Below are 508,353 nucleotides of genomic sequence, written 5' to 3' on the forward strand. Positions count from 1 at the left end.
CTTTGGCGCAGAGATCACGTGCCGGGGACGCACGCACACGACCGACTTCATTGGCGGAGAATGCACTACATTATGCTTCCGCAAACACATCGCACAACCAATAGGAATTCTGTATACATCCGCCACCCGCGTATTTAGGGCGGGCTGGCGGCTCCGCAAGGAGCTTCTTCGCAGACCACCGACACTAGACTCCGCGCCACCCGGTCCTCATCATCCCACTCTGCCTGGACACCTTTCTGTTGGAAGTGCAGTAGCTCATCGGTGTTTGATTTTGACCGAACTGACCTATGGAACTGTCTTAAGCTGTTGTAATGAACTTCAGGTCTACGAAGGCACTTCATGTCAGACTTCAGGTTTTTCCAGTGTCATTCAGACTTCTCCATATTCGCTGAAAAAGCCAATACAGGGTGTCCGAAAAGACTTTCCCAGATAACACAAATTGATAACTCAGGCTAGAAGTAAGATACAAATATGAAACTTGTGTCGAATTGTTTACAACTATCAAAGTTTTTTTTTCTGTTTTAGGTTCGCAGTACGTAAGTAGTGGATAAGATGCAGTGCCCAAGAAGCCACGTTAACCAATCAGGAGAAGGCACAGTGTGTTCTGTGGTACCATGAGACACGATCACCAACCACAGTGCAGAGACACTTCCAGGCAACATTTGGAAGGAATCCACCTGATGTCAAGAGCATTGAAGCCTGGTATGAGAAGTTCAAGAACACAGGATCGGTTGCTGACCTTCCGAGGTCTGGTCGACCAAGAACCTCAGCAGACAGGGTGGAAGGTGTAAGGCAGTCTTTTATGCGAAGTCCGAAGAAATCGGTGCGCAGGTCCTCACGTGAATTACAGATGCCAAAAAGCTCTCTCCGTGAAATTTTACACAAACGTTTATTGTTTCGTGCATACTAAGTGCAAATCGTTCAGGCCTTGTTGCCCAATGACAGTACACGTCGATATGACTTTGCGGTCGAAATGCTATGATTTATTGAGGACGATGATGGTTATCTCAGACGAATTGCCTTTTCCGACGAAGCGACCTTTTTTGTCAGTGGAGTAGTGAATCGCCATAATGTGCGCATTTGGGGTTCACAACCCCCTGGCGAGGTCATGAAGTGCACCAGAGGCAGTCCAAAGGTGAATGTTTGGTGCGCGCTATTGCACGTTCGAATTATCGGGCCATTCTTCTTCGCTGAGGCTACCATCACATCTGCAGTGTAACTGGACATGTTGCAACTGTATGCTGTTCCTCAGCTGCTTCAGTATCAACCTGACGTCTTGTTTCAGCAAGACGGGTCACCGCCTCATTGGGGTTTGGACGTCCATGCTGATCTCGATATGACCTTTCCTGGGCGATGGATTGGTCGTGATGGGCCAACGGTTTGGCCTCCACGCCCTCCTGACATAACCCCATTAGACTTCTTTTAATGATGTTGGCTAATGTGTGGACGGAAATTGAATATCACCTAGATGTGCTACGTGTTACCAAGGGCGCTCATGTGGAAGTTTACTGATGGGTGAAAAAAACGTTCATAGTTTGTAAACAATTAGACACCCGTTTCATATTTGTATCTTACTTCTAGCCTGAGTTATCAATTTATGTAATCAGGGAAAGACTTTTCGGACACCCTGTATTTTGCTGAACAGACTCAATAGACGTCTTTACTAACAGATTGCCCACAGGACAGTGTAGTAATCCAAGAGTCAATTACTTGCAGTAATTTGGTTTGCAGTGATAAACCTTCACTTACCGACTTGTGCCTCAAACATTCGGAACTGAAACTTACGAATAAAACATAGTTTGTTTTGGATATTCATGAGTTCTTGTTCAAGTGTCGCCACTATGGTACACTAGTTTTCATATGTGCTTTAATGTTTAACCTATGAACATTGTGCTTCTTCTGCTTATTCTCTCCCACCGAATGCAGAAGTGTTAGGTTGCCAGCTGCCACAATTGAGCACAATATATGACATCAATTTTTACATCAGGTCTGATACGATATTATGCTATGTGACAGACTTAAGCCCCGTGGACTGAATCTCAGAATTTTGGTCCATCCAAACGTCAAAACGTTATTTGTTTACAATATGAAGCACTTTACTTCTTTACATGATCTGTAATTATTTACAATGAAAAATGAGATTTTCACTCTGCAGCGGAGTGTGCGCTGATATGAAACTTCCTGGCAGATTAAAATCGTGTGTCGGACTGAAACTCGAACTCGGGACTTTTGTCCTTCGCGGGCAAGTGCTCTACCATCTGAGCTACCGAAGCACAACTCACGTCTCGTCCTCACAGCTTCGGGATGCTGCTGTCCATCAGTGTCCTATCCGGTTGCATGCCATCATCTCATTTTCTGAAACATGTGTCATGCATCAGTGGGACACTGACTGGTCGCAGGTGACATGAAACAAACTGCGGTCGATCAAATCGACCACACAGGCATGGCGGACTTGATGTCAGCCTCACTGCTACTCACCAGACTGCACTTCGGACATAGCCCTTTACCGCATGGCTTCCTCCTCCAGAGGTAGAACCCGCCGCTCTGTGAAGTTTGTGGCATGCTACTTTCAGTTTAGCATATTTTGGCAACATGTGTCCTATATACTGATGTTAGGGCAGCCTTCGATGGAGATCTGCCCACCATACTCGCTGATACTGATTCCAGTGTTGCAAGAGTGACGAAATTTTGTGAACTGTCAGGCCTCATCCCTAAATTGGTGGGGAATGGAGGCAGATTTTAATGCATTATAGACTGCGCAGCATGTGAAGACAGTCTTCATCCCCACCCATGAGACTGGCATGCTGACTTTTCGTCAGGGTGCTGACGACCATGATGTCGAGCGCCCCTCACCTCAAATCATCATAGACATCAGTGTCCATGAGCTTCCTCTGGTGGAGAACCCATGACTGTGCAACACCACTGCCATCTCTTGCAGAGCTGCTGAGAACTTACTGGAATGCTATCTTCGATGTCCGCCGGCAGCTTTGACTACATCGACGCCTTTCAAGATTGTTAAGGTGGACACATCAATTCGTTCCATACCCACGTTCTGCTTCCACTGCCATGGAGAAGGTGGTTCAGTTGCAAAACCAAAACAAATAAACGTTAAATATGCTAATGCTGTCTCATTAGCACCCTAAGGCACCTCACAGGACTCACCACCACATTCCACACTTTGTCATCCTGCATCTGTAGCGATCATATTCCACTGATTGCTCCATACTGGTGACAGAATTGGCAGTCACTCCAGGACTTTGTTGATAATGGGACCATAACTGCATCATCAGTTGTCTCACTCGTCTGGACTTCCAGTCGAACTCGGTGGTGTGAAGTGAGTGAACATTTTTCTGTCGGCCAACTTTTGGTGTTCATTCGTTATGACCATGTCAAGTCAGAGATATTCATAGCATTTTGAAAGTGTCGTTTGTTAAATCACAGGAGCTTGCAGGCTTGTCGCAGTTTATTCTAAATTTCAAGGAAACGTATTTAATGCCAGTGATGTGTAAATTCTGTATTTTGTCAAGGCATGAGATGTGGTGCACTAAGGCAGTGCCAGTTAGACGTATCATTTGTAGACAATTTTTCATTTAGTATAAGACTATTTTGATTCCCATTTAGCAATAATATGGAGTAAAAACTAATTTTTTGTGTGTATGGTAAGTTCAGATTTTTCCCATTTTTCTTTTATAGTAATGACACTCGTGGAATACACAAAATGCCAGACACTCTTGCAGCCACTATGAGTGAGATCGTTGTCACTTTATCGGAACAGGTAACCAGGCTACTGGCAGTTAATTCTCAGCAGAAAATAAAATGAGAAATTATTTACACAAGTGGAAGTACTGCAATCCATGCAACAGCAAATGCAATCTGTATGATTGTGTTGGATATATCCCCTTCTTCTATAGATCCATTGGCAGCCAACAAGATAATGTCTTTTCTGGGAAAACAATGGTGGATTTAACTGTGTTATTAACAATGTTGTAGCTATCACCAAATTGAGTAATTGGTCAGACAACTCATATCTAAATATGGCTAATTTACAGTTAGTGGGTGAGGCTAAGACATACGTTACATATCACGAAATACTTAGTAAGGCAGCGATATTTGAGCAGTTGGTTGTTGGCCTGTGTCAGCGCTACTGGGAACAGAATATCACGAGATTCTTCAGAGAAATACTTAGTTGTTCGGCACACAAACACAATGAACCAGTGTAATCGTTCTTGGATAAAGTCTGAAAGAGTAATGCACAGATATATGAGCTGACATGCAGTTTAGAGGCTGACAGTCATCCTGCACGAAGCTGAAAACAGGGTGCTTGATCTCTCTTAATGGGGTATCCCCACTGATTTCATGCAGGATCAAGATGGAGAATTCATCTGATCTGCTGTCAGCTGTTAGAACTGCCACACATTTAGAGGAAATCGACATCGCTACGAACAGATATAGTGACCGTTTGATCTTCACCTCCAATCTTACAGATGTGGATGTAAAAGCCATGTGCAGAAGCAATGTCATCTGCCAGATTGCTATGAATGTGGTCAAGTTGGCCATAAGGCCAGGAGTTTTGAACTATGGAACAGGGAAATAGCATCAGCAGAAGGAGTCGTTAAATACAAAAAGGCATGCATCACCTGTCGCAAAGCATTGTCAAAAGGACGCAGTACTGTGAAGACATATCCAGAGACAAAATGCTGTTTCTCAGGCTTAGTACAGGACAAGAAACAGAGATGCACACATCAGTCATTAGTCTGTATTCTTACGGAGCAAGTGAGGCAAACTTGCAAAGGTGCGCTAGTCATGAAGGTGTTACCAACTGAACTGCGAACACAGGTGCGGAAGATTGGTTCACAGATAATGTACTGTTGGTTACATGGAAATCAGTTTGCGTTTCTGTAGGTACTGACTTACTAAAAGAAGCACTGTGTGCTGTAGGACCACTAGAGAATAATGAGGAATTAGATAAAATGCATTGTTTTGTGCACAGAAGCATCGCAAGCCGTAGTAATATAAACAGTAAGTTTGTCATTCCTGTTGGCATAGATAACTTTGGCTGTTTGACTTACTAAAAGAAGCACTGTGTGCTGTAGGACCACTAGAGAATAATGAGGAATTAGATAAAATGCATTGTTTTGTGCACAGAAGCATCGCAAGCCGTAGTAATATAAACAGTAAGTTTGTCATTCCTGTTGGCATAGATAACTTTGGCTGTTTGAGGTTAGTTGCCATAGAGTTTAATGACTGCCAGTTCAGATATTTTGGGTGAAGAAGGTACTAATAGGCCATGTGATGATCAGAGCCACAAGCAAACCGTTACTACATGTTGATCACTTACAAGATATTGATCAACAAGCGATAGAAGCTTTATTGCTATGATTCAAGGATTTATTTAATACAGATGCTCCATTAACAGCAACCCCAGCTACACAACACTGAGTTGAGTCCCATAGTGCTCAGAGCCATTTGAACCATTTGAACACAACACTGTACACCCATGGGTGATAACACTCTGGTCTATATGTAACCATACCATGTGCCAAGGCATTACTGGAGGAATTGATTGATCAGCAACTAGTGGAGGGAATAATAGAACATAGCCCATGCGTGCAGTAGTAGTTATAGTTCCGAAGAAATCACCTGATTGTACCAAAAAATATACATTCTGTTCCGATTACAGTTATCTAAAGGCAAGGACTGTCGCTGATGCCTATCCCATTCCTAACATTACTAAGCCGTTGAACAACTTAGCCAATGCAAGTATTTCTCAATGATGGATCCGATTGGTACATATCGTCAGCTAGAAGTGGTCCGAGAAGATAGACCAAAAACTGCCTTCACTATACAATGCGACCGTTATCAGTGTCAGAGAATGAGGTTCAAAGAACTCACCATCTATTTCACAGAGACTATTAGACCAAGAACTTCGAGGGCTAAAACTTGACGAGTGTATGGTATACTTGGATGACATCATAGTATTCTCGAAAAATTTGGAAGAACACATGAGACGTTTAGAAGCAGTATTCAACAGACTACAGACAGCATGTCTGACATTCAAAATGGGTAAATGCATTTTTGCGAAGACAGAAGTGAACTACTTCAGGCATCCAATTTGTGGGAAATGGGTAAAAACTAAGCCCTGATTAGTAGCAGCGGTCTGTGAAATCTCGAAACTACAAACACTGAAACAATTACAATCATTCCTAGGCCTCTACAACCACAATATTACAGATAATTCATCAGATATTTTGTAGCACTGGAAACCTTTCAATCATTTATTAAGAAAAGGGGGTAAAGTTTGGGCGATTGACAGTTATCACATTCCCTGCCTTTGAGAAAGAGTTCATCTTATCAGGTGATGCCAATAATGGCGTGCTAGGCTGTATTTTCAGCCGAAATATAGATGGCAGGAGACGTACAATGGCTTATGCTTCAAGGCAACTAAACAGTACAGAACAGAACTATCGCACTTTGAAAATGATTTTAGCAATTATTTTCAGTGTTTCCTACTTTTGCTGCTTTTTTTAAGATCAGAAATTTAAGGTAGTAACAGATCATGCATCGCTAAAATGGTTGTTAGGATTGAAAGATCCTTCTAGTACACTGACATGACAGGTACTCTGAGTGAAGCTGACTTTGAAGTTGTTCATAAATCCGATAGGAAGCATAAAAATGCAGATACTTTAAGCTCGAAAACTGGAGTGCTTCAAGCATTGGGCAAAAGCGTGGCTGAGTGACAGAAGACACAAACATCTGATGTAGACTACGAGACATTCTGGCGACAGCAGCAGTTCGTCACAAACGGTTGCTTACTCTGCAGATTGACAACGTGGGGACAACACGTGGTGGTTTCAGGTGCAGGACAATTTTAAGACAAGTACATGTCCACATGTTAGTGTACCATGGCAGTTTCAGAACAATGGATAAATGAGCTTCTGAGAAATTCTGGTGGAAAACGAGGAAACATAACGTGGAAGAGTATGTGAAAAACTCTCTACCTTGTATGCAGAGGGCTCACTTTAGAAATTGGAAAAACCATTACAAATATTTCTAGAGGCATCTCCGTCTTCTGAAATGATCGGGTTATATGCTTTAGGACGCATTAATAGAACAATCACAAGGAAAAAGTATGTAGTGACGGCGATAGACCATTTTTCGTGATTCATAACAATGATAGCAGTCCCTGACCAACAGGCTAAGGCAGTGGCACATGAGATGGCGAACAGTTCGATACTCAAGTTAGTTTGAGTGCTGGATACCCTAGTAAGTACCATAGCCCATACAAAGTTACTGAAATGGCTCCACCAGTAAATTTTAAATTACTGATGGAATTATCTATTGTTCACCTGAGTGGGGCCAAGCCATTCAGAGAAGCCATGGACGCATTGTTGCAAGTTCCATCAGCTATATCAGTGCTAAAGAAAACATCTAAAAAAGTTAGGAAGCGATTACATAATGATGATCAGGACACACACTGTGAACCTTGCACACTCAGATAATAGTATAAGTAACGAAGTTATTTATTCTTCTGTTATATATAATGGGTTTTGGAAGTTTTTTGTTGTTGAACAGGGTTATTTTTTATGTATACGCATTTTCGGATGAGAGAGGGAATTGATAAAGGTTCCTTTCTCTTAAGTGGATATAAATACGAACTCAGGGAGGTCTCAGAGCAGACAGAAGTTTACTTTCTCAAGTCACTGTAAGACTTGTGTGAATGACTGAGAGAAAAAATTACAATTCATCTACATCTACATCGGTATTCCGCAAGTCACCGTACGTTGCACGGCGCAGGGTACCCTGTACCACTACCAGTCATTTCCGTTTGTGTTCCACTTGCAAAAAGAGTGAGGGAAAAACGACTATCTATATGCCTCCATATGAGCCTTTTTGCTGCTTAAGCACAATGTATGTTGTCGGTAATAGAATCATTCGGCAGTCAGCTTCAAATGCCAGTTCTCTAAATTAAATTTCTTCAATAGCGCTCCTCGAAAAGAACGTAGCCTTCCCACCAGGGATTCCCGTTCTAGTTCTCGACGCATGTGCATAACACGTGTGGTTTGAACCTACCAGTAACGAAACTAGCAACCTGCCTCTGAAGTGCTTCGATGTCCTCCTTCAATCCGAAATGGTATGGATCCCAAACACTTGAGCAACATTCAAGAATAGGTCGCAGCAGTTACCTACATGCAGTGTCCTTTACAGATGAATCACACTTTCCTAAAATTCACCCAATAAACCGAAGTTGACCATTCACCTTCCCCACCACTGTGCTGACATGTTCATTCGGTTTCGTGTGCTTTGCAACACTATGCCCAGACATTTAAACGACGTGACAGTGTCAAGCAGTACACTACTAATGTTGTATTCAAACATTACACCTTTGTTTCTCCATATTCATCCGCATTAACTTGCGTTTTCTCACATTTAGGGCTATATGCAATTCACCACACTATCTACAAATTTTGTGTACGTCATCTTGTATTCTCTTACAGTCACTCAACCTCGATACTCTACTGTACACCACAGCGTCATCAGAAAACAACTGCAGACTGTTCCCCATCCCGTTTGCCAAATTATTAATGTATACTACTGGCCTTTAAAATTGCTACACCACGATGATGACGTGCTACAGACACGAAGTTTAACCGACAGGAAGGAGATGCTGTGATATGCAAATGATTAGCTTTTCAGAGCATTCACACAAGGTTGGCGCCGGTGACGACACCTACAATGTGCTGACATGAGGAAAGTTTCCAACCGATTTCTAATACACAAACAGCAGTTGACCGGCGTTGCCTTGTGAAACGTTGTTGTGATGCCTCGTGTAAGGAGGAGAAATGCGTACCATCACGTTTCCGACATTGATAAAGGTTGGATTGCAGCCTATCACGATTGCGGTTTATCGTATCGCGACATTGCTTCTCGCGTTGGTCCAGATCCAATGACTGTTAGCAGAATAAGGAATTGGAGGATTCAGGAGGGTAATACGGAACGCCATTCTGGATTCCACGGGCCTCGTATCACTAGCAGTCGAGATGACAGGCACCTTATCCGCAATACTGTAACGGATCGTGCACCCACGTCTCGATCCCTGAGTCAACAGATGGGGACGCTTGCAAGACAACAACCATCTGCACGAACAGTTCGACGACGTTTGCAGCAGCATGGACTATCAGCTCGGTGACCATGGCTGCGGTTATCCTTGACGCTGCATCACAGACAGGAGCGCCTGCGATGATGTACTCAACGGCGAACCTGGGTGCACGAATGGCAAAACGTCATTTTTTCGGATGAATCCAGGTTCTGTTTACAGCATCATGATGGTCGCATCCGTGTTTGGCGTCATTGCGGTGAACGCACATTGGAAGCGTGTATTCGTCATCGCCATACTGGCGTATCACCCGGCGTGATGGTATGGGGTGCCATTGGTTACACGTCTCGGTAACCTCTTGTTCACATTGACGTCACTTTGAACAGTGGACGTTAATTTCAGATGTGTTACGACCCGTGGCTCTACCCTTCATGCGATCCCTGCGAAACCCTACATTTCAGCAGGATAATGAACGACCGCATGTTGCAAGTCCTGTACGGGAATTTCTGGATACAGAAAATGTTAGACTGCTGCCCTGGCCAGCGTATTCTCTAGATTTCTCACCAATTGAAAAAGTCTGGCCAATGGTGGCCGAGCAACTGGCTCATCACAATACGCCAGTCACTACTCTTGATGACCTGTGGTATCGTGTTGAAGCTGCATGGGCAGCTGTACCTGTACACACCATCCAAGGTCTGTCTGACTCAATGCCCAGGCGTATCAAGGCCGTTATTACGGCGTGAAGATGTAATCACATGTTAGTTCTAGTATAATATATTTGTCCAATGAATACCCGTTTATCATCTGCATTTCTTCTTGGTGTAGCAATTTTAATAGCCAGTAGTGTATATAGAGAACAACAGCTGTCCTCTCACACCTCGCTGGAACACTCCAGATGATATCCTTGTCTCTGATGAACACTCGCCGTCTAGGACGACATACTGGGTTCTATTACTTAAGAAGTCTTAGAGCCACTCACATATCTATGAACTTATTCCATATGTTCGTACGTTCATTTATACCCTGCAACGGGGCACAGTGTCAAATCCTCTCTGAAAATCTAGAAATATCGAATTTGCCTGTTTCCGTTCATCCACAGTTCACAATATATCATGTGAGAAAAGGGTAAGCTGAGTTTTGTACGAGCAGTGCTTTCTAAAACGACGCTCTTTCGTGGACATAAGCTTCTCAGTCTGTAGAAAATTTATTATATTGGAACTGAAAATTTGTTCAAGGATTCTGCAGGAAATCAGAGTTGAAGATATTGGTCTGTGATTTTGTAGGACCGTTCTTTTACCTCTCGTATATGCTGGAGCCACCTGCGCCTTTTTCCAGTTGCTTGGGACTTTGTGCTGGGCGAGAGATTCGCGATAAATCCACACTACGTAAGGGACCAATGCCATAGAGTACTCTTTGTACAACGGAACTGAGATTCCATCCGGACCTTGTGACTTACTTGCTTTCAAACCTTTCAGTTGTTTCTCTACATCAGGGATGCTTATTACTATGTCGTCCATATTGGAGTCTGTTCAATGGTCAAATGACTGTATGTTTGTACGAATCTACTGTATGAGTGATTTCTTGAACGCAAAATTTAGAACTTCGGCTTTTGTTTCACTATCTTCAACTGACTGGTCAACAAGGGACTGAATGGAAGCCTTAGAGCCACTTAGTGATTTTATATAGGGCCAGAATTTTCTCGGGTTCTGTGCCAGTTCTTTTGCTACGGTATGACGGTGGTAGTTGTATCTTCGCGCACATGTCTTTTCACTGACACACGAATCTTTATTAACCTTTGCTTTTCATCCAGTAGGAGTGGTGCAGACTAACACAAGAGCATGTAAAATACATTTCTTCTTACGGAAAGGGAAGTGCTGGCCCCACAATCTCATTTCCAGAGAGCGTGAGTACATTGCTTTTATTCAGTTTTCTCACCAGAAATCGGAATCATGAACTGCTGCAAGAACAGAAAACCCAAAGGCATGACGAAAGTAAAATTACGGAACAATGGTGTATTAATAAAAAGTACAACTTGTGATGCAGCAGGAGCATAGTGTGCCTTCCAGCTACAACAGTGCAGTACGACCACAATTAAGTTATCACACCCTGCACTATATTGGCGTGAAAAACTGTTAGTGGTGTTACTAGCGCAAAACCTTACTTTCCGAAACACCACCTTGAGCCCCGACCTATTTCACTCATTGGAAGATCTTATCGCACCAAATGAAAGACTAATTTCCATCGAACGAATGTTTCAATGTATCAAGCAATACTGAGACTAACAATGTTATGACTCGAAGGCTGTAAGTATTACAACCACCACTGTTGTGATGGTCCCACTAACATTTTGTATACGCTACATTTGCTTTAAATGTAAATAAAACTGTCAATCTCCCTGAGTTATCCATACATCAAGACACTTGCGGATTGGCTTATTATAACTAAAGAACAGGAAGTATAAAATAATGGAAATGTAAATATTTATTAACATATAATATGTTTTAACATATAAGGAGTAAACACAAACAGTGAAGTATTAGCCAGATGAGTTTCAGTGAACCTTATATACAAAATAGTGTTATACAATTAAGAAGTAAAACAATAGCCTTGTGGTTCAGCTCTAATGAACAGCCACATAATACCTGTACTGTCTATAATTACCAATGCAAAAATATGTGTAACGAGATTATTTCAGAAGTAGTCTGAGAAAATAATCTGAATTATCTCAAGGAGAGGGGAGTGTTGTGAACAGTAACGTATCCTATGCAAATGTAAAGTTTTTGAAGTTCCTCGATGGCCGTCACAAGTCAAGGCTTGTTCATGCACAAAATCTGCATCGAAATGTCAAACAGATTGGAGAGCTGATACTTCAGCTAGCATGATTCACAACCAAGGCCATTGTGACACAATGCTATAGTGAGGTCTGCGAACTGCCAATGCTGTATTATGAGGTCAGTGTAAAGGGAGCATAACGTCATTCTGCCTACCATGCACAGTGGATTAACAACACACAAATCATATGCAAGAACGACTTTCAGCCCACTGAAGCTGCAGGAAGCATAGAGATGAAAGCCGAAAGGTCCGGCACGGTGATAAATGCTGACGGGCCTTAAAACTGGGCCACATTCAGTCACCCTCGTCAAGCAATAACGTCGCATTCACCATATATCGATTACCTTTGAGAGAGCAGCCAGCCTGGCCTGCTGGTGACGCCGGCTATGCTGGCACCATTGAGACTGCTGTGGTGGGTGCATCAGCACATTCCAATCTTGCGTGGTGCTCCTGCTGCTGTCACCACTGCTGCGGAGGAGATGATTCAAATGTAACACCAAAACCAATAAATGTGTAATCCACTACTGGTGTCTCAATTGCACCACTACGCATCTGACAGAACTTACCACCACACTCCCTGCTTCATCATTGTGTGTTTATACTGGGTCACATCCCACTGACTCCTACACTGTTTTTAGCGTAATCATGGCCTTAATTGGTAGTTATCGAAAGTTTCATTTCAGTTTTGTGTAGGAGACGTAGGCCTCTGCAACGGAGGAGAGGGGGAGAACAAAACGGGAAGTTGGCTCCCACCGGAATCAGGATACAGCCTTCTTATTTACTACTGAATTATCTTGAATTTCCAGCAGCTATTGTCTGCAACTCCAATAAACTGCTCATCTAACATTGTTGACAGTGATTAGAAATACTGCAGCTTTACCAATCGCTACATACCTTGCATTTTCTTAGTTTGTGAAGTGTCAGTCGATTCCTGGCCTCACACATCACATTTTTATTCCGTAAATTTCATTAATAAGAGTCACAATCATGTTTTTAGCACTTGATTTACGCGTTTTGCCAACTATGGTAATGATATCAGCAACTATAAAGGCCATGCCATATTGTCCTATTTATTAACCTCCTCTATTCTGATTGAGAACTTTTTGATGTGGTTTAAATAAAGTCGTTTGTGCGCCATACGTTCGGGAGCTAGTGGTATGCTACAGCAGCGACTGTGGGCCGAGTTGCCTGTAGGGATACTTTCTAAGGGACAGGGGCGGACTTCTAAGGATCCTGTTGACAGGAGGCGAGGCGGTGCCTCTGGTCAGTCAGGTGCTCAGATACCCAACACTGTTCTGCTGCATAGCTTTCCGGCACAATTTTTTCCATGATCCGTAGGTTGTCTGTGCACGCTTCATGCTTCTGGCTAAAAAGTAAGAATAATAAACTGCGTAGCTGGTCGCCTGTAGCAAGTAAATGACCGTTTTTGGAATTGGCCCTGGACGGTCAAAGCACATTTTGCAGAGGGTATTGTACTCAGCCCCGTTCGAGCTAAATGAAGCTGATTCGTTGGTTCGGCTGTGACTCTGGCTCTAATCTGTGTATGAATCTTCACAAAACAGTGTTGAAACAATGTCGTCAACTACTTACAGTGCTCCGTCGTTCAGCCCTTATAGGAATGCAAAAAGGAGCCAGTCTCTCACCCTGGAGCACGAATTCCGTCGCCGATTTCTAACTCATAAACATAGTAGCAGTGTACTAGTAATTTACCATTTGTCTGTGTAGAAAGAAAACCAATGAAGCCTTGCTGATTCTGCATTCAGTTTTACGCAACAGAGCTGCTTGCATGAGGGCCAGAGGTGGACCCAATGCATTATTAACTTGCTCAGTTTGTGAAATTCGTTCTCTTTAATAAATCATCAATTTCTTCTGTAACTGCAATTATTTTTTGGCTGTACATGTACATCACATCTACCAATTTCCGTTCCATTCGGATAATGCCTTCATGGTGCGTCGTTTTTTTTTTTTTTTTTTTTTTGTCTTAGTGTGTCTTTATAAGGCAGATTACTGTGCTTTCTAAACGTTACACGTATTTCAATGCATGTGCGAAGTACATGATTAATGTTACTAATGTGAGTATGCGTGCCACCTTTTCTATTTAATGAGCTGAAATTACACCCTCATACACCCTGAACATTGCTCACCAGTGTGGGATCCGTACCAGATAGGGTCAAAAGAAGAGATTAAGAAGATCCAACGGAGAGCAGCGCGCTTCGTTACAGGATCATTTAGTAATCGCGAAAGCGTTAAGGAGATGATAGACAAACTCCAGTTGAAGACTCTGCAGGAGAGACGCTCAGTAGCTCGGTACGGGCTTTTGTTGAAGTTTCGAGAACATACCTTCACCGAGGAGTCAAATGGCTCTGAGCACTATGGGACTTAACTTCGGAGGTCATCAGTCCCCTAGAACTTAGAACTATTTAAACCTAACTAACCTAAGGACATCACACACATCCATGCCCGAAGCAGGATTCGAACCTGCGACCGTAGCGGTCACGCGGTTCCAGACTGTAGCGCTTAGAACCGCTCGGTCACTCCGGCCGGCACCAAGGAGTCAAGCAGTATATAGCTCCCTCCTACTTCCATGAACAATACGAGACTGGAATAGAAAGGAGAACCGATAGAGGTACTTAAAGTACCCTCCACCACACACAGTCAGGTGGCTTGCAGAGTATGGATGTAGATGTAGATATAATCAGATCCATTGTATTCGGAAGGACATAGCCATGCTATATTGTGTTTAAAAATATAATTAATCCAAAACACATCACCCGAGAAATGGAAATACAGTTTTCTGAGCCAGAAGAAGGGGGAAAACTGTGAAATTTTACGTTCGGAATAATATGCTCTCCAGGACTGTGACCTTTTCAAAGTCTAAGAGTGCAACAGAGCGCCACATGTAGTCACTAAGATACGAATTCTGCACTGCAATTGCAGTGCTACAAAATGAAGTGACTGGAGACACGAGGATTACCTTGAAACTGATTGTGCCAGAAAATTCAAGTGTATTTTCAGGAGCCTTTTAATGTGTCATTTTTTTGTTATCCAGCAAAATTTTCTCTACCCTTCTGACTTTATTTTCCTAAACCCGATTTTTAGTAAATTTCAATTAATTGTCAGTTTCAGCCTAGCATTAGAAGATGGCTCAAATGGCTCTGAGCACTATGGGACTTAACATCTATGGTCATCAGTCCCACAGAACTTAGAACTACTTAAACCTAACTAATCTAAGGACAACACACAACACCCAGCCATCACGAGGCAGAGAAAATCCCTGACCCCGCCGGGAATCGAACCCGGGAACCCGGGCGCGGGAAGCGAGAACGCTACCGCACGACCACGAGATGCGGGGAGCATTAGAAGAGTATGAATCAATTATTTTTGTGAATTTTTGCTGATTTATTTCCAAGCTTGCTGGATACTCTGGATTTAATTATATGAGGACGTAATTTCGGCTTAATGAATCAAAAAGGTGGCATAGAATCTCATATTAATAACATTAAACATGTACTTTGCACACACTACTGAAATTTGCTTGACGATTAGGCAGCAAAGCAATCTGCCTTAAAAATGTGCTCTAAGACAAAGAAACCGACGCACCACGGAGGAATTATCCGAATGGAACGGAAACCGGATGTGATGAAAATGTACAGCCAAAAAAGACTAAAATTGATTAAGAATTTCATGATTTATTAAAGAGAACAAATTTCACAAACTGAGCAAGTCAGTACCGCGCTGGTCCACTTCTGGTGGAGCAAACAACTATTCGGCTTGGCATTGATTGACTGAGTTCTTGGATTCCTCCTGAAGGATATCGTGCCAGATTCTTTCCAGCTGTCGCATTGATCGTCAAAATGCTGAGTTGGTTGGGGGACCCTGCCCATGAAACTCCAAAAGTTCTCAATCGGAGAGAATCTTCGTGAAATGGAAGTTCTAGGGGACTGATGGGGACTGATGACCATAGATGTTAAGTCCCATAGTGCTCAGAGCCATTTGAACCATCAACCATCAACCATCTAACTCGGTTGTTGTACTACGGTGGCTCTTTTCCATCTCTTACGATCTTGCTTGGCACATACTCATCTAATGCATATTGTACGATGGTTTTGAACTTTGTCCACTGACCCTCGATACTATCTGTACTTGAGATAAAACTTTTGTGTTGAGCCATCAAGTACTCTGAAATCTGCTTTTTGTCACTTTTGCCAAACAGAAAAATCTTCCTACTTTTTTTTTTAATATTTCTATTTACGGCTTAAATTACCGATGCTGTAACCGCTTTATGATTGCTGATTCCCTTTTCTGCATTAACTGTTTCAAATAGTTCGGGTCTGTTTGTCACCAGAAGGTCTAATATGTTACCACCACGAGTCAGTTCCCTGTTTAACTGCTCAAGGTAATTTTCAGATAATGCACTTTAAAAAATTTCACTGGATTCTTGGTCCCTGCCACCTGTTATAGACGTTTGTGTCTCCCAGTCTGTATCTGGTAAATTAAAATCTCCACCCAAAACGATAACATGGTCAGGAAATCTACTCAAAATATTTTCCAAATTTTCCTTCAGGTGTTTTGCCGCAACAGCTGATGAGCCAGGGGGCCTATAGGGACACCCAGTTACCATGTTTGAACCTGCTATAACTGTGACCTTCACCCAAATTATTTCACATTTCGCATCTCCGTCAATTTCCTTCGATACTATTGCACTTTTTATCGCTATAAACACGCCTCCCCCTACACTGTCCAGCCAGTCTCTGCGGTATACATTCCAATCTGAGTTTAGAATTTTGTTACTGTTTACATCTGGTTTCAGCCAACTTTCCGTCCCTAGTACTATGTGGGCATTGTGTCCGTTTATTAATGAGAGCAGTTCTGGGATCTTTCTATAGACGCTCCGGCAGTTTACTATTACCACATTAATACTGTCAGTCCCTGTTGCGTTTTGCCTACTGCTACCTTGTCGCATCTCAGGAAGCGACTTGTGGGGTCTAGGGAGGGAATCTAACCTAAAAAATCCACATGTGCACTCCACACGTACTCTGCTACCCTTGAAGCCACTTCTTGCATATATTGCATGCCTGAAATATTCAGGGGGACCCTACATTTCTGCACCCAATAGCAGAGGTCGAGAAATTTGTACCCTAGATCTCCGCAGAATCGTCTCAGCGTCTGGTTTAAGCCTTCCACTCAGCTCCAAACCAGAGGACCGCGATCGTTTCTGGGAGCGACACTACAAATAGTTAGCTCAGATTCCACCCTGCGAGCAAGTCTTTCTGCCTATACATACTCCACCAACCACCTGTATGAACTGAGGATAACCTCTGAACCCAGATGGCAGGAGTCATTGGTGCCGACATGAGCAACAATTTGCAGTCGAATGCACCCAGTGCTCTCTATCGCTGCCAGCAGGGCCTCCTCCACATCTTGGATGAGACACCATGGCAAGGAACACTGGCCTTCTTCCCCGACCTTTCTGCTATTTCCCTAAGAGACTCCATCACCCGCCTAACATTGGAGCTCCCAATCACTAATAACCCCTCCCCCCCCCCCCCCCCCATGTGCCTGCTTGGACATTACTGAAGGAGCGGCCACATGTCCACTAACAGGCAGAGTGGGCAACGCCACATGGACAGCCTCCACATTGACCCTCTGCCTCATGCGAGGTGGCCGTAGTTGAACCCGCTACTTCTCTTGGGGAGAGGGTGACCCAACTGTGCCCAGTACCCATGAACATGTCTCAACAGCAGCGACCATGGGTGAAGCATGTAACACGTGGGTTGTACCATGTGATGCACCAGAGTCCCCACTGCCGCTACACTCCGAGGCAGCAGCCTGAAGACGGCTGACCATGGCCATCAGCACGTTCAGCTGTTCACGAACAGTGGCCAGCTCCTCCTGCGCCCGTACACAGCAGTCACACATCCTATCCATCCAAAGAAATCAACAGCTTAGTGTAGAGAGTTAAGTAATCAACTTTTAACTAGACTGCTAATTCACTAAAGGCGGCTGATAGCTGACTTAACTGTGGTTGCTAGACACTTCTTGTTGGAAACAATGAAAATAAGCACTAACTGTCTCTGGACTGTATTCAAAACAAACACAAAATCTATGGAACACTATTAATAGTTCTCGAAAATTAAAGTTTCCTAAAAGCAAAAACACACAGTAAAAGAAATGACAAGTAAGAAAAACATAGTTAACACTTAAAGTTAGCTGCACAGGAGATGTGAAGCAGATGGCAGTTACAATGACAATATGGCGGAAATAGCTACCTCTAGTGTATACAAAATGACGACAATGACGTCACTACATAGACATGCTGACAAACGCGAACAAAAATAAAAGTGAAACAGTACCGTCTCACTCCAAAAATAAAATAAAACTAACTGAGGTTTACGACACGGACAAGGTAAATATAAAGCAATAAAAACATCACTCCATCCAAAAACAAATAATACCCAAAAAAACTTACACCAACAAAGCAACACGAATTGGACAATTCGCTTGAACTACGTGTCTCATCCGCAGATGCCATTACCAAAAACCCAACATCTGCAACAATGAAAAGGGTAATTTCCTTTGACCCACCTACATAATCACACCAAATACATAAACCCAAAACCATGATATCAAGATGACAACGAAAACTCAAATGAACCCAATACCAGACATTAAAATTAGCACGTCCACATACACCACCAGAGGGCACCACCAAATATAACAAAATGACATCTACAAACACAACCAACTCAAAAACTTCATGCCATAGTGGCGTAACACACCACAACACTATTACTGCATGGGTTAAAACAAACAAGTGAAATCATATGCTTCCATCGATCTTCGAACTGCAAAGTGCATTTCTCTCCTCTCCTAACGAGAAAAGTTCTGTACACATCATTAGGCAACAAAACTACTAAAACATTGCTTTGGTGCTAATTTCAGCTGCTGACAGCTGAATAATCTTTAATGTTAATATTAATCACTTTACATGTTGCTATGTTAACAATTTACAGTCAAGAGTTTTGGGGAAGGAAGGGGCTGCTCAAATCAGTAACATGTGGAAATCAAATTTTAATTTTTATTTATTGTTTTGCTTCATTCAATATACATAGTTGCATGTCATACATTGGCAAATGTAATTAACTTCCCCAACCTTTGCCACATTTTGTGTGTCTCTTTATTCTGATCATAAAGTACACAGTAGCAATATGTCATATTAACTGTGACTTGTGCCTGTCTTCACATTCAATGGCAGAGACTAGTATCTGTGCTTTGTCAAATGTGCTGGCTTGTTCACCAAAGAAATAAGAAACATAATTAATAAGCTTTTCATAAAAATAGTTTGAGTATAAAGTAAATCTCACTAGAGCAGAACAAAAACATTTTTTTTAATGCTGCACTATTTTAAACACTGATACAGATGGGTGAAAGAAACCATCTCTGATAACATTCATGATAAAGGCAGTTGGATTTGCAACAGGAGTCATGCAGTAAGTGTGTTCATTTCAGCATTTTTGGGAACAGTAATAAGCTCTTTACACTCATCACCTCTTATCATTTGCCTAATCTTACTCACAACTTATTATATGTCTAAAAACAAAGATTCTGTAACTTACCAAACAAAAGCATTGGTACATTGATAGAAACAATAACGAACACAAACACACAAACAAATTTCAAGCTTTCACAACCCACAGTTGCTTCATCAGGAAAGAGGGAAGGAGAGGGAAACACGAAAGGATGTGGGTTTTAAGGGAGAGGGTAAGGAGTCATTCCAAATCCGGGAGTGGAAAGACTTGCCTTGGGGGGAAAAAGGGACAGGTATACACTCGCGCACACATACACACACCTATCCTTTCACACATAACAGACACAAGCAGACATATGTAAAGGCAAAGAATTTGGGTAGAGATGTCAGTTGAGGTGGAGGTACAAAGGCAAAGATGTTATTGAATGACAGGTGAGGTATGAGCGGCAGCAACTTGAAATTAGCGGAGGTTGAGGCCTGGTGGGTAATGGGAAGAGAGGATATATTGAAGGCAAGTTCTCATCTCTGGAGTTCTGATAGGTTGGTGTCAGTAGGAAGTATCCTGATAACCCGGACGGTGTAACACTGTGCCAAGATGTGCTGGCCATGCACCAAGGCATGTTTAGCCACAGGGTGATCCTCATTACCAACAAACACTGTCGGCCTGTGTCTGTTCATGCGAATGGACAGTTTGTTGCTGGTCATTCCCAAATAGAAAGCTTCACAGTGTAGGCAGGTCAGTTGGTAAATCATGTGGGTGCTGTCACACGTGGCTGTGCCTTTGATCGTGTACACCTTCCGGGTTACAGGACTGGTGTAGGTGGTGGTGGGAGGGTGCTTGGGACAGGTTTTACACCGGGGGAAATTACAAGGGTAGGAGCCAGAGGGTAGGGAAGGTGGTCTGGGAATTTCATAGGGATGAACCAAGAGGTTACAAAGGTTAGATGGACGGCGGAAAGACACTCTTGGTGGAGTGGGGAGGATTTTGTGAAGGATGGATCTCATTTCAGGGCAGGAGTTGAGGAAGTCGTATCCCTACTGGAGAGCCACATTCAGAGTCTGATCCAGTCCCGGAAAGTATCCTGTCACAAGTGGGGCACTTTTGGGATTCTTCTGTGGGAGGTTCTGGGTTTGGGGGGATGAGGAAGTGGCTCTGGTTATTTACTTCTGTGCCAGGTTGAGAGGGTAGTTGTGGGATGCAAAAGCTGTTTTCAGGTTGTTGGTGTAATGGTTCAGGGATTCAAGACTGGAGCAGAATCATTTGCCATGAAGACCTAGGCTGTAGGGAAGGGACCGTTTGATATGGAATGGGTGGCAGCTGTCATAATGGAGGTACTGTTGCTTGTTGATGGGTTTCATGTGGACGGATGTGTGAAGCTGGCCATTGGACAGATGGAGGTCAATGTCAAGGAAAGTGGCATGGGATTTGGAGTAGGACCAGGTGAATCTGATGGAACCAAGGGAGCTGAGGTTGGAGAGGAAATTCTGGAGTTCTTCACTGTGAGTCCAAACCATCAATAAATATGTACCAAACTTTGGGTTGGTAGGCTTGGGTAACCAAGAAGACTTCCTCTAAGTGACCCATAAATAGGTTGGTGTACCAGGGGGCCATCCTGGTACCCATGGCTGTTCCCTTTAATTGTTGGTATGTCTGGCCTTCGAAAGCAAAGAAGTTGTGAGTTAGGATGAAGCTGGCTAAGGTAATGAGGAAAGAGGTTTTAGGTAGGGCGGTAGGTGATCGGTGTGAAAGGAAGTACTCCATGGCAGTGAGGCCCTGGACGCGCAGGATATTTGTGTGTAAGGAAATGGCATCAATGGTTACAAGGATGGTTTCCGAGGGTAACAGACTGGGTAAGGATTCCAGGCATTTGAGAAAGTGTTTGGTGTCTTTGATGAAGGATGGGAGAGTGCATGTTCATTGTTGTTCTATCAACATACCAATGCTTTCGTTTGGTAAGTTTCACAACTTATTATGTTATTCACTGAGTATTGTTGAATGAAGTGCCTCAATGTAACTAGTATCTTCACTATCATCAGTGAACTTATTACTTTGCTTCTTATGGCACATGAATTCATGAACACCGAAAGAGCTCAATTTCTCAATGTCATCTCATAAGTCTTGTCACTTGCAGTAACATTGTTTTGGAGCAACATTGTTCTCAGAACAGACTGGAATTGTAACGTGATGGGATTATCGCTTCAACCAGACTTATATATGATGCAAGAAAGAAAAAAAAGTGTTCTAGAAGATCTTGTGAGAATTTGTATGTTAAAAAATACTTCAGGGGCTCAGTATTCCAAAACAGTAACTACTGGAGAGGCATCTAACATGGTTTATGCACATCAAAAATCCCAGTACAAATGTGTTTCATGGATGTACTAATGCACAGGAACCATCAATCCTTAATGTTTGAAGGAAGTTTTCTGCCTCACAAAGAAATTCAGTCTAATAATTTATATTTCCAGTTCTCAATGGCTGTTTAAAGCCCTTAGCATTAACATTCCTAGAACTGCACACATCAACTGGTTTATCAATTATTCTGATGAATTTTGCATTGGCAGAGGCGTCCTGAAAATCAGGGTGCTGGTAACACTCTAGAAATTCAATGACATTAGCAACACTGGAACTCATTGTCTGGGCTGCTAAAGAGACATTCATTTTCTTATTATAGAAAATCACATGTGAATCAGAGACTGAATTGGCAAATTTTAAGGATTAAAACTCTTGCAGATAACTTCAAAATAAAGTCCCACTTCACATCTCCAGCTTCACAGTTAATAATTTTCTTTTCAGCTAAAGCGTCGCGAACTAATTTCAGCATACGGTATGGATCAAGAATTCCATGAACATTACTGTCATTGGCAGGATGCTTGAAGTAAGGGACAAAATTTTCCAGGTTCAGTAGCACCCAAGACTCTTAAGTGTCTGTATGTTGACAGCAGCACCATCACATGTCACTGACCTCACATGAACAGCTTCAGAGAACAGTATCAGTATACAAGCTCTCATGATTTCAGTGATTACATCTGACAACAGTTTATTCACAGAGAAATATGCAGTTAGACATTTAAACTTTTCATTATGTGACACTATCTGAGAAACTAAAGCTTCAGTAGCCAGTTGTTCTGCATCTGCATTCATAATTTCACCCAAATCAACATAGCCTACATACACTACTTGGTTGTTGTTTCACACAGGCTGCTTCTTAACTGACATACTGCCAAAAATAAGTGCACACTCTTTAAGATTTTGTAGGCCACTGGCCTTATGTTTTAGACAGTTGAAAATCTCTTGTAGAGGGCCTGCTTCATGATTTACTGAAGACACCCAAACACGAAGAATACTGGTGTGGAGCAATAGAAACAAAGAGTGTGCAAATTTATATGCCCTAGTGGAATAGAAATACAAAGTAAGAGCAAACTGTTTGGTTAGTTTGCTGTATTGCCTGAATTGCTTCTTTGAACCACTGTTTTTCAATTGGGTAACAACAAAGTTCAAAAGCACTAAAATGTGTCTGAAGAACACTTTCCAACTTGTCATTTACACAGTTTCTTTTTTTCACCACTGTAATCAATCCTGCCAATGTTTCCACCTTTATTTCATGCCACTTCAGTTTCATCTGCAATCTTCTCACTTTTCTCCTAATGGCCACAATTGTGTTAGAGACTTCAATCTGAACACTTGCATCACACTTCCCATGATTGCGATCAGATTCACACAACATATTTGTCACTTGGATCCCATTTATTTCCTGGAATAAGAGTAAAAGAATTCATCAGCAACAATTACGAGTTACTAGAAATGCAGAAAGATAGATTAACAGCAATGTGTATCCTCGATGCTAGTTAAATACGTGGTTTTACATCAGAAATTGATGGTTTACTCCAAACAAGTTGTCTTCCCCGATTGCTTTTCACTTGCAAATGGCCTTGTCTTCTCCAATTGATTTTCACTTGCAAATGGCCTGGAGAACTGAATGAGCTTGGTATAGGGCCACTCTCGCGCAGCTGTCTATCGGCTACTGGTCAAAATATGTGGTTGTCTTTTGTAAAATGAGAGCTACAAATGATGCTATTTTTAGATGGAGTCCAATAGTCCCTTCATACTGCATGCACCCATTTCTTTAATCGTTCTGGATGTGAGTGAGGAAAACTGAAAAGATTTTAGGTATGTTTTTACAGTATCTGAATCTCTCGAACACAGCTTCCTTTACCATATATTAAAGCACATGTAACTTACAAGTGGAATTATATACCACCTCATGTTGTCCTTCAATTACTGCCCTCCATATGCAACAAAAAGAAACACCATCACTTTAAAGTCACGAGCAGAAGAACAAGAAATATTATTGCCCTGTTGCAATATGGCGACTCCACCAAAGAGCATCTTGGTTTTATGGGCAAAGACGCCTTTGAACAGTTTGATATTGAGCTCTCTGATCAAACAAAAATCAACAACTGAAAACTTCAAAGAAAGAGAAATTAAACAGTATCAGAGATACTGTTACTCATACATAATAAAATATGATATTGTAATTCATATGATCTTCAGCACTCTCCTGCAATGTTCACATTTTATTATTGCATCAAAGATTTAACTCAAATTCATCCCAACCAAAGTTTTCATCCTTGATAACTTCTTCATTGATAAACCCTTAGTAAAAATGTCTGATGCCTGATCTTCTGCTAAAACGTATTCTACATTGATCTTCATCTCACTTACCATCTGTTGCACATACTGATATATTTCAATACGTTTAGAGCATTCATAGAATGTACTTTGAATGTACATAAAATGTACTCTGATATAAATACACAATGTTAGAACTGAACTTGTTTCAATAATTTTAATTTCCTTCAATAACTGATCAAACAACACTAATGATTTACTTTCAGTAACAAATTAGGCTTCCACCGATGACTCTGCAACACATTTTTTAAGTTTGCCTTTCCACATTACTGGTCTATCACAGTACATCATTAAAACTCCAATTGCTGAACATCTGGTCAGTTTTTTTAAATGCTCAATCTGCATCACTATAAGCTTTTATAGCAGAACTCATCATTTTACTAAACAGAATTCATCATCAGTTGTGCCTTTCAAATAGTGAAGAATTTGTTTAAGCAATTTCAAGTGGACTTGAATTGGTGAATCTTGTGCTCTTGGAGTACCATTGACAGCTTAAGCTAAATCTGGATGTGTTCCCTATGTTAAATACATGAGACTACCTATAATCTCTCGGTAACTGACAATGTTAGTAGCTGCCAGAGAATCACAAGGTATCCATTGAAGAGCAATTGGTCATGATACGGGATTTGCATCAGTCATAACCTACCTTGCCAACACTCTTTGCATATCCAGTTCCATTAATCTTCACACAGTTTTCATATCTGTGGATTTAAAGGCCAAGAGAGCAAGTATTACATTACATCACACTAATACTTGTTCCATGAATCATGAATGTGTTGGAATTCAGTTTGGGTTGCGGCCCAAGGAAAACACACTTAATACTGTAAGATTTGATATATTGCATATCAGTAAGTACAAACATCCACATTACAGCAAGTCATACAACAAACTCAATAAGCAAGATGGTGCGGCTTGTTAGGTTAGTGTGTCAAAGAACTTGTGATAGTGGAGATTGTGTTCATACTTATCAACACCATGCTGCCTCCCCCCCCCCCCCCCCCCACACACACACACACAGTGTGGAGCACAGTTTGAGTGCAATGAAAGGGGGCATGTCCGGCGATGTACATGGTGAGGATGACGGCAGTGATGGATGTGATGGGGATGTCCATCTCCAGAGGCTGTTGTGGCAGGGACCACACTGGGAGGTGTGGTTCCAAGTTTCTGGTAGAACGTTGGTTTGCAGAACCACTAGAAGGGATACCAGTGAGGAGTTAGAGAGAGAACGAGAATCTAGAAACTGTGTTGATATTGACACAGGTGCAGGTTTGGGTGAGGGCTGCAGCAGTAGCTCTGAGGCGATGGTGGAAACTAAATGTTCAATGACTGTACGCAGGTGGGGCATGGTGTTGGTTGAATTTTTAGGGGTGCATGGCTTGGAAGCACAGCAGTTGTCTGTTCAAGAGGAGAATGGCAGCAAAAAAGTCACATGTTTGTTATGTTTACGCTGGCATGGATGGAAATTCGCGAGTGCCTAGAAATTGGTGGGCATGAACGATGCACGTAGAGACTGTCTATTGTCCAGAATGCATGGGACAGGCGAGCTTGGCAGTGGCAGCACAACAGGCATGTGTGGAGCTCTCGAGCGAGCCATGCAAGGAGGCATGAGAGGGAGAAATGTTTATCAACACACTGGGTGGGTGCACGTATTATGGTGTGGTGCATGGTTAGAGCCTGGATAGCTGGATTGTCATGAGGCACACGAGTGTCAGTTTGCGAAACAGGTGAGAGAGGAATTAAGTGGAACACACTTGATGGGGGCGGGGAAGGTGGGGGTAACACTGTACAGTTGAGACTGTAGTCACACGTGACAGATGTGATGTTGCTAACCTGTGTGTTGTTATCGATGAAGCTGTCAGATGTGGCGGATGAAGGCTTGGGTGTTGGCACTGCCGAGCGGTGTGAATTGATGTGGGCGGTGATCACAGCAAGCTTGTCCTTGGCACATGTAATGTGATACTCCAAAACAGCATTCTCATAGTGGAGGGCACATGTCTTGACACTTTCTGCCTGGACGCGATCCACAGTTGCACAAGTCCTGCTCGCAAGAGCCAGGTACTGATGCACTAAACATATAATTGTGTTTACACTCGGAGAAGGTGGCGGAGTATGTACACACAGAATGTGAGAGTTAGAGGTGTGGTGAAACAGAGAACCTCAAACAATATTTGGAGACAGGTGGTGGTATGATAAGAAGTCAATTTCCTGGTTTGGTTCTGCATTGTCCGCTACTTGGAAGATCCAGGAGAAGGAGAGGCTGTTAGACAGGCATAGTTGAAGATCGATGGAGCCACAGGTCTGGAGTGTAGATGAGTTCACGGCGCACAGGAGAGAGCATGTGTATGTGAGGGGGCATGGGACCATTGAGTTAGGTATGATTGAGATGTCAGTGCTGATGTCCACGAGGAAGTTGCGAATCAAAGAATAGTCTTTGATGCAAAGGTGGCCGTTTGATGAGACAGAAGCGTGAGTGGAATGTAGTGCGGGTTGCTGCTTATCGGACGATTGGCTTTTCAATGCCTGCATGGAGAGATGGCATTTTTTGGGTTGTCACTGAATACAGTGTGGTACTAACAGTGAGGGTATGTTGGGAGAGGAGGCTGCCAATCATCCTCGATGTGTTCAGTTTCATCTGCTGGAGCAAACAGCAGGGGCATAATATTCAGCTATTTAATGGGTAGAGAGTGCACGTGCACGTGCTGGATGCCAGGCAGTGCAGTAGTCTGAGGAGTGGAGCACACCCCGTCCCTGCCAGCAGCTATGCAAACTACTGCTGCAGGAGTGCCAACCTGTTCAGTGACTTCCTGATGATGGTGCTGGAGGGATTCCAGGGCGTGGGGGAGGAGATGAACCTGGAGATCTGTAAGCAGTTTTGATAACCACACCGTCCACAGGGTTTTGTATGGCATCATCTGTTCGCTGACCAGCAAGTGTAGCCGGCACCAAAGATGGGATGGAGTGCAGTCACCGAGATGCTGAGGCCAAAGTAAGATTTAACTTGGAATGGTGAACACCAAACTTCCTTCTATTGTTGTAGTTATTAGCTTTGCAGAATAACCTCTTGTGGGGAATGCAAGAGACACTTGGTGATAGACTGTTTTGCAGAATCATACTTTGAAGTTAGCGGCGAACATCAGAAGTAGGTCACAGATCAGGTCTGTGCGCCCATGCAGACAAGTCATTAGGCACAGGAATTCTGAATTGTCATTGGTGATGCATACAGTTTAATTTGAACAAGTACTCCACCAGTGCAAACCACGTTGCTTGGGTGTCCTTGGATAGCAGAGGGCAGGATTGGTAAGTGGCCTGGTGGTGGCGATGACAGCACAGCTAGTTCTACATCTGAGTCCCACATATCACTTGTATGATGTGGATGCTGGCGCTGTCGACGCAGGCACCACTGCGTAGTATGTCAGTGAGCAGTCTGTCAGAATGGATGAGAATGGCAGCGAAGCACTAGCAAATAATGCTGTAGAACTGTACAATGCAATGTTTACAGTGAAACTGCAGAAGGCATGACCAGCACCATGTGAAATGCGAGCAGGTGAATGGCTGCAGCCGAAACCTCCAGAAAGATGGTGGTAGAGAGCAGGGGAGGTGTAGTTTGGAAGATCTGATGTGCACAGAGTAGCACAGTTAAATGTCGCCATGGCAGTGGACATGACCAGATGGGGCATGTTGGTAGGTGCAGAAACCACACTCAGTCCCACTAATAGGCAGATTGTTCACATCAGGATTGGCCCCTAAAGTGCACTGAGGTGCCGAATGGTCACTGGGGCCAGAAACATACGTGGAAAAGATAGTGATATACCCTGGGTGTTGTCCACTTTGTAAAGCAATGAAGCAGTGAAGTACTCTCCCATCATGGGAGCATGATTGGTACATAACGTCTGTCCTAACATAGGTGAGGTTTCACACAGCATTTGTTGCAAGAGCCAATCAGGCATCCAGTGTCTGATACATATTTTGTGCACAAAATGCGGAATCCACCTTAGCAAGATGAAATGCAGAAAATTTGCTCACCTCATTATCATTTTCAAAATGCACGTGTCAATGCATACATGCTGGAGAGGCAAAGCCTGTGTCTACAGTCACATTTTGCACTTTTGAGTGGCAAAGATGTTGAGGTGACAAAACTGCAGGAAATGTGTTGTAGAATCCACGTGGTGGTGGTAGTGGTGAAGCAATGAAATGTCCCATTTTAGGTTCAGGAGCTTCAATATCCATCTGCTGCCTGGCACGATACATGGCCAAGTAGAATGAACGAAGGTGTAAACATAGCTGGTGCTTTAGCTGTGAAAATATTTGATTATGAGGAAATAGCGCGCAATTCTTAATTGAGGTCACCACTGTGGGAATTTGGTTTGGGTTTTAGCCCAAGGAAAACACACTTAATACTGTAAGACTCAATATATTTCATGTCTGTAAGTATAAACGTCCACATTACAGCAAGTCATACAGCGAACTCAATAAGCAAGATGGCATAGGCCATTAGGTTAAAGATTCAAAGATCCTGTGATGGTGGAGATATGTTGTTTGTACATGTCCATGCCACAAACACAACATTTTATAAAGATGTGGAACATGTCAGTGTAATGTAAGTTTTCTTTATGTGATACAATTTTTTTTACTATTCCATATCTAAAAATGTATCTATTGAGTAGAAGTAGTTGCCATCCAGAAAGTCTTTTAATTTGTTTTTAAATGCTAGTTGGCTATATGTCAGACTTTAATGCTATTTGGCAAATGACCAAAAATTTTTGTGGCAGCATAAGTCACCACTTTCTCTGGCAAAGTCAGATTTAACTTGGAATGGTGAAGACCAATCTTCCTTCTGTTGTTGTGGCTATGCACATTGCTATTATTTTTGAATTGAGATAGGCTATTAATAACAAATTTCATAACTGAATACATGTATTGCAAAGGTAATGTGAATATCGTGAGTTCCTTAGATAAATGTTCACTTTCCTTATCACAGTACCAAACACATCTTGTAATTTGTTTGTGCAACTATGAACCATTTCTTCAGATCCCATTATCAATTTTTCATTCACATGAAACAAAAGGATAAATTTTCATTAAAATACATACATAGATCAGCACTGCTCTCATGCAGATTGGGTTTCTTAAGATATTCTTTCAAACATTCATACCAAGATTTTACTGCTTGCTTCAGTCCGTACAAGCTTTAAAGCAATCTGCACACATGACCTTTACCATCGTCATAATCTTGTTTCTGTTGCATTTAAATTTCTTCCTCCAACATACCATCCAGGAATTCCATTTTAACATAAATTTTCTAATGTTTCGATTTCATTGGACAGCTACACAAAAAACAACTCTCACTGTCTCAAACCTAAGTATAGTACTAATTATTTCAGAAAAAGCAACTCCTGGTCTCTGACTAACCCCTTCTGCAACTAATTCTGCCTTGTAGCAGATGATGTCACTATCGTTATTCAGTTTTGTTACAAACACCCATTGATTAACAATAGTTTCCCTTCCAGCTGGTAAATCAACTAATTTCCAGGTGCAATGCTTTTGAGGTGACTACCTCTCTTCATCCATTGCACATTTCCAATTTTCTCCATCTGAAGACTTCACTGCTTCATTGTAATCTTTTGTAAATTACCTCAGCATCATTACCTTTGGTAGCTCAGGTTCAACTTGATAACGATTTCTCTATTTCTCGAAACTCGATGTCCATCTATACTTCCAGCTCCAAAAATTAGATTTTATTTTTTTAATTACTTTTATTTAAATGTCAAGTTCCGTAGGACCAAATAGAGGAGCAAATCTCCAAGGTCATGGAACGTGTCAGTACATGAACTTACAACATAAAAAGTAATAACAGATAAAAATAAATGTTCATGAACCTGAAAGAAAATCAGTCCATAAGTTTAAGCAAACGCTATCAGAAATACAATGAGAATCATCTTAATTTTTCAAGGAACTCCTCGACAGAATAGGAGGAGTGACCCATGAGGAAACTCTTCAGTTTCAATTTGAAAGCACATGGATTACTGCTAAGATTTTTGAATTCGAGTGGCAGCTTATTGAAAACGGATGCAGGAGTATACTGCACACCTTTTTGCACAAGAGTTAAGGAAGTTCGATCCAAATGGAGGTTTGATTTCTGCCGAGTATTAACCGAGTTGGAAATAAACTAATATTGGTAACAAGAAATGACATTAAGGAATATACATATTGAGAGGCCAATGTCAAAATACCCAGACTCATGAAAAGAGGTCAACAAGAGGTTCGTGAACTCACACCACTTATTGCCCCAACCGCCCATTTCTGAGCCAAAAATATCCTTCTAGAATGGGAAGAGTTACCCCAAAACATAACACTTACGACATAAGTGAATGAAAATAAGCAAAGTAGACTAATTTACATGTCGAAATATCACTCACTTTTGATACCATTCGAATAGTGAAAATGGCAGTATTAAGTCTTTGAACAAGATCCTGAACGTGGGCTTTCCATGACAGCTTACTATCTATCTGAACACCTAGGAATTTGAACTGTTCAGTTTTACTAATCATATGCCCATTCTGTGAGATTAAAAAGTCAGGTTTTGTTGAATTGTGTGTTAGGAACTGTAAAAACTGAGTCTTACTGTGAATTAACATTAGTTTATTTTCTACAAGCCATGAACGGAGGTCATGTACTGCTCTATTTGAAACTGAGTCAATGTTACACACAACATCCTTTACTACCAAGCTAGTGTCATCAGCAAACAGAAATATTTTAGAGCTACCCATAATAGTTGAGGGCATATCATTTATATAAATAAGGAACAGGAGCGACCCCAACACTGATCCTCTTGACAGTACCCCACTCAGATCCCACATCACAGTCGTTATCAACATTGTGAATAATGACCTTTTGCTGCCTGTTGCTAAAGTAAGAGGTGAACCAATTGTGTGCTACTCCCCTTATTCCGTAATGGTCCAACTTCTGGAGCAATATTGTGTGATCAACACAGTCAAATGCCTTTGTTAAATCAAAAAATAGTCCAAGCGTTCGAAACTTTTTGTTTAGCCCATTCAGTACCTCACAGAGAAAAGAGAATATAGCGTTTTCAGTTGTCAAACGACTTCTAAAGCTGAGCTGTACATTTGATAGCAAATCGTGTGATATAAAATGATCAATTAACCTTACATACACAGCCTTTTCGATAACTTTTGCAAACACTGATGGCATAGAAATAGATCTAAAATTATCTACATTATCCCTTTCTCCCTTTTTATAAAGTACTTTAATCGCTCAGGAAACTGACCATTCCTAAAGGAAAAATTACAAATATGGCTAAATACAGGGCTAACATGTGCAGCACAGTACTTTAATATTCTACTAGACACTTCATCATAACCATGAGAGTCCTTAGTCTTCAGTGATTTGATTTTTGTCTCAATCTCCCTCTTGTCTGTATCACAGAGGAGTATTTCAGACGTCAATCTCGGAAAGGCATTTGCTAAGAAATTTATATGATTTCCTATATATGTTATTTGTATCTTCATTCACTCCAGCATAATCATGATCTGATCTTGTAATATATTTTTATATGGTTTCTTTATCGTTCAGGTTAAATGGCGTCACATGTTTAAAACCACCCTTAACCGATATGTCAAGTAGCTTGGTTTCATCACACTTCAATGATTGTTGTAATGTTTCAATCTTGAATTTTACATCTCACCTGATTGTAACTGAATGCTTGTCTGGAAGTTATACGCAATAGCCACAGTCATCATATCCAACTAAATAATCTTCCAAAGATTTGGCTTCAAACGTCTTCCATTTCTGCACTGCAATCCAGACAAAACAATCCACCCCAAATACTTTCAGATGATCAAACTGACTGTTCTTCCAAAAAAATTCAATTGTTTTTTTTTCCTCAACACTTGTTGGCCCAGTTCTGTTAAGAGTAAAAGTTGCAGCAATTACAGCCTCATATCACAATAAGGAACACCATTTTGGCGTGGTGTAGAGAATTTTTCAACCCAGTTGACTCAGCACATATTTTTACATCATATTTATCAAACTCCTTGCCACCATCAGTTCACAGTTCTTTAAAATTCAGTTGAGTTTGTGTTTTCACCATCTCTGTGAGTATTAGTAACTTCTGTCTAACCTTATCATTTTGCTTTAAAAGAGACATCACTCTGAAACCAGAAAAATCATCCTTAACAACATGAAAATATTGATAGCCAGAAAATATTGATAGACAGCTAAATCCTTTTCTTTCATTAGACCACAGATACTGGCAAAGATTAATTCTCCAGAGCTAGTTGATTTATCAACTAGGTTACCAAAATCTAGCTGTTGTCATTTACCTAGTGTACAACCTTCACAAAATGTACCATTGACCCTTACATCAGTACCATGTCCTGTCAAGAATGTTTTAAATGCTGTTTATTCTGATGCCCAAATCTTCAATGCCACATTTGAAGAGTGCCAGTAGCTCCTTTTACAACAAAATACTTTTCTTGCTGAATCACTTTCACTGTCAAATTATAAAGTTCATTCTTGCTTACAATTAGAACTACAGCAACTGATATGTTGTCTCTGTAGCACCATCATATGTTACCTTCATTTTTGATACTTTGATCAATGCCTTTTTCTCTAGCCTTTCTAACAGAGATTAAATTACAAGCATCATATGGACAGCACCACACACCTTCATAATATCATCTGGTCCAACTTTTACCATCTAAAGCTTCAACAGCAGAATAACCACTTCCATATGGTTTGATGTGCATATTATTATTGGTGCTGTCCATTTTCTTTGGTGAATCAAGAAGATTGTACAAAATTAATCTATCTTGGTGGTTTGTTACAGGATGTGCACAGCTGTCAAAGTACCATTCATTCAAAATCCAACAATGGAAAATCCAGGATAGAATAGAACAATATTACGAAAAGGATATTTGCTACTCACCATATAGCGGAGATGCTGAGACGCAGATAGTCACAACAGAAAGACAGTCAGAAAGTGAACTTGCAGCCAATGAGGCATCCATCAGAAATAGATGAGATATGCACACACACTGACACAAACCATTTCCTCCTCTGACTCTCCACAACTCCTTTTCCTTTGTCACATGGTTCCCTGCTCATCACTATACATGCCACTTCCCTTTACACTAACATCCCTAATGCCCATGGGCTTACTACTTACTGCTTCCCCAACACCCGATGGCTTGTAAACCGACAACCTCCTCCCTAGTCACCATCACCAAATATAACCTCACCCACAATTACTTCTCCTTTGAAGGCATTACCTACAAACAAATCCAGACACTTGCATGGCACCATCCTACGCCAACCTATCCATGGGCCATCTAGAGGAATATGTCCTAAACACCCAGAATCCCAAACCCCTCACTTGATTCATATTCATTGAAGACATATTCATGATGTGGATCAAGGGTTAGAACAAACTATCCACATTCCTCCAGAACCTCAACACCTTCTCCCCTATCTGTTTCATCAGGTTCTCCTCAGCCCATAAAGCCACTTGCCTCAATATTGACCTGCACATCACAGATGGCTATATAAGTACCTCCATACATATTAAACCAACCACCCATTCCATGCCAAGTCCCTTCCATACAGGCTAGCCAACCAAGGTAATCACATCTGCAGTGATGAGTGGTCCCTTTCAAAATATAGTGAGGGCTCACTGATGCCTTCACAGACCTAATTACCCTCCCAAACTTGTATTAAAACAGATCTCCCATGCCATATCTCTCTACTCACCCACCAAATCCCATAGTCCCACCATCCAGACAGAGAGAAACATTCCCCTTGTGACTCAGTACCACTCATAGTTTTGACTACCTCTTGTTGTGCCCTGAAATGAGGAATGCAGTACCTCTACCACAATGATATTCCACCACTCACTGAATCTACACAATATCCTCATCCATCCTTACACAACTCCTGCTCCAAACCCCTTGCCTCACAACACATATCCCTGTACTAGACCTAGATGCAAGACCTGTTCCATACATCCCCACCACCACCTACTCCAATCCAGACACAAGCATCACCTATCTCCTCAAAGACAGGACTACCTGTGAAACAGTCATGTGATCTACAAGCTAAGCTGCAACCACTGTTCTGCATTCTATCTGGGTATGACAATCAACAAGCTGTCTGCCTGCATGAATAGCCACTGATAAACTGTGGCCAAGAAACAGCTGGACCACCCCACTACTGAGCACACCACCTAATACAACATTCTTCATTTCAATGACTGCCTCACAGCCTGTGCCATCTGGATCCTTCCCACTGACACAAGCTTTTGTGAATTGTGCAGGTGGGAACTCTCCCTGCAATATATCCTACATTCCCTCTATTCTGCCAATGCATCCACAGTCTTTTTACTTTTCTGCTATCTCCTCCTCCTTCCCCCCCCCCCCCCCCCCCCCCCCCGCCCATGCCATCTGTCTAACCTGCTGACTGAACCTAGAGGCCCTACACTCTCCACCTCGTCCTTATATGCTCCCTCAAGCAGCACTTTACTATCCCCACCCTGCTATCCCTCCCTCTCCCTGTCCCACCCTCCTCCTTACCCCCACCAATTTGTTGCTTGTCCCATCATTCACTGCTGCTCACAGTGTGGCCTCAGCAGCCAGAGACTGTGGTCATATGTATATGAGTTGTGTTTGCAGGAGCATGTATGTGTATGTTGTCTATTTCCAATGAAGGACTTGTTGGTTGAAAGCTCACTTTTTGACTGTGTGTGTGTGTGTGTGTGTGTGTGTGTGTGTGTGTGTGTGTGTGTGTGTGTACCTATCAGCGACTCAGAAAATTCACTATATGATGATAACAACTATCCTTTTCACAATATTGTACCATTCATCACACACTGATATAGCTACATTTGGAGGTAAATCAGATATCTTGGACAAAATATTTCTTGAACTTACTTCTGATGATATTTTCATAGCTGATAAAGTTGCAGAATCACCACAGTTACAGCAGTTCCTGGATAAATGACCTTTGCCTTTGCTTTTAACATCCACTAAATCTGTTCCACAATCTTTAGAAATGTCTCCACTTTTACCATAGGACAAACCTTTCTTCACATTTTGTTTGCTTGACTTTTTCACTACTTGTGCACTAACTATATTTTTGCCCTGTAGCTGAGATGATTTACTTGCTCTTGAAATCCTTGCAGTTTCTACATTGGTTTCATCTCTTTTTTGTATCTGCAACTCATAATTTAGACATCTTTTCTGCAATTTATGCTTGTTTTGTCTACTTGTGGAAGATCAGACTAAGTCACATCAATGTGATCACATTCTTTTGGAAATTTCTGAAGTAAACATGTGCAAAGATTAGCTCCATCTATTGGTTTATTTAGCATAGACATCTTTGTTTGAACTTCATCAAATTTTGCTAAATGACCTTGCATACTACCTGAACATTCCCATCTAATATTATGGAAGTTATGTCATAACAAATCAATATTTTCTGCAGAGTGACTATTATAGATGTCATGCAACTTTTCCCATACATCTTTTGCAATTTCACATGTAGCAACTCAAATAGGTTTGTATCTAGTGACAGAATAAGACTTTTTGGAAATTTCTTTTGTCTGAGTGGATAATTTTGCAACATAACCTTCAATGTTTGCTTCTGGCTTGATTAAAATACCAATTACCAAGTCATAAGCTGTATCACATTCCAAAATAACCTTCATGAGAATATGCCAGGTTGCTCAGTTCTCTTCACCGATTAATTTTTCAATTTTTTTTTCTTCAGTCTTGATTTTCTTCTTACCCACTCACATCAAGTGGGGTCTTTCTGTGCCTTCTATCATACTTACAAAGATGTCCTATGATTTCATAATCTTTCCACAATAATGTAGGATAACATCACAATCTGTCTGCTTGAATTCCTGCTTTCTTAGAAATCTTTTTCTAATTATACGTCTCAATTATTGAGCAAATCAATGTTTAGCAGGACCATGCACATCTGATACCATGTCAGGAATATAAAAGACAAACAAACATGCTGCTTAAACAAAGACTTGTTCATTGTTCTAAAATCAATTATGTGTTACTCTTAGCAACATGCACACAACAACTGAGAAGTTCAAAGAAAGAGAAATTACACAGCAACACAGATACTGTTACACATATATAATAAAATATGAAACTGTAATTTATATAATCTTCAACAGTGCTCAACAAATGGTTTATGGATAATGGAGAAAACAATGAACACTAGTGTTTTACAGATGTATCACCAAAGAATGAAGAATTCACAGTATCCTTGCTTGACAAGTGTTTCTTCTCTGCCTTTAGGTAACAAGTCATAATTAATTTATATTTGTTACTTCTCATACACAATTCTGCTGTCTGCAAAACACTGAACACTGCAATTGATTGATGAGTAAGTGAGGTCTCTGTAAACGACTTCACATGCAAATACTTGATGGTAGACATACAGAGATTTTCCTCAGATGGTAGAAAGCTCTTTTGGTACAATCTGCGAACCTTATGACATTTCATCACTTGCTTAACAGTGTGTACACATAAGTGATAGACAGACTGCTGCTCACCATCACATTTCATACCACTACCAGGCTCATAATTTTTTCAGAGGGCTATATCAGTTCTGCCAGATACTACTGTCATCAGTTTTGTCACTTCAGTTACAGGCAGCTGATAAGAACGGAGTGAGAGAAATGACTCTAGATGCTGATTGGAATTCTCATGGGTTTGGCACAAGTCTTTTTTTTTTTTTTTTTTTTTTTTTTTTGGAATGGACAATTGAAAATAGATTTTCTAATGCACTTTGTGCAAATCTCCCGGTCAGAACAAATTAAAACCCATTCTCATTCAGCAATGTGTCCTGCAGTCCTAAAATACCTGCATTTTCAAATGAACAACTGACTGGATTGGTTTCCAAATGCCCTTCTATCTGATCATCAGGTTTTGGCTAATGAAATTGTGTCATTCAAATGGCAAAGTGCCTTATAATATGTTTGTTAGCTGGAGCTATTAATGTAATGAGACAATACCAATTATGAACATGCTTGAAGAGCCATGCTGTGGTCAAAGGAGTCCTTTGAAGTTGCCTTGTGTGGACAGTAGTCTGGATGTTAATCAGTACAGCTATCATAACAGTTTCAAGCTCAAATCACTATATATCTGTTTCACATGACCAGTTTGTACCTTATTTCGTGTAATACCATTTTTACATTAATATTTTGGGAAAGGAAGATTGACTGCCCACTGACCAACAGATTCTTCAAAGTTTTTAATGGAAGTGGTGTACCAGATAGGAAAATTTCAAAGGAAAATTTGCAGGCAGTATATTAGCATTTCTGATGACAAAGAAATAAAAGTCATGTGATGAGGGCCTCCCTTCCAGTATTCCGGCTGCCTGGTGCAAGGCTTTTGAGTGGACACCACTTTGGCAGCTTGCGCATTGATATGATTGGGGATATGATGATGAAGACAACACAACACCCAGTCCCTGAGAGAAGAAAATCTCTGACTTAGTCAGGAATCGAATATGGGCCCCTTTGCACATCATTCGGCCGAGGTAACCACTCAACTATTGAGCTGGACATTTCTGATGATACAGCCAATGAATTGTACTACCATGGTGAAGTTATACTAACATTATCCCTCATAAGACCTGCATGCCTTTCTTCTAGTAACATGAAGTCTAGTTTGAGCTTTAGGGACCTCCTGAGTTCTCTCAGTATGCCAGGTCTAAACTTCACGTTGTGTAGTGTAAATCTGAGCGCTCTATCCAAAAGGATGTGACATTTGCTTTCTAACAAGATGTTGTACCTTGTTTTACCACAGCTGAGTGTTAACTTTAGAGCTTTCTGCAGCGTTTGAACTGACCACATGCTATCCTTGCAAGTTCCCTTTGCTAAACTGTGAATTGGTCTGCACCAAACACATGGAGTTGAAAGAAGGGTTAACTGTGGGGTGTGACGTCACTGCCACCAAGAATCGCGAGCAGAGGGGAGAGACGCCATTGTTGGGGGATACACAGCTAAGCAGTGCGGTCAGACGGGGTGGACCTGTGGTGAGGCTTGTTCCGCCCCTTGGACTTGGCAACACAGTTAGCTCGATCTGGCCACATATTGTACTACTGGTGCCAGCTGAGTAAAATCGTGCAGGCAGCGAACTCGAATTATGTGTTTCGAGTATGTTTCTGCTGGTGACAAACTGCTTCCTCAGCAAAAATCTTCTCTGCATTTCCTGAGAGAGGTTCAGTTGTTTCTTCAAAGCATTTATTTCATCATGCAGCAGTTATGCAAGGTTCTTAAAGGCTGAACTTCATCTTCTGTTGGGTCCAAGTTAACTATGAAATTCTGATACTGAGCTTATTTGAAGCTTCTGCAGTCTCTGAAAGAGATGAGTGAAACATTACAATCTGCAAAAATAAACTGAATTTAATCCTATAGTAAATCATTATATTATTGCATTGGCCACCTCTTTTTTTTTTTTTTTTTTTTTTTTTTTTTTTTTTTTTTTTTTTTTTTTTGACAAGTTACAAGTGAATAATTCTCATACCATCAGAAGCTGTAATAATAATAATTAATAATAGTACTACTATTACTACTACTACTAGTAGTAGTAGTAGTAGTAGTAGTAGTAGTAGTAATCACATAAAAAAGAAAAAACAGAAAGAAATCTATGATGATCTGTGTGGCTAACAGTAATTCTGTGTTGCTATTATGAAGAAAGGGCAGTTCCCATTGTTAATAGCCTTCATGAATACTGTTAAATCCCATCTGGGTGATGCATACTGCAGTAATGATTATGAATGAACTTAAGAACATTTTACTAACAGAACAATTTCACAACTGAGTATAGTTTTGATGACTGAAATACCATCCACAATCACTTGAATAGATCAGAAACAAAATGGTGTGATATCAGTTCTGAGGGAGGCATCATTCTGAGTGGCTGTAGATACAGTGTCCTGGAAGGCCATGCTGCATAGCATACTGGGATACAGTGCAGTGATGGTGCAGTGTAGAGTGGAGCATATGGACTGGTCTCAGCAAGTTACAATCAATGAGCTACAAGATGTAGCTGGTTCCTGGTGGAACAGAGTAATCAGTTGAATGGTGCTGCTGGAAGCTGTGCTTGGTCTTAAGCATCTAGCAGGCAGTAGTAGGGTGGTGACCATGTAACATGCAAACAGTACTAATTACCTCAATAGCAGTGTTGCCGGTTTCCTGATGTGTATGCTGCTTGGAAGCATAGCTGATGCTCTCTGGCGGTCCTTGTAAGGACGGTGTGTTTACATATTGTTTGTGTACAGTATGGCACCCCATAATATGTGATACTCATATACATCTACACCTATACTGTGCAAACCACTGTGAGGTGAATGGCAGAGTGTATGTCCCATTGTACCAGTTATTAGGGTTTCTTCCTATTCCATTCATGTATGGAGTGTGGAAAGAATTCATGTTTGCATGCCTCTGTGCATGCAGTAATTATTCTAATCTTATCCTAATGATCCCTATGTGAGCGATATGTGGAGGGTTGTAATATATCCCTAGACTAATCATTTTAAAGCTGATTCTTGAAACTTTGTTGATAGACTTTCTCAGGATAGTTTATGCCTGTCTTCAAGATTCTGCAGTTCAGTTCCTTCAGTACCTCTGTGGCACTCTCCCTTGGATTAAACAAACCTGTGGCCATTCGTGAAGCTCTTCTCTGAATACATTAAATATTCCCTGTTAGTTCTTCCTGGTACAGGTCCCACACATCTGAGCAATATTCTAGGATGGGTCACACAACTGATTTGTAAGTAATCTATTTTCTATACTGATGGCACTTCCCCTGTATTCTACCAATAAACTGAAGTCTACCACCTGCTTTACCTACCCATGACTGAACCTATGTGATCATTCCGTTTCATATCGCTATGAAGTGGTACACCCAAGTATTTATTTGTATGAGTTGGCCAATTCCAACAATGACTCATTGATATTATAGTCATAGGATCTACGTTTTCCCGTTTTGTGAAGTGCACAATTTTACATTTCTAACTATTTAGAGTAAGTTTCCAGTCTCTGCACCATGTTGAGATCTTATCAAGATCTGACTGAATATTTATGCAGCTTCTCTCAGATAGTACTTCATTACAGATAAACACATCAGCTGCAAAAGGCCTGACTTTACTAATAATATTGTCTGTAAGGTCATTAATATATAACATGAGCAGCAAGGGTCCCGACACAGTTCCCTGGGGCACACCTAAAGTTACTTCTATATCTTACTATGACTCTCCATCCAAGATAACAGACCACGTCTTCCCCACCAAAAAGTCCTCAGTATAGTCATAGATTTTGCTTGGTACACCATAGGGATCATACTTTTGACAATAGGCATAGGAATGACACTGAGTGAAATGATTTTTGGAAATCAAGAAACACTGCATCTTCCCGGTTGCCTAAAGGCAAAGCTTTCAATATGTCACGAGAGAAAGGTGCAATTAGCATTTCACATGAACAATGTTTTTGAAATCCATTCTGGTTGGCACTGAGGAGGTCATTCTATTCAAGACAATTCATTATATTTGAGCTCAGAATATGTTCTAAGATTCTACAACAAATCGATGTTAAGCATATTAGATGACAGTAGTTTTTTGGATCACTTCTATTATCCTTCTTGTAAGCAGGTGTGACCTGTCCTTTTTCTGAGAACTGGGCTTGGCTTTTTGTTCAAGGGTCTACTATAGATTATAGTTAAGAGAGGGGCTAACTCAGCAGCAAATTCAGTACATAATCTGACAGGAATTCAATTTTAACCATTTCAGCTGTTTGTCAACACCACTGGCACTTAGTTCATTCATCTTTTCGGTGGTATAAGGATTAAACTAGGTCAATTTTCCTGGGTTTTCGTTTCTAATGGAACATTTGAAAATCAAGTCAGACTTTTCAGCTTTTGCTTTGCTGCCCTCAGTTTCAGTAAATGTCTCATTTTCAAGGGACTGGGCACTAACTTTGGTGCCACTAATAGCTTTATGTATGACCAGAACTTCTTTGGATTTTGTGAAATGTTATTTGACAATATTCTGCTACTGCAATCATTGAAGGCATCACACATTGCTGTCTTGACAGCCAAACATGTTTCATTCAGCATCTCTCTATCTATAGCCCTACACTTTGTTTTACACCTATTATGCAGTAGTTTCTGTTTCTTTACAAGTTTCTTTACAGTGAATGTATACCATGGTGGTTCCCTCCCATTATGAACACCCCCCCCCCTGGTTCTCAGCAATGTGGACACCTGCCCTCCATGGCTGTAAGGGAGATTTCAGGAACTGTAGCGACTATAATCGAGTGTCAGGTGGAGTTTGCAGTTATGTCCTAAACTCAGTCTGTAGTGAAACTGTGCCCCTTCAAACCCCTCTGAAGCTGTAGCTGTCAGAATAAGGACAGCACAGGAAATAACTGTCTGCAATGTATATCTTCCTCCAGATGGTGCAGTACCCCTGAATGTATCAATTGCACTGATTGATCAACTCCCTAAACCTTTCCTACTTTTGGGAGATTTTAACGCCCATAACCCCTAGTGGGGTGGTACCATGCTTACTGGCTGAGGCAGACATGTCGAAACTTTACTGTCTCAGTTCGAACTCTGCCCCTTAAATACTGGGGCAGCTACACTTTTCAGTGTGGTTCATGGTAGTTACTCGGCCATTGATTTATCAATTTGCAGCCCAGGACTTCTCCCATCTATCCACTGGAGAGCACTTGATGACCTGTGTGGTGGTGACCACTTCCCCATCTTCCTGTCACTGCCCCACATCAGGCCCATGGACACCTGCCCAGATGGGCTTTAAACAAGGCAGAGTGGGAAACTTTCATTTTTGCTGTCACCATTGAATCTTCCCCACATGGTAACATCAATGTGATGATTGAGCAAGTGACTACAACAATCGTCTCTGTGGCAGAAAACACGATCCTTCACTCTTTAGGGTACACCCGGAGAAAGGCACTCCCTTGGTGGTCACTGGAAGCCGCTGAAGCAATTAAGGACTGTTTGCAATCTCTACAACGGCATATGTGGCACTCTTCCCTGGAGCACCTCAAAGCCTTCAAATGGCTTAGTACCCAAGTTCACCAACTTATCAAACAATGGAAGCAGGAGTGTTGGGAGAGAGATGTCTCGACCATTTGGTGCCATACATCACCTTCCCAAGTCTGGGCAAGGATCAAATGTATTTTCTGGTACCACACCCCAACAGGTGTTCCTGGTGTTAACATAAATGGCATGTTATCTACCAATGCAATCGTGATTGCCGAGCACTTTGCTCAGCACTGTGCTTGAGCCTCTGTGTCAGAGAATTTTTCCCCAGCCTTTCACACTCTCAAACGGCGGCTGGAAGGGAAAGTCCTCTCATTCGCTACACACCACAGTGAATCCTATAACGCTCCATTTATAGAGTTCGATCCCCTCAGTGACCTTGCACATTGCCCTGACACTGCTCCTGGGCCACATCAGATCCACAGTCAGATGATTACACATCTCTCATCTGACTACAAGCGACATCTCCTCGTCATCTTCAACCAGATCTGGTGCGATGGCATCTTTCCATCGCAATGGCAGGAGAGCACCATCGTTCTACTGCTCAAACCAGCTTTATATGGAGGCTATCGGCCCATTAGCCCCACCAACATTCTTTGTAAGCTGCTGGAACGTATGGTGTGTCAGTGGTTGGGTTGCGTCCTGGAGTCACGTGGCCTACTGGCTCCATGTCAGGGTGGCTTCTGACAGGGTTGCTCTACCACTGATAATCTTGGATCCCTCGAGTCTGCCATCTGAACAGCCTTTTCCAGATGCCAACACCTGGTTGCCGTCTTTTTTGATGTACAAAAAGTGCATGACATGACCTGGCAACATCATATCCTTGCCACATTATACGAGTGGGTTCTCCAAGGCCTGCTCCTGATTTTTATTGACAATTTCTTGTCGCTTCATACTTTCTGAGTCTTTTTAAACTTGAGCCAGAGTTCCTCTACATCCTCCTGACCTGAGCTGAAAGTTTCAAGCTCCTCACTGATTTTTCATTTAGTTTACTTAACATATATATCTTTCTGCTTGTTTTAGCTTTCCTTTGTACTTCGGTAATCATTGTTACCACAACTGCGCCATGGTCACTGATACCAGTTTTGCTGTGGACATCCTCAAAGTTGTCAGGTCTATTTGTTGCCATTAAATCCAATACAGGGTGCATCATAATTAATGGCATAAATGCATACAGTTGAAAGTACATGATACTAGAAGCAAAACAGTCTCAGTAAACATATGGTCAAAAATGCATACCTTATCTAGAACTACGAGCAATTTTTCATCTTCAATACTGTGAAGCAAATCTCTTCTATTGCAAGATCTTTGCTTTCTACATTTTGGGAAGTGATAATATGGACAAAAACAAGAAAAAAAGTTCGGTAAACATATGCTCTAAAATACATATCTTAAGAGCTATGAACACTTGTTCATATGTGGTACTTTGGAACACAACTCTCCTAATGAACAAGTACTCATAACTTTTAACATGTTTACTGAGACTTTTTTCCTTCTAGTATTGTGTACTTTCAACTGTATCCATTTATGCCATTAATTATGATACACCCTGTATACACTGAAGGGCCAAAGAAACCTGTACACTTGTCTGAGGTGGCATGGACTCAACTGTCTGAAGCAGTGCTGGAGGGAACTGAAACCATGAATCCTGCATGGCTGTCCATAAATCCATAATAGTACGAGAGAGTGGCGATCTCTTTTGAACAGCAGGTTGCAAGGCATCCCTGATATTCTCAATAATGTTCATGTCTGGGGAGTTTGGTAGCCAGCATAAGTGTTTAAACTCAGAAGAGTGTTCCTGGAGCCACTCTGCAGCAATTCTGGATGTGCGGGGTGTTGCATTGTACTGCTGGAATTGCCCATGTCCACCGGAATGCACAAAGGACATCAGTGGATCTAGGTGATAAGATAGAATGCTTACGCATGTGTCACTTGTCAGAGTTGTATCTAGACATATCAGAGGTCCCGTATTACTCCAACTGCACATGCCTCACACCATTACAGAGCCTTCACCAGCTTGAACAGTCCCTTTCAGACATAATCTTGTCTTCACACCTGTAATGTTCATCTGCTCAATATAATTGGAAATAAGACTTGTCGACCAAGTAACATGTAACATGTTTTCAGTCTTCAACAGTCCAGGGTTGGTGTCAATGGGCCCAGACAAGGTGTAAAGCTTTGTGTCATGCCGTCATCAAAGGTACGCAAGCCTTCAGCTCCAAAAGTCCATATTGATGATGTTTTGCTGAATGGTTCTCACATTGACTCTTGTTGATTGGCCAGCATTGAAATCTGCAGCAATTTGTAGAAGGGTTGCACTTCTGTCATATTGAATGATTCTATTCAGTCATCATCAATCCTGTTCTTACAGGATCTTTTCTTGGCCACAGCAACGTCAAAGATTTGATGTTTTATCAGATCCCTGATATTCACGGCACACTTGTGAAATGGTCGTATGGGAAAATCCCCACTTCATCGCTACCTCAGTGATGGTGTGTCCCATTGCTCATGCACTGACTATAATACCATGTTCAGACTCACTTGAATTATCACTATTCTACAAAAAAAAAAAACTTTTTCCTATTTCTGATAAAAAATATTGTGATCCTAGTTGTATTTTGAGTGCTGAATTGAAAACTGTTTTTGTTTTTTTTCTGTCAGGGATAGTTTATGAGTAATTGCAATTTTATTTCTCTTTTTAGTTTCTGATATGGTGCAGCAAACGTGAGGTGAAATTCGAGAAACTAATGCACATCTTTATGATGTTATAAGTTCATCACATTAATGGTGGGTGGGATGTAACATATAACACAGTAACCTTTGTGTATACACTTTGAAGCATTTATGTGACATGAGAAATTACAGAAAACTGACAAACAATGAGCCACTGCCTTGTAATGCACATCACTTTTTTCTCTTGTATTGTGAATCTTTCTTCTCTTGAATGATATTCCAGCAATAATCTGCTAACATAGAAGGTACCCACTTCCCTTCATAGCGCCTTTCTATGGTCGAAATGTCTTTATGGAATCTTTCCCCATGTTCATCCGATACGTCACTACAACTCTCTGTGAAGTAGTCCAGATGAGAGTCCATCATATATACCTTCAAAGACATATTGCACCCAAAATTCTGATATCCTTCACCATTGCTTTGTAGTTAGTAGCTCCTCTTCTTCCGAGGAAGTTTTCCGGCACCACCTTGAAACAGTCCCATGCGGATTTTTCTTCATCAGTTAAACATGCTTCAAAATTTGCAGCTTTCTGCAGCTCCCTGATTTGTGGGCCCACAAATACACCTTCCTTTATTTTTGCAGCTGAAAGACGGGGGAATTTGGTAGCTAGATATGCAAACCAACAGCCTGTTGGAACCATGGTTTTCACGAATTGTTTCATCAGACCAAGTTTGATGTGAAGCGGTGGAAGTAGTATATATTCAGGAGCTACCAGACTTTCACGTATATTCTTTTCGCCAACTTTCCGTCTCCACCTGGGCCATTTCTTTTTCACGTAGTGAGAATTTTGCTCATGACTATCCCACTCGCAAAGAAAACAGGCATACTTTGTATAGCCTTGTTGCATTCCCAGTACCATAGCAATTACCTAGAAATCTGCACATATTTTCCATTTCTGTTCATTGTATTTCAATGAATTTAGCATCCTTTGTAAGAATTCATAATTCTCTTTTGTCAAACTAGTGTAAGCTAGTGGAACAGAGGGTATTTTATTTCCGTTATGGAGCAAAACACCCTTCAGACTTGTTCTTGATGCATCTATGAAAAGTCTCCACTCCTGTGAAATATAAGTGAAGTTCAGCACTTTCACCAGGCCAGCAACGTCATTGCAAAATGCCAGTGCTTTGTCAGTTGAAAAATAAGAAATAAAGGCATGTCCTCTGTGCCTGAACACACTGATTTTAGTACTTTGGTGCCGTAGATTATACTCTTGTAATCTTGAACCAAGCAGCTGCACCTTTTGTTTACTTAGTCCTAGATCACGTACTAAATCATTTAAATCTGCCTGTGTTAACAAATGTGGCAATGACTCACTTGTGCAGTGATATAAAGAATCATCATCTGTGATTTCTTCAGTACTACTTATTTCACTGACACTTGGAATTTGACTTCGAGCTCTTGAAGGTACTGGAAGGTTGTCGGAATGCTGCACTGGCATTCTCGCTGAAGGCTGATCTGGGTAAACAATGTGCCTCTTTGACTTTTTGTTTGTAAAACCCTGAATTCTTGTTAGACAGAAATAACTATCAGTAACATGGTCCTTAGGCTCCCTCCACTCTATGGGAACAGCAAACAACACCACATTCTCTTCACCTTTCCACCACTGAACTAGTTTGCAATAACATGTAGCACAACAGAGACGTGGTGCCCATTCTTTATTTTGGTCTCCCACCTCTACTCCAAAGTAATATTTGTATGCTTCCTTTAAGACTGAAGAAATTTTCTTCCTATTTCTGGCAAAAGTGAACTTCCCACAGATGTAGCAGAAGCTGTCCGGCTTATATTGACATCCATGATGACGTGGCATTTCTGCAAATTTAAAAATACCACTTTTGAAATACACCTGTATTAAATTAATAGTAGGGAACTAGAGGAATGCTGATGTGTAAAAACAAGCAGTCATTTTACCTTCAGCACTGGGCTCAATCAGTTTACACACAGGAACTAAAAAATTCAACCATGCTCAGAAATATGACAGACAGTTACTTGTCAGCCAAAACACCCACTCGTTAAGACTGACACAAATTGCACCTAACGCCACTGTTGTAAACAGTCTAGAAGCACATACTTTAATATCAGAAATAGAGCCCTTGTCGAACAGTGTTACGATTGTCTGCCACTGTAGCAGTAGTAACCATTCTAACAACTGCACCACACACTTGTTGTCTTATATAGGCATTGCCGACTACAGTGCTGTATTCTTCCTGTTTACATATCTCTTTATTTGAATATGCATGCCTATACCAGTTTCTTTGGTGCTTCAGTGCATCCCCACCCCGAGTAAGGTTCCTAACTATCTGTTCCAGGTCATTTTCAGAGAAGGCATTTAGTAAAGTTTCATACGATGTCTTATCCAACCATCACTAACAAAACTGTAATTTTCTCAATTAATTGTTGGACGGTTAAAATCTCCACTGATGACTGCAGTATGATTAGAGAAGTTAAGTACAAGTGAACTGAGGTTTCCTCTAAAGTGTTTGGTTACACCAGGAGTTGAGTGTGGTAGGCAACAGAAGGATCCACTTACCACTTTATGCCCATCCCTGATACTGATCTTTGCCCTAACACCCTCACATGCAGCTTCAATTTCTACTTTGGCAGATTTGTGTTTCTTGTCTACTGCAACAAATACACCACCTCCATTTCCCATTTGCCTATCCTTTCATTATACACTTAAATTTTCCCAAAAAATCTCACTGCTATCAATTTCAGTCTCCAACCTTGTGGTATTAGTAAATAGACTCCAGTGTAGAGACACCTGTGGGCCAAGGGTAACTAACTCACAGAGTGAATATATTGTACTGGCAGCATACATAGTCACTAACACTCCTCCCCCTTGAGAAATTGGCCAAGCCAACTCAATGAAGACCCCAGATCTGACATCTGAATTTCCCCTGGGTGATGTAAGAGGTCCAACAAGATGGGGAATCCAGAACAGCTGCCACCTGATCCAGAGAACCCAAGGCCCAAGGATCTGAATGAGTTGCCGATGGCAGAAGTGGCTGTGGAGGTGCTGGAGGTCAGCTGTTGTCATCAATCAGAGTGTATAGGAATAGGGATGTTGTAGCACAGGAGTGCATGAAGAGTGTGGGAATGTAGAATGGGGTCCAGAAGGAAGAGACTGGAGGAGAGGTACACTTGTCACTGGGTATGGTGTGTACCAGGGCACTCGAAGGGGCTGGCCTAAGAGAGCCCAGGGAGCAGTGGTAAGGTGCACAGGAATATAGGATCACAGGAACAATGAGGACCAAAGGTTGGCCTGGGATGGTGGTAAAGATGTCAACACTGTGTACAGTGGAGCATGGGAACAACTGGGCAGAGGGATCAGCGGGTTGTGAATAGGCATCACCCGGGGGTGCGTAAGAGCCTGGCAGGAAGCTGATTTGACAGTAGCCAAGGCAATGTAAGTGTCATCATCGAGGCGTGTGCAAGAGCATGGAAAGAGTCTACACTGCAGAGAAGGATGTGTACCACCCAGAAGTGCTGTGCTGCTTAGGAGAGGAGGAAGTCGAGCGTGGCTGCATTGGCCAGAAACAGCAGTGTATGTTGGCAGGCAGCATTGGGATTGACTGTGGACAGACAGCATCAAGTTCAGCTGGAACTGTTGACTGCACAGTCAGCAACAGTGAAAGTGCAGCAGCACCCTTGGAAGGAAGGCATGCCGTGGCTACACCAAGGAAAAGGCATGAGAAAAGAGCAGTGTCAGGTTAGGCTGAAATAGAGCAGTAGCTGGACAGCAGTCGAGTCATGGTTCTGTGTGCAAAGAGACAGCTGCGGCTTCAGCATCATAGATGCTGTTGCAGGCACAGTGAAAGTGAATGTAAGTGGTGACATCAGTGCTAGAAGAATCTGCTTCAGGAACTTACATTAACTGCAACTGTAAATGAGAATCTGTTTAGTTCACTCAGTTATATATCACACTTTTTGTACTTTTCAAGCAAATTCCCACATATAGAAGCAATGATACATCAAGAATTTAATGTCTCAACTTTTGCAACAATTTTCATCACAAAGTTATTCAAGTTAAAAATTGAAACGTTCTTGAGATGTCCTCAAATGAAATATTTCTTATGGATGTTATTCAGTTAATTTTACTAAAAGTTTCATGACAAATCATGAGCATATGCAAAATGTGTGTACTGTGTATGAACAGCATCCTGATTGTCATGACATCATTGCTTTGCGTTTGCTTGAACACATATTGACAAAGCAAAACAGCCTAAGTATGATATTTGGTAGTTAATGCATAATAATTTATGTGCTAAGAAAATGTGATGCTTAGTTGTATTGACACTTAAAAGGTCTAGGGAATCACATAATTTCTGGTGCAACACACTGTAGTATAAGTTAGGCTCTGGTGGCTATATTGTCCATCATCATTGGTAGAAGGTTCACGGAATGTGAAAATACCATATGGACTTTCAAGTAAAACGTGGTAGTGAATAATAATTTAGAGTTCAAAAAATTGATCTGCAGGCTTGACTTGTGGAGAATACTGTACTTAAATGACACAACTCGATTATCAATTGGTCACTCTGTCTTCACACAATGTGTGCACAATTTCCTGATACATCTATGTGAGACACATAAGATCAGTACATAAAACTAATATGGTAATGAAAAATGGTTCTACAACAACTGCAGACTTCAATAATTATGAATAAAATAATTATTATTCAATAAATTGGATATGAATAGAGCTAACAACATGTTCTGGTACCTCTTAATGCATTGTTTGTTTTTAAAAACAGTGAATGGAATACAGACAGATCTGTACTGAGGCAGGTGCAACATGTGCAGCTACACAGGGCATCAAAATTTTTGGGCTAACAAAATACTAGCATCAAAAAAAATATTTTAACTGTAATATTAATGTTCATTGTATCAACATTTAGGCATTCAGTATTTTATTGGCAAATTGTTGACAAATAGCTGTACCTGTCATTACACTTGTATTTTACTACTTCTCCTTCTTGTAACTGGACATCCTCCTCTAGCATTACTTTTCCTCAGCAGTAGTTGTCAATACCAGTATTATTTTTCATATTGTGAATAGGTCAATATTATGTCAGTTGCTTTTCTGAAAACTTTCATATAATTTTATACACAGTTTGATATATTTCAAGCCAAAATTTATAAAAAGGAATTACTTTATAAAATATTTTAGTTTTGACATTATAATCAGTAAGTACTGGCTCTAAATGTGCAGTTAAAATTATTATTATTATTATTATTATTACTGGAAACATTAGAAATTCCAAATTATTTGCACACTTAAAATTTCTTTGATTAATTATGCAATCCCTTACTGTTTACTATGTTTATTTCTGGATTTATTTATGAAATAACAATCGAAGTTAATAATGTAATGAAAAGTAGTATGAATTTATTTGTGAAGAAAAATTGTAAAAACTTCAAAATATTGTTATTCCCGCAGAGTCATAAGCCTGCCTCTCATTTGATCGTATGTATTTTTGTATAATAGGTGTGAACAATCTAATTTTGGTTTTGTTAATGTGAAAAATCGAAATACTGTATGATATACTAAAATCAGCAGAAAATACATTTATGTAAAAAATTCTGCAACAACAATCCTCCAATTTACAAGGGTTGGAACTTCAGTAGTGGCAACTATTTATCCACAACCGATAAAAAAGTGTTACATGTTTACACCTATTACTGTCCTTCAAAGTAGTCACCAGCGATGTGTGGAACCCATTTTCAACAATGTGGAAGGCGTAGTATATTGTTAGAGGATCCTGTTCTGTTGATAGTGCGAATGGAGAGGTCTACTTCCTGTTGAATCTCTGGAACAGTTCTAAAGTGAATGCCACAATAGGGTTCCTTCATCTTCGGAATCAAATCAAAGTCACAAGGACCTAAGTCTGTGGAGTATGGTGGATGGTCCAGTACTTCCCAGTCCCGTTGACCGAACAGAACAGCCACAGCTTGTGCTGTATGCACCCATGCATTATTGTGTAAAATGATTGCTGGCTTCCACAGAAAGTGTTGTCGCTTCTTTCGCAAAGCTGGTCGCAGGTGATACTCCAAAAATGAACAGAAAAACCGTGCATTGACGGTCTGCCATGGAGGAACATAATGCATTAGGATAACACTATCACAGTCATACACAAGAATCACCCTAACTTACACCAAACTGGGCCTGACACACTTTCAACTTTCACATTGACCCATAATGACGCCATTCGTTGGATTGGCGTTTCAGTTTTGGCTCATGCGATGTGTCCCATGTCTAATCCAGTGTTATGATATGGTGTAGGAAAGCCTCTCCTTCATACTCATAGCACTCCAAGTGCATCTGAGCAGCATCATAACACATCCATTTCTGCATTTCCGTTAAGTCATGTGCAACCCATCATGATGCCATTTTTTGCATGCCCAGGATGTGAAGCAGAGTCATATGTGCTAATCCAGTTTTGTGGGTGAGATCACGAATTGCACAGCATCGATCACTGTCCACTAATGAGGCAACAGCATGCACTTCTTTTTCAGAGGCACTAGGATGACCTACCCGATGCGTGTCTGCCACAGTTGGCTGACCTTTGTTGAAGGCTTTTACCCAACGTGCCACTGTTCTGTACGGCAATGCCGATTCCCCACTTGCGTATTGAAGACCTTGATGACACTGTCATGCTGAACAACCTCTGACACATTCAATCTTGATCCAACTCCGTTGTTCCCGAAAACATTGCTCAGAGGTAAGGTAGGTATGTCAACAATGTGTGCTATCAGCGACAATCATAGATTCCATTACATAGTGTCTCCACAGCAGTGACGATACTATTTAAGTTCCAACTTATGTATGTGCGAGGAAGTATGTTGTCCGACTCTTCAAGTAAAGTTCTCATGAGAAATTTCAATAGCAAACCTCTCTGTGACATACAAAGCCTCTCCTGTAACATCAACCAATGGAATTACTATATGACAGATGGGAGCTTTTTGTTGAACAGATTCGTATGGTCAAATGGGTCTAACTTCCAACAAATATGACTCATATCTCCATTATGTATGAAAGAGTACAGACAGAGTGCGACAGTTACGTTCGATGGGTATTCGATAGGACAGAAGATTACGAAGTCCATAGTACTCGAGGAGGTCAAACAAAATGCAGTTTGTGGAGATACAATTTAGGAGCACTGTGACACCAACTATTAAAGAACAAACTTATCTATCAAATATGAAAAAACAAGAACTGACTAATCCCTGCCCTGATGACAAAATGTAATGAAAATGGAATCGCCTCCAAGTGGGCAGATAACAATGCAGACACAATGATAGTGCAAACAGCAGAGTCCCTGGCTTTGACTCACAACAGCATCGCAACTGCTGGGGAAGATGTTGATCCTCTAGTCACAATGATGGATCCCCAAACTGCTCTCCCTCCCAATAAGCTGAAGGATAAGCATTATGTGATGTCAGCCTACAAGTCATCAGTGAACACGAGTTTCTTACCTCCCACAGAAGCTACGGCTCAACTACACTCCTGCAGAGCTTTCCATCAGGGACAGCAGTGGATCATAAACTACTTGGTCCAGAACAGTAGGGGTGGAAGTTGAAAAAAATTGGGTTGGGTGCCAAAAGGCTTCGTTAGCTTGTATATTGTAAATGTAAGGCATACTTCCAAAGCAGGTATGAGTGTAGGTGAGCAGGACCGTTATGCACAAAACTGTGCCAACAATGTGAAGAGATTGAGGACAATATTGATACTGAAGACAAAGACAGCCTGGACGAGCCCCTTGCAGTACCACTGTCTGAAGTAGATGAAGTGACAGAAGGTATTAATTCACACAATATTTGGCACCATTCTGCATCTTTACTAACAATTTTTATTATAACATTAATCATTTAATTACATTTTTTTCAGTCAAAAAACAGCAAAACTCACTCTTCACACTGGACCTACCACAGCCCTTGACACTTTTCTGGGACCTTCCACTGCCAAAACTCTTAGCTGGACCTTCCAGAGCCTAAGAAACATTGCCTGGACCACCAACAGCCAAACGGAGATGAGTAAAATAACTGCACACATCACATCGGTTCAAGTCTTAATACATCGATAGTTCACTATACTACTTACATGTCTTTTGCATCCATTTTTGTTGCTAAATAACTTATTTCTTTTCCAGAAGGAAAACCTACTCAAAGTGATGAGCCAATCCTGGGTTCAACATTCATTCATTTTATGACACACGCACATTACTACAGACACATTTCATATTCATCTTTCCATTCACTGTATTGTACCTAACAATTTGTAAATACAATTTATTAATGTTTTCATTAAACAGGCTTCCCATCAGTTCATTCAAAACAAACTCTTTTAAGAGGAATACAACGAAAATTTAGACCCAGTGTGAGATAGGCAGGTGGAAGGGATCAATCCTTTGGCTGTAGGGTGTAGAATGCATTTTTTTCGTAATTTTCGCTTTGCCCTCTCTCACCCCCCCCCCCCCCCCCCCCCGCCCCACCCCACGCGTTATAAAAAGTTATATCACAATCGTCTCTTGTAGGAAATTTAATGTACTTCCATGTGGTGAACGGGTTTCTGTTGATAACATGTATATTTTTCGAGTTGTTGTGGGTGGGAGTGGAAGTTTTGGACGTTTTCGCAGAAGAGCCAAATATCACTTCTATCTATCATGCTCTAGCTGTGATACTGCTAGCAAGAGGTTAAAACCTGACTAGTGCATTTTGCAGGAAATTTTTTCTACAGTAATTTTGTATACACTAGTCATCTTCGAAAAATGCATAGTTTTCGAGGTATAGGAGAAAAATTAAAAAATGGGCTACAATTTTTAGGTTTTTTGCGTTTTTCCCTGTGAAGCCAAACTCCCATAAGACTGCAAACATAAAATTGTGACTCAGTAACCCCCCCCCCCCCCAAAAAAAAAAAATTGAGAAAAAGACTTTCACAATTTTGTTATGGGAAAACCAATATCTGACTTAGCTATTATGGACAGTGATGTCCTGGGATGCAAGATAAATTCTTCAAATTGGTCACATTCAAAAACAATGACTGACGAATACTATATTCTTTACCAATTAGATGAGAAATGCTTGAGAAGAGACCACTACTACGGAAGAAAATAAATCATTTTCGGATTACGGAAGTGTCCGATTCCAACCGTCTCCATTGACCCATGACGTCATCAGTATGTCGGGAATGACTATTCTAAGAGGCTCCAATATCGTGCATATAATCTCACTACATACACATGGCAACAAACAAGAAAATAAGTATAACTAAGACAATAACACCTCCCTTCAAAAATACAATGAAAGTAACGGGTCGATTGTGGGAAATTGGGGGTTTTAGGGAGGGAAGAAGCTAAATGTAATAGTAGAAAAAACACATCACGATCCCAAAACACACAAAATGGCGAACAAAAAAAATTACAAAAAAAAAATAATAATAATCTACGGGAATAGGTCAACCGCAGCTGACGGTACCAGAACACCAACGTCTACAGCAAAAACTACGAAAATTGGAATCAGATATTCCCTTTGACCACAGCTGACTATACCAAAACACCAACACCTACATATAAAACTATGAAAATTGGAATCAGTCATTTCTCTTGACCGACATAGGTCAACCATAACTATTGAAACGAAAAAACCAACACCCACAACTACGAAAAACAAAATCAAAACACCTCAAAAAATCAAGTCAGACATCCCTACGTAAATTAAAACACATTCAATACACAATAAATACACAAAGCTTTACAACTCGACAAAATAGACACAAAAAAACTATTATCAAGTTACATTCCATTCGGAAACTGGATGCACTCAGCGGCTGTTACGCGACTTATAGAGTGGAGCTATCAGTCGTCCTTTTTTTAGATTTTACTACGCAGATCCATATTTCGGCAAGTAGCTAGCCATTCTCAATGAAATGGCGCCCGAACAACAGGGACTTACATGCATTGAGAATCGAAAATAGTGCATTGAGAATGGCTATCTTCTAGCCGAAACCTGGATTTGCGCAATAAAAAATAAAAATATAAAAAAACATAATTACTTACCACCAAAAAATTTCGGCGCTGCAATGTAGGTCGGCCACGCCCCCCCCCCCCCCCCCCCCCCACACACACACACACACAAAGGGCGTCATCAAAATAACAAGGCATCTACCGGTGAACACAAGTTTGAGAACATGTGAGGCATTACCGGCTCTACAACATTTCTTAGAAGATAAACTTAAGAGCAGCTGACTGGAATGTGGATAGTGTTTTGAAAGAATGCTGTAAGGTAGATATCAACAGACGTAAAAAAAAGGTGACGTGAAATGTGGTCTAAAAGTTGCAGATGAGTTTTGTTATTTTGTATAAAATGCTGCATCTTTCTGAGAAATAGAAATTTGTTAACATCGAATATAAATTTAAATTAAATGTTCGGATGTTGGGAGAGTAACTTTGTGTGGAAGTGAAACGTGGACGATAAATAGTTCATGCAAGGAAAGAATATAACCTATGGTGCTACAAGAGAATGTAGCACCATGTTGAAGATAAGATCGGAAGATTGAATAACTAATGAGGAGGTACTGAATCACATTGGGGAGGACAGAAATTCATGTCACAATTTGACTAGAATAAGAGATGGTTTGATAGGACGCCTGCTGAAGCATCACTGAATCGCAGATTGCTAATGGAGGAAAATGGGGCGTTGATAAAAATTGTATAAGGAGACCAAGACTGACTACAATAAACTACATTACACGTATGTGAGTGGCAGAACTTAGGCAGAGATGAAGAGAGGAGAAGAAAATTAATGTTTAACGTCCCGTCGGCAACAATGTCATTAGAGGCGGAGCGCAAGCTCGGGTTAAGGAAGACGGAAGGAAATCGGCTGTGCCCTTTCAAAGGATCCATCCCGGGATTTGCCTGAAACGATTGAGGGAAATCACGGAAAAACTAAATCAGGATGGCTGGAGACGGGTTTGAACCGTCGTCCTCCTACTAACCACTGCGCCTAACCCCGCTCGTTGAGATGAAGAGACTTGTACAAGATAAAGAAGCGTGGAGAGCTGCATGAAACATGTCTCCTTCTAAATATAACAGCAACAACAGCGGCAGCGGCAGCAGCAAAAGATCGATTGGGTAATTATTATGTGTTCTGACCACTGTCGTACAGTTTGCTCCTACCGAGCAAGGTGGTGCAGCGGTCAAGACACTAGACCTCATATTCAGGAGCAGGAGGATTCAAACCCCCATCCGATCATTTACATGTCGGTTTTCTGTGATTTTCCTAAATCTGTTAAGGCGAATGGTGTGCTGATTTTGCTCGGTCTGTGACGACTTTGTTGCTATGGGACATTTTTGAGTTTTAATCGACTGTCCACTCTATTCTATGTATTGTATTACATTATTGTTCGGGATTAAGAATAAGTGGCAAAAGAAGAAATGTGAAAAACCACAGATCAAAATCTCTAAAATCTGTTCGTCGCATATTCCAGTAATCTTTTCCAAGCGCCATTAGAACGACATTCCTTTGAAAGAGATTTTGGATACGTCAGTCATGCGAAACAGTTGTTGATCTCTTCATGATTGCTACAGTTACACCTCATGAACGCAAGCAAATTGTACAGGTAGATTTCATAACTGTTCCACATATATATTGAAAAGATAAGTATGATCATATATATTGTCTTTCTAAAGAAAGGGCTGTAGGCGACTTGCCTACAACAAATAATTGCATAGCCGTCCGGTATAATGTGTTAACGAAAAAATATTTATTCGCAAAAACGCACAATGATTAGAAAACTAAAAAAAACAACAGAGAAGTAACAAAAACTAGGAGACTCTCTGGTCTTACGGCAAAGATAAAAAAAAAACACATGACCAGAAAAAAACTCTCGCGCGCTTTTGATATCACTTTGCACCAGACATGAAAAATATCAATGCCACCCCCCCCCCCCCCTTTAAAGTGCGGAGTCCCAGGGATATCTTGAATTTTATTCGACGTCCAGCTCTGGTGTGCGTCGGGTGCCTCGGGGGCGGTGACGTTGTTTGTGGTGGTGATTCACCTGTCTCGGACGATGTACTGAGCGGTGTTTCGGTATGCTCTGCGTCCATCATGTGTAGATGCACAAGCGTGGTGCCAGAGGTCGGAGAGGGTAAAACCCATGCTGGCTTGACACGTTCAATCGATACCTTTGTCGGAACACCATTGAACATTATGTCCACGGTATGCTTATTTCTACTAAGCACCTGAAATGGGCCCGTATATGGTGGTTGCAAAGGCGATTTGACTGAGTCTGTTCGCAACATTACGTGAGAGCAATCGCATAAGTCTTTGTGTACAAACACCTTACGCTCGTCCTCTTGCTGACTTCGTGTTTCACGCCCAGCCCGGTCTCTCTTGCACTTGAAATTAACTTGTGGTCGCTGTAGCGTGCTTAGCTGCGTTCGCAAATCCTCTATTGCAGTTTTTAAATCTCTAATTTCGTTTGAGCTTTTTGTTGTTTGTCGCGTTGCGACCGCGGCGCAGTTTACTGTTATATTGTCAGTTTGGTCTTGCTCATAATGGTAGTTATCGTAGGTGGCATCTGTTGACGTCATTGCAACTGTTGCAGTAGGCTCGTGTGTCTCGTAAATTCTGTCTGCAGCGAGCAGCAGTTTGTCAAATGATCTTTCGTCGTATATAGCTAGTGTAGTTCTTACTTGCGTTGGTAGCTGTTGTTGCCATACGTGGTGTAACAGTCTATCAGAGACTGTCGAACTATCTACCAGTATTCTGACAGGGTCCTATCTCCCCGTTTCTCTTGGTACAGTACTTGTTTGACTCTGATGTCGACGGACTTCACACACCGAGAAATTAATTCTTCTTTCAGTCTACAATATGCTCCTTCTGTAGGCAGGTTCACTATAATGTCAGATATCAAAGCCGAGGTCTGATGGTCCAAATTATTTATCACCAAGGTGAACTTCTCGTGATCACTGACTGTTCTTTGTTGTAAAAATATATTTTCCATTACCGCGAACCATGTGTGTGGCTGAGAAGGTATGAATGGGGGCGCTCGTATTTGCAACCATTCAGTTGGTGAAGTGTTGAAACCAAAGGGTAGTTCCATTGCTGTTACTTGCTGTGGTTGTGCTGCAGTAGTCACAGTTTCCGATAAAGTTGCCTTGGTGTGCGCCATGGTTGTTGAACCAACGTCATTCCTTTTTGTCCGATATATGCCTGAAGTTCACATCTTTCGAAATATGCAACTGTACAGTTTCTATCTCATCCTGAAGCCTATGAATTTCTTCCGTTATCGGACCATATCGTTTGCCGTCGTTGTTCATTGCTTTTGCAGTTAATGTTCGACGTAGCTAACGAAAGGTTTAAAGTTCCTTAATCGGAGGTCACCAATAATGTAGGCGACTTGCCTACAACAAATAATTGCATAGCCGTCCGGTATAATGTGTTAACGAAAAAATATTTATTCGCAAAAACTCACAATGATTAGAAAACTAAAAAAACAACAGAGAAGTAACGAACTAGGAGACTCTATAATCTTACGGCAAAGATAAAAAACAACACATGACCAAAAAAAAACTCTCGCGTACTTTTGATATCACTTTGCACCAGACATGAAAAATATCACTGCCACAGAGCGGATGGAACTTCGTTGAGGAACGTGGTACCGTCGAACTTCATGCACGGATGATGTGACCATTAATGATCGCAGTATACACAAGCACCTGGACGAAGATCGAAAAAACTTAATTTTTTCGACAGCTAACTGACTACTGTTGTTTTAAATCGCATATATACGCCGCAGAAAATCCTGGAGCGGTAGGTGTTAGAATTTATCACTGAAAGATATTTTTGTGCGCCAGTGTAAGCAATAGAAAATTTTATCACGTAAAGATTTAAACACAATAATAATATTGCGACACGGAAATGGCCAAGTGATACTTCTTGCTTTCATTTCTACAACCATTTTTTGAACAAATATAGCTAAAAATTAAGATAAGGTATGGTTAAGCTGTGCTCAACCTCAATGTTTTCTCTTCTGCTAGAAGTCCTTGCACCCAATAATTTCCAGGCGCCATATTTGTTTACGTAATATGACAGTGACACGAGGCCAACGAGTATGCCAACGAGAAATACTCGTTGGCCTCGACAGTGACAGTATACGTGTGATGTGTTACTACAGTGAACGGAACCTGTGACCACTGGAGGTACTCAGTTTTACTTATTTTATGTTTACCGTGATATCTATGTTTAATTTTTGCCAAAAGAAACACAAAGCCATGTTCTGAAATAGTGTTTTCTTTCTCCACTAGACAGTGTCACAAATGCCTCCAAAAACTCGTAACACAACACACATACAAATGTCATACTAACAAATGTAAATCCACCTGATGATGGAGATTTAAACGTTTGAAAAGCGTCGTGGAGATAAATAAACAATGACAGGTAACAGTAAACTTGTTTCATTTAATCTCAAATACTGGTTTTAACTTAGCTGTGTTTTATTAGGTATAGCCCTACAGCTTAACGTAGAATTAGAGTCAAGGTGAAACATAGATTTTCCTCATATACATGTGGTTAATACAAGTGCAATAAGCAATTAGTGAATTCTAAGGACCAACTGAGAAATGATACCTGAACCTTCAGATTTATAGTTTGACACCCGCACACACAATGATCCCACAATGTGAAGCATTATAATTCAAAATAATGAAAGATACTTTCTTACAATCAAATTATTTGTAAATATTTGAATTCAAGATCTAAATCTTAAGATAAATAGCCAAGGTTGAGCAGTTTGTTTTTTGTAGTGAGTTGTCAGCTTGTTTTTTTAATCCCTGCACTGGCATGGTAACGTTCATTAGAACGTGAGTACATTTCTCAACATCACAGTAAGAAGCATAGTTCCCTTTCAGGTGAGTAGACTTTATGCACACTTTTTTGCGATGAATATATTTCTACCCTTGAAAAGCAACTTTGTGATCTATTGCCGCGACAAAAAAAAAAAAAAAAAAAAAAAAAAAGTGTTAACGGAAGCGTCCGATTCCACCCGTCTGCTTTGACCCCATGACGTAGGGGTGTTGTGTGACGTCATTACGACGCAGAGTTTGAGTTGGTGTGCGTGTGTGTGTGTGTGTGTGTGTGTGTGTGTGTGTGTGTGTGTGTGTGTGTGTGTGTGTGTGTGTGTGCGCGCGCGCGCGATATTTGTTGGCGATATGTAATTGTTTTTTTTTTAATTATTTTATTTGTATTGTGCAAATCCAGGTTTCGGCTAGTAGCTAGCCATTCTCCATGCACTATTTTCTATTCTCTATTCTACATAGTATTCAAGGAACTGTGACTGACATTGCATTGAGAATGGCTAGCTACTTGCCGAAATCTGGATTTGTGTAATAAAATCTAAAAAAAGGACGACAGATTGCTGCACTCTGTCACATAAGTCGCTGAGTGCACCCACAATTTTTTTTGTGTCTAGTTTTGTCAAATTGTAATGCTTTTTGTGTTTATTGTGTATTGAATTTGTTTTAATTCACGTAGGGGTGTTTGACTTCTGATTTTTTGAGGTGTTGTGGTTTTGATTTTCGTAGTTGTTGGTTTTTTTTTTTGTATCAATAGTTATGGTTGACCTATATAGGTCACGGGAAATGACAGATTCCAATTTTCATTGTTTTATACGTAGGTATTGGTGTTTCGGTATCGTCATCTGTGGTCAAGGGGAATGTCTGATTCCAATTTTCGTAGTTTTTGCTGTAGATGTTGGTGTCCTCGTACCGATTCACATATATTTTTGTAATTTTTTTGTTCATTTTGTGTGTTTTGGGATGATAGTGTGGTTTTTTTTAACTCTTATTTGGCTTTCCCCCATCCCTAAAACCCTCAATTTCCTGTGGTTGTCCCATTCTTTGATTTTATTTTTGGAGAGAGGTGTTGTTGTCTTATTTATACGTATTTTCGTCTTAGTTGCCGTGTGTATGTAGTGACATCATAGGCGCCATATCGGAGACGCTTAGAATAGCCATTTACACCATATTTATGACGTCATGGGTCAAAGGAGATGGGTGGAATCGGACACTTCCGTAATCCCACTCTTGCCCCCTTCAAGCCATTCGTTCTTTGTTTAGTACTGGCTTTCCACCCGACCTCTTAATATACGTACGGGCGCTCTCTTTTATGCAAGGGTCTTCAGTTTTCCACGTTCTTTAAGTTAAATAGTTCTGTTATATTACTCGAATGACTTCGGAAGCGTTTCTATTCCAAGGATTACAGTATCCATCGAAGCCATTCGTGGTGAAAATAATTAATTTACAGCTTCAAACAGTGCACAGTAATACTGGTCTCGTCAAGTTCAAGGCAGTCAAACCATTGCAGGTGGTAGTTCTTTCTGTCCACGGGGATTCACAGCTGGGCGTTCTAGGTCGGGCCAGTTATCATCCAGGAAAAACCGTTGCGTCTCAGCACACCAGTGCAGAAGTCATCGAAAATTCTGTGGCCGATGGCGACATGAATGAGGCACTACCAGTGCTATATGACGCGCTGCGCATCCACAGAACACCGTCTTTTGGCTGATTCGGTGACAGCAAGATATCACAGCAAAACCTCCGAGGTGAGTGCAGAGTTTGGGAAAGAAATATTCAAATGATGATCTCACATACAGAAAATTTGTGTAAACTGGAGAAGCCTTCATATTTTATATTCCCTGCTTGCAAAGAATATTGGAGAGAATTTCTGCCTTCTGCATGACACAGTTCATTTGTTTTTATCTATACAGCGATTTTCGTTTATTATTGCGTCTCACATAGTCCAATCAGTTATTCGTATTGATGTCTTGTCCTGTTTCCAATAAAGTTGTGCCGCCCGCTGTTGTACTAGACATGTTAAAACGCTTAGTTTTTCACTGACAGTGTTTTAACACTTAAACACGAACTTTATTTCATTTTATCGCGAAAACATGGTCTGTGCCTTTGTGGTGGTGTTATAGCTGTATAATGCTATATGATGCTACAGTGACAAATGAGATGGTGTTGCAATGGAATAATCACTCATTTTTTGCATTTATCGTATCTAGATTAAGGAGATGCGTATCTTTGGTTGCTATATAAAATAACGGCCCTGTCTCTTACAGTTTGTTGCAAAACTTCAATACATTTATCTAAACGGACCAAATTTCCTTTATCTGCAGCAGTCCTGCATTTCGTATCTTGATGCAGCCGCCTTTCTTCTTACAGTTGTCCACGCGTTTTCACCCTTTAACTTACGATTCCATTCACACTACACAAATGGTTCTGAGCACTATGGGACTTAACATCTGAGGTCATCAGGGCCCTAGAACTTGGAACTACTTAAACCTAAAGGACATTACATACATTCATGCCCAAGGCATGATTCGAACCTGCGACCTTGGGCATGATTCGAACCTGCGACCGTAGCGGTTGCGCAGTTCCAGACTGAAGCTCTTGGAACCCCTCGGTCACACCGGCCGGCTTAGTCAAATACACAAATTATTAATTTCCATTCATCTAAAAGTAATTTTGCGGGCTTCTTTTGGAAATTATTTTTCACAGTTGCGCTGTAATTTTTTATTTTATTTATTTATTTATTTATTTTTTGATCGATCGCAACACACTTTTATTCTGTTACCAAAGTAGCGCTACGAAATACGTATTAACGTAGCCCCTGCAGTTTGTAAAAGAAGTGCATCTGAAAGCACAGTTTTCCACCCAAAAGAAGTGCCTAATTCACAGTATGTCACTAAAGGCCATATCCTTTTTTTCTTAAAGATACTAATCGAGGTAAACTATTGACGAAAACAATGGACATAGATTCAGCATGAGCCCGGTCCAATTCCTATATCATATGAGGTGAACACCAGGGTAGTTGATTTAACAAGCCACAACCGCTTCCGGCCCCATCCCCTCCAAAATAAACCTACTGCTTCTTCCCTAATGACTTCGTTCAGGATGGCACGTTAAACAGTAACTTGAGTGTCAGCATGCCTTTCGCCCAGAGAACTAATAAAATTTGTGAAACATGATGCCCGAACAGTTCATTTCTTGACCAGTACACACGTTGGAATGTCACTGCCCTAGTGATAGTGCTTGTAATCACACTTAACGGTCGTAGTGATTTTATTCCCGCTTCACGTAGCTTGACGACAGATTAACAGCGTTACTATAATAGCGACAAACGTGGTAAGTTTTGTGTCGCCAGCGGACAGAAAATGGGCTTGCTTTAGATTTCTAACGATCTATAGCGTTTCGAAGATTTGTCGCTAAAGTAGTTCTGAGCGAACATCTCTACAGTAGTCACCACTCAGATTACTTTACAAATGTTTCCGAGAAGTAACGGTAGGGAAGTGGAAAATTTGACTGAAGAGTGTCTCGCCTCCCCAGGAACAATTGTCTCGACGTACAATCACGGGCGTCACATGCACCAAATGCCACACACATTCTGTAGTCTGACTCTTCACAGTGGTCCATCGAGCTCTGTGGTATTCGAGGACGGCTTTCGCCAGTGGATATGGGAAACAAGTAGTATTATCAGAGTTTTCCGAGTTTTCGAAAAAAAAGAAAAGTTATATCCGCTATCAAACAGAACAGGACATTTATGTTTATCAAGGGGTCACATACTTCTCAAAAGAAAGAAAAAGAGAAAATAAAAGAACACAATATTCACAGGATATCACTTATTATATGTACTTCAAAGTTAACGAATTTCCAATAACAATCTGAATATTTTATTTATTGTGAAATGGCTCCTTGGATCAGGTACACCATCATCAGTGTTATGTTTTTCCAACATTCCACGTTCTATCGTGCCAGATTTTGCTGCATCAAACGTCTTCAAGAAAGAACAATACAGTTTGCCGGGCGAACGCGTTGACTGTGTTTAATTATGTATTCTTTCCAACTAGAATCTAGTTACACATCGCCAGTTGATTCCAGGCTAATTGATTAGTTACTCGCACAGTAAATAGTACAGTCTTAAGACGCCATTCTCTTCTTGAATGCGATGTATTTGTTATTCCCCTTCGCGTAAAGTTAACAGAATTTATAAACTCCATTACTTACCCACAAGTCTGTCCTGACTCTGGGTGAAAACTGCTCCTTATTCAAAGACAACGTGAATATAGTGGGCTCATTTTCATCGCATTTATGGTGTGAAAAAATCTTAATCGGTACACACAACGACGCGAAAACAAACTAAAATGCAGTTAGACGGGAAGTTGAAAGATACTGCATCTCACGAGGCATGAGAGAGACGTGCAGAACCATCATTCAAACCCCGTCACGTCTGTTCCGCGAACGACGGCGGCAGTTAAGTGCCTCGTATCGCTGCTTCGCCATCTTCCAGCGCTGGGAGCGGCGCGCGGTGGCGGCGTCTCCAGAAGGCGCCGGGGGCGGAGTGTCGCTGCCCAGGCCCGCAGTGCCGCGGGATCTGCAACACAGCAGGCACACTGCTGTCACACAGAATAAAGGAGGCGCAGGAACCAACGGCACGCACACTAAGCTTTCTTCCGGATTTCTGCAAGATCTTAGTTCCAACGGGGTCCATTGCCAAAACAAATTTTCTGAATGGCGATAATCTGCCACAGTGCGTGTCATTACTTGCTATAGAATATCCTTTTATGTAGTACTTTTTACTACGGCAAAGTTTTGAGCGTGCAGTCATTTTCAAGTGTAGGTATAGTTTAAACCGTCAAACGGACTTACTTGGATTAGGCGTTCGCGACAATGACGAGGCACAAACAGCGCCGCGGTACGCCTGATTTTTATAGCAAGTGGTATGTAAGTAGGCTAACCACAATGTCGCGGCAGTGCAGTGTTTCGTGCCGCGCTGCCGGCTCGATCGCTGCAGACCACGTTTTCCGCCGCGCTGCCACGCAGCTACACCGCTGCACCTTGCCCGTGTTCTTGACACCCGCACGGGGACTACATCTTTCTGAGGCGGCTTAGACGACATTGTGAGGTTGCAAAAATTGATACTTTGGATCGACAGAAGCGTCCGATCCCACACGTCGGCTTGTAAGGATGTTGTCGTGTGTGACGTCATGACGGCGCGGAGTTTGGTTTGTGAGTGGCGTGTTAGTAGATATCGTCGTGTTGTGGTTTGTTGTGCTCTCTGGTGATATGTTCACGGTTTTCGTTTGTGTGGTGTAATGAGCTCAGTTTGCTTTTGCTCATTATCAAGAATTGTTAGTGTCGGTTGTGTTTGTAGTGGAATTCGTTTCAGTGAGTTAACGATTTTGTGTGAAGGTTAATTTAGTGTTGTTCGCTGTACGTCGTCTGGCAATTTTAGTAAAATTAATCGGTTGTTGTTTTTGTCCAGGAATGGATATGACGGATAAAATTAACACTGCGCAGGTCAAGAGAAGTGTTCGATCCCAATGTGTGGGTGTGTATATTGGTATCAGAGATGTTTTTGAGCTCTATAGGCCAAGGGAAGTGTTTGATCCTAATTTATGAGTTCGGAAGCTGGTGTTGAGCTATATAGGTCAAGGGAAGTGTCCGATTCCAGATGATATTGTGTGTAGTGTTAATTGGGGAGTTTTGTGATGTTTCTTTTTTCGTCGTATTATGTGGTTTTCTATGGGGTTGGTGTCTAAATTTGTTTATATTTAGTTTGCCCCCACCCAAAAACACCCCATTTCTCGCGCTTGTCCTATTAGTGTCATTAGGCTTTTGTGGAAAATGTGTGTGTTTGTTTTTCGATGTATTTTCGTTCTCATACTGTGTACGTAACAACTTTATATGTGCCATAATGGAATCGTGGTTTATGGTCGTTTCCGCCATATTTGTGACGTCATGGGTCAAAGCAGACGGGCGGGATTGGGAGCTTCCGTATTTCCGATAATTTCACATCTGTCTCACATCGCTACTTGACTCTTGGTTATTAGACATACTCATTATTATGTCTGGCATTTAAAAAAAAAAAACATTCGTAGAGTTTGCAATGAAAAAGTATACACTGTTTACACTACTGCACTTTAGGTCATACATTACTGTATAAGACACGTAGCTAACATATCGAACATTCAATTAAAAATTCTTATATTGTGTAGTATGTTCATCTATATGAAAAGTATTCCATCTTATCGTCTGCAGTATGAAAGCCTTATTCACAAAACAACATATATTGACACTCGTAGCAACATATTAATAGCAACTTAGAGAACAAGTAAATCCAAAAGTATTTAATAATGTTCAATACATGTAACATCTAATCCGAGTCGGAAGAAACATTAGAAACCAGGTGTTCTTTTTTTGCTTTGGATTAACGATAACTTCAGTTCTCTTCACAAGTTTTTACGTTGAAATAAAATAATCACAGGTAATCCTGGAGCAAATATAAATCTTGATAAACCTGCAGAGGGAATAAAAGTTCTTACTACAATCATCTTTCTAAATTTAGGTCATACTTTTTTTTCTGGAGAAGTCCTTAGCACTGATTGCCAACCTTTTAAGTTGTCACTACTGCTTCTGGTCTAAGGTCGAAACATCTTCCACATAAATGGGTCGATTTTTCCTCCTTATTTTCATTTTCTATTGCTGTTAACTGGCAGTAGTTAATTCCCAATAGGATATTTTTTTCCTACAATGATGTCTGTCTCTGGAAACAGGTACAGCATTGAGATACTTGGGTCAGCATGCCTATACCCCTCTCTGTCTTATGTGTGTTGATTTCTGTATTCATCTTTATTCAGTGTCATGTTCTCAAGAGTCACTGCAGCAGTAGTTATTACTTGTCACGAATAGGCTTTAGAGCATAAAGAGAATTTTACAGTAGCTGCTTTGTTTTGCAAATTATTCCAATGAACACCCAAAATGAAGTTCGTGGTAGTTGTTTACTAGAGAATTAACTTTTCTTTTATGAGTTAATATTTGATAGATATAGAAAAAAGCTTGACTGGTGCGAGGACGACTTGCGCTTCGGATTGATTGATGGATTTTTGGGGGGGGGGGGGGGGGGGGGAGAGAGAGACAGAGAGAGAGAGAGAGAGAGAGAGAGAGAGAGAGAGAGAGAGAGAGATAGATAAGCAGATGGTTCACCCATCCCAGGGATCGAGAATGTCGATGACTTTTTCCTGTTTCTGACATTAATAGTGGCAAGATGGGTCAGGGGAATTCCATGACTTTCGAGAATGCTTTAATTTTGAATTTGTATAACAAATGAAAAAGAAATATTTTTTGGTGTGATATAGTTATACATTAAAAATTTTCTGATTTTTTTCTTTTTTTCTGTACTTCTACTGCGAAACCTCATTTCTTCCAAATTTCATGATCCTAGGTCAACGGGAAGTACACTACGCTATACGCTTTGATGAGTCAGTTTGCGAGCATCAAAATATGTGTTATACATGTCCGTCTCTTTTGATTGGAACAACTTAGACTCTTAATGTTTTTACACCGCCAAGAGACCACTGATGTGACAAGTAAATTTCAACTTGATTTTATTTAACTGTACATTAGAAAAAGGGCTCCTAACAGAGTGACAGACAGACAAGCAGCTGGATAACAACTGACTTTTTTCATGTGAGATAATTACAATTAACAATTAATTTGCATAGATTTAGCTTCAAATGTTTTTAATACAATGAAATATTTTCTTTAAAATATTCATTCACTATTTTACCTGCTCATGGGTCGAATTTTAAAAAACTGTGAAATCTTTAAACAGAGAAGCCAAATACAAATTTTCATAGATTTAGCTTTGAAAATGCTTTGAAGATGAAAAAATTTCATAAAACTTTTCATCAGCTATTTCGCTCCCTTAGGGAGGTGTTTCCAAAAACATTTAAACACGTATTTTCGTTTTTTCTGACCGAGTATTCAAATACTAATTTTCATAAGTGTAGCTTTAAAAATTCATCAGTAGCCTACAGTGTAATATGAACACCCTTTCCAAGTTTCAAGTTTCTATCCTCGGCATTTTTGGCTGGTCGATGACGAAGCGGTGAATCAATCTGGCCCTATTTCACGTCCTTCAGGGTAGAACTTTCAAAAAGAGTGAAAAACGTATTTGTTCACTTCTAACTGAAAAAAACCAAATACCAGTTTTGAAAGATTTAGCTTTAAAAATGCTTTCACAATTAAATACTTTCATACATTGTTTCATGCCCAGTTTCATCCTCCGCCCCTTAGGGCTTGAATTTCCAAAAAGAATGAAATGCATATTTCTTTTTGATTTCTAAAAAGCCAAATACAAAATTTCATAGATTTAGCTTCAGAAATGAAATATGTCCATAAAATTTGAATCCCTATTTCACTCTCCTATGGTTGAATTTCCTAAAATACTGAAACTGTGAAGTCAAATACAAATTAGTATTGATGTAGCTTTAAACATACCTTAGTTGTTCTTTAACGATGATTTATTTGCAAAAATCTCTTTCATCCCCTATTTCATACCTTCCAGGTTGAATTTCCAAAAATGCCGAAATATGTATCTTTTTCATTTGTGACAAGGAAAACAAATACCAATTTTCATTTTTCCAGTTTCAAAATTGCCTTAAGAACATATGTTTACAAACCCTTTCATTCCTTATTTCAACCCCTTAGGAATGGAATATCGACAAATTCCTTGTTAAACTACGCCTACAGTATATGATCAATACCCTCTGCAAATGTCAAGTTTCTCCCTCAGTGGTTTGCGCTGGACGATGATCGGTCAGTGAGTTAGTTAGTCGGGACATTGCCTTTTTATATATAAAAGAAGATAAGAGATAAGAGCAGCCTACGAACGAAAATGGCTCTTTAAGAAATTAAAATTTTGCTTGCACTTCCAGTCACCTTTTCGTCAGCAGTGTAATTCTTTTCCCCATCTCATCACCAATAAATTTAATGATGTTAACAGCAGCCTGCACAGGCATATGCCTAGTCACGTGACCCAATTTGTTCCGTGGTTTGTTCCGTGGTTTCATTTGTCCAGTAACACACTCTTAAAAAACATTGAGGTGGGTGGAGTTGGAAATAAACAACATGACACCAAGCATTTTCTGAAAAGCCAAACAGAACACAGGTAACTTCACCACAGCTAGTTCACGAAACATTTCATGTCAAGTTGTTTCTTTTAAAGCCGGGCCACACCACAGTATTTTGACAATGTATGACCAATGTATGTTTCGAGTACGGCCCATATACAAGCATTTGGCAGGTTATGCCACACACTCAAAAATGGCTAAACAGCAGGAAATGAGCAGTAGTGAAGAATACGAAAAAAAAGCAGCCAGTGCAGCAGATGACTGTCACTCAGAAAATTCAGTAAGTGACTCTCATAACTTAAGACACCTACACACATTTCATGATTGGCTCTAAGCTGCAAATTGCCAGCATCCACTTATATAATGAAACTCCCTCTCACAGACTGAAGGTGTTCTCACAACGATCAATCAGTCAATCCTTAGATTCCTCACAGCTTGACTGAAAGCTCATCTGTGAATATCTAATGTAAGGCGTGCACAGATAGCTCACTCAGTTGGTAGAGTGATTCCCAGGGTTGTGGAATAACTAAAACAACATGTGTTATGTAGTGTGTCACAAGGTTCCAGTGTTTGGTTCTATGGTTGTGTATCATATCTACTCATCCCTGTACTCAACATTCATATGAATAAGGGACAAGCTAGTTACCTCATAAGAAAAGCGTTACAGTTGATGAATAGGCAAGCGTCATCTCTTAAGGTGATCCATACTTGAAATTTTGCATGCGAGCTAGACGGCGGAACCTCCGCAAATCTACAATGAAACCTGCTAGTCACAGAATGCCAAGACAATTTCCCTGATGTTACAGATCTTGTGTTTTACAAAGTCATCTGTGACATATGTGCCTTCCACTTCTATCTGAATTAAAGCCAATATGTTTCAGCGCTGGTCTCGTGTGCTCATAATGAAGTGCATGCACATGTGTTTACCATTTACATGTTACTGCTTAAGGTTTGAACTGATCCAACATCAGTTATTTCTTAAGTTATTTTTGTAAGTGAAGTAGATACAGACAGAAAGATGTGCGGCAAAAAGAAGGTAGAAACGTTACACTAGTTTATTTTTCTATCGTCATCCATGTTTTAGATAATTTTTTTAAAAAAAGTTCATTCTAGTATGGTAACTTTATATGAAAAAGAAAAAAGAAGTTTGGATGCCAACACTATACTTACTATGCTCACAAGGCACTTCCTAATAATTAGGTCACTACAGCTCCAACAAATACAGGAAGGATCTGATTAGACCCGAATTGTAGTCACACGTATAAATGTATGACATTATTACATGAGCATAGCTTTGTTTTTTTCATCACCAGCAGGTTCACTAACATGCAGACAATGGAGCTCGAAGATTGGCAGTTACTTATTGGTCAATAATTCCGATAACAACTTGTTTAAAAAGCCGTTTCATGCATGATGGCGTGAAGATATTTCTTAACCTCCATCGCTGAAAAAAATATACATCCCTTATCGCATCTCCGTTGGAAGAAGTTAGTGTACTGAGGCTAGCAATCGGTTAAACTGCTGCTGTTTTCTTAAAAAATAAACCTCCTGGGTAAAGTGAGTTATCATTATTACTCCTTTGGCTACAAGTTTGAACATCTTTTAGCACCATGACGGATCCCTAGGACATTCTGACTGTAAGGTAGCATTTGATTAATAAATAGGTTCCTTCGTCATCTATGTTCTTCAGCAACTAAGGTCGCTGTATGATATTGCATTATCATCTTGTCTGCAGAAATAAATAAAAAGCGAAGTCTACAGGGCAAAAGTAAATAAAAATATAAATTAGTGACTCGAATTATGGGCTGTGCACCCTCCATAAATTGGCAATATGTTCATGTGAAATATTGAACTTGTAATTGTTTAAACTTCAGCACCCGTGAACAGTATCTATGCAAATGCTTAATGCCTCATCATCATTAATTATAAGCCCACTTTGTCAGAGTATGCACTGTCTGAGGACAAAATGGCCTGCCTAGCTTAATGCTCTAAAGTGTGATCATTATAACTTCTAATGATGTCATTTGCAGCTAGTGATGTTATGTATCGGATTTTGTTACTCTTTCTCACATAAGGTAAATAAATACCTATTGTGCAAGAAGGCCTTTACACCCATCTCAGACTAATCATTGTATTACAACACACTGTGAATGAGGTGTGAGAGAAGCCCACGAATTCGAGAAATGAGAAACAATAAAAAGTTCTACACGATCGCAAACTCAAGCTCTCATGCAAAAGACGTCATGTAGCAGCAAGGATGACTCCGTGAGTGCCTCATTAACTGAGCAAAAGAAGCCGCAGTAAAGAAAAGATGTGAGCCACGTCGTACTGTCCCCAGCTACTGGGGGCAAAGTTGGTATAATTAACCAGAGTGTAGCCACCAAGCCCTTTTGTGGCGAGACACCGACTGGAAAAGCCCCCATCTCCTTGATGTGCCATGGGTGTCTTCTGCATGCACAGTGGGATTTTTCTTTGGCTTAGAGTGCACTGTGGCAGTGGTGGTACTGAACGCGCTCGCTCCAATATTTTTGCAGTGCAGTGCAGTGTAGTGCATTGTCGTGTCCCCCTGGCTCCACATGCACATGTGCACGATGGATTGCCGGCAGCGGTGGTGCCAAGTGGGTTCTACCACTTCCCCCCTCCCCTGACCCTTTGGTACCTGCACTTATTTATTACCTGCTGTGCATGTCTTCTGGCACTGCCACTGCTGCAGATCCTAATGCTTCCTCCTGCCATGCTACAGGCCACCCCAAAGTTTCCTGGCTTCTGAGGTTTATCATCATAGAAGAAGGAGGGTAGGGGTTGGGACTATGATAGCAGAGTGGTCTGTGCCTGCCACTCCACGCCGCCATCAACAAATGCCACTACAGCCATCTCGTTATAACAGGTGCAGCCAGGTGGAATGGTGCCGTATCTGGGGGTGGCCACGCCACGTGTCAGCCAGACGGCAGATGGTGCAGGGCAATTGGGGCACCCGGGTCACCCGTCCACCAGCCACCCACAGCAAGACGAACACGGTCAATGTAGTTACCTGCCACCCGGCCAGCCTCGAGGCCCACCTGTCTGCCAGTTGCCAGCCACATAACAACATGATGCGCATGAGAGACCCAAGCCGAGACGTTGGCCCGCCGCAACAACATCCTTCATATAAGAATTGCATATACTCGGAGGCTCTCATTCTGGCACGAAACTGTTACTCTGGACAGTTCGATTATGCACAAGTCTTGTTGCAACAGAGGAAGGCTGATGCAGAAGCAGCACCTACTCACAATGTATTGTAGTTCTTTTTTTTTTATTATGAGTTGTCTGTAAGTAGGTACAGTTTTTATATTATGTGTAAAAACGCAAAACTGCTTTTCATCAAGGCCTGTACCTTTAACTGCTCTGCAACTTAATTTCCACCAAAATTGAGGCAGCTATAGGATCTAAAAACCAACTTATCAATTTCCATCTTGTAAATATCAGTTACCTGATTGGCTAACCACCTCTGAATGACCATTTTGACATCATTATCTTTGTTGTACTGCCAACCACGTAGAAATTTTGTTTAAGTGCATGAAAAAGTGGCAAGCAGTGGACATTAGATAAGGGCTATATGGAAGCTTCTACTTGGGCCATATGTTGTTAGTCGCCATGAAGCGTAGTATCTTCAACCTGGTGCGTTGGTGGGACAATTGCCTCAATGTTCACAGTGAATTTACCTGGTTGGCATACCGATTCAGGACTGTATGGCCTTTGAACGGAAACTTCTTGATCGTGCCTTATAGTTAAGGACAATCCGCAGGTAACCACCTCAAAGATAAAACAGACAGTATTGTGAAGTGCTGAAAAATGTTATTAGGGAGCCAAAGAGGATGTGGTACGCAAATAGATAGCAAATTCACAAGATAACAATCCATATGCTCACTAGTGAGGGAAGTGTCCGGTCAGCAGCACAAGGTCGACGATATAAAGTCAGTTCGTAGTAAAAATATTTCTGTTAGTGATTAGCCAGATTTATGTGCAATATTTAACAATCATTTTCTGAGTACTGCTGGTGAATTAAAAAAAATGCTTAGTTTCTACAGAGAATCATATAACTCTCTTGCAAAATGCCTTTCCGATATTGATGTCTCATACACTCCTTTGTGATACTGGCAAGGGGCAGATTGAGTCAATAATTAAATCACTGAAGAGTAAGGACTTTCATGGATATAATGGAGTGCCCAGAAGAATATTAAAATACTGCACTGCACACGTTAGCTCTATATATAGTCATATTTGTAACTTTTCCTTTAAGAATGGTCCGTTTCCTCAACAATTAAAGTACTCAGTAGTAAAGCTGCTTTACAAGGAGAGAGAAAGGGATAATGTAGACAATTTTACACCCATTTCTGTGTCGTCAATGTGTGCTAAAGTTATTGAAAATGTTGTGTATGTAAGGATAATTGTGTGTGTGTGTGTGTGTGTGTGTACTGCTGACAAAGGCCTTAATGGCTGAAAGCTATGATTGTGTGGATCTAATTATTGTGCCTATCGCGACTCAGCATCTCCGCTACATGGTGAGTAGCAACTTTCCTTCTCTCATATTATTACATTCCATCCTGGATTTTCCATGTTTGCTAAGCATAATTGATTATTTTATATCACATAATTTATCAGATGTACAGTTCGGCTTTTAGAAGTGGTATAACAACTGAAAATGCTATATTCTCTTTTTCTCTGTGAGGTACTGGATGGATTAAACAAAACGTTTTGAGCGGTAGGCATCTTCTTTGATTTAACCAAGGCATTTTATTGTGTTGATCACAAAATATTGCTCCAGAAGTTGAACCATTATGAAATATGAGGAGTACTTCACAATTAGTTCACCTCTTACTTTAACAACAAACAGCACAATGGCATTATTCACAGTGTTGAAAATGGTTGTGATGAGGTGTCTCAGTGGGGCACGGTCAAATGGGGTGGGATGGTGGGGTGGCGGAGGGGTGGGGGGAGGGGAGGGATACCTCAGGATCAGTGTTGGGGCCTCTCCTGTTCCTTATTTATATAAATGATATGCCCTCTAGTATTACAGGTAATTCTAAAATATTCTTGTTTTTGCTGATGCCACTAGCTTGGTAGTAAAGCATGTTGTGTGCAACATTGGCTCTGTTTCAAACAGTGCAATTCATGACATAAGTTAATGGCTTGTATAAAATAAATTAACGCTATATCACACTAGGACTCAGTTTTTACAGTTTACAGAATTCAACAAAGCTCGACGTTTTAATTTCACAGAATGAGCATATGATGAGTAACTGAACAGTTCAAATTTCTTAGTGTTCAGATAGATATTAAACTACCGTGGAAAGCCAACATTCAGGATCTTGTTCAAAGACTTAAGGCTGCCATTTTTACTATTCGAACGGTATCTGAAGTAAGTGATTGTTCGACACGAAAAGTAGTCTAGTTTGCTTATTTTCATTCACTTATGTCATATGGTATTATATTTTAGGGTAACTCTTCCCATTTGCAAAGGATATTTTTGGCTCATAAACGGGCAGTTTGGGCAATAAGTTGTGTAATTTCATGAACCTCCTGTTGATCACTCTTCACAAGTTTGGATATTCTGACACTGGCCTCTCAATATATTTTTTTGTTGTTTCTTGTTAACAATATCATCTTATTCCCAAGTATTAGCAGCTTTCATTCAGTTAATAATAGGCAGAAATCCAACCTGCATTTGGATCACATTTCTTTGACTTTTGTGCAGAAAGGTGTGATGTATACTGCTGCATCCATTTTAAATAAGCTACCACAAGAATTCAAAACTCTTACCATTAATCTATGCGCTTTCAAGTTGTAACTGAAGTGTTTCCTCGTGGGTCACCCCTTCTATTCTGTTGAGGAGTTCCTTGAAATATTAAACTGAATCCTATGTTATATTGTTGATTGCGTTTACCTAAACTTATGGCTTGTCTTTTATGGGTTCATAAACATTTAATTTTATCTGTTATTACTCTTACATTTTAATTTCATGTGCTGAAACGTTCCATGGTCTTAGAGATTTGCTTTTCAATTCGGTCCTACAGATCTAGATGTCAAGCTCAACAGATCTGCCAGTCACAACACCACACTTACGGTTCCATGAAAAAAAGAAAAAATTATTTTCTTAAATTTTCATGTCTTTCGATGAACACCATCATCAGCTAACTGATAGCCCAATGACTTTAAATAAGGCCTCTGGCTACTACATGGTAACAATCGCCTAGAAAACCAGAAAATAAGCAGTAGAATTCCAGGTCTGCAGATGGGAGTGCCAATTGTTGTAAGTTTCCATATTGGAAAAATAACTTCATTGATAACAAAGGGAAAAAAAACTACTGACTCCAAAAATGGTAAACACTTTTAAACACGAAGCCCAACGACTTGCCTACCTCACCCAGAAGAGGTGGTGGGGGTTCCTCAGTTTTGCGAGCTCCCATTTATACCCGAAAATCTTCAAACATTCCGACTAGCCTATAACTAAGGACAAAATCATAAAGTATTTGTTTTCTTGAACTTTACAACTTTCAGCACCAAGTCTTCGGATATGAAAGATGGTCACTGACACTGCAATTCATCAGGAGCATTAGAGTGACAATAATCAAGTACTCTAACCCACGTTCTTGCCATCCCATCAGTCATAGTGTTTCCTTCATAAATTAAATTAATCTTTTTGTTTTTTTTTTAGTTTTATTGTAAGCCCAATAACGGTTAACAATAAAAGTAATATTGTAGAACAAAAGCAAACTGGTACTTTTCATCTATTATAATGTTGTTCTACCAAGAACTGTTAATTAAATTAATCTGATGAATTTAAGAATGTTTTCATTTCTTTTGCAGACAGAAAACGAATCGATGCACGCATTTCACACCGGGAGCGACATTTTCAGTTATCCATGGCATTATAAATAACCACAAAGAACTATGATGATTGCTTCTGTTTGGTGTATATGCGTAGCCAATAGGTCCTGGCATTGAAAGTGCATCACCTACTGCAGCAATGCTATATTCATAAACGATACTTCCGTAAGAAAAAAGAGCCCTACCTAGTAACGTGCAAAGAGCTGCGTTCCAAAACCCACAAATGTGATGTCAGTTCATGACTCCTAGACTGTCGATCACATTTGAAGATTGTCTAAGAAGGGGAAAGACATGCTGTGTAAATGTGCTAATTTACAGATTGCAGTAATAGCTGTAATTTTTAGGGCCTAACAATAACAGTAATAGATGAACCTTTATTGCCCATGAACATATTATCTCCCTAGCATTATAATCCCATACTATTACATACAAGAGCATTTGTCATAATAGTTTGCACAGTATTTTGGAAGGGAAAATTTTCATCTCAAAGAATTTGGAGTCATAAACACTTGTTTCTCAAAACTCTGTGCTACGCTCCATCAACGTGTACACAGGAATACTCACAATTACCTCCAGGGTTTTGGAAGATGACTACACGATCATTAAAAGACATACATAAAAGAGACATATCAATAGACAATGTGTCATTACATGTGTGCAGTTCACTAAAGTCACTGCTGTTGCCTGGGAAGGTGTACAGACAGCTGCCCGCCTTGGAATTCTTTTCATTGGGTTGCCGTCGTCTGGGACGAGCTAATTTCTTGTGACGAGTTAAAGCCAATGTTTTGACACGCCTGTCACTTAGTGGTGCGCTCAGCAACTACACCACATCTTTTATTATGAATCGAAAGTAGGAGACATTCAGTGCTAGGTGTCCTTTCTTGTATGTCGTATGGTTTTTGCACAGTAGTCATTTGAAACCCTGGAAGTACTTATGAAAAACCCTGTATTGAGGGCAAATGATGTACATTTTGAAGTTCAAATTTTTCACATTGGTAAATGTGCATCCTTCGATTTGTAAGTCATGGAATTAGCAGTGATGTAAATTTTTTAGAACATGCTTTAAAAAAATCAAGGCGTAAATCACAAATGCCTGCTTGTTTAGATTCAACCATCCTCTGGTCCCATCTAGATAGTATATGGCTTGACAAATATGTTATTTGGTTTTGCTGTCATGTCAATGGCAACTGCTTCGGCATAATTACTCATAATATTAACTGAATAGTGGGTGTTGAAGATCCTCGACTAGATCTCTCTGTCCTAATCTAGATTTTCAGTGTAATGTTACTGGGAAGTATTTCGGTTCAACATGCAGGCTTAACAGAATGTTGCAGGGAATGTCGGCAGGGAATGTCATTATGCAGTTTATCAGTTAAAAGTACATTCATAAGTCTTGTGTGTCTTTTCCTATATTAACTGTCTTCACACACACACACACACACACACACACACACACACACACACACACATACAGGGTGTTTCAGAAATGACCAGTATATTTGAAACGGCAATACAAACTAAACGAGCAGCGATAGAAATACACCGTTTGTTGCAATATGCTTGGGACAACAGTACATTTTCAGGCAGACAAACTTTCGAAATTACAGTAGTTACAATTGTCAACAACAGATGGCGCTGCGGTCTGGGAAACTCTATAGTACGATATTTTCCACATATCCACCTTGCGTAGCAATAATATGGCGTTGTCTCTGAATGAAATTACCCGAAACCTTTGACAACGTGTCTGGCAGAATGGCTTCACATACAGATGAGATGTACTGCTTCAGCTGTTCAATTGTTTCTGGATTCTGGCGGTACACCTGGTCTTTCAAGTGTCCCCACAGAAAGAAGTCACAGGGGATCATGTCTGGCGAATAGCGAGGCCAATCCACGCTGCGTCCTGTATGTTTCGGATAGCCCAAAGCAATCACACGATCATCGAAATATTCATTCAGGAAATTAAAGACGTCGGCCATGCGATGTGGCCGGGCACCATCTTGCATAAACCACGAGGTGTTTCGCTGTGTCGTCTAAGGCAATTTGTACCGCCACAAATTCACGAAGAATGTCCAGATAGCGTGATGCAGTAATCGTTTCGGATCTGAAAAATGGGCCAATGATTCCTTTGGAAGAAATGGCGTCCCAGACCAGTACTTTCTGAGGATGCAGGGACGATGGGACTGCAACATGGGGCTTTTCGGTTCCCCATATGCGCCAGTTCTGTTTATTGACAAAGCCGTCCAGGTAAAAATAAGGTTTGTCAGTAAACCAAATGCTGCCCACATGCATATCGCCGTCATCAATCCTGTGCACTATATCGTTAGCGAATGTCTCTCGTGCAGCAGTGGTAGCGGCACTGAGGGGTTGGCGCGTTTGAATATTGTATGGATAGAGGTGTAAACTCTGGCGCATGAGACGATACGTGGACGTTGGCTTCATTTGGACCGCAGCTGTAACACGGCGAACGGAAACCCGAGGCCGCTATTGGATCACCTGCTGCACTAGCTGCGCGTTGCCCTCTGTGGTTGCTGTACATGGTCGCCCTACCTTTCCAGCACATTCATCCGTCACGTTCCCAGTCTGTTGAAATTTTTCAAACAGATCCTTTATTGTATCGCTTTTCGGTCCTTTGGTTACATTAAACCTCCGTTTAAAATTACGTCTTGTTGCAACAACACTGTGTTCTAGGTGGTGGAATTCCAACACCAGAAAAATCCTCTGTTCTAAGGAATAAACCATGTTGTCCACAGCACACTTGCACGTTGTGAAGAGCACACACTTACAGCAGAAAGACGGCGTACAGAATGGCGCACCCACAGACTGCGTTGTCTTCTATATCTTTCACATCACTTGCAGCGCCATCTGTTGTTGAAAATTGTAACTACTGTAATTTCGAAAGTTTGTTCGCCTGAAAATGTACTGTTGTCCCAAGCATATTGCAACAAACGGTGTATTTCTATCGCTGCTCGTTTAGTTTTTATTGCCATTTCAAATACACCGGTCATTTTTGAAACACCCTGTACATACGTATACACATAAACAAAATGAGTATCAGATCTGCATCTGTCAAAATGAATATGGAGAACTGTCTGGCAATGCTAAATGGTCATTACTCTCTTATTTACATTATACATAATGATCTAGCAGAGAGTTATACCTTTCAAATATTGATGAGCTTATATTTTAACTGTAGCTCTTAAGCTAGAACTGTAAACTGACTTCATGTTGCACTACACACATCTTTCATCTCCTTTTGATTCCTCCACATTTCTTATCTCTAATCCATTGCAAAGTTCTGTAACTCCCTTCTAGTGGCACTTCTTTCCCAGGTTTCTGCTCCATATCTAGAGCGTACCACAGGCTGCTACTGTCCACAAACCTAAGTTAAGAGGCGGAATAAGTAAGTGGCTGACAGTGTCACACAGCATTCATATGGACATAATCATGGTTTTAGCGAACTTCTCAGGTAAAATTTTACTCTGGCTTCCTTTTGTATTCCAGATGAGCGTGATGACATTTTTGTTATTAGTGCTGGGTGTCACCACCTTGAGTGAAGGAAGGAGTGTTGTGTTCGAGAACAGACGCATAGATACTGTGTGGGTGGGTGCCCTTGGCAGTGCTGGAGGGGGAACTCCCAAAGGAGGTGGTTGGGAGATGCGCCCTGGTTCTTTGGTAAGTTGCCAGTCTTATCACAAATGGTTGTAATTTTTCTGCGATATAACCTTGCCATAGGAAATACCACTGAATACACAGGGATAACTAAATAAGATTTTCTATTTTCCATTGAAAAAGAGAAATGTTGTTGTCATTACTTAAACATTACCACACAAAAAGTAGTAATAAATAAGTATTACATTCTCCAATAGCAAAAGATGCTCAAAATCCTTTATTTCACATAGTCTAATAACTTTATCATTATGTTTAATACATTTACTTATTTGAGAATAAGCTGCCAAGAATATCTTGATATTTGAAGAACGGATATTTGATATATGTGGTAGGGGATGCTGTCATAAAATGTGCAGTGTTGAAGAATTAACAAGAATTCCAGTCACATTAAGAAAGAAAGTTACAGTTTACATTCTCATTGAGGGGTGTGTCAACAGGTCACCATCGACATGGATGATCCATGGGCAGGCCGCTTCTGGGGTCGCACTGGCTGCTTATTCGATGGCTACGGACATGGCAGATGCCAGACGGGAGACTGTGGCAGGAGGCTGCAGTGTAACGGCACCGGCGGCCAGCCTCCTGCAACGTTTGCAGAAGTTCAACTGGGCGGGTGGGGCGGTCAGGACTTCTACAACATCAACCTTGGTGATGGCTTCAATATCCCCATCACGGTGAGTGCAGCACTTTTCCCACAGTCAATTTGTGTCTCCTTCCTGGGTGTTAGTCTCAAGGCAGAAAACTATGTTAGAGTTATGACAAACAGGCAACTGCAGACCGCTTGTCAATATTTATGACTCCAGCATAAAAATAATCTCCTCAAAGAAATATGTAATTATAAGAGGGGTGTTCATGAAGTTTTAACTATAATCTCAAAAAAACTCCAGATGTGTCCATGAAACTTGGTGATGCTGTTAGTCCTTCTCTACACATCTACCCATCAATGTGACACATTTTTCCCAAACCTTGATTGGGAAAGCCTCTCTTTTGGCTGTTCAGGGAGAGTTCCACCTCGCAAACAACTTCATCGTTATCCTGGAAGTGCCTGCCATAGGATGGTTTCTTCACCAGAGGAAAGAGGAAGAAATCATTGGGTGTCATGTCGAGGGATTACGGGGGTGAGGCAAACACCAATGTTTTGAGGAAGCACCATGAGTGAGTGTCCTGCACAGAATGAGCTCGGACATCATCATGGTGCATACCCGCACCCCTTGGGCAGCTTCCTACAACTCTTCATCCTCACAGCTTCCTGTACCCTTGTCAGGTAATATGGTCCTGTGATGGTTTGCCAGTTGCGACCGTAATCTTCAGCAACACACCAAGACCTTCAGCTTGCCCAATGATGGCTGGATTTTGGCCTTTTCGCTGGTGAACCCAAATGTTGCCACTACTTGCTTTGCTTTTTTGTCTCGGAGTCGTACTGATTCGAGGTTTAACCGATCATGGTAACTAGGTGGCTAAGGAATTCGTATGCATTGACCTGAAACTGTTGTAACATTTCTGCTGGGCTCGGTTTAGCACGTCAGAAGGTGCGGAACCTAGTGGGTTATGATCTTTGTCAGATTCAAAAATTTTGTCCGATATGATGAAAACTGACTCGTGACTGATTTTCACTTTATTCACTGTCACTTCGATTGTGGCTCACCGGCTTCGAAAACCTGTTTCTATTACTATTACCAGTGCTCCTGCGAAACATAGTCTGTCACTTCGTTCGCCACTGTTTGGAGCTCCTGATCACAATGGAAGTGTCTGGGCCACTAAACCATTGTGTCATATAATGATGGTGTAATTTTACGATAAGATTCCACCGTCTCAACATGGATTGTTGTTAGAAAACAAATCACTGAACAATACCCTACTTAATTTAAGGGGATGTGCCATACTAAACTGGCTGCTCTAGCTGCACACTATGGTACTGTGTGCAGGGATTTCATTGTGTACCAGGACTGCAGACTAGTGCCTGCAGACAAACAAAAAAGTTAATTACGCAACTTTTTGTTTTGAGATAATAAGCAAAACTTCACAACCACCCTTCTTATTTCTAACCTGCTTTGTGAATAGAGGTAATTAATGAAATAAAACTAGCATTTGAAGTAGTAAAGGGTACGGTGTCAGCAGAAATGATGTTTATTGCATATCTAGATTTCAGTCACTGTGTGACCATCTTCAGTGCAGTAAATGTATGTTAAAACATTAAAAACACTTGTATATGCACATAGTACCAACGGGACTATTCACATCAGAGGCTGGGCCGCTCTGACTTTGATACCACTCTGGAAACAAATTCGATAGATACACAAAGGTATACTAAAGTCATGAGGGCACCTCAAGGAGGCACAATCACTACAGGGCTCTATCCTAAGAAGTATGTTTAGTCAGTGGTGCAGATTCTGTTGACTGAGTCATTTAATAATGTTTCTGGATCCTACTAGGGCTGATAAATTCAGTTTCTCAACAGTGGTGTGTACCAATGTCTGTTAACCTGTAACAGAAAATCAACATTTCTGTTGCAATATACAGTGTTTCCATAAAGTCCCTTTACAACTTCAAAATTTTATTACAATGGCAGTTGTTGAAATATTTTAACAACATTTCTTTTATTGTAATCAGTGTTTATAAAAGTTTTTTGATAGTGTTTAATAGACATCTATATGGGTGCCTTTAGTTGCACGAAGCATTTCAAGATGGTACCCAATTTCTTGCCATATTTGCTGTAGTATAGCATCATCAATGGTAGCAATGGCATTATGAATCCTTTGCTTCTAGTCAGCAATGCCCCATATCTGTGTTTGATACATATCATCTTTTACATACCCCCATAAAAAAAGTATCCAAGGGAGTGATACCTGGCGAATGCGGTAGCCAAGGAATTGGCCCATCCCTCCCAATCCACCTGCCTGGAAACGTTTTATTGAGGAACCGACAAACATACAGTCCCCAATGTCATGGTGCACCATCTTGCTGCAAAGTGATAGTTGGTTATAGGTCAATCATTTGTGGTGCTACATATTCGGTCAGAAGTTTGAGGTAAACATCTGGAGTAGTTGTTGACTCATTGAAGAAAATGGACCAATTATTCTGTTGTGCATGATTCCACACCACACATTCACTTTTGGACTATTCCGGTGAAGCTCCTTAGTCGTATGGGGGTGTTCAGATCCCCAGATTCTCATATTATGTCTGTTTAATGTCCCAGAAATGTTGCCTCATCACTGAAACAAACTCGTTTATGAAATAATTCAACGGGGCAACTGGGAGTCCAGGAAAAACCCGTAATTTTTTTAGAATTCCAGGAATTTTTCATTGTTTTAGTTTTCAGTTAAATTTTTGTAATTTTTGTCTGGTAAGAACCGATACTCTAACAATGGATATTACTGTATCCTGCTACTGCAGAATAATACTGAAGCAATAAAACATGAACTATAGAAGAAAACGAAAATAAAAACTTCATTCGCAAAGGAAATGCGTCACATATAACAACAAAACACAGTGCTCATATAAGCATCTGTCAACAGCAAGATGTGTCAAAGGGTTTAGAAAGACTATGCAATGCTTCGTAACAACAAATTGCCTCTGATGAACGTGATGTCACAACTATTTATATTAGATTTGTTCAAGCAGTTGCGAGCAAGCTCATGTGCAGTTGAGTCGTGTATGAGTAGTACCTTCTCCTGCTTCTGCTTACAGAAGTGTGACATATGGCTGTACAGTTTAAGCAGTAGCAGCAAGCAGCCAGATGCTACCCAGACAAATTTTACTGGCGCGCCGAAGCTGCCAGATTCACACTGCAACAGCAGGCCCAGATGTAGGGGCTGCAGGAGGATGGGAGGGGAACCGGGGTATCTGCCCTGGGCGGCAATTTCATGAGGGGGGGGGGGATGGGTGGTAAATTTGTATACTTGAGGAGAAACCTTGTTCACAAAGCGCCTAGCATCAAGTGCATGTTGATCTAGCAGTCTGTCGATTTTTTAACATTTTTGAACACATTCCTTCTTGATTTCTGAATGAATAAACTTATGATTTCTGTATGGGTGCATAGAGTACGTGATGTGTCTGCCGGAGGAATCCCAATCGCTTCTAGAAATAAACTTATCTGCAGACAAAAGGGGTCGGGACTGTACGAGCTGAGTGGAATAAAGCTGAATGAGTGAATGGGTTTGTGAATGATCAGCTTTGTTATAATTACTCGTGAAATCTATAGATTCAGACTACCAGACTGGAAACAAACGACAAACAGGAATAAGCGATAAGAAAGATCACGAATTATTTTTCGGTGTCTCCAAGAAAATGAAATTTTGACAGAAAAGTTTTGGCCAGATTGCTACACTAGTAAGGGCCAGTTGTACAGACCCTGGGCAGCAGCCGCTGGAGTTGAATTCTGGGAGTAGCGTTGTAAACACGTTGTACGAACACGTAATAATGTCTAAGCGGAGAATAAACATGAGATAGCAGAACCGGTGATTATGGCTGAGTTGGTGAAGTTAAACAGAGAATCAGTCTTGACACTGGCAGGAATAGTAACAAAATTAGTGGTGACAAGATTGTTTGTTAGATCGAGGAAGGATAAGAAATGGGGAAATCACACAAATTATGGAAGAATGTGACAGTTTCAAATTTATACAAAAATTTGTTGCTACTATTTTTCGATCTAACGCTTGAGAAGCCAGAGAGTATGAGTGAAAGGTGAAACTATTTCCTAACATAAAACTTTTTGCTTTTAGTGGACCTAATAGGCATTTGATAATTGTACTTCATCAGTTATATTCTGTCATGCTATAAAAATGACCATTTGTGCCAAAACGGACTCGTTTATTTGGTGTTTTTACAATTGCTGCAATATTAGACAAGCCTATTTCATTTCATCTAGTAGATAGTGACAAAACATACATAATCAGATCTAAAACTCACACCAGTCTTGGATATCATTTATATTAACAGCTTTTTCGATATTAGACAGCGACATTTTGATTTTTCATGTAGCAAAATGTTTGACACTTTGATGAGGTAATAGATTCTTCCGCAGAAAGGAGAGCACACCATGTAAAGCTGTAGCAAGATTAGAGAGAAAAAATGCTAGGACCTAAGGACCGAAGTAATATCTACTATCTTGCTCGTCTCTTGTCTTTATGGTCTTATGTATCCTATTTTTAATTTTATGTTGCGCAAAACAGCAAGTTATTAGATAATATGCAATAAAGAGTGCAAACTTTCTGAAGAGTTCTTGTTCTCCCACTTGCAAATGATCCCATCCAGTATTAATTGCAATTTTTTTTTTAAAAAAAAAGGGGGCAGCATGTCAAAACGGCCAACTGGGAGCAGGAGAGCCCTCACAGGACATTTCAGTTTCCACTGTCATGAATCTAGTTTGACGGCACTCATAGCAAAATATACACGTTTGAATTCCACAGAGCGAAATAAAGTGATGCGATTGAAGATTGCTATGTGAAGAGGTGTGGCACTGCACTTTGTCACACTTAAGACCAAATAACATGTCTTAAGTTTTCTCAAACACGTATGCTAAATTTATCAGACTGTTCAGAAAGGTGTGTGCTACAAAATAAACATTTTTTGAAAAGTCAGTTTCTTAAATTTTTGGCATCCTATCTCAAATTTTTTTGGGGAGGGGAGGGGGTTTGAACATGTTGCAGATCCGGAGCAGACGCACAGAGCAGTCTGAATTATAGTGGGGAGGTGGGTAGTCTCCAAGTGACCCCTATTTACGTTTAGTGATTCCACTGTTTCCTCTTCGTTTACTGCTCTCACGTCAAATGAAAACATAACGGATTTCTGTGGCCGGGTGCTATCACGTGACTTAAAATACATGCAAATAATTGTGAAGGGCTAAAACATTCTTAGTTTCAGATTTTGTTTTATTTCCACCTTTCTGACAGTCAAGCATTAATCTCCTTGTAGAACAATGAATTTTTTTTTTCGGTTTGCTAAAGAAATTTGGCTTTTAGTAATCTTTTCCGCTGAGATGGTCAGTTTATTTGAAACGAAGTGTTTAATTCCATGCTTTTAGCTAGTTTCAACAGTTCATTGCAGTTTAAATGCACATTTTCATCTTGTAGCACATATGGCATTATGCCATAATATAGAACCAAACGTGAGATAATACAGTACTGGTACTCCAAGAAAATTTTTATCCAGAAAACTACACTGAAAAGCTTAATATCGGGTCGAGGCCTACTTCATAGGGAATCTGGACATGCGAATGTGCACTATAAGCCAAATTATGCACCTCAGTATGGTTCACGAAATTCCGATGTTCTTGGAGTATCCTCTGATGTTTTGTTTTTTTTAGGACATAATGTAAGATCTTTCAATGTACGAACATAAGGGCTTCCTACGTCATCGTAGCTGCACAAGCAGTTTAACGCCCTTTATCTGGCGCTTCCTGCCAACTGTTGAAACTAAGCTATTTCTAACAGGTTGCAGGAAAATATTGCAAATGTTGATGTGAAAAGCATTAAGCCTAGTTTACACCACGGCATTGGGTTGCACCACTTGTTGCATGGAATGAGTTGCACGCAAATGGTTTCATATATGATGTGGACTCAGCGACACCAGTATACAATTCAGTTTTGTCATTTTGTGGGTTCCTAAGTGAAAGTTTTGGCAGTTGCACGTCGCACGAGTTGTGATGGAGTTAAAGCTTGGTGTGTGGAATTGCTGCATAAGAAAAAATAAGAAATGTGTTTCGATTTGTGAGTGAATGAAGAAAAGACGTCAGCTCGCTTCCTCAGCAACCTTGATGAAACAATTTATAATGGAAGATCCAAGAAGATCTTTTAATTATCTTAGAATGTCACCAGAACTGTCCCTGTTTCTTCTAAATAGAGTTAATTATGTGATAAGTAAAAGATACTGTAATGCATGAAGCACTGCGTCAGAATTGAAATTATATATCACATTGCATGCATTACAATTGAGAACACTCGGCATCCTAGAGATTGCAATGTAACTTGGTGGTGATGTTTTTTCATTAACACCAATAATTATTAATATTAATTAATAATTGTCAACATTAACAGAAATAATTATTTGAAACAGGCATCATTAAGAAGAGAATGGTTTGCAAACTATTGTCTTCAACATAGATCGGCACAGTGTCAATATTTGAAAATTCAAACATATGTGAATGGGGAGCACTGCTGCAACGTTTTAAATAGATGAGTACTGCATATATAATGCAGATTCTTGATTTGTGTACCCTCCCCTCCTGTCAACAATATTCCTTAAAAAAGAGTCGGCCAGCTGGAACGATGGGATTTTAGTCTCCTAGACGAGAAAGAGCATTTCCACAGCCAGAATTGTACATGCTTGTATTTTTGTTAATTCAGTTGTATATGTGCTCCTAATTCAATACATTTTGCCTGCAGCTCAGAAATTGTCAAACCATCTATGTTCTGATCAGACATAAGGGTCTCAGGAGCAGCAATATGTTGCTTATTTTTGTAATCAGCATCACTGAAATCCCACAAACGCCTATGCAAAGCATAGGTATCCAAAAAGAAAACATTATTCTCCGTTTCCACTTCGTGTTTCAGTTTGTCCACACTTTAATAACACACGTAACCTCAAAACTCGTGCAACTAGTGTCGCCAAGGTTGGAACATGCCGGTAGTCTTCAGTTTCACCGAGTTGGGCAAACGTGCAGTGTGCGTGCACAATGGTTGGTAGCGCGGTTGCCTGCAACGTAGTGTCTTCCTGTAAACTAGGTTTTACTTCAAACTAAATTTCCTTTTACGCAAGAAGAACTATGTGCAAGAATGTAATATGAATTTCTTAAATCACAGAGCAGTCTGCATTTGACTCTTAATTGAAAAAATCAACACTTTGAGGATCAGACATTTATGTCGTTAATGAACATTTGACTGGCAAATTTGTTTGATGTATCTTAAAGTATAACACAAAAATCAACATTATATGTGAAAGCTTAGCTTCTCTTGCAGCTTATTAATCTATAGGTAGTGTAGAGCTGGCATGGTAACGACGACGATAAATAATCACTCCCACTTCCGTCAATTATTACGAATACTTTAACTCTTGCAGCGTATACACAATGCGTACAGCATAGAGCGTGTACTGCAGTGAACTGATCTGGCAAAGATACAGTTGTTCTCGCTGCAGTAGGGTAGTGAAGTTTTTGGGGTGTGAGCCAGTTGTTCTATGTCCTACAAATGTTGGAGACCAATATTTTCTTGTCACAACATTATGTGTATTAATTTAAGCCATTAAATTTTTCCATTTGTGAGTTTGCGCTACTTAAGAGTGATGGTGCTATTGGCTGAGTACATCACATATCCTATACTCCAAATATCCACTGTCATCATCTGGTGAGATGACGTGACATGAGCTGAGACAGGCTTAGAAAAGCAATCTCAATTTCAATGCTTTGGAAAGTAACGTGCAGTACTTGGTGGAAACCATTGCCATTCAAAAGACTGATACCTTTTACAATTCCGAGGGAAAGTACACAGTCACTTAACACGCTAAAAATATATTTTCACCTGAGAGAAAATGTATTTTTAACAGGAAATCCAGGAAAAATACGAGAATTTTTTTTTCTTGTCCGTGTATACGCCCTGTTCAACCTCCGAAAGGCGTTCCAGCATGTCGAGTGCAAACTCTATCCGTTTTGGCTTGTCATTTGGCTGAAGTGTCTGTAACAGTTGACTTTGTAAGTGTACAACTGTAAGGTCTTGTGGAGGGCCTTATGCACAGTTGAACATGGTAGTTGGAACTGTCTGGCAGCAGTGCGGATGGACTTAGTAGGTGAACGAGTGAAAACGTTTAAAATGCGATCGATGTTTTCCTCGTATGTTCTTGGTGTCTCTTTATCCAACACTGCCCCAGTCCCCATAAATCTTTTGTGCCTTGCACGGATTGAATGGTGCAATGGTGGATTTATTGCATACTTTGTTCTGAAGTTCCGTTGAGTCTGAACATCAGATTTTGTCTCAATAAACCAGGACACACATTGTGCCCTCTCTTCAGGAGATGCCATTTTATAGAGGTTCCGTTCCTTCCATCAACAGAGTATATGAAACACAAAATTTTGGTATATATAAAAACTTAAGTAAACAGTGATTACAATAAAAGAAATATTGTTAAAATATTTCAACAACTGCCGCTGTAATAAAATTTTGAAGTTGTGAAGAGACTTTCTGGACACCCTGTACATTAGTGACCACCCCACAACTGTCCTGTCAATGTTCCCTACACACTGTAAGAAAACACCTCTTCTGAAAATGAAAGCCTCAAGAATGAAATTTTCATTGCAATCCAAACATCTAAAATTTGTTGAGAGAAGAAACGTAGTTATTCATATTTTTAGTTAAAGAAGCCTGCTTTTCTGTAGTGATGTCTGTGGCAGAGCATCCTGACTGAGACACGCAGCCTCACCCTCCATTCTGCGTGTTGCAGATAGAGCCCATCGAGAAGCAAGGTGGCAGCGACCACTACCGCTGCAACCCTGCATCCTGCCCCACCAACATAAACGCGCTGTGCCCACCCAAGCTCCGCTCCGACGGTGGCTGCAAGAGCGCATGCCTCGCCTTCAACACAGACCAGTACTGCTGCCGCGGCCGCTTCAACTCGGCACAAGCCTGCAGGTCCTCCTCGTGGCCAAGGAACTACCCTGCCTTCTTCAAGGGCCTGTGTCCCGACGCCTACAGCTACCCCTTCGACGACCACCGGAGCACCTTCACTTGTGAAAAAACAGCCTACAGGATCATCTTTAGTTGAGCCACTGTTAGGATAGGAACATGTGATTCAATTTCCTTCAACAACCCAGGCTTTTAACAATCTGCTGCAACACATTTTTGTAATAAATGAATAAACAAATAAAGTAGATATAAGTTCATCCAAACTTTTTATTGCATGATGAACGAGCACTTTCTATATATGATACATTTTGTGACTCGATTATAGGAATGAACTCTTCATTAAAACTCAAATTTCATTTCATTCTAGATGAAACGTACATCTCCACTTAATTTGGTTCAATTAGGTGTGGAAATTGTATTACAGTCACGTTGAAATACGTCATAAACCACAGTGACAACAAAATCAGATGAAGTTGATATTTGGAGAAAAAATCTGATGATTCTCCAAAAGATATTACATGGAAACAGACCATGGAATACATGTTATTATTTCGGAACAGTGTCTCTACAGCAGTGTTGTCACCATTTAAGTTGCAACCTATGTATTTATTTCAATCCAGTTGTGAGGTCCTGATGTTAGGTTTTCAGCTTCAAGAATCAGATCCCTAGACAAGAAGAACTGGAGCTGGCTCAACATGACAATCTAAGTAAAGTTGAAAATTTATTGTAATCTTTGTTCTTCTCAAATCTCCATAAGAGACTTTGCTTATTAATTACTTGGATTGCGTATTTTCTAATGTGGACAGTAGATGCAAGAAGTAAGGAGGGGGAAAATAACAAGTGGGGGCTCATCCTGGGGTTAATTCACTAATGATGAAGACAAACGTGTGGTTCCTGAAGAGGGGCAGCAGCCTTTTCAATAGTTGCAGGGGCAACAGTCTGGATGATTGACTGAATTGGCCTTGTAACACTCACCAAAACTGCCTTACTGTGCTGGTACTGCAAATGGCTGAAAGCAAGGGGAAACTGCAGCCGTAATTTTTCCTGAGGGCATGCAGCTTCACTGTATGATTAAATGATGATGGCATCCTCTTGGGTAAAATATTCCGGAGGTAAAATAGTCCCCATTTCAGATCTCCGGGTGGGGACTACTCAAGAGGACGTCGTTATCAGGAGAAAGAAAACTGGCGTTCTATGGATCGGAGTGTGGAATGTCAGATCCCTTAATCGGGCAGGTAGGTTAGAAAATTTAAAAAGGGAAATGGATAGGTTAAAGTTAGATATATTGGGAATTAGTGCGGTTCGGTGGCAGGAGTAACAAAACTTTTGGTCAAAATATATTAAAAACAAAGATTCCAAGACTTACCATGCGGGAAAGCGCCGGCAGACAGGCACATGAACAAAACACACAAACACACACACAGAATTACGAGCTTTCGCAACTGGCAGTTGCTTCGTCAGGAAAGAGGGAAGGAGAGGGAAAAATGAAAGGATGTGGGTTTTAAGGGAGAGGGTAAGGAGTCATTCCGATCCCGGTAGCGGAAAGACTTCCCTTAGGGGAAAAAAAAGGACAGGTGTACATTCGCGCGCACACACACACACACACACACACACACACACACACACACACACACACACACACACACACATCCATCCGCACATACACAGACACAAGCAGACTGCAGTGTCTGTGTCTGTGTATGTGCGGATGGATATATGTGTGTGTGTGTGTGTGTGTGTGTGTGTGCGCGCGAGTGTACACCTGTCCTTTTTTTCCCCTAAGGAAGTCTTTCCGCTCCCGGGATTGGAATGACTCCTTACCCTCTCCCTTAAAACCCACATCCTTTCATTTTTCCCTCTCCTTCCCTCTTTCCTGACGAAGCAACTGCCAGTTGCGAAAGCTCGTAATTCTGTGTGTGTGTTTGTGTGTTTTGTTCATGTGCCTGTCTGCCGGCGCTTTCCCGCTTGGTAAGTCTTGGAATCTTTGTTTTTAATATATTTTTCCCATGTGGAAGTTTCTTTCTGTTTTATTTACATCGTCAAAACTTTTGGTCAGGTGAATATAGGATTATAAATACAAAATCAAATAGAGGTAATGCAGGAGTAGGTTTAATAATGAATAAAAAAATAGGAGTGCGGGTAAGCTACTACAAACAGCATAGTGAATGCATTATTGTGGTCAAGATAGACATGAAGCCCATGCCTACTACAGTGTACAAGTTTATATGCCAACTAGCTCTGCAGATGATGAAGAAATTGATGAAATGTATGATTAGATAAAATAAATTATTCGGGTAGTGAAGGGAGATTAAAATTTAATAGGCATGCGTGACTGGAATTCGACGGTAGGAAAAGGAAGAGAAGGAAACTTAGTAGGTGAATATGGATTGGGGCTAAGAAATGCAAGAGGAAGCCACCTGGTAGAATTTTTCACAGAGCATAACTTAATCATAGCTAACACTTGGTTCAAGAATCATGAAAGAAGGTTGTACACATGGAAGAACCCTGGAGATACTAGAAGGTTTCGGATAGATTATATAATGGTAAGACAGATTTAGGAACCAGGTTTTAAATTGTAAGAGATTTCCAGTGTCAGATGTGGACTCTGACCACAATCCATTGGTTATGAACTGTAGATTAAAAGTGAAGAAACTGAAAAAAAAAGTAGGAAATTAAGGAGATGAGATCTGGATAAACTGAAAGAACCAGAGGTTGTACAGAGCTTCAGGGAGAACATAAGGGAACAATTGACAGGAATGGGGGAAAGAAATACAGTAGAAGAAGAATGGGTAGCTTTGAGGAATGAAATAGTGAAGACAGCAGAGGATCCAGTATGTAAAAAGACGAGGGCTAGTAGAAATCCTTGGATAACAGAAGAGATCCTGAATTTAATTGATGAAAGGAGAAAATACAAAAATGCAGCAAGTGACACAGGCAAAAAGGAATACAAATGTCTCAAAAATGAGATCGACAGGAAGTGCAAAATGGCTAAGCAGGAATGGCTAGAGGATAAATGTAAGGATGTAGAGGCTTATCTCACTAGGGGTAAGATAGATACTGCCTACAGGAAAATTAAAGAGACCTTTGGAGAAAAGAGAACCACTTACATGAATATCAAGAGCTCAGATGGAAACCCAGTTCTAAGCAAAGAAGGGAAAGCAGAAAGGTGGAAGGAGTATGATTATATAGAGGGTCTATACAGAGGTGATGTTCTTGAGGACAATGTTATGGAAATGGAAGAGGAGGTAGATTAAGATGAAATGGGAGATATGATACTGCGTGAAGAGTTTGACAGAGCACTGAAAGACCTAAGTCAAAACAAAGCCCTGGGAGTAGACAACATTCCATTAGAACTACTGACAGCCCTCGGAGAGGCAGTACTGACAAAACACTACCATCTGGTGAGCAAGATGTATGAGACAGGCGAAATTCCCTCAGACTGCAAGAAGAATATAATAATTCCAATCCCAAAGAAAGCAGGTGTTGAAAGATGTGAAAATTACTGATCTATCAGTTTAATAAGTCACAGCTGCAAAATACTAATGCGAATTCTTCACAGATGAATGGAAAAACAGGCAGAAGCCCATCTCGGGGTGGATCAGTTTGGATTCCGTAGAAATGTTGGAACATGTGAGGCAATACTGACCGTACAACTTATCTTAGAAGAAAACTATTAAGGAAAGGCAAACCTACGTTTCTAGCATTTGTAGACCTAGAGAAAGCTTTTGACAACATTGACTGGAATACTCTCTTTCAAATTCTGAACGTGGCAGGGGTAAAATACAGGGAGCAAAAGGCTATTTACAATTTGTACAGAAACCAGATGGCAGTTATGAGAGTCGTGGGTCATCAAAGGGAAGCAGCGATTGGGAAGGGAGTGAGACAGTGTTGTAGCCTCTCTCCAATGCTATTCAATCTGTATATTGAGCAAGCAGTAAAGAAAACAAAATAAAAGTTCGGAGTAGGTATTAAAATCCATGGAGAAGAAATAAAAACTTTTAGGTTCGTCGATGACACTGTAATTCCGTCAGAGACAGCAAAGGACTTGGAAGAGCAGCTGAATGGAATGGACAGTGTATTGAAAGGAGGGTATAAGATAAACATCAACAAAAGCAAAATGAGGTTAAAGGAATGTAGTCGAATTAAATTGGGTAATGCTGAGGGAATTAGATTAGGAAATGAGACACTTAAAGTAGTAAAGGAGTTTTGCTATTTGGGGAGCAAAATAACTGATGATGGTCGAAGTAGAGAAGATATAAAATGTAGACTGGCAATGGCAAGGAAAGCGCTTCTGAAGAAGAGAAATTTGTTAACATCGAGTATAGATTTAAGTGTCAGGAAGTTGTTTCTGAAAGTATTTGTATGGAGTGTAGCCATGTGTGGAAGTGAAACGTGGACGGTAAATAGTTTAGACAAGAAGAGAATAGAAGCTTTTGAAATGCGGTGCTACAGAAGAATGCTGAAGATTAGATGGGTAGATCACACAACTAATGAGGAAGTATTGAACAGAATTGGGGAGAAGAGGAGTTTGTGGCACAACTTGACCAGAAGAAGGGATCGGTTGGTAGGACACATTCTGAGGCATCAAGAAATCACCAATTTAGTACTGGAGGGCAGCGTGGAAAGTAAAAATCATAGAGGGAGACCAAGAGGTGAATACACTAAGCAGATTCTGAAGGATGTAGGTAGCAGTAACTACTGAGATGTGAAGAAGCTTGCACAGGATAGAGTAGCATGGAGAGCTGCATCAAACCAGTCTCAGGACTGAAAACCACAACCACAACAACATGTACGAATAAGTTTTCAGTAACATGAAATAAAACAGAAGGCTGTCCAACAAAGGATCTTGATACCAACAGTGATGATGTGCTACCAATGATAAAGAGGGACCGGATCTAATGAAAGTGAGGAGGACTTTACAGCTACAACTAGAGACATCAAAAAGGAAATATAAGTACAAACTGTTTGTGAATTTAATTTGTTTGTGGATTCGTGTGCTTGTTAACATAATGAATTGGCACGAAAGCAAAAGTGAGGTAGAAATGGAAGCTGCAGGATCCAATCAGGACATGTTTGACTCAGGTGAAATTGTGGGCAGTAAAGAAATAGTCAAGGAAATGAAGACAGATAGCAATAGCAAATTTATTGCAGTTAATGAAAGGCAAAATGATTTGCAAACTTCCCTACAAGGACAATTAAATTACTTGAAAACTGAAAACAATAGTAAAATGGACAGATTGGTCAACTTAGTAATCAAGTTTGAGTTAAAATGGGTTGTTAGAGAGCTTAAAAAGTGTGAATGAAAAAGCTGATGTTTAAAAAATAAATTTATTATTTTGGAAAATAAGTTTGTAGCTGAGTCAGTGAAACAATCAAAGGATATTGATGACATCAGAGTTGAACAGAACACCATATTGGAAAAAAATCTCAACAAACATCACCAGATTGAGCCAAAATATTTTAAATGTAGAAAACAATATGCTAACTAATCTAACTGTTTCAGAGAGTAAAAAACAGCATTTCAGGAAACTTGTCTGAACCAAAATCTGTGTGCAAACAATGGTATTGTGTGGGCCAACACTCCTATCAAAAGTTTTCCATCAGGTAATTTACAACCAGTGGATTTTCTGCACCATTACAGAGATAGTTTTGTATCAGGCATGAATGAAAAATTAAATTTGTTAAAACGTTTCTTGAAGACGATGCTCTGTCATGGATATATTAAATTTAAGTCCATGGGAAACTTATCAAACTTCCCAGAAAAGTTTTTTTAAATCAATTTTGGTTGGTAGCTGAGCAGGTGAGAATCAGAAGTGAATTTTTGAATGGCCATAATTACAGGAACAGGGATGCCACTTTGAAAGAGTATTATAAGAACCATCTTAAAAAATTAGCACATCTTGACAAATCATTTGACAAAATGACCTAGATTCATACACTTAAAAGGAGATTAGCAGAATGATTGCAGTGGGATGTAGAACATGGACCAGCGATTGTTTTGAACAATTGTTATGATACGTTGGCAGGACGGATAGGACAGTAGAAAGAAGTATGTACCGTAATAACAGTAGTAATAAAGATCACAAAGGGAATAATCACAGCAAGAGGAATAATGGTAACATCCATCAGGATCAAAGTGACAATAGAGAGAAATTCTGAACAGCAGCAGGATAGGAATAATGGCAATTACCATGAGCATCTTAATAGAAGAAGCAATCACAGAAGTAACTACATGGTAAACGGCAGTCTGCTTCAATGGATGTCCACAGTTTTGGGGTGAGGAGACATAACAAGTATAGGATACCTAAGTTTCACTTGCAGCTAGATAATAATAACAGTGTAAATAATATGGCACATGTATCTGAAATTGAACAGAAGGAATATCAGTATCTCATTTATATTTTGAACCAAAATTTTGGGATACTATATCTAATTATGGCGATGTAGTAGCTAATCTCAAACCAGGATATGAGAGAAGTGGAAATTTTCATGTAGTATGTACTAATGATGTACTAGTGTTGTTGGAGTAAGTAAATCAGGTGATGACTGTATTGCATCTGAACTACCGGTAGGTGGTGTTTTTGATGTAGATGTGAATAAGAGCTGTGAAATAACTGAGGTTTGTAAGTCTAAGACTGGTGGCTTATTGCAAATGAATATAGGTGAGGTAAGTGACTTTGATGGAGATGAGACTTGTATTGTTAGTGATGTTGTTGATAAAGTAATTTTGGAGGAATATGATTGATGAGTATCAGGTATTTGTGGAGTTTAAGAATAATGAAGTTTCAGATTTATTTATAAATGATGTTGACAATGCTGTTTCATTATCTTGGTGAATGGGTCCACCCCAGTGGTAGAGGTGGCACCTTCATCTTAAAAGGCGTAACAAACTCAATGCAGCATACCATCTGTCCCTCAATCTGTACAACAATAAATGCATTTCAAAGAATGCTAAGGTCTGTCATTACAGAACTGCTGTCAGACCACAGATTCTGGATGCTGCAGAGACCCTCTTTATGAACAGAAAACGCATGATAGATGACCTGGAGAAAGCCAAAAGATGTATTTTCAGAAAAATTCATGGCCCGAGATTGCTCCCAGATGGAACCTATCAATTGAAATCTAATTCCGAACTGTATAAACAATCAGAATCAAGGCCACACCAGTATGCAATGTAGGAGGCTCAAGTTCTAAGGGCACCTACAATGAATGAACAACAATAGGCTTGCTAAGATCATCTTCTCATTGGTGAAAAGCTACAAGACTGGAAGCCTGTGGCTTAATGAAGTTCTAAAGGACTTGGATTCATCTGGGACCTCTGATCTTGAGGTAGGAGATTGTTCCAAATTTTGTGCTTTGGTCGAGTCTTATACCCTACCAGAGTCCATAAGCATCAGAAGCCCCTTTCACGGGAGAGGAAGGAGAAATTATCAGCAGGGCTCAAGAGATACAGGGAATGGAAGAGAGCATAGAAGAACAACTAGTAATAATCACTCCTTAGTGGGCTTGAACCAGTAATAATAATAATAATAATAATAATAATAAAGTTGACAATACAGGTAAGGTAATTGATGTATGTGAGGGTCATGGAACACCAGTCCAGTCAACAGTTTTTCATTAATGTCATGCAGAGTAATGATCCAAACAGTAAAAGTGAGGTATCTGAGAGTCTGGAGAATAAAGGTGAAAACTTTTTTAAGTTTTTTCCGACCTGATTGATGGTAACATAGGTTGAGGTGCATTCTGGAATAAATTAGCTATGGTTAGTCAGAATTTGAATCCCAGTTGGTGGAATGAAGTGAAAGAGGAGCTAAGCAGAAAGTGTAATTTTGAATGTAATATGTTTTGTGTTTCTTCTGTAACAAGTGATGTTAGTTGTGCCATAAAATGTATTCATTGTGTTCAATCTTTACCTAACAACATGAGTAATCAAAGTAATGCTATGATACCTGTAAAGTTGATAAAACCTTGTGAAGACAGTGTGGATGTAGCGTTTGATGAAATTAAAAGTGATCTTTTAAATTCTTGGTATGGATTGGACAGTGAAAGCTGAGGCTAGTTTTGGGTGGAGTGCAAAATAATTCTTTATTTTGAAACCTGAAAGTAATACTTATGTAAAAACTAATTTTGGTATTTTAAAATGTGGGAAAAGTTGTACCTATTTGCAAAGCATTGTGAACCAAGAAGAGTATCAGATGTTTGATGATGATATAAAGTTTGATGAGACTGAGAATCAGGATTTTTAAAGTGAGGGAAACTAAAACTCTTAATGACCAACAAAAGGAACAGCTTAAGAATTTGTGAATTTGTTATTGGCGTTTAGAAAAGTTTAGTGAAAGACAGGGAAAGTGAAAGGCTCCCAGTGCATGCTTTACCTTAGAGATAATCAACCTTTTTTTCAGGCCATATAGTATACCATTTTCATGAAAGAAAGATGTTGAGAAATAAAATCAGAATGGAAACTTGGGGGTGAGAATTGATATCTTAATAAGTTTTTTATCAGATAGAATGACCATCCTAAGAATATGGATGATCTGTTACTCAAATTTGATTATGTAAAATTCATGTGTAGTTTGGACTTGACCTCTGGATTTCATAAGATCACACTTGAAATTAAATCTAGAATGTATACTGCATTTTTGTATGGAGGTAAGTGTTTTCAATACTGTGTGTGCGGGCTCTTCCTCCCGTGGTGGCACATTGGAGTGTGAGTGTATAGTGTGAGAGGACTCACTGTCCTCCCCTTGTTTCCACTCACAATAACTGGATGGAACAAGTTTTCTGGTATAAGTGTTTATTACATTAAACTTTACAACTTGCACAGGCAGTGCGCCAACTGCGGCTCCTATCTTAGCTGGAAGACATACACGCCCATTCGCTATGGGGTCTCACGGCTACCTGCTAGGCCGTTACCACTGCTAATCTTTCCTGCGTGCACAAAGGACTTGGGAGATCCATTTCTGCACGTAGGTTGCAAATTCTCCTGACAGTGAGCAGACTACACTGAACAGTCTGACCTGTCCAGTTTGAAGCTCCCACTAGATGGCAGTGAGTAGCAGAGTCCAAACAAATACTGTATGGTGCCATTAGGGCTAAATTTATCTGTTCATGAATTCATAAGAGCTCTAGATTCTGTCTTGGGAAGTGAAGAGAGTTCAAAATTAATTGTGTATGTTGATTACATTTTGGTCACTGAATAGACTTGGGATCAACATTTGGAACTGTTAAGAAAAGTGTTTTCAAAATTGGAATCAGTGGGTTTGACTTCGAAAATAAGTAAGTGTAATTTTGGTGTAAAAGAAATTAAATTTTTAGAGCATTTTACATGGAGAAGGAAATTGCACCTGATAAACAGACAATGTTATTGGTAATTTTGCTACTCCTTGTAACAAAAAACACCTTAAATAATTTTTTGGGTTAGTTGGATTCTATAGAAAATTTTGTACCAGCCAAGCTTTAAATACTTCATGCCTGTGTGAACTTTTGAAGAAGAATACTATTTGGGATTGGAATCAGGAATGTCAGTATGCTTTTGATGAGATCGAAGGGCAGTTGTGTCAGTCATATATTGTTCAGACCGGGTTTGTCTCTTCCTTTTGTGTTATGACAGACATTAGTGATGTTGGTTTGGGTGTTCATTTATTTCAGGAAGTTGAAGTTGAAGGTGTTACTGAACACAGAGCTCTTGCATTTGCTAGTAGAGCATTGCAGTAGCATAAAAAGACATACACTGTAACTGAGAAAGAACTTCTGGCTGTACATTGCACATTGAAAAATTTTAAAAAATATTTATCAAGTCACAATGTCATCATCTATACTGATTGCAAAGTACTATGTTATCTCCAGGTGTGTAAGCTGTACCATAACAGAATTACTCATTGGGCCTTGTTTTTACATCAGTTCAATTACAAAATCAGATGCATTAAAGGCACAGACAATGTACCTGTTGATGCTTTGTCTAGGTTACCTGTAGAGACTGAATCATCTAATAACTGTGGAGGAGAGAAAAAGTTTAAAATCATGTTCTTGAGAAGTGCAAAAGAGGACAGAGAGATCTTGAAAATTTGCAGACATCTGCAGGTATAAAAATTATGATCAAAATTGGAAATTGGTTAGGAGCATATTGGGTAAGAGGGAAGGAGAAAAGACAGAACAATATTATAAGATACACAAGGGTGTTTTATTCAGGAGACATAAGACCGACTCAGATGATTGGAAACTATGTTGGCTGGAGTGATGTATTGATACTTTAATTACTTATACACATGAAAGTTTTGGTCATTGTAGATCAACCAAATGTACACAAAAGATTCAAGAACACATCTGTTGTAACATAGGAAGGAAGAGCCAAGAAGAAGATTGCCAGCTGTGACAGACGTCAAAGAGTGAAAGTAAGTAACCAAACAAGTAGAGGCCAAATGCAAAACATGCTGCCCAATAGTAACCTATCTCTGATGCCTGTGGATGTTTATGGATCTTTGTCTAAATCTTAGAATGGATTTTGTTATGTTTTTGTAGTGGTTGATGTATTTTCGAAGTTCGCAAAGCTGTTTTCTCTTCAGAAAGCTTCCAGTAAGCAGATCATTTCTAAGTTTGAAAACACACATTTTCTTCAGGTGGGTATTCCTAGAACAGTTTTATCTGACAAAGGTTCTCAGTTTACATCGCAGGCTTGGAAAGATTTTATTGATCATGCAAAAATAAGGCATATTCAAACATCTGTGTACCATCTGTTGAGTAATCTTGCTGAAATATACAGGGTGGTCCATTGATAGTGAACAGGCCAAATATCTCATGAAATAAGCATCAGACAAAAAAACTACAAAGAATGAAACTTGTCTAGCTTGAAGGGGGAAACCAGATGGCACTATAGCTGGCCCGCTACATGGCACTGCTATAGGTCAAACGGATATCAACTGCATTTTTTAAAATAGGAACCCCCCAAATTTTATTACATATTTGTGTAGTACGTAAAGAAATATGAATGTTTTAGTTGGACCACTTTTTTCGCTTTGTGATAGATGGCACTGTAATAGTCACAAACGTATAATTATGTGGTTTATTAAAAACAAAGATTCCAAGACTTACCAAGCGGGAAAGCGCCGGCAGACAGGCACAATGAACAAAACACACACACAGAATTACTAGCTTTCACAACCGATGGTTGCTTCTTCAGGAAAGAGGGAAGGAGAGGGAAAGACGGAAGTCTTTCCGCTCCCGGGATTGAAAAACCCACATCCTTTCGTCTTTCCCTCTCCTTCCCTCTTTCCTGAAGAAGCAACCATCGGTTGTGAAAGCTAGTAATTCTGTGTGTGTGTTTGTGTGTGTTTTGTTCATTGTGCCTGTCTGTCGTTGCTTTCCCGCTTGGTAAGTCTTGGAATCTTTGTTTTTAATATATTTTTCTCATGTGGAAGTTTCTTTCTATTTTATTTACATCATCATTAATTATGTGGTATCACGTAACATTCTGCCAGTGTGGACAGTATTTGCTTTCTGGTACATTACCCATGTTAAAATGGACTGTTTTCCACAATTGGTAAAGATAGATACCATGTTGATATATGGCTATTGTGATCAAAATGCCCACCGGGCATGTGCTATGTATGCTGCTCGGTATCCTGGACATCATCATCCAAATGTCCAGATCATTCGACAGATAGTTACGTTATTTAACAAAACAGGAAGTGTTCAGCCACATGTGAAACATCAACCATGACCTGCAACAAATGATGATACCCAAGTAGGTGTTTTAGCTGCTATCGCAGCTAATCCACACATCAGTAGCAGACAAATTGGATGAGAATTGGGAATCTCAAAAATGTCGGTGCTGAGAATGCCACATTGACATCGATTGCACCCATGCCATATTTGTATGCACCAGGAATTGCATGGCGACGACTTTGAACATTGTGTACAGTTCTGCCACTGGATACAAGAGAAATTACGGGATGATGACAGATTTTTTACACGCGTTGTATTTAGCGACAAAGCGTCATTCACAAACAGCAGTAATGTAAACCAGCATAATATGTACTACTGGGCAACGGAAAATCCACGATGACTGCAACAAGTGGAACATCAGCGACCTTAGCGAGTTAATGTATGGTGCGGCATTACGGGAGGAAGGATAATTGGCCCCCATTTTATAGATGGCAATCTAAATGGTGCAATATACGCTGATTTCCTATGTAATGTTGTACTGATGTTACTACAAGATATTTCACTGCGTGACAAAATGGCGATATACTTCCCACAAGATGGATGTCCGGCACATAGCTCACACGTGGTTGAAGCAGTATTCATATTTCATGACAGGTGGACTGGTCATTGAAGCACCATACCATGGCCCACATGTTCACCGGATCTTACGTCATTGTATTTCTTTCTGTGGGGAAAGTTGAAAGATATTTGCTATTGTGATCCACCGACAACGCCTGACAACATGCGTCAGTGCATTGCCAATGCATGTGCGAACATTACAGAAGGCGAACTACTCGCTGTTGAGAGGAAAGTCATTACATGCATTGCCAAATTCATTGAGGTTGACGGACATCATTTTGAGCATTTATTGCATTAATGTGGTATTTACAGGTAATCACACTGTAACAGCGTGCATTCTCAGAAATGAGAAGTTTGCAAAGGTACATGTATCACATTGGAACAAACAAAATAATATGTTCAAACGTACCTACATTCTGATTTTTAATTTAGAAAACCTACCTGTTCACCAACTGTTCGTCTGAAATTTTGAGCCATGTGTCTGTGACTATTACAGCACCATCTATCACAAAGCAAAAAAAAGTGCTCCAACTAAAACATTTGTGTTTCTTTACGTACTACAGGAATATGTGATAAAAAATGGGGGTTCCTATTTTCAAAAATGCAGTTCATATCTGTTTGACCGATGGCAGCACCATCTAGCGGGCCAACCATAGCGCCATCTGGTTTCCCCCCCTCAAGTTAGACGAGTTTCGTTCTTTGTAGTTTTTTCGTTTGACCCTTATTTCGTGAGATATTTGGCCCGGTCATAATCAATGGACCTCCCTGTACATGAGAGAAATTGAAATACTGTTTACAAGATATTGCAGTAAGAATCATACCAGTTGTATAGATTACATCAGTGATTTTGAGGTTATTATGAACAGCTTACAACAATTTTCAACAGGTTTTTCACCATTTGAAATCGTGTTTAATCACAGACCAGCTAACTTTATTTCTGAGAATTTTGAGTTTCCTCCATGTAAAACTCTGTCACTGCAAGAAAGAGGAATGTGTCAGGAGATGATGCAGTATGACAGGAGAAAGCAGATACATGATGGTAACAGCAGATTTTCTAAGTTTGATGTTGGAGATCTTGTGTTGGTGAAAGCCAAAGAGAAATCTATATCCTGTATGCAAAATTCTTTTATTTTTATAAATTTCACAAGGAACTAATTGTTTACAAAAGAAGGCACTGCTGTGGACAGTGTTATTCCATGTAAGTGTGTGTTTTTTCAAGTAGGGGGATCAACTTCCCAATACATTAGGTAACTTTAAATTTGTTTGACTTGGGTATAAAGCTGTTGAAGGTTGATGTTCTATGACTGATGATTTGTTATGTTCAACACAGGAATGTTAAAATTTAAAAAGTTCAGGAGTATGTTCTATGAACCATGTTTCAAATAATTATCACAATCTGATAACACTAGGCACTGTTAGCTTAGTAGTCACACATTTCAATGAATTTTCTTATCTCAATACTCAGTATGTATTTCTTTTTTCAACTGTAAATGAATCTTCTAGGTTTATATGTATGCAGGTTAGTCCCCACATCATAAGCATAGGTCCTAATATTTTTTCATTGTTTTCTCTTTTCATGAATCAACATATCCTTACATACTCTGGTTTGTGTGGCTGATTGGTTTTGTGCTATATTCCTACTTATGATTGAGTGTATTCTTATCTTCAGTACCCATTGTTGTGAGTTTTTCGAGTGTGCTCATTCGTTGTATACTTAAGCTCCGAATGTTTTCTTCTCTTTTGATGATTTTGAAGGCGTGACTTAATAGATGTAAACTTGAAGTTTGTAATTCTAGTACTTTATATTGCCTCTTCACTTATTTCTATAGTTTAGTGTTGTAGTGTTATAGTTTTGACTTTATATCATTTGTCTTGGAACAGAATATTCCACAGAAATGAAAAGCCGAATGCCATGTCCTCATATATGTATAGATTATGACTTGTATAATAAATATTTTTCTTACATTTTCTGTAATATCTTAAGATTTTGGTTTTTGGATCATTGCAAATATGCTCTGTAACAAATTAATGTAACATATGTTGCACTAAAATTGTACTTGCGTGTTAAGTTGCTGATTGGAAGCAGTGTTTCTCATGTAACAGCCTGTTACTAACAGTGTTACAGATTACTGTCTTTAAGTATTTTTGTTAATGATACTTATAAACTGGTGTAATCAATATTCTTGTAGTTTTATGTTACATATCAGATTCTTCTGTACATCTGAATTCTACTTTATGATGGTTAATATGCTTACACTTGTAGTACTTATTATGTTTGTAGGAACAATGTTTCACTTTTGTATTATGTTCATTTACATTAGGTTATTATGGTAACATTTTTCTATATTATTTTCTTATTCATTTTTATGTAACAATAACAGACACCTAAATCTCATTCATTGCAGTGCTGAAGTGAATCTGAAGTATATAAAAGACGATCATGATTGGACATGCCGTCAGTGCCTTACGAGTGCCACGAAAAACGAAACACTGTACACACTAAAATCAAAAGAAACAATAATAAGGGTTCTATCAGACGATTTAGTGACTATAACAACGAAATACCAAGAACTCCAGAAGAAATATCAAGAACTGGAAATAAAATACCAAGGATTGGAGCAAAATCATTGCCTAGCACAAGATGCCGTAAAAGATCTTTCTACGCAAAAAAAGTGGCGAGTGCCGATGCCGACTAAAGCATGTAAACAAACAGTAAGTACAGCTTCGGTGATACCGCTATCAAATAAATACTTGGCTATAGACGAAGACTGTAATAAAACCGCAAGCCTAGCACAAGATGTCGTAGAAGATCTTTCCACGCAAAAAACGTGGCGTGTGCCGACTAAAGCATGTAAACAAACAGTAAGTACAGCTTCGGTGATACCGCTATCAAATAAATACTTGGTTCTAGACGAAGACTGTAATAAAACAGCAAATAGGGATTAACCAGAATCAGTGACTAAACGTCCAATAAAGTGCACAGTCAGGAAAATTTTTACAACTAATAAAACAAAGAACTACAAAAAACGAGTTCTTGTGCTTGGAGATAGTCACGCCAAGAGAATCGCCGAGATAATGAATGAATACAGTTCATCATTTACGGCCGCAGGAATAACTAAGCCAAGCGCGCCTTTGACCGAGATAACGAAAAACAGTAATTCACTAAATGAGTTATCTAAGAATGACACGGTCATAATCATGGGTGGAAGCAACTATGTATACCGAAACGAGGGTAAATTTGCCACACAATGTCTAAAAACAACACTACTGAACCTCAAAGTGCCGAATATCGTAGTCACAAGCATGCCTCATAGAAACGACCTGCAGGACAACTCAATCGTAAATTTGGAGCTTACAAAAATAAATAGACAATTTCGTAAAATATGCAAGTATTATCAAAACGTAACATTCTTTGAGCTTCCCAATTCAAGAGAACTGTTCACGAAACATGGTCAACACTATAACAGTGCTGGGAAGTCGTGCATTAGCAAAATGCTGACAAAACTAATACAAAAAGACGACCACGCTGTAAGAAATACAATTGCAATACAGCCAGTTTCTATCAAGGAAATATGAAAACACCTTAACAGCTGCATAACTAGTAAGTCAGTCGCAGCCACAGCATCAGTGCAGCCAGGATCATCACTTGAACAAGAAGAGACAGCGCCAGAATCATCTTCAACAAAAACAGCGAGAAAATGTGAGGATCCAACGGAAGAAACAGTGGCCAGTCCATCAATCAGTAGGATAACCATAACACCCCATCACCAAAAGGATTTTTTAGACCAAGGCAAGAGAAACGTAAAGACTACAAGGTAAGCAGTGCTCAGTGCTTCTCAGTCTTCCACCAAAATATGCAATGCATAAGAAACAAAGTGCAACAATTAGAAGTGGAACTGCAGTCTATTGACAGCACACTCGTTTGCTTAACAGAACATTGGTGTAACGGTTCAGAATTATCAACTGTAGCACTACATTCATACATTCTAGCCTGTCATTACAGTAGAAACACTATGAAATGTGGTGGATCATGCATATACGTGAAAGAGGGGATTATGTATAAAATTAGGAATGATGTCATGGCATTAAGTGAAGATAAACACATAGAAATATCTGCTTTAGATATAAAAAACCTAGATGTATTCCAAAGACTAACAGTACTATGTATTTATCGTGCTCCCAGTGGTGACATGGACACATTCACTACAAAGTTAACCCAAGCATTAGATATGGTCTCCAGCCCCAAAGGCAAAATTATCATTTGTGGAGATCTAAACATTAACATGATGAACCCAGATATGTTGTACAATAATTTTCTGAACATTATGTATGCCTATGGTGTATCACCATTAATTAACACTGCCACTAGGATAACCAGACATTCAGCTTCAAGTATTGACCATATGCTAACAGACATAGAGAAAGATAGATGACCTTGGCATCGCAGACCATTCCAGTCAGTTATTAAAATTGGGCATAGAATTAGATAATAACACTAAAATACACAAGTACAGTAGGGTTTTCTCTAAGTCAAAAAGAGCTCTATTTGCTGCACTACTTAACAGTGAAACATGGGAGGAAGTTTATAGAGAACCTACTATAAATGGGAAGTTTTCAAAGTTTCTGTCAGTATTTAAATTCAGGTTTGAAGAAGTGTTCCCTAAAGTTCTAAGAATCACTAAATCATGCAACAACAACAGCTGGGTAACCAATGGGATAAGGAAATCTGCTGAAACGCTCAAGCACCTCAGCTCAACGAAAAACTACCGTAATGATTCAGCATTTCATAACTATTATCATAGATACAGAAAGATCTATAGAAAAGTATTGTTAGTGGCTAAAAGGTACCAAAATGACAAATTTATAGAAAAAGCTAGTAATAAAATCAAAGCAGCATGGAAAATCACCAAACAAGAAACTAATAGGAAAAAATTAAAGCCAGTAAACATACAGTTTCAGCACAATGATACCAAAATAAATGATCCCAAAAGACTAGCAAACTTTGCCAATCAAGCTACATAGCTACATAGCTACCAGACTGCAACAGAAGTTCAACAAAACAAAGCAATCACAAACTCTGAACAAAATAGCACACACAATGATGCTACGACCAACCACAGCAGAAGAAGTATCCAATGTTGTGAGTAACCTAAAATGTACAAATTCAGCAGGCATAGATGAAATACCTGTGTGCTTACTGAAGGACTGCATAGACAACATCAAAGATCCATTAGTGCACATCATCAATGAATCCTCCTCCATGGGTTGCTTCCCAGAAATACTAAAGCATGCAAAAATCCTACCTATATATAAGAAAGGTGACCCAGAAATCATAGAAAACTACAGACCAATCTCATTACTGTCATCCTTTTCAAAAGTCATAGAGACCATAATGAAAAACAGGCTCATGGGGTACTTAACAAAGTTCAATCTTCTGAGTAAAGAGCAATTTGGTTTCCGGGCTGGCAAAAGCACAAATTCAGCTGTAGCTCACTTCTCAAATGTTATGCTCGAAGCACTAGACAAAGGAGACCACATAACAGGGATCTTCCTTGATTTGACCAAAGCATTTGACACGGTAGACCACACAATTTTGCTAAACAAACTAAATGCACTAGGAGTAAGAGGAGTAACAAACATGTGGTTTCATTCATACCTGCAAAACAGGGTCCAACAGGTGGAGATCACTCAAACCAACTCCAATCACACCTTTCAAACCAAGAATACAACAACATAGGAGTCCCCCAAGGAAGTGTGCTGGGCCCAATCCTCTTTTTAATATACATAAACGATTTTCCACAAAGTGTCAAACATGGTGAATCAGTACTGTTTGCTGATGACAGTAACATCCTAATCAAAGCTGAGTCGCCAAGTGCACTCAATGAAAAACACTTAAGCATGTATGCCAATGGATAGAGACCAATAAATTAACCCTAAATGTAAAAAAAACCAACAGTATTAGCTTCCACTTAAACAGAAAACCGAACAGTAGCAAGCTAAAAGTTAATGACGAGCACATAGAATGTGTACCATCAACAAAATTTTTAGGCATGCATGTCGACTCTCAACTAAATTGGACCAAGCACACTGCGGTACTTGGAAAGCGAATAGCTTCGGCATGCTATGCACTTAGGATTATAAATTCAGTGTGTAGTAGCCGGTGTACTAGAACTGCATATTTTGCGTATGTCCACTCTATAATTAGTTATGGCATAACCTTCTGGGGATCAACAGAGCAGAACAGACAAACAATATTTAAGTTGCAAAAACGGGCCGTACGAATCATAACAAAAAGTAGCAGTAGATCCCATTGCACAGAGTTATTTAAATCTTTGGGTATATTGACAGTTCCATGTGAATACATTTTGCAGACAGTAATATACATAAAAACACACATTGACCAGTTCCCGATAAACAGTTCAATACATGCACATGACACCAGACACAGACAACACTTACACCTCTATAGGAAAAACAAATCAAAAACTCAAAATAGCATGTTATATAATGGAATTAAATTATACAATAAATTTCCACAAGGGATCAAAGACATAAGCAAAATAGATAACCTGAGGAAATCGCTAAAAAAATATCTCTCGGAAAAGTGCTTTTATACTGTCAATGATTACTTGAGATGATGTGAATGCATAGAAATATGTAAAAATTAGCAACTGTGTCATTAAGTGGTTTAAAAATGCATCTTGTTATAATATTCATGAACTCTGATTGTGACAATTATAAATTTGTGTACCTATTGTATATACTCATGTTGACAACATCCATACAATCCTGATTGTCTATGGATGGATAAATAAATAAAATAATAAAAAAAAAATAATAATAAAAGAAAGAGACTTAAAGATTACACTAGATTAGACCATTTTGTATGAAGCTAGATATGTTAGAGCAACTTCATGTGAATTTTGTCCATAATTTTGGAAATTGTCACCATATGTTAATTTTGGCATTTGAGTGCTCTGGTTTCACACGTATTTCGACTGTAGACAAATTGTAAGCGAGAAGAACATGTTTGTTGCAATCGGAAATTTGTCAGATGCTATGTAGTTCTTTCTGTACTTTGTGTGTGTGTGTGTGTGTGTGTGTGTGTGTGTGTGTGTGTGTGTGTGTGTGTGTGTGTGTGTGTGTGTGTGTGTGTGGTTTTTTTTTTTTTTCCTTGAAATTTTGAAATTTAACTTTGACAATCTGAATTCTACCTTTTGGCATCATTTGGCAAACCTCATTGTAGGCCACAAAATATTGTAAACACATTGTTTCCATATTATGTGAGGGGGATGTTGTAACTGGACATCATCCTCTAACATTACTTTTGCTCAACAGTAGTTGCCAATACCAATTAATTTTTTTCAATTTTGGACAGGTCAGTATTATCTCAGTTGATTTTCTGAAAACTTTTATATAATTTTATACACAGTATGTTATATTTCAAGCTAAAATTTATGAAAAGGAATTATTTTATAATATATTTTAGTTTTGATGTTATAACCGATAAGTACTGGTTCTGAATGTACAGTTAAAATTATTATTGGAATATTGTTATTTCCACAGAGTGTTAGAGTCATAAGCTTGCCTCTGATTTGATCAGATGTATTTTTGTATAATAGGTGTGAACAATCTAATTTTGACTTTGTTAATGTGAAAAATTGAAATATTGTATGATGTACTAAAAGGCGAGAAAATCAGTGGAAAATATATTTACATAAAAAAATTCTGCAACAATAATATTCCAATTTATTTAGTTCAAACTAATCATGAGAATGTGGTGTTAGGTTTTCAGCTTCAAGAATCAGATTCCTAGACATGAAGAATTGGAGCCATGTCAACACTACAAGCTAAGTAAACTTGAAAGTTTATTGTAATCTTCGCCTCTCCAATCTCCATGTGGGCAATAGATGAAAGAAGGAAGGAGGGGGGAGATAACAATCTGTATAATGTCTTCCATGTATGAGCAAATTAAGGATCTGTCAAACAGGGAGAGCGTAACCTGCATGGGCACTCACCACAATCTATGTTGTGCTCTAGGCTGGAGCATCATCCCGGTTAGACAAGAGGCGGGTGCCTGTTCTACATCGCCCTTGCCCATTGCATGAAGCTGGCAGGTTGTGATTTTCTACAAAGTATGTGGTGGGCAAGTGTTCCCAAGATAGCACAGAAACAGAAAGTCTGGCTGATTTGGTACTTGCAGATGTACTTTATGCGTGGTATACGACACTGTCGTTATAAAAATGTGGCAACAAGGATAAAACTGATGCAAGTGTATTGAAACAGGTATTTTCTCTGTTTACAAATAAATACACTGTTGCATGATAAAGTATCAGATAAATATCGTAATTTACAGTACAGTTCAGTTAAAATAATAATGTTCTTACACACACACTAGTAGTGCCATTTAAGAAAAATTTTAGCTACAAATATGCTGCTTTTGCAATAGCTTCTGCAGTATCAGTTGTAAATAGGCCTTAAAAGACTCATCACCCTTCAGTGAGTATATCGAAAGCATTTTCCACCCTACGACAGCTTCTGCATATTTGTTTACTGAAACTTCCTTTTGAAGGATCTTTCAAGGACATTGATTTGGGAAAATGGGTCACCAGATAGGTTTCTAATTTAAACCCTTCAGTACCTGTCAGCACATGAGGGACGGGAACCTTTGTGCCAAGAGTGGTTACCTCATATGAATTCATAGAAAAATGCAAAGTTTTCAAAACTTGCGCTGTTACTTTGTCTGCCATACCCGCAGAGTTGTAATCATGATCAATAACTGAAAGCGAGGAAGTTGAAAAATTAGTTTGAGCCACTGTTTTTAGGACATGTCATTCTATCATGCTTCCTATCTATGCCACCAGTGCAGTTAGGAAATTGCCACCATTCCATGAATCCCATTTCAATTTTCTTACAGATTTCCTGTGCTGGTTGATGTGAATACAATGATTGTAAAATGCTATGCAGTTCTTGACATATATATTTGACTAAGCTGCAGACAGCTGTCCTCATGTGGAACTAAGAAGTGATTGTGTGGTGCGGATCACCAGAGGTCAAATATCTGGAACAGTAAGTGCTATGTCATATAAAATAAAATAAAATAAAATAATTTGGATGTGGCTTGACTGGCAGATGAAGCTGTCAGAGGAAACCAGGAAAATATATCGTACTCGTACAGCAGATACTTAAAATTCATAAAGTGAGGCATACACTCAGCCAAGAAATATCAGAATTGGCAATGGGTAGATAAGTTGGGAGTTTCTTCCTGACACTGTCATCACATAATACAATGTTGAAGAGTCAGAGGAACTGTTTCCTGATTATGGGAATCAAGAGGAAGAAGCATAATTGAATTTGTAATGTCAGTTCATCAGGCAAAAACGCCAAAACTAAAATAAATAAACGAAGGTGTCTCTGCAATGACAAATTACCAACACATGAGAGACAGTAATTATTTTTGAGTTATGCGTACTCATTCAAGACATGCCCAGCTTGGACACAAAAAATGTGTGTGTGAATTCCTAAGGGAACAAACTGCTGAGGCAATTGGTCCCTAAACTTACAGACTACTTAAACTAACTTATACTAAGAACAACACACACACTCATACCCTAGGGAGGACTCGAACCTTCAGTGGGAGGGCCCACACAATCAGTGACATGGCACCTCAGACCACACGGCCACTCGGCTTGGTAACTTGGACACAAACTTATTTAAAAATGCAGCTGGCACAGAATTTGGAGGGACTGATCATGCAATGTTAAACGATGAAACACCACCACATCTATCCCCCACAGTCCTTGCATCACCCAGAACAATGTAGAGCTGATGTTATATAATAAAGTTACCATTACAGTTTTGGAGCCAGGGAACCATTCTGTGATTGCCTCTGAATTGTCTGCATGGGGGTGCAGGTGTGTCTCCATACCACACGGGAAGACACATGCCTCTACTTACGTGTGGAGCAAGCAGTCACACAGCACCTAGCTGCAAGGTGCCTTTCATGTTTATGTTGCTGTCACACACAGCACAATGTTTCACATGGTTGTCAACTAAAAATTAAGTGACACTGAAGTCACTGTCTACAACAGGCTCATCCAAATGTGCCCCTGGGGCACTAGCGCCCGCGATCGCCCGTGGCCAGCGCCCCGGTCAAAATCGTATGTTGTCGCAGTGGCCGAGCCGTGCCGCTCAGCTGGCTGAGTGGACTGCCCACCACGCCTAGCCATGCCCCTGTACGCGCGCTTCATAAGGATGACAGACCGCCGTGCCAGCAGCAGTCAAAAGCGGCACAAAGCTGTTAGTCAACAGACGCAAGGCTACAATGGATCGAGATGGATGGTCAACAGCAGCAGCACTATTTAAATCCTAGTGGGAAATTAATTTCCTTTGTACTGCTGTCGAAAATCATGCCAAATGTTTAGTATGTCATCGGAACCTCATGTATTTAAAAAAGTACTCGATTGAACAGCATTTTAATACCTGTCACAAATATCAGTTCGGAAATTTGTCGCAAGGGGAATGCCAGTCAAAGCTTGAAGAACTGAAAGAAAATTTCAAGCAGCGTTATAGTGAAGTAACTGTTTCCTATCGTATGACTCTTTATTACTCATAAAGATGATATATAAAACTATATTTTATAATCTGATATCTCACTTAGCAAGGTGCCAGTTATCGAATATCACATTGTCAGCAACAAGGAACATTTCTCTTCGGTTAATTTTTATATTTGGTCTGCATTAAATCATGTCGCACAGATATATAGAAAGTTTCATGAGTGTTATTTTTTGCCACTTTCTGAAAAAGCCATCACAAACGCTCTCTGGGACAGCAAAGTGTCATTAAGAGTCATTCTTTGTTTTTGTATATTTGTGCTTTTATGGATGGGAAAACATATGTTGTTGTTTGATCTATGTTTTCAATTAATTAAAAGGCAAATATTTCAATAGATAAAAATTTATTTTGCGACCACATTTTGCTGTCCTTGCTAGCATCTAAAGCCTCTTTTCAGAGGAACTGGGGGAAAACGCACCTGAAACCAATCTTTTTTAGTTAGTTTTTAATTCCAATTTAAATGAATGAAACAATTAATTGTTAAAATGACAAAAGTGTTTTAAGAAACATGATTGTACAAAATTAATTGTATGTTCTTTTTTTGCCATGGCAGGAGCATGAAACAGGTGGGCCAAGTTTGCGCGCAAGTTACAAATCCTAGCTGAGAAATGCGAAAGCAGGGAAACCCTATGTGGCTGGTAATCTCATCAAGGAATGCCTCGTCGACTCGGCGGCTTGTATTTGTCCTGCAGACCTGACGGAAAAATTTGAAAAAATAGCTCTTTTGCCTCAAACTGTTGTCGCCGAGTCGAAGATATGGCCTTAGATATGGAGCAGCAATTAATGGAGAGGGCGGCAAACTTCATTTCATCGTCTATCGCACTTGATGAGTCCACGGACATTGCAGACATATCTCAGCTCGTCATATTCATTTGAGGTGTCGACGACAATCTGCATGTCACAGAAGAATTTCTCGACCTTATACCATTAAGAAACACAACCAAGGGTTTGGATGTTTTTCTAATTGTGGAAAACATGTTGGAGTCAATGGGTTTAAAATGGGAACGCCTGACTAGTATAACAACGGATGGAGCCCCTGCGCTATGAGGGATACGCACTGGATTCCTGGGTTACATCAGGTCAAGAAAGGCTGAAGTCTGCTGTTCCTTATTCACGGCAGTCCATTGTCTGATACACCAGGAGGCACTTTGTGCGAAGATTATCAACATAAAAAATGTTATGGACACAGTTCTTCGAACAGTTAATTACATTAGATCGTATGCACTTACACATCGCCAATTTAAAGAATTTCTGGCTGATATCAAAGCGGAATACCCGGACATCCCCTACCACACCGAAGTAAGGTGGCTGACAGAGGAAAGGTGCTTCATGGGTTTTTCTCCTTTCTGGAAATGAAAGGATGTCCAGAAGAATTACTTTGTGATCCTAAGTGGGTGGTGAATTTGCCGCACTAGACAGTGTTAAAGAAGATGTGGATTTTTCAGATGAAGTTCAAATGATTTGCGAATTACAAGAACAGTTTGAAAACAGATATTTGGAGATAAGTGAGCTTCAACTGGCCTTAGATATATTTGTTCGCCCATTTTCCCTTCGGGTAGAGGATGTCTCACAAGTGCTTCAACTAGAGTTGATTGACCTGCAGTGCGATATCTGCCTGAAGGACCGCTTTCTTATGTGTACAACTTTGGAAGACTTTTACAGCTGTCTTCCATGAGAGAAATATCCTCTTTTGCACAAGCCTGTGGCCAAGGTTCTCTCAATGTTTGGTTACATGTATATTTGTGAGCGCTTTTTCTCTGTTTTAAAGCTTGCTAAAGCTAAGAACCGTTCATTACTTGGCGATAAAAATTTGACTAATTCTTTGAGGTTAGCAGTCTCATGGAATATTGTACCAAACCTAGACAAAATCATTTCCTCGAAAAATAAAAATGTGTAAAATGTTAATTGTCTTTTTTAACAATGTTAACTGTAAGAATGAAAGAGCTTTATAATCTTAATAATATTTTTAATAATTTTTCAAACTTTGTCAGTTAAAATTATTATGTACAAAACAGAAAACTAAGGATCCGATTTCTAAACTCTGGAAAGTGATACAAAAAGCTGTAGCACGAAGTATAACAAAAAATATTTACTTGTAACTGCTAACAGTAAGAATGAGACTCTATATCACCTTTCAACCTAACTTAGATTGCGGGTTGCACTACAGATCAGTCTCTCACCACAACAGATCGATCAATTTTAGCCAATCATCAGTTGTACTGCATTCATTTTAGCAACTCATTTTGATGCATCACTTGCAACAAATTGGAAATGAAAGTAATTATGGCTGCCTGGCTTCCAGTCATTTGAGCATAGAAGCTTGGGGTTGTGTTCTGTACTTGTTTTCCTTCATTCAATTTCACTGGGGTCATGTGAAGTAAGGTCTTTATAGTAGAGTTTTGCAGTTTTTGCTGCAGAAGCAGAATTTCATGGGAATTTGGTAATAATAGGGATATTCACAAGTACTGGGCTCCAACTGATGAAATTGAGTTATTTACAAAACAAAGAGATAAAGGGGTTGGCCAGTACTTACCTCAGCTCAGTACAGCCGATAGATACACAAAAAACAACCGAAAATTTACGTTCCTAGCTTTCAGAATAAATGTTCCTTCATCAGGGGGGAGAGAGGGGAAAGAAAGGGAAGAAGGGAAAGTGGATTTAGTTACTCACAACCCAGGTTATGAAGCAACAGGAAAAGGAAAACTGGGAGGGTAGCAAGGATGGAGGCATGGTTGTCAGAGGAAAGCCAAAGATATTCTGCTGTAAGTACTGTGCCAGCTTCAAACCAAAGAGGATGCATACAGAACTAAAGAGGTATATAGTATAAAGATGTAGGATGAAAAGATGCATGAATGGCTAAAGAGGAAAGGGAAAGAGGAGAATACTGAAGAGTAAATGGGAATGAGGTTGTTTAACGTAGGTTCAGTCCAGGGGGATGTCGGGATGAAAGGATGTGTTGAAGTGCAAGTTCCCATCTCCGCAGTTCAGAGGGACTGGTGTTGGGTGGGAGAAGTCAAATGACACATACGGTGTAGCAGGTTCCTAGGTCCCTAGAATTATGCTGGAGGGCATGCTCCGCTACTGGGTATTGGACATCTCCAGCGTATCTGATGTTCCTTCTGTTCAACTTCAGGTGCGGGTGCCACATTATTAATACTGTTATTATTGTCTAACTGTAAATTTAAATTGGGGATCCTGTATTTGTTGTGTTTCTTTGCCCCAAAACTGTGGACCTCCATTGAGGTGGACTGCCGTTTCCTGAATGGCCACCTCTGTGATTGTTTCTCCTGTTAAATTGCCCGTAGTTATCCCCATTATTTTTGTTCTGCTGATGTTCAAAATTTCTATCTCTTTTACCATTTTGACTGTGACAGAAATTACCACTTTCTCTGTTTCTCTAGTTATTGCCATTGTAATCTCTATCATTTTGATTATTATGGTACATGCTTCTCTCTGCTGTCCTATCCAGCCTGTCACCATATCATAAAAATTGTTCAAGGCAATCTTCAGGTCTGTGTACTAAATCCTACTGCAACCTCTCTGGTAATCTTCTTTTGAGTGCACCAGTCAATGTCATTTCATCTTATGGTTTATCAAGATGAATAATTTCTTAAGTTGATTCTTACAGAACTCTTTCAGGGTACCACACCTATTCCTATAATTTGGATAATTCAGGAATTCACTTTTAATTCACCCTTGTTCAGAATCTGACCAAAATTTATTTAAAAAACTTTTTTCAGAACTTTGGTATGTTTCCTACTGACTTAAATTTAGGATTACCCAAGACAGAGCTTCGCCTTCAAGACATCGTTTAACAATTATAATTTTTTGATATTCACTCAAGCCTGACACAAAACTATCTCTACAGTGGTGTAGAAAATCCACTGAATGTAAATTGTCTGATGGAAAACTCTTTATTAGAATGTTGGATCATGCAATACCATTATTTGAACAAAAGTTGTTGTGAATACAGTTTTCCCGAACTACTGAAATTTTTTGATCTAGAACATTAGTTAGCATACTGTCCTCAACATTTAAAATTTTCTGATCTAAAGTACTAAAGTTCTGTTCCATTTTTTCCTCTGCAGCCTTCTGTCAAACTCTGACATCATTAACATTCTTCTCTTGCCATGCACATTCATTTACTAGCTCATTTTCCAATGCAATAAATTTACTTTCTAAGACATCAACTTTTTCAATCACACTTTTTGATCCTCCTGACAACTCATTTAAGTTCAGAAACCTGATTACTAAGTTGGTCTATTTGGTATTGTACCCTGTCCATTTCACTACTGTTTTCAGACTGTTCTTTTTTCATTTCCTTTGATTTTACTAAAATTAACTTCAAAATATCGATTTTCACTGTTCCTTTTCTGAGTACACTTTCACTTGTTTCAAACATGCTCTGGCTAGGTCCTACAGCTTTCACTTCATCACTACTACCCTCATCTCTATTCATTTTCCTAGTACTCACAAGTGTCCACAAAAAAAAAAAAAAAAAAAAAAAAAAAAAAAAATTAATTTCACAGATAGTTTGTACTTACCTTTTCTGTGTCCTTTGTTGTAGTTGTCAAGTCCTGTTTCAATTCATCGGATCCATCACTGTTGATAACATATGAAATTATCATCACTGTTGATATGACTTTGTTGGGAAGCTCTAGGGTCTTCTTTCATTGAGTCATAAAAACTGCAAAACACAAATAATTGTCGTTTCTTCTTCTGCAACAGACAAAACTTCGTTATCAGTCAACAGATCATGCTGACACCCACACTTGTAATATTACCCTCCCACACATCACTATTAAAATTCTCTGTCTCTGCATAAGTTTTGAAAGCTTTGTGAGGCATAAGATATATAAGAAAAACTTTTTACTTATCTTCATTTTCTCTTGTTGTTGGCTCCAGTTCTTGCATCTATGGGTACATTCTTGTGGCTGAAATTTTGACTTACTGGGTTCCAGATGACTAAATAACTGGTGAAGTACTATCTGTTGCTATGATTTTCTTTTATTTTATCCCATTCTTCTATATCACACTGACTTTACAATTTTCACTCCAAAACACAAATTAAATTGGTGTTGACAAGACTAGAAAAATACGTACATTTCCATCAGAGGCATGCCCACTACTACTTATTCTGCGGTACTCGCAATATTCCAAAGAGTATACAAAGCAAGAGTTTACAAACTTTCTTGACAAAAGAAGGATCTTCACTAAAATATATCATTATTTTGTAAATGAGTCCAGAAATAAATTTTATAATTATTGTCAGATTGTGCAATCAATAATATGAATTTTAAGTTTGCCAGATATTTCGTAATTTCAAATATTTCTAAAAGAAGAGTAATTTTAACTGTACGTACATAGTACTACCAAATTAATTTCTTTCTATACATTTTAATCTGAAATATAATGCATTGTATACAAAATCAAATGAAATTCTTTCAGGGAAACAGCCGAAATAATGTTCACCTCTACGAGATTCGACATTAATCCTGGTATCAGCTACTTCTATAGAAAAAAGGTTATATTAGAAAAGAGTATTCCATTATGTGGTGAACCTTATGGTGAACTCTGTGTAGGGGTAGACAAAGTTTTTGAAGAAATGGAAGAGGCACATGGTAAAGAGAAGCCTACTATTTCCTCCTTGGCTCTGTCCAGATGCTCATCCAGAACTAACAGGAATTTACTTTCCAATTCTCTGTCACAAAGTTTCCTGAAGTCAAGGGACAAAGACTGAAAAAACATCCAGTTAACATCACCAGCTGATGACCCCCATTGTCTTCATTTGAGCAATTTTTTCAGTTTGGGCCTGTATCAGCAGCATATGGAAAAGACAATCATGAGGCAGCTTCACATAACGTGGACATTGCATAAAGTGGGGCATGTCATATCTCGACCTGACAATATGTCAAAATGTATCACCTATTTACTCCAGACTGGAAGGAGGTACAGCTCTCCATCCACCATTAAAACAATCTCAATGTGTTACTTGCCTTTCTTATGCAGCAATATATGCCTTAAAATGCCAGTGACTACATTTTTCACTTCAAACATTTCAAAAAATGCACAGCATTTTACTTTATTTCAAGGTATCGCAATAGCTTGGGCAATGACAAGGAAAACCAGCCCATTATCAAGCTGTGATATCAGACTCTAAAATGTGAAAACATCAGTTTATTTCACCAAATAGTTTCCTCAAAATCAAATGAGAAAAATTACATTGCACAGAACACATGTAAATGCCATAATAGTGGTTTTTACATTTTTATGTAAAACTTTTTTTTAGGCACTTTGGATGACTTAAAATTTCCCTTCCCATGTATTTGAGGTGCATTGAGTGGCCACCTGGCAACAGAACAGAGACACATATTGGTGTTGTAACGTTCACCTACTTTAACGTCTTCATTGATAGACCTCAGTGTCGACATACTGTGTTATTATACTGGCTGAAAAATAGGGAGGCGGAAGTTCAACACTGAATACTGTAAACGATGTTGCTGACAGGTGCACATCTGCGTTTCACTGTTCACAAGCCCCCCAATATTACATAGTTAATATGGCAAGTACACTATTGGTTAACTTTTAAAAACTGTCATTAATAGTTTTCAGGCAAACCTCAGTATACTGCTAGAAGAGTTTACTATTGAATATCTATGAGCGGTAAAAACCTAACCACACAGTTCTTGCAGAATAATATGGTATCTATTGAACAGAGACTGTCATTGTTTCAACACAGGACCTATCTGTGTTGCACTTATTTTACAGTTAAGTTGATGCATGATTGTTGACCTAACCAACACAGGTTTCTTGTCTGAAAATCTGTCATGGATTTACTGACTCGGGACCAAAAATTGGGCCTCTATATATCCTCACAATAACAGGTACTGAAACTATATATTGTTTGGATTTCGTTACAGAAATTACAATTAAAACATAACTAATTCAATTAACTGGATATATAGAAAAATTCCTTCTTTTTAACAGTTACTTCTACTACAAAGGTTGGGCTGAATTTTTTGTTTAAATGATGAAATTAACAGATATGGTTATACAAACAATAATTTTGACAAACCTGGTAATTATTTTGGAATTAATTAAGGTCTACCTTTGCTAATATATTTTTGAAAAGAGCCAAATAAATACTTTAAGAATCCTAGTGATTCTTTTTCCAAATATTTATAATTATTACAGAATTTATATTTGTTTATAAGTCAACAATAGCTTCTAAGTCATGGAACAATTACTGATTTTGCCCTATAATGAAAGATATTAACTAGAAATAGTCAAAATAACTTAGGAAATTGATGACATACACAAAACTAAACACAAAATTGGACCTGGTGGTATATTCAAGACTGAGGGCTAACCTTTCTTTTTTGTTGAAATGCAGATTGTACTCATGTACATTAATGGTAATTATGCAAAAATGAAAATAAAATAAATTTCAAGGAGGCAGATGGCAAAACAAGAGAGGAAGTAAAGAGATTCCAGCCTGCTTTGTCACAGGTCATCCCGTTTGAGACATTAATGATACTTCCAGGGTAGAGAATATCTCCTTTCATCTTGCTGTGCAGGTGCTGAATCATCTGTGTAAAGACTTGCCTCACACCATCCCATTACCCCTCCTTTCAGTTTAGAACAAAGAGGAATGAAATTTCTGGTATATTTGATTTTTTGAAATACGGTCTACAAGAGTCTTTACTTTTGGCTTCTAACATTTCTGACAACTAAGAGTGTGTGAAGTGTATGTGTAAACTCCCCACTTCTCTTACACGAGTTGACTTACTTGGGAGTGGATAGCTAGCTTCTGCAATCTCTACAAACTTCTTCTCCAAAGAATGATGCTAGTCACAGGAACCTTTAAGACTCTCTCTCTCTCTCTCTCTCTCTCTCTCTCTCTCTCTCTCTCTCTCTCTCTCTCTCTCTCTGTGTGAAATAATGAGGTGCTCAAAGAAAACTTTTCAACAACTATCAATATATTTGAACTTCCACAAAGAACAAAATTCACACTTCTCACATAAACAATTGATTTCTTGTAAGCCGCCTGTGTCATCTCACATTCGAAACAATTAAGATATATTTACAACATAGTTGGTTTAACAACCACAGAAATCATTAACATGTCTTACCTCTAGCAAGTCTGTGTTGAAAGTTACTAACAATCTTTTTCCAACCCAACTGTTTTTTTTCTCTCACTACAATAGTCAAAGTTATAAAACAGCACAGAATAACACTGAAGTCCCTTGAGGCAGCTGTGTTCTTTCATTACAACTTCCATGGCACGACCGACAAGTACTTGTCAGTGTCTATCGACCACCATGTCTACAGTCTCCTCATTATACAGTTTGAACCTGTACACACAGACAGGTGACATGCAGTAGATAGGTTCTCTCACACTTACATTTAAAATATTGTGTGTTTGAGATGGTAGAAGGCTGAGCAGTTCTAGAATTTAACACTACATATCCCCCTCCTCAGATCAAACACATGATATTTTATACATAATCATATACATTTACTACATAGGTTAATATATACCTTTTTCACATATGTTAACTCCAGGTGATCATGACACATGAGTCATCTATTTTCTGTTCTCACTTTTTGTACTACCTTTTTTTAAGTAGGCCTCATTCATTATCTGTTGTAGTTTGGAGGAACTCTGGGGAGCATGAGAGTGATCCTTTTGACACTTGTAAACTTACATAAAACATAATAATGCTCATTGTGCATAATAATCCCTATAAAATGTGTGACTTCTGTCACAATACTGTCCCCTTCTCCGAGGATCAGTACCTATACCTTGCATGTGAGTTGACCTTTGAGAACAGTTCCTCTTTCCATTCTGGTAGGTACGCCCCTTTATACAACATCCCTATTTCTCAGGCCACAGGTTGTCCTATTTCCATATAGGTACGCTTGCCATTTATACTTAGCAAATGCCAGGTATGCCTCCCTTATCCTTTCTGAGTAGGCCCCACGTTTCATTACCCTATTATACATTTCTATGTACACAATAATTACGTATTTCCTGATAAAGCTACAAATCTATTTTACGCTTCACATTCACTTTTATAATACATCATTTAATCCCTGGAGTCCTCCTCTACTTCTCAACTCATATACCCTTAATGTATACAATGTCTATCTACAATCCAAGTCTCACTATCCTACTATTCATCAATTTATCAGAGTATTTGCTACACTAACTTTTCTTCAATAAGCATCATGATTAACTCCAATCTTGCTTGCAAGCTCTTTCGTTACTCATGCCTCCTTCTTATGTATACTCGCTCAGTTTAAATCATCACAGTTTTTGTACATATATGTATGTGATAGTTTATACAGGCGATGTAGAACTGTCATAGTTTTTGTATACATAACCATATATGTACAAGTTTCCCTGTGTACACATATCTTTGCACTACATTACCTGGCAGTTCACATTGCGACAGGTTTCTAGTCTGTAATTTTAATGTTTGTGTATAAATGTAATCTGATTCTTTGGCCTTTTTATCTGAAGATAAGATGTATGTTATTGGAAACCATGGAAAACAAGAAGGACTTCTGCTATAGAAGTAGATTGATATGAAAAGAGGGAAAAAATAGATAGGTCCTCAAATGAGAAGTAAGAAAGGAAATAAATAGAAATGGTTACTAAGATCAAAGAAGAGAAAGAAGGTAGCCCCAAAGACAGGAAACCTTTCCCACCCATCTTCCCCAGGATCCCTACCTCTCAGGTACTTGAGTGAGATGCCGGAAGAGGTTTGGTGTTAAATCGTCTCCTACAGAACGGACATTCCCACCTTCACCCTTGATGTCCCCGAAGGAAATCTTAGAAGCCCTATGGAAACAGCAAATGGTGAAGAATCAGGCACACTTGCTTTTGAGGGTTGTTTTAAAGGTGTGGTGTGTGTTTTGTGTTAGTCATGATTTATGTGTTCTCGTAAATCATGCTGTTAACCACAATACTCACCCCCTTTCAAAACTCATATAAACCCTCCCGTCTAAATCACATCTCATAAAGGGTATAAAATATTCTGTAAAAAGTTGAAAATCTATATACTATTTTATCACAGTTGTTTATTTAGTCATCCAATATTATATGTTTTGCTAACTTAATATTTCTTTCAGTTCACTAAGAAAAGTATGTGTCAAGAAATATAAATTGGAACTGTGGCCCACTTATTACATTTAGTATGAGAATAGTATTCTCATGACTTCAGAAATGATTTTGAAAGTTATGTGCCAGGACACAGTTCTCCATATTTACCTAGAAATATATGACCAATGTAAGGATTACCCAGCATCTTTCAAGAAAACCAGTGTTGGAGTCATTGTAATGACACCTTATATCAATAATACGTACAAAATTTATGACTTTGATTTTACCAAGACCTCTACACACAGGTTTTCAAAGAAACTGGTGAAGAGATTATATACAAAAATCATTCCAAGCAAAAATATGACTTAATTATACATGGAAACTGCATTAGTCAAAACTGAGGTTGAAGCAAAAAGATGGCTTAATTATGCATGGAGACGATGCCAGTTGAAACTGAGGGAGATAAGAGCTGACCAGGCACACTTAATATATCTTGTTCCAAGGCTGCACCAAATGACGGAGATCAGAGACAACATGTGTGCAAATTTCCACCTCATGCTGCAGTCGAGCAAAGTCGGGACAAGTCTGGATTAGAGCCAGGTAGGTGCAAATGCACCGTGCAAATTCCTACCTCATGCATGCTCTTGCAGGGTACATAAGAGTAGTATCAGAAATGCATATGCAGAAGCTTCTTTAGTCTCCCAAGAGATTTTATAGGGAGTCAGAGATTGTTAGTAGCCTGACTGAATGGAACAAGGAAATCCCCCACCAGGAATCATTGGGGTGACGTAATCACAAATGTTATTTAGTATGGTTTTTTTTCATAGTATCTTTGAGTGTGGGATGGTCGAGTAGCTTAAGATTTTGAAGCAATTTGGTGCATAGAAACTATTATAGAAGTAACACCGAAAACAACTCGGGACCCGACGGTCGTCACTTCATCCTTTAACTCAGAACGTTAATGTCCCTGGGGGATATGTACAACATTACACTAGGGGGGACTGATGACCTTAGCTGTTTAGTCCCCCTTAAACATCCCAACAACCACCACCACCAACATTTTTCATCTTTACATTCTACTTTCCCTTTTGTGATCCAGTTGTAGGGTCCACTAAAAATAATGTCCTGGGATGGATTACCATTTGTACTCTGTATGATCCTTAATATTTTTGGAAAAATTTTTGTCTCTCTTTCTTCAGGGTAGATCTTTGAAGATGTTTTACTAGAACTAGGTCATCGACCTTATACTGAAATTCAACAGTCTTTTCATTATGTTTACTTATTCCTCTTTGTTGTGCTTTTTCAATTAAATTCTTAGAAACTATTTCTGATTCTGTTCATAATCAACAATAGGTTGTTCGGGCCAATTAAAATATTTAATCAGAGGTTCTCCTACAAAGGGTTTGCCTATTACTTATAATGATATCAACCCAGTCGATATATTCATTTAGAATAAGTTCATAGTCTTTAATTTTCGTTGCCCATAAAGTATGTTTTTCATGGCGATAGGTACAGCATAGTTTTCCAATTTCTTTTATTACTCATTCACACAGATTCAAGGATGGGCTATAGTTGGATATTAACACTTGATGAATACCTTCCCATGCTAGAAATTCTTTAAATTTGTTACTCACAAATTGTGGGTCATTATCCGTAAGAAACTGTTTTGGTTTACCAACTTCCAGACAGTGTTGTTGTAAACAGTGTATAACTGTTTGCGTATTGGCTCTTTTGATTGGATGTAGTTTAACATATTTTGACCACCACTCTATGATGACAAAAATGTATAATACTCCTCCCTTTTCTTTTGGAAGGTGGTCCTAAAAAATGTGCTGCTATAAGATCATGCAACAACTTAGGAATACTAATTGGATACATTTTGTACTTCATATGAGTATTATTCTCTTTCACTTTCTGGCGCATTTCACAAGTTCTTATCAAAGATGCTACTTTATGCGCTAGCTTCTTAAAATAATAAAACTTATTCGTATGGGCTGTACACTTTTTTATTCCAAAGTGTCCATATCTTGTATGAACATACCACACAAGTGTGCCTTCCGTTACCTATCGAATGCATAAGTGCCAACATTGCGATGTTATGCTGTCTCTCCAAAACAAATTATGATCTATTATTTTCCAGTTTCCTACTTAATTCGGAGGTAAAGAATTCCACATACACATAGAGAACATTTCTGTACAATAGGGATCAAGATGGATATTTTCTGTTATTCTTTGAGCCATCTATTGTACCCCGATGTTCGGATATTCTACTGACATAAAATTAATTGCAAAAATAATGCTGGGTCCTTCTGTATGTTTTAATTCTTCCATTCTTATTGGTAGCCTACATAAAGCATCTGGTACAATATTCTCTGAACCTTTTACATATTGTATTCAAATATCATATTTCTGTAGGAACAGCATCCATCACATTAACCTACTGTCCAACTATCAACTACTCATTAGAAAGGATAGAGGTTGATGATCAGTATAAACGTGGATTTCTGATCCCCATATTAGTGTTTGAAATTTCTGAATATTCCATACAATTGCCAATATATCTTTTTTAGTAGTTGTATAATTTAATTCATACTTATAAATACAATAGAAAGAAACTTCCACATGGGAAAAATATATTGAAAACAAAGATTCCAAGACTTACCAAGTGGGAAAACGCCAGTAGTTATTGTGCCTATCTATCGGCGCTTTCCCACTTGGTAAGTCTTGGAATCTTTGTTTTTAATATATTAATTCATACTTATTTAGACTACAGCTAGCAAAAGCTATGGTTCGGTGCTCTACATTATTTAGATCCCACCCTCTGTGGGACTGTTCTGCAGCAATACCATAATCAGATGCATCTATTGACAATTGTAATGTAACAGACTACTGAAGAGTGCAAAACCACCCTTATAGTCACATCTACCCTTGCAGGGTCAGTGCTCCAATTTCATTTCTATGATTTTTTTTATTTAATATTATTGTATGTAGTATTTAATTTTGCCCAAATATTTTTTATTATATTATTCTATAATGTGAACTTCATTTATTTCTGGAGAATATGTTGGCACCAGTGTGAGCCAAAGACATTCGTGTGTTAAAGGTAGAGAGTCGGACATTGTTAAGGTGACTGTTGGAGTGAGTGAGTTGGACTGTTGTGGGAAGAGCGTGGTTTTGTGGGGTGGACTGTTGATGGGAGTACGGAAGGAAGTCTGTCGTCTTATATAGAGAGTATTTATAAATAGTATGTGATATGAAGATGGAAATTATTGTGAAAAAGTTAAATTAATAAAAATGAGGAATCAATAGTAGAACAAAAAGCGAGTACCAGTTTTCATTAGCACACAAAGACCCGGACCTAATATTAACAATGTTAGATGGATTGAATGCACCATGGCGAGAATCAAGACAATGAGACCAAATTCAGCATCTAAAGGTAAGGTATTTTAATTAGTTTTAGTATTCTGTGATGTATCATTCTTTTGTCTAAATATTAAGCTTAACATCGTCTGTTGTAGATACAGACCACCCAAGCTGGCGGGGTGTCGTCAATTGATCATCATAATCTCAGGGTTTGAAATAGCATTTAAATGAATTTAAAGTTTGTTGCTCTAATTCCCTGCACCCCTACAATATGACCTAAAAACTTAAGCTCTTGCTGCATGAAATATGATTTAGATAGTTTGTAGGGAAGCAGCCTACTCACGCTGTATAAAATTCACAGCCGTCTTTCCATTGTGTGCCACCAGTCCGCTATAACTAGCTCTGACGTCATAAATGTTGCACAATACTTTAAAAATCAAGTAAATGACCTAAAACGTTTCTAGCATGTCAGGAGTAATACTAAATCACTATGTATTGAATATCAGTGCAAGAGCTTTAACCATTTTCGAGATTTGGACGTTTTTCTGTAACAATCATTGGCGGAACAGATAAGAGCTAGAAACTTAAAAATTTATATTTAGATTCCTTTTGCATAATAATTTAGTAAAAACAGTATTCTGGATCTCACAAATTAAAATTTTATCTGAAATTCGTGATTTTCTGGTTTTTGTCTTAAAAATTAAGGAAGCAAGATAGATTAAGTAGGCGAATAAATAAAGCTAGGATGTTTAAATTTAAGTAGGAGGGAGATACACTACAATCATAAAGATGTGAATAGTTTCAACTGAATAACTATAAAACTATAGCGATAGCGTATCTCCAAAGGGCAAGTTCAGAGCTCGTCTACTGCGTGTAGTGTAATTAAATTAATTCTCTCGCCCAAAATATTGGACTTAGCCACGTCAGAATTTTATTATGATTACTTACCTGTGTGATGACTGCACATTTAAATTGAGAGCTTCATTGGCCATAAGCAAAGGAAGCAATGATTTATTTAATAACTTAAAGTGGTGCATTACTAGCCAAGCAGCTAGTAGAGAGAGCCGATTTAATCAGGCGTTCCCTTAGCTGTCCACACCGCGGCTTTATATATAAGAATGCTGCACGGGAAAGGAAGGCCCCAGTTCTCTCCAGACGCTGGTCAGTGCACCACCTGTGCCGGGAGTCACGTTGCGTCAGTATCATTGCTATAAACAGCCTCGGATGCCATAATAAGTTACTTGGGATACGTAACCATGAAATTGTTTTCGAGTGAAGTTTTAATTCTGGGATGACTTTAATGATCTATCTTCAGTTTGTGTATGTCGTATTTTCATGTGCCGCCGCAGGACAGACATTCTACCATTATATAGCGTGGCGTTTGATGAACATTATCTTCAAATTATGGCGAGCTTTCACTTAAACATATAATTGGAACAGTTATAGTTGCATCAGCGCATTAGACTCTGAACTGCTCTGGTAGTTGGATTGTGTGGATCCTTTTTGGTCTGTGACTTTCAGAATATAGTGAACAATTTTGAAAGAATCATTTTTGATTATGAATCCCAGACAATCTCCTAATTCCTCAGAGCTATAAGCTGTAACTATAAGTGTATTTCTCAGATGAAGTGGGCACTAGGAATTCTAATTACAGGCTTCACGTTTTGTTAATCACTTTCTGGTTGCCAATATTGTAGTTAGAGAGCCAGTGTTGAGAACGGCAAACAACAGCGTTAAATAAATCAAAGGAACATTTCAATAACAATAAATTCCATATGCCACTCCACATATGGTGCATCGTTGGGAAAGACATTCCACATTCATTTATTTCTAACAATAAATTCCACCCACCACCCCAAAGCTTTATCATAATACCTTTCTCTTTAAATGTTTTCAAAGTCTTACTCAAGGTTCGACAATGTTCTTCCCAAATAGCTGATATTATTAGGATATCATCTACATATATTATCAAATCCTTTAGCAGACCTCTCCATAGTGCTTCATCTAGTGCACATATAAATATGGACTCTGAGATATTTAGTCCAAATGGTAATACATTAACAATTTACCATCAAACAAAAATGCTGTATATTTTTTGGATTTTGGGTGTAATTTCATTGGCCAATATCCCACAGTAAAATCCATGGCAATAAAGGACCTTGCCTTTTCAAATTTGCATAACAATTCATCGACGTTAATCGGTCTGTCTCTTTCTGTGTCTATATGTTTATTCAATGTACGAGCATCTAACACCAATTGTACTGCTCCTGTAGCTTTCTTTACCACTATCAAAGGATTATTCATTATAGTAGAACTCCACTGTATAATATTATTGTCAATCATTTTGTTGATTTCACCCTAACTGCTTCTTTCAAACTTACAGGTATCAGACACAGCTTAGAAAAAATGGAGTGTTGTCTTTGATTTTGAACTTACATATGTAGTTGCTAATATTACTTGGACAATCGTAAAACACTACTTCATATTCCATTAAAATTTTATATAAATCTCATCTTTCTTCTTCAGTTAATATTTGGGATTCATTGACTTTGTCTTGTATATCAGTTCGATGTGTTCCTGGAACTAGATTATCGATCTTTGGTGACAATTGTGCTGCAGCTGTTAATCGCAAACACTGACACTCAGTTGTTTGTTTTACAATGAAGTTATCTGTCACAAATGGTATCCAATATCTACTGCTCACTTTACCAAACCAGAGAAGATTTTTGTCAAAGTTCAAGATTACTTTAAACTCTAATAGCCAGTCTAAAGCAAACAATACATCTTTATTGATATTCTCTACTATTAACAGTGTTTGATGAAATAATACCTTTCCAATCCTACAGTTCACTTGAGTTTCATGCTTTACAATCTTACTTTTTGCTCCTGTTACTCCAACTATGTTAACTCTGGTCACTGGTAATAACGTCTGCGGCTCATGGTTTTGCAGTAGCGTTCTTGCTTCCCACGCACGGGGTCCCGGGTTTGATTCCCGGCAGGGTCAGGGATTTTTCTCTGCCTTGAGATGACTGGGTGTTGTGTGTCTTTCATCATCATTTCATCCTCATTCACTCACAAGTCACCGTAGTGGCGTTAAAAAACTTGTGGAGCGGCGGCTGAACCGCCCCGCAAGGGGTCTCCCGGCCACCAATGCCGTACACTAATTATTACTGGTAATAACGGTAAGTGATGTTTAGTTTGTAATGAACTAAAAATGTGTTGGAGATTAGTGATACCTCACTCCCTGAATCTATGAATATATTTATCTTGGAATCTTTCACAGAACCTCTTACTATAGGTTGTGGATCACTGGTAGTCAAGCTTGGTTCTTCCAGTAGCAACCATTCCTTTGTAGGTTTTTTGTGGGTAAAATTAACATACTTGTATGGACTCCTAGTGTATTTCCATGAGCTGGGCCCCAGCCTTTGATCCAGATCGCACTTTGTTTTCCTCATTATTAGCAATCACAGGTTGGTTACTGAATCGAGATACTATGTTATCACTTTGTATTCTATTATTACTCAGTATAAATTCCTGCAAAGTTACAGGACCTAAATTCGAAGGTGAGTGCTTTTTGTGATAATTGTTGTTACCATTTTTCCTGTCACACTAGTGTACTCTAGTTAGGTGAGCCTCTTTTTTTTCCACTGTTCCTTTTGTAGTCAGGATTTTCACTTTGGTGCAAGTTTTCATTGCAGTCCTTATTTAAGACAACAAGTACATCTACAAAGGGCAACAACTCTTCTACCATCTTTCCTCGCATATATGGGTAATCATCTTACTAAAATCCACACTAATCCCTCTTCCTCCATCGGCTTATCTAAGTACTTTGCACATGTTGGATGCCAACGAAAATACTTCCTCATTGTACCCCAAGTATTATTGTAATATTTTGGGTCCCACAAATCTGACATTAACTTCTTCTGGGCACTTGTAGACCAATACTTCTCCTTAAATTTATTTTAAAAATCTTCCCAAGAGGAAAAGTTCTCAATATTTACTGCGCCCCACTCAGAGGCTTCTCCTAAAAGGTAACCCACAGCAAATTCAATCTTTTTAGAGTCTTCCCAGTTTTTCAGCAAAGCTTGGTTAAAATTTTTAAAGAAATGTGTCGGGTGCACATCTTCATCAGGCTTGAATTTAGGGAATTGTGTTGATATCCCCAAATTCACTCCCCATTGCAAATCAGTGACTACTTCACTAGTTAACACAACATTAGGTGAAGTTGTCCATTTTTCCACTTTATCCTGGATAAGTTTGAATTCTTTCCACAAGTCATCTATATCCTTTCAGGTATCTGAAAATTTGGAAGAAACAATAGGCGACCTGTTCCTGGATGTCATTGTCTCAATTACTTTTTGATCTATGATCCCTTTAAATAGTTCCTCCAGATTACTTATATTTACTATATCAGAGTTTGCTATCTTCTCTTGGAAGCTTCTTTCTACATTATCTACATCTACATCTACATCTACATCTGTACTCCGCAAGCCACCTGACGGTGTGTGGCGGAGGGTACCCTGAGTACCTCTATCGGTTCTCCCTTCTATTCCAGTCTCGTATTGTACGTGGAAAGAAGGATTGTCGGTATGCTTCTGTGTGGGCTCTAATCTCTCTGATTTTATCCTCATGGTCTCTTCGCGAGATATACGTAGGAGGGAGCAATATACTGCTTGACTCTTCGGTGAAGGTATGTTCTCGAAACTTCAACAAAAGCCCGTTCCGAGCTACTGTGCGTCTCTCCTGCAGAGTCTTCCACTGGAGTTTATCTATCATCTCCGTAACGCTTTCGCAATTACTAAATGATCCTGTAACGAAGCGCGCTGCTCTCCGTTGGATCTTCTCTATCTCTTCTATCAACCCTACCTGGTGTGGATCCCACACTGCTGAGCAGTATTCAAGCATTGGGCGAACAAGCATACTGTAACCTACTTCCTTTGTTGTCGGATTGCATTTCCTTAGGATTCTTCCAATGAATCTCAGTCTGGCATCTGCTTTACCGACGATCAACTTTATATGATCATTCCATTTTAAATCACTCCTAATGCGTACTCCCAGATAATTTATGGAATTAACTGCTTCCAGTTGCTGACCTGCTATTTTGTAGCTAAATGATAAGGGACCTATCTTTCTATGTATTCGCATCACATTACACTTCGCTACATTGAGATTCAATTACCATTCCGTGCACCATGCGTCAATTCGCTGCAGATCCTCCTGCATTTCAGTACAATTTTCCATTGTTGCAACCTCTCGATACACCACAGCATCATCTGCAAAAAGCCTCAGTGAACTTCCGATGTCATCCACCAGGTCATTTATGTATATTGTGAATAGCAACGGTCCTATGACACTCCCCTGCGGCACACCTGAAATCACTCTTACTTCGGAAGACTTCTCTCCATTGAGAATGACGTGCTGCGTTCTGTTATCTAGGAATTCCTCAATCCAATCACACAATTGATCTGATAGTCCGTATGCTCTTACTTTGTTCATTAAACAACTGTGGGGAACTGTGTCAAACGCCTTGCGGAAGTCAAGAAACACGGCATCTACCTGTGAACCCGTGTCTAAGGCCCTCTGAGTCTCGTGGACGAATAGCGCGAGCTGGGTTTCACACGATCGTCTTTTTCAAAAACCATGCTGATTCCTACAGAGTAGATTATCCACTCACGTACTTACATCTGTAATTTGTGATTGAATTATTGGCATTAACGTATCTTGATTTTCAACACTCTCTTTTAAAGTATGCAATCCCTGCTTTACAGTATCAAACTTAAATTCTGCATAAATTATCAAATGATCCTAACTTTTCATTAATTTTGGATTCGACCCTATTACATTTTTTCCTCAATATCAAATTCTAATTTCTTTGTCAAACCCTGAAATTGATCATTCTGTTTCTAATTAAAGTCAGTGAACAGTTGATTTACATGAATGTCCAAGGAATTGGTGAATTCCTTCTTTAAGTCTAATTTATGATCCTCTACTTTATTATTTAAGTTGTTAAATTCAGTCTTTAAAGCCTCCATGCCTTCGCATAGATTACAAAGTTCTCTGCTTTGTGAGTTCACCTTGGCATTTAACAAACCTAGATTTGCCGCCTGATTATTTAGGACCTGCCTTTGAGCATTTAAAGTTGCACTCTGCACATCTAGTTTAGAATTTAAATGCAGACTTTGAGCATTTAAAGCTTCATTTAATTGATGATTTACTGTCTTAAGATTCTGAGCTTTGATTAAATTTACTAACTTAGACCAGTCTGGCCCTTCTTTACTAATTCTTATGGTTCTGGAGTTTCCCCAACCTGTTGTTTATTATCCATATTCTTATGAACTTTAGATGTAGTAAGATTTTAAAAACTTAACGTTAAAAATAATAACTACACTAATATAGTTCGTTTATGAGGTTATACCACTTTGTATTAAAACAATGAAGTTCTGTTTTACACTCACCTGGCATAGAATTTGGGCTGCGTCAATGAGCGGATGTGTAATCAGCAGCGCTGAACAGCAACTGGTGCCGGCAGCATTGGTCGTTGGTTTCCACGGCTGCGGCCCCTCACTGCGTGTGAGAGCTACCAACTACCCGCACCAGATCTTCCTAGTCAAGGTGATCTCGGTGTATTTCTTCTTAGAGAAACACAATGGAATTTTCTTCACTATTTAACAATTCAAATTTTTTCTCTTTTTAACACTCAGGCATGTGTCTGAGCAAACCATTTATCATGTCTGGTTTAGTTGCTATGGCAACATACAACATCCACTTTTCATGTTTTTTGGTCTTAAAATTCCTGTTTCTTGAGTCCGTTTTCTCTGGTGTTTTTGACGACTGAGTGTGTTAGGGTATGTGCAAACTCCCCACTTCTCTTACACAAGTTGACTTACTTGGGAATGCGCAGTCGATCTTCTTCTTCTCTGGATAGCTGGCTTCTGGAATCTCTGCAAACTTCTTCTCCAAAAAATGATGCTAGTCACAGGAACCTTTAAGACTCTTATCTCTAATTGTGAAATAATCAAGTACTCGAAGAATGCTTTCCAACAACTATCGGTATGTTTGAACTTCCATAAAGGACAAAATTCATGCTTCTCACATAAACAATTGACTTCTAGTAAGTCACCCGTGTCATCTCACATTAGAAACAATTAAGATACATTTACAACATAGTTGGTTTAACAACCACAGAAATCATGAACATGTTTTGCCTCTAGCAAGTCTGTGTTGAAAGTTACTAAAAATCTGTTTTCAACTCAACTGCTTTTTTCATCACTACAATATTCAAAGTTATGAGACAGCACAGAATAACACAGAAGTTATCTTCTGGTAAACCTTCCGGGATGTAAGGTCATGGTCCATGACCTTACATACCGGAAGGTTTACCAGAAGATATGTCATCCGGTCGTGAAAGCCTTCATACTATGAACACAGAAGTTCCTTGGGGCTGCAGTGTTCTTTCATTACAATTTCCTTGGCACGACCAACAAGTACTTGTCGGCATCATTTGACCACAGTGCCTACAGTCTTCTCACTACACACTTTGGACCTGCATACACAGACAGGTGATGCACAGTAGACATGCTCTCTCACACTTATATTTAAAATATCATGTGTTCGAGATGGTAGAAGGCCACGTGGTTCTAGAATTTACATGGAAATTCTTAAAATGCTACAGACTCCACAAATGCCTCTTTTTGTCATTTGAGTTGTTGGTTGATTGAGAAGAATTGCTCATAACAAAACTCTATATGCTAAGTTGTTGTTGAAAATACATCGTAGGAATTGAGTAATAGCTCATCACTAATGCAAGACCTAAGTTTACAGACGCATTCTAACTTTGTGCACAGTGTAACTGACCTCTGTCAATGTCCGATTTTATCTTACAGTGAAATGTAATGAAAGCCTTATTTGACTGGGTTGTAGTAATATTTTGTGAAGATCCCTTATAAATCCATTGTAACTGAAAAATGATTATCTAAGTTAAACAGTATCTTTGCATTGAGCACCGAATTGTTAGCAGAGACTGCATCTAGGGAATTCTTTTCAACTCTAGTTTTTATTTAATTCTATTTTTCGTAAAACAAACTGATTTTATGCTCAAGCTAAAGTTACTGAGCAGTTTTAGCTTGTGCGGTGCATTTGAAATAAGTCTTTACTGAAGATTAGTGTAGATAACATAACCTAACAAAAGCATCAAACTTCAAAGTATGAAAACTATGATCAGATCTGATAAACTGTAATTACAAGAAATTGCTATTAAAAATGAAAATAAGTTAATTTTTTATGCAAATACACACTAGCTTCCTTTAGTTCAGTCACAATGGCCACATTTAACTTTATTTCTGGAGGGTAACAAAGAGGTGGAAAAGTATGTAAAGAAAGTTAACTAACTCCTTCAAATTATTATTATTCCCATTAGAACAAGAAATTTACTTTCATTAGTACAAAAGTGTTTTCAGAAGCAATCTCAATCAGAACAAAGGCAGCAATGGACAATTCACTGTTGTACATGGTAGAATAAAAAGAAAAATGAAAAAAAAAAAGAACTATGAGTGCTGGGTCCTTACTGTGTTGTTACTCTTCGATGAATGTTGAACGGCACATAAGTGATATCACTATAAGACACATTCATAGACATAAAATTACTTTAAAAATGGAAACTCTCTCTTAAAACACTTAGTAGTTCTTAAAGAGGCACCACAACAGTTATTCCATATGAATTTTCCAAGTTAACTTTGAGTTAGCGGTGGTGCCCCAAAATTTTCTTGGCTCTCCTCTGGTTCATTCTAATAAGATGGACAAATTTCACAATGAAAGTCAAACTTTATTTTACGAAATTAAAATAACTTGTACACAGTTACAAGCATATGGCAAACATCTGTTAATTTATGTAACAATTCTGTACTGTCCCATATTAAAGCTGTAAACTACCAAGTGAGTTGGTGCAGTGGTTAGCACACTGGACTCGCATTTGGAAGGACGGTGGTTCAAACCCACATCCAGCCATCTTGATTTAGATTTTCTGTGATTTCCCTAAATCACTTCAGGCAAATGCTGGAATGGTTCCTATGATTTCCTTCCTTAACCCTCCCCTAAGGCAAGCTTGTGCTCCATTTGTAATGATGTTGTTGTCAATGGGTTATTAAACACTTATCTCCTCCTCCTATAAATTAACAGAAATAGTTGATTTTAAAATAATGAAGTTAACATCGATAAACCCATTGATCCATACATGTTGAAAGAGTGAGTGTCTTTACTTGTGATGGAGAAATTGTTTACACTTTGCAGTCGCCCTTTGGGTATGCAGTGCACTCCAGAGAATGAGGGGCCTGATGACAACAGTCCAGCCTCAGAACAAAAGAAACTGTAGTGGCAGACATCAACACACTTCAAAAGAGTTCATGCAATGGATGCCTGGATTGCTGTGATTAAATGTCTCTTTTTTTCAGTTTGATTCTCCGTGACTTTGTGTTCTGATAAAAACTTCACGTAGTTGCCAATCGAGGTTGGCTGATTGCCATGGGCTGGTGGCTTTGGTCTGTGGGTCCATGCAAAGGACATCCAAAATGTGTGATCCATGTAGATAAGAATGCTCGTGCCACTTTTTCTACCAATACATCTGCAAATGCCACCATTTCTGCCCTTCACATGTAGTGGTCTGTGGGCACACCCCCCCCCCCCCCCCCCCCCCCGCACCCCCCCCTCCCCCTCCACAGACTGTGTGAACTCTCCTATACTGATTTGTGAATGTACAACCAACCTTGCATCTCTTGCATGCCAAGTATAGTTTTGCTCAACTGTGACAATCCCTGTTAATGGTTGGCCACACAAAATGATCTATTGTAAGTTTCAATCTGACTTTTTCACTTAGGTGGGTTAGTCTGTGTACACTATTAAAGACAGTCTGTAATTCCTCTGAAATGAGAGGTTTAGTTTCTCTTCATGACACATTGCACCAAATGCTGACCTTTGCCATGCTAGCCATACTACCAAAAGCTGCAGACCAGTAGTGCTGTCCTACTGAAAACATCATAGTTGTTCATAGATGGCCTATGTGGTGGCCTAGGAAATCACTTCTACCCTAGACCAAAAGCTGGTCACAAATTTTTTTATCCTCTTTTATATGATGCAACTCTGTTGTGAATTGACTAATAATTTCCAAGTGCCAGAATTGTCTTGGGGAAGAGTTGTCTGTCAATTTAGCATATGAAAATGTTATCAGTTTGTGGGCAGTATAAATTACCAAAGAGTTGGCTTCTATATAGGGACAAAAATATTTCACAGTTCCACAAATTACAAGGAACTCCCTGTCAAACATGCTCCACTTCATCTGTGCTGCCATGAATTTGTGTGAAAAAAATCCAAAGGTTGCCGATTGTTATCATACACATCACCAGTAGTTTTTCAGTCTCTTCAAAAAGATTAACTGCTTTGTTTCAAATGCTTCAAGAGGAGTAAGACATACAAATAATTTTGTTACTTACCTTCATTTTCTCATTGTTGGCTGCAGTTCATTGCATCTAGGGGTAAACTCTTGAGGCTGTAATTTTGACTCTGTGGTTTCCAGTTGACATGATAATTGATGAAGTAATTTCTGTTTTATGACTTTTTTAATTTTATCCCATTCTTCTAAGTCACCCTGTCTTTGCAATCTCCACTTTGAAAAACAAATTCACATTTTTATTTCCAAAATTAAAAACATATCAGGTTTTATCAGAGGCATGCCCACTACTCTTAACTCATTCTGTGGTACTAACGATATTACAAAGAGTTTACAAAACAAAAGGATTTACAAACTTTCTTGGCAAAAGAAGAATCTTTGCCAAGTTATATCATTGTTTTGTAAATGAATCCAGAAATAAGTTCAATAATTAGCATTTGATTCTGCAATTAATGATATGAATTTCAAGTATGCCAGATATTTTGTGATTTCAAATGTTTGTAAAAGAAGAGTAAACTTCACTGCACATACAGAGTTAGTACATATTGATTATAACAAATTAATTTCTTTTATAGATTTTAGTCTGAAATATAATGCATCATATACAAGATCAAGTGAAATTCCTTTAGTTAAACAGCTGAGATAATGTTCACCTATATAAGATTTGAAAGTATTACTCTTATCGACTAGTTCCCTATAAAAAAAAGGTAATATTAGAGGAGGGTGTCCCATTACACAATGCTTATTTCATATATATGGAGTGCTGGCCCTAATGCTTGTTGGCTAGTGTTGACTACTATAGACAATAATAGACAAAAGAGCTGTTGCTTGTAAATCTGTCTTCAGCCAGTCGAACTCTTTCTATATTTCTGTGGTCCATTGCAGGGGTCATTGGCTACTCACATTCTTTCCCTCTAGTGCTGCTGGTGCTTGGACCTTGTGACATAACTGGTCATATATCAGCTTGTAGTTCCTCAGCGCAGTGATCATAGCAGAAAATGGACTGTAAATAAAGGTGGGTACACCACTATTTACATTCACTAATGTCGTAGACACATACACATTTGGGTTCACTGGTTTAACTTCCAAAAATGTCACTGTATTAGTTGTGGCCAATCTTAATTACATAATTAAATCTCATTAACCAGGTATTCACATACTGTATCTTCTAATTATAGGATAATAGTCACTGTGTATTATAACTTAACCTACCAACAAACAGTTTCACTCAAATGAACAATCAAGAAGCACTTTTATGCTAAATTTAATCAGTAATCATTGTTAATTGTTCTACTTCATTGTCTATCTTCTTATTCGCAACAACACACCACTGCACCATTACATTATTGCTTTTTTTCTGACACAGGTTCCACACTCAAAATCTCAGAACAGACAGACTTAAAATAGCTTGAGGCACTGAGCTTGTATAGCTTTGCAAAAATGGTTACTACAGCTTCACATGGGTAAATACATAAGATTAGAATTTTACATCTCAATCTAATTGAGTAGTGTAGAAAAAACTGGTTTTGGTCTGAACTTTATGTTACAATAAAAGTTTTGAATGAAGAAAGCCTTCTTGAGGATGAAACAGCTAAATAAACAATACCATACATAAAAGTGTTGATTCCCCAAAAACTAGTTAAGTGCTGATGCTCTTACCATGTTTTGGAAATCAGCTAAGGATTTCAATTGGTCATTTTCCTAACTTTATCAGTAATATAGTAATTACATCTGTTTACATGCCAGCAATATGACTGGAATAGGAAATAATTTTGTTAGCTAATTGTAATGAGCCTTAGCAAAATTAGTTACCTGAAATGATTCAAATTAATCAGGAAATTATTGTCACTAATGTAATTTAGTAAAACTCAGCCTATTCTTATTCTTGAAATTACTGGATGACAGCTTTATGTTGTGGCTCATCACTCACTAACACTACTGATAATTAAGGAAGCAAAAATAATATCATTTAAGGGAACAAATAAAAAAACAAAATGGGAATAGGTCCCAGCTTGCTTTACTACAATGTCATCCAGTCTTGGCAGGTGTTGCTAGTAGAAATTTACTACCCTTAAAATCTCTAAGCTGTTGATCAGTTAGCCATGGTATTTCTTCATCTTTGAGGAGGCATATTCTATCTGCTGACACTGCATGCCCCAGAAATGTCACTAACTGTTGTCAGAATGTGCACTTCACCTAACTTATCACTATGCCAAATTTGTTAATTCACTCCAAAACCGCCTTGAAGTGCTCTTCATGTTTCTACTTCAACTCTGAGAACACCAAGATGTCATCCAGGTTAGCAAACCAACACTGCAACCTTCTTAGCACCTCATCTGTAAACCACTGTCACATATTCATTGTGTTCTTGAGGCCAAATAGTTTCTAGATTCGCTCAAAAAACCCTAATGACAACTGTCTTCAGTATGTCTCCTTCTGCAACTGATGTCTGGTAGTACAACTTTTTGCAGTGAGTGACTCTGAATAATGGTGCCCGTTCCAGCGCAATGGCGAAAAACCTGATGTTGGATACTGATTAATGAGCTGGGTCTGTACAGGCATTAGCATCCAGTAATCACTACAAGGCCTCCACATACGTTTTTCTTTTTCCATGGCTGTGGGTTGTCAGGTCGACATAGGGCACCTGCTATAAGCAAAGCCTCAGATTCAGTCTTGGCCAATATAAAACAACCTGGGGCTAATCTTCATGGTCATTATGATACTGGCTGACCAGGCATAGTATGAATGTGGTACAGTGTGCTGTGCAACTTATTCTGAATAAGTGACATTGTGCTGGCTTTTTTCCCCTATGTGACCCCACTGTGCATGCAGCCCATGGTGAGACATGTGCTTCATCCAAGTGTACTTGTGATTATATGGTGAACATTCTTAATCTGCATTTTGTTAATATTTACTTCAATCTTCAGGTGGCACAAGTAACCAACACACAATATGGCCTCTGATAACTCTGAAAGCACAAAATTCCGCCTGAAACTGTGAAAAAATACCAAATATAACTCCAAATTACAAATACTGTAAGTATTTATTGGTAACTTATTTGCCACTGCTAGGTGTGTTGGCAGAGATAAGGTTGCAGTCTGACAGTCACTGAGTGGCAGTGCACTAACATTTGATCCTGAGTCAGTTACATAATAGCAGCCTGAACTCACATACTGGGCACACAATCTCTGTGATGGTGTGGGTAAGCTGGTCAAATTACTCACTGTACTTTGTCCCTCAATGTATTCAGCTCCACACTGTAGGCACTATTGTTGTGTATTGTGATCTGCTGTGCCTACTGCTAGTTGTTGCTGACATTTGGGTATGCACATGGTGCTATACATTTTGTTACTCTATCACCGAACTGCTGATGATACCAACATATCTGCTCTTGTTCAGTAACTTTGGTAATATCATTGTTTCTTGCCTTTCACCCACACGAGTTCCTCTTGCTCTCCAGTAAGTGTGACACTTGGCTCTGCAGTGCTTTAACTTGACCTGTAAACTCTTGCAGTGGTTTTGTCAAATCTATTTGCTGTCCTTCTTGTACTGATGTGTTCTTTTGTTGCCTGCAACCGCCCATTACCATTATTACACATGCCGCTCCTGTATTGTCTGGCACTGTCTAAACTTTGTCAGCCACTGTTATTCACACTTTGACCCCCGGTTGTCCACACGTCACCACTGCTGCCTTGACCATTCCAGGCAAGAGTGCCAAACACATATGCTTCAGCAAGATATCTGGTATGCGTATTTCGCTGGTGGTACCCCACAAGTGTCAACAATACTCAGAAGACATACTGTCTCCCATTTTTTCACTATTCAACAGCCATTGCACACGTTGTAGTGGTTTACACATTCTGCTGATTAATACCTTTTTAAACACATGTGTTGTGGGTCTGTTGGGGGCCTGAGTAAGATATCTGTGCCAACTGCAGCTGCTCTAGCATGTAATATGTTCACTGCCTTGGCAAGCGTCATGCATTCATCCACTACCTCATTTTATTCAAATGCTAACTCATGCATCACAAACTGTACTTCTGGTTTATCTAACAGAATCTGTGGTGTGCACACTTTCAGTTGTGGCATGCCTGTTGTTGCACATCTTCTACCACCTGTCATATGTTGGCTCACCACTGAAGTATTTTGCTCCTCTGTTGCCAATTGTAGTCTCTGTATGTCATAACCTAGGTCTGTTCACTGTTTTTCTGTGTGCTTCTGTGTGGTCTCTGCCCTGATGATGTTATTTTGCTCTGCTTATCTGTTTGTATATTTCTGTTTGTTTGTGTGTCCACCACTTTATAGTGAATCTGTTTGGTCTTATTCCACATACAGATGAAATAATAAGCTTCAGAAGACTATAATTACTTCTTTTTCTAATTGAAACTACGAGATTAAAGAATAAATGTCAAACTTATATAAGAACACCTCAAAGAATAATGGAACTCTCAGTTCAGAAGTTCCAAGGAATAAACTGCCGACATGCACTGTGTGCACTTTACTCATGTGATAGTAACTTCTACATATAACTTGATGTTTCCTTGGGTCAGACATATGGTGTTTATACACTTATTTAAGGTCACTAAATAATTATTACTGTATTTTCCAAAATATGAATCATAGGTTGGCAACAAGACTGAGAACATGTCTCGGGCTATATGAAATAACATATTGATTGAGAGTAGCCAATCAGAAATAATATGACATTTCTGACATCTGTGTTTGAGGAAATGCCAGACCTTACGAAGAAACAAAAGTATGTGGCACCTATACTGGAATAAGTGTGAACTTAAGTAGCTTGTTGCAGTTGCAGAGCTGCTGGTGAAGAAAGATGGAAATATTCAAAACAAAAGATTTACTGTTTCTCTTCAGCACAATATTTTGGATTTAAGCAGATCCTCATATCATTTATGAATTAATTATATTCCAAAGGGAATAGATTATACATTATTCAGAATTAATAAAATTAGGAAACACTTTTGATGCAATTTTAGTAGTGTCTTTATTATGTTATTATGTTAACAGATTTTACAGTGACAATTAGCAATAAAAATTAGTAGAAATGATAATTGTTTCAGAACTATTACATGTTTTTCATGCATTACATGTCATGTGTTATAAAATATGAGACAGCATATGAGTATTAAAAATACCAGTAATTGTAAACACTGCTAGATTAAGGTTAGTGAAAATATCATAACAAGTAGCAGCAAACAATCCTGAGAAAGCCTACCAAGTTTCTAAAAGCAACTTTAAATGATGAGCCTAGGAATGTACTACAACTCTCTGCATATTGCTTCATTAGGGATAGTAAGGAGGGGATTAAATTAATTACAGAGCACAGAGAGCTATATAAAAAGTCATTCTTCTGACAGTCAGTTCGTTAATGGAACTGTAAGAAACTCTACCGACTGGTACAATGGGAAGTACCCCACACAAAGCACTTCAGAGTGGTTTGTGAAGTATGGATGAAGATGTAGATTCATGACCCTATGGCTACCTCACTGACTGGTAAAATAGCATGAAATTGTTAACATAGGTGTCAGTGCGAAAAACCTTTTCGTGGTGGCAGACTGATCTGTAACATCTAGATAAGGTTGAAATGGGACAGTCTGGTTGATGAAGTCACAAATATGATAGCAGAAAACCTGTCCGTGGTGACAGACTGGACTGTACCTTAGTTTGTCTAGGCTAGGTCGAAATGTGAAATTTCAACATTTAGATGTTAAATAATAATTATGCCATTTGAACATGTTAGAATTGCTTGTGTTTAAATATTGAATTTTATAGTCAATCTGACATATCTAGACCTGTATCATAGTGTAAAATATCCTTTATTCCCTAAAAGAGAATTGAGTTAACAGATATAACAGTGATATCTTTTTCATTGCATGTATATCACAGTGAATTGGACTTCTGTTGCTTTCATTTTGTAATTTAAGTCTGTAAAAGTGTGCTGTGTCTTGCAGTGATGTGTTACTGATATATAGCGTAGTCTTTTGTATAATACAGTTTGTAATTATTTGGAGTTATTACCTCTAAATCTTCAATCTTTGCTTTTTTTGTTATGTGAGTTGCATTGTCTATGGCTTCTTTTGAGATGGGAAAAGTTTGGCACATTTCAAATACTGTTTAGTTCAAAGAAGTCACGAGGATTTCTGTTGCCTTCCAAAATGAGCCAGTGCATTGTTCTGATATTTCTGCATAGCATGAATGGTGATAAGTTCTATTCTAGATTGCTATATGGCGAGTGGATTCATTGTGAAAGGAAGTAAGTGTGAGATGTGCCAGGCAGCAATGAAGCTGGTACCAAAGAAGAATTGAAGTAGTGGATTCATATGGAAGTGTTCGATAAAAGGGAAGGATGGGATTGAGAAACAATGTTCAGTGAAAAAGGTCGCAAACTACGGATAAGTACCATTTTACAGTTGAGATACTTTTGGGTATATGAATATAATAGCAAATACATTTGTTACAAGCCACAACTTGGCAATCAATCTGTTTTTTATTGGAAAGAATACTGTAGGGAAGTTTGTATTGCTGCATGTTTCAAAAACAATGAAAAACGTGCTGGGAAATATGTGACTGTGAATGCTGATTAATTTTTATTTGTCAATAAACAGATAAATGAATGAATAAAAATAAAATAAAAGAATAAACTGAGAGAGCCTATAATGCACCAGGATGATGGATATTCAGTGGTACTGAGAGAGGCATTAACAAGTACTTTTTTGATAGAACTAAATTTGTAGATAATTAAGAAAATATACTACCTAGGACAATCATTATGTCTGATTGTTTCAGTTTCTATAGGTGCCTTTAAGATGAAGGGTTCATGCACCTATACTTTATTTCAAACATCTACAAACTAGAGCACATACAAAAAACATGGAAGGAACATGGTCTGCAATTAAACGATAGTTGCTACAAACAAGGGAGTGCAAAGAGTTGTTTGATTCTTATTTATCTGAATGTATATGGAGGAAGCAAAGAGGAACAAAACTTATTTATCAATACTATGAGAAGGAAAGTAGCTACTCACTATATACCAGAGATGCTGAATCACAGATAGGCATAACAAAAAGACTCCCACAATTAAAGCTTTTGGCCACTTGCCTTTGTCAACAATACTCTCTCTCTCTCTCTCTCTCTCTCTCTCTCTCTCTCTCTCTCTCTCTCTCTCATGCAAACACAACTCACTTACACGACTGCAGTTTCAGGCAACCGATACCACACTGTGAGCAGCAGCACCAGTGCATGATCAAACTTAATTGCGTATTTCATGAATTGTGCAGCTTGTCTCTGCAATGCCAACTCATAAATGATTACATTTGTGCATGTACCATTAATAAAATACACCAATAAGTACTTGGCCATCTATAGTTTACCCCATACATATTAAAAATATTCTTATTGGTGATGTTTCACTTGCATTTATGTCACAGTTGTACCTTTTAATAGCAGGCTTGTTTTTCGAATTGCATTTTTATTTGCTTCAGTAGATGTTTCCTTGAAAGTTATTTGTGATTTATGGTGAGGTTCTTGGATTATTTGTACCCGTACAGACAGAAACAGTCATACTGTGAAATTATTCCTTGGAATCTGTTGTTTTTGTGGACTCTACCACTGTTGCTTTGCTTAAATATGCTGCAACACAGAAAGTAGAGAGTATCTTCTTTTTCACATAGCAGAATACATGTCCCCTCTTTATCAGTTTTACGTTGCCTAATATAGGTTTGTAGTTTTGCTATTATATACTTCCTGCCAACCATTTGATAATCTCTAAAACATGTTTCAGTCCACTTTCTTCTAGGTTTGTTCCAACCTGCTAAAAGAAAAGAAAAAAATTCCTTGACGTTTATACACTCCTGGAAGTGGAAAAAAGAACACATTGCCACCGGTGTGTCAGACCCACCATACTTGGTCCGGACACTGAGAGAGGGCTGTACAAGCAATGATCACACAGCACAGTGGACACACCAGGAACTGCGGTGTTGGCCGTCGAATGGCGCTAGCTGCGCAGCATTTGTGCACCGCCGCAGTCAGTGTCAGCCAGTTTGCCATGGAATACGGAGCTCCATCGCAGTCTTTACCACTGGTAGCATGCCGAGACAGCGTGGACGTGAACCGTATGTGCACTTGACGGACTTTGAGAGAGGGCGTATAGTGGGCATGCGGGAGGCCGGGTGGACGTACCGCCAAATTGCTCAACACGTGGGGCGTGAGGTCTCCACAGTACATCGATGTTGTCGCCAGTGGTCGGCGGAAGGTGCACGTGCCCGTCGACCTGGGACCAAACCGCAGCGATGCACGGATGCACGCCAAGACCGTAGGATCCTACGCAGTGCCGTAGGGGACCGCACCTCCACTTCCCAGCAAATTAGGGACACTGTTGCTCCTGGGCTATTGGCGAGGACCATTCGCAACCGTCTCCATGAAGCTGGGCTACGGTCCCGCACACCGTTAGGCCGTCTTCCGCTCACGCCCCAACATCGTGCAGCCCGCCTCCAGTGGTGTCGCGACAGGCGTGAATGGAAGGACGAATGGAGACGTGTCGTCTTCAGCGATGAGAGTCGCTTCTGCCGTGGTGCCAATGATGGTCGTATGCGTGTTTGTCGCCGTGCAGGTGAGCGCCACAATCAGGACTGCATATGACCGAGGCACACAGAGCCAGCACCCGGCATCATGGTGTGGGGAGCGATCTTCTACACTTGCCGTACACCTCTGGTGATCGCCGAGGGGACACTGAATAGTGCACGGTACATCCAAACCGTCATTGAACCCATCGTTCTACCATTCCTAGACCAGCAAGGGAACTTGCTGTTCCAACAGGACAATGCACGTCCGCATGTATCCCGTGCCACCCAACGTGCTCCAGAAGGTGTAAGTCAACTACCCTGGCCAGCAAGATCTCCAGATCTGTCCCCCATTGAGCATGTTTGGGACTGGATGAAGCGTCGTCTCACGCAGTCTGCACGTCCAGCACGAACGCTGGTCCAACTGAGGCGCCAGGTGGAAATGGCATGGCAAGCCGTTCCACAGGACTACATCCAGCATCTCTACGATCGTCTCCATGGGAGAATAGCAGCCTGCATTGCTGCGAAAGGTGGATATACACTGTACTAGTGCCGAAATTGTGCATGCTCTGTTGCCTGTGTCTATGTGCCTGTGGTTCTGTCAGTGTGATCATGTGATGTATCTGACCCCAGGAATGAGTCAATAAAGTTTCCCCTTCCTGGGACAATGAATTCACGGTGTTCTTATTTCAATTTCCAGGAGTGTATTTATGTGCTGCTCAATGACTCTGCTGTCAATATCTTTATTCTTGGCTTGTATGTAACTTCTGTGTTTTTTCTTTCAGTAAATGTGGTTTTTTTCATATCCAGGGTGTAATTATAAAGTTAATAAAATGTTTTCTTGCCTTTAAAGTATTATTTTTCATCAGGTTAGGGGCCAAGTACACGTGTAAAGGCAACAATATTTGAAATAAGCCTATGTCTATAAAGAAACATGACTGCTAGCGGCAATTATAAGGTCATCACTGATAAGCTTGAAGGACCTGATGACTGGGCCAAATGGAAATGGCATATTTCTATGGTGCTGTGTTCATATGGACTAGAAGATATTATTAACGGTACACGTGAATGTGTAGAGTTGCCGCAAGATGTGAGAAGTGCACAAAAAGAAGCGTATGTGGAATGGCACAAGGACGACGCAAAGGCAGCAAGTCTTATAGCAAGTGCACTAAGTAAACCTGTTGCAGAACTCATCTTAACGTGCAAGAATGCTAAAGAAATCTGGAACAAATTACGCGCCCGATTTGAATGTAGCAGTACTCAGCGCTTGAATATGTTGATTGAAACATTTTTCCATGTTAAACGTGATGAAACAGAAGATATTAGTGCACATGTGGCCAAACTGCAAAAGTTATTTGTGGACCTGAACGATGAATTAGCAAAAAATGAAGAAAATTCGCTATCTGAAAGAATATTAATGGTCGAATTTTGTCTATACTGGGAAAAGATTACGACAATTTTAAGGATCTCTGGGATACGAAACCCACAGAAAAGCAAAGCTTGAATTTATTGATTGAAAAACTCTGTACTATTGAACTGCGTGAACAAGACATTAATGAAGTGCAGCTTTTGTCGTTTCTAAAACAAGAAAACGGCAAACAAGTAATCAGCAAGTAAAGATGATGAAGTCACAATTAAAACAGAAGTTTCCATTAAATAGATGCAAACAATTAGGTAACTGGGCAGCAGAGTGTCCACAGAAGACTCCTGACAGCAATAAAAGAAAAGAGAAGAAGCGAGAAAGTGAACACACTGCATTTACTTCATACGCTATGGGTGTGTGTACCAGTAATCAGTGACCCAAATAAATGGTATTGTGACAGTGGTACTACAAATCATATCAAGAATCAAGAATTTTATTCACCGTAGATCATTTTACAATGATATTGGCTTTGTTATACAAGATGTACTAGTACATACAGAATAATAAAATAAACTTCTGTCTATACATTATAGAATACATTTGAAGCATGGCAGTGTACCAAATTACAAAGGATAGCTTTTAAAAGTTAATGCAAAAAGCTATCTTATAATCTAATATAGTATGGTATTTTATTGTTTATAGTATAAACTTTGTAATGACACATTATTAACCACAGCACAAAATAATATGTTTAACTACAGACAACTTTTAAATGCTTATATTCTCCTCAGGCATCTGAAAGAATTCTTTAATGTCATAGAATGGATGATCTGACAGCCAGCTGTACCACTTAATTTTAAAAAAATTTGTATCCATAGACTGAACATGAACTGGCAGTTTATTGAACATTTTGAGTGAGTTAACTTTGTGGGAATTTCCTGTTCTTGCTAATCTGTGGTGCAGTGTGTCTAAATTACCGTTAGCCCTGGTGTTGTGTTCGTGTATTTCCCTTCTGGCAATAAATTCTGAAATATTATTTTTAATATAGAGTACAGACACACAGATGTATAAATTTATAATTGTAAGTATTCTGAGTCTGGAAAAAAGAGGACGACAGTGCTCCCTATGACCTCTTTTACATATTATACGTATGACTTTTTTTTGTAATTTCAATATGTTTTTGATGTGAGGGGAGTGCCTCCATATAATCAGACCATATGAAATATGTGACTGGAATAGCCCAAAGTATGTCACCCTGAGGTATTCCAAGTTCACTATCTCCCTTAGTTTCAAGAGAAGGTATGCCACCCGAGATATTTTTTCACATACATGATTGACATGTTCCTCCCAATATAGTTTTTAGTCAATGTAAATACCTAAGACTTTTACCGGCTTATTGCCTACTTCATTTGATGTTCCCATTAAAAGTTGTGTTTTGTCAGGGTTGCATAGGAGCTTATTGGCTGCAAACCAGTCTAGGGCCTTATCTAGTAAAGTAGTGTTGTATCGTTGGCATAACATACAACAGGGTGAGCTATATTTTTAGGTAAATCATTAATAGCGACAATGGAGAAGAAGGGTCCAAGGATAGACCCTCCCAACAAACAGTATTTTCTTTCATATAGTAAATTTGATGTTCCTCAAGTCATTTCAAGGGGAAAACAAGGTGTCAAAATGTGTGCGTACGGTCAAGGAACAGTTTACATCCAAATTCGACAAAACCATAAATGGTACAATGCTAGAATGGACAATGTTTTGTACGTCCCTGATGCAAGTGCTAATCTGTTCTCTGTGAGAGCCATTGCCTGCAGAGGCTACAGTACTAATTTTAGTTATAATAATGTCTGTGTTAAAAAACAAGTCAGTGGCAATATTGTTATGACAGGTTATGTGAGAAATGGACTTTATGTGTTGAACATGCATGTTGTTAGAAATGCAAAAATGAATCATGTGGGCGTGATGACTTCATCTGAAACATTGCAAGTGTACCATGAAAGGTTTGGTCATCAAAATAAACAACATGTGAAGAATATTTTAAAAGAAATGAACATTAATGTGGAAGATGCCAAGAGTGAATTTTGTGATGGCTGTGCAGTTGGAAAGATGCATAGGCTGCCATTCAAAACATGAGCAATACGTGCTACCAGTACTGAAGAATTAATCCACGCGGATGTCAATGGACCAATGAGCACAAAATCTTTTGGAGGTAAGCATTATTATGTATGTTTCAAAGATGATTTTAGTAAATTTTGTCGAATTTTCTTTTTAAGACACAAAAGTGAAGTGTGTACTGTGCTTAAGCAGTTTTTAAATGAAGCACGAATTAATGGACATGTTGTCAAACAATTTAGATGTGATGGTGGTAAAGAATTTAACAATAAGAATGTCAGTGAACTGCTTGCAGACAGGGGAATAGAGCTACTGATTCCTCCTCCTTACACTCCTGAACAAAATGGTGTGGCTGAATGAGAAAATAGGACCATTGTTGAAGCTGCCTGGTCAATGCTAAATCTGAGTAAATTACCTAAATGGTTGTGGGCAGAGGCATGTAACACAGCAGTCTACCTAATAAATCATACTGGAAAATCTTCAGTTGAAAAGAAAACCGCTTATGAACTGTGGTTTAATTGACCAGTAGGACGACTCGATCATCTCAGAGTTTTTGGCACAGGCTGCTAAGTTCACATTAACAAACAATTCCGTTCCAAGTTTGATAATAAGGCACTTTTTGGACGACTTGTTGGATATGTTAATGACAAAGATGGGTTTAGAGTTTGGATTTCATCTAAAAGAAAAGTGGTGTTGAGTCACGATGTGAAATTTAAGCCAGAATTGTTTGTGATTTACACAGTGATAATGTTGAATATAATGATCATGTTGAATTTGAAGTCCCTCAGGAAGAATTTAATGATACGAATTCATCTAAAGATGACCAACGTAAATCTCCTAGACTGTACACTTCTGGAGGAAGCCAAACTCAAGAAAAAATTGGCACTCTCGATTCCAGAGAAAGTCAAGAGCCGAGTGAATCTGATGAAAATAAAGAATTAACAGAATTTCTAAAAGCAGAAGCTGCTGAATCTTCTAATGAAGAGAAACAGAAGAATAAAAGACAATGAAGAAAACCAACCTGAATGGAAAGTGGTGAATTTTGTATGGCAACAGAAGTTGATGCACTTAAATACAAAGATCCAAACTGTTTTTCAGAAATATTGCAGTCAAACGAGAAGGAAGAATGCATGCAAGCTATTAGTGAAGAACTTCAATCACTAAAGAAAAACAATACCTGGGTGCTGGTTGACTCTCCGAAGAATGCCAAAGTATTGCAAAACCGCTGGGTTCTATGGCAAAAGGTCGCAGTCAATGGATGTACTCACTTTAAAGCCAGATTGGTTGCAAAAGGCTGTATTCAGAAAGCAGGAATTGATTATGACAACGCTTTTAGCCCTGTGGCACGTTATGACACCATACGAACTCTGTTGGCTGTAGCTGCCTCAAAAAAAATGCCGCTAGAACAATTCGATGTAAAAACAGCTTTTTTGAATGGAATACTTGAAGTTGAAGTATATATGGACCAACCAGAAGGTTTCGAAGATGGTACAGGTTGAGTGTGTTTCTTAAAAAAGAGTCTTTATGGGTTGAAGCAAGCACCACATTGCTGAAACAAACTTTTGTTGAGTTCATGAAGAAAGCTGGTTTTTCAAACAGTGATGCAGATCCATGCCTATTCTATCGTAGACGAAATGGAAATAGCCTTTATGTGGCAATCTACGTTGATGATGGCCTGATTGTCGGCAGTGAGAAGAAAGAAATTGCTGTTTTTATGGATGTTTTACAACATGAATTCGAAATAACAACTGGCAGTCTTGACAAATTTCTTGGCATAAAAATAAATCAATATGAAGATGGAGCAATAATGATAAGTCAAGAGAAATACACAGAAGAAATTCTGCAAAGATTTCGAATGCTATACAATCTCAACTCCTATTGGACGTGAGGACAATAATCAAATCGAAGAAGTTTCGTCATGTGTACCCTACCATGAAGCAATTGATTGTCTCATGTACCTTTCAACAGTAACTCATCCAGACATCACTTTTGCAGTCAATAAAGCTGCTCGAGCTATGGAGAAACCAACCACTGAAGACTGGAATAGACTAAAGCGCATTTTCCGGTAGTTGAAAGGGACCTTAAATTTTGGAATAAAAAAGAAGAGTTAAAGATTTATGCTGATGCAGATTCGCACTGGACAAGGTGCTCAACAACTGGAATTCTTGCAAAGTGCTCAGGTGGTGCAGTGACATGGACAAGTCAGCTGCAGAAAGTAGTGGCCACATCCACAACTGAGGCGGAGATAATTGCAGCTAGTGAAGGAGCGAAAGAGTTAGTTTGGTTACGTCGTCTGCTATCAGAATTAGTGGAAATGTCGGGGCAGCCTCCAGTTCTTTACACTGACAATGCTAGTGCATTGAAGTTGGCAAAAAATCCAGAATATCATCGACGTTCTAAACATATAGAGGTCTGACATTTCTATGTTCATGAAAGATATCTGAACAGTGAGATTTTCTTGGAGCACATTGATGGACACAGTCAGTTGGCAGATATTTTGACAAAACCCCTTGAACGAGTTCAATTTAATTTTCTATGTTCAGAAATTGGCATGCAAGAGACAAAGCAATAATTTCATGATTTTTTTCTTTTGGAGGAAGTGTTAAAAAAAAAGAAAAAAATCATTGACGTTTATGTGCTGCTCCATGACTCTGCTGTCAATACCTTTATTCTTGGTTTGTATGTAACTTCTGTGTTTTTTCTTTCAGTAAATGTGGTTTTTTTCATATCCAGGGTGTAATTATAAAGTTAATAAAATGTTTTCTTGCCTTTAAAATAATATTTTTCATCACAACCCACAGCATTTTTTTTTTTTCAATATTAGTCACATGAAATTTGGTGGTTCCTTTACTGTACTTAACTATGTCTCGAAAATTATGTTTTATTGTTAGTTTGTTGTGTGGAATCTGAGTACCATTTTGATTTCAACATTAATCCTCATGCTGATTTTCCCACCACCTCCATTGCTGCCATAACAGCTTTCTTTGTGGGTAGATACCAGACTCTTGTTCAGTGTAATGGCACTACTCGTAGCTTCTCTCTTTCTTGATAAACACAATGGTCTACTGTCACTGTGAGATGACTCCCAATGTTTAACATGAGTCTTGAAATCTGAATTGAATGGTTTTCTTCCTTTTTTGTCTTCCCACTAAAGGTGACATCATTATGACATTATGGAAACTGAGCTTTCACATTGGCTGAACTAATCTAAGTTTCAAAACTCTCTGTTGTCACCAACATTCACTCTGTATTTACAATAGTTTTGCTTGCAAATTAATATAAGTGCAGGATGAATGGAGAAATGTTGTTTTACATTATAGAAATATATGAATATATGAAATGTGAAAGAGTCCAACATGTAACTTGCTCCTGTTTGTTTTTGTGACACACTGAAACTGATGTGGGTAATTTTGTAAATATCTTTTTACATTTCAGTTTAAATAATATTGAAAATTTGGAGAATTTCACCTTTACATTGGCTTTTGAGTAAAATGAAATGAAAAATATATCACTGCTCTATCTGATAGCTCATTTCCCATTCAGGGGAGAAATGAAATTTTACGCTGGGATACAGGCCCACACACGTCATATGGGTATATAATTCAATATTTGAGGAAAAGCACTTGAAACACATTTCTCATGGAGTGATTATTATTTAACATCTAACAGGTGAAATTTCACCTTCCAATGTTGTTGTTGTTGCGGTCTTCAGTCCTGAGACTGGTTTGATGCAGCTCTCCATGCTACTCTATCCTGTGCAAGCTTCTTCATCTCCCAATATCTACTGCAACCTACATCCTTCTAAATCTGCTTAGTGTATTCATCTCTTGGTCTCCCTCTACGATTTTTACTCTCCACGCTGCCCTCCAATACTAAATTGGTGATCCCTTGATGTCTTAGAATATACCCTACCAACCGAACCCTTCTTCTAGTCAAGTTGTGCCACAAATTTTGCCTCTCTCCAGTTCTACGAGTATTCAATACCTCCTCATTAGTGATGAGATTTACCCATCTAATCTTCAGCATTCTCCTGTAGCACCACATTTCGAAAGTTTCTATCCTCTTCTTGTCTAAACTATTTATCATCCACGTTTCACCTCCATACATGGCTACACTCCATACAAATACTTTCATAAACGACATCCTGACACTTAAATCTATACTCAATGTTAACAAATTTCTCTTCTTCAGAAACGCTTTCCTTGCCATTGCCAGTCTACATTTTATATCCTCTCTACTTCGACCATCATCAGTTATTTTGCTCCCCAAATAGCAAAACTCCTTTACTACTTTAAGTGTCTCACTTCCTAATCTAATTCCCTCAACATCACCCAACTTAATTCGACTACATTCCATTATCCTCGTTATGCTTTTGTTGATGTTCATCTTATATCTTCCTTTCAAGACACTGTCCATTCCATTCAACTGCTTTTCCAAGTCCTTTGCTGTCTCTGACAGAATTACAATGTCATCGGCAAACCTCAGAGTTTTTATTTCTTCTCCGTGGATTTTAATACCTACTCCGAATTTTTCTTTTGTTTCCTTTACTGCTTGCTCAATATACAGATTGAATAACATCGGGGAGAGGCTACAACCCTGTCTTACTCCCTTCCCGACCACTGCTTCCCTTTCATGTCCCTCGACTCTTATAACTGCCATATGGTTTCTGTACAAATTGTAAATAGCCTTTCGCTCCCTGTATTTTACCCCTGCCACCTTTAGAATTTGAAAGAGAGTAATCCAGTCAACATTGTCAAAGGCTTTCTCTAAGTCTACAAATGCTAGAAATGTAGGTTTGCCTTTCCTTAATAGTTTTCTTCTAAGATAAGACGTAGGGTCAGTATTGCCTCACGTGTTCCAGTGTTTCTACGGAATCCAAACTGATCTTCCCCGATGTCGGCTTCTACTAGTTTTTCCATTCGTCTGTAAAGAATTCATGTTAGTATTTTGCAGCTGTGGCTTATTAAACTGATTGTTTGGTAATTTTCACATCTGTCAACACCTGCTTTCTTTGGGATTGGAATTATTATATTCTTCTTGAAGTCTGAGTGTATTTCACCTGTTTCATACATCTTGCTCATCAGATGGTAGAGCTTTGTCAGGACTGACTTTCCCAAGACCGTCAGTAGTTCCAATGGAATGTTGTCTACTCCGGGGGCCTTGTTTCGACTCAGGTCTTTCAGTGCTCTGTCAAACTCTTCATGCAATATCGTATCTCCCATTTCATCTTCATCTACATCCTCTTCCATTTCCATAATATTGTCCTCAAGTGCATCGCCCTTGTATAGACCCTCTATATACTCCTTCCACCTTTCTGCTTTCCCTTCTTTGCTTAGAACTGGGTTTCCATCTGAGCTCTTGATGTTCATACAAGTGGTTCTCTTATCTCCAAAGTTCTCTTTAATTTTCCTGTAGGCAGTATCTATCTTACCCCTAGTGAGATAAGCCTCTATGTCCTTACATTTGTCATCTAGCCATTCGTGCTTAGTCATTTTGCACTTCATGTCGATCTCATTTTTGAGACGTTTGTATTCCTTTTTGTCTGCTTCATTTACTGCATTTTTATATTTTCTCCTTTCATCAATTAAATTCAATATTTCTTCTGTTACCCAAGGATTTCTAGCAGCCCTCATCTTTTTACCTACTTGATCCTCTGCTGCCTTCACTACTTCATCCCTCAGTGCTACCCATTCTTCTTCTACTGTATCTCTTTCCCCCATTCCTGTCAATTGTTCCCTTATGCTTTCCCTGAAACTCTGTACAACCTCTGGTTCTTTTAGTTTATCCGGGTCCCATCACCTTAATTTCCTACGTTTTTTCAGTTTCTTCAGTTTTAATCTACAGGTCATAACCAATAGATTGTGGTCAGAGTCCACATCTACCCCTGTAAATGTCTAACAATTTAAAACCTAGTTCCTAAATCTCTGTTATACCATTATATAATCTGTCTGATACCTTTTAGTATCGCCAGGGTTCTTCCATGTATACAACCTTCTTTCATGATTCTTAAACCAAGTGTTAGCTATGGTCAAGTTGCACTCTGTGCAAAATTCTACCAGGCGGCATCCTCTTTCATTTCTTAGTCCCAATCCATATTCACCTACTATGTTTCCTTCTCTTCCTTTTCCTACACTCGAATTCCAGTCACCCATTACTATTAAATTTTCATCTCCTTTCACTATCTGAATATTTTCTTTTATTTCATCATACATTTCTTCAATTTCTTTGTCATCTGCAGAGCTAGTTGGCATATAAACTTGTACTACTGTAGTAGGTGTTGGCTTCGTATCTATCTTGGCCACAATAATGCGTTCACTATGCTGTTTGTAGTAGCTTACCCGGATTCCTATTTTCCTATTCATTATTAAACCTACTCCTGCATTACCCCTATTTGATTTTGTGTTTATAACCCTGTAGTCACCTGACCAAAAGTCTTGTTCCTCCTGCCACCGAACTTCACTAATTCCCACTATATCTAACTTTAACCTATCCATTTCCCTTTTTAAATTTTCTAACCTACCTGCCCGATTAAGGGATCTGACATTCCACGCTCCAATCCGTAGAAGGCCAGTTTTCTTTCTCCTGATAACGACATCCTCTTGAGTAGTCCCCGCCCAGAGATCCGAACTGGGGACTATTTTACCTCTGGAATATTTTACCCAAGAGGACGCCATCATCATTTCATCATACAGTAAAGCTGCATGCCCTCGGGAAAAATTACGGCCGTAGTTTCCCCTTGCTTTCAGCCGTTCGCAGTACCAGCACAGCAAGGCCGTTTTGGTTAATGTTACAAAGCCAGATCAGTCAATCATCCAGACTGTTGCCCTTGCAACTACTGAAAAGGCTGCTGCCCCTCTTCAGGAACCACACTTTTGTATGGCCTCTCAACAGATACCCCTCCGTTGTGGTTGCACCTGTGGTACAGCTATCTGTATCGCTGATGCACGCAAGCCTCCCCACCAACAGCAAGGTCCATGGTTCATGGGGGGTAGCCAAGACAAATTAATGTACAGAGCAGTCAACCACCACATTTGTTGGCTTAACCAACTCACAACCTGAATGTCATATTCCAAGTTAACTTAGATGCTACAGATCAGTCTGTCACCACAGACAGTCTTTCTTCTTCTTCTTCTTCTTCTTCTTCTTCTTCTTCTCTCTCTTTTCTTTTTCTACTCATACTTCAGTTAACAATTTTGTGCCATTTTACCAGTGTGTGATATAACCACAATGTTGTAAACTTACATCTACACCCATGCTTCACAGACCACTGGCAGTGTTTTGCAAAGAGTGCTTCCCACTGTACCAATTATTAGAGCTTCTTACAGCTCAATTCATGAAGTGACTGTCAGTAGAATGACTTTTCGATACCCCTGTGTGCTCTATAATTAATTTAATGTCCTCCTTGCTATTTGTAAGGAAGCAATGTGTAGAGAGTTGTAGTATGCTCCTAGGCTCATTGTTAAAACTGCTTGTTTGTAACCGTTCTCAGGATTGTTTACTTCTATTTGTCATGCCACTTTCAATAACCTTAATCTTATAGTGTTTACTGTTACTGGTATTATTTAAGATTAATATTCAGTACTGTCTCATGTTTTACATCATATGACATGTAATGTATGAAAAACATATGACTGTTCCAACACAATTATCATTTCTGCTAACACACAATTTTTATTACTAATTATCACTTTAAAATCTGTATAACATAATAATTATTTTGAAAGTGCTTTCAAATTTTATTAATTCTGAACAATATTAAATCTATTCTATTTGGAATATAATTAGTCCGTACATGAGAGGAAGATCTGTTTGAATCCAAAATATTGCACTGGAGGAAAACAGTATATTTCATTCGTTTTGTAAGTTTGAATCTCTTCACCAGCAAATCTGCAACTGTAAAAAACTATTGGAGTTCATGCTTATTATGGTAGAGTCATCACATATGTTTGTGACCAAATTATTGGGAAGCATTAGGGCTAGCATATACATGTGAATTTTGTCATCATGACTGTTTTGTCACTCTTGTTCAGTCTGTGGACATTCACTTAGATGCACGCATATTGCAATGTTATGACAGGGTAAGACTTCTGTCCACTGACCCAAGAACAAACCCATGACAACACTATTACTGCTTCACTAGGTTTTTATTGCTGGACGTGCTCAGTTGACAAACTTGTCACTCTACCTGGGCCCTCCAGTCCCCATTTGTTTTCTGACTAACAACAAAGTGGCAGGCAATTATGGCATCAACATCTTCACACAACAGGGCTGTGCTTGAAGATGATATTGCTAATGATATTGTTATAGAAGAAGTGGAAAAGAAATTTGAAAATTAACGGTCGTTTAGAAATCACTCGAATAGTAGTTTTAAGCTCTTGGGACAACTTGTGTTCAGTTGGGACAGGCAAACTCAAGATCATATTTATGTATGTTAATGCTGGTAAAATGCAAAGTAATTCATCAAAACTTTCAACACTCATTTGGAAATATTAAAAAAAAGGTTGCTTTTGGTATTGTTGAAGTTTATGAAACAGTGTGTGCAGTTTTCCACTTATTAGCCTAGCACTGGGAAGGAGGTGTATGTAGTAGTCTTGTATATGATATTTTCTTTTATGTCTCATAAGTTCACAAACAACAACCACCTCTTGAAAGTCAATATCGACAAGTGAGGCTTGATTTAAAAAAAGTCTGCTGACTGTCATCCCCTGAGAGTGCACTCCACTTTATGGTGTGATGTGGCAGTAATGGAAATATTTTTGTCATGATGACACAAAATCACCATGAATGCTAGCCCTTACATACCCTCCTGTGTGATCTTTAATCACTCGGAAGTGATGCCAAAATGACATAAATAAGTCCGTTACAATAATGGCACATTTGTTGACAACTACTGTGTTTCGTTGTCAAACTGAAGAAGCTGGGAGTGCATGGGAATGAAATTCATATTGGACTTCCGGTAACACACCCCTGGTTCACTGTCATACCACTTGAAGTGCTCCAAGTTCATCAGCACAAGAGAGCCAGTGTAGAGAGAGAGAGGCTCTCTAATCAACCTATCATCTCACTTTCTTATTGGCTGATTTTTAGTGTTCCATGTCTGTTTTCATTTCATACTTAACAGAAGTTGGTTTCATCACTGTGTGCTTCTGATTATGGCTTCTGATGTGTATTTCACCATTTGAATTGTGTTGTAAATATGTTAGTCTTATTGTGATTGCCACCTCCTCACATCCATAATATTGGGTGGGGTAGTGTTCCTAAATTTGTTTTTGTTTCAAATAAAACAGAAGCTGGTTTCATTGCATTTTGTTTTGCAGACTTATATGTATCTATTATTGTTCACAAATCAGTGTGGGAATTGCTCAATTTAAATGCATTGTAAATGTACTGCTCATATTCTATGTTATTTTTGTTTGCATCCACTTTCCATACACTCTTGTATTAAGTAGAAAACTCCATGTTAGCAGGTTTTTACAGTATTGTTATACTGCTATATTATACACTGAAAGGGGCTGAGGATGTAATTCTGCTTTCAATGTTGTTTCTCCTTGCCATTGAGTGCCATGCATTTCACAGTGTTTTGCAGAGTACAGATGCAGAGATAGACACAGCCATCAAATATGGCCCTATGCTCTGTTCTCTTGGTGACTAAAGCATTTTTTCCTTGCAAATACTAAAAATGCAGCAGTAACTATTCAGATGTTTTCACACATTAATAGGTACTACAAACAGTATCCTTTAGCAGATGTCAATGAAAATTTCAGTGGCTTCCATTAAAGGCATGAGTATGAAAAATGGATGGTATCAAAAATAACACAGAACACAAGTGATATACTTACAGTGCATTTAAATCAAGCAATTCATACACAAATTCATAATCAGTAACAAATAGACATGAGTGAGCAAACACCATGTGACATAACTGGTTTCTATTTCATATGAAGCAAGAGCTAATATGGAGTCATTTACCCCACCCAATATTACAGATGAGAGCAAAAATTAAGCATAATACAGGCAATATACTTGAATTTACATTGCAATTCAGAGAGGTAATATGTACAAAATGTTCATAATCAGGAACTTTGATTCGATAACAGCTACATGGTCAAAATTGCACATTGAGTTTTTTTAAAAAAAAAAAAAAAAAAAAAAAAAAAAAAAAAAAAAAAAAAAAAGAAGAAAGAAAAAGAAAAAAACCATACTACTGGACTACTACACCCACCCATAAAGTATAAATGAAAAATACAGAGTGTATCAAAAATAATCATCTGATTTGGCATTTCTATACATCTGAAACTAATAAATCAAATGGTGAGTAGCAACTTTCCTTCTCAAAATACTGAAACTAATAAACATATATGATTACTTTTGTTTTTTGATGAACAGGAAACTAAAAAAAAAATTATACCTATTCATACATGTTCAATATTCCCTCCTTGCCTCCTTGGCATGCACAGCATATGTCAATGAGGTATTTAAATTGTTACCACACTGCAGCACGCATGTCTTGAGTTACAGCTTCCACAGCTGCCGTCATGCAATATCTCAATCCATCCATTGTTGTTGGTAATAGAGGCACAAAACAGTCATTTATAATCCCCTGTAAGAAATAATCACATACAGTCCAGTCCGATGACCTTGGAGGCCAGTAATGTAAGACTGAATTATTTTGTTCAGTGCAACTAATCCATTGTTCAGTAATCCTTTGATTTAAAAAATCCCTTGCTCCCAGATGCCAGTCTGGCAGTGCCCCATCCTGTTGCTAAATAAAGTCATTTGAATCAGTCTCCTACTGGGGGGAAGAAAGTTCTCAAGCATATTGAGATATGTGCCTCCTAAAACTTTGTTCTCAGCAAAGAAAAATGGAGCATACACCGTTTCCTATGAAACTGCATAAAACACATTAAATTTTAAAGAGTCCCTCTCATGTTGTACAGCTTCATATGGTTGTTCTGTACCCCACATTATCAGATTATGATGGTCCACCTTTCCATTTAAATGGAATGTTGCCTCATCACTAAATACTAAACATGGATGAAAACAGTCATTCTCCATCATGCCAAGAATGAAATTACAGAGCTCCACACACTGTTGTTTGTCACCTTCACAAAGAGCTTGCAGTAACTGAATTTTGTATGGTTTCAAGTGTAAATGTCAAAGCAACACATGTCAGATGGACATTGTGGGCTTGTTGAGCTGCCAGCTGCATGGCGAACTGATTTCTACAGACTCCTTGTGAATCTATGGTGGATGCTTTCAGTGTCTGTGTCAGACACTTGGGGATGGCCCAGCAATTTGCCTTGACACAAACAATCTGTTTCTCGGAATTGTTCATGTCACCTGTCGAATGCTCTGTGTTGTAGGAGGATTCACACTATACCTAGTATGAAAGTCACTCTGAATAGTTATTACTGATCTGCACTGGGCAAAACATAGAACACAAAATGCTTTCTGTTGTCCTGTCACAATTTTTACTTTAATTGAAGTGTGTGCATTTTGCTGCTACCTAGTGGGAACCGTGTAAAACTCCAGAGTTTGCTCTTTCCAAAAGTACATTGTTCACTCACATATCTCAAATAATGCAGTAGTTATGATTTTTTGTATGATTCTTTTTGATACACCCTCTACTATCATCTAATACTAGTGTTTTGAAAAGCAATAGTAAACACTTCAGCCCCATATTTCTTCAATTCATAGTACACTGCCATGCCACTTGGAGTGCTGCTGTTGTTCCATTTCTTTGTTGTGACACAGGTCTTGTGACTTTTGGTGCTCTGTGAGGAAGTGTGTGTAAACACTGCTCCTGTGTGTAATGGAATAGTTTTGATCAAATCTGATTCATTGTTTGTGAGTGTAGTGGGGCTCTTTGTGTCTGGTGCACTTGTTGAATTTACACTGTAGTGAAGAAATGGAAGCATATTTACAGATTGCGTGTAAGTGAATAAGTCATATGGTGTCTCATCTTATTGGATTCTACCTGTTTCTTGACCCTGCTTTCATTGACCTGTTTATCCCTTCAAGAATCAGATACATAGCACAATGTGTACTTTACCTATACATCTAAATAAAAAATTCAGAATTATCTTAACACATTCCAGAAACTATTTTGCAGACCCATAGAAAGAGACTAGATACTGTCATTGCAAATGAAAAATAGCAATTTGTTGTCAAGTACACAGCTCTTCATAGAAAGATAGAATAAACTTTCAAAAGAGTATAATCATAACACCATAAATTTTTGCTTGCTATGAAGATTCGATTCCAATGCAGTTATAATTAAATTTAGGTTTACTAACAGCTGTTTATGTGTGTTAACATACACTAAAGTGACAAAAGGCATGGGATACCTCTTAATATGCCCAGTGTAGTGCAGCAGTTCAATGTGGCATGGACTCAATAAGTCAATGAACATCATCTGCAGAAAAGCTGAGCCATGCTACCTCTGTAGTTGTCCATAATTGTGAAAGTGTTGTCAGTGCAGGATGTTGAGATCAAAGTGACTTCTTGATTTTGTCCCATAAATGTTCGATGGGTATCATGTTGGGTGGTCTGTGTGGCCAAGTCATTTGCTTGAATTGTCCAGAATGTTCTTCAAACAAATCATGAACAATTGCGGCCCAGTGACAAGATATTCTTGTTTGTGAACATGAATTCCATGAATGGCTGCAAATGGTCTCCAAGTAGCTTAACATAACCATTTCCAGTCAATGATCAGTTCAGCTGACCTAGAGGATCCAGTCCATTCCATATAAATGCAGCCTACACCATTCTGAAGCCACCACCATCTTGCACAGTACCTGGTTCACAACATGGGTCATGGCTTTGTGGGGTCTGCACCATACTTGAATCCTCCATCAGCTCTTGCCAACTGAAATCAGGACTCATCTTAGTTTTACAGTCACCAAGGGTTCAACCAATATGGTCATGAATCCTGGGGATGTGCTGCAGGCAATGTCATACTGTTGGCAAAGACACTTGATTAAGGTCGTCTGCTGCCATAGCCCATTAATACCAATTTTGGTACACTGTCCTAACAGATATATTTATCACACATCCCACATTGATTTCTGCTGTTGTTACACACAGGACTGCATATCTGTCAGCACTGACAACTCTAAGCAAATGCCGCTGGTCTCTGCTGTTAAGTGAAGGCCATTGGCCACTGTGTTGTCAGTGGTGAGAGATAATGCCTGAAATTTGATGTTCTCAGCACAAGCTTTGCTCTGTGAATCTCAGAATATAGAATTCTCTGATAGTTTTGGAAATGGTCTGTCCCATGAATCTAGCTCCAACTACCTTTCCATATTCAAAGTCATGTACATGCCAGGATGTGGCTGAAGTGGAAGTGGGGTCTAAAAAATAACAAGTTTAATTTTTCAACTCCGGTTGGCAAACTGCCTCCCATTTATTGAAAAAAAAAAAAAAAAAACATTAACTGATGACCTAGCCAGGGTACATTAATGTGAGTTTAGCGGCCCTAAGGTGCAATCTGTTTGCCAAACAGATTGAGCCGGGGCTCGAAAAGTGCACAGCGCAACTGGCCAATGCGTCTGATCTCGTTGGGGACCTGTCAGTAAAAAAGAGTGATGCACACGCCTTGTTCGTGCAGCTGACCACCAGTCAGATACAACACTGTTTAACCAATTGCGTACTGAGTTATGCCAGTGAGGCGGCACACCATCTTGCTTCCAAATAAAGCATTGTTGTTCAGCTTCTTCCCATTGAGGCATGGGTCATAGCTAGGCACTTCAAGATAAGAAACATCAGTTACAGTTGACGCGCCAAAAAAGAAAGGCCCATAAACTTTCTGGAAGAAAGACTCGCATTCATTCAACACGTTTTTCAGTAACTCTTTGTCATTCCATACTCTTCCCATTGTACTCAGGTACACAAACAAAACTGTTTGAGTTGCTCTTTCATTTGGTGCCTTATTTACAACTTTAAGTTGAAGATAATAAATCCTACAATTCCTTAAAACCGGTACTTTCATTTTGAAACACCTTGTATTACTTTTAACAATCCTGCTCAAAATGTAATGCAGTTGTGCCCACATTTCTGCCAGTCTGAAAAGAGATGATGGAATCCATTTCTGAAAGGTCCTTCTGTGTCACCTCTGCAGCCTTCATTACTGTTTCTGATTATGAAAAATGCCTCTCACAAACGGGCTTGTTCAGGTTAGGGAATAGAAAAATGACCTGGAGCTAAATATGGATTACAGGGTAGGTGTAGGACGCACTTCATATTGATTTCTGCAATGTATTCAGTAATAACATTTGCGCTATGTAGCTGTGCATCATCTATATGCAGCATCCGGTCTGTTTCATGGATATGAGGCATTTCACAGCTGATATGGACTTCAAATATTTTCAGTTCATTCCTGCAGTTTTGTCCAGTTAATGATGTGAGTGTAGGTACAAGGTGATTAAACTTTCCATGAATAGCAAAAAATGAGATAACTGTAACTTTCTCAGCAGAACCAACCACTTTACCTTTTTTTGGGGTTGGTGATGAAGACGATTTCTGTACTGAGCTGTGTTGTTTGCTGTCGTAAGGGAAGTCTCTTGGATTGAACAGGAATTCAGTATTCCAATAGTATTCAGAAGCTTTATGTACCATTGTGGTAAGGATGGTGAAATGATTTGATTGTATTACCCTTAGTTTGCTCACTATCAGACTTCAAAAATGTACATGTTTCCTCCTGAGAATGCATTAAGTAACATGCAGAATTGCAATTGGTACATTTGATGAAAGCAAGATCTGGACACTTTTCCAAATCACATTAATGTGCTGCAAAATAAAATGTCACTTAAATCACATTCTTGAATCCAGCAACATGTGCAGAAGTATTATACCAAGCTGCTTACCATCAATATTGAGGCATAGATGGATACACTGGAGCAGATAGCTGGTTATGAGTAATAGAGTGCATTTTCATTTAAAAAATCCTATTTCCTAATTTAATGTCCAAGTCACTGCAGACAGTCATTATAGAGTCTGTTATCCTTCTCACATATATCATATATTTTATACTGCCAAAGGAAATTTATGTCCAAACACTGTATGCATTTTGTAGTTTTTGGCAGAATGATCATGCTTTCAGTATCTTTACCTGGAAATGAATCATTTACTACTGTTGTGTTCTTGTGAGCACTCCAATAATCATAAAGTAGTATATACTTCTGGTTATTTGCAACATTCTCACTAACAACATCCATGAAAAGAATTTTAAATGGTCTTTTGAATTTTCCCACTTGTGTTACCTTCCAAATGTATGTTTAATGGAAGACTTCCTTCAATAGCCTTTTAGCTTTAGAGCTGAAAGTTTTTTCTTGAAGACAGATATATGGTTTCTTTGTTAGATGCCTGCTCATTGAAAGTACAACATCTATTGCACAACTATGAATTCTGTTGTGTACAGATTGGAACCAAGACAACTGTTGATATTTCCTCTTTTTAAATAGTGTCGTGTTGGGTCATAATTGAATCCACTTGGATCAGTGTTCCAAATGGAGTGTCACTGTATGTGGAAACTTGTAGTTATCTGGTTTGCTTCTTCAAGAAATGGGCCCCAGACTGGTCAATATCTTGGTGTCCCTTGTAATCTACCACTCCTTCACATCATTTGCTGGTTGTCACTGTCTTTATGGTTAACTCTTTTAATAACCTTCAAGAGGAATAAGATTTACAACAAACTCTTTACTTATCTTCTTTTCTCATAGTTGGCTTCAGTTTTGCAAATCTAGGGGCTGATTCTTGAAGCTGAAATTTTTGATATTATACATTCTTCTGGTGCCGATGGACATAATAAATTTGAAGAGAGCCTGCACTGTAATATTTTGTTTTACTAAAAATTTTATTCTCTCACATTTTTCTATATCACACTGTCTTTAAAATTTCCATGCCAATGAAGCTGAATATTACATTGTTTTTCCCAAAAATAAAAACATCTCTGATCACAAATTTTCTTGACAAATGACTTTCTATTAATTTACATTATTATTTTATAAATCAATCTAAAAATAAACATAATAAACACGATCAGATTATGTAATTAATAATAGAAATTTTAAGTGTCCCAAATATTTCATAATGACACTTTATGCGGGATCTACCACCATTTTGCAGGACAATGCTCAAGCACGTACAGTGCAAGCTGTTACTGATTTGTTTGACTGAAGGGGCTGCTAAGTGCTGTACCACCTACTGCACTCCCCTGACTTAAGCCCTTGTGAGTTCAACTCAGTTTTTAAACTGAAGGAAACACTTCACAGCATTCACTTCAGAACTGCTACAAATTTGTCAGACAATAAACCACGCCACTGGAACTGTCAACACACAACTGGTACTGCTAAGAGTATCCTATGACTTCCACATTGCTGGCAACAGGTTACACACAATGCTGGTGACTACTTTCAAGGTCAGTAAAACTATGAAACATGTATCTATTTTCTATGAGCTGTAAATAAATAGTTTCCACTATTAAAGTTCCAATCCTCATATATGGACAGTGTTAAGTATGAATTAAGTGCATGTTAGTGCAGTATTATGTGACCGTAATTTAAGGAAGGGTCTCAGTAATGACCTACTTAAATAATCCAACACTGGGTTATGACATTTCTTCTCAACATCAGATTGTAAAGTTCCTTGGCTTGGTTGGCCATGAAGATGTGGTAATTGTCTTCCTTTAGCTGCATGGTGAAGGAATAACATACACCAACACAGTGTACATTGAAGAACACTTTCATGCAGTAACTGTTGCATATAGGGACAAAGCCTGAATATTTGGGAGAAGAATCACACTTGGACAAATATATCAAAGATCCTTGATCAAATAATCTACTAGTCAAACATGAAGGTGGCGTTTCTTTTTCCCCCTGCCCCTTCCTAGGTAGTGTGGAGCATAAGGGAGGAACAAGGATGCTGTCCGTGATGAAATTTTGAAGCCATGAAGGTGGATGAAGGTGTTTTCCTGCGCAGGAGCATGATAGTTTGTTTAGTGGAGTGAACTACATGAGGTGTGGGCAGAAGATGCTGTCATCTGAGATTGTGGTAATTATGAGGTCCTACTTAGCATCTTGTGGGATCTCAAAGGATTTCAGTACTTGTATTGCGAGTTGTTGAGGCATCATGTTGTGTTGGTGGGATGATGGCAAGAACAAAAAGAGTGTGGTCTTGAACCTTGATTGAGAGGGTGTCCATTTTTATATCTATCACATCAATGGTAAACATTGTATCAGGAGGATGCATAGGAGTTGTGAGTGTGATGTCACACTGGGAGGTGAAGTCATTGCACATTTGAAGCATTGTGTCTTGTGGAGAAGTGTTGTTGACTGTAGACACCAAAGCTGTTTGAACAGAGGGCTGTATATCATCTGTTAATGAACAGGGAGGTAGCAAAGAGTAGCTGTTGAAGTGTTGGACACAGTCAGGGTGGCTCATCCAGGTTGTTGACATGGCTCAAGAGTCAGTATTCATTTTGTGTCCTTCAGCATGTCTGCCAACTTGATGTCATTGGTCTGCAGATGGGTCAACATGTTCATATCAGTGGGGGACGTGATAATGTTCACTCAGGATAGTAATTAGTGACAACAGGGTCAGATTACACAAGATATAGTGGTTAAGTAATAATTAAGGTGCTGTTAGCCATTAGAAAGTGGCCATCACTCCAATGGGTTATAATAAAAAGAAGCTCATAATTAATGAAATTAAAATCCATGATGTTGTGACCATTATTTCTTTCTTAATTAGAGATTCCAAACATCTTTCAGTAAAAGACTCAAAACTAGTGGTGCTACCAAGAAAGGAAGGAGCTACACCAAGTAAGTAATCTTATAATGCCTGCCAAAATATATGGGCTGAGTCCTTTACTGATTACAAAGAATGCTTAAGGGTAGTCCTATCAAATCAGTGCAAGATTTCATTATTCTGGTAGAAACTTAATAGCAGCCAGCAGAGTTATTTGTTTTTATCATCCTGATAAATTTTGTAGTATCACTAGGGTTAATGTTTAGTTGTGGTGCATGCAATGTTCTCTGAAGTAAATATCATGCATTTATATTTGGTAGTTTATTGGTGTGTGCAATGTTTGATGAAGAAGGCCTAATCATTAATTTTGGTGGTCAGTGATTTTAATGTGTTTCCATTTTCTAAAGCCTCCGTGGCATTTGGACCACTGTTTGTGATAATGTTCCAAAAAGTTTTGCATTATTCTTAGATTGTTGTAGTTTTGCTTTCTTAATAAAAGACTGATGCATTTGACAGTACTAGTGGTAATGAAATTTTAACTCCTGACTACAACTTGACTCCCATATTAGGAGTTAGTCAACTACAATATTATTGCATTTGGTAGTGAGGGCACTTATCTTGGCTTATCATGAGTTTTTTCATGATATTGCATGAGTAAATGCTGGGCTACTTGGTAGTTTATCTAAAGCTGCCTTGAAATCAATCACAATGTGATGCATTTTCCTTTGTCATTGCTGTACATGTTTACTGTAATATCACATGTGTTTCTGACAATGGTCACAGGAGACCCAGTGCAATAATATTGTGGTCGGGTAACAAGGTTCTCTCTTCCTAGCACAATATACTTTAAATCCTGGAATTAATCATCCCTTATCCTTCCTTTGTTTATTTTAACCTTGTTCATTTTAAGGAAAACATAACTCTTAGTGTTCTAGTAATGTGTGCACTTTCTGCTTAATAAATCTCTTCCCTGTGACCACATGACCCTCCCCCCCCCCCCCACACACACACACACACAAGGTGTACAACTTTGCTTCCACCGTTTGCTGATAGGTGGCGACAACGGTAAGAAGCAATCAAAACAGATCACAGAAATCAGGCAGTTTGCTTGGACCTTGATCAACATAAACTCAGTCAAGCATCAGTCAATTTATGTCTGCATTATAAAGTTGTTCTTGATTGAAATGTCAGTTTACAATCCTAATTCTCGTCATTTGTGGGAGGTGTAACTGTGAAGAAAACAGCGGCTGAGTCTCATCGAATGCTCTTAAGTACATATGGTAAGGACACTATTAGTGAAAGAATGTGTCATGAGTGGATTCAATGTTTCAAGAACAGTGTTTTTAATGTCATAGACTGGCATAGTGGTGGAAGAGAGAATGTTTTCGAAGATGCGGAATTGGAGACATTCCTGAGTGAAGACTCGCGTCAAACTCAAGAAGAATCGGCACGATTAGTGAGAGTGACACAGCAAGCCATTTCAAAATATCTGAAGGCTATGGGCATGATTCAGAAAGAAGGATCTTGGCTCCCATGTGAGCTGAAACCAAAAGACATTGAAAGGCGTTTGTGTGTTTGTGAACAGTTTCTTCAGAGGCAAAAAAATGGATTTCTTCTTCACTTTGTGACTGGGGAGGAAAAATGGATTCATTACCATAACCCTAACAAAAAATCATGTGGATATCTCAGCCATGCTTTCACGTCAACGGCCAAAACAAATTTTCACGGCTCCAAGATCATGCTCTGCATCTGATGGAACCAGCTCGGCGTTGTGTACTATGAGGTGTTAAAACCAAGTGAAATAATCACAGGTACTCGTTATCAAACACAATTAATGCATTTGAGCAGAGCATTAAAAGACAAATGGCCACAATACAGCAAGAGCCACAATAAAGTGATTTTTCAGCACAACAACACTCGACCCCACGTTGCAAAAGAGGACAAAATGTACTTGAAAATGTTAAAATGGGAAGTCCTACCCCACCCACCATATTCTCCAGACATTGCTCCCTCTGACGATCACCTGTTCAGATCAATGGCGCATGGCCTGGCTGACCAACAATCATGAAGAAGTCAAAAATTGGATCATTTCATGGATCGTTTCAAAATTTTTTTGACACGGGATTCGTACACTGCCTGAAAGTTGGGAGAAAGTAGTTGCCAATGAGGGAAAATACTTTGAATGATACATGTGTAATCAATTTGTTTATATATACACTCCTGGAAATTGATATAAGAACACCGTGAATTCATTGTCCCAGGAAGGGGAAACTTTATTGACTCATTCCTGGGGTCAGATACATCACATGATCACACTGACAGAACCACAGGCACATAGACACAGGCAACAGAGCATGCACAATGTCGGCACTAGTACAGTGTATATCCACCTTTCGCAGCAATGCAGGCTGCTATTCTCCCATGGAGACGATCGTAGAGATGCTGGATGTAGTCCTGTGGAACGGCTTGCCATGCCATTTCCACCTGGCGCCTCAGTTGGACCAGCGTTCGTGCTGGACATGCAGACCGCGTGAGACGACGCTTCATCCAGTCCCAAACATGCTCAATGGGGGACAGATCCGGAGATCTTGCTGGCCAGGGTAGTTGACTTACACCTTCTAGAGCACGTTGGGTGGCACGGGATACATGCGGACGTGCATTGTCCTGTTGGAACAGCAAGTTCACTTGCCGGTCTAGGAATGGTAGAACGATGGGTTCGATGATGGTTTGGATGTACCGTGCACTATTCAGTGTCCCCTCGACGATCACCAGAGGTGTACGACAAGTGCAGGAGATCGCTCCCCACCCCATGATGCCGGGTGTTGGCCCTGTGTGTCTTGGTCATATGCAGTCCTGATTGTGGCGCTCACCTGCGCGGCGCCAAACACGCATACGACCATCACTGGCACCAAGGCAGAAGCGACTCTCATCGCTGAAGACGACACGTCTCCATTCGTCCCTCCATTCACGCTTGTCGCGACACCACTGGAGGTGGGCTGCACGATGTTGGGGCATGAGCGGAAGACGGCCTAACGGTGTGCGGGACCACGCTGTCGCGGCATGCTACCAGTGTTAAAGACTGCAATGGAGCTCCGTATGCCACGGCAAACTGGCTGACACTGACTGCGGCGGTGCACAAATGCTGCGCAGCTAGCGCCATTCGACGGCCAACACCGCGGTTCCTGGTGTGTCCGCTGTGCCGTGCGTGTGATCATTGCTTGTACAGCCCTCTTGCAGTGTCCGGAGCAAGTATGGTGGGTCTGACACACCGGTGTCAATGTGTTCTTTTTTCCATTTCCAGGAGTGTATAATGCAAGAGACACAGTTTTAAAAACAAACTATCAGTGGCTTTTACACTATGTCCTTCTACAGGGAGGTGCATGAAATGTGTTACTAATTGTTTCTTTCACAATTTACGATGTACATTAGATATGCTGCTGGGATCTCTTCCATAGTACCAGCAGAACTTGGAAAAACAAATGAGTTACAAAATGACGTGTAATTCGCGATATTGCTGCTAGGAGACTAGTAAGCAGCAATGGCTGACAATGGAAGACTGATGACATAGCAACAACGATCAGGTATTGTGTTACTTTTTCATGAAACGAAAAGCATTTTTGTGAGTCAGAGGCGTTTTTGACAACAGTTTAACACACAATGGGTGCCTTGCAAGAAGACCATTCACAGGTCATATGATAAATTTGTACAGGAAGGAACAGTATTGGAAGCGAAGCAAACTCGGCTTAAGCCTGTTTGTTCGCCAGAGAATTAAACCATTTGTGCACTGCCCCCCTCAAACCATAACGATTTACACAATCACAGGCCTTTGAGAGATCACAAAAAATACCAATGAGTGATGTCTGGTTATTCAGAGCATTTAATATTTGATCACTGATAGCGTATATAGCATTTTCTGTTGAAAAGCCTTTCTGAAAACCGAACTGACATTTTGTTAGTACTTTATTTTTGCAAATATGGGAGGCTACTGTTGAATACATTACTTTCTCAAAAATTTTTGATAGAGCTGTCAGAAGAGAGATTGGGCAGTAGTTGTTGACATCCGACATATCCCCCGTTTTATGCAATGGTTTTACAATGGCATATTTCAGTATATTTGGGAAAACACCCTGCTCCAAAGAGCTATTACATACATGGCTGAGAATCCTACTTATCTGTGGGGAACAAGCTTTAAGTACCTTGCCGGAAATGCCATCAATTCCGTAAGAGCTTTTACTTTAAAGTGAGTTTATTATTTTACTGATTTCAGAGGGAGAGGTTGGTGGAATTACAGTTGTTTCAAACCGCACAGGTATGGCCTCTTCTATTAGTAGCCTTGCCTCTTCTAGTGAAGATCTAGATCCTATTTTCTCCACAACATTTAAAAAATGATTATTGAAAATATTTTCAATTTCTGATTGTTTGTTAGTACACTTGTTCAAAATGGTTCAAATGGCTCTGAGTACTATGGGACTCAACTGCTGTGGTCATTAGTCCCCTAGAACTTAGAACTACTTAAACCTAACTAACCTAAGGACATCACACACATCCATGCCCGAGGCAGGATTCGAACCTGCGACCGTAGCAGTCGCACGGTTCCGGACTGCGCGCCTAGAACCGCGAGACCACCGCGGCCGGCAGTACACTTGTCATTCAGTTTTATGGCACTAAAGTCTTCCTGTGCTCGTGGTTGCCCTGTTTCCCTTTCAATAATATTCCAAATTGCTTTAATTTTATTATCAGAGTTACTGATCTCAGACATGATACATATGCTTCTGGACTTTTTAATAACTTTTCTTAGTACCGCACAATAGTTTTTATGTTGTTGTTGTTGTTGTTGTCTTCAGTCCTGAGACTGGTTTGATGCAGCTCTCCATGCTACTCTATCCTGTGCAAGCTGCTTCATCTCCCAGTACCTACTGCAACCTACATCCTTCTGAATCTGCTTAGTGTATTCATCTCTCGGTCTCCCTCTACGATTTTTACCCTCCACGCTGCCCTCCAATGCTAAATTTGTCATCCCTTGATGCCTCAAAACATCTCCTACCAACCGATCCCTTCTTCTAGTCAAGTTGTGCCACAAACTTCTCTTCTCCCCAATCCTATTCAATACCTCCTCATTAGTTACGTGATCTATCCACCTTATCTTCAGTATTCTTCTGTAGCACCACATTTCGAAAGCTTCTATTCTCTTCTTGTCCAAACTAGTTATCGTCCATGTTTCACTTCCATACATGGCTAACTCCAAACAAATACTTTCAGAAACGATTTCCTGATACATAAATCTATATTCGATGTTAACAAATTTCTCTTCTTCAGAAACGCTTTCCTTGCCATTGCCAGTCTACATTTTATATCCTCTCTACTTCGACCATCATCAGTTATTTTACTTCCTAAATAGCAAAACTCCTTTACTACTTGAAGTGTCTCATTTCCTAATCTAATTCCCTCAGCATCACCCGATTTAATTTGACTACATTCCATTATCCTCGTTTTGCTTTTGTTAATGTTCATCTTATATCCTCCTTTCAAGACACTGTCTATTCCGTTCAACTGCTCTTCCAAGTCCTTTGCTGTCTCTGACAGAATTACAATGTCATCGGCAAACCTCAGAGTTTTTATTTCTTCTCCGTGGATTTTAATACCTACTCCGAATTTTTCTTTTGTTTCCTTTACTGCTTGCTCAATATACAGATTGAATAACATCGGGGAGAGGCTACAACCCTGTCTCACTCCTTTCCCAACCACTGCTTCCCTTTCATGCCCCTCGACTCTTATTACTGCCATCTGGTTTCTGTACAAATTATAAATAGCCTTTCGCTCCCTGTATTTTACCCCTGCCACCTTTAGAATTTGAAAAAGAGTATTCCAGTCAACATTGTCAAAAGCTTGCTCTAAGTCTACAAATGCTAGAAACGTAGGTTTGCCTTTTCTTAATCTTTCTTCTAAGGTAAGTCGTAAGGTCAGTATTGCCTCACGTGTTCCAACATTTCGACGGAATCCAAACTGATCCTCCCCGAGGTCTGCATCTACCAGTTTTTCCATTCGTCTGTAAAGAATTCGCGTTAGTATTTTGCAGCCGTGGCTTATTAAACTGATAGTTCGGTAATTTTCACATCTGTCAGCACCTGCTTTCTTTGGGATTGGAATTATTATATTCTTCTTGAAGTCTGAGGGTATTTCGCCTGTCTCATACATCTTGCTCACCAGCTGGTAGAGTTTTGTCATGACTGGCTCTCCCAAGGCCGTCAGTAGTTCTAATGGAATGTTGTCTACTCCGGGGGTCTTGTTTCGACTCAGGTCTTTCAGTGCTCTGTCAAACTCTTCACGCAGTATCGTATCTCCCATTTCGTCTTCATCTACATCCTCTTCTATTTCCATAATATTGTCCTCAAGTACATCGCCCTTGTATAAACCTTCTATATACTCCTTCCACCTTTCTGCCTTCCCTTCTTTGCTTAGAACTGGGCTGCCATCTGAGCTCTTGATATTCATACACGTGGTTCTCTTCTCTCCAAAGGTCTCTTTAATTTTCCTGTAGGCAGTATCTATTTTACCCCTAGTGAGATAAGCTTCTACATCCTTACATTTGTCCTCTAGCCATCCCTGTTTAGCCATTTTGCACTTCCTGTCGATCTCATTTTTGAGACGCTTGTATTCCTTTTTGCCTGCTTCATTTACTGCATTTTTATATTTTCTCCTTTCATCAATTAAATTCAATATTTCTTCTGTTACCCAAGGATTTCTAGCAGCCCTCGTCTTTGTGCCTAATTTATCCTCTGCTGCCTTCACTACTACATCCCTCAGAGCTACCCATTCTTCTTCTACTGTATTTCTTTCCCCTATTCCTGTCAATTGTTCCCTTATGCTCTCTCTGAAACTCTGTACAACCTCTGGTTCTTTCAGTTTATCCAGGTCCCATCTCCTTAATTTCCCACATTTTTGCAGTTTCTTCAGTTTTAATCTACAGGTCATAACCAATAGATTGTGGTCAGAGTTCACATCTGCCCCTGGAAATGTCTTACAACTTAAAACCTGGTTCCTAAATCTCTGTCTTACCATTATATAATCTATCTGATACCTTTTAGTATCTCCAGGGTTCTTCCACGTATACAACCTTCTTTCATGATTCTTAAACCAAGTGTTAGCTATGATTAAGTTGTGCTCTGTGCAAAATTCTACTAGGCGGCTTCCTCTTTCATTTCTTAGCCCCAATCCATATTCACCTACTATGTTTCCTTCTCTCCCTTTTCCTACACTCGAATTCCAGTCACCCATTACTATTAAATTTTCGTCTCCCTTCACTATCTGAATAATTTCTTTTATTTCATCATACATTTCTTCAATTTCTTCATCATCTGCAGAGCTAGTTGGCATATAAACTTGTACTACTGTAGTAGGTGTGGGCTTCATATCTATCTTGGCCACAATAATGCGTTCACTATGCTGTTTATAGTAGCTTACCCGCATTCCTATTTTCCTATTCATTATTAAACCTACTCCTGCATTACCCCTATTTGATTTTGTGTTTATAACCCTGTAGTCACCTGACCAGAAGTCTTGTTCCTCCTGCCACCGAACTTCACTAATTCCCACTATATCTAACTTTAACCTATCCATTTCCCTTTTTAAATTTTCTAACCTACCTGCCCGATTAAGGGATCTGACATTCCACGCTCCGATCCGTTTTTATAATATTGATCAATTTTGGGGTCAGTACTCCCTCTTGCTGTTAGATACAGTTCTCTTTTACGGTTGCAAGATATTCTTATTCCTTTAGTTAGCCATGGTTTTTTTATATGTTTTCTTGGAATTATGTTTAACTATTTTCTTGGGAAAACAATATTCAGATACCCTTAAAAATGTATCGTGAAATAAGTTATATTGAAGTGGTACGAGTTGCTGTACAGAGAAGTCCCAGAAAATCATGTAGAAAGGCAGCAGTGCAACTGGGAATATCCAGACACTCTGTTCAATGCATTCTTAAAAGTGATCTCCATATGTACCCATACAAATGACCTGTGCACAGAAGCTCACTGAAGAACACAAGCAGCAGAGACTACTGTTTGCTCAATGGGCGGAGGATAGGGAAGAAACTCTCAGCAACATTTGGTTTTCAGACGAGGTGCATTTTCATTTAGACTGTGTGATTAATGAGCAAAATGTACACTTTTGGGCCACTGAAAACCCACAAGTGCTTCATGAATGACAACATTATGCTCCGAGGATTACAGTGTGGGCAGCAATTTCCAGTCACGGACTTATTGGGCCCTTTTTCTTTGAAGAAACTATGAACAGCGAACTTTATTTGAACATGCTTTGCAATAGCTTCTTTCCACAGCTTCTTGCTTCTACCTTGCCCTTCAAGAAGCAGTGGTTCATGCAAGATGGAGCACGGCTACATACTGCAAACACTGTGTTGGAGTTTCTACATGAGCATTTCGACATGCGGATCACTTCAGTCAGGTTTCCAGATCGCTTCAATAAAGGACAAAATTGGCCCTCCAATAGTCCAGACCTCAAATCCATGTGACTTTTTTCTTTGGGGGTACCTGAAGGAAAAAATAAAAATTCCTGAAATGTCCACATGATTTAATGGAGCTCAGAAGACTTATTCTTCAAGCTTGTAGTGAAATTACGGAAGACATGTACCTTAGGGTAATCACTAATTTCAGGGTTCATTTGAAGGAAGTTGGGAAACAAAATGGTGGACATATTGAGCATGTGCTGAGTTAGAACAAATCTCGATGGATGGCTCTTCATTGTAACATACGTTCTTTTCAGATAGCAACTGGCGTCAACATGAGAATAAGGGAGGTAATTATTGTGGTGGGAACAGGAATGGACAATGGGAAAATCGAGATAGAAGACAAGATGGGAATGGGCAAGGCTGGTTAAACTACGAGCTGTCCCAATGAGGGCCTGTCAGTTTGGGACGAACAGATATAATGCTAGAAATCAGGCTAAGTGGAATCAGAACAGGTATGGGCAAAATGATTACAGAAAAAGTCATAGTAATAACATGACAAGAGCACTGGAAATTGATAAGAGACCATTTGATAAACAGTTTTGGCAGCAAGTCAGTGAGAAGGCTATGAGCACAGATAATTCTAGACACATTAGTAATGAAGATTCAGAGGTTAGTGGGGAGATAATGAATAATTTGTTTAGGCAGGAAGAAAGTGATGTGAGGGGGGATGTAGGTGGGTGTTCCTGTGTTAATAATAGTTATGATACCTTCGGAATAAATGCATTAATGTATTCTGATGAAATTGCAGTAAATCGAGATCTGAGTGATGTTAAAACTTCTGTGGGTGAGACTGTCAATCAAGTACTGAATAATAAGGTTGTAGAATTAGAAGAAGTAGAGTGTGATGTTGATGTGAGAAGTCGTGCTGAAGTAGCTAAGGTTAGGGAAGTTGAGTCAAATGGTGAGACGTTAAATGATGCTGAGGAAGAGGCAGTTGATGATAGTGATGATATGGAATATAGAAGTGAGATAAGAGTATTTGTTGTGATTAAGAATGATGCAGATGTAGTTATGAAGGAGGAGGGTAATAGTGTTAGAGAAAATAATCATTCAGTACAAGAGGATCAGGCTGCAGTCACGTGGGTTAATACATCACCAGTAATCAAGGGGATAGACAGGGATGACATTAATATTGCAAATGAAGAGAAGGTAATTATTAACTTAGGAAACCAGGGACAAGAGTTCATTTCTAGATTGTGGGACAGCCTTAATGAGGCTAATAAACATAATATGTTTTGGATACAATTGTTATCCATCTGCGAGAAGGTATATCCTATTTGGTGGGAAAAAGCAAAAACAGGTATAAAATGTAAAGAATTGCCTATGATTACTGATAATAATAATGTGTCTAATTATGTTTGTGTTGAGAATCCTAGTTGGCTTCTGCACAATGTGCAGACTGAAAATAGTTTAGCTTATGTCAAACAAAATGAAGATCTGAATTTTAAAAGTGTAGAAGATGACTTGATGCATGAAGATGTTGGTGAGCAGGAGAGTGAAATTGTAGGAAGCCCATACATGCAAATTTGTATTAATGATTGGACAGGTTATTGTGATTGATACTGGAAGCCCGATATCAGGAATCAGTGAAAAATTGAGGGATAGGATAAATAAAAACCATGAATTTGCAGAATTACCAGTAGTTGGGGTTAAAATTAGGGGAGCAACAGGAAGATTCAGTAAAACAGTAAAATGTCAAATTCTTTTGTCTTTCAAAGTTGGAGATGTGGTCTTTGATCAGGGTTGTCTTGTCATTCCAGACATGAGTGAGGACATAATTCTAGGTATGGATTGGATAGTAAAAGTGGATATGGGATTTGATTGGAAAAACAAAACTGTCAAATTTAGGGAACCAACAGATAAAAATAAGTTGTATACAGAGAGCTTCATTGAGAAGAACAGTAATAGTCATAATCAGATCAGGGGGGTGGATTATTTAGATGATAGGAGATGCACTGATCCTTTTGAAAAACAGACTTCTATTGATGACAAAGATTATCAAAGCATAGTAGAAAATAAGATTGCTGAAGCAGAGAGTTTAACTAGGGAACAACAATCTGATCTCATGGAACTTTTATGGGAATATTCTGATGTATTTAGTGACAGACCAGGCAGAGTGAAAGGGTATGAATGTAAACTTGTACTCAAACCGCATGATCCATTTTTCATTAAACCTTATTGATTCCATTAAGCAGGGGGAAAGCTGTAGAGAGGGAGTTGGAAAAGATGCAGACTTAGGGGGTTATTCAGAGGTGTAATAGCGAATATAATAATCCTATCATAGCCATTGCCAAGAAGGATAATAGTGTAAGACTTGTCCCAGGTTCTAGGTTCCTCAATAAATTATTATGTAGGGAAACTGATCATCCTGAAAACATTGATGAATTACTACACAAGTTTGAACATGTCAAGTTTATGTCTAGCCTTGATCTGACCTCTGGATTTCATCAAATACCATTAGCAAGGGAATCTCAGAAATACACAGCATTCTTGTATAATGGAAAATGTTATACCTTTAGTGTAGTACCATTTGGGCTGAATGTATCTGTTGCAGAGTTTATCAGAGCTTTAGATTATGTGTTGGGAAAGGAATTGTTACATAAATTAACTATATATGTAGATGATATTTTGGTATCCAGTAAAAGTTGGGAAGAACACATAAGGTTACTTAAGGAAATTTGTGAGGAGTTTAGAAAAGGAGGCATGTCACTGAAGTTATCGAAATGTAAATTTGTAGTGAAACAATTAAAATTTTTGGGGCACATTATATCTGACAATGGAATTATGCCAGATGATGAGAAAATTGAAGCAATTGCAAAGTTTCCACCACCTAGGAATAAGAAACAGCTAAAGTCACTTCTCGGACTGTGTGGATTCTATAGGAAGTATTGTGCTACTAAGGCTCTTAATGCACCTTGGTTAGGGAATTTGCTTAAAAATAATACTATATGGGATTGGAATAAAGATTGTCAGATTGCTTTTGAAGAGATTAAACACCAGTTGGTAAATAGTAAAATCTTATGTAGGCCAGATTTTGGGTTGCCTTTCTGTATTATGACTGACAGTAGTAACTATGGTTTAGGGGCACACCTTTTCCAAGTGAGAAATCAGAATGGGGTGGAAGAACATAGATCTATTGCTTTTGCCAGCAGGACATTGCAGAAACACGAGAGGCAGTACACCATTACAGAAAAGGAACTATTAGCCGTTCATTGGGCTTTCTCCAAATTTAAGAATTATTTATTGGGTCACGAGGTGATAGTCTTTTCAGATCATAAAGCACTATCCTACTTACAAGAATGTAAATTATACCATAGTAGAATCACGAGATGGGCACTTTTTCTTCAGCAGTTTAACTATACCATCAAATATATTAAAGGTGATGAAAATTGCATAGCAGATGCTGTTTCAAGGCATCCTTTGGGAGAATCTATTGGTGACAATGGTGATGAAGGAGGGAATGAATTTAAAATTATGTATTTAAAAGGGATAAATGAGGAGAAAGATGTCGTGAAAATCTGCAGTGACATTAGACGGTTTCAGATCATGATGAAGAGTGGAAACTGGTGAAAAGTTATATTGGAAAGAAGGGAAAAGAAAAAGTAGGGCAGTATTACAAAGTTTATAGGGGAATATTATTTCAGAGGATGAAGGAAGATAGTGAGGTATGGAAGTTATGTTGGCCATATGAATTTGTCAAATTACTTGTAAAATATACCCATGAAAGTTATGGTCATTGTGGGGCAGAAAAATGTATACAAAAGATTCAAGAAAACATTTACTTTTACAATATGGCGAGGACTGTGTGGAAAATCTTGTCCACTTGTGACTTGTGTCAGAGAGTCAAGGTAACCAATCAAACGAGTAGAGGTCAGATGCAAAATATACTTCCGAAATAGCAGCTTGATGTTGTAGCAATTGACTTGTATGTGCGACTGCCAACCACTAGAGGAGGGTTTGTGTATGTTTTTGTAGAGGTGGACTTATTTTCCAAATTTATTAAGTTGTACCCATAGAGAAATGCTACTAGCAAAAACATTATTTCATGTTTTACCCCTGACTATTTTAAATGTGTAGGTGTACCCAAGGCAATTCTTAGTGACAACGGATCCAAAAGTTGGGAAACATTTATATAGAGAGAGGAGATCAACCACATACTTATTTCAGCTTATCACCCATCCAGCAACCCAGCCGAAAGATACATGCATGAAATTGGGAGATTATTTAGGACTTACTGTCATACTGACGACAACACTTGGATACATTACATTAGCAAACTTGAAGATGTGATGAATAGCTTACAGCACAGTTCAACAGGATTCTCTCCACATGAGATACTTTATGATAAAAAGCCACCAAATCTTATTAGTGAATTGATTGAGTTTCCAGCATGTAACAGCTTGTCAAAAGAAGAAAGAGAGGAGATTGTAAGGAACAACATGAAAAAGCAAGGGGAAATTAGGAAAAGTAGACATGATAAGAGGGGGAAAATGTGTGAGTTTAATGTGGGAGATTTAGTCCTAGTGAAAACAGTAGAAAAGTCAAAATCATTGTGTGGGGAACTTAAGAAATTCTTTGATATTTATATAGGACCATTTGTGATATCTGAGAACCCACATCCAAATGCCTATAGGTTGATCTATCCTGAATCTAGAAAACTTTTTGGTCTACGTAACATCACGGAGTTGAAGCATTATAAAAGTCCAAGCTAAGTTTACAGTGTCACAATTTTGAAAACTTGGGACTCTGTGTCTTGATCTGTATTTTTGCTGTTTAATCTTGCATTTTGCTTTGTATATATTTATGGTTATTACAACGAATGTCTTACGCTCTAATCTTCGTATCATTGTGTTAGTGTAAGTTGATGAGGCCATACTTCATATGTTTGAATATGGCTATGTTGTGCTCAAAAGAGCTTATTCATTTAGACATTATGCTTAATATCATTGTTATTGATATTTATTATACACAGTGTAAACTGTTTGTAGCATTTTGTTACTGAAGACCCTTTATGAACCAGACTTTATGAGTAACTGACCAACACACTCTTATGCTAAGTATTTGTGTTGGGGAGAGAAGTTTTCATGTTTCTATTCTTGTTTATGCTTATGGAGTTTTAACTTTTGTATTATTATTTTTATTGCATAACTTTGTCTTGTCCAGTAACTATGGACTTTTAACTCAGTATTGGGCCATGTTGCTTCAAGACAGATCACTAGTCTTATCTTGTTTGAAAACATGTGCACTGTGCACATAAGTAGATACCTGGACAGGCATTTACTCTTGAACCAGTGAAACAATTATCATTTCTGTGAGAAACTTACCTGAACTATAGTTTTAGAACACTTATATATGCTATACATTGTTTTTCTTGTTGAGGCATGACTCACAAAATATGAGTACTTAAGTATAATAATTTGTACCATTGCCTGTTGTGAGGCTTATATACTATTACCTCAAGTATATATGGATTTAATAGGATACCATACCCTTTAGAAATGTACATTTTGATTTACTGATACCTAACATAAAAACACAATGGTAGGACTGGAGAGAAATAACAGTAGATGAGATTTTTCAGTGGTAAACTTTTATTCGTGAATCCTTTTTATGTAATATTTAAATTTCTTTATGCCTTGCGTTATTACTTAGTCAAAATTCTGGAGGTGTGATGTTTATTCTATACCACTGAGACATCTCATTCAAAACTTACCTTGTCACTGACAATGTTGTGTCTGTAATACACAAACACTTAGGTAATTCTGTCAAGATTTGATTCTGAGCTCTATGAAATAACTGTGAAAGCAGTCTATATATGATAAAACTGTACACTCTAAATGACATTAGAAATCTGGAATTAATTACTTACTAAAGATAAACATTGAAACAGTAGATATCAAAATGCTGACTATTTCACTTACTTATGCACAAAGCTATGAAACTTTGGTTTTGTTGTGTGGTCAGCTCAGTAGGGGTTAATGAAATGGGGAGTAGACGTCATGTCATATGACATAGGCAACTACACTAACCACAAATTTACACTTGTGAAGTGACTTACATGCTACGATATGGATATGTGACTGCGAGAAGTTATGACCAGAGTAACCTGTCTTTACTACAAACTATGTGAGTTGAAGTATGAGGATGAAAAACTGCAATTAATCTTGAGTGAACCAGCGTTCATACTCTAATAGTGATGGTGATCCTGTTTTGCTACAGTTGTGTATACTATGTGGTTCTCATGGAGACACATAGACACCGTGCGCCTTGGTACTGGTTGGACTTCTGCATACTGTTTAGTCTTGCATCCTGTGCATATGGCCAAGATTGATTGAAGGCTGAGTATTGGTGGCAGAAGGTGGATGATTCTGCAATATAATTAACTAATCTACATGTTTTATGTGACAAAGGAACTGGGTATGGAGAGAGGACTACACACTGTACATAGATGTACACTTTACATGATTACACATTGCCTATGCCATGAGTAGAGGGAATTTTCATATATATGTATTTATATTTTCTTTGAATTTTAGGATTAGAAGTGTGTTTGCTATTTTATTATCTTATATTGAAAAACTGACCTGACCAAGCAATTGCTAGCTTCTGTTCTGATCAATTGAGAAAACAACAACACTTTTATGTGGATGGAGCTCTGTATCTCCGCAGATTTATGTTTTGCTGACTAACTCTGAAAGAAACTGATCTTGTATAGACACAGAATATGAGATAAGGGTAGGTTGGATGAGTGTCAGCATGGAGTGGATTAGGATTAGAGGATAAAGTACATGCAGGAACTGACAAACACAAAACTTTGTGTAGTATTTACATGTATTCACTTTATTACTATTTAATTTATATTTGTGAGAAAAATATTTTCCCACTACATTTGACGGGGTTTACAGATTCCCATTGCAATGCCACCTCTGAATTTGTACATTTGAATTATTTCATACATATGTACAAGTGAAGCATGATACCACTGATGATGGCTGGGTTAACATGATCCCATTGCACTGCCATTTCTAAACTCTCACTTTTTAGCTATTTTACATTACATTATGGCAAACTTATTGATATGAGGACGCTGAGATGCTTATTTAACTGAGGTTGTTCAAATGATACTCTTCACATTAAAAAATATTAGCCACATATTTCTCAGTAGATGTCTGAACTAAATTGAAAATAACCTTTTTAGCTGATGTTAAAACCAAGTCGATATAAGACCACATTTATCTCTTTTATGTGTTACTTTAGTGTCTAATATATTTGTACAATCATTATATGAATATGTAAGTGAACTCTGGAAATCAAACCCAGTATGGTAGGGAAGAGGCATCCTGGGTGAGATACCAATGTATTTATATGTGATTAATTACGTGTTGTATGATTTCAGAAAAATTACCATGATATAATTTGACAGATGAGGCGATTAAGGAGACAAATTCAAGAGGAGAAGACCAGCAGAAAGAGACGAGAAGACAACTATTGAAGATTACATTAATTACATTAAAAAAACCAGTGGTTCGTTGCTTTGCGTATCTGTCGAGATCTCTTGCAAAATACTTTTACATGAAATCTCGAGGGGTGTGTGTAATGTAACGAACTACTGAAGAGTGCGATACCACCCTTATAGTCACATCTACCCTTGCAGGGTCAGTGCTCCAATTTCATTTCTACGATTTTTTTATTTAATATTATTGTATGTAGTATTTAATTTTGACGAAATCTTTTTTATTATATTATTCTATTATGTGAACTTTATTTGTTTATATCTGGAGAATATGTTGGCACCAGTGTGAGCCAAAGACATTCGTGTGTGAAAGGTAGAGAGTCGGACATTGTTTGGGTGACTGTTAGAGTGAGTTAGTTGGACTGTTGTGGGGAGAGCGTGGTTTTGTGAGGTGGACTGTTGATGGGAGTACGGAACGAAGTGTGTCGTCTTATATAGAGAGTATCTATAAATAGTATGTGATATGAAGATGGAAATTATTGTGAAAAAGTTAAATTAATAAAAATGAAGAATCAATAGTAAAACAAAAAGCGAGTACCAGTTTTCATTACCACACAAAGATCCGGACCTAATATTAACAATGTTAGATGGATGGAACGCACCATGGTGAGAATCAAGACAATGAGACCAAATTCAGCATCTAAAGGTAAGGTATTTTAATTAGTTTTAGTATTCTGTGATGTATCATTCTTTTGTCTAAATATTAAGCTTAACATCGTCTGTTGTAGATACAGACCACCCAAGCTGGTGGAGTGTCGTCAATTGATCATCATAATCTCAGGGTTTGAAATAGCATTTAAATGAATTGAAAGGTTGTCGCTTGATATTTGATTTTCACCCCGGATGAAAGAGGGTACATTACAACATACAAATCTATATCTACATGCCAGTAGCTGCCATAACCCTTCACAGACCACAGGTGTCCTTAAGATCTTAGTGGATAGGGTGCACTGTGTATCTGATGGAGATAATTTGCAAGAACTCACATACCTCAAGAGAATTTTTAAAGTGGATGGATTTTCTCCACAACAGATTCATAGAGCATTCAATGTAAAACCTAGAACGCAGGTGTGTGATGGGGAAGAAGTTCATTTTTGCCCTATGTGGGTGATCTTTCCTCAAAGATAGGCCATATTTTCAATTCTCAAGAAACACTGTAGTTAAGATGATCTTCTGGCCTCCCACAAAGATTGCAGCTTTACTTGGCCGATTTATTGTTTCATAAGGCAGGTGTGTATCAGATTCTTTGTGGAAATTGTGAGAAGTCACATATAGGTCAAACAACATGGACCGTTCATGAGAGATATGTGGAACATGAAGATATACACACCTATCACAGCCAGACAAGTCAGCTGTGCCTGAACATTAAATTGATACAGGGAATTCCATGAACTACCACTGTAGATTCTAACATCTACCTCTTCCTTTCAGGATTCTGTCTTCAAGGAAGCTATAGAGATTACATCAGCTAAAAATTTAATAAATAGTTTAATGGTTTTAATTTGGTCAAAACATAGAATCTGGCCCTTGGGATAATTAAACTGCAGAGAAGTGATGGTGTCATTGCTGCCAAACATACATTGATAAGTGAATCAAACGTCTGTATACCTGTATGTCTGTCTTCACCACCGGCAGTGCATATGTTAGTGTATCTCTTTGCTGCTGACCAGCGTCTGTGACTCACAGGTGTGTACCACTGCGGAGGAGCATATAAGGCTGCACTTGGCACCTTATTGTCAGTCTTGAAACTCACTCTGAGCATGCCTGGAGAATATGTGGCTGAAATATCAGTAGAAGAAATTTTGTTTGCTTGGCTGCATGCCCAAAATTTAATAGACTACACTTATCTTGATTATCCTAGCAGTTTTTGTCATCAATATAAAATCCACTGAGTCTTCAAAGGATTAAAATGGTGATTTCAATCTCTGCTTTGTTATACGTTGTGGAATTTGTAATGATAAATTGAACTGGATGTGTTGGCTTGGGTAATTTTAAACACAAACATAGTAGCGGATCTAAATAATCATGAGGAAAGGAAATGAATGTGGGAATATCATTACTCAAAGTTGTATGCTAACTCTAGACGTGTTTTGCACAGCAATAAAAACATAATCAAATGTAATTTTGAGTAGGGAGTATGGAGCACTTTGCTTTAAAACAGGGATAAAGACATAACAGAAATGAAGTAATTCCTTCCGCTCATGAAGGCAAAAGGTGGCTGTGTCTTTTATAAACACGTTTTTCAGTGGGAACGATCCACTGTGCACACCCTCATCTGTGATGTCTTCATGGTGTGTACACTGTGACGTAACATTGCGGGGGCAAGCACAGTGTGGTGAGCACAGTAGCGCTTGCTGGACATTGGCATTTATGCCTTGGTGATGCTCCTTGAACGTGCCATGAACACCTAAGAGAACATTCAAGACAAGTGATGTGTAAATCTTACACCTTAAGCTGAATTCAATGTGATCAGATGTATTAACTGAGGTGTTTGAGTTTATGGTATTGATATTTGTAACATTCTTCCCAGCTGATGTAAATAGTTGGGACAACACAAAAGGTTGTCATTGCGCACATATTCACATTCAGTAGTTGGAAGTAGTGAGACACTCTCTTACATCATCACCCTGTCTGGATACAAAGTTAAGAGGAATAAATTCATGCACAGCCATGGTACAGAGCAATTGGACCATGAGGTCACAACTAGAAGGTGACCACATTGGAAGAGCAATAACAAAAGATAACTTAGACCTCATAATATTGACAGATCTGCCAGGCAATGTTCCCTGCTCATAGTGTTACAGTCAAGTTGCTGGGCACACACAGGAGGAAACACAGCATAATCAACATTAGCTTCTACTTCATTGCAGTCAAAAGATACAGCCATTTCTGTCACATATTTTCATACTTGCAAACAGACTGATTAAAACCTATGGGTCTGACATAGAACCATGAAATTTGGTGAGAGGAAAGGTTTCACAGGGCAAGTATAGGAAAATATCAGAAAATTGTTAATTTTAATTGTCTCTCATGAATTTTTTTTTTTTTTTTTTTTTTTTTTTTTTTTTTTTTTTTTTTTTTTTTTTTTGTCATCTGACTTCAAGCTCGAAGTTAAAACATGTTCAAAGGTCTTGGAATGAATGGGGCTGATATCTTGCCAGTGTTGATGTCAAGAACAGGCAAAAATAATCGAAATCCTCAACTGCTGGAATGGATTAGCTGTCAGTATACATAATTAAGTTTGTATGGAACCCTTAATGTGTGTGTCCTACTTGCACCTGGTCAATTTTTAATATATTTCCCTTAAATCATCTTACTTGTTTAATGTGGACAATATATGACTATTTTTTTCTGTTCCTTAAGTTATTTTCAGTAATTACATGACGTTACTTGAATAATATCTTATCCATTTTTCTTCTACATTTAAGCTTACTCACAATTCTGTATTATATTTTGTATATTGTACATGTGTTTATTGCATGTCTTTGTTAGCAGGCCCACCTCATTCCACATCTTTCTGGGTTATCATAAACTGTATTCATGAAATGTGTAAAAAATAAATAAAATAAGATAAAAAAGAGCACATTGGTGACACTTCGAAAGTATTCTTCATCTCTCTCTCACATAGTATGTCAACTTCTTATATGCAAATGACCTACAATTTACCAGTACCATGAGAGGACTGTTCTGTTCCAGTGATTGTCATGTGATGTTCAGTTAAGCATAACAAATCTAATGCTATATTATTCATTTACTTATCATCTTATGTAAGTTTCATCATGAAGAAGAACCTGTAATGATGTCAAACAAGCAAGTATGTTAACAGGCAGAAGCAGCTGCTGCATGCTAGTTCAGTATACTGACAGCTAATTGTGATGAGTGGTAATCTACCCACACTGATCATTATGGGAACTGTTACTACATAAAAGGGCTATTCATTAATTAACTTCTGACTGCCTGTTAAAAAAAGAAAAAAAAATTACATGAAATCTGTACTTACTTGTCAACATTACTTCTCCATACAGCTGCCATGTGAATATAAATATTTGTCTTATAGTGACACCAGCTCCATTATTCCTCATCAAAGAATGGTACCATCTGGTGTTTCAGCCAGTTGCTGACAGCATCTTTCAACTCATTGTCAGCCATGAAGTGTTTAAGAGCCAACTGAACCATCATCTTGAGAAAGAGGTGGAAGTTGCTTGGTGTCAAGTTGGACTATAGGGACAAAAAGCCTGACTTTTTCTGTCTCTTGATTCATAGTAGGCGGGTACAGATTTTCAGGAATGAGAATGGTTTCTTTGGTAACCATGTTGCACTGTGTGTTTAACTAGCCTTCAAGTTTCACAGCTTTCTCATAATGAACTTGTGATGTCGCTGTAGTCTCACTGATTTCTCTAATAAAATCTGTTGTCAAAGTTTCATTTGTCATCCCAAAAAACTGGAACCATCATTTTAAAGTTTAACGGAGTCTGCTTTAATTTTTTGGGTTTATTGGGAGAATGAAGATGCATTCACTTACTTTGAGAGTTCACATACTGCATCCATGTCTCATATTCAGTCACAATTCTGCAAATCAAGCATTGGAAAATCCAGGATGAAATGTAACAATATTATAAACAGGAAAGTTGCTATTCACCATATACCAGAAGCAGTGAGTCAGAGATGGCACAGCAAAAAGACTGCGACAAATTAGCTTTTGGCCAGCATGGCCTTCGTCAAAAATAGACAACAGACACAGGCACACACTTGCACATGAACGCAACTCTCACACACACAACTGCAAGTCTCTGGTAACTGAAGGTACAATTCTGTTAAAAGATGCCCCCCCCCCCCCCCTCTCCCCCCATCTCCCTCTTCACAGCAGTGACGATGAATGTCAAGGCCCACATTTTAGACATTTTGGTACCCACCTTGCTCAAAATTGGTGACCTAAACTATCCCTGCCAGTGTTAAAAAATATTATTCTTGAAATCTGCAGCACATCAGAAATTTTAGGAATTGTGAACTGACATCCCACACACAAAATTTTGGTAACATATTACATGAGTGCATCAATTACATCTGCAGGTCTTCCTTGATTATTTTCATCATGCAAATCTGTGTGACCAGCCTTGAATTTTCTACATCATCCCCTCACAACTCAATCACACATAACCTGATCTCTAACAGACAATACAATTGACAGTAAATCTTGACAGCATTGATATGCTCACACAGTGATTAAAGCCACAGAGAGCTTCATCCCAAATTCAGACTTGATCTTAACCACAAATATCTATAGGAAGTATACAAATTGCCATGTAAGCATTAGACTTCCTTTGTCCCTGGGGAGCTTTGTGGAATATGTTCAGTTATTGGCTTCACACAATATGCTTACTGCACACTTCTATAGAACAAATACCTTTTTTCACTTTACTTCATTGCCTGAGATGATGGTGCTATAGGACAATACTGAGTGAAAGAATGCAAAGTAATCCCACCTGATGTTAATATGAGTACAATGTGAAAGAATTCTAAGTGACAAGGAAACGGGACTCAGACTGCTTGGTAAACTTGTCTATGCACAGGCAGCACCTCAATATATTATACGCATCAATGCCACTTATGGATATCAACAATGTGGGAAAATACAGATTGATACCTACTGTAAAGAAGACATGTTAAGTAGCAGACAGGCACAATTAAAAGACACTTACACAAAGCTTTTGACCACAGCCTTCATCACTTAAAGAGGGACACACACCATTCACACACACAAACAAGCACACCTCAAGCACACATGACTCCCAACTCCAGCACCTCCCTTCTTTTCAACTTTATTTAGCCCTAACTATTTAATATTAAATGACCAAACACAGCTCAATATTTTCCCTCTTCTAAATTTCACTTACTCCTGACAGTTTTCCAATGCTTCCCACACTGTTTGTTCCTTTCTATTCTTCCATTTTCCATGCATTTATTTATTTTATTGTGATTGTCTATGTACACCATACATACTATTGTTACAGCTGTCAATTTTATGATTTACTCTGTTTCTGGACACCTTCAGACTATTCTTTAATAGTCTCATCACACACTAATTTTCTTTTATTGGGACTGTTAATTTAATTAAAATTGTTATATAGGCTGTGTTTTTTGTGTATAGTTTCGATGTTTCTTCTGGTCTGTTCCCTTTAAATTTATTTACTATTTAATTTTAACCTCTTTAAATGCATTACCACTGTACTGTCAAAGATGACATTTACCCTGTGTTCATAGCTCATTCTTGATGTATAATTTGCTTTTCAGTGTTGTTCTTTGCTATTAATAGGAAGTTAACTTTGATCATGGACTTGTAAGCCAAAAATAGGTTAACATTTAATTTGTAATCATTTGCTTCATAAGAGGTAAATTTGAATAAACATAGCTACCTGATGCAGTGAATGTAATGAAAACATGAACCACTGAGTAAAATTCAAAGCAAAAACAATTGTTTCTTTCTCACTGTTTATTAAAAAACTTCATTTACAGTTTGTATAAAGTCATAATTTACTACATATACGTTCTACTTAACATCTATAAATTTTACATCATTCACACATTATTGGGAGCATCACACATTCAAAAATTGCACCAGCTTTGCAAGTAATGGAAATCAAAAGCATACATTCATTTCAACATTATTCATACTTTGTAATAGATCACTGGCAGTTATAGTATTCATATCTGGTTTACCATGTACTCTAAGATATGTAGAGAAATAAATGATTTTGACTCTTTTGATTCTTAGGGCTACAAATCCACATTATAAATGAAAATGGCTTTTCTGATTGCTCTATCAGTTTTTGCATTAAAATGTAGTTTAACTGTTTATGGGATGCCTTCACAAAACCTGAAGGAACTTACTATTTAAAACATGCTTTCATTATCTATTACCAGTGTATACTTTTGAAGGTGACTTGCCAATGTTCAAAAAATTATGATTATGCTAAAGTTTCATGTAGTTTTGAATTATGAGCAATTTTATGTAATGCTCAGGAAGCTCAGTCTCCAGCAGGAGGATCATGAGGTAAAAATATATTTTGTCATAACAATGAACAATCATTGATGATTTCAAATGCATACACAATTAATATAAAATACTGTGATGATTTGTAAGAGAGTCTCTTCATATATCACATTCAGACTTATAAATGTTCTTTTAAAACTGATTCCCTATTGCGCGACGACATTTTTTGTGGCGTAGCTTCTGGTCTACAACACAGTATTTGTTTGTCCCATATGACTATATTTCCAGGCATGCTCACTGAATTGTGAACCTGGAAAATCATGGCAGCTTCTTCTGTCTGTGCACACTTGCTGGTAGCTTCATAAAAGGCTGTCAATAGCATGAATAACGCCATTTGTTGTAGGTATGTTCTGTGTCACAACCAGAACAGAATTTACCTTTAGCTGACCTGGAGACAAGGGAACATAGTTAGACAGCTAATAAAAAATGAAAATCAGTAAAAGCATAACAATAAATATGAATATAAAAACTATAAAACAAAATATACAAACAGATAATCCAAATTCAAAGAAATCATTTGCTAAAATTTCACCATCCAGAAAGCTGATTTGTAAAGCAGTTTACTAGTAGCAGGTAATTAAGAGAAGATATGTGTACACCCAATGGTGATTGAAAAGATCAGTTTTCTACACAGTTCAGTCAATGAAGGGCTGTTAAATGAAATGAAAACTCGAAAAGAAGTGTCAAAGAGCAAAATAGCACTTTTTATGTGTTTTGCTGAGGGAGAATGATTAATCTCTTTGTAATGAGTTTGTCATACTGTGGTATTTTGCCTATCCCGGGCATGCTGCCATGATAGAGGAGTGTACAAGAAGGCAGCAGATGAGAGAGAGACTAATAAGTAGCAATGAGAAGGACTGGGGCTTATCACTGTTGAACACCATCTTGCTCACATAAGTACAACAAACAGTACAGCTTTGTCCACATTGCTGTCTCAACACTGGTCACTCCAATGGGTGTGAACTTATCAGTATCAACACTTAACAATTCTTGTTGAGGTATGGACTAATGATAAGTGTACCACTCTGATGTTTTCCATACTTCCAAAACCTCTAAAGCCTTTAAATGCAATCACTGGTGTATTGACTGACACAGTCTGGTGGTTTTGAACCAGACTCACTTTAACCAGTCCTGGTGACTGAAGTATGGAGGTGTACACTGTTGTGTCACAGAGCAAACAGGCATCAAAGTGACATTTAATGAGTCATTGGATGTGGCACAATGCATTGTTGGATGCTCCATAGTGAGAACAATATGAATAGAAGCTGCTACTTCAAAGAGCTTGAGGTATTGTCCCTTCTTCAGGAACATCCACATGCCTCAGATCGGCAGACTAGTGCCTGGCCACATGTGATGCGTGCTTTCTTTGAAAGGTGATAGGTAGCACTGTTTTCCAAATCTTCACATTTGCTAGCCAATCACTCACTGAACAAGTCTAGGATATGGTTGATCGTAAACATGTTCAGCATAGTTCTACATTAGCCACTACTTGTGCTTTGTGGTCTCGTCTACACTACTATATAAAGATGTAAATAAAACAGAAAGAAACTTCCACATGGGAAAAATATATTAAAAACAAAGATTCCAAGACTTACCAAGCGGGAAAGCGCCGGCAGACAGGCACATGAACAAAACACACAAACACACACACAGAATTACGGGCTTTCGCAACTGGCAGTTGCTTCGTCAGGAAAGAGGGAAGGAGAGGGAAAAATGAAAGGATGTGGGTTTTAAGGGAGAGGGTAAGGAGTCATTCCAATCCCGGGAGCGGAAAGACTTCCCTTAGGGGAAAAAAAAGGACAGGTGTACACTCGCACACACACACACACACATATCCATCCACACATACACAGACACAAGCAGACATAAAGACTATATAAAGACATGTCAATGTTAATTTTGTTACCAAAAATCTCAAAATGTACTTAACTGATTTACTTAAAATTTTGAAATGGTACCCTAATAAACCTCCAGACTATATGGTGTAAAAATATATGTACTTTAAAGCTGTACAACTGTATAAAGAACATTGATGTTTAACATTGTTACCAAAAAACCTTAAGAAGTAAATGACTGATTTACTTCAGATTTTTGCACAATAATCTAAGAAATGTTTCAACAGATATAGGCTAAGTTTAAAAAAAATTACATGGTATATAAAAATCATATACTATGAAATGGGGAATCTTAACAAAAATCTTGAAAATTTCTTGACCAATTGCTTTAAATTTTTAAATGATACTTTAATAAAAATTTATGTTAGAGAAGAATATTTAAGACTAGATGGATTAATCACATAACTAATGAAAAGATACTGGTTAGAACTGGGGAGACACGAAATTTGTGGCACGACATGGCCAAAAGAAGGGATCAATTATAGGGCACATTCTGAGACATCAAGGGATCACGAATTTAGTATTGGAGGGAAGTGCGGGGGCTAAAAATTGTAAAGGAAGACCAAGAGACAAACACAGTAAGCAGATTCAGCACGATGTTGCTTGCAGTAGTTATTCGGAGATGATAAGACTTGCACAGGATAGAGTAGCATGGGGAACTGCATCAAACCAGTCTTTCAACTAAAGACCACAACAGTGCCATTTTAATTAACATTTGGATGGACAAGGGCAATATATTTTAATATATGTAGTATAATATATAACAGATAAAAGTTACTAGCAAAAATCTTGAAAAGTTCTTTACTGTCGTATTTCAGATTTTTACATAATACTCTGAAAAACAATCAGATTGATATAGCCTATACATTTTTAAACAAAAATGTATAGGTTTTTTTGTTAAAAGTGACAGTGAGAAAGTAAATGCTGCATTGTGAAAATGTACAGTTTCATTTTCTTTCTCACAGTCAGTGTTAACTATGATAGTAGCACATTTAAACTATTAGACAAATTGCTTCTCCCATATATATTCTTTCTCCTTACACATAACTTTGAACAAAACTTCTATAGACAACTGTGTGCTGTTTTGTTTCTCACAATCTCTTTTAACAAGAAAATTGTATTTTTGGCTTATGGGCCTAGGATTAGAATACTAATATAGAATCTGAATTATCTGAAACTTGGTATTCCTGCTTGTTTACAGATTAAAACTATATGAAATACTTTTATTGGAGCTGTTATCCTCACAGATCTAGCAAAATGAGAGGTCTCTCATACACCTTATGCTAACAATCCCAACTATTTATTTTAATCACCTTCAGTTCCAAATCATAGTTTCATTGGCAACAAAAACAAACAAGGCTCAATGTCCATCTGGCAGGGTGAGGGGAGATGGACAGAAAGGTTGGGATGAAATGAACAGATAGGGGAAGGAAGAAATGGACAGAGAGAGAAGGGGGAGGAGTTGGAGAGAGATATGAGGAGGAGGAGATGGATGTAGAGGGGAAGAAGGGAGTAGGTGATGGACAGAGAGGAGGGAGGTGGAAATAAACAAATACAGAGGAGGGGAGAAGATGAACAGAGAGGGGCGGGGGGAGAGAAGAAGGTTAGGATGTATATTTAATTGTGAAGCATTGCTAGTATACATATAAACTGCATGGAGAGAGACCATTCTTGATTCTGGTTCATGATGTTTAGGGTTTTTGATTTCAGCATGTATAGGATTCACATTTTGTACAACACTGTTATTTCAATCATTTTTGAGTTGCCATGCACTTGATATTTGGTGTAAACTTCATTTTACATGCATGTATCATTTTTGGTGTTACAGTTCTCACAAATGTTAGTGTATTTAAGAAGAGATGTTTTTATTTATGAATTATTTCTTTGCCCCTTTCCAAATACCTCCTTCAATGACAATATACTAAAATATGCTAATACTCTTTCCTAGTAGAGTCAGTGTGTATAAAGTGCTTCTGGTTTCACGATCACATATTGATGTAAATGGTCTTCCAACCATAGAGACATTTGATGCAATGGTTTTAAACGGCCAGTAAAAACTGAGACCTATTGATGAATCTGGGTATAAACAGCAGCTGCCACTTACTGCTTACACAGTAGAACAGTAGAAGTAACTGATACACACAAGGTTAAGGAGTTGTTAGAGATTTTGAAAATGTGACACAGACGTTTACAATCAACTCTCAGAGATTTATGATGCAAAGCCACTAAGAAAACAACAATGTTCTTGACTAATGAGAGGAGCCCACCATAGGCAGCTCTCAGATACAGTAGAAACTTTTCAGGGTGAAAGAAACGTGACAATAAGTGATCACCTGCTTTGTCTTAGTTGCCAACAGTCATTAGTTTCTGAGAAAATGACAGTCAAAGATTTTGATACTGTCTCATCAGTTCGCGCACATGGTATTACGCTAAGCTAGTTGGTAGCATAGTGGCTAGGAGTACATGTGACCTTTGCCTGATTTTTATTTCTTTGTTGATTGTCCTTGGTGTTAATGCACTGGCTGAAAAAATAGGAGGTGGAAGTGCAACTACTGTCTACTGTAAATGATGTAGCCGACAGATGCACAGTTGCGTTTCACAGTCTTTTACATTCACTGTTCACAAGCTCCCAATAATACACAGTTATATATGCACTACTGTCTCCCAAATGGTTATAATTAGTAAAGAATTTATATTTATTTATACGTCAACAATAGAATTTAAGTTACGGAACAATTACTGATTTCACCCTATAACAAAAGATATTAACAAGTACTAGTCAAAATAAATGAGAAAGTCAATTACATACATAAAACTAAGCACAAAATTAGATCTGGTGTTAGATTCTTTAAAACTGAGGGCCAACCTTTCTCTTTTATGGAAATGCATATTATATTCATTCACATATGTTAATGGTAATTATTTACAAGTGAAAAACTGAATTCAAGGAGGCAGATGGCGAAACAAGAGGGGAAGTAAAAAATATCCCAGCTTGCTTCGTCACACACAGTTACAAATTTTTCCAATCCTAATATTGTGTTTCTTTGTTGTTGCAGAAATAGGCCTATGTGACATCAATACTTTTTGTGACATTGAGAAATGCATTGGTGTTATTGACAAAAGAAAAAAAAGCATTTCCATTCTTATTAAAAATAGATTTTATCATCGCTAATCTTATATAACTTTAGCCTATAAAATTAAAAGTAATTGAACATGAAAAACATGTAAATACTAGTATATCAATGTTTTCTTTAATTTTTTACTTTCATACTTCAGGAGAACCTATGTATTTTCCAGGGTGATGTGTGTCACAAAAATATTCAAAGCATAGAAATTCAGAGCACTACAAGCATCGTGTAATGCACATACACCAAAGTCAGATTTTGTTGTTGTTAATATTATTGTAAAAAGCAACCTCATTAACATTCCTAAACACCTTGTGCTCTAGTGATAATTTCACAGCAAGCAATGCATATCTAAGCATTCTCTTGAAAGATGGATCCTGCAGTTGACAATGGTACCCCTTATGGAGCAAGTGGCAGGAAAGGATACCAGGTACACTCAGTTATATGCCTTAGAGCCTCATTCAAATGCCGAAGAGGCTGTTCTGGCAGCCATTGATGGATCAGGGTGCAACTAACTCCATGTTGTAACACACGTCGGAATAAGTGATGCTGGGCTCTGAGGTCACACTTGGATCATTCCAATGACTGGTAGAGAAGACTCAGAAGGCGAGACTTGAGCATGGAGTTTTCAGCGAAGCTCACAATATGCTGCATTGTCCTCAGAATTGATTGTGATCCTTTGATTCTGAGTTGAGTGTCACCTGTCAGAGACGTATATAGATTTATCAGGGGCCCCATATCAATCCAACTACACACGCCCCACACCATTACAGAGCCTCCATCAGCTTGAACAGTTCCCTGCTGACATGCAGGGTCCATGGTTTCATGAGACTGTCACCGTACCCATACACGTCCATCCGTTCGATAAAATTTGAAACGAGATTCATCTGACCTGGTATCATGTTTCCAGACATCAACAGTCCAATGTTGGAGTTGATGGTCCCAGGTGAGGTATAAAGCTGTGTGTCATGCAGTCATCAAGAGTACAGAAGTGGGCCTTCTGCTCCAAAAGCCCATATCAACGATGATTTGTTGAATGGTTCACACAATGACATTTTTTGATTGCTCAGCATTGAAATCTGCAACAGTTTGTGAAAGGGTTGCACTTCTGTCATGTTGAATGGTTCTCTTCAGTCGTAATTGGTCCCATTCTTGCAGGATCTTTTTCCAGCGGGAGTGATGTCAGAGACTTGGTGTTTTACCGGTACACTCGAGAAAGTAGGGACTTAGTTGCTACCTCAGAGATGATGTGTCCCACATCGCTTGTGTGCTGACTATAACACCACGTTCAAACTCACTTAAATCTAGATACCCTGCCATTGTAGCAACAGCAACCGATCTAACAATTTGGCCAGACTCTTGTTGCCTTATATAGTCATTTCCGACTGCAGTGCCATTTTCTGCTTGTTTACATAACTCTGTATTTGAATAAGCATGCCTATATCAGTTTCTTTGGCGCTTCAATGTAAAATTACTTGATAGTGGATGTCTGCCACTTGGTGCTACAGTGTTGCCACATAGTCTACCATTTTGTTAAAGCCAATATGAAGACATCACGGATCACTTCAAAAGTGGTGAAATGCTGTTCATGTAACACGGAGTGATGTTGTAAACTCCTGCCATCAGGTATGGTGGAAGCAAGAGATGCTCTGTCTATAGCTGATTTTAAATGACCAGTGACTGAATTGCGGCAGAGAACGCGTTTTACAGCCCTGAATTTACGGTCGTGTCCTAACCTAATCACAACATCTGCAGCAGAACTATTAATCACGCTCGCTTTGCTCACAGCGATTAAAGCTGACCTGTGCAAGCAAACTCAAGGAACGATTCAGGTTCAGTGCTAAAAGTGAGGTGTGACATCTGAGTTTTGCTACCCGAGCTGACGTGATACTGACTGATGAGCAGTCCAGAGTGGAACTCAGTTACAGGCAGATACCAAACGAAAAAAGTATGATTGGAAGAAAAATAAGAGCAAATAAAAGTGCCAATATGATGACGAAAAAGATGCGACAAAACACTGGAAATTTAAAAAAACGTGGAAACCAGTTACGTGAAAATAATAATAATCAGAATCATGTTGATTAAGGTTTCGACAGGATTTGAACCCACGAGTTCCTGCCTCTTGAACTGTTATGTTACCACTGCTCTACGAAAGTGCGTTGGTAACTAATGTTATATTTACTTTTCTATAGAAGCAGTCGCAATAATCTATTACCACCTTCGGTTTTACATGTCGTATGAAGTTTACCTATTATAACCTGATTTCTGTAGTGACAATAATTTAATATGTGAAGCCAAACCACATCTAATGCGAAAGACTTCAGTTATCTTCGGCCAGTAGTGTGTTCGAAATGTGCGTTATTCCGTTGCCTCATTTTATGTGTGTTGTTTTGGGTGTGTTTTATCTTGTGTGATGAAAGAAGAAATAAAATGGCCGGACCCAGTATTCGGGATTCAAACACAACATGAAAAAAGCCAGACAAAGAATTGCAAGTGAACTGTTTGTTGTGGAGGTTTGGCGACGGCAAATAGTTCGGGAGTGACGCTGAGCGCTGTAACTGGAAGGAGACACACCCCATATGTGAAATGACAACTATCAATTTAACCAGACTATAGGTACTAAACAATAAGTAGTGTGTTTCTGTCTTGCTGCAGGCAAATTGTTTTCTTTCGCCTTCTGTAGAACGTTGTAGGACTTCATTATTAAATTAGTGGAAATATTTTCTGTAATATTCGAGGTTATGTAAGTATAAGTGCACTCCCTCTCATGAATGAGCTTGTGCGATTTTGTGTAGTTTTTGTAAGATGTGACTGGACATGGAACTTTCTTTCTTGCTTTATAACATGTTAATGGATATTGAAGCTTTTATTTATTTATTAGACAGACAGGAAAACATGAGTAGCACATGGGAAAGGGAGTCAATGTGCCTATTAATATAGCTAACTTAGTAATTCTACTTGTGTCTATTTAGTGTAATGCGCTTCAGTCTGGAACCGCGCGACCGCCACGGTCACAAGTTTGAATCCTGCCTCGGGCATGGGTGTGTGTGATGTCCTTAGGTTAGTTAGGTTTAAGTAGTTCTAAGTTATAGGGGACCGATGACCTCAGATGTTAAGTCCCATAGTGCTCAGAGCCAGTTGAACCATTTTATTTTGTGTCAACAAACTGTGCGGTTGGCTAGCCAGGTATAGCTGACAGCTGCCGGTGGAGAGTGCTACAGTTGCGAATCATGTTGGCTAGCACGTCCCATGCAATGCAGGCGGTGCCTCGAGGGATTGGATTTCCAATTTACATCACTGTTAGAGCTAACAGCTCTTCTTTGTCCCATGTGTGGTCAGCGTAGCACTTTGCCACTTGAACCGATTCGTTCGCCACTAACCTTATCTGCCGCAACATCATGTCATACCATATCTGTGATGTAATGATATCTAAGCAAAGGAGTCTGTAAGTGGAGGAGGGGGGAGGGGGCGCGGCAAGAGGGAGGACTTCCCCCCTTCCCCTGGAATCTGAAGTACAGAGTTTTTATTCATTGCAGATTTTCCATGATTGCGCTAAACCTCTCGTTTAGCCTGTTATAGCATTACGTTAGTTTAGTTCTTGTGGCATGACACATTTCAGATCTGACCAACACATTGAAATTTTAGATCCTTGCTACCCCCTTGGATAAATTTCTGTGGACCTCCATGTACCTAAGCCCCATCGTCAGCGGCAGAAACATCTTCTCAGCGTACATGTCAATCACGCACGTTATTTACGAAATCCAAGCTTCGCCATCAGGAATACTAAATTCTTCAGCTGTGCATAAGAAACTATCAGAAGCTCTGGCCCACCCAAAAAAGATGACAAAAATTTCATTTATCCTCAATGACAGTCATTAAGATTTTACAGTTTAATGCAAGGTCAGCTCTTACTAGAAAGAACTTATCGACCAAGAGACCTGCGATAAGTGAAACTCATTTTAGAGTCACTTCCAAGGATGCAGACGTATATGGGCAAATAGGCAAGAGTACAGATGAGTGACTCTATTAAAAGATGAACTAAATATTTTAAAAAGATAAAAACAAATTTCGGGTAAGATTAATTCTTAACGATATCTGCCATCGTTAATATTAATAAAAGTCAATTCTGGAGCTCGAAAAATCAATGTCAACTCACAAATGGCTGTTGCTGAAGTTGTGACTCCCCCATTACCAAGGCTACGATTAATTACAACAAGCAGTTAGAAAATTTTGAGACAAATACAGTCCCGCTATTTAATATGTGGTGAAGTTGGTGAGGAACATATTTCTTGAGGAAACAATGCGAATCCTGCAGATGAAAACCGCTTGACTATCTCAATTTATGAACTATATCTTCAATTATGGTTCTTGGACAACGATCCAAGCTATCTCTAACTGCACATCGACGGTAAAATCGTCTTTAGTACTGCAGATTCCTATAGGACACAAAGTGAGAAGTACGCAGGTGTTCTAAGCTGTCTGATCACAACACAATTAGAGTACTGAAATGAGAATACTGTGTAAACAGAAGTTACTACACCAACGACCCTAACAGACGAGGATTTAATGCAAGTATTATTTGACTTGATCACCACGGAAAGTTAGTCTCAATTTGATTGCACCAATAAAAGAAGACTGCTTTGAAATCATGAATCATAAGCCAGAAAACCGACAGTTTTTTTGGTTAAATTCTAAGTGCACAAAAACTCTGGCAAAATATTCGTTCATTTAAATAATTACTGAAGGAACAGGACTTTGAACTACACTAGGAACACAAAAGTGGAAAAAGCACCACAAAAAGGTGTCTTAACAAGCTCAAGAAGAACTTGCCCCAGATTTTAACCCCTGTGGCTGTGGTTCAGCCAATTACTTTACGGATTAGAAAATTCCAAATACGTCCCCCGGGATCAATATTTTTCACTATATAATGCTCAGGAATTCATATTCTAATGTACCTGATATACGTTTATAAATCTTCAATGAAACCGAATGCCAAGCAGGAACTGACGGAGATACGAACTTCTCAAATAATCGATCAGTTTTAAAACTTGAGAAGAATGCTAGAGTTTCTGCGTCTTATATGTAAATAGCCCTTTCTTTACGTTTTTATTTAGTTATTTACACGCCAATATCCGGAAGACCAAATTGAGGAGCAAATCTCCAAGGTCATGGAACATGTCAGTACATAAAATTACAACATAAAAGTAATAACAGATAAAAATAAAATGTTCATGAACCTGAAAAAAGTAAAGCCATAAGTTTAAGTAAACGCGATCAACAATATAACAAGAATCAGCTTAATTTTTCAAGGAACTCCTCGACAGAATAGAAGGAGTGACCCATGAGGAAACTCTTCAGTTTCGATTTGAGAGCTCGTGGATTACTGCTAAGATTTTTGAATACTAGTGGTATACTCACACCTTACTGTACAAGAGCTAAGGAAGTCAGATCCAAATGCAGGTTTGATTTAAGCCGAGTATTAACCGAGTGAAAGCTGCTTATTCCTGGGAATAAGCTAATATTGTTAACAAGAAATGACAGTGAAGAACATATCTGTTGAGAAGCCAATGTCAAAATACCCAGACTCGTGAAGAAGGTCGACAAGAGCTTCGTGAACTTACTCCACTTAGTGCCCGAACAGCCTGTTTTTAAGCCTAAAACATCCTTTTAGAATGGGAAGAGTTACCCCAAAATATAATATCATACGACATAAGCGAATGAAAATAAGCAAAGTAGACTAATTTTCGTGTACAACGATCACTCACTTCAGATACCGTTCGAATAGTAAAAATTATAGCATTAAGTCCTTGAACAAGACCCCGAATATGGGCTTTCCACGACAGTATACTATCTATCTGAACACCTAGAAATTTGTACTGCTCAGTTTCACTAATCTTATGCCGAATCTGTAAAATTAAAACGTCAGGTTTTGTTGAATTGTATGTTAGAAACTGTAAAAACTGAGTCTTACTGTGATTTAGCGTTAGCTTATTTTCTACAAGCCATGATTTATGTCATGAACTGCACTATTTGAAACCGAGCCAATGTTGCACACAACGTCCTTTACTACCAAGCTAGTGTCATCAGCAAAAAGAAATATTTTAGACTTACCCGTAATACTAGAGGGCATTATCACATACATAAATAAGGAACAAGAGTGGCCCAGCACTGATCCCCGAAGCACTCCCCACTTGACCGTACCCCACTCAGACCCCACATCACAGCCATTCTCAACACTGTGAATAATGACCTCTTGCTTTCTGTTGCTAAAGTAAGAGGTGAACCAATTGTGAGATAATCCCTGTGTTCCGTAATGGTCCAACTTCTGGAGCAATATCTTGCGATCAACAGAATCAAATGCCTTAGTTAAATCAAAAAATATGCCTAGCATTCGAAACCTTTTGTTTAACTCATCCAGTACCTCACAGAGAAAAGAAAATATAGCATTTTCAGTTGCCAAACGACCTCTAAAGCAGAACCGTACATTTGATAGTAAATCAAGTGATATAAAATGATCCATTTTGCTTACATACACAAATTTTCAGTAACTTTAGCAAACACTGATGGCATAGAAATAGGTCTGAAATTATCTGCATTATCCCTTTCGCCCTTTCTATAAAGTGACTTTACTACTGAGTACTTTAATCGTTTAGGAAACTGACCATTCCTAAAGGAAAAATTACAAATACGCCTAAATACAGGGCAAACCATGAGCAGCATAGTACTTTAATATTCTGCTAGGTACTCCATCATATTCATGAGAGTCCTTAGTCTTCGGTGATTTAATTACTGACTCAATCTCCCCCTTGTCTGTATCACAGAGGAGTACTTTGGTCATCAATCTCGGAAAAGCATTTCCCTGTAGAAACTAAATTTTTATTTAATTCACCACAATGCTCAGAAAATGATTGTTAAATACTGTATATAATCTGATTTATCAGTAACAGAAATATTTTTTACTACGAACTGACTTTATATTGCCGACCTTGTGCTGCTGACCAGACACTTCCTTCACAACAGACCATATGGTTCTAATTTTATCCTGTGAATTAGCTATTCTATTTGCATACCACATACTCTTTGTCTTCCTAATAACATTTTTTAGCAACGTAGAGTATTGTTTGTGATGGGATACCGCAGCTTGATTGTGACTACTTCTAAAATTTTGATATAATTTCCGCTTTGTTCTATATGATATGCTTACCCCACTTGTCAGCCACATAGGCTGCCTTTTACTGCTAGTACCCCGTTTAGAACGTTCTAATTGAAAGAAACTCTCAAAGAGCGTTAGAAATGTGTTAAGGAAAGCATTGTAATTATCATCTATGTTAGCAGCACTATAAACATACTGCCATTCTTGTTCCTTGATGAGGTTTTAAAAAAACCCTCTATTGCTGTTGGATGAACTTTCGTACATAGTTTGTAATTATATGTGACATTTGTTTGAGTACAAAAGCCTGTTATTGTTAAAATTTCCGCATCGTGGTGTGAATGGCCATTCACCCTTTTACTAACAGAATAGCTATCTAGTAATAAAGAATGAATAAAAATATTGTCTATGGCTGTGCTACTGTTCCCCTGCACCCTAGTTGGAAATAACATTGTCTGCAGCAGATCATATGAATTTAGGAAATCTACCAACATCCTTTTTCTTGCACCATCATATAAAAAATTAATATTTTAGTCACCACAAATAACTAATTTCCTGTACTTCCTATAATGTGACTCAAGAACTCTCTCTAGCTTGAGCAGAAATGCTCTGAAATCAGAGTTAGAGTACCTATAAACAGCAACAATTAGCAGTTTAGTTTCACTAAATTCAACTGCCCCTGCACAACATTCAAATATTGTTCAGTGCAGTGTCGTGTTACGTCTATGGACTCAATTGGAATACTGTTTTTTACTTACATAGCTACTCCTCCACCCCACAAGGAACTCCTTGAAAAACAGCCACCTAATCTGAATTGTCAAACTATTTACGTCGTGCTCCTATATATCAATAATTTCAGAGTCAACATCTATAAGCAGATCACTAACTTTATCTCAAATACTTCTTATATTTTGGTTAGAGGGACTTCCTTTAAGCAGGTATACCCATCAGCTGACTTCAATCTAAAAAATGTGCAACTCTAACACCAACTACTACAGGAATTTTTCTATGAGTGATCCCACCACCACCCACCACACTGTCACCTACAAGCTTTGCCAGCCTCCACTTCCCATACCTACTGAGGTGCAGGCCGTGCCTAGTGAAACCTGATCCAATGATAGACTCAACAGGCACCATGGAAATGTGACCCATGCCCTCTGCCATGAGTGCCTTCCCAGCCCCATGTTAACGTGCCTAACAGCCGCATTTAGATGGGGCCGAAACACGAAATGCACATTAGTGCCACCAGTTTGAGTAGCTATCTTTACCAGGTCACCACCTACAACATATTTCTCGTCCCTATCAAGGCTGTTTCCTGCTCCACCCACTGTCACTACCTGATCCTCACATACCGTAACCCACTACTCACAAACCTACGACAGAGCCCACACTTCTCACTCTTGGTAAAATTTTACTGTTTCCTAAGTTCAGTTACACCAGTAAAACTATTTATAGAACTAACAACAGCAGTCTCGAAATTCTCTGTCTAATAAGAAAACAGCTACTTGCATTAATACTATTAAAACACAACTAATACCAATACCAACAAAACTTCAAAAAATTAGTACCTAAAACCAAAAATGTCTAGCGGCCACTGGAACACTCAACGAAGTTAAAACACTGAATGAAAATTTACTGAAATATTGCACTAGAAACAATAAGATCCGTCAGCTGAAAACTAAAGCACGACATTTACTAAATGACTTCAGCATACAGAAAACTCTAAAAACACAGCGAGCGAACGTTTCCAAACGTTTATTAAATCGTTATTTCGCCACAAGCACAACAAAAGACTGCTAAAAACTGTTAAATTTAATAACTCTATAAAGCGCACAAATAACTTTGTCAGTACTTAGCTTTATATCCGCTACAGCTGCAACTGAATGCCGCAAAATGTATGAGGAAGATTGTTAGAAACAAATTAACAACCGTCTTGAACCTTGCCTGGTATGCAATGATTTACCACTAGAGTCTCATTTTTTCATCATGTTGACATACGAGTAATTCTCCCAATTCGTTGGAAAAATAAGGTTACTAAAATCCTGGATATTCGAAGCCTCTATGAAAGATTTTTACATCTGCATCTACATGTTTACTCTGCAATTCACATTTAAGTGCTTGGCAGAGGGTTCATCGAGCCACAATCATACTATCTCTCTACCATTCCATCCCGAACAGCGCGCGGGAAAAACGAACACCTAAACCTTTCTGTTCGAGTTCTGACCTCTCTTATTTTATTTTGGTGATCATTCCTACCTACGTAGGTTGGGCTCAACAAAATATTTTCGCATTCGGAAGAGAAAGTTGGTGACTGAAATTTCGTAAATAGATCTCGCTGCGACGAAAAACGTCTTTGCTTCAATGACTTCCATCCCAACTCGCGTATCATATCTGCCACACTCCATCCCCTATTACGTGATAATAGAAAACGAGCTGCCCTTTTTTGCACCCTTTAGATGTCCTCCGTCAATCCCACCTGGTAAGGATCCCACATCGCGCAGCAATATTCTAACAGAGGACGAACGAGTGTAGTGTAAGCTGGCTCTTTAGTGGACTTGTTGCATCTTCTAAGTGTCCTGCCAATGAATCGCAACCTTTGGCTCGCCTTCCCACAATATTATCTGTGTGGTCTTTCCGACTGAAGTTGTTCGTAATTTTAACACCCAGGTACTTAGTTGAATTGACAGCCTTGAGAATTGTACTATTTATCGAGTAATCAAATTCCAACGGATTTCTTTTGGAACTCATGTGGATCACCTCACACTTTTCGTTATTTAGCGTCAACTGCCACCTGCCACCTGCCACACCATACAGCAATCTTTTCTAAATCGCTTTGCAACTGATACTGGTCTTCGGATGACCTTACTAGACGGTAAATTACAGCATCATCTGCGAACAACGTAAGAGAACTGCTCAGATTGTCACCCAGGTCATTTACATAGATCAGGAACAGCAGAGGTCCCAGGACGCTTCCCTGGGGAACACCTGATATCACTTCAATTTTACTCGATGAATAGCCGTCTATTACTACGAACTGCGGACCTTCCTGACAGGGAATCACGAATCCAGTCGCACAACTAAGACGATACCCCATAGTCCCGCAGTTTAATTAGAAGTCGCTTGTGAGGAACGGTGTCAAAACTTTCCGGAAATCTAGAAATACGTCATTGACATAGCATAACTGGACCAGGATTCACAGGAGTTCTCGTTCACAAGGAAAAATTCTTTGCTCCTTGCTTTTGTATAACTGTGGTTTAGAAGACACCATTCGGTTCAGTTGTCGCATCTTTGTGATTATGATGTTGATGAAGATTATACTGGCTTATATGCATTTGGTCCCACAGCTGAATTTACTGTTACCGTATTTTCTAGGTCACTTGAAAAGAGGAGGAACATTCCTTTCTTTAACATGTTCATACATCGTTCAGTAACTTGCATTACAAAGTTAGGAAAATACACATATGTGGAGGTACCATATTGTTGTAATTCAGCCGTTAACAAAATTTCTTCATTCACTATGGTTGCAGGGGAAGACCTGCTCTTTGGGCTGGACACCAGTCAACAGCTCGCGTAGATTTCGCTACTGACTTGCATTTTCTGGGGCCCCTGGTAAGTACCACACGTCACGTGTGTTAAGAGACTGTAAGTAGAAGCTGTTCTCTAAACTTGTCCATTCCAGCTTTCTCCACGGGAGACCAGTGTCATCGATTCTATTACGTTTAGTTTCGAAGAGAACAAGGAAAGTTATTACGAAACAGGTGAAAGTCCAGGGTACATTCACTTAGATGTTCCCTTTCACGGTCGTTCGGCGGGTCTAGTGAATTATTTCCGAAGCTTTGTGGCAGCGTGTGGTACTGGTGAAAGCATCTGTATCTGATGATACATCCGGTTTCCAAGATGTACAGTGCTTGATTGCCGATTGCATACGAAGGTTCTGCCTAGCTCATCCTATTACTAGGAATACTTCCACAGCCGATAGACGAAAGCATCACTTTTCTTTCACGAAAGATGAATATTTCCCTTCATCTTATAAAAGATCAAGTGAAATACCTAACTTTATTTCAGTGATGTATTTTGATGAATGAAAATGTGTATTTGTAACATAAACTCTAATGTCTATACTAGCCCTAAGAGAAACAACGAACAATATAGAACAGTTGTTAGCACACAGGACACGTATTCTGGAGGACGACGATTTAAATCCGCGTCCGGCCATCCAAATTTAGGTTCTCCGTGATTTCCCCGAACAAATTCAGGCAAATACCTGGACAGTTCCTGTGAAAGGTCTCGACCGATTTCCTTCCCCATTGTCGTAACTTATGCTCCGCCTCTAATGACCTCGATGTCGATGGGGGAAATTAAACTCTAATCTTCCTTCCTTCCCAACAGAAATAAAGGCTCTGATGTTGATTCTATAGCTCATAACAAGAAACGCTGCAAACTATTGAAGGTAGCATTATCGATAACAAATCAACTGCATTGCAATGGAATACAGTCACATCAAGTTACGAAACAAAGACCATATGGGATGAAGTGAAGGAGGAGATTGATGGAACCAGAGATAAAGAGGGACAGATACCATTAAGAGTAAATGATACAATGGAATCAAATGCGTGCATTGTTGTAAAACTTTCTAACAAGCGTTACCAACAATTTTTGCTAAGGTGGGGTTATCGGGTTCAGTAGATGCTGCCATGAAACATCTGGTAAGGGAACCATCTGAATTGCTAAATTATTTACGTGGTGCTCCTACTTATCAATAATTTCAGTCAACATCTTTAAGCTGTTCACTAATTTTATCTCTAATACTTCTTATATTCTGATGAAATATGCTAATTCCTTCTCTACTTAGAAACATGACGTCCTCTGAAGGTGAGCCCTTGGTTAGAGGGACTTCCTTCAAGTAGATCAGCAATTACAAATTACTTAAGCAATATGAATATGATCCTGACTAGACCTGTAGGAGTAATATCTACCATAAAATCTTTAAAATCAAAAATTTCTCATGTTTGTATTAAAATATACACGGAGTTAATTTGAGAGTGTGCTTCTGAGCATAGAAACTTAATAAGTTATTTACTTAAACAGTTAGTCACAGTTCGTATTTCTAAAGAATTCTGATGCTGAGAAGGCTACCTATACATATAGTGAGGATGTACTTGATTCATTAGAAAATAAAGTAAAGGCTGCAGGTATATTTCGTGACCTGTCAAATACAAGTGTTGTGTTAACCACAATATCCTTTTCCGTAAATTAAGATATCATGATGCAACAGGAAATGCTGCAAAGTATTCAGATCGTATTTCCCTTACAGGCAAAAGAAAGGGTGTCAGTAGGAAGTAAACCTGTAGTTAGCTGTCAAGCGTCGTACAACTGGGACCTAATTACATGTCGTGTCCCAGAAGGTTCCATCTCGGGGCCCTTGCTTTTTTTATCTGAGTGTATCAATGAGTTTTCATCAGTAACATTACCAGTGCCAAGTTCTTTTTGGTTTCAGATGATACGAACATCGGAATAAAAGCTAATTAGCGGGGGTATTGCTCGCTGCGTCCGTAGCATCCCATAAGCCACACTGCCAGCTGTTTCATTCTAAATGTTGAGCAACTCAGGAAGCATGGCTGTTGAGGCAGAATAGTCGTTAGCCGGTGATCTCTGTGGAACCTGCAGCACCGCACTTGTACAATGCTTATCCAGGCAAGCGGGCTCTCTCTAGGTCGACATCTGTCACCATAGCTGCTCTTGGAACGCTTATGGAGCTTATTAATTTCTCAAGCACTGCTTTCAGTGGGTCGGGTGGGCTGCTGGTGACCACTCTTACCGCACCAAACAAGTGATCCTGAGCTTGCTCCACAAAAATTTAGGCTCAGCAACGGTAACAGGACACTGGCGAGTGAAAATACTTTCGTGACTGCTACAAGGGTCAAGAGAAGCTTTGTTAAGGTGCTCCACTCTACATTCACAAAGGTGTTGATGGTGTTACGAATGGTTTGGAGTCGATAAGAGGCTTTGTAGTGGTACATTATTTATAGGAACTTTTTAAATAAACGACATTGAGAAAATACCCCATTGTTGCCGAACTGCATAGGACCCTAAATTCCAACTGTGGAATGGTGTCATGCGGAGATGGTGGTTGTGGTGGTGGTGGTTAGTGTTTAACGTCCCGTCGACAACGAGGTCATTAGAGACGGAGCGCAAGCTCGGGTTAGGGAAGGATTGGGAAGGAAATGGGCCGTGCCCTTTCTAAGGAACCATCCCGGCATTTGCCTGAAACGATTTAGGGAAATCACGGAAAACCTAAATCAGGATGGCTGGAGACGGGACTGAACCGTCGTCCTCCCGAATGCGAGTCCAGTGTGCTAACCACTGCGCTACCTCGCTCGGTGTCATGCGGAGACCTCATGGATGAAGACACTTGTCTTTTAAAAGGAATGGGTAGTCCAAGGCATTGCGGAAGTTCAGAAAGGGATGACGAGAGTGAATGGAAACTTGACTAAATACCAAAATTCATTTTGACCTTCAATTCTCAAGTATTACCCAGCCATATTAAGGTTGGTTTATTATACTTAACTGCTCGCTCGTATTTTCCAAATACATTGCTATGTTTAAAGTGCCAAAGATTTGGTCACATTAACTGCTACATGCAATGGTCGTGGTACTTGTAGGATCTGCGGCCAAGCAGTACATGAGCCAAGTGTAGAAAGGACGTGCCACGCAGGATTAGCTGAGCGGTCTGAGGCGATGCAGTCATGGACTGTGAGGCTGGTCCCGGGGGAGGTTCGAGTCCTCCCTCGGGAGTGGGTGTGTGTGTCTGTCGTTAGGATAATTTAGATTTAGTAGTGTGTAAGCTTAGGGACTGATGACCTTTCACACACATTGTTTTTGAACCAGTATGCGTTAACTGCTTCAACCCTCCTATAAGGCCGAAGAAGAAATTCAAGAAGTTATATGACGTGTACCTTATGCAGAAGCGAAGAAACTGATTAAAGCCATGCGGCCCCCAATATTCGTTACCTCATTTGCATCAACAGTGAAATAGTCCACATTTAAAGTCAGTGTGTCAATACAGATGGAAGCTGCACCTGCCACTACCAACACCTGCTCCTTTTGCTGCATATGCCGAACGACAGGCTCCAGTAAATCTGCGCTGCCAGGGAATCAGTTTTCCATACTTCTCAGATTGAGCAGCCGTGCCGGCCGGAGTGGCCGAGCGGTTCTAGGCGCTACAGTCTGGAACTGCGCGACCGCTACGGTCGCAGGTTCTAATTCTGCCTCGGCCATGGATGTGTGTGCTGTCCTTAGGTTAGTTAGGTTTAAGTAGTTCTAAGTTCTAGGGGACTGCTGACCTCAGATGTTAAGTCCCATACTGCTCAGAGCCATTTGAACCATTTTTGAGGCAGCCGTTACCCCAACAGAAAAAGTTCCACTTGCACTGTCTGATACAATCAGTCACGTACCGTCCCGTTTTCTACACAAAGTTCCCACGAAGACCGAGTCAAAGTTATATGGAATGGAACCTAAAGCAACAGCGCCGATATGAGCAGGCACCATTGCTTAAGAGTTGGCCACCAAGTCCCACTAGTCCACCTACATTGACTTTGGGCCCCCTAGCAAGATGCAAAGAGAAGGGGAAAGCAAACCTTACCAACAGATATTGGCCATACTACAGTGGAATGTAAATAGTTTCAGAAATCATGTGGACGAACTAAGCTCTTAACATAAGCTAAAGCGTGTCTATGCGTTTAGGAAACGCAGTTCAAGGACTCTGGTACCCCTGCCCTGAGAAGCTATCTCCTATATAGAAAAGGCCACCCAAGTAACAAAAAGGTTAAAGGAGGAGTGGCAACGCTCGTCATTGACACACATTGTTTCTCACCTGCCACCCTAACCATCACACTACAACCAGTTGCTGTCACCGTGTGTTTTATGTCATTCCTGGTAACACGGTGTTCTGTCTGTTGTGGTTGGCAGGAGAGCCAACACCGTGTTACTAGAGGAGGCCGAAATGCACTCGTTTTAGCTCAGGCAGGCTGGCGTGAGGTCTGGAACAGGACAAGGACTTAGCTGGTGGAATACTTAACTTTAATCCATTAATGGTGAACGTCGCTCTTGACATTACATGATTCACAGTATCAATAGTAACTGATAATGGCGCCTTGCTAGGTCGTAGCAAATAACGTAGCTGAAGGCTAGGCTAACTATCGTCTCGGCAAATGAGAGCGTCTTTTGTCAGTGAACCATTGCTAGCAAAGTCGGCTCTACAACTGGGGCGAGTGCTAGGAAGTCCCTCTAGACCTGCCGTGTGGCGGCGCTCGGTCTGCAATCACTGATAGTGGCGACACGCGGATCTGACGTATACTACCGGACCGCGGCCGATTTAAAGGCTACCACCTAGCAAGTGTGGTGTCTGGCGGTGACACCACACTGTCCATCTACACCACAGACACCACTGTATAGTAAGGCACTCTTCGAGCTGATCAACCATCTTCCCCAACTGTTCCTTCTTTTAGGAGATTTCAGTCCCTATATTACTCTGTGGGCTATCACTAACAATACGCTTCCTGTAACGGCCACAGCAAGGTATTTTTGCACAGCAATAGGGTCATTCTCCGCCACTGATTTGACAGTTTACTCCCTTGATTTCTCAGATCATTTTCTGTGGGAGGTAGCGAACGATCTCCACTAAAGCGACCACTTGTTATTTCTGTCTGTATTTTACAAAGAACGGAGCCTGAGAGAACAACAAGTGACAAGCTGTTCCTTTGGGAACGATCAATGTTGTTGTGCTATGTGGCACAGGCGAACAGCGCAGCATAGATTCAAGCACAGTCCACCGGCGGGGAACCTTAGAGCCTTTCGGCTAGCGGGAGCCGCTACAGCATGCACAAAAACAGTGGTGTCCACACAGTTGCGCTCTTCAAAAGCAGGAATCATATGTTGTACAAGACGGTCTCGTTAACCCGCACACGTCAGGGTACACCTGAGAGGCCCTCTGAGTGTATTCTCTTAAAAGAGGAACGGATGGAGAGTAAAATTGTTTGTGAATCCACATCACACAGTCACATGCGGAGAGTATAGTGGCTCTTCGTACACAAAACGAGGTTTAACAGTGCCTCTAATTCGGCAGTTCTAAGCTCTTAAAAACCTTTAGTGTGTGTAGAGGCTGGTTGGCTCCCCTAATTAAATTATTAGTGATGGGCTTGCCACTTTGTTGCTTCTTTCGTATGGTGCTAATATTTTATAGAGTGTCTCGAATCGCTTTGCTCCTATGTACCGTTCAGAGGGAGTATCGTACTAATGTGAGAAAGAGTGTGAGGGCGCTCATGTGACCTTATGACGCTTTTTGGCATAACTTCATTTTAAGTGTTTTAACACCATTTATCTTCTGCAGTTATTGTAAGGGCACCGATGATATGATGTTAAGCGCCCGAAATGATCAACGACAATAACAACAATAACTGCAATAACAACAAAAGAGAATCAAGAATAGTTTTAGAAATCTCAGTTAATGAAATTTTCGTGGACATTATTAAATGGTTCCTAGCCAATTCATAGTCACCAAATTTTGAAAAAAACGCACTACATGCAGTTGAGAACTTGTAAGAGGTTTCCTAGCACTATATGCCTAAAATATAACGACAACGAGACAGAAGAGATTGACAGTGTTAAATTCTTAGGATTATGGCTTGATAATGAATGCACAGATGACATTTCACCTTCAGTGCGTTGGACAAGTCTTCAGAAGGACCATTTAATCTTCTACTTCGCCATATTCAGGGTGTCCGAAAATAAAGTACACTCTTTGAAACAGAATATCTCTTTAATTAAATGAGAGAGAAATACAATTTTTATGAGTAATAATTTAGAAGGCGGTGAAAAAAATAACAATTCTTTCTTTTGTTTCAGGATTGACTGTAAACATGGCGTTATCGTTTGAACAACGGAAATGGGTGCCAAAGTTTTAGTGGAAAACAGAGAATGTGAGTGCGGTACGCCGACGTAGGAGAGTTGAATTTGGAACACCACCACCGACAAGAGTAACAATTACAAGAATCAGAGATAAGTCTGAAGTCGAAGACACTGTGCACGGTATGAAGAAGGGACATAGCGGACGAAAGAGAAGTTGAACAGATAATGATAGTACTGCTGCAGTAATCCAAGCATACACACGATCCCCGAAGAAATCTGTGAGGCAATGCTCTCGTGAGACTGGGATCTGCAGAAGCAGTGTTCATAGAATTTTGCTGTCTCAATACTTTAAGCCCTACATTCCACGCCTTCTCCATGCTCTTAACGAGGATGATACTGATAGGCGAAGCGAATTTTGTGAGTGGTTCATTAACAGATGTGAAGAAGAGGAACGTTTCCAAGATCGAATTCGCTGTTATATGGAATACGTCTATCGTACGTCCCACATTGATTTATGGGGCTATTTCACGCAGTATTGCTTGTCTGTCGGTACAGACAACTCAACGCAAACACCACTGTTCTCATTCGTTAAATGAAGACCGTCGGACAATGCATTGATCTCTCCGATTTTTCTTCACGGACTGCTTTTTAAATTTTGGCACAATACTGCATTCGAATACTCATCTATTTTTAAATACCTACTGGAACGGCATCTCACATTCAAATGGTTGAAATGGATCTGAGCACTATGGGACTTAACATCTGAGTTACCCGAGGCAGGATCCTAACCTGCGACCGTAGCGGTCTTGCGGTTCCAGACTGAAGTGCCTAGAACCGCTTGGTCACAACGGCCGGCGGAACGGCATCTCGTAGACGTGTAATAAAAGGGGAAACTTTATAAAAATGTAAATGTTGGTTTGTTCAAAATCGTTAATCTCCGAATGTTTTTGAACTATTCGTTTGAAATTTTGTTGAATTCTAATACGAGTGTTTCTAGGTACCTATTGTTACCAAAAATGTAAAAATGTACCTTTCCGATTTACTTCAAATTTTATACGTTACTTAATAAACTTTTGGACACATATAGACTACATACTTTTAATACAATAGTGAAACGTTGGTAGCAAACATGAAGGTTGTTTTTATGGCTGATTTATTTGTGATTAGAATGCTACTACAGAATCAGAATTTGCAATAACAATAAACAAGGCTCGAGGTCAGGGAGAGAGATGGATGAAGAGGAGATGGACAGAGGGGTGGGAGGAAATGGATACAGAAAACGGGTAGGAGGACATGGCCAGAGAGAGGGGAGAGAACGTGGACGAAGAGAGGAGGAAGTGATGGACTGAGATGTGAAGAAAGAGAGGGGGTTGGAGAAAGGGGGAGACGATGGGCAGAGAGGAAGGACGTGGTCATGGATATAGTGAGGGGGAAGGAGGAGGAGGAGGTGGGCAAGGAAAGAGGGAGGGGAGATGGACAGAGACAGGGGAGAGAGAGACGTTACGACGTATTTGCAGTTCCCACACATATTAGACACGTGTGTTTTCTCTTTCCTTTATTTTCCGTTTTAGCAGACTAAGCCGCAGTTTGGTGTGACCGGGTACATAAATTTCATTCCTCCAAGCCGACTGTTGATGGTAGGAACGATAAAAGTTGCATGATTTTAAAGCCCATCTCGCATAATTTTGACATCACAGGAGCCGACGTGTGAATGGGAACAGTATCCTGGTATAAGAACACATTTTTCCGCGCTAAACTGGATCACTTTCGCTTTTGCCCAATGTTCGCACGGTCCAGCAACATTGGCTAATAGGAAGGAACGACGGAAGGAAAATTAGAGTTTAACGTCTCTTGGACAGCACATTCTCCAGATCTCTCACCAATTGAAAACGTCTGGTCAATGGTGGCAGAGCAACTGGCTCGTGACAATATGCCAGTCACTACTTTTGATGAACTATGGTATCGTGTTGAAACTGCATGGGAAGCTGTACCTGTTCACGCCATCCAAGCTCTGTTTGACTCAGTGCCCAGGCGTATCAAGGCCGTTATTACGGCCAGAGGTAGTTGTGTACTGATTTCTCAGGATCTATGCACCGAAATTGCGTGAAAATGTAATCACATGTGAGTTCTAGTATAATATATTTGTCCAATGAATACCCGTTTATGATCTGCATTTCTTCTTGATGTAACAATTTTAATGGCCAGTAGTGTATTTTGATCCAAACGTCGTCGCGTCAGGGGGCCGCTAAGCAAATAAAACTAACAAGAAGTTGACAGCAGCTATGCTTTCAGAACAGCATACTTTCATTATTGCTCGGTATAAACCTCTTCTGCCTGGCGTCATCTCTTCCAGGCCTGAGCGTCCCGCGTCCACACCTCAAAGTAGTCAGTAAACTCGTAATGAATTATTACATAAAATATGAAACCCAGCCCGTCTTTAATTAGCCCAACATTGTTAAAGAATAGAGTTACCTCTTTGTTTTATACCATATTTCTCATAATTAAGTACGACCTTAGCGTGATGCATTAATTATCTGCAGTGGTCTGAGGATGGTGTAATAACTCAAGCTTCATTAAACCGCGAGCGCGATTTGCGGCGACCAGAACAAGCAGTCGCATGAGGGCATGCATCGTGGACGTTTCTATGCCGTGAATTTTTTGGAGTAAATTGATTGAGATTTAGACTCAGTGATTTGATATTGTTGTTTTGATATTTACCTATGTTGCCCAGGCACCTGACTTGTATTTAAATGTCGTACTTTATCATTTTTAGATGTCTTCTATTTTTGTTTTATTTACTTAGCGGTCCCCCGACGCGACGACGCATGGATCAAAATATTACTTCTTATATTAAACTTAAAGAGGGAGTACATATTAATTTTTAGAGTTTTTTGTGTAGTTTTTAAATTTTTTTGTTTCAATTTTATCCCTTCATATTTTACTAATAGACACGGTACGATCTACCCATTAGACCATATTCAAATAAATACTTTTCGGGACGAAACACGAAATTGTGACGCGAGATCTTTTTCAATTAAGCAATTTACGTGTTTAGTTTATAATTCACATATATATTCATTGACTGTTTTAGTATATATTTAGATAATTTAAGTAACAAAAGCAAAAATGAGTCTCATAATTCTAAATCAAGTCGCAAGAACGTCGACTGTCATTGCGCTCTCTTGCAATGAGCTTCCTAAACTGTTCGGGCGAAATCGTTTTGATTTAGCACTGAACTGTAGACTTAAAAAAGAACTATAAGAAAGTATGCGAGAGCAAATGTTTATCTACTACAGTTGAGTCACAATCGCTTTTTTCTTATTTGTAGGTGTTGAAACTTGCGGTTTCTAAAGCTAAAACTCATGATTGTTGGTCGGCCGTAAAAGATAAACGTATGTTCTCGCGGACTTTTTAGATATTTTTGAGCCCTACAATCTGGTACTACGTAACTTGATGTAGCTCTTACGTAATACGTTGCGTGAATCAAAAGAGCGCGCTGGCGGAAAACGTTTTTACTTCATTTTCCTGATGAAATTTAAATGGTTCAACAGGGCTTCATGGAACATAGCCAATAACCATTCCGATTAAACCAGCTTTCAAATAAAAAAGCTGTATTAAAATCGAATCTTTCGTTTGGGAGCTACGGTCCTAAAGACAGAGGCACACGTTCAACTTTGTACAGTCCTCTGATTGCATCGGAGGTGAAAAATAATGTAACGCCTTCTGTTATTACAGAAGTTATTAATGAACAACAGTTGATACATTTACAATCAGGTTATTTATTTGATGCTTATATCACACAACAAACAGAGATCTGAGTCTAGAGAATAATGTTTTATGTACAACTAAATTAAAGATTGTTAAGAAGACGGCGGTAAATATTACGAAAGAAATGAAAAGAAGGATTGCAGATTGAAACGTTTCACCAGACATGATGCGTAATTTTGTTTTTGTATCTGGCGAGAGTGCCAATAGAGGCCTAATAAAAGGCTTCGAAAATCACGAAAGGCTTCCTTGTGCTGCTTATTGTACACTACTGGCCATTAAAATTGCTACACCACGAAGATGACGTGCTACAGGCGCGAAATTTAAACAACAAGAATAAGATGCTGTGAAATGCAAATGATTAGCTTCTCAGAGCATTCACATAAGGTTGGCGCCGGTGGCGACACCTACAACGTGCTGACACGAGGAAAGTTTCCAACCGATTTCTCATACGCAATCAGCAGTTGACGGGCGTTGTCTGGTCAAACGATGTTGTGATGCCTCGTGTAAGGAGGAGAAATGCGTACCATCACGCTTCCGACTTTGATAAAGGTCGGATTTAGCCTATCGCGATTGTGGTTTATCGTATAGCGACATTGCTGCTCGCGTTGGTCGAGATCCAATGACTGTTAGCAGAGTATGGAATCGGTGGGTTCAGGAGGGTAATAAGGAACACCGTGCTGGATCCCAACGCCCTAGCATCACTAGCAGTCGAGAACACAGGCATCTTATCCGCATGGCTGTAACGAATCGTGCAGCGAAGTCTCGATCCCTGAATCAACAGATGAGGACGTTTGCAAGACAACAACCATATGCACGAACAGTTCGACGACGTTTGCAGCAGCATGGACTATCAGCTCGGAGACCATGACTGCAGTTACCCTTGATGCTGCATCACAGACAGGAACGCCCTCGATGGTGTACTCAACGACGAAGTTGGGTGCACGAGTGGCAAAACGTCATTTTTTCGGATGAATCCAGTTTCTGTTTACAGCATCATGATGGTCGCATCCGTGTTTGGCGACATCGCGATAAACGAACTTTGGAAGCGTCTATTCGTCATCGCCATACTGGCGTGTCACGCGGCGTGATGGTATGGGTAGCCATTGGTTAGACGTCTCGGTCACCTCTTGTTCGCATTTAAGGCACTTTGAACAGTGGACGTTACATTTCAGATGTGTTATGACCAGTGGTTCTCCCCTTCATTCGATTGCTGCGAAATCCTACATTTCAGCAAAAAATGGTTCAAATGGCTCTGAGCACTATGGGACTTAACCTCTAAGGTCATCAGTCCCCTAGAACTTAGAACTACTTAAACCTAACTAACCTAAGGACATCACATACATCCATGCCCGAGGCAGGATTCGAACCTGCGACCGTAGCGGTCGCGCAGTTCCAGAGTGTAGCGCCTAGAACCGCTAGGCCACCCTGGCCGGCACATTTAAGCACGATAATGCACGACTGCATGTTGCAGGCCTTTCTGGATACAGAAAATGTTCGACTGCTGCCCTGGCCAGCACATTCTCCTGATGTCTCACCAATTGAAAACGTCTCGTCAATGGTGGCAGAGTATCTGGCACTTCACAATACGCCAGTCACTACTCTTGATAAACAGTGGTATTGTGTTGAAGCTGGAGGGGTAGCTGTACCTGTACACGCCATCCAAGCTCTGTTTGACTCAGGCGTATCAAGGCCGTTATTACGGCCAGAGGTGGTTGTTCTGGGTACTGATTTCTCAGGATCTATGCACCCAAATTGCGTGAAAATGTAATCACATGTCAGTCCTAGTATAATATATTTGTTCCATGAATACCCGTTTATCATCTACATTTCTACTTGGTGTAGCAATTTTAATGGCCAGTAGTGTAGTTCCCGTACAAAATGGAACATTCTAATTGGAAGTCACTGCCTGGAATCGGAGGAGAAATACTATATTGCTCCGACTGCGTTGTTAAGAAAAACTATGCAATGTTTCTTTGGACAGGTAAGCATGGGAGTCTGGGTATGGCTGTGGCTCGTCCACGGGTAGCCAAAGCGGTTAAGCGGGAGGCGTGAAGCGGGAAATCCGGGTTCGAGTACCGGTCCGCCACAAATTCTCAGTCTTTAATCCCATACATTCTTAACAACACAGGAACTGCAATACCGGGGGAAAAAATTCCTCTTACAGATTGTAGTGATATGATACTGCGCTTGCAGGAAGAAGGTAGGTTTCCTGAAACTATTTAAGGAAGCCAAAGATGAATTAGAAGATGAACAGAACCTAAAATCTAGTTAGTTCTTTGGTTCCACTTACTACAACAAATGTGTTAACTCAATGAGAATGAAAGTGATACGAGTTTAATTGATGCAGTTACAAGTACATCTACAGCCACATGATTACTCTGCAATTCACAATGAAGTGCCTGGCAGAGGGTTCATCGAACAACCTTTAAGCTTTAAACGAACAGTTAAATCTTTCCGAGCGCGCTTTGATTTCTAATATTTTATTATGATGATCGTTTCTCCCCATGTAGGCGGCAGCCAATGAAATATTTTTAAATTCTGAGGAGGAAGTTTGCGATTTAAATTTCATGAGAACCTGTCGCAACGGAAAACGCCTTTATTTTAGTGACTGCCGCCTCAATTCGTGTACCATATACGTAGTACTCTCTCCCCTATTTCGCGATAGTATAAAACAAACTGCGCTTCTTTGAAATTTTTCGATGTCCTCCGTCGATCCTATCCGATGCGGATCCCATACCGCACAGCAGTACACCAGAAGAGGGCGGATAAGCGTGGTGTAAGCAGACTCTTTAGTAAACCTGTTACTTTCTAAATGTTCTGTCGATAAATCGCAGTCTTTGGTTTGCTTTCCCCACAACATTATCCATGCTTATCATTTCAATTTAAGTTATTCGTAACTCTAATCCTAGGTATCCAATTGAGTTTACAGCCTTTAGACTTGGTGAGTGATCGTGTGACTCAAATTCAGCAAATACTTTATAGTACTCAGGTGGATGACTTCACACTCTTCAAGATTTAGAGTCCATTGCCACTTTTGCATCATACAGATGTCTTGTCTAAACCATTTTGAAATTCGTTTTGGTCATCAGATGAAATTACTTGACGATAAATGACGTCGTCACCTTCTATTTCATTATGATATGAGGAAAGTATAGATTTGTAATGAAATAGTGTTACTGATGTATACCAGCAGATATATATTTCTAAAAGGAATTGCAAGGAACTAAAAATCGAGCCTTAACTTTTCTGCGTGAGAAGGTTATTAATTACAAGCTTGATACTGCTACTCTCCTTTGGCCGTCCGCCTGTGTTCTGAATGTGGTTGTTATAAATGAAAAGAAGGAAACTCTTAGCAGTGTGCGACAGATATACATAAGTTAGGAGGTGTGACATGTAATAGTTAGCGTAATGTTTTTGTGTAGTTACCGCATAGTGTCTTATAGCCATATAATATTACATCAAAGTGAGTACGTTAGGAGGTGTAAGATGCAATACTTAGCGTAATATTTTTTGTAGTTACCGCATAGTGTCTTATAGCCATATAATATTACATTAAAGTGAAACGCGTTTTCCGGGTACGCCTTCATTATTACCACATCATTTCCCTATCATTTCTCTGTCTCTCTCAGTGTGTCTCTTTTCTTTATTGACAGAGAGGTTTCCAGTACAATTTCATCGTCACCTAGAAAGACACATCCTTTCAGTGACTGGAAGAATAACAAATCATCCGCTGCAAATAAAGTAGGGCTTTGGTTGGATATTAATGCATCCCGCCGATAATGATGACATCTTAAAGTGGTGGAGCAAGCATGTAAATGATCTACCAGTGGTCGCTGTAGCTGCAAGACATATTTTACGTATCCTAGCAGCAAACGCACACAGAGAACAGTGCTTTAGTGAAGCTGGGATCTTGCTAACAAATCGCCGTAGCAAGTTAAATCCAGAAAGTGTTAGTAATCTACCGCTGATCAACAGTAAATGTAAATTTCTTCTCTTGCAAACAAGTATAAAGTATGAAAAGTTACTTCTGTAAATACAGAATGATCTTCATGTTTTCTATGCAAAGACAGTCGTCTCCTAGATTTCAAGGATAGTATTTATTTAATGTGTACGTAGTTTCCTATTAACGACATGCAGAACATAACTTCTGTTTGAAAATGAACCTTATCTTTGTTTCTGTGAGTCTACTAAAATATCAGTTTATTTCCTGCGTGTTGCATGATGTTAACTGTGTCACATGAGCATTCTTGGAAACATTTTTTTTTTCGTATTAAAAAGTAGAATAGAAGAAAGACAGACAGACTGAGATAGAGAGAGAGAGAGAGAGACGTCTTGGATTAGTGTATTTCGGCGAGGCTAGATGAGGTGAGGCCAGACGTCGGCGGAAGACCAGTCTTACTGGCTTATTCACACGCCCGGTACAGGACAACAGACATGGAACGAGTACGTGACCGAGAAGTATTGTGGAGCCGCCCATTAGCGACTCGGTTTCCCCTTCAGTAGGGTCAAATAGTTCAAATGGCTCTGAGCACTATGGGACTTAACATCTGAGGTCATCAGTACCCTAGACTTACAAGGGAACCTCCCCATCGCACCCCCCACAGATTTAGTTATAAGTTGGCACAGTGGGTAGTCCTTGAAAAACTGAACACTGATCAATCGAGAAAACATGAAGAAATTGTGTGGAACTATGAAAAAGTAAGCAAAATATACAAACTGAGTAGTTCATGCGCAACATATGCAACATCAAGGACGGTGTGAGCTTAGGAGCGCCGTGGACCTGTGGTTAACGTGAGCAGCTCCCGAACGAGATGTCCTTGGTTCAAGTCTTCCATGGGGAGTTTAATTTCTTTATTTTCGCAAAGTTATGATCTGTTCACTGCAATAAGTTTAGTGTCTGTGTTTTGCGACCGCACCGCAAAAGCGTGCGATTAGTAGACGAAAGGACGTGCCTCCCCAATGGGAACCGAAAACATTTGATCGCAAGGTCATAGGTCAACCGATTCCTCCACAGGAAAACACGTCTGATATATTCTATAAGACACTGGTGACGCATGTGCGTCACATGACAGGAATATGTTGTCGACCGTCCTAACTTGAACACTTGGCGAATGGGTAAAAAGATTCTTCTACCTTGCCCGATTGAGGTTTTCTTGTGGATGTGATAATCACTCCCAAAAAAGCGATGAAAACATAAGAGTTTGTGACATAAACTGAAAATAAAAAATTAAACTTTTCACTCGAGGGAAGACTTGAACCAAGGACCTCTCGTTCCGTAGGTGCTTACGCTAAACACAGGACTACGACGCTCCTTGCTTCACATTCTCCTTGATGTTGCATATCTTCGCTTGAACTACTCAGTTTGTATATTTTGCTGATTTTTGCATAGTTCCACACAACTTCTTCCTGTTTTCTCGATTAATCTGTGTTCAGTTTTTCAAGGCCTATCCACTGTGCCAACTTATAATTAAATCTGAGGGGGGTGCGATGGGGAGGTTCCCTTGTTGTTTTTTTTTTTGGGTCATCAGTCTACTGACTGGTTTCTTGCTGTTCTCATTTCTACTACTTCTCATTACCTTCGTCTTTCTCCGATTTACTCTCAAACCATACTGTGTACTCATTAGACTGTTCATTCCGTTCAGCAGACCATTTAATTCTTCTTCACTTTCACTCAGGATAGCAATGTCATCAGCGAATCGTATCATTGATATCCTTTCACCTTGTATTTTTATTCGACTCCTGAACCTTTCTTTTATTTCCATCACTGCTTCCTCGATGTACAGATTGAAGAGTAGGGGCGAAAGGCTACAGCCTTGTCTTACACCCTTCTTAATACGAGCGCTTCGTTCTTGATCGTCCACTCTTATTATTCCCTCTTGGTTGTTGTACATATTGTATATGACCCGTCTCTCCCTATATCTTACCCCTACTTTTTCAGTATCTCGAACAGCTTGAACCATTTTCCCTTGTTAGAACTACTTAAACCTAACTAACCTAAGGACATCACACACTACCATGCCCGAGGCACGATTCGAGCCTGCGACCGTAGCAACAGCGCGGTTCCGGACTGAAGCGCATAGAGCCGCTCGGCCACAGCGGCCGGCCCTTCAGTAGGTAATTCGTAGCAGCTTAAACACAGAGCATTGCAACACTCTATTAGAGTCACGCAAGTCACCGAAGTGGCTTCCAATAGAAAGACTTGCATCAGGCTATTGAGGCACTCGTAATTATTATTGTTATTATTTTTCGTCGAGGCCCCGTTAGGATCACACAAAGCATTCTGCCTCATTTGAGCATTTTTTCTGATCTTCCACGATGCGCCCCATATAGTGTATTTCTATCCTCAGCCCAGTTTGTCTCTGGATGTTTAGGCCTTCATTCTCTGACCTAACATTCCACTTGTATATCTTGTCTCTGTATACGTTTCTGCATAGAATTTCTATTCGATCGATTTATGCTTTTTGTGGGTCAAGTCTGACTTATGTGATCCACGGTATTGTTGACTCGAGCTCTTGTACGTACTGTATGTCAGAATTCTGTTGGTGAGTCTTGTTGTAGGTAGCCTGCTGATGTGCCTATAGAACTTTAACCTTCTTTCTCTAACAACTGCTGCTGGGTTTGACATTTTTTCCATGGTTTTCCTAGAGTGTAATCGGTATCCCTCTTCTACCAACTTTGGGCTGAGAATTTTTCTCAAGATTCTGCGTTCTTCCTTCGGTATGCTTTCCATGTCGCTTTTCATATGGATTGTTAGTGCCTTAGTTGCACACAACATTTCGGGCTTCATTACTATGTTGAGGTGCCTAATGTTTGTCTGAATGGGCACGCATTTCTTGTTATGTAAGTCTTATGTTCTGCCGTAAGCTCTCTTCGCTTTTTGTACCCTTGTCTTCTGTGATATTGTTTTCTCTTCCTATAAGTTCGAGGATTTCTCCTAGATATTTGAAATGTGTAACTCTGTATATCTTGCCGTACTGTGTGTCTAATTTTTGTACCTTTAATTTTGAGCAGAAGAATTCGGTCTTCTGGAAACAGATTTGCAGCTCAACTTTTTCTGTACGTTCTCTTAATATTTCTGTTTATCTGGTTGCTGTTGCTTATTTATCCGAAAGTGTGGCCAGGTCGTATGCGAAAGTTAGGTCTGAGATTTCTATCTTATCCCGGGATCATGCTACTCGTGTAGTTTTCCAGTGTCCCTGGATTTTTAGTTCTTCTTCCCATTCCCCCATTATTCCCTCCAGGACTATGTTGAACAATAATGAAGATAATCCGTCGCCTTGGCGTACTCCAGTTTTGACCACGATGGGTCAGAGATATCACCCACGAATTTAACTTTTGATTTTTTGTCCAGCAACGTCTGTTTGGTCAGTCGTAGTGTTTTTGGGTCGAGTCCTTGTTCTTCTGAGACGTTGAATAAGGATTGTCGGCTATTATAATCGTATGCTTTCTTGAAATCTGTGGAAGTGCGAATGACTAGAGTATTCCAGATAGCCCTGTATTTCAGAATTATTTTCAGATTGAAAATTTGTTCTGTGGTTGAACGACCGGGGCGGAAGCCTGCCTGGTATTCACAAATTTTGTGTTCTAATTGTTCTTATGTTCTCTGTAGTAAGTAACCTGAGAAAATTGTGTAGATGACTTGTAGCAGGGAGATTCCTCTGTAGTTGTTCGTATCTGCCGTATCTCCTTTCTTGCATAGAGGGTGGATAAATGCACACTTCCAGACACCAGGAAGTTTTTCTGTTTGCCAGATGGTTGTGATTGTTTGTGTAAATTCTCTAAAGATTTTGATCCGAGGTTATTTGCTAGTTCTGCAATGATACCGTCGTCACCGGACGTCTTGTGGTTCTTTAATTTAAGTGTATGTTTTTGGATCTCCTCCACATGTTGGTGGGGGTGATTCTGGGTGAATGGAGGCGCAGCCCTGCGTTAGGAATCTTGTTTCAGTTTCAGGATAATTAGACCAGAGAAAAAAGTGTCAGTTCCAGACTGTTCTCTTGATTAGTTAGTGGAAGTTTGTCATCTTGTTTCCTGAAGCACAAGTTTTGAGGTGTTTATTATCATGTATATGCCCAATTAAGTTTGCACAGAACCCCCAGAGCGCGAGTCCTACTAGCACCACCCGGGTTTTTTCCGCCGGTGCAATCAATTCACAGGCCGGCCGCTGTGGGCGAGTGGTTCTAGGCGCTACAGTCTGGAACCGCGTGACCGCTACGGTCGCAGGTTCGAATCCTGCCTCGGGCATGGACGTGTGTGATGTCCTTAGGTTAATTAGGTTTAAGTAGTTCTAAGTTTAGGGGACTGATGTCTTCAGATGTGAAGTCCAATAGTGCTCAGAGCCATTTGAACCATCAATCAATTCACATTCGTTCAAAATGGCTCTGAGCACCATGCGACCTAACTTCTAAGGTCATCAGTCGCCTAGACCTTAGAACTACTTAAACCTAACTAACCTAAGGACATCACACACATCCATGCCCGAGGCAGGATTCGAACCTGCGACCGTAGCGGTCGCTCGGCTATAGACTGTAGCGCCTATAACCGCACGGCCACTGCGGTCGGCAATTCACATTCGTAGACGAGAGCAAGTTAGCTCAGCCGCATTACGTTAGAATATACAGGATGGTCCATTGACAGTGACTGGGCCAAATATCTCACGAAATAAGCATCAAAAGAAAAACCTACAAAGAACGAAACTAGTCAAGCTTGAAGGGGGAAACCAGATGGGGCTATGGTTGGCCCGCTAGATGGCGCTGTCATAGGTCAAACGGATATCAACTGCGTTTTTTAAAATATGAACCCCCATCTTTTATTACATATTCGTGTAGTACGTAAAGAAATATGAATGTTTTAGTTGGACCACTTTTTTCACTTTGTGATAGATGGCGCTGTAATAGTCACAAACGTGTAAGTACGTAGTATCACGTAACATTCCTCCGATGCGGACGGTATTTGCTTCGTGAGACATTACCCGTGTTAAAATGGAGCGTTTACCAATTGCGGCAAAGGTCGATATCGTGTTGATTTATGGGTATTGTAATCAAAAATTCCCAACGGGCGTGTGCTATGTTTGCTGCTCGGTATCCTGGTCGACATCATTCAAGTGTCCTGACGGTTGGCAGGTAGTTACGTTATTTAAAGAAACACGAAGTGTTCAGTCACGTGTGAAACGTCAACCACGACCTGCAAGAAATGATGATGCCCAAGCAGGTGTTTCAGCTGCTGTCGCGACTAATCCGCACATCAGTAACAGATAAATTTGGCGAGAATCGGGAATCTCAAAAGCGTCGGTGTTGAGAATGCTACATTAACATCGATTGCACCCGTACCATATTTATATGCACTAGGAATTGCATGGCGACGACTTTGAACATCGTGTACAGTTCTGCCACTGGGCACAAGAGAAATTACGGGACGATTACAGATTTTTAGCACGCGTTCCATTTAGCGACGGAGCGTCATTCACGTAAACCGGCATAATGTGCACTATTGGGCAACGGAAAACCCACGCTGGCGGCGACAAGTGGAACATCAGCGACCTTGGGGGGTTAATGTATGGTGCGGCATCATGGGAGGATGGATAATTGGCCCCAATTTTATCCATAGCAGTATAATGGTGCAATGTATGCTGATTTCCTACGTAATGTTCTACCGCTGTTATTACAAGATGTTCCACTGCATGACAGAATGGGGATGTACTTCCAACATGATGGCTGTCCGGCACATAGCTCGAGTGCGGTTGAAGCGGTATTGAATAGCATGTTTCATGACAGGTGGATTGGTCGTCGAAGCACCATACCATGGCCCGCACGTTCACCGAATCTGATGTCCCCCGATTTCTTTCTGTGGGGAAAGTTGAAGGTTATTTACTATCGTGATCCACCGACAATGCCTGACAACATGCGTAAGCTCATCGTGAATGCATGTGCGAACATTACGGAAGGCGAACTACTCGCTGTTGAGAAGAATGTCGTTACAGGTATTGCCAAATGCACTGAGGTTTATGGACATCATTTTGAGCATGTATTGCGTTATTATGGTATTTACAGGTTATCACTTTGTAACAACATGCGTTCTCAGAAATGATAAGTTCACAAAGGTACATGTATCACAGTGGAACAACCGAAGTTAAATTTTCAAACGTACCTACGTTCTGTATTTCAATTTAAAAAACTTGTTACCACCTGTTCGTTTAAAATTGTGAGCCATATGTTTGTGGCTATTACAGCGCCGTCTATCACAAAGCGAAAAAAGAGGTTCAACTAAAACATTCATATGTCTTTACGTACTACACGAATATGTAATAAAAAATGGGGATTCGTATTTTAAAAAAACGCAGTTGATATCCGTTTGACCTATGGCAGCGCCGTCTAGCGGCCTAATCATAGCGCCATCTGGTTTCCCCCTTCAAGCTAGACAAGTTTCGTTCTTTGTAGTTTTTTCGTTTGACACTTATTACGTGAGATATTTGGCCCGGTCACGATCAATGGACCACCCCGTATTTCCTTGGGTACACGACCGCGACCGAGACGTGATGTAAATAACAGCGGTTTATCGACTACCGGTGCAGGTAACCTTCCTGGTGGCGGAGGTGAGCAGGTACTCCAGTCCCCTTCCTTGTGGCAGACTGGCTGCACAGTGCGTGGATGGGCGAGGCGTCTGCAGACGGTGGCTGGACCGGCAGAGCTGCTGCCCGCGCCAGACGACTTTCGCCCGGACTCTCGCCCACTCACTCTCAGCTGCCGACATCCCAGCCGTCCGGGTCACAAATGAAAGGTAAGGTGGGCTTCACTTTATACCCCCGCTCCCGCCAGGGTCGGGCGAAAGGGTGAAAGCAGAGGCGCTCGCCGCCGCGCTATCAGCTTTCCCGCTGGATCTCCAACCATCCCATCCCACTCTTTGGCACCTTCGTTCTCCAGCTGGGAACCAACTAAAATATACCGGACATGAGCGCTAATCCTTAATGAGGAAAGTTATTTTGAGAACATAATTCTGCGTCCCTTAATCCACACTCTCCTAACGCATGCTTGCGAACTGCTGGTGCAAGCAGTTAGTACACTCAAAAGCAACTGAATTGGAGACTTCTGCTGCGTTGGAGATAGAGCGTGCTCCTTTTGTCAGGGTGGATGCATTATTTACACTACTGGCCATTAAGATTGCTGCCCCACAAAGATGACGTGCTACAGACGCAAAATTTTACCAACAGGAAGAAGATGCTGTGATATGCAAATGATTAGCTTTTCAGAGCATTCAAACAAGGTTGGCGCCGGTGGCTGTTAGCAGAATTTGGAATCGGTGGGTACAGGAGGGTAATACGGAACGCCATGCTGGATCCCACCGGCCACGTATCACTAGCAGTCGAGATGACAGGCATCTTATCCACATGGCTGTAACGGATCGTGCAGCCACGTCTCGATCCCTGAGTCAACAGATGAGGACGTTTGCAAGACAACAACCGTCTGCACGAACAGTTCGACGACGTTTGCAGCACCATGGACTATCAGCTCAGAGACCATGGCTGCGGTTACCCTTGACGCTTCATCACAGACAGGAGTGCCTGCGATGGTGTACTCAACGACGAACCTGGATGCACGAATGACAAAACGTCACTTGTTCGGAGGAATCCAGGTTCTGTTTACAGCATCATGATGGTCGCATCCGTGTGTGGTGACATCGATTTCTCATACACAAACAGCAGTTGACCGGCGTTGCCTGGTCAAACGATGTTGTGATGCCTCGTGTAAGGAGGAGAAATGCGTACCATCACGCTTCCGACTTTGATAAAGGTCGGATTTAGCCTATCGCGATTGTGGTTTATCGTATCGCGACATTGCTGCAAACGTTGGTCGAGATCCAATGACTGTTAGCAGAATTTGGAATCGGTGGGTACAGGAGGGTAATACGGAACGCCATGCTGGATCCCACCGGCCACGTATCACCAGCAGTCGAGATGACAGGCATCTTATCCACATGGCTGTAACGGATCGTGCAGCCACGTCTCGATCCCTGAGTCAACAGATGAGGACGTTTGCAAGACAACAACCGTCTGCACGAACAGTTCGACGACGTTTGCAGCACCATGGACTATCAGCTCAGAGACCATGGCTGCGGTTACCCTTGACGCTTCATCACAGACAGGAGTGCCTGCGATGGTGTACTCAACGACGAACCTGGATGCACGAATGACAAAACGTCACTTGTTCGGAGGAATCCAGGTTCTGTTTACAGCATCATGATGGTCGCATCCGTGTGTGGTGACATCGCGGTGAACGCACATTGGAAGCGCGTATCGTCATCGCCATACTTGTGTATCACCCGACGTGATGGTGTGGGGTGCTATTGGTTATACGTCTCGGTCACCTCTTGTTCGCATTTACGGCACTTTGAACAGTGGACGTTACATTTCAGATGTGTTACGACCCGTGGCTCTACCCTTCATTCGATCCCTGCGAAACCCTACATTTCAGCAGGATAATGCACGACCGCATGTTGTGGGTCCTTTACGGGCCTTTCTGGATACAGAAAATGTTCGACTGCTGCCCTGGCCAGCACATTCTTCAGATCTCTCCCCAATTGAAAAAGTCTGGTCAATGGTGGCCGAGCAACTGGCTCTTCATAATACGCCAGTCACTACTCTTGATGGACTGTGGTATCGTGTTGAAGCTGCATGGGCGGCTGTACCAGTACACGCCATCCAAGCTCTGTTTGACTCAATGCCCAGGCGTATCAAGGCCGTTATTACGGCCAGAGGTGGTTGTTCTGGGTACTGATTTCTCAGGATCTATGCACTTAAATTGCGTCAAAATGTAATCACATGTTAGATCTAGTATATTATATTTGTCCAATGAATACCCGTTTATCATCTGCATTTCTTCATGGTGTAGCAATTTTAATGGTCAGTAGTGTAGCTTTCAAAAAGGCGTCTGTAGTGGAGGTGTGTTTCCAAGCAGAAGCTGTCATAAAATTTGTTTTGGTGGAAAACCGGAGGATCTTAGATATTCATAGGCACTTGCAGCATATCTACGGAGACCTGAACAAAAGCATGGTGAGTTGTTGGGCGAGATCTCTGTCATCATCGGTTCGATGTCGCGCAAATTTGCCCGAACTCCCGTGTGCCGGCCGGCCACACACAGCTGTGACTCCTGCAATGTCAGAATGTGCCGATATTCTCGTTCGAGATGATCGATAGATCACAACCACCAACACTCCGTTGCACAACTGGACTATGAAGGTGTTATTATGTCTGATGTCTTCCCTCATGGTGCAACGGTTAACTCTGAGGGTATTCTGCTACCCTCAGTAAATTGAAGAAATGACGTCAGTATGTTCGTAGCCACACAAGTGGAAGCGACCTTCTTCTTCTTCGTGACAAAGGAAGGCCTCACACAAACCTGTGCGCCAGAGAGGAGCCTTCAAAACTTCATTGGACTCTTCTGCCTCATCCACCCTACAGCCCAGATCTCGCTCCTTCTGGCCTCCATCTATTTGGGTCAATGAAAGGTGCACTTCGAGTACTTGGATGACGGGAAGGTTATTGATGTAGCAAGACACTGGCTCTGACGTCGACTATTGGAGTGGTACCATGTATGCATACAGGTCGGCACAGTAAGGTGGCGTCAGGCCGTCGCACTGAACGAAGATTATGTTGAAATGTACGATTTTGTAGCCAAAAGAGTGGGTAATACTATGATGTATTGGAATCCTGAATAAAATCAACCTGCTTTCACAAACGAATGTCTTGCATTACTTATTGAACGACCCTAGTTGATACTCCACAAACCACTTAGAAGTTCATGGCACAGGATACTTGGTATGGCCGCGCTGAGTGACCGCGTGGTTTAAGACGCCATGCCACGGATTGTGCGGCCCCTACCTCCGGAGGTTCGAGTCCTCCCTTGGGCATGAGTGTGTGAGTGTTGTTCTTAGCATAAGTTAGTTTAAGTAGTGTGTAAGACTAGGGACCGATGACCTCAGAAGTTTGGTCCCTTAGGGATTCCCACACATTTGAACATTTTGATACTTGTTATGCTACCGCCATTTGGAAATCTTATCAATATCTGATTGGATATTTGTGCAGCTTTTATCAGCTAGTATTTCATTACATGTAACTGTATCATCTGGAAAAGCGTCTGAGGTTACTATTAGTATTGTCTTCCAGGTGATTGATATAGAATATAAACAACAAGAGTCCCAACATACTACCATGAGGCACGCCTGAAATCATTTCTCCTTGTGTTAATCAAATGGCTCAAATGGCTCTGAGCGCTATGGGACTTAACTGCTGTGGTCAACAGTCCTCTAGAACTTAGAACTACTTAACCCTAACTAACCTAAGGACATCACACACATCCATGCCCGAGGCAGGATTCGAACCGATCGGCCACTCCGGCCGGCCTTGTGTTGATGTCTCCATCCAAGATAACATGCTGCGCCCTCACTTCTAAACCAGTTACAAATCTGATACGTCATATGAACGTACTTTGTTAATAATCGTTGGTGCTTTTTTGAAGTCGAGAAATACTGCATCTAGCTGACTGCCTTGATCCAATGTTTCCAAGATATTTTGTGAGAAGAGCTCAAGTTGGGATACCCATGACCAAGGTTTTCTGGATTATACAGGTTGACATAGAAGAGATCATTCTATTCGAGATACGTCATTATGTTTGAGCTCACAATATTTTCTAGGATTCTACAATAGATGGTTGTCAATGCGATAGAACGGTAGTTTTTGTGGATCACTTCTGCTACCCTTCCTGTTGAAGGGTGCCACCTGTGCCTGCTTCCAATCACTGGGCACATATCTGCCGTATATTTTGGTTCGAATTGGAGATAACTCAGCTGCAAATTCTGGATAAAATCGAACAGGGATGCCACTGTGCCCTGGAAGTAAGTTTAATTTTAGCGATTTTAGTTGTTGTTGTGGTGTTCAGTCCTGAGACTGGTTTGATGCAGCTCTCCATGCTACTCTATCATGTGCAAGCTTCTTCATCTCCCAGTACCCACTGCAACCTACATCCTTCTGAATCTGTTTAGTGTATTCATCTCTAGGTCTCCCTCTACGATTTTTACCCTCCACGCTGCCCTCCAATACTAAATTGGTGATACCTTGATGCCTCAGGACATGTCCTACCAACCGATCCCTTCTTCTAGTTATGTTGGGCCACAAACTTCTCTTCTCCCCAATCCTATTCAACACCTCCTAATTAGTTATGTGATCTACCCATCCACGATTTTAGTTAGTGACACTAATATCTATATCACTCATCTTTGCAGTGATGCGAAAAAGCAAATGGGGCAGTACTTCTGTATCGTGGTTATCAGTGCTTCCTTCGCTTGCCTTTTCTTATCTCTTTCGCTAGCGCGGTTTCCCAGAGATAACTGGAACAATTAATCACGTCTATATATGTTTGCACAAACTAACTATCGAGATGATTTACACTACTGGCCATTAAAATTGCTACACGACGAAGATGACGTGCTACAGACGCGAAATTAAACCGACACGAAGAAGATGCTGTGATATGCAAATGATGAGCTTTTCAGAGCATTCACACAAGATTGGCGCCGGTGGCGACACATACAACGTGTTGACATGAGGAAAGTTTACAACCGATTTCTCATACACAAACAGCAGTTAAGCGGCGTTGCCTGGTGAAACATCGTTGTGATGCCCCGTGTAAGGAGAAGAAATGCGTACCATCACGTTTCCGACTTTATGAAGGTCGGATTGTAGCCTATCGTGATTGCGGTTTATCGTATCGCAACATTGCTGTTCGCTTTGGTCGAGATCCAATGACTGTTAGCATAATATGAGATCTGTGGGTTTAGGAGGATAATACGGAACGCCGTGCTGGATCCCAACGGCCTCGTATCACTAGCAGTCGAGATGACAGGCATCTTATTCTCATGGCTGTAACGGATCGTGCAGCCACGCCTCGATCTCTGAGTCAACCATGGCTGCGGTTACACTAGACGCTGCATCACAGACAGGAGCGCCTGCAGTGGTGTACTCAACGACGAACTTGGGGGCACGAATGACAAAACGTCACTTGTTCGGATGAATCCAGGTTCTGTTTACAGCATCATGATGGTCACATCCGTGTTTGGCGACATCGTGGTGAACGCACATTGGAAGCGTCTATTCGTCATCGCCATACTGGCGTTATCACCCGGCGTGATGGTATGGGGTGCCATTGGTTACACGTCTCGGTCACCTCTTGTTCGCATTTACGGCACTTTGAACAGTGGACGTTACATTTCAGATGTGTTACGACCCGTGGCTCTACCCTTCATTCGATCCCTGCGAAACCCTACATTTCAGCAGGATAATGCACGACCGCACGCTGCAGGTCCTGTACGGGCCTTTCTGGATACAGAAAATGTTCGACATCTGCCCTGGCCAGCACACGCTCCAGATCTCTCACCGACTGAAAACGTCTGGTCAATGGTGACTGAGCAACTGGCTCGTCACAATACTCCAGTCACTACTCCTGATGAACTGTGGTATCGTGTTGAAGCTGCATGGACAGCTGTAACTGTACACGCCATCCAAGCTCTGTTTGACTCAATGCCCAGGGGTATCAAGTCCGTTATTACGGCCCGAGGTGGTTGTTCTGGGTACTGATTTCTCATGATCTATGCACGCAAATTGTGTGAAAATGTAATCACATGTCAGTTCTAGAATAATATATTTGTCCAATGACTAGCCGTTTAACATCTTCATTTCTTCTTGGTGTAGCAGTTTTAATAGTCAGCAGTGTAGGTGCAAAGAACGCTACGCATCAGGAACACCTGCGAAACCCTTTCACACTATATACTACATTACGTGCCGCTTAGACAAATGACAGCTTTTCCATGAGAAAATGGAGTATCTGGAGCGTTTGTTGGACAAAGGATGGAACCAGTTTACTGATCGCGATGTCACAGCTATCGTCTCTCTGTATTTAAGTATATGGCCGAAAGAGTCAGCCCTCACGAATTGTGAAAAGAACCCTGTCATCCAGGACCGTGTGCCACAAACAGCGCAGGTTCGCCAAGAGATGTGGAAATTCACAGAGGTATTTTGTGGTGAATGAGACCTAAGCGCTGTAGTGTGTGAGTGGAACAGACGAGAACCTACGTAATAAGGAAACCCCGTAGAAGACGTTTGTGGCATGGGAGATGTAGAAGTGCCATAAAGGGAAACATTTATGAAAACTATTTAATTCTGTAGTAATTCTGGGAATGACGTCACAGTAATTTTAATCCACCATCCTTCATAAATTTTCATGGCGATTCCAATCAAATTTGAATATTGAGCATATCTATAATAGTTTAAGATATACTGTTAAAGTGAAATTAACAATAATCTTCCTGGCAGATTAAAACTGTGTGCCCGACCGAGACTCGAACTCAGGACCTTTGCCTTCCGCGGGCAAGTACTCTACCATCCTTTTTTAAAATTGTTCTCATTTTGTTCGTTGCATTTGTTCTGTGCGAATGTCCCAGGACACCCGTTCAAGTTCAGTGTTGAGGCACTGACTCAGTCTTTTTTTTTTTTATTACAGAGGGCAGCTAGCCCTCTGACCGAACACGCTGAGCAACCGTGCCGGCAAAGCTTTTCACTCGAGGGAAGACTTGAACCATGGACTTCTCGCTCCGCAGCTGGTCACGCTAACCACGGGACCACGGCGCTCCTACCATCTGAGCTACCGAAGCACGACTCATGCCCGGTCCTCACAGCTTTACTTCTGCCAGTATCTCGTCTCCTACCTTCCAAACTTTACAGAAGCTTTCCTGCGAAACTAGCAGCACTCCCGAAAGAAAGGGTACTGCGGAGACATGGCTTAGCCACAGGGGGATGTTTCCAGAATGAGATTTTCACTCTGCAGCGGAGTGTGCGTTGATATGAAACTTCCTGGCAGATTAAAACTGTGTGCCCGACCGAGACTCGAACTCGGAGACGGCAGGTAGGAGACGAGATACTGGCAGAAGTACAGCTGTGAGGACCGGGCGTGAGTAGTGCTTCGGAAGCTCAGATGGTAGAGCACTTGCCTGCGAAAGGCAAAGGTCCCGAGTTCGAGTCTCGATCGGGCACACAGTTTTAATCTGACAGCAAGTTTCATATCAACGCACACTCCGCTGCGGAGTGAAAATCTCATTCTGAAATTAACAACTTTTGTAACAAAGACCTGAATGCTAAAATCTGAACGCTTTGGTCGATCTTAACGATCGACGTTTCATATAGAAGCGCATCATTAAAATGACAAATGTTGTAAATATCAACTCTGTAACTTTATTTGTTTAAAAGATATATAAATTTAAGTTATCAGTATTTTCAGTTAAGCATCAGATCATCGTTTCCTCCACACAAAACACATTGAATGTTGACAGCATGACACCTTATTGAATCTTTACGTAATATAATATTTGCTGTAAAGTTTAGTGCGTAATAGTTACTTTTGTTCTTTATTTATCAGAAAGCACATTGTTGCAAGGCTATTGGCCGTGACATTCAAGGTTAAGGAAATTGTATTGGCTTTATTTAAAAGAAATTATTATGTAATGGATATTATTCTTAGTTTATTTAGAACCTTCAGCATCGCAGCGCGTCAGCAATCGTTGGTTAATATACACTCCTGGAAATGGAAAAAAGAACACATTGACACCGGTGTGTCAGACCCACCATGCTTGCTCCGGACACTGCGAGAGGGCTGTACAAGCAATGATCACACGCACGGCACAGCGGACACACCAGGAACCGCGGTGTTGGTCGTCGAATGGCGCTAGCTGCGCAGCATTTGTGCACCGCCGCCGTCAGTGTCAGCCAGTTTGCCATGGCATACGGAGCTCCATCGCAGTCTTTAACACTGGTAGCATGCCGCGACAGCGTGGACGTGAACCGTATGTGCAGTTGACGGACTTTGAGCGAGGGCGTATAGTGGGCATGCGGGAGCCCGGGTGGACGTACCGCCGAATTGCTCAACACGTGGGGCGTGAGGTCTCCACAGTACAACGATGTTGTCGCCAGTGGTCGGCGGAAGGTGCACGTGCCCGTCGACCTGGGACCGGACCGCAACGACGCACGGATGCACGCCAAGACCGTAGGATCCTACGCAGTGCCGTAGGGGACCGCACCGCCACTTCCCAGCAAATTAGGGACACTGTTGCTCCTGGGATATCGGCGAGGACCATTCGCAACCGTCTCCATGAAGCTGGGCTACGGTCCCGCACACCGTTAGGCCGTCTTCCGATCACGCCCCAACATCGTGCAGCCCGCCTCCAGTGGTGTCGCGACAGGCGTGAATGGAGGGACGAATGGAGACGCGTCGTCTTCAGCGATGAGAGTCGCTTCTGCCTTGGTGCCAATGATGGTCGTATGCGTGTTTGGCGCCGTGCAGGTGAGCGCCACAATCAGGACTGCATACGACCGAGGCACACAGGGCCAACACCCGGCATCATGGTGTGGGGAGCGATCTCCTACACTGGCCATACACCTCTGGTGATCGTCGAGGGGACACTGAATAGTGCACGGTACATCCAAACCGTCATCGAACCCATCGTTCTACCATTCCTAGACTGGCAAAGGAACTTGCTGTTCCAACAGGACAATGCACGTCCGCATGTATCCCATGCAACCCAACGTGCTCTAGAAGGTGTAAGTCAACTACCCTGGCCAGCAAGATCTCCGGATCTGTCCCCCATTGAGCATGTTTGGGACTGGATGAAGCGTCGTCTCACGCGGTCTGCACGTCCAGCACAAACGCTGGTCCAACTGAGGCGCCAGGTGGAAATGGCATGGCAAGCCGTTCCACAGGACTACATTCAGCATCTCTACGATCGTCTCCATGGGAGAACAGCAGCCTGCATTGCTGCGAAAGGTGGATATACACTGTACTAGTGCCGACATTGTGCATGCTCTGTTGCCTGTGTCTATGTGCCTGTGGTTCTGTCAGGGTGATCATGTGATGTATCTGACACCAGGAATGTGTCAATAAAGTTTCCCCTTCCTGGGACAATGAATTCACGGTGTTCTTATTTCAATTTCCAGGAGTGTATTAAAAACTAGAAACCCGCCTCGACTGCGAAAAAAGCGGCTAGTGTTAAGCTAGGTGTAGTTATCTACACCAAAACCTAGGTTAACACTAGGTGCTTTTTTCGCAATAGAGGTGGGTTTCTAGTTTTTTAATACTTTATTTAGAAAGTGAAAGTGGTCAAGCTTTGATTATTTAAATATGTTAAAATGTAAAATAATGTAGAATAAGCTGTAGTCAATCAGATGGACGGCTTCAGGATAGGGAACTGCCCTAGTCAGTTGAGCGCCGGTGTTCGGCACGCGGAAGACGCTGCCGGAGACAGGCAGAGGGCAGTTCTGGCCTAGACACCAAAGGGTACAGTGCTAATGGAGACGCGCAAGCGGACGGTCGGTCTTTAGGTAGCTAGGAAGTGAAACGACTGTAAAAGTTTGGCATTGTTTGGCATCGCGAGAGCGGTGGGCAGGCGCGCGTCTGGTGTGAACTCTTTCACTTTTCGCCCAGTTAATTCGGTAGAGTATTGGACTTGTAATTCGCTATGAGATTGTGAATGATCGGACTGTGTCAAATGGATATGCGCTAGAGTGTAATATTAATTCTAAATACGACCACTTTCGCTATCAGTTTCCTTTTTGAATAAACATTATTCTAACCATATCTCAACTGTGTGCCCAACATCATTTGTGGGTCTTTACTGTTATTATATGTTGTATTAACTTTGTTTCATTCATTTTCGCTAACTTGCCATCTGCCAGACAGTTTAACCAAAGGGTCACAAGTGTCTAATTTAGGGCGTGTAATGAGAACCGTGCGGTTCAATCCCTAGACGAGTTTGAGACAAGAAATTTCAACGAAGAGGAACCGCATGTGAGCCAGAATATCTTTGGGATTTTAGCTCGTAACTTCTTGCACCAACAGGAAAAGTTACAGGTCATTGGAACTGATGATGTAACATCAGCAAATGATAAAAGTATAACCCGTGAAACGGTAAGCACGGTGTCGAAGAAACGATATTCACTTTTTGACAGCTAATATCTTTCTGGACAAAATTAAAAGTTGTTGCTGTTCTGGCGAGTTAATGTAGTCTGATATTTTTCCAACCAATGGCGAAGATAATATTTTGAACATAAACGCAACGGCGTGTTGAATGGGACTGGAAGTCTGGAACTTAGCCAGTGATATATAGAAATATTGTCAGTTCTCGATTAATTTGAAGCTGACTGCATGCCTAAACAAACTCTTGGATAACTACCAACAGTAACAAGCCCAGCTACCAGTGAGGTGGAAGTTGCAACAGTCCATACCATATTCTGCAAAGAATTATGAATCAGTGTGCACGCAAAAGTGAGGTAATCTGATCAAATGTATGTGGTGAAGTCTGGAGACTGTGTCTACAGAATGACAAGAACGTGGTTGATCCAGGTCGAATGCTTCAGTCCCGCTATTCGCAACAAGGCTTAGATTACGAGAATGAAAGTTCGTTAGTAAAATAATCTGATCTAACAAGGGGTATTTCAGACATAACGATTAGACTTTAAGGACTTTACTTTAGATCTCTAATCTTCCTTTCTTCATACGCACCAACACTGTAAACAGCTACAACTGTGTATATCAGGTTTCTGCAGATCTACTTTTTTGTCTGGATTCACCGAGTATCAACGTGTAATGTGCTCTGGTACAGCACTATTCTATTCTACTGGGGCTGCTTTCTTTGAAGACAGCGTAACTGGTATTTATATACATTCTTTAGACATCGCTTTTCCCTGGCATTAATGAGCTATATATATACGGCGTGATTCGATAAAACACTGTGTGGGCGACAGACTGAAAAGACACTACTCATACGCTACTCATTAAGGCCTCCTCATCCAGCTACTCTCCGCTTCTTCAAGAATGATGGTGCCGACAAAGGCTTGCTACAAAGAAAACCCTCACAAGCCAGTATCAAAAAGGTGAGTGCAACCGTTACACCGACTGCTGTAGTTTATCAGCAGATGTGAGGCATCATTTCTGTTTAGTCATTGATAGTGGTCATGACATGTTGTGACATAAGGATGGCAACGTATTTTCTTCCAGACATGCTACCAGAGAGCGGCTATATTTATTTGAACACCATTGTGCTTTAACCGTATGAAATAAACAGGCATGGAGAAAGTTCAGAAGATGATAGGCCTACGTAAAAAAAAAAGAAAACTCTCTCCGTCTTCATCACGAAAGTGGCACATAAGGTTTATAGAGGCTCTTGGAGAATGTGGCGGGCCATAATGACCGGCCTAGAAAGACTGACAACAGCGTCAACGTGAATTAATGGTTTTCCGGAGCCAGCAATAGAAGTCGCTTCGAAAGGTCCACAGATACAACGAATCACTTTTAAGTCAGTGTACGAAGTTTTTGGAGAGATTTAAATTTAATTTTCTTCCACTGATACAACTTTGACAACGATCTGCACTTCATTCACGATATATTGTTTTATCCGAAGCCCACCCTCTGGCAATGCGGCTGCAGTATCTTGAGCGCTAGCTTACGGGAGAGTAAACATTTCGAGACATTAAGTCGCGACTGTTTGCTGATTTTGCCCGAATCGATCGTTATTGGGAATGTTAGAGGTCTAACTTCGAGACCAAATATAAAAATATTCTACTTAGTACGTATCATAATTGACGGAGGGACCGTAACAAAAGTGGAACAGAGATTAGGGCCCATACGGGAGTGTACAGGCAATAAAATCGGCCATTTTTTCTTATTATAACTTCACTTTCTCGTCAGGCGATTGTGGCTGTTAGCGGTGAATAAACCATCCACGAATGTAAGATAGATCATTATGAAATCTCAAACTTTATTTTTTTTTAATCAAAAACAATATACAGGAAGGGCGAAAATGGCCAATGAAGTATTTAACTGCTCTGAATAGACAGGATCTGCACTGATAAAAGATAAAATGAGGGTAGAACGATTCAGCGATTCGGTGGGATAATAGCTTGTTGCATGTTTGTCGACGAGGGAGGCGTATTAGGAAGTGGCGATGTGTGGCAGTATACCAGGAATGGAAGAAGCTAGGATACATAGAGTTCACTGTCTTATTGAGGAATAGGATCAAAAAATGGTTCAAATGGCTCTGAGCACTATGGGACTTCTGAGGTCATTAGTCTCCTAGAGCTTTTTTTTTTTTATCATCAGTCTACTTACTGGTTTGATGCTGCCCGCCACGAATTCCTTTCCTGTGCTAACCTCTTCATCTCAGAGTAGCACTTGCAACATACGTCCTCAATTATTTGCTGGACGAGTTCCAATCTCTGTCTTCCTCTACAGTTTTTGCCCTCAACAGCTCCCTCTAGTACCATGGAAGTCATTCCCTCATGTCTTAGCAGATGTCCTATCATCCTGTCCCTTCTCCTTATCAGTGTTTTCCACATATTCCTTTCCTCTCCGATTCTGCGTAGAGCCTCCTCATTCCTTACCTTATCAGTCCACCTAATTTTCAACATTCGTCTATAGCACCACATCTCAAATGCTTCGATTCTCTTCTGTTCCGGTTTTCCCACAGTCCATGTTTCACTACCATACAATGCTGTACTCCAGACGTACATCCTCAGAAATTTCTTCCTCAAATTAAGGCCGGTATTTGATATTAGTAGAATTCTCTTGGCCAGAAATGCCTTTTTTGCCATAGCGAGTCTGCTTTTGATGTCCTCCTTGCTCCGTCCGTCATTGGTTATTTTACTGCCTAGGTAGCAGAATTCCTTAACTTCATTGACTGCCTGATGTTAAGTTTCTCGCTGTTCTCATTTGTACTACTTCTCATTACCTTCGTCTTTCTCCGATTTACTCTCAAACCATACTGTGTACTCATTAGACTGTTCATTCCGTTCAGCAGATCATTTAATTCTTCTTCACTTTCACTCAGGATAGCAATGTCATCAGCGAATCGTATCATTGATATCCTTTCACCTTGTATTTTAATTCCAGTCCTGAACCTTCTTTTATTTCCATCATTGCTTCCTTGATGTACAGATTGAAGAGTAGGGGCGATAGACTACAGCCTTGTCTTACACCCTTCCTAATACGAGCACTTCGTTCTTGATCGTCCACTCTTATTATTCCCTCTTGGTTGTTGTACATATTGTATATGACCCGTCTCTCCCTATAGCTTACCCCTACTTTTTTCAGAATCTCGAACAGCATTCTTCTGTATGTTATTCTAGTAAGCAGCTTCGATGCATGAGCTGTTAAGCTGATTGTACGATAATTTTCACACTTGTCAGCTCTTGCCGTCTTAGGAATTGTGTGTATGATGCTTTTCTGAAAGTCAGATGGTATGTCGCGAGACTCATATATTCTACACACCAACGTGAATAGTCGTTTTGTTGCCACTTCCCCCAATGATTTTAGAAATTCTGATGGAATGTTATCCATCCCTTCTGCCTTATATGACCGTAAGTCCTCCAAAGCTCTTTTAAATTCCGATTCTAATACTGGATCCCCTATCTCTTCTAAATCGACTCCTGTTTCTTCTTCTATCACATCAGACAAATCTTTACCCTCATAGAGGCTTTCAATGTATTCTTTCCACCTATCTGCTCTCTCCTCTGCATTTAACAGTGGAATCCCCGTTGCACTCTTAATGTTACCACCGTTGCTTTTAATGTCACCAAAGGTTGTTTTGAATTTCCTGTATGCTGAGTCTGTCCTTCCGACGATCATATCTTTTTCGATGTCTTCACATTTTTCCTGCAGCCATTTCGTCTTAGCTTCGCTGCACTTCCTATTTATTTCATTCCGCAGCGACTTGTATTTCTGTATTCCTGATTTTCCCGGAACATGTTTGTCCTTCCTCCTTTCATCAATCAACTGAAGTATTTCTTCTGTTACCCATGGTTTCTTCGCAGCTACCTTCTTTGTACCTGTGTTTTCCTTCCCAACTTCTGTGATGACCCTTTTTAGAACTACTTAAACCTAAGTAACCTAAGAACTTCACACACATCCATGCCTGAGGCAGGATTCGAACCTGCGACCGTTGCGGTCGGGCGGTTACAGACTGTAGCGCCTAGAACCGCTCGGCCACAACGGCCGGCGAGGACGAGGTTGTCGGATGAAAAGCAATAGGTTGGTTAGGGGGAAGGATATTGGTCGTAGCCATTTCCAAAGAACTGTCTGGACTTTTACTTTGAGCGATTTAAGGAAACGATGGAAAACTCACAATTGGATACGTGACCGGGGATATAATTCTGTTCCTCACGAATGTGAGTTCAGTGTATTAACCACTAAGTCACCTCCATCTATTTTCCGGACTGGAATGTGACGCAAGGGGAAGGTAATGGGATTGTTCCGGCACAGTGTAGATGAGTGGATGCAGAGACCAAGACGTGGTGTCAACCATTTGGAGGAACAAATATACAGGACAGGAAAGATTGATTCAAGAGTTTGTTGGTACAGAGGATGGTGGAAAAATTCAATCCTCATGGCAGTACTTTTAGTCTGTTGTAGCAACGCCGGGAAAAACGTTCAGGTCTGCTACTAAAACTGGCTGTGAAAAGATATCAAAGACCCGTTCAAAACATTAATATCCTATATCAAAGCGAGAATGAGTTGCACGAAGTACTTTAGTGATTTATTCAGTTGGCTGAGATGGCTGTGAACTGTTAGCTAGGTGCAAAATGTATTTGCCTTGATCGCAAATTTACAAAATGATGGCCAGTTTTGATTACTTAAGTAAGCATCATCCACTCGTTAATGACAGAATAATGTGTTTGCTATAGACGTGGCGAGTTACTAACTGTAGTAAAATGTTAATGACCTTAAGTTGATTGCTCAAGCATATGAGACAGGTGAAATTTTACAAATGTAAGATTAACAAAAATTTTATACAGAAAGGTAGGGTCAATGTCTGGTTTGCCCAGATATGTATTTGATCCAATCTCCTTCTTCCCCCGCTGTCTGTCCATCTTCTCCTGCACCTATCTGTATACATCTAAGCCTCCCTTTTTCTCTGCTGCTCCTCTCCCATCTTTTGCTCCTTCCTCCTCTTCTTCGCCCATCGAATTCCATCTATCCCTCCCCCCTTCTTCTCAGTCTCCCCCCGCCCTTCTCTCTGTCCATCTCCACTTCCCTCCTCTGTCTGTCCACCTCCTCCTCCCGCAATCTCTGTGTTCACCTCTTCCCCTTTCTTTTTTGTGTCCATCTCCTCCTCTTCTCTTTTTATGTCTCCGAGTCTTCATCCCCTTCTGTCTGTTCATCTCCTCCACCATTTCTCTGCCTATCCCTTCCTCCCCCATCTTTGTCCACCTCCGCCTCTCGTTTCTCTGTCCATCTCCTCCTCTCTTCACTCTCTGACCATATTCCCCTCGCCTACATCTGTCTACATCCATATCCATATTCATCTCCTCCTCCATATGGTATTTCCTCCTTCCTCCTTTTGTCTGTCCGTCTCATCGTTCTCTCTTCACGGTATCTCATTCATTCCAGTAGGAGGTTCCAAATGGTTCAAATGGCTCTGAGCACTATTGGACTTAACGGCTGAGGTCATCATTCCCCTAGAACTTAGAACTAATTAAACCTAACTAACCTAAGGACATCACAAACATCCATGCCCGAGGCAGGATTCGAACCTGCGACCGTAACGGTCGCGCGGTTCCAGACTGTAGTGCCTAGAACCGATAGGCCACCCCGGCTGGCCCAGTAGTAGGCTAGGGATTCTCCCTCCCCCCCCCCCCCCCCCCCCCGCCACCAGTATATCTTCCAGATTGTAACTAATATATGTACCAACTTTGAGTGAAATCATTTCAGGGATATCCAATGAGCTTTTTACCTGTGGCTTTGGCCGATAAGCGCATGTGAAATATATTTATATTTCACACGTATCTGCACACATATTTTACCTGTATGTCTAGCGAATGTCGCCCAGCAGTCTTACTTTCACGCAGCTCAATGTTTGTTGCAATGTAGCTCCTGAAAGATGTGGTGTACAGCGACATAATTTTGCAGGTACAGCCATTGGTATACGTGCCTACTGTCTGCGATATGGGTTGTGAGTATATTTAGTAGTAAAGAAGTAGCAAGATTTAAACGTCTTGCATGATGCTGTAGTTTTCCAAGCTTCTGTGTTTATGAGATATCTTCTGAATACAATGATGTAATTTTGCTGGTACAATACTGTCTGCAAAATGTGTCACGAATACAGTTAGTCGTAAAGAAGTAATTAATTCAAACGTCTTATTTCATGTGGCAATTTTAGTGCATGAACAGCGAAAACATAATAAGGGATAGCTTTTTTTGCTTTCATCATTTTGAGGGTGTCGTCGGTGAGAAAAAAATTCTCATAAAGGTTTGAAACTGTGTGTAAAGTTTGTTGCAAGTCTCTAAATGGTCTCGTTCGCAAATAATAAATGACTAGTATGGCCATTCTCTCGTCGTGGGCTACACTGATTTTTCACCCCCTCCCCTTCCCCCCCTCACCCACATTTAATAGGAGGATGATCTTGCCCCACAGTGATTCTTTACAGATAGGCGCTACAGTCTGGAACCGCGTGATCGCTACGGTCGCAGGTTCGAATCCTGCCTCGGGCATGGATGTGTGTGATGCCCTTAGGTTAGTTAGGTTTAATTAGTTCTAAGTTCTGGGGGACTGATGACCTCAGAAGTGAAGTCCCATAGTGCTCACAGCAATTTGAACCATTTTTTTTTGAAATATGTACCAAGTTCGCTTGAAATCAGTCCAGTGGTTTAGTAGAAGATGTGGAACAAAAAAAGCTACATACTTACAGTTACATACATTTTTATAATTTTTAAGGGTTAGATCGCGTACCACATAAACTTTGTCATGTCAGTCTTTAAAAAAAAAAAAGCAAAAAAAGGTTAAGTAGGTATCGTAAGCTGCGGGTAATTGTTTACATTATTATTGCCTTCTGGTTAAGAAGCCACTGTCTCGAGGATAAACTAAATGAGAAATAGCACTCACTTAAAAGTGGATCCTTCCTTTGCGTTCTTTTTAGATTGCACGTTTTTTTTATTTTTGTTTTTTTGTTTTTTGAGTCATCAGTCTTCTGACTGGTTTGAGACGGCCGCGGTGGCCGATCGGTTTTAGGCGCTTCAGTCGGAAACGGCGCTACCGCTACCGTCGCAGGTTCGAATCCTGCCTCGGGCATGGATGTGTGTGATGCCCTTAGGTTAGTTAGGTTTAATTAGTTCTAAGCTCTGGGGGACTGATGACCTCAGAAGTGAAGTCCCATAGTGCTCACAGCAATTTGAACCATTTTTTTTTTGAAATATGTACCAAGTTCGCTTGAAATCAGTCCAGTGGTTTAGTAGAAGATGTGGAACAAAAAAAGCTACATACTTACAGTTACATACATTTTTATAATTTTTAAGGGTTAGATCGCGTACCACATAAACTTTGTCATGTCAGTCTTTTTTAAAAAAAAGCAAAAAAAGGTTAAGTAGGTATCGTAAGCTGCGGTAATTGTTTACATTATTATTGCCTTCTGGTTAAGAAGCCACTGTCTCGAGGATAAACTAAATGAGAAATAGCACTCACTTAAAAGTGGATCCTTCCTTTGCGTTCTTTTTAGATTGCACGTTTTTTTTATTTTTGTTTTTTTGTTTTTTGAGTCATCAGTCTTCTGACTGGTTTGAGACGGCCGCGGTGGCCGATCGGTTTTAGGCGCTTCAGTCGGAAACGGCGCTACCGCTATCGTCGCAAGTTCGAATCCTGCCTCAGGCACAGATGTGTGTGATGTCCTTAGGTTAGTTAGGTTTAAGTAGCTCTAAGTTCTAGAGGAGTGATGAGCTCAGATGCTAAGTCCCATAGTGCTCAGAGCCATTTGAACCATTTGGCTGGTTTGTTGCGGCCCGTCACGAATTCCTCTCCTGTACCAACCTCTTCATCTCAGCAGAGCACTTGCAGCAACCTACGTCCTCAACTACGTATTTGCTGTATGTATTCCAATCTCTGTCTTGCTCTACAGTTTTTGCCCTCTCCAGCTCCCTTCATGGAAGTCATTCCATGATGTATTAACATATGTCCTATCATCCTGTTCCTTCTCCTTGTCAGTGTTTTCCACATATTTTTTTCCTCTCCGATTCTGCCCAGAGCCTCCTCATTCCTCACCTTATCAGTCCATCTAATTTTCAACATCCATCTGTAGCTCCACATTTCACAATCTTCGATCCTCTTCTGTTCCGGTTTTCCCACAGTCCATGTTTCACTGCCATACAATGCTATGCTCCAAACGTACATTCTCAGAAATTTATTTCTCAATGTAAAGCCTATGTTTGATAGTAGTAGACTTCTCTTGGACAGGAATACCCCGTTTGCCAATGCTAGTCTGCTTTTGATGTCCTCCTTGTTCCGTCCGTCATCGGTTATTTTGCTGCCTAGGTAGTAGAATTTCTTAACTTCATCTACTTCGTGATTCTCAGTCCTGATGTTAAGTTTCCCGCTATTCTCATTTCTGATACTTCTTTTCACTTTCTTCTTTCTTCGATTTACTCTCAATCCGTAGTCATTAGACTGTTCATTCCATTCAGCAGATCATGTAATTCTTCTTCATTTTCACTCAGGGCGGCAATGTCCAAGCGGTCTAAGGCGCTGCAGTCATGGACTGCACGGCTGGTCCACGCGGAGGTTCGAGTCCTCCCTCGGGCATGGGTGTGTGTGTGTTTGTCCTTAGGATAATTTAGGTTAAGTAGTGTGTAAGCTTAGGGACTGATGACCTTAGCAGTTAAGTTCCATAAGATTTCACACACATTTGAACATATTTGAACGGCAATGTCATCAGCGAATTGAAATCCTTTCACCTTGAATTTTAATTCCACTCCCGAACCTATCTTTTATTTCCATCATTGCTTCTTCAATGTTAGATTGAACAGTAGAGTTGGAAGACTATATCTCTGTCTTACGGGCTTTCTAACCCGAGCACTTGGTTCTTGGTCATCCACTCTCATTATTTCCTCTTGGCTCTTGTACATATTGTATATTACCCATTTTTTCTTTTAGTTTACCCCTATTTTTCTCAAAATTTCGAACATCTTGCACCATTTTATATTGTCCAGGTCGACAAATTCTATGAAAGTGTGTTGCTTTTCCTTTAGTTTTGCTTTCAATATCAACCGCAACGCCAGAATGCATCTCTGGTGCCTTTACCTTTCCTACACGGTAGAGGGCTGGAAAAGATATGCCGCTAACGTAGTGCAACATAGAAACAAAAGGATATGGGTCATTACGTCGGCATTGTAAATCATACGCAGGACTTAGGAATTGGAGAGAGGATCGATCCCAGGGGAACACCTACACTGAACTGGAAACTATGGCGGTCAGTGGTAATAATGGGATGGGGCTTGGATAAGAAAGGTTTAGCAAGGCGGACGCAATTAACTGTAAGTGTGTAGGTCTGCTGTTTGTAAAAGAACCAGAATCATAATATTTCCCGTGCCCAACCGGAAAGGCACCAACAAACGGCAGTACGAAGTACCATCTGCTCTGCATTGCACAGTGGCTCGCGGAGTATTTATGTAGATGTAGATGTTTTAGAAAGCGAGAACGAAAGAGGTTATCTGTGAGGCCATAGAGCAGAACGTTACACAAGCGTCCAGTAGCGGCGGGGTCCGCGAAGAGGCTTGGGAACATTCCTGCGCAGCGCGCCCCTCGGGAGCCATTGTCCCTTTCATTCTGGCTCCTCTGCAGGACGCGGGCGCAGCAATTACCGAGCCTAATTGTCGGTCCTCGCGCTGCACTTTCACTTCTGAGCCAGCAGTTGAAGAGCGTGCCGCTTTTTGAGCAACGCCGCGTCGCCGGCAGAGATTTAAGCGCAACCGTTCTGTGATAACGCGCCACATAAATTACGTTACTCTCGCGGGTTTGCGGTTTCGCCGGAGCCAACCTTTCAATCGACGGAAAACGGGATCCTGTTTTCGCATGTAGCAGCGCAGCAAATGCATCAGCTTTAGTCAAATGGCGAAACTGCCAATCCACATTAAGGATGCAATTCTGTCGAATAAACAAACGACCACAAATAGGCTTTTATAGGTGCAGTTTTGTATTAATAGTAATGTGCCGCAGAATGAAATTTCTCGCTCATCGGCGGAGTGAACGCTGAAGTAAAACACCGTGTTGTAAATTATTAAACGGTTAAAATCGTCACTCAGTTTAAATTGCACGTAGCCTATATAAATGGCTGCAAAGGGCAACAGAAATTTTAATTTCAGTATTTCATAAAATTATTGACGGAATTTAAAAATTTAAAATACCTTCATAATCTACTCATTAACAGCTATAATTTTACGTCAAATTTTTAACACACAATAAGACAAGTATTACAGTTATTAAATGTGTGCATTTCTCGAGGCTGCGTTAAATCACCACGACCAAATTGCACAGAGTATATTCATCCATTACTCAAGAGTACGACCACTAGTGACTTCCGACAAACTTTATACATAGTTTCAAACCTTTGTAAGATTTTTCTCGCTTGCAGCACCACAAAATAAAGAAAGAAAAACAATTCATCGTATACGAAATGTTCCTTGTTCATGCGGCAAAACTTCAGTATCAAGCATGACGTTTTAAGAAGGAGATTTTCAGTCTGCAGCGGAGTGACGCTGATATGAAACTTCCTGGCAGATTAAAAGTGTGTGTCGGACGAGACCCGAACTCTGAATCTTTGCCTTTTTTTCCTTTTTTAATTCTCATTTTGTTCGCTTCCTTTCGTTGTATGTGCTCGGGGCGGACGTCGTAAGACATCCGTTTAAGTTCGTCTTTGATAGGTTAACTCAGTTTTTTTGTTACAGAGGGCTGCTAACCCTCTGACCACCAAGTGAGCAACCCAAGCACGACTCACGCCCCGTCCTCGCAGCTTCACTTCTTCCAGTTTTAATCTGCCAGGACGTTTCATGACGTTTTAATTTATTACTTCTTTACCACTAACTCTATTCGCAGCGTATTTTGGAGACAGTATCCGCACATACTACTGAATGTACTGCAAAATTACGTCACTGTACGACACATACACTCATGTTCATAAATTAAGGATAATGCTGATACATGATGAAACAACGCTCTGGTGTGTTGTTTACAGGTTTAAATCACCTCGGGGTACGATCATGCGGTGCATTTGACCTGTGGTAGTCGCTCGGTGACGCTCGCAGCAGTCCATATAAGCAGAAGTGTGTCGGTGCATGTCAGAGTACGGTGCAGCGCGTTGGTGTACAGACGTTTTCAGACGTGCTAATGGTGACAGTGTGTTGACAACGACTCAGGAACACATATTGATGGCGTTATGAGGGGTAGAATACTAGGGCGACTGGAGGCTGGTCAAACATACCAGCACGTAGCACGGGCCCTCCGTGTCCAACAAAGTGTGATCTCAAGATTATGGCAACGATTCCAGCAGACAGGAAACGTGTCCAGGCGCTACAGTACGGAACGTCCACTGTGTACAACACCACAAGAAGACCGATATCTTAGGATCAGTGCCCGCAGACGGCCACGGAGTATTGCAGGTAGCCTCGCTCGGGACATTACCGCAGTCACTGGAACAGTTGCCTCCAGACACAGTCTACAGACGACTGAACAGACATGGTTCATTAGCCCGGAGACATGCAAGCTGCATTCCACTGACCCCTGGTCAAAGGAGAGCCCTTAAAGCCTGGTGTCAAGAACACAGTACATGGTCATTGAAACAGTGGTCCCTGGTTATGTTCACGGACGAGTGAAGGTATAGTCGAACAGTGATTCTCGCCAGGTATTCATCTGGCGTGAACCAGGAACCAGATACCAACCTCATAAATTCCTTGAAAGTGACCTGTATGGAAGTCGTGGTTCGATGATGTGGAGTGGGATTATGATTGGTGCACGTACACTCCTGCATGTCTTTGACGGAGGAACTGTAACAGGTCAGGTGTGCCGGGACGTCATTTTGCACCAGTATGTCTGCCTTTTCAGGGCTACAGTGGGTGCCATATACCTCCTGATGGATGATAACGCACGGCTTCACCGAGCTGCCATCGTAGAGGAGTACTTTGAAACAGAAGATATCAGGCAAATAGAGTGGTCTGCATGTTCTCGAGACCTAAACCCCATCGAGCACGTCTGGATGCTCTCGGTCGACGTATCGCTGCACCTCTTCAAACCCCTACGACACTTTACGAGCTCCGACAGGCACAGGTGCAAGAGTGGGAGGCTATACCCAGCAGCTGCTAGACCACATGATCCATAGTATGCCAAACCGTTGTGCGGCCTGTGTACGTGTGCATGGTGATCATTTCCCACATTGATGTCGGGGTACATACGCAGGAAACAATGGCGTTTTGTAGCACTTGTATTTCGGGACGGTTTTCTCAACTTATCACCAATACCGTGGACTTACAGATCTGTGTCGTGTGTGTTACATATGTGCCTAGGCCATTAACGCCAGTTGTGTGTAGTGTCACGTTGTGTGGCACCACATTCTGAAATTATACTTAATTTATGAGCATGAGTGTAGTTCAGGAGATATGATGCCGTAAATTTTGAGATGCGTGAAAAATTAGTTTTTGCTTACAATGGAGCGAAAAGTACCCAGACTATACGCATCCAGTGTTTGATAAGGAGAGCACTTCGAACAAGTTTTAAGAATTATTTCGAATCTTTACTACATTTTTTCTCGTTTAAAGTGCACTAACTAATGAACGTATAACAGTTTATCTATCTATTACTAAATATTCGTTGACCAAATCTTTTCGGACTTCCATGTGGGTCTATGCACTGAAATTCCGGGGCCACCCAAACGGAAGCCCGAGAAGGTTTCGTCAGCAGTATACCCCGACAAATTCTACATTCACCTATAAATGTTCATTGTTGACGTAGCAAAACACTTCAGAGTCAAATATGACATTTTAATTTATTATAGTTTTGGTTTTGAGTTTTTCATTAGTCTGTGGACAAATAATCTGCAGCTGAAAAATCCAAAATAATTAGGGTTTTGCGTCTTCAGACACAAAGGTTTTACATACTTAACGTCAAATATTTACCACGTTAAATCAGTTTTTAAGTAATCAGACGGTTGAAGTTCTTTTGATGCGTGAGGTAGATTCTTTGAGGAATCTGACGGAAAGGGGTGGGGGTAGGGTATGAGGCAGGTGGCTGGTATATTAATAAGATGTACGTAATACTGATAATGGTATCCCAATGTGTAATTTCCATTTCAGTGTCCAAACTGTTGATAGTTTAATGCGTCAGTCATGGATCAACTCAAAGCTTGTCCACCACTAACACGTTGTCAGTGGCGCAACTACACTCCTGGAAATGGAAAAAAGAACACATTGACACCGGTGTGTCAGACCCACCATACTTGCTCCGGACACTGCGAGAGGGCTGTACAAGCAATGATCACACGCACGGCACAGCGGACACACCAGGAACCGCGGTGTTGGCCGTCGAATGGCGCTAGCTGCGCAGCATTTGTGCACCGCCGCCGTCAGTGTCAGCCAGTTTGCCGTGGCATACGGAACTCCATCGCAGTCTTTAACACTGGTAGCATGCCGCGACAGCGTGGACGTGAACCGTATGTGCAGTTGACGGACTTTGAGCGAGGGCGTATAGTTAGCATGCGGGAGGCCGGGTGGACGTACTGCCGAATTGCTCAACACACGCCAGTGGTCGGCGGAAGGTGCACGTGCCCGTCGACCTGGGACCGGACCGCAGCGACGCACGGATGCACGCCAAGACCGTAGGATCCTACGCAGTGCCGCTGGGGACCGCACCGCCACATCCCAGCAAATTAGGGACACTGTTGCTCTTGGGGTATCGGCAAGGACCATTCGCAACCGTCTCCATGAAGCTGGGCTACGGTCCCGCACACCGTTAGGCCGTCTTCCGCTCACGCCCCAACATCGTGCAGCCCGCCTCCAGTGGTGTCGCGACAGGCGTGAATGGAGGGACGAATGGAGACGTGTCGTCTTCAGCGATGAGAGTCGCTTCTGCCTTGGTGCCAATGATGGTCGTATGCGTGTTTGGCGCCGTGCGGGTGAGCGCCACAATCAGGACTGCATACGACCGAGGCACACAGGACCAACACCCGGCATCATGATGTGGGGAGCGATCTCCTACACTGGCCGTACACCTCTGGTGATCGTCGAGGGGACACTGAATAGTGCACGGTACATCCCAACCGTCATCGAACCCATCGCTCTACCATTCCTAGACCGGCAAGGGAACTTGCTGTTCCAACAGGACAATGCACGTCCACATGTATCCCGTGCCACCCAACGTGCTCTAGAAGGTGTAAGTCAACTACCCTGGCCAGCAAGATCTCCGGATCTGTCCCCCATTGAGCATGTTTGGGACTGGATGAAGCGTCGTCTCACGCGGTCTGCACGTCCAGTACGAACGCTGGTCCAACTGAGGCGCCAGGTGGAAATGGCATGGCAAGCCGTTCCACTGGACTACATCCAGCATCTCTACGATCGTCTCCATGGGAGAATAGCAGCCTGCATTGCTGCGAAAGGTGGATATACACTGTACTAGTGCCGACATTGTGCATGCTCTGTTGCCTGTGTCTATGTGCCTGTGGTTCTGTCAGTGTGATCATGTGATGTATCTGACCCCAGGAATGTGTCAATAAAGTTTCCCCTTCCTGGGACAATGAATTCACGGTGTTCTTATTTCAATTTCCAGGAGTGTAGAATAAATGAGGATTCCCTTGGCATCGTATCCGTTGAGGCACAGTTTTGTGACAGGCGAAAAAGTGAGGAAGCGCAAAGGCAAAGGGTGGAGGAAGAGGAGGGAAATCATGAGATCAGAACTGAATTTTGTTGAGCAACAGCTCCTTAAGCGCTACATTTTCCTGGCATGGAATGGTAGTTTCTTTTAGTTTTGGCTGCTAGATGGAGCCACCAACCCCGGTATGCCAACTGAGCCAACAGTACAAAAGTTTAAAGACTACATTTTATGTATGTTCTTTTGTTTGTTGCGGCTCTGCATCACTTGTCAATCAGAAGAAGAAAGACGAATCGCGATGTTGCTACAAGTTATGTTGCTTTGGATTGTATGTGGTTTCATGATTGTAAACGCTTTACTTACATGTCAAATCGTGCTAATCTCAATGAAGTAAGTAAGAGGGAAAGCGACGATTACACATATAGAAAAAAAGTGGGGAGATGTCTCCAGGGAGGATGTATCGAAGTTTGCCCTGAATGCCTGTTAACCTAGTTATGGCAGAGTATCTTTCTCTTTTTTTCTGATCTACATCTACATCTACATGTACATGGATACTCTGCGAATCACATTTAAGTGACTGGCATAGTGTTCAAGGAACCACATTTACAATTCTCTATTATTCCAATCTTGTATAGCGCGCGGAAGAAAATGGTTCAAATGGCTCTGATCACTAAGGGACTTAACTTCTGAGGTTATCAGTCCCCTAGAACTTAGGACTACTTAAACCTAACAAACCTAAGAACATCACATATTCCCATGCCCGAGGCAGGATTCGATACTGCGACCGTAGTGGTCGTGCGGTTCCAGACTGTAGTTCCCAGAACCGCTCGGTCACCACGGCCGGCAGCGCGCAAAAAGAATGAACACCTGTATCTTTCCGTACGAGCTCTGCATATCCCTTATTTTATAGTGGTGATCGATCCTCCCTATGTAGGTCGGTTTCAACAAAATATTTTCACATTCGGAGGAGAAAGTTGGTGATTGGAATTACGTGATAAGATTTCGTCGCAACGAAAAACGCCTTTGTTTTAATGATGTCCAGCCCAAATCCTGTATCATTTTTGTGACACTCTATCCTATATTTTGCGTTAATACAAAACGTGCTGCCTTTCTTTGAACTTTTTCGATGTACTCCGTCAGTGCTGTCTGGTAAGGATCCTACACCGCTCAGCAGGACAAGTGTAGTGTAGGCAGTCTCCTTAGTAGGTTTGTTACATTTTCTAAGTGTCCTGCCAATAAAACGCAGTCTTTGGTAAGCTTTCCCCACAACATTTTTCATGTGTTCCTTTCAATTTAAGTTGTTCGTAATTGTAATACCTAGGTATTTACATGAATTTACGGCTTTTAGATTAGACTCATTTATCGTGTAACCGAAGTTTAACAAGTTTCTTTTAGCACTCATATGGATGACCTCACACTTTTCGTTATTTAGGGTCAACTGACACTTTTCGCACCATTCAGATATAATTTCTAAATCGTTTTTCAGTTTGTTTCTATCTTCTGGTGACTTTGTTACTCGATAAACGACAGCGTCATCTGCAAACAACCGAAGACAGCTGCTCAGATTGTCTCCCAAATCATTTATATAGATCAGGAAGAGCAAATGGCCTATAACACTACCTTGGGGAACGCCAGGTATCACTTCTGTTTTGCTCGATGACTTTCCGTCAATTACTACGAACTGTGACCTCTCTGACAGGAAGTCGCAAATCCAATCACATAACTGATACGATATTCCATAAGCACGCAATTTCACTACGAGCCGCTTGTGTGGTACAGTGTCAAAAGCCTTCTGGAAATCCAGAAATACGGACTCGATCTGAAATCCCTTGTCAGTAGCACTGAACACTTCATGTGAATAAAGAGCTAGTTGAGTTTCACAGGAACGAATTTTTCTAAACCCATGTCGACTGTGTGTCAATAGATCATTTTCTTCGAGGTAATTCATAGTGTTCGAACACAATATATGATCTAAAATCATGCTGCATATCGACGTTAGCGATATGGGCCTGTAATTTAGTGGTTTACTCCTACTACCTTTCTTGAATATTAGTATAACCTGTGCAACTTTCCAGACTTTGTGTACGGATCTTTCGTCAATCGAACGGTTGTATATGATTGTTGAGTATGGTATTATTGCATCAGCATACTCTGAAAGGAACTTAATTGGTATACAATCTGGACCAGAGGACTTGCTTTTATTAAGTGATTTAAGTTGCTTTCTGTCTATTTAGATCTTCACGCAAGCTAAGTATTTACAACCGCGAAAGATGCTTGAAGGAAGTAACTTAGTCGACAAGTGTAATTTTTCCTTTTCCCATCCTGTTTACCGCTGGTGTGCGGAAAGCACTGTACGCGGCTGAACAGCCAAGAATTTTCGTTACTGCATCACAGTCGTTATGCACCAATGTGTTTCTGGACCTGTCCTGAAACGATTGCGTACCACCCCTAGTCAACATTTACAATGATTTTGCCGTTCCCCATTAAACTGCTTCCAGTGGATACAGGTCTACTTGAAAACACTGCCACTGAGTCGATCCATTACAATAATATTTGACAACCCTTAAAACGCAGTTAAAAGTGAGAAACAATCACACGTTATACAACACCATAATGGTTCCTCAAAATGCGAGTAGCATGTTTCATTTTCCCACACAGACGTGTGTTAACTTTGCCCAGTAAGCAAATGTTATGCACTTTATTAGCAAATTTATCAATTACCTCCAGTATTTGTTAGATGTTTTCAAGATTTTCAGATTATTTCACAGAAAACCGAGGACAAAAGAAACTATGCTGCATCCAGTTAGACCGCCTTCTGTATGATCTCACTCTGGTAGAGTTCACGCTACAGACATATTTATGAAAGGAGAAAGGGAAACCGAGTCTCTAGTAACTAAGCTTTTCAAGCGAAAGATTGCTTTGATCCCGTCGCTCGCAGACAGCACGAAAATACACCCGGACGTTTGTCTTTTATGAGAAACTCGATGCAAAAGTAGTAACGCGCGGAAGAGTGCGCCACCAACCCACTTTCGATAATAACTCTACAGTGAAAGGAAGATATGAAATTCACGACGGCGTGGAATATCTTGTGGTCAAGAGTGATTATCAGCAGCAGCGCGTACCAGATTATTGCTTGTGTACATCGAAAACTATCTCTCATCACGGTGGAGAGCTATCTGGCGATCCTTTGGCACTTTCCTTTCTGTGAGAGCGTTAGTAATTAGCAAGAGGCTACACTGAAAGAGCAACGTTCTGGATAATTAGATCTGTGCTGAAATAAATTCATGAAAAGCAACGTTTAACTTTTACCGAAGTTATAACTTTTGTGTACAATCAGTAAATTAGATAAAATATTTTTACAGTGATATTCAGCAACTTTTAAGGTACCTAAAAAGACTAGTGGCCAAATGTTACCGAATGGAAATTTGCGACAAAAGTAAGCACCGCATTTCAAACAGCAATTATTTCTTTTTCGGTAATCGACGTAGCCCACTCAAAATATAGACAGATTTTCTCCGGCTTTTTTTTCAGTGAGTAGACTCCATCGGTGAATTGCGAGCCTATGAAGTCTACACCTGCGAGGTGTGCACTCTACCTATCGACAGCTGCCATGATGTTTTCGTTTGACTAAATAAGTGTTGAGGGACATACCTCTATATATGGGGGAATAATTAGAAATCACAGAATTACAAATCTAGTGAACAGACTTGTACGATACGTAGATGAACGCTCTGTTTTCCCACAGTCAAAGCATCGTTACGGGTAGGTACTTTGCCCAAAAACACCTCCGTCGGCAGCTACTTGTCCTTATAAGAGAACGTATATTATTTTTCTTTGTCAATCTAAGTTTGTTCACACGCATCTAATTGGCAGAGTAGGATTTCAGACTTTTGCAGTATGCACGAGCTATTATTTAATTATTGTGTCATATTAACCAGCAACTTAACAAATTCCAGAAACAGTGACCAACATATTCCTGGCAGATAAAATGTATTTTTTTCTAGGCTGCAGACTTTCTGCCCTCCCTTGGAACTCGGACTGAATGAATCCTGTGAAATCATCACTAACAAATGGAACTGAACAACAAGCACATAAATTTTATCCTGAGGAGAATAAGCAACAATCAGTGAGAAAGTTCTTTGCAACTGAAATAGAGGCGCCATATCCATTGGACAATTACCATACAACACCTAAGATATTAAATTTATTCCAATGAAGGTCAATTTCCTTGCAGCTGTATTTTATTTGTATTTGTATGTCATCAAAATAAAATAATAAATAAAACTGCAAGGAGACTCACATAATAATAAACAAATAACAGCTGAAATCCTCCACAAAAATAAAGATATTCAAAGCTAGGAGTATTCTTCCGGCAGCCACGGGACCTTATATAAATCCTCCATGAATGGCCTAGATGATAAAATTAGCAGTAAAACCGCTATATTTCTCGCTAGAAAAATTAAGCGCTCTGACGTGTTGCTCCCGGCTCAGACAGAGGGAAACCTCGAAGCGACTTCGACCCAGAGTGGCGAATTTGACAAGATCATCAGCGAGAAAGTTGAGATCCGAATGTTCATGTGTCCTTAAGAATGGTGAAACAGACGTAGACGAATATAAACGTCTAAGAATGAGATTGCAGAAAATGCAAAGTGGCTAAGGAAGTATGGTTAGAGGACAAATGAAAATCTGTAGAAACATGTGTAACTAAGACAAGATAGTGCCGCCGAAAGGAAGATAAAAGAGGCTTTTGGAGGAAAGAGAAGCAGCTGTATGAATATGACGAGCTCAGATGGAAAACCAGTACTAAGCAAGAAGGGAAAGGTGAAAGGAAGATACAGAGTGGATATACAAGGGAAATGAAGGCAATATTACAGCAAGAGCAGAGGAAGTAGATGTAGGTGTGGTGATAAGATACTAAAAGAAGAATATGACAGAGCACTGAAAGTCCTAAGCTGAAGCAAGATTCCTAGAGTAGATGACCTTCTCTCTGATATCCTTGGGAGAGTGAACCATGACGAAGTCGTTCCACCTGGTATGCAAGATACAGTAGACAGGGGAAATACTCGCAGATTTCAAGAAGAACGTAATAACTAGAATCCCAAAGAGAGCAGGTGTTGACAGGTATTAATATTACCTATGTGTCATTTTAATAGGTCCTAGTTGCAAAATACTGGAACGAAAAATGTATTTGAAATCTTATGGGACTTAACTGCTGAGGTCCAGTCCCTAAGCTTACACACTACTTAACCTAAATTATCCTAAGGACAAACACACACACCCATGCCCGAGGGAGGACTCGAACCTCCATCGGGACCAGCCGCACAGTCCATGACTGCAGCACCCTAGACCGCTCGGCTAATCCAGCGCGGCTACTGGAACGAATTACTTAAAAAAAGAATGGGAAAACCAGCAGAAACTGGCCTCACAGAAGATCAGTTTGGATTCTCGTAGGTTAAAGAAAGGGAAGCTTGCATTTGTAGCTTTTGTAAGAGAGAGCGTCTAAAATGTTGACTGGAATATTCTCTTCGAAGATTGCAGGGATAAAATAAAGGGAGCGAACGGATGTATACTGGAATGAGGAGACAAGGCACTGGCGGAAGTAAAGATGTGAGGACGGGGCGTGGGTCGTGCTTGGGTAGCTCAGATGGTGGAACACTTGCCCTCGAAAGACAATGGTCCCGAATTCGAGTCTCGGTCTGGCACACAATATTAATCTGCCAGGACGTTTCGGTTATATAATATTTGTACAGAAACCAAGGGGCAGCTATAAGGATCGAGAGACACGAAAGGCAGGCAGTGGTGGAGAAGGGAGTGAGGCGGAGCTGTAGCGTATCCCCGATGCTGTGCAACCTGTAAACAGCAAACAGTAAAGGAGGCCATGAAAAAATTTGAAGAAGGAAGTAAAGTTCACGGAGAAGAAACAAAATCTTTGAAATTTGCCGATGACAGCGTAATTCTGTCAGAGACAGCAAAACACTTGGCAAGGCGGTTGAACGGAATGGACTGTGACTTGGAAGAAGAATGTAGGATGAACATTAACAAAAGCAAAACAAGGTTAATGGAATGTGGTCGAATTAAACCATGCGTTTCTGAAGAAGAGAAATTTGTTATCAACGAGTATAGATTTAGGTGTCAGGAAGTCATTTCTGAAGGTGTTTCTCTGAAGTGTAGTCTTGTATGGATTGGAACGCGGACAATAAGCAGTTCAGACAAGAAGAGATGGTTCAAATGGCTCTAAGCACTATGGGACTTAACATCTGACGTCACCAGTAGCCTAACCTTAGAGCTACTTAAACCTAACTAACTAAGGACATCACACACATTCATGCCTGAGGCAGGATTCGAACCTGTGGCCGTAGCAGCATCGCGGTTCCGGACTCAAGCGCCTAGAGCTGCTCAGCCAGAGCGGTCGGCGACAAGAAGAGAACAGAAGCTTTCGAAATGTGGTGCTACAGATGAATGCTGAAAATCAGATGCATAGATCCCGTAACTAATTAAGGAAGTACTGAAGAGAACTGGCAAAAAAAAAAAAAAAAAAAAAAAAATGCGGCATAACTTGACTAAAATAAAGGATTGGTTGACAGGACGCGTTTTTAGACATCATGGAATCGCCAATTTAATATTGGAGGAAAGCATGGGGACTAAAAATTCTAAAGGTGAACCAAGAAATGGTTGCAGTAAATAGATTCAGAGGGATGTAGGTTGCAGTAGTTATTCGGAGGTGAAAAGGCTTCCACAGCATAGATTACTGTGGAGAGGTGCATCAAACCAGTCCTCCGACTGAAGACAACAACAACAACAACAACAACAACTACTACTACTACTACTACTACTACAAAGATATATGATAAATATTTGTGTTATTATTACTTCTTATGTTATGTATTAAAACTGTAAATATGTCATAATTGTAGCAATATCTTTAGCACGAGAAAGAGATAACCTTTGAATCTGAAGAAGTAGAAAGGCGGAGGGCGACAAATGACGGAAAACAGGATGCGCCTTGAGGGGACTTAACTTGATGTCTCTGTACTGTGCTGACGAAGGAGAACAAAGAACCATCAAGCCCGCAGTTCCGGTATCAGCCCGGAAACGTGCCTACTTCCAGCTGCGGCTCCTCAAGTGGTTTTCATCATCAACAATGGCCGGGACGCACGGTGTTACCTGCCGCACAATGTGGAGCTGTTCCCACAGTTCCTCTTCGGGTTGCTTTAATCGTAGAGTGAAAGCCAAATAATGTACTACCCGCTTATGGAGCTCTCTAGGGGTAGCGTGCTCCGTCAGTTATGAGGTTATAGCCTCTATATTTCAGCGAAAGTCTGCAGCGATCGTTGTCCTCTCTGGTTTGGGAAGCTACTTGTTATTAATGAAATGATAATAAATGGACACCCTAGCTGCAAACAGGCGTTGATGTACTTCATTAGGGACATGTTGAAAATGTGTGCCCCGTCCGTGACTCGACCCCGGGATCTCGTGCTTACAAGGCAGACGCTCTATCCATCTGAGCCACCGAGGGCACAGAGGATAGTGCGCTTGCAGGGACTTATCCCTTGCATTACCCCCTACTTGCTAGTATCATTTTTATATTAAGGACTGGTCTAAAAACAAAGACTGTGTGCACCAATAATGTTACACTGTTGAAACGCTGATAGCTTCTGGACCTGCACCAGTGATTACCGGTATCCTATCTGCAGGGAACAACAAGACATAGGAAGTCACCTAATGAAGCTGGTAATAGAGGTATTACGGGCAGTGATGACTTTATTCATTTCTTATTTCTGCTAATGTTACTGCCATTGAGGCAGTTTCGTTCGTCCTCGCTTCGACGAATCAAGATAAGCTGAAGCTATCATCCGTCCAAAGGTTGGTTTGAAAGAACTAGAGCCTTGCTAAGCGTGATCCTATTGCCATACGCCAACCTTTGGACTGTCGCACCCCGTCAAAAATAGTGGATCCACAGTTTAACGTAGACTCGGAACCACGATGGACGCACGAAATTTGCCGTTACAGAACATGCTTCGTTAAATCAAAGCATTCCCCCTCCCTAACATCGAAACTGCTGTACTGAAGAGTGGCTCGGCAACTGTAGCACCCTTCAGCAGAGCACACTCAGTGTAATCTCAACCTGATACTGTAGTCGCTGACCGGCAGGTGTGGCCGAGTAGTTCTAGGCGCTTCAGTCCTTACGTTAGTTAGGTTTAAGTAGTTCTAAGTTCTAGGGGACTGATGACCTCAGCTGTTAAGTCCCATAGTGCTCAGAGCCATTTCAGCTGTAGTCGCTATCGCTAAAGCATGCCCGTGTCTTTCTGCTCGACTCGGAAGTAGCTGGCTCAAAGTGAAGAAAATACTTCAGCCAGGACAAGGGAGGACGACATGAAATAGCTGGTCTCAGGCCAGTGAGAATAGTTGAAAGAATATTGAAATAACGACATACTAACGTAGTCCAGCAACCACAGAACGGGTGCCGGAGCGATCTAAATACACTGGTGCGCGAAACTTAAGGACGAAAGTAATTTTCTATGGTGTGTCATTGCCAAGTAACAGAACCCGATAAAAGGACCGAATCCAAAAAGAGTTGCTGCAGCATCGCACACAAGGTAACCGAAAGAAATATGTAGCAAGACGAACAAAAATGACAGGTCTTATGAAGTTTTTTTCTTCAGTTTATGTCACAGTTACGTTCAAAAACCAGTCTGAGACTACATTGTCCATTCTCAAACCGTAGTCATCGACGTATATGTTCACGTACATTTCCACTGGTGCACACATATGCAACAACCATAAATGTTACTTTCGCGTAAGTACAGAATAGTAATGCTTATTTAGGATCCAGTAACTCCATTAAGATAAGTAGTGTTAGCCCCTTCCAAAAGAACGTGGTGTAATAAAGTTACTGGATTCTGTATACAAATTTTTTAAAAAAATAGTTATGGCTATTTTCTGTGTGCACTAATGGAAATGTACGTTAACATTTATCAATAGCACACGAGATACTGGCAGAAGTAAAGCTGTGGGTACCGGGCATGAGTCGTGCTTCGGTAGCTCAGATGATAGAGCACTTGCCCGCGAAAGGCAAAGGTCCAGAGTTCGAGTCTCGGTCGGGCACACAGGTTTAATCTGCCAGGAAGTTTCATTTATCGATAATGTTACGGTTTGAAACTGGATAACGTAGTCCGAAACAAGTCACCACTAGAAAAAAAAAGAAAAAAATTTTGAAACCAACTACACTACTGGCCATTAAATTTGCTACACCAAGAAGAAATGCAGATGATAAACGGGTATTCATTGGATAAATATGTTATACCAGAACTGACATGTGATTACATTTTCGCGCAATTTGGGTGCATGGACGCTGAGAAATCAGTACACAGAACAACCACCTCTGGCCGTAATAACAGCCTTCATACGCCTGAGTATTGAGTCAAACAGAGCTTGGATGGCGTGTACAGGTACAGCTGCCCATGCAGCTTCAACACGATACCACAGTTCATCAAGAGTAGTGACTGGCGTATTGTTACGAGCCAGTTGCTCGGCCACCATCAACTAGACGTTTTCAGTTGGTGAGAGATCTGGAGAATATTTTGGCCAGGGCAGCAGCCTAACATTTTCTGTATCCAGAAAGGCCCGTACAGGACCTGAATCATGCGGTCGTGCATTATCTTGCTGAAATGTAGGGTTTCGCAGGGATCGAATGAAGAGTAGAGCCAAGGGTCGAATCACATCTGAAATGTAACGTCCACTGTTCAAAGTCCGTCAATGCGAACAAGAGGTGACGGAGACGTGTAACCAATGGCACCCCATACCATTACGCCGGGTGATACGCCAGTATGGCGATGACGAACACACGCTTCCAATGTGCGTTCACCGCGATGTCGCCAAACACGGATGTGACCATCATAATGCTGTAAACAGAACCTGGATTCATCCGAAAAAATGACGTTTTGCCATTCGTGCACCCAGGTTCGTCGTTGAGTACACCATCGCAGGCGCTCCTGTCTGTGATGCAGCGTCAAGGGTAACCGCAGCCATGGTCTCCGAGCTGATAGTCCATACTGTTGCAAACGTCGTCGAACTGTTCGTGCAGATGGTTATTGTCTTGCAAACGTCCCCATCTGATGACACCGGGATCGAGACGTGGCTGCACGATCCGTTACAGCCATGCGGATAAGATGCCTGTCATCTCGACTGCTAGTGATACGAGGCCGTTGGGATTCAGCATGGCGTTCCGTATTACCCTCCTGAACCCACCGATTCCATATTCTGCTAACAGTCATTCGATCTCGACCAACGCGAGCAGCAATGTCGCGATACGATAAACCGCAATCGCGATAGGCTAAATCCGACCTTTATCAAAGTCGGAAACGTGATGGTACGCATTTCTCCTCCTTAGACGAGGCATCACTACGTTTGACCAGGCAACGCCGGTCAACTGCTGTTTGCGTATGAGAAATCGGTTGGAAACTTTCCTGATGTCAGCACGTTGTAGGTGTTGCCACCGGCGCCAACCTAGTGTGAATGCTCTGAAAAGCTAATCATTTGCATATCTTCTGCCTGTCGGTTAAATTTCGCGTGTATAGCACGTCATCTTCGTGATGTAGCAATTTTAATGGCCAATAGTGTAGTTTAACAATAGCGCTGATCGGTGTGTGTACCGTGTTGAAAGATTTTGAGGTCAGTATGCTCTTGCAACATCATGCCTCCCCACAGTATACACGTAGACCATTAAAACGATCATGTTGGACAATGTTCCCGTGTATGTTACGTGTTCCCACCTCTCGCCATAGAGGTATACAACGGCGCACGCTAACAAGCTTTCTCGGTCAGAACCTTGGGAAAGTGGAAGGCCGCAAGAAACAATATAATTTAAATTTGTAATCCGTGTTTTTTCCCGTCTTGAAACTCACTCTGTTACTTTTAGAACCTGAGAAGAACTGTTATTACTGATTGTCTGACATCCGTTTTCCGTAGTTAATAGAGATAATATTATTTGAAAAGAAACCGGCAAGTTACTTAAATAAAAGAGTAATGTAACAGGCAGAATCCTACGAACACTTCGCGCTCTACGCTCCTTGAAATGTCAGCAACTGTGGACATCACACCTCACGTCATAGCACGACGACGGAGAACAAAAAAATGGTTCAAATGGCTCTGAGCACTATGGGACTTAACTTCTAGGTCATCAGTCCCCTAGAACTTAGAACTACTTAAACATAACTAACCTAAGGACATCACAGACATCCATGATCGAGGCAGGATTCGAACCTGCGACCGTAGCGGTCGCGCAGTTCCAGACTGTAGCGCCTAGAACCGCTCGGCCACTAAGGGCCGGCAACGGAGAACATAACGGTATTTTTAAAGCACTTAGCATGCAAAGCTAATGATGTTTCTTCTGCTCGCTTTTGAAAATATTAAGGGGAGACGGAAGGCAAGTGAGCTTCAAAAACTTGATTTTTAGATTTTAGCATATTTGAAATGCCTGGTCTTTCCTGTGTGAAATAGTTTTTTTTATATAAATATGACATTTTTTTCGTGAGGTATGATGGTTTCACTGACGCTCTGTGCAATCTGGCATTTAAATGCCACACCTTCCTTTTTGCGCCATGCAGAGATAATGTACAGCATTCTTTTACTCCTTGTATTTTATTTCATGCTTCTATTGTTTTATCGCTTCAATGTTTCCTACCCTGTATCTACCATCGATATACTTGTCTGTTAGCACTCACAACTCTACGCAAACGTTGCTGCTCTCTATCGTTAAATGCAGGCCGTCGGCCACTGCGTTGTCCTGGTGAGAGGTAAGGGTTGGTTGGTTGGTTTGGGGAAGGAGACCAGACAGCGTGGTCATCGGTCTTATCGGATTAGGGAAGTCGGCCGTGCCCTTTCAGAGGAACCATCCCGGCATTTGCCTAGAGTGATTTAGGGAAATCACTGAGAGGTAATGCCTGAAACTTAGTATCCTCGGCTTGGCCATAAGAAGAAATGTAGATAATTTAGAAAACATAAAAAACCTGTATGGGCTATCTTTTTCCATAAGCTTTCCACAAATGAAAATCCAGTGCATGGTCTATGCCCAAATGATGCTGACACTTGGTGCAAGTACAGGAGAAGTGCTAGATATGACCACAAACATTCTTTACCTGCATCAGTAATGAATTAAATTAAACCCATATTTAGAGACCTTTGTAAAGATACCTCGTAGAAGAAATGTCATCATGAGAAAATCCAAAGTTCAAATGAATGAGTGAATTCTGTCATTTGGAACCAGTTACCGAAAACTGTATTTGTTCAGCTTACAACCCTCAAATTTGGTGTTTATGATGCTATTTTATGCTTCAATGATGGTGTAATTAGAAAACTGGATGTTTTGGAATTATTGGGCATAAAATCTAGTGGAAATACTGCAAAATCCTTGGTGCAGACAGATAAAGAGAGAATCCGCAAAGCAGATATTGCTAATTTAAAACGCACAAAAGAAGTCAAACAGAAAAGAAGAGGGACCAAGAAAAGAAAAGAAGATCAGTATGATTCAAATGATGCTGAGTATGGTGCAGGAAAATATTAGAGGTACGTAATTCTCATCAATAACTATACTTGAATTTCAGTATTAAACTTCAAATGGATTTTTCTCAAAACTACAATTTTTTACTTTCAGGTACCATTATTTCATAAACTAATGGGGTTAGAAACATGAAATTTGGCCAATTTGTTCTGCAGATGGTAATAAGTTGTAACAAGTAAACTGAGAACCACCAAACAATCAGAAACTGTTTTATAATAACTAATATACAAAAAAGTTAAATTTTACTAGTGAAACAATATTTTTTAAATTCAAAACCATAAGAGGTTTCACTTGTAAATTGAGTCATATATGTTATACATATGCAGTAAAAATTTCATTGTTTTATGTCTTATAGTTCTTTTGAAAGGATTACCTGTTCAAACGGTAAAATAGAACTGGCAGAATAGGAATTAAAATTGCCTTCCGTCACCCCTTAAGCTAGATGAGAGCAGGAAAGTTTTTGATACACGGTCATGCTTTTTGAGTAATTATTTGTATAGCTGAGAAGACTACACAAAACTAGGAACTTTAGAAACAAATCGATTAATATAACGTAAACAGATGTAGAAATTCTCTAGATTGTTTGGCTCCGTCCCATGTAAGAAGAAACTAAAGTTCTAGAAGAGAAGCACTAAATTGGTAGTTCGGAGATGACTCACTGTTGCCATGTATTTGTCTCTGTTATACAGTGGCATATGGGGTTGCTCTAGTGGGAGTGACACTTCAGGAGCCACGTCGCAAACTTAAAAACAATGAATAACAAAGGAGTCGGTTCTCCCCTCCCCTGTCAGACCGAAATCCTTGAGTGGAAGGGCAGAAAAATCTCTCCCTTTGACCTAGTTCCGTATTTGTCTAGCAAATGCCGTCCCTTGCTTTAGGTAGTGGCCCAAAATAGAAGAAATGTTATAGTTTTCTGTGTTCAGTCTTTGAAAGTGTTATGCTTCTAGCGACTGTACCAGTCTCTACAAGCTTTGAGTCACTCTTTCTGCTTTTTTGCGCCCAAAAACAAAACACAAACCCAAACTATCTCAGTTTAATGTACCACGTCACATGCGATTACCTACCGTCTCTTTTACAATAGAAAAGTAGTAAGATCAAGTGGGGGCAATACCCCATTGTATTCAAAACTGATTTTACGTCCTTTCACTACATTTTTTCCCCTACCAGCAACTTTTCAAAGCTTCTGAACAGTTTATGATCAGTGCATCGTTGGAACCGTGTGTTTCTCGCCGCATTCACATGACCTGTTCTACACACCAGGCACTCTCCGATTCTAGGTACTGTCTAACTTAGGTCGTGTTTCACCGTATGCATTCTTTAATTTTGAGTCTTGGACAGAACACAAGCCTAATTCCGTATTTGTGTAGCTCATGTCGTACCTCGCTTCAGATAGAGGCCCAGTCTAGAGGGAATGTTGTAGGTCTATCTTTTTCTGTTGTCTAAAGGAATTTGTGTCTTCTTCACTCGAAGACATAAATACTGTGCAACTGAACGCTGTTTGTGACCGTTATTCCTGAATAAAGTCTTTGAAAGGCTTAATTTATATTCAAGATTGTAATCTGGAATCGATCTCTATGTATTAATGTGCTCGGAACGAAATTCTTCTGTTTCGTATGGTGTAAATTGCGTTGACTTCTATATCTACATGAGTAATCTGGCAGTTCACACTTAAATGCCTGGCAGAGGGCTCACCGAAACACTCGCTCTATTTCGCCGCCGTTCCACTCTCATAAAGCGCATGTGAAAAACGACCTTTCCTTGTGAGCACTTATTTTTCTTATTTTATTGCAATGATAATTTTTCCTCTAAATATTTTCGCATTCGGAGGAGAAATTTGGAAATTTAAATTCCACGAAAAGATGTTTCCGCAACGAAAAGTGCATTTGTTTCAATTATTGCCGCCCCAGCTGGCGTACTATGTCGGTGATACTCCCTCTCCTATTTCGCTATAATACAAAATGAGATTCCCTTCTTTGAACTTTTTCGATGTCCTCCATCAATCCTATTTGGTAAGGATCCCATATCGCACAGCAGTACCCTAGCATAGGACGGACAAGTGTAACGCAGACAGTCTCTTTAGTAGATCTGTTGCAAGTTCTAAGTGATCTACCAAATCGCAGTCTTTGGTTCGTCTTCGCCGCCAAATTATCTATGTGATCGTTCAAATTTAAATTGTTCGTAATTTGTTTTCCCTAGGTGTTTCCTTGAAGTGGCAGCCTTTAGATTTCTGTGATTCATCATACGACCAAAATTTAACTGGTTGCTTTTGGATGTCCTCACACTTTTCATTATTTAGGGTTAACCGCCATTTAGGTAAAAATGTGTACAGTGAATGGCCTAGTGAACTGATTTGCGTTCAACCAACCCGTCCAAAAATAGTAACTTGCTTCACTTTTCTACACGCGTCGCTAACTAAATGAAATTTTACGTAGTGAAAACAAAAGATTAACTATATCGCTTAAAATATCGCTTTATACTGCCTGACACTTGTGAGTCCTCCTATACATGAGAAGCCACGTATATTATTATGAAGGAAGTGGTCCCTGCACAGATATGGTTTTGCAGAGAAACGTTAGCTGAAAGACTTGCGCGTACTTCACCGAGGTGAAAGGTCGAATTGCCCTCGTATTACAAGACGTTAAGATCCGTCTGGCGAAAGTAAAGATCAGTTACTGGTGAGTGTAACTAACGATCAAGAGCGCTGGATGAAAGCAGCGAACCAGATGTAAACCGAGATGCACGGCTATTGTTTCATACTTTCGCCGACGATGGTGAAATTTTCCTCCCGGGATGTGAGATCTCAATTACGGTCGCTGTGACGGGATAGAAACAGAAATCATTATTCTTAATAACATATCATTTTTGCTCTATTTTCAGGGTTCTATTCTATTACATACCTACCCGCTTTCGTTAGTTAAGCAAGTGTATATATTTTCAACGATGCAGATAAAACACCGTAGGTACGAGTAAACATTTCCGCATTTATTTCCTGTTGCTGAATCCGGCACAATTCGTTTGTGTATTTCAAGTATTTTTCAAAATAAAGAATTTTTTAACTAGAATTACGCGGAGAAATTACTTGCCTTTTCTCTAACTTTATTTATCTACACAATTTTTGCACCAATTAGGAACGCTGCACGTGAAACAAAATACCGCGTGTGTGTGAGCGTGAAGGGCTAATAGAACACATGAAGAGATACGGGAAATGGCTATAATTTTGGCTGCTGATAGTAAGCGCAAATACTTCAACAATTACTGAGAGTTACAGGGATGTGATCTTCGTTAACACAGCTCACGCGAGTACGGAAACTAAATAATTTTAGAGCCAGAGCAGCAAACAGTCAAGTGAAGAGTAATAACACGTCACTCCCATTAACAAGCATGTTAAAAATTTAACGTCTCGTCGACAGTGAAGTCATTAGGGGCGCATATGGGATAAGGTATGGGCCTTACTGAAAGAAACGTCACGTTGTTTAAAACAGTTGAACAAACTCATTGGAAATTTAAAAAGAATGATGAAGGGTTTAAATTCAGCTGTTACCGACAACGAGGCCAGAATTTGAATCACTGTACTTTATAGCACCTACTCTCTCTCTCTCTCTCTCTTTCTCTCTCTCACACACTCACACACGTATCTTCCAGAAATAAAGTGTCCATTCTCGTGATATGTACAAAGTTCAAAACTGAAGCAAATGTGAAACAAGCTAAAAATGTTATGGGATAAAAATGAATATCGAGTACAACCTACTCTTTCCGTTTGTCCAGCGACGATGTAATTAATAATGCGCAAATTTTTAATAGCACTTCTCATTCTTAGTAATTACATGCCTTTGAACGAAGTAAACTCCAGGAAAGATGGAAAAGTGGGGTTTATTGTCTGCAATTAGAATCCTATTTACGTTTTACTTGAGAGGAGCAGGTTAATAACGTATGTGAAAGGGAATCATCTTGATGGAATTTGAACGAAATAAGAAATGTACCAGATTTCATTTTTACTTTAAACTTCTTTAATTTCTTACATTCGATTGTTTGACCATTGGCCGTAGATCATAAACGAAATGTGGAATAAAACACAACTTTCAGTTTAGTATAGTATTTTGTTTCCTATGCGTAACGTATTTGAAAATTTGTTGTTTCATCTGCAAGTGCTAGGAAATACATTTTCTGAAGACGAAATCTAATGCAATATTGAAGGAAAATTATATTTGACTGTAAATTATATCTGAAATACTTTTATGATGAATTACTTAAGAGTTTGAGACAAATGACTTCTTAGCCACAGTTACGAACTACGCTATTAAACTATTACAACCCTTTTACTACCACCTGTTTGCTTCCAAACAGTGAGCACTTAGCTGTGGAAGTGATGTACTCATTTAAGTGGTCAATATGGTTAACCTCATGACTTTCAAATAATACTCGATAATCGTTAGGAATAGTACATGTTTCTGTATCACGTCTTCCCTGTAGAGTGATCCCTACTGGAAACCTGCTAGTACGTTTCACTTTGAGACACACTGGATGAGCGATGTTAAGACATTAATCCAGCCGCACAAAAATGGGAAATCGGTAATTGTATTTGATTCCAGGATGCGTTTCACAATATTATTCTTCTGTTGTCAGATACGTTTACCTACAGTTCAAGTACAGTTTTGGGCCACTGTACGAGGGACGTCGAATAAGTAAGGCAACACATTTTTTCTGAAAGCAGATTAGTTTTATTCAGGATTCCAATATACCACATTATTCCCGACTCGTTTGGCTACAAAATCCTGTTTTTCAACATAATCTCCGTTCAATGCACCGACCGTACGCCACCTTACTGTGAGGGCCTGTATGCATACGTGGTACAACTCCACTGGTCGACGTCGGAACCAATGTCTTGCTGCATCAGTAAGTAACCTCATCATCCACGTACTGCTTCCCGCGGAGTACATGCTTCACTGGGTCAGACACATTGAAGGTGAGAGTTCCGGGCTGTAGGGTGAATGAGGAAGATCAGTCCAATGAAGTTTTGTGAGGTCCTGTCGGATGCGCAAACTTGTGTGAGGCCATGCGTTGTCTTGGACAGGGAGAAGTTTCTTGTATTTTGTGGCGACGAACATGTTGAAGTTGTTTCCTCAGTTTCCTTGGGGCAGCACTGTGTTATCGATAGCTACGATGCCACTACGTAGCTGCGCTCTCGTAGGTTGGCACTACGAGAGCGGACGAACAACGCTGACCACAGCGCCCTCTAGCCGACTCTGTGGAGCTCGACGAGCGCCGCTCCACATTCAGCCCATTTGATCACGAGTAGACGACCAAGCAACATTGTTTCTACTTGATAGTGGGCGACGCAGCTCGTGGTCGTACGGTAGCGTCCTCGTTTCCCTTGCCATCGGGCTCAGGGATTTTCTCTGCTCGTGATGACTGGGTGTTGTGTGACGTCCTTAGGTTAGTTAGTTTTAAGCAGTTCTAAGTTCTAGGGGACTGATGACCATAGATGTTAAGTCCCATAGTGCTCAGAGCCTTTTGAACCATTATTTTTTTTATAGTGGGCGAGCCACTACAGATTTTGCCTTTGTAACTTCCAGTAGCTGTTAACTTTGATACCTGTACGGCTTCGCACCTACGTGCTCATCTGAGCCAAAGTAACCAAGTATGTACTCATATTTTTGCCTATAGTAAATTGACCAGTTCACCACTTGGTACAACCAGAGATTGCTCACAGGTCAATCCTTCCAAGACCCAGGCGATCATTGTAGGGAAAACCACTCCTTCCTTCCGTCTTCTCGACTTCTACCATATATCACCATTTATGGCTGTCCTATCATCCCCCCCCCCCCCCCCCTCAGGTTCCTTAGCGTCACCCTTGACCGTCACCTCTCCTGGACCCCCCATCTCCAGACAATCCAAGACGAGGCACACTCCCACCTCCTCAAGCTCCTTTCTGGCCATACATGGGGTCTGGATCCCTCCACCATCCTTCACACCTATAAATCCCTCATTCGCCCTATCCTCTGCTACACCCACCCTGCGTGGATTTCCGCCCCTCCTACCTTTTACAAATCCCTTCAAATCCTAGAATGCCATGCACTCCGCCTCCCCTATCGCCTCTGTCTCCCCCCCCCCCCCCCACATGCAGATCCTATAGGACCTTATTCCGTTCCCATACCTCCTCCTTTTCCTTGAATGGATACGGATCCTCTACACCTCCTGTAAACTCGATCCCCCTCACCCACTTGCCTCTCCCATCCCCGTCTGCTGCCGCGCCTGTATTCCCACATCCCACCTACTCTCCATCTCTCCACTCTCCATACCCTCGCCCAAGGTGGCTTCCACCAACTCCCGCTCCTTGGTAATGCCCCCTTCCCCTCCATCTACCCCTCCTATTAATTTTGATCCTCCGCTTCCACACACTGTGTTTTTTCCTTAGCGCACCCTCTCTTCCTTCTCTCCTTCCTCCCTTTCTCCCTCTCTCCCTCCCTCCTCACCCTGGGCTTCCCCTACCCCCCATACCTTCTTTACTCCCCCTCCTGTCTCCCCTGCCACTCTCATCTACACCCTCTCCTCTCCCTGCTCCCCCACCTTTTCCCATTTTGGCAGGTCCCCAGACTCGTACACGTCAAGTGAACATTCGTGCGCCGGAGATCATCGCCATCGGTTCTTTGTGTGTGTCATCATGTTAATGCTTTAGTGTTTGCACCTCAGATGGGAGGGGCCGCACAATCCGTGACATGGCGCCTCAAACCACGTGGCTCATATTTCTTAATAGGAACGTCTGTTTTTTGATCCTCTACTTACATGCCTTCCACTTGGTCTCACAGATATTATACATTACTCTAGTTTTATTTTAATCATAATGGTCCTAAGATTTCGAATCTGAACTGGCTGCTTTCGGAAACAATTATAATACATATATTCTTTATCTCCACAGTCGTCAAGGTTTAGTCCTGTTGAAACTATTTTGTCTTCAAGGTTCTCATAATTGATATTTCACTCTTTCCTGTAGTCTTCCTCTATTATGTCACTCTGTGGTTTCGTAAATACGTATTATTTGCGGATTTCTACCATCACACATTCTTTCCATACGATTCAATCATTCCATATTGCGTGTTTCTTCCAGTATACTCTACAGGCATACACGTAATATGAGTCTCATATCTTCATTCAGAATGCAATCGACACAAGGTTATCCCAAAACCGACTGCAGAAACCTCATTTCTGCTACCTGAATACTTTTTCTCCTGCCAGGGTCCATCACCTTTATGTAGTATTGTATGGACTGTCACAGTTCTATAAAATTTTATTACCGATTCAACGCGCTTTTGTACCTAAAAGACAAAATAACTAAAGAGTTAAAAATATTAGAAATCATACCAACAAATAACCGCAATGATTTAAATATGGTTAACGAAATGTACCAGAAAAAGCTGAAAGCGGAACAGTTAGTAAAAGATGATGAAATCACGCTGCCTATAGCAGTAAAAAAGTGGCACACACGAAAACCTTAGGGTAAACGAACGGATGAGACCATTTTAGAAGAGTCTTAGTGTTTTTACACCGCAAAAATGGCAATAGCGTATGTAAATGATTTCATTATTTGACAGTATTGTAAATAATTTTAAAAAAATAAAAGAAAATTTAAAAAGATTTAATAACACCTCGAGACATCTATGTAACAATAACAAATAATTGATTATATTAGTAATAGTTGTATTTCCAAAGTTCATTATGTAATACGAACTGCGGTCAGTAAGTAATGCAACACTTTCTTTCTCGGACAATTGGGGTTGAAAAAAATGCAGATTTTGTTGTGGAAAATCGCGTAATATTTTCGCTTCAGTTTGATGAAGATTCGATAGGTGACGGCGTTATACGTGGCGCCTGTAACTGGGATGGGAGGTGCTTTCCACGCAGAGTTTATTTTGGCGGAAAACCAGAGCGTCGCAGGTATTCATAGACGCTTACATAATATCTACGGAGACCCGACAGTGAACAAAAGCACGGCGAGTCGTTGGGCGAGGCGTCTCTCATCATCACAAAAAGGTCGCGTAAACCTGCCCGAGTTTCCGGTTGCCGGCCGGCCACACACGATTGTGGCTCTTGCAACGTTGGAACGAGCAGACACTCTCATTCGAGGTGATCGAAGGAAGAAAATCAAACACCTTGCTGCTCTACTGGACGTCTCTGTTGATAGTGCTGACACGCTTGTCTACTAAGTGGGGTACTCAAAACTGTGTGGGTGCTGCTTCCTGGCCGCCTAGGAAAAGACCATGGAGAGCGATTAAAGTCGATCTGTTCGGCCTATTGAGGCATGCACTCCGGATAAAGCAGTACGTGGTTGGTGGGGAGGTTATTGATACAGCGCGACGTTGGCTTCAGCGTGGGCCATTAGAATGGTACGATGCACACACACATAACCTTCCAGTAAGGCAGTCGCACTGAACGGAGATTATGCTGAAAAATACAGTGATCATCCAGAACATTTTGACCACCTACCTAATAGCCTCTTTGTTCACCTTTGGCACGGATAACAGCGGTGACGCGTCGTGATAAAAAAGCAATGAAGATGTGTTCGAATGGGTTCAGATCTGGCAAGTTGGGGGAGCCAGCACACCAACTGGAACTCGCTACTGTGTTCTTCTAATCACTCCATCACACTTTTGGCCTTATGACACGGCCCACTATGTTGTTGAAAAATGCCACTGCCATCGGGAAACATGATCGTCATGAAGAATTGTACGCGGTCCACAAGGAGTGCACTGTACTCCTTGGCGGTCATGGTGTCTTACACGAGCTCCACTGCACCCACGGATGCCCACATGTATGTCCCTCAGAGCGTAACTGAGTCGCCGACAGCTTGTCTCCATGCCACAGAACAAGTGCCCATTAGGTGTTCTCCTGGAAGACGACAGATTCGCTCCCTCCCATTGGCATGATGAAGTAGGTCTCGGGATTCATCAGACCATGCAACGCTGAGTCACTGCGCCAATGTTCAGTGCCGATGGTCACGTACCCGTTTCAATTGTAGTTGTCGACGTCGTGGTGTTAACATTGGCACATGCATGGGTCGTCGCCTGCGGCCTCCGATCGTTAGGAGCGTTCGGTTCAACTGTGTGTTCAGACACACTTGCTCTCTGCCCAGCATTGAACTCTGATGTTAGCTCCACCACAATTCGTCACCTGTCCTCTTTTACCAGTCTGCCCAGTCTACGACGTCCGACATCTGTAATGAGGAGTGGTCGCCCAACCCCACGACGTCTGGACGTGGTTTCAGCTCGGTTTCACTACGTGTTGAAGACACTCACCACAACACTCCTCGAACACCCGACAAGTCGTGCAGTTTCCGAAATGCTCGTGCCGAGCCTCCAAGCAATCACAATCTGCGCTCGGTCAGACTCAGACAGATAACGCTCCTTCCCCATTCTACACACGGAGAGGACGCTCACTAACATTGCATGCACCGTGCGTGTGTCTGACTAGTAGTCATTCCTCACCAAATTACACTGCTATCGCCTGGACGGGTTTATATCGATAATAGCTCCTTGACACCTGTGCTGCGGAACGGAGACAAGCCGGAGGCGGCTCCAGTACGCTCTTGGGAATATTCACGTTGGTGTCTATGGGTCCAGTGAAGCACCATGACGGCCAATGAGTATCGTATTCTGTTTGCACACCTCCATGGCATTTTTCAGCAAGATAATGCGCCGTGTCACAACGTCAGAAGTGTGATGGAGTAGTTCGAGGAGCACAGTGGCGAGTTGCAATTGACGTGCTGGCCCCCCGAACTCGCCAGATCTGAGCCCGATGGAACACATGTGGGGTGTGATTGAACGTGGCGTCAGAGCTAATCGCCTCCCTACCCGGAATTTACGGGAATTATTTGACTTGTTTGTGTGTAGATGTGGTGCCAACTTCCTCCAGTGATCAAACAAGGTTAGATTAGATTAGATTAGTACTTGTTCCATAGATCTTGAATACGACACTTCGTAATGATGTGAAACGTGTCATGTTAATAAAAGGTTTCTATAGAAGATATTACATTACACAAAATATTACATGACACTCAATATTTTTAATTTTTTTTCTGGTGGGGGTTGGGAAATTACCCACTTACTATATCCAAAAATTCATCTAATGAGTAGAAGGAGTTGCCATTAAGAAATTCTTTTGATTTCCTTTTAAATGCTATATGGCTATAAGTCAGACTTTATACTATTAGGTAAGTGACCAAAAACTTTTGTGGCAGCATAATTTACCCCCTTCTGAGCTAAAGTTAGATTTAAGCTTGAGTAGTGAAGATTATCCTTTCTCCTAGTGTTGTAGCCACGTACGCTGCTATTACATTTGAAATCGTTTGGATTGTTAACACCAAATTTCATAAGTGAATAGGCTACAGTGAAGATTTCTAGCTCTTTAAATAAGTGTCTGCAGGATGATCTTGGATGAGCTCCAGCAATTATTCTGATTACACGCTTTTGTGCAATGAACACTCTTTTACTCAATGATGAGTTACCCCAGAATATGATGCCATACGAAAGCAGAGAATGAAAATAGGCTTGGTAACCTAATTTACTCAGACGTATATCGCCAAAATTTGCAATGACCCTAATAGCATAAGTAGCTGAACTCAAACGTTTCAGCAGATCCTCAGTGTGTTTTTTTCCAGTTCAACCCCTCATCAACGCATACAGCTAGAAATTTTGAATATTCTACCTTAGCTACCGATTTCTGACCGAAGTCTACATTTATTAATGGTGTCATTCCATTTACTGTGTGGAGCTATATATACTGTGTTTTGTCAAAGGTCTCATAGCATCCACACAACAAAGCGTCGCCGCTGCTATAAGTGCTAAACATGGCGATACCAGCAATTAGCTAGGTGGTCATAATGTTCTGACTATACGTTCATGTGTAAGGAGGCAAAAGAACTTCTGCCGTTAAATGAATTTTCAAGAACCAGGGAGATAGCTTGTGGTAGTGTTTTCACTTACCTGTTAGGTGAGGTGAAGTGTAATGTGTATTTGGAAGTAGATTCTGATGTGGAAGACCATGCATGTAAAGGGCTGCAATAAGGGAATATTGCATAATTGCATAATAAAACTGACTGCCTAAAGTGTCTCGCTCTCTCATTTATACACTCCTGGAAATTGAAATAAGAACACAGTGAATTCATTGTCCCAGGAAGGGGAAACTTTGTTGACACATTCCTGGGGTCAGATACATCACATGATCACACTGACAGAACCACAGGCACATAGACACAGGCAACAGAGCATGCACAATGTCGGCACTAGTACAGTGTATATCCACCTTTCGCAGCAATGCACGCTGCTACTCTAGCATGGAGACGATCGTAGAGATGCTGGATGTAGTCCTGTGGAACGGCTTGCCACGCCATTTCCACCTGGCGCCTCAGTTGGACCAGCGTTCGTGCTGGACGTGCAGACCGCGTGAGACGACGCTTCATCCAGTCCCAAACATGCTCAATGGGGGACAGATCCGGAGATCTTGCTGGCCAGGGTAGTTGACTTACACCTTCTAGAGTACGTTGGGTGGCACGGGATACATGCGGACGTGCATTGTCCTGTTGGAACAGCAAGTTCCCTTGGCGTGCATCCGTGCATCGCTGCGGTCCGGTCCCAGGTCGACGGGCACGTGCACCTTCTGCCGACCACTGGCGACTACATCGATGTACTGTGAAGACCTCACGCCCCACGTGTTGAGCAATTCGGCGGTACGTCCACCCGGCCTCCCGCATGCCCACTATACGCCCTCGCTTGAAGTCCGTGAACTGCACATACGGTTCACGTCCACGCTGTCGCGGCATGCTACCAGTGTTGAAGACTGCGATGGAGCTCCGTATGCCACGGCAAACTGGCTGACACTGACGGCGGCGGTGCACAAATGCCGCGCAGCTAGCGCCATTCGACGGCCAACACCGCGGTTCCTGGTGTGTCCGCTGTGCCGTGTGTGTGATCATTGCTTGTACAGCCCTCTCGCAGTGTCCGGAGCAAGTATGGTGGGTCTGACACACCGGTGTCAATGTGTTCTTTTTTTCATTTCCAGGAGTGTATGAGGGAAGTCTGTACCAAATATAAATGGAAGAAGTGCCACGGTACTTGAGACATGAGATGCAGCCTTTTCCTGTACGGTGGGAGGTGTCTGAGATGAGAGGAGCAAGCGAGCGCCGGTGCGCCTACAGACCTGCGGCGTTGACGGTGAGCGTGAGCGCGCTGTCGGGCGCGAGCGCGTCTCGCAGCTGGTAGTAGCGCAGGCCGGCGCTGTAGAGCGCGCCACGCACCACGTGTCGCGAGACGAGCAGCCGCGCCGCCTCCGGGTCGGACAGCAGGCGCGCGCGTTTGGCCGCCGACAGCCGCGCGAAGGCGCGCTCCGTCGGCGCGAACACCGTGTGCGTCTTGCTGCCTGCGACACACCGACAAGGGCACTCTCAAACCACCACATTGGTGTACACAGTCTAGTCCAACTAAATCAGGTTCCTTAACCGTTTTAGTGACCAAGACGGATATATCCATCCTTGGCCTCTCCTCATGTACCGAATCGAAGCATGTGACCTCGAACGCTCTTAACCATACTAAAATGTGATTAGGATTTAAATCGCTCAATCCAGAAACACCGTCTAACCCTGAGACTTTTCTGACAAGTACTTTTTGAAACAGTTTTACGGTGATGTAGGTTACGATCCCAGTATCACGCACTGCAGCGATTCACCCTGCATCGGAATTTTGCGTGACACTCAAGAGCATGAAAAAGAAAGAGGGCAGTATACAGGTCTGATTGTTTGTTGTTGCGGTCTTCCGTCCAGAGACTGGTTTGATGCAGCTCTCCATGCCACTCTATCCTGTGCAAGCTTCTTCATCTCCAACTACTACTGCAACCTACATCCTTCTGAATATCTCTTGGTCTCCCTCTACGATTTTTACCCTCCGTGCTGGCCCCCAATAAGTTAGTGATCCCTTGATGCCTCAGAACATGTCCAACCAACCGATCCCTTCTTCTAGTCAAGTTGTGGCACAAATTTCTCTTCTCCCCAATTCTATTCAATACCTCCTCATTAGTTATGTGATCTACCCATCTAATGTTCAGCATCCTTCTGTAGCACTACATTTCGAAAGCTTCTGTTCTCTTTTTGTCTAAACTATTTATCGTCCACGCTTCACTTCCATACATGACTACACTCCGTACAAAACTTTCAGAAACGACTTCCTGACACTTAAATCTACACTCGATGTTAACAGATTTCCCTTCTTCAGAAACGCTTTCCTTGCCATTGCCAGCCTACATTTTATATCCTCTCTACTTCGACCACCATCAGTTATTTTGCTCCCTAAATAGCAAAACTCATTTACCACCATCAGTTATTTTGCTCCCTAAATATCAAAACTCATTTACTACTTTAAGCGTCTCATTTCCTAATCTAATTCACCCTATTTAATTCGACTACATTCCATTATCCTCGTTTTTCTTTTCTGATGTTCATCTTATATTCCCCTTTCAAGACACTGTACATTCCTTTCACCGGTTCTTTCAGGTCTTTTTGCTGTCTCTGACAGAATTACAAGTCATCGGCGAACCTCAAAGTTTTTATTTCTTCTTCCTACTCCGAATTTTTCTTTTGTTTCCTTTACTGCTTGCTCGCTATACAGATTGAATAACATTGGGGGTAGGCTACAAACCTGTCTCACTCCCTTCCCAACAACTGCTTCCCTTTCATGTCCCTCGACTCTTATAACTGCCATCTGGTTTCTGTACAAATTGTAAATAGCCTTTCGCTCCCTGTATTTTACCCGTGCCATCTTTATAATTTGAAAGAGAGTATTCCAGTCAACATTGTCAAAAGCTTTCTCTAAGTCTACAAATGCTAGAAACGTAGGTTTGCCTTTCCTTAATTTTTCTTCTAAGATAAGTCGTAAGGTCAGTATTGCCTCACGTGTTCCAACATATCTTCGGAATCCAAACTGATCTTCCCCGAGGTCGGCTTCTACCACATTTTCCATTCGTCTGTAAAGAATTCGCATTAGTTTTTTTGCAGCGATGGCTTATTAAACTGATAGTTCGGTAATTTTCACATCTGTCAACAGCTGCTTTCTTTGTGATTGGAATTATTACATTCTTATTGAAGTCTGAGGGTATTTCGCCTGTCTCGTACATCTTGCTCACCAGATGGTAGAGTTTTGTCAGGACTGGCTCTCCCAAGGCTGTCAGTAGTTGTAATGGAATGTTGTCTATTCCCGGGGCCTATTTCGACTTAGGTCTTTCAGTGGTCTGTCAAACTCTTCCCGCAGTATCGTATCTCCCATTTCATCTACATCCTCTTCCATTTCCATAATATTATCCTCAAGTACATCGTCCTTGTATAGACCCTCTATATACTCCTTCCACCATTCTGCTTTCCCCTCTTTGCTTAGAACTGGGTTTCCATCTGAGATCTTGATATTCATACAAGTGCGTCTTTTTTCTCCAAGGGTCTCTTTAATTTTCCTGTAGGCTGTATCTATCTTACCCCTAGTGAGACAAGCCTCTACATCCTTACATTTGTCCTCTAGCCATCCCTGCTTTGCCATTTTGCACTTCCTGTCGATCTCACTTTGGAGACGTTTGTGTACCTTTTTGCCTGCTTCATTTACTGCATTTTTGCATTTTCTCCTTTCATCAATGAAATTCAGTATCTTTTCTGTTACTCAAGGATTCCTAGTAGCCCTCGTCTTTTTACCTACTTGATCCAATGCTGCCTTCACTATTTCATCTCTAATAGCTACCCATTCTTCTTCTACTGTATTTCTTTCCCCCATTCTTGTCAATTGTTCCCTAATGCTCTCCCTGAAGCTTTCTCCAATCTCTGGTTCTGTCAGTTTAGCCAGGTCCCATCTCCTTAAATTCTCACCTTTTTGCAGTTTCTTTAGTTTTAATCTACAGTTCATAACCAAAAGATTGTGGTCAGAGTCCACATCCTCCCCTGGAAATGTCTTACAATTTAAAACCTGGTCGCTAATCTCTGTCTTACCATTGTATAACCTACCTGAAACCTGTCAGTATCTCCAGGCTTCTTTCATGTATGCAGGTCTGATTATGTGGTTTAATGGAGATACCGGCAAGGTAGATCAGCGTATTCTCTCAGAGGGGTTAGCTGCCCTCTGTAGTAAATAGCTGAGTTAATGGATCACAGATGAACTTGAATAAGCGTCGTGGTACGTCCACCCCGAACACATAGAACGAAAACTAGCGAACGAAATGAGATAAAAAAATGGAGAGGATAACAGCTTCAACACGGGAGGTTGTGGGTTCGAATATTGTCAGGTGCGCTAAATTTATCTTTAAATCTTTATCGAAATTACTTCGATCATTATTTTTATTAAATTAATTAGTTTAAATGTATTTTTTTAAGTTTCTTTTCCTTTGTCGCATCATTTTAACCACCGTACGAATCTTTTCGTTTGTTTCATTTTTACCTTTCTATCATTCTTTTTCCAGTCGGAATTTTTGTGAATATCAGTTAAAAAAGAAACGACAAAATAATGTATTTATATTTGTGAAGTGGTGTGAACGAGTTATTCTTGTTACCGGACGTGCAGTTTGTTTTCACGGTTATCGTCATAATACAAAAACATTAAAAACATAACCTAAATACCTATTGCGCTATGGACAAAGTAACACAGATAAAAACATGATGAAAGACGGGTTTATAAGTAAAACGAAATTCAAGCAAAATGAGAAATAGATATAATGAACGCAATAACGTGGACGACAAAACGGGGTGACAAAACAAAAGAAATTAAATCGAAATTAACACATAACACTAGTTAAAAACTAGAAACTAAAATTTCAAGAGTAGAATGAATGATAGGAGCGAATGAAGAAGTTGATATTTTGATGAAAATTTTGTCACAAATGAATGAAATTTAAAAAATAGTATTTAAATGAATTAATTGTATAAAAATTATAATCAAAGTCATTTCGATAAAGATTTAAAAATAAAAATAAGTTAATGCGTTTGCAAATATGGCGCCCTTAATCTTTCGCATGTATAGATGTTGTCCTAGCCGTTACACCAGGCACACACACTGTACAGAACAACATTTTAACGCTGTTGAGTGTTACACATAATTCCCAGTTTTTCTTCAGTACTGGCAAACGAGGACAGACTAGAGTGAATGGTTGCAGTGTGTGATACCTGGGATCTTAATCTACATCACTATATAGATAATTTCTAAAAGTCGATTGCATCGTTGGGAGTCTCTCCTTGTGAGACGTATAACTGCCGTGGGGAAACTTCAGTAGCTGCCCACTCCATTCCCAGACAAAGACAGTAGTATTATATAATAAGTAGGTTTCCAGACGCAGATTCGTACTGGATACGCAACTACGATTCCAAGGATAGTAATGACTGGCTTGATTAATGGAAAGTAGAGAAACGTAATCGGCCAATTTAATGATTAATATCATTTTCATCAGACAGTGGAAAACAACAGTGGGTTGCCTAAGTAGAGGACCATGGAATGCTAAGGTCTGATCATTTATCATGTTCACCGATCAGTTAACGTAGAAAACAGAAGTAGATGAAAATCTTTAATTTTCGGGGACGCTACGTTCAAATTTCGGCTGCAGACAATCCATTGCACAGGGAGAGTAGTCTGTCACGCACTCGTTGACCTGGCTTCACAACAGGTTACCAAATTTAAAAGGCAGGAGTTTGGGCCGCCCAGCTGGACGCAAGCCAGTGAAATTGGCTATTGGAACCTTCCTCACTCGAAAGAAAGATACTACTGTCGAATTTATAATACGTTGGAGAGACTCTCCCCGAGCACCATTCGGTTGCAGTTCTTAGTCACTAGTCGTAGTGCAAGAGTCGATACCATTTAATTATACATGAACTGGTTTCCACCACCTTGGACGTCGCCTTGTGAGGAGGCAGTCAATTTTGGTTAGGATACTTCGTGACTGAGTGCTCATCACTACTTCGATCATCTTTATTACGCAGTCACGTTGTTTGAACCGTGAGCGTCTGGTACCACGATTTACCACTGCGTTGCTCTCCACTTTTCGTACGTATCCGTAGCTCCAAGACGGCTGAGTAAAAAGTAAACCGAAATTGTGGACTATGTTCCTTTCACCTGTCCAGCAAGACTACCTCGCATATATTCCATTTTAAGACGAACAATGCGCTTTGATTTGTTCAAATTGATGCCTGTTGCTGGTCTGTAGTTTCCCCATTGTACCCTTCAGTCTATGTGTTGTTGAATCTGGCTGTCGAATTACTTGCATTAACCATTTCGTGAGCCGTGGGAAACATGCTTCCCACTACGGGGAACTCGCTCCAAGTCCCGTGAGATTCACAGTTCCCACCTCTGTACGGTGCTACCTCCTAGTGAACATCAAAATATCCACGGGTGTACTGCCGGTCTATAGTGTCCAACGGGCACAATATTTCGGCGATCAAACATGTCGCCATCATCAGGTGAACTGACGGACTGAGCTCCTGTGAACGAGCCGGCACGGAGATCCGTACGCTATGGCTGCTCAGGGGGAACTGGGTTCGGTCGCGGCGGCGGCCGATTTAAATACCCTCCTCCCGCGGCGTGCTCCCTCCGCCGTCCGCGCCCCGCGCCACGGTAGCGCGGTGGAACAGATTGCGACGGCGTCTGATGTGACGTCGGTGTGATGGGTCTGTCCGCCGTGGTCGTCACAACTATGCGTTTGCTCAATTTACTCTTGATTAACCCAACCGCTGGTTCCCAAGCCTTGCTAAGATTATAGCCACAGTAACGGTTTATGAGGTCGTCATTGGTGCGAATTTCGATGGCCTCTCTAACAACGCGAATTTCGATGGCCTCTCTAACGGCGCGTTCACAGGAGCTCAGTCCGTCAGTTCACCTGATGATGGAGACATGTTTGATCGCCGAAATATTGTGCCCGTTGGACACTATAGACCGGCAGTACACCCGTGGATATTTTGATTATCAAATACGCCGGGAGAAACTCAAGAATCACACCTAGTGAACAGTTTAGAGTACTACTTCCAATTGGAAGTTCCCACCGTTTTTGCTGTACCTTCGCGCAGAGGCATTGTATAGCTGAGTGTTGCTTAGAAGAGGAGTCTTTCAGTGCTGCTTGCGTGACATTTTGTGATTTTTTTCCTCAAAGCTATAGTATAAGGTAAATACTTTTGATTTAACAAAATTTGTGAAGGAAAAAATAAATTGGAACCAGGAGAATTCCAGTTTGAAATAACAGGAGCCGTTTCTGCAGTAAAATGGATGGATAATCATCCAGTCACTTCACTGTCCTCAATTCATGACCCGTGAGAAACAGACACAGTGAAAAGGAAAAACAAGGATGGTACTAGTACAGAGATTTCTTGTCCTGAAGTTGTGGCAGAATACAACAAAATAATGGGTGGTGTCGATAAGTTTGATCAATTACGAGAAAGGTATGCAATCGGCAGATGTTCTGTAAAATGGTGGCACAGAATATTTTATTTCCTGGTGGACGTTGCTGCAGTGAACAGTTTTATCCTGTGGAAAACAAGTAAAAGAGAAAATGGACAGCATGATCAGCTCACACACAGGATCAATCTAGCCAGACAATTGGTCGCTGGCTTCTCATCCCAAAAAAGGCGTGGACAAAAACCTGTCTTTCTGGCAAAAAGGGATAAAGTACCTGAAGATCTTCGTCATGTGGCTGTAGGGGAGCATCAACCCATTTTAGGAGAAACCTACTGGACGTACCGTCATTGTAGTACTAAAGCTGCGGAAAAGACCACTCGCTGTGTTTGTACATATTGTCAAATACCACTTTGCATAGACCCATGTTTCAGAAAATTTCTTGGCAAGTAATTGTGAACAAGAGAAGTAAATTTATCAAATAAATATGACATATATTGAAAAAGTTGGTGTTGTCATTTAACGCCAAGGAAGGGAAGTGGGAAGAATACTTCCCACATTGTTGTGTGACCTCACTTTCAAAGTTGGAGCAAATTTGATATTCTGTATGATAACTATACCTATCTGTTAACTACTATCTGCTCTCTATTCATTAAAAAAAAACTGCTCAATAATTTTTCCCACGAAAGGGTTAAGTGAACAGGTCTGAAATCTCCATAGTCAGTGGATAGAAGACTGGCTGGCGAGAATTCTTTTACCTGTTAGCAGGGAAACGGTGACAGGCAGTACAGCTAATTCTTTGATTCATTCAACATCTACAGCATCTGCAAACGGCATGAGCCATTCCCATGCAAAACACAACTGTTGTCTGTAGAATTATTTATTCTAGTTATGTGAATAGTATAGCTGCAGTAAGAGACCGTGTTTTGGAGCGTTCGGTTGTTGGTTAGAACGTAAAGGGTGTACGTGGGTGGCGGACGAGAATACGTCCCTTGGAAGTGGCGGCCTCTGCTAGCGCTGGCACTGCCGTCAGGGCGAGTTCCTGACGCTATTGCATGCAGGAGCCATGTAGGCTGCACGCGTGTCAGAGATACCTGAAGGGTTGCCGATCACGTTTGCGAAGATCTCACACCTCACTGTAGGTGTTCCCAGCACAGTTCGAGCCGTCACAAAGGCGAAGGAGTGGACATAGTCGATATTATTGTACACTAATAGATGTCAGGATACTTTTGGCTGGATAGTATACATTTTGTTACTAGTATAAAGGTATTTTGACTACATACGATGTTGATTACAGATTGGAATAGGTACGTGTTTCTTACTACTGGACATATGACTTCTGTATACTCAAACATAGTGCCTAGTTTATTGCCCTCCGGAAAACCATTCGACAGTTCCGATATCGATACTCTGAAATTTCTTACGATACTGTTCATTAATCGAATGATCAGTATCGATACATAACAACATGTCGATACACAATGGTATCAGAGGTATTTGAATGAGGATTATCACAGCGCTCCTGGTAGGGGAGGTGTAGGCGAGCAAGCACGACTCACCTGAGAGGACGGGAGCGAGACCCGAGGTGCGCACGGCGCGCAGGAAAGACTCGAAGCGGCGCTCGCGGTCTGCGAGCATCGTCTGCAAGGCGTCGCCCACGGGCAGCGGGAACATGACGCGGTCCACCGCGTGCAGCACGCCCTCCGGCACCGGCACGTCGTGCTGCAGCGACAGCACGCGCGCCCCGTTGATGGTCGTCACCTGGGGGCGGGATACACCACATGCCATCACAGCTGCCAACTCTATCATGTAATGTAAAGTAATCTTGGGTAGTAGTATGCGTCAAAGTAAAACACCGAAACAACTAACAATACCGACGTTTCGACGGTCTTTGCAGGAGTCCTCTTCAGGACGACTGACGTCTACATATCTAGTGGTAAGCTGCCCTGAAGAAGACCGCTGCAAAGACGGCCGAAACCTGTAGGTACGTAACAGATAGTCGACCTTTCGAGGACTGCAGCAAGGACGGTCGATATGTTTAGATACCTAACAGTCACCCTGCAGAGTTCCGTTGCAAAGAGGGTCGAAACGTCAGTTGTTTAATTGTTTTAGTATGTTGTAATGTCACGGGCTAATCTCAAATTTATTTCATTCCATTTTATACTGGTCGTGGAAGCATGCGAACTTCAGTTACTTAAATTAGTTGGCACCTGACCCTTAAGCGCCAAATTTGCGACAAGTACAGTCGGCAGGCAGATACAGTATCGAAGTGGTACCCGCGGCGATAGTTAATCGCTTCACCTACAAAAATCATGTAAGAAATTTGAAATTCACATGCAGCATAAATCTCTAAACCACTGGATACATCGTTATGAACAATCCGCCATTTTTACTTTTTAAATAACTTCTGACAGATTTCTTTTGAAGCTTTGGAACAGTGAATAAAATTGGGATCAGTAATATACTTTGAGTACTCATGCAATTCCCTCTTGTGCTGCCACGAAATTTTTACGCCTGTTCTGTTTCATTTTAACATTATCCCGTAATTGTTCAAAAATGGCTAAAATGGCTCTGAGCACTATGGGACTTAACTTCTGAGGTCATCAGTCCCCTAGAACGTAGAACTACTTAAACCTAACTAACCTAAGGACATCACACACATCCATGCCCGAAGCAGGATTCCAACCTGCGAGCGGAGCGGTCGCGCGGTTCTAGACTGTAGCGCCTCGAACCGCTCGTCCACTTCGGCCTGCTAATTGTTCGCGAATGCAACTCTTACTTAACGTAAATGGGAGTACCAGAAGCAAACCAGAAAATAAGATACTGGTAACGCGTTTTAATTATATTTGGTAAATATTTAGCACAGCAACGTAAGACTTACATGGAACGTAAGTGAATGTATCAAATCTCAAAATACTCGTCTAATCACCAGCTTTAATTTACTTGCCTTTTAAAGTAAATGTAAGGCAATACACTGATTACTCTGTAATATTATCTGCGCGGGGAATGTACATTTGATAGCCTTATGAGTATATTAAAAAGTGCTAGTGTTCCGTAGGGTTTAAACGAGAACCTTCAACGTGGGATTCAAAATGGCGGATTGTTAAGCTTTTACTTTACAGTGCTCTATAAATCTCTATGACGTCACTAAGCATGCTAAAAACAGGTTCTACATTTTAATTGGGGCCGGACATACGTCATTTTTCTTTTTCAATATGAATTTTTCAGCTGTTTTCAACTGATCACATCATATCTTGCAAAATAATGAACTAACTTTTTTCAGGCTGACGGAGGCTCTGTTACGGTGGAGCGTATGCAGTTGGAGTGATATGGGACCCCTGATAGGTCTAGATACGACTCCGACAGGCGAGACGTACATAAGCATCCTGTCTAATCACCCTGCATCCATTCATGTACATTCTGCATTCCGACGGACTTGGGCTATTCTAGCAGGACAATGCGATACCCCACACGTCCAGAATTGTTGCAGAGTGGCGCCAGTTACATTCTTCTGAGTTTAAACCCTTCCGCTGGCCACCAAACTTCCGAGACAGGAACATTATTGATTGAGCATATCTGGTATGCGTTGCAACGTGCTGTTCAAAAGAAATCTCCACCCCCTCGTACTCTCACTGATTTATGGAGAGCATAACAGCTTGCTCACTGGAGTCCTTCACAATATTAGCCAGGTGTACCAATTTCCTTGGCTCTTCAGTGTATTGGTGCCCACAACCGAAATGATTTTCTTGTCTGAGAACATTTCTTTTTTTCTGGGTGGGCTGCATTTTATTTGTTATCATTCTTAGCTGATGTCAACCACATAATCATTCACTAGGACACTTAAGCAGTTAAACCACGTGTAAGTCTACACAAAACAAAGACAAGATTGTGAAGCGTATTCGATGCGAAGTGGAGCGTCAGATGTTATACCCACACACTGCTTACGAATTACTTCAAATGCGGAGATAGGAGGAATAGAGGGGATGTCAAAATAGCGGAAACCGATGCAAATTTCAGTTCCAGTTGATCGGTTTTCGCATTTCCAAGGCACTTATGTACGCAGAATCATCTGCCTGATAAATAATAACTTTTTTACCTTGGTCACTGAGCCAATGACCATCGAAAATTAATGAGAAGATTTGTGTAATATTGACCAATTCTCTCTTTATCCTTTGCTGCCTAATCAATACGATAAATCTCTTTCTCCGTACAGAAAACTCTGGCAATACTTTTTTCCGACAGATGACAATACCTTCACCTTTTTACTGTAGGGACCGCAAGGTTTCCATCCATTGCTGTTATTAATATTTTGTTTCCAGCCTCAAGTGACGAACCCAAGTCACGTACGCATTAACAAACCGACATACAAAGTAAGTTATATTATTTCCAAACCGCGGCAGATAGTGCTGAAAAGTTCGTTTCCGCATTTTGTCCCGATCGACATTCAACAAAAACTAGTCATCTAGCGTCACGCTTTGTGGAGGAGGAAATTAGTGTTTAACGTCCGTCAACAACGAGATCATTAGAAACGGAGCACAAGCTCGGACTAGGGAAGGATGAGGAAGGAAATCGGCCATGCCCTTTCAAAAGAACCATATAGGCATTCGCCTTAAGCGATTTAGGGAAATCACGGAAAACCTAAATCTGTGTGGCCGGAAGCGGATTTGAGCCGTGGTCCTCCCGAAAGCGAGTCCACTGTGTTAACCACTGCGCCACCTTGCGCGCTCGTGACGCTTTGTCACAGTTAATTCTTCACGCAAAACGTATCAAATTCTTTCTTCTAGCAGTGCGTTGGCTTTAGGTGTTTCATAAAATATGGTTTCTACTTCCACGACGGTTTCGTCAGTGGTTGCGATTCTGGAACGCACTTCACGTAGAACTTCTTTGAAGACAATACGTTCTTATTTGAATGCTGCCTCCCATTTCTTAACTGCTGACACTTTGGGAAGAACCACCTTATAATGCCCCATCAACTTTGGGTGAAGTGGCTAAACGTCGATAACATGGTTTCCAGTGTAAAAGTCAAAACACACGCGAAACTCGTATGCTTTGACCGATAGAGGTGGTTGCTTAATATTCTGGACCTGCATTTGGGAAGACTGGGGTTTAATTGCCTATTTGGCCATTCAGATTTAGGTTTTCCGAGGTTTCTCTAACCTACTTACGGCAAATACTAGTGTGATTTTTATGAAAGAAGAACTTCACATTTCCTTTCTCTTCCCTCAACCCGAGCTTGTGCTGTGTCTCCCGCTAGTTAGTTTTCGAAGGAAGTATTTCTCACTTGTCTTCAATCATTTTGCTACTACGTTTAAAATGATATAATTTGCAAAACTCCACTGCACGTCAAACTGGAGCTTTATTGTGAAACATTTACTAACACGACAAACGCCAAATTTCATTGCTACCAAGGCATGTGTGATCCATGGCTTTAAATTTGCTCGTTACACTTTGACAAGGCCAAGACTATGTATTATGACAACAATGTGTGGCAAGCTATCCCCACCCTGTGCTCCTATCTTTGGCGCTCTTTCTTACACTCTCTTCCCCAACCCCCACTCTTTTATTTCAATAGAAACAACCCTTCCCCGAAATAAAATAATAAGAGACTTTTGGTAGGTGCAGAAACACAGTTGTTTGCAACATCGTCAATATTTAACCAATAATAAATATGAAGTTTAAAATTTCCATCTCCCCAGGGACGAAGAATGTTCGTGGCCAGCCGAAGTGTTTAAATTCGAGTGTTACTGCAGCCACTCTGTAGTAATTGTGGACGTGTGGGGTGTCATAATTGCCCTGCTGGAATTGCCCAAGTACGTCGGAATGCACAATGGACATGAATGGATGCAAGTGATCAGACAGGATGCTCACGTACATCTCATCTGTCAGAGTCGTAGCTAGAAGTATCAGGTGACCCATATCACTCCAACTGCACACGCCCCACACCATTACAGAGTCTCCACCAGCTTGAACAGTCCCCTGCTGAAACGCAGGGTCCATGGAATCATGATATCATACCCGTACACGTCCGTTCGCTCGATACAATTTGAAACGAGACTCGTCCGACCAGGCAAAATGTGTCCAGTTATCAACAGTCCAATGTCGGCGTTGACGGGCCCAGACGAGGCGTAAATCTTTGTGTCGTGCAGTCACCAATGGTACACTATTGGATCATTGGCTCCGAAAGCCCATATCGATGATGTTTCGTTGAATGATTCGCAGCCTGACTTGTTGATGTCCCAACATTGAAATCTGCAGCAATTTGCGGAAGGGTTGAACTTCAGTCACGTTGAAAGTTTTTCTTCAGTCGTCGTTGGTCCTATTATTTTACCGGCCGCAGCGATGTTGGAGATTTGATATTTTACCAGATTCCTGATATTCTCGGTAAACTCGTGAAATGGTCGTATGGTAAGATTCCCAATTCATCGCTACCACGGAGCTGCTGTATCCCATCGCTCGTTCGCCGACTATACTACCACGTTCAAACTTACTTAAATGTTGATAACCTGCCACTGTAGCAGCAGTAGCCGATCTAACAACTGCGCCAGACACTTGTTTTATATAGGCGTTGCCGACCGCAGCGCCGTATTCTGCCTGTTTACACATCTCTGCATTTGAATACGGATGCCTATAGCTGTTTCTTTGGTGTTTCAGTATACAGGGTGAAAAGCATTTAAACTGACAAACTATGGGAGGTTGTAGGGGACATCAAATGTTTTTCCCTAGCGTCTTTTCTTCCTATGAGAAGTATTTAAACCGGTAGAGGAAGATTTCTCTGGCGGCAAATTAATTAAACCAACAAACACTTCTCCAGCTTTTATGATCAAGAGACAACACATTAACACAACCTAATTTCATTTACATTAGATTTTCAAAAATGCCTCCATTGACACATAAACAAAGGATACACCGTCGGATCATGTTCTATCTAACACGGGCAAAAACCTCGGAGTTTCCTGAACTGTTCCTGCTGCTGATTCAATCCGGGAAACCAGATCCTCTTCTGATGCAAGAGGAGTTGAGTAAACAAGGTTGCGCATCTCTCCCCACAAAAAAATAGTCCAGAGGGGCATATCTGGGGATCGAGCAGGCCATGGTAAAGGACCATCTCTGCCAACCCACGTGTCTGGGAACCGTCGGTCCAGGCATCGACGCACACGACGACTGAAATGTGCCGGCGGCCCGTCATGTTGGAACCGCGTGCGTTATCTTGTAGGGAGACGAGAAAATTGTGATAGTGCCTGCCATTTAATGGCCTAGGTAGCAGATACGGCCCAGTTAAACAATCCCCAAAAACACCGACCCACACATTAACGAAGAACCGCAGTTGATGAGCGCTAGTAACTGTGGCATGAGGGCTATCCTCACTCCAAATATGCGAATTGTGCATGTCGAAGACTCCATCACGCCCGAACGTTGCTTCATCGGTAAAAAAAAACACAGAGGATGAAACTGTTGGATGCATTTCACACTGCTCCAGGTACCACTGCGAAAACTGTGGTCTGAGTGCATAAGCAACTGGTTCTAGGTTGTGGATACGCTGTAAGTGAAATGGAAGTAACAATTGCTCGCGAAGGACTGTTCTTACATTCGTCCGATTCGACCCCATGTTACGTGCAATTGCACGAGTGCTGATTGAAGGATCCTGCTCCACATGCTGCAAGACAGATTCCTCAAATTGCAGCGTTCTTACTGTGCGACGGCGTCGCTGTTCAGGTAATCTGCTGAATGACCCGGTCTCACGCAGACGTTGGTACGCAACAGCAAAGGTTGTATTATGGGGGATATGGTGATTAGGATATTGTTTTTGATAAACCCGCTGTGCAGCTCGTCAGTTGTGGTGCACTACGTAGTACGCACCACCCATATCAGTGTACTCACTCCACTAGTAAACAGAGACAATGCACTACTACACTAGTGGACAGCAGTTGCCTACAACTGAAGAGCGTAATTCCGGCCTGCACCGGTTTAAATAATCTTCATAGGAAAAAATGACATTAGAGAAAAATATTTGTTTTGATGTCCCCTACAACCTCACAGAGTTTGTCGGTTTAAATTCTTTTCACCCTGTATAATAAAGTTTTTAAAAATCACCCACAACTACAGTCAAAGACTAAAGGCACTGTTTCATACTCACACTCACTTTGAAAGGTAAAAAATATCGTCGTGCGAAAATGCTTCAGTAATTGTAAATGCCCAAATTGTTGAAACAATAAGAGATGAGGTTGGATAGAGATACGACGTCCCTTTTTGTAAATGAAACAATATTCTCAAAATATTGAACTGCTGTTGTGTCTACAGTCTTTATTAGAAGAGGAGGATCATATGCCCCAGTTGAGTTGCGCACCGGCTGGGCCGCATGTGGGCCACGGCAGCAGTACAAGAGCAGGATATTGGGCTCTTAACTTCTCTCCGGAGCGCGCCCTCCAATTCTGGGGTAGTTAGTGAGTTAATAGCAGCAAGGGGGACTGCTAATTGCTCGCAGCGTGCTGAGGGAGACTCGGTTTCAGCCACGCTACTGCACATCTACCATTGGCTGGAGTTTTAGGCCACTACAGGAATGCTGTCGGTGGTCATAACTATTTACTCATTTGTAAAAAGATGTACTCTAACAACAACAGCTGACTCTTTTCTGCTTAGGATTTTGCGTAGTTAGCTCCCAGTATCAGTGTTTTGGCACCAGATGAACTGTGTCAGAGCGTTATAGTTATTCTGCGTTTTTCAACGACTCATTAGTAGCTTCACTCGACGAACAGAGACAGATGACGTTCAGAGTTGGTAATAACCAACTGTCTGCAATACCGGTTTCTTGTAACCAATGTGTACGGTGGGGTCAGAGTTACCATCCTTGGATTTCGGAGAGAAATGGATACAGTGGTCACGCTCTGTCAAAGCCGATTTTAGAGGATCACACAGACAGAAGGGGAAGGAAAGGAGCTACGCTTTCAGACATTCTGCCTTGAGGAGAGGAGCAGTGTGGAGGCACTTATCTCCACCTCTTTCATGCAGACAGCCACAAAACAAACGGGACACATTTCATGGTTTTTTCGTGGTATCAAGCGCCTCTGAAGGCAAAAGTGATGTACAGAGGCAGAGAACACTTAAACGTTATATGTGATTGGGACTAAAATTGTACATTGATGGCCGGCCGGGGTGGCCGAGCGGTTCTAGGCGCTACAGTCTGGAACCGCGCGACCGCAGGTTCGAATCCTGCCTCGGGCATGGATGTGTGTAATGTCCTTAGATTACTTAGGTTTAAGTAGTACGAAGTTCTAGGAGACGGATGACCTCAGAAGTTAAGTCCCATAGTGCTCCGAGCCATTTGAACCATTTGTACAATGATCTTAGTAATCACATATTTCTACAACAGGGCTTAAGTGCCAGCCTATGGTAGACTGGAGTATAAACACTACAAACTTACTGTCTTTTGGCATTAAAGAATTCAGAATGAAGAATCCGAGATATCAAGAACAACTAATTATGTGATTCCCATAAACAGATATTACAGACAGCTGTTGCGTTATTTTTGCTATCTGATAAAGACTTAAATTTGTTTCTTGGACATAATCCTATACATATAACAGCCCATCGGTATAGCTGCATTATGCAACTTATTAATACACACGGAAATCTGCAGTTATAAATAAATATAAGCATCTGTGTGCCGATAATTTGTAAATAGTGTACAACGCCATTTGGTGTCCTGCCTAATCACCATGCAAACCAATTATTTGGCAGGAATTTGATGTTGGGTACACCAGTTTACTTTCATCCTGTTGCAGCTGTGAGAATATTGAACCTAAAACAAAATATGTAAAATTATGTAAGTTTTTCAGTTTACGAGCTGGAATGTCATCCCCTGTCACTAGCTTTATTTGTACATCGTACTGAGAGCGAAAACGCTCCCGTGATCTACGGGTAGCATAATCATAACGTCCTCGGTGCCTGGTTAGAACCATGCCGCCACTTAAATTTTGAATAAAAATCGTCAGCAATAGCAGCCCAAGACTTCCAGCGTAAGAAGTTACCCCTCATTCAGCCAAAGGCCATGTCAAAGAGGGAGCGGACACTGGATCAGGGCGCTCTCTTGTCCTTGGGATGGGAAACTGCCACTAAAGGTGGAAGAATCAGCTATGACCAGCGGTACGAGGACGCAATGGAAACCACCGCATTAAAGAGACATAATGTGTTCCCACAGGACATGTGGCCTGTAATTGAAAAAGTGTCATGATGACCTCTCCATTGGCAAAAGATTCCAGACTGTTCCCCCATTCGGATCACTGGGAGGGGACTGCCGAGGGGAGGTGACCATGACAAAAAGATCGAATAACCGACAAAAGGAAAACATTCTATGACTCGGTTTGTGGAATATCAAAAGTTTGAACGTGGTAGGGAAACTAGAAAATCTGAAAAGGGAAATGCTAAGTCTCAGTCTAAACATAGTAGGGGTCGTGAAGTGAAATGGGAAGAAGACAAGGATTTCTGGGCGGAACATAGGGTAATGTTCATAGCAGGACAAAATAGTACAATGGAGGTATAATTCGTTATGAATAGGAATATAGTTCAATGATAGGGCTGTTCTCATCGGAGTTGACAGCAAACCGACACCGACGACGATAGTTCAGGTATACATGACGACGTCTCAAGGTAAAGATGAAGAAATAGAACAAGCATACGAAGATACTGAACATGTAATTCAGCACGTACAGGGAGACGAAAATCTAATAATAATACGGTTATAAGGGAATGTGTAGAAGCAACGTTTACCGGAGATATGGCTTGGTACTAGGAATGAGAGAGGAGAAAGACTGAGTTCTTCAATAAACTTTAGCTGGTAATAGCGAATACTCTTTCAAGAATCACAAGAGGAGGAGGTGTACTTGGAAAAGGCCAGTAGATACAGGAAGATTTCAATTATTTTACATCATGGACAGGCAGTGATTCCGAAATCAGATACTGGATTGTAAGACATACCAAGGAGCAGATATAGACTCAGATCACAACGACATAGTGATAAAGAGTGGGATGAAGTTTAAGAAACTAGCAGGAAAAATAAATCTCCAAAGAAATACTAAGGAATAAAAAGACACGCTAGGAGGCTATAGATACTGCGATAAGGAATAGCTCAGTAGGCAGTTCAGCTGAAGAGAAAGCGACATCTCTAAACAAAGCAATCACAGAAGTTGGAAAGAGAAACATTAGTCCAAAGAACGTAACTCCGAAGAAACAATGGCTAACAGAAGTTGAAAGAAGGAAGTACAAAAATGTTCAGAGAAATTCAGGAATACAAATACACAAGTCACTTAGGAATGAAATAAATAGGAAGAGCAGAGAAGCTAAGGCGAAACTGCTGCATGGAATAGGTGAAGAAATCAAAGAAGAAATGATTGCCGTAACGACTGTCTCAGCACATGGAAAAATCAAAAATAACCTTCGGTGAAGTTAACAGGAACTGTGGCAACGTTAAGACTGCAATGGGAATTCAACTGTTAAATGCAGAGGAGAGAGCGGATAGGTGGAAAGAGTACACTGAAGGCTTCTACGAAAAGGAGATTTGTCTGATGACACGATAGAAGAAGTAACAGGAGTCAATATAGAAGAATGCGGATCTAATATTAGAATCAGAATTTGAAAGAGCTTTCGAAAACTTAATACCGAATAAGACAGAAGGGATAGATAGGTAGATAACATTCTGCCAGTATTTCTAAAATCATTGGGGACAGTGGAACAGAACGACTATTCACTTTTGTGTGCAGAATGTATGAGTATGCCGATATACCGTATAACTTTCGGAAAAACAATTCCCAGGACTGTGAGAGTCGACAAGAGCGAGAATTATTGCTCGATCACCTTAACAGCTCATGTATCCAAACTGCTGACAAGAATAATATACAGAAGAATGGAAAAGAAAATTGTGGATAAGTTAGATGAGGATCAGCCGTAAAGGCACCAGACAGGCAGCTCTGACGTTGCGTTTGATGATGAAAACAAGACTACAGAAGAATTAAGACATTCATAGTTTCTGTCGACTTGGAAAAACTTTCGACAATGTCCAATGGTGAAAGATGTTTGAAATTCTAAGAAAAAAAGGGGTTTGAAATTCTAAGAAAAATAGGGGTAAACTATAGGGAAAGAAGGGTAATATACAACATGTGCAAGAGCTAAGGGGGAACACGAATCGTTATAGAAGAGATAGGGGACCTAACATTGGAATCAGAATTTAAAAGAGCTTTAGAAGACTTACGATCGAATAAAAGCTCGGATTAAAAAGAATGTAAGACAGGAATGTAGTCTCTTGCCTCTACTGTTCAATCTATACAATGAAGAAACAATGACGATTATGAGAAATGTTAGAAAGTGGAATTAAAATTGAAGTGAAGGGATATCAATGATATGACTCGCCGATGGCATTGTTATTCTCAGTGGAAGTGAAGAAAAATGACAGGAACTTCTGAATGGAATATGGACTGAGAGTAAACCGAAGAAAGACGAAATAGTAGAAATGAGGACAGAAACATAACATCAGGACTGGTGATCACGAAGTAGATGAAGTTAAGGAATTCTGCTACGTAGGCAATAAAATAACCCATGCCGGACGTAGTAAGGCGGACATAGAAAGCAGTGTAGCATTAGCAAAAACGGTGTTCCTGGCCAAGAGAAGTCAACTCGTATCAAAAGTAGGCCTTAATCTGCGGAAAAAATTACTGAGAATGTACGTTTGGAGCATAGCTTTACATGGCAGTAAAACATGGACTGTGGAAAAAACGGGAAAGGAGAGACTTGCAGCATCTAAGATGTGGTACTGCAGACGAATGTTGAAAATTTGGTGGATTGACGAAGTAAGGAAGAGGAGGTTCTGTGCAGAATAGGCGAGGAAAATAATACGTGGAAAACACTGACAGTAGAAGGGACAGGGCGATAGGGTATCTGTTAAGGTATCATGGAATAACTTCCGTGGTACTAGAGGGAGCTGTGGAGGGTGAAAACAGAAGAGTAAGACAGAGACTGGAATGCGTGCAGCAAATAACTGTGGACGTTGGTTGTAAGTGCTACTCTGAGATGAAGAGGTTGGCACAGTAGAGGAATTCGTTGCGGGCCGCATCAAACCAGTCAGAAGACTGATAACTAGAAAAGTGAAAAAAACTAAAATTGAGAGCATCGAGTAAGCTCTACCCTCTTCTAGTCGTTTGTCAGTATGGTAAACCCTGGAGGCGCTATACCTTATTCAGGTAGCTCATCATGGATATAATTACACCAGAAAGAAAAGTCAATGGCTCCCTCGCAGTATAGAGATACTATGAATTGGAAATGGACATGTTGACCACTCAGTCCTGGAGATGAATGACTTGTCAAGTATTAGGTTAAGTTACCCCAGTTTAATTATTTTGTAATAAAAAAGCGGTACTTTTGATATCAGCATGAAAATAACTATTTAAAATAATTTTAAGTTTTTATGGTCTAATTATAGCTATAAAATGTGTGGTACAAATATCTTCAGAAACTTTAGTGGAGCATTCATCTTCACAAAACAAGAAAAGACGTGCTTATTAACACAAGAACAAACATAATTTGTTTCTGAAGTACTGATGGAAGATCTTTCTACATAATTCTGCGTATACACACGTACACCTCAAGCCACCTTATGGTGCTTGGCGGAGGGTACCTTGTACCAGTAGTAGCCATTCCCTTTCCTGCTCCACTCGCAAATGCAGCAAGGGGAAAATGACTATCTATATACCTCCGTACGAGCCCTAATGTCTCGTATCTTTTCTTCCCGTTTCTGACGCGAAATTTACTTTAAAGATAGGTAAATTGTTGTAAGTCAGCCACAAATGCCCATTCCCTGAACTCTCCCAACAGTGTTTCGCGAAAAGAAGGTCATCGTCCGTCGAGGGATTTCCATTTGGGTTCGCTGATCATCTCTTTATACTCGCGTACTGATTGAACTACGCTCTAACAATTCAAGTAGAAAGTGTGGCGCCCGCAAACAGAGAAGGAGGGGAGGGGTTTGGGGGAAGGGGCTAATAGAGCGTACTTCTCGCCCCCAGGCCGCTGTTCTCCAACCCCAGGAATCTGGAGTAAGGAGTTTTTATTTCAGAATAAAAACAGCCTTAGTTGCAAAATTATTTAATATTTATTAAAAAATAAAAGGGCGCCACTCCATATGGCCGTATGACAAATGGTTTACACATCCAACTATTTTCGCACAACCTGATTATACCTCAAAAGGGTGAAACACATCACTGATATTCAATAATTTCCAAATCGTTTTTATTTTGAAATAATTCGATACTTTTTACTAAAGTGCCCTGCCACAATGTAATGGAAATTTTTTAAAGAGTTTTTACTCATTAGTTCTCTGGGATATTTCCGCGCCCGGTTTCCCGGGTTCGTTTCCCGGCGGGGTCAGGGATTTTATCTGCCTCGTGATGACTGGGTGTTGTGTGATGTCCTTAGGTTAGTTAGGTTTAAGTAGTTCTAAGTTCTAGGGGACTGATGACCACAGATATTAAGTCCCATAGTGCTCAGAGCCATTCTCTGGGATATAGTAAGTTCTTCGTCATTTATAAAATTAGGTTCTTGTGTCATGGACACATATAGAAACTGACTAACTCATTTACATCAAAAATGGAAATTTTAGAGTGTTACTTCCATTTCCCCCTCCTCGCCCATCTTTCCCTGGATACGTTTCTAATCACGCCCAGGGCCAGAAACAGACAACAAATATTTAAAATCTTCTTCGCTTGTTTCAACATGTGTATCCACTCCGACAAGAGGTTTGGCAGAACAAAAATTCTCACAAAATTCAGACTAGACACGAACACCAGTAAACATAAATTTGTGACGTGGGATTGTAGGCGAGTAGGAACCTGCAAATGTTCTATCTCGTCTTAGAGCTGTTGTTTACAAGGTATTTATTCAGAATGTTCTTGCAACTTTGCTACAGGATACGTTCTTGAAAATAAGAGGGATCGCTTGGTTGTATACGTGTTGGGTTGCAGACACATTGTTCGTGATGAACTGGTTGGTACCTACCATGACAGATGGATACACAGGAGAAGTCGAATTCTTCATACTGAAAAGTAGTGTGATGACGGTTCCCTCACTCGATCGATGGAGGCGAGTGCGATCGCAGAGGAGAATGGCCCCATCTACCGGCTAACACTGATGTCACGCAGGGCGGTTTTTGTTGCTGCTACTACTCGCGGAGGGTGGTCGCCACTATTGATAGTCAATACTAGCTAGTCACCTGAGCTGCTGATTTGTACAAGTAAGTAGTAGCTAGCGGAGTGGCGTACAAACCTCTTTCCTCGTTTATGATGTCGAACAAATAGATTCGTATAGTTTTGAAACGACTGATTCGTGCCGCTTATACTCAGTAGGGTAAATATTTGCTAACTGATTTCTTTCCAGTAACGCATAGACGCAACAAGCCCCCCCCCCCCCCCCCCCGCCACCCATCTGTCACCGTGTCACCTGTATAGTGCATAGTGCTGTTATAAGTGAGTGTTCAGTGTTGGGCGCCCTTGTCAGTGTTGCGAACAGCTCCATACTGTTGCTAGTTGTGTTTTTTTTTATCTCGTGTGAACAGAAGCCAGACTGTCACCGTGTTTTTTAATTGTCTTGTCTATTCTTGTGTGTCTTTATCCGCATCGTGACCGCAGTGTTTTTATATTTTAAATTCCACAACTTACCGCCATTTTACAGGTTTTTACTAAATGATTCAATGGCTCTGAGCACTATGGGACTTAACTTCTAAGGTCATCAGTCCCCTAGAACTTAGAACTACTGAAACCTAATTAACCTAAGGACATCACACACATCCATGCCCGAGGCAGGATTCGAACCTGCGACCGTAGCAGTGGAGTGTTTTGCAATGTCACCGTTTTATCGCCTGTTTTTCTTGTTTATTTGTATTCTCATTATGTTTTTAACTTTCCTGTAGGCTGTAGAGCGGCATACTACGCTGCTCCCCCCTCCCCCCCTTTGGAGGGGAATTGAAATGCAATAAGGAAAAAAAAGTAGACGCAACAGGATGTTTAACTCCACAAAATGGATTCAGAATGAATTATATAAAAGTGATCATCAGTGTATTAAAGGGCATTCACAAGTTCACTGTCTATTTTTTTTATAGTTCACAGATAGTCTAAGACGTCGTGAAAAAAAATAAATTAGTAGGAACTTCGTGCTCCGTGTACGTAACACTGGGAAGAAATCGGAAGCGAAACAAAAAAAAGTTGATCGGTGATTAGTCGATGAGAGATAGTGGATGATGCTGTGCTGCTTCTGCGAGAACTTCCTTCGGAGGATCCTTTTGCTTACAAAAATATTCTACAGGTAAGTGAAAAAAAAAAACTGGTGTGTTACTTTTCCCAGCTAATGAGCTCGACTGACGACCTCTCAAGACATGCCTCCAAAAAAATAGTCTGCTTCGTTGAGCCAAAGTAATTTGGGTATATAGACGTATTCAGCTCTCTTGTCACTTTTGAGGATTTCTTAACTTTATTTAATTGATTTCCGCAGGCGTCCTTAATGTCCCAATTTTTTTTTCTCATGTGTTCCTCAGAGAGAATTTCATTCAGTTCTACAAGCAACTTCTACAACTATTTTGTCGCTTCCTCTTCTTCATACAGCTGTCGTTATTTGTATTCTCTAGCCCTTCATATTTCCGATAAACGCCCAAAAATTACAACACGTTCTTGTCCGACCAGTTGCACGTATTTCCTTTCTGGTACTTCATCATTACGACAAAGTAACATAAACAAAACAAAATCAATGAAGAAACTAAGTCTGCTAACAAGAGAGCTACTAGTGATTGAGCTGTCAGACGAGGCAACAAGAAGCTCTGTGCAGCGGCGACTGTGTAATGTGATCCCCCACACGCGGCTACTATGATTGAACATGCTCAAATCCAGTGGCCACTAGTTTTTATTAGCTGCTAGTCTAGTGAGTAGCAAGGAGCACTTTGCCTCATGAAACCATTTCTTGGTGCTGTTCTAGTAGCAGCGACAAAAATCGCCCCGTGCGACGAGGCCTTGAGAAAACATGGAGGTTAGTTACGTCAAAACGCAGCGCTAGGTGTAGTGGTGAATAAAGGAGTCGGAATGCACCTGCGGACTTTGCGACTTTGGAGCCTTCGCGCAACCAAGTACAGCCGAAGGGACACAGCGTGGCTATACGTGCTGAGTGCACGGATGTTTCACTAGAAGAGGTACGCTGTCATGTACGGCGCTGCTTTGGTCTCTCGCTCTCGCACCACATGTGAAGGAAGAACTCGCGGCAAGGCCATGCACCTGCGTTCTTCAAGTTACGGCAATGGACGCACCTTCTGGAGGTCACGGGTTCAGACGTCCTTCTGGCCATCGAGACAGGTTTTCCATGGCTTTTCTACAGTTAGTACAGTGAGGTTCTTTCATTGCGGAACTGGGAGGATCACGTTAAAAATGTCATACACAACATCAGGGTCATTTCTGTACGTTAAGGTAACTAAGGAACCACCGAGGTGTCCAAAATTTGGAGGCTCAATTTCTGAAAGAATCTCCACAAAATTTACGCAAATTAGGTTTTCCAGCTCACATTGCTGAATTTTTAGTTCTTTAGGAGTATAATAAAGACATCTTCCTTTTTCAGCAAAGTAAGCACGAGCCAGGTACGGCGTATCTTGCTATCCTAGAAGACTGTACAAAATATAACTTTAGAAATTATGATACATTAAGCATTTTGTGTACACTTACTCAAACGCTAAGAGTTTACTTTAATTTATCTCTTCAAACAGCTGATACCACGAAATGTATTCCTGCAAAAGGACAGGCAAGAGGACAGGCAAGAGGACAGGCAACAGACAGTCTTATCATTTCACTATGCATTCGCTCTTACAATACTTCCTGAAACTCTACTATCCGAGCACAGAAATTAAAAGCTGTTGATGCAAAGCCACCCTATGTATGTCAAGTTCTTCTGCACGTAGTAGCTTCCTTAGAAATCTTAAGTGAGCCATATTAGTCATATTGGCTTGTAAGAAAGTATCACGTATGATTATTTACAAAGTAAACACATGAATAAGTTGACCGCTTTTCTTTAAATTAGTGAGCTGACACCCAACAAAGCAGAAATTTTCTAGCAGTGATCATAGAAACCTGGACTACTCAATCGAGAACCAAGATAAGGATTTTCAACCATTGTGCAGGTGGACATTCCTACACTCATGGCGTTTGACAGGTTTGTTTCGGGATGGTCAAAAACGTCAAAAATAAATTTTACCGTAATTGGCGAGTACAGAAAACTGACCACAAGGACTCATTCACAGATATCTGCAAGAGTAAATGAAGCGTGTCTAGGATCAAACAGATCAGAAAATCTCAAGAAAAATGAATACTTTGGCAGCACTACATGCCATATGCGTAACTGACGGCGCGCAAATTTATTCATCTGATATTTGACAATAGAGCACTTGCGACTTCCAACGAAGTTTATAAGTAATTTCCAATCTTTACAAAACTGATCATCCAGCTAAACTTCGTCTCACATGTTGTCTTAGTTTATCACTTCTTTAAAACTAAATCTATTCGAAACATACTTTGTAGACAGAATTTACATATATCAGCGGATGAATCGGCAAAATTATATCACTGAACGACATATGTCGAGTGGAAAACTAGCTTTTGCTTAAAATGGAGCACAAACTACCCAGTTTATATTCATCCAGTTTTTCATAATGACAACCCTTAGCGACTTCCAACAGGCTTTAAGCACATTTCCAAACATTCCTAAATTTTTTCTCGCTTACATGCTTATAGGCAAATATTAACTCATTTTTAAAATAGCCAGACGTTTGAAGCTTTTTTTAAACATGGGAGTTCCAGTCTTTAAAGAATCGGCAGTTTACAAAAAGAATGGTTCAAATGGCTCTGAGCACTATGGGACGTAACATCTGAGGTCATCACTCCCCTAGAACTTAGAACTACTTAAACCTAACTAACCTAAGGAAATCACACACATCCATGCCCGAGGCAGGATTCGAATCTGCGACCGTAGCAGTCGCGCGGTTCCGGACTGAAGCGCCTTGAACCGCTTGGCCGCCGCGGCCGGCGGCGGTTTACAGATTGTGATGTAAAACAGAATAATGGTCCCCAAAGAACTAAAATCATCGACAGCTGGAAACATCAGAAATGAAGTTTCTCATGCCTGTAAAAGGTTGGCACAGAGAAGATAAAATCAAAAACATATACATAAGGACAGAATTAGGTGTGAAATATATATCGTGGAAGTTACACAGATCAAAAATAAAAGAGAAAAATGTGGTCTGTATTTGATGGAAACAAGGATCCTAAAGCAAGCCTTAATAATAAAACTCTAGAGAAGGAAATCAATGTCCTCGGAGTCTTTCGCGGTGGCATATATGAAGAAACTTTTTTAGATTTTAAAGCTGCACCACTTCCAATAAAACATTCGAAGTTTCGACGGCTGTCTCCACTATCGTCATCAGGTGTGAAAACCATGGACTGCCGTGGCTGGCGCTGTGTTCCGCTTGTATAGGGGCGATAGTGGCGTCTGGAACCTCCCGAAGAGGGCCGAAGTGATGCATGCAGAGGAAGACAAGTTGGGCAGCTCACACGATCTAAGGCCTGCCGGGGGACCGAGTGACGTCATGTGGCACGAGAAGCCGGCGCAGTGTTTGAAAGTTTCGCTCCCGCCTCCATATATGCATCAAGACCCACCTTTGTTTTCAGTCCATATCCAACGCACTACCTCCTCCAGCCCCTCGTACTAACTGTGTCACCTTAGTCTCTGCTAAAACCGTTGCTGTATATTCTAACCTCGACCGCCTCCTCTTTGATGGGATCTCAGTGTGATGTGATAACGCATGAGGCAAGAATCCCGAATTTTCAAGGCAGTGTTCAGCTATGGCCGACTTCTCAAGCTCTCTTTGGCTAACATGTCGTGTATGCTCAGTACAACACTCAGCAATAGACGCATGGCAAGTGTCATATCCCGATCTCACAGAATCTTCGATCAGTTGAAGATTGGTTAAAATAAGCGAAAACGTGTCTCGGCTTATCCGTAGATACTCAACCGTCTCTGAGAAAACGATGCTAAAGTTTTCAAGCTACTTTATGTCTTTTTGCTGGCATTGATCTCAGCCGAAATAGTGGCAGAGTGACTAGCGCCGCGGCTTGTCAGATTTGTGCCCCGTGTCCGAAATACAATTATAATTGTTTACATTTTTTTCATTTATCTGTCCATGATCGTAAAATGTTACTACACGAATGTTTCTTATGAAGTAAGAGGACATTATATTAATCGTAAAATTACAACTCGTTTTCACAATAAGTGTCATACGTTTATTGTATAATATATGTGTATATGGTGTTTCATGGGTTACAATCTTTTTAAATTTTCGTATTCTTATGTATCATTATTACGTCAATTGTTGTATTTTTTTCTATATTTTATTCTTCTGTTTATTCTCCAGGAAGATTTGGTGCATTTTCTTGGATGATACAGATCGCAGAAACGTTCAAAAAATATAAATTCAAAACACACGAGCATAGTGCAAAGGCAGGTTTGCCATAGTGAAATTTATTGGTGCTTATCTCATTCGGGAAAGAAATGACGTTAACTTTGTTAATGATTTCACACGTTGGCAATAACTTCGTTGCAAACCACGCATTTTGGATCAATTTACAGAAAACTGACGCTTGCAATGAATTATGACTCAAGATACACCAGAGGAATTTCAACGAAAACAATTTCAAATAATATTGTCATTCATTTATTTACTTGGTTCCTTTTAATTCTTTCACAAGACATTCAATTAGTAGATGAATAATGAGAACGTTATTACAATATACATTGGAAACATTCGTGTAGTAATCACCTATGGACATGGATAGATGAATGAGAAACAATAGTAAAAACAATAATCGGGTTTCGAATATGAGGCGGAAACCTCTGAAACTACGACGCTAGCCACTGTACGACCACTACAGTCGATCTATTTATTCGCTAAAAGGCATATAAAGTACAATGAAAAGTTTGATCGTCATTTTCCCAGAAACAGTCGAGTATCTACGGATAAGCCGAGACAAGTGTTCACTTATTTTGACCCTCTTCGAATGGTGTAAATGGCTCTAAGCACTATGGGACTTCTAAGGTCATCAGTCCCATAGACTTAGATACTACCTGAACCTAACTAACCTAAGGACATCACACACATCCATGCCCTAGGCAGGATTCGAACCTGCGACCGTAGCAGCAGCGCGGTTCCGGACTGAAGCGCCTAGAACCACTCTGCCACAGAGGCCGGCTTGACCCTCTTCCATTGAACCAAGTTTATCGGAAATAGAGTTATAGCACTTGCCGTATTGTCCTCGTTAGTAGGGGATAGGTGTAGGCCTTGGATATCGATCGAAAGTAAAGGCGAATGCTTGACGCCTGAAGAGATGCGAGAGCGACAGTTTCAAACATGGCGACGGCCCCTCAAGGCACCTGATGTGACTCGGTGCCGCGGTGGGTCGAATCTGCTATGAGCTGCCCAAATAAAATTCCCCCGCATGCGCCACTACGGACCTTTATGGAAGGATGTAGACGTTGCTACCTCGCCCTTATAACGGATCACCGTGCCAACCCTTGCAGTCAGAACAGGCACATGAAATTGTCGCTGAAACCAACACGGAAATAGCAGGAGTAACCAAACGGCTTAGCGCCCGTCCGAACTCTGGACAAGCGAATACCAGCACGATAACTAAGCAGCAGAGACCTAGCAGTCAGTGGTTTTTACTCCTGGTGACGATGGCAGAGACAGGCATCGAAAACATGAGTGTTTTATTCGAAAGGATGCGGCTTGAAAGCTGAGATTTTATTCAGACTGAGGACAAAATAGTGAAAAGGACCGTGCGTAATTTCAGCGTAATCCTTGAAAATAGGAAGCATGAGAATATTACGTACGTTTTGTTTAATAACTAGAGGCATTACACTGTGCTCATAAAAAATCATGGTATAGCGATATATACATATACAGATTACTGTACTGTCGCATACACAAGGTAAAACAGGGCAGTGTATTGACGAAGCAATCATTTGTATTTAGGTGATTCAGGGGAAAGGTTTTTAACGTGATTATAGCCGCACGATGGGAATTAACAGACTTTGAACTCGGAGTGGTAGTTGGAACTAGACGCATCGGACATTCCATTTCGGAAATCGTTAAGGAATTCAACATTGGGAGATCCAGAGCGTCAAGAGTGTAACGAGATTACTAAACTTCAGACGTTACCTCTACCACGGTCAAAGCTGTGAGCAACGGCCTTCATTCAACAACCGAAAGCAGCGGCGTTTGCGTAGTGTTTTCAGTGCTAACAGAGAAACAACCCTCCTTGAAGTTACCGCAGAAATCAATATGGTACATATGATGAACGTATCCGTTAGGACAGTGTAGTGAAATTTGGCATTAGCAAGCTGGTGGTGGCTCGATAATGGAGTTGGCTGTGTTTACATGGAATGGAGTGAGTCCTCTTCCGACCATTAACGGGAAATGGTTATGTTTGTCTACTTGGAGCTGATTTGCAGCCATTTATGAACATCATGTTCTCAAAAGACGATGGATTTTTTTATGGATGACGATGCGCCATGTCATTGGGTCACAACTGTTCGCGACTGGTTTGAAGAACATTCTTGATAGCTCGAGCGAATGATTTGGCCATCCATCGAAATTTTATGGGAAATAATCGAGATGTCAGTTCGTGCGCAAAAGCGTGCACCTACAACACTTTCGTAGGTATGGACGTTTCTAGAGGCAGCATGGCTCAATATTTCTACAGGGGACTTCAAACGACTTGTTGAGTCCCTGCCTCGTCAAGTTGCTGCGTTATGCCGGGCAAAAGGAAGTCCAACACGATAACAGCTGGTATACCATGACTTTTGTTACCTCAGTGTACTGTCTGCAGGCGTCAGTCATTTACTCTTCATGTACGTATAGTCGATCTAACATGCGTTAAAGTCAGCAACTAATTGAACTTACAGTGCAGTTAAGGTGTTGGGATAAGAAGGCAGATGAGGAAACGCTAACATTGACAACCATAGGCCATATGCTGGACTGAGGTCTATGAAATAAGCAGACAAAGTTGCGGAGAAAACGTATAGAGAGAGCACGACTAAGAAGACTCTGCACCTTTCTCTTTGCGTGTAAAGACTAGACGTCTGCCGGCCTGAGTGGCCGAGCGGTTCTAGGCGCTACAGTCTGGAACCGCGCGGCCGCTACGGTCGCAGGTTCGAATCCTGCCTCGGGCATGGATGTGTGTGATGTCCTTAGGTTACTTAGGTTTAATTAGTTCCGATGACCACAGAAGTTAAGTCGCATAGTGCTCAGAGCCATTTGAACCAACTAGACGTCTCCTCGGTGAAGCGCGTGGAACCAAGCAGTGGCTAAAGCCATCGACACACGGACCGTACTTTCTAAAGGAAATGTCGTGCGTGCCGGGTTTCACGTGTTGATGAAAGCTCAGAGACCATGTGGCTTGCGCATACGATACGTGTGCCTCAACGTGGAATAAGCGATCGCTGCGCGCTCCAGTGGCTGTATTTGGCTCGCAGATCACACCGTTTGCGAATTGGACGGGCGTAAAATTTCTACGTTAGCTCTGTTAAAACACAGTTTTTTCCCCTTGGCCCTATGCTAGTCATGTCTGTCTGTCTATAGTACACAGAAATAAAAACTTCAATATCCGTGAACATGTTATAAGGGAAAGAGGAAAGTACCACGCCCAGTCCGGCTTACAGAAGTTTCATTACAAACAGTGCGATACAAATACACAATAGGTCTCCAGATAAGATAAAATTTATTTCATCATTCTCATTTTTTAGTAAAACCCCAAGTACCTTCTTACTTGATCACTGTTCCTATTCAGTAGCAGAATCTCTGCAACATGTGAAACACAAAATTTGTAACAAGAAAGTGCAAAATATCTTACCGCAGGTAGTAAGCTGTCTTATTACACATGAAGCCAATCGAACAAATTCACTACTCAGAGTGCTCTGATATGTGGATGACCTCGAATATTATAGAACAAACTTCTGTTAAACTACTAAGAAAGTGTCATTCTATCAGGAAACATGAAGATTAGTAAAGAAATATCTGGATCCACGGAGACACCAACTAGCATCGCATTACCAGTGGACCTACCAGTCTGCAACGCTACTCATTACGCTATAACGACTATGATTGATATACGACCATACTTTCCATCTTACCACCTCCTGAAAGCTTTAATGGTAAATGTGTTATTAACTGACATTTAGTTATAAGAACTTGTACCAAGAACAACGCGTTTTTGATAGACTCTCAATGTGCCGTTACCTTGAAACGGCATACTTTCATAACACGCAAGCTATAGTAATACTTTAACCACCAATACGACGTTTTCTGTCATTTTATTACAACAGATCACACAATAATGACGGGTTTTCGAGTGCTCCGCAATTACCTGATGCTGAGAAACGGCTAATATTTAGACTCAAATGTGCTTCAAGTGAAAGCCAATATTGTGTCTTGCGAGTTTGTACTGAAGAGAGATGATGTCTTTTGACGCAGGTGGCTTTCTTCGTGTCAGCTGGAGAATAGGGTACAACCCATCAGCTTTGACCAATGAGGACATAGCTTACTCGTAGATATTAATTTCTTTATTTTCGAGCCATAGATAATAAAGCAGTTACCTTTTGTGGCGAGATTTCATCATTATAAATCGAAATAAATAAATGTGTTTTTAAAATACAAGGCTAAACATTGTGCACGACTTTTGTAGCTTGTATTCATTTAAATCATATGTTCGTTACAATTCAGTCGGTACTTATTTTCATTCTTAGTAAATTTTAGATATTTTGGAAAAATCGTTTTTTATTCTGGACAATTTTTGCTTTTCGATTTTCGTTTGCAGATATGGATTTAGCTATTCCTACGAAATGGGAGACTTGAAGCAGGGTTCGTGAACTCCAATACGGAATACAAATTTTTCACTTTCGCTTTTTTCTCTTCGCTAGCGCTAGTGTTACTACGATATATTTCAATCGATACTAGGACTATCGAAGGCGAAAAAACCGAAATACGAAAAATTTGTATCCCGTACTTGAGTCGACCTATATAGGTCAACTGAAGAATAGGATACTAGTGCTAGCAAATAACAAAGAAGCTACATGCATAACATTGGCACACTGACCTCACATGAACTGACGCCTGAATTGTGTCCTGCACTTCAGTTGACCTCTACAGCTCAACTGAAGTGTGAGATAATTTTATAAATGTTACTTTGTTTCGCCTCTTCAACGTTCAGTTGAGGTACAGGACGCCAATGTTATGTACGTCGATCTTTTCGTCTTCGATAGCATTCGTATCCTATTTTTTATCTGATATATATATAGGTCAGCTAAAGTATGGGATGCAAATTCTACGTATGTCGGTCTTTTTGCCTTCACTAGTACTGGTGCCAACTGAAGAACAGGATGCTTGTAGTAGCGGAGGCGAAAAAAGCAACACCTGCCAAATTTGGATCTCGTACCTACATAGATCAACTGAGGGATAAGATTACTAGTGCTAGGGAAGGCGAAGAAGCCGACGTACGTTAAATTTGTATACCGTACTGCACTTAACCTATAGAGATCAGCTGAAGTTCGGGATACAACACAAATACGTCAACTGAGGTATTCGATACTAACGTTACTTCTTTCCCTATCTTTTTTTCTTTCTTTTTTGCCCTAGTACCTCACTCTTCAGTTGAGCTATGTAGGTAGACTGAAGAATAGGATACTAGGACCCAAAGACGCGATATACTTAACATTATGTTCGAAATATGAATGTACGTGATATACGTCTACCATCTGTTTTCTCTGTGCTGCATTCCATTGTTTTTCAACAATCGTCATTGCTGTTAAATCTGTGAAATACGAGGTGTGTTCAAAAAGAAATCGAACTTTTAAAATAGTGCGCCAACCAGCAGAGAGCGCGCGATGAGGCTACTGAACGCATCTAGCGGCAGGCTTAAACAAGAAACTGCCATTTGCCTCGTGCCGCTCAGACAACTGGCAAGCGAACCACAGCCGCTGAAGTACGCAAGTTTACAGCCTGCTCGTCGGATTAGTGCAATGAAGGAGCCTGGCGTGTGTGTGTGTGTGTGTGTGTGTGTGTGTGTGTGTGTGAAATTCTGCTACAAACTTGGCAAAACTTTCACAGAGACATTTCAAATGCTTAGTCAAGCATACGGGGAGGACTGTATGAGGAGCTCGCATTGCTACGAGTCGTGTAGACATCTTCAACAGCGTAGATGTCGGTCTGTGAGGATTTCAAGTCTGCACTGCTCTCCACATCAACAGATGGCCATGTGGATAGCGTTCGAGATGTGATTCGGGGAAATCGTCTTTTAACCGTTCGGGAAGTTGCTGAGGAGGTGGGCATCAGCTTAGTATCATGCCATCAAATTTTGAGTGTTGACGGAAGATCAGAAACATATCCGTGTTGAAATGTGCGAGTAACTACTTTCCGCTGTTAATGACAATGAAAACATAACAGGCAGTGAGATGTGGGTTCACAACTATGATACTGAAACGAATATACGGTCGTCGCAGTGGATAAGCAAATGGTCACCTCGTCCAAAAAAATCACGCACGACTCAGTCAAAGGTCAAGATGATGTTGGTTGCATTTTTTGACTATAAAGGCATTATCCATCAGGAATTTCTGCCACATAGTCAGATGGTAAACAGCGAAGTCTACCAGGGAATACTAATGCGTTTGAGGAATTCTGTGCGCAGGAAGAGGCCTGAATTGTGGGAAAACGAGAGTTGGATGTTGAATCATGGCAGGCGACAGCTCACGCGTCGCCCCTTGTCTGCAGCTAACTAGCAAAACACCACATTTTCGTTGTGTCCCATCCACTGTATTCTCCGGACCTAGCCCGAGCAGACTTTTTCCTGTTTCTCAAACTGTGAAACAAGTTGAAAGGACGTCGTTTCCAAACCATAGAGGATGCATTAGATGATTCTGTGTCAAGCAACATCGTAAGAGATGGAAAAGAGCCACCGTGGTACAACTACCGAGTTACTAAACTACTGCGGAAGCAAAGGGAACTTCACAGTAAAGACATACATAGCCAAAGCCTTGCAGACAAACAAAAATTACAAGAAGCGAAATGTAGCCTGAGGAGGGCTATGCGAGACGCGTTCAACGAATTCGAAAGTAAAGTTCTATGTACTGAATTGGCAGAAAATTCTAAGAAATTCTGGTCTTATGTCAAAGCAGTAGATGGATCAAAACAAAATGTCCAGACACTCTGTGACCAAGATGGTACTGAAACAGAGGATGACAGACTAAAGGCCGAAATACTAAATGTCTTTTTCCAAAGCTGTTTCACAGAGGAAGACTGCACTAGAGGATGACAGACTAAAGGCCGAAATACTAAATGTCTTTTTCCAAAGCTGTTTCACAGAGGAAGACTGCACTGTAGTTCCTTCTCTAGATTGTCGCACAGATCACAAAATGGTAGATATCGAAATAGACGACAGAGGGATAGAGAAACAATTAAAATCGCTCAAAAGAGGAAAGGCCGCTAGACCTGATGGGATACCAGTTCGATTTTACACAGAGTATGCGAAGGAACTTGCCCCCTTCTTGCAGCGCTGTACCGTAGGTCTCTAGAAGATGGTAACATTCCAAAAAATTGGAAAAGGGCATAGGTCATCCCCGTTTTTAAGAAGGGACGTCGAACAGATGTGCAGAACTATAGACCTATATCTCTAACGTTGATCAGTAGTAGAATTTTGGAACACGTTTATGTTCGAGTATAATGACTTTTCTGGAGACTAGAAATCTACTCTGCAGGAATCAGCAAGGTTTTTGAAAAAGATGGTCGTGTGAAACGTATCTCGCGCTATTTCCACGAGACTCAGAGGGCCATAGACACGTGTTACCAGGTAGATTCCGTGTTTCTTGACTTCCGCAAGGCGTTTGATACAGTTCTCCACAGTTGTTTAATGAAAAAAGTAAGAGTATATAGACTATCAGACCAATTGTGTGATTGGATTGAGAGAAAACAGGACTCAGCATGTCATTCTCAATGGAGAGAAGTCTTCCCAAGTAAGAGTGATTTCAGGTATGCCGCAGGGGAGTGTCGCAGGACCGTTGCTACTCACAATATACATATAAATGACCTTGTGGATAACATCGGGAGTTCACTGAGGCTTTTTGCGGATGATGCTGTAGTATATCGAGAGGTTGTAACAAGGGAAAATTGTACAGAAATGCAGGAGGATCTGCAAGGAATTGACCCATGGTGCAGGAAATGGCTATTGAATCTCAATGTAGATACGTGTAATGTGCTGCAAATACATAGAAAGAAAGTTCCTTTATCATTTAGCTACAATATAGCAGATCAGCAACTGGAAGCAGTTAATCCCATAAATTATCTGGGAATAGGCATTAGGAGTGATTTAAAATGGAATGACCATGTAAAATTAATCGTCGGTAAATGAGATGTCAGACAGAGATTCATTGGAAGAATCCTAAGGAAATGAAATCCGAAAACAAAGGAAGTAGGTTACATTACAGTTGTACGCCCACTGCTCGAATACTGCTCACCGGTGTGGGATCCGTACCAGACAGGGTTGATAGAAGAGATAGAGAAGATCCAACAGAGAGCAGCGCGCTTCGTTACAGGATCGTTTAGTAATCGCGAAAGCGTTACGGAGATGATAGATAAATTCCAGTGGAAGACCCTGCAAGAGAAACGCTCAGTAGCTCGGTACGGGATTTTGTTGAAGTTTCGAGAACATACCTTCACCGAGGAGTTAAGCAGTATATTGTTCCCACCTGCGCATATCTCGCGAAGAGATCATGAAGATAAAATCAGAGAGATTAGAGCCCACACAGAGGCATACCGACAGTCTCTCTTTCCACGAAGATTGCGAGACTGGAATAGAAGGGAGAACCGGTAGAGGTACTCAAGGTATCCTCCGCCACACACCGTCAGCTGGCTTGCGGAGTATGAATGTAGATGTCGATGTAGAGGGCAATGTGACGAGAAACATGCGCGCCATCCCACAAAATGTGTTCCAGGAGGCGTTCCAGAAGTGAAAGAAACGGTGGGAACGGTGTATTGCCAGTGGAGGGGACTGTTTTGAAGTGGACACTGCTTAAAATGTTGTACAATAAGCAATGAAGCTGATACAGAAAAAGTTCGGTTTCTTTTTGAACACACCTCGTACATCACCTGTGGTAACTTCTGACGTCATTGATAAAAGCTGACGGGTTGTATCCTATCCTTGAGTCATCCCCGTTCATCAGTCTCACAGTCCACGCTCAAACGCACGTTCAGAATATCACAAATGCTAGATGTTGTTCTGCAAAGACTCGGTAACATGCTTTGTCCTCGCTATGACGTCAGGAACTCGGCACACTCAGCGCTCTACGTCCGAATGCGCGGTCCGTGTGCCGACGGCTTAAGAGCGGACCCGGTGGAGGCCGGAGCCTCGCTAATAGCAGCGGCCATCAGCGTCAGTCAGCGCGGGGCGAGGCTAATTTCTCGGTCTGCGGGTCCTCACGTGCGGCGTTCAAAGCGAGCGGAGCGGACCGTGCAGGTCGCTGGGGCGAGACTGACAGGTGGGGGCTGGCGGAACCATCCTCGACACGTCCACCTGCTCCACCACCGAGAGGGCCGTTTCTCTCCGGTCCGACATATCGTTACCTCCTAGGAAGCATGTAGATGCGGAGGTGTCCTGTAATACTTGAAAGAAAATCCAAGAAATGGTGAAGTCAGAAATCGTGTACAACAGTGTCCCAGCAACAGCTGATTTCTATGATACCGTAGTTGCGTCTACTTACGCTGTCTCACACCTCTAAGTATTGTGGATTTGACTACCAGACGTCATGTGAGCCGGACCTGTCAGTGTAAAAAAAAAATAGTAGCTCTTGTTAATATACTTGTACTCCTATATTTACAGGCAAAATTGTTGGATTGTTTACGACCGGCATTCGGAGTCCAGCGACTTAGACTGTTTGCCGATGATGCTGAAGTCTACAGGAAAATAGTATCACACGAAAGTTGTGAACAACTCAATGAGGATTTGCAGAAAGTAAATGCATGGTGTAATGACTGGCAGTTATCTCTCAATATTAGTAAGTGTAACCTACTGGGTGTAACAAGGCGAAAATCCCCTTCGGCTGGCTCTGAGCTCTATGGGACTTAACTTCTGAGGTCATCAGTCCCCTAGAACCTAGAACTACTTAAACCTAACTAATCTAAGGACATCACACACATCCATGCCCGAGGCAGGATTCGAAACTGCGAGCATAGCGGTCGCGCGGCTCCAGACTGTAGCGCCTAGAACCGTTCGGCCAAAATCCCCTTGAATGCATGAATACAAAATAAACAATCAGTCTTTGGAATCGGTAGCATCAGTCAAGTAACTGGGTGTGACTATTCGAAATGATCTCAGATGGAATGATCAGATTACACAAGTAACGGGTAAGGCGAACTCCAGATTGCGGTTTATTGGTAGAATCCTGAAGCTATGCAGTCCTTCAACAAAGGAAGTAGCTTACAGTACGTTAGTTCGTCCAGTCTTACAGCACTGTTCGTTTGTATGGGATCCTTACCTGTTGGGTCTGATTGAAGAGATTGAGAAGGTCCAAAGAAGAGCGGCAAGATTCGTGACTGGTATATTTAGCAATCGTGAGAGCGTTACAAATCTCATAGAAAGTTTGAAGTGGGACACATGCAGATAGACGACGCACTAAACAGAAGGGGCTGCTCACTAAGTTCCGAAATCCAAAGATGTAGAGCATATATTATTACCACCAACTTTCAAATCGCATATTGATTATCATTCAAAGATAAGGGAAATAAGAGCTTGTACTAAGGCGTTCAGACAGTTGTTTTTCCCTCGCGCGATCCACGAGTGGAACAGAGAGGGGGAAATATGACTTTGGTGCGAATTGTGCCCTCCGCCACACACCGCTTGGTGGCTAGCGGACTATATATGTATATGTAGATTTCCCAGGTCTTTTGTGGAGTCGTGTAGGTGTCAAATTCTACATCTATAAATTCTGAATTCTCGTATCTTACGTATCATTGTCGTCCAAATGTTTTAATTGTAATTGTTGCATCTATTGAGTCACCAAGGAGATATACACTGAACAGCCAAAGAAACTAGTACACGTGCCTATTATCGTGTAGGGTCCCAGCAAGCATGCAGAAGTGCCGCAAATGATGTGCATGGAGTCGATTGCTGGAGGGAATTGCCACCACGAATCCTCAAGGGCTGTCCATAAATCCGGAAGAGTACGAGGGGGTGAAGATCTCTTCTATACAGCACGTTGCAAGGCATCGCAGATAAGCTCAATAATGTTTCTATCTGGGAGAATTTAAACTCAGAATAGTGTTCCTGGAGTCACTCTGCTGCACCAGTTTTGGACGTGTCCTGCTGGAATTGCCCAACTCCGTCGGACTGCACAATGGACATGAATGGATGCAGGTAATCAGATAGGATGCTTTTGTACATGTCACCTCTCAGAGTCGAATCTAGACGTTTCAGGGTTACCATACCACCCCACACCATTACAGAGCCTCCATCATCTTGAACAGTCCCCAGCTGACATGTAGTTTCCATAGATTCATGAGGGTGTCTATACCCGCACCCGTCCATCCGCTCGACACTATTTGAGACGAGACTCTTCCGACCAGGCAGATGTTTCGAGTCACCAGTAGTCCAATGTCGATGTTGAAGGACCCAGGCAAGGCATAAAGCTTTGTGTCGTCCAGTCATCAAGGGTACACGAATAGGCCTTCGGCTCCGAAAGCTCATATCTACGATGTTTCGTTGAATGCTTCGCATGCTGACACTTGTTAATGGCCCAGCATTGAAATCTGCAGCGATTTGCGGAAGGGCTGCACTTCTGTCACGCTGAACCATTCTCTTCTGTCGTCGTTGGTCCCACTCTTGCAGGATCTTTTTCCGGCAGCAGCGATGCCGGAGATGTGATGTTCTACCGTATTCCTAATATTCACGGTAAACTCGTGAAATGGTCGTACGGAAAAATACCCACTTCATCGCTACATCGGAGATGCTGTGTCCCATAGATCGTGCGCCGACGTTGAAACTCACTTAAATCTTGATAACCTGCCATTGTAGCAGCAGTAACCGATCTAACAATGGCGTCAGACACTTGTTGTCTTATATAGGCGGTCCCCACTGCACCGCGATATTCTGCCTGCTTACATATTTCTGTATTTCAATACGCATGCCTATACCAGTCTGTTTGGCGCTTTAGTGTAGTAGGGGGTAATGCAAATAAACAAGTTCAGAACTCCGTGACCTGATGCCCTCCTTTTTAAGCCTTCCATATGACTGCACCGCCTCGGAAAGCAGCGAGGGAATGGGTGTAGCTTCGAATGAGAGTCTAAACTGGGCACAAAATGCTCTCGCCATTTACCGGAAGACTTCCGCTAGTCTATATGCCCACAAAATTTTCGGAACTTAGTTCAAGGGATGAAAAACGTAAACTTGTGCAATCTCTCGTTCTGCCAAACTTACACTACCGTGATGTGATTCAACACGGCAGGAGCAGTGAAAACAGAAGGCGGTTAGAGTAGACATGAATGCTTGTGTGCATTACAACATTCATCGTTATGGCCATGTCAGTGCTTCTATACGCTCAGACGGGGTGGTTGCGGCCAGACAAGTTACAAGACTACCATGCGCTGCGTGTACTACACTGGCAGCTTGTGAGCAAGGACCCCAGTACCTCACCTCAGACATTAAACACCTTTCGAGCTATCATGAGCGAAACACAAGGTGATCTAGTATCCTAGCTGTGATCATTCACAACACAAACACTCCTACAAACTCCTTCGCAGTCGCTGCTGTCCTCTGGAACGAGCTGCCCTGCATTCTTCACATAATTCGCAGCCGTGCTGTTTTTAAGAAAAAGATGGAGCACTTCCTTTCGTCACTCTCTTAGCGTCCCCCAAAACTGACTTATAAGGCCAGCTTATCCTCTGTCAGATAGTAAAATCAGTTCTCCTGCCTTCTCCCAGTTACACTTCCTCCTCTTTTCCTTTCTCTCTATGTGACGCCAACTTCTCCTTCCCTAGATTCTTCAACTATGTATTGTCACAGTCCTCTTTTCCTCCCTCTTCCAATCCTTTCTCCAGGCCCATTGCTTCTATCGCTGCCTTACCGTAATCTTTAATTATTGTTGTGGTTATCATACACGAATGTAAACTGCGTGTATATGTTTTTTGTATGTAGTATTGTAATTTCTATTTTCTAAATTTAAAAATTTATAATATGCTTACTGTAATATATGCAATGTAAAACGAATAGAACGCTGGTTAGATGTGAGAGACGGCTTGATGGCACTAATTAATCTTACCAAGAAGTTAAATAAGTCGATAAAGTAAATAAATAAAAATAAAAGGAAGTGGGAAATACTTTGTTGTCATTGGAGAAGCAGTAACAGCAATGTGGATTGGTCAAGATAGCCCATTGACTTCTAACGTGAAATAGTCATCGGATGTCACCTGAATAACAAATCAGTACAACGAAAGACTGGGCAAAGTTGCAAATTTCGCTCATAAGGCCGTCGCAGCACTCGATGCCTTGCATCATCTGAAAAGAGTGTAAATCGTGACTCGTCACACATCACTACAAGGCTCCAGTCAGATCTTGTCCGATTTCTGTCTTATTTGGCACACAGAAGACGTGTAGCGTTATGTGCCGCCGTGAGCAGTAGTGATTTACGAGGCGTCCGGCTCCAAATGACTATTATATGCATTTCCTTTGTAGCGTTCACTCGCTAATTGGGTAAGAGGGACGTGCATTTATTGGCAGCAGCAACATCTTTCGATTTTGCAACCGATGGTCATTGACATGGCGTAACACTCGCTCATAGTCTCTTTCGGGTAGGATCTTATTGGGACCACTGTTCTTTCGCCGTATTGCATTATTGCGAGATGTATACCATTCCTTACAGACACTTCGGACAGTTCACGTTGATACACTAACAAATCGGTCAGCTTCATTCACGGTGTTGTTGTGGGAACCTTGAAACACGATAACTCCTGCATCTCATTCTGTAACACCTCAACGTGTAGTGCACCAGTTCTCTGTCACGATAACTCCTGCGTCTCATTCTGTAACACCTCAACGTGTAGTGCACCAGTTCTCTGTTACAGACGGAGTAGAAGCATGGATTGAGAAAGGGTAGGTAATGAAATCGTTTCTTGTGAGACCTGAGTTTCTGCAGGTTGAGAATTGTCATAATCCGGTCCAATGAAAGGGGGTACTTCGTACGTTGCTTCACAGGACCCAAGTCATCGCGGATCCTAAAAATTGGTCACCTGAGTTGGCCCATCTCGAAGTCACGTTCCGTCAGAACGGTTATGGTAAACACAGATTAGACGTGCGTTGCACTGCCGACCACATGTGAACCGGGTGAGTGGTGACAATACCCAGGTGGCTCCAAAGTCTACGGCCTTTTTGCGTTATGCAGGATTGGTCTATTTTGCGAAAACATGATCTGAAGTGTGTTTTTCGAGCACCATCTACGATCAGGGTCCTTTTAGGTTCCATAAAGGAAGATCTCGATTGTTTAAGGCGGGTATCTACCGTATTCCTTGCACTTGTGGCATGTCATATATTGGACAGGACTGTGGAGGATTGGTGTACTGAGCGTAACCGTCACACACGCTTACAACAGCTGAGCAAATTCTTCATTGCAGAACACTGTCTTGGCGCCTGTCATACAATGGAATGTAACAAGTCGGAGATTCTGGCATGCACTTCCAGCAACTGGAAAAGTGTTATTAAGGAATCTGTTGAAATTAAAGTAGCAGGTAACGTTGTAAATAGAGATAATGGTTTTCATTTAATTTCCGCGTGGAATCCTGCTCTCTCTCTCTCTCTCTCTCTTATCAAAAACATAGGCGCATTGTTAATGCTACCTCACCCGTTGATTATTTATTTCACTGTCTGTAATTTCTGACGTCAGTCATTTTTCATCTGTGATGGCGTTAGTGTTTACAGTGAGTGTGAATGTTACGTTTCCGGTGTTCCTCTGAGAACCGAGGTTTTATATTCCCTTACACAGCACTCTTGCTGCAGTTATGGCTTGAAAGTAGCAGGGCTTGCTCCTATCGAAATATCCGCGGCTGTCGACGAAGTCCCCCTTTTGCACACCTCTAAGTTATTTGAAAATAGTCCCTTGCCCTTGAAGAGGTTCTATCGTGCAGTATAGAGAAATGAGGGGAGACATAAATGTGAATGGCCCATTGGAGATTGGAAACAATTGCCTCCTCAGCAAGACCGGGGTCTTACCCCTGCTTCTGCTCATTCGGTCCTTTGCTGTCCTTTGATTCAGCATGCAATCTCGACTTTCATTTCTCAGGGGCAAAGTGGATCGCTACAGAGACATACTGTTCCTCTACTTTTACTGTGAATTAATATGGGGTGTGTTCTCCCTTTGCTTTTGACGGTTTGATCTCTGCTGGGGACACTTTCGGTGACGTGTCTGAATTCTGAATGTCTATGGAGGAACGACGGCCCATTCTTCCTCAAGAGCTTAAACCAGACAAGGAAGTGATGGTGAATGCTGAGCTCTGGAGCGAAGACAACACTCTGACCATCCTAAAGGTGTTCATTCGGTACAAGTCGAGACTCGGGGCAGACCAGTGCGTTTTAAGAATTTTTTTTTTCACAGACTATAGTCTCACATATGCTCCTTTATGCTGATATAAAAAATCATCAACTCCTAACTGTTCCTCTAAAACACGCAGCAGACAATGCTGTAAAATCATTTCCTTGTGCATTTTGCGTTTGTGTAAGCCCAGTAAGAGGAGCACAAACTAGCAACGAAAAACACACCCATACTGTAACATCACCTCCTCTGTACTTTGTTGCAGGCATTACACATGACGGTAGGTAACGTTCACCAAGCATTTGCCAAATACAAACCCTTCCATTGTATTGCCACAGTATACAGCTTGATTCTTCATTCCATATCACCTGCTTTCTGTCATACACTTTCAAGTGTCGCTGTCCTTTACGCCACCTCAAGCGTCGCTTAGCATTGGCTACAGAAATGGGTGGCTCATGAGTTGCTGCTCGACTAGTCAACCCCTACTTACAGTCATTGTGCTACTTGGACTACTCGTAGCACTTCGGAACTCACGAGTGATTACACGCGATATTCTATAGCCACTCTCTGCAATGCCTGAGGATCCATATCCGTCACTGCATAGGCTTCCCTGGTCTAGGTTCAACCGTGGCTGTTCCTTCGCGTTTCCACTCCACAGTCACATCACCACTAGGCGTCTTTACGTAGATAGTCAGGCAGCAGTTAGAGTTGACGGTAAATTGAGTTCGTGTTTCAGAGTAGTTTCAAGGGTAAGACGAGGCTGCAACCTGTCTCCACTGTTGTTCATGTTATTTATGGATCATGTGTTGAGAACAATAGACTGGCTGGGTGAGATTAAGATATGTGAACATAAAATAAGCAGTCTCGAATATGCTCATTACTTAGTTGTGAAGGCAGATTCGATTGAAAGTTTGCAAAGTAATATTTCAGAGCTAGATCAGAAATGTAAGGACTATGGTATGAAAATTAGCATCTCCAAAACGAAAGTAATATCAGTGGGAAAGAGATATAAACGGATTGAGTGCCAAATAGGAGGAACAAAATTAGAACAGGTGTACGGTTTCAAGTACTTAGGATGCATATTCTCACAGGATGGCAACATAGTGAAAGAACTGGAAGCGAGGTGTAGCAAAGCTAATGCCGCGAGCGCTCAGCTACGATCTACTCTCTTCTGTAAGAAGGAAGTCAGTACCAAGACTAAGGTATATATGCACCGTTCAATCTTTCACCAACTTCGTTGTATGCGAGCGAAAGCTGCGTGGATTCAGGTTACCTTATCAATAATGTTGAGGTTACGGATATGAAAGTAGCTAGGATGATTGCAGGTACTAGTAGATGGAAACAGTGGCAGGAAGGTGTCCACAATGAGGAAATCAAAGAAAAACTGGGAATGAACTCTATAGATGTAGCAGGCAGGGCGAACAGTCTTAGATGGTGGGGTCATGTTACACGCATGGGAGAAGCAAGGTTACCCAAGAGACTCATGGGTTCAGCAGTAGAGGGTAGGAGGAGTTGGGGCAGACCAAGGAGAAGGTACCTGGATTCGGTTAAGAATGATTTTGAAGTAATAGGTTTAACATCAAAAGAGGCACCAATGCTAGCACTGAATAGGGGAACATGGAGGAGATGTTTAGTCACATAGTGCTCAGAGCTATGTTGCTCACCCTCTCTCCTTGTCCCCCCCCCCCCCCCCCCTCATCCTTTCTCTCTCTCTCTCTCTCTCTGTTATTAGATTTAAAGTTACACAAGTTATATAAGTTATATAATAACTTCTTATGAATTGTATCTTGTACTTGCTCCTAATTTCAATTTAATTATAATGTTTTTTGTTTCTCAGGCAGCTCATGAATCAAAAATTCGTAAACTAATTGGAACTCGTCAGAGTCCAGTGTACATTGAATGTATCCATTTAGATTGGAACCACAGTGCGAACGGGGTAATGATAGAGGGTACTGTGATCGCACAACGGTACATCATGAATAACCTGAGTCCTTATGTGTTGCCTCCCATCCAACAGTATTGTGGTGCCATTTTCCAACAGGACAATGCTCGTCCACACATGACATTTGATGCCAGATCTGTCTCCTGTAGACTATGTGTGGGACTAGCTCGGACAACTCCATTCAGTTGCCAGTATCCAGCAAGGATCAGGTACAGCAGCTGCGGTCGTGCATTATCCTGCTGAAATGTAGGGTTTCGCAGGGATCGAATGAAGCGTAGAGCCACGGGTGGTAACACATCTGAAATGTAACGTCGACTGTTCAAAGTGCCGTCAATGCGAACAAGAGGTGACGGAGATGTGTAACCAATGGCACACCATACCATCACGCCGGGTGATATCGCCAGTACGGCGATAACGAATACACGCTTCCAATGTACGTTCACTGCGATGTCGCCAAACATGGATGCGACCATCAAGATGCTGTAAATAGAACCTGGATTCATCCGAAAAAATGACGTTTTGCCATTAGTGCACCCAGGTTCGTCGTTGAGTACACCATCGCAGGCGCTCCTGTCTGTGATGCTGCGTCAAGGGTAACCGCAGCCGTGGTCTCCGAGCTGATAGTCCATGCTGCTGCAAACGTCGTCGAACTGTTCGTGCAGATGGTTGTTGTCTTGCAAACGTCCCCATCTGTTGACTCAGGAATGGAGACGTGGCCGCACGTTCCGTTAGAGCCATCCGGATAATATGCCTGGTACCTCGACGGCTAGTGATACGAGCCCGTTGGGATCCAGCACGGCGTTCCGTATTACCCTCCTGAACCCTCCGATTCTATATTCTGCTAAAAGTCATTGGATCTCGACCAAACCGAACAGCAATGTCGCGATACGATTAACCGTAACCGCGATAGGCTACAATCCGACCTTTATGGAAATTGGAAACGTGATGGTATGCATGTCAGCATGTTGTAGGTGTCGCCACCGGCGCCAACCTTGTGTGAATACTCTGAAAAGCTAATCATTTGAACATGACAGCATCTTCTTCCTGTCGGTTAAATTTCGCGTCTGTAGCACGTCATCTTCGTGGTTTATCAATTTTAATTGCCAGTAGTGTATATTCCACCATACGGGTATAGTGTCCAACTCTTGGTCTGTGAAGCAGTGAGGCGGGTGGGTTTGCTTGAGCATTGTGTCGATACCTACTCAACGGCTGTTTCGTTTACAGTACTTTCTCCTGAGAGCTGGGTCAGACTGCTTACCATCAACGACGCTTTCTCTGCTTGTTTTCATTGCATTCATTTATTTGGACTGCGTTAATGGGCTGTAAAATGTTTGGCCATTTGTGTTGGAAGTCACCCGCATGCAGCACACAGACTGGCACGTGAATTCGTAAGTAGCATCCACAGTCGTTAAAGCTGCAGTAGTGAGCCCCACCTCTTCCGCCCGTGATGCGTCTTCCCGCTGTCTACACAGCGCCACGGAATGAGTTCACCACCAAAATTTACGACTCGCCGTATCCCTAGTGCTCTGAAATGGATGCCCGCACCGCTTACCACACTTTCTAGCAAAGACATCCGGCTGACTTAGGGAGAAAGCCGTTGATTCAATTACTTCTGTGGCGTGCGTGGACTGGAGCTCCGGTCTGCGATAAGAGGAGTAATTCGTTCTTGTCTCTCACTGACCAGGTCTTTGTTACTGGTAATCAGTGCGCGAAGTGAAAATGAGCACGAAACTGACCATTAGAGCACAGTAGTCCTGGTGAGTAATGAGACGTGTGTTCTTCGCGCGTGAAAATGTGGGAACATCTCCAAAAAAATGATGCAGCCGAGTAGTTTACAGTACAACACCACAGTCTATGAGAAACAGTCGCGAAACACCACAGGGCAAAAAATAAAAAAAAATAAAAAATATACAACTTCATGACCGTTGAAGCGGTGCTAGCGCTCCAAGCGGCAAACATGTAATAACTGAAGAATGGCATGGTATGCTACTTTTAAAGATGTTGCTTCCATAATTCCCAGTCACTGAAGTGGCAGTGACTTTTCCAATACGAAGTAATTAAAGTAATATCTCGTATCCTCTCAATGTCAACATAGAATTATAAAATCTGAATGCAATGTAATACATCCTGCTTACAGTAGCAGAGTCGTATTATTACCATTGAAAACCGTAAAACGAAAAATTTGTTGTAGTCTTCTGTGTTTAAGTTGATAAGGAACTGATTACGAGACTATCTACGTCCTCGGCACGTACTTTCTGATGCTGTACGCCGATGATAGTTCGTTCCACGAGTATCTTTGCGGATTTCAGACTCATTTAGTACATTTAAAACTAGGGATGATGTTTACTTTCTCGGAGATTATCTGCTACTCCTTGTTATGAATGCCAGTTTCCTCTCGCCCTTGCTCTATGCCTTACTTATTCCTATCATATTTATCTACTCTGTTTCCCTGACATCAAAATGTATCCGTATCGTCAAGATTTGTAACATTTAGTCTTTCAGCATGTCCACTTTTTTTTCTTTTATTGAATTTCTACATGCCGCTCTGCAGCCTACAAGACTCAAAAACATAATAAGTTGATAATAGAACAATAAAAACAGGTGATGAAACGGTGACTGGTGAAAACTGTGACATGGCCAAAAATTGCGAAGTGAAAAAAAAATAAAGGTTTGGTGATGCTGAGTAGACAGGCACAATTAAAAAAAAACACTGCGACGGTCTTGTTTCTGTTCGCAAGAGTTCCAAAACACACCTAGCCACAGTGTGGTGTCTTTTCGCAACAGTGGAAAGGAACGCACAACACTAAATACTCACTTAAAAACTGCACCATAGAGGAGACACGAAGGCAGGTGGGGGGGGGGGGAGGGGGGAGGGAACCCGGACAGATGAGGGGGAAAAAGAGGGGGAGGGGAAAAGAAAAGGGGGGGTATGTCCACCTGTTACTATTTCTTCTTTTTTGTGTTGACTCTTACACTCCAGTTAACACATGTTCCGTAAAACTGAATTCATATTCACTTCAAAATCTACTGACTCAGATCGGTATTATAATCAGTTTATTCAGAAAGAATGTTAGCAAACAGTGGGCTTTTTCATACTTATCCAACAGGGGAGAAATGATTCCGAAAATTATGAAACATATAGCCTAAATTATAAGTTGTGCTCCAAAGTGATACCTGTTTCTGAATTCAGAAATTAATTTATTCATTAGCTACACAATAAGCGGTTGCTAACATTTGTCATAACATTTAGAACCATAAAACTATCATGTATCTAATTGTAAAAATTCCACAGTTGAACGCTCACCCTGTAATATCGGTCACTTACCAGGGAAGTGCTTTCTGCCGGAGAAAAGGGGTGACCAACGAGAATACCTGCATTTGCACAAAAGCCAATCATTATGTACCTCCGTGGTTAGCGCCTAAACAATTTTAAAAGTCGCTCGAAGTTCGTCAACCTTGGGAGTGATCATCTTGGATGTAGAAGGGGAACTCTTTTGGGGGAAGTTGTTCTCCAAAGTGATACTTGTTTCTGAATTAAGAAATTAAGTTATTCAATACTTTCGGTGACATTATTGTTTTAATAGAGAAAGATTATCAGGATTAGCAAGTGCAGGTTTTGAGTACCCATCAGTCTTGCGAACTTTTGTAGGTGTCTTGCGACATAGTGCGTGTGAACGTGATCTGTCGGTGGAAGCCTTAAACCAGAGCTTGAAGCAACAGCTATTTTGATGAGTTTTGGAGTTATATGAAGAAATCTCACAATATATGTAGAAGTACGGGAACTTCTTAATTCTCCCATTTTCAAAGTGAAAAATTAGGAAGAAAAATTAGGAATTAGTTCTGGTTCAAATGGTTCAAATGGCTCTGAGCACTATAGGACTCAACATCTTAGGTCATAAGTCCCCTAGAACTTAGAACTACTTAAACCTAACTAACCTAAGGACATCACACACACCCATGCCCGAGGCAGGATTCGAACCTGCGACCGTAATAGCCCCGCGGCTCCAGACTGCAGCGCCAGAACCGCACGGCCACCGAGGCCGGCAGGAATTAGTTTAGTTCTCTCTCTCTCTCTCTCTCTCTCTCTCTCTCTCTCTCTCTCTCTCTCACTCTCTCTGTCTCTCTCTCCCTCTCATAATGAGAAGCCATATTGCAGGGTAGAAAGATCTCCTTAGCATCCAAGACAGTGATTCGCATCCTCCATCCACCCAGCCCGAGCAGAAATGGACTTCTGCGGCAGAGGACGCTGCCGCCACGGACATGTCACGTGGTCTTGTCCACTGTGAGAGACACATAACTAGTCATGCAGCAGGTCTCTCTTTTCTCCACCCCAACCTCTGTTATTCCAGCGTAGCTTGGATTTCCGCCACTCCCCGGTTCTATAAAGCCCTCCAAATCCTCGAACGCCATGCGCTCCACATCGCCTTCTGCATCCGCCTTCTGTCCCCCACGCACATCCTCTATGACCTCATCCCTTTCCCCCAACTTCTCCGTTTCCTTGAACACATCCGCACACTATATATTGTCTGCCACCTTGATCCTCCTCACCCCCTGGTGTCTCCCTTTCTCTCCACCCCCAAACAGTTGCCATGCCTTTACCGTTGTGTCCCACCCTCTCTTCATCTCCACACCCTCCATCTCCTTTCCAGCACAGCTTCCACCATCCACCCCTCCTGGATGGTGAGCTTCGCCCTGACATCTACCCTTCCTACAAACTTTAACCCCATCTTCCTGCCTCCTCCTCAGGGCTCCCTCTCATCCCCCTCCCTCCTCCTGAGCGGCTTCCCCCTCCTATTCCCCCCTCTCTTGTGTCCCCTTTCAGTGTCTGTGCACTTCCTCCTGCCTTGTCTTCCCTCTTCATCTTCTGTCCCACATGTCTCCTGCCTCTTAGTGTACCTGCTGACGCCCCTAATGTCTTCATCCCGCCACTTCCCCTGCTGCCTCTTGTTCTCCCCTCCGTTTCCATCCTCTCTGATCTTTCCCTCAGCAGGTCCCACCTGGCATTTTATTCTTCATCGTGTATGCTCCAAGTGGATTTTAAGTGTGTTGTTCCGGAGTGTTTTTAATACTGTGGCCGACTTTTAATCTGTGCATGCGCATTCAGTGTCTTCTCTGTGTTTTAAGAATCGCCAACTGTGTTTTTTAACTTTCTGGTGGCTTTTTTAACTGTCCCCCATGAACGTCTCCCTGCCAGTGTATTTTTACCTCCATTTTCTCCCCTTACTCTGTTTTATGTTCCCCTTTTTTATCGCCTTATGTATGTATCATTTCATTTTTGTTTTAGTTGTCGTGTCACTCGGCTGAAGAGCGGCGGATTGTGCTGCTGACAGCCCTTCCCTGCCCATATGGAGCAGGGGAATGAAAATCACAATAAAGAAAACAAAGTCTCTCTTTTCCCTGAAGACTTCGATACACGGCTCCTATAATACATTAACTGACTTTGCCTGTGTTTACAATTTTCGATTCGGATTGGACCGTGGGCTGTTTGCGCACACTTACAGCGACTTTCGCCTGCGCTTTGGACTTCGCTTCTGGCTAGCTGTTCGCTTCATGAACTCTGCTGTCATCGATCACATGAACCGCCAATTTGTTCCACTACTCTCTGCATCTCTGCCAGTGCAAGTGATCATAAACTGTATTCCTCGTTCGTAAATTACAGCAGAAGACTCTCAGTTCTAATCGGAAATCTCACCATTTTCTGATTACATATCGACAAATATCTTAATCTATTTCAGTAATAAATGATTTTCAAGACTACCCAAATATTTACACCTACACGACTCCTCTGTTATTCACAGTTAAGTGTTTGGCAGTTGGAGAGACAACCACTTTCAGACTATTTGTCGACAGTGTCACTCTCGAATTACACGTGCGAGTAGTGAACGCCTAAATCTTACCGTGAAAGCGCGGATTTATTTTATTACGATAGCCATTTCTCTCTATGTATGTGGCGGTTGACGAAATACTTCGGCATTCGCAATGGAAGGTATGTGATTGAAATTTCGTGGGAAGTTCCAGTTGTAACGAAAAACGCCTTTGTTTTAAGGAAAACCAGCCTAGTCGTGTGTCATGTCTCTGATACTCTTTCCTTTGAATCATGATAATATAAAACAAACTGTCGTTCTTTCAGTTTTTCGATGCCCTCCAAGAATCTTATCTGGTAAGAATCCCACACCGCGCAGAGTACTCCAGAAGACGGCGTACAAAGCTTGCGTACGCAGTCTCTTTAGTAGATTTGTTATATCTTCTAAATGTCCTGCCAAAAAACCACAGTCGCTTTCCCCACATTTTCTGTTTGGTAGCTCCAATTTAAGTTATTCGTAAGTATAATATTAGGTATTTAGTTCAATCGACAACCTTTAAACTTGTCTGAATTATCGTGTAACCGAAATTCAACCGATTCTCTTTAGTACTCATGAGGATGGACTTCACACTAGTATTTATTGTGTGGGGTCATTTTATACGTTTGCATCATACAGATAATCTTGTCTAAATCATTTAACAATTCATGTTTATCTTTTCACTTTAGTCAACAGTAAACGACAGCATCATTAACAAAGAATTTAAGACGGTACCTCATACTGTAACTTTAATCGTTTCTGTAGATTAAGAAGAGCAATTGGCATATAACACTTCCTCTGGGAAACCCATATATCACTTCTGTGTCGCTAGATGACTACGAACTGTGGCCTTCCTGTAAGAAAATCACGAATCCAGTCCCCACAGTTGAGACGATACTCCAGAGTCAAGCAATTTAATTTGTTGGCGCTTGTGAGGAACGTAAACAAAATCGCATAGTAAGTGGGCGCGCCTTACCTTTACGTCGTTCCACTGCTCATCCTGGGTGGTGTAGGTGTTGACCCGCAGCTGCGTGCCGGCGAGACTGACGCCCGTCATCTCGTCCTGCAGCGACTCCAGCGGGAAGGCCCCGGGGACCACGTGGTGGAGCAGCAGCTGCGACAGACCGCACCACGTTACACCATCTCACAGTATTGTAGCTTCTTCGAGAACCTCTTAATAGACTGAGATGACAAGATGTCATGTGATAGCGATATGCACTCATGCAGATGGCGGTAGTATCGAGTGCACACCGTATAAAAGGGCAGCGCATCGGCGGAGCTGTCATTTGTTCTCAGGTAAAGGTTTCCGACTTGATTTACGGTGCATGACGGAAACTTTGAACGCAGAATGGCAGTTGGAGCTAGACGCATGGAATATTCCGTTTTGGAAAATTTTAGGTGAGCCATAGTAAAGTTAGCTTTGAAAAGCGCGGCGCAGCGCGTAGAGTAAAGCAGTCGGCCTCCGTTTACTGGCGGTGGCGCCTTTGTCGCAGTTGAAGGCTTCGGTGTCTACCTCTAGCGGGAAAGGGGGAAAGTGGGCTGTTCCCGTGGGCTTAAGAAGTGTCCGTATGGGCTCTCGTGGAGCTGCCCTACCCAAGAACTCCACATCCTGGCCGAGGTGCCGCTCCTTCAATCCCGTATCCTCTCCGCTGCCACTTCCTTTTACCAGCAAACCCGCCGCTCTCCAAATCCTTTAATCCTCTCCTTGGGCACCCGAGTCCACCGTCTGGCCACCACTCGATGACCTGACCTTCTCTTCCGCCCCTCATGACTCACATTCACTAATCATCTCATTTCATGCCAAGTACTCTTTCTCGTATCATCGATCCATCTACTCACCACGTCATGCCATTCAGCCCCCCCACCCCCCAACCCCCCAACACTGGCCTAATCCTGACAGGCCCTTCCTCGTTTCACTTCTCCATCTGTCACTCTCTGACTTCTTGCTCTCCCCCGCCCACCCACCCCACCCTCACCGCCTCAAAATTGTCTGCCACCGCCATCACTGACACCGCCACGAAGAAGAGGCCAGGATAATGGCCTTTCGCTTGCCTCTAACTCTTACTGTCCCTCCTCCTCTCCTTTAATCTGTCTTTTAGCTGTAATTCCCGGCTAGCCAGTGGGCCGTTCGTTTTCCTCACACTCCTACTGTCCCTTCTACTGTCCTGTCAGCTTTCATTTAAATATCACGCCGGGAAGTCAATTGGGCCGTTCGTTTTCCTGCCTCTTCTACTATCCCTCTGACTATTCTTTCAACAGTATAAAAAAAACCACAGCGCAAAAGTCAAGTCAAAAACCATAACAAACATGTCATCACCACACCACCACACCATGTAAGAAGGAGAAGCACCCCAGAGGCGCTAAGACTGCGCCTTCAGCTGAGGGTCCAACCCTCCAACATGTGCGTCTGCGTCTGCTCTCTTGGAGAGTTGGCAGTCGAGGCATCAAGAAGCGACTTCTCTGCCGGTGCTAGAGGGACAGCACGCAGACCGCGGCATCAGCGTAAGCGACGCGAGCAGCGGCTCCGGGTACGGGGCGCTAACTAATCGTCGCGAAAGGAATCTTCCTGAGCGTGGGTCCGCGAGGGGCCTAATCTGCAGTTAGGCCGTATGCTGGCAACCGGCGAGGAGGTTCTGTGTCCGTTGAAACGGCTGGCAGGGGGCGGCTCGCCAGAGCATTTGGAGGTTCTGCGTTGGTTCTGGGAGTCGTAACGCACCAGAAGTCGAGTATTGATCGTTAACAGATTTTATGAAGTTTAATTGAATTCAATTTACTTACTCTTGTTAATTATACCAGCCGTATTTTTTACTTTTTTTTTGGGGGGGGGGGGGGGTCCCGCCATTCATCTCGTCTGCACACCCTCGGGAAGGTGGTAATATTAGAAAGGGTGGTCCGTTTGTCCCCTTTTGAGGACGAAAGGGGTGTCAGAGTAAATCTGTAGTTCGGATTGTTTCTTTCCCCTCCCATCTTACCTACGGGTTTATTCGACTGTTAGCCTCTGCTTTGTTTGTGAAAGTTTAAAGCACCAATGACTGTACTATTTAAAATGGAAGGCTCACGTGTATAAGGTACTCTAAGAAATAATAAAAATTCCTTTTGCCTCGTGGTAAGAACTAGTCAATTGCATAACGAATTCCTCCTCATCTGGAAGCTGTAACTTATGTAAATTTGTGTTTATGGATATTTGGCTATAATCAAGCAACGTTGTTAATGTACGCCGTAGTTAATTTTTGATATTGTTTCTAGTCAGCAAAAACTGTTGTGTGTTTTTCCAATTCAATACCTTTTAAGGCTTTTACTCAACGTGGTTATGTGTTTTATACAGGTAGTTGGTTATTCGTGTGTTTTCTTGCCATGCAAAAGTTTGCCTTTTCATTACGGATAGAAATGGTTGCCTTGCAAGGAGAATGTAAAAATTCTCAAGTACTACCTGTAGAGCGTTTGTGTTTGCCGTAAGTTAACTGACAGAAATTTGTAAAAATTTTTAAAAAATATATTTTGGAAATGTTAATGTTATTAACTGTGAGTGTCCCCCCGTGTGCATGACTCATGCGTTTTGGTTTTTCTATTTTGAGAACTTTTGTAAACAGGATTGTCTTTATATGTTGCAGACAAGTTACAGTCTGCGCCATTTAATGAATGGAGTGAAATTCACCTATAATTTAGCTGAGCTTGAAATATTATACAGCGTCGCGTTGTATACGTTAAATTGCTTGCCCGTACTTGCGTTTTACTGGCATGAAATTTTTTATAATAAATTAATAATTTAAAAGTCCTTTCCTATCTTACATTGTGACTTATTTGTTAAATGATTATTGTTTTTTAAATATCTTACAGTCTTGCACCAATTTTCAATAAAGAGTGTGTAATTTCACCAGTTATTCTTTGGCTCCTACTTTCACTTTACATTTTGTGTATTGGTTGAGATTAATAACCTTTGGTGAACCAGTAGTAATTTTACGGTTCTTTAGGAAACGCAATATTCCGAGATCCACAGTGTAAAGAGTGCACAGTGAATACCAAATTTCAGGCATTATCTCTCGCCACGGACAGCGCAGTAGCCGACGGCCTTCACATAACGACCGAGAACAGCCACGTTTGTGTGGAGTTGTCAGTACTAACAGACGAGCAACACTGCGTAGCATAACCAGAGAAATTTATGTGGGATGTACGACGAACGTACCACACAGGACAGTGCGGCGGCATTTGGCATTAATGGGCTATGGCAACGGACGACCGACGCGAGTGCCTTTGTTAACAGTACGACACCGCCTGCAGCGCCTCTCCTGGACTCGTAACCATATCGGTTGGACTCCAGACGACTGGGAAACCTTGGCCTGGTCAGACGAGACCCGATTACAGTTGGTAAGAGCTGGTTGTAGGGTTCGAGCGTGGCGCAGAACTCATGACGCCATGGTCCCATCTTGCCAATAAGGCAGTGTGCAAGCTGGTGGTGGCTCCATGATGGTGTGGGCTGGGTTTACGTGGAATGGACTGAGTCCACTGATCAGGCTGAACCGATCATTGGCTGGAATTAGTTATGCTCGGTTACTTAGAGACCATTTATAGTCATTTATGTTCATTTTTATGAATGATAATGAGCTATGTCACTGGGCCACAGTTATTCGTGATTGGTTTCAAGAACATTCTGCACAGTTCGAGCGAATGTTAGGGCCACGCCGACCGCCCGACATGAAGCCTGTCGGACGTTTATGGGGCATAACTGAGAAGTCATTTTGTGCTCGAAATCCTGCACTGGCAAACACTTTCGTATTTATGGAGGTTGCAGAGGCACCGTGGCTCAATATTTCTGAACGCCACTTATGTAAGGCTGCATGCTTTCGTGGCCGTTGTCACTGAAGTTAAAATATTCTGTGTTATTAGACCGCGTCATGTTTCTTCTAAAATGCTCGACGTTTCGACCCCTCTCAGGATCATTTGGTGTCCACTACTGCTAGAACACTGTCAGAGACGAGTGTCGCGTCCACTTACAAAGGGGGAGTTTTCTGGTATTCGTGCTGGAGAATTGATAGTATTGGTTAAAGTTCATATGGCTACCATTGGTGGATCATAGTCATAGGCTAATAGTCCCGCTCTGATGCAGAAGAAGGGGCGTTGGTAACCCTGTGGATACCATTGGCCCGCCAATGGTCCTGAGATCTTGAGGAAGATCCCAGCAGAGGGGTCGAAACGTTGAACATTTTAGAAGAAACGTGAGGCGGCCTAATAACCTGAAGATTTTAACTTCAGTTGCAAGGACTTGTTGAGTACATGCGTCGTCGAGATGCTCCACTGTGTCGGGCAAAAGGAGAGCCGACACGATATTAAGAGATGTCCCACATGTTTTGTCACTTCAGTCTATATCAGTAGAGGAAGTAACTTTCTAAATGAGTTGGAGGGCATTGTGGATTTTTGTGGCTAAGGCCGTCTAGCTCGTGCAACACTTCTTCAGCACTGAGGTAGGATTTTATAAACGAAAAACGTCCGTTGCCGTTAAGTACGCTGTTCTGGCACAAAGTGAGACTAAAACAGTGAAATTAAAAATTGTTGAGATTCACCAAAATATTAGAGCATGTCCTATGTATGCTACATCAGATATAAAATTATCTTATATCCTAGTAATGACGTGTTTTCACGGATCCCTCGATGAATTACTAGGTTAAAAGACATACTTCATACTTTTATTTGTAGACTACCAGCTGAAACATATAAAATGCTATTTTACTGGTGTACCTGAAAATAAAATCAGAAAATTCTTCGTATGACGTAATTTCAAAAAGTAAGTTGGAGATTATTGTAGCAGGCAAGTAACTTTGACTGATTTCTGCACTGCACTTCAGAGTGACACGCATGAAACTATTTTTCAATATAGTCACAAAGTCTAAGTAAACAACTTTCACCAAGTTATATGAGTAGTTCAGTTCCTCGACGATAGAAATCCTCCTCCATGGTTACGAAGGTATTCAAAAACCGCTATGCGGACGTCTTCGTCATCGAAAAATCTGCGACTGCTGTGAATCAGTTCCTCGACTGCTGGACATTTTCGACTGACGTAGATGTGGATGTCGACGGCCGTTCTTCTCGACCAACATCACCCACGTGTGTAAGGCCATGGTCAGATTGTTGGTACCGTTTCACTACGGATGAACGTGAGATTACGTTTCGATCATATACCGGCAGAATTTCACGTTAATCCTGTATGCAGTTCATACATGAGAATCGTATTGCCCCATGTCCTCCAACTTCGGTGCATGTTTCTAGTTGCAGCGCCGTTTCCAATCTCACACTGTGACGTATCTGTTATCCGTACCGCAACAGTGCTGTGTCTGCAGGACACCTGGAACATGGTCTCTATCTTGACAATGCGCCACTCTCATAGCGCAGCGACCTCAGTATGGGAAGACATGCCTGACTTACTTTCTGAAGACCCTACGTACATGGTCCATTCAGATATTTTTTGCGTCACTGCAAAAAAAAAAAAAAAAAAAAAAAAAACCAGTTAATTTTGGTGAAACAAAGATATATTTTGCATTTATTGCACCGCAAAAATGAAAACCCTTACAAACATACAACTCCCTTCTGAAACCAGTTTCCTATTTTTGTATATCATACCATTTAAATGCATGGCGTGTAACATCCTTGCTGTTGGTGATGTTACAGTCTTTGGTGTTCCATGGCGTTTTCTCATTGAAAATACATCTTTGTCATTGCGTTGCGCCTGTTTTTCTTCAGACTCTTCTCTCTCTTGCAGTCTCTCTTGTATGTGAAAGTATAGGTTGTCGCCGAATGTGGACAATAGTGCAACATCGAATATAATGCATAGTCTTATTGTTGGGAGGAAATAAACAATCACGTATTTGGTAGGGTGGAGTATATTAGCATATTAAAACGTATTACAAACACTTTCTAGTTCAAAATTTCGCAAAACAAGCAGAAATTACATTCATTTCTCTAAGCCTCGCTGACATTGCGGTAAACAGCTTCGAGATATAGTGAGAGCTTGCAGGAACGCAAACAAGTGATGCACAGGAAGCACACATTGTACACGCAACAATCACAAACACGTAATTTAGTTAATTTTCTAAGCTAGAAAAAAATGGAAGTTGCATGTAGCACATAAGGACTGAGGAGGTTAAAATGACGTTTTGGCTGCTGCGGCCATCAACACTGCTGAATAAGGCAGCTTTAGTAGAGATTATATGCTGTAAGACCCTCTCCCCCCATCCCTGTCTCTGTTGCAGCGAGTACATACGAATACCCACAGCGGGCAGTCTGCACACAACAGCGATGACAGCATGCCTGTCATTTTGTTTCTTTTACTTAAATTAATTATACTAGGATTAGACACGAAAAAATTTATGTGTGTAATATTCGAATTTATTTCTGTATCTATTTTTCTTATAAATTTGACTATTGACTATACCAATCAATGTAGCAAACCGCACGCGTGGCTGGTTGTCGACGATGAAATGCTGTAGGCGATTAGCGGAGCTTATAGAATGTAATCTCGAGTAAAGCTGACTTAGTCAGTAGTGACGTCCTTATTTCTACAGATCTTGCTCCGCCTGTCACCACCAGCAGTCATACCTGATATAACATCGTACTTCTTAATTATTGTACCTTATATATGAGACGTTGTTCAGCCATATTTACATCCCTCTATACTGAATATGTATTGTTACTGTACTGCAACAGGGAAAAGCCTGAAGCTGGTTTGAGGGTTGCTGACGAATAAAATTGCGAAAACGAGATCGAGATTGCATGTAGTCGATTTTTCCAATATTTGATCTGATGACGCCAACATCGTTAAAAGAGCAGAAATGTGTTTAGCGATCTAGATGGCTTTATTCAGAAATAAGCTCTGAGAATAATCATGAAAACTACAAACTGAATGAAAAATCCTTACTTCTGATTTTTAACAGAATAATATTGAAGATATGTTTACGGCCTGTGTATTGTGTTTGTACTTACTATTTGGCCAAATGTTATTCTGCTAGTTTTGCTTGACGCAATAACATGTTTCGCAAGTGTGCGCTAGAATATCCTAGGAAAGAAAGGAGGCAAAACTGGAAAGCATTATCTTCAAGTGGTGACATCGTCATTGTGATGTAGCGATTGCTATACTGTTAGTAAAGACACAATTTTATCTCTCCATCGCAAACTGTTTTTATTAATGTATGGCCAGTGTAAATGTCTTATGTACGGTCATCACATACAAAATGCTCGGCTGGAAATAGCACATCAATGCGAACTTCAATATCGTAAACAGCAGACTGGCTCCTGAGTGTGATACTGCAGTTCACAGTGACGTGATATTGGTAGCGAATCATTTTACCGATGCATTAAAAAGACTATAAAATTACTTTGCAATCGAGACAGAATTTTTTTATATTACTAGAAGTTATCTTCCCCCGCGTAATGTATGAGGGTTGTTTTAAGTATCTATTGAGTTTAAATGACTGCAAGATGTGTGTGTGTGTGTGTGTGTTTGTGTGTGTGTGTGTGTGTGTGTGTGTGTGTGTGTGTGTGTGTGTGTGCGCGCGCGTGTGTGTGTGTGTTGAACCTTCCTTTTGCGAGTCTACCTACTCTTCTCGCTTAGCGTCAAGGAGCGTGACTACCTTAACGTCCAAAGCGGACGGACGGATCATCATCAACATTGTAAGACTTCTTCACTCCATGAGACACTGTTGCTATGTTTGGTGTTTGATCCAGGAGTTCGGCTCAAAGTATGGTGACCAGGAACATCACACTAACAGATTTCCTCCCCTTGTCGCGAAGTGCCGGTATGAAAATTTCCTCAGTCATCACGATTCGAATTGACTACCTCCAGATCGTGTGCGCTGAGGTGTGTTTCCGACCTCGTCTACAAAAGCAGGTAGTGTCCTAAGAACGCAGGTTCATAGATGTCAAGTTTTTTCATTTCTTTATAACTATTTTTACTAACGGTTATCATTCCGAAATAAAAACCATCTTGTACGGGAGACCGAAGCAGGATATGTTGTCACATGAGTTGGATGGCACAAGTTTCAGTTTTCTGTCGTTGTTGATTCCTGGCGGTCTTAACTCAAACCACAGTACGATCACAATACCCTGACTAGGCAGTAAGTAGTCTATAGTTGCTGGTTATAGTTTACTTAATTTCACAGGTTTATGTGTTTTTGTAATTACAAACACTCATTCATTGATTAACTCTCATTATCCACTTTGTACTAGCCTAAGTGCACATTCCAACTATTTCGTGTTATTTTATAACAACTGCACAATGTTGTTCGGTACCAGTATTGAGGTTAGGTTCAAAGTCTATTTTTCTAGCCCGGTTCTTCACTGAAAATGTTCTTCGGGGTTCGCTGTCACAAAAATTTCCGGGGGTTACACGGGGCAGCCTACACTGGCAGGGGTTTTTCTCGCTCGCTTGTCTCAAGTAAAGATGGTGAGAAATCATAAAAGACAAACCGAGGAGATGTTACTCCATACTTCATGCAAGCAACAGTGAGGAAGGCAGAAAAGGAGAAATTATCAATTCTTAAAGCCGTAACTGTAAACGAACTTCAGCAAGTATTATGGGTCCCATCTTAGCGTATGAAGACTAAGATTTACTAGATCCAATGGAATCGTTGTTATCGTCCCTCCGCCCTCCCGCCCCCTCCCCCGTCCACGTTGTACACATAAGCTCCGATCTTTTGATCACACTGCCTATGGGCAATTTAAGGAATTCTTCAACTCAGGAGGACTGGATGATCAACAAACCGGGGAACATTCCGACAATATGCGATATGCAACAAATTGTTTCTCGTGCATATCCTCGTACAGTGACTTGCAATGATTCCATCTAATATTTCTTTAGGATTTCCGTGCAGATATATATCAATTAAGTTGTGAAATATTCACTGATGCAAATTTTCCGCGATGTGTGTAAACGACAGAGAGAAGCTTGTGGACAAGTTCCAAGAAAAGTCTGCAAAGCAAAGCCCACCGATGTTGTCAAGTAGTAGCAATATTGTAGTAAGACATTTGCTAAAGAAATAAAGATAGAAATAGCTCCTGAAGAAGAAATACAGCAACTTTAACAGATTCACCAGTTAAAGAAAAAGCTTTACGAGCTAGCTAAAAACACAAGAGAAAAAATTTCAGTTCAGAAAAACGTAAACAATGTAATAAAAAAAACCGAAAAGAAGTGAAAACAGGAAAGAACGAAAACTCTCAGTAGTGAAGAAGAGGATGATGACTATTGTCAGGATTGTAACATTATGTGATTGCCTTGTCATTTTAAATCATTCACTAATCGAGCAGTCGCTCGGCAACAGCTACAGTTAGCAAGTAATGTTGCGAGAATGCAAAAGGTGAACGACCTGTGAAGTAACTTGTTTACTATCGAAGCGCCGTCAGAGATGCAGTGAGTTACTGACTTTGAAAACTGCGGCGCGAAAAACGGTCAGAAGAAATACACTTTTACACATTCTTTTGATGTACGAGATATTCTCGATGAACAGTTACTCAGTTACTCATTTTCTCTTGTCTCTTGTAACTTGTATCGGATGCGCATGTCTTGGCCCCATATTATTATTGTTAAAAATAGTATTATTTTAGTGTAAAGTAAAAGTGCAATACTGCATAGCAGTAGATTTATTGTGCGACGTGTATGTGACAACGTCAAAGGAATTATTTTCATTAAGAGAAGAGAAGTGCCAGTCAAAACGGTATCCATGTTAAATGTCCATTGCAGTGTAAGTTAATCTATTAATTGCGATAAATTCAGAGTTAAATGGAACTGGTGTATGGACTATTTATTTAGTATAGAATCTATGTCTCACTCCTTTATGAAGTTATTTAATTTTCTTTATGTTTCTGCCAAATAGAGAGTTCACAGTCACGAATTTTTTCGTCGAAATCGGACGGAAGCTACATGCGGCGAAATATTTTCTCCGCGCCATATTCTACTAGTAAATGCATGATAAACTACGGTCCCTTAGGAAATTCGTATTGAGCTATCCAAAAATAATTATCTTTTGAATGAGCAATTACTCTCCTCTGCAATGCAACTTCCGACTGATCAGACGATCCAAGTAGAATTAGCTGCATACGGTCGGCGTTCGCAAATATATTTCCACCGCTGATTATAGCTAGATATTACAGCACAAAAGCAAACATATTGTTATAATTAGCGACTACGAACGGGGACATTTATAACTGTATATTTATGTGTAAACTTTACGTAAACATGTCGTTATAGGATGAATGCACTGAGCAGTTTGAGCGCGTGGTGAGAAGTGTAAGCAGCCTGCTTTTACACTTGTGCAGACAACAGGGATACGGCGACTTACCCCGCTGAGCAGTCTGGGGTTCTCCTGGAACTTCTCCGCGGCACGGTCAGGTCCTCCCAGCTGCACAAGGAGCGCCTCGAAAGCCTTGTCCGTCGGCGCAAACAGAGTGTAAGGTCCTGGAAGAGACAGCAAAATCAGTCTTATCTGTTTACGAAAGAGTGTTCGTGGCGATTAGGTGGGACTTAGGAAAGGCAAAACCACATAGAGGCAGCTGTGACGTTGCGCTCGCTAATGGAGACACAAAACCATCATAGGATTTGTCGATGTACAAAAGCGTATAATGAAACTAAATTTTTAATAAAAACAAGTAGCAAAATAAGAATGAATGGCATTATAATTAACAAGTGAGTTGCAGTCGTTCTCCAACCTCATTTAATTTGTAGGTAAATGACATGATTAAAAATGGAAGGGGGAAACAAAGGAACAAGCCTAGTTAACGACCATTATATATATAAAAATAATATACACTGACTGCCATACTATAACAGTCACTCCATAAGAAGAATTACAAAGTATACTTTCAAAAAACAACATATTGGCAAACATTATAATTTCAGAATACCTATACAAATCGCAAAAGTAATAGCATCCCGAGGAAAACAACAGGTTCACTCAAAAATAGTAATAGAAAATAAAATAGTCGAGCCAGCATGTCATTTTAACTCCTTGGTCTGCGACATTTCTTTTCATTATGAAACAGATGCAAAGAATAAAAAATAAAATTTCAGGGTGTCTGTGGAACAATAAAAATACAACGAAACAGACGCGTTTGACCAATACTACTTTACAGACCTCAGGCTTGGATAGCTAACAATGAGGACGTAAATCGTACAGTGACGTCGAAATGAAATTTCTCTGACCAGTTAAAGAATGTAAATTAGAAGATAGAGAAAGAAAGTAAATTATATGTCAGAAATGAGCTTCAAATACTTGCAGTAACAGAAGAAACCGACAAATATAAACAGAGATGGAAGCAGTCTGTAGACAGAACACAGCAAGGCAGATAACCCAAAAAAAGTATTGTAATATATAGCCAAAGGAGTAAGAGATGTAAGTCCACTCAGGAAACGACGGAACTAAGACGCTGAAGCCAGGACAAGGTACCTCAAACCTAATCCATGAAAGTAGATGATGATGATAATGCAAAATTTTGCAAAGTGTTAGATATTCTCAGAAAAATAGGTGTAAGCTGTAGGGAAAGATAGGTAATATATAACACGTATAAAAACCAAGAAGGAATCATATGAATGGAAGACCAAGAACAGAGTGCTGAGCCTAACAGAGATGTAAGGAAGGGAACATCCTTTCTCCCGTCCTGTTCAATCTCTGCGGCGAAGAAACAGTCACGAAAATAGAAGGAAGGTCGAGGAGTGGGATAAAAATTCACTGCGAAAGGATATCAGTGATAAGATTCGCTAATGATATTGCTATCCTCAGTGAAAGTGAAGAAGAATTACAGGAGCTGTTGAATGAAATGAACAGTCTGACGAGTGCAGAATATGGATTTAGAGTAAACAGAAGAAAGATGAAAGTAATGAGGAGTAGCAGAAATGAGATTAATGATAAACATCACATCAGAATTGGGGCCCTGAAAGAAGACGAAGTGGAGGAATCCTTATAAGCAAAAAATGTATTATGGATCAAGCACTGACGACGTTAAAAAGGGACTAGTACAGCAAAGGGGGCATTACTGGCCGAATGTAGTCAACTAGTGTCAAATATTCGCTTTAGTTTGAGGAACAAAGTTAACAGAAGGTACATTTTGAGCACATAATTCTGTGGTACCGAAACATAGACAGTGGGAAAACCAGAACAGAAGATAATCGAAGCAATTGAGACGTAATGCTGCAGAAGAATGTTGAAAATTAGGTTTACTGATAAGGCATAAGGATGTTCTCCTCAGACTCAAAGAGGAAAGAAATGTATGGAAATCACTGTCAAGTAGAAGGGTCAGGATGATAGGACATCTGCTAAGACATCAATAAACAACGTCCACGGACCTACAGGGAGATGTAAAGGGTAAAAACCGTATGGAAGACAGAGCTTACAATATAGCCAAGAAATATCTGAAGACGTTAACCGAAACGGGCCCATCAGATGACTGACGGCTAAAAAAAATATATAAATATAACGATTTTCATCCTGATGTTTACAGTCTTACAGGATGATAGTCAGAAAATCGTTATATAATACTTCATAAATATTAGTATAATATTTCATTTATGTATAATAAGGCACCCGACAAGTGAGAAATACTTGTAGTGTTAATATTTTTAATCTTGTTCCTGCCATAGTGTTTCAAATTGGAAAAGTCATCTATTAAATATTTTACTATAAACGACAAAAATGTCTATTTTTTTCTCCACTCACCTGTGCTTATTGCGTTTTATTTCCTGTCAAAGTCACAGAGCTTCGAAACCAATAGCAAATTCAGTGTGAGCAATTAACATTTTTGAGGTTTTCATGTTGCGAGATTCTGAAATATCTGTCTTACAAAAGAATCCGTAAACTGAAACATCTTGACAGGTTAAAATTGTGGGCGCGACCCAATTAAAACCGGAACCCTCGCAATTCTTGGTTCTAAACCGCTAAGCTATGAAGGTACGACTCATCTGACCACCTTCATAGCTCCTGTTCTGCCATTACTTTCCAAATTTCACCGAAGCCCAAGGGTCCAATTTTTAGTCCTGATCCGATATAAAATTTTAGTACTTGCGGAAATTTCACGGCAATGCACTATCTGCAGAGTTAATGTTTTTTTTCTGAAACTTCATTGTATTTTTAAATTCATGCATTAAGTTTTGTCAAGACCTGTGCGTCTTGCTCTTGCAAGTTTCCAGGTATATGCATGAGAGAGTCGATGATCTGGAAAAGAAAGTCTCCTACCCAACCGTCCGTCATTGGTAGTGTTGATGATGTTATTTAGCACAGACGCGACAATAGATCTGAAAATAGGTTTTCGACTTTTTACCTATTCCTCATGCCATTAAGCTGGTTTGCCTGTGAATCGTGAACAAAATTCTATGCAATATTACTAAGGAAGATGGGTGTCCTTGGGAAAGATATATTTGCGAAGTTAGCGAATATTATGAGACTTCCTAGATAACACTATGTTAGACGCGGACTCAAGGCGAGGCCTTATACTGACCGTCACTACACTTGCTGTTGGTACCTAAGCCTTTACTTGGTGCTGAGACTCGTTACTCACTGCGATATCTCTGCCATAAATGTCTGCACTGACACAGTATTGTACTGATTTCTATTGTCAAGATCTTTCCTATTCTCATTCTTGTTACTGTAAGATACTTACTGTGTTTAAATTTCACGTGACAGTTCTTTACTTTGTTCCGCTGAGGAGAAACACAAGTTTCTTTTCATTTTTTCCGTCGTATTCCATGCATTTATCATTCGACTTGAATTTTAAGATGAGTAGATAGATACTGATTTTTGTGTATGTAAATTGCAAGCCCCCCTCTTCCCCGACCCAGAACGACAGACCTTGCTAAGGTGAGATTCCTTGCGTGCCTTAGTGATAACAACTTCCTTACCGTATATGCAACTACAACAAATGTGTGTCTTTGAAAAGGCAAGACTAACCCATAGTTCCTGAAGCGGGGCAGCAGTCTTTTGAATAGTTGCAGTGGAAACAGTCTGAGTGATTAACTGATCTGGCCTTTTAAGATTGGCCAACATAGCCTCGCTGCGCTCCTACTGTGAACGAGTGAAAGAGGAAACGTTTATTGAGTCATCAGTTTTCTGACTGGTTTGATGCTGCCCGCCACGAATTCCTGTTCCTTGCACTTGCAACCTATGTCCTTCATTATTTGCTGGATGTATCCTAATCTCAGTCTTTTTCTATAGTTTTTACCTTCTACAGCTCTCTATAGTGCCATGGAAGTTTTCCCCTAATGTCATAACAAATGGTATCATCCTGTCCCCTTTCCAAGTCAGCGTTTTCGATATATTCCTTTCCTCGACGATTCTGCAGAGAACCTCTTATTCCTTACCTTAATAGTCTAACTAGTTTTCAAAAATCTTCTGTAGCATCACATCTCAAATGCTTCGTTTTTCTTCTGTTACTGTTTTCCCACACTACATGTTTCACTGTCATAGAATACTGTGCTCCAAAAGTACGTTCTCAGAACGGTTTTCCTCAAATTAAGGCCTATGTTTGATACTAGTAAGCTTTTCCTCGCCAGGAAACTACACCCGTGATTTTTTTTTCCCGGGAGTATTGTGCTCTACTGTATGGCTTAATGTTGATGCATCTTTGTGGGTAAAATATTCCCGAGGTAAAATAGTTCTCCACTCGGATCTCTGTGCGGGAACTAATCTTCATTAGGAAAAATAAAACTGGCATTCTACGAGTGTGAGTGTGGAATGGTAGATCCCTTAGTCGTGTGGGTAAGTGGTAAGAGGGTTTTAAAAGGGATAGTCTGAAGTTAGATTAGAATTAGTGAAGTGCTTGGCGGGAAAAACAGGGTTACCAACACAAAGTCGGAAGGGGTAATGTAGGAATATGTCTAATAATGAAATAAAAAATCAGCAGATTTCTGAACGCATAATGATAACCAAGATGGACACAAGGCCAGCACTCATCATAGTAGATCATGTTTACGTGCCTACTAGCTCTGCAGTTGATGAAAGGAACTGGAAGAAGATAAGGAAATAATTCAGTTAAAGGAAATAATAACTTAATTGTGATTGGTGACTGGAACTAGACTGTAGGAAAAGAAAGAGAAAGAAAAATGGTAGGACAACACTGAGTGGGGGAAAGGAATGGAAGAGTAAGCCTCCTGATAGAATTTTGTACAGAGAATACTTCAGTCATAGCCACCACTTGGTTTAAGAGTCATGTAAGAAGGTTGCATACGTGGAAGAGATCTGGACACGCTTGACGGTTTCAGATTGATCACATACTGGTAAGACTGAGATTTCGAAACCAGATTTTAGACTGTGAGGCATTTCGAGAGGCTGTTGTGAACTCTGTCTACAATTTATTGGTTCAGAACTGCAGACTCAAACTGAAGAAATTAGAAGAAAATTAGGAAATTAAGATGATGAGCAATGAGTAAATTGAAGGAACTGGAGGTAGTTGACAGATTCGGAGGGAGTGTTAGACAACCCCTTGGGAAAGGAATAGAATAGAAGAAGAATCGGTATCTTTGACACATGGCGTAGGTAGTGAAGGCAGCGATGAAGCAAATAGGTAAAGAAAGAAGAACTATTAGAAATCCTTGGATTACGCAGGGGACATGGAATTTAATTGAAGGAAAGAGAAAATACAAAAATATATCATATGAAGCAGGTGAAGGGTATACAGATGTCGAAAACGTGATTTTGACAGAATGTGAAAACTGGCTAAGCTGGAATACCTTGGGCATGTGCAAGCTTGTAACAGCATGCCTAGCAGGGGTAGAGATTCATTCTGCCTATAGGAAAGTGAAAGAGACCTTTGGAAAAAAGAGCAGCAACTGTAAGAATATGAAGAGCTAAGAAGGCAAGCCCATACTCAGCGAAGAAGGGGAAACTGAAAGGTCGGAGCAATATGCAGAGAGATTATAAAAGGTGGAAAAATTCGAGGATAATATTATGGGAACAAAAGAGAAAGTAGATGAAGATGATATGGATTATACGCTACAGCAAAAAGAAGCGCTGAAAGACTTAAATGAAACAAGGTCCCTGGAGTGGACGGCAGTCCCTCAGAATTGCTGAGATCCTTGAGCCAGTCATGACAAAGGTTTTCAACCATGTGCACGATACAGACAGGCGAAATACCTTCATACTTGAAGCATGTAGTACTTCCAGTTGCCAAGAAGGCAGGTACTGACGGGTGTGAATACTAACGAACCATCAGTTTAGTAAGTATGGTTGCAAAAAAGTGACAGGAATTATTTACAAAAGAATGGAGAAACACGTGTAGAAGATTATTTTGGGTTCTGGAGGAATATAGCAACACGCGATGGAATACTGATTCTGTGACTTCTCTTATAAGATAGGTTACGAAAAGCAAATCTACGTTTATGCAGTTGTAGATTTAGAGAAATCTTTTGACAATATGGACTGGCGTACATTCTTTGAAATTTTGAAGGTATCATTGATAAAATACACTTAGTGAATGGTTATTTACAACTTGTAGCAGACTGTAATTGTAAGCGTCGAACGACATGAGAAAATTTGTGAGACAAGTTTGTAGCCTATTTCGAGTGTTATTCAGTCTATACACTTTGAAGCTGTGAAGGGCATCACGGAGAAATCTGAAAAGGGAAATTAAGTTCCGGGAGCAGAAACTATAACTTTGCGGTTTGCTGATGACAGTGCATTTCTGTCAGAGACGGGTAAGGACTTTGAAGAGTAGTTTAATCGAATGGACAGCGTCTTGGAAAGAGATTAGCAGATGAATATCAATAAAAGTACACCATGATAGCGGAAATAGTCGAAGTAAATTAGGCGACACTTAGATTAGGAAATGAGACACTGAAAGTCGTAGACGATTTTTGTTATCTGGGCAGTGCCGGACGAAGTAGAAAATATAAAACAGATGCTGCCAATAGCAGTAAAACATACGTGGAAAAGAAGAATATGTTAATACATAAAATAAGTATAAGTGTTAGGAAGTCGTTTCTGGAGCTACTTTCCTGGCGTACAGCCTTCTGTACAAATGCAACATGGAAGATAGGCAATTCAGACAATAATATATGAAACAGAAGAGTGCTGAAGGTTAGGCGGGTAGACCAAATATCAGATGAGGAGCTACTGAATCGGCTTGGCGAAAAAAATAACTTTATGGGACAACTTAAGAAACTGTGAAATTGGTAATGGAAGGAAGCGTGGGGGAATTATGGAGGGGGGCCGTTTTAAATACAGAAAGCTGTCTCGGACGGATGCCGGTTGCATTGTAAACTAGCACGGAGAGCTGCACCAAACCAGTTTTCGGACTGAAGACCACAATAATGGAAATAAGAAAACTGAATAAACATTATATTCTTTCTGAAACCGATTGTTAGTTTTATTTGAATGCAGCAATAAACGTCCTGGAAAACTTAATAATGAAATAAGTCTACTGTCGTTGAGCGATTATAATATGCAAATGTACTTTTGAAAGTCACAGCTTCATCAACAGGGCTCAGATGTCATAGAAGAACGTTCATTGCGATGCAAACACACTTTTCTCGTCTTCAAAGCTTTCTGGAGAATGTCTGCTCACAACTAACAAGTCGAATGCACATCTGTTGTTTACAGTTCTTAGGCCAAGCTGCCTTCTTAGTCGCTGCAGCACTGGCGTTTCTAATACGCCACGAACAAACTCCGTCTTGGAACTTTTGGAATGACTGTGCACAGTGCCATGACAAAAACTCTATAAAAGACAGTAGACGATGTCTTATTAAGTTTCACTGTTTCAGGTTGTCAGGAATAGTCACGATGTACCCCGCGAGCTGAAGAGTCCTGGTTAGACACCCAATCAGGTACATAGTTACAATGTATCAGGAAGTTTCACGAGCGTAAACTGGTACAGCTTAGAGCAGGGATCTCCAAACCTTTTAGTGCGCGGGTCACATTGACTCCTCCACGAAGTCATAAGGGCCAAGATCTACCTAGTGGGATTAAAGAACCCTAGCACTCCATGATCACCGTAATGTAAGGCTAAAGGAAAGATGAAATAGCAAAAATCTAAGGTTATGGGAATAGCTAGCACTGAAACGAACTACTATTTCTATTTAATTACATAATTTTGATTGGTGGACGTACGTGACCGAAATTCTGCTGTATTTTATTCTGGCGAATTTCACCGACAAAAAAGTATGTTACTGCACATTCTGTATGTATGTTACAACGTAATCAAAAGAAAGTGAAACCTCGCTTAAGAAGCATCTTCCATAATGATTGATTACTAAGGCTAGTCGCCGAAGTGGCGCCCTGTTGAAAGACTTGCACCAGACTCGTGAGTAGAATAAAATGCAAAGATTTTTTTACTTAAAATGTTTTCGCCAAACTAGTCTGTTAACCCTTCTTTTTTTTTCGCTATTGCACGGAGAATGGCCTGTCTGTTTATTGCGGATAGCCACAAGTTTAACCATGACCTTCCGCTTTGTGAAGACAGAGCTCCGACAATGTCGTGGTGTATTGGTCGTGATAGGCCTCGAAACTCAATTGTTGGCAGTATAGATACCACCTCAAATATTTGGCGGGCCGGATATCGGTGATGTCCGGCCAGCTAACGCGGGCCGGTTTGCCGGCCCTTGCAGGCCGGTTTCGGCCAGCGGGCCGTAGTTTGGAGACCCCCTGGCTTAGAGTACTACATGTTCCTATATGATCTCAATGTATTGTTCTTAAAAATTTGCTCTTCTCGAATGAGAGAATTTTGTAAACAGCTCTTCCAGGGAAATATAAACGAAAATATCTTACCACTGTCATTGAGGATGCTGTCCAACGACGATTCTTTCAGAAACCTCGCCATTGCGTACAAGCCAGAAGATCTCAGCACGTCGCTCAGAGTCTGGTTCTGCGAGGTTTGTTGGTAAACGGATTCCTGCGAGGTCGCTTCGGCAGCGTTTCTCAGGAAACTGGAGCTCTCGTACAGGGACTTGGTTGCATTTCTGGAAACGGGCGGAACGTGGTGACTCTTGACGGACTGCTTCTGTACTGTCTCCTGGCCGTTCACCTGGTTCAGAAGGGCGACAGTGTGGTCCTCGAACGGAGTGCTACTCTGCGTGCTGTACACCGCTGTAGTTGACGTGGTCGCTGGCGTTGTCGAGCGGTATCGTGGTCTGTAGAGTATCGGCGACTCCTTGCGGGAGTTCTGCGACGATGGCACTCGAACCGATGCAGGCGTTGTTCTGCGGTATGAAATTTGCGGACGGTACGTTAAAGGCGCTGAGGTGGTGGATGTAGTCGTGGCCACTCGGAAGCGTGGAGTTTTCTGTCGCTTTGCGTCGAAGTCGACAAACTGGTTTCTGATGGGAGAAGCCGTCTGTGAGGACGAGGCTGAGACAAATACCGACTCTGCACTGGCATCCGTAGGCGCCTGGATCGTAGGGGAGTTCTGTCTCGCCAGACCAGGCGCAACCGGCGTCGGGATGGTGGGAGTGCTGCCAAACTGGTTCGTCGCTTCGATCTCAGGATACGCCGACGGCGATGCTTGGGAGTCCACGCTCGGGGAGAAGGAGATGGAAGAGAATGATTGCGTGCCTCGAGAGGGCTGGATGTTGAAGTACTGGTAAGAAACTTGGTTGGCGATTCCGTCTGTTGGAGTAAACTGCTGCTCTTTCACTTGGGAGGGGATCACGGAATTTTTGGGTACAGTTGGCCGGACATTTTGAATGGATGGTTTGCTTGAAATATATGTGGCTGAAGGAGACGATTCTTGTGGAGTAGTACCGGGAGATGGAAGAAATTGTGGAACTTCAGGCTGCTTGTTCGACGGAGGTAACTTAAGTTCTCCTTGTTGTAGCTTCTTGATGATTTGGTCTACGTCAGGAGGAGATGACTGTCCGTCCTTCTGCGCATTTCCCGTGTTTCCTTTCACTCCCTGAACCTTTAGCGTGCCGTCTGGTTGCTCTTCTAGGAAGACAAAAGTAACTTTCTTCTGTGGCAACGTGGGAGGTAGGTTACCGACTTCCTCGAGGCCACCATCCTGCTTGTGCCTTATCACCTCGAATTGAGCTCCAGGCGGTAACACCCCTTTGGTCAGCTCCTCGAACGAGACTGTTGGCGGTGGTGGCGTCGTGACAGGAGTTGGTGTAGTCGACTGGATCGACGACTGCAGAAGTGCAGCCTCTTCGGGTGAGCTTACCAGCTGAAGTTTGTTGCCGTTGGAGAGGTAGATAACCGGGGGAGGGGTCCCGGAGGGTCCCTTTTTGATTTCCAGTTTCGACGGATCAGCAAGCGCGGCCCCGTCAGCGGAATTTACCAGCTGGAGTTTGTTTCCATTGGCCAGATAGATAACTGGAGGAGGAGAGCCGGAACTACCAGGTTTGGGCTCCACTTGCGAACGGTCGGCGGTGATGGGGACCTCAGCGTTTGCAATAGCCAACTTCAGCTTACGAATGAGTTCCTGTCGCTGCTGCAGTTGTGTCTGGAACTGCGTCTGCAACTGTTCTACGGCCTTCTTCTGATGCTCCGGTGCGGGTGATGGGGAGGTGTAGAGCTGTGGTCGGGGTGTAGAAGTCGTCTGTGGAATCTGAGAGCGGGACGGTTGCTCCTGGAGGAGTGTTTGCAGCGGCTGCCGCCTCTGTTCCTCCCTCTGGGCAGAGGTCAGCGTCGGTGTGAAGGCCGACGCTTGAGTAGCTGCAGGGGTCGGTCTGAAGGACGACGCCTGCGGCTGGAGCGTCGGCTCCGCTCCAGCGGATCTCGTCTCCGCTACATCGCGCCCGCCACTGTAATCTTTGATCTGCTGGAACAGTTGCTGTCTGTCGCTCTGGAGAAATACTTGCTCGCCAGCACCTTCACTGTGCAGCAGTCGCACTCGGTTCGAGGAATCTGTCGGAGCCACTCTAGCGGCGGGAGGCGGTGGGGCGTTCTGCGCTGCCTCGACAGAGTATTTGCTCTGCTGCGGAGTAATCGAAAATGTTCCGCCGGGCTGCGGCAGCGAGCTGTAGAACTGTAGAGGCACGCCGTTGGAAGGAACAAACACCTGCTGAGGCGCGGACTGCGTGTTTGCAGCAAACGTCTGCTGAGCAGTGGCCACTGTTTGCTGAGCTGTAGGGAACACCTGTTGGGGCGCCGGTGAGAGAGACGGCTGCTGGGATGGCGGGGCGGAGGCTGCCGGGGACGGAGGCTCTCCGGGGAAGGTGGACTGCTGCGAGTAGAGCAGCGGCCCCTGCTGCGTGCTGGCCGGCAGCTGCAGGGGTGTGAAGCGATGCTGGATGTCCTTCAGGATCTGCGTCTGCTGCTGCAGCGAGAGCGCCCTGTTCACTGGTGCCCTTCCGGGGAACACTGCCTGCAAAACACAAAAAAGTACTTTAAGTTTCTCGTGCAGAATGGTGCAGACGAAGACCGTTCATTTCCACATCTTCATGTTTGCAAACCACTATGAAGAGAATGGCACTGGGTACACATTAATGCTTCTTCCCGTTCCATTCACGTCTAGAGCAGGGGCAAGAATGATGGCTGAAACGCCTCCAAGCGCCCTGTAAGTAGTGTTGTTTTAGCTGTCCCTAGGGAAGTGGCACGAAGAGTGTTGTAGTATATTCTTAGATTTCTTATTAAAGATATTCCTTGAAACTTTGTAAGTGGGGTACCAACTCCCTGACAGGTTTCAACATCTCCAAGACGTTCTCCCATGGATTAAACAAACCAGTGACCATTCGTATTATCCTTCTTTACAACGTTCAATATCCCTGTTAGATATGGGTCCGATACACTTGAGCAACATTCTGAGGTGGATGGCATGAGTGTTTTGTACGAAAACTCGTTTTTAGGCATTGCATTTTTCTAGTAGCCCATCAATGAACCGAAACCTGTCACCAGCTTTACCAAACACCAAATGTTTATCACCACATTTCATATCCCTACAAATTGCGACACTCATATATTTGCGTGAGTTTACTGAGTCCAGTTGCTTCTCACTGAGATGATAGTTATACCATTTTTTGTCTTTTAAAGAGTACAATATTAAATTTCTAAACGTTTCAACCAAACTGCATATCACGGTGCCATTCTGAAAAATAATCACGATCTGATTCGATATCTGTGAAGCTTTCGCCAGTCGGTGGTTGATTATAAGTAACTTCATCACCTGTGAAAACTATGTTACTATTAAGATTTTCAGCATGATAGTTACTATACAACATGAACGGCAAGGGTCCTGACACACTTCCCTTGTCCATGCCTGAAGTGACTTCCGCATTTGTCGATGACCCTATCCAAGATACCATGTTGTGCCTACCCTGCCAAGAATCCATTAACTCAAGAACAAATTTCGGTTGATATGACATGCGATAATAAACGTAGTCACATGATTTGCGGAAGTCAAGAAACACTGTACGTACTTGACTGCCACGATTCTACATCTACATCTACACTCTGCAAGCCACCTGACGGTGTGTTGCGGAGGGTACCTTGAGTACCTCTATCGGCTCTCCCTTCTATTCCAGTCTCGTATTGTTCGTGGAAAGAAAGATCGTCGGTATGCCTCTGTGTGGGCTCTAATCTCTCTGATTTTATCCTCACGGTCGCTTCGCGAGATATACGTAGGTGGGAGCAATATACTGCTTGACTCCTCGGTGAGGGTATGTTCTCAAAATGTCAACAAAAGCTAGTACTGATCTTCTGAGCGTCTCCTCTTGCAGAGTCTTCACGACTTTCTGGAGGTCATGTGGCAAAACTGCTTGTTGCGTTTCGCTGGAACGATGTTTTCGCAATTCATGCTGGTTGGCTTGGAAGAGATCATTCTGTTGGAGACTTAAGGAATATTTCTGATGGCAATGGACACCAATGGAAGACTTACGTTTGTTGAAAGCGTCCTGGAAAAGCGCGGTGAACTCTAATAGAAATCACTAGTGTGATCAACTATGAGATATTGTTATAGCGTCCGTACGAAGTAGGCACAGCAACTGGCATCTAACAAATACAGGTACGCACTGCTAAAATCTTAACAGATGGGTGTAACTCAAACGAAGTCTAACAAAAATGCTCGGGGAATTCATTCGGAATTCTTGAAAGGAAGACGACGTAGTTCTCACGAACCCTCTTTCAAAAATTTTGAAGAACAGGCACTGAGAGATGCCTGAGCGACAGTCATGCTATTACCAATATACATCTCGCATAGGCAACGTGATAATAAGAAAAGAGAGTTGTGGGTGCTTGCAGTGGCATATAGATACACAGACGGAAAAAAATCGCAACACCAAAAGTAAATAATGTACAGTAATGAAATTACGGGACTACTTTTGTACAGGTAACATACGATTAATGTAAGCGCGAGATAAGCCATTGTAAGTGCGAAATTCTGGTACATTATTAACCGGTATAACCGACACAATGTTAAACGTAAGCATACAAAAGCGCATGTATTGTTTGTACAGGTGGCGGCCGTCAGTTTGTGGTATGGAGTTATGCCTGTAGCACTTGGTCGGTCAGTACAAGGACGCTTAATGTTATTTGTGGATGACGCTGGAGTTGTTATCCGATGATGTACCATATCTGCTCAACTGCATACAGATCCGATAATCGAACACGTAAAGGCAACATATTGACACATTGTAGAGCATGCTGAATTACAGCAGCGGTATGTTGGCGAGTGTTATCCTGATGGAAAACACCCCCTGGAATGCTGTTGAGTGTGTGTATCTGAAGTAATGAGAAGAGAAGACTGGTATCTTTTAGATATTTATATAGAATGCAAGACAGTATATTCACCAAATAGGTCTTCAAATATTTGTTGTATAAGAAGTGAACAACAAGCTGGATCCATGAAGTAATATAGGATTGAGACATAAAAATTGTTAAAGCTGAAGAAATGAGAGTATTTAAGGAAAAAAGTATTGAATATGGAAGGATTCCAAGGAGAAGAAGTACGCAGCTCGTGCGGTAGCGTTCTCGCTTCCGTGCCCGGGTTTCCGGGTTCGATTCCCGGCGGGGTCAGGGATTTTCTTTGCCTCGTGATGACTGGGTGTTGTGTGCTGTCCTTAGGTTGGTTAGGTTTAAGTAGTCTAAGTTCTAGGGGACTGATGACCATGGATGTTAAGTCCCATAATGCTCAGAGCCATTTGAACCATTTGAACAAGGAAAAAAAATGAAAAAAAAACTTGTATGAAGTAGTAAAAAGTCAGGAAGAAGTAGTAAACAGATGACAGGGTCCAGGAGGAGAAGGAGAGACCAGGGAACAAGGAAATGAATCTTGAAGTTGGTCCTTAGTTCATCCATTCGAGAAGAAAATAATACACTACTGATCATTAAAATTGCTACACCAAGTAGAAATGCAGATGATAAACGGGTATTCATTGGACAAATATATTATACTAGAACTGACATATGACAACATTTTCAAGCAATTTGGGTTCATAGACCCTGAGAAAACAGTACCCAGAACAATCACCTCTGGCCGTAATAACGGCCTTGGTACGCTTGGGCATTGAGTCAAACAGAGCTTGGATGGCGTGTACAGCTTCAACATGATACCACAGTTCATCAAGAGTAGTGACAGCCGTATTGTGACTAACCAGTTGCTCGGCCACCATCGACCAAGCATTTTCAATTGGTAAGAGATCTGGAGAATGTGCTGGCTAGGGCAGCAGTCGAACATTTTCTGTATCCAGGAAGGCCCGTACAGGACCTGCAACATGCGGTCGTGGATTATCCTGCTGAAATGTAAGATTTCGCAGAGATCGAATGAAGGGTAGAGCCACGGGACCTAACACATTTGAAATGTACCGTCCATTGTTCAAAGTTCCGTCAATGCGAACAAGTGGTGATCAATGGGGCCCCATACCATCACGGCGGGTGATAAACCAGTATGGCGATGACGAATACACGCTTCCAATGTGCGTCACCGCGATGTTGCCAAACACGGATGCGACCATCATGATGCTGCAAACAGAACCTGGATTCATCCGAAAAAATGACATTTTGCCATTCGTGCACCCAGCTTCGTCGTTGAGTACACCATCGCAGGCGCTCCTGTCTGTGATGAAGCGTCAAGGGTAACCGCAGCCATGGTCTCCGATCTGATAGTCCGTGCAGCTGCAAACGTCGTCGAACTGTACGTGCAGACTGTTGTCTTGCAAACGTCCCCATCTGTTGACCCAGGGATCGAGACGTGGCTGCGCGATCCGTTACAGCCATGTGGATAAGATGCCTGTCATCTCGACTGCTAGTTATACGAGGCCGTTGGGATCCAACACGGCGTTCCGTATTACCCTGCTGAACCTAGCGATTCCATAATCTGATAACAGTCATTGGATCTCGACCAACGCGAGCAGCAGTGTCGCGATACGATAAACCACAATCGCGATGGGCTACAATCCGACCTTCATCAAAGTCGGAAACGTGATGGTACGCATTTCTCCTCCTTGGCACAAGGCACCACAACAACATTTCACCAGGCAACACTGGTCAACTGCTGTTTGTGTACGAGAAATCGATTGGAAACTTTCCTCATATCAGCACGTTGTAGGTGTCGCCAGCGGGGCAAATCTTGTGTGAATGCTCTGAAAAGCTGATCATTTGCATATCACAGCATCTTCCTCTTGTCGGTTAAATTTCGCGTCTGTAGCATGTCATATCCGTGGTGTAGCAATTTTAATGGCCAGTAGTGTATGTACTAATATAATAAGCTGATATATTTTCAGTTGGTCGCTGGCTGAGTGAGCACCCCGGAACCGGTGTGGCCGGTGTGTGTGTCGCGCTCCAGCTGGCGGACGGCAGGTGGAAAGCGAGAGCCGCCAAGGTCAGCGGCGTAGGCGCGTGTGGGTGCGACCGCGGCCGGCCGCCCCACTTAGCGGGTTCGTCGACTCGTCTTCGCTCTCGTCTGCTGCCGGGAAGAGCGGCGCAGAGCAGCGCCGGGAGAGAGCGGTCCCGCCGGCTGTTCCACACGTGGGCATGCCGCTCTTCGATTCGCTCTCGTATCTCCATTAGTTGCAATTTCAGACTATCCGCAGACGACGAGATCATCCGTGACCACGATTATTTTTTTCTTAGTAACATTATTTCATCCTCATGTAACTCAGATGGTATCATTACCTGATTCGTCTTACTTCCAAGCCATCATCTACGTGAATGCATCATCATCTGATAATGACATGACAATACATTGGTGCGTCCTGGGTATGATGCAAATTAAAACGAAAATTTACAAGTCTGCCACCAGAGGTACTATAAGGAGTTAAGCGCAAAAGAAACTGGTATAGCGATGCGGATTAAAATGCAGAGATATGTAAACAGGCACAATACACCGCTGCGGTCGGCAACGCCTATATAACACAACAAGTGTCTCGCGCAGTTCTTAGATGCGTTACTGCTACTACAATGGTAGATTTTGAAGATTTAAGTGAATTTGAACGTGCTCTTATAGTCGGCGCACGAGCGATGGGACACAAATCTCCGAGGTAGCGATGAAGTGGGGATTTTCCCCTACGACGATTTCACGAGTGTACCGTGAATATCAGGAATCAGGTAAAAATATCAAATTTCCGACATCGCTGTGACCTGGACAAAATCCTGCAGGAACGGGGCCAACGACGACTGCAAATTACTGCAGATTTAAATGCTGCGCTGTCAACAAGTGTCAGCGTGTGTACCATTCAACGAAACATAATCGATATTGGCTCTCGGAGCTGAAGGTCCACTCGTGTACCCTTGATGACTGCACGACACAAAGCTTGTAGGTAGGCTGTTTAAGTTTTTTTTATTGGTAACGCCACATAGCGCTCTGTATGAAAAATCACTGCCTGTGCTGTGTGCAGTCAGTGGCTGGTTGGCATTGTTGTAATACTCGCCATTGTAGTGCTGGGCAGCTGGATGTGAACAGCGCGTAGCGTTGCGCAGTTGGAGGTGAGCCGCCAGCAGTGGTGGGCGTGGGGAGAGAGATGGCGGAGTTTTGAAATTTGTAAGACTGGATGTCATGAACTGCTATATATATTATGACTATTAAGGTAAATACAATGTTTGTTCTCTATCAAAATCTTTCATTTGCTAACTGTGCCTGTCAGTAGTTAGTGCCTTCAGTAGTTTGAATCTTTTATTTAGCTGGCAGTAGTGGCGCTCGCTGTATTGCAGTAGTACGAGTAACGAAGATTTTTTGTGAGGTAAGTGATTTGTGAAAGGTATAAGTTAATATTAGTCAGGGGCATTCTTTTGTAGGGATTTTTGAAAGTCAGATTGCGTTGCGCTAAAAATACTGTGTGTCAGTTTATGCACAGTCTTGTATAAATTTTTCTAAGGAGACGTTTCAAGCTTTCCGTCTCGCCTGGCTCAAAATTGGCTCTGAGTACTATAGGACTTAACCTATATGGTCATCAGTCCCACAGAATTAAAAACTACTTACACCTAACTAACCTAAGGACATTACACACATCCATGTCCGAGGCAGGATTCGAACCTGCAACCGTAGCGGTCGCGCGGCTCCAGACGGTAGCGCCTAGATCTGCTCGGCCATCCCGGCAGGCCATCTCGCCTGGATCCGTCAACATCGACTTTGGACTGTTGATGACTGGAGGCATGTTTCCTGGTTAGAAGAGTCTCGTTTCAAATTGTATCGAGCGCATGGAGACAACCTCATGAATCCATCGACCCTGCGTATCTTCAGGGGACTGTTGAAGCTTATAGAGCCACTGTAATGGTGTGAGGCGTGTGCAGTTGGCGTAATATGTGACCCCTGAAATGTCTAGATACGACTCTGGAAGGTGACACGTACGCAAGCACCATGTCTGATCACCTGCATCGATTCGTGTACATTGTGCAATGCGACGGACTTGGGCAAAATTGCCACAGAGTGTCTCCACGAACACTCTTCTGAGTTTAAACACTTCCGCTGGCCAGCAGACTCCCCAGACATGAATATTATTGAGCATTTCTGGGATGCCTTGCTATGTGACGCTGAAAAGAGATCTTCATCCCCTCGTAGTCTTGGGGATTTATGGACAGTCCTGCAGGATTCATGGTGTTAGTCGAGTCCATCCCACGTCGGGTAGGGGCACATCTGCGTCCTCGCAGGGGCCCCTACACCATATGACACAGGTATGCCAGTTTCTTTGGCTCTTTAATGTATGATGAGAACTATAACATTCACTTCGCTCGTGGAGAAGTATCAAATGCACTCGAAGATAGTAGAGGAACGTAAAATTGGGTATCAAATGAAGAAGGTCTCTGCCTAAATGTTTGATGAATCACATTTACTAGGGGGTTTCAAAAATAAATTACGACAGGCCAAGCAACTTTTATTAAACGCTGTGCTACACTTCAAAGTAAGAAAGATACACGATAGCACACATATCAAAAAAAGTTTTGCATCAACCCGATATGCCGTGCGAGCATATAAATACTCTGTTCCTGTACCAATCGGAAAGTCACCCTCGACGTTATTTGTGAACACTCAAATAGTTAGTTTGAACACTACCTACAGGCAGAAAGCCGCACTTGAACAGACAGCAGCATTTCGGTTAAAAGTAAAGCACCAACAGGGACGCATTACAGAAGTCTGCGGAAAAGTGGGGTGAATGTACATCATGCCACGAAGGACAGTCATAACCAACGATTGGGCCCGCTTCACCAAGTTACGCACATAACATTTGGTAATCAACGAAACTGCTCGACGCGTGCACAGAAGTCAAAGCGATGCCGTGTAGACGTGGAATCGGTTCCAGTTAACACGCAGTGTTAAGGACTTTCACCGCAAAAGCCGCACACGTTCGACAGATGCACAGTATGATCGATATCTACGACTTTTGAGCCAACGGCACCATGGGCTGAGTTCTCCAGAACGGCATTCGGCATTCGAAGAGGCTACAGGACGTCATTTATCAGATCGTATTTCTAGGAGATGATGGCATGGTGCGAACCTCCATTCCTGACGAGATTGGTGAGCATCACGTTGCACTGCGTAACACCACTGACCCCTTTGCAGGAGACAAGAAATCATACAAAATGAACGCCCCAGGATTGGCGTCGGGTGTTTTTTACGGACGAAAATCGGATCAGTTTGTACTCTGATAACCGCCTACAGCGTGTTTGGAGACAACCGAGTAATATCGAACGCCTCCAACACTGCATCCCACATGTGCAAGAAAGTGGTGGTGGAATGATAATCAGTGGTGGCTTTTCATGGGGCCACAGTACACCTATCGTGGTTGTCAGTGACAATTTCACTGTTCTACGGTACAAGGATGGGATTCTGCAACCAACAGTGGAACTATATCACCCACATAGTGGTGACAACTTCATCTTGGTGGATGATAACTCGCGTCGCTATCATGCTATTCTCGTGAACATGTTCCTTTCGCATAATGTAGGAGCCTGCCGGCTTCCTGTACATGAACCCAACCGACCATATGTGGTATCGACTGAAGCGAGCTGTTTTTGGATAAAGAAAACGAACTACTTTGTGCGACTTACGCATAATTGCCGTTTAAGAGTAGGAAAATTTGGATCAGGGCTGGTTTGATAATCTCATCGATGGTATGTCATGACGGATTCAAACCTGCAGTCCGAGCAAGGGGACTTTCCACCACATGTTGGAGTGCCGTGAATCCCTCCCCCCCCCCCCCCACACACAAACACACATGGTTAATAGACGATTTTTTCATAGCTCAAATGCTTTTTTTTATCTGATGATCTGTACACATTGCATGAATGTATACGCATTATTCAGAGTCAGTTTTTGTTTTCTGTGTTGTTTGGAAATGAAGGAGTGATGTAAGACTTTAGTTGATACGTGCATTTGTCATCACAGTCATCAACAGGTTTCTGCAGACAGATGCCGGATCGCTTTATCAATCGTTTGGTTATTAGATGACAGGAATCTGCTCCTCTCTCACGGAGTCATTCGAGAATCGTAGTGAGTAAGTCGTCGAAGGCTGGACACAGCCCATATTAATGTCACTAATGGGTATCCGTATACTTATGACCATATAATAGCGTCATATATATACCGACAGTAAGGGACGCTAGTGACAGTTTTTGTTATTTTGCTGAAAGAGTATCCAGACTTGAGCTGATCGGATCTTTTCGTAACCCATCTAAAGTGGTTTCTGTTCAGAAACTACTACGCAGTTCAAGGACTTGCTGGAAATGGTTAACGAAAATGCTGGAGTTCTGTTCCTTCCTAAGGCTACTTGGCTGAAGGGCTTCGAAACTGAGACAACTTTATGCAGCAACTCGGAGCTCGCGAAATCGAGGAGTCGGTTACTAGCTTGCATGGGTATAGGAGGCAAGTTGTGCGGTGGGTATAGGAGGCACGTTGTGCGGTAGTGGGGTAGAGGAGGTGTTCCAGAGTGCTTCAAATGTCTGAAATCGGGACTTAGTGATCCTTTACTGTCAACAAAGTAACATTTCTAATACGGACAGCCTACAAGAATTCGAGAGCGGGGATGTATTTCGGCATAGCTGCATTTAGCTTATACGGTTTGAGAGCTTGCGGATGCTCGGTGGGGGGGGGGGGGGGGGGGGGAGGGGGGAGTGTCACATCACAGCATAGGCTTATTAATTAGCTGGATGTGGCGTTTAATAAAAGTGACAGGCTTTGCGAGGATTAACTGAAGCCAACGAATTACATTTGTTTATATGTTTTTGTGTGACTTATTACTTAACCACTTGGAACTGTTATCTAGTTTGTCTTTGTTGAATCAATGGACAGGATTTGGAATGAGCCAGCCGATGGCTGTAAACTGCCTATATCAGTTGGGTTAACGACTGAGGAGCTTAACTGGCTAAATTTCCACGTTTAGATTTTAAATGGAATTTGCGAGTAAGAGCTATTCCAACTAAAGGCCTGGAACTTTCCCGCTCCTACCTGTATGGAAGAAAAGCAGTTACGTTGCGTGATCTCTTCAGACAATTTCTCCTCGTTGCTTCCTCCACTCTGTTAAGTCAGTATTGATATTGCATACCTTCTACATTCTCTTCAATTGTAGTGATGCACACATTCTCACAAATTAATGAAAATGTAATGGGAAATTTATAAAAGTAGAAAATAAATTTCTGTGAGAACGCTACTTAATACCGTTTCCATTGTTTCTAGTTTACAAGGGGAGTACTCAGCTGAGATCAAAGCTTTCGTAGCGTGTCAAACGAACCACGTATAGGAGACCATTATCGTAGCATGTTTGCAAAATTGTAGGCGTTTCCCATCACCAGTTTGCTTACAAAACGCGTGTGATTGTACTACCATGAAAGTGTCCACTGCGCCGTACGTTTTTATTTGCACGTGCTTCCTGCGAGAGAAACAAGGAAGTGTATTGATATCCTATTCTGTATTAGATAATATAAAACACTTACTTGTGTCACTGTGTGCTTGTGCTAAGCTTTTTTGGGATACAAAATTGAGCAATAAAGACTTTCCTCCAGTTTGCTTCACTGACAGCTACAAAACAGGACGAAGAAATAAATTCTCGAATCTCGTCCTTGGGAAGAATGACAGTAAGTCTATTTATCTGCAGAACTGGACCCACAAATCTGTTATTCTATGCCATAATGTTTTTAATTCTCTTCATGGTGTAGAAAACCCCAACGTTTTACGTGCTTATATGGTGTTTCACGTGGCATTGCCTGCAACACAGTACCTGCGGCCATCAAGGCGGACCAGGAAATACTAAATAATAACACTTATGAGGTGTGGGGTTGATCTGTTATTCTGCGTAACGGATTAATCTGAGATGTACCCTTTACCCTGTGGCTCCTGCTAGATGCAATTTCCACCCCCACACTACTACAGAAGTCAGACGGACGCTCCTAACGTTCCAAAGAGAAATGCCTGAGAAACGTTCAGCAATAAATATCTTCTGGAGTCGTCCGCCGTAAGAAAATGACACAAAAATTCACAAAATTTCTTATGTAACTAGTGCGATACTTGGGTACTGGAGTAGTGCTAGTTGAGTGTAAGATAACATAAAACTAACGAAAATTATTATTTACTTTGCAAAAATTCTGAGAAATCACAATGGCACTTTTAGTTATGTATTGAATACGTTACATCCTGTTTCTTTTCGGAATATGAAGTTACCTCTCAAGGACAGGATTCGCTAATCAAATTTCTATACAAAGTTTGAGATGGTGGTTGACTTGGCAGACTGGCTGAGAGGCCAACTTGAATAGTTATCCTTTAGAATGTTGCTAGGTATGGTCGAGGCTGTCACGTGTGAAATGCAGTGATGTGTACTGTTGTGGAGGAAATAAGGGGCTCGCAATAGCTGCAGCGCACAATACCGTAAGCTGTGATGACTGCTGTCTGCGACGCTCGCTGATGACAAATAAGATAACTCTCGTTCTATCTGGACTGACCTTCGCCAAACAAACTGTCCCTATGCTTTGATGAAGTCAAGGATTCCTATTCGCCCCTAGTATAACTACTGGCGTGGTACACCGATCAGATAACTAGTCCACCACGATGCCACTCAAAATTCGTTCTCAGGCCTTTAACTATAACTCTGTCGGTTCACACCGCACAATAAGTGTGTCGGCCAACACAGTGAACAATGCTTAATCGCGAGGACTCAATATAGAGTAGCACTTGGATTCGCTCTTGACAGAAGTGTTCTCCCAGTGAAGTACTGAGGAGAGACTTGTTCCTCGCTCCAAGAGTGACAACGGAACGGCGCATCTCCACCCCAGATGTGAAGGGGTATATCTTTCAGTCTCTTCCATTATTCCTTCAACTCAAGGCATCATAAATATCATCTGCCAATCAGCATTGCTCTTCTAAAACGGGAGAATGACGTTTCGTTTAAGGCGACCAATCCGGAAACCTGTAGCATTGGCGTTTGGCGTTTACTGTCTCCCTGTGAAAATCTCTGAAACTGCGTGCTATGTGTAAAGAATGTGTAGGCTGGCCGCTCCCTCACAATGTAGCGGAATTTGCTTCTAAGCAGAACATCGGGTTGTTCCCCCCTTTCACTCGGGCCCACGCTGTCTGCTACAGGGGCGGTCACCAGCCGACATAGGCTGGGTCGTCCTCAGAAGGGACTGGCGTCCAGTTGTGCGGTTTCTCTCCCGAACTAAAAGCTTTTATGACCGTCGTGTCTGTAATGTATGTATGTATATATTTCAATCATGGTGCGCTTACTTGTTAATTGCACATCGTTTACATGAATTCATAGAACATTGACTTTATCTTATCGAGTTTGGGTTCGAATGAAGTGTCTTCATGTGCGGAATATGATTTTGAGGGCGGAATATTTAAGCAATGAAGGTCAGGAGACCACGACGTCTTACTCACTATAGCCATTATTCGTATTTTTCTGCTACCAGTCACAATTATTTATTTTATATTTAATTCAACATATTGCAACCCGTTTCAAGCGTGTTTTTCTTATCACCAAGCGTTTAAACACACACAGGTAGATGTTACTTAAAGATGAAATGTCTTAATCTAAATTAAAATACACGTTTTGTTCACTGATCTGTTGCTGAAGCGGCTATTGGGGCATTTGAGGATAAGGTGTGGATCATTGAGCGACCAGAAAATGATGTCTGCTGATGGGGAGTTGTGGCTTGTTGTTTGGTGTGACTGACATCATGGCCTGTGTAGGATGCAGATAGTTTTGCATCTGTTGCTATACCGTGATAATCGTGTGACAGGATTTTTATATGTCAGATGTCCACTTAAGATTTTGGCGTCCCAACACAAACTACTTCAGTAAGAGGCTTATTCACAATATAAAACTGTCAGATAGACATGTTCAGGCATCTATCATTTACAGAATTACCTTCATTCATTGAGACGATTAGGCCAGAGAGGCTGATATATCAGACCTTAATTTAAAGAACATTTACACAGCTACAAACTGGAGGAACGTAACAAATCCACTGTAGCAACACACGTTAAAGACACAGGCCACCCTCTGAAAACCTAGGGCAACCTGGAAGTTTTGCTCAAAATCATAAAAAGTAAAAGGATGAATATCATTGAAGAAAAGGAAATATTCATTGAAATACAAAAAATAGAAATAATATTATTAATAAGATAACTGAATTGAAAAACTCATAATTATTCAGTAGCTGTAAGCCAGTTCAAATTAAGATATGCCAGTGAGGAGAAAACGATTAGGTCAGCATCGCGAATATTGCCATAAAGAAACCATAGTCGATATTCATCCACATGCTGCAAGGCCTGTTATGTAGTAAAGTTTTTCTATGAAATACCCAGAAATCAGTGTTCGATTAAACAGAGCAATAGTGTAGCGATACACTAACAGTGTTGCTAGTGCACCAACGATGGAAATGAACATTTGGAACGCCAAAATCGTAAGAGAGCAACTGATGCATAAAAAGTTTATCGCACGATTAACTCACATCACAGGCTGTGATGTCAATCACAACAAACAACGAAATGCAGCTCCACGCCAGCGGAAGGCTTCCCTGGACATCGTTTTCTGGCCATTCACTGACCCACCCTACCCTCAATTGTTCCATAATCACTCCAGCAATAGATGAGTGAACGGAACAGCTCTAAGTCAATTTGTATTCAGACATTTTATCTTTAAGTAACATTTATCCGTATGTACAAACGTCTGAAGATGGGAAAACATGCTTGAATCCTCGAAACGTCCTACAGTTTATTGAATTAAACATAAAATAAGTAAATGTAACTAGTACATCTGCATCTACATCTGCATATATATTCCGCTAGCCACTAAGCGATGTGTGGCGGAGGGCATAATTCGCGTCAAAGTCATATTCCCCCCTACCTCTGTTCCACTCGTGGATCGCACGAGGGAATAACGGCTCTCTGAACACCTCAGTACGAGCTCTAATTTCCCTTATCTTTGAATGGTGATCACTGCGCGATATGAAAGTTGGAGGTCGTAATATATGCTCTGCATCCTCGGCGAAGATCGGATTTCGGAATTTAGTGAGCAGCCCCTTCCGTTTAGCGCGTCGTCTATCTGAAAGTGAATCCCACTTCAAACTTTCTACAAGATTTGCAACGCCCTCGCGATGGCTAAATGTACCGGTCAAGAATCTTGCTGCTCTTCTTTGTACCTTTTCAATCTCTTGAATGAGACCCAACTGGTATTGACAGACAATACTCTAAGACTGGACGAACTATCGTATTGTAAGCAATTTCCTTTGTTGAAGGACTGTATGGCTTCAGGATTCTACCAATAAACCGCAAACTATAGTTCGCCTTGCCCGTTACTTGTGTAATCTGATCATTCCATTTGAGACCATTTCGAATAGTCACACCCAGATACTTGACGGATGTTACCGCTTTCAAAGACTGGGCATTTATTTTGTACTATTACACTAATGGGGATTTTTGCCTTATTATACGCAGTAGGTTACACTTACTAATATTGAGAGATAAATGCCAGTCATTACACCACGCATTTATTTTCTGCAAATCCTCATTGATTTGTTCACAACTTTCGTGTGACACTACTCTCCTGTAGACTACAGCAAACAATCTAATGCCGCTGTCAACACCACCAGTCAGATCGTTTATGTAAATCGTAAAAAGGAGTGGATCTATCATGGTATAGGCCGTAAGCACGCACTTTTTGGAGTAAGCGACAGTAGCAAAAAGTAGAACCAATTATTCCTCACTCAGGTTTCCTAAACTTACCTAGCAAGGCCACTATTAAGAATAGGTTATTATTATTTTTACGTTGCGTCTTTTCAAAAGTTTTGCCGTCCTATACATTTGTCGAATGTTTTGCTTATTTTATACTAAGTACAGTGAATCACAGTCTTACTAGTCTGTTTTATCCCTTACGTAGTATTCTTGGGAGGCTAAGTCACGTGACGTGGATGGCTACAGTAGCGGCTTACCGCTTCATTAACGCCAATGGCACAGGCAGTAAATGTAAACTCCGTCCACAAGCCATGCCGGCTCCATTGCTACCGTCCGACAGTCGCGTCGTCCTCCGACAATGGCGTCTCTGGATGTGGCTTGAATGGGTGTGGGGCCAGCACACCACTTTCCCTCTCGCTGTCAGTCTTCGCGACCTGTTACTCGATCGATCAAGCAGGTCCTCAGCTAGCATCACGAGGCTGAGTGCACCCCGTTCCAGACCTTCCACCGAGGACAAATCCCTCGCAGAACTAGGAATCGAACCAAGGTCTTCCGCATTGCACTCAGCCGTGTAAACTATCCAGCTGAGGAGTCGGTAGATACCGACAGTAGTATTTATTAAATAAACCATCGGTCGTAGAATAAACTGCTTTGGCACTGGTTCATTCCGACAGAGCCTACCTGGAAACAGGTTGTAATGGTTCTCTATTTACGTGACCATTACGGCACTCCAAACCCAGTTCTCGATACCAGTAATATCGTACTGATTTTTTGCGAAGTAACAGACATATTTTTGTGACAATATTTACATTTGGTTTTATTAATGTATAGGTACTTCGATGTATCGATATATTACAGTGATATTGTTCTTGTGTGTATTCATTTCTGAGAGACTGTCATAATCTTTGACTTACTTGTAACCGTTTTGGCGCGAATGCGCACAGAGCAGTCTTTGTTTCACTTTGCAGAAGTTAAGTTGTTCTTTCCCTTTGCAAAAGAACAGTCAAGTCTTGTGTTTCGTTAAAGTGGAAATTAAATATATGAAGATTGATAAAAAACTGTTTTCTTGATGATGTGACAATTAAGAAGAAGTATATGTAAATTTACAAGAAGTTTAATAAAAAATGTGGATCGTGAACACCAAGTCATAAATTGTTTCTACCATACCATTGTTCTGATCTGGGATTGTTTGATCATTAAGGATTTCCTGAAAAACGCATTTGTTGTATTGCTAAAATACAGATCTGGACCTTCTAGCAGTCAAAGTGGAATCACCCTAGAATCAACAAGATGAGCCATAACAACTTCGACGAAATCTACGTGGAAATCCATTCAAGACAAGTGCGACAATTAATGGCTATTTTTACAGTGACTTCATTATTTTCATTCTGACGATACCATCCACAGTCAATAACTTTGTTGTTGCCCGATAAAGCGAACATATGCTGCGTGAGCAACATTATTAATCTGATTTCTAACCTACTTTGCAAGTGGTGGTATTGTTAGAAGGTACACTTATCGCTACGATCAATTTCACGAGTAGTAACGAAGTATTACGTACATCGAAAAAAAAACCTGCGGCAGTGAAATCTGCTGATGCTGTTTTAGTTTTCAAAATATTCTACCTATTTTCGTTTCATTTTTCCAACGATGAATTACTTGGCGGAGAATTTGGGTGCAGGAGTCAGAATTTTGCCTTTTCAGGAAAGTTCTACCTCAAAGTCACCTCGTCATCAGAATGGGGATACTTGCCGCTCCAAGAGGAAAGGGGAAAAATCATTGGGTCTATGGATGGAGAGTGAAGAAAAAACTAAGAGCCTAAAGAAGCAGCGTGTGGAACTGTGATCTGTACAGAATCAGCTCGGTGTTGTGGCGTTCAACTTCCTACAACACTTTGTCTTGACATCCTCCCATCACTCGTAACCTCGTCTGGAGATTTTGGTAATACGCTCCTGCGAGAGTTTTCCTCTTACGAAAAAAATCTGTTAGCATTACACCACTGCAGCCAGACGTGACTGAACTCACACAGAGGATTAACGACAGAAGTACCCTCGCCTTGATGAGTGGTTGAAGACACTTTTAAAAGAAGAAGCTTACTATCATAACGAAACTCAGTCCTTAGAAGAAAGTCCATGTAATGACATACAACAGAAATATCTGTCCTGAGACGTTGTTTGGGATCTGCGTACGCAATGAATCCTAGAGTCGTGGTAAGCGGCGGCATGGAGATCCGGGACGCTGCAGGGCTGTGCTGACGACATGTAACGGCTGACTTGCTGCGGGTAAAGACCAGTATGAACTGGCCCGAGTCTGGCGATGTGGAGAGCTGAGACGAAACATCTGGTACTGCCTACTGAATGCACTGGAACTGAACAGCTAATGCGGCCGTACGGAACTGCTAGTAGTGCCGACTTGAGGCGTAGGGCGTAACTCACCTAGTACGGTCCGGCGGTGACCTAAATAGTCGAGAGCGGATCGTGTAACTCCGTGGTAGGCTGCCCTGACCATACAAGGTGACATATCTCGGTGTTGATGAAAGCCGTTTACGCTCATCATCCTGGCGAGGCGACTGTCCGCACAACCTGAACGGTGTTCGGATGAATCGATTACTAGGCGTTTTACGACTGTGGTTTTAGGCCGTTTCCTACGCTCGTTTTGGAAAACGGTGGGCAGGTTCCAAATTTCCACTTCAGAAAAGCTAACTAAAAAATAAATTTGCCAATATTTGAGTACGGAGGACCCCATACTAGACGATAGCAGCAATGAGAAGACTACATCTAAGCAGCCGGGAAGAGGGCTCAGAAACAGCTTGCCAGATGACATTGGTGAATCCACATGAGCTCACCGCAGCTTTCGCCCCTGTGTTTCCGGATCATATAGACAAACAGCACTCATAATTAGGTAGCTAAAGACGTCATCTGGATGTACCCAACATGATTGTAACATTTCCACTGTCGAGCGGTGCGAGTAGTGGCCGCTACGTTTGTCATGTCTAAAATGATGGGCGCGATGTTAAACATTGTTCCATGACTTTTCCAGTAAGATCTCGATTTTTATACGCCGAACTTTGAACTTACGAGCCACCAATTCTGTTGTGATTCGAATCTGGTCTTAGAGAGCTAATTTGCCACTTCTTTCTTCAACAGTGAAGGTGAAAATGTTGAAAACTGATCTATGACTAATTTTTTATTTTTTCCACTATCGAACCATTGTGATAGCTGGTCCTCGGGTACCAGGGCCATTACTTCTTTTGCTTTACAGAAAGCTGATGAGACACTTCGTTCTTCGCCGTTGAGACTTTTCTGACTACACTGGAACGTCTGCGCCGCCTGACCACCGTTGTCATATTATCATATTGTGATGTTGCCGCACAGTTCCACCGATTCAGTAAGGATTGTTACAACGTTGTTCACCTTGAGATACAAAAAATGATTTACCGTAAGATACTCAACTTTATCAGTGGGCTGCGCTGTTTTGTTTTGCGTAATTTAACAGCATACTATCGTACTGTGGTGTAGGAAATTCAGCATGAACTAAGACTGCAAACATTTATCCGAAAATACGAAATTTCGAGAATTACCTTTCACCACAGACAACGCAATAACCGACGGTCTTCACTTAACGACCGAGAGCAGCGCAGTTTACGCAGAGTTGTCGGTGCTAACTGACAAGGAACCCTGCGTGAAATGAACGCAGAAATCAATGTGCGACGTACGACGAACGTATCCGTTAGGACAGTGTGGCGAAATCTGGCGTTAATGGACCATAGCAGACGCGTGTGCCTTTGCTAACAAACAAGACGTCGCCTGAAAGGTCTCTCCTGGGCTCGTGATCATGTCGGTTGGACCCCTGACGCCACCGAGGCCTGCTCAAATGAGTCCTGATTTCAGCTGGTAAGAGCTGATGGTAGGGTTCGAATGGGGTGCATACCCCACAGAAGTCATGGCACTGTCAAAGGTGGGTGGTGGCTCCATAATGGTGCGGTCTGTTTTTACATGGAATGGACTGGGTCTTCTGGACCAGGTGAACCGATCATTGACTGGGTTCACAAACAACTATGGAAGTTTTCTGCCGCGCCCGGGTTCCAGGGTTCGATTCCCGGCGGTGTCAGGGATTTTCTCTGTCTCGTGATGACTGGGTGTTGTGTGATGTCCTTAGGTTAGTTAGGTTTAAGTAGTTCTATGTTCTAGGGGACTGATGACCATATGTTAAGTCCCATAGTGCTCAGAGCCATTTGAACCATTTTTTGAAATTTTATGGATGACAATGCGCCATGTCATTCGGCAACAGCTGTTCGTGATTGGTTTGAAAAACATTCCGGACAATTCGAGGGAATTATTTGGACACCCAGCTCGCCCGACGTGAATCCCATCGAAGATTTATGGGACATAATCCGGAGACCATTTTGTGTACAAAATTCTGCAACAGCTTCACGCTGGCAACTATGGTGGCTATGGATGCAGCATGGATCAATATTTCTGCAGGGAACGTACAATGATTTGTTGAGTGAATGTCACATCGTGTTGGTGCACTACGCTGGACTGGAGGAGGTCCGACACGATGTTAGGAGGTAGCCCATGACCTTTGCCACCGCAGTGCACTCTTCCTGACTTGGTGCATTGATTCTGTTACGTTTATGGTCACCGTGAGAAGCGGACATATTTTGGAAAGTAAAATAAAGCCCGATTTCTCTTGAATATAAGTTCAGTGAGTAGACCACTGGGCAATGTCGCTCGGTTGATGAAGTAGAGTGAGAACTGAAAGGTGAGAGGTTCTACCATTCAGTACAAAAATCCATTTTGAGAACACAGAAGGGCCGGCCACGGTGGCAGAGAGGTTCTAGGTGCTTCAGTCCGGAACCGCGCGACTGCTACGGTCGCAGGTTCGAATCCTGCTTCGGGCGTGGATGTGTGTGATGTCCTTAGGTGAGGTAGGTTTAAGTAGTTCTAAGTTCTATGGGACTGATGACCTCAGATACTAAGTCCCTTAGTGCTCAGAGCCATTTGAGCCACGACAGAAGGAACGATTTGTTTTACTTGCTAAAAACATCGTAAAGCCAAGACCGCGTTAACGTTTGTTTATTTAAAACAACCGGTTTCGACAGACTATGCTGTCATCTTCAGGTCTTGCTATGAAACCTGTTCATTTGAAGATGGACCTCACGGCAAGTTGTCATGTGGACAAAGAGCAAAAAATCATATTATAAAGGTTTCTCATAACTAAAACATTTAAAAACGTAAAGCACCTTGTGGAAATGGTCATATACCACTCACGGATGACTATTGTGTCACGCTACTGTGTACTGTATTTTTGTGACGTTACAATCATCTGTGAGCGGTATACGCTCGCAATGGACATGGCCATACCCGTTCTCACAACGTGTTTTATGTTTTTAAAAATTTTAGTTGTGACAAACCTTTTATAATGTGCTTTTTTATATGTGCTCGACAAGTTGGACTGAGGTCATACTTAAAATGAACACATTTCATAATCAAAAAATTTTTAAGACCTGAAGATGACAGCAAAGTCTGCCGAAATCGGATGTTGTAAGTAAAGAAATATTTAGACGCTGCTGGGTTTATAACGTTTCTCTATCACGGAACGAACCGAAAAAGGGCGTAAAAATAACGTATAGCGATACGAATGAACGGAGGTATTTATATGGTTTAGTGCACTTGAGTGACATAGCTGTTGCTTAGCACCGAAAAGTTAGCGTAAAAAGTGAATCTACGTTAAAGTCTCAACTAAAACGTTACGTAATTCCATGCCTTAAAATGAACAGATAGATAACCAGAAACACAAACTTTCCACTTTTTCCCGAAATTCTTTTACTTGTACGTGTTGTTTCACAGTCGGCTGCTTTTAATTACATTCACCAAGGACACGGCAGGTGCTGCCATCACGAGCTGGAACAGGTGTTGGTGCCCGCAGGGAGGTAGGGATCACTGGAGCGTGAAGGCGACGACAGAGCCAATGCGGCAGCGCCAAAGCCGGGCACTGCTTGCTGAGTAGAAGGAAGTAATCTTCATATGTAACTGTTTGCGAAGACTGTCCATTTCTGATGTATTTCACCTGAGTTGGTCTGTCCTACGACGTCGACGTAAGTTGTTTCAAGAGCACAGTAGTGACAGTTGAAACATGGCGGTAAGTTGCAAGGACTCAAAAGTGGTGTCAGCTGCCGTGACAACAGTTGCCGTACCGAACTGGCAGCAGAAAAGCGTACGAGCGTCTAAACACACGCGCGAGGCGAGGCAAGGAGAGAAGGATCAAGGCGGCGCTCTCAGCACGACTGGTGACTGCTGAATGGCGGCTAGCTGCAAGAGTCTACCTTGTCACATGTCGGCGTTGTCACTATCAAATGCCACTCCATTGGGCGCCAATAAGGACGTATGCACTTCTCTTTGACGGCATCTTTCGAGCCTCATCTATTTCGACAAGTGGTTGCGAGTTATCGTGAGATTACACTATGAAAATTGCTGGCGGGGCTCACGACAGTTACGCTGGACGTTCTCCGTGAAATTCATGAATTGTTATGGTGATGACTGTTGGCTCAACAACCCAGGATGATAATGGTCCTGCCGCGCGGGATTAGCCAAGCGGTCTAAGGCGCTGCAGTCATCGGCTGTGCGGCTGCTTCCGGCGGAGGTTCGAGTCCTCCCTCGGGCATGGGTGTGTGAGTTTGTCCTTAGGATAATTTACGTTAAGTAGTGTGTAAGCTTAGGGACTGATGACCTTAGCAGTTAAGTCCCAGAAGATTTCACACAAATTTGAACATTTTTTTGATAATTGTCTTGAAATAACAGGAAATACACGTTTATGCCATTACTTCACGGAATTCCTTCTGCCCTTCGTGACTTTTTTATGAGCACTAGGAAGTGGCGCAGTGGCGCGAGGCATAATTTTCTGAATAACGTTTCATCCTCAGATGCTGAAGACATCGTCAGAGTACAGCAATTGATTTATAGATGATGAATGGGACGAATAAAAAGTAGAAAGCATGGCAGTTCTGGGTGACTTGGTAAGATTCGCCTTGCTGTAGAACAAGGGAACAAACACACACACACACACACACACACACACACACACACACATACGATGAGACATGTAAATGAGAATAGGCCGAGGCCCTAGAGGAAGAGCGAGGAATGTGTGACAAATGAATCAAGAAACGCCGGCCGATGTGGCCGAGCGGTTCTAGGCGCTTCAGTCTGGAACCGCGTGACCGCTACGGTCGCAGGTTCGAATCCTGCGTCGGGCATGGATGTGTGTGATGTCCTTAGGTTAGTTAGGGTTAAGTAGTTATATGTTCTAGGGGACTGATGACCTCAGATGTTAAGTCCCATAGTGCTCAGAGCCATTTGAACCATTTTTTGAATCAAGAAACTGAGAGTTTCCAGCCATGAGTTCCGTATTACGTGCACACAGGCACGGACTGAACGACAGAGCATACCGCAATGCTGTCAGTGCAGGTGCGACGTAGTATTCTCGCTGTGAAAAACAAAGTGATCGTACTGAAACAGCCACCGTAGTCGCTGCGCGTTCCCTAGCAGCAAACACGCTGATCGAACTGGATTGTCCTAACACAAGTTATTGGAAGGTAACGCTTGCATACCAAAATGGCGGTAACTGCCGAACCGCTGTTATCTGCAATGTGTACTCTTCCGAGGTCAGCTACCAAATGGGGCTAGAGAGTGCCTCTGTGTGCTGTTTGTAAACTAGGGCGCTGCTCCGCGGTGTGTGTCCGCAGTTACCAAGTGGGTTCGCGCAGCCATGATGAGAGGGGGAGGAATCGAACTCTTGGTGCAGCCTCACTCTGGCGGGCAGCAAGGTCTCTTTGACTCTCAAGTTCGGACACGTGCTTGACTGCCAATTCCCCGAACGAGGGAGTAACCTTCTATGCCTCCGCTACCACATCGCTTCAACTTAAAATTCAAATGTAACAGCCATGAACTTTTAAGGAATTTCGTCATATTGAACACATTCTACAGTAATGGCGAATGTGGAAATTTCTCTGCTCCCTCCATTCGATTTAGGAGGAATCCATCTGAGGCATACGTTAGCCAGGGATAATCAACGTAGTTCCGTAAAGTGATCGATTAAGGGATATTAATTTTAAAATTAATGATCAGCCCAGTCAGAGATTGTTATCAGTAAGCTTGGAATTTTGTAGGCAACCTGAATCTGTGGTTGGAATTATGAAATTAACTTTCTTGTACTTGTTTAGGGCTACTCTTTACCAACCACTCCAAAAGACATTTTGTTCAACTTTAGTTACGACTGTAAACATTAAAATATATATAGCATGAAAGTAGTGCAGTATAATCCGTTAATGTGATCAGATGCGAAGCCTTGTGAGCAACGGAAGTTTTATGCATATGTTCATAATTAAAAACGCCTTTTTTAAAAATTATTCCCTCTTTCGGCTGGTCCCGGCGGAGGTTCGAGTCCTCCCTCGGGCATGGGTGTGTGTGTTCGTCCTTAGGATAATTTAGGTTGTGTGTAAGCTTAGGGACTGATGACCTTAGCAGTTAAGTCCCATAAGATTAAAAAAATCCCTCTTTTTCCTCTTCGAGGCACATTTTGTTGGTAAGTTCTCTTGATATCCCACAGATTTTACTCTGTCGTTCTGAATTGTCTACATTTCAAGATTTTAATTTTAACTCTGTCAACCCAGTATTACTTGAATATGAATAATTTTTTCTGACTATTTTCTTGTTATGTTAGATATTGGTTGTATAATCATACGAGGGCACAATTTCAGATAGTTGAATCACAATAGATGGCATCACATTAATATTAAAAATACGAGGAGAGTTATTACTGAAATATGCTTTCTGTGTCAAAGCAACCTACGTTAAAAGTACCAAATGAATAACAATTAAGCATCTGAGATACAGTAAGTTTTGTATAGTTGCTGTAAAATTTATGGAGCGCTACACGTTTTCAAACTCATCAGTTATGTCAAAAATGGTAATTCTATAAACTTGCGACCTCTTGAATACCGACGAGAGGTTAAACCGTTACGTTTCTTAACAAAGCCAGAAGCTAATGCCGCATCTCTACAGTACAGACCATTTATCCGAGAGCTGTCCCGAAATTTTGCAGTTCCATCGCTATAAAGTAAATCTAGTACACGGAGATCAACAGTACATATTCAAGGTGTGAATGAGACACCAGAATTCTGCAGATGTCGATAGATCCAATGCCCTAGTAACGGTACTAAAGATACATAGTATCTTCGAAATCAGTATTGCGTAAAACTAACATCAATAAATACAGCTCTAAGGCAAAAAAAATCTTTGATCAGAGATCATTTACGACAACGAAATTTGTCTACCAAATCATTTGTTTTTCGCAATAACACCAGCTCTGAAGTAAAGAGCCTCAAAAAAACTATCTGCACTGAGCAACACTAGTCTGAAAAAACAATGTGTCTGGTTCTGTAGGTTAATAAAAAAGGGTACGACTATTGGCGGGAGCGCTAACAAGATGTGCGCCTTTCTAATGAGGGAGTTTGCTGGCCTCGGAAAGAGCAGAGGTCCCCTGGGGACGAGTGAATGGAAGTTCGCGATGTAGGTCATTCGCACAGCGTCTCGGGACATACAGTGGCTCCGTCCGTATATCACCGAGCAGCTTTGAACGTGGCGCAACGGTGAACTTTCACTCAGCTAGTGCCTCCCTCAAAGCGGATGAGTGTATATGAGCTTCCCGATATCGTGGGCGGGGGTTCCTCTTCCGAAGTGTGCGCATGTGTCTGCGAGGCGCATTCTTCACGAGTCTTAGTATCGCAACGTTAAGAAATACGAATAATCGTAATGGCTACGGTGATATGAACACTTTAATCCGAAAGTTCACAGAAGCAGGTTCGCAGAAGAGTTCCTGTAACGTTTGGAAGGTAGGAGACGAGGTACTGCCAGAATTGAAGCTGCGAGAGCGGGCCGTGATTCGTGCTTGGGTAGCTCAGTCGGTAGAGTACTTTCCCGCGAAAGGCAAATATACCGAGTTCGAGTCTCGGGCCTCACACAGTTTTAATCTGAAAGGAAGTTTTATATCAGTGCACACTCCTCTGCAGAGCGAAAATCTCGTTCTACTATAATTAGAAGTCATCGGCTGTGTAGCACTTGGTGATTGAACTGTTGTCCTTTGTTTCGGTAACTGTTTCGACGTTCAACTTTTCGCGATGTTTCTTTGTTTAATCAGCAATAAAATCGTACTGCAGCACAAATATCAGTTGTAAAAATGAATTCAAAGAAGTATGAAAGCTTTACTCTCGCAGGTCTCCTCTTCCTGATACAGGAGAAAACAGAACATACGATGATTTAATTCATTGTAACGGTAATGGAGAAAGTAGAAGATGAAGAAGGAGAAGAACCGATTCCATCTGTGACCTCAGAAGACCCAAAGCCGTCGTTGTTCCGTAAAAACCTCCATAGTACGAAAGTAGACGCTGAGGTATTTTCGACTTTGATCACAAAAAAAAGCGCTTGCCCAAGCACTCTGGATGCCACTGAAGTAGAAAGAGATCAAGCTTTCTTTCATCTTTTTTTTTTACTGTATACCCGTATTTCGACTATTTCTTGATACCACCTCGATCATTCAAGGTTTCGTTAAATCGAACTTACAGTTCTTCGAACTTTTTCTTAAATCTTTTAAGCTTTGAATTATAGAGAGTTTACTGTAGTTAAATTTTGCTGTAAATTTTGCGAGAAATTCTACGTAGATAACAGTAAAATCGCCGACTAATGACGTCAAACAACAAAAGAGAAGCATAAAAATGTTATTTGTGTCTTGGAAACACAATTCTCACGAGATCGATGTGTTTGGTTCAGAGAAATATCTTTCTTTTTGTTTTATGAATGCGGTGAGTTACAGTTTTAAATCAAATGGTTCAAATGGCTCTAAGCACTATGGGACTTAACATCTCAGGTCATCAATCCCCTAGACTTAGAACTATTTAAACCTAAGTAACCTAAGGACATCACACACATCCATGCCCGAGGCAGGATTCGAACCTGCGACCGTAGCAGCCGCGTGGTTCCGGACTGAAGCTGCTTAAACCACTAGGCCACAGCGGCCGGCTTACAGTTTTAAAACGCTAAAAAAAGGTTACGATTTGACACATATCTGATTGTATTAAAACTATAAGGGCTATCAAAAAATTTTCATCTGGGGACTTTGCTGCTGCGTATATGCAACCTAGCACGACTCCAATGCAGGTGTTTAAGCACTGACATGTGTGCAAGGTATTAGTGTGGTAAATGCGGAAACATGAACTATGACGAAGTTATTGCCAAAAGCCTTCAAATAGGACCAACGTACTGTTATTATTTTCACGGCTATCGAAGGACAAACCCTGGAAGACATCCATCGGAGAATGAAGAACGTACACGGGGCAGAATGTCTGTCGGAAACCCCCATTGTGAAATGGTGCGCCAAGTTCCCTGCTGGTCGCGATTCTATACAAGACGCCGCTCTATGTGGGAGGCAAGCTTCATCCATTACGGAGAACAACATGTGGTATACGCTCGAGCGCACTTCTCCCCTCCCCCTTCCCCTCTATAATCCTGATCTCTCCCCACTCGATTTGACACCTTCGGTCCCATATGAAAGGCAATGAAGGGCCAACGATTCCTGTCGAACGACGTGCGCAGTACCCCGCAACTCGTGGTCGTGCGGTAGCGTTCCCCCTTCCCACGCCCGGGTTCCCGGGTTCGATTCCCGGCGGGGTCAGGGATTTTCTTTGCCTCGTGATGGCTGGATGTTGTGTGATGTCCTTAGGTTAGTTAGGTTTAAGTAGTACTAAGTTCTAGGGGACTGATGACCATAGATGTTAAGTCCCATAGTGCTCAGAGCCATTTGAACCATTTTTTGACGTGCGCATTAGGCAGTTCCGGACTTCTTCATACAGCAGGATACGATGTTTCATCACCTAGAGCGTCGGTGGGACGAAAGCCTCAGTGCTCACTGTGATTTACCCTGACTGGCGTACTCATTCTGGTGTGCAGCCTTCGAATAGAAACATTTTGACCACTCTTTATACAAGACATTGTCATAAAACAAAACCAATCTCAGTCATAAAAAGTCATTAATTACAGCATGTGCGTTCGATCTTCATCATATTATGTATTTAGATCAGTGTCATGCATTAACGGCTTCAAAATGAAAGAATGCAAGAGTGTATCAGATTTATGCGTTGGGCAATATTTTGACCTTGTAAGTGACGCTGAGTAAACGTAGAAGACACTGGTAAACAACTGGAAAAAGTGTGTAAGTGGAATGAGCAGTATAATGAGTACAAAATATGGATTGTGAGTAAATCGAAGAAAGACGACAGTATTGAGAAGTAGCAGAAATGAGAGCAGCGAGAAACTTAACATCAAAATTGATGGTCACAAAGTATGTGAAGTTAAGGAATTCTACTACCTATGCAGCAAAATAACCAGTGACGAACGGTGCAAGGAGGACATAAAAAGCTGACTAGCACTGGCAAACAGGGCATTCCTGCCAAGAGAAGTCTACTAGTATCAAACATGGGCCTTAAATTGAGGAAGACATTTCTGAGAATCTACGTTTGGAGCACAGCATTGTATGGTACTGAAACATGGACTGAGGAAAAACCAGAACAGAAGAGAATTGGAGCATTTGCGATGTGGTGCTATAGACGAATATTGAAAATTGGGTGGATTGATAAGATGAGGAATGAGGAGATTCTGCGCAGAATTGGAAAGGAAAGTAGTATGTGGAAAACACTGACAAAGGTAAGGGACAGGATGATAGAACATCTGTTAAGATATCAGGGAATGACTACCACGGTATAAGAGGGAGTTGTAGAAGGCAAAAACTGTACAGGAAGAAAGGGGTTCAAATAGATCCAGCAAATAAATGTGGGAATAGGTTGCAAATGCTACTCTGAGATGAAGAGGTTGACACAGGAGAGGAATTCGTGGCGGGCCGCATCACACCAGTCAGAAGACTGATGACTCAAAAAAAAGTGTTCTCCTGATTCATTGCTAGGAATGTTCACCACCCCATATCTCATGGTAGACTTAAAAATACACAATATATTGAGAAGATTTATTAATTGCCGTCTAAAAAAAGCACATACTGACATGTATTTCATTGTTATGCTGGAAAAAAGATTTTACCACTTACAGGATTAATCGGGGGAAGTACAACATCAGAATGACGTTTGATATTCCCTCTGACAGTATGAGTACATGTCTTTCGAGCGCTGCAAAACTTCAAATACTTTTCTCTTTTGTATAAACGATTTTGTGTCTATTGCCAATCAGCATTTCATTTCTTTTTTTTACTTCTGCCAACCTCAGTTATTTAGCTGCCAAAACTTCAAAACTCTTCTACTACTTTGAATGTCTTATTTTCCATCCGTTCTAGTCGCCGTGAAAGGGGAAGGTTGGGGGAGGGGAATTTACGTCAGTATCGCAATGGTTGACGAAGTAGTCAGGACATTATACGACAAACGGCTCTGGGTTCATATGCTACTAGTCAATATCAGATACATGTAATGGCTTTCCTGAAACACACTGCACTGATACATCTGTCTGTCTGGCGAACACAGTGCGAGGTCGGTTTGACCCGTCCTCCCTCCAAAAGAAATCTCGGATGAAGTTCGGAGCGAGAGGCTGCACTATCCTACCGCACGCAGGGTGCGCCCATGTTCCTCAGCATGTACGGATCGAGTAGAATAGGGGATAGACCTGTCAAAATCCCTTCTCAGTCACTGTTTTCTTTTCATGTCCTGGGAGCCACCGTGGGCAATGGGGAATACCAAGTCAAAATGTACTCGGGTTCAATCAAAGTCACTCTTTAAATTTTAAATAAATATCATCAACAACGGTGGCAGAAGACATTCGGTATAAGGAGTCAACTCCTTCTTAGAATGACCTTGTCGAACAGGGCGTAAGAGCGCACAGAAGTTCGAAGAGCCTTTTTTTTGGGACGAGAAACTGTCCCTACAATGCAGAGGTTAGGGCAGTGTTCAACGGTTTGAAGATGTAGAAGACAACAGAAACCACTGCTGAAAAGACATGGATTTGAAGAAAGTGTCACAATGATTTAACTGACAAAATATTACAGATTAGTCCCACATTAAGATCTCCAGGAGAGGCTGCAATGTTCAAGAAAGGGTAACATTCTACGAAGTCGAGCGTCGAACTTCAGAAGTCTTAATGTCCTGGGGAAGCTAGAAAATCTGAGAATGGAAACGCAAAGGCTTAGTCTAGATATAGCGGTGGTCAGTGAAGTGAATTGGAAAGAAGATAACGATATCTGGTCAGATGAATATAGCGTAAGCGAGGGTATTTCACCCCGTACCAGATTTTACCTGTCGAAGTTGGGAAAGTTGAACATCACTACTGTATCTTGAAAAAGGATAAAGATATCAAGAAAACAATTCTGGGCAAGATCGGGATCGTGGGAATACATCGTAAGAATTTCAGCCATTTTCTGTGCATAGTCGTCTTGGAATGCTCGGCTGGGTTTTGGTCCACGGGTGATGGCGAAAATATAGTGAAAATACCGTTTTGGGGGTTTTCTGAGGAACCGTCCATGAACTAATGGTACCTCCATGCGTTCCATCAAAGGCAAAAAGAACCAACCGATTTGCTCCGTTTGCGTAAGCAGAAGCAATTGTGTACTATTCGCTCTTCGAACCGGTATTGTAGGATACTGACACTAAGACCATCCATATGTTGGGTATACAAATGGTCCCTAGTCCAAGGGCTATCCACTTGACCCTAAATATTTATCATCATAGAACTTGAGATACGAGCGCCTGAAAGTCCCGTTTTTATGCACGGCGTTTCGGGAAATATTAGGTATGCTTGTTGTCGCATACATACCGATATCAACAGCGGCAGAAATTTGTGTCACGAGGGTAGGATTCGTCATGAATAAGAGACGAAAGGAGACAGTCGACATTTTTGAGACGTGATGTTACAGAAAGATATTGAAAATTTGGTGAACTGATGCAGTAAGAGATGAGAAGACTTTCCACATTTTCGGCGAAGAGAGAAACAAGAGAAAAACATTGACAGAACAAGGGACAGGGTGGTAGGATGTCTCTATTAAGACATCAAGGAATAACTTCCATGGTACTTCAGAGAGCCGTAGAGAGTAGGAACTGAAAGGGAAGAAAGAATATGAGTCATAACTGCCTATAGCTATTGAACTGGCAGAACAGAGCTATTATCACATAAGATCTCATGTTTTTGTTGGCGATTACAGCATCTCTAGCGCAACAAATAGGTCTTCTCGTGGCGTACTGGTTGCAGGCCGATCGTGTTGTAAGAGGCGATTTCCTGCTGCGCCCGCGGCGAGACGGCCCCTCTGCCAGAGTAGTGAGGCGAGCTGAGCTGGGAACGCGCTGGCGAGAGCTGCTTGTCCGATAGCGGCGTGGCGGGCGACGACCCCGCCAGGGGCAGAGCCGCGGTGAGAGCAGAGTGCGGGGTCGGACCGGTCAGCTGCACGCCACACTAAACGTACTCCACGGCAACAGGCGCTTACCGGAGGAAATATACTACTGGCCATTAAAATTTCTACACCACGAAGATGACGTGCTACAGACGTGCAATTTAACCGACAGGAAGAAGATGCTGTGATGTGCAAATGATTAGCTTTTCAGAGCGTTCACACAAGGTTGGCGCCGGTAGCGACACCTACAACGTGAAGATATGAGGAATGTTTCCAACGGATTTCTCATACACAAACAGCAGTTGACCGGCGTTGCCTGGTGAAACATTGTTGTGATGCCTCGTGTAAAGAGGAGAAACGCGTACCATGACGTTCCCGACTTTGATAAAGGTCGGATTGTAGCTATCGCGATTGCGGTTTATCGTATCGCGACATTACTGCTCGCGTTGGTCGACATCCAGTGACTGTTAGCAGAATATGGAATCGGTGGGTTCGGGAGGGTAATACGGAACGCCGTGCTGGATCCCAACGGCCTCGTATCACTAGCAGCGGAGATCACAGCCATCTTAACCGCTTGGTTGTAACGGATAGAGCAGCCACGTCTCGATCCCTGAGTCAACAGATGGGGACGTTAGCAAGACTACATCCATCTGCACGAACAGTTCGACGACGTTTGCAGCAGCATGGACTATCAGCTCGGAGACCATGGCTGCGGTTACCCTTGACGCTTCATCACAGACAGGAGCGCCTGTGATGGTGTACGCAGCGACGAACCCGAGTGCACGAATGGCAAAACGTAATTTTTTCGGATGAATGCAGGTTCTGTTCACAGCATCATGATGGTCGCATCCGTTGTTTGGTGACATCGCGGTGAACGCACATTGGAAGCGTGTATTCGTCATCGCCATACTGACGTCTCACCTGGCATGATTGTATGGGGTGCCACTGGTTACACGTCTCGGTCACCTCTTGTTCGCATTGATGGCACTTTGAACAGTGGACTTTACATTTCAGATGTGTTACGACCCGTGGCTGTACCCTTCATTCGATACCTGCGAAACCCTACATTTCTGCAGGATAATGCTCGACCGCATGTTGCAGGTCCTGTACGCGCCTTTCTGGATACAGAAAATGTTCGACTGCTGCCCTCGCAAGGACATTCTGCAGATCTCCCACCATTTGTAAACGTCTGGTCAATGGTGGCCGACCAACTGGTTCGTCACAATACGCCAGTCACTACTGTTGATGAACTGTGGTATCGTGTTGAAGCTGCATGGGCAGCTGTACCTGTACACGCCATCGAAGCTCTATTTTACTCAATTCCCAGGCGTATCAAGGCCGTTATTACGGCCAGAGATGGTTGTTCTGGGTACTGATATCTCAGGATCTATACACTGGAATTGCGTGAAAATGTAATCACATGTCAGTTCTAGTGTAATATATTTGTGCAATGAATACCAGTTTATCATCTGCATTTCTTCTTGGTGTAGCAATTTTAATGGCCAATTGTATAGGACCGACGAGTGAGCGTAACGTTATCAGAGGTATAGGTCACTTCACCCTCTTTCTCGAAACACTAGGTATCAGACACATATTTCAACAGTTTCGAGACACAGGTATTGTTTATTTTTTTCACACTTTTCAAGAGGTGAGGTATCGCAGTTTCTTGAATGAGGCTGACTTAGCCCGTCTAATTCAGTTTCGTAAAACAGTAAACCTTCACTAATTCGTGCTTTACAGAGTATGATTCAGTCAATCTGAATCAGATTCCTAATGCAGCAAACCTTTACTTATTTGAATTTTATTTTACCTTGCCGTTAGCGGGGAAGCTTGCGTGCCTCAGCGATACTGATAGCCTTACCGTAGGTTACAACCAGAATGGAGGTGTATCTGTTGAGAGGCCAGACAAATTCGTGGTTCCTCAAGAGTAGCAGCAGCCTTTTCAGTAGTTGCAAGGGCAACAATCTGAATGATTGACTGATCTGGTCTTGTAACATCAATCAAAACGGCCTTGCTGAGCTGCTACTGCAAAAGGCTGATAGCAGCTCTACTCTATGACTGAATGATGATGGCGTTCTCTTGAGTAAAATATTCCGGTGGTAAAATAGTTCCCCATTCGGATCTTCGGGCGGGAACTACTCCGAAGGCCGTCGTTATCAGGAGAAACAAAACTGGTGTTCTACGTATCAGAGCGTGGAATCTCATAGCTCTTAATTGGGCGGGTAGGTTAGAAAATTTAAAAAGGGAAATGGATAGGTTAAAGTTATAGTGGGAATTAGTGAAGTTTGGTGGCATAAGGAGCAAGACTTCTATTCAGGTGAAAACAGGATTATAAATACAAAATCAAATAAGGTTAATGCAGGAGTAGGTGTAATAATGAACAAAAAATAGGAACTCGGATAAGCTACTGCGAACAGCATAGTGAACGTATTATTGTAGCGAAGATATACACGAAACCCATGCCTACCACAGCAGTACAAGTTTATACGCCAACTGGCTCCGCAGATGATGAAGAGATTGAAGAAATGTATGATGAGATGAAAGACATTATTCAGATAGCTAAGGAAGACGAAAATTTAATAGTCATGCGGAACTGGAATTCGATAGTAGGAAGAGAAAGAGAACGAAAAGTAGTAGGTGATTATGGAGTGAGGTGCAGGGGGGTAAAAAGTATTTAAACTGACGAACTCTCGCAGCTTGTAATGGACATCAAAACAAATATTTTTCCCTAAAGTCACTTATTCCTATGAGGAATATTTAAACCAGTAGAGGAAGATTTCTCTGGCGGCAAATTAACTAAACCAACAAAGACTTTTCCAGTTTTTTATGATCAAGAAACAACACATTATCACAATCCAATTTCAAGACTTTTCCATTTTTTTATGACCAAGAAACAACACACTATCACAATCCAATTTCAATTACGGTACATCTTCAAAAATGGCTCCATTGACATGTAAACAAAGGTTACACCGTCGGATCATATTCTATCTGACTCAGGCAAAAACCCCGGGAGTGTCCTGAATTGTTCCTGTTGCTGCTACTATTCGGGCAACCAGATCCTCTTCTGATGCAACAGGTAAACAAGGTTGCGCATCTCTCCCCACACAAAAAAGTCCAGAGGGGACACATCTGGGGATCGAGCAGTCCATGGTACAGGACCACCTCTGCCAATCCACGTTCCTGGGAACCGTCGGTCCAGGAATCGACGCACACGACTGAAATGTGTCGGCGACCCGTCATGTTGGAACCACATACGTTGTCTTGTAGGAAGAGGGACGTCTTCTAGCAATTCTGGCAATGATCTGGCGAGAAAATTGTAATAGTGCCTGCCATTTAATGGCCTAGGTAGCAGATACTGCCAAATTAAACAGTCCGTAACAACACCCACCCACACATTAACGAAGAACGACACTTGATGAGCGCTAGTAACTGTGGAATGTGGGTTATCCTCACTCCAAACATGCGAATTGTGCATGTTGAAGACTCTGTCACGCCCGAACGTTACTTCATCGGTAAACAACAGAGAGGATGCAAATGTAGGATGCATATCACACTGATCCAGGTACCACAGCGAAAACGGTGCTCTGGGTGGATAATCAACTGGTTCCACGTTGTGGACACGGTGTAAGTGAAATGGACGTAACAATTGCTCTCGAAGGACTGTTCTTACATTCGTCTCATTCGTCCCCATGTTACTTGCAATTGTACGAGTGCTGATTGAAGGATCCCGCTCCACACGCTGCAAGACAGCTTCCTCAAATTGCAGCGTTCTTACCGTGCGACGGCGTCCCTGTCCAGATAATCTGCAAAATGACCTGGTCTCACGCAGACGTTGGTACACAGCATCAAAGGGCGATTAGGATATTATTGTTGATGAACCCGCTGTGCAGCTCGTCCGTTGTGGTGCGCTACGCAGTACGCACTAACCATATCAGTGTGTTAACTCCAGGTGTATCGCTCCATTAGTAAACAGAGACAATGCACTACTACACTGCTGGACAGCAGTTGCCTACAACTGAACACCGTAATACGCCCTCTAACAACTGAAAATCTTAATACGCCTGTAACAACTGAAGAGCGAAATACGGCCTCCACCGGTTTAAATAATCCTCATAGGAAAAAATGACATTAGGGAAAATATTTGTTTTGATGTCCCCTACGACCTCCCGGAATTTGTTGATTTAAATACTTTTCACCCTGTATGCTTGGAAGAAACCTGGAGACACTGGAAGTTTTCAGACTTATTATAAAATGCTAAGAGATTTCGGAACCAGTTGTTAAACTGTAAGACATTTGTAAAGACAGAAGTGGACTCTGATCACACTTTATTGCTTATGAACTGCAGATTAAAACTGAAGAAACTGCAAAAGGACAGGAATTTAAGGTGAGACATGGATAAACTGAATGAACCACAGGTTGTGGACGGATTTAGATGAAGCATTAGGGAATGATTGAAAATAATAGGGAAAATGGATGTAGTAATAGAAGAATGGATGGCTTTGAGGGATGAAATAGGGAAGTCAACAGAGGACCATGTAGGTAAATAGACCAGGCCTAGTAGAAATCCTTGGATAACACGAAAGGTATTCAGTTTCATCAATGAAAGAAGAAAATATAAAAACACCGTAAATGAAAGAGGCGAATGGGAAAACAAACGTATAAAAAATTAGATCGCCAGGTAGTGCAAACTGGCTAACCTGGGATGACTAGAGGACAAATGTAAGTATGTTCAAGCTATATCACTAGGGGTAAGATAGATGCTGCCTATAGGAAAATTGAGGAGACTTTTGAAGAAAAGAGGTCCACCTGTATGAATATCAAGAGCTCAGGTGGAAAACAAGCAAAGAAGGGAAAACAGAAAGCTGGACAGAGTATACAGAGGGTCTATACAGGGGAGATGTACTTGAGGGCAGTATTATGGAAATGGAAGAGGACGTAGATGAAGATGAGAAGGGAGCTATGATATGGCATCAAGAATTTGACAAAGCACTGAAACACGTAGGCCGAAACAAGGCCCCGGACGTAGACAACATTCCGTTAGAACTACTGATAGCCTTGGGAGAGCCATCGGGGGCCGAACCGCACAATAACGCTGAAGGAGTGGCTAGGTGTGGGGCAGTGGAGGGGTGAAGTGGACTGCGGTAGTCGTCGTGGGGTTGTGGACCACTGCGGCTGCCGCAGGGAAGGAGCCTCTCCGTCGTTTCTAGATCCCCGTTTAACATTCAATACAAAACAATGTAAATCCAGAATTCCGTTTTGGGAAATCGTCACATTTTTTCATTCTTCTCTTCCCCCACCCATCTACCCCAACGCCTCCAGTCCCCTCATTCCACCTCCTCCTCAAATACAAGTTGTCATCACTCCCATATTTCAAATTACACAGATGCCTAGGATTTTTATAACAAAAACAAACATACAAAATGTTTAAACAAAACCATAATAATCTCTGAACATCATTGGTTAACATAGTAGTTTTGCTTGGATCCGCATCTGATCTGGAAGTTACACTATTTTTGGACCAAATGGGGAGTCGCAGTGAGTATTGTTCTGCTTCGCGGAGATGATTTCTTGGTCGATTTGAATCGGCTGAAAATTCCTCTCATGTTACCGTCGTTTTATCTCAGAGCATCAATTACACCCACCAGCAGAATTCTCTGACACTTCGTCTACTATGATGCGTACGATTTTGATATGGTGGTTTCCGCTAATTTGATTTCAGCTAACCCACAACCTTTTCATCTTCTTGGCATACTTTCAATGCGTAACCCATGCTCATTTCATTAAACAATATTTTTCTCTGTTTCACAGAAAAACTAGGTAGTCTGAGAATCTTAACCGTGACTGCCATTCACTTCAATTTTTATTCCACATATAAGATTTTTTCCTCTTGGCATTGCTGGAAATTATGGCAACTCTTAGTTGGAATACGCGCCATGGCCACACCATCAGAATTGGCTATCATTTTCTAGGAGAATTATGCTGTCACATAGGATGACGAAATTTGAGGAACCAAATTTCTGACACGAATCCTAATAATTGATATAAACTGGATTAGTCAACTTACATTATTAGTTGTTTAGCCTCCCGATCACCATCATATTACAGATTTTTTTTTTTTTTTTTTTTTTTTTTGGCTACACCAGCCTATAACGGCTCAGTTTGCTGACTTAAGACGAGTATTTCCAACACAACATCCAAACAAATTATTTCCATCTTAAACCGTTACATATGTATACAAAGTACTTTCTAATGTTTTTCATTGGAATGTGGTTATCTCAATTCTAATTTAAAAATTTATTCAGTCGATGTTATTAGCCCTATTTTCTTTAAAACTGTTTTTTTTTCTGTTGTTCTGTTACATTCATCATGCTATCAATTTCGAGGCCATATAACTCCATGTTTAGACATCTGCAATTTTACAGTGTACTCAGCTTCTGCAGTGTGTACTTTCTCATCTTTTCCGGTATCTGAAGATAAACTTTCATCGGCTTTTACTACGCTGTACTGCACCAGCAAGACATCAAAACTGAGGAAAGTGAGCTCTTTGAAAATGAGTCATTTCAAGCAGCTATTTCTAGTCCTTTTTAAAAAAAAAATTAGCCTGGAGAAGGTTTTCGAGAATTTTCTCTCTAAATGTACCTTAAACCAGTATTCTTCAAGCAACTTCTAGTTACGTATATGCTACTACTTCTTGGTGACTTTTTCTTGGTTGCTACATTCGACAATATTCTTCTTCAGTCGTCTTTCATTAATACAGATCTGTTGCAGGAAACAGATCAGATTTCGTTGCCTTGTAGATGTATTTAGCATCTTCGGTCATTATTGGTCATCCTGTACTTTCCTCTTTCTTGAAACCAACAATATTTTTGTCAGATTTTCACTGTTCCGTTAGATTTATACGCGTTTGGTAGAATCATGATGTAGCTGCACTTATTTTTATTGCGTTGTTGCTATTTTGTGACGTTTTATACTCACATACCGTAATATGTGTCACTCTCTGTATATTTTCTTCTCAAGCAAAATTCTCAGTTCACTGAGTTCCTTGCCACTTTAAACTGCCTGTCTTTCCTTCTCTACTCATCACCATCATCCTTTTGACCCACCCCGTCGAAACACGAGCGTGCGTGCGCTCACACATACACACGCATACACAAACACACAAGCACACACACATGGTAGGAGATGGCCACAAGATGATCATGCGTGCCTAATATGCGCTACCTGATGCAACTGGCTGCTCGTTAATAACACATGGGAAGCTTTAGTGAGCGTCCCTATTCACTGAAGCCCTGCAGCGCCACTAGCAGGCTACGGGTAAACAGAGTGAATATTTCATGGAATATGCACGGGGCGATTGCAGCTACCTCGTGCCCCGATTAAACAGCGGATGGACCTGGCCACTTCCGATATTACGTGCAATTCACAGAGTGCAGCGTCCCTTTCATGCCCTACTCCCACGTTTCTACGGTTTTCAATGCGTCGTACGACGTGTTCACCGGCTGATTGGCTGTTTTTATTAAAGTGGAAACCAGCATGGATTCCGAAAATATCGATCACAGGTAATTCAGCTCGCCCTCCCGATGCGGGATACCATAACAGCGACGGGTAGAGGTAACCAGTTGGATTCGATATTTGTAGGAATGCTGTTCATGTTTTATAGTAATAGTCCATTCTAACAAAATACTCGGAACAGTACCATCCGCGCGGCTGGCCGCGTGGTTTGAGGTACCATGTCACGGATTGCATGGCCCGTCCTGCCGGAGGTTCGAGTCTTCCCTCGGGCATGGGTGTGTGTGTGTGTGTGTTGTTCTCAACATAAGTTACTTTAAGTAGTGTGTAAGTCTAGGGACTGATGACCTCAGCAGTTTGGTCCCTTAGGAAATCACACACATCTGAACGTTTTTGGAACAGTGTCTGGAAGGAGAGGTGTTTCAGTAGAAGTTGGAAGATGGTGTATGAGTTCCGAACGTTACCAACGTCACCTTTCCAAGCCGTTTGGTAACAGACTGATATGTTGTACCAATAATGCTGTGTAAGTGTTGCTCTGTGATTTTGAACATATGCAGAGAATCTTTGTATGTACATCCTAGTAGAAGATGGTGACTAGGTTATCGGCTGGTCAATTTTAAGCAAATAGCAGTACAACTTCAGCCATAAATTATGAACACTTTATTAAGGTACCGGTTGTGATGTTACATTACATTGTCATCAGGCCCCTGTATAAACAATAATATAATCAATTGAAATACTGAAAAAGACATTTATCTGATTAATGGACAATAGTGGTTCAAATGGTTCAAATGGGTTTGAGCACTATGAGACTTAACTTCTGAGGTCACCAGTCCCCTAGAACTTAGACCTACTTAAACTTAACTAACCTAAGGACATCACACACATCCACACCCGAGGCAGGATTCGAGCCTGCGACCGTAGTGGTGGCGCGGTTCCCGACTGTAGCGCCTTGAACCGCTCGGCCACTCTGGCCGGCTAATGGACAATAGCTTGGGATAAGTCAGTACTGCAAATGGGTTGTAATAGGTATATATGAATCAATACAACTGGGACGTTAACAAAAAATCATTGTCAAAATTCAGTTAAAGCAAGGTATCTTACCAATTTGGATGTAATAATTAGTAAATTCTAAGAGGAATCCATGTAATATATTTCACCAATGTCGATATAATAATTAGTAATATTTAAATGGAATCCATATAATATTAATTAAAAGTAATAGGGAACAAGAAAACATTTCCCCCCAAGTTATATAAAAAGTGTAGAATATGAAGCGTTAACACATATAAGTTGGAAATTAACAGATGGTGAATGAAAAATCTCAGACAATGTATGGTGTTTCATCTCTGCAATAATATAATAATTTGAAATGGTTTACCAGAGGTAACTGTAACAAACATCCACTATGTAAAAATACATAAGAAACGTGTAGAAGATAAATAGGTAAACTCACAAATAAAATCATAACTAGGTAAAAAGTGAATTGATTAACTGAATGAATCACACCTGGGCAGATGGATAGCAGATCAAGTTAAAACTGCTGTATATGAAGCGACTAATCCATGTTTAGGGACTAACGCCATTACAGAACAAATAATAGGAGATAAGAAGAAAATGATGAATTCAAGTAGAATAAAAGAGCAAACCAAGAAGGAGACAGCAAAGTGGTCTCATGAGGTAAAGAGAAAAACAAATTCTAAAACTGGGTAGGAAACAAGACTATCATGAAATAGGATAAGTACCTACTTGTAAAAAGTAATATGACATCTTCTGTATAGATTTGTGGATAAAGAGCTATAGATATCGATAGAAAAACAAAAACAATGTAAAAGATGATAAAACTGTAAATACTCGGTAAAACTCTATAATGTAGAATATTAAAGTTTTGAAAGTTAAAAAATGTATTCTTAATTGAGTATGATTAATTACATCAATAAATAAAAATTTAGTGTCATGTGTAACTATAATTTATATTTGTAAGTACAGAGAAATAACATCAAGAGGAATGTAACATGTTTCATGACATGAGAAACATGAACTTAATCAAATATTAAACAACTCTGTAAAAATCAGATGTACAGATCACCAAGAGTGAAAATCGGAGTGTGTATGTCACACAACAATGTAATAGATGTAATAGTCTCTATTATAATGGTGGTTATGTAGGAATAATGGAAAAATGTAATGTCAATTAGAAAACTATCCATGAGTAGAAAGATGCTTAAATTCATCACATTCTACATACTAAAGGAACACAGGGGTCAAGATGAAATGAAAGAAGTATGTGTTAGTTGAATAAGGCAACGTATATAAACTGTACTACAAATATAAATTAATCAACAGCCTGTACAACAGAAATCAACGAAACGTAGTAGAGGACACAGCGTTGTAACATCTCATTGAAGTTACATTCAATAAAAATAAACGGAACCTTTGTATAAACACCGTAAGGACAACAGCAAATAATATGGGAATCGCTTAGATAAATAACATGATGTAATGGAATGAATAAACTAGACATAAAATAAGAAAGTTATACACAACGCAAAATACTTAGCACATCAGTTACATCGAGCCATAGCTTATGTAAAAAAGTTAGAGGAGCATAAATTGTCTCCATAAAGTGAAGGTGGTCCAACAAATAATTAGAAGATTAAAGGACAACGATGGGATTATGAATGGATCATAAGTGGTAGTCTAAAACGCACACGAACTATGAATCCATGGTTAGCACTAAAAGATGTGTGCCCAATGTGTTTTATGTAGTTTACACCAAAACATACAATTCATATATGTTAAGGAAGAAAACGGTAAAACAAATTTTTATATATTAAAATAACGAGCAATGTCTGTAATCCAAGTTTGCAACAGATAGAAAATTATAATCACAGATTCAATAATCCTATTTTGTTCAGCACAGTCTGACAGATATAAAAACTCATTTTTTCAACTGTGTGACTAGCAGGTTAACAAAAATTGCCTTAAAGCCCGAAGAGGAAGAACATCAAAAACTTGTGCCTAGGGACTTAGCATTCAGTACTGGGTTTCAACCAAAAGTAGTTGACCACAAACATTCAAGGATAACTAGGAAAAATTCCGATGTATTATATGACATTTCTCTTTAGTGTTACATAACCAAGCAAAAGTTTTCTTCTAATATGGATTACATTGGCCAGATTTCTGCCCATATCGCTTATATATTTCGCAAAATAAATATTATTATAAGTTTGAAAATAATAACACACCGTTCAAATTGCCGACTCGCTCAAAAGAACATGCTGACCCGTTTCAGAAACCTGGTGTGTATAAGATTACCCGTGAAGACTGCGACTGTATGTACATCGTGCGGACTGGAGGAGCCTTTAGCGAAAGTTACGAAGGGCACACAATATTTTGTGCTATTAAGCATTCAAAGAGCATTTAAAAACAGAAATACATAGTGTCACAAGCTTCGATGAGAATCTCAAAGTACTATATTGTACAGATAACGGAAGTACAATGGACCTTTTTTAAAAGCTAGAAGTCTGTAGCTACTCATATAGAAAACCCATGAACTTATTAAATGAGCACACTGAATTGAAAAACCGGTTATTTTTCGACCATTTTCGAAATTTGTGTGTACATAGTTTTTAACTGTTCCTCACCTAATTTTTAATTTTTCCACACATGTTACCTAATTTTTCAATGTATTTTACTGGTGATAGGTTTATTACTTTCGGACATTAGAATACTGTAATGTTTACTTTTGCATTCACATTTACTACATAACTTCTTTTTTATCTTTGTAGATTTACTTTTATTTTGCTCTTGGTAATCCAAAAGGGGTAACTGTAATCTTAATGTATAGAACACTTACAACAAATCCATGTGTGTAACTGTTTCGAATTTCGTCTACAGATTCTTATGACATAGCCGATAAGTATACAATGTCTTTACCTCATTTTTCGAACACATTGTTGAACTAATACAGTTACAACACGTTTGCACCTGCCTCCCGTTAAGCGACGACGAACTGTCTATACGTTACTATAACAACCACAGACTTATATTTTGACACTCACCAGCGATGCTTCTCTGTAACTATTACGGATTTCCCCTTCTTAAGCTGTTATATTTCATTCTCTATGTTTCTTTTCTTCATTTATCCGTGGTTATGTACCTTACTTTATCTTTTTAACGTTTATTCTTCTTTTTATTCCTTCTTTCATCATGGTATTTCTAACAGATATGATGGTTTACCATCGATTTTATATTTTTGTAAATGCGTTAGGTACACGCTATTCTAAGTTATACAAAGTTTTGCACGTTCAAGAGAAACTGTCATTAGTTTATTAGTGTTTGGGTTTACCTCCGTTATTGAATTTAAAATATTTTTGGAGATTGCACAAGTAACTCCCAGATGTGTTGTATTATTAAGTATTATTTTACAAGTTTCAGATTGCCGAAATCCATGGTGTTATTGTCCGTCATTCGTGTTTCTTGAAGTTCCAAAGTTTTAATCTTCTGTTGTTTTAATGTATACAACAATTTATGAACTTTACTTGGTTGGAAAAGTGTATGTTTAGTGTTGAAAAAATGTACTTTTGCTGGTTTTAAGCTGTCCAGAGGAATCAGACTTCCACTGCTGAATTATACTGCATTTTAACCTGGCTGCCCCAGACTCCGAATGATCAGTGGCAGTGGATTGACCATCTGGGGTAATATTGTGATTATAAAAATGCTTCATAATGATTGTACCTGGTATCATATGCGGTTGAGCAGACTCACTGAGTGAACTCAGATTGTTAATACTGGAAGGTTTAGTTCCAGAATATAAGTTTCAGCCACGCCACTGTTGAAGAGACACTGACCACTTTGCCGCTTGCTACAAAAGAGATGTAAAGTGGATTTGGTTTTGTTTTGCCTTGGTCCGCGACTGCTTATTCTGTATTCGCAGCTGTCCACCATATCCAATGGAAAGTTCACTATCCGTCACCTATGACCCGTCCAATACCCTAGGCAAGGTCAGCTTCTTAGCTTTTAGTTACAAAGTCTTGAAGCCTGGAACAAATTATTTTATTGTTACAGAGGCCACACACCATACGTCATTTGAGATTTTTCATTTACTTGTGGTTAAATTCCAACTGACACGTGTTCACTCTTGTTGTTTTATACCTTTTATGACTTGGATTCAATGTATACTTGTTCTCTACTAATTTTGTTTTATATAGTTTCCATTTCAGTGTTACTAATTATTTCATCCACACTGGTGACAAACCTTGGTTTGAGTTCTGCTAGTTATTTTCTCTTAACTTCTATATTACATTATGACCCACTGGCAACACTTCTGACTGTAACGATTATCGGAGGCCTGATGATGAGCCGTCTATCTGTCGTCATGAAGAGCAGTATAATTTGTGAACCAACTGAGGCGCGTGTGTCAATACTCCTGCAACATTCTCCAGTGAATTACAGTTTTCCCACGGGTGGTTGAAGTAAGTTGCTGCAGACTGTACCTGCGATCTTGTCGACGCGGTGAGAAACCAACTGACTTACAAAGATCCTGTGGGAGGTTTTTACGTTAACCGATTGCAGAAGTAAACGATATTGTTACTTTCATGTATACTTCCATACTCAGGGAATGTACGTGACGCTAATTGTGAAGTTAGTTGTGGTGGAAGTACTTGTGCCTCTTAAAACTACTTCCATGGTTCATAACGCACTGAGAATTGGGCAGTAAAGTCGTTAACATCCATAAATACTCATCAAATGTGTCCTAACGTAAATACAAATGCACATATACTTGTCATCTAAAGGTGTTTCCTAAGACTAACGCTGCCCTGAGTTTTTAAACTGTGAACTTTTACGACCGGAATTGTCACATTTAATAAATTATTATTATTATTATTATTATTATGCCGTGCTCGAAGGGATTTCACATTCAACGAAAATCGTAATCGCATATCAGTCTTTCCTAGAGAAATTCTCAGTACCTCAAACATTGATTCACTCTTAACTTCCCAGGTAAGCGAAACGCTTGGAATTGATTCCATGTCAAGCGTTTGCATAATTATAGATGGAAACAATCTCGTCTTAGATCTGTCTAAATGCGTCTCCCCTTCATATAGGCAATTTCGGCCGCTCATCACTCCAGCAGAAGATGGAAACTGTTTCCTGAATACATTTCCTCATCTACATCTCACGCGTTGTACTTGATTTCTCTGACTGTAAGCTCCCATAGCGATCTTCCACATCATACACTCGTCTAATCGGGATCGCTTTCTGTTCATTGAAATCAATATGCCGGTATAATTTTTCTGTGAGCAACACAGACGATATTCCAAGCTTTGTTACCACTATATTCGTGACTTTCTTGGTGTCTTAACATTTTCCACTGACAGCCCACAATTTAATATCTTACCATAATTGTCATCGTTATTGGCTTCCCCTAATGCCCCTATTGCTCACTTGATATTGCAGCTGCGTCAGCGTAAATGAGTAATAGAATCATCAGAATTAAGCATAATGACCTTCATACTTCCGTAACATTTAAAGCAACCTTAAGATCGTCTCAAGATCATCGATAAATTAGGGCACTAAATTGTGCATATTTGACACAGTATGATGTGTATCGGCATCTATGACGTTACTGTTACCGCAATGACGACTCATTATTTGTTGATATACGGCTGAGGAGAGAATACAGCCACTGAAACCTCCTGGCAGATTAAAACTGTGTGCCGGACAGAGACTCGAATTCGGGACCTTTGCCTTTCGCGATAGAGCACTTGCCCGCGAAAGGCAAAGGTTCCGTGCTCGAGTCTCGGTCCAACACACAATTTTAATCTGCCACGAAGTTTCATATCAGCGCACACTCCACTGGAGAGTGAAAATCTCATTCTGAATACAGCCACTGTTTGCCTGCCCCAAAAACAAGCATTCAAATAATAATTCAGATGAAAATTTGTAATTTCGAGAAGACTTTGTGTTGACAGTGTTGACTGTAATGCTCTTTCCGAAATTCTGAAGATGTCGGGGATAAAATGCAGGGAATAAAGTGACCTCTAACTAGCAAAGAAACCAAATTGCAGTTATAGTGCTCGAAGCACATGAAATGGATGCAGTAGTTGAGGGGCGAGTGAGACAGGGCTGTAGCCTATCCCCTATGTTATTTAATTTGTACACTGAGCTGGTAATAAAGGAAACTAAGGAGAAATTTTGAAAAGGAATTACAGCTCAAGAAAAAATAAAAAACGTTGAGGTTTTGCGATGGCATTGTAGATGTTAGAGAAGAAAAATTACTAAAAAGACAAGTTGAATGGTCAGTACTTTAAAGAGATTGTAACATGAATATCAAGAAGACAAAAACAAGCATGTTGGAATGTAACCGAATAAAATGGGGGACTGAGAAAAGGAAGTGAGGCACTAAAAAAGAGTATAGGAGTTTGGCTACTTGAACAACAACAAAAACTGACAATGGCAAAAGTAGAAACTGTATAAAATTTAGACTGCCAGTACTAATAAAAGCGTTTCTGAAAAAGAGAAACTAGTTACCATCGAGATGTTAGGAAGTATTCGTCTGGAGTGTTGCCTTGTATGGAAATGAAACATGGATGTTAAACATCTCAGTCATAAAGTGTGCAGAAGCTTTTGAAATACGGTGCTAAAGAAGTGTGCTGAAGATTAGATGATTATATCGGATAAACATGAGAATGACTTGAATGGAAATGAGGAAAGAAGATATTTATGGCACTTACGCATAAGAGGCGGGGTCAGTTACGGTTAATAGGACATCACCTGAGGCATCAAGGAATTGTACATTTCGTAATGTGCGTAATTGTCAAAGATAAAAGCTACACAGGCAGCCTAAAGCTTGACTACAGTAAGAAGATAAAAATAGATGTATGTTGCAATATTTACATATAGAGGAATAGGCTTACGCAGCACATTAGCGTGGACAGAGGAACCATACCAGTTTTCGGTTTGAAGACCACAACAACAAAATAACGGAGGGAATAGGCCCCAGAGCTTCCTGCTGGAGTTGGTGTGCTATTAAACGAGGATGTGAGATGATAGCGGGACCGGTTTCTGGATGGTAATAAGCGGCAGGTGAGCTGCCAGGTTACGCAACAGCACGGGCTTGTAGGTGACCCGTCGCTGTAGAGGGCAATCTCACTGACCGTCTCTGCAGGGACGGCAAATTAACGCCGAGGCCCGCTGTTACTGGCTTTCACTCTGCTATTTCACGTTCCAAACGAGGCCAGCTGGAATATTTTAAATAATAAGTCCTACTGATTAGGAAGAAGTGGTAAGATGTTTCATACGAGAAAGTAAAACAAAAATCACTTGTGGATAGTAAATATGAATTTTTAATCGGACGACAGAGTCCGAGAGCTTTCTAAGACAATGAGATTCGCGTAGTAGGATGATTGAAGTCCAGCACGGTAGACCCAATTGGATGATACAGTTATTATAACGTCATATGGTACCGTTTCGGTGAAACGCACGGGGTTTCAACTCTCATTACTCAAACGTCACACAACTAAATGCGAGTGAGCTGTAATTTCCCCAAGTTGGTCGTATCATACAGTTTATAGTCCTATTTCGTTTAAGCGTCTTTTATTGCCTACGTACGTATGCTTGTTGTTCGACAAAGAAAATTTCAGTCCTGGGGCTAGGAACACACCTTCTAGCGAGAAAGATTGGGGAGGATGCATAACACTAATTTGTTATAAATAAAAGGAAGCAGTACCGCATAACAGAAGGCATATGAATGAGCTGCTAAACGTCGAAGTTGGTGAAGACGTTACAGAAGCCAACAAAATTGGGTTGGATGACAAAAATGATGCCGTCAATAATTGATGTAGACGAAAAATGTTTTAGGTAATATATCAGAAACGGAACGAAGTAAACGGAGAGAAAAATACTGTACGTCTACAGCACAACACGTGAGCGAAACGTGGACTGAGGGAAAACGAGACAAAAAGTACACGCGGTGGTCTCGCGGTTCTGGGCGCGCAGTCCGGAACCGTGAGACTGCTACGGTCGCAGGTTCGAATCCTGCCTCGGGCATGGATGTGTGTGACGTCCTTAGGTTAGTTAGGTTTAAGTAGTTCTAAGTTCTAGGGGACTGATGACCACAGCAGTTGAGTCCCATAGTGCTCAGAGCCATTTGAACGATTTGAACAAAAAGTACACATTTTAAATGTGATACTCCAGAACGATGATAATTGTGCGAATAATATACGACAGGATGGTGTGCTAGCAAAAACTAGTGAGAGAAGTTTATGAAAAATGGTCACTATGACGCTTGTTTTCGAAATGCTAAAATATTCGTGTTAAGTCCGATAAGACATTCAGGAATACTTCGCTAGGTACCGTCAGGAACAACCAAGGGGACAAATTATGGGGCCGACAAAGAATGGCGTATATATACCGATAATAGAAAATGGTGAGCCAAGTAAGTGCATAAAGATAGAGGAGACGGAGGACATTGACACTCAATGGAGATGTTGTAAATAAGAAAAGAAAGCCGATCAGAGAGGGAGTAACATACAGGACTGAGCCAAAGCTCAAGCTCTGAATGAAGTTTATGTATAATGGTTAGACTGGACATTTTTTTCTTTCGTGTCATCATTCTTCACGCTGGTTTGATGCACCCTGCCACGAATTCCTCTCTTGTGCTAAACTTTTCATCTCAGAGGACCGATTGCAAACTACGTTCTTAATTATTTCCTGGTCGTTTTCTGATCTCTGTCTGCCCCGACTTTTTTTAATCTCTATAGCTCCGTCTAGTACCATGGAAGCTTCTCCCTGAGAGCTTATTAGAAGTGGTATTACCATGTCCCTTCTTATCAATGGTTTCCAAATATTCCTTTCCCCCTCCTCTTCCTTAATTTATCAGTCCACCAGGTTTTCAATCATATATCAAATGCTTTTATTCTCTTACGTTTCGGTTTTCCCACAGGCCGTTTCACTACCACACAATGCTGTGCTCCAAGCGTACGTTATCAGAAACTTCCTCAAATTAAAGCTTAGGGTGTGATAGTAGTAGACGTCTCTTGGTGAGGAATACCCTTTTAGGCAGTGCTAGTCTGCTTTTTATGTCCACCTTGCCCCGTCCATACAGGGTTAATTTGCTGCAAAGGTAGCAGAATTTCTGAACTACTTCTTCGTGATGCCTGTTCTGATATTAAAATTCTCTCTATTCTCATTTCTGCTACTTCTCATTAATCTGTATTTCTCTGGTTTATTTTCAGTCCGTATTTTGTTCTCATTAAACTGTTCATTGCAATCAACAGATTCTGTAATTCTTCACTTTCATCAGTGAATATTATCATTGATATCGCTTCATGTAAGTTTTTATTCCAGTCTTGAACCTTTATTTATATCAGTCATTGCTTCTTAAATGTTATTTATTGAACAGTAGGGGCAAAAGACTACAATCGTTTCTTACATCCTTTTTAATTCGATCACTTCGTTCTTGGTCTTCCATTGTTATTGTTCCCTTCAGGCTCTTGTACATATTGTGAATTGGAAGGAAAATCAGCATTGGCCGTATTTTGTTCTTTTATTGTCAACAAAACTGATTTTAGGTGACTGAGTGACCATCCTCAGTGCTGTAATCAACAATTAAAATTGGTAGGCACTGGTATCAAGCTATAACCACAAGCTTAGAGCGATCCTCAGTTTATGTGATCGCTCTAAGCTTGTGGTTATAGCTTCATACCAGTGCTTACCAATTTTAATTGTACATTACAGCACTGACGATGGTCACCAAGTAACAGAAAATCGATTTTGCTGACAATAAAACAACAAAATACGGACAATGCTGATTTTCCTTCCAATTCTATCCACTATTTGGTCGTGGTGGAAACAACACGCCATGGAGTCGCCAATCAATATTGTGAATTATCCGTATTCCCCTATAACTTACACGCATTCACAGAATTTCGAACATCCTGCACCATTTTACATTATTAAACGCTTTTTACAGGTCGACAAATCCTATGTACTGTCTCGGTTTTTCTTAAGTTTAGCTTCAATTATCAACCGAAACGTCAGAACTGCATCTCTGCTGCCTTTACTTTACCCTGAATTGATGTCTGATTCGTAAGGAAGCAGACCTTAGTGACCAAAGAACGTCTGCTGTCAGAGTTTCGCTTCCGGTTCGGCGGAGTGTCTCCCCCGGCGGTGGTCAATGGAGCGCGCCGACCTTCTGCAGCGCAGCTGGACGGCGTTGCAGTAACCTCGGTTGTCCGTAGCCAGCCGTTTCTAAAGAGGCGGGAGAAACTCCCAGAGCGGAGAGCCCGTGCGATCGTAAACCGCGGCCACTGCTATAGCGCGCGCCTGCAGCTCACGAGAGGAGTGAGACAGGCGAGGCGAGTGTGAACGGGAGACGCGCCGCCCGCGGCTGTGTGGCGCAAGCAAGGCCGGCCCGTGACCTGGAAGGGGCAGCGAAAGGAGCCACTCTCTCCAGCAGACGAGCGCTCCAGAGGCGCGCTAACCATAACGCCACCTCTGCCTCTTACGTGGCTCCAAGCTTACGGCTGCTGGTCCTTTCTTTGCGTGCTGTCTTCTTCTTTCCTCTTATTCTCGTCCCTCTTATACTCCCCTCCCGCTTCTTTATCTCAAGTCACTACATTCTGGGCACGAGCCACCAGTATTACCACTCCCCTTCCTCTTACGCTCATCCAGTAGACTCCCTTTCGGCACAACTTACCTGACTACTGAATTACAGGACAATTCCCGATGAGGTAGAAATTAAATTCGATATACACTCTCAAAAAAAGTTAACCATCCAGAAGGTGTGCAAAAAGCGGAATGAAGCTTCACGGGTTCACAGAATATGTGATGTTACATCTACATCTACATACATACTCCGCAATCCAACATACTGTGCGTGGCGGAGGGTACTTCGTACCACAACCAGCATCTTCTCTCCCTGTTCCACTCCCAAACAGAACGAGGGAAAAATGACTGCCTATATGTCTCTGTACGAGCCCTAATCCCTCTTAACTAATCTTTGTGGTCTTTCCGCGAAATTTAAGTTGGTGGCAGTAAAATTGTAGTCCAGTCAACCTCAGATGCTGGTTCTTTAAATTTTCTCAGTAGCGATTCACGAAAAGAACGCCTCATTTCCTCCAGAGACTCCCACCCGAGTTCCTGAAGCATTTCTGTAACACTCGCGTGATGTTAAAACCTACCAGTAGCAAATCTAGCAGCCAGCCTCTGAATTGCTTCTATGTCCTCCGTCAGTCCGACCTGATAGGGATCCCAAACGCTCGAGCAGTACTCAAGAATAGGTCGTATTAGTGTTTTATAAGCGGTCTCCTTTAAGAAGAATCACATTTACCCAAAATTCTACCAATGAACCGAAGACGACTATCCGCCTTCCCCACAACTGCCATAACATGCTTGTCCCACTTCATATCGCTCTGCAATGTTGCACCCAAATATTTAATGGACGTGACTGTGTCAAGCGCTACACTCCTAATGGAGTATTCAAACATTACGGGATTATTTTTCCTATTCATCTGCATTAATATACATTCATCTATATTTAGAGTTAGCTGCCATTCTTTACACTAATCACAAATCCTGTCCAAGTCATCTTGTATCCTCCTACAGTCACTCAATGATGTTACCTTCCCGTACACCACAGCATCATCAATAAACAGCCGCACATTGCTAACCACCCTATCCAAAAGATCATTTATGTAGATAGAAAAAACAGTGGACCTACCACACTTCCCTGGGGCACTCCAGATGATACCCTCACCTCCGATGAACATTCACCATTGAGGACAACGTACTGGGTTCTCTTACATAAGAAGTGTTATTCGGTGATAGCAAAATGACGGAGACAAGAAGTTGGTAGGGTGAAAACACTCATCAGCATGACGTTTCACCCCTTCTGTCCTTGATGCATGCACTGATTCTGTTGGGAAATGTCATAGTAGAGTGCTATACTCTCCTGCGGGAAGGTGGCTCAAAACTGTTGTAACTGGTACTTGATGTCCAGAATACTGACAATGCAACGCACGCCTGAGCTGATCTCACGTACATATTATCAGGAGAGGTGTGGTGATGTCGCTAACCAGAGCGCCTCAGTATCACGCAGACAATCCATAGAACTAATTAAACCTAACTAACCTAAGGACATTACACACATCCATGCCCGAGGGAAGATTCGAACCTGCGACCGTAGCGGTCGCTCGGCTCCAGACTGTAGCGCCTAGAACCGCACGGCCAATAGCCGTAGCAGTAGTGCTAAAATTTTTCATTTTCCAATAAACTTATTTAAAAATTGAATAATTTTTTGTACTTAAATTTTCATTGGTTTAAAATATTGCTTGTTTATAGAAAATGGGAGAAGCCATCAGCGTCATTTTAATAACAAAGCCGACAGAAACTAGCAACAAGTACATGACGTAGAAATTGGTACAGCACTGCTATGGCAAACATGTATCTCTTGCCGTCTGTCGTGACCTAAGGTACGTGTGTACTTCCAGTGGACAAGACTTGCCCCCATCTGGTTTGTATGGTAGTTTCTCGCTGACATCGGCGAACATCCGTTGGATTGCACGATGGTACCAACCCCAGCTTGGAAATATTTTTGCAATGTGACTTAGTAATGAAGAACAATACTTAATTTCCTTTAAAACATTAAAAACCTTTCTGCGAGGGGAAGGAAGTTTTGCTGCGTGCCGAAGCCACATTGATGCTCTCCACAGACTGCTGCCCGTCGTGGGTGAATACAATGCTCAAAGTTGTGAAGTATCTGAAACTTCGCGACCAGGACGTCCGTGTCAGGCTCTAACGTTGGACTTCACCTCAATCGCCACCCACAGATCCAGCTCTGCAAAATCTGCACCACGTCGCCTCCGAACTAAATAGCACCCGATGGCCAGGAGTAAAACATCTCGGCCTCTATGAAACGTTACAAGAATGGGACATAACCTCAGGTCCTCCACATTCTCACAGATCATGGTCATCCGGCGTAGTACAGAACCATGATTTATCGCAGAGAACAATGCGGTGCTGTTTATCGGCAGTCCGTGCTTTCCGGTCACGACTCAACGCAGACACAGCCGTTGTTGTGGTATTAACGCTTGTGACGCTGATTCGTTAGTCCAGCTGCTGCTAGTCTGCGACCAGTGTTGCGGGATGACACAGAATGTTACAGGGACGGCAGCCGCAGATGCCCTTGGTGCATGCTCCGGTGATCCTACCTTGTGGTGGTGTTCGCCCCCGATGGATGAGTGGTCAGCGCGATAGAATGTCAATCCTAAGGGCCCGGGCTCGATTCACGGCTAAGTCGGAGATTTTCGCCGCTCAGCGACTGGGTGTTGTGTTGTCCTAATCATCATCATTTCATCCACATCGATGGGCAAGTCGCCGAAGAGGTGTCAAGTCGAAAAACTTGCAACCGGCGAACGGTCTACCTGACGGGAGGCCCTAGTCACACGACCTTGTGGTGGTCAGACGTGTTCGAATGGATTCTTGACGACGAGTATGCTTGCTGACGAGTATGCTTGCCCTGATATTTCCTTGCAGTTCACATTGCGCCACTGTAACATCCGAATGCCCCACAAATCTAGGTATTGCACAGTTCGACCAGACGCTCAAATGATACCTACGATCCCTTTTCAGCCCCAGTCTGTCGCGAGTACGTGACATCTTACTATCGTTGATAGTGATCACTCAACAGATGACTTTTTACATTCATTGTATACCCCACTAAGTCTAGTGACAACAGTAAATACGAACAACACTAATGCAATCTGGTTACCGTTCTACTAGCCATAGAAAATTGTAACATTAATATTAGGTCTACAACTCTGCTTCCGCCGTTTTGCAGCAGACGGCAGTAGCGGAAAGTGGGGTTCGGGTGGTTGACCATAGGTGTAACACAATAAGCTTAGGCATCTGTAAACATAATGCCATAAAAATATTTGTCGATTTGTGATTGGTTCAAATGGCTCTGAGCACTATGCAACTTATCTCCTTAGGTCATCAGTCACCTAGAACTTAGAACTAATTAAACCTAACTAACCTAAGGACATCACACACATCCATGCCCGAGGCAGGATTCGAACCTGCAACCGTAGCGGCCGCTCGGTTCCAGACTGTACCGCCTAGAACCGCATGGCCACTCCGGCCGGAGATTTGTGATTGCATCATAAGGTTATTCTCGATTAAATACGTCAACTTACGTACCCATTTCTCATCATTTGCGGGGACTTTTAATTTTATGCTTCAACATGAAGAAATCTGCGGCTTTGGCTCTTAAAATGCTGGGTGAGACCAATGGTGAGGGAACTATTAGTGGCACAACGTGCAGAAAATGTTTTCAACGCCTTAAGAACGGCGATTTTGAAGCCGAAGACCGGCATGGCGGTGGACAAAAAAAAAAAAAAAAAAAAAAATGGTTCAAATGGCTCTGAGCCCTATGGGACATCTGTGGTCATCAGTCCCCTAGAACTTAGAACTACTTAAACCTAACTAACCTAAGTACATCACACACATCCATGCCCGAGGCAGGATTCGAACCTGCGATCGTAGCGGTCACGCGGTTCCAGACTGAAGCGCCTATAACCGCACGGCCACACCGGCCGGCATGGCGGTGGAAGACAGAACGTTTTCGATGCTACTGAAACATACGAAGACAGTCAAAGGACTTCATTATCGGAAGCAATTGATGTGTTCGAGCACAGCACTGAAACACAAACGGCCACAGTACAGTGATATACACGTAAAGGTAACTTTGCAGCAGGTCAGTGCTCGATGCCATGTCGCAAAACCAATCAAAATGAACATGGAAACGTTGAAATGAGAAGTCCTATCCCTCCCGACGTATTCTCCATACTTTGCTCTCTCTGACTATCACCTTTTTCGATGAATGGCGTAGAGTCTGGCTGACCAGCACTTCCGATCACATGAACAAGCGCAAAATTGAATCGATTCATGGATGGCCGCAAAAGACGCCCACTTCCGCCGCCACGGGATTCGTATTCTACCCGAAAGCTGGGAGAATGTAGTGACCAGCGATGACTACAGTCTTCTCGTACTGATATGATATAAACATTGGAATCTCTCAAAGTCTCTTCGGGAAAGTCTGGCTACTGGCTTTTCCTAAGTACAAAGATGTTTTGTTCATAAATTTCGTTTTTGTCGGAGTCCACAGCCTCTGAATTCTTCAGAAAAGTTAACATAGTCCGTAGTTGTCTGTAATGTAGACGATCTTTATTTAAATCGCGCGATTAACTAATTTCAATGACTTGTCATTTTCAAGCTCATGTGTAATATTAAAACATGCAATGTTATACGTAAGCTTGAAACGGAGCGAGGTGGCTCATGGTTAGCACACTGGCTCCACACTCGCTAGGACGTCGGCTCAAACCCGTAACCGGCCATCCGGCTCTAGGTTTTCCTAAACCACTAAAGGAAAATGTCGAGCTCGTTCCTTCGAAAAGGCACGGTCGCTTTGCTTCTCCATCCTCCCGTAACCCGAGCTTTTGCTTCGGCTCTAATGACCTTGATGTCGATGGGACTTTAAACACTAATATCCTTTTCCCTTCATATGCTTGAAAATGACGAGTCTTCGAAATTAACTAGTCGAACGATGTAAATAAAGAGCGTCTACATTACATCAGACTTCGGACCACGTTTTCTACAATTTAGATATTTCGATCGTCGCAAAAACCACTTAATTCAGCTTCATATATTACGAGAAGTTCTCGACCATGTTACATCGCACGATATAATAATTCAACGATTATCCTCTGTGATTCAGATCATAGTTCGATGTAAATATTTTTCCAGCAACTCTTGAGAGTTATGATATATGACTTACTTTAGCGCAATTTTAATTAAATTTCAGTCGACAATTATATTTCTTCTCCTTAATAATCTGTTCCACCACGCTGAAGTTTAGTCTGGTAATTTTTCTACGGCGTCAGTTTCACCTGTTCGGTATTTTAGGACTCCGTAAAATCTAAGAAGTTAATGAAGCGATAGCTGAATGACGATAGTTAAAAATGTGTGCATGTGAGAATGCTTAAGAGCACAAGTTTGTCGATAGTTAAAGCAAATTCATCTGGTTGCAACGACTTGAGTGTTATGACTTTCATAGTTGCACGGGACAAGGAGAAGACAAACTTTTGTTGAAAAAGAGAATAGAAGGTAGAAGGTTAATGCTTAAAGACCCATCGACAAAGAGGTCAGAGAAAAGATTTTTTGGGTCATTAGCCTTCAGCCTGTGTTGATGTGCCCCACTACGACATTCTGTAGTGTGCCAACAGCTTCATATTGGAGTAGCACGTCCAACATTCTTCGTTATTTGTTGGATGTATTCAAATCAATTTTTTGGGTCATTAGCCTTCAGCCTGTGTTGATGTGCCCCACTACGACATTCTGTAGTGTGCCAACAGCTTCATATTGGAGTAGCACGTCCAACATTCTTCGTTATTTGTTGGATGTATTCAAATCTCCGTGTTCCTCAAAAGTTGCTCTCTACGGGTTCCTCTCGTGTCAAGGAAGCTATTCCCTGATATCTTAACACATGTCCTACCATCCTGTCCCTTCTTGATGCCTTTTTCACTTATTCCTCTTCTCTCTGATTCTGCCCATTCCACGTAATTTTCAGGATGTTTCTGTAACAGCTTATTTCAGACATTTTGGTTTCTTGTATCAGGTCTTTCTCATTGACCATGTTTAGTTCCATTTATTCTGTGCTCAGACATTTCTTCGAACTAAGGCCTACGTTTGATACAAACAGACTTCTTTTACCGAGGGATACTCTCTTGCTTTCCCTGGTTCGCCTTGCCATTGCAAGCAATTTTTAAGCGCACATTGTCTCACTGGCGGCATTGCCATGCCATGCACGAGTTCACTCGAGATCTCACATTTTACGAGATGCAGTTCCAGGCACCTGTGGACAGCGCAAAGGGTGATAACACCAATCTCTTCCACTCCTGGCTGTCGAGAAATTGAATGCCCTGCTCCCCTGTTTGTGTGCCGATTTTGATACAGCAAACGTGCAGGTAGGAAATGAGTCTTAGGCAGCTCCCGAATATGTTTTCCATACTTAAAGAAGGTCAATGAACCGAAAATTCACTCATCTGATACCCACTTTAGAGCTTGCGCTAGATTCAGGGTCGCAGAGTTGCCTAATACTCTAATATCTTTCAGCCTTTATCGCTACAAAAGATTATATTTTATCATTATGTGACTCATCTACTTTTGGCGATACGTGCAGACCATCAAAATAACTGTCGTATATTCTAACACAAGGAAAAAATTTATAAACATCTGCTGGAACAAACAGTTTGAGACATGGACCATTTTACATGTCGAGAATCGCCAGTACTCAGTGGAGTAGGCTGTCTGTGTTCTTATTGGTTGTATTTTCCTCTGTATTTTGACCGCTGTTACGTTATGAAACAAATTACATAAAACTATTTCGTAAGCCAGCCATTCGGTATACATCGTTTTGAGATTGTGTTGGCACCAGAACAAAATTAAAACGATCAGGAAATGTGACAGATCTCGTACAGTTCACATCGTGTGTCGAGGCTAGATGATGATTCTGAAAGAAACGTGCCAACTATTGGACCTCCCGATGGTATAAATCACGCTCTTGAGAGGTCAGTTACGATCAGCCATTTACTTTATCTGTATCAGTGCATTTGGGTACTCTGAGGTCAGAAGAGAAGCTTATCAAGTTGCTGTTCTAAACCAAAGCGGTGAGGATCTGTAATTCACAGCTTGCATTTTACGGATGAGGTGTAATGACACAGAGTAGCAGAACAAATTACTACAATAACGAAGTGTGGAAGAAACAAATCCTCAAATGATCGAGAGATCTGGACATCAGTATGGGGCGGAATTATTACAAGGCTACACACCAGACAAATTAACAGGCTCTGCTTATGATTAATTCCTGCGTTGCAAATTACTATGTTATTGGCGAAAGTTAATCTCGCAGAAAGACAACGGACGTATTTCATGCACAAAATAACACCAACGTATTTTCTACCCTCGTGCGGCAGTACTTAAGAATTGTTTAGAGGATGATGGATTTGACGAGGAAGTCTAGTATCTCCTGTTCAGCTTCCTGTAATCACTTAGGTTTCACTTATGATGATATTTAGGGGAACTGGTATAATCCAAACCCGTCGATAATGCGCAGACGATGCGGGAGGGTGTGGTCCGAGCATGTAACCAATTTCAGGGCCAGCCAGGTTTGTTCACAAGAGTTCATGATTTTTTGAGGGGGCGGGGGATAGACAAGTAAGAGAAGCAACTAAATTCAGCAGTTCTATAATGTAAAGACAGATTGCTATCATAGGACAGAGTGGCCCATATTCCAAGAAGTATGCTTCCGGACATGTTGTAGCATATTTTTCTACATTTGACCGGTGCTATCTCCTATAAGAAATAGCACATTTCTTAAACTTCTTGCGTAAGAACTGATTAAGGAGATGCTATCATGACAACTATGTAGACGACATTATCATAATAGGGCCACCACATGGAAGCATCTGTCATCGACTTACAAGATGCCAATGGGTTTGATAACGTGGGACTTAAGTCAAGATTGATTTCTGCCCCGGAATGACTCTCGACACAGAACCACCCATAAGAAACACTACTGAAAGCTATGTGCAACAGACTATCTGACGCTTATTAATGTTTCCTGCCCCTAGTAGTGAGACCTAAGTTCACAACTCCTGATAAAACAATAACATGTAATGTCCCACAAAAAAATTATTGAAATAAGAAATGCTGTTGATTGAAACTACTAATTTACTAAAAACGAATCGTACATAAAATATGATTTTCAACGCAAACAACATAGAAAAGATACCACAACACGTGCCGATCAGTTACCTGAAAAGTAATACTCGGTTCAAGACGTTACAAGAAGGGATGTGATTTTCTGTGCGACCTTTCCCCCTTGTGTAAAAACGATAAGGCTCTTTGACTCTCTGTCTGACGTGTCAGTGATAGCCGACCACAAAACTGAACAGCTCTAAAAGATGCATTAAATGACTGACTGCTCCGGAAGTTGAAAGAACGTGCCACCGAGGGTGTGAAGCGAGAAGGGAAATTTGCTATCTGCCGGAGCCACATAGATGCTCACCATAGACGGTTGCCCGTCGTGGGTGAATACCATTCTCAATGCTGTGAAGAATCTGAAAGTCGGCCTCCAGGACGTCAGTGTCAAGCTCTAACGTTGGACTTCACCTCAATCGCCACCCGCGGATCCAACTCTCCAAGACGAACAACACGTCGTCTCCGAACTAAATGTTCACCTTGGAGTTCCAGAACCAACGCCAAAGAGTGCATAAAATCGTCCCCGATCGAACTCCTCACTCTTATGCCCCGAAGAGATCTCTCGATCTCCCTCTGAAGTCTCCACTTCCGAAAAAAGCTTACTTCACATGGAGCGCCACTGAAACTCGTCATACCAACTGCACGAAGCAAGATTACTCCGTGCCAATCCCGTAATCAAAAACAGCCGCACCCTCTCCCTCCAGGAGGCGACCTAAAGACACTCCGACAATAGTAAGGCTTGCTGCCAAAAGTTACCGACACTACATGTACGTCTGATGGCACCGTTTGGTTCTCAATCGTGGCACTTATATTTTAGTGCTAATGGGAAATAACTTGGCATGCGAACCCAACTTGCCAAAAAATACATAGGCAAAGTCGGGACTGATCGACATTCAGCACCACAGAGCGTTCTACTATGTTAGCGAATAGGCTTCTCTCTCTCTCTCTCTCTCTCTCTCTCTCTCTCTCTCTCTCTGTCTAAAAAAAGTTTTCAAAAAATCGGCGGCCATGTGGTCCACAGATATCTTCAGATACCGAAAAGTAAACCTTATGACCGCGGACAACTTGAAGGCACCGACCCATTGTGCCAGAGGGCTAGAAACTCGAACGGCTTCAGTAACACGGCACTGTTGGACTTTTGGTGATCTCCCTCGGCTCTTCCACAGCCTCCTGTAACGTGTAAGCGGGCACGGGGCGCCATATACTCGCCGCCGTTCTGCCCGCAGCTAGCCACGTCTGCTTTCCTCCAATTAGACTCATTAAAGTAGCCCTCGGGGAAGACTCTGAGTACCGCGTTTCTCTCCACATAAAGGCGGTACAGACAACTTAAAACCTTAGTCAACAGAAGACGAGACCCTTCAGCACTTACGACTCAGTGGAGCTAGATGACAAAGCAAACAGTACCCAATTACTGCCATGCCATCTCATTAAACGTCGTGTCCGCCCCTGGCAGCTGTGTGGCCGGCGCGACGGAATGTCATATCTAACGGCCCGGGTTCGATTACCCGGCTGGGTCGGAGATTTTCTCCGCTCAGGGACTGATTGTTGTGGGTCCTTATCATTTCATCGCTATCGACACGCAAGTCGCCGAAGTGGTGTCACGCGAACGGTCTACCCGAAGGGAGGCCCTAGCCACACGGCATTTCCATTTCCATTAAACGTCGTAACTCTAATAATAATAATAATAATAATAATAATAATAATAATAATAATAATAATAATAATAATAATTATTATTATTATTATTATTATTATTATCGTAATGAAACGAAGACAAGCACTCAGAATTTGCCGTCTTTCACTCTTAAAATCCAATTTAGAGATTAGTCTCGTTAATGATACACAGAATTTATTGTTAATATGAAAGGGATCACACTTATCAGATGTCATCTCACGGCCATTTATAAAATGCGTTGCACACATATTTAAAGGAAGTAAAACTTTAATGGGGGAGGTGAACTATTCTGGCTGTTTTATTCCGATCATGATAGAATATTTTTCTGAAAAAAGGGTTGTAACTGTGATAAAGCGTGTGTGAAAATTAAATACTGCCTTCCGCATGCAGCTGCTGCGTTACGCTCTGAGAGAGACGGTAATCTTGGAAGCATGTGGTTTACAGTGCGGTATTGGTTGTGTACTGTGTAAACTATAAAGGATAGTTCAGAATACCTGATAGCTAATATTTTATAGATGCTGAATTATGCAGAATAAACATATAGTTCGAATGGAATGTCCTTGCCCAACCTTGTCTATGCATTTTCCCCCATTTCTATATTATATGAGATTTCGCTTGGTTCTGCATTAAAAGCGTATGCTAGAGTTGTTTAGGCTGAGCTCATCTCTCTTATAGCGCATTTCAAAACATTCGTTAGTGAATCCTCAATACCCTTACATCGTACAATATAATCCACAAAGCTGCAGTGTGGATCCAAACTTGTCCCGAACTTCTGTTTATCGAGGTCCATAGCCTAGGAGTTGCCTTAAGATCGACACTAATCTTCCCCGTGTCTTACAGGACTATCCGATTATGTGGGGGACACTGCAGGAGCCTTCACGAAGATTGCGTTCACCACTCGAACAACAAGCAATCGGGCGTCCCCTGGAAACGACCTAGTCGGCCAATCCTGCAAATACCGGAGCACCAAAACCAAAGATGACAAAACAACTCTCCGAAGAGACTCAAAAAAAGGCCTTTATCAAGACCATCATTAGTGACAACTTTCTGCAATATTGAAGGCTTATCTGTAAATAAAGAAATTTTATTATCTGACATGTGCAAACGAAACAACTGTGATGTTTTAGTGTTACAAGAAACACACAGGGCACCAACTAGCCATAGACCAAAAATACAGGGCATGAAATTAGTTCTTGAGAGACCACACGAAAGGTACGGAAGTGCTATATTTGTGAAACCGAACTTAGACATAAGCTCCTGTGCTCTGACCTGCGAAGAAAATATAGAAATTTTAAATATTGAGTTACATTCGTGTACTGTAACATCCGTGTACACACCACCCAATGCGAGGTTCAAATTGACGGAGCCTGGAAATTTCCATTCAAAAAACATTAGAGTTATAGTAGGAGATTTTAACTGTCACGGTCTCGCATAGGGTTATAAAGAGACAAATGACGATGGTGAAATGCTGCAGATCTGGGCAGACCAGGCTAAACTGAAATTGATACTTGACCCAAAGTTGCCTTCATCATTTAACAGCGGAAGATGGAAACGAGGATATAATCCAGATAACATCTTTGTCTCCGAAAAGGTATACCTGCAAACTGTAAAGCAAATCGAGGACCCAATTCTAAGATCGCAACACAGACCAATAACTTGCTGCATTACTGCAGTAATCAAATCAGATGTAATGCCCTTCAAGAGACTCTTCAATTTCAAAAAAGCCCGTTGGGAACTTTTCACAGAGGACTTTGATAAGGAGATCTTGGAAATTAAACCAGAGGTACAATCATATGAAACTTTTATAGACCTTGTCAAGAAAATCTCTCGACGGCGCATACCTAGAGGGTGCCGCACCCAGTATATCGCTGGACTCAATGGTAGCAGCAAGGAAGCTCTGAAAAAGTATGAAGAACTCTACAATAAGGACCCCTTCTCAGAGGAAAAGATCCAGGCAGGTGAGGAACTGATGTCTGGTATATCCGAAGCGAGAAAGGAAAAGTGGTGTAACCTCCTACAAGAGACGGACATGAAGCACAGCAGTAGGAAGGCATGGAAACTGGTCAAAAGTCTCAGCAACGACCCAAGAGAACCACAACCAAATTACAGTGAAGTTGCACCTGATCAGATAGCTCACCAACTACTCCTGAACGGAAAAACTAAAAGGAATATCAGGAATGGCAAAATTAAAAGAAAACTGAACGAGGAGATTAGCTTCCTAGCTCGCCCGTTCTTCATTCAGGAGCTACAAGATGCCATCAACGATTTGAAAAACAATAAGGCCGCTGGCCTCGATGATCTGAGACCTGAGCAACTTAAACATTTTGGACCGGGAGTACAAACATGGATCCTAGAGCTAATGAATCACTGTATTACAACAATGCAAATTCCTAAACTGTGGAGGAAAGCTCGGGTTATTGCGTTACTAAAACCAGGGAAAGACCCAGCTGAAGTTAAAAATTTTCGGCCTGTCTCACTGCTTTGTCATTTATTTAAAGTGCTGGAGCGAATGATCCTCAAACGCATAGCCGATTATGTGGACAAAGCCCTCATTAACGAACAAGCTGGATTTCGACCAGGAAAATCATGCTGTGGCCAAATCCTTAATCTCACACAGTACATCGAAGACGGCTATCAGAGAGGAGAAGTAACTGGGGTCGCATTCCTGGATCTCAGTGCTGCATATGACACAGTTAACCATAAGTTGCTGGCCCAGAAAGTGTATAATGTCACTAAGGACTACACCCTTTCTATGTTCGTGAAATGCATGCTACAGAACAGACGCTACTATGTAACCTTACAACCTGAAAACAGCCGATGGAGGACACAGAAAAATGGACTTGCACAGGGTAGTGTCTTGGCTCCAATATTATTTAACATCTATACCAATGATCTTCCCATCAGCCACCAGACACGAATGTTCATATATGCTGATGATGCAGCAGTGGCCACACAGGATAAAACCTTTGAACAAGTGGAGGAGAATCTCACAGGAGCCTTAACAGAACTTGCTACCTATTACGACGGCAATAATCTCAAACCAAACCCTAGTAAATCTCAAGTATCCGCCTTCCATCTTAGGAACAAACAAGCCAAACGGAAACTTCGAGTCACGTGGCAAGGGGAAGAGCTGAAACATACAAACAGCCCAAAATACCTGGGAGTAACATGGGACAGAGCACTTACTTTTAAGCAGCACTGTCACAACACTAAAAAAAAAGGTCTTTGCCAGGAACAACATACTGCGGAAGCTAACAGGTTCATCGTGGGGAGCTCAACCACATGTTTTGCGCACCATGGGTCTGGTGCTGAGCATCTCAGCAGTGGAATTTGCGGCGCCAGTTTGGAGGAACTCTGCTCACACTAAGCAAGTTGACGTCGCCGTAAACGAAACTGTACGTATTGCCGCAGGATGCCTCAAACCAATTCCCACAGACATCATATATCCCATCATAGGCATAGCACCACCCACTATCCGCAGACAAGTAGCCGCCGAGATAGAAAGATCAAAACAAATGAATGATCCCCGACACCCGTTGCATATGCACCGTAAACAACGTGTCCGGCTGAAATCCCGCAGGAGTTTCATTGAAACTACTGAAGAGCTCGCCACCAAGCCCGCCGCAAGGCGGCTATCTCTTTGGGAAGAAATGGTGCCACACTCCACAATGGAACTACTTGAGGAGGGATCTGCAGGATTTCAACTACCTTTTACAAATTGGAGGTCATTAAACCGGCTGCGTACTGGAGTAACTGGGTGCAAATCAAACCTATTTAAATGGGGTTACAGTGATAGCGAAAAGTGTGAATGCGGAGCAATACAGGACTTGGACCACCTACTGATTTGCCCAGATATGTCTATAACATGCACTAAAGATGATATTTCGAAAGTCAATGACAAAGAAAACTACGTTGCTAATTACTGAAAAGGAAGATATAATTGGTGCATCCAGATAAAGAAGAAGAAGAATCCGATTATGTCTCCAGTGCATGGTCTTAAAGCCTGCTACAATAGTGAAACTATGGGCTAGAAAGGCTGGCCTGTCAATTGGTTTTTCTGAAGAATTTTGCACTTTTCTTTCTGGCATCAACTGACATTGTGCAATCGGATTTCGTTTCTCGGAACCAAAACACTCATACCACTACAGTTAGGTACCCAAGTACCGAGTATCCTGTATGTACGCCATTGGGACCTCTCACAGACGAAAACATCTGTATGTAGTTACGAATTCTGCTCTATAACGCGACTTACCGAGATCGTACTAAGGGCATTTAGTTCAAGGGGGATGCATCAAACAGCCCCATCAAAGGCTTTTTTCGGTGTGGCCACAATCAGCTGATTGCAAAATATCCATTCCAAAATTTCATATGGCTCATTAGTGTTAATGCGCTTTCTAAGTTTTCTATGCGTTTTCTAAGTTTGTCACTGTCTGCAGTGGCAGAAGTAACACTCCACATGCTGTCCAAAGAAATTGTTTCTAAATCATCCTCTAGCCGCCGGCCGCGGTGGTCTCGCGGTTCTAGGCGCGCAGTCCGGAACCGTGCGACTGCTACGGTCGCAGGTTCGAATCCTGCCTCGGGCATGGATGTGTGTGATGTCCTTAGGTTAGTTAGGTTTAAGTAGTTCTAAGTTCTAGGGGACTAATGACCACAGCAGTTGAGTCCCATAGTGCTCAGAGCCATTTGAACCATTTTTCATCCTCTTGCCTTCTACAGTCACTCAACGCCAACACTTTCCCGTACCCTACAGCGTCATCAGCAAATGATCACATATTTCTGTTCGCCCTATCCGTCAGATCTTTTATGTATATAAAGAAAACTAGCGGTCCTATCACACTACCATGGGGCATACTATCATGGGGCATTCCTGAGGGCAGCCTTGTCTCTGAAGAACACTCATCGTCCAGCAAAACCCACTGGGTTCTGCTACTCCCCAATTTGGTCACCCAGGCAGGAGCAGGAACCGCCAACGCTAAGTCTCAATATACAACCACTGACCGCGCCCTGTGTTGCCGGCCGCATCACGGGGAATTGCGAGGTCCTTATGGACACGCCTCTTCTACCACTCCTGAAACCGTTTCCTGCTCGTGAAGCAGTAGCAGAGTCAAAAAAAATGGTTCAAATGACTCTGAGCACTATGGGACTTAACATCTGTGGTCATCAGCCCCCTAGAACTTAGAACTACATAAACCTAACTAACCTAAAGACATCTCACACATCCATGCCCGAGGCAGGATTCGAACCTGCGGCTGTAGCAGCCTCGCGGTTTCGGACTGAGCGCCTAGAACCGCTAGACCACCGCGGCCGGCAGTAGCAGAGTCGGCGGCAGCAAGTACTACACGACTGCAGCATAGAATACCCCTGATGGAAATCGACACCTATTGAGAGATGTGTTCATCACTAACACTGACGGCGTTAGACATAGACGTTCTGCCGTCCGCCAACACCGAGAACAACATTCAACACTTAGCACAGGAAGGGCCGTTTCCTCCCTTACACTCCAGCTGGGATGGGGAGGGAGAGGTGCCGTACACGACAAGGCGTCGGACGAAGATATCGATTTCGTCTGCAAAGTTTTGCCGGCTGCGGCGCTGACGGCTGACACTCGCTAACAGTAAGTCACTTCGTCTTATTCTGTGACTCGACGCGGAACAAGACTGTTGACAACGACGCCACAGGCAGTCACTGTTGATTCATTGATGATGTCTCTAGTCTCCGGTGAATTTGTCCGTTGATTTGGCGTGTTCTCGGACGTTGTTAGTGCCTTTCTACTGGGATGCGAGTCTTCGAGTGTTCGCAGAACTTTGTGACTGTCAGTCGACGACTGGTTGCGAAGATTTACGTATTGCTGATAGTCCACGATTACGCACAGGTTGTACGGTACAAGGCCATCAGAGGCTTTGTATTGTAGACTTTCAGTAATGATTCACGTATTTCAGCCTGAGTTACGACATTCTGTGCTGGAGAAACAGAAAGACGTTCCCCTGCATCGTCACCCAAAGACACCAAGCTTTAGTCAGCGTTTTTCTGCAGTACCTCTCGCGTTTCGTCGACAGGCGACAGCGGTCGTGAGAGTCGTGAATAAGTTCCTGGAAGAGCCTGTGAACAAACGGGAAACTGCTGTGTTGTGCTTAAGACTGAGGTTTTCACCAGACCGTCTGAGTACGTAGTGGCATGTAACTCGTGACGATGCATTCCAACAGCTTTCGTAATTTTACCGCAGTATGGAATAGAGAAAAATCTAAGATATATAGTTCTCCAGTTCAAATAAACCTACAACCAGTGTTTCTTGTTTAACAGCGATGAAATTATAGATCTGTTAAGAAAGTATAAGCAAGGTTAGTGCCCAGTAAATGCAGGAAATGCTAATAATGCTGTTTTGTGACGCTGCTACATGGTACAGAGAAATTTTTTTGTAGTTATTCTAATATTACGTTAAAATCGACGTAGAGTGCGACGTCATTCGTTCCTTTTTTCTCACCTTTTATAACCTTTTGATAACAATAGTAGTCCATATGTGTCTTATTTTAATTGACATCTTAAGATGTGAAATTCAGAGATCAATATTGCCTGCGTTGTTGCAAGGGCCCGCGGACACACACACACAAAATTGTTGAGTCACTAGAAATGAAACTAGAATGCGGAGCTAAACCGGTCTACAGGTTTTTATTCTATCAACAAGTAGTTCTGTTAGGTTAGAACTGGACATATAACACGTATCCAACAAATGTGTAAATATGACGTGTATTAACATATAACGCTTCGTTAATTAACGGTTTGTGGTAGGTATTGGTCGTGCGGTAGCGTTCTCGCTTCCCACGCCCGGGTTCCCGGGTTCGATTCCCGGCGGGGTCAGGGATTTTCTTTGCCTCGTGATGGCTGGGTGTTGTGTGATGTCCTTAGCTTAGTTAGGTTTAAATAGTTCTAAGTTATAGGGGACTGATGACCTAGGATGTTAAGTCCCATAGTGCTCACATCCATTTGAATCATTTTTGGTAGGTATTACACCACTGCATCGCCAGTTCTGATTTCCTCCGTCAACTTAATTTGTAATCTATTACCTTTTGCACAGTATCCAAACTACATTTTTACATTCAAACTACTTGCAACACTTCTAAATTTATTGTCGCTCAAGATGATTTGTGTGTGTGTGAAATCTTATGGGACTTAACTGCTAAGGTCATCACTCCCTATGCTTACACGCTACTTAACCTAAATGATCCTAAGGACAAACACACACCCATGACGGAGGGAGGACTCGAACCTCCGCCGGGATCAGCCGCACAGTCCATGGACTGCAGCCGCACAGTCCATGACTGCAGCGCCCTAAACCGCTCGGCTAATCCCACTCAAGGTCACAATTTGAAAAACATCAACATTCAAAACTGTGAAACAGTTTGCTTTGGTAATAATGCTTAAAGTCATGCTACCAATGTTTAGAGCCGAAACGAAGTATCGTAAATTCTCTGTCTAGGAGGACCAAGAAATTGTTAAAAGTAAAACAGTAGTATAATAACCTTTTAAGTACGAAGCCAGTGTTGGATACCGTCAGTTTTTCCATTTTTCTCACTACGTGGCCTTACACGGTATTTCTTAGAAACAACTAAACATGAAGACACATGCATATGTTTCATGCAATTTTGTTGTATTTTACACCTTGGTTTCAACTTAAGAGTCGGTTTTTCAATTGTTACCACTTCAAAAATATCAAACTAGAAAAAGGGTCTTTGAGAATCCTCTGTGTGGCTTTGCTACAATAGCTTAAAGGTGGAGTCTATGGAGGTTATTCGGTCAACGAAGTTCGTCCTTGAAACGCTGTACACCCACAGGATGATGTGGTGAGATTTTTAACGACTGGTTTCCAGCCGGCTGGAACCTTTTAATTCAAATGTCACAGAGCACGGAATCAGTGAAAAAGACTATTACCGTTCATAGCATACACAAACCTGGTGGATGAACCGACAGGTCTCGGGGATGTTCGCGGTTGCTGCTGCTGTACATAGAGGAGTCTCATCATTAGAAACCTGTGGCGAAATGAGAAGATGGTCAGAGCATCGATGCTTGGTGGTGGGGTCGACAATTCACCTTCAGCGTCAAAAAAAAATTACTCATTCCTCATAAATAGGCGGAAAGACGTCATTATTTCATTACATTATTGCCAACATTCCACAAAGCGTAACATTCATTACATGCATGGGGGTACGTGTATACGACGGTTCAAAGTAGAAGAATCACACAAAACTCGCCATAGGAAAGGCAGATGGGTGACAGGTTCATTGGAAGCATTATCAGGAAATATACTCCATCCACGAAGTAGAGAGCAAATATGACGGCGTGCTGTAAAGTTAGGTCTCCAACTTTTTTATTCTGTTGTCAGTATCGGTTGAAGTATTACATGCCATACATATTAATCGCTCGACGTATCGCTTCACTGACGAAAGTTACAACCATCTGCCGCTAGGTGCCTCCGAACTGTAGTGTGTAACACGGCGATGTGTAATGTAAAAGGTGCTGCAGTCGAGCTGGGAATTCGGGAAGTTCGTCCACACGTGGAACAACTCTTCTGCGGCTTGACAGTGCCAGACCCACACCACGCACAGCAGTGCTGCGACGTCTGTGACAGCGTGACGCATTGGGTTCACTGTCATCGATCATCCTCCCTACACTTCCCTCTTGACACCATCCGACTGTCAGTTGTTTACAGAAATTAAAAACACCTTCGAATTCACTTTGACAGTGATGGAGTGGTGCAAGCAGAGGTCAGGTCGTGGCTCCGCAACAAAGCGAAACATTCTGTAGTGACGGATCGTCAAACTGGTATCCGGTTGGGAGGAATAAGTTCGTCGCCAGGGCGATAATGTTGCAAAATAAATTTGTGGACGTGAAGACTAAAGCTATACAATGTTAATAAAGTTTGCCTCATTAATGAAAACACACTTTAAGATTTTCCGCATAAATTCGGAGGCGGCATTACTTTTCAGTGCACCCTCATAAAATCCTCTTCCGTCCATTACTTGAGTTTTGCTGTTCAGTAGGGTAAATGCTCGTAATGACGAAGACACGCGTTCGTTCAGTAAGAGCAATAGCGTCATGGAGGGGCTTAACCATCTCCAATAGCAGACGCTATAAGAGAAGCACATTACGTCATAGTGTGGTTTACTGTTAAATTTTCGAGAGCTTATGTTCATGAAAGAGCTAATCAACGCATTTTTTCCACCTACGTACACCTCCCGAAAATACCTTTAAGGTGACATCAAAAAGATTCGCCCTTACAACAAGACGCCAAAAGTCATTCTTCCCCCTCACCATTCGCGATATGACTGTAAAAAGCGGGGCCGAGCGTGTTACAGTTGAACAGGGTATACTCTACCGCGGCCACAAAACATTAGGTAGTCTGTGGAGTATTAATATACACTACTGGCTATTAAAATTGCTACACCATGAATAAATGCAGATGATGAACGGGTATTCATTGGACATAAATATTGCACTAGAACTGACATGTGATTACATTTTCACGCAATTTCGGTGCATAGATCCTGACAAATCAGCACCAAGAACAATCATCTCTGGCCGTAATAACGGCCTTGATACGCCTGGACATTGAGTCAAACAGAGCTTGGATGGCGTGTACAGGTACAGCTGCCCATGAAGTTTCAACACGATACCACAGTTCATCAAGAGTAGTGACCGGCGTATTGTGACGAACCAGTTGCTCGGCCACCATTCACCAGACGGTTTCAATTGGACATCTGCAGAATGTGCTGGCCAGAGTAGCGGTCGAACATTTTCTGTATCCAGAAAGGCCCGTACAGGACCTGCAATATGCGGCCATGTATTATCCTGCTGAAATGTAGGGTTTCACGGGGATCGAACGAAGGGTAGACCCACGGGTCGCAACACATCTGAAATGTAACGTCCACTGTTCAAAGTGCCGTCAATACGTACACGTGGTGACCGAGACGTGAAACCAGTGGCACCCCATACCATCACGCCGGGTGATACGCCAGTATGGCACGGTTCCAATGTGCGTTCACCGCGATGTCGCCAAACATGGATGCGACCATCATGATGCTGTAAACAGAATCTGGATTCATCCGAAAAAATGGACGTTTTGCCATTCGTGCAGCCAGGTTCGTCGTTGAGTACACCATCGCAGGCGCTCCTGTCCGTGATGCAGCGTCAAGGGTAACCGCAGCCATGGTCTCCGAGCTGATAGCCCATACTGCTGCAAACGTCGTCAAACTGTATGTGCAGATGGTTGTTGCCTTGCAAATGTCCCCATCTGTTGACTCAGGGATCGAGACGTGGCTGCACGACCCGTTACAGTCATGCGGGTAAGATGCCTGTCATCTCGACTGCTAGTGATACGAGGCCGATGGGATCCAGCATGGCGTTCCGTATTACCCTCCTGAACCCACCGATTCCATATTCTGCTAACAGTGATTGGATGTCGACCAACGCGAGCAGCAGTGACGCGATACGATAAACCACTATGCGATAGGCTACAATCCGACCTTTATCAGAGTCGGAAATGTGATGGTACTCATTTCTCCTCCTTACATGAGGCATCGCAACAACGTTTCATCAGGTAAAGCCGGTCAACTGCTGTTTGTGTATGCGAAATTGGTTGGAAACTTTCCTCATGTCAGCACATTGTAGGTGTCGCCACCGGCGTCAACCTTGTGGGAATCCTCTGACTCAGGGATCGAGACGTGGCTGCACGACCCGTTACAGTCATGCGGATAAGATGCCTGTCATTTCGACTGCTAGTGATACGAGGCCGATGGGATCCAGCACGGCGTTCCGTATTACCCTCCTGAACCCACCGATTCCATATTCTGCTAACAGTCATTGGATGTCGACCAACGCGAGCAGCAGTGACGCGATACGATAAACCACTATGCGATAGGCTACAATCCGACCTTTATCAGAGTCGGAAATGTGATGGTACTCATTTCTCCTCCTTACATGAGGCATCGCAACAACGTTTCATCAGGTAACGCCGGTCAACTGCTGTTTGTGTATGCGAAATTGGTTGGAAACTTTCCTCATGTCAGCACATTGTAGGTGTCGCCACCGGCGTCAACCTTGTGTGAATCCTCTGACTCAGGGATCGAGACGTGGCTGCACGACCCATGCGGATAAGATGCCTGTCATTTCGACTGCTAGTGATACGAGGCCGATGGGATCCAGCACGGCGTTCCGTATTACCCTCCTGAACCCACCGATTCCATATTCTGCTAACAGTCATTGGATGTCGACCAACGCGAGCAGCAGTGACGCGATACGATAAACCACTATGCGATAGGTTACAATCCGACCTTTATCAGAGTCGGAAATGTGATGGTACTCATTTCTCCTCCTTACATGAGGCATCGCAACAACGTTTCATCAGGTAACGCCGGTCAACTGCTGTTTGTGTATGCGAAATTGGTTGGAAACTTTCCTCATGTCAACACATTGTAGGTGTCGCCACCGGCGTCAACCTTGTGTGAATCCTCTGAAAAGTTAATCATTTGCATATCACAGCATCTTCTTCCTGTCGATTAAATTTCGCGTCTATAGCACGTCATCTTCGTGTTGTAGCAAGTTTAATGGCCAGTAGTGTAGGTGCACGTAGATAAATTCGTCGCCTTGTTACCCTCATTCGGGTTAACTGTGTTTTCGCTACCTCATTTTGACGAAAAGTAAGTTTTTTCGACCGCAAACGCAATTTTTTTTATCCTTCCCACCAAAAAAGACGCAAGCATTGCGTGAGTAATGAAATATTTGCCGAGAAGACATTACTTATACTCAATACTGCAGGAGTACGGGATCCTATATTAAAGAGCTCTCAGATCCGTTCACCTGTAGAGCTGCAGCTGATCTAATTAAAATATACATTTTTTAAGGTACAAATACTGTACTGTGGGGCGAGCGGTATGGTTAAAAATGAATACACTTCGTACCCCACGATCGCAGTCTAGACACTTGATTCAAGCAATTTCGGTGATGTAACAGATAACTGGTTATGTCCGAACTCTTACGGGAATAGGCAGCGCGCCGCGATGAATGAGTATAATGGGCGGGGGCACTACGAATGTAGTGCGGGAAAATACGTTGAAAATGTGGGTTTCGAGGGAGGCGTGCCAGAGATAAATCCCTGCTGTCGCCCTATCGTCTGTGTCCTCGGTGGCTCAGAAGGAAACGGCCTTCTTTCTCTTTTTTTTAAAAAAGCAGGAGATCCCGGGTTCGAGTCCCGGTCGGGGCACACATTTTCATCTGTTTCCGTTGACGTATGTCAACGCCTGTAAGCAGCTAAGGGCGTTCATTTCACTGTAATTTCATTATAATTTTTTAATTGGACATCCGAATCATATCGATAGCTGTACTTAAATTGAGAATCATCAGACATTTTCCTCTCGTCGAGCCTTGGCCAGTGTCATATCTTGATGAGATACAGCGGCGCATCACAGATGAATGAATAAGTTTGACCTTCCGTCAGTGGCCTAGCTTTCGGTCTCGAAATAATGGTGGTGGTGGTGGTTAGTGTTGAACGTCCCGTCGACAACGAGGTCATTAGAGACGGAGCGCAAGCTCGGGTTAGGGAATGATTGGGAAGGAAATCGGCCGTGCCCTTTTAAAGGAACCATCCCGGCATTTGCCTGAAGCGATTTAGGGAAATCACGGAAAACCTAAATCAGGATGGCCGGAGACGGGATTGAACCGTCGTCCTCGCGAGTGCGAGTCCAGTGTGCTAACCACTACGCCACCTCGCTCGGTCGAAATAATGAGTGTGCCTATATCGGAAACGAGGCTTAGCGTCTAGGCACGGAACACTGCCACGAAAGTGGAGGCAGCTGGGCGGAGGGAGCGGTATCGCAAGCTCGACCTTGGCGGGTCAAGGCCCAACTGCGGAGGTCCCGGGGCCTAGACCTTGCTCACCAGCCGAGGGAACGCTCAACGGCCCAGGCGTGAAAGCACCGTTCATCTTTCACCTTTGTGCTGACAATTTCTTTCGCCAATTCCGCTACGGAAGGGATCTGTCGGCTCCTATCAGGTATTTTGAGCCCAAGAGGACAGTTTCTTTTCTTTCTTTTTCTACAGTGGGTAGGGAATTATGAAGTGCCGTTAAGGCTAGAAGTTGTGGCTGTTTGAAAATTCGATCAAAGCAAAACTCACTCTCCCAAGAAATCATTTACGAAATTGATTTTGTAGCAATTTGAGTGAGAAGTCCAGCCTCACAACGTTATAGTGGGTCTACGTGTTGCACAACTAATGAAGAGTACATTGTGGCAAAAACATTTTACTTATGTTAAAGCATTGGCAGTGGCAGATTGTTGCCGCTCCTTACGAGTTTAGTCCATTTGCAAGGCGTCACAATTAATAGTGTTTGCATTGTACCATGGTAAACGATACGATCTTCAAGAAACTGTTGTCGTAGTACACTACCTGAAAAAAATTAATCGGATCCTCTCCACCGCTTTGTAATATGGAATTGACCGCTAAAGTCAGAGGCAGAACGTCAGTGTAGAAGTAGGCAGAGAATACTGTGTTACCAGTAGAGGAGCAGTAACGGGAGAATGGCTCCGGGGGAGAGTTTAATGATTTCCTACGTGGACTAGCCATTCCAAGTCATCTGAGTAACAAATCCATCCACGGACATTTCGGCCATTCTACAGCTGTAAAATTCGACTGTTGTTCTGATTAAATGAAAACGTGAATGCTCATGGACAGCTAACAAATACCTAGTCCAGACATAACTCACCTGCCAACGGATAGGGACCGTGGTAGAGCACTGCGGAGATCGGTTATAAAAAAAATTGCGTGAAATCAGCGGGAGGAATCACTTAAGAGCTCCACAGCGCTGCCAGCAGTCCAGCTAGAACAATGACTGCGTAGAGTAATGGATATCCCTAAAAAGACCATTTACAGACCGAGCGAGTTGGCGCAGTGGCTAGCACACTGGAGTCGCATACGGGAGGACGACGGTTCAATCCCGCCTCCGGCCATCCTGATTTAGGTTTTCCGTGATTTCCCTAAATCTCTCCAGGCAAATGCCGGGATGGTTCCTTTGAAAGGGCACGGTCGGCTTCCTTCCCCGTCCTTCCCTAATCCGATGAGACCGATGACCTCGCTGTCTGGTCTCCTCCCCCAAAACAATCCAAAACCATTCACAGAACTTGGAAAGAAAATCGTTGCTACGAAGAAGGTAACTGCGAAGAAACCATGAGTAATAGAAGAAATACTTCAGTTGGTCTATGAAAGACGTACAAAAATGTTCATCGAAATTCAGCAACACAGAAATAAAAACCGCTTAGGAATGAAATAAGTAGGAAGTGCAGGGAACTTAGATGAAATAGCAGAATAAAAGCTGTGAAGAAACTGAAAAAGAAATGATTGTCGTAAGGACTGACTCAGCATACAGAAAAGTCAAAACAACCTTCGGTGAATTTAAAAGCAAGGGTGGTAACACTAAGAGTGCAAAGGGAATTCCACTGTTTAATTCAGAGAAGAGAGCGGATCTGTGGAAAGAGTACATTGAAGGCCCCTGAGGGGGGATGACTTGTCTGATGAAGTGTTGGAAGAGGAAACAGGAGTTGGCAGGAAAGAGGTAGGACAGCAGTATTAGACTCAGGAAATTAAAGAGCTTTGGTAAAGTTAAAACCAAATCAGGCAGAATGGATAGATACAATACCAGCAGAATTTCTAAAATCATTGGGGGAAGTGGCAACAAATCAGCTACTGACCCACCACCCAAAAAATTAAAAATATTAAGTGTCATGTTATACTTTGTGTAATGCAATATCTTGTATAGACACCTTTTATTAACCTGACACGTTCCACATCATTACGAAGTGTCGTATTCATGATCTATGGAACAAGTACTAATCTAATCTAATCATATCTTGGTGTGTAGAATGTATGAGTTTGGTGTTATACCATCTGACTTTCGGAAAAAAAACGTCTTCCACACAAATCCAAATCGTATTCCGGAGGATGACGGTTCAATCCCACGTCCGGCCATCCTGATTTAGGTTTTTCCGTGATTTCCCTAAATCGCCCCAGGCAATTGCCGAGATGGTTCCTTTCAAAGGGAACGGCTGACTTCCTTCCCCGTCCTTCCCTAATCCGATGAGACCGATGACCTCGCAGTCTGGTCTCCTTCCTCAAAAAAAAAAAAAAAAAAACAAATCCGAAGGTTGCAAGAACCGCCAAGTGCGAGAATTATCGCACTATCAGCTTAACAGAAGATGCAGCCAAGTTGCTGACGAGTGGAATACACAGAAGGGAAAAGAAAATTGAGGATGTGTTAGATGACGATCAGTTTGGCTTTAGGTACTAGAGAGGCAGTTCTGAAGTCGTGGTTGATAATGGAAGCAAGGCTAACGAGAAATCAAGACATGTTCACAGGATTTGCGTTTCTGGAAAAAGCGTTTGACAATGTCAGATGGGGGAAAATGTGCGAAATTATGAGAAAATACTGTTAGTACACAATATATACAAGAGGCAGGAGAGACTAATAAGAGGGAGTGGTGAAGAAAAAAGTGCTCGAATAAAAGAGGGTCTGAGACAAGAATACAATGGTTCGCCTCTACTGTTCAATGTAAATGTCCAAGAAGCAATGACAGATGTAAAAGAAAAGTTTGGGAGTGGAAGTAAAATGATATGGAATTGAATGAGGCGTGACGCAGTACAATTATTAGGCAGCAATTCGGAAAAAAATAACGAAACATCCGTTTACCACTTCAGTACCTTAACACGTAGATATTACGTATTTACATTAATAAAAAAACCAGCGTACTATACACACAGAACAGTACTGATGCATAAAACAGCAGCTCGACGTGCGACCACCAGCGTTCTCTAGAATTATGGTTTCAGTTTAGTAGTGCACCACCTCACTTCTCATGTGTACTTCGGAGGCTTCAACAGACGATCTGGTGAAAGATGGATAGGCCGAGGTAGTCCAGTCGCATGACGTGGCGATCGCTGGTTTTAACTCCAATGGACTACTACCTCTGTGTTCGTACGAAAAGTCTAATTTACTAGACTCCTATAAAGACAGAGCAAGATGTGCTGGCACGAGGTCTGGCCGCTGCACGAGAAAGTGAAGATACCCGAGGACATGCTCGGTAGGTACGATAGCTGTAAAACCCTCACCAAACGTCAGTGGCAGCGTCGTCAGGGCAATCATAACCCACTTGTCCCCAGGGAGGAGCTGTAAGAATTTCCCCTCCTCTCAGCAGACGTGGACACCTTACGTATCAGAATTGAGACAATCGTAGAACGGAAACGGTACGTTCTCGGGCACGAGTTCCTATTGAAAGTATTGTGTACTCAGTCCCTTCTACAAGTGCCAGAAGTTTTTAACAGAATTTCCGAACACTCTGTTTATTCCGCTCAAACTTAGTTTCTTTAGTCAATGCGCTGTTGAATCGAAAGTTTTTCCGATGTTGTAGAAATACTGATCGAAATAGTTATCGATACCCACTGATCGTAATGTCAGAAGAGTGCGAATTAAGTTTGATTTAATATTTTGAAATACATATGAAAATATCCTGTCACCACCAATGACTGTGAGTGGTATAGAACGGTAAATCGTGGGCCCGTCTGTTTTGGTGAAATGTTTGAATGGAGCGAAGCAAAGACTTTCTAGAAACTGTACAATGGATTTTGTCGGAATTTTCAAAGCCAAATGAGTGAAAAATAGTCAAATCGGATATGAAATTAACCAGTGTGTGGTCTAGTTCTGCAGACCAGGATTTAACTGCATGAAAGTAATCAAGGTAAACAAGGAAAGCTCAATTAATGATTCAAAACAAAGTTCAAATATTTCACGAAGAGCTGCTACTAGCTATGTAAATATCAAAAAAACATGAAATCACAGCATAAACTGATTTCTATAGATGTAAATAGTGTTAATAATAATAATAATAATAATAATAATATAATACTGACCCAAATTTTTTAAAAAAATCATGCTTTCTGAAAAAAAACGTGAAAAAATTATAACTTTCAAGCTTTTGAAATGATTTATGTAAAAGTAAGAAAGTAGATCAGATATACTTTTGACACACCTTTGAACGATATTCGAAATCATGTACAGCATATGGGGTGGAGTCTGAAAATTTAAAGTTTAATGTATAACTTAGAATTTCAGAATTTGAAAGGGTATTAGAGAATATTTGCCTAGTTGGATCTCACTAAGTGATCTCCTTATGACACTAACGTACGAGCATCTCAGCTGCTATACATGAATTCGAGCATCATTCAAAGGCTCGTCAAATGCTTCTCTAATGTTTATTTCTCACTTTTAGTCATATCACTTCACAAAACATTTGACGAGTTTTTATCAATATTTTCCAACACAGATTTAAACAGTTGGTTTTCCAACCACTGAAAATAGTTCTCTTCCCGAACAGGCCATGAAGGCCCAACGGTACCGAACGGCCGCCGTGTCATCTTCAGCCCACAGGCATCACTGTATGCGCAGCAGAGGGCCCAACAGCAACGCATGCGTTGCCGCGCCGAACTCTTATGTTACAGGGAGGAAGCCACTGCAGCCGGCCCAGGGGACTACAAGCGAGCCCAGCCGCAGCACTCGGACTGACCCAGCTAACGGACACGCAGCACATAGGTAACGATGCACGATACCTCACGCTAACCGACCTCACCTTGCATGCTCTATCGCAGCTAGCAAGCCGCTACTGCCCTTACTACCCGTCCTACTGTCGCAGAGGTTTTTTTTCCCTTGGCTCTGGCCTTGGCACTTTTTTTTCCTCTGCCCTTACAACCGCTACCCTTCAATCGCTTTCGACCACTTCTATCTCCTGATGGACCATGTAAATGAGTAATCTTACCCAGACGCATGGACAACATCACAGCCTGCATCCTGTGACGCCTGATTCAAAACTAACATGCTTACGGAGGTGACAGTAGAACTTTTGGTTTGGTCACCACGTTGATGCGGGCGTGGAGGGGCCCCCATCCTATATATGAAACTGTATGCGGTTATGGAGGGGCCCGTAGTCAGCGCTCTCCCGGCCGTAGGTCAGTTTCCGAGACCGGAACCACTACTTCTCAATCAAGTAGCTCCTCAGTTTGCCTCACAAGGGATGAGTGCATCCTCTTTGCCAACAGCGCTCGGCAGACCAGATGGTCACCCATCCGAGTGCTAGCTCAGACCGACAGCCCTTAGCTTCGGTGATCTGACGGGGACCAGTGTTACCAATGCGGCAATGCCGTTGGCCTTTACTGTAAAAAACAGCAGTAAATTACACCCATTTTGCTTAAAATATTAGCAATTAGTTATTCCTACGGGGTGCGGTATTATCAAGAGTTTAGCGAAATTCAGCTAGCTTCAAATTTCATCGCAATACATTGACTAATGACAAATTGACTGGAGACACTTCGTCCTGTAATGAGTGGGGCAGAAAGTACAACACAGGACGAGGAAGCTACCCTAAATGACGTCCTCGGAAGCAGTGATCGTGGAATTGTAATGACAGCCCATTTTAGTTACTTGGATTATGATTTAGCTTTTGCCCCACGTCTTCAGCAGACAACGGTTTGTTAGTCGAAGATTGCCCCTGTAGCTGGCATTCCGTGCGAATAACGTGCTTGTATATATAATTTTCAAAAGTTCTGTCCTACCCTCTTGTTGGTAGTAATTGCAAATTAGCTTCAGTAAGCCGGAAACCATTAGCCCAGCGTGTTTAATTGGATACAGGATTAACTTTTCTCGTGTACATCTTCTCATTGCGTGAAGTAAAAGTGAGCGTGGCTTTTTTCCTTTCAAGATGACGGAAGGCCATTCTCTATGCAGGGATCTGCCGGGCGAAAGGACCCATTCTTAGGCGGAAGTGAGGCTCCTCCCGCTAGTTTAAGGCAGCGTCGGAGCTTCCTTTCGCGAGACTGATGCAAACCGCGTCCGTCCCGACCGTAAATCTAGCGTATAATGCGCGCAGCGCCGGCGGCGGCGGCCGTAGAAAGCGTCGCAGACGTTAGCTGGTCGCTGGTCTTCCCCTATCTCCACGCCACTTGTACCCTCAACTCTTCTTCTCAGAACCAGTTATTTCTTCTGTTCAGTGACGACTAACTCAATACCGTGACTAAATAGGTTTGGTCTGGTCGCTGGCATTAACCTGTGGGAGGCTGTAGAGACGGTCTAAACGTATTTACTTTACACGTTAAGATCTAGCAATGTTTTTTTTTTTTTTTTTTTTTTTTTTTGATGTGTTGTGAATACGAAACTCATCCAATAATACAGAATCCCGTTTCCACTGTCTTACGGATAAACAATTTTTGTTGTTTGTTGCCCAGGGACACGGGCTCACGGATCTATTTCATTTTCGAATTGATAGTTGAGATCGTATTAACAAACAAAACCTCACGGAATTTTTATTTGGCTCCCAGGCACGAACACAAGGAAGATGCACTGTATTATCTCGCTGGATCTGCGTGGCCACGTTAACGCTAAGCAAAAACAGTAGAGCGCCTTGTTGAAAAATATACACATCGGCAGTTGCCAAAGAGTCTGCGTGCTACTTCCGTCGATGTCGTGACAAGTTTCTCAGCACAGATATCCACCTTCGGCTGCTGCTGCTTCTTTTGTTTTGAGGCATGTGACGATATTCCAATGGCGTCAAGAAAGCACTGCGTCAGAGTTACGGCGTGTCTTACGAATCAAATTAAATTTCGTATAATTTCAAGTTATGCTGATGGGCAATTATGCGGATAATTCAGTGCATTCAAATGGTATTCGGAGTCTCTCACAAATTCGTTTCGCGTGCAAATTGTATTTATAATACAGGGCATTTAAAAAACCCTATTGTCGGCTGCTAGGGATTGTAGAGGTGTCTTGGTAAATAAAGTTTTTAAAAGGAACCTACTTCCAGAAATAAATCGTTTGGATACAGAATATGTTTGAGTATCGGATCACTTTCTAATCTCTTGGTTATATCAGTTCAAGGTGAGTACCCTGGAATCCTTACAGCGTCCATCGATACAAGTTTTCTCAACTGAAATTGCCAGTAAATTCGAGCGTATCTTGGTTTTTGCAGGGGAGCTCGTTGCATCCATATTTTCCCTCATTAGCATTCCTTCGTCCTATCTGAACATTATTTGAGCATTTCGTATATACTCATACTACACAATTTCGGTAACTCCGAAAAGATTGGGCATCTAGGGATCCTTATGTTCAGTTAAAACAGAGTGGGTTAAAACAATAATTATAAATAATAATACACATCATATTCTGAAATAACAATTGAATTTTTCCTTTTCAAGGGGCCAGAAATTATCACAGTTTTTATCTGATCAGAATATTAACGTAACATCTCTAAGAGTTGTTTTCGATAATATGCTGGCGCCAAGTGTAGTACAGAGAGAGAATTGTTCTGGGTTTGCTCAAGCCACGGACTGTGTTGGCAATTTAATGGACTTGTTATGGCTGTCTGCTTTTAATTTAACTTCCAAGATATCGGCAAGTTTGAATGGGAAGAGTTACGGAATTCATGGATAGGGTAGCAAAGTTTGTGATAAGGATTGTAGAGTTGTAAGCAAAGGGGTGATCAGAAAATTCCCATTTGAGGGCGTTGCAGCAGCGTATATGCAACGTAGCGCAACTCTGATGCTGGTATACGGGTTTGTTAGAAACATTCTGCAAAGTTTGTAAGTTTGTTGAATGAGAGGGTGTGCTGAGAATCAATATTTAAGAAAAAAATTCGATACGTTGCGCTGTTTCAGAGTTATTTAGCTCTGAAGTTAGCCAACCAGGTTCTGCGCGGGTAAATTCAACGAAATGCGTTCTTCGCTTGGTTTCCTTCAACAGAAGAAACGTACCTTTTGCTCACCTAGCTTAAATTTATCACCTCTGAAAAGGCACATTTTAACTGGTAATGAGCATTTCAGCAAGTAACATCACACAGACCCACAACATCTGTGAATTACTGCAAGCTTATGCAAGTGCTTGAACCAGCGCACGCAACGACCTGATTGACTCGGAAGAGGGTACAACGTATCGAATTTATTTTCTTAACAATTATTTATCTGCACACCCATCATCTCGATTACTATCCCCTTGGAAGCTTTCAAGCTGATTCTAACCAATCTGTGTAAATACAGACGTGTAGATACGGGATTAGTGTGATATTCGTGTCTGTCGTGTGCATGCGGTAAATGAGTAAACGTGAACTATGGCGATGTTATTATCAAAACAGGATCAACGTGCTGTTACTTTCTTGGCTACCAAAGGACAACACCGGAGGACATCGGAGAATGAAGAATGCGTATGTTTATTGAAAACCACCATTGTGGAATGGTGGGCCAAGTTCTGTGCTGCTGCTCAATGACAACGCACATTCCATATCGAAAATGTAACACAATTGTTACGCCAAATCAAGTGGGAGACACGGGAGCACGAGCCCTATACCCCTGTTCTCTCCCCATGTGATTATTACGCCGTCGGTCCCTTAAAAAGGCTCGAAGGGCCGACGATATTCAACCTGGAGCGTCGCTGGTGTGATTGCCTCATTGCTCATGACGATTTTTCTTGATTGGCACACCTATTCTGGACTGTACGGCCTTCGAATTGAAACAGACGCAATGTCGATAATTCGTCTACGCAATTCATTATTAATTAATGCTCAACAATGCTTTAGATCCTACACGGTATGCGCGCAAACTGATAGGAGAGTGCCGTTATCTGTCCCTGTGTTGTTTATGACATTACGCACCATTTTCATTAGACTGTAACAAGAAAGAAATTGACACAACCTTTCCAAGAACGCGCCGCGCTGTTGGTACGAAAGAGAAAGTCCTTCGTCACGTAGAACAGAATTTGCCCATGCTATGAACAGAAAAGTCAGAGCGAATTTGAAAGCGTTTCTATCTTCTAACTTATTTTATATTCAAGCGGTGCATGTCTAGATAGTGAGTCTTTAGAAGTAGTCCCCTCTGCAACACCTACACGCCTGTTTGAGGGACTGCCAAACACCCTGTATATTACCTGGGCCGAGCCGAAGTCGATGGAAGGGAGGGATATAGCTAAATACATACCAAACCAAAAATCAATAAAAAACGCCAAAATAAAATGAAACCCAATATTCTGACGAACAGCAAACGATTCCGTTTTATCAGAAGATTACGAAACTGAAATTGAATTTTAACTAAGCTTTCATAGGGTTTCAAACATAGTCATTTAAGTAAAATTAGTTGCCAGACTCGAGATTTTTCGACCTCGTGTGTGGATTTAAGTATTTAAATTGGTTAAGAAGGACTTTTCTAAAATGTAAATTGTAAATATTAAAATGAATAATATTCTTATATCAGTCTTTGCGGGGCTGCAGTAATCCCACACAGAAAATATTGTCACTGGGAATGGGAGGTGATAGTAGCTTCTAGTAATTATTAGTAAAGCCGAGGATAACTGCTAAAAGAGAAACAAAATACAAAAGCTGAAACCTCGCGAAGAAAGGAGAGAGTGTAAATACGATATCTACATAGAATGTAATGGATAATTCCAAGTAATTTTATATAGTGCCTGACTGTGTTAGGTTAAAGTCACGAAAATAGAACGAAAGGAATAACACATGATACAAAAAGGAAATGGCTAGCCTCTCGCTCCTCTGCATCCCCATATTCTATACCTCCCCACAAGTCTGAAACCTATTCTCTCCCAGATCACCTTTTAGCGTGAAACCTCCCCTTCATATGTTGGCATCTGCTGTAAGCAGTATATTTCAGTAACAGCAATAATCATGCTCCATATTTAAGTAGTACATCTTGCTGTACATAAATATTAAATAATTTTAGTGTAAACGGCATTAATTTGTTTTTATTTCACTTAGCTGAACTGAAATTTATACATGTGAGAGCACTGTCTCGTCTCTGGAAATGAAATAAAAGTAAAAACAATCAGTGTCAGCTCTGGACGCTTCGTGACAGCCAAATCAAGAACCAAAAACAGTGTTAGTATTCTGCAGTTCATTCGCACCTGATAACACGGTTGTCTGAGTTTTCGTACATACGGCTAGCGAGACTCTTTTTAAAAATTTGTTATGCATATCAAGAACACCAACAATAATCTCACAAACTGCACCATTTATGATGAACAAAATCCAGACTAAACTCAATTTAACAACGGTAAACAAACAAAGAATACAAAACAATTTTATGCAGGGGAATAATATTCTGTTATAAACTGTTGAGGGAGAGTAAACGACTACAATTAAAACACGCCGTTCAAGAACTATTTAGAGAATACAGAATGCTAAAAAATTAGCATTATATAAAAATAAACTGCCATTCTGTAGTAAACTGGAATAGTTCAGTGACACTTACTGTGAAATTCTATGCTCAGAATCTCTAACTTCTTTCCATTTCCTTGAGCTCGACATATCGTTCACTGCAGTGAGATGCTTGTGTGTCTCTTTGTGTTTCTCTTTTGTCTTAAATATTCTGTATTTCTCTGATATGGTATATTATAAAGAAGCTAAATTCAGTGGAAAATTCAAAACCAGCCGATTAACGGAAGAGAGCTCAGGATCACAAAGCAGCTTTCTGTTTACAAATCGTGTGTTAGTAATTATACGAGGGCTATTTGGAAAATAAGGTCCGATCGATAGCGAAATGGAAACCACAGTAAAAATCCGAGCAAGATTTTCATAGACGTCTCTAGTACGCCCGTCGATCGCTTCACGTCGCTCTTTTCAGTTCTGAGTGCACAGTGAGCACCTAAAGATGCCATGAAAATACTGTATCCCAAAGTACTGGTGACAGATTTTGCGTGACTACATGGAGCCTAAACAACGTAACCGTCGTGCACTTCCTTCATGACAATTCCTGGCCATACACATTCCATGGGAAGTGTTTGATCACATACCATATAGCCTGGAATTGGCTCCTTCTGGTTACCATCTCTGCTCGTACAAACCGCTGACTATGAAGACAACATTTTGTCAGAGACAAGAACCTACAGATTACCGTAGATAATTGGCAGAAAACACGGGGAGCTGCCTTCCAAGACGAAGGTACTGGAAAGTGGGTACAATGCTACGGCAAAAGTCTGTTGGAAATAAAACATTTTTGGTTTTCACTGTGGCTTACATTTCGCAACTGATCGGATCTTACTTTCTGAATGGCCCCCATAATATTAAGAAACGGGTAGATCATTCATCCGAATGTATCAGACGGCTAATTTCGCCAGCTGTGATGTAAATACGGAACTAAAGCTCATTTGATTTGATCAAAATTTGATTATAGCTTCTGATACTAATACACTCCTGGAAATGGAAAAAAGAACACATTGACACCGGTGTGTCAGACCCATCATACTTGCTCCGGATACTGCGAGAGAGCTGTACAAGCAATGATCACACGCACGGCACAGCGGACACACCAGGAACCGCGGTGTTGGCCGTCGAATGGCGCTAGCTGCGCAGCATTTGTGCACCGCTGCCGTCAGTGTCAGCCAGTTTGCCGTGGCATACGGAGCTCCATGCAGTCTTTAACACTGGTAGCATGCCGCGACAGCGTGGACGTAAACCGTATGTGCAGTTGACGGACTTTGAGCGAGGGCGTATAGTGGGCATGCGGGAGGCCGGGTGGACGTACCGCCGAATTGCTCAACACGTGGGGCGTGAGGTCTCCACAGTACATCGATGTTGTCGCCAGTGTTCGGCGGAAGGTGCACGTGCCCGTCGACCTGGGACCGGACTGCAGCCACGCTCGGACACACGCCAAGACCGTAGGATCCTACGCAGTGCCGTAGGGGACCGCACCGCCACTTCCCAGCAAATTAGGGACACTGTTGCTCCGTGGGTATCGGCGAGGACCATTCGCAACCGTCTACATGAAGCTGGGCTACGGTCCCGCACACCGTTAGGCCGTCTTCCGCCCACGCCCCAACATCGTGCAGCCCGCCTCCAGTGGTGTCGCGACAGGCGTGAATGGAGGGACGAATGGAGACGTGTCGTCTTCAGCGATGAGAGTCGGTTCTGCCTTGGTGCCAATGATGGTCGTATGCGTGTTTGCCGCCATGTAGGTGAGCGCCACAATCAAGACTGCATACGACCGAGGCACACAGGGCCAACACCCGGCATCATGGTGTGGGGAGCGAACTCCTACACTGGCCGTACACCTCTGGTGATCGTCGAGGGGACACTGAATAGTGCACGGTACATCCAAACCGTCATCGAACCCATCGTTCTACCATTCCTAGACCGGAAAGGGAACTTGCTGTTCCAACAGGACAATGCACGTCCGCATGTATCCCGTGCCACCCAACGTGCTCTAGAAGGTGTAAGTCAACTACCCTGGCCAGCAAGATCTCCGGATCTGTTCCCCATTGAGCATGTTTGGGACTGGATGAAGCGTCGTCTCACGCGGTCTGCACGTCCAGCACGAACGCTGGTCCAACTGAGGCGCCAGGTGGAAATGGCATGGCAAGCCGTTCCACAGGACTACATCCAGCATGTCTAAGATCGTCTCCATGGGAGAATAGCAGCCTGCATTGCTGCGAAAGGTGGATATACACTGTACTAGTGCCGACATTGTGCATGCTCTGTTGCCTGTGTCTATGTGCCTGTGGTTCTGTCAGTGTGATCATGTGATGTATCTGACCCCAGAAATGTGTCAATAAAGTTTCCCCTTCCTGGGACAATGAATTCACGGTGTTCTTATTTCAATTTCCATTAGTGTATTTAGGTGGTTGTGTTCTTCATGCTTACAGGGATAGAAAATTGATTATTGATGATTTTTTTCTTGATGGGGAGCCACTGTCATAAAACTTACGGTATTTGGTTGAACTATATGCTTTATTAAGCGATCCATATTTCAGTCTTAGGCTATGATTAAGTGTCACTAATGTCAAAAATCATATGAGTTGTGTGGAACACAAGCCATCGTTAAAATATATACACAATAATGTTCTCACGTTTACTTACGAAACATCAGCTTTCTATAACTGATGATACATATTTCAACAGTGACTTGTGTTTCATATGATTCTAGGCATTTGTAACACTTGAGGATGGGCTGAGTTTGAAATCTGGATCGTGTTATAAAGCGTATCACACAGCCAAATGACGGTTATATCATTACGTAAAATCCATAGTGTGATCATGTTCACGTGTCATTCGAAACCAGACGATGATGAACAGAAACAATCGAAACTGATAATGAACATAAAATTTCTCCAGTAACGGGAGTTTCAGAGTTTATTGCTGCCGTGATTATACAATTTTTGTGTCGTTGCTTATTTCGCACAGCTGAGAGTAGCACTACGAAACTTGACTGACATTGAAATGAGCAAGGAATAACCAGTGGCTGCGTAGAGTCAAAGTTGTCATTATCAAATAAGACGTAACATTCCGAAAATGGTTTACGCTATGTGTGAAAGTCGCTGTTCAAAACTGAGACAGGCAATAACAACTTCAAATAGTTGTATTTATACTTATTATTCTACGTCCTCAGGTTGAGATGTTATCTTAATCCTTCTAACCCGGCGATGCCTGTCTAGAGAATCAGCAAAACAGTGAGACGGATGTGTGAGTACCCGGAACTGCATAACATTCACGACATCCGTAACTTGCCCTGCTACGCACCAGCATTGGAAATATCAGCATTTATACTAGACAGGTCTTTCAATATGTTTCTTTATGCGTCCTAACTGGAAGAAAAACATTTAATTAAAGCGGAATCCAGTTCTGAATTCATGATTAACGGCATAGTTCTTTATCGCGTAGAGCCTTACTACTAAATAGGTCACTTTTTCTTTTGCGCGACAGATACTGTGTGTTTGGGTTGAGAGGTACTCATGTTTCTCATATCGCATAATTCACATGGCTGCCGTAGAATGCAGTACAATAAAAATTCCTTTCTGCTTGTCGAGTTGTCAAGGATAATGAAACGTGAAAACGAGTCTCATTAGTAAATGACGTGCACTCTAACCGCTGCTGCAATAGACGTGTACACGAGTGGCATCCAGTGACCGAATGACTCCACAGATATCGAATAAGAACGTTAACAACAGTACAATGTTTACGAATGCGCTTACATGGAAGCAGGACAGAGCAAACAAAACGTTTAACTTATTTAGAACTAATCACTTACAATTCGAAAGGGCAAACACCTTGAAGATTGACAACCGTACGAAATTAGTACGAAATAAATTCTCTGAGTGGGAATATCTTGGCAGAGATGTGTATAGAAATAGCAACACATGAAAATTTGTGCCGGGCCGGAACTCGCACCCGGTCTGCCGAGCACACATTGGCCTTTGTACATGTTTTACCCACGCCCACTTCATTTTCATCAATCATTATTACATCTTCCACTCCTGTCTACGTGGATACATTTCTTTGTCCGTTTTTCCTAAAAATTTGCAACAAACATCTCTCTGTATCTTGTTGGGCAACCCGTGGAGTTGAATCGGTTTTTATTAAAAGTTCAAGTCTTAGTGTAACAAGTGTAAATTGGTAATACCCAATACCCACCGTAAGAGTTTCTTATCAAATTCAAAAACACTGTCCAGGTAACCAAAATCATTCCTAGTCCTCTTTACTTTGCCATTCCTTCTGCTGTCGATTTATCTGTCTTGAGTGCTCTGCATACTCACTCATTGTCTCTTCTATGACTTCACTGATAATTTGTGTTGTATTTTTCGACATGTATTGTTGATACATGATTTTAATATTATTAAATTGATTTCCCGGCGTAATTTCAGTTATTATATTAAAATCCTCCTTCCATTGATGCGTTTATATAAGCTAAATACAAACAGTAAAATATCATCAGAACGAATTGATATTGTATATTATATAAAGACGAATCTTTCTTTTTCGCTGTTCACGGTTTTATTTACGCCTTCCAGAAATGCTGTAAATAGTTACGTGATATGAAATCTCCCTGTCTCACTTCCTTCATATTTTAATTTTTTTTCCACTAATTAGGAAAAGGGAAATAATACCTATTAACTGTTGATCAAACCGAGAATTAGTTATTTCAAAACTCCCTCTGAGTATTGACATCTTGAACTGTGGTCCTCGAATCGCGCTAGATATAAGGTAAAGTCCTCCAGCCCCTGTCACATCAAAGGATTGTGCTCTCTTGGAGGATTATCAATGTTGTATTTGTTTTCCCAGAATAGGCACTCTAAAATTTATCATTTATAAGATTCGTTTGAATCTCGATTGCCTTTTCACTGAAATGTCGATACATGTAATTAGTTTTGATAATGAGAAAGTAAAAAAAAAAATAATAATAAAAAAAAAATAAAAAAAAATAAAAAAACTTGCTTTTCACCGACAGTGGCACAAAATAGAGCTGACTGCCGTCAATATTTCCACATCTTTTTGATAAAAGCAGCTAGCAAATAAAGTTATCTGCTGAGTGGTCTGTCCGCAGCTCGCGGTATAGGTGGCTAGCGTTGCTACCCCTAGATCACAGGGTCCCGGGTTCGATTCGCGACCGTGTTGGAGATATTCTGTGCCGCAGACTGGGTGTTTGTGTTGCCCTCATCATTTCATCGTCATTCGTGAAAGTGGCCAGATTGAACTGAGTTCGGATTAGGAGTGTGTATGAGCGCTGATGACCGCGCAGTTGAGCGCCCCACAAACCAAACATCATCATCATGAGTACACTTCGATTAACAAGTGTGTAATTACATAACTGCCGAATCTTCGAGGTGCTATACTGTATGGAACTGGGGACCTAGGAACGACTGAGAGGCTTCGTTCCGCCGTAACCCGCTGAGTTCCAAAACCCCACAGCAGTCCACCCACCCCACCGCTGCCCAACACCGAACCCAGGGTTATGTGCTTCGCATGTCTAGTGCTAGTGTTACAAAGGGTACCCGGAGAATTGGCACATCTCGGTCTATGTTAGCGCGAGTTTCACTACCGCGCGCGGTGCTTCATTCAAGAAAACTTCTCGCCAGGAAAACGCTGCATGAAGGACATGACTTGGTGTGAAACATGGCTGTCAGCGCGCCGCTGTGACACTGCTTAATGCGGCTGGGAAATTGCAGCTTTCTCCTTTCTCCCGCCTCTACTGCATTGCTCGTGCTGTGGACTTTGCCTCGCTAAAGCGTTAAAATGGATATTTTCAGTCTAAGTCTTCATTCTGAGACTCCTCTGCAATGAACTGACACAGAATGAGAGAGCTGTTGCATTAGTACACAGTTCCACTAACCGGAACCTACTTCGCCCCAGGGATTGTCGTGAAACAGAGAAACGAGTGCAGCCTTTCTCCATTAAGGCTCACCATCACGCGCAGTTTCTTTTTCTGTCAAAATCCTCTTCGAATTTCCTCTGGTTTGCCATCAGGCCACTGAAGACGCTTTTATTTAATATTTACGAATGTGACAAGATTGTATCCAATCATTTATATCATTCACTGCTTTATTTGAACGCTCTGTGACACCTATTATTAAGCAATTTATAGCATCCAACAATGTATCTCAAGCAGTACATTATCAAAGCCGTTGCACATAACTGCCAATTCCCAGCGAAACGGCGATAGTGGCCTAAAGAAGGTTGAGTACCTAGATTAGTGCTAAGAGGATCGGAGTTAATATTCCAGACTGATCATTCTGATTTCAGGATCAATGATTCTGGAATGAGAGGCTGTAACCCGGCTCAGTCTCAAATGTATGTACATATTCTTTCCTAGGATTCATCCGGTTCAGGCAATAGGATCATGTAACTGTAAAACAACTTTTGCTAGCTTACAAATTTGACTTTCATAAGGTGGGCGAGGGTTTGAGAACGGAGCAAGTATGTGCGGACGACTGAACGTCTTCATCCCAAAGCTTTGTGAATCCAGTTCATTTCATTTACATAGTTATGCATTCTGCTGTGAAGTAACAACAGAACAGTGTGTTTTAACGTACAATACTGATCTAAATATAAAATTTTCAGTACCCTCTAGTAAGCAGGAACCAGTTAAAAATAACATTGATAGAGTGGCCTTAAAATTTCAGAGCAATCAGAAGTTTAATTGACGTAATGAACGAAAATCATAGAGTCAAACAAGCAGTACCGAACAATACGATCCTAAGAAATTATGCTTTCAATAATGTTTTACGATATTCCCAGTTCAACGCAAGTCTTAATGTTTCGACTGAAGTAGCAAAATACCTAACTGCAGAATACAGTGATTGCGCGATTTGTAGAGATGTTTGGTGTACAAAGTGCAAGTTAAATTACCAGCTACACAAGCACTCAAACACTCTATCTTCAGGCCACAAGTGGGCCATCGGGACCATCCGACCGCCGCGTCATCCTCAGGTGAGGATGCGGATAGGAGGGGCGTGTGGTCAGCAAGCCGCTCTCCAGGTCGTTATGATGATTTTCTTTGACCGGAGCCGCTACTATTCGGTCGAGTACCAGCTATACAAAGTGGAATAAAATTTTTTCTTAGTGATTGTAAAATTCCTGATGAATATAGTTTTATACAATGATGATACAGCTGCTAATTTACCCATCAGGGTAGCTGGGAGCGCTAATGCGCTGCGTCCCGGACTCAGGTAGGCGCGCCAGCCCCGGATCGAATCCGCCCGGCGGATTAACGATGAGTATCGGTATGCTGGTCACCCTGTATGTGGTTTTTAGGCGGTTTTCCACATTCCGCTAGGTGAATACTCGGCTGGTCCCCACGTTCGGCCTCAGTGACACGACTCGCAGTCATTTGAAAACGTTCGCACTATTCTATGGCTTACACTAGATGCAGACAGGTGGAGTACACTAATTCCTTCCCAGGAAGGGGGGGGGGGGTTCGGGGTGGCGGCAGAAACATACTCAGCCACCCTCTGCAACTAACGCTACCAAATCAATAGTAACACGGCCGACCCCGCGTTGCAGCGGGCCAAAGGCCATAAGAAACAAAAAAAGAAAGATACAACTGTTAGTTTAACTCATCAAATAACTGAAAGTAAGTGTGTAAGAATGCCATAATGTATTGAAATTTCCCTCTGAATTGTAGGAAAAGATTGACAAAAGAATTAAATAGGTAAGTTTTATTTCTAAGTTAAGAGAAAGATTTTTACTAATATTTATGACGCAGAACTCTTTAAAGTGTTTAAAAAGTACCGGAATTAGAGTAATGAAGTTACTGATGCGGGAAAATAGCTTAATTTCATCGTTTCTTAACATAACGTAATGAGAATAGCTTCGAAACTGACCCGTCCCATGAATCGAAAAGATTTTTTTCAAATTATGGTACACGAAATTCGTCGGGATTGTGAACCGTGTCATTCGAAAAGCGTGACCATCATTGGTATGTGCATTAATAATGCATCAGTGAAATTTAACTCTCATGTGCTTTTCATTCCTGCCCTCTATAATTCAAAAGATTCAAATGGCTCTGTGCACTATGGGACTTAACATTTATGGTCATCAGTCCCCTAGAACTTAGAACTACTTAAACCTACCTAACCTAAGGACATCACATAACACCCAGTAATCAAGAAGCAGAGAAAATCCCTGACCCCGGCGGGAATCGAACCCGGGAACCTGGGCGCAGGAAGCGAGAACGCTACCGCACGACCATGAGCTGCGGACCCTCTGTAATTCCTTGGAACGTTCCAAAATAAAATTTGTCATATGACTAGATATCGGGATTGAGGGGAAGGGTGGAAATGTTCTATATGGGTAGTAATATAGCACTGAATTTTATTAGCTCATGCTGACGACTCGTGGGAAGCTGGTTTTGTGAGGCGGTGCTGCTCTCGCGGCGTCTGGTGGCAGGTTAGGACAGGCCAGTACTTCATGTGTCTTCCGCGGGGATGTTTACCTAGCGAAAGGTGGGGCAGCCTCCCGGGAGCGATCCGTTCGTAGCTGGCCACTGCTAGCAATCAAGACGATGGAAGCCTGTAACCATCACACCGTTTCATGTTAGTGGCCGCCTTTACTATCTCAATCGCCTCTTGGAGCCTCAAATGTATGTGGCTGCCTAGTCTGATGTGAATAAGCCTAATGAGTATCAAGAACATGGCATCATTCTCCTTAACAACACAGGCATTACGATATCGTACTTATCTGCCGATACCAGACGCCGACTGTCATTGAAAATGTCCTGCCCTTTGTCGGAATTGCATGTGTAAGAGTACAGACGGTGACACAGGAACTTACATAGGCGTTATGGTCTGGCTGTGTGTCGTACACGGATAGCCAAAGCGGTTAAGGCGACCGCTCACATGAAGCGGGAAATGAGAGTTGGAGTCCAGGTCTGGCACAAATTTTCATAGTCATTCCATTATATACCAGATAGTCGTGCCTAGTAGCAAGTGCGAATATATTTTGTCTATTTACGTAAAAAGTTGTGTGAAGTAAATTCAAACAATGTCGTCGCCAGGTATGTAAATGGGCAGTGCGCTTACAATTGTAGTATCTCTGTTATTCTACCTCGCACTCGGCCAGAATGGATGTAATATTAGTGAGTCATGTCGAAGAGAGAGAGAGAGAGAGAGAGAGAGAGAGAGAGAGATGGATGGATGGATGGATTGGACAGTAGTACTGTTCTCGGGAGTGTATAAACGATTTAGGAGAGAATCTGAGCAGCCCTCTTAGTGTTTGCAGATGATGTTGTCGTTTGACGTCTAGTAAAGTCATCAGAAGATAAAAACGAATTTCAAAAGGATTTAGACAAGATAACTATATCTGTATTGTGCGGAAAGTGGCATTTGTCAGTAAATAACCGACTGTAAGGTACATTAAATTTCGGTTACATAATAAATCATAAATTTGATTTAACTGAATACCTACGAATCAGAATTACGAACAACGTAAATTGGAACCATAATATGGAAAATGTTGTTGAGAAGGCGAACTCCGTTTTACTGGCAGAACATCTAGAAGATGTAACATATCTACTAGAGAGATCGTCCTTCCTCTTCCTGAAAGGGCAATAAGAGCATTTCTGAAAAAAAAATATCAGCATAGAATATTAACTTAAATGTAAAGTAGTCTCTTCTTAAGAGAACTGAGTAATCTTTTCTTAAGAAAAGAGTGTAGTCTCGTGCGGAAATTAAACGTGGGCAGTCGTTTTAGACAAGAAGGGCTGGCTCTGAGCACTATGCGACTTAACTTCTCAGGTCATCAGTCGCCTAGAACTTAGAACTAATTAAACCTAACTAACCTAAGGACATCACACACATCCATGCCCGAGGCAGGATTCGAACCTGCGAACGTAGCGGTCGCGCGGTTCCAGACTAAAGCGCCTAGAACCGCTCGGCCAAACCGGCCGGCTACACAAGAAGGGAATAGAAGCTTCTGAAATATGGTGGTGCAGAAAAAAAATGAAGTTCAGATGGGTGGACTGAATATCTAATGAAATGGAATTAAGAAGAAAAAATTATAGCAAAATATGACAAAAGAAGAGTTCGGTTGTACGAAGAAGACACCTTCAGCGTCAACATGATGAGGGAATGAAAACTGCAATGGAGCCCAACGGGGTGACCATAGTAAGCAGCTTAGAAAGGCTGTAGGTCGCAGTAAAGCACAAATGAAAAGACTCGTACAGGATAAACTCACATAAATAGCTCCATCAAAGCAGTCTTCAGACGACAGCAAAATAAAAAAAAAAACTATAATAGTTGACGAAATGGGAAAATAGAAAATAGGTGAAGTTTTACTTTTGTGGAAGCGCAGAAATATTTTACCACTTCAGAGTAGTCGTTATAATATTTATGAATTATTTTGTTTTCAAGGCAAATTAAGTCATACTTGTACACCATAACATACGCACAGATATTAATATTTTAACTGCCTTTAAGGAATAGAATGCTGGACTACTTGTACTCCATAGTCACTGGCAGAGGCGACGAACATGCGTGACACGCAGGCGAATAACCGACTAACAGCGCAGTCAGCAGACAAGGCACTAACCCTTCAATTAGGCGACCGCCGATTTCCTTTCTTTTTTCTTCTCGTCTCCCGCCAAACTAACCGTCCCGTAATGACACTAACTTCAAAGGCCCGTCATCTCCAAACTTCCCACCTCTCCTCTATCGTCCAGGTCTGTCGCAGATCAAATCACACTAAGCCTGATCGCTCTTAAAGTAAGTTACGAGCTTTGTACTTCAACGGTTTGGATTTTCTCATTGCCTGCATAAAGGAGCTATATTAGGAAGAAAATTAGAAGTTTCTCCCAGATTTTTCAGACTTCCTTCTTTAGAATCGTCTATAACATACCTCCTCTGGCGTTAGTAAACAGTGCAATAACACATCGGTAGATCGATTATGTGCTTAACATGGGACAGACATCAGCAGGGGTCCTGCACGGGGATAGTCTTGTTATTAAGGCCATGCAACGTATTAAAAACTTGAAAATGTCACACAACAGCGAGAAAGTAGTTGTTACCATTAGTGACGTACATGTAAGTGTGAAGCATGCGAAGTATTAAATACTAAAGTCTGTCCTCAAACATTCGTTCATTGGCCTCTCCAACTCGCAACAAATCTCCTCCCACCTTAATATAGATCTCATGCTACTCTACAGTTCAGTCTGTTTCCATAAAAAGGTACTGGGCTTTCAAATAGATTCATTATTTGCACCAGACCTCTCTATAGATCTAATGTACAACGCGATGGAAAGCACCGTCACCTCCTCCATGGATTACTTACTCCACGACACGTATATAGGGCTAGCAGATAACACGAGCTAAGCCACGACCTATGAAATCTACAGCTGAAACATACAAGCAGAAACTACGCAGATGCCGTCTCCATATAATGCCTGCTGGCAGATCGCGTTATTCACAAAAGCCCCTTCTCGTATGTAGCACACCGGACTCACTGGAACGCTGGTAGGAATGTTTGGCAGGTGATGACCTTCGCTTTCATTCCTGCGGATAGGTAAGCGTCCGGTCCCGCTTTCATGGGGTCGCGCTAGCAGTGACCTTGCGTCTGGGGAAAGTCACCCGACACATGGCGTGCCAGGACGATATCTCACTTTTTACAGGTGTACCCTCTCCATACGTTGAGAGAAATCGAGCCACAGACGTTAGTTAGTGTAGGCGATCCCAGCTCTTACATCCTAAGTTTTATTCGTCTGGAGGAATGTTCAAAAATGGTTCAAATGGCTCTGAGCACAATGGAACTCAACATCTACGGTCATCAGTCCCCTATAACTTAGAACTACTTAAACCTAACTAATCTAAGGACCTCACACAACACCCAGTCATCTGGAGGAGTGTCCAGTGACACGTGCTCAACCAGACTACGTAGCGGATCACTTCCAAGCACACTAACACGGAGACACTCTACCCAAAGGGAGGGGAAATATTGTGTACACATCTGATTCTCACACTGTAAGGCAATGTCTCAGATAAATTAAAAGGTTATCCGCGGTGTTGCGTAGCATATGTTCATTTTCCTATCATTCGAGGGCCGTGGTGTGCTGCGACAAGCTAATAGTCTTAACTCAGTTGTGCATTTTATGTCGTGGAAGCATTTATTACTAGCATTTCAGTAATTAGGTTCGCCATGTTAAGGAAGTGCTCTGGTTCCGAAGCTGTATACTGAATTAATGGCTGGCCGCTCTAGTTGCCAAAACGTTCTTTATGTTCTTCACAGCACCACCAGCGTTGGCTTTTGTACTTCATCCATTTTTCAGGGTACCTGAAAAACTGCGCTTTGAAAGCAATTTTGCCACTGCCGTCGGTAAAGAGATCAAGCAGTAAGGGACGCAGGTGATTCCCAGTCGCTTAAATGAGGAAGAATCAGCAGTGATCAACGACATGAGGATGCAGAAGACTATGGAAATCGTTGCATTAAAGACACACGACACGTTTGCACAGGACATGTGATCTTTAATAAAGAATTGTCATGTTCATCTCTCCATTGGCAAAATTCCGGAATAGCCTCCCATTCGGCTCTTCAGACGTGGACTGTGAAGGGAAGGTGATTACGACAAAATAGACGGAATAACCAATGATGGTATAATATTTTACGAGGTCGCTCCTGGAATATAAGAAGGTATAACGGAGTAGATAAACTACATCTGAAAATGGAAACTCAGAGGCTCAGCTTACATTTAGTTCGGCTCAGTGAAGTAAAATGGAAAGATTCTGGTTAGACGAGTATAGGGTAATATCAACAGCAGCACGAAACAATGAAACGAGAGTGGAATTACTCATGAGTAGGAAGATAGTGCAAAAAAGGGTTGTTGTGAGCAATTCATTGATACGATTGTTCTCGTCAGAATAGACAGAAAATGAACAGCGACAACAATAGTTCGTGTGTACACATCATGAGTTGAAGAGATAGAGGAAGTATGAGGATATAACATTTTGTAAAGACAGATAGAAATCCAATAGTAATGGGGATTAGCGTACCGAGTTGGCGCAAAGAATACAAGAAAGGGTTCCGGAAGGACGTCGGCTTGGCAGTGAAAATAAATCTGATAAAAACTAATTGAGTTCTGGAATAAATCTCATATGGTAATAGCGAATACTGTATTCAATAATCACAGCAGATGGTGGTATACTTCGAAAAGACCGGAAGATTTCAGCTCGGTGAAATCCTGGCCAGACAAGGATTTAGCTGTCTTATACTGGACTGAAGGACGTACCCAGCAGCAGATCGCAATTTAATATTGTTGAAGAGTAGACTGAAGTTAAAGAGAATCGTCTCGAACAATCAGTGTGTGAGGAAGTAGGACACTGAAATATTGAGGAAGACGAGTTTGATGTCCGCTAAGGATGTGGCTGCTGCGATAAGGAATACCAGAATACTCAGTTCCTCTTGAAGAAGAGCGGACATACCTAAAAAGCACAATCCCGGATGATGGACAAACATAGGTACAATGAATGATGTGAAAAAATCGAAAAAAAAATGTAGAACAAAAGCAAACTGGTGCTTTTCATTTATTATTATAATGTAGTTCTACCAAGAACCGACGGAAGATTCTGTCAATATGAAAAAAATGACCGCTGGGAAAATTAACTCGGCATAAAAAAAAGACAAAACAAAAATCTTTGGAAATAAAAGATTGGATGGTAACGTTAAGTGTGCAATGGGAATTCCACTGTTAAAAGCACACGAGAGAGCGGACAGGAGGAAAGAGTACATTAAAGGCCTCTGAGGGGAAAGGACTAGTCCTACGTGATAAAAGAAGAAACTGGAATCGATATGGAAGTCATAGGGGCCCCAATATTAGTCAGAATTTATGAGAGGTCTGGAAGACTTAATCAAATAAGGCAGAAGAGGTAGAAAATATTCCATCGAAATTTCTGAAATCGTTTTGGCACGTGGCAAACAAACAAATATTCATATTGGAGTGTTAAGTCCGAGAGACTGACGACGTACCATCAGACTTCCGGAAAAATATCATCCATACAATTACGAAGGTAGTAAGGACAGAGAAGTGCGAGAATTATCGCACAATCAGGTGAACAGATCGTGCCTCTAAAATGCTGACAAGAATAGTCTATAGAAGAATGGAGAAGAACATTGAACTGTTAGAGAGAGGCAGTTCTGACGCCGAACTTGATAATGGAAGCAGGACGAAAGAAAAATCAAGGTAGGCTAATGGGATCTGTCGATCTAGAAAAACGACTTGACGATATAAAATGATGCAAGATGATCGAAATGCGGATAAAAGCAGGGGTAAGGCATGAAGAAGGACAGTCAATATTCAGTATGTACAAGAATCCAAAGCGAACAATAAGAGTGGAAAACCAAAACGAAGTGCTTGGATAAAAAAGGATGTCACCCCTCCTGTTCAATCTGCACATAGAAGAAGCAATGGCTAATATAAACAAACGTTCAAAAATTCAAGGTGAAAGGATATCAATGACAAGATTCGCTGATGACATTGCTATCCTTAGCGAAAGCGAAGAAGAATTACAGGATCTGCTGAATGGAGTGAACAGTCTAATGAGTACAGAATATGAATTAGCCGAACTAGCCGAAATGAGAACTGCGAGAAACTTAGCATCGAAATTGGTGATCACGGAATAGACGATATTAAGGAATTCTACCATCTTGGAAGCAAGATTTCCCATGGCGGAGGAAGCAAGGACCACATAAAAAGCAGACTAGCACAGACAAAAGGTGTATACCTGTCGAAGAAAATGCCTTAACCTGAGGAAGACATTTTTGAGAATGTACGTAAGTAGCACAGCGTTGTGTGGCAGTGAATCACGGAACAGAAGAGAATAGAAGCGTTTCAGATAAGGCTACAGAAGAATGTTGCAAATTAGGTAGTGGTAAGATGAGGATATTCTCTTCAGAATCGGCGAAGGAAAGGACATTTGGGAAACACTAACAACAATGGACAGGATGACAGGATATGTGTTGAAATATTAGGGAAGGAATTCCATAGTACTAGACGGAGCTGTTTTGCTAAAAATTGTGGGGGAAGACAGAGTTGAGTACATCCAACAAATACTAGACGTTGCAAGTGCTACTCTACGATGAAGAGGTTATCGCCGTATAGGAATTCGTGACGGGCGCATGAAACGAATTAGAAGACTCCTGACTCAAAAACAAAAGAAAAGCCAGAGCTACACAGTCTCCGATCGTTATCTAATGTCTCTTCCACGGCCAGTGTTATTTTGAATAAAATAATTTTGGGTTTTATGCAGCGTCACTATAAAACACTAAAGCAACTGAATGTCCGACGTTTCGGCCGACTTTGCGGCGATCCTCTTCAGGGCGGTCAGATATCTTCCATGAGTCTTGTCACTCTGCGTTCACGTACGTGGGCTGCGCCGAGCATTTCGAGAAACAGTTCACCTAGATGACAGCGTATCCGGCCACGGCCATCGACCTGTTGAAAGCAGAACGCGAGTCAGTCTACCAGACGACATGTTTCCATTGATCCTACGCCCATTCTCGACGGTTCCGTGCAGTAACAACACGATGTCATTCAGTCATTGTGGGGCAGAACCCCATGTACACCAGTGTCCGCTGAACGGTGCGCTTCGAGACACTTGCGCTTCTGCCAGCCTTGTAAGCCGGCCGGAGTGGCCGTGCGGTTCTAGGCGCTACAGTCTGGAGCCGAGCGACCACTACGGTCGCAGGTTCGAATCCTGCCTCGAGCATGAATGTGTGTGATGTCCTTAGGTTAGTTAGGTTTAATTAGTTCTAAGTTCTAGGCGACTGATGACCTCAGAAGTTAAGTCGCATAGTTCCCAGAGCCATTTGAACCAGCACTGTATTCTGTCGTCTGAAGGCCAGAGATCGCCGCCTATCCGCTATACAGAGAGGGAACGTCTGCAACATCCACGTTACGCGAAGAGGCGTGGACGTACAACGTGTTATCGTCCTAGTTGTAGCTTTACCGTCCCTCAACCACTTTCCATAAATGCTCACGACAGTATCATGCGAACAGCCGACTAGTTTCACGGGTTCCGACAGACTCGTTCCCGGCCCCGTGCTATAGTAGCTTTCCATTTGTGAAAGTCGCTTTTGACATACCATTTCCCCATCTGCAGCCCATAGCGCCGTTAGGAGCCCACAACGGCAGAAGGTTGCGTTCAATCTGGCGGTGGACAGTGAGCGCATCGTATTAGTTCATCAGTGTGCACACGGTGTTGGCGGTATAGGTGCAGATACTTCTATTGGTGACTGAGGAGAGTGTAGTGAAGATTTCATCATTACTTAATTGATTTGCAGACTAATAATCAAAGCTATTACCAGTTGTTTTTAGGTTGGCACAACTAAGCCATTAATGTTTGTTTTCGCTTGGGTAGCAGATTAGGTACTGAAGTGTGGATGTGCAGACGCAAAACGTATAGTCTGTACCTACAGGTGAGATCCTTTCATGGTTAAGACTGCGCAGAACATATCAGATAGTAAGTTATCTGATGTGTTTGGAGCAGTTTTTGCAATATGATGTTTAAAGAGAGAAATGAAACCGAAGAATCAGACAAGGTAACATTTGAAGGTGGCTTGTTATATTTTTAATTATTTAGTATGCTGGTTGTTAAAACAGTGCTTATGGCTTAGATTATCTTTAAGGTTTTTGTAATGAAGATGTACGGTTTTGTCTTTCACTACAGCGGTAAATGCTAAAGAGAAATTTTTGCGAATTATTTCATGTGTGAGAAGTGTGCAAAGTTGTATTGTTGCTATGACTTTATTCATGTCGTTAAAGCTTAATGTCGGTTCGGTTATTTCGTCAGTGAGATTAGTTCCCGATTTTTCATTTGCATTCATGGTTTTGAGTGCACACTCGCATTGCACATCGCGAATTGTGTGCTGAGTAACATTTCTGAGTACTGATGAAATACCGCCTCACACCGCACATTGCGAGGACGGTGAGAGAAACTTAATTTTGACAGTCATATCGTTATTTTATATAAAAAAAACAAGGTTGCAGAGCAGACGAGTGGTACATTGCACAAAGATAAGCCATAAAGTTTATTATCATTGCAGATCGTAGTCAGTCAGGCACAATGATTTTCAGTGCGCATTTACGAGAATGACATCAGCATAAATTCAGAGGTTTAAGGAGTGTGAAATATTTTATGAAAGTGTTGCATTGTGGTTTCAAACATATTTGACACAGTCAGATGCGTTTTGTTCAGTGATCATTTGTTGTGTAGTAACGATAATAGGTTTGGTACAGCCACTGTCTTCAAAAACTAACAGACTCGCAACATTGAGGGCCAACATTTAACATAGTCATTTTTCTGGGTGAGATAAAGTGCGTAAATTTTATAGGGATAGCAGTCGTATTGAATGATGGACCGACTACTTTGGGCTTTGCATGGTGTAGCTCAACATCTCAGTTACTAAGCTTTGCATATTGTACCGTTGAAAATGGTTCAAATGGCTCTGAGCAATATGGGACTTAACTTCTGAGGTCATCAGCCCCCTAGAACTACTTAAAACTAACTAACCTAAGGACATCACACACATCCATGCCCGAGGCAGGATTTGAACCTGCGACTGTAGCGGTCGCGCGGTTCCACACTGTAGCACCTAGAACTGCTCGGGCACCCCGGCCGGCTTACCGTCTGACTTAACAACTATACGAGTATTAATACATTTTAAAGGAGAAAAAACAACTAACACTTTGAAGAGGATAGATAAGGCACCAATTATTACACTATCTGTACCTATATTCCTCACACCTTGTGTATTAAATTCTGGTACTATGGACGCGAGCCTTTACATTACATTGAAATCAGCTTCTGTGCAACGTCATGTGTGCGTGGTGGGAGGCAACTCATGTGAAATACGCAAGGTGTTTCGGAGTATGACACTGATGAAACGCTGCATGACTAATGGGCTGTAGTTAATTTTACTTTCGCTTAGCGTGAGCAGCCCCGTATCTCACGCAGGCAGGCAACGCCTGCGACTGGTAGCAACGGCGAGAGTGCGCCGCCGGCCCACATCGAGACTGAGAGCCACGCCGTGGGAACAGCGGCCGTTCCCAGCTTAGGAGAGGCCTCACACGCTGCCACATTCCACGAGCTCCGCCTGTGCCGGTGCTCTGACCACTTTTCGGACAGTGGACGGTGCAGGTCCATCGAAGTTCACGCGGTCACAGAGGCAGGCCTCCTGCTTTCTCCCTCTGTCGGAAGATCCCGGCGAGAGGCGCCGGCGAGCTGCTGATAATCCCCGGCGCCGTTTTCTCCACGCAGGACCGTGTCGGGGGACCGATAACTGTCCCGGAGAAATCGGAAGCGACGCGCTAACTGGCCGGTGTGCTGGCATTTGCAGCCGGCGAAACCGTCTTACAGGCGGACGCAGCTCTGAACACTCCGCCCTTTCCGGTACACTTCATACATGCAGCGTGACAAGGCTCGCTTTTTTCTTATGAAGATGAGAAATGTCAGCTGGAGTAGTTACCATAGTTTTACCATTCAGCTAGTCGCTGTTCTACAATTACTCGCGTGTGGAGAATGTTCTCCACTTTGCCTTACCCTATCCTGGTCGGTCACCCAACAGGATGCCAACGCCGGAATCATACCCTACAGTGTTAAACAACTTTTCCCCCAAATGCCTGTGTACTTACTGATTTCGTCCGCCTTTCACGGTGACCCATGTATGTATGTATGTATGTTAACGGGGGACCTTGAAATGGTGGAGAGGCTCCGTCCCCGCCGCAGCCGCAGTGGTCCACAACTCCACGACGACTACCGCAGTCCACTTCACCCCTCCGCCGCCGCACACCGAACCCAAGGTTATTGTGCGGTTCGGCCCCCGATGGACCTCCCCCCCCCCCCCCCCCAGGGAACATCTCACACCAGACGAGTGTAACCCCTAAGTTTGCGTGGTAGAGTAATGGTGGTGTACGCTTACGTGGAGAGCTTGTTTGCGCAGCAATCACCGAATAAAGGGAAACCGCCAGCATTCGCCGAGGCAGATAGAAAACCACCTAAAAACCATCGACAGACTGGTCGGCTCACTGGACCTCGACACAAGTCCTCTGTGCGGATTCGTGTCGGGGACCAGACGCTCCTTCCCGCTCCGGAAAACCGTGCGTTAGACCGCTCGGCTAACCGTTACCCATAGTTGTATACGATGTCTCACACAAACGACAAAACCCTGTTACAAGCAGTTTATGGTGCGGTTGCTGTCGGGGCGAATACATGCCCGGTACAGTAGCGCGGCTGCCCGTCCATTGCCATTCGTTTATCCGCATACAAAGATCACCTCGCCTTCGTCTGGTATATAACGGACCATTGCCTCGGCACTGCACTAAATGATATACGTCCACGCAAGAATCGGTTGGCAACACTCACAAAAAAAGCAAATGCATCGACTAACAACCAACGATGTAAACAAGTTACCATTATATCAATAGAGTCTTACATATTTTATTGTTATTGACAAAATCGTCGACATCTGTGGCGCTAAAAATATGTCTGACGGCGATTTATTTCCAGGAGAAGGCCGTGAGCCCCTGAACCGAATCCTGGAACATTTCCTGAATGAGTCGTGCACGTATAAATGACACCTTGCCGGCGAAGTCATTTCGCGAAGATCACAAGAGAAAAACGAATGCCGATGGAAGGAAATTAACGAAACTGGATTTCTAGAAGACAGTGTTAAGTGTTGTGTTACTGATCCGAATATACGTGCTTTGGGACAGCTGTTTCCTTGGTTCTGCGAAAAATCGTTACCTGTAAACTTGACAGAAGTTCGCGCACTACTGAGCTTTAAGGATCGTAAATGCAACCAATGTTCCGTCCGTGAGGTCTCGTTTGATATGCATATGCAAACTACACGTGTTAGCTGAGTTAAATTTTTAGTGAGAAACTAAACGTCAGAACCCTAACAAAGTTTTTTTTTATTTAGATGAGAAATGAATCTGCATATTTCATGGCGAATTGCTATCGGCAAAACGACAGTCTGCAGTGGTACTCTAAACCGAAAGTGAGAGTTGCTGATTAGTTCTTGTACCTCCTACTGATTTAACACCGTTACGTCGAGCTTGTCGAGCAGTTAAATTCGTGGTATGAGCAGTTTATAGTTGTATTAAATGACTAGGGAAAGATGATAGATGCTACAAAAATGCGTGATTATTAATGACTCGCTATACTTTGGAAAACAATGGAACTGAACATACATTGTCAGGTAGCATGCATTCAAATAGAGAACCAACATTACCGTCCACGACTGAAGTGGCAAAAGACTATTCCACGGCCATAGATGAAGTAGATCGTGAGTCTCAGACATAATAAGGCGCAGAGACTAGTTAGTAAATAGTTAAACGAACGCCGTACAGTCACAGAAAGCAACCCAATGTCTCTCGAAATATGCGTGAGGAGCAATTTAGTAGTGGAACGCATACAAACTAACAGTAAAAACAGACAGATGCTAGGCTGAGATTCATTGGAAGAATGCTGTGGAAGTGTAGCCACCCATGAAGATCCTCGTTCGATCGGTACTTGAATACTGCTCGTTAGTTTGTGACACGTAACAGATGTAACTGACACACGAAATATACAAGATATAAGAACAAATGGCGTTTAGTACGTAGGAAGTGTTCCAAAGATGCTCACCTTATTCCTGTGACACTATGCAACAGAGGCATTGTGCTTCATGAACTGCTTTAAAGTTAAAATCCAAAGGGCGTACGTTCCTGGATGAGACAGCCAGTATATTACTTCCTACGAAGTACGGGGGAAATTCTTTTCCTTCAAGGTCTGATCGTTCGCGAAATTTAAATCAGTGCAAATCAGATGATTTGCGCAACTGTGTTGTGCAATGTCTCTAGTATGTCCGTCGAGTGCATCACGTGGCACTTCCATTTGTGAGCGCACAGTGAGCACACAAACATGGCTAGAACAGTAGCGTCTCCCGATAATCGTGGAGTGCTTGCTGCCATTAGATTTCTTCATGTTGAGGGGTTCCACCGGATTTGCATCCAGCCCACATGAAGTAACTATGGTGAGATACAGCAAAATGCCGCAATGGTGCAGGAACTTCGAATCAGGATGTACAGAATGCATGTTGCCGGCTGTTAGGGAAGGAAGCAAGTGAAACCGATGATCTTGCTCACCGATTGACTCAGGCGATTAGGGAAAATGGTTTACGAAGGGCAACTCGAAACAGGCACAGTGTTACCTGGCATTGTGGTTTACGACAATGTTCCGCCGCACATTGCCGATGCAACACAGATGCTCCTGCAGCGTTCTCGATGGGTTTGATCAGCCACTGTGTAACTCAGACTTGGCTTCCTCTGATTTGCATATCGTTGCTCACGCGAACCGCTAGCTGTGAGGACAGCATTTTGGCACAGATTAGCGTAGAGAATTGTCGGAAATCACATGCAGCTGCCTTCTGTGACGAAGACGTGGGAAAGTTGGTACCACGCTACGACAAATGCAGGAGGGGCGAGTATGTAAGGAAAGTAGCTGGAAGATGTGGTTTCCATTCCGCTACCGAACGGACCTAAGAAACTCAATTATAAGATCCTGAAAACAAGGTATGTCTCACACCACTTGCAACTGTTACGGGAATGAGGAGTATCAATGGTACTCAAACCACTCTACGCCACAAACCATAAGGATGCTTGCGGAGTATTGATACAGTTGTTCGAAAATAAACGGATATAATGGCAAGGAGTTTGTAAAAAAAATGTCGTGAACAGAAGGATGAGAAAACTGTGTTTATTACAGAAATCAGAGGTCACTTGAGCCATCATTTACTCTACTACCACGTGACAACGCTCAACTACCTCGAACGTAAATAATAGTGCTGCCACTGTAGATGGAGACAGTCGATCTTGTCGGGTGCTACCGACGGCAGACTTCTTGACTGCTTCGTTTAGGTCGTGAATGGGGCTTCCCAACTGCTGCACTAGGTGAGAACTGATAGCGACCGCCGCTGGCAGATCAGTATGAGAGAGAGAGCGCGTTGACTTTCACTTTCGTCGACACGCCTCGCGTGATGACGTTAATGGAAATTGTGGGCAACAAACACACGCAGAGAGGAAGAGTGAGGTGAGGAGCGGAACAGAATTTCCTAGACAGCGCGCTGTTTGTCACGCTTACCACCATTACCGTCATCTCACGGCGAAACCGAGCGCAGTAGATGGGTCAGCAGTAGTCTTACTGCGACACTGAAGCTTCGACGCCTTAATAAGATATTGTCCTCATATGCGCATAAACCATGAAAAGATAAACTGTCATCACAGGACGTTGCTGTGGAATTTAAATCACGTGACAAACTCAACTCATAAATGCGCGCTTCACTGCATGAATCCAGAGTTCAGTTTCTATCCGATAGATGGCTCCCCAATGTTCTAAATAGAAGCAAATGCCGTGTGTCACGTTGTACCTAATCTTCGTAAACAACCAAGAGAGCAAAGACAGCAGTTCGTGGTGATGACGAGGTTTTGCAGAAGTGATAATGAAGCAATTGATTTGTCTGTTAGTGGTCGAGATGTCGAGGAAGCGCAAACAGTAGTTCAAAGTGAATCTAGTTCTAAATTAGGGATGAAAGTGACGATAATGATGAGTGTGCGCCGGCCCCTTTTAAAACATTTTCGTACTACGACACAAAGACAACTAAACGGTCCTAAAAAGAAATTGATAACCCCGATACTTCTCCATCATTGTTTACAGCGCTGATTGTGAAGATTTGTTGAACAAATATAAATCACAGCCAGCATTTGTTCTACATAATTCTTTTACAATATGTGGGGCCTTCGTTGGGACTAATTTGTAACGAGAAAACGATCGAAAAGTAGACTTCAGGCTTAATGATGACGGTAAGTGATTTCAAATTACACTAGACGAGATAACGACGTATTTTGCAACAGTTACCCTGAAAACACAAGTGCAAAAATACTAGAACAAAAACAAGTATTTAGAGTCAACTATAGTCACATTTATAAGAGCGTTTTTAGATCTACTGTACCCTAAAACAATCATATTAACTGATTGGTATTAAATCTGATTTCGCAGCAACCAGTGCGGTATTTAAATACGATCTCATTGGGTTCATGTTTAAGTCGACAGCCATAGGCAATAGATAACTTGTTACATGATTAATGAAAAACGTGTTTATATTGACCATAAACTGCTTTGCAAACTACACTCATGCTCATAAATTAAGGATAAAGCTGATACATGATGAAACAACGCTCTGGTGTGCGGTTTGCGGGTTTAAATCATCTCGGGGTATGACCATGCGGTGCATTTGACCCGCGGTCGTCGCATTGTGGCGCTGGCAGCAGTCCAAATACACAGAGGTTAGGGCATGTCACAGTATGGTGCAGCGAGTAAGTGTGCAGACGTTTCCAGACGTGCTATGGTGACTATGTGTTGAAAATGGCTCAAAGAACACATATTGATGACATTATGAGGGGTAGAATACTAGGGCGACTGGAGGTTGGTCAAACACAGCAGGTCGTAGCACGGGCCCTCCGTGTGTTACAAAGTGTGATCTCAAGATTATGGCAACGATTCCAGCAGACAGGAAACGTGTCCAGGCGCTACAGTACGGGATCTCCACAGTGCGCAACACCACAAGAAGACCGATATCTCACCATCAGTGCCGGAAGACGGCCACGGAGTAATGCAGGTAGCCTTATTCGGGACTTTACCGCAGCAACCGGAACAGCTGTCTCCAGACACACAGTCTACACACGACTGAACAGACATGGTTTATTCGCCCGGAGACCTGCAAGGTGCATTCCACTGACCCCCGGTCACAGGAGAGCCCGTAAAGTATGGTGTCAAGAACACAGTACATGGTCTTTGGAACAGTGGTCCCAGGTTATGTTCAAGGACGAGTCCAGGTATAGTATGAAAAGTGATCCTCGCCGGGTTTTCATTTGGCGTGAACCAGGAACGAGATACTAACCCCTTAATGTCCTTTATAGGCACCTGTATGGAGGTCTTGGTTTGATAGTGTGGTGTGGGATTATGATTGGTGGACGTACACCCCTGCATGTCTTTGACAGAGGAAATATAACAGGTCAGGTGCATCGGGGCGTCATTTTGCACCAGTATGTCCACCTTTTCAGGGGTGCAGTGGGTCCCACCTTCCTCCTGATGGATGATAACGCACGGCCCCACTGAGCTGTCATCGTAGAGGAGTACCTTGTAACAGAAGGTATCAGGCAAATGGAGGGGCCTGCTTGTTCTTCAGACATAAACTCCATCGAGAACGTATGGGATGCTCTCAGTCGACGTATTGCTGCACGTCTTCAAACCCCTACGACACTTCAGGAGCTCCGACAGGCACAGGTGCAAGAATGGGAGGCTATATCCCAGCAGCTGCCCGACCACCTGATCAAGAGTAGCTGCCCGACCACCTAATCCAGTGTATCCCAACCCGTTGTGCGGCCTGTGTACATGTGCATGGTGATCATATCCCATATTGACGTCGGCGTTTTGTAGCACATGTGTTTCAGGACGGTTTTCTCAACTTATCACCAATACGGTGGACTTAAAGATCTGTGTTATGTGTGTTAGCTATGTGCCTATGCTATCAGTGCCAGTTTTGTGTAGTGCCACGTTGTGTGGCACCACATTCTTCGATTATCCTTAATTTATGGTTATGAGTGTATATTGAAATGTGCTACTGATATTGTACTAAGCATTGGAAAACAGTCACTCAATTTCTCTTAATGGATATTCGACAATGTAACAGCGGAGTCCGTTTCTTCAGGGGGTTCTCTCTGCTATTCTTTCCTCTCTGAAAACTGGTAAAGAAAAGCAGAGAAAGAGTTTCGTTTCGAACACGAGTTAACATGTTAAACACAGCGCAACCCTGATCGATCCGAGGACGGCGTCGAAAGGCTAATTACATCAGCGTTCGATCTTCCATGAGGATACGCACGAACGCCTTTGAGCCAGCCGAGGAACTCCGTTACGCGCTGTGCGACTCTTTGCCGGAAAGTGGTCGCCACTGGCCTCGTCTTTATAGAACGACTTGCGGAAATGCAGACCGGGGGGGATGGTCACCGGCCGCGGTGATTACGAAACGTGCCGGCTAGCTACACGAGGCGAGACGCCGACCTGCGGTTTCCAGCGGCCGGGCTGTGCCGTCAAACGCGAGGCGGAGCCAACCGGCGGAAACGACGGAGGCGTGGCACGACAGTGTGACGACGGGGCCACGACGCTTTCCTCTCCGAACTCAAGTTCTCAGCAGCAACTCTGTGGCGTCTATGCTAGGACGCTCTAAATGCGATGAGGTTTGTTCCTTCCGTCTTACTGAGCAATGTATACTACTGGCCATTAAAATTGCTACACCAAGAAGAAATGCACATGATAAACTGGTATTCATTGGACAAATATATTACACTAGGCGTGACATGTGATTACATTCTCACGTAATCTGGGTGCATAGATCCTGAGAAATCAGTACCCAAAACAACCTCATCTGGCCGTAATAACGGCATTGATACACCTGCGCATTGAGTCAAACAGGGCTTGGATGGTATGTACAGCTACAGCTGCCCATGCAGCTTCAACACGATACCACAGTTCATCAAGAGTGGTGACTGGCGTATTGTGACGAGCCAGTTGCTCGGCCGCCATTGACCAGACATTTTCAATTGGTGAGAGATCTGGAGAATGTGCTGGCCAGGACAGCAGTCGAACATTCTATGTATCCAGAAAGGCTAGTACAGGACCTGTAACATGCGGTCGTGCATTATCCTGCTGAAATGTAGGGTTTCGCAGGGATCGAATGAAGGGTAGAGCCACGGGTCGTAACACATCTGAAATGTAACGTCCACTGTTCAAAGTGCCGACAATGTGAACAGGAGGTAACCGAGACGTGTAACCAATAGCACCCCATACCATCACGCCGGGTGATACGCCAGTATGGGGATGACGAATACACGCTTCCAATGTGCGTCCACCGCGATGTCGCCAAACACGGAGTACACTATCGCAGGCGATCTTGTCTGTGATGCAGCCGCGCCCGCTACGGTCACAGGTTCTAATCCTGCCTCGGTTCATGGATGTGTGTGTAAACTTTAGGTTAGGTTTAAGTAGTTCTAAGTTCTAGGGAACTGATGACCACAGCAGTTAGGTCCCATAGCGCTCAGAGTCATTTGAACCATTTTTGTGATGCAGCGTCAAGCGTAACAGCAGCCATGGCCTCCGAGCTGATAGCCCATACTGCTGAAAACGTCGTCGAACTGTTCGTGCAGATGATTGTTGTCTTGCAAACGTCCCCACCTGTTGACTCAGGGATCGAGACGTGGCTGCACGATCCGTTACAGCCGTGTGGATAAGATGCCTGTCATCTCGACTGCTAGTGATATGAGGCCGTTGGGATCCAGCACGACTTTCCGTATTACCTTCCTGAACCTATCGGTTCCATATTCTGCTAACAGTCATTGGTTCTCGACCAACGGGAGCAGCAATGTCCTGATACGATAAACCGCAATCGCGATAGGCTACAGTCCGACATTTATCAATGTCGGAGACGTCCTTACACGAGGCATCACTACGACGTTTCACGAGGTAACGCCAGTCAACTGCTATTTGTGTATGAGAAATCGGTTGGAAACTTTCCTGATGCCAGCACGCTGTAGGTGTAGCCACCGGCGCCAACCTTGTGGTAATGCTCTGCAATACTAATCATTTGCATATCACTGCAACTTCTTCTTGTCGGGTAAACTTCGCGTTTGTAGCAGGTCATCTTCGTGGTGTAACAATTTTAATGGCCAGTGGTGTAACAACATACACCTGGGTAGTTCTGCTGAACGAGGACAAACTGCAAGAAATGGCACTTACAGGATAAAGAGTAAAAGGGTCATATGGAAATATGGCCGGTAATGCTTCCCGAGGTAGTTACATCCACTTTAAGGCGGAAGTGAAAGATGTTCGACAGTGTTGGTTTCAGTGGTTAAAACATGCGTGAGAACACACTACACAAGTGGGAATGATCCGTCTGTACTAGCGTTCTACCTCCACACTCAAGAGTACTTTTAAGTTCTCCATGCCTGCAGTGTGCTTACAGAGGTACCAGGGGCATCCGCTTCTTTGTTGCCGCCTACGCACACTGGTGTGGATCCGTTTAGTATACTGCGATCCTGAGTCTATGGACCCGAAGAAGGTAAAGTAAAATCGTATGGCATTAATTGCTGGGAGCCACTGAAAGGCAGGTTCATCTGCCTAATTGGAATGTTTTCACCTGTTCTTAGTATCGAGAAGGGTATCTGTTACGTGCAGGTGACTGTAAGGGGTGTGTATAGTGTTGGATAAGTGAGAGGGGAAAGTGTGAAACTTACCGGCTGTCGGAGAGCACTAAGGGGGACGCACAGTTTAACGTCCATATCTGATAGATGTGTCACAATCAACACTTCATGAGACACAGTGGTGAGGCTTGGAATTTATTCCAGGACATGTGCACAAAGACTGGTGATCAAGCGTTTTTCGCCACTGCCCCTTAGTGTTGTTTCTCCTGTAAAGTCACAGGGAAAACTGTCAGTAGCACTTTTCCTACCCGAACAATCACCCATCTAAATACTGGCCACATCCTTCAGCTCTTAACGTCGGTGATACGACGGGAAGAAGTGTATCCACCTCCGCACTGCCATTGACATGGCCTGGTATACTAACCAGTAACAGGCCGACATGGTCTTTGCATAAGAACAGGCAAATAGCAATGGCTTGGTGCCAGTGCGTGAGAAGTATCCCTGCCAATAGCAACGGTATTTTATCGTTTGTGTGAAGCAGGCTCGTTTACAAGAGTGGGTAATCATGAAACGTGGGGCGCACTCAATATGTACACGAACCTTAGAGGAATAGTGGATGAACACTGCAGAATATGATTCCCATTTCAGCTACAAGTAGGTCACTCGACAGAATAGGGTAAGCCAGATGAACATGTAGCACACTTTGCACGGTAACTGCTGCTGTCGGTATCATTTAGAACTCGAGTCCTTCTAACTTATGAACGTACTTCTGCTCCGACGGATTTGTCGGTGGTTCATTGCATAGACAAGCAGAGCTGGGATTACTGTCATCCATCCTATTCACAGATGAGGTCACTTTTACGACGTATTGTCAACATTCGCAGCTATGGACGAGCCTCATGGTAAGGTGCCAGCGAATCACCAGATCAATTCAGCATAGATAGTTGAGTAGTGGCTGTTATACTAGGGACCACACCAGGTTGGACTGAGAGGGAAAACAGACAAAATTCAAAGAGCAGCAACATATTTAGTTACAGGTTCATTCAGTAAGTGCAAAAGCGTCACAGAGATGCTCCATCAAGTTGGTATTTTGAAAAATAAAAGAGCTGTCTGTTTGGCCAAGTTGGCCACCAGGATGCCGACTCTAGAAATGGGGGTTCCAGAACCGTAGCTTCTGTCGTTTGTACATCATCAGTTACTGCAAGTTTGGAACTCAGGACGGTCTGCCCTGATCTCCCCAAACAAGCCGAGGACAATTGAGGAGACCACTACCACACGGTAATCTTCCCTGCATGCTTCTCTCAGGGAATCCACTATCCTCTGTCGACTCCACATTCGCCACACTTCGCTGATCCATGGCCACACCCTCCTACATGAAGATCCCACTCACTGCTGATGCAGAGCCTACCTGACGATGGCCCACTTAATCATAGACTGCCCTAATTTGACTGCTTTGAGATGACCTCTTAATCTTTCTGACATGCTACCTCTGGTGATAGCAGACGATCCCAACTTCGCTGACCTGCTGTTACTTTTACCTGAGAAGGTGGTTTCTATTCATCCCTGTAATGTAGGCCTTTTTAAAGTCATTGACCGTCTGAGGTATTGGTGGGCCACCCTTACCCTCTACCCCCCCGCACCCCCTCCTCCTCGTCCCCCAAACGGCTGTTGTTGGACCTTTCTCAGTAGCCCAGCCTGGGCTCTATGCTTTCCACCTTTTTTTCCTCATTATTCTTTTTTCATTTATTGGTTTTAATGTCTTGCCCTTACTGATATTTTAATGACTTGTTTCTGCTGTCTTTTTCTGGGCTTTTATTTCTGTTTCTTTTTGTGTTAGTTACACTTTGGCTTTTCAGGATTTGCCTTTCGCTTTTTTCCTTTGACGACCATTTCTGGTTTGCCACTTAACGGAAGAATGGACTGTTGACCTCACAGTTTAGTCCCTCTCACTCCAAACCAGCCAACCAATCGACTGCTGTGACAGATGCTGCATGAGGAGTTCTGCTTCACGGTATGGCCTACTGTTAAAATTTGGGTCAACCAATTCATTGTTTCCTTCTATCTGTATCTTGCTAAGAGATTGTGAAAATAAAATTAGATATCAGAGCCCACATGGAGCCTTGGCAGCAATCGTTCTTCTTGAAAACCATTCGTGACCGAAACAGAAAAAAGGGACAGTGACAGTGGCACACAAAACGACCCCCACCACAAACTGTAAGGCACGTAGCTGAGTCCAGATGTATTTGCCAGCGTAGAATGTGTGTGTGGGGATTATTGGTGACTGTCTCGTTTGATCAGTCAGTTCCTCACGTGAGATACGTGTGCAGTTACTGTGGATGATCCTGCCTCTTGGTTGAACGAAGGGCAATGTGAGTACTACGACACTCTAGCTCACTTTCGCATTTAAGTCAAGAAGCTTTTCGGCAGCATCTACTCCGGACGAGGTGATCCAGTGGCATGGTCTGCCCAGTTGTCAGACGTCAATCCTTTTGATTTATACCTTTGGGCGGTATCTGGAAGAAATCACGTAGGTGAGGCGCATCCTGGTCGAGCAGACACTGGAATAACGCATTCATGCTGCCTATGACGCCCTTTGGCTGCAGCCTGGCACAATTGAACATACACATTAGTAGTAGCTGTGTCGTGTTCGCACGCCTTTACAGGCCTGTGGCAGCAATTTCGAACATCTTGTCTAGTGGTATCCAGCGAGGTCTAAAGCTTGGCGTAAAAATGGAAAATCATTGGAAGGAATTAAAATAAATAATAGCTGCTGGCTCATCGCTGGAAGAAAGAGGTGAGACAGCCACTCTACAAATCACAATATCGTCCCAAGCTTAGGCCAGGGTGCTGACACTTAACAAAATTTTGAAAGCATTACCACACTCGTTATGTCAGCAGTTGAAACAGAGAACAGATCCTCAATCAATTTTGCTTTCACCCACTCGTCAGAATATAAAATGCATTCATCTGTTGTGACGTACAGTGAACTGTATGTTACAGGCTTCACAGACTGGGGATGTGTTTTTCTTTGAAGAAAATGATTTAAAAGTCAGTATTACGCAGATTTTTAACACTAACACTTTTACAACTACTTAAATTACCATTTGTCTTCTAAAACAGGGAAAATAGTCCATATCAGATCTAGCCCCTCTCGGACTATCGTATGGGTGCTCTTGAAGCCATGTGTTAGGGACAGTACGCAGTTCGAAGGCAGGTCACGGCCACTTCAACCCGCTGGAGTGACCATGGGGAACGCCATGGCTGGACAATTTGATTCACCAGCTGCAGCTTATTGATGATGATCATGTTTGGTTTGTGTGCGCGGTTATCAGCGTCCGTACAAATTCGCAGCCTGTGCTCAGCCCAATTTAGCCAGTTTCATGAATGATCGTGAAATGACGAGGACAACACGAACACCCAGTCATCTCGAGGCAGGTGAAAATCCCTGACTCGGGAATACAGCTTATTTGTCTTCACTGTAAGACACTCTCTTCCTCCTCCTCCTTCTACTTCTCCTCCTACATCTCCTTATCGTCTCATGGAGCGTTTCTTGCAGTTCGTCGCTATTTTCAAAGTCACCCTCTAGAGTTTTATTCATTTGGATAGTTGCTATACAATAATTATTAGATATATGAAAATCTGACTATATAATTACTAGAGAGCGTCTATTATTTTCTTGAGAGAAAACATCGCCAATGGTCTGCAACGAAACAACTGTAAGTTTTTGTTTGCCTTTCGTGCCTCAAAAAAGATAATTACGAAAGATACTGAGCTGTGGTCTTTACTTAAGATATTTTGTGTCCAGTTTTCACTTACATAAGTAGGTGTCTTCTGCTTGTACATACTTGAGTTAGTTCTTCGGTTGCCACAGATTTTTTTTCAGCACTGCAGCTTTTCTGACGTACGACGTAACGAAACTCTTCTATTGTTCGTTTCCATAATCATGGCGCTATATTGTCGTATGTGAACTCGGAAAGTTCTATGGCGAAATCCTGTGGCCTCATGTCTGTATTATAGGAATGTTTTGGTCAGTGTGAAAGGGTCAGCTACAAACATACTGCCGATTGATATTTACAGTCTTCTGTCCACGAAACAGGAGACATGCAACTATTGAATCATCTTGTAACAAGAGCCTATTTAGAAAACTCCTCTACGCAACACGAATTTTGTTTTGTTTTTGCGTTGTTATGGTGAGTGCCTAATGTTCACTTCATATTTCATGAAATTTCAATAAAACTTAACTTTGAAGTGTTTAATAAAGAAAAAATTGCGAATTTTTACCTCAGTAAATTGAGAATCAAAGAAGTGCGGACGTATCCCAAGTTTACTCGTGTTTCGCGTGCCATCGGTTAAGGACGGATGTCGATAACTCCTGGTTTTTGCGCACTGACTGTAGATGGCATACATTTTAAGTGAATTTTCCATTTCATTACACCAGTAGTTAGTGCATCAAACTTTACTTCCTTCATGAACTATTTGCTTATGTATTTCGATACTTCATATAGTTACTATTTTCGACTTTTTCCTACCTGTAGAGATGACTCTATTCCGAAAACAAGGAAATTAACGAACGTGATATATGTTCGTAGGTTTGTGACGATGGTTATTGACATATGCCTTCTGAGAATGAAGGTTCGGTTATTATGTGAATGAACGCTTTTTGGTTCTGAGGACGATTACAGTGACAGTGACATCGTTAGACCTCTAAAGAGGCGTACTCTGCCAGTGTTTCCAAGTGATTCCGGCAATAACGATGGAAGTGATTCTGTTCCTGTGAGTGATTCATTTCTTGTTTGGCGTACCCTTTCGATCCGGCGCCCGAGGCTCACTCGGGCAGTGGTTACGCCAGCACACGAGTGTGACTCAGGCGTCTTCCCGAATGCGTTTAAACCAGCATCCCGACCATGTACCAGTATTTACGGATGGCTCTAAACAGGGGGACTATAGGTTGTGCTATTGTTTTCCCTGATCGAGTCGTCAAGTTACGGCTTTCTGCGGCGTTTACCATCTTAGATGCCGAATTGTTTGCGATCTTCCGGGCATTGCAGCAGATGAGATGTGTTCCCAGTCTTAAGTTTCTCATCTGTTCTGACTCCCTGAGTGCCCTTCAGACCATGCAACACTTGTACCCAGCGGATACAGTCGTCCAGAACATCCATGATGCCCTACTCCACCTGCAGCGGCAGGGGAAGGAGGTTTCCTTCTGCTGGGTGCCGGGGCACGTGGGTATTAGGGGAAACGAACTGGCGGATGTGGCTGCCAAAGATGCATGTTCCCTCCCTGTTGAATGTGCCGTCCCCCTCCATGCTGTTACCTCCCTTTTGCGTTTTCGTGTTATGCGTCAATGGGAAGAGGAGTGGCTGGCAGTCGGTGAAAATAAGCTGCGTCTGGTCAAGGCCACCACGCGGTCATGGCGTACGTCCTACCAATCATACAGGCGGGATGAGGTTCTCCTCACTCGCCTCCGCATCGGGTACAGCCCCTTGAAGCATGGGTTTTTACTCCGGCGGGAGGACCAGCCAATATGCAGCGCTTGTGGCGTCCAGATTACTGTCCGCCACATTTTACTTGACTGTTTATTCTCAGACCAGAGGGCGGCCGTTTCCTTGCCACCGGATTTGCCCTCTATTTTGCAAGGCGACGCAACGACTGTGGTTAAGGCCTTACGGTTTTGTGTCCTGTCCAATTTGTTGCCTCGGATTAGAGGGAGAGGATTTTAATGTGCTGCTGGGTGAGTGGCTCACCCAGGTTTTAGGTAAGAGGTCCGTCAGTCACGATTACCTACTTGTTTCACTTCTAATTCTGTTCTCTTTTCCTTCTGTTTCCTTTTTAGTGCGTTTCTTCTCCTCTTGTTTTGCCTCTGTATGTGAGGATTTGGAACTGCGCCATGTCTGTGTCTTTTAGCCGTTCTCCTTGTTCGCTGTCCGTCTTCGTCCCTTCACCGCATGTGTTACTGTTTCTATGCGTTTTGGGCGCTGATGACAACGCTGTTTAGCGCCCGAAAACCTCAAGCCACACACACACACACACACACACACACACACACACACACACACGAATGCGTTAGCCCTTCAAGTAACTGATTTATTTGTAAGTATGTACTACAAGTGGCTGCGTAGCACAAGAGAACAACAGAACGGAGCCACTGTCGCCTACTACTTGGCGAGAACGGTCACAGACGGAGCAAAAAAGAGAATTCACAGCGACAGGCTCTTAGGTGAAACCGACGACGCAAAGATGACAAGTGGCAAGGGCAACTAGAAGCCTATCGTTCAGACGTCACGGGTGTGCGTCCATCGCGGATGTTCATACCAGAGAGGCGCCCTTGAGCAGACGACTAACGACACTGTGTGGCCGGCTCGGCGCGGCATAATGAATGAGAGGCGGCGGGGAGGTGCTGGGCGTGGTCCGTCCTTGTGCGTGCGGGTGTGGCCACTGCGGGCCGACGCCGCGGCTGCCCTTGACCCGACACAAGGCAGCGACGCAGGGGCCACGCCGGGCGACGCCCGCGGCAGCGGCTGGCCGCACTCTGCACTGCTTCTCTGCCTGTGTCTGTCAGCTATCCGAGCGCAATGCTTTTCTGAAAAGGAAAAGGCGAGAGGGGGGGGGGGGGGCGGTGGTGGGTGCGAGAGGCAATGAACCCAAGTCGTCATAGGTATGAACAGTGTCTTACACAGAAAAGAAAAAGCTGTCGGCATTGTAACGACATTTTTTCATTAGTAATGCAATGTGGACTGAGAGTAAAATGAAGAAACAATCTGGTAATAAGTGGCAGGACTGAGATTTGCAAAAAACTTAACATAAAAATTGGCGACAGCGAAAGACAAAGTCCAGCAATTCTGCTATCTTGAAAGCAAAATAATACCTGAGGGACGATGCAAGTGCGACACAAAAATGGATCTGAGCACTATGGTACTTAACTTCTGAGGTCATCAGTCCCCTAGAACCTAGAACTACTTAAACCTAACTAACCTAAGGACATCACACACATCCATGCCCTAGGCAGGATTCGAAACTGTGACCGTAGCGGTCGCGCGGTTCCAGACTGTAGCGCCTAGAACCGCTCGGCCACTCCGGCCGGCGAAGTGCGACACAGACAGACCAGCACAGCTCAAGAGGACATTCTTAGCCAGTAGCAGTCAGCTAGTATCCAACATGGGCCTTAATTTGAGGAAGAAATTTCTGAGACTTTTAGTTTCCTGCGCAACACTGTACCTTGCTGAATCGTGGAATGTGGGATAAACGGGAAAAAAAGAGAATATAAGATTTTGAGAGCTAGTCCTTTGCAACGATGTCCAAAATTAGGTAGACTGCCAGGAAATGAAGGGGTTCTCCGTACAGTCGGCGAAGAAACATGCGGAGAACGCTGCCTTGAAGGGACGAGATGGTAGCACATCCGTTAAGACATCAGGGAATAACTTACATGGTAACAGAAGGAGCTGTAGTGTGTTAAAACTGGCCAGGAAGACAGAGACTGGAATATATCCACCAAATAATTGAGGAGGTAGGTGCAAGCTCTACTCTGAGAGATTAGCACAAGAGGAATTCGTGACACGGCGCGTCAAACCAGTCAGAAAACTGATGCTCTTTCCCTTAAAAGGAAAAAAAACCGGGAGGGGGGGGGGGGAACCAAAAAGGAGGGTTAATGTTTTATGTACTGTCCGATCATGGGAAGATGGGAAAGGAAATGGGCCATGCCATTCTGAGGGAATCGTCGCAGCACTTATCTTAACCGATTTAGGTGATATTTAAATAGCACCCTCCTTACCCTCTTTATGCGAGTCCAGCGCGCTGACGACTGCGCCAACTCGCTCCATATACAAAAGATAGGGCTACGTTTGGGGCGTTAGGCGTTTGCGATGCTGAACCTTTAAACAAAACACTGTTAATTTTGGTAAATTCTATATAGACTAGTCTGGCAGAGCAATATTCATTCTCTTGAAGGAAAAAACATTAAGGTCCGGGACATAGAAACAGAGGCTATTTTTCCAGTCCACCTGCCTAAAGTTACTAGTTACAACATGAAATCCTACACAACAGACGCAAACGGCGCAGAGAAACCATGTTGAAATAATGGAAATCAATAGAAACATCGCTATTTGCCCCAAATTAGTACTGAATGAACAGATAATATTCCCATAATCTCCACTTCTAACTGCAAACGGTGCAAATAAAACATCCAGTCTAGTTTGTAAATTATCCTTCCTGCTTACACGTTTCCAGTGGTGGTGGTGGTTAGTGTTTAACGTCCCGTCGACAACGAGGTCATTAGAGACGGAGCGCAAGCTCGGGTTAGGGAAGGATTGCGAAGGAAATCGTTCGTGCCCTTTCAAAGGAACCATCCCGGCATTTGCCTGAAGCGATTTAGGGAAATCACGGAAAACCTAAATCAGGATGGCCGGAGACGGGATTGAACCGTCGTCCTCCCGAGTGCGAGTCCAGTGTGCTAACCACTGCGCCACCTCGCTCGGTTACATGCCTCCAGTTTTGCTTCATTTCAATTACTGATATTTCATTTACTCTATAATGTTACTTTCTATAATTACAGTTGTTTCGCTTACTAGTTAAATATCATGTAGCTGAATTATGAAATTATACTGAGACACTTCTAGTAATGGCCTGAAACATGCCACCAAAATTTATTTTATTGTTCTCATTTGATTTTTCTCCGAGCAATTGTTGCAATTTGTCATGTAGTTCCTTAGTTCAGTGTGTCATGCTTTATATAAAGGATTTATTTAGAAAAACTTTTTCGGGTACCGTTTGATTTGCTTTTATTTACATTTTACACAATGCGTTACGGAGATTGACTCCAGTTACTAAGTGCGTTTTTCTGTGTGTCATGCTCTTGATTGGTGACGTTCTCTATACGTGTTCTGTCGTATTCATTGTAATGTATAAAAACATAAGCAATTTTTTACTAACGGTAGATCTTTATACACAGTAAACATCTTGCAACTACCTATCTGCATTTTATAGTACCAATAATATATTAAAATCACTTGCATGCAGTGTGAAAAAATGTGTATTGGGAAGTCAGGCAGAACTGTGGCCCTTAGGCTATGTCAACATGACAGAATCTGGCGATTATAGATTAGACCTAAGCTGATCATCTTTTAGAAAAAATTCTTCCATATGACGTAGAATGTGAAGTTTTGCATTCTGTCGAAAAAAATGCAGAACGATGAGCCTACTGGAAATAATGTAAATGAACAAACAAACCACACAGAATGCCAGTCTAGTTTTAAATTATCAGACTCAGTTTTCATTGTCCCCATTGTTAAATTAAGTTTTAGTTAAAACTACTAGATTCAGACTGTAAGTTCATTTTATTTTGCAACATTTGTTGTATGTATCTCCACATAAAACTTCGTTTACCCCCATTTATGTAATTTCTGTAATATATTCCTATGTAAACACGTTGTCATTTATCTCCAACACAAATAACATCTGTGCAAGTTGGTCACCTTGTTTCTGTGTTTACGACGTTCAGTTGCCAGCTGAAGATGTACTGCGAACCTGAAAGCCAGTTCGTGAGCAAAGAAATATAATTTTGCAGAACAATATAAAACGTTTTCCTTTTTAATATTACCATATTCTGCCAAACACCAATGGAAACTTCAGTTAATGTTAAAATACTTCTTTTCGACTACGTCTTTGAATTGCTTTCATACTGTCATACAATATGGGTTCGATGGATTGCTGCTTCTATCTGCATACACAGTACTGTTCTGTTTAGTAGGTCCCTCTTGTATAATTGCTTTTTTTCGGTTTTGGGCCGTAAGTTCCCTGTTTCGTGGTTTATAAGGGAAAAGTATCAAAGTACGCCACCAACAAGTTACAGGTCATGAAATGGATCGGCTGGAGGAATTGAGGAAACATTCTCAATACAACAAATATGAAGAAGAAACAGTAAACGAAAAACTGGAGAATAATCAATGAATTTCTTCAGATACTTATATAGTATACTTAAATAAAAACAATGACACAGAGAAATAGTTACTATTGTGAATGTACACAAGCAAATAAGGGTCCAGATTATAAAGGTAATACTCTCTACGAAAGAATATTACAATTAATGGACACCCTATATCGTTTACTCTGTTGACTACATGTAGAAATATCTGTTTATTTAAGTAGGTTTTCTGTTTTCATTGTGTACTCCGCACCGAAAATTGTCTGTGATATTTAATCCGTGTGAGTTCCTGCACAAGGTGACCGAAACAAAACCGACAGTAGAGGAGCTTTCCAATTTCATTCTTCAATCTATGGAAAAATCGATCATTAATTATTTGTGTTCCCATACACTAAAGATCACGAAACTCTACAGCGCCTTACATATAGATAACATCACGAATGAATGGTATATCACACAGAAAAACGCACTGGACAATAGGGATCATTTCCCGAAACGCATAGTGCAAAATACAAATAAAAACAAAATCGTGATTGGTAGGAGAAAGTTATTTTTATGAACAAACCCCTTTTGTTTTTACAGTCGCAGACTTCCACCAACCGTTTACAGGCGAAAATACGCATTAAAGCTGCTTTTGATGATTGCACGATGCCGTTCTAAATACACTAAAGCTTTGCAGCACTGACTTCAAAGTAAAACTGCTAGTCTTTCGACTATTACACCATCTCTTTGTGTAGCGGGATAACTTCGTGAATTAACACACATATACAGCACCCTGAAGTTAGGTATTATGTTTGATATATATTAATCTTAGAAACAGCCTACACGTTTTAGCCTACAACGCGACCGAGTAGTTAGCTAAACTATTACTGTATGGCTCATTAACCTTAATTTGATAAGTTTTCCCAAAGATTAAATTCATCGTATCATCATTCTGCTGTTGCCTTCATGCTTATTTCTTTCACAGTTTTATAAAATTTTACATTTAGTATCTCGTCAGACATTTATATGGTACTGTAGTGTGTACGGGTTGGATCTATACGTATTACCATGTACGCATATACACAGGGTGACTCCGTAACCATATTACAGATTTTCAGGGATGATGAAGAAGGGTAAATTTATTAATGACTCTGGGCCAGAAACGATCGAGTGGAAAGCTAAAAGCGAAAATGTTTGCGATACCTCTGATAGTGGTATATTTCTGGTGGTAATTATGTTGCTAAGATCGTGGGGTATGCACCTTTCAGACGTGATAATATGGACCAAAACAAGGAAAAAATACCCAGGAATCGAACTCTATCGTCGGTAAAGCAGATGGCAGACTGAGATTCATTGGAAGAATCCTGAGGAAATGCAATCCGAAAACAAAGGAAGTAGGTTACAGTACACTTGTTCACCCACTGCTTGAATATTGCTCACCAGTGTGGGATCCGTACCAGATAGGGTTGATAGAAGAGATAGAGAAGATCCAAAGGAGAGCAGCGAGCTTCGTTACAGGATCATTTAGTAATCGCGAAAGCGCTACGGAGATGATAAATTCCAGCGGAAGACTATGCAGGAGAGACGCTCAGTAGCTCGGTACGGGCTTCTGAAGTTTCGAGAACATACCTTCTCCGAGGAGTCAAGCAATATATTGCTCCCTCCTACGTATATCTCGTGAAGAGACCAGAGAATAAAATCAGAGAGATTACAGCCCATACAGAGGCATACCGACAATCTTTGTTTCCACGAACAAATTCTATGGCAGACTGAGATTCATTGGAAGAATCCTAAGGAAATGCAATCCGAAAACAAAGGAAGTAGGTTACAGTACACTTGTTCAGCCAGGGAGAAGCGATAGAGGTACTCAAAGTACCCTCCGCCACACACCGACAGGTGGCTTGCGGAGTATGGATGTAGATGCAGATGTAGATACATTAAGAACTATAAGCACCTGCTCATCTTGGATTATGTGAAAGCTCTCTTCTACTTAACAAGTACCCTTAGCTGTTGCATTTTAGAACCAATTTGGGTTTTTTCTTTATTTGGTCCGTACTGTTACCCTACTCTACAATCTTAGCAACAGCATTTTATCACAAATATTTAAGAGAGTACCGTCATTGTTTCCTTGATTATTAAATCTTGGTCATGTTTCACTCGCGATTCTCATAAGCATAGATTACTCTTGTAGTCTTTTCAAATGGTTCAATTGGCTCTGAGCACTGTGGGACTTAACATCTGAGGTCATCAGTCACCTAGAACTTAGAACTAATTAAACCTAACTAACCTAAGGACATCACACACATCCATGCCCGAGGCAGGATTCGAGCCTGCGGCCGTAGCGGCCGCTCGGTTCCAGACTGGAGCGCCTAGATCCGCATGGCCACTCCGGCCGGCGATTTTATTCTCTATTAAGTACGTCAACTTACGTACCCATTTCTCATCATTTGCGGAGAGTTTTAATTTTATGCTTCAACATGAAGAAATCTGCGGCTATGGCTCTTAAAATGATGTGTAAGACCAATGGTGAGGGAACTATTAGTGGCACAACGTGCAGAGAACGTTTTCAACGCATTAAGAACGGTGATTTTGAAGCCGAAGACGGACATGGCGGTGGAAGACAGACCGTTTTAGATGCTACTGAAACATACGAAGACAGTCACAGGACATCATTATCGGAAGCAATTGATGTGTTAGGACGAGCGATTAAATTGCGACCCAGGTAGTAAACATCGAAATCTCGGGCAAAGGAAAAGTCTTCTCGCTCGCACATGGTTCAAATGGATCTGAGCACTAAGGGACTTAACATCTGACGTCATCAGTCCCCTAGAACTTAGAACTACTTAAACCTAACTAACCTAAGGACATCACACACATCCATGCCCGAGGCAGGATTCGAACCTGCGACCGTAGCAGTCCCGCGGTTCCAGACTGCAGCGCCTAGAACCGATCGGCCACCGAGGCCTGCGTAGTCTTTTCCTTAGTCTTCATAATTTGCTGACGTATTAAGAAAACCAAGTGAGTTGGAGCAGTGGTTAGACACTGGACTCGCATTCGGGAGGACGACGGTTCAATCCCGCGTCCGGACATCCCGATTTAGGTTTTTCCGTGATTTCCCTAACCCACTTAAGGCAAATGCCTGGATGGTTCCTCTGAAAGAGCACGGCCGACTTCCTTGCCTAATCCGATGAGACCGATTACCACGCTGTCTGGTCTCCTTCCCCAAACAACCAAACCAAACCAACCTGACGTATTAAGTATTTTCAGTTATTGCCCGTATCACTTTCTTTACACCGTGAATACGTGACTACCAACTACCGAGGAAAACCCGGCGAAAGTACTTTCATCAGTATTTAATTCGGGTATGCAGTATGCCTGAGAAACGTAAATGATAGTGCAGGAGACGGCATCTGAAGTCGTTAAATTTCTCATCGTGAAGTAAAAAAAATCTGGCGAGCTACCAGGAAGGAGAAGGTTGTGCGGCACATCCTTCTGTGTAGCTCGATGGACGTTTTTGCCCCTTGTAGCGCGCAGGCACATAAGGCTCTCGGCGTCTCGCCGCGTTTAACCTGCATAAAGTCGCACTTTCGCTGCCCCTTTCTCCGCGGGTGGTAATCATAAAGTCACAGAGCGCGAGAGTGCGAACGCGGCAAAGCGCGCCCACGAGGCGTCCCGGCGTGCACTTTCTTCTGACCCTACCACTCTGTTGTCCTCTGCATTGTGTCAGCCGCGGCGGCCAGGCTGCAGCCTCTTGAAACGTCGCTTTGTGAACGTCTGTTTGGAAATCAACTGCGTTGCTGAACTGCGACAAAGACCAGAACAATATTCATGCCTCTACAAGGTGCGGAACAAACTGATTTTGCGAACTTCGAATTTCAACAAAATGCACGAAAGGAAACTGATTTACACAAGAAAGTAAGGTTCAAAAGGTATTACATTCTTAACTGTGTGCTTCTGGGTTTTCAGCCGACTAGTTTCCATTTTATGTGCAATATTTTGATGACCCACCCAGTCATCCTCTTCAAAAAAAAAAAAAAAAAAAAATGGTTCAAATGGCTCTGACAAGGGAATCTCCCCATCGCACCCCCCTCAGATCTAGTTCTAAGTTGGCACAGTGTATAGGCCTTGCAAAACTGAACACAGATAAATCGCGAAAACAGGAAGAAGTTGTGTGGAACTATGAAAAAAATAAGCAAAATATACAAACTGAGTTGTCCATGTGCATCATAAGCGATATCAAGGACTTGTAATGTCAGGAGCGCTGTAGTCTCGTGGTTAGCGTGAGCAGCTGGCGACCGACAGGTCCTTGGTTGAAAACTACCTTCGAGTGAAAAGTTTAATTGTTGATTTTCAGACAATTATTATCTTTCCGTCCTATGTGAGGTAACTGCGCCGTAGTATGGGGACGCTACACCTAAACCGAAAAATTTGAAAACGTTAAAAGCATATGTTTTGAGGAGCACAGGGAAAACTGTGCGACTGTGAAACTGTTGCAGTTCACGTGACAAACTCTTTATGTTTTCATTACTTTTTTGGGAGTGATTATCACATCCACAAGAAAACCTAAATCGGGCAAGGTAGAAGAATCTTCTTACCCATTCGCCAAGTGTATAAGTTAGGTGGATCGACAACATATTCCTGTCATGTGACGCACATGCCGTCACCAGTGTCGTATAGAATATATCAGACCCGTTTTTCTGTGGAGGAATCGATTGACCTATGACCTTGCGATCAAATGTTTTCGGTTCCCATTGGAGAGGCAGGTCCTTTCGTCTACTAATCGCACGGTTTTGCGGTGCGGTCGCAAAACACAGACACTAAAATTATTACAGTGAACAGAGATGTCAATGAACGAATGGACAGATCATAACTTTGCGAAAATAAAAAAGTAGTTTTCACTCTAGGGAAGACTTGGACCAAGGACCTCTCGTTCCACAGTTGCACACGCTAACCAAGGGACCACGGCGCTCCTGAGATCGCATCGTCCTTGATGTTGCTTATCTTGCGCATGGGCTACTCAGTTTGTATATTTTGCTTATTTTTTCCATAGTTCCACTCAACTTCTTCCTGTTTTCTGGATTCATCTGTGTTCAGTTTTTAAAGGCCTATCCACTATTCCAAATTATAACTAAATCTGAGGGGTGCGCGATGGGGAAGTTCCCTTGTGGGCACTATGGGACTTAACATCTGAGGTCATCAGTCCCCTATAACTTAAAACTACTTAAACCTAACTAACTTAAGGACATCACACACATCCATGCCCGAGGCAGGATTCGAACCTGCGACCGTAGCAGTCGCGCGGTTCCGGACTGCGCGCCTAGAACCGCTAGACCACCGCAAACGCACATTCTCTCAATGTTTATCAGCTGTAGTACGTCTTACGGCTGACGACAGACTGAGTGGCAGAGTGCAAGCCATGTTGAGCTGCATTCTCTAGACCTAAAAGTACTAGCAGGTGTAACTCAAGACGTCATTCTTAATGGTACAAAGTCTCCAGATGTAGCCATAACTTCCAGAATACCCGACTGCACTGTCATTGGACGATTAGTGTCTACAGTCCACATTAACCATCTAGTGCGTAACGTAAGGCATTCTATAAGGCTATTCACATACGATGTCTCTCAGGAAGGTTGCAAGACAAGGAGACCAGCCAGGTCACGAAGGCATGCAGAGTATCGATGACGTTGCACGGACTGGAAGTTGATCCTGAGCGTTAATAAATGTAATATACTGCACGTAAACTACTCTACGATTACACTATTGGCGATAAATCACCGGAAACCACAACTTCTGTAAATTGCTTGTAAGTAACCACGCGTAAAGTGGAATGGCCACATAAAACAAATGATAGGAAAAGCAAACGCCAGGCTAGATTCGCTGGGAGAACATTGAGGAAACATAATTCATTTAAGGAAGAAGCGTCGTCCGAAATACTTATTAAAAAATTCTGGAGCATTGTGCATCAGCCTCGAGACCTTTACCAATTAATAGAGGAGGCAGAGATCAACAGAAAAGTGGCGCGATTCGTTACGACATCGTTTAGTTGGCGCGAAGGCGTTACGTAGAGGCTCAACAAACTACTGTGGCGGAAGCTACAAAACTGGCGTTGCGAATCACGGAGACGATTACTGTTGAAATTGCAAGTGTGCATGTTGTAAGAAGAGTGCAGCAACATATTACTTCCTTCCACGTACGTCTTCCGAAATGATCACGACTATAAAATAAGAGAAATTAGGGATATTAGGGAGAAATGCCTGCCGAGCGGTTCTAGGCGCTACAGTCTGGAACCGCGCGACCGCTACGGTCGCAGGTTCGAATCCTGCCTCGGGCATGGGTGTGTGTGGTGTCCTTACGTTAGGTAGGTTTATGCAGTTCTAAGTTCTACGGGACTGATGACCTCATAAGTTAAGTCCCATAGTGCTCAGAGCCATTTGAACTACTATTTTGGGAGAAACATCGTCAGCCGTTCTTCGCAAGTGGCGTTCGTGAATGGAACAGGGATGGGGGAAATGATAGTGATAGCAGAATTACCCTCCCATATATGCCACAAAGCAGATCCCGGGGTATTGATGTATACCTGTATATATAGCCTTTCAAGATTAAAACAAGGTGCCACGATGGGCAGAAATCTTTGGCTTTGATACTTTAACCTGCGTAAAAGATCGTGATAGTTTTTTGTAGAAATGATGCTAGAAGTACCTGGGAAATAGTAATATCGGCGCTAACTGTCACAATGCTGAATACTTGTTACTACCGATACAGAATTAAAACAATTACCTCAGCAAGCAGAAAGTGCATCTATCGAGAATAGGCCACCCTGTGAAATTAGATAAAATTTTGTTTTGTTTTGATTGACCTGTAGGAAACCTGCTTAAATTAGAGCCACATGATCTTAAGTTGTCATCATAGATTATGAACAGAAAAAACACCTTCGCCACAAGTTCTCTTAAAAGCAGACAACTAGCGTAAAACCTAGTAACATTTGCAACTAGAAAACAACAGCCTTCGGAATCTTCCGAAATGACGAAACGTTACTGGCCTGTTGTTAAGTAGTTTCGTTTGGATGTACTCTATCATCTCTCAAAAGATACGGAAGCATTTTCTTTTGCATTCTGTCTGTTAGCTTTCTAGACCTGCCTCGGGAAGATTTGTCATTTCTCAAATCCTTTCTCTTAAGGTAAAAGTATTCGAAGAGCCTTTCAAGATTAAAACAAGGGGCCACGATGGGCTGAAAACTTTGGCTTTGATACTTTAACCTGCGTAAAAGATCGTGATAGTTTTTGTAGAAATGATGCTAGAAGTTGTGACACGGACGTGAATTGGAGATATAGTTACTGTGCCCTTCTGACTTTCCCTTAAAAACCATCAACCTTTAGTTGCTTTTGGTGCTGTCCACCAGTTCGAACCTTGCTCTGATCACTTTATCATTGCATCAGTATTACACACAATATTTCTACACTTCTGTTTTGAATATTTTAGTTATTGGGTATCCTTACCATTTTTGTCCTCTGCTGTTCCTTCAGTTGCCAAGTTAACCATTCCCGTTAGGCGTAGCAGTCGTCACTCTAACGTGTCCCTTCTAAGCCTCTTATTTCTGTATACACTCAAGTTATAACATCACAAACTTAAAACGTGTCTGTTTTCTTCTCCGGATTTGCGATGATCCGCATTTCTGTGTTGTGCTCCGAACGTACACTTTCGGTGTTTGATTTCCTTATCAAGATCTGATATCTACAGATCTCTTACTGAATAAATCTTACTTTTACTGTGCCACTCTGCTTGATGTCCTTGTTTCGGCTCATCGGTGTAGTACCACTTCCTTGATAGGAGAGTTCATTTATTTCTTCCTGTAACGTGCCGTTTCCAATTTAGATTTTTAGAAAATCTTTATTCTCCTTTTTACTACTCTTCAGAACTTCGTTTAAGCTTTATTTACTCTTAAGGCGCAGTATGCGCTTAGTATGCTATCCATTCCTTACAACAGGTTTCCTATCCATTCCTTACAACAGGTTTCCTAAGTCTCCTTACATAGGGTAATGGGTAATGAATCATTGGAGTCACTTCCAGGTTTTTCAGGATGAAGGTGAATGTATGAGGGGACTTCAGAAAGTAAGCTACACATCATTACAGCAGGTCAAGTAGCTTTTACTGAATTCCGCACTACAGTTCAAAGTGTCGCAGTTACACGACAGCCGGCCGTGGTGGTCTCGCGGTTATAGGCGCGCAATCCGGAACCGTGCGTCTGCTACGGTCGCAGTTTCGAATCCTGCCTCGGGCATGGATGTGTGTGATGTCCTTAGGTTAGTTAGGTTTAAGTAGTTCTAATTTCTAGGGGACTGATGACCACAGCAGTTGAGTCCCATAGTGCCCAGAGCCATTTTTAGTTACACGACACTATTTCAACGTAGTTACCCAGTCTCTGAAAACAACGGCCGGTACGTTCTGCCGATCATTCGATTCCGCAACGACAGAAATCCTTTGATCATAGTGTCATTCGAGAACCGCTGTGTGAAAATGGTCGTCGTTCGAGAACCTGCGAACCAGTTCTTCAGCTGTTTGAACGCTGGCGTTTGTTGGTGATGGGGATGACCTTCCTTCCCGGCCGACATTACCCCATCTGTGCGGCCTTGGTCAATTGGCACCATCTTGCTACGGCTGGACGCAATATTGCATTTAATCCATATGTCGCCGCAATATAAAAGTGAACCTGCGTACAATTTAGATACTCTGCACACAAGAAACATATTGTCCCACGTACTTAAACTTTGGCCTAAAACTTTGTACTACGTTTCTAGATGGCGCGCCAGTTCACTCCTACACTTGATGCGTCCGTTAACCGTAGCAGGGCAGAACTGTGTCTGAGGGAAACTTTGAACATTTGTTCTCTTCTGCCAATCCGCCATTCTTGTTGCACACTGGGACGACATGCTTACTTTTTGTAGTGCGTTAGCACAGTCAGTACCTCTCCATGCAATGGAATGCACCATTGAGTTAAGAATCTGTAAATCGTTTAGTATTAATTACTTACGTACTACTTGCTTCCTAATTTGTCATTTCACCTTGTAGTTTATCCAGTAATTAGTAAAACCGCCATAAACACAGTGATTTTAACACCACTATTGTAGCCGCTATCCTGTTGGCTCTCTCCGATTTCGTGGAATCCGGGCCAAGAATCAACCTTTTTTTTACATAGATGAATCAGACTGAAATTAAGGAGTCAATTGTGTCGCAGAAGCTCGTGACCAGATTATTGGCCTAACTACAGGCAGAGTGCAGCCTTACTTCGCCGCGGCACTAGGAGGGGTGGATGGCGGTCCCACTTCCCCAGACGCCTTTTATCCCCGGGAGAGGTCCCCAATATTCAGTTCGTAGCAGACTGATGGGCCCTCAGGCCTTTCTGGAGGGACGGTAACTAGGCCTCTGCCCTCTAGATCACCACGTCTACAAATTAAAGTTAATATCAGAAATAAATTGTAACATCAATTGCGGGACTCTTATTTTCTGATCTGTTTTGAAAACTTACCTGTACAAGCAGACAGCTACGTACGCTGGCGTAAAAGGGGCTAACCTGTGTTCGAAGTGGTTCAGAATTTACTTTTTCCCTTGAGAACTGACGGTACGTTGATCACTGGATGCGGGCAATGTGAATTAAAATTTCACTGTTAATTAATTTTCGCTAGTGAAGAGTTTCCACGTATTACAAACGATGGAAACAATGTCAAAACATATTAAAATAGATGTGTGCTATTTTAATTAGTTTGAAACGAAACGGAAGACAAAGCGAGAAAATATCCAATATCATTTGCTACACGTGCTAGTTCAGGCCTGGCCAACCTTTCGTTGACCCTCGGACCTGATTAACATATTTATTTGAGATCATGGACCGCCTCGTCGCGTGACGCGACAGCTTCACTTCTAGCGCATAATATAACGTCCGGGAGGTTAATGTTTATTGGGTAACGTCCCTTTCCCGACAAATCACTCCAAAAAAATATGCGTCAAAACACACGTTTTTTAGGGTACATTCATTAGATAAATTTTGTCTTTTAAACTTTTTAAAATCAACATTGGAATATGTATGTCCAGTCACCAAAAGTATTTTTGGATGAATATTGATAAATGCTTCGTGATAGTGTGTGAAATTTAATGTGTTACTATCTACGAATACACGAACGACCTGCCAGTGGCCAAATATACCAAAGTTACTTCTAATTACTTGTCGTATTTTGTTTTTCTGTTCTTTCTCATATTAACGTTAGTAAATACTTGTCCGTTGTAGACGTATTAAAACACTAGATCTGTTGCAACTAAATGTTATTTATAATGAATTAACTTCAACCAGTGCTTTTATAGACGTTTAATTTTCCATGATATTTCAAGAAGCCTGGCGTTCCTTGTTCACATTTTAAGATCTTTTTCATGTATACACGCGCCTTGAACATTCTTTGTACGCGTGGTCTAAGGGGCCTTGTCACGGTATGCGCGACTCCCTCCGTCGGAGGTTCGAGTCCTCCCTCGGGCATGGGTTTGCGTGTTGTCCTTAGTTAGTTTAAATTAGATAAAGTAGTGTGTAAGCTTAGGGACCGATGACCTCAGCAGTTTGGTCCCACAAGATCTTACCACAAATTTCTAAATTTCCATTCTTTGTATATTTAGGTTTTACGGTAGCTATTTTAAACTTCCGTTGCAAAATTCTGAAACCCCGTTACTAAAGAAAAAATGTTTACCTCACACAAATAAATGTAATCATCTGAAGACGGGATGCCGGGTGTCATGAAATATCATGGTAAATTAAACAGCTACAAAGGCAACTAAACTAAAACTTAACTCCGTCCGAATAGGCCTTGGAAGGCCCAACGGGACTGGCCGGCCGCCGCGTCATCCTCAGCTCACAGGCTTCACGGGATGACGATATGGAGGGACATGTGGTCAGCACACCGCTCTCCTAGCCGTATGTCAGTTTCCGACTACTTCTCAACCAAGTAGCTCCACAGTTTTCCTCACAAAGGCTGAGTGCACCCCGCTTGCCATCAGTGCTCGGCAGGCCGGAAGGTCACCCATAAAAGACCTAGCCCAGCACGAAAGCACTTCAGTGATCTGACGAAAAACTGTGTTACCACTGCGGCAAGGCCGTTGGGACAAAGGCAACTGGTTGCAGATAATTCATCATGAATTACCTTGTAATTCCAATAGTTGCAATGTTCTAATACGAGCACAATGGACGAGACTTATTTGCTAATGTTCATACGAGAAAGAATAAAATGGTTCAAATGCCTCTAAGCACTATGCGACTTATCATCTGAGGTCATCATTCGCCTAGACATAGCACTACGTAAAGCTAACCAACCTAAGGACATCACACATATCCATGAGCAGCGCAGTTCCGGACTGAAGCGACTAGAACCGCTCTGCCACAGCGGCCAGCGAGAAAGAATAGAAAAACAAAATATGGCAATGACCTAGGGAGTCGCAGTCGACAAGCAATTGGCCACACCAAGGACGAACGTTAGTGGACATTAACACACCAAAATTCAATGTTAGCTAGCATTTTTAAGTACTTGTCCAAAAATGCGTTTGAACGATCCCATAGGCGTGAGTTGTTTCAGTGACACTAAATAAATTAAGCCACAATTGCTTTGCTCATACTAAAAAGTTCAAAAGTCATAATCACTTGAACTTAATATTTGTCGGCTGTATTATTCAGAAGCCAAACTGGAAAAATGCAGACAACAGAATGGCTGGACTTCACAAACCGATAACAATCGGCCTTCCAACCTCGGTACATACTGACAATGCTGAGAATATTTTGGTAGACATCAGTAGTGTTCAATATTTCTATTAAACAGTAGACAGTACAACAATACTGAACCTCAGACGGCAATTATATTGATAGTAAAAATAAATGAATGAGGGCTCTTTAACTTCCGTGTGACGTTCCTACCACACTTCTCCACGCATCCCTTTAATGTAATCTGCTGTTGACGCCAATAAACAGCGGTCACCCCCACTCTCTACCCGCCGATGAGCACATGGTCATAACTTCGCACTCATACTGGTGACATGTTTTTCTTTGTAGTTCAGATCAAGTGGCGGCGAAGTGGCGCTTCAAAGGCGCGCAGTATGCAAAACTTCCACTGGTCTGCGCCATGAGCTGTACATCTGAGGTGAGCCGAGCGTCGGCGGAGATCTCCACAAATGTTTTCTGGCGGAGCACAGTGTGAGCGCCTCTCTCCGCCCACGAACTTTTTCCGCTGCTCACCAGTTCCCCATCCATGTTCTAGACGATAATTGCCTTATTTTCGTTTCTTACGGTAGTTGTATGTAATAAATACAGCAATTCCACCATCAGATCTCGAAGACCAGATGAGACCGAAAGGCCAATGTCACATCGTCTGGCCGCTGCTAGCTTCCCACACCTTGGAACAGCTACTTCTCATTCAAGCAGCTCCTCAGTTGGCCTTACGAGGTTCAGTACACCCTACTGTAGTTGCTATATCAAGGAAAATCTATGGTACTGTGGGGTATTACTTCCAGGTCTTTCGCATTGCAATCAGATTCGCTGACGGGCCAGGCACGTAGGCGGGCCACTGGTGGTCGTAACGGTCTTTTTTCCTGAACAAGAAAGCGTTGACGTACGCAGCATTCAACTCATGACAAACCGCATTCAGAAATACGACCTTGCAAACGGAGGACAAACACAGACGCTGATTGATTGCCGCAGAGGCAAAAGACCGGTTGTGTGAAGAAAACTTCCTGATCCGAGCAGTTTTCGCGCACTTTGCCTGTTACGGTATGGATCATTAACCACGACCGGTACTAAGTATTGAAAAAATGACGAAACTCTTCACTATAACGGTTCCCGGTAAGTGACGGCGTCGCTATGTTGTTCACAAGACTCTGGTTCGAGTCCTCCCTCGGTCATGGGTGTGTGTGTTGTTCTTAGCGTAAGTTAGTTTAAGTAGTGTGTAAGTCTAGGGCCCGACGAGCTCAGCAATTTGGTACCTTAGGAATTCACACACATTTGAACAGAAAGAAAATTAGAATAGGTTCTAATTTCGAGATAGCTACTAACGTAGACAATACGTAGTTTTAGAATGTAAGTCAAATGAATTCTTAACTACACTTTGAGCAGCACAACTATTTATTTAATGACAGAGTTCCTTCTGATATTAGCCGATGGATTGGGAGACGAAAAACAATTTCATTACTGTAGAAAACATAATAACAAAATTTTAAATTCTTATCCCATTTTTCAGTTGAAATCGAAAAGGGAAAAACAAGAGACAACGCGTGCTGAGACGGTCGTGTTTACTTAGTCGTCCTACACCTTACTGTCTAAAAACGGCAAACAGAATTTACCGTGCACCACACATGGGTTGTGGAGTGTACTATTAGCTGCGGAAACAGCAAATCACAGAAACCAAGTAGTAACCTGCTTAAAGATTGGTAAGAAAAAACCAGTGTCTTACTGCAGATCAAATATAAACTTATTCAGACTTAATAATTCAGCCAAGCAGTCAATAACAGGAAATTTGTAATTTACTGTACACTATTACGCACTATATCAATTGGCATATTTCGCCTACACAAACCACCCCCATACTCTAAGCTCGTGTTAACCGACAGAAAGAACGAAACAACTGACAGAGGAACGAATCGAGAACCTTCGGGTCTTTTGACTAGCACTTGCCCTCGAAGTCACCACGGTACTATACGCTAAATTAGTACTACCACAGTGAGCTGAGATATAACGTGAGATATGAGGCGTCACATTTTCCGCTGATACATCGACAAAGATGGTCGAAGTACATACTCTGTATGCTCCCAGTGGCATATACAGGGCGTATCAGAAGTATGAGTAATGCTTCAGTTATAAGGGATCAGAGTCTTCACGCAAAAGTAAGCAGGTGAGGCCGTATAAACACAAGTTTGGAAATACTTTCAGAGTTTTGAGACAGCCAATTACATTGGCGGTTTTATACAAGTTTACATGAAAAGTTACGAGCGTTTCTTGGAAAACCCGTTGACTTCGGTGTTATATGCCATTTATATTAATGAAATTAGAGATTAGCTTATAGTCGACAGCAACGAGGACGCTAGAGACGTTTCAAAAATTCAGCCGTATCCTTTTTAAAGAACTCGTACCAGGATTTGTTTTAAATGATTTAGGAAAACGAAAAACCAGAATCCAGATGATCGTGTAGTGATTTCAAGCCCGTCCTCCCGAATGTGAGTCGAATGTGTCACCACTGTCACCTACCAGAGCGCTTACACTTAATGGAATGATTTAATTCATACATTTAAATGTGTGTGCTCCATTATGCCTTACAGCGAACTAGACTGATCGGCTGGTAGGCGAGGTAGTATCAGCATTCAGCTGACATTAACGAAAAAGATCTTCTTTCTCTGAGTTTAAGTGAAAGCACTACTCTGAGACACTTCTCTGAGATGAAGTTGGGACAGGAGACGAATTCGTGGCAGGTTGCATCAAACTAAAGAGAAGACTGACCTTAAAAAAGTCAAATGGACGCTTGGCACACCATTTGTAAGTTGTAGGCGCCTCTAGCTGTTGGTGCGCCGGTTAAGAATGGACGACACTGAACGCACTACCCTGGCTGTATTCGGCGTGCTGCAGTCTATATTCAGCTTTAGATATTCACTTTAAAAAATTTTGTGTGACATTTTGTTAACCATCCGTAAGGTGTAGCAAGAGGAGGGCGTGATACATAATGGGCAGGGCACTCTCATAACATGGATTTTTTTTCCGGAGCCATGTTGGTATATTTGATTTTATCCTTACTTTAACGGAAAGAGGAGATGCACGAGTATCGTCCATTTCGATACACTGTGCACATCCCAAACGGGTGGTTGTATGTATGAACTCAATTTTATCGACAGATGCCAGTCAGTAAGATCGGTTAGGGTTTACTGCTTCCAATCAGATTGTTGTCCATGTAAGAAATATTTAAGGCGTTCCCAGAATGAGATTTTTACTCTGCAGCGGAGTGTGCGCTGATATGAAACTTCCTGGCAGATTAAAACTGTGTGCCGGACCGGGACTCGAACTCGGGAGCTTTGCCTTTCGCGGGCAAGTGCTCTACCAACTGAGCTACCCAAGCACGACTCACGCCCCGTCCTCACAGGTCCCGAGTTCGAGTCTCGGTCCGGCACACAGTTTTAATCTGCCAGGAAGTTTCATTTAAGATATTGCTCAAAATGTCCGATTATATAAAAACTGATTGAAGGGGCCACCGACATGCCGCACTGTGACGGTACAGTTCACTAACGGTTGCTTCGAATACATTTCCCATCCAAGATATTGCAGTTCTTGAAATGTTCGTTACCAAAAGTTGGTTGCCGTTGCGAACAAATTCTGTTAAGGATTCTCCATGATCCGTGTAATTCTGAATGTAGAGAAAGCTGTTTGTATCATGATGGAATGATGATGAAGGTAGGCGTACAGAAATTTGGCCTTCCACATAGGTTTATCGACACACGAATCGGACAGGAAGGGGCGACGAACACTGCATGTACACAAAATCGCCTTTCTCACAAGACACACGTTGAGCGCAGGTGTTGATGTAGAAGTGGTCACAGGGAGCAAACTACGAAATTTTCACTGTGTTCTGTGACGACGACCTTTCAGTTTCACCTGAGAATGTCTTTAGTATGCTTCCACATAAACACGTTCTCGATGTTGAAAAGACGCACAGAGAAACCATTGTTACGTAGCGTGTACACGATACCGCGTTATTTTCTGACGAATCTCCAGGCAAGAAAATTTCTGGAGAACAATGGAACCTCGTGGCTGCTTACCTGTGGAACTTGGGCGAACTCGGTGTTCCCCGCGGAGCACGTGAGACAGTAGACGATCAGCAACAGTAGCGGCAGCAGCATCCGGCGCATAGCGGACAGCCCGTGTGTGCGGGACATCGTGGTGTGCAGTCTGTGAGTGGAGCCCGCGCGCGGCCGGGCGGCTCTGCTGTGGCTGGTTCAGTAGCTTCCGCCGCTCTTCCTTCCTTCCTTCCTTCCTTCCTGACTGGCGAGCGGCCGTGGTAGGACTGAGCCTGCGGCCGCGCGGCTCTCTGGGATAAGTACCTGTCCTATGTGGGTCAGCGGTGAGCGGCAGAGACCGCGCCGCCGCCAGCCCCCACCGCCGACGCCACGCGCTGATGGAACGGTGGCCCACGCTCGCAGAGGTACACTGTTGGTGCTGTACAGTCACAAGTATAAAACTTCGGGAATATCGCTGCATATGAAACGTCGAATTGTTTCTGTACCACATTATTTTGTGTGTTGTGTCACCATTAAAGGACAATTACATTTCCACTTGGCTTTTTGTATAAAGGGCAGTCAAAGTAAAACGAGACAGAATGGAAAAAGTCGGTAAACAAGTAAGGTCACTTCTGTCTCTGTGCTGCTCATTTTTGGTACACAACTTACGACCAGTTTACAGACAGCAACTCGTGGCGCGCGGACGCAAATTCTCCCGGCTGGAGTTTCGTTCGGTGGTCGTTGTCACTCGTGTTTCGGTTTTGGCGTGAAATTAAAGCAATTCCCAGTGATAAGGTCTTCAAGAAACAGTAGCGACCCGTGTATGAAGACGGCCAGTCCAGTCCCTAGAAAGGGGTATTTGGAGAACTGTGATGGACTCTGGGACCTAAATAACAAGAAATGTGATTAGCCATGAGGAGACGGATTTGATACGGCCCACCACGAGTTTCTCCCCCTTACCAACCTTCACCCCAGAGTGGCACTTGCAACGTACGTCCTCAATTATTCGCTGGATGTATTCCAATCTCTAGCTTCCTCTGCAGTTTTTACCCTGTACAATTCCTTCTAGTACCATGAAAGTTATTCCTTGATGCCTTAACCGGTGTCCTATCACCCAGTCCCTTCTTCTTGTCAGTATTTTCACGTATTCCTTTCCTCTCCGATTCTGCGCTGAGCCTCTTCGTTCCTTGTCTCTTTAATCCACCTAATTTTCAATATACGTCTGTAGCATCACATCTCAAATGCTTAGATTCTCTTCTGTTCCGGTTTTCTCACAGTCCTTGTGTCACAACCACACAATGCCGTGTTCCAAACATACATGTCCAGAAAGTTTTTCCTCAAATTAAGGCCTATGTTTGATACTAGTAGACTTCTCTTGGCCAGGAATGTACTTTTTGATAGTATTAATCCGCTTTTGCTGTCCTCCTTGCTCCGTCCGTCACTCGTTATTTTGCTGCCTAGGTAATAGAATTCCTTAACTTCATCTACTTCGTGATCTCCAATCCTGATAAGTTTCTCGTTGTTCTCATTTCTGCTACTTCTCATTACTTTCGCCTTTCTTCGATTTATTCTCAATCCACATTCTGTACTCTTTAGACTGTTCATTCAGTTCAACACATCCTGCAATTTTTCACATTCACTGAGGATAGGAATATCGTCAGCGAATTGTAACACTGATATCATTTCATCTTGAATTTTAATTCTACTCCCGAACCTTTATTTCCGTCGCTGCTCCTTCGATGTATAGACTGAATAATAGGGGAAGAGGACTGAATTCCTGTCTTCCACTATTTTTTTATCCAAACAGTTTATTCTTGGTCTTCCATACTTATTATTCCCTCTTGGCTCTTGTACATTTGTAGATTATCACTCCCCCTAATGTTTACCCTTATTTTACTCAGAATTTAGAGCATCTTGCACAATTTGACGTTGTCTAACGCCTTTTTCAGATCGACAGATCCTATCAACTTGTCCTGATTTTTCTTTAGTCTTGCTTCCATTATCAACCGCTGCATCAGTTTTGTCTCTCTGGTGACTTTCCCTTTCCTAAAGTCAAATTGATCGTCATCTAACACATCCTCGATTTTTTTTACCATTCTTCTGTATATTATTCTTGCGAGCAACTTGGATACTTGAGCTGTTAAGATGGTTATGCAATAATTCTCGCACTTTTCATCTCTTTCAGTTTTCGGTATTATGTGGTTGATCCGGAAGTCAGATGGTGTATCGCCAGACTCTAACATTCTACACACCAACTTAAATAGCCGTTCTGTTCTCATTTCCCTCAACGAGTTTCGAAATTCTGATGGAATGTGATCAGTTCCTTCTGCCTTACTTTATATTAAATCCTCCAAAGCTTTTCTAAATCCTGATTGTAATACTGGATTCCCTATCGCTTCTAAATAGACTCCATTTTCTTCTTTTATCACATCAGACAGTACTTCCCCCTTACACAGCCTTTAATGTTCTCTTTCCACCTATCTGTTCTCTCCCGTGCATTTAAAAGTAGGATTCCGGTTGCACTCTTAATGTTAGCACCCTTGCTTTTAATTTTACCGAATTTTGTTTTGACATTACTATGTGCTGAATCTGTCCTTCCAGTAATCATGTCTCTTTCGATTTCTTCACATTTTTCATGCACCCATTTCGTCTTAGATTCCCTGCATTTCCTAGCTACTTCACTCCTCGCGACTTCTACTTCTGTGTTCTTGAATTTCCCTAAACATTTTTGTACTTCCTTCTTTCATCGATCAACTGAGGTATTTCTTCTATTATCCATGGCTTCTTCGCAGTTATCTTTTTCGTACCTATGTTTTTCTTTCCAACTTGGTAATTGCCCTTTTTAGAGACGTCAATTCCTTTTCAACTGTGCTGCCTACCGTATCTACTGCATTAGAGAACTTCAAACTTATCTCGTCATTCCTTAGTACTTCTGTATCATTCTTTTTTGCGTATTGATTCTTCCTTCGTCCTCTTTAACAGTACTAAATTATGATGTGAAGTGTTCATCTGCTCCTGGGTACGCCTTACAATCCAGTATCTGATTTCGAAATCTCTGTCTGATCATGATTTAATGTACCTGAAATCTTTCCGTGTCACCTGGCCTTTTCCAAATCTACCTCCCCCTCTTGTGCGTTTTGAACAGAGTAGTAGCTATCACCAGCTGAAATTTATTAAAGAACTCAATTAGTCTTCCGCCTGTTTCATTCTTTGTCCCAAGCCCATATTATCCTGCAACATTTTCTTCTACTCCTTCCCCTTTAACTGCATTCCACTCCCCCATGAAAATTACATTTTCATCCCTCTTTACGTACTTCGTTACCCGTTCAATATCTTCATATACTTTCTCTCTCTCTTCATCTTCAGCTTACGACTTAGGCATATATACCTGGATTATCGTTGTCAGTGTTGGTTTTCTGTCGATTCTGAAAACAGCCTTATCACTTAACTGCTTACAGTAACGCTCTCTCTATCCTACCTTCCTATTTGTAACGAATCCTACCCCCTTTACATCACATTCTGCTGCTGTTGATATTATTCTGTACTCATCTGGCCAGAAACCCTTGTCTTCTTTCCATTTCACTTCCCTGATCCTCCACCCCCTGTTATCTAAACTAAACCCATGCATTTCCCTTTACAGATTTTCTCTTTTCCCTATCACATTCAAGCTTCTGACATTCCAGGCCCTGACTCGTAGAATATTATTTTTTCGTTGTTTGTTCAATCTTTCTCTCATGGCCAACTCCCCCTTGGTAGCCCCCTCCCAGAGATCCGAATTGTTGAATTATGCTGGGATCTTTTGTCGATGGAGAAATCATTATGACACCTTTTCAGTTTCAGGCCACATGTTCTGTGAATACACAATACGTGTGTTTAATGCAGTGGATTCTATTGCCTCCTGCAACCTCAAGTCGTTGATCATTGCATATTCTTCCGCCTTTAGGGGCAGTTCCTCACCCGAAGGGCAACAGTGTGCCCTGAACCCCTGTTCGCTCCCCCCACCTCCCCCCCCTCCCCCCCTGTGACGAAACCGTTGGCAGGACGATGAGGGAGACTTCTTGCGCCGGAAGTCTTCAGACATCAATGCTGATTATTATTCACAATTTAAGCGGTAATGGAATTCGAACCAGAGATCGAGGACGTTTTGATTATTAGTCACAGATCTACCCATAGATTATGGGTGCAAACGAAAACGAACTCAAAAACAGACACAGCGTGACAAAACTTGCTAAGTCTGTTTTGTAATAATCGTACCGGCTGCTCAGAGTGCAAGGGGTGTAACTTCGTAATTAAAACAACCGAAATAGCCACAGAGGCTCAGACCGCTTTCAGACAAAGACCACCTCTGACTGTAGCTCACCTTACGTCTCCGGCGGAAATCCAACGGATCGTCTGGCGGAAGCGTTGTCAGTCGGCTCCAGGTTTGGATGTATGTCATCTTAAACGAACACCTCCGCCGGCACCCACGCAAGCCACTGCTCTTATTTACCAGCATCCTGAACCGCTGTCTCACAATGGGACCTTCCCCCCCCCCTCCCCCCCACACAGTGGAAGCAGGCCAAACTGGTTGCCATCCCCAGGCCTTCGAAGGACCCTACGTTCACTGCTATCAAAAGGCCGTTAGCCTTCTGAATACCATGGCAAAGGCTCTAGAATCTTTTATCATCCACCGTATTTCCCAGGCTCAGGCAGTGGCTGGGAAAGCCGTCCAGAACATTTGGGTTTGGCTTTCCACCTGTCAGCCGAACTCTAAGTTCTTTGGATCAATGAACATGTCAGAAAGAGCTTAAACTCCACCACGTCGACGCCAGCGGTTTTCCTGGACCTGCAAAACGCGTAAGACAAGATTTGGCAGGACAATCTTATGTACACGGTGCTGATACAGACGACCATCCCCGACATCGATGTCAAGATCTTGGATAATTTCCTCCGTGAAAGAATCTTCTTGGTTACTCAGCAAGGAAAATTCTCAAGCTCACGTCACATGTCGATGGGTACCCCTCAAGGCTCTGTCTCCCCTCCCCTTAAACTAATGATATACCAGTCATTCCACAGTGCCACCTTGCGGATTATGCCGATGATACGGCGCTCTGTACAACCGGTCGCAACACAGACCATCTCACTGCGTGTCTTCAGCGGCAGGTTGGAGCGACAGTGGCTTGGTTTCGTTCAAACACGATTGCCCTCAATTCAGCTAAAGCTACGACAGTCTACTTCAGCAAATGGCGCCCAATCCTCCTGCACAACATCACTATTAAAGGCGTATAGCTCCCATGGTCCCCTAATACCAAATATCTAGGTGTCCAGATGGATAAAAAGTGCTATTCCATCGATATGCAGAATACGTCTTCCAAAATGGACAGAAGCTGTAAAAGCTTTGTACCATATGTTCAACAGCAGGGAACTGAACCTAGAAACCAAGCTCCGACTGTACCGGATGGTTGTCCACCCTTCCCTCACCTATGGCTCCACTGTGTGGCCCACGATTAGGTACTACCAGATGTACACCCTCCAGCTGCTGCAGGATAAAGTGCTTAAGTGGAGCCTGCATGCTCCTCCCCTCACAAGGGTAGCTACCCTCTACGAGGAAACGAACATGATAACTCTGAAAGGCAAGGCTTCTCTATGACAAAGTGGATGTGCGACACAGTCACTGGCTCACAAAACATTGGCACCACGCCACTCTGGCACTGGCACCGCCACCCTATTCCTTTCACCATCCTTGAGGAATCAGATTCTCTACCGGTGACGCTGTACCTCAGCTTACCACAAAAAAAGAAAAAAAATCTCAGTCTGTGGTCGTGTTCCAACAGCGCTCGTGATCGTTGTCTATTCATCGTTGCTCTCGTCGCTGATATTTTCTACGTCTTGGTATCCGATTTGGTTTTGCTCCCTGATATTGGTATTGCGTCGTGTGGCCTGTGTCGTCAGTCGTCCCTGCTGTGTGTGTCTGCGCTGTACAAGCAGGTTGCCCGTTGACACCGTCGGTCAGTGCGCTCCTGTCTCGCTCGACTCCGGTTACTAGTGGGTCGCAGAGCATCTCTGTGTGGTTTTGAAAAATCCTAGCGTGCACCTCCTAGGAAAAAGCGTCCATATAACCAAGTTTAAGGGTACTGACGGTGAAGACAGTTTCTACGGCTTCGGGGCTGCATGCCGGCTATAATTTCTGGCGGCAATGTTGGGTAGCCTGTTGTGGTGCCAGTTTAACGAGTGAGGGAGAAACTAATATCCCAACGCAATGGCATATCTTCAGCCGAAATCTGAATTTCAACACATTGCGTTTTTTTAAATTTATCTGATCGGTAGATATGAACAAGTGTGCGTTGCCACCATTCGATGGTCCTTTACCTAGGCAGCAAGGGGTAAACTGATACCAACGAATAAATTGATCAATTAATTTTGTGATTTTATAATGCGGATCGCTGACTGTGTACGACCGCAGACCCAAAGATACTGCTTCTGGTCTGAGATTGTACTGTTAGAGTAAGAAAGCGCTGGGTGCATATTTGTAGGTAGATGTCTGTGAGCGAAAGATGGTGGAGTAGGCAGTTTTTGTGGTGTGCTGTGTGAAGCCACCAAGTGTTATATTAATTTAGGTATGTCAATATGTTGAATCTGGAAGCAGAAGTGTTCATGCAAGCAAGGTAAAGATGTTAAATAATTATGATTTTTGTTTTGACAGCGCATTAGTATAGATGAGCTGGCTGATAATTTGTGATTGTTGAGTAACCCCAGAACGTACATAAACTGTTTTGATAAAAAGGCTTGTTAAATATTTCACTTTTGCAATGATTTTAAGATTTGTTAATAATGTAATTCCGTGATTTGCATTTTTGCTGATTTAGTGAGATAAGATAACACTTGCTGTATAAATCTCATTGTTCGTGAATCAATCTATAAATATGATGTAGTTTTTCTGACCAAATTCCACTGTCAAATATTTTGAAAAGACAAACGTAACTTGCAATATGATTTTGCTTATAAAACTCAGTGTTAGTAATTCACTACAATCAGTACCGCCCCCTGTCCAAGTCATATGTTTTTCAAAGAGGTTGGAATTATCATAAATGTTTTCATTTATCAGGCAAAACAGTTTCATGTGCAATTTCACAGCCTGCATTGCACATTGTTGAGGCAGTAGCTAGCGTAACATTTTTTTTTTTTTGAGACCAGAATATATGGCGTTCCATTGTCGCTGCTTTAGAGGTAAGACAATTTAATTTATTTGTTATGTGCACAGGCACCAAAGTTATCATTTTTGAACAGGGCCAGAGGATTCAGTGTCTAAGAGGTTGAATGTATTTTGCAGTGACTGTATCTCTTTATTGCCATTGGGAGTTGCATTGCCCAATCAATGTGTATAAAATTTTTGCTAACAGTAACACGAAGTACGCAGACCACTTGCAGTTACAACACGCTACACGATAATTCGAGTTATGTGTCGATTCCACAGCTCAGACGTTCATTTAACGTAAACTTTAAGCCTATTTTTTTGGAAATAACGTTACACTTGGCCAGTCATTCGCTTTGTGACATCTTTTTTTATGAAAATATTCAGGTATATATATTCTGTTCCCTCAACCACTCTGTAGCGATAATACTAGTCAGATTTTTTTTGGCGCAACCCAATATACTAAACTGTACAATATTTTTCCACATTTCATCGGCATTCTTATGCTCCTTGTTTTTTCCATTGATTTGATTGTACAATTTTTGTCGTTGGATTTGTAATCCGTATTTGATTTACGATGCCACGCAAAAGTGTCAAGGTTCCAGCGCGTAAACTGACAATTAGAGATACCTAAATAGACGATTTTCCTATTATTGACAACAAAGTTGAGAATGATAGTAACCACTCTGTGGTGCAACAGTTACCAAGCACCACAGATAACGTGAGTTCCATTTCCTGAAATACTGAACAGTTAACTGACAGTATTATTTCAACCAATTTCTCATCCGGTCAGACTGCCGATTCCGATATAGTGGGTGACACTGAGCTAGTCATTGCTAACGTACAGGTGTCAGAACAGGATTATTTACCAAATCAGGTCACTCAAATTCCCAATTCTAGCACAGCAATCTGAATACCAACAGTAGCCTATGTCAGAGGACACAGTAGCGCCAAGTACTCAGACTGTTTTGAAAAATCCGTCGGATTCTATTAGCAGCTATTATGCAGATAAATCAGCAAATGAGACGTCCATGGTTGTAGATGATGTCTCCGCACCACAAATTACAATACAGGTAACACCCGACGTATCAGTTGAAAAGAATACGGAAGCGATGATTCAAAATTTCATGCAAATGATGGTTAATATGAATACTCAGTTCAATGCACAACTTTCTAGCGTACGAAAAAAAAAAACAAAATGAAGAATTTTCCAGCATGTGAGAAAAACAAGGTGACTTCACGGAGTTCAACGAACAATTTCCCAGCATACATCACGAGCTTAAATCGTACACAGAAACGACTGATAACCATATCAAACAGGTAGATACAAACGTTAAGACCGGGGAAAAACGACTTTCCGATAAAACTGAAGCCTAGCCGGGCAATTTGCAGACAATACCAAACCTTTAAGATATAACATTAATACTTTAAGACGTCGGTGTAGTGAAAGCTACAAAATGCTTACAGAAGAAATCCAATTCGTTTTGACAGAATAGATCAAAAAGTCAATCGGTTAGATGCTTGTTTTAAAGTTCACACTGAGACCTCAGAAAATCGCTTCAGACTTTCTCTGTGAGCACTCAGAGGAAAATAATCAGTTTTTACAGTCATTAGAAGTACAGAGACAGGATACAGAACAGCAGTTGTTCACTAATCGTACAACCCATGTTGACGCTACTATGAATTGCGTTACAGACGAGGTTAACAGGGTAAGACAATCACAGAACCAAATACCGACAGATGTAACTGATTTCAAAACCACTGTTGACACACGAAACCAGACGAGGTTAACAGAGTAAGACAATCACAGAACCAAATACCGACAGATGTAACTGATTTCAAAACCACTGTTGACACACGAAACCAGCAATCTGAAGAAAAGTGCACAGACTGTCCTGAAGTGCACAGTGTCCTGAGTCGTTAAGCTCTCGTTTGAACAAATACAGCTAGTGCAGGACCCAGACACAATTCAACTGGATTTGAAAAAGATTAACAAAACTACACGCAAACTATAGACTCCAACAATTCCGCACACGTTCTTACGCTCGTGGAAAGATACGATGAGCTGTCGGCAAGATTAGAAACACCTGAAACTCAAATCTAAAATAAATCAGACGACATAGCTCTCATTCCGTTCACCGAATCTCAAGAATATCAGTACATGCAGCAAACATTAAACCAGCTTGGTGCACATAACAGTTCGCTACATAGGTAAGTGAACAGTTTACATCAGGAAGTACACAATGTCATAAAATTTTCTGCACAAGCTGGCGTGCCACAGCAACAGTCACTTTCTTTTCAGCCGCACAATAATATGAGCAGACTGCAAAGAGTGATTGACCTTGATACATCTACATCTACATGGTTACTCTGCAATCCACACTTAAGTGGCTGGCAGAGAGTTCATCGAATTATTACAAGCCAGTCATCTCACAATCAGTTCTTTTAAGCCGCCGAGCCTTCTCAAAATCTACAACACGAAGGATTTGACTATAAACATCTCCTATCAATTTAGAAATAAACGCACAGATCTGCATCCCCTTGATTGTGTGCAACAATTTTTTTATTTTCGCTGCTACCAAACTGGCCAGCGACACACAAGCTCGAATTTATCTGTAGCTTTTTAGAGTGAGAACCACCGAACTTTATGAGACCCATAGCAAGGCAATGCCAATCGGTCGAAGGGTCCCAAAATGCATTTCTCTCTTCGTATTGGTCGGTAACGACTCAGCGAGGCATTAAAGACCAAGTAATCAGTTTACCCAACTTTGAACTTTCCAGTCGATGTCATCCTTGGTATTGATTTCCTCGTGGACCATAACGCTGAAATCAAATTTTAAAAGCCATTGCTTATATTGAAATCCGATACCGGCACTTTTCAGAATACTTTGTCAGCTGAGGAACAAAACATTAACAGAGTAGAGGTCATTTCAGCATACAACATTCATTACAGACACATTTTTCCGCAGTAACAATATCCCTAATGAATGACTACGACGTTTTTCAGACCATCAACAGTAAGGTCAATGAATGAGCGCCAACAGTTGCAGTATATTCTTTTACAGCATTCTAAAGTATTTAGCAATGTACCAGGGTCCATGTCCAGTTTTGTTTACGAATTCCAAGTAAAATCCCATGAAACATTCAAGGCAAAAAATTATTCCAAGCCGTTCATACACAGAGATCAAGTCAAGGAAGAACTTCAGGCTATGTTAGACCAAGGTATCATTGAACCAGCCTTTAGTCAATATAGTAACCCTCTTCACATTATTAACAAGAAAGATGTCTCACTTCATCTTGTGTTGGATTGACGTCAGATCAACGAAACCATCATTACTGAAACTGATCGTCCGCAAACGTTGGAAGAGCTCTTGCAAAAATTTAATGGAACGTCAATCTGTTATACTTTGGACTTTAAATATGGGTTCTGGCAAATTCAACTGCTTCCTAATTTCAGAAAATAAACTGCTTTCGAACGTTTCGGTAACTGCTTGCAATTTTGTAAATTGCCTTTTTGTTTAAAAAATAGCTCCGCTGTATTCATCCGTGCGATGAATACTATTTTTCCAAATGAATTAAAAGACAAAATCACCACATACATTGACGATATTCTACTTGCAGAACATTGTTGGTAGGAATATAATTCCGTTCTTTGCATGCAATCTTTCTTACAGAAGGTGTTACCAGGAACCTCAGTAAATCTCATTTTGGCAAGGCTTCCATTAAATTTCTAGGTCATATAATTTTGGCTGACAGCATTGCGCCTGGTCCCGACAAACTACAAGGCATCCGTGACATTACAATTCCTTCTAACAAAAAACAACTTCGCAGCTTCCTGGGTTTGATCAATTTCTTCGCCATTCCATACATCACTCTGCACTAGCTACCCCTAGATTACGTCATCTCACTGGTAAAAATACTATCTGGTCGTGGGATGACTAAGCACATCCCGAGTTTCTCAATTTAAAAAATGCTTTGCTGAACGATTCGCATCCTGACTCAACAAAGAATTTTTCAATTGTTACGGACAGCTCCAGAACTGCTCTTGGTGTCCATGTACTTCAGGAAACAGAGGCTAATGGTACAACTGTTAAGAAAACATTGCCTTTGCTAATCGCATCCTCACATCGGCTGAAAGAAATTACATCACTGAACTCGGAACATTGTGTTGTCTGGGCTTTCACTAAATTTCGTCACTTTCTTTACGGCAGACATACAACAGTATACGCAGATCACAAAGCTATTCAATTTCTTTTAACAACTAAATTCACACATGACATTCTTAGTCGTTGGAAACTTTATTTGCACGAATTTGATGTTATTAATTTCCACATCCCGGGAACCCAGAATACTGCAGCAGATGCACTTTCACGCTCACAGTGCAGTAACTAGGTAGAAATCGCCACTAATTTCTGTCAAACTAGTTTCAGCCTTCTCTACATTAAACAGGTAGCTTTTGAAAATGTTATTTCAGCGTCATTAAAAGACATCGCCAGAGAGCAGAGCAAAGACGACGTCTGGAAAGAGATCAAACTTCTTTGGCGTGACACGAGCCCGACAACAATCAGAACTTACTACATCATGAACAATAACGTTCCGTACCGACGCGCTCGCTCTGACAGCGCTAATTGGACTCCCTGCATACCCGTAGAACTTGTCAATAAATTAATCTGATATACACACTTGAGCTACGTCCGTTATGGAGCTTGCAAATGCTTTTTGATCCTATGACAGAACTGTTATTTCACAAACATGGAAATAGGTATTCGACGAGTCTTAGCGACTTGCAAAATTTGTCAAAAAGGTGAATCTTCTACAATGTCTCACATTGCCCTTCTGTACCCATGAAATTAAGACATATGGTAGCTGTTGATCTCTATGGATACATTCCAAGAACTACTAAAGGCTTCTGTTACGTATTCGTTGCTGTAGTAGTAACTTCGAATTTTGTATCTTTCACTCCGTTACGTAAAGTCACTGCTAGAACTGTTTCTAATGCTTTTACTAAACATTTTTTGCCTCATGTGGACATGTTCAGCAGGTAATCTCCAACAATGGACCACAATTTTGATCAATAATACGGAAACGCACACTGCAAGTTAGAAATATTACACCCATTTTTATTTCCAGAAACCATGCTTCTTCCAATCCATCAGGGAGCATCATGAAAGAGATTGGAAAACTTTGTCGTATCTACTGTCACAATAAACATATTGATTGGGACAAGCAGATTTCAGATTTACAGACCGTCATCAATTCCATACCAAACGACTCTACCATGCTATCGCTGTATCTTGTGTTGATTTATTTCAGAAGCTATTTTGTTTTTGCTGGTACCATAAAACGAGCTATTTTGATGATGCTATGCTACTTCACTTTGTCATTATTGCACTCCCTATGCAAGGTACTATTACTACTGACATCTATGCTATACTCACGAAATACAATTACATTTTCTTTGTTAGGTTTGTTACTCTTTGTATTTTATAATGTTGCCATGTTTCATTTACGCCCAGTCTTGTGTACTATTTTGCTATATATCTACTTTACTTGATGATGTCACTAATTTCCTTTCTTTCAACTACACTCCTGGAAATTGAAATAAGAACACCGTGAATTCATTGTCCCAGGAAGGGGAAACTTTATTGACACATTCCTGGGGTCAGATACATCACATGATCACACTGACAGAACCACAGGCACATAGACACAGGCAACAGAGCATGCACAATGTCGGCACTAGTACAGTGTATATCCACCTTTCGCAGCAATGCAGGCTGCTATTCTCCCATGGAGACGATCGTTGAGATGCTGGATGTAGTCCTGTGGAACGGCTTGCCATGCCATTTCCACCTGGCGCCTCAGTTGGACCAGCGTTCGTGCTGGACGTGCAGACCGCGTGAGACGACGCTTCATCCAGTCCCAAACATGCTCAATGGGGGACAGATCCGAAGATCTTGCTGGCCAGGGTAGTTGACTTACACCTTCTAGAGCACGTTGGGTGGCACGGGATACATGCGGACGTGCATTGTCCTGTTGGAACAGCAAGTTCCCTTGCCGGTCTAGGAATGGTAGAATGATGGGTTCGATGATGTACCGTGCACTATTCAGTGTCCCCTCGACGATCACCAGAGGTGTACAGCCAGTGTAGGAGATCGCTCCCCACACCATGATGCCGGGTGTTGGTCCTGTGTGCCTCGGTCGTATGCAGTCCTGATTGTGGCGCTCACCTGCACGGCGCCAAACACGCATACGACCAGCATTGGCACCAAGGCAGAAGCGACTCTCATCGCTGAAGACGACACGTCTCCATTCGTCCCTCCATTCACGCCTGTCGCGACACCACTGGAGGCGGGCTGCACGATGATGGGGCGTGAGCGGAAGACGGCCTAACGGTGTGCGGGATCGTAGCCCAGCTTCATGGAGACGGTTGCGAATGGTCCTCGCCGATACCCCAGGAGCAACAGTGTCCCTAATTTGCTGGGAAGTGGCGGTGCGGTCCCCTACGGCACTGCGTAGGATCCTACGGTCTTGGCGTGCATCCGTGCGTCGCTGCGGTGCGGTCCCAGGTCGACGGGCACGTGCACCTTCCGCCGACCACTGGCGACAACATCGATCTACTGTGGAGACCTCACGCCCCAACTGCACATACGGTTCACGTCCACGCTGTCGCGGCATGCTACCAGTGTTAAAGACTGCGATGGAGCTCCGTATGCCACGGCAAACTGGCTGACACTGACGGCGGCGGTGCACAAATGCTGCGCAGCTAGCGCCATTCGACGGCCAACACCGCGGTTCCTGGTACCTGTATGTCCGCTGTGCTGTGCGTGTGATCAATGCTTGTACAGCCCTCTTGCAGTGTCCGGAGCAAGTATGGTGGGTCTGACACACCGGTGTCAATGTGTTCTTTTTTTCATTTCCAGGAGTGTATGTAGACTTAAGAAATCAATGTACTCTGCAACTCATGTCCGTTGCATGGACTCATCTATTTCATATTTTGTGCAGAACCAATGTAAAGAAGTCTCATTGCATCCAAACGAGATATTTTGCTCATAAACAGAAGCACATGAAAGTGTTAAATGTGCCATCTGCAAAGGTGTGTAGGAAATGCATTACATAGAAACTCGGACATAAGCACTTTCAATGGAATACAAAACACCATTGACTCTTCTAACACTGTTTCCTGGCAGGCCTTTATAAACATTTTCCTGTTATTGTATTAGGTAAATTAGGCAGATTGCTTATAAAGGTTTAGGACTAAGAATTTTTTTCTGCCTTTAGTGTTAGGTATAAGGGTATTGTTAGATTACTTCTTAAGTGTTCATGCTGTACCAAACTTTTGAAATAATGATGGAGTATTGATGTTTAATGAGTGTACATGCCCTGAGCTGCAATCCAATATTTAGGATTATATTGACATATCGATAACTTTTCTGTAATGATATTGTATGGAGTTAATACGTATTTTGTGTATGTTATATCCTTTCTAGGAAAATCTGTCTTATCTTGTGCCACATGATTGGAGGTGTTTGTGGCAGACTGTCACACAAGCTTTACATCTAAAACATTTTTTCATCGTTCCTCATAGGTTGCATACGATACTGCCTTTTTATGTCAGCACTCATGACCGCTTTTTTCCATGATTATAATCACATTTCCAGGTTCCACTATGTCTGCAATTTACCCTCATCTTTGCGTATGTATCTCATGATTGTGATGTTTTACATTTACCTAGTCAGTAAGCTATACTGCACTATGTATTCCTGTCTTTATGCTTGCATATACTATAATCAGTTTTTATTTGCTTTGGCCATTGCTGTTCATGACTCAAGATGAATGACAATTGTCTGCTAATCCTTTTATTTACATATAAAGTGCACTGCACTTATCAATCGTTACCATATCCTTCCCTGTAACTATGCGAGTTGTTAGAGATATAGGCCATTTACTGGAACTGTAATTTATGAAGCTCAAAGGGTGCTATGTAAACTACAAATATTGTCTTTACTCATACTGTGCCATACTCTGATTCGATGATTCTGTTTGTGTAACATGTACTTGCACAGACCAAGCAGAGCCTTACTTCCATATAATATTGCTATTTATGCATTTTTTCTTTTTAAAGCCGTATCGACTTACATATTCTCATTATGAATTATGCATAGGCTTCTGAGGGCGACATACAGTTCTAGGTAAATAATATTTTATGATGCTGTCTCAGCCTTGATGTTCATGCTATGTTAAACTAGGCCACTTTGAGCCACAAAGATGATTTCTGTCACATTTTTTGCTATTAAGGTCACCATTTATTTCACATAAAACTAGTCCACTAGGAGCCTCAATCATTTCATAGCTATTGCGATCAGCATTTGTTTCATTTAAAATGAGGCCACTGTGCGCCACAAACAAAATTTCTGTCACATTTTTTTGCTATTAAAGTCTGCATCTATTTCATGTAAAACTAGCCCACTTTGAGCCACTAAGATGATTTCTTTAACACTTTCTTAGCTAGTAAGATCAGCCTTTATGTATCTAGAAAGACCACTTGGAGCCTTTGATTGATGTTTTCTATTCAGTTGTTTTCGATATTAAGATTTGTATGTAAAGCAAAGACGTTTTTCGTCGCGGCGAGATCTATTTACGAAATTTCAGTCACCAACTTTCTCTTCCGAATGCTAAATATTTTGTTGAGCCCAACCTACATAGGTAGGAATGATCATCAAAATAAAATAAGAGAAATCAGAGCTCGAACAGAAAGGTTTAGGTGTTCGTTTTTCCCGCGCGCTGTTCGGGAATGGAATGGTAGGGAGATAGTATGATTGTGGTTCGATGAACCCTCTGCCAAGCACTTAAAAGTGAATTGCCGAGTAATCATGTAGATATAGATGTAGATGTATTTCATGTACGAGGCCACCTGGAGCCATTCAGTTCTTGATTTTACTGTTAGGTTGTCTCAAGTAATTATATCACAATATTACATATTCTGGGAGTGGCGAATCCACGGACGTTGGTTAATGCTGCGCGACTGGCATCGATCTCCCTGGGCTCAACAGTGGATGATGCCGGTCACGACTAGCATAGAGACGGAAGCAACAGATGGAGTGGACCCCAGCGACCTGCTGGGTCTGAGAACAAACATTCTGCAGCAGAATCACTGACATACTAGGTTGAGTGCCGGAGCTGGTTTTGTTGGCGCTGCTGCAGCCCAGCAGAATCTTTGAAGTTGGCTGTGGTAATGACTCCGCACTTCCACTGCTGTTTCTTTCAAAAAACTTTCTGAAATGCTTCATGTTGCGGCTGACGCTTTGTCTGACTTGGCGGGACAAGTTGCTTCCTCGGATCCCTCGAAAGACGCAAAATAGTATAGTGACCGCGACCGTGTGACAGTTGTGCCAGCTATGTCCCTTCACAGGCAGCGGTAGATAAGAATTTTTTTAAAGATATGCTCCCATGTGCGGGAGGAACTGCGTTTCTCCATGTGAGTCCGAACGAGTCGCTCTGCTTCAGCGTTATACTGAGTGTGAAAAGGTGCAGTTGTCACATGGTGCGTGCCATTAGCGGTACAAAACTGTTGGCAATTGGCTGACATGGACTGTAGTCCACTGTCCAAGACAATCGCACTAGGGAGACCTTAAAGACAAATAACAGAAGACAATGGTGAAACTGTACTTGCGGAAACCTTAAAGACAAATAACAGAAGACAATGGCGAAACTGTACTTGCAGTAGTGGTGGATGTCATGGGGACAACGAAAGGAAACTTATTGAAAGCGTCTTGTATTAGCAAACCGTCGTGTGTTCCAGAACAGACCCGCGAAATCAATATGAATGTGTTGCTACGGGCCGGACGGACGGGGATACTCGACAAAAAGAAAGGCGTTGCAGTGGAGCTGGCTGATGCTCCGCAGAACCTTGCAAAGAGATGTCGTTTGCTCAATGTCAGCTTCCATTACCTGCCAAGTACAGTTACGTCTGGCGAGTTGCTTCGTGCGAACTACGTCCCAGTGGTGCAATAAAGACAAGGTTTCCTGCAGAAAGGAGTGACGAATCACAATAGCATCATCGTTCTCGGCGAGCAACAGCTGAACACCTGATCCTGCTGATAGAGCCTGATGAGACGACAGGCGGCGATGCACCGTTGGGTGGGAAATTTCTTCTAAACAGCACACGTGTTGCAAAACAACCTGAAGACTGGGCCAGAAGAAGCTTGCCGAAAAGCGAGATGACAATTTTGAAGGCATTCAAAATCCTGTGAATCAATTTGAAAAGAAGAATCCTCTTAGGAATGAAATGTTGTGTCGGTACTGGCCTGTAACAAAGACAAGAATTTAGTGTTAGAACTTTGGACAGTGGGCACACATAACAACACATACTGATGATTAGACAATATCAGGGCCCAGAGTTGCACTTCAGGTTCCGTCTGAAGTGGGACACGCTTTGCAGGATTGAACAAGGCCGTCAGAGAGCAATTATCTTTCAGCAAATAGAACTTCCGACCTCACAAATATTGGTGGAACTCTGCATCTCTTTTTTCAGCTGACTGTAGTCACACGGCGCTTTGTGTGAAGAGTGTTCAAGGCGAAAGTAACAGGTCTGTTTGAAGAACAACTCTTACGGGAAGGCACCGCTCTGATCCCATAAGAAGACGCATCCACAGCTAACACGACAGGCATAGCAGGGTTAAAGGAGAATCAGACATCTGCAAGTTATCAATGATTCTTTCAACTGCCGAAATGCGTTCTGGCATTCTTTGAATCGTACAAAAGAAATATTTTTCCAGCGCAGCGGGTTAAGTGCAGTAACAATTTGCACAGCATTACGAATAAAATTCGTGTAATAGATAAGCTTTCTCATGACTTACTAGATCTCCTTAATGTTACGGCGCGCCTGCAGACCTCTAATCGCAGCCAAGTGCGATGTTGTAGGATGAATGCCATGTGCATTAATTACATGACCTAAGTTGCTCAGTACTTCCTGTCGAAGGAACACTTTTCTTTGCTGCACTACAGAACAGCCACAGAAAGTACTTGAGAAAAACAATCCAAATTTGTCAAATGTTCAGCAAGCGTACGACCTGCAACTACAGTATCATCCAAGTACTTCATACATGAAGGGATTTTCGCAGTTATATGTTCCAGGAACTATTTATAAACTGCAGGAGCTGAATAACAAAACAGGAAGGAATCTAAGTGAGTGAGTATCACAAAGTATTGCTGGGACTACTCGTCTACTGGTAACTGTAAATGTGTCTCAAGCAAATCAGTATCTGAAAAGAATCTCCCCTATGTCAATCTGCCCATCAATTCCTCTGGTCGTGGAAGAGGAAAAGAATCCGTGACACCTATGGGTTCACTGTTGCTTTAAACTCATTACACAGGCATAAACCACCTGAAGGCTTCTTCAGAAAGGCCAAGTGTGTTGTCCATTAGATCGCAGAAACAGGTTCAGCAACCCCATTGTCTTTCATATTCGCACTTCCTGAACAACTTGCTCACGTATTGCTTGGGGGAGAGTCCATGCACGAAAAAGTCGAGGATATGCGTTGACTGTCGCAGTAATGTGCCCTTCAAAGTCTTCAGACCTTCCTAAACCTGGTTCAGATAGTTCGTTGTACATTTCACGTTAGTCAGAAGCATTAGCGTGAGGGACTGAAACATTGTAGTACGTTGGCTTGCATGCACAGATTAAGAAATCAAATCGAACCCAAAAATGATGGCACTGTTTCTGGAACCGAGTGTATGAAACGAAACGGACTTTATCACTCCACAAAAAGTTGCAAGCAAATTACAAAAGCCAAGTACTGGAATTTCTTGCCCATTGTAGGCAGACAAAATATCAATGGCTTGTTGCTGTAGCAGTGGGCTACTGAGTCTGTCGTATGTGTCTTTGTTAACGAGGGAAACAGAAGCATAAGTGTCCAACTGTAGCTTAATTATCTTCGTTTCACTCACAACTGAACAAAAAGTTTGTTGGCCTGTCTACGTCTTACAGTAGAAGATTTCCATGATGCGAAAGTGCGAGATTTGGTTTGTGCTGTTGCTAATGGCTTCTTCCTAACTGCAGGCATTTATTGACTGCTTTGCGGCGACAGCAGCGCTTTCACGCTGCGGAAGCTGTTGGCTATTCGTCTGTTGCCACGTCAATACAGTGTCTGGATGTGATCTTGCTGTCCACACTACTAGCATTTTGCATCCTGGCAAGCAGAAGCTTCCCGGCCGTGGTTCGAAGAGCACTGAGGACAAGACTTCCACACAGAATTTTTGTAGCGCACGTAGTGTACCAGAGACTGGATGTTTCACTTCTACGCTTAATGTTTGTCTGATGACTAATCGTGTCGTGCATTTTGAATGACAAATACAAGGAGCCTCAAGATCAACGTGTGTTGAGTCCACAATAGTTTCAAAGTCCACATTATAGGGAATGTTTTTAGATCAGGAGCCGGCACTTATGGAACTGCAGCTTGAACCTGTGACACATACATTCTGTGTGATTCAATCACATAACATGACATCACTAAAATGACATCACCAAGACACTTAAACTTAGTGCCTTGTTTTCCTCTGAGTACCGCAATGCGCTGTTTAAGTTTCAATAGGCTGCTGCCCGAGGCGAAAAAAATTTAAAACTTGATACTGTAGCATGGACCCGACGATCGAAATGTTCATCTAGCAGTTTAATTCGGAACTAGTGTCTGGACACTGTTTCACACACAGACGGTGCAAACTAGCGATAAAAAGTAACCTTTGTATTCCATATGTGTTATGTCGTGAGCAGAAAAGAGAAACATGCACTGAATTGCGCCAGACAATCCGGCTATTCTTCTTCCTGAGCATAGTGTGTGTGTGAAACTGAGGTACAGCAGCCTGTGGTGACGATGCATGGGACAAAGTAGTGACGTCAGTTGCTGAACATTGAGAAGCAGGTATTAGATCTGCTGCGGCTGAAACTGAAAAACTCCTGTTACAAATATGCCCTGTGGCTACTCAGACATTGAGAATCACTGTAATATTTTGTGACGGCTCCCAAACCCAAGATCCACAAATTGTATAAAGCGTGGGTAGTGACCAGGATGTAGCTATGTCTGTTGGCCGAAAAATAATTAATGACAAGAATTGCGCCAGCTAGAATGAAGAGATAACGTATCTTTATTTCTGACGAAACGTGCACCAACAATACAAGTCCAAGTAATATTCAAGAGTAATCTGTATACTGAGCCTAGTCGAATACAATAGCAAATATCACACTGCAATGGCTCCGCTATAAACTCCACGAAAGGCTAGCAATAGACAATCGACAATAGCCTGTCCGTCTGGGGGCCAGCGCTCCTCCTTACATGCAAAAAGCAGAGGGCGCTGCGGACCCGAGCTCAGCCATGGCGCGACCTCTTCCGTCGGCGGAACACCCTGAGGCGCCGACGGCCGCGACAGCAACTCTGGCCTGCGATGCCACTGTCAGGGCGCGCGTGCGCGAGTTTGTTAGTTGGTTGGGTCCGTGGATACAACATTCCTCCCCCCTTGAAAGGCCACCAAGGCGTCAGATGCTGCAAGCGCCTGACGATGAAGGAGGGGGGGGGGGGGGGGGGTGGCTACTGTGAGGCGATGGGAGCCAACATAGCGAGGCTGGGGGTCGTCGACTCCCGCGTCCCGGCATTCGCCCCGCGCTGGAACCGGAACCAGCCGAAACAGCCCCGAGGACGCAACTCAGAGCACCCGCGACGGACCCAACTAACGCGCCCCGACTATCGAGGACGACGCCGATGTAGCCTCGGGCGGCGGCGACGATGACCCATGGGAAGTTGAGGCGATGGAGGCCCGGTCCGGAAGAGCCGACGGGCGGGCTGGAGCAGCCCGGGCCACGGCGTCGACTTCCATCGGAGTTGCAGCGGTGATGGCTACGGGAGCGGGGGCGGGATCGGCGAGGGACGCCCGCCATCCAGGAACCGTGACGAGACTGCATGTGGGTCTGCAACATTTAAGTACGCGGCAGTATCGTAAGTGTGGCTAAGCCGCAGCTGGTTGCGGTGGAGACACTGAAAGCCAAGGGGGGGGGGGGGGGGGGGGCGGGGGTTGGACAAAAGATACATATGAGACCTGAAGCGCTGTACTATGGTACGCTGCTCCCAGCGGCGGCGACCGGAAAATAACTTGAAATACACTGGAGTGTTAGGCGCAAAGCGATCAAGCGGCCGCAGAGGCGCTGGCGTGCGCGAGGGGCGGGTTAGCCGAGTTCGGTAACGACGTCCATGGAACAACTCTGCCGGCGATGGGCCGTCGCGAGGCGGCGAACGATATAATGACAGGAAGAGTAACAAAGCTCGGTCTCTCGTGTGGTTGGCGCGAAGTTTGCTCATCTGTTGTTTGAAAGTACGAACAAACCGCTCAGCCTCGCCATTGGACTGAGGGTGAAAAGGAGCATTTGTGAAATGAGAGTCCGGCTTTGCAGGATGGAACAACGATTGTAACGGCTTATGATCCGTCACAAGAAAAAATTTCCTACCACACAAGTATTCATGGATCTTCGTTACTCCATATATGATGGCTAAGGCTTCCTTCTCAATTTGGGAATAGTTCTGTTGTGTGGTGGTGAGCAATTTAGAAGCAAAAGGCGTTGGGCGATCAGCTGATCCGACACGATGCAACAACACTGCACATAACCCATAGGATGAAGCTTCCACAGCAAGGCAACTGGTTTAGAAGGGTCGAAATGTATAAGGCAACGATTACTCAGCAGTGCTGTTTTCAGTTTCTGGAATGCCGCTTGGAATTCGACCGACCATATACACGGAACGTTGCGCCGACGTAATCGGTGCAAGGAGGCAGCTATTTGCGCAGCATTGGGTATGAACCTATGATAATAGATAATCTTGCCTAACACAGATTGCAACTCAGACAAGTTCTTGGGCGAAGAAAGGCCGGCAATGGCACGAAGGTGCGACTGCAAGGGATGTGCACCTTGTGCGTTGATAACATGTCCAAGATATTCTATTTTCTACGAAAAAATACACACTTTTCCTTGTTCACTTTGAGCCCTGATTCCGACAATACTGTAAACAAGCGACGAAAATTCTGCAAGTGTTCCTCTGGAGTACGACTGGCAACCACAATGTCGTCCTGATAATTTGAGCAGAAAGGTACTTTGGCAGTCAGTTGCGACAAGTAGCGCTGAAAAACTGAAGGAGCTGAGGAGCTGCCAAAGGGGAAGCGCAAATATTTAAAAAGCCTTGTGAGTGTTTATCACAAAAATGTCCTGGGATGGTTCATCTAAAGGAATTTGCAAATACGCATCCCACAAATCAATCTTGGAATAGTATCGGCCCATACCTAGTTTGTCCATTAGTTCCTCAGGGCGAGGGAGAGGATAGGTATCGACAATGTTTCTGGATTTACTGTACTCTTGAAGTCCACACACAAGTGCAAGGCACCATTGGGTTCCTTCAGTACAACTAAAGGGGAGGCCCACTGACTGGCACTAATGGGCGCAATGACTCCCTCATTTTGCAAAAAAACGGAGTTCTTCTGCGACTTGGTCGCGCAATACATGAGGCACTGGTCTTGCTTTGCAAAAACGTAGGCGGGAGTCATCCTTCAGCGTGACGTGTGCAACATAATCACGTACGCAACCCAAACCACTGCCAAACAAATCAGGGAAGTCTTCACAAAGAGGAACAACAGCATCAGGAGTAGGACATTCACTAACAGTTAACACATGGTCCTGGATGCTGAGGCCAAACAAATCTAAGCAGTCCAGTCCAAAAATGTTTTCGCACGAACGTGCGGCGACAACATGCAATGTAATTGTGCTGGTCACATTATGGAATTGTGCTGGCATGCTACATGTACCCAGTAATATAATACGTTCGCCACCATATCCCGTAAGCGGAGCAGAAGGTTGAGCAAGTTTAGGATTTCCTAGCAATTCATACAAGCGGCTGTTTATCAGTGTAATGGAAGAGCCTGTATCCAACTCAAATTTCACACGATGTGAAGCAATGTGCAACTCAATGTACAACTTGTTCGCCCGGCGTTGCACAGAGGTCGGCAAAGCACTATTAACTACATTGACACTACTATGCAAATCACTTGCTAGAATGATGTGTTCAACACTGTTGTCTTTAGAACTAATAGCATGAACAGAATGTGAGTGTCCAGAAGCACGAGAAGCAACTGAATTCCGTTTACACTGTTGGCATACAGATTGTACATTTCCAACCAGTCCACAATTGTTGCAAGAATAATTACGCGATGGGCAATTTTCGCGTTTGTGACGCACATGACACTTTGGGCACGATTTCAAAGATGCCTGCGAAGAAGCAAACTGTCTGTTTTGACGCAAAAGCTGTCTGCGGGGACGCGAGCTACTTCCGCCTTCCTGATTGGGAGCACGCGGTGTGCGCGGCAACTGCGCTTAGCGACGGTCGGTCTGTTGTACACAAAGTCCATCCGACACACGACAAACGGTAGGCAAGTCAAAACTATTTTGAGCATTTTCACATGGACATCTACTCTCCAAGATAGCTACGACTTGGTCGAGAGAGGGATCGGGGATCCGCAAAATCTGTTCCCTTACGCGAATGTCTTGCACATTCTGAATTATTGCGTCATGAATCGTATTATCTGCAAAAGGTTTTCCACAGTCACACGCAAAACGGCAATCACGAGTTAAGCCCTTAAGGTCAATGATCCAATGTCTGTAAGTTTGACCCGGCGGTTAGCGATAGCGAAAAAAATCTGAATCTGGCCGCAACAACTAGAGTTTGTGAGTCACTGTACTGCGATAAGGCCTGGATGCACTGTTGATGTTGCAAAAGTGCAGGTCGGGAGGCTGGGAAATGATTTTCCAATAAACGGTACCCTTTAACACCGTCGGAGGCCAAGAGAAAAGAAAGTTTTAGCTGACTTGGGTGTTGGTGTGCTGCCATGTGCGATTCGAGTAAGGCCATAAACTCTTGCCAAGTTTCTTCCTCTTGAATGAAGGCTCTGTATGATGATGTGCAGGTTGGTCCGTCCGTTGGGCAGACGGCGGCAGGGGAAGTTGATTGCTGCTGCGCTGCTGTGAGTTGTTGCACGCCAGACAGGAGTTGCGTCGTCTGCAAAAGCAAAATCTGTTCAAGTGTGACTGTGGATGCACTAGACGCTTGCGCCGGATTGGTAAGAGCAATGGGTGGAGGCGCAGGAGTAGCCATGTTGGTACAATGCAACTGTTGAGAACAAGATACCAATAAATTAAACAAAGGTGCGAAGCGCTCCGCACTGTAATCAAAAAAGGCCACTAAAATTCTCTTAGTTTGGTTGGCAAGCAAGAAACAATTTGCAAATGGTGCACAAGCTAAAAGCAAACGATGAGGTGAGTGGAGTTGGCAGCAGAGTTGGGAGGCAAGGTCCGATCGCTTCTCAAAAATCCTCGTCGCCACTTTTGTGACGGCTCCCAAACCCAAGGTCTTCGGTGGTACTTTTGGGCAGCCACAAATCGTATAAAGCGTGGGTAGTGATCTGGATGTAGCTATGTCTGTTGGCCGAAAAATAATTAATGACAAGAATTGCGCCAGCTAGAATGTAGAGATAACGTATCTTTATTTCTGACGAAACATGCACCAGCAGTATAAGTCCTAAGTAATATCCAAGAGTAATTCGTATACTGGGCCTAGTCGAATACAATAGCAAATATCACACTGCAATGGCTCCTCTATAAACTCCACGAAAGTCTAGCAATAGACAATCGACAATAGCCTGTCCGTCTGGGGGCCAGAGGGCAAAAGGCAGAGGGCGCTGAGTACCCGACTCAGCCATGGCGCGACCTCTTCCGTCGGCGGTGGCCAGAGATGTCACGGTCAGGGCGCGCGTGCGCGAGTTGGTTGGGTCCGTGTATACAACATTCCTCCCATCTTGGAAGGTTCAATGGTTCAAATGGCTCTGAGCACTAAGGGACTTAACATCTGTGGTCATCAGTCCCCTAGAACTTAGAACTACTTAAACCTAACTAACCTAAGGACATCACACACACCCATGCCCGAGGCAGGATTCGAACCTGCGACCGTAGCAGTCACGCGGTACCGGACTGAGCGCCTTAACCGCGAGACCACCGCGGCCGGCTCTTGGAAGGCAACCAAGACGTCAGGTGCTGATAGGGCCTGACGACGAAGGAGGGTCGGGGGGGGGGGGGGTGGCTACTGTGAGGCTGGGGGTCGTCGACTCCCGCGTCCCGGCATTCTCCCTGCGATGGAGCCGGAACCAGTCGAAACAGCCCCAAGGACGGCGTAGGTCCCTCAGAGTGGTTGGTGGGTCACGTCGTCCATGAACAGCTCTTTCCAATATATCCCAGGCATGTTCGATAGGGTTCATGTCTGGAGAATGTGCTGGCCACTCTAGTCGCTGGCCACTCTAGTCGCGTGATATCGTTATCCTGAAGAAAGTCATTCAGATGGTGTGCACGATGGGGCCGCGAATTGTCGTCCATAAAGACGAATGTCTCGCCAATATGCTGCCGATATGGATGCACTATCGGTCGGAGGGTGGCATTCACGTATCGTACAGCCTTTACGGCGCCTTCCATGACCACTAGCGGCGTACGTCGGCCCCATATAAAGGCACCCCAAAACAGCAGGGAACTTACTGCACTCGCTGGACAGTGTGTCTAAGATGTTCAACCTAACAGGTTGCCTCCGAACACGTCTTTGACAATTTTCTGGTTGAAGGCATATGCGACATTCATCAGTGAAGAGAACTTGATGCCAGTCCTGAGCTGCCCATTCTGCATGTTGTTGGGCCCATCAGTACAGCCCTGCATGGTGTCGTAGTTGCAAAGGTGGACGTCGGAAGTGAAGTAGCGCGTCAGGCAACCAATTGCGCACAGTTTGTGTCGTAACACGACGTCCTGTAGCTACACGAAAAGCGTTATTCAATATGGTGGCTCAGTGAGGCATGTCACCGACAGTTCCTGTCTCGCTGTGTCTCCTGTCATCGCTTTGGTTCACTCCGAGACGCCTGGACAATTTCCTTGTTGAGAGCCCTTCTTGGCACAAAGTAACAATGCGGACGTGATCGAACCGCGGTATGGACCGTCTAGGCATGGTGGCACTACAAACAACACGAGCCGTGCACCTCCTTCCTGGTGGAATGACTGGGACTGGTCGGCTATCGGACCCCTCCGTCGAATAGGCGCTGATCATGCATGGTTGTTTACATCTTTAGGCGGGTTTAGTGACATCTCTGAATAGTCAAAGAGACTGTGTCTGTGATCCAATATCCACAGTCAACGACTATCTTTACGAGTTCTGGGAACCGAAGTGATGCAACACCTTTTTTGATGTGTGTATTACTTT

At 41.7% G+C, this 508,353-nt stretch overlaps 2 protein-coding genes across 6 annotated transcripts; one reads left to right on the plus strand and one right to left on the minus strand.

Annotated features, from left to right (window-relative positions):
- Window positions 1-59,073: 59,073 nt before the first annotated feature.
- Window positions 59,074-89,339, plus strand: LOC126273020 (uncharacterized). Of its 5 annotated transcripts, none has more exons than XM_049976394.1 (6): window positions 59,074-59,171; window positions 59,258-59,409; window positions 61,333-61,567; window positions 79,307-79,477; window positions 79,912-80,145; window positions 88,901-89,339. In XM_049976394.1, the coding sequence occupies exons 3-6, from the start codon at window positions 61,469-61,471 to the stop codon at window positions 89,219-89,221; spliced, it is 825 nt and encodes a 274-aa protein (XP_049832351.1). In that variant the 5' UTR covers window positions 59,074-59,171; window positions 59,258-59,409; window positions 61,333-61,468; the 3' UTR covers window positions 89,222-89,339. The 5 variants fall into 5 exon arrangements, with proteins under 5 accessions (XP_049832351.1, XP_049832350.1, XP_049832353.1 ...); XM_049976393.1 differs by having other exon boundaries at window positions 59,277-59,409; XM_049976396.1 differs by lacking the exon at window positions 61,333-61,567 and adding an exon at window positions 79,135-79,205 and having other exon boundaries at window positions 59,277-59,409.
- Window positions 89,340-188,195: 98,856 nt separating this feature from the next.
- LOC126272876 (proteoglycan 4) lies at window positions 188,196-482,152 on the minus strand. Its single transcript, XM_049976101.1, has 7 exons — window positions 481,909-482,152; window positions 344,437-346,969; window positions 336,031-336,146; window positions 325,686-325,823; window positions 282,814-283,015; window positions 275,061-275,279; window positions 188,196-189,156 (listed from the first exon to the last, which is right to left on the minus strand). Exons 1-7 carry the CDS (start codon window positions 482,023-482,025, stop codon window positions 189,068-189,070), a joined length of 3,414 nt encoding a protein of 1,137 aa, XP_049832058.1. The 5' UTR covers window positions 482,026-482,152; the 3' UTR covers window positions 188,196-189,067.
- Between the last annotated feature and the right edge of the window lie 26,201 nt (window positions 482,153-508,353).

The sequence above is a fragment of the Schistocerca gregaria genome, chromosome 5 (genome assembly GCF_023897955.1).
Source record: "Schistocerca gregaria isolate iqSchGreg1 chromosome 5, iqSchGreg1.2, whole genome shotgun sequence".
NCBI lineage: Eukaryota > Metazoa > Arthropoda > Insecta > Orthoptera > Acrididae > Schistocerca > Schistocerca gregaria.

What these genes read in the sequence shown, in the direction of transcription:
- LOC126273020 (XM_049976394.1), top strand. Translation starts at nt 61,469, where the DNA reads ATGAGGCACTACCAGTGCTATATGACGCGCTGCGCATCCACAGAACAC. An exon ending in AGATGCGCCCTGGTTCTTTG is followed by an intron (nt 79,478 to 79,911) that starts GTAAGTTGCCAG and finishes GTGTGTCAACAG; the next exon opens with GTCACCATCGACATGGATGA. An exon ending in GCTTCAATATCCCCATCACG is followed by an intron (nt 80,146 to 88,900) that starts GTGAGTGCAGCA and finishes TGCGTGTTGCAG; the next exon opens with ATAGAGCCCATCGAGAAGCA.
- LOC126272876 (XM_049976101.1), bottom strand. Translation starts at nt 482,025, where the DNA reads ATGTCCCGCACACACGGGCTGTCCGCTATGCGCCGGATGCTGCTGCCG. An exon ending in ACCCCAGACTGCTCAGCGGG is followed by an intron (nt 325,824 to 336,030) that starts GTAAGTCGCCGT and finishes GGTCTGTCGCAG; the next exon opens with CTGCTGCTCCACCACGTGGT. An exon ending in AGCAGTGGAACGACGTAAAG is followed by an intron (nt 283,016 to 325,685) that starts GTAAGGCGCGCC and finishes TCCCGCCCCCAG; the next exon opens with GTGACGACCATCAACGGGGC.